Raw genomic sequence first — 576,716 nt, 5'->3', positions numbered from 1 at the left:
AGGGAGGAGCTGAGGGCAATACAGAGGGACCTGAAAGCCAGGATCAGGGAGGCTAAAGACAGGTATAGGAGGAAGTTTGAGTGGAAACTCCAGCAGAACAACATGAGAGAGGTCTGGAGTGGGATGAGGACCATCACAGGGTTCCGGCAAACTAGCAACAGAGGAGCTGAAGGCAGTGTGGACAGGGCCAATGAACTTAACCTGTTCTTTAACAGATTTGACATTGTGGCCCCTGCCCGTCCCCCACATGAGTCATCTGTTGTCGGCCCCCGACCCACACATATTCCACTCTCCCCTCCTACCCCTCCTCACAGTTCCCCACCCTGCTCTCATGACTATACCCCTTCCCTACACGAAACCACCACGGTGGGCTTCACAGCTGAACAGGTGAGAAGACAGTTGAAACATCTCAACCCAAGCAAGGCTGCAGGATCGGATGGTGTCAGTACCAGGGTGCTCAAAGCCTGTGCCTCTCAGCTATGTGGAGTACTTTGCCATGTATTCAACCTGAGCCTGAGGCTCCAGAGGGTTCCTGTGCTGTGGAAGACATCCTGCCTCGTCCCTGTGCCGAAGACGCCGCGCCCCAGCAGCCTCAATGACTACAGACCGGTGGCATTGACCTCCCACATCATGAAGACCCTGGAGAGACTTGTTCTGGAGCTGCTCCGGCCTATGGTCAGGCCACACTTAGATCCCCTCCAGTTCGCCTACCAGCCCGGACTAGGAGTTGAGGATGCCATCGTCTACCTGCTGAACCGTGTCTGCGCCCACCTGGACAAGCCAGCAAGCACTGTGAGGGTCATGTTTTTTGACTTCTCCAGTGCGTTCAACACCACCCACCCTGCTCTGCTGGGGGAGAAGCTGACAGCAATGCAGGTGGATGCTTTCCTGGTGTCATGGATTCTTGATTACCTGACTGGCAGACCACAGTAAGTGTGCTTGCAACACTGTGTGTCCGACAGAGTGATCAGCAGCACTGGGGCTCCACAGGGGACTGTCTTGTCTCCCTTTCTCTTCACCATTTACACCTCGGACTTCAACTACCGCACAGAGTCTTGTCATCTTCAGAAGTTTTCAGATGACTCTGTCATAGTTGGATTGATCAGCAAGGGAGATGAGGCTGAGTACAGGGCTACAGTTGGAAACTTTGTCACATGGTGTGAGCAGAATTATCTGCAGCTTAATGTGAAAAAGACTAAGGAGCTGGTGGTAGACCTGAGGAGAGCTAAGGTATCGGTGACCCCTGTTTCCATCCAGGGGGTCAGTGTGGACATGGTGGAGGATTACAAATACCTGGGGTTACGAATTGACAATAAACTGGACTGGGCAAAGAACACTGAGGCTGTCTACAAGAAGGGTCAGAGCCGTCTCTATTTCCTGAGGAGACTGAGGTCCTTTAACATCTGTTGGACGATGCTGAGGATGTTCTATGAGTCTGTGGTGGCCAGTGCAATCATGTTTGCTGTTGTGTGCTGGGGCAGCAGGCTGAGGGTGGCAGACACCAACAGAATCAACAAACTCATTCATAAGGCCAGTGATGTTGTGGGGATGGAACTGGACTCTCTGACAGTGGTGTCTGAAAAGGGGATGCTGTCCAAGTTGCATGCCATCTTGGACAATGTCTCCCATTCACTACATAATGTACTGGGTGGGCACAGGAGTGCATTCAGCCAGAGACTCATTCCACCGAAATGCAGCACAGAGCGTCATAGGAAGTCATTCCTGCCTGTGGCCATCAAACTTTACGACTCCTCCCTTGGAGGGTCAGACACCCTGAGCCAATAGGCTGGTCCTGGACTTATTTCCTGGCATAATTTACATATTACTATTTAATTATTTATGGTTTTATTACTATTTAATTATTTATGGTGCAACTGTAACGAAAACCAATTTCCCCCGGGATCAATAAAGTATGACTATGACTATGACTATGACACACAAAGTAAACCTATGCAACGTGCTGGTAGGGTAGGATATGGTAGCCAGGACACCAAAGGATCTGAGGAAAATATTTTCATATAAAAAGTAGAAACCTTCACAAAGGGCACTTCCTGAAGGGTGGTGAAAGAAGAGAGCTCTGAAATGGGAGACCATTTCAGAGCTTTAGACATAGGAGCAGAGTTACACTATTCAGTCCATTGAGTCTGCTCCGCCATTCCATCATGGCTGATTTATTATCCACCTCAAACCCATTTTCCTGCCTTCTCCCTGTAACCTTTGATGCCTTTACTAATCATGAACCTATCAAGTTCTGCTTTGAATATACTCAATGACTTGGCCTCCACAGCTGCCTGTGGCAATAAATTCCACAGAGTCACTACCCTCTGGCTAAAGAAATTCCTTCTTACCTCTGTTCTAAATGGACGGTGTTCTATTATATTGCTGTGTCCTCTGGTCCCAGACCCACCTACTATAGGAAACCTCCTCCGTACATCCATTCTATCTAGATCTTTCTGTATTTGATGGGTTTCAATGAGATCACCTCTCATTCTTCTAAACTCCAGCCAGTACAGGCCCAGAGCCATAAAACAGTCCTCATACATTAACTCTTTCATTCCTGGAATCATTCTTGAAAACGTCCTCTGGACCTTCTCCAAAGCCAGCTTTAATCCAGGTAGATGAAGCCCTTCTGCCTGCACCAGCTCCTTCCCAGGCATTTATTTGCCCTAACCTCCTATTTCTACCCTCACTAGCATGCTGCACACGAAGTAATCCTATACTCTAAACAGCTAAAAATTTGGCCAGCATAGACACAATGGGCCAAACATCCCCTTTTATTTGTGGTAGTTTATATGGTTTTGTAAAACAAAGCATGCCTACGCCTATTTCTTAAATGATTTGATGAGTTCAAGCCCCACTAACCTTCTACGACTTTGAGGCCATTCTAGGATATTTTACCTGAGTGGATTGTTCCATCTCTACCATTTCATATACCACTTACTATTTTACTACTTCTGTCTCATCTATTTTAAAGACTGTGGAGTTAAAATTCTACGAGGTTTTGCTTGAGCTCTGTCCTTGCTGAGGCTTACATGTCTGTCCTGTACCTTAGCGACTCCATCGAGACACAGTGGTCAATGTGAGTTCAGACTGGAATACTGCCCAGTTTTAGAAGGGAACTTCCTTTTTGCCATTATAGGGGCCTCCTCTTTATTGATCATAGCTTCAGGGCAGCTTAGAAATGTTAAGCACATTAAAAAATGCTAGCATCTCTGGGCATCATGAACTCTCAAAGTCAAAGTCAAAGGATCAAAGTAAATTCATTATCAAAGTTCATATAAGTCACCGTATACAACCCTGAAATTTAAGTTTTTGCAGGCATTCACAGGAAAATAAAGAAATGCAATAGAATTTATGAAAAACTATACATAAGCAAAGGCTGCCAAATAACCAATGTGCAAAAGAAGGAAATTTCTGCAAATTAGAATAAAAATGAAAATAAGTAAGACTGAGAACATGAATTTATCAAGTCCATGAAAGTGAGTCTGTAGGTTTTCCAAGTACTTCAGAGTTCAGGTGAATGAAGTTCACGAAGATTGATGAAGACGGATGGATGTAGAGTCATAACTACTTCTTAACCCACTGGTGAGGGACCTAAGGCTCCTTTACCTCCTCCCCTATGGTTGAAGCAATAAGCGAGAATGACCTGGATGAATTGAATTGAATTGACTTTATTACTTACATCCTTCATATACATGAGGAGTAAAAATCTTTATATTACATCTCCATCTTAATGTGCAATGTGCAATTTATAATAAATAGAATGGCGGGGGTCCTTGATGATTGATGCTGTTTTCTTGTAGCCGTGCTCCTTATAAGTGTGCTTAATGGTGGTGAGGGCTTTGCCTATAATGGACTGGACTGTAACCATCACTTTCTGTAGACTTTCCATTCTTGAGCATTGGTGTTTTCATGCCAGACCATGTTGCGACCAGTCAGAATACTTATCACTGCGCTTCTATAGAAGTTTATCAAAGTTTTAGATGATATGCCAAATCCACACAAACTTCTAAGAAAGCAGAGATGCTGTCGTGACTTCCTTGTATTGACAGTTAGGTGCTGGTCTCATGACAAATTCTTTAACACGATAATGACAGTTAGGTGCTGGTCTCATGACAAATTCTTTAACACGATAATGCCAAGGAATTTAAAGTTACTGAAGAACTATCGTAGACCTCCAGCTTCTTCCTCCTGTAGTCAATAATCAGCTCTCTGGTTTTGCTGGCACTGAGTGAGAGGTTGTTGTTATGACACTCTTGAACCAGATTTCCAAACTCTGTCCTATACGCCAATTCATCACCACCTTTGATTTGACCAACAACAAGTAGTCTTATTACCTGGGCTTTGCTTAGTGCAAACAATGGCAAGTACTGTACAGCCCCCAGCCCCTTGCTCACATAAATCCCTGCCTGTATTACAACCAGGGATTTTAATTAATTTAACTGAGAATTTTTATTTGTGAATAACACGCTATTTTCACAATAGAGCCCAAAAAACAGGGAAAATTGTAAAGCTTGAAAAACTAAAAATTCAAGAACTGAAATGTAAGCAGTTCAAAAGTATTCATCTCCTTTTGCTCAATACTTTGTTGAACCACCTCTTGCAGTTTTTACAGACAGTAGTCTTTTTGGATAAGTCTCATTAGTTTTGCACAATGTGATGGGGCAAGATTTGCCCATTCCTCCTTGCAAAATTGCTCAAGCTCTGCTAGGTTAGTTGGGGAGAGCTGTGCACAACAATCTTGATGTCTCAGCAGAGAGTTAAGGTCAGGACTCTGACCGAGCCACTTAAGGACATTCATTTTCTTCATTTGAAACCACTCCATCGTTTCTCTGGCAGTTTGCTTTGCGTCGTTGACCTGCTGAAAGATCAACTTCCTCTGCAGTTTAAGCTTCTGGCAGAGGCTAGCAGGTTTTTATCCAGGAAGTCTCTGTATTTAGCAGCCATCAATCCTGACAGATTTGCCGTCCCTGCTGCTGAAAAGCATCCCATAGCATGATGTTACCTCCACCATACTTTACAGTAGCGATGGTGTTACCTGGCTGATGCACAATATTAGATTTATGCCACACGCAACACAATGTTTTGATCCAGAAGTTCCACTTTAGTCTCATCCAACTATAAGACCTTCTCCCACATCTTTACAATACATTTTAAGTGACATTTTGCAAGGTCTTTAGTGGCAAGGATATGCTTTGTTTTAGCCACAGCTTCTTCCTTACTTTATTTCCATAAATAACCTTTTTGTGCAAGACGTTTGAGGTTGAGGAGCCATAACCTTCATCTCCAGTTACAGCCACTGGCATCTACAACTCACTCAGAGTGACAGTAGCCTCTCTTACAAGTGCCATACCTCTCTGGTGACTAAGTTTAGAGAGATGGCCTGACCTAGGTAATGTGGCTGTGGTTTCATATTTTTTCCATTTTTTCACAATGGACTGTACTGAGCTCCAAAGTTTGTTCAGAGCCTTTGAGATGGTTTTGTACACTTCCCCAGATTTGTACTTCTCCATTATCATTTCCCTGACTTATCTTGAATGCTCTTTTGTGTTTGTCGGAAATCTACCAAGCTGTTGAACCTTACAGAGAGAGGGGGTATTTATCCAGGCAACCCTCCAATTTTCTACATCAACAAATTGGGTGCGTTGCTAAAGTAATATATAGTTTTGCACCTGAAGGAAGTTGGCACAGTAATTACAAGGGAATTGAATATTTTTTGGTACCAGTGCCCAGGAATGGAAAGATCTACAATTTTGGTTTATAATTTTTTGTAAGTTGTTGACAGGTTTTCAAATTCTTCTTTTGATTTGACATGATTCCTTGCCGTTGCCTGCAAGGAGTCTTTGCGTTCGCCCCGTGACCTTGTGGGTTTCCTCCAGGTGCTTCCGTTTCCTCACACAGTCGAAAGATGTACCAGTTAGTAAGTTAATTGATCAATGTAAATTGTGATTCAGCAAGGTTAAGTCAGGGATTACTGGGCGGCTCAGCTCAAAGGGCCTGGTCCGCGCTGTATCTCAATACATAAATAAATGATGCACCAAGCTTTGTAAGTTAGCTCAAAAAATTCTACTTCGATGTATTTTAAATTGAGACAATGAGACAGTAAAACGTGAAAATGGTTGTGGGGGCTGAATACTTTTTCAAGGCACTGTATATTGCAAAATGAAATGCCTTCCTATAATACTTTGCATAAAAATACTTAAAGGAGAGAACTACAGAGAAGCAGGCAGACACCGAGATCAATGGGTTCTCATATCTAATGAATAAAATATTATGTGGATTTTGCTGACCATTTTTTTGAATTGCCATTAAGTGCTTCCTCATGTCAGGCCTGAACATTACTTTATAAAACCTGCTCAAGCCTGCCTGGATTCATTCTTCTGATCTTTTCCAAACATCGAGATATTATTCACTGCTGAATAACATGAGATAACTTAAAGGAATTTTATAGTATTGAGTCAGATCATGCTTAATTCAACCACGACCAATATTTATCGTCTCACTTGCAATGGCCCTCAGGATTTTTGTAAATTGAGTGCCCCAAGTGCAGGCCAGGCCTCTGGATGTCACAGCTTAACGACCTGCACTGGTACTCACAGCCTACATTCAACGACGGTATTGATAGATAGATACACTCAAGGATAAATATTTGCATGTTAAGGGAATTGACAGATAATGCAGTAGTCAGGAAAGTGACACTGAGGTGAAAGATTAGCCATAGTTATAATGGCATCCATTAGTCTTGCGAGACCATGGATCTGCACCTGGAAAGTCTTCACTCTCCAGGGCGCAGGCCTTGGCAAGGTTGTATGGAAGACTATACTGCAAGTCTCCCCTCTTCAGGTCCTTCGGGTCGCTAGTCCGATGCCTTAACCACTTGGCCACGTGCCCACAAATAGTTCTAATGAATGACACAACTAGTGCAATGGGCCAATGGCTCACTCCTGCTTTATTTCTGCTTTAGTTTTTCAACTGACAAAGGATCCTGTTTCTAATTAATCAATAACACTGGAAGTTTGCAATAACACTGAAAAAGTTTTGTTTCCTTGAGATTTTTTTTATGATAGACTGCTTGAAGCTGGACAAATATAATTTCAAGCTACTCGCATCACGTAGGAATTTAGAGAATCAAGAATTAATTTTTATTGAATATAATACATGTAATTGCATAATGCTGCTGACACTTTGCAATAGTTCAACAAAGCTAATCAGCCAGCATTGATGGATTCCAGTTGCCCTGATACAGCTTCTCCATGACCCCAATGTTCTGGTAAAACCTTTCTGGTAAAACCTAGGAAGGGAGTTGAGAAAAAGGACCGCAAAGGTAGTAATCTCGGGATTACTGCCTGTACCACGCGACAGTGAGAGTAGGAATGCAGTGAGGTGGAGGATAAATGCGTGGCTGAGGGATTGGAGCAGGGGGCAGGGATTCAAGTTTTTGGATCATTGGGACCTCTTTTGACGCAGGCGTTACCTGTACAAAAAGGACGGGTTACACTTGAATCCTAGGGGGACCAATATCCTGGCAGGGAGATTAGCGAGGGCTACTGAGGTGACTTTAAACTAGAATGGTTGGGGGGGTGGGAATCAAATTAAAGAGGCTAGGCGAAAGGAGGTTAGTTCACAACAGGGGGATGGGAACCAGTGCAGAGAGACAGAGGGGTGTAAAATGAGGGTAGAAGCAAAAAGTAGTAAGGTGAAAAGTAAAAGTGGCAGGCCGACAAATCCAGGGCAAGCATCAAAAAGGGCCACTTTTCAACATAATTGTATAAGGGCTAAGAGAGTTGTAAAAGCGCGCCTGAAGGCTTTGCGTGTCAATGCAAGGAGCATTCGTAATAAGGTGGATGAATTGAAAGTGCAGATTGTTATTAATGATAATGATATAGTTGGGATCACAGAGACATGGCTCCAGGGTGACCAAGGATGGGAGCTCAACATTCAGGGATATTCAATATTCAGGAGGGATAGACATGAAAGAAAAGGAGGTGGGGTGGCGTTGCTGGTTAGAGAGGAGATTAATGCAATAGAAAGGAAGGACATAAGCTGGGAAGATGTGGAATCGATATGGGTAGAGCTGCATAACACTAAGGGGCAGAAAACGCTGGTGGGAGTTGTGTACAGGCCACCTAACAGTAGTAGTGAGGTTGGGGATGGTATTAAACAGGAAATTAGAAATGTGTGCAATAAAGGAACAGCAGTTATAATGGGTGACTTCAATCTACATGTAGATTGGGTGAACCAAATTGGTAAGGGTGCTGAGGAAGAGGATTTCTTGGAATGTATGCGGGATGGTTTTTTGAACCAACATGTCGAGGAACCAACTAGAGAGCAGGCTATTCTAGACTGGGTATCGAGCAATGAGGAAGGGTTAATTAAGAGTGACCATAATATGGTGGAATTCTTGATTAAGATGGAGAGTGACATAGTTAATTCAGAAACAAAGGTTCTGAACTTAAAGAAGGGTAACTTTGAAGGTATGAGACGTGAATTAGCTAAGATAGACTGGCAAATGACACTTAAAGGGTTGACGGTGGATATGCAATGGCAAGCATTTAAAGATCGCATGGATGAACTACAACAATTGTTCATCCCAGTTTGGCAAAAGAATAAATCAAGGAAGGTAGTGCACCCGTAGCTGACAAGGGAAATTAGGGATAGTATCAATTCCAAAGAAGAAGCATACAAATTAGCCAGAAAAAGTGGCTCACCTGAGGACTGGGAGAAATTCAGAGTTCAGCAGAGGAGGACAAAGAGCTTAATTAGGAAGGGGAAAAAAGATTATGAGAGAAAACTGGCAGGGAACATAAAAACTGACTGTAAAAGCTTTTATAGATATGTGAAAAGAAAAAGATTGGTTAAGACAAATGTACGTCCCCTACAGACAGAAACAGATGAATTGATTATGGGGAGCAAGGACATGGCAGACCAATTGAATAATTACTTTGGTTCTGTCTTCACTAAGGAGGACATAAATAATCTTCCGGAAATAGTAGGGGACAGAGGGTCCAGTGAGATTGAGGAACTGAGGGAAATACATGTTAGTAGGGAAGTGGTGTTAGGTAAATTGAAGGGATTAAAGGCAGATAAATCCCCAGGGCCAGATGGTCTGCATCCCAGAGTGCTTAAGGAAGTAGCCCAAGAAATAGTGGATGCATTAGTGATAATTTTTCAAAACTCTTTAGATTCTGGACTAGTTCCTGAGGATTGGAGGGTGGCTAATGTAACCCCACTTTTTAAAAAAAGAGGGAGAGAGAAACCAGGGAATTATAGACCGGTTAGCCTGACATCGGTGGTGGGGAAACTGCTAGAGTCAGTTATCAAAGACGTGATAACAGCACATTTGGAAAGCGGTGAAATCATCGGACCAAGTCAGCATGGATTTGTGAAAGGAAAATCATGTCTGACAAATCTCATAGAATTTTTTGAGGATGTAACTAGTAGAGTGGATAGGGGAGAACCAGTGGATGTGGTATATTTGGATTTTCAAAAGGCTTTTGACAAGGTCCCACACAGGAGATTAGTGTGCAAATTTAAAGCACACAGTATTGGGGGTAAGGTATTGATGTGGATAGAGAATTGGTTAGCAGACAGGAAGCAAAGAGTGGGAATAAACGGGACCTTTTCAGAATGGCAGGTAGTGACTAGTGGGGTACCGCAAGGCTCAGTGCTGGGACCCCTGTTGTTTACAATATATATTAATGACTTGGATGAGGGAATTAAATGCAGCATCTCCAAGTTTGCAGATGACACGAAGCTGGGCGGCAGTGTTAGCTGTGAGGAGGATGCTAAGAGGATGCAGGGTGACTTGGATAGGTTGGGTGAGTGGGCAAATTCATGGTAGATGCAATTTAATGTGGATAAATGTGAAGTTATCCACTTTGATGGCAAAAATAGGAAAACAGATTATTATCTGGATGGTGGCCGATTAGGAAAAGGGGAGGTGCAACGAGACCTGGGTGTCATTATACACCAGTCATTGAAAGTGGGCATGCAGGTACAGCAGGCGGTGAAAAAGGCGAATGGTATGCTGGCATTTATAGCGAGAGGATTCGAGTACAGGAGCAGGGAGGTACTACTGCAGTTGTACAAGGCCTTGGTGAGACCACACCTGGAGTATTGTGTGCAGTTTTGGTCCCCTAATCTGAGGAAAGACATCTTTGCCATAGAGGGAGTACAAAGAAGGTTCACCAGATTGATTCCTGGGATGGCAGGACTTTCATATGAAGAAAGACTGGATGAACTGGGCTTGTACTCGTTGGAATTTAGAAGATTGAGGGGGGATCTGATTGAAACATATAAGATCCTAAAGGGATTGGACAGGCTAGATGCAGGAAGATTGTTCCCGATGTTGGGGAAGTCCAGAACGAGGGGTCACAGTTTGAGGATAAAGGGGAAGCCTTTTAGGACCGAGATTAGGAAAAACTTCTTCACACAGAGAGTGGTGAATCTGTGGAATTCTCTGCCACAGGAAACAGTTGAGGCCAGTTCATTGGCTATATTTAAGAGGGAGTTAGATATGGCCCTTGTGGCTATGGGGATCAGGGGGTATGGAGGGAAGGCTGGTGCAGGGTTCTGAGTTGGATGATCAGCCATGATCATACTGAATGGCGGTGCAGGCTCGAAGGGCCGAATGGCCTACTCCTGCACCTATTTTCTATGTTTCTATGTTACCATGCTCATCAAAGAGAGTGCCAGTGTTTGTAGGGAAGAAGTCTAAATGGGAATGCAGAAAATGAATCTTTAGTGACATGTTGCAGCTCATGCTTTTGCATGCTTGAAACATGTTGTCAACCAGCTGCACGTAGTTTGGTGCTGTGTAGTTGCCAAGAAATGCCTTCCATGTGATTTTCTCCGGACCCAGTAGAAGTTCTAAGAATTTGTGGACCAACAAAAATGCCTTCCTTAATCTTGGCATCAATTATTCAGACTTGAATTATGAATTGAAATAACAAATCTATTGGAGATGATTTTTTTTAAAAATGGTGTGTGATAGGGAAATTTCATGGTGATTTTCATGATCAATAGCCCAAAATCCATAACATACACTCAAAAGTATTCAGGAAGCAAAATCTTTGTTGTCCAGTATCACCAAAGGTATTTACAAACAGTTGACAATTGATCTAAATAAATTTTGAATAATAGCATTCAGAAATTAAATACATTGTTTAAAAAACAGTAATTTACTATTAGATGAAACTAAACAATAAAACATTAATTGTTCCATTTTCTTGAAGGTTTTTGACATCATTGAAATGAATGCCTCCTTGCTAGACACTGCAGGCATGGCTCCATTAAAGCTGAGTGGACCGATACAGATTGTATTTAGCTCCTTAGTTGAGGATCTTTTTGAATGCCCCTGAACCTAATGGAACAACAGCATGATCTAGCCACCAAAGATGTATTTTTGAGATATTCTACCAGTTCTACACTTTGTGAATATTTCAAGATTATCATTGGGTTATTGGAGCAAATGATTAAAGAGAAGTTCCCTCTCCTATAATCCTCATACACACTTTATGTTATTTTTGTTTAAGATTTGTTTAAGAAGGATGTAACAGAGAAATGGAGGTCATTTAAAGGTGCAATTTTGAGTGTTCAGAATCTTTATGTTCCTGTTAGGTTGAAAGGAAAGGTTAAAAGTTTGAGAGAGCCATGGTTTTCAAGAGATATTACAAACTTGGTTCAGAAAAAGAGAGAGATCTTCAATAAATATATGCAGCTTGGAGTTAATGAGGTAGTCGAGGAATATAAAGAATGTAAAAAGAATCTTAAGAAAGAAATTAGAAAAGCTAAAAGAAGATACGAGGCTGCTTTGGCAAGTAAGGTGAAAATAAATCCAAAGGGTTTCTACAGTTATGTTAGTGGCAAAAGGACAGTGAGGGATAAAATTGGTCCCTTGGAGAATCAGAGTGGATGGCTAGGTGCGGAGCCAAAAGAGATGGGGGAGATTTTGAACAATTTCTTTTCTTTGGTATTCACTAAGGAGAAGGATATTGAATTGTGTAAGGTAAAGGAAACAAGGAGAGTAGTTATGGAAAGTATGACAATTAAAGAAGGGGAAGTACTGACACTTTTAATGAATATAAAAGTGGATAAGTCTCCGGGTCTGGACAAGATATTCCCTAGGACTTTGAGGGAAGTTAGTGTAGAAATAACAGGGGCTCTGACAGAAATATTTCAAATGTCATTAGAAACGGGAATGGTGCTGGAGGATTGGCGTATTGCTCATGTGGTTCCGTTGTTTAAAAATGGTTCTAAGAGTAAACCTGGCAATTATCGGCCTGTGAGTTTGAAGTCAGTGGTGAGTAAATTGATGGAAAGTATTCCTAGAGATGGTATATATAATTTTCTGGATAAACAGGGTCTGATTAAGAACAGTCAACATGGATTTGTGCATGGAAAGTCATGTTTGACAAATCTTATTGAATTTTTTGATGAGGTTACTAAGAAAGTTGACGAGGGTAAAGCGGTGGATGTTGTCTATATGGACTTCAGTAAGGCCTTTGACAAGGTTCCACACCGAAGGTTAGTTAGGAAGGTTCAATCGTTAGGCATTAATATGGAAGTAGTAAAATGCATTCAGCAGTGGCTAGATGGGAGACGCCAGAGAGTAGTGGTGGATAACTGTGTGTCAGATTGGAGGACGGTGTGTAGCGGTGTGCCTCAGGGATCTGTACTGGGTCCAATGTTGTTTGTAATAAATATTAATGATCTGGATGATGGGGTGGTAAATTGGATTAGTAAGTATGCAGATGATACTAAGATAGGTGGTGTTGTGGATGATGAGGTAGGATTTCAAAACTTGCAGAGAGATTTAGGACAGTTAGAAGAGTGAGCTGAAAGATGGCAGATGGAGTTTAGTGCTGAAAAATGTGAGGTGCTACATTTTGGTAGAACTAATCAAAATAGGACATACATGGTAAATGGTAGGGCATTAAAGAATGCTTTAGAACAGAGGGATCTAGGAATAATGGTGCATAGTTCCCTGAAGATGGAATCTCATGTGGATAGGGTGGTGAAGAAAGCTTTTGGTTTGCTGGCGTTTATTAATCAGAGCATTGAGCATAGGGGTTGGGATGTAATGTTGAATTTGTATAAGGCATTAGTAAGGCCAAATCTGGAGTATTGTGTACAGTTCTGGTCACCGAATTATAGGAAGGATGTCAGTAAAATTGAACGAGTACAGAGGAGGTTTACTAAAATGTTGCCTGGGTTTCATTTCCTAAGTTACAGAGAAAGGTTGAACAAGTTAGGTCTTTATTCTTTGGAGCATAGAAAGTTGAGGGGAAACTTGATAGAGGTGTTTAAAATTATGAGGGGGATTGATAGAGTTGACGTGGTTAGACTTTTTCCATTGAGAGTGGGGAAGATTCAAACAAGAGGGCATGGGTTGAGAATTAGAGGACAAAAGTTTAGGGGTAACATGAGGGGGAGCTTCTTTACTCAGAGAGTGGTAGCTGTGTGGAATGAGCTTCCAGCAGAAGTGGTTGAGGCAGGTTTGATGTTGTCGTTTAAAGTTAAATTGGATAGATATATGGACAGGAAAGGAATGGAGGGTTATGGGCTGAGTGCAGGTCAGTGGGAATAGGATACGGTAAGAGTGTGGCATGGACTAGAAGGTCCGAGATGGCCTGTTTCTGTGCTGCAATTGTTATATGGTTATATGGTTATATTAAGAACTAGATGGCTGGTCACACAGATCTAAGTTATTTGAGACATTGTGACCCTTCTGTGTAAGAATTTCCCCAGGCATTCTCCCAATCTTACCTGAAAATTAATAGAACCCTGGACAAACTAGCATAAAAAGAATCATTTGTGTCTTTTGTAGAGAGATTGCACCAATTTGTAGATTTTACAACCAGAAATAGGATAATTCTATTGAAATTCAAGACACCTATCTCGAATATTCTTCAGAATTAAGTCTATATTATATTTTTTCATTCATATCCTTTTTTTTGAAAAATGTTTTGCAAACCCTTCTCACTGTAATGAATCAAGTGTTAAACTAATCCTTTCCAGTTGAACTGTCTAGGCACTGGTTAGGTTGTTAATGTTTCGCATGCAGTACACTTCCAAGCCAATTAGTTTTGCCTTGCTGAAGCAGGCTCATTTCCATGATTTTGCAAAGCTCTGATCCATCTTAACCTTTGTGCGCTTCAATTAAATGAACTGAAATTGTTCTCTGGGGCAGTACTGAATGAGAATGTCATGACTGTAGTGCATGCATCTGACTGAGGGGATGAAGAGCAGGTCAGGAGAAATTGCTTAACACAGAGTTTTATTGTCACAGAAATGCTTTGCTACTGAAAATGATCACAAACAGAAGAATTTGAAGCAGAGGGATATACGAGACTAAAGCTTTTCATTCTGTCATTGTCTGTCATAAACTGCTGCCAAAAAGCTGGGTAGTTAGTGAATAAAGTTCCCACATAATTGTTATTGAAAGAACAAAATAAAAGCAGCATAAGTAAACTGGGGTAGGAATTTCTAGATTGTGAAAAAATACTCTTGCAATACCAAAGTTACTGAGAAGATTTTTTTCAAATATAAAGGCAGAAAAAGAATTACATAGAATGACCTAATTCTCCTCACAATACTAAGATATTTCTTTGTATTCAAGTCCTATTTAAAATATTAATGAATATTCTTGAATGGTTAGCCACTTACTGTGCTATCTCTTTTATTGAGAAATGTACACTTATATACCTTCTGTACCTAATAAAGTGGCCACAGAGTATATGTTTGTGGTCCTCTGCTGCTGAAGCTTATCCACTTCAAGTTCTGACGTGCTTGAAGTGATACTCTTCTATGCAACACTGCTGTAATGCGTATTTATTTGAGTTACTGTCACCTTCCTGTTGGATTGAACCAATCTGGCCATTCTCCTCTCATTAACATGGCATTTTCGCTAAGAACTGCTGCTCATTGGTTTTTTTTTTGCTTTTTGCACCATTTTTTATAAACTCTAGATTCTGGAGTCTAGAGACTTGTGTGTGAAAATTCCAGATCAGTAGCTTCTGAGACACTCAACACCCAAGCTCTTCGCCTCCCACCAAATCTGTCACCAACAATCATTCCTCAGTCAAGGTCACTTTTCCCATTCTGATGTTTGGTGTAAACACACAACTGAACCTCCTGACCATGTCTACATGCTTTTGCACACTGAGTTGCTGCCACTTGATTGGCTGATTAAATATTTGCATTAACAAGCAAGTGTACAAATGTACCTAATAAAGTGACCACTGAATGTACCTTGGATGTTTGCATCAGCAACCTTTTAAGAAATTATAAAGTTTGATTGATAGAATTGATAGTAATCCTGATTCCATTTTCTTTATTAACAGAACAGCATTGACCTAAAACTTCCAGTGAAGAAATAAAACTAAATAGAACTTATTCACTTATTTAAGTATTAAACCTTATTAAGGAACTAATTTTAAGTCCAGTTTAAACTAAGGAAATATACTAAAGATATAAATTAGACAAGAATATTACATTTTGAACAATATCATTATTAGAATTTTATTCGTTAACATTTAAATAAAATTGGGAAGAAAAATAATTGTAGGGCTTTATGCTTTGCTGCTTGCTGCTGAGCAATATGACAGAAATTTTTTAAAATATACAAGTTTTACTTAGTGCAAGGCTGAGAATATACTATAGTACAATACAGTATAGTATAGGCCCTTTGGCCCACTATGTTGCAACAGCCTTTTACTCTACTCTAAGATGAATCTAATCCTTCCCTGCCTTATAGCTCTCCATTTTTCTTTTATCTGTGTCCCTATCGAATAGCCTCTTGAAAATACCTAATCTATCTGTCTCTACACCAACCTTGGTAGTGCAGTCTACACACCTACCACTTTTTGTATGAAAAACCTACCTCTGACTTCTCCCCTATACTTTCCTCCAATCGCCTTTAAGTTATGCCCCCTCATATTAACCATTTCTGCTCTGTGCTCTGCTTTCAAGTTTATTTCAGACTTTTCCATATTGAACGCCATCTGCCACCTCTCAGCTCAGTTCTGCATTCTATCACTGTCCTATAGTAACCTACAACAACTTTCTACAACCCCACCAATCCTTGTGAAATCTGTAGACTTCTTCCACATCCTCATCCAAATCATTTATAAAAATCACCAAGAGCAGTGCTCCCAGAGCAGATCCCTGTGGATCTGAAAATTATGTTCAGATTTACCTTTAAAATTGACTAATATTTTCCATCTTACTGAGACACAGAAATACATAGACATTTTTTACAGGTAGATTATGACAGGATTGGGTGAAAGCTTACATATTCATTGCTAGTCATCAGAGGTGCTGTATAGACTCGACAGTGCATTGAATGCTATTTCCACATTGATCCAATTGAACAGAATTGAATTATACAAGAAGAGCACAATGAATTATACTAAAAAAATGCATGTTTTGCACCGTTGACTTGGGACGGAGTTCAAGTTCATAAAAGTTTACCATTTGTCTATTTAGTACCCAGAGCATGCAACCATATTGAGGCATATTGTTCAGTGAAAGGGAAACATTGATGTAGAAATTTATATTATGAATGTTGATCTAAATCAGAGGTTCCCAACCTGGGGTTCACAGACCCCTCAGTTAATGGTAGGGGTCCATGGCATTAAAAAGGTTGGACACCCCTGATCTAAATAACGAACAAAAATTATAACCATCTCTAAGTAAATTTACAAATTTTGGTCAATATCACATAATTGTAGTATTTCACTGAATGTTGTCAGTATCAGCAACTAGCTGAGAATTGTATCTTAAAAATCTTCAGTAGTTACTTTATTGTTAGAAGGCTTTTTCTCACATCATTATCTGTGTTGCAGACAGGGAATACTTTTCATCTTGGTGGCTGTCTGATGTAACCGACTATTAACAGCATAGTATCTACATTAAACAGAAAGATGAATCCAGAAATGTATTTTTCAGAGATGTAATTTAATCCATTATAAATGTTTTTCTCAAAGCACTCCAGCTTCTTGCTGTGGCTGTCTTCTAATTGCTCTTGGGGATCATTAATTTAATGTTTAATGTTGGCATATGGTAAGCCGTATTTCTTCTCACTTGTACGTGATATTGTCCCAAAATCTGCTGGAGAAATAATGGCAAATTAATGGCACATTGCTGTATATACAGTAATTGTTAGTTAATTCTGTCTTGCTATTCAAGAGATGTTGCCTGGCCTGTGACATTTTCACCATTCCTATGTATCTTCCAGCATCTGCAGTATTTTGCTTTTGGTTTTGTGATAAATTATAGAAACTTTGGTGTTCAGCTAAAAGACTTTTCAGACATGCCGACTGTATGGACATGATTATTATCAGCAATATCATTTCCTATGTGGCCCTTCAATTATTTTTTTCTTTATCAAAGCTAACACGGCAATATCTCTTTGAAGGTAACAGCAATAAACTAGAGCAGAAGATAAATTAGAATTTTATTGAATTAGCATTTGTTCATTAAGTCCAACTATAAATATCTGTCTGCTCCATAGAAAAGAGGAAATTGCTTTTGTTCATCTATTAAGTCTTACTTCGTAATTGTGTAGCAGATCATCTATTTAACAAATAGAGCAGAAATTTGTCAAAATAACATAATTGAGCATTGGGGAAATTAGGAAATATCCTTTGATTTTGCATGCTTTTAAAAATTTGTCTAACAATCATCTCCACAAACTTGTAGAAATTTTGGTTTTTTTTTAGAAACCCAAGAGATTCTGCAGATTCTGAACACCCAGAGTAGTAATTACAAAATGCTGGAGGATCTCAGCAGGTCAGGCAGCATCCATGGAAATGGACAACCAGGCAATGTTTTGGGCTGAGAGACCCTTCATCGGGACTGGAAAGGAAAGGGGAAGAAGTCGGAATAAGAAGGTGGTGGGATGGGAAGGAGTACAGGCTCGAAGCTCAAAGGTTCGTTTCCATGGATGGCGCCTGAACTGCTGAGTTCCTCCAGCATTTTGCATGTGACGTCTTTTTGATTTTTCTTCTGGATGTTGCTGCTTGTTATATCAACAGATGAATACATAATATTCCTAAGTGGTTGTTATTTAAACATGGAGCTCAGTTTTTGATCTAATTTTGCTGTAAAAGTAACAGGGAAGGTCAGACAAAATATAACTTCTCGCTGGTTATCTCAGGGGAAAGAATATCAAATGAGAACTGAATCAGATTTTGGCCCGGAACCATAATTGGTCTACAAGGGGTAGGTAGGATGTTAAATGACATATATGGCTCTTGGTCATTGTGGGTTTCTGATGATTCATTTGACTCCTGACAGATGGGGAGGAAATTCCAAGTTTTATTTCATTCTCTGAGTTTCCCGGACTTTGCTTAATGTGCTTTTGTCTGTTTGAATTAAGTACATATTAGCTGGCAGGTGTGCAGCAGTGGGAGCCTTCACACTTAATTATTACTTCTTTTCAGCTTCAGGCATTCACATGTAAATTCTCCTGGTGTCCTAGTTAATATTTATTCATTAGTCATCCCCACCAAAACAGGTAATTTAACTGACTTGGAGCTGTTCTCCATAACTAGTTGTTACAGATCTGTAAATGTGCTTACTCTTAAAGAGTATGTCACTGGCTGTGAAAGGCTTTTGCAAATCTGTGGCTCAGCAATGGTTCAAACATTCCAGGGGAGTTCAAAAAACTGCATAAACTGTAAGAAAGTGTGTTATTTTTATAGCAGCAGCAAATTAAATCACTAATGGGGCGGGGAGAGGCAGAGAGCCAGTCTGGGGGAAAGAGACAACGTGATTGAGGAAAGCAATGGAAGGAGTCTTTCAAAGTAACAACTCCTTCCCACATCAATCCCACATCAAACCCAAACCTATTAGGAGCAGACGAGGGCTCTCAACTCAATTTGAAATACTAACTACCAAGTCAGATGTGTACAGCAATTCATTTTTCCCCCCGCACAATTAGAGCATAGAATAATCTTAATCCTAACACAGTCACACAACCAAACCCAATTAAATTTAAGGCAGCTTTTCTTCTTTAAAAATCTCCTTCTTAAACCCACCCTCCGCCACCTCCAGTTTAAATTCCATGCGGAACATTTTGGAGGATCAAGAACCAAGAACAACTTATTTAATTGTCACTAGTGCAAAAAAAAACCATCCTCCTTCGTCTGCAATTACATGTTATGACTGCCGAATTATTTTATCCTGTCTAACTTCCTAGGTATTAAACATGAGTTTTAAACGTGAATGTCAAATAAGGATAGTGTTTGGATTTGTAATCGGCAATGGATGCACATCGGATCAGATGTGTGTTTAAGAAAATATGAATACCACAGGGCATCCTTTTATGAAGTGTTATTTTTATGTAAGGTTATTGGGGCTCAGCTGTACACTCAGAAATTACTAGGGAACATGATTGTTTTTCAGCTTTCCAGCCATTCCTTAGCAGTGCTCGTTTCTGTTTTTATTTTGCTAGTATTGTTTCAGTGATGTGGAACCTTTCCCCAGGAGGTATCATACCGTATCTTTGCACACTGGGAAAGAAACAGGACATGAGCAGAGACATCAGATGAACCACGTACAGAATGCATCTACCCACCAGACCACCTACATCTGAATTTATAGCTCTCGGTGCTCATTTGTCAGGTAGCCAGCTGAGACACCATTTATTCTGGATGTTACATATTAATTATATCCATACTTTATAATTTCTACTCCACTGAATTGGCATTCGTCAAGGTCGTAATGGGTCTTCAACATCTAACATTTAAGTGCATTCAATGTCAGCCTTGGAAAATCAACAGAAGCTTAAGAGGTCTGTGCAGATTTTCAGGAGGCAGATTTCCAAACAGCCACAGGTGTTATAGATTGTATTTGCATAAAGCTATCTGCTCCTTTGCCTGATGCCAAATCTACATTGCTCGGAAAGAATTCCACATTCTGTTCGACTTGTTTGGAATTACCAGAAGTGCACGTTGCTATTCAATGCTCAATTCCCAGACAGACAGCTCTGCGTCCTCAGTTTAAGGTAACCTCATCCATCCTTCATGCAGAATGTCAAAGGGCAGGGTGACTTCTACCAATCATGGCTTCCTCTGAAGCTTGGGTTGTTGACTGTTCTATCAGATATCAGATAATAGGGATATAATGAACTGACAGAGGTAATATAAAGCACACCATTCTTGAGGAAGCGCTCAAAGGGCCTGGACACACAAAGGCTTCCTACTGAAGCCTTTTTACTCAGAGTGGTTGGTGCGTGGAATGCACTGCCTGAGTCAGTGGTGGAGGCAGATACACTCGTGAAGTTTAAGAGATTACTAGACACGTATATGGAGAAATGTAAGGTGGGGGGTTATATGGGAGGCAGGGTTTGAGGGTCAGCACAACATTGTGGGCCGAAGGGCCTGTACTGTGCTGTACTATTCTATGTTCTATGTTCTATGAAGTCATTAGTTAATCTGGGAGATATTCTGGCCTTCAGAGGCCTACATGATTGTGGAGCTGTCGGAACCACTATCAGTCTTTATCTCAAAGTTGCTGGTGAACGCAGCAGGCCAGGCACAACTTTGCTGTGTGTTGCTTGAATTTCCAGCATCTGCAGAATTCCTGTTGTTATCAGTCTTTATCTTGCTATTATCCAAAGAAGATTTGGAAATGATTGGATTGTTGAGCAGGAAAGCAAGTGACTCCGTACTTCCAATCCCAGGAATACAGATACCATCTGCAGCCAAGCCTGAGATCAGCAACTCATCGTAGACAATGGATCGAAGTAAGACCCTATTCATGGGCAACATTGTGTGGAAGAATTCCATTATGTGAACATCACAGTAGCATAGTGGTTAGCTCATCACCTTATGGAGCCAGCGATCACTAATTGGGATTCAATTCACACAGCTATCTGTAAGGAGCTTGTACGTTTTTGTACATTCTCTCCATAACTATGTGGGTTTCCCCAGGATGCTCCGGTTTCCTCCCACATTCCAAAGATGCATCGTTAGGTTAAGGGTTAGTAAGTCATGGGCGTGCTATGTTTGCCCCAGAAGCATGGTGACACTTGCAAACTGCCCCAGCACATCCTCAGACTGTGACGCAAGACCACATATTTCAATGTGCATGTGACAAATAAAGCTACTCTTTGATAATTAACTGCAAGAAAAGCTATTTAATACTTTTAAATAAATTGGATTATTTTAAGATATAGGCAGCTCAGCATGGAAGTGCAATCTTCCAGGGGTTCAGAGATTTTGGTTACATTTTATTACAACAATGAACAGTAATATTTCAGTAACAAATATATAGGTACAAAAGTCAGTCAACTTTATACAATTTCTGTAAAACTAACACTGGTCTACATAGTAAACATAGGAGCAGTTATTTCTCTCTTAAGAATTCTCAATATTTCATTGTTTCTCCCTATATAACATTGCTTGTTATACTGCCTAGTTACACACACACAATGACTAAATGTCACCATTTTGTGGCTTTCAGAACAATCACCAGATTGACTACTGCATTCAAAATTGATCCCCAAAATAATTGCAGCTATCGGAAGAAGTCCTGTAAAGTATCGTGCTAAAATAATTTAAATTATTCAGTCATGACAAACTGCTGATGGTACCACATTGATTAGGTGCGTACTCAAAAATATACGATGAGCAAAAATAAAACAATCGATTCGGCAGAATACATCCAATTTGTACTCTACTGAACTAGACTTTAATTGTCAGAAAATGATACTGCTTATTTATTCTTTGAGGAGTGTGACTGAATGTGTAAGAGGAACTGACTGGACTTTATACATCTGACGCACTTGCCACAGCCATTATCTGGGATATAGTTTGGAATATAATGGGAAGGGCAAAGCTTGATTCAAAATAAATTGAAATCTGAAGAGTGGCTACAGTACCTGGCAGGGAGCCCTTTGAATGCAATGAGGCAAGTAGGTTGGCTATTGGAAAGATTGCAAAAAAGCTCAAGTGTTTGAGTAAGAAATAGAACTTGTTCGACTAAAATAGACCATTTAAAACCATAGTCAGTCCTTCAGGAATGCATTATGGCTGCAATCCACTTTCTCAGATTGTGAGGGATCAATAATTTATTGAAAAATTACAGCAATAAGTGATTCTGGGGAAAGAATAGCACCAGGCATAGAATTTAATGAAGACTGATGGGTTATGGCTGTAAAGATGAAGCCACACTCAGGTTGGAGGAACAACACCTTATATTCCGTCTGGGTAGCCTCCAACCTGATGGCATGAACATTGACTTCTCTAACTTCCGCTAATGCCCCACCTCCACCTTGTACCCCATCCGTTATTTATTTGCATACACACAATCTTTCTCTCTCTCTCCTTTTTCTCCCTCTGTCCCTCTGACTATGCCCATCCTCTGGGTCCCCCCCCCTCCACCTTTTCCTTCTCCCTGGGCCTCCTGTCCCATGATCCCCTCATATCCCTTTTGCCAATCACCTGTCCAGCTCTTAGCTCCATCCCTCCCCCTCCTGTCTTCTCCTATCATTTTGGATCTCCCCCTCCCCCTCCCACTTTCAAATCTCTTACTAACTCTTCCTTCAGTTAGTCCTGACGAAGGGTCTCGGCCTGAAATGTCAACTGTACCTCTTCCTAGAGATGCTGCCTGGCCTGCTGCATTCACCAGCAACTTTGATGTGTGTTGCTTGAATTCCCAGCATCTGCAGAATTCCTCGTGTTTACGGTTATGGCAGCTTGAAGGTCTAGTCAGGCTTCCACCTGTTTGACTACCATTGAAATGGTGGAATGTTTTAAAATTTAATTTTGCAGGATGATTATGTTGTTAAAAGGAATTCATGGTGAGAAATAATTAAATTAATATACAGCTGGTGGGAGCAATGAATTAACTTGTTTTTAACTGGTAGCATCTAAAGAAAATAGCTGTATGTTTAGTGTGCAGTGTTTACTTCATAAAGGGCATCACCAGGGAATGAAGGCAGGAGCTTTCCAATGAACAATGCTCACCATCTGCTCTCAGTAGCACCATTCGAAATGGAGACCTGTGTCAGCTGTATCTGCGTAAACACTGATTATGTACGGCCATTTTACAAGAGAGTGGAAGGAAACGTTCTTTGTTATTTTTAAATAAGATCTCTTTTGCCATTAGTCCAAAAGACCCATGTAAGGTGATACAAAGGCATCCGATGCTTACTGCCCTTGATCTTTCTTTTCACTAAAAACTTCCATTGATCTTTAGTTTAGAATATTCACCCAAAATATGCTTCCATTTAACAATTTAAGGTATGGAAGTGAATGGTATCCGCTTGTTTATCTGTAACCTTCTTTCACGTGTTTCTCTTGTGCACAACACAAGGGGACTTTAAGATGAATTGACCTTGACTTTTCCCCTTCCATGGAAAATCCCTTTTTGTGAATTTTCACTTCTGTCTCTACTTAAAGCTGACCACTCAAAAAAGGGATCAAAATGCTGGAGAACAAAAGACATTGGGTACTCTCAGCAGGTCTGTCAGCACCTGTGGAAATAGTGTCAGGGTTAATATTTCAGGTCAAGAGATAATAGAATTGTTCAGGAAAGAAATGGGCCCTTCAGCCACCATGTCCACACCAGACCTTTTTTCCCATCTACAACAATCCTGTTAGGTCTGACACCATTTGCCAGAACTAGTTAACTCTGTGACCCTTAATATTCCTTTATCCTTGAAATAGAGGTTATCGAAATTTTTCGATTTTTTAATGAATTCACTACTGGCTGCTCAAAGCATTACTTGCTAGTAAGCACATTTTAAGATTCATTATTATGACCCACTAGAGGTCATATGTTTATGGTGAAAGGTTAAATATTTAAGACAAGCCTGATGACAAGCCTTAGAGAGTGGAGCAAGTGTGGAATGAACTTCCGGTGCAAATGGTAGATTGTAACACTTAAGAGATGTTTGGATGGGGATGTGGATGAAAAAGGTAAGGAGGACTATCATGGTTAATGGAATTGGGCAGAATAATAGTTCAGCATAGGCCAAAAGGCCTGATTCTGCACTGTAGTGCTCTATGACTCTATGACCTAGGATCCCAAATGCTATTTTGGCTTGGAACAATTCCGATTGCAGGATGTCCAAACTCATGGATTGTGTAGTTTTTTTTTACACAGAGAGTGGAAGGTGCCTGAAATACATTGCCAGGGGTCGTGGCAGATGCTGATACATTAGGGACATGTAAGAGACTCTTAGATAGGCATACAGTATGTTTGAAAGAAAAGTGGAAGATTATGGGCTATACAGGAGGGAAGGGTTAGAATGATGTTGGAGTAGGTTAAAAGGTTGTCACAATATCATGGGTTGAAGGTTCTGTACTGCACTTCTGCTGAAGGGTCTATATTCTGTGTTCTATGTACTGCTGACCGGTTGATAGAATAAGCATTCAATGTTACCCTTAGCATTTTGTAATACACAGTGTGTTACTACACAAAACAGGGCACTGATTTAGTGGACCAGCAGAGCAATGGAGCAAGGGAACAGTGCGCAATTGATGTTGTTCTTGGGAATAGGTGGGAAAGTTGAGAGGAGGTTTGTGCGTGTTTTTGGGTTATCTCCATCTTAAAGGAAAAAATTACTTAAAATGTCATGTTTCCATTTTTCAAGGAACGAGCTGCGTGATAACATTTTGTGTAAGATTTTCATCAAAGCCACTGATGACTGAAATACGTAGAGGGAAGCTGTGTGAGAAAAAAAAAGGAATTGCAGTGTTCATTTTAATAAGGTTATATAACATTGGTATTAAAGGCTTTTATCAAAATGAAATGCAAAACACAGCAATAAGGGATTAATTCTACTGCATCACTTTACATCCTTGAGAAATTTGATTATAAAAATTATGCACATGCATAATAAATGCCAATGTATTCTTTGGGAAGATGACAGGGTACTGAAGTGGATAAATGTGGACTTTTGAGTAGGTTCAATCACAGAAGTGTTCACATTTTTATAAATAATTCAAATTCATGTTTTTTGGAAAGTAAGCCGTTCCTTTGTTTGCCCCTAGTATTCCTGCTAGGATAATGGCTTGAAAAAAAGTTTTAGTAAATCTTAGCCATACTGGAACTGTATGTATAGTAAATAAAGCAAAACTACAGAATGCTGGAAGCTCTCCAGAGATGTAGTAGCATCTGCTGAAAAATTGGGTTTGTACGTGCCTTTCCTGACAAAGGCTGCCTGACCTGGCTCAAGCATTTCCTGTCCTTGCTGCATTGTTAACCGCTGCAGTAAGTTCCATTTCAATGGAGTGCACAATCAGCCATGGGGAAACTGGACCTCTAAATGATTTCTCCTCTGTGTTAGAAAGAGAATCTATACTTTTCCTTTGTGCCTTCTGAGATGAACATTGATGAGTACAACCTGTTGTCTGGTCACCATGCTTAGCCTAACTTGCATTCCAAGTTGGTTTACTTTCCTGCTAAAGTGGGGAAGTAATAGAGAATTAAATGAGAAAATGTATCAGAAACGAACTGTTAACACTGTACATAATTTGAGTTACACTCTGTCAATTAATCAAATATTTCCTGCCGCATATGATCACAAATTCATTTGTTCTGCCAGAGCAATCTCTAGAATATGCATTGCAATCATATTTGATGCAAAAATGCCTTTTTTTCTGATTTTATTCTACCTCTGAAGGATGTAATGACTTTTTACAAGAATAGTCTGGACAGTAGACACATTAGCTTTACATTTTCTGCACTGGTAACTTGAGCTTCGTAAAGCATTTGATTTTAGAACAAGCATGTACTGAAAAGGCATGGCTTGAAAAATGGAAAACATATTCTTATCCTTAAATAACTTCTATCTCTGTATCCCCTGTACTGAAAGGTGACTCACAGCATTTCATGAGGCAAAAAAAAACCTGAAGTATTAATCAGAAATAATTATGACCCATACATCAATTTAATGATTAAGACACTTCGCAGAAGGGCTTTGGAAATAGGTTTAAGTGAGGGGCAAGTCATGAGTGACATATATGGATGCTGATGTTCGTTGGAGTTAGGATGCAAAGTAGGAGAGCATTGGAATAGCCAAGTCTGAAAATGTCACAGACACATATCGACACAAGAAAATCTGTAGATGCTGGAAACCCAGAGCAACATACACAAAATGCAGGAGGAACTCAGCCGGTCAAGCAGCAAGAGTAAACAGTCCATGTTTTGGGTTGAGGCCCTTCTTCAGAACACATATAAAGATTTCAGTCCTGAAGGGACTAAGTTGGAGCTATAGGCAGACAGTGTTGAACCAAAGGGTAGGGTGAGAGTTAAAAGCTCTGCCTAAGGTCCAGCAAGGAGGTTGGTGAAATGAAAATGACCGGCATATACAAAAGCTGCAGAAATGGTCAGATTTACTCTTCAACTAAAATAAGCAGAAATGCATTTCAGAGGAGTAGTCTGGCAAAACATTGAGGGTCGCTGGGCACTGGGCAGTGGTAGATGAATAAAGATATTGGCATAGACATGAAATCAAACAGTATGCATACATGCAACTTAGGTTATTAAGGAAAACCTATAGATTAATAAAAGGAAGAGTCTGAAGAAAAATCTTCACTGGACCTTGATAAGCTAAGAGAAGCTCATATTGTAGATTTACAGACAACAGTAAAGGAGAAAGAGAGTATGCAAGAATAGTCTATTGGATCTTGAGCAGCAGAGTTATGTGGATGTTGATGTGATCAATCATGATTAGAAGAATGATAGGAAGGTTCAGGATCACAATGAGGAATAATACACTGACTTCAGAAACAGAGATTCATATTACTATCCTTAGCAAGACCATCACCATCATCTCAGGAATACTTAGGATGAACATAGATGTTAGTTTGCCAGCATTTCCAGAGAGAAAAAAAAGCAAGAATTCTGGGCAAATCCATCGGATAATAGTGGAGCTGCAATGTGATAATGCCTACAAAGACTTCAAAAGGAAGGAGATTTTGAATTGGAAATTGTGAGGTGACAATTGTATAAAAGTTATGGAATGGTAGGTTTGAAACAGAAGGGATGCTTGAGGAAAAGGGACAATGTTTCCCAACTTTTCTAGAGGCATCACCTGGATATGGCATTAAACTCAACTTTGACTGGGATCCTTATGTTTCCTGATTTAATAAATTGCTAACAAGGATAATCCAGACCATGAGCTGGGTGTTATGCCACAAGAAGAGGGATGGTGTCTGGAGGGAGAATCAAACTCATTCTGATATTATACCTCCCACTGTGAGTTAGAATGCATATCATTAGCATACTGTGTATGGTCCTCAGTATATAATGGTAAGTTCTGGTCTCAAGATCCAAACTAAATCTACAGCACTAGTTTCTTGATTTGGAAACAGCTAAGCCAAGAAATGGTTTCAGAGTGATGCAGCATTTTCTTTTTTAATTAATTCTCCCAATCCTCTCTCCAGTATCCCACTGAGAAGCAGAACTTGAGTTCCGTTGGCATTTCCCCCACACAAAACACATAGTGCTCTGCCAGTGTTTAATGCAATTCAGAGCTATACCCAGACAAATTCACCACTTATATCGTACTAAGCTTTCATGCACATTGATTGTATATGTGTTTTCTATCTCTTTATAATGTGACTGCAGGGACAAAAACATCAAATAATTTATGTCATAATTTAATAAGTTGGAAAATATTTTTTCCTTGAAATGTTGTCAGTTTTCTCTACATACCTTTATTTGTATTTATACAATTTTATACTACATTTCTTTGCCTTTTCCATGCACTTTTGATTTCACCTCCTAAGATTTAAAACTTCCCTAGAGTCCTCAAACTCCAGCTATTTTTCCCTTTCTTTTGTTTCATTTTATTTTCTAAGCTATTTTCTCCCCATCTCCATTAGTTTCAAAATCACAGAATCATGGAACAGTTGAGAAAGATCATTGGTGTAATATTTACATATCTCTCCATTCCTTGTTCTACAATGATGTCAATATTTGTGCTTCCATTCTTCTGCTCTAGAAGTCTAAATTGTGATTGATAACCTCCAATATCAGTTCTAATATGATCAAGAAATGAAAACCAAAGAACTGTAGATACTGGAAAACTGAAACAGGGAGACCACATGAAGCCTTGGTAGAAGAGAGTTTCTATATTAAAAGTAGGACTGCAATCTCTCCAAATAGTAAATAGTTATTGACCTAAAGGTTGGGAAACAATACCAGCATCCCAGTTACAGCTGAGTGCCTCATATTATCAAAGTCATTGCATGGTCAAAAATGGTTAAACAACACCAGGTGCCTCAGATGCTGGTCAATGTACAAATCCCGGGCATTCACTGAGCAACACTCTCTGTCAGTCAGCATCTGACATTCCATTTTCTGTAGACTTTATTGAAATTTGAAATAACGATGGTGCTTGAAGGGAACATGACTGCTGTACACTCTTCTGTTTATGAAAAATATTCAATGTGAGCAAATGAAAATCCTTCACAGGACAGGATAATGGTGCATGGAATAGAATCTTCCTATGACATGGTCCTGTTTTCACTCAAGCTTAATCTTTGCTATGTAATTTAATTTGATTTTCAGAGATAAAGCTTAACATGACGCCAAGACAATAGAATTTTATTTCAGAATGCAGATAAGATAAACTAGAAATTTAATATTCCATAACAATATACAGAAAACTACTGCTGCTAGGGGGATTTTGACCACTTCCCTCTGTGATCTCTATGGACACATGTCATGTAATGGCAAGGGCATGTGGGGGTATCTAATGGTGATACTCTCCCCACAGAATCATAGAAAAGTACAGCACAAAAACAGACCCTTTGGCTCACCTTGTCTATGCCAAACTACCTGTGTAAAATTAATATTTCCTGGAATCCAGTGCACTTGCTGAAGCTACCCTGCATTAATTAACTTCATGCCTAAAATGCTTAAGGAAGAGGGGAATCTTAAATCAATCTGTCATTGGAAGTCATTGCACAGGGTGGGGAGAACACCAACAACAGGTGGGGCAAACACTATGTTTCACTCTCACTGACTTTGAGATCCTTGTGGAAGAGGTGGCAACATGGGTGGAAATCCTGCAGGCTAGAGGCCATAGTAAGGTGCTAGGGTGCAAGCAAGTCAAGCAGTTGGACGTGGCTCAATGTCAGCAAGACCAAGGAGCTAATTATTGACTTCAGGGGAGAAAACCACAGGTTCATGAGTCCTCATCAGGGCTCAGAGGCGGAGAGGTCAGCGACTTTAAATTCCTCAGTGTTATCATTTCAGAGGACCTGACCCGGGTTCAGCACGTAAGCACAATTATGAACAAAGCACGGCAGCACCTCTTCTTCCTCAGGAGTTTGCGTAGCCCTGGCATGACATCTAAAACTTTGACGAACTTCTATAGATGTGTGGTGGAGAGTATTTTGACTGGTTGCATCATAGCTTGGTATGGAAACAGTTTGAAACAGAAAAGTAGTGGATACAGCCATCATGGGTAAAGCCCTCCCCAACATTGAGCATATCTACATGAAGCATTGCCACAGGAAAGTAACATCCATCATCAAGGACCTCCACCGCCCAGGCCATGCTCTCGTCTCACTGTTGCCATCAGGAAGACGGTACAGGATCCTCAGGACTCACACCAGCAGGTTCAGGAACAGTTATTACCCATCAGCCATCAGGTTGTTAAAGCAGAGGGGATAATTTCAATTGCTCCATCACTGAACTGTTGCCACAGCCTATGGACTCTCCTTTACATGCTCTTCATCTCATGTTCTTGATACTTATTGCTGATTTACAGTATTTATTTTCTTTCTTTCTTTTTATATTTGTAGAGTTTGTTGTCTTTTGCACATAGTTGTTGCCCTGTTGGCGTGATCTTTCATTAATTCTATTAGGGCTATTGGATTTATTGAGCATGCCAACAAGAATATGAATTTTGGGGTTGTATATGGTAATATATATGCACTTTGTTAATACATTTATTTTGAACTTTGTGTGAAGTTTTAGTGCCCACATTAATATCCTGAGGACCTGCTCCCAGTGGCACAAGAGGTTTAACAAGAGGTTAAGATTAGTGAGTGTATTAACAAATCAAATCTATAAACAACCACATCACCACACTAACACTCCTGTATGATCACACCTCAGACCTCACATACACTTCCAGTTGTTCAACCATGGCATGCACATCCTGCACATCGTTATAGTGCATTCACTAAACACTTTTCCCTTTGTCTTTCGGGAGATGGTGGGATGAAATTGCAGAATGTAGCAGCAGGCCGAAAATCTCATGGTGCTGGCAACCTTGGTGTCAGTCACTGATCAGCACAGGATTAAAGGTCATTGAAGGCAGCAGCATACTTAACTTAAATTCCCTCCTCACAGCCAACTTCCCTCTAATGCTGCACTCTCTCTACTCCTTAGTCAAGAAGTCAGACAATTGAAATAGTCTCTGTCTTATATCTTCCTTCAATTTCCAATGGAAAGTGCAATGTTTTCTGTCTTGATCACGTTTCTTCCCATATAATGTCATCCCCAATCTTTCTCATAAAATAAATCAAAAACTGTGGGAAATCATGCTGATTACCAGAATGGTGCATCCTAGTTCTATTTTCATCATATTTTCAGAATCTGAATCAGAATCAGGTTTATTACCTCCGGCATGTGTTGTGAAATTTGTTAGCTTCACAGCAGCAGTTCAATGCAGTACATAATATAGAAGAAGAAAATAAATAGGTAAATAAATAAATTACAGTATACGTATAATGAATAGATTAAAAATCATGCAAAAACAGAAATAATATACATTAAAAAAGTGAGGTAGTGTTCACAGGATCAATGTCCATTTAGGAATCAAATGGCAGAGGGGAAGAAGCTGTTCCTGAATCGCTGAGTGTGTGCCTTTAGGCTTCTGTACCTCCTACCTGATGGTAACAGTAAGAAAAGGGCATGCCCTGGGTGCTGGAGGTCCTTAATAATGGACGCTGCCTTTCTGAGACACCGCTCCTTGAAGATGTCCTGGATACTTTGTATGCTAGTACCCAAGATGGAGCGGACTATATTTACGACCCTCTGCAGCTTCTTTCGGTCCTGTGCAGTAGGCCCCCCCATTCCAGACAGTGATGCAGCCTGTCAGAATGCTCTCCACTGTGTATCTATGGAAGTTTTTGAGTGTTTTTGTTGACATACCAAATCTCTTTAAACTCCTAATGAAGTATAGATGCTGTCCTACCTTTTTTGTAGCTGCATCGATATGTTGGAACCAGGTTAGATCCTCAGAGATCTTGACACCCAGTAACTTGAACCTGTTTACTCTCTCCAATTCTGTTCCCTCTATGAGGATTGGTATGTATTCCTAGTTACATTATTTTTCTTAGGCACTGGTATAATTGTTGCCTTTCCTGCATCACAGAATGGAATAACTTACATAATGTCTCTCTTACAGTTTCTGATTATCATTGCACAACGCAAATTTCTGAAGCTGATTTGTGAAGTGCTTTAAATTTCCAATTGTAGTCGAGCAGGTTGCAAATATATGAGTAAGTTATGGGCAAACAATGAAGATATTGAACTATCAGCTTTTCAAACTAATTTTTGTTTTCAGTGAATTTTTCATTCCAATCAACTACCAACTTAAAATTAAGTAATTTATAAAACAATGATAGCAAGTTTGCATCAGGGAAACCTCATTAAATATTTTTCTTGGCTGTTTCTCAAGGTCACAGAATTGCTGAAGATTCAGTGAGAATTGATGAAGTCTGAAAAGAAGAATGCAATAGATGTGAAGGTGAAAAACTGTACAACTCTGAGGTAGGGAATGCAAAATAATGTCAACATCTCACTATTAATAAGGAAATACAGAATGGTCATGTCCTGGAACTAGCTGAGAGTTCCACTAACAATCAGGTAGACAAACCAAAAATCACTTGATGTTCATTCCAAGTCATAAAGAAGGATACTATGGATGGAAATTTGAATTTGGTTGCAAGTGCTAAACAGGCACTGCAGTAATACAAACGTCCCCATGTACTCTCCTCCCAATATTTGCTTCCAGTAAGTGAATAGAATAGAATCTCAGAATGTAGTTACAAAATTCAACATTATAGTATTCATTTAGTGTTAAGAAATATAAATATATTTATTTGAACTCCTGAAGTGGTAGCAATTCACCATCAAAGGAACCAATTACAGGTGTCCCCCGCTTTTCGAACGTTCGCTTTACGAAAACTCACTGTTACGAAAGACCTACATTAGTTCCCTGTTTTCGCTAACAGAAGGTGTTTTCACTGTTACAAAAAAAGGCAGCGCGTAGGAAAATCAGCGCGCACCCCGAGCAGACGCTCTCTCCCGGATTCAGAACGGCATTCTCGCCAGCATTGCTTAAACATGTGCCTGTGAGCAGCCGTTAGCAAGATGAGTTCTAAGGTATCGGAAAAGCCTGAAAGAGCTCGGAAGGGTGTTACACTTAGCGTAAAACTAGACATAATTAAGCATTTCGATCGTGGTGAACGAAGTAAGGACAAAGTGAGTTTGGCTTGTGGAAGTTGACGAAGATGGTGTTGAAGAGGTTTTGGCATCCCATGACCAAGAACTGATAGATGAAGAGCTGATGCAATTGGAAGAGGAAAGGATAACAATCGAAACCGAATGCAGTAGCGAACAGACTGAAAGTGAAGTCGTCCAGGAACTGAACGTGAAGCACCTGTGTGAGATTTTCACTGCAATGATGAAGTACAACTTTAATTTTGAAAGGGTACGTCGGTTTAGGGTATATTTGCAAGATGGTTTGAGTGCTTACAAAGAACAGTATGATAGAAAAATGCGTGAGGCTAAGCGGTCAAGCAAGCCTTCCACATCAGCCACAGCAGGCGATGAACCTTGACCTTTGACATCGAGGCAGGCAGACATAGAAGAAGATGACCTGCCTGCCCTGGTGGACGATGAGATGACACCCCAATGTCCCACCACCCCAACCTCCGGGCCGCGGACAGATACTGATTCACGGAGAATGCAACGGTAGCCAGGAGACATACAGCACATCTTTAATAAAAAAGCCGAAATAAACAAGCTAATTAATTAGGTGCCACCAGGCACGTAAATGTCGGCCCAGATCAGAGGCAACGCAATCAGCAATCGTCTCTGATCTGGGCCGACATTTACGTTCCGGGCGGCACCTAATTAACTAGCTTGTTTATTTTGGCTTTTTTCTTAAAGATGTGCTGGGTGCCTCCCGGGTACCGCTGGACCCCTGCATGCTTCACCGATCGGTATCGGTTCGCTGCCTGGAGGGTGGGGGCCACTGCACCACCCCAACCTGCGATGACTCGGCCTAACACACCATCTGTGTGCTCACTGTCTTTCCGATTCCCGTAAGTGATACTACACTGTACATACATTATTCCTACTTTATATGTGTATTTTTATGTGTTATTTGGTACGATTTGGCAGCTTGATAGCTTAAAGGTTACTGGAGAGAGTGTTTCTGCCAACAGCGCTTGCGTGAGATTTTCGCTGAATGATTGTGGAAAAGTATATAGGCTGTGTATTTATCATATCATTCCTGCTTTTACTATATGTTACTGTTATTTTAGGCTTTATGTGTTATTTGGCATGATTTGGTAGGTTATTTTTGGGTCTGTGAATGCTCACAAAATTTTCCCATATAAATAAATGGTAATTGCTTCTTCACTTTACGACATTCCAGCTTACGAACCATTTCATAGGAACACTCTACCTTCGGATGGCGGGGGAAACCTGGGTATTAGAATAAGTTTCAACTTAGAATTAGGTGATAATACTTTCAACTTTCTACCTAGAGGATACTGGTTCATTAGGCCATCAACTAATTGGGGCAGCCACTTATTTGCGACATCTCTTAAAGAGCAAAAGCTAAAGGAGAAAATAGCTGGGATTCCCTTCATTTATTTGAGATACTACGCAACAGCTAAAAGTGAAAATGAAATTACTTCAACAAGTTAGGAAGTAAAAAGAACTTGAAGGTATCAATAGTCATCTTGAATGTCACAATGAAAATGAAGATTTGGAGGTGCATTTATCCATAACATTGTGTGAAGGCAATCCGTTATCTACATGAGGTGCCTGGACTGATTTTATTCGTTTACAGTCAATAAAAAGAGCATGACAGAGTACACTGGATTAGCAGTTGATAACTATTAGGAAATAATACATAGTGTTATAGTATTAATAGTGTTGTAATTTGTTCTGCAGTTCATTTAAATACATAATTTATTACTCAGTAAAATGGTAATTTGTCTTTTTTATACATTTTTAACTATTTGGCTAATTGCTGCAGCCATTTAATCAGGCCAGAAATGTACTGGTCATGATGTGCCAAATGAAACAGAATTTATATTTAGAGATACAGCATGTTAACAGGCCCTTCTGGCCCAACAAGCCCATGCTGTCCAATTACACCCATGTGACCAATTAAACTACTAACCTATACACCTTTGGAATGTGGGAGGAGACCAGAGAAGCTGAAGGAAACTCATGTGTCACGGGGAGAACCTATGAGCTGCTTACAGTCAGCGGTGGAATTGAGCTGGAGTCACTGGTGCTGTGATATCATTGCATTAGCCACTATGCTACTGTGTCACCCCCCAACTTTGAATCAGGAGAGTTGGGGTTCAATTACCCTCACTTGCGACACTTTTGTGAACACAGTGCAGGTTGATGTTGTTGTATACTGTATTCCAAAGGAGTGCAAGGTTGTTTGTGATGGTGGGTAGAAGGAGAAGGGGGAATTTTTGGGATGAATTTAAAGTGAAACCTGCTCAGCTGGATACTAAAGTTGCATTGACATTACACAAAAAGCAAGTGTTCTCATTGGTAACCTAGCCAGTGACAAAACAAAAAGCAGAATTATTTGGTAAACGCAAAATACTGTGCAGATGCTGGGGTCAAAGTAACACTCACAACATGCTGGGGGAACTCAGCAGGTCGGGCAGCATCTGTGGAAACGATCAGTCAATGTTTCGGGCCGGAACCCTTCGTCAGGACTGAAGAGGGAAGGGGCAGAGGCCCTATAAAGAAGGTGGGGGGGAAGGTGGAAAGGAGAAGGCTGGTAGGTTCCAGGTGAAAAACCAGTAAGGGGAAAGATAAAGGGGTGGGGGAGGGGAAGCAGGGAGGTGATAGGCAGGAAAGGTGAAGAAGGAATAGGGGAAAACACAATGGGTAGTAGAAGGAGGCGGAACTATGAGGGAGGTGATAGGCAGTTGGGGGAGGGGGCAGAGTGAAAAAGGGATAGGGGAAGGGAGGGGGAGGGAATTACCGGAAGTTGGAGAATTCTGTGTTCATGCCAAGGGGCTGGAGACTACCCAGATGGTATATGAGGTGTTGCTCCTCCAACCGGAGTTTAGCCTCATCATGGCAGTAGAGGAGACCATGTATGGACATATCCGAATGGGAGTGGGAAGCAGAGTTGAAGTGGGTGGCTACTGGGAGATCCTGCCTGTTGTGGCGGACGGAGCAGAGGTGCTCGACGAAGCGGTCCCCCAATCTGCGTCGGGTTTCACTGATGTAGAGGAGGCCGCACCGGGTGCACCAGATGCAATAGATGACCCCAACAGACTCAAAAGTGAAGTGTTGCCTCACCTGGAAGGACTGTTTGGGGCCCTGAAGGTGGCAAGAGAGGAGGTGTAGGGACAGGTGTAGCACTTACGCTTACAGAGGTAAGTGCCAGGAGGGAGATCCGTGGGGAGGGACGTGTGGATCAGGGAGTCGCGGAGGGACTGATCCCTGCGGAAAGCGGAGAGGGGTGGAGAGGGAAAGATGTGCTTAGTGGTGGGGTCCTGTTGAAGGTGGTGGAAGTTGCGGAGGATAATGTGCTGGATCCGGAGGCTGGTGGGGTGGTAGGTGAGGACAAGGGGAACTCTGTCCCTGTTGTGGTGGCGGGAGGATGGGGTGAAGGCCAAAGTGCGGGAAATGGAGGAGATGTGGGTGACGGTATCATTGATGATGGCAGAAGGGAAACCACGATCTATAAAGAAAGAGGACATTTGAGATGTCCTGGAATGGAAAACCTCATCCTGGGAGCAGATGCAGCGGAGACGGAGGAACTGGGAATAGGGAATAGCATTTTTGCACGTGACGGGGTGGGAAGAGGTATAGTTGAGGTAGTTATGAGACTCAGTGGGCTTGTAGAATTATTTGGTCTTTAGTTCAATTTTTAATATAAATTACAATACAGTGGTGATTGCACTTCCAAAGAATGGCTTTGGGTTTCAAGTCAAGTCAAGTCAAGTCACTTTTTATTGTCATTTCAACCATAACTGCTGATACAGAACATAGTAAAAATGAGACATTGTTTTCCAGGACCATGGTGCTACATGAAACAATACAAAAATTACACTGAACTATGTAAGAAAAAATACAAAAACTGCACTAGACTACAGACCTATCTAGGACTGCATAAAGTGCACAAAACAGTGCAGGCATTACAATAAATAATAATAAATATTAAACAAGACAATAGGCACAGCAGAGGGCAGTAGGTTGGTGTCAAGCCAGGCTCTGGGTATTGAGGAGTCTGATGGCTTGGGGGAAGAGGCTGTTACATAGTCTGGTTGTAAGAGCCTGAATGCTTCGGTGCCTTTTTCCAGGTGGCTTGAAGGAGAAGAGTTTGTATGAGGGGTGTGTGGGGTCCTTCATAATGCTGTTTACTTTACGGATGCAGCGTGTGGTGTAAATGTCTGTGATGGCGGGAAGAGAGACCCCGATGATCTTCTCAGCTGACTTCACCATTAAAAATGATTTCTGTCTAAGCTTTATGAAAGGAACCAAATAAGTTCAAGTTTTCTTCTTCCACTTTCAGACTGAAAAGTATTTTTCCCTATAAAAGAAATTAATGATGAAACAAACTGAAAGTCTTCAATTGCAGCTTGAATGATGAATGTTTATTTGATACATTTGAAGAACAGATGTTCGAATAAAATTAAAAGCAAGAAATTAAATTGTTTTCTCCTTTGTATATTACCTTACTGTGAATTTCAAGCGTTAACATCAAAAGGAATGAGGATGCTTCTATTTTGTTTATGTGACAAAGTTTAGGAAGGCAATTGGAATAACCTGTCAGCATTTCTCTATTTTGATACCTGTGAGTTTTAACTTCTAAGTAAAATCAAATCTGATCTTCCAATCAAATGGAGTAAATACAGACTTGAATATGGAATTATCTCTGTTTAGCATGGGTGGAAATGTTAGCTGTCATCTAATATATGCTTGTTACAACCTTAACAGTTGCTTGAACTGAGAACTACTCTCATTGCACTTTGTCTCCTTACATTTCCATTATTGGTTTGCGCCTTGTTAATAATTAACTGGCTTGCAAGGTTGTGTCATTTCAATGAGTAGGCAACAAAGACTCAGAGGAATCAAGTTTTCTCTTTCCATCCCATTCATTAATGCCTTCAGAACAAAGAGGACATGAAGTTAAAGAGAAGGATGTTAACTACTGATGGCAAAGTAAAAGGGGAGTTGGGGAAAACAGGTTGGTAAAGGTTTTCTGTGGAAAATGGTTTATCTTTTCCATTGGTGAGGATTACCAGAGGTGCCAGAAGTGACAGTTCAAGCAGGGCCACAAACAGAGGACCTTGGGAAATGGAAGTGGACAGAGTAGGCCTTTCGGCCCCTTGAACCCTGTAATCACCCTTTAATCAGATCACAGTTGGACCATTCCTCCAGCTCCAATAGTATGCCATTAATTTTCCACCTTTTATTTCTCAAAAAATTATTTTTGTTTTTGGCTTGAAGGTTTCATTGGGCCCAACGGCTATAGCATTTGAGAGAGAGAATTTCAAATTTATTTCTATGAAAGTACTTCCTACAATGCCTAAATCTAAGGATTGGCTGCCTTGCTCTAGATTTCCCTATCACAAAACGATTTCCAGCTCTCAACTGATTTCTTTATTGGTTTCAACCGATTTTTCCACTGTTGACATACTAAAAATTTTCATGTCCAGTATGAAGCTGTAATTCAATCATAGTGGCAGGAAACGAGATTGAAAATCAGATGACAATTTGGTGGATTGGGGCCATGACTGTTAGTGTTCAAAATTCTCCTTTAATCCCTGTTAAATGCCCCCTGGAAGTTGAAATAATATCATGATAGCAGTACTTAGCTTCTTTGAGATAAGTGTTCAACGATTCAGGAATAGCTTCTCCCCACCTGCCATTAATTTCTGAATGGACATTGAAGCCTGAACACTACCTCATAACATATTTACTTCTTTGTTTTTGCACTACTTATTTAATTTAACAGGTTTTTTCCTATATTATGTATAGCATTGTAATGCTGCTGCAAAGTTAACAAATTTCACGACATATGCTGGTGATATTAAAGCCGATTTTGATTCTTTCCTTATTATGTAATGTGGTCCATGGACTTGAAAAGTAGCTGTATTCAGTTGCTGTTAAAAAGTGTTTTCTTCTCTTTCTAACAACATAGTGTTGGTTATACCAGTGGGTAATGGGATAATGAAAATGTGAAAATTAAGCCAAAAGTAAAAAGTAGCTTATATTTAAATTAGATGTCAAATGTATTACTGTGTAAAATATTCTGTAAGTTTATGATGCGGTGAGAATAAATGCAGACAGGCAATGATGCAATTTCCTGTAATCTTCAGCAATGCCTACATAAATGTAGATCTCAGATTGATTGATATACTGTATGTGAAACGGGAGGAAAAATTCTCCACTCACACAACTTAATTGACATTATTTTAGTTACATTTCCAATAGAAAGCAATTTTTGGAAAATGCTCACATCAAGATTATAATTTCAAATTCTTATAGATGATTAAGTCATTTGTTCCGAATTTTTTCACATAAGGGCTGAAGGTTTCTTTAGTTTGTTATCATCCTCTTTGTCACTTCCTAAGTTTCAGTATTTTCTTTCACAATGTACTGGACCTCATTTGAAATTGAATCCTGCTCAAGTTAAAAAAATTGCAAATGTTTGCAAACAAAGGTCTACAGAGACATCCCAGAAGATCTTTCCGTGTACCTGGTGCCCAATGTTTTACCTTTATATTCTATCAGCAGGAATTTTGCGCCCCTTTTAATGTGAGTATGTGAATAGGAAAGGATAATGAGAAAGCTGAAGAAATACACAAAACAAATAAATAGGCATGATTTTAGCTCACTGTCATAGAGAGAGACATACAGCCAGAATAGAAATAGGTCCTTTGGTTCCACTGAGTTCACCATCAGCTACACTTTACACTAATTAATCCCTCCGTCCCCCCACATTTGCATTGAATCTCCTTTGTTCTACACACTAGGGACAATTTACAGCGGCCATTTAACCTATCAATCTGCAGGTCTTTATGGTGTGGGATGAAACTTGAGCACCCCAAGGAAATCTACATATTTACAGGAAGAACATGCAAACTCCACACAAGCAACATCTGAGGTCAAGATTGACCCAAGTCTCTGGCTCTGTGTGAGAGTGTCTCTGCTCACTGCACCATCGAGCTTCCCTAATATTGTCCTGAACCATTCACTGCTGCTCTTTCCAGCTCTTTTCAGCTGTGGACAGCATCCAACCAGCTGAAAAATTTCCAGCTTTTTCAAATTTTATATTTCGAATATCTGCTGGGTTTTTTTTTTGTAGTTCAGTTAAACCATGACTGATTTGTACTTCAGATCCTTTTATGTGCTCTTGGTAAAATTCTCTTGATCAATGCTCCCATTGAACAGAACTATATCAAACTCAGCCTTGAAACTGCTACAGTCTTTCCATCATCTAATTGGTAAAAGTTGGAAGGTATCCAAAGCTTTATGACTAACTGTTCAATAAAAAAAAACAGCAGAGTGTTATAGGACCAAGTGGAGAAGGAAGTAGAATCAGCTTTAATATCACTGACATATGTCATGAAATTTGTTGTTTTGCAGCAGCAGTATCGTGTAATACATAAAAAAACTATATATTGCAGTAAGAAATATATACATTATATATATATAATATATAGTGGAATAAGGGAGCAAAAAATAGTGAAGCAGTGTTTAGGGGTTGGCTCATTGTCCATTCAGAAATCTGATGACAGAGGGAAAGAAGTTGTTCCTAAAATGTTTATGTGTCTTCAGATTCCTATACCTGCTCCCTGATGGTAGCAATGAGAAGAGAGCATGTCCTGGGTGATGGGGGTCCTTAATGATGGATGCTGCCTTTTTGAGTCATCACCTTTTGAAGGTGTTCTAATGCCCATAATGGAGATGGCTGGGTTTGCAACCTAATGCAGCTTTTTTTGATCCTGTGCAGTGGCTCCTCCATACCATACTGTGATGCAACCAGTTAGAATGCTCTCCATGGTATATCTTTAGAAACTTGTTAGAGTCTTTGATGACATACCAAATCTCCTCAAAATCCCTAACAAAATATAGCCACTGTCATATCTTCTTTGTAATTGCATCAATATGTTGGGCTCAGGAAAGCCCTTCACTGATGTTGATAGCCAGGAACTTGAAATTGCTCACCCTTTCCACTGCTAATCTCTCGATGATGACTGGGTGTGTTTTCCCTCGACTTCACCCCCTTGAAGTGCATGATCAATTCCTTGGTCTTACTGATCCTGAGTGCAAGGTTTTTGTTGCGACATCATTCAGCCAGCTGATTGATTTTGTTCCTATACGCCTCCTTGTCACCATCAGAAATTCCACCCACAATATTTGTGTCATTGGCAAATTTGTAGATAGCCTTTGGAGCTTTGAAACTGCACATCCATGGGTATAGAGAGTAGCGCAGTGGTCTAAGCGTATATCCTTGGGGTGCACCAGTGTTGATTGTCAGCGAGGAGGAAATGTTACTTCCAATCTGCAATGACTGTGGTCTCCCGATGAGGCAGTCAAGGATCCAGTTTCAGATGAAGGTAATGAGGCACAGGTTTTGAAGCTTGTTGATTAGTATTGAGGGTAGGATGGTGTTGAATACTAAATTATAATCAATAAAGAGCTGACTGACATGGGTATTGCTGTTATCCAAATGGTCCGAGGCCGAATGGAGAGTCAGTGAGATTACATCCGCTCTGGACCTATTGTGGATCTAGGCAAATTGCAGCAGGTGCATATCCTTGGCTAAAGAACCTATAAATAGGATGACTGAGCAGCAAGCACCAGTTACTTGCCTGTACTCTATTGATGAGACAGTAACAGATAGTTTTCGAACCAAATCACTTTTCGACCACCATGTCTGCGGAACTTCTTGAGTGCATAAAGAAGTTTTGATTCCAGAGACAACTAGTAACTTTTATTCAAATGAACTGATTCTCCAAAATCATCATGCCACAGTGTTCCCCAGCTCTCTCGGTGGTTAAGAAACACATTTGTTCTTACTTCTTCAAACTCCTTTCATTTTTCACATTTTCGTCTCATTCCTGCCAATTTTCAGCTGTTCTTGTTTTAAGTTCATCTGCTCTATTTAACCACCGTGCCTAGTCATTGAAAATAATCTTACTTATTCCATTAATTTTTAAATTGCATTATAAATCAGTTTTTATAAAACTTTATATACAGCACACCTTTCATTAACTATTATTTTGCATTAACATTTTATTTGGATTGATCTTTCTGTGGTTACAAGCTTCATTGTTTTTGAATTATTTTTCCTACATATTTTCTTGACTCCAGCCTTCAGGTCGCAGGATCAAATTAATAACTAGATAATTGCTTGCCTAAAATTCTTGATGTTGCTAATGTTACGTACCCCGTAACTGGGTTGCCAAACCAGCAGAAATGGATCACTCAGTTGGAGTCTGGATTACTGGAACTAGGAAAGTTTTACTAAAGAAATAAGCAACACAGTACTCTAATAGTAAGGATATAAATGCAACAGTTCAGCAATGATAAACACAATGTACACAGAATTAGGATAACAGGATCAATCAAGCTCTATCGTCGTCTAGGGGTAAATGACCAGTTTCAAAGTGACGCAAAGTTCAGTTCAATTGAGTTCAGTTCAGTTCAAAGTAATCACTGCCGTGGCGATGGACAGGGTGGGGGGGGGGGAGGAGAGAGAGAGCAAAAGCGAATGAATATTCAAACGGCTTCCACACAGACCTTCGATATTCTTCTCAGTCAGCTTTCGGGCGAGCCCTTTGTAATGTCTTCTGAGGTCACCGACTGTGACCCCTCCATTTTCAGATACGATCGCTCCTCTGCAGTGAACCTGGCACCCAGGCAAGGGCAGACATACACCAGGTTCCCGCCGATCGTACCTTTCCACCCTGTGCGTCTATGGCTTGGCCCGCGACCAGCCCTCCAAAACTCCCACCGACTTGTGGGAGACGCACCGCTTCCAGGGTCTCGTTACCTCGTGGTGTTGTGTGTGTCTCGCCTTAGCGAACCTGTCCCTTTTTATCCCCCTTCTGGGGTATCGCCTGTCCATCACTTCAAACAGTTCAGGGTTCAAAGAGGAGCCGATCTTGACAGCTCTCAGACCGTGTCTCCTTCCGTTAAACTCTCCCGTCCCTTCATTAACATCTCCAAATGCTGCTCCATTGTTTTCCTTATCTCTCTTTCTCCTGAAGACAGGTGGCAGACCAACTGCTTATCCCACTGGTGCCAGCACAGGACAGTTAACATCTTAATCTATGTGTACTTTCGTCACACTAATTACACAGAGAGTCATATAGCACAGAAAGAAGCCCTTTAGCTCACTGAGTCTGACATCAAACATGCATTTACACTAATCCAGCTCTGATTCTCCCCTCATTCCCATCCATGTGCCAGGACAACTTACAATGGCAAACTAACCTTTTCCCTTTTTCCACATATGTAATACCTGGGGGGTGGGGGATACTGGAGGATCCAGGCAAAACTCACAGGGTCACAGGGAAAATGTGTAAACTTTGCACAGACAGCACCAGAGGTCAGGATTGATCCTAGGCCCCTACAACTGTGAGGCGGTAGCAGTTCTATTAACTGCACCATTTATTGCCCTTGGAATGCACTCGCACACACTTCTGACGAGTTTTTGAATCAGCCTGCACAGAATTATAATAAAGTTCCAGGGTATCCAGTAAGTTTCAAGATTGGGATGGAACTAGAACCCTGGTGTATTTCGGCACAAGTAGAAACAGGGGCCCCTGTGGGGTTCAAGGCAACAGAGAAGCTAGAGTCCTGGTGAATTTCAAGGCGATATGGAAACAGGGGCTATGGTGAGTTTCAGTGAACATAGAAATGGGGTAATGGGTAAGTGTCAAAGACATGCTAGAAATGGGGTCTTTGGTGTGTTTCAAGGAAGTGCTGGAAATGGGGCCCCAGTGATTCCAAAGGCATATTGGGGGGTAATGGTTGGGGGGTGGGAATCAAATTAAAGCGGCTAGGTGTGAGGAGGTTAGTTCACAACAGAGGGATGGGAACCAGTGCAGAGAGACAGAGGGGTGTAAAGTGAGCGTAGAAGCAAAAAGTACAAAGGGGAAAAGTAAAAGTGGCAGGCCGACAAATCCAGGGCAAGCATTAAAAAGGGCTAAGAGAGTTGTAAAAGAGCGCCTGAAGGCTTTATGTGTCAATGCAAGGAGCATTCGTAATAAGGTGGATGAATTGAAAGTGCAGGTTGTTATTAATGATTATGATATAGTTGGGATCACAGAGACATGGCTCCAGGGTGACCAGGGATGGGAGCTCAACATTCAGGGATATTCAATATTCAGGAGGGATAGACACGAAGGAAGGGGAGGTGGGGTGGCGTTGCTGGTTAAAAAAGAGATTAATGCAATAGAAAGGAAGGACATAAGCCGGGAAGATGTGGAATCGATATGGGTAGAGCTGCGTAACACTAAGGGGCAGAAGACGCTGGTGGGAGTTGTGTACAGGCCACCTAACAGTAGTAGTGAGGTCGGAGATGGAATTAAACAGGAAATTAGAAATGTGTGCAATAAAGGAACAGCAGTTATAATGGGTGACTTCAATCTACATGTAGACTGGGTGAACCAAATTGGTAAAGGTGCTGAGGAAGAGGATTTCTTGGAATGTATGCGGGATGGTTTTTTGAACCAACATGTCGAGGAACCGACTAGAGAGCAGGCTATTCTGGACTGGGTTTTGAGCAATGAGGAAGGGTTAATTAGCGATCTTGTCGTGAGAGGCCCCTTGGGTAAGAGTGACCATAATATGGTGGAATTTTTCATTAACATGGAGAGTGACGTAGTTAATTCAGAAACAAAGGTTCTGAACTTAAAGAGGGGTAACTTTGAAGGTATGAGACATGAATTAGCTAAGATAGACTGGCAAATGACACTTCAAGGATTGACGGTGGATATGCAATGGCAGGCATTTAAAGGTTGCATGGATGAACTACAACAATTGTTCATCCCAGTTTGGCAAAAGAATAAATCAAGGAAGGTAGTGCACCCGTGGCTGACAAGAGAAATTAGGGATAGTATCAATTCCAAAGAAGTAGCATACAAATTAGCCAGAGAAAGTGGCTCACCTGAGGACTGGGAGAAATTCAGAGTTCAGCAGAGGAGGACAAAGGGCTTAATTAGGAAGGAGAAAAAAGATTATGAGAGAAAACTGGCAGAGAACATAAAAACAGACTGTAAAAGCTTTTATAGATATGTAAAAAGGAAAAGACTGATAAAGACAAATGTAGGTCCCCTGCAAACAGAAACAGGTGAATTGATTATGGGGAGCAAGGACATGGCAGACCAATTGAATAATTACTTTGGTTCTGTCTTCACTAAGGAGGACATAAATAATCTTCCAGAAATAGTAAGGGACAGAGGGTCCAGTGAGATGGAGGAACTGAGCGAAATACATGTTAGTAGGGAAGTGGTGTTAGGTAAATTGAAGGGATTGAAGGCAGATAAATCCCCAGGGCCAGATGGTCTGCATCCCAGAGTGCTTAAGGAAGTGGCCCAAGAAATAGTGGATGCATTAGTGATAATTTTTCAAAACTCGTTAGATTCTGGACTAGTTCCTGAGGATTGGAGGGTGGCTAATGTAACCCCACTTTTTAAAAAAGGAGGGAGAGAGAAACCGGGGAATTATAGGCCGGTTAGCCTAACGTCGGTGGTGGGGAAACTGCTGGAGTCAGTTATCAAGGATGTGATAACAGCACATTTGGAAAGCGGTGAAATGATCGGACAAAGTCAGCATGGATTTGTGAAAGGAAAATCATGTCTGACGAATCTCATAGAATTTTTTGAGGATGTAACTAGTAGAGTGGATAGGGGAGAACCAGTGGATGTGGTATATTTGGATTTTCAAAAGGCTTTTGACAAGGTCCCACATAGGAGATTAGTGTGCAAACTTAAAGCACACGGTATTGGGGGTAAGGTATTGGTGTGGGTGGAGAATTGGTTAGCAGACAGGAAGCAAAGAGTGGGAATAAACGGGACCTTTTCAGAATGGCAGGCGGTGACTAGTGGGGTACCGCAAGGCTCAGTGCTGGGACCCCAGTTGTTTACAATATATATTAATGACTTGGATGAGGGAATTAAATGCAGCATCTCCAAGTTTGCGGATGACACAAAGCTGGGTGGCAGTGTTAGCAGTGAGGAGGATGCTAAGAGGATGCAGGGTGACTTGGATAGGTTGGGTGAGTGGGCAAACTCATGGCAGATGCAATTTAATGTGGATAAATGTGAAGTTATCCACTTTGGTGGCAAAAATAGGAAAACAGATTATTATCTGAATGGTGGCCGATTAGGAAAAGGGGAGGTGCAACGAGACCTGGGTGTCATTATACACCAGTCATTGAAAGTGGGCATGCAGGTACAGCAGGCGGTGAAAAAGGCGAATGGTATGCTGGCATTTATAGCGAGAGGATTCGAGTACAGGAGCAGGGAGGTACTACTGCAGTTGTACAAGGCCTTGGTGAGACCACACCTGGAGTATTGTGTGCAGTTTTGGTCCCCTAATCTGAGGAAAGACATCTTTGCCATAAAGGGAGTACAAAGAAGGTTCACCAGATTGATTCCTGGGATGGCAGGTCTTTCATATGAAGAAAGACTGGATGAACTGGGCTTGTACTCGTTGGAATTTAGAAGATTGAGGGGGGATCTGATTGAACCGTATAAGATCCTAAAGGGATTGGACAGGCTAGATGCGGGAAGATTGTTCCCGATGTTGGGGAGGTCTAGAACGAGGGGTCACAGTTTGAGGATAGAGGGGAAGCCTTTTAGGACCGAGGTTAGGAAAAACTTCTTCACACAGAGAGTGGTGAATCTGTGGAATTCTCTGCCACAGCAAACTGTTGAGGCCAGTTCATTAGCTATGTTTAAAAGGAAGTTAGATATGGCCCTTGTGGCTACAGGGGTCAGGGGGTATGGAGGGAAGGCTGGGTTCTGAGTTGGATGATCAGCCATGATCATAATAAATGGCGGTGCAGGCTCGAAGGGCCGAATGGCCTACTCCTGCACCTATTTTCTATGTTTCTATGTTTCTATATGGGAAATAGCATCAGAGGTTAACTCATTTGGAACCATTAGTCAGAGAGTGGATTATTGGAGCTTGGCTGTACTTAGAGTATATGTTTCTGGATTCTTTGCTTTTTAAACAAAGGGCTATGGTGACCTTCCAAGGATGCAGATAGGTGTTCCTGGCATGAGGTGATCTCTGTACAGATGTCAGTGCAGTCCCTGAATGCCTGCACTTCGAAGAGGCTTGAAATGCAGGAAAGTACCAGTTCCCACTCTTCTCGAGGATCTGTGCCTCTTGTCTCTTTTCATTGAATATGGAGTTCTGGTAACCTCCCTAATATAGTAGCAGCCAGGTATGACCTTGACTTTGATCTTCATAGGTATTTAAGGTTGAAAGGAGTCATAGACATCATTGACAATAAAGAGTGCATTTTGAACTTTGGCTGTTTAAACAGCACAGTTTCGGTGGAAATAGGTCTAGTAAAACTGTTCATTCTGTGGGTAAATAATAACTAACATTTTCAGATCAGGAAGTTTGAATATCTCACAGTGAATGCGTTTTGTGTCTTGTAGTATTGCTGATAACATTTGGAAAAGTTTTACTCCAGTGCATATGCATAACAAATTTTCTGCCAAAATACGAGGGTCAAATGTCCCAAATGTTGTTAAATCAGCTAGAAATGTGCAGAAAAATACACTGTTCCAGGGTAAACACAATTTTTAATAGCACAACATTGTATTTTTCAAGCTTGAGTGAATAAATTCTTGTCCCATTTCTTTAGCTTTCATAGGCCCACAACGCTTTCGTGAAACTGCTGTACAAACTTTGCGTTCAAAGGTTATGTTGAATGCTGGAGCTGAATTAGCTGTTTCCATAAATACCAACAGCAGTGAGTTTGAGATACTAGAATTCCACCAAACGATCCTCTTTGACTGGTCTCCAAGCAGGTTTAAGTCTGCAATGTCATTAATTATACCACTTTAAATTTTTACATAGTTTTAAACTCTTGGGATGAACAAATGAGTCACAGCTGTTGCATATGAAGCGGCTTCTTAATGGGTAAGTTTCCATGGTCTGTTTAACATTGTAGGTTGCCATGAATATGCCCCTTGTGTTCCAAACTGCTGCTATTAGCTCTGCTCAAACACTGTTTGTCTGAATTCCTAGATTTAACAGTTGAAGCTGGGCTGAGACCCAGAGAATTTCTGTCCTCCAATTTCCAACATCCTCTCCATTTGAAACACTGCAAGTTATTGTATCAGCATTAATTAGTTTTTAATATTGCAACCTTTGTTCCCGCTTTCCTTTGCCAGGCTTTCTCTTTCTATTCCTCTCATTGCTCCCTCTGTCATGGCTCTTTCTGTGCCTTAGACTGGTGCACATTACTTGCATCTGGGATAATGTTTTTGATACTTCAGCTGTCAACTTTGTGGTCTTTATTCAAATTGCCTTGTCTGTTTCATAGAAACATAGAAAATAGGTGCAGGAGTAGGCCATTTGGCCCTTCGAGCCTGCATCGCCATTTATTATGATCATGGCTGATCATCCAACTCAGAACCCTGCCCCAGCCTTCCCTCCATACCCCTGATCCCCGTAGCCACAAGGGCCATATCTAACTCCCTCTTAAATATAGCCATTAGTGGTGTTTTATAAAGCCCAATATGCTGTTAACGGCCAGGTCCTGGGAGATGAGGGTCGATGTGGGAAGGAGGTTGCAGTTCCTGGATGTGGTGCACACAACCCTACGCCCGGACATTGTACTGTGGTCAACCGAAGACAAGAAAATAATTCTGGTTGAGCTGACTGTGCCGTAGGAGGAGGGATGGGAAGAGGCCCTCAAGAGAAAGGCCTTGAAGTACCAGCCCTTAGTGCAGGAATGTAAAGACAAGGGATGGCAGGCATGGTTGTTCCCAGTGGAGATCAGCTGCAGAGGTTTCCCAGCCAAATCAGTATGATGGTTGTTGTCAGATCTGGGCCTGGACGAAAGGAGCAAAAATCAAGCAGCTCGTAGGATGGGGGAAGAGGCAGAAAGAGCCTCTTGTTGGATTTGGAGTAAATGAGAGGAGGGGAGCTGGAAGCCAGGAGCAGATGGGCAGTGATTTGGCAACCACTGCCGGCCCACCAACTGGAGAGTGTCATGGTTAAGGGTCGAAACACTCGGTGAAGGTTGGGAACCACCTGATAATATCTGCTCCTGGCTGAAGGTTACGGCTACCTTATAAGGTAACTGGAGAATGCACCCTAACAGGTGTATGTAACAAGTAATAAATTGTAAAATTCAATGGTGCCTTTGTAAAAAACAAGTGTTCTTGGCAGGCACCTTGTGAAACTTCCACTGTATCAGGTACAGCAGCCATAACTGAGGAGCTCAGGCTGAACTGAGCCTGGCAGCACTCAGACAAAATAGAGATCAGCAGCGTGTCATAGGTACGTTGCACTGCCTTCAGCACTTATACTTTAGCACACATGCTCCCAGGTCTAGTGAAAGGGACCATAAGAGGCTGATGGGTGACAATATCCACAGTTTGGTCCTCGGTTCAAATAGGTGCAAATACTCAGGAGGTATCTTTAGAGGCACAAGAGTGCCCTTCTGCGAATGCATGCAATCTGGAATGATGGCAAATGCTCGTGGTCCAGCTGTCTGCTGCTGTGGGTTGCTCGAGTGGTCAGTGAAGTCTAATCTATGGAACCAATGATGTCCTCAATGCAAGAATGACAGCAACTGTGACGTGTGGCATGTTTCAGAGACACACCTAGAATATATCCTGAGAGTAGAAGCTGAGAGTAAGGATGCTGCTGACTCTCCTGGTGAGAATGCAAAGGCATGCCATAGTCACATGGGTAACTGGTCGTTGGTCCATTGGGACCACGCCAACCATCAGTGCCAACCATATTTACACCTGCATTTTTTTATTCTCCCCATATTCTTACCGAATCTTGCCCCCGTCCCACACCCCACCTGCTCACTAGAAGCAGTTTACAGTGGTTAATAAATCTCTACCAACTTACAGATCTTTGGGATCGGGGAAGAAACTGGAGCACCTGGACAAAACCCACAGGGAGAAAATGCAACCTCCACACAGATAGCACGGAAAGTCAAGATTGAACCTGGGTCTCTGGTTCTATAAGACAACAGCTCAAAATAGTTGATAATCTCACAAGTTGGTTGAACTTTAAATATTTGAATGTTGACATTATTTTTGGCAGATTTGCTGGAGAACAAGAAACGTTTAACCCAGAATGAACATTCAACGATCGAGACCCAGAAATGTGTGCAATATTGCTTTACTCTCTGCCGATGTGATCTCTACAAAACCTATTTTTGGAAAGGGAGGATAGAGAGAGAGATCATATTCTGAGTCCAGGCCAAATTGGTGGAATGAGACCTATTTTCTGTCAATGAAAATAAAATGAGTGAACTTTGTATGTAATTTCTCAGACAAAGGATTTGCCATATTTAAAAATTCTGAATTGCCAATTTCCTACTTGGAAACATTATTTCACTGGCTCGATAATGGGGCCTCATGCATGTAGTGTGGAGGGCTGTCAGATGTTACAGTGGGACATCGATAGTACGTAAAACTGGGCTGAGAAGTGGCAGATGGAGTTCAACCCAGATAAGTGTGAAGTGGTTCATTTTGGTAGGTCAAATATGATGGCAGAATATAGTATTAATGGTAAGACTCTTGGCAGTGTGGAGGATCAGAGGGATCTTTGGGTCCGAGTCCAGAGGATGCTCAAAGCAGCTGCACAGGTTGACTCTGTGGTTAAGAAGGTGTACAGGGTATTGGCCTTCATCAATTATGGAATTGAATTTAGGAGCCGAGAGGTAATGTTACAGCTATATAGGATCCTGGTCAGACCCCACTTGGAGTACTGTGCTCAGTTCTGACTGACTCTCTACAGGAAGGATGTGGAAGCTATAAAGAGGGTGCAGAGGAGATTTACAAGGATGTTGCCTGGATTGGGGAGCATGCCTTATGAGAATAGGTTGAGTGAACTCGGCTTTTTCTCTTTGGAGCGACGGAGGATGAGAGGTGACCCGATAGAGGTGTATAAGATGATGAGAGCCATTGATCGTGTGGATAGTCAGAGACTTTTCCCCCAGGGCTGAAATGGTTGCCACAAGAGGACACACGTTTAAGGTGCTGGGGAGTAGGTACAGAGGAGATGTCAGGAGTAAGTTTTTTACTCAGAGAGCAGTGAGTGCGTGGAATGGGCTGCTGGCAACGGTGGTGGAGGCAGATACGATAGGGTCTTTTAAGAGACTTTTAGATAGGTACATGGAGCTTAGTAAAATAGAGGGCTATAGGTAAGCCTAGTAATTTCTAAGGTAGGGACATGTTTGGCACAGCTCTGTGGGCTGAAGGGCCCGTGTTGTGCTGTAGGTTTTCTATGTTTCTATGTTTAAGGCTTAAAGACAAGTGACTAACTTGATAAGATGGTGCCCAGCCTGGAGCAGCTACCTTCATACTACTGAGATAAGGAAAATTCCAATCAAATTTATAGAAGAGTGTCAACCAATGAGAAAGCACTTATTCAAATAATCCAGAACAAAGAAGCTTCTAGAGCTTTCGTACTTTGCATAGCCACTATAGGTTTTTTATGTTTCTATGATAATATAACAGTCTAGAAGCTGCTCTATGCTGAACCCAGTTCTATTATACATGGACAAACTTGATATCAGGCCTGAATCAGAATCAGAATCAAGTTGAATATCACGACATATGTTGTGAAATTTGTTAACTTTGCAGCAGCAGTACAATGCAGTACATAATAAATATAGAAAAAACAGAATAAAAGTAAGTATATATATGTATGTTAAATATCTGAATTGCCTGGGATACGAGAATTAATTCACTTTTTCCAGGTCTTACCATGAGTTTTTAGTGTTGGTAGACAGTATTGTAATGTGGGGGCGGGGGGGGGGTAGGTTGGCTCAGTGCAGAATTTATACTCCTGCATACTCCAGCTCAACTACTGAGTTTTGGCTGACCATGATTTTGGATTGAGTTTGCTCTGTGTTGAACAATATCACAATAGTCTGAAGATTAGCTCCACTTCTGCAGAAAGGTTGGTGGGGGTGAAAAGAATAAACATCTGCTTACTAATCAATTTCAACTAATTTCAAGAAGTCTAGAATATAAGAGCAAAGATGTAATTTTAAGACTTTATAAAGCACTGGGAAGGCCTCACTTGGAGTATTGTGAGCAGTTTTGGTCCAATTATCTTAGAAAGGATGTGTTGAAACTGAAGAGGCTTCAAAGGAGTTTCACGAAAATGATTCCAGGATTGAATGGTTTGTCACATGAAGAGCATCTGATGGCTCTGGGGTGTATTCACTTGAACTCAGAAGAATGAGGAGTCACCTAATTGAAAACTATCGAATGGTGAAAGACCTTGATAGCGTGGATGTGGAGAGGATGTTTCCTATGGTGGGAGAGTCTAAGACCAGAGAACGCAGCTTCAGAATAGAGGAGTGTCCTTTTTAGAATAGAGATGAGGAGGAATTTCTTTAGCCAGAAAGTGATGAATCTGTGGAGGCCAAGTCTTTATGTATAGTTAAGGCAGAGGTTGATAATTTCTAGATTGGTCAGGGCATGAAAGGATACGTAGAAAGGGAGGAGATTGGGGCTGAGAAAAAAATTGGATCAGCCATGATGAAATGGCAGAGCAGACTCGATTGAGCAAGTGGCTTAATTGTTCTCCTATACCTTATGGTGTTATGGTCTAATTGTTGACCTAATGTCCTTTCTGAGTAGATTCCAATGGATTTAAGTGGAAATATTAATCATTTTGTATATCTGCTGTTGGCTTTGTTTAAGGGAGTTTTCACCAATATCTTATTTTGGTCTACCAATAGCTATTCAATCATTGCTTTTTTTTTGTGCAGAAATAGGCCATATGGCCCATCGAGACTGCTCTGCAATTCTATCATGGCTGATGTATTATTCCTCTCAACCCAATTCTCCTGTCTTCTAACTATAAACTATGACACACTGATTAATCAAGGACCTATCAATGTCTGCCTTAAATATACCCAATGACTCATCCGGCACAGCCATCTGTGGCAATAAATTCCACAGGTTCATTACCCTCTGGCTAAAGAAATGTTTCCTCATTTCTGCTCTAAATGAATGTCCCTCAATTCTGGGACTGTGCCTTCTGGTCATAGACTCCCCCAATACAAGAAACACCCTCTCCACATCCACTTTATCCAGACCTTTCAATATTTGATAGGTTGCAATGAAATCCACATCCCCCCCACCTCATTCATCTAAACACCAGTGAGTATAGGCCGAGACTATCAAATGCACCTCATATGTTAAACCTGTCATCTGTAGGCTCATTCTCATGAACCACCTCTGGAACCTCTCTAATGTCAGTACATCCCTTCTTCGATAAGGGACCCAAAACTGCTCACAATTCTCAAGTGTGATCTGACCAATGCCTTGTATAGCCTCAGCATTACATCCTTGCACTTATATTTTAATTCTCTTGGACTGAATGCTAACATTGCATTTGCCTTTCTTACCACTGACTCAGCCTGCAAATTAACCTTTAAGGAATCCTGCATGAAGACTGCCAAGTCATTCTGCACTTCTGATTTTTGAATTTTCTCTTGACTTAGAAAATAGTCCATGCCTTTATTCCTTGTGCCTAAGTGCATGGGTGTGGACTTCCCTACATTATAGTCCATCTGCCACTTTGCCCATTCCCCCGACCTGTCTTAAGTCCTTCTGCTGACACTCTGCTTCCTCAACACTTTCTGCCCCTCCACCTATATTTGCATCATCGCAAACTTGTCCACAAAACCGCCAATTCCTGCATCCAAATTATTGATATACAACATGAAAAGAAATGGTCCCAACACCGACCCCTACCACACACCACTAGTTCCAGCAGTTAACTAGGAAAGGCCCCTTTTATTCCCACTTTTTGCCTCCTACCAGTCAGCCAATCTTCTATCCATGCTAATACCTTTCCTGCAATACTATAGGCTCCTATCTTGTTAAGCAGTTAAGAGTGCAAAGAAAATTTACAAGGATGTTGGCAGGACTGGAGGGTCTGAATTATAAGGAAAGATTGAATAGATTAGGACCTTATTCCTAAGATTGAGAGGAGATTTGATAGCGGTGAAACAAAATTAAGAGGGGTATACATAGGGTAAATGCAGAAAGGTTTTTTTTCCACTGATGTTGGATAGGCCTACTACTAGAGGCCATGGGTTAGGGTGAAAAGTGAAAAGTTTAAGGGGAACATGAGGGTAAATTTCGTCATTCAGAGGGATGTAAGAGTGTGAACGAGCTGTCAGCACAAGTGGTGCATTCCAACTTGATTTCAACGTTTAAGATAAGTTTAGACAGGTACATGAATAGTAAGAATATAGATGGCTGTGGTCAGGTGCAGATCATTGGAACTAGGCAGTTTAAATGGTTTGCCATGGACTAGATAAGCTGAAGAGCCTGTTTCTGTGCTGAACTTTTCTATGACTCTTTGACTCTATGTGTGGCACCTTGCCAAAGCCGTCTGCAGATTCAATTAAGCAACATCCACTGACTCCCCTTTGTCTATGATGCCTGTTATTTCCTCAAACAATCCCAATAGATTTGTCAGGAAAGATTTCCCCTTCAGAAAAATATGGCCTATTTTATCATTTGACTCCACATACACCAAAACCTCATGCTCAATAATAAACTCCAATATTTTTCCAACCACTGAAGTCAGGCCAAAGGTAAAGCTTGATCATGATTTCATTCTGGGTGGTGTTCCCTCTCACGTTCAGTTAAACTCTTCATGTCTCCAGGACCAAGAAGAATCAGAATCAGGTTCAATATCACTGGCATAAGTCGTGAAACTTATTAACTTAGCGGCAGCAGTACAATGCAATACAAGGTTAATATACATATATATATCTCTATGAATTACAGTAAGTGTGTGTGTGTGTGTGTGTGTGTGTGTGTGTGTAAGTGCAACAACAGAAATAATTTAAAAAGTGAGGTAGTATTCACAAGTTCAATGTCCATTTAGAAATCAGATAACAGAGGGGAAGAAGGTGTTCCTGAATTGTTGAGTGTGTGCCTTCAGGCTTCTGTATCTTCTTCCTGATGGTAACAGTGAGAAGGTGGCATGTTCAGGGTGATAGGGGCCCTTAATATTGGACACTGCTTTTCTGAAGCCCCACTCCTTGAAGATGTCTTGGAAACTATGAAGAATTTGAGCAAGATTTTGAATAGTTACAAAACCCCTCCTACTGCAAATCACACTTGTGTGAAGCAAAAGCAGCTATGTCAGAGACAACAGTAAAGGAGTTGTTTCCTCCTGGTGGTTTGCACCAGTAACTGGGATATTAGCCTTCATTTTTGAGAGGAATACAATATGGGAGGGTGGAAAGTAACAGAAAGGTGCGATATGCAAATTATGAGCATGATCACAAGTAAATGCCTGAACTTGTTGTAAGTGCCTCTCCACCTACATGCCGACTTGGTTACCTGATCCATTTCAGAGTAGTTGAACTTGTTAGACAAAACATTCTGCTACTCATTTGGCAAGCCCCTGCATGGTGGAAGGACCTTGCATGATGTAAGGACTAGCTACTGCTACCTGAAGTCCAACCTGGCACAGGCAGGTTCACCACTCCAAGTGCTGGAGAATCTAATAAAGCTTTGCTTGGCCGTTGGGCTCCCTGCAGGACAGTGAACCTGAGGAGGTTGGGCTGGAGATTTGAGAATTACACTTTTGTGTCAAATGTACTGTACACACATGGGCATTTCTAAGTCAGAATCAGAATCATGTTTATTATCACTGACACGTGTCATGAAATTAGTTGTTTTTGTGGCAGCAGTAGAGTGCAGGATGTAAAAAATACTATTTGTTACAATAAAAAGTAAACTAACTAGATAGAGCAAAAGAGGAAGAGTGAGGCAGTATTCATTGATTCAGAAATCTGATAGCAAAGTGGAAAATGCTGTTCCTAAAATATTGCATTTTCAGGCTGGCATACCTCCTCCCTGCTGCTAGTGATGAGAAGAGGCCACGTCCCAGATGGTGAGGGTCCTTAATGATGGATGACGCCTTCTTGGGGCACTGCTTTTGAAGATGTCCGCAATGGTGGGGAGGCTTGTGCCTGTAATGGCTGAGTCTACAGCAACCTTTTCCAGTTCTGTGCTTTGGAACCTCCGTACCAAGCAGTGATGCAACCAGTCAGAATGCTTTCCATGTACATCTGTAGAAATTTGCAAGAATATCTGGTGGCATACCAAATCTCTTCAAACTCATAATGAAGTATATAGCCACCAGTGTGCCCTCCTTGTGATTGCATCATTATGTTGGACCCACCATAGATCTTCTGAAGCTCAGGAACTTGAACCTGTTCACACTTTCCACTGCCGACCCCTCGATGAGGTCTGAAGGGAAGTGCCACCAGTTTAGCAGAGACCTGCTAGATTTCCTACCAAATTCAGGAATAATTACGAAATCCAAAGTTGTAACATTTAATCATGAACATCAGAAAATTTGAAGATGCTGGAAGTCCAAGGCAAAACACACAAAAAGCTGGAGGAACTCAGCAGGTCAGGCAGCACCTATGGAAATGAATTAACCCAGGAAAAATATGTCTTGAAAAGGCAAACTAATGAGTTAATAAAGGTTTTAATTGAATCTTAAATTAGCATATGGATGAAAGCAAAATGGAATTACCGGCTGTAAAGGAGGAAAGGATTAGATTGCTCTTGGAGTAGGCTGAAGGGTCCATACTGTGCAGTACGGTTCTCTGTCTATGTTCTGTGCCAAATGCTCCTAGCTGAAGGATATTGATGCTTCTTGCTTAGCCTTATTTGCTGAATCTACTCATGGAATCTTGTTCATCCAGGGAATTAGTGAGTGTCATAAGGCAGAACGCCATCGTGTCAAGGGACAGCAGCTTTGACATCACAGGGCTATCAGATGCATGTAGCTGAGCCGTTAGAGGAGACTCGATGCTTATGACCAAGCTTAAGGAACACTTAACTTTGTTTTGAACAAATGGACCTGCTTTTCCAGTGGAGGTTGATGGAAACGATGATATTGCGAAAGCCCAAAATGACATGAAGTCAAATGGGAAAAAGCAATACTGTTGGCGCATGCCAGACCAGAAACATATGGCATGCTGACAAACCTTCTGGCTGGATGAGGAATGTCTTGCTTAAAGAGGACACACTAAAGCTTTAATCCAAAGCCATTAGAAATTGCAGAAAATTATAAGGATGGAACAAGGAGCCAAAAGTATGATGAAACTGTTAGTGAAGAGATTGTTCCATGGACTACAGCTACTGCATTCAGCATCTTTGACCTGAATTCAATCATCTACTACATACACATGGGGCACAATTTAAACAAGCACCAAACTTACAGTATATGTACAATTGCAATGTGTTAAGACTGTGCCTCATGTGCAGACCTATAGATGCAGACCACCGGACTGTGGCTGTAACACATATCCTAACACTGAGGTTCTGGGCCATCAAAGCCCAGAGGTCTGAAATGAATTGGGGACCGTTGTCAGAGGTAAGTCTTTTAATACAGAGTCCATCAGCTGTTGGAAAGTCTGTGCTGCATTTTTCAGTCCAAATGGGGTTATCACAGCAGTTTTGGGAATGCCCTTTGAGCACACAGTTACCTAGTGGTAGCCCCTAACAAGATCGATTTTGGAAAACACTAACTTTCTGGCTAAACATGCCGAAAAGCCTAGGATGTGTGGGACTGGGTAATGATCAGGGGGTAGTGGCCTTGTTCAGGCGTCAGTAATCACCACATGGGAGGCAACTACCATTAGACTTAGGGGCCATATGGATGGGTGAAGCCCGGGGCTATTTGACCGGTGTACAATGCCAAGCTTTTCCATGTTGCCAGCTTGTCTGGGTCCAGTCTCCATGCGCAGGCATGAACTGGCGGGCCAGTTGTTGGAATGTGGTGCTTGATTTGTGACTCTAGTGGAGAACGTGGGATTGTTGAGTTTTGGGAACTCACCCAGCAGTCGAGTAAACTCACATGCGGTGATGCATGCACTTAACGGAGTTGTTGTGGGGAACTTACTGGGGGAGCAGAGTAACGACCCAAAGTACTTGCCACTCAAAAGTCCACATTTTTGAAGATCAACTAATCGTCCTTGGGCACAAAGGAAATCTGCACCAAGCAGAGGTCTAGCCACTTTAGCCAGGATGAAGTCCCATGTGTAACGTTGCCCACCGAATTAGAGAGTCACCCGTCGTGTCCCTTAAGTCTGGATCCTGCTACCGTTGGCAGCTGCCAGTGAGGTTTTGTTGATCTTTGCCTTTTCAACAATAGGTGATGCGGGCAGCACACTCACTTGAGCACCAATGTCACACAGGGTGTCCATAATGAACAGTAGACGACCCTGACAACTGGAACCCACAGTGTTCACAGGTGTGTCGGTGCGCTGGCACTATCGAAGCTGTAAGGCGGTCAGCACTTTCTAGCATTCGTACCAAAGTGAGCGTGGTAAAAACACAGACCCAGCATCGCCTGTTTTGCAGCATTAGTTAGTAGTCTGTTTCGCATGCTTATGTTGGAGGCTTTGCTGACTGGGCTGATTGAGGCAGGGAAGAGAGGAGGAATCATGCATCACTGGTATCAGCGAGGGCTAGGTCAACTTGATCAGCCATTTGCTGGATGAAGAGTTCTTTAAAAATAAAATAAGGATGGTGATATCCCAGGAGAGACAACGTGTGGTCCACTAGTTCCGACAGCTAGGCATCGCCGAGGCTGGGCAAGGAGAGCACCTGCTTGGTGTGCTCAGACTCCAATAGTCCAAAAATCTGTAAAAGTTTTGTTTTCAGCAATCGATATTCATCGTGTTCAGGCAGGCGCTCCAGTGGACTCACCAGTCTCACAGACGTGGAGTTTCCAAGCGATGCTACCACATAGTAGAACTTGGTGTTGTTGGCGGTGATTCCTTGCAGTGTGAACTGGGCCTTGGCTTGTACAAATCAAGCAACGGCATTTTGCTCCCAAATCTCCAGCAATTTCGAAGTGACTGCGTTGGCCGACATGCTCAATCACTCTGGAATCATCCTAGAGCGTCGGGGTCACCAGTGCAGGTTTTCACAAATAAAACGACACGAGATGTATCATGTTGAAGAGAAAAAACGTATAACTCATTTATTGAATTCCAAAAACCTGACCACAAAGAGCAGTAAAAAACCCTTTATGTAATTACGTCATCACATCAGACCAGCCTCTTAATGTGAAACCCCAGATCAATGTTGGTGGCTTGAATTATGTACATTTCCACCAATTTTGTTACCCTACACAAATGACAACATAGTTCAAGAACATCCAAATTTCAATTTCAGCACGATGGCATGGCAGAAATGTTGCTGCCTCACAGCTTCATCAACTTGAGTTTATTGATCTCATGTATGGAGTTTGTATGTTCTCCCTATGACCATCCTCGAGTGCTCTCATTTCCCCCACATTTCAAAAAGATATGTCAGCTTGTAGGTTAATTGAAAACTGTAATTTATCTCCTGTACAAGTGGCTGGTTGGAGAATCAGGGCAGAAGGAGGGAGAATGTGGTGTAATTGGGTTGATGGCATTGCTCTCTGAACCAGTTGAATGGCCTCGGAAGTACAAAAATATGAACGGAGGTCACAGTAGGACAGCCTCCCAATCCAAAACGAAGCAAAAAATTATTTCAGTGATCAGTTCAAGACAACAAAAGGAAAAACATCGAAGAAGGAAAGTTCATTCAGTGAATAAATGGGATTGTTCAGTACCTAAGCTGCAGATAGTTACGGTAACAAACAGACTTCAAGTGAAATTTGATTAACAACAATTGTTCATTGATATTGCCACAGACTGGTTGACTGTGAATGGTCTGGTGAAGTCAGCCAGGTACAATTGAACTATGAGGTTTTACAGACACAGCAGCAAAAGATGTGTTCAGTGTAAAACAGCCGAGAGGAAGTATAGCTACCTATCACTGCAGAAGGCCTTGAAAACAGGCCAACTGTAATGGAGAAGGAGTTGCTGAGACAATTCAAGTTGATTGAAAAATGTTTTCAGCATTAGTGCTTCGACATGGCTCCTTGATACATAGTAGGAGAGGTATGATAATGGCAGATACAGTGGGATAACAAGTTACAGTGCGAAAATCCACATCAGAGCAAATGCAAAGATTCAAGTTGAGAAGAAACTAGACGAATTGGAACCAAACACGAGGAAATCTACAGATGCTGGAATTTCAAGCAACACACATAAAAGTTGCTGGTGAACACAGCAGGCCAGGCAGCATCTCTAGGAAGAGGTACAGTCGACAGTTCGGGCCGAGACCCTTCGTCAGGACTGATGAAGTGTTTCGGCCCGAAATGTCGACTGTACCTTGTCCTAGAGATGCTGCCTGACCTGCTGTGTTCACCAGCAAATTTTATGTGCGGAGCTGGAACCAAATGGTATACTTGAGAAAATCAAACAGTCAGTCCCTTAGTGCATTATTAGCAGGATCAATTCTCTTCACAACTCTTCCATGTCTGCAGTAACTGATCATCACTGTGCACAAAGGGCTCTAGTTAAACATATTACCAAGTCAAAGACTTGTGCAAACTTGTCCAGGCTACAATGGATAAGATCTTTCAGAGTGTTTATCATTGCTTGTGAATTTAAGATATCTCTCGATGGCCATTAGAAGAGAGGGGTGTTTTCCTGAGTTTGGAGGAAAAGTTGTGAAATTTATATGAGAAAAATGTGAAGCTGAATTGAAACATGCAGTTTTTAAGGAGAAGATATATATCTTGGATTGAAAGTTGTTGCTAATGGCCTACAACCAGTGACGGAAAAGGTAGAGACCACCTTCAATGGATGAAAATGTAGCAAAACTAAAGTACTTTTCAGGGGTGGTGCAGCATTACCCGTGTTTTCTTTCAGGTCTTTCAAAGATCCTTTGCACAATTTGTTGATAAGGAATGTGAAATGAAAGTGAGGTAAGGAACAACAGTCCTTACAATAAACATGATACACGTTTAGGAAATTAAATTCTTCTTGATAATTTTGATACTGTTTATGGATTGAAGTACATCTCTGATGTGTCATGTTGGGTTCTCTGTGTATTGATACGCTACATAACACATTAGCGGCGGACCAATCGATTTGAAGAGAGAGTGAGCTTCGCATAGGTCGGGGAGAAGTGCGCAGACAGAGTAGCTTGTCATCAAGCAAGGACACTGAGAAAGCTCTGAAATAAAAGAGAGACACTATCCAGTAGAGTGGTCATCGAAGGAGCGGTTGTCAGAGTAGTATAAGTCAGAGTAGTAGGGCTTTGGCTCATCGGGGCTTTGGCGAGGACAGGCCTAGGCGAGGTAGGTTACTTTTCTACCCCCCCCAACAAAAAGAGTGGGTATGACTGCAGGGCCAGTTTTCTAGTTCTGGGTGTCAGATGTGGGATGTCCAGGAGACTTCCAGCCTCCGTAATGGCCACATCTGCGCTAGGTGAACTGAGCTGCAGCTCCTTAAAGACCGAGTTAGGGAACTGGAGCTGCAGTTTGATAACCTTTGGCTTGTTAGGGAGACTGAGGAGATGATAGACAGGAGCTACAGGCAGGTAGTCACCCCGGGGCCATAGGAGACAGATAAGTGGGTGGTCGTCAGGAGAGGGAAGGGTGGGTGTCAGGTAGTGGAGAGCACACCTGTAGCTGTCCCCCTTAACAATGTACTCGATATTGAGTACTGTTGTGGGGGTCGACCTACCTGGGGGTAAGCAACAGCGACCGTGCCTCTGGCACAGAGTCTGGCCCTGTGGCTCAGAAGGGTAGGGAAAGGAAGAGGATAGCAGCAGTAATATGGGACTCTATAGTTAGGGGGACAGATAGGCGATTCCGTGGATGCGAAAAAGAAACAAGGGTAGTGGTTTGCCCCCTAGGTGTCAGGGTTCGATTTTTCTGAGAGCATCCATAATATCCTGAAATGGGAGGGTGAGCAGTTGGAAGTCATGGTACATATTGGTACCAACGACATAGGTAGAAAAATGGTGGAGGTTCAAAAAGCAGAATACAGGGAGTTAGGAAGGAAGATGAGAAACAGGACTTCAAAGGTAGTGATCTCGGGACTGCTGCCTATGCCATGTGACAGTGAGTATAGGAATAGAATGAGGTGGAGGATAAATGCGTGGCTGGAGGATTGGAGCAGGGGGCAAGAAGTCAGATTTTTGGATCATTGGGACAACTTCTGGGGCACGTGTGACCTGTACAAAAACGATGGGTTGCACTTGAATCTGAAGGGGACCAATACCCTGGAGAAGAGGTTTGCTAATGCTACTGAGGAAGGTTTAAACTAGATTTGCAGGGGGGTGGGAATCGAAGTGAAGAGGCAGAGGATGGGGAGGTTGGAGCACAAGTAGAGACAGCTCATAGGGAGTTTGTGAGGAAGGATAGGCAGATGTTAGAGCAAAGATGCACTTAACCTGATGGTTTGAAATGTGTCTATTTTAATGCAAGGAGTATCGTAAACAAGGCGGATGAACTTGGAGTATGGATCAATACGTGGAACTGTGATGTTGTGGCCATTACAGAGACCTGGATGTCTCAGGGGCAGCAATGGCTGCTGAGTGTGCCAGGCCTGAGATGTTTCAAAAAGAGCAGAGAGGGAGGCAAAAGAGGTGGGGGCGTGGCATTGCTAATCAGGATAGTGTTATGCCTGCAGAAAAGGAGGAAGTCAGAAACAGGAAAGAATTCAATCAGGCTCGTAAGGCACGACTTGCCCTTGACAAAGCCATGCTGACTATCCCTAATCAGATTATGACTCTCCAAATGCTCATAAATCCTGCCCCTCAGGACCTTCTCCAACAACTTGCCCATCAGTGAAGTCATGCTCACTGGTCTATAATTTCCTGGGTTATCTCTACTTCCTTTATTGAACAAGGAAACTACATTTGCAACCGTCCAATCCTCCGGTACTTCTCCCATCCCTGTTGATGATGCAAAGATCATCACAAGAGGCACAGTAATCTTCTCCCTTCCTTCCCACAGTAGCCTGGGGTATATCTCATCCAGTCCCAGTGACTTATCTAATTTAATGCTTTTCAAAAGCTCCAGCACATCCTCTTTCTTAATGTCTATATGCTCAAGTTTTTCAGTCCACTGTAAGTCATCCCCACAATTGCCAAGGTCTTTTTACCTGGTGAATACTGAAGCAAAGTATTCATTCAGTACCTCCACTACCTCCTCCAACTCCATGCACACATTTCCACTATCAGACCTGATTGGTCCTATTCTCACACGGCTCATCCTCTTGCTCTTCACATACTTGTAGAATGCCTTGGGGTTTTCCTTAATCCTGCTCATCAAGGCCTTTTCATGGCCCCATCTGGCTCTCCTAATTCCATTCTTAAATTCCTTCCTAGCAACCTTGTAATTTTCTAGATCTCTAACAGTACCTAGTTTCTTGAACTTTTTGTAAGCTTTTCTTTTCTTCTTAACTAGATTTTCTCAATACATTGTACACCATTGTCTTTTAACCCTACCATCTTTTCCCTGCCTCAATTGAACATACCTGTGCAGAACTCCATGCAAATGTTCTCTTGTAGCGGTGTGCTACACACAGCACTAGAATAACCACACGGAGTCGGTGAGTTGGAGTTGCGATGAAAGAGATTTATTCAAACCTTGTGGCCTGCTTTAAAGCCTTCCTGTTCCCGCCCTCCCTGGGCGGGACTATTGTGGGGAATGCATATTCCCAGACCCTTTCCGCACGCGGGATTTTCCCCCTGCTGGTGAAGATAACCTGGCGCCCTTTCTGGGGCCGGCCCTCTGCCTGCGCGCACTGTTGTGAGCCGGTTCGTGTATGCTAGAAAGTGGGTCGCCACACCCTGAACATTTGCCACATTTCTGCTGTATATTTCCCTGAGAACATTTGCCCCCAATTTATGCTTCCAAGTTCCTGCCTATTAGCACCATATTTCCCCCTACACCAATTAAATGTTTTCCCAAATTGTTTGCTCCTATCCCTCTACAGTGCTATGGTGAAGCAGGTAGAGTTCTGGTCACTACCTCAAAAATGCTTTCCCACGGAGAGATCTGACAACTGAGCAGGTTCATTTCCCAATACCAGATCATGTACAGCCTCTCCTCTAGTTGGCTTATCTACATATTGTGTCAGGAAACCTTCCTGAACACACCTAACAAACACCACCCTATCTAAACCCCTTGCGCTAAGGAGTTGCCGATCAATATTAGGAAAGTCAAAATCTCCCATGACAACAACCGAGGAGCTTAGAAAAATTGAGGGCTGTGGGTAACTCTAGGTAATTTCTAAAGTAAGTACATGTTCAGCACAGCATTGTAAGCCAAAGGGCCTGTATTGTGTTGTAGTTCTTCTATGTTTCTATGTAACAACCCTATTACTATTGCACTGTTCCAGAATCTGCCTCCCTATTTGCTCCTCGGTACCCTGTTACTATTGGGGGGGGGGTCTATAAAAAACACCCAGTACAGTTATTGGGTACAGGGACAGGAGAAGTATCAGAGGATTGGAGAGTTGCAAATGTAGTTCCCTTGTTCAAGAAAGGGAATAGAGATAACCCTGGAAATTATAGACCGGTGACTTCACTGGTGGGCAAGTTGTTGGAGAAGATCCTGAGAGGCAGGATTTATGAGCATTTGGAGAGTCATAATCTGATTAGGGATAGTCAGCATGGCTTTGTCAAGGACAAGTCGTGCCTTACGAGCCTGATTGAATTCTTTCCTGTTTCTGGCTTCTACCCACACTGACTCAGTAGACCATCCCTCCATGATTTCCTCCTTTTCCGCAGGCGTGACACTATCTTAATTAGCAATGCCACAACCCCACCTCTTTTGCCTCCCTCTCTGCTCTTTTTGAAACATCTCAGGTCTGGCACACTCAGCAGCCATTCCTGCTCCTGAGATATCCAAGTCTTTGTAATGGCCACAACATCACTGTTCCACGTATTGATCCATACTCTAAGTTCATCTGCCTTGTTTACGATACTCCTTGTATTAAAATAGACACATTTCAAACCATCAGGTTAAGTGCATCTTTGCTGTAATGTCTGCCTATCCTTCCTCACAAGCTCCCTACAAGCTGTCTCTACCTGTGCTCCAACCTCCCCACCCTCTGCCTCTTCACTTCGATTCCCACCCCCCCTGCAAATTTAGTTTAAACCCTCCCCAAAAGCATTGGCAAACCTTCCCTCCAGGATATTGGTCCCCCTCAGATTCAAGTTCAACCCATCCTTTTTTTACAGGTCACAGCTGCCCCAAAAGAGGTCCCAATGATCCAAAAATCTGACTCCCTGCCCCCTGCTCCAATCCTTCAGCCACGCATTTATCCTTCACCTCATTCTATTCCTATACTCACTGTCACATGACACAGGCAGCAATTCTGAGATTACTCCCTTTGAGGTCCTGTTTCCCAGCTTCCTTCTTAACTCCCTGTATTCTGTTTTCAGGATTCAGCGACTCAGGAACAGCTTCTTCCCCTCTGCCATCTGATTCCTAAATGGACATTGAACCCTTGGACACTACCTCATTTTTTTAATATACAGTATTAATATAATGTATTAATACAACATTAATATCATGGCCTCTTCTAGCTTCTGTACTCACTGGAGCTTAGAAGAATGAGGGGGATCTCTTTGAAACCTTTCGAACATTGATAGGTTTGGATCCAGTGGATGTGGAGAGGATGTTTCCTGTGGGGGGTGAGGGTAGGACCACATGACACAGCCTCAGAATTGAGGGACATCCATTTAGACCAGAGATGAGGGCAAGTTTCTTTAGTCAGAGGGTGGTGAATCTGTGGAATTCTTTGCCACAGATGGCTGTGCAGACCAAGTCATTAGATATATTTAAGGCAGGGGTTAATAGGTTCATGATTCATCAGGGTGTCAAGGGTTTTGGGGAGAAGGCAGGAGAATAGAGTTGAGAGCGATAACGAAACAGCCATGATGGAATGGCGGGCATACTCGAAGGGCTGAATGGCCTAATTCTCCTCCTAGGTGTTATGGACAGTTTAAATGTGGAAACTGGAATTCCTTACCCTCTGCCTGCAAACGTTTAAATGTTAATGCAAGGAAGAGGAACTTTGCATAAGTGTAACCAACTTAATTAGAGATCTTGGACAAAATGGCGGAAACTGTAATCAGGTAAAAGGCAGTGTAGATGAAGCAAATATGGTTTAGCTGCAATTCAGAAGAGTTCCTGGTCTGGGAATCAAAACTGCAGTGTAACTAGGTGCAGCTGAAGATCATCATTTCCCTCCATTTGCAGATGGATGACATGCATTAGAAAAATCATTGCCATCAAATCGCATCTTTTCCTCACAAATTGACAAACGATTGTACTTTAAAGCAACAATTATTAACACTTAGACAATTTCTAGGAACAATGCAATTTGTATCCGTTTTTTTTTAATGCAACAGTCCAGGTCTGCTTGAAGAATTGTTATGAATTGTTAATTAGTTGAAGGCTAAAGCAATTCAGGTATTCAACACATGAGTAAAGCCTAATAGCTTAGTGCATTTTCAATAGGATATACACTGAACAATAAACTAAATAAAAATCAAAAACAATTAAATCCAACTCTAACAATTCAACACAACTCTGATTTGGTAAAGGGCAATCAAGTTGAAGCACTGTCTCAGTGGTGTTCTTCAAAATAAATGCTGCCTGTCCACCCTGATGTTTCCAGAAATTTCTTTTGTTACTCAAGTACCTAATTGAAATGTCCTCTCAAAAGAGAGAAAAATAATTTCCAGCCAATTGAATTTAAAGTAAGAAGAGAAATGTCAGTAAAGGTGATTCTTCATAACTGAAGGTAAGAACACTGTTTGGAAGTGAATTAGTCTTCATGACGGTGTTCATGACACAATAGAAGTGCCCACATATGCAATGATCTTTTTGGACTCAACTTACTGCTTCTGTTTATGTTTCTGCTATAGCTTCCTATTCTTCAGCAGATTAATGCAAAGTTCTACAGTATGGCATGAATCAACTAATTATTATCAACCATAACTGCTTGCAGAATCTACCATTTAGCTGTAAAATCTTCGATGCTCTTAACACTGATGTTACAACACTTGAGTCTGTGTTTGACTGTGCCTTTTTGTGCTTACTGTGTTTCTATTCCACTTTCTTGAGCTCACAATACAAAGTTGTTTTTGGCATTCGTAAGTCTTCCATGCAAAGGTTTTAATCTAAGTAGAAATGCTGAAAGCATGGTCTCAGTGCCAGTCGTCTTGACATGCACAAGGACCTCACTCTTGATTATTAAATCCTGCCATTTGTGGCAAAATGGATTGTACATGTTGGGATTTGTCAGAGAGGCCAAATGGTAAAGGGATGCTCATTCATGTAGAACAGCAGTGATACTAACCGTTTCTACTGTTTCAAACTTGTGAGCTTGATCTCAAGCAACACACGCAAAAAGCTGGAAGAACTCAGCTGGTCAGGCAGCATCTATGGAAATGAATAAACAGTCGACGTTTCAGGTCGAGACTTTCTTCAGGACTTAAAAGCGAGGGGGAAGGCGCCAGAATAAAAAGGTGCGGGGAGGGGAAGGAGGCTAGCTGGAAGGTGAGTGGTAAAGGTAAAGGGCTGGAGAAGAAGGAATCTGATAGGAAAAAGAGAAGGAGGAGGATTTCCAGGGGAAGTGATAGGCAAGTGAAAAGAGGTAAAAGGCCAGAATGGGGGAATAGAGAAAGAGAGGAGGGGGGGGTATTTTTTTAACTGGGAGGAGAAATTGACATTCATGCCAACAGGTTGGAGGCTACCCAGATGGATTACAAGGTGTTGTTCCTCGACATGTTGGAATGGCAATGGGAATAGGAATTAAAATGTTTGGCCACCAAGAAGATGGAGCAGAGGTGCTTGATGAAGCGGTCCCCAAATTTATGACAGGTCTCATGCTATTTCAAAACTCCTTTTATTGCAGTTTTTCCAAAAATAATTGTTGAACTTTTTGCTTCATGAGAAGGTTTAATCTATTTATGCTCCATTTGATACATGCTGCCCAGATAGTAACCAAGCTATTACATCGATTTGAAATACCTCCTTGGAACTGAATGACACTAGGGTCCTGATAGGACAAGAATATGAGCAAGTGGGAACAGGAGAAGGTCACTCGACCCCTCAAGACTGCCATACCATTCAGGGTAATTGTGGCTGATCTGGCATATCTCAATATCAGTTCCCCACAGCCCACAAAAATGTATCCACCTCCACATTAAATATCCTCAATAACATAGGCTTCTCAATCAATCAACCTTCTAGCAAATTCCAGAGGTTCATCACCTTTGCCTTCTGTAGATATGGAGTATCTCTTCATGACTTGCAGATGATGGTTCATATTCTTCATTAGAATGCAGACATATATGCAACTGGTTCCAAGTATCTCACTCTGCAACCTTTATCAAGTTTGTGGTCAGTGCCAAGAGCTACCAAGATGTGCAGATGCATGCACAGACACTCAGATTTGGCTGTTCATTGCATTATCAAATATTGACTCTTTTCACAAACAATATTTCCCTTAACTCTGAAGACGCTTCTTGTTGAGTTTTAGTAAGATATTATACAATCCCTGTTGGAATCTAACTGTGCCTTTATTTCCTCCCAGGCTGGAATAGGAAAATCTTTGCAATATTTGACTAGATATGTTGGTATCTGCTCAGGTTAGAATGGCCAGCACATCCTTGACATTCTTGTACTTTGCCGTGCTGACATATTGACGAATATAGGTCAGGACTCTCGAGTGTTTTTTTAAGTATTGTGATGAAACCTTACAAGTTCCCAGCAAAAGATATGTTGCCCAGTCTTTGTTTTGACATTTTTAACTGAAGAACTGTGCTGGAGTGTCACCTAGATTAGCTGCTTAGGCATAGGGTTGTAAACCACATCGCCTGATTGTGAAGCATAAATTCTACTGACTTAGTCAAAATGATACTGTAACAGGTGCTATTTTTTATTTCATATGAATGAACAGTATTCATGTTCAAAGATTGCATACCAAAAAAAAAACTCATTTTGCGGTCAATGGAAAGTAAGAGAACAGTCACTGGTAAAACAAATAATCTAATTCTACATTACATTCAGAAAATGATGTAAATGCAGCTACAATTATTGCTCATTTAAATTTTGTAATAAAGTAGCTTGTAACAACATTTTCATAAAGCAAATGTCAGTGTAGGCAAAATAATAAGATGTCATATAAGCAACTTAATATTTAAAGATGTTAGGAATTAATGACACAGCATGGTTTCGTGAAGAAAAGTGGATTTCATAAGCAGTGCAGGTGTTCTCTAACTGCAGATAAAATGTACATTCATATAAATGCCAGTTACTATGGGGACTGCAATATATCAATCATCTTATCTCTGCCAGGATCCTAAGTAATATTCCTAAAGGCCAGAAGACCTTTGTATTGCGATGGGAGGCTCCCATTCTCAAGGGCAATTAAGAATGGGTACACCTTGCTATACCATCACTGCCCTTATCAACTCCAGAGACCTTCCATCCTCAGCCACTAAACTCATTATTCCCACATCCCGTACCGCTCGGTTTTACCTCCTCCCCAAGATCCACAAGCCTGACTCTCCCGGCAGACCCATAGTTTCTGCCTGCTCCTGTCCCACCGAACTTGTATCTGCCTACCTGGACTCCATTTTGTCACCCATAGTTCAGTCTCTCCCCACCTACATCCGGGATACATCCCATGCCCTCCACCTCTTCAATAACTTCCAGTTCCCTGGTCCCAACCGTTTCATTTTCACGATGGATGTCCAATCCCTATACACCTCCATTCCCCATGAAGAAGGCCTCAAAGCCCTCTGCTCCTTTCTGGATAATAGACCTCATCAGTTCCCCACTACTACTACCCTCCTCCGGCTGGCGGAACTGGTTCTCACACTCAATAACTTCTCTTTTGGCTCTTCCCACTTTCTTCAGACCAAGGGTGTAGCTATGGGAACTCGCATGGGCCCTAGCTATGCCTTCCTCTTTGTTGGTTATGTGGAACAGTCTGTGCTTCAAACCTATTCTGGTACTGCTCCCCAACTTTTCCTTTGGTACATTGACGACTACATTGGTGCTGCTTCCTGCACCCATGCTGAGCTCGTCAATTTCATCAACTTTACTTCTAACTTCCACCCAGCCCTCAAATTCACTTGGTCTATCTCGGACACTTCTCTCCCCTTTCTCGATCTCTCGGTCTCCATCTCTGGAGACAGACTGTCCACTGACATCTTCTACAAGCCCACTGACTCTCATAACTACCTCAACTATACCTCTTCCCACCCCGCCACATGCAAAAATGCCATTCCCTATTTCCAGTTTCTCTGTCTCCACCGCATCTGCTCCGAGGATGAGGTTTTCCATTCCAGGACGTCTCAAATGTCCTCCTTCTTTAAGGATTGTGGTTTCCCTGTTATCAATGACGCCCTCACCCGCATCTCCTCCATTTCCCGCACTTTGGCTCTCACCCCATCCTCCCGCCACCACAACAGGGACAGAATTCCCCTTGTCCTCACCTACCACCCCACTAGCCTCCGAATCCAACACATTATCCTCTGCAACTTCCGCCACCTCAACAGGACCCCACCACTAAGCACATCTTTCCCTCTCCACCCCCTCCACCTTCACAGGGATCGGTCCCTCCGTGACTCCCTGGTCCACACGTCCCTCCCCACGGATCTCCCACCTGGCACTTATCCCTGTAAGCACAAGTGCTACACCTGTCCCTACACCTCCTCTCTTGCCACCATTCAGGGCCCCAAACAGTACTTCCAAGTGAGGCAACACTTCACTTGTGAGTCTGTTGGGGTCATCTATTGCATCCAGTGCTCCCGGTGCGGCCTCCTCTACATCGGTGAAACCCGACGCAGATTGGGGGACCGCTTCGTCGAGCACCTCTGCTCCGTCGGCCAAAACAGACAGGATCTCCCAGTAGCCACCCACTTCAACTCTGCTTCCCACTTCCATTCAGATATGTCCATACATGGCCTCCTCTACTGCCATGATGAGGCTAAACTCAGGTTGGAGGAGCAACACCTCATATACCGTCTAGGTAGTCTCTAGCCCCTTGGTATGAACATAGAATTCTCCAATTTCCGGTAATTCCCTCCCCCTCCCATCCCCTATCCCTATGTCACTCTGCCCCCTCCCCCAGCTGTCTATCACCTCCCTCATGGTTCCGCCTCCTTCTACTACCCATTGTGTTTTCCCCTATTCTTTCTTCACCTTTCCTGCCTGTCACCTCCCTGCTTCCCTTCCCCCACCCCTTTATCTTTCCCCTTACTGGTTTTTCACCTGGAACCTACCAGCCTTCTCCTTCCCACCCTCCCCCCACCTTCTTTATAGGGCCTCTGCCCCTTCCCCCTACAGCCCTGACAAAGGGTCTCAGCCTGAAACGTCAACTGTATCTCTTCCTAAAGATGCTGCCTGGCCTTCTGCGTTCACCAGCAACTTTGATGTGTGTTGCTGAGATTTGTCTTCTCCAGATAGCCACAAAATACAGAAAAACCATAGAAGTAGTTGAAAGAAATCAACCCCTCCCCCCTTGCAGTCTAGTTGGAATCCCACCCCATGTGAAAAGAAAAAGAAACAAAAACTCACAAAACCCAAACCCTGTTAACCCCTCCCTCGCACAGAAACTAACCGATTGCCCATCTGGAAAACGGTGGCTGGAACATCAAACCCCAAATCCCCAACCCCTCCCTCACACAAAACTACCTGATATATTGCCCACACGGAGAAGCAGCAACAAGGAAATCAAACCTTAAATCCCCAGCCCACCAATCGGCAACAAGAAAGAATGGGTGAGAACACGAGAAAAAAACATAGAACTGAAAGGAGCCAATATGAACCACATTGCAATCCATAAATCTCAGAATTTCAATAACTTCTCCAAGAGCATCAAGAGCAGGAACCTCTCAAACTCAAAGGTCCCACTGAGGGGAGTGACTCGAATCCAGTGGCCCCTCATTGTCTATGTTCCAAGAAAATATGTAAATGAAATAAAGCTTAAAATGCTGCGAACAGTCAGCTTGTCAAGCAGCATCAGTGGAAAGAGAAACACAGTTAACATTTCACATTAAACGCGGGAAAGAGAGAGTACAAGTTAGGTTTCAGAAGCCAAAATGGCGGGGGGGGGGGGAGATGGGCAGAGCAAAGAGAATATCTCTGAAAGGGGAAGATCATCTGAGATACTGAGGCAGTTAGAATTACATTATGCTTCTTTGTCCATGTTATTTGCTGTTACAGTCGCAGAGCTGTGAGACTTGTCCAGTTGAACAGACTACTAACTGGAAAAGAAAAACTGAGCCAAAACAAAACTTGATTTTCCTAAATAAAATGTCATAATTGTAACCTGAAAAGTTTTAGGCTGCAATCTGGGCCATGGCAGAGTGCGTCACAGTATTGATAAGGAAAGAAAGGCTTGCCTGAGAGCTCCTTTCAGAAAGTTGTAGTGGATAAAGGGATCAATGCAACAATGTCCCTCCAAGGAGGTCTACATTATTGCTGCCTCCTGTGGTACATCACTTAGCTTGTCAAAATGGTGGCTGGCGATTACCAAAGTGATCATTGCCTCTCACCAACACATTACAGACAATTTAGAGATCACTGCCTTTTACCCACATGAAGGGCAATTTACAATGATCACTACCTCTCACTGACATGCAAGAAACAAACTATAGAGATTACCGCCCATCACTGACTTACAAGGGGTAGTTTAAAAATGTGTAAAAATATGTCTGGAGGAGGTGAAAATGGGAGGTGTGAAATACCAGAAGTGGAAAGAGGAAAATAATGGCTGCTGAAAATATATGACACAATTGTGAGATCCAAGGCTGGTCATCTTAAATTGTTGAATGACGTATTAGTTTGTTAAGGAATATATTGTGTCAAATCAGAAGATGAGGTGCAGTTCCTTGAACTTAATTTGGGCTGATCTAAGTTAGAATAGCATGGGAGGCCATAATCAGAATAGGAGTGAGGTGGAGCATGAAAATGAGTGGGTTATACTTGTACACTAAACTGAGAACAGAGGTGGTCGGCAAAGCTGTTACCAAATCTGCACTGGAACGGGACTAATATCACAGCATGGAGGGTCGGGAGGAAGGGGGTGTGGTTTAAACCAGAGTGCAGGGGAATGGGAACCAGAGTGCCAGAACTGATAATGGAGTGGTTGTGGAGAAAGATGTTGTTAAGGCGACATACAAGGTTAGGAATCAAAAGGTAGAGCATGGTGGGGCTAATGTTCTGAGCTGTGTATATTTCAGATCAAGTGGATCAGCATGTGCAATTATGACATTGTAGCCATTATTGAGACTTGGTTGTAGGATGGGCAGGACTGGCAGCTCATTGTTCCAGCGTTCCGTTGTTTTGGATGGGACAGGGCAGGAGGGATTAAACGGGGAGAGGTGGCATTACTAGTCAGGGAAAACATAATAGCCGTGCTCAGTCACAACAGACTGGAAAGCTCATATAGTGAGGCTTTATGGGTAGATTTGAGGAATAAAAAAGGTACGACCGTGTTAATGGGATTATATTATAGACCACCCAACAGTTCGTGAGGTCTAGAGAGACAAATTTGTAGAGAGATCGCAGACTGTTGCAAGAAACATAAGATTGTGATTTTAAAAGGGTAAGGTGAAGGAGAATTCCAAGGGCCTCTACAGATATATTTAGAGCAAAAGGATGGTAAGGACAAAATTGATCATCCTGAAGATTAGAGTCGTCATCTATGCATGGAGCCGAAAGAGATGTCGTGGTCGTTAGGTCACATCTGGAATCTCCAGTTGGTGGAGGATTTCCCTCCACGCCACTCTGACATATTGGGAAATCATGTACGTGGCAGGTTACAGCAGTGGTTTGCCTTTGCCTTCTGCCGGGTGAGTTTAAAGAGGACACCACCTCTTGCAGTGGATGACCAGGACGTCTAAGTGCCTTGTCGTGCTCTTAGCGCTCCACAAACGCCTGCTGGCCTGCCTTCTTGACCGTTGGACCATTAATTGGTCTCTTCTGCACAATCTGCCATAACCAGACTTCACACATTGGGATAGGCAGATCCCCTACCTCACCGAGGGTTGAAGACCCATCAGCTACCCTCACCTGGTTTGGCCCGTCTGCTGAAACGGTTTACCGGGATGTGGCCGCTGCGCATGCTACAGCTACTTGGAGCCACAGGTGAGAGCTGAGTGGAAGGTGGGGACCAAAGGTGGATGAGCTGCCCTGAAAAAGGGCACGGCAAGCACCCCACCAGAGGTGCTACCCCTCCCTAGACACCCCATACAGCCCCAAAAGAGATGGGGGAGATCTTAAATGGATTTTTTGCATCTGTATTTATTTGGGAGATGGACACAGAGTCCATAGGAGTGAGGCAATGCAGCACCAATGACCCAATAAGGACCCAATATAGCTAACAGAGGAGGAGGTGTTTGCTATCTTAAGGCAAAATAAGGTAGATAAATCCCCAGGGCCTGACAAGATGTTCCCTTGGATCTGTGAGAAGCTAGTACAGAAATTGCAGTGGCCCTGGAAGAGATGTTTAAAACGTCCTTAGCACAGCTGATGTGACGGAGGATAGCCAATGTTATTCCGCTGTTTAAGAAAGGCTCCAGGAAGTTATAGACTGGTGGGAAAGTTATTGGAAGGGATTATAAGGGACCAGATATACTGTATAAATATTTGAATAGGCAGGGACTGATTAGGGATAGTCAACTTGGCTTTGTGCCTGGTATATTGGTTCTAACCAATCTTAGGGAGTTTTTCAAGGAAATGACTAGGGAATTTGATGAAAGAATGCAGAAAAAATTTACAAAGATGTTGCTGGGACTTGAGGACCTGAATTTATGGAAAGATTAAATAGATTATGACTTTATTTTAGTAAGGCATTTGACAAGGTTCCACACGGTAGGCTTATTTGGAAAGTCAGAAGTCATGGGATCCAGGGAAGTTTGGCCAGGTGGATTCTGAATTGGCTTGCCTGCAGAAGGCAGAGGGACGTGGTGGAGGGTGTACATTTGGATTGGAGGGTTGGGACTAGTGGTGTCCCACAAGGATCAGTTCTGGGACCTCTACTTTTCGTGATTTTTATTAACAACCTGGATGTGGGGGTAGAAGGGTGGGTTGGCAAGTTTGCAGATGACACAAAGGTTGGTGGTGTTGTAGATAGTGTAGAGGATTGTCAAAGATTGCAGAAAGACATTGATAGGATGCAGAAGTGGGCTGAGAAGTGGCAGACGGAGTTCAACTCGGAGAAGTGTGAGATGGTACAGTTTGGAAGGACAAAATCCAAGGCAGAGTACAAAGTAAATAGCAGGATACTTGGTAGTGTGGAGGAACAGAGGGATCTGGAGGTACATGTCCCTGAAAGTTGCCTCACAGGTAGATAGCATAGTTAAGAAAGCTTATGGGGTGTTAGCTTTCACAAGTCGAGGGACAGAGTTTTAAGAGTCGTGAGGTAATGATGCAGCTCTATAAAACCCTGGTTAGGCCACACTTGGAGTACTATGTCCAGTTCTGGTCGCCTCACTATAGGAAGGACGTGGAAGCATTGGAAAGGGTACAAAGGAGATTTACCAGGATGCTGCCTGGTTTAGAGAGTATGCATTATGATCAGAGATTAAGGGAGCTAGGGCTTTAATCTTTGGAGAGAAGGAGGATGAGAGGAGACATGATAAAGGTATACAAGATATTAAGAGGAATAGATAGAGTAGACAGCCAGCGCCTCTTCCCCAGGGCACTACTGCTCAGTACAAGAGGACATGGCTTTAAGGTAAGGGGTGGGAAGTTCAAGGGGGATATCAAAGGAAGGTTTTTTACTCAGAGAGTGGTTGGTGTGTGGAATGCACTGCCTGAGTCAGTGGCAGAGGCAGATACACTAGTGAAATTTAAGAGACTACTAGACAGGTATATGGAGGAATTTAAGGTGGGGGGTTATATGGGAGGCAGGGTTTAAAGGTCGGCACATCATTGTAGGCTGAAGGGCCTGTACTGTGCAGTACTATTCTATGTTCTATGTTTAATTCCTAGAATGTAGAAGACTGAGGGGAGATTTGATAGAGGTATACAAAAATTATGAGGGTTATAGATAGAGTAAATGCAAGCAGGCTTTTTCCACTGAGTTTGGGTGGGACTACCACCAGAGGTCATGGGTTCATGGTGAAAGGTGAAATGTTTAAGGGGTATGTGAGGGGAAATTTCTTCACTCAGTGGGTGGTAAGAGTGTTGAACAAGTTGCCAGCGCAAATGGTGATTGATTTCAAGACTTACGAGAAGTTTGGATAGGTACATGGATAGGAGGGATATGAAGGGCTATGTTCAAGGTGCAGGTCTGTGGGATGAGGCAGATTAATAGCGTGGCATGGACTAGATAGGCTGAAGAGGCCGTTTCTGTGCTGTTGTATTCTACAACTCTATGACTCTGATTTGTGTTTGGTCTCCCAGTACAGAGCAGTGGCGGCGCCAGAGATTTTTTCTTGCTGGTGCTACAGTGGGGCTGAATTATTCAGTGATGGTGCTGAGGGATGTGCAGTATGGTATTCGCAAGGCCAGACGCGTGGTGTTCAAAAGTCAGTTTCAAGCATTATGTGCTACTATAAATGCCTCTGTTGATTCACAAGTGACAGCAATTGATAGATATAATATAGAAGTGAACTGTGACAGTGTTAACGGCATCGGAGACAACCCGGGCTACACAGAGCATAAACAAACAAACTAACAGAGCATCCGACCCACAGCGCACAACGTGAATCACGCACCAATCTCGCAATCAGCATCAAATGCGTGCTTTTCAACTGAAAAACACAACACTAACCTACAATGTCCACTGCTATTCGCATTACATAGACAGAAAATGCCAAAAGATACACCGTTATTAAAGTCAAATAAGGCAAACAACAGATGCAAGACTTTACCAGGAGTTGGACAAACCGTACTCTGACCATGCAATACCTCAATTAATTCGGCTACTGAATTTAAAACAAAAATCAACAGAATCACCGCTTGGAAGTTTAAGCAAAACCAATAGGCTTAATAGTAGTAAATGTAATATTTTAGGATTTGCGCGAAACATAAGGACTATGGGGTATCTACCACAAAATAATAATAATAATAATAATAATAATCAGCATTAGTCTTGACCCAAATTTAAAAAAAATCAACTACACTCACCTTTGATGTTTTCAGAGAAGCACAATCTGTCTGTTGTTGTGATTGGTGGTGAAAGCATCAATGATTTTCTGGATGTCAAGTGCTTTGGTCCTCCAGCTGTTTCTGGCCAACAGGGCCAAGCTGCTGTTCCGAGCATCGCCGCTGCTATTCCTTAGGTAGTTTTTGAGGCGTCTGAGGCGAGAGATACTCCGTTCACATGAGGCAGATGTCACAGGCAGAGTCAGTGATATGCAGATTAGTTTGTATAAATCTATAAATGCATCACAGTAGGGTCTCATTAGAGCTTGAAATTCCACTGTGTCATTCACTGGCTGTCCTTGCTTTTGTTTTGTTTCCAGCAGACGCCAAACCTGATGTAGCTCTGCAGTCAGGTTCACTTCAGTTACTGCATAATATTGGGCCATTGGACAAAGACAATTCTTGTCTAGGAAGAACTTGTGTTTGCGACTCAATGCTGAGACTCCAGTCAGAACACCCCCAATCTCAATTAAGAACCGTCTTTTCATTTCAGTCAGAAGTCTGTCTATAACCGGATAGAAACAGTGCTTGCAAAGGTCATCAGAGGATGTGACAGGTGTGTGTTCAGTTTGGGCCTCAACAACAAAATCATGTAGACGGCGGGGTGGCTGGGCCTGTCTCCTTTCATGTGGTCTGCTCTGTATACCGGCCTTGACGCACAGGTCCCTAGCTCTTGTTTGAATTTCACTCCATGATTCCTCTCCCCGTTTTGCTGAGAGTGCATCGATAACAGACTGAGCCAAGTCCACAGCAGATGAAAGCTCCAAACTAGGAGATTGTAGCTGGTCTGACATGAATTTGGTGAGTCAGATTAAATCCCCAAACAGAGTGAGAAGTAAAGCAAACTGCTCGTCAATCAGTCCATTTACAGCTCTGGCAATATCTGCCATAATACCCATAATTTCATTTTGGATATCGTGATAGGTGTTTTTTGCATTTCCGGGATTGTCCTCTTTTTTTTAGCTATAGTCTTATCAAACTGCCCAGTTACACTGAGCAAATCAACAAAGTTTCCCCTATTGCCAGATCCATCATCTTCAGGGTGTCCTCACTGGGCATTGCCTTGGCACGCAGTATAGCATAGAGACTCAACCACTGCTGTCATATACTTACTATTTTCTTGGACAATCTTTGCATGTCCTTTGTCAAGCATGTTTCCCAATCTTGAACCGTGTTGTTTTCTCAATCTGAATTCGGCCCATGCCTCCATAGCAACTTATGAGCTGCACTTGAATGATGGGTTTTGAAAGCTGTTGTAGCTTTCTGCCAGTTACGGTAACCGGTGACAGTGAAGGTAGACTCAGAATGGAACCCATGTCCTCCACACAGGAAATGCCTTGATGTGAAGCAGAACATTGTATCTTTCAATATCGAATATTCCAGTCAGTCAAACCAGCCACGAATAAAACTCCTTTGCTGACTGCCAAACTGTTGCGAGCAGTGAAGGGTACTTTTTCAATGCTGGCCAACGGGGTCCTTCCTCAGGCTGCTGGTTAACATCGCTAACAGTATTCCCACTAGCACTAAGAGCAGCTTCATCTATGTACTCTTCCGAATCCCGCTCCATTTCTTGTTCCTCTTCTTTGCCCTCACACTCCTTCAATGAACTGCTGTCGTCCTCATCCCCACTTACATCTTTCTGCATGTCACTTTCAATTAAGACAGGCTCAGGCTGAGACACCACTGATTCCTCTGGATGAGGTCGCTTTCTCACTAAAAATCGATCCATTTTTCATGCCAGCCAAAATAATGCACGTGTCAGGCCCAGGCTAGCTTGTAAAAGCACAGTGTGTGTGTGTGGCATCCGTTAGTCTCACGAGACCACAGATCTGCGCCTGGATGTACACTATCAATCTCTCGCGTGAGTGAGAGTGAGTGACATCACCATCTTAAGTGATCTTAGATCAGCTTAACTGATCTGAGGACAGCAACGGCAAGACATTGACAACGACCGAATAAGCAGAAGTGTGGAGTGGATCTGACCTTAGACCAGCACAGAATTTATAACTTTATTGCTGCGTGGGTGCTATGGTAATTGGGGGTGCTGTATCACTAGATCAGCTGGAGAAACAAGCTGTATTCAAAACTATACAGAGAAAGCAAAGCAGCTGCAATCTTCATGTGAAATTTCAGTTAATTTCTTAGTGATGCTATGGTGGTGCTATTGCAATTTCTGCTGGGGCTATAGCACCAGCTAGCACCACCTCAGCACCGCCCCTGGTACAGAGTTCATATTCTGAACACAAAACGTATACCAACCTAGAAGAACATCTCTTCCTGCACTAACTTCATGTCTTTTTAATTCCATTAAGAATCTCTGTTGTGAATATACTCAGAAACTGAACCATAATCCTTTCTGATTGCTAATTCCAAAAATTTATTACCCTCTGAATGAAAAAGTTTCTTCTCAGATTTTTCCTGGATTTCCAAGCCCTTATTCTGGTTCAGGGAGCACATTCAGAGGATAAAAATAAACATGTCATGTCTCAAATTATATATACATTGCTTTCTGGGGAAAAGAATTCACATGTGGTTTGGGATTATTTGACCTCATTTTATTCGATAATCTTATACCTAACAGAAAGGGAAGATTTCCCATACAGCAGATTTTTTGCATAGCAGGGGAATTAAGGGTTATGGGGAAAAGGCAGGTAGGTGTGATCTTATTGAATGGTGAAGCAGACTCTTTTTTTTATTAAATGCAATCGTGAACAATAGCAAGATCAGAAATGCTGATCAAATCAACTAGTTCCCAAGAAGAACTCTGATAGGCCAGTAAGGTGGTTCACTGCTGCTCAGCGATAGAACACAAAAAAAATCATATGTACAATTAATAACAGGAATTCTGCAGATGCTGGAAATTTAAGCAACACACATCAAAGTTGCTGGTGAACGCAGCAGGCCAGGCAGCATCTGTAGGAAGAGGTGCAGTCGACGTTTCAGGCCGAGACCCTTCGTCAGGACATTTAAGAAACATTTAATTAAACATTAAACATTAAAGAAACATTAAAGAAACATGTACAATTAAGAAACATTAAAAAATAGTAGAAATACTGGAGTCATGATGATCATGATGAAGTCTGCTGGAGAGAGACATTTATATGCATGCTGTCGGCCATAATTCAAAGAGATTGAAGGATAAGGTTGCAGGGTGACAAGATGTGGCAGGAGCACTTGGAACTAAAAACTAATCCCTACGGGGAGAAAAAAGTACCTGTTCTTTCCGCACTGTTCTCCAGCAGTTTAAGGACCAAGTCCAGCTCCACAGGCCAGACTCCTGCTCCTATTTCTTATGTTTCTTATGATTCGAGTTCAGACATACAGATGAAAGGATTGTATGTTCTGCTAGACTAGAAACAAGACGTGAGAGGTGAGGAGAATGACAATGGGAATGGTTCTTCATAAATAAAACAACTAAATTTTTTGTTCAAGCAAAGTCAGAGAAAGATGCGCATCTGATTCCCAATGCAGAGGAATGGAGTTTGATTTTATAAGGTAATAATGAGTCATCTAAGATTTGTTTGTTTGCCTTTTTCTCTGCTTTTCATTGTTGCTCGGCCTCCCTGTAAAATTAGACCATAAGACCATAAGATATAGGAGCAGATGTAGGCCATTCAGCCCATCGAATCTGCCCCATTCAGTCATGGGCTGATCCAATTCTTCCAGTCATCCCCACTGCCCTGCCTTCTCCTCATACCCTTTGATGCCTTGGCTAATCAAGAACCTATCTATCTCTGCCTTAAATACACTCAGTTACTTGGCCTCCACAACCGCCCGTGGCAACAAATTTCGCAGATTTACCATCCTTTGACTAAAGAAATTTCTCTGCATCACTGTTCTTAATGGACGTCCTTCAATCCTGAAGTCATGCTCTCTTGTCCTAGATTCCCCTACCATGGGAAATAACTTTGCCATATCTAATCTGTTCAGGCCTTTTAACATTCAGAAAATTCCCTCAAATACTCCAATATTTTCAAAAAGGCTGTACAGATTACATACGTTCTCCAAATGCAGCCTCATTAATGATCTGTATAAGTTATTAAATAACTTGTTTCATCCACTAATCAAATATTTCCACAGCACTGTGGTTCAACATATAATTGAAATTTCAGCCTATATGAAAGCCAGGACAAGCCTATCTCCTAAACTAACCTTCTGTCTCACTATAACTGTGGCTAACATCAATTGAGAAGTGCTGCAGATTTAGGGAAGGGAAGAGATAAAGAATCAATGAAAGCAATTACATCGTTTCATCCTTGCAGCTTTCATTTTATACTACGGCAATGCACCGTGAAGATAAGATTGAAAAAAGCAAACATCAGTTGTATAACTATGCTTTTAACAGTGGTGGCGCCAGAGATTTTTTCTTGCTGGTGCTACAGTGGGGCTGAATTATTCAGTGATGGTGCTGAGGGATGCGCAGTATGGTAATATGTATTCGCAAGGCCAGACGCGTGGCGTTCAAAAGTCAGTTTCAAGCATTATGTAAACAACAAGAATTCTGCAGATGCTGGAAATTCAAGCAACACACATCAAAGTTGCTGGTGAACGCAGCAGGCCAGGCAGCATCTCTAGGAAGAGGTGCAGTCAACGTTTCAGGCCGAGACCCTTCGTCGTCACCAGCAACTTTGATGTGTGTTGCTTCAAGCATTATGTGCCTACTACAAATGCCTCTGTTGATTCGTAAGCAACAGCAATTGATAAATATAATAAAGAAGTGAACTGTGACAGGGTTAGCAGCATCAGAGACAACCTGGGCTACACAGAGCATAAACAAACAAACCAACAGAGCATCCGACCCACAGCGCACAACGTGAATCACGCACCAAACCATAATCAGCGTCAAATGCGTGCTTTTCAACTGAAAAACACAACACTAACCCACAATGTGCACTGCTATTTGCATTACATTGTTACGTACCCCGTAACTGGGTTGCCAAACCAGCAGAAATGGATCACTCAGTTGGAGTCTGGAGTACTAGAACTAAGAAAGTTTTATTAAAGAAACAAGCAACACAGTAATCGAAAGGATAATAAATGCAACAGTTCAGCGATGATAAACACACATGTGCACAGAATTAAGATAACAGCATCAATCAAGCTCTATCGTTGTCTAGGGGTAAATGACCAAATTTCAAAATGACTCAAAGTTCAGTCCAGTTCAGTTCGCAGTAATCGTTGCCATGGCGATGGACAACGTGGGGGGAGAGAGAGAGGGAACAGGAACAACTGATCATTCAGACACGGCTTCACTCACAGACCGGTGATATGGCTCACAAGCAGCTTTTGGGCGGGTCCTTGGTGATGTCACCTGAGGTCACCGACTGTGACCCCTCCTCCAGATGCGGTCGATCCTCTGCAGTGAACCCGGCACCCAGGCAAGGGCGGACACACACCGGGTTCCCGCTGATCGTACCTTTCCACCCTGTGCGTTGTCTGATACTTCTCACCCACTCGTGAGAGGCGCACCGCTTCCATGGTCTCGTTACCTCGGGTGGCGTGTGTGTCCTGCCTTAGTGAACCTGTCCCTTTTTATCCCCCTGCTGGGGCATCGCCTGTCCATCACTTCAAACAGTTCAAGGTTCAAAGGGGGGAGCCGCTCCAGACAGCTCTTCTTCCCACGTCCCTTCATTACACATCTCCAGACGCTGCTCCATTGTTCCTTATCTCTCCTTCCCCTGAGGGCAGGTGGCCGACCAACTGCTGATGCCACTGATGCTAGCCCAGGCCAGCAAACATCTTAATTTTATGTGTATTCTCGTCACAACATAGACAGGAAATGCCGAAAGATACACTGTTATTAAACTCAAACAACAGATGTAAGTCTTTACCAGAAGTTGGACAAATCATACTCTGACCACGCAATACCTCAATTAATTTGGCTACTGAATTTAAAACAAAAATCAACAGAATCACCGCTTGGAAGTCCAAGCAAAACCAGTAGGCTTATTAGCAGTAAATGTAATAGTTAGGATTTGCAGGAAACATAAGGACTATAGGGTATCCACCACAAAATAATAACAATAATAATCAGCATTAGTCTTGGCCCAAATTTTTAAAAAAAATCAACTGCATTTACCTTTGATGTTTTCAGAGAAGCACAATCCGACTGTTGTGATTGGTGGTGAAAGCATCAATGATTTTCTGGATGTCAAGTGCTTTGGTCCTCCAGCTGTTTATGGCCAACAGGGCCAAGTTACTGCTCCGAGCGTCGCCGCTGCTATTCCTTAGGTAGTTTTTGAGGCATCTGAGGCGAGAGAAACTCCGTTTGCATGAGGCAGATGTCACAGGCAGAGTCAGTGATATGTAGATTAGTTTGTATAAATCTATAAATGCATCACAGTAGGGTCTCATTGGAGCTAGAAATTCCACTGTGTCATTCACTGTGTGTCCTTACTAGAGACTCAAACACTGCTCTCAAATACTCATGATTTTCTTGGACAATCTTTGCATGTCCTTTGTCAAGCAAATTTCCCAATCTTGAGCCATCTTGTTTTCTCAATCTGAATTCGGCCCGTGCCTCCACAGCAAACTTAAGAGCTGCACTTACATTAGATTATGAGGACACGCAGTCCTCTTTTATTGTCATTTAGTAATGCATGCATTAAGAAATGATACAATATTCCTCCGGTGTGATATCACAGAAACACAGGACAGACCAAGACTGAAAAAACTAACAAAACCACATAATTATAACGTATAGTTACAACAGTGCAACAATACCATAACTTGGTGAAGAACAGTCCATGGCACAGTAAAAGAGTTCAAAGTCTCTTGGAAGTCCCACATCTCACGCAGATGGGAGAAGGAAGAAAACTCTCCCAGCCATGCCCGACCACAGTCCGACTCTGAGTCATCTGTAAACTTCGAGCTCTGATCAGCCCTCCGACACTGAGTACCGAGCACCATCTCTATCCGAACGCTTCAATCTCAGCCTCGGTCGCCAGCAGCAGGCAAAGCCGGGGATTTTGGGGCCTTCCCTCCGGAGATTCTCGATCGCACAGTAACAACAGCAGCGAAACCAGGCATTTCAGAAATTTCTCCAGATGTTCTTCTGCTTCTCACATCTGTCTTCATCAAATCAGAATTGTCCACGGCCCCTATTTAACAGATACGATATCATTTCACCGGAGAGCTGCGCGCGCTGCGTTGCGCTGCCATCTTCTCCTCACATGGTGGGTTTTGAAAGCTGTTGTAGCTTTCTGCCAGTTGTGGTAACCGGTGACAGAGAAGGTAGACTCCACACAGGAAATGCCTGCATGCGAAACAGAACGTAGTATCTTTCGTGATCGAATATTCCAGTCAGTCAAACCAGCCACGAATAAAACTCCTTTGCTGAATGCCAAACTGTTGCAAGCAGCGAAGGGTACTTTTTCAATGCTGGCTGTCGGGGTCCTTCCTCAGGCTGCTGGCTAACATCGCTAACAGTATTCCCACTAACATTAAGAGCAGCTTCATCCACATTCTCTTCCGAATCCCGGTCCATTTCTTGTTCCTCTACTTCGTCCTCACACTCCTTCGACGAACTGCTGTCATCCTCATCCCCACTTACATCTTTCTGCATGTCACTTTCAATTAAGACAGGCTCAGGCTGAGATTCCTCTGGATGAGGTCATTTTCTTATTAAAAATCGATCCATTTTTCACACCGCCAAAATAATGCACATGCCAGACCCATGCTAGCACAATGTGTGTGTGTGGCATCCGTTAGTCTTGCGAGACCATGGATCTGCGCCTGGATGTATACTAGTGAGTGAGAGTGAATGACATTACCACCTTAAGTGATCTTAGATAGCTTAACTGATCTGAGGACAGCAACGGCGAGACATTGACAACGAACGAAGTGTAGAGTGGATCTGACAAAGTTTATAACTTTATTGCTGCGTGGGTGCTATGGTAATTGGGGATGCTGTTTCACTAGATCAACTGGAGAAACAAGCTGTATTCAAAACTATATAGAGAAAGCAAAGCAGCTGCAATTTGTATGTGAAATTTCAGTTAATTTCTTGGTGGTGCTACGCTGGTGCTATTGCAATTTCTGCTGGGGCTATAGCACCAGCTAACACCACCTTAGCGCCGCCTCTGGCTTTTAGTGATGATAAATATGATTAAAATTTGAGGTTCATGTTTAATGCAGTGGTCATTGAGTCATGCAGCAGAGAAACAGGTACTTCAGCTACTGAATCTGTGTCACCAAGTCTATAAAATCTTACTTTATCCTCATATTCCCTTTAATTCTCCCAAATACTGCCACTCACCTATGCACTCGAGGCATTTTATACTGGCCAATTAACCTATCAATCTACGCATTGTTTGGGATATGGGGGATGACATGGCCACGGGGAACACTTGGGAACTCCACGCAGACAGTACTGGGGGACAGGAGTGAACTCAAGTCACTGGAGTTCTGAGGCATTAACTCTACAAGTTGCCCCATTGAGCTGGCATACTTCGTGGATTAGTGTAATAAGATTTCTTTGAGCAAACAAGGGCAGGAGGAAATGGGATTGGAACTCAAAAAGGGCAAGATAAGATGACGGAGTGTCTCAGCAGGTCTCAGCTTAGAATGCATGACAACATTAGACCCAGGATGGTGTTTAGGGAAGAACCCTCCAACTCGTGATTGTGCTACTTTCACATGCCTAGAAGAGCAGATTAAAATTAGAACCCAGAAGAAGGCAGTAGGATCCAGAGCTAATCATTAATTGTTTCCATTGGGTGGGCAGGGTTAAAGTTGGCCTCTATATTAATTTAGTTTAAAAATTTTGACATGTTTCCTTTAATTTTATTTTCTTGTTAACTGTGCCTTTTACATATGTTCACTCTCTGTATTAGCGCTACATAATCTGTTTCGCATTGCTTGCTGTCTGTAAAGGGTTATATATAATGAGCTGATCTCACTGCCTGTTTCCACTGGCTTGAGCTTTTCTGTCCCTGGAGCTTCATTTATCCCAGTTATCTCTCTGCTGTCTTGTGTTCTGGTTTCGGCCTGACATGAGAGCTAATCCAGATCATTCCCTGGGGCTTTACACCCTTGTCATTGTGAAAGGACTGTCCCGATGCCCTTAGATGTCATGGCTGCACAAGTTAACACGTGCAGGAATCTGAGGAAGGCCTCTTATTCAGGCTAACACTGAGGCTGGAGCCAGGCGGTGTACTGAGTTGTGACAACAGCAGCGGGGCTGGAGACAGAAGTGTAAGGTATAAATTTAGAAAGTACCTCACACACTCAGCAGGTCAGGCAACATCTGTGGGAAAGAGAAACTGAATTAGTGGCTCAAATCCAAGACCCTTCAAAACGTCCAGAACTGAAACTTTAATCCTGTTTCACTTTCAATGCACACTACCTAAGTAGAGAGTGTTTCTAGCTTTTATTTGAGATTTCTAGCAACAGGAGGTTTCTATTAAATTTTCTTTGAGAATGAATTTACCCTATAAGTGACCAATAACAAGGATGGGATCCATTAATTATTATGGATGACAATAACGGCTGTAGCAGTGAATATGTTACCTGTGTGCAGTAGAGAGTTTCTCCAGTTTGTGTAGATCCATAACCTCATTAGAAATATACCCACAGATATTCACTGGCTGGTGGAAGGCTATGCTTAAAAATAATTGGGATTGCCAGGGTGATCAACAACTAGCAAATCTCGATTGATCACACATGACAAGATGCCAAAAACCATATGTGTACTTCCTGGCGTAGCTTCCTGGATTCATGGCTCCAGGGACACTGGGAGCCAGGCAGTGTGATGCACCATCTGCTGCAGTAACACCTCAGATAACATGCACCGCAGGGATATGCCTGTCAAAGTAATGGTCACTTCAGGCATTTTGCATAGCTTTCAGCTTCCCCAGCCAAGCCACCCGTTGGCATGGTGCTCTGGCCAGATGGACAAACCTTGGGTCTGTCATCAGTTTCCATCCTTCTCTTTCAACCCTAGCCCATTACTGAGATGGGTGTTAATTCCCTTAAACGCTGGGCAATGCTGGCAAAGACAGAATTGATCATAATCACCCTTGAGAATGTGCTGGGAAGATCTCCAGTCTCTGCTGTGATGGTTCAGTGACTGTTTCCCTGATTTGACCCAGAGGTGATGAAGGCTCGGTGATAATATTTTGCATGCTAGTATTGTATTATTATTAGTATTGGCACTGGTTTATTATTGTCACATGTACCAAGATACAGTGAAAAACTTGGCTTGCATACTGTACAACTCCAGGCACTTGTGTCTGTACCTGATCTCTGTTGCTGTCCACATGATGCTTGTGTGTTCACCCAGTGACCACTTTCCAAAGGCGTGCTGGTTGGTAGATTGATTCCTACGAGTTACCATGGTGTAGGTGGGTGGTAGGAGATTCACTGTGGAGAAAATGGGCTACTGGGAATTAAATGGGTGAGTCGGACAGATGGGATTGTTCTGAGAACCACTGTTCAAAGTTCAAAGTACATTTATTATCAAAGTACATACACCATATACAACCCTGAGATTCATCTCCTTACAGGCAGCCACAAGACAAAGAAACTCAGTAGAACCCATTAAAAAAAAAGTTCATCCAACACCCAATGTGCAGGAAAAAAAAACAAATCATGCAAACAATAAAAGTAAGCAAATAACATTCAGAACTGAAGTTCATGAAAGTGAGTCCACAGCCACAGAGACAGTGACAGCCAATCCAGGAGCCTGTTAGTTGAAGGCCACAGCCTCAGTTTAGTGCAGAGCTGAGTAAACCTCATGATCAGTGAGATGAACACAGGCCTGTCCCTCTTCTCCAGCCCCAACACCCTGACCTTTTCAATCCGGCCTCGCACTTAAATTGTCTCTCGGTCTCAGGTTCCTTGCTCTCAGACCCAGGCCTGCCACTTCAGCCCCTACAGGCCACGCTGCAATTGTTCTGCACTTTCGAGACTGCAAAAAATGCCAGGTCATACGGGTGGTTCAAACGCTCAGCTCTGAAAAGAGAAGCTAGAGTTAATTGATTGCAAGTGTTAATTGTGAATGTTGCTTTGACCCCAGCATCTGCAGAGTATTTTGTGTTTGTGATTAATAGAGTAGTTGGTAGTTTTACTTGCTGCCGTCTTAAACCAGAACAGCCAGCTAGATTAATTAAATAATGTGGTTAAAATAAATTCATGGCACTGAAGAGGCTCCTTCCAGGTCATGGGAAAATATAAATGTGTACACTTAAATTCACCATAACTTCCCTTTAATGCAAGATTTATTGTCCAGCATAAATTGTGTCCCCTCCCACCCTACACCATTGTTAAGGGTGCTATTAAAGAGGGTTACACCTCATCCTGGTAGGAATGCCCATTCATAGAAAGGCAATCACATGGAGCCAGGAAGTTAGAGCTGAAGGCACAACAACACCGAATGTAAGGACCACTCCATTCTGTAATAAAATGAATGTATTTTCACAGTTCTGGTGTCCACTGAAGAAGTCATTGTGTGGCAGTGACATTGTATTAATTATCATGAGGTTAGGCTGGGGAGGGGGTGGAGTTAAAACATAGCAAGAATTTTAACCACAATATTAAAAAATCTGTCCATTTGTTACTGTTTTACTTATTCTAATCAGAAGAAAAAAAAACTCAAATTTGGCTACTAAGCCAATGAAAAAGAAGAAATTTGATATTCGACATACTGGTCATTAATACTTGACTAGAATGGAAAATGTTCTTTTTGATTGTGCAAGATAACAGAGCAAAAAATAAAATTTCTTTCCAGGTAACCTCTTAACAAAACTAAAATTAATTTGCAACACTTGATTTGACCTAGTTTTGACTTTTGCATTAAGGAAGCGGGTGGTAGTAAATTGTCCACATTTTCCTCCTAATATTCTTTAATATAACTGTCTCTATTCGTGCATCAAGCTAATATCTATCCAGATTGAGCCTATCCAGATTTTACAATTATGCAGGATACTGTTTATAAATGTAATCCACGCACAATGTAATTGTTGTATTTCAGATAATGCTAATTCAGTTATTTGCATAATAGGGTTTCTAGAAAAACTTGTTAGGTGTCCTGAACTCGTGAATCAATAGAGAGAAATCCTATGTGATACATTTGAGGAGGAGGAAACTAATCTGTAACAAAATTAACCAAAACTGAACTTTACTCTCCCTCTTCCATCTCCTCTCAGAACAAATACCATGAAAATAATACTTAATAATCATGCGCCAACAAACAAACCCTGTTGCAGCTATGATATTAATTGCCTGCTGTACCACTAAACAACTCCTAAAATAGCTTTCATAATAGAACAAACACTCAACTTTCTCAATTTTCCACCCAGGCCAACATTTCCTACCTACTTAATGTGACAGTCATGCCGAAGGAATGTCTCTTTTTGATAACTTCATCTTCTTTGTCATCACAACATATCCATAAAGAGCAAAAATTGCAGAGCAATGTTACTGCAGCATAACTAAGTGAGCTGGACACAGCACCCAGAGTTTATCATGGTGCCCAGAGTTCCATTCCTCGCCGTCATACATTGCAACCACGTTTTGTTCATCCATCAGTCTTACATGGTACATGGCTGCACTCTCTTGGGGAAATTTGCCAGCCCAACACTGAGCAAATTTTCAAGCATCATGCTCAGACTACACTCAGCGGCCACCTTATTAGGTATGCCAGTTTGTTAATGCAAGTATTGAATCAGCAGGCATGTGGCAGCAACTCAATGCATAAAAGCATGCAGACAAGTCAAGAGGATCAATTGTTGCTCAGACCACATATCAGAAAAAAGGAAGAAGTGTGAGAAAAATGACTTTGGCTCTGGAATGATAGTAGGTGCCTGATGGGGTGGTTTGAGTATCTCAGAAACTGCTATTCTCATGGGATTTTAATGCACAATAGTCTCTAGAATTTGCAGAGAATGGTGTGAAAAACAAAAAAGCATCTGGCAGCAGTTCTGTTGGTATAAACACCTTGTTAATTAATGGGAGAGGTCAGAGGAAAATAGCCAAAGTGATTCAAGCTTACAGGAAGGTGACAGTAACACAAATAACCACGTGTTACAACAGTGCTGTGCAGAACTTCTCTGAATGCACAACACATTGAATGTTTAAACAGCTGGGCCACCACAGCAGAAGACCACAAACATGCACTCAGTGGCCACTTTATTAGATACAAGAGGTACTGAGCATGTATCAGCCAGTTAATCTCTCAGGGCATTAAACACTATAAGTCAAAGCCTGTTAGCAAACCAGCAGAGCATCTGGCTGTGCCCCCACTAAAGGATCATCACAGGCAGAACTCTTTGACCATCAAAGCCAAGACTTACTTTGCCCAAGTGCAAGCCTAGTTGTTGTATGGTTACATGCTTTATTTGGCGAATAGTGTGAAGCAAGGATTCGCACTGCAACTTGCGATCAGAGAGGCAAAATGTGTTTGTTGCCTCAGTCAAGATTGCTTAATGTCATTTCCTGTGCACATGCAAGAAGAATGAAATAATCGTTACTCCAGATCAGAATGCAGCACACAAAAAAACAAATAAGATAAAGAACACAAAGTTCAAAATAAATTTATTATCACACATTTTCTTGTGGGCATCCTCAGTAAATCCAAGAAATATAACAGAATCAATCAAAGACTGCACCCAACAGGACGGATAAGCAACCAAGGTGCAAAAGACAACACACTGTGCAAACACAAAAGAAATAATAATAATAAATAAATAAGCAATAAATATCAAGAACATGAGATGAAATGTCCTTGAAAGTGAGTTCAAAGATTGTGGGAACAGTTCAGTGATGGGGTAAGTGAAGTTGAACAAAGCAATAATAAAAACACACACAATAAATATAAATACAGAAGATAGCTTATGTTCATAGATTGATCGTGTGCACAGATTGATTGTGTACATAGATTGATTGTGTATATAGACTGATTTTGTACATAGATTGATCGTGTGCACAGATTGATTGTGTGCATAGATTGATTGTGTATATAGACTGATTTTGTACATAGATTGATTGTGTGCATAGATTGATTGTGTGCACAGATTGATTGTGTGCATAGATTGATTGTGTATATAGACTGATTTTGTACATAGATTGATCGTGTGCACAGATTGATTGTGTGCACAGATTGATTGTGCACACAGATTGATTGTGTACATAGATTGATTGTGTACATAGATTGATCGTGTGCATAGATTGATTGTGTATATAGACTGATTGTGTGCATAGATTGATTGTGTGCACAGAATGATTGTGTGCATAGATTGATTGTATGTCCAAAAAGTGAAGCTAGGCCGTACTTAAGGTGACTGACGGGAAATAATAAAATAGTGCTGGAGGTAGTGGGTGGAGGTGTTGATCAGTCCCACAGCTTGGGGAAAGTAACTATTTTTGAGTCTGGTGGTCCTGGCATAGATGCTACATAGCCTCCTCCCTGATGGTAGTGAGACAAACAGCCCATGAGCATTGTGTGTGGGACCCTTTATAATATTCCTGGCCCTTTTCCATCACCTTTCTGTACACATGTCCATGCTGGTGGGTAGTCTGGGGCCAGTGCTGCATCGCAGTGTTTCGACTACTCATTGTGGAGCCTTCCTGTCCACTGCAGGGCTGTTCCTGTACCAAGCAGTGATGCAGCGTGTTAGGATGTTCTCTACTGCACATCTGTAAAAGGATGTGAGCATGAATGTGCAAAGTCCAGCTCACTTCAAACTCTAAGTTCATAATCCTTCATGAGCACTTCCATAGTCTCTTCTTCTGAATGTAGTTGTAACTAAAATCATGCCAATTATTGGTATCTCATCTCTTTCAGATCACTTTGCTGTAGGTCTGGTGAGACTTCTTTGACTGTCCTTGCACTTCTAAACATTTTAGTTCCAGGCTCTTGCAGAACCTCCTTTTGGTTGCATCAATGTCTGGGACAGCAATATAAATGCATAGAAATGTAAGAAGCTACAGAACGTAGTGGACTCTGCTATGGCCACATCCCTCCCCACCACTGGTAGTACCTGCAGGAGGCGGTACCTCGGGAAGGCAACATCCACCATTAAAGATCCCCATCATGCAGGCTTGCCATCTTTTTGCAGCTACCATAGGGCAGGATCTACAGAAGTTAGAAGTCCCACACCATGTTCAAGAATAGCTACTTCCCATCATCCAGTCAGTCACTGACTCATGTGGAAAAACCCTACTCACAGCTCTATAGCCACCTGGATCACTTTGCACCAACATGGACTTTCTTTGTTTTAATTGTGTTTTTTCTTATAATTGTATATAGTTTATATTTAATTTATGTTTTTATGAATGTTTTTCATTGCACATATTACAATAAACTCAACTTTGACTCATATCCCGGTAACTTACTATAATGGAGTTATTTTCAATGGCTCAAAAACTCTAAGCTCATTTTCCTTTCCCATGCCTGCCCTGTTTCACTCTTGGCAGTGTTATTGCTTTAATTCATTACAATTTCCTCCAAGTCCACTGGCAAGTAAGGAAGACAATGCCAGCATCCTCTCAGAAATCAAGATTCCAGCCTTGAGGATCTGCTCTTACTAAGCCAGCTTTGTTGAGTGGGTTACATTGTTCACTTGCTCAACATCGGACTCTTGAAACAAACACTCAACTCCAAGATCTGTCGTTGCAACAAATTTCTCAGAGAAGAGTGAAGAAGTGCTTCAAGGATGATCTCAAAATCTCATTTTCACTACTTCATGGTCAATAATTGCTCAAAATGGAAAAGCAATATTCATAAAAAATCTTGAGTGTCTACAGTGAGGTACTTGATATCCGAGCTCTCTCCAGCCAAAGGGGAGGTCCCAAAGATCTGGTAAGTAACTAATGTTCCATTATTCAAGAAGGGAAATAGGGATAATTCTGTAATATAGACCAGTGGGTCTCATGTCAGTGGTAGGGAAGTTACTAGAATGGATTCTTGAGGATAGGATCTATGAGCATTTGGAAAAGTATGACCTAATTAGGGACAGTTAGCAGGGTTTGTGCGGGGCTAGTCATGTCTTACTAACTTGACTGAGTTTTTCAAGGAGGTCACAAAGTTGACTGATGAAGGTACTGAAATCCTACGCGGATTTTAGTAAGTTTTTGACAAGGTCCCTCAAGGTGGGATAATCCTGAAGGTTTAGATGCATAGGATTCACAGTGAGTTGGATTCAGAATTGGCTTGCTTATAGAAGACAATGGGTAGCGGTCAGTGGCGATCGACTCAACAGGCAATGAGGACATAGGCCAGCGATCCCTATGGTCAACTGCTGAGGCTGGTGAGCCTCAAGGACAAGGGCTGCTGACCCTCCCAGGTCAGCAAGTTCTGGGGTCCGAGGTCTGAGCTGGCAGGTCCGGAGGCCCAAGGTCATTTGGCAGGTCCTGATTTCAGACTCCAATGATCACCGGGGATGGAGGTTGGATTGGCAGACACTGAGACAAAGACCAGCAATCTCCATAATCAAGGACAAGGTCAGTGGGTGTCAAGGATGAGAGCTGGTGACCCTAAGGTCAGCAGGTCCTGGGGCTGGAAGTCTATGCGGGGCAGGTCTGGAGGCCCAAGGTCTGTCAGCAGATCCGGATGTCAGACTCTAGTGATCCCCAACGGTAGACGTTGCATCAGCAGATGTTGAGGAAGAAGACCTGTGATCTACAAGATCTGGGACCGTGGTCTGTGGCCCCCAAGGATGAGAGACAATAATCCCTTATGTGGGTGTGGGGAGGTAAGAAGGGTTTTGATTTGCTGTTGTTGTGTCTGTCTTTTTGTATGCTGGCTGCGAACATTAGGGGTTTGCTATGTTGTCACAAGCCCACAATGAAGCATGGCAACACTTGAAGGCAGTTAGCAACAACTTGCACAACTCAGCATGTTCCCAGACTGTGTTGGTTGTTAATGCACTTCACAGAATGTTTCAATGCACATTTGACTAATTGATCTAATCTGCTCTAAATCTCATCTAATTATGCTTTATAAAACTGTAGCTAGACTGCATCTGGAGCACTGATTTCATTTTTGATCACACTATTATAAGAATAATGATGAGGTTTTGGAGAGGGTGCTGAAGAGATTTACTAGGAAGCTGCCTGGATTAGAAGGCATGTGCTATAAGGAGAGGTTGGACAAACTTGGGAGGCTTTCTCTGGAGCAGCGCAAGATGAGGATGATCTCTGATAGAGGTTCACAAGATTATTAGAGCCGTTGATAGAGTACATAGCCAGTATCTTTTTCCCAGGGTTGAAAAGTCCAATGAATGCATGCATTTAAATTGAGAGGGGTAAATTGAAAGGAGATGTGTGGAGCAAGTTTTATACATGGGATTTGCGGGTGCTTGGAATGCACTGCTGGAGGGGGGTGGTAGACATAAATACATTAGAGGCATTCGGGAGGCTCTTAGACAGACAAATGAATTTTCAAGAAAGGGAAGGAAATGTGCATTGTGTAGGTGGAAAGAATTAATTTAGCTGAGAATTTGATTACTCATTTAATTCGTTCTGCACAACATCAAGGGCTGAAGAGCCTGTTCCTGTGCTGTACCATTCTGTCTTCTATATTGTAAGTGAGTGGAATGGTTCTGCAACCATTTCATTTTCATATATCACAGAAAACTTGCAAAATAGTCAGTGCTGATAGCTAAAATTGTGGTTGGTTCTTGAACACAGAGCACGGCATGCATAACAATGTGGTTGTACATTTTTGTTATACCCCAGGAGACAGAAAGGTATGCATACATCCAACCAACAGAGGAAATAGGGGAGATGCAATTTCTGCACACCTCTACACCAAACAGGAAACCTAGCATTCATGATGCTGTGAGGTTTCCTCTCCATAGTTCCAGTTTTAGAAATACAGGAAGTTATCCTTTAAATGGGAAGCAGTCTAATATTTAGATGAAAGAGTTTTCCTGCAAATTGCAGCCATTTACAATTGTTGTTTCGAACCTTTATGCAGAAGAGCTTTTGCTAAGTGCTATAATGGCCCAACACTGAGTCTTTACTCCTTCCTCATTTATCTCTGTCCAGGAAACTGAACTGCAAGGTGGTAAATGGGAGAGTTGGGAACGCTATCGGAGTTTACTCAACTAAAACTTTAGTGTGCTGCTGCCTAACAGTGCCGGATAACCCAGTCAGTCCTGACTTTGTCTGCTCTTTGCATGAGTTGAAGAGCCTCAGTTAAGGTCCTTCCACCATTGCATGGCAAGGGGATGGATCCCGTGACAAAGTCTTCAGACTACTTGCCAAAAGAATCCATATAAAGAAATAATATGTCATGCTGATGAGTAAAGAGAATGGTCTGGTTTGAAATGTGACCAATTATTGTGCAACATTATATATTTGCAATTTTTACAAAGTATATTTCTGAAAAAAATAACCCTTGGACCCAATGGGATCCGAATGCATTGGGGTTAGTTTAGGTATATATTCTGCTGGACATTTGGATTTGGATTGAGACATGCAGTGCATGCCTTGCCAGCCCAACTCAGTACTTTATCCAGGTAATTTAAACTCAGAGTTGATGTGGGACAATTGTCTCAGCTGGACACTTGGCCAAGGAGCATTGGACACAGAATGAGAGAGTACTCTTCTGGTGTTATTTTAAGTTTGATTTGGTGCAAGTAGTCACTGTGATGTTTGGCAAGGAGGTGGATCCTTAACTGGATTTATGAAGTGCATTTTTGGGCATTGCTTTGTTTGGTGCCAGTGGGCAGGCATGATACCAGCATAGGAGTTCAAAAGTAAGAGTAAGAGTTCAGCACGGTGTAGAAGGGCCAAGATTGCCTGCTTCCGTGCTGTAATTGTTATATGGCTATATGGTTATAAAAGTAGTGTGCAGATTTGGGAATCTGTTGTTCTAGGGTCAGTGGAAAGCAGTGATACCCGCATAAGATCAGGTCAATTTTAGCAATATTTCTTGGCTGAAGTAGCTTGGTTATTTCAGGCTGGTCTCAGTGTAACAGTCAGGGTGTAATAGTTATCCTGGACCATACCTGAGGATGTGTGTTGGTGTTTGGACGTAATTTTCTGCAGATGCCTCCTGTATAAGTATGGAAAATAAGTCCAAGTGCTGGAGATCAGTTTGATTCAGCTTTGTTGTGGTCAGGTTGGGTTCAGTTCACTTCTTAATTTTATGCTAATCAAGCCTCTACTTGATTAAGTTTTTGTCACAGATGTATCAATAAAAATCCAGTGATACTTGGTGAAGATTTTATTGCAAGCTCCTTTTAATATCGATTCTATATGATCCCATAATTTTTAATGAACACTGCAGAAGATCAAAATCAGGAACTTTTTTCTAATGGATTCATTACAAAATGCTCATTGGGACTTTTTTGTGCTCTGTTCGGTTTTCTAAACTTCATGTGGATTGAGGTCTCATGGAAGGTTAGCAACATGATCCAGACAAGCTTGCACAAACTTAAGCAGTGATGAAGGCCATTATTGAGATTCAACTGTTTTCCTTAGTTTGTTGGACTTTCTGGAAGATACTGTGGATGATCCACAGTAATTGGATATAATATAGGGGCAGAATGGTTAATGTGGAAGATGATGGATTTGGCACAGCCCCCTCAGCTTAATGAGAAGTCATAATTAATCCTTTCAGTTTTGTGACCAGACATTGATAACGATCCTAGTATTTAATACAGTATCAATGAATATTTGGCTTTCATCCATTTTGTTACCTTAGCAACATATTTGATTATAGACTATTCCAAATCTGCACAGTTATTTTAGATCACAAATCAATGGGCCTATTTATTGAATTTTCTTTGTTTGATAACTTGGCCAGACTTTCTTTTTCTGTTATGCTACAATTTGAAGGTTCTTGCTGTTCTTTTTCCTTTTCTACTGGAGAAGTGTTCCTCATGTGCAAGTTGATGGGACTAGACAACTTAACAACTTGCATGGACTGGATGGGCCAAAGGGCCTGTTTCTGTGCTGTAGTGTTCTGTGACTCTATTTGGGTGACACTAAACTGGCTGATTGAATAGAGCTTCATAATTCATATAAAGATATTCAATTTGTCACGGAAAACCATTGGAGAAGTTCACTGAGACAGGATTTCTCTCGTATAGGCATACATCCCAGATTGCCTAATTTGATCAGAGGTATTCCTTAACAAGCCTACTAGGAATGGAGAGGAGCAGGCCAAAGGCCACAAGGTTGATTGTTGTCCTGGAGGGTAGGAGGAGTCTTCTTGCCCCCAAAATCTCCACAGACACTCGATTCCTTTCAGGCATTCCCATATATTTCCAATAATCAAGTAAGAGGAAATTCCCACTTATTCAGTGACATCCTTTTCCTGGGCTGGCAAGATTAGTGTAGGGTAATGTAATGGGTGACAGATGACACATATTGTTCATAACAGAAACTGATCTACGTAATTCACAAACACCATCACTAGGCTGTTGTGTTCACTTTAAGAGACGGTGTCTGACGTGATAACGTCAGTGTAAGGCAACTGATCAACGTTGCTGGTGAACGCAGTAGGCCAGGCAGCATCTGCCTGGCCTGCTGCGTTCACCAGCAACTCTGATGAATGTTGCTTGAATTTCCAGCATCTGCAGAATTCCTCGTGTTTGCGTAAGGCAACTGATTATGGTTTGTTCGTAATGGAATTAAAGGGCTGAGGCTTTTGTGAAGCATATAAAACGACTCTCATATGTTTTATCCACAAAATCCTACATTAGTTCCATTGAATCTCTGACATCGTTCAGGCAATGAGTCTTTGCATTTATTTCAAAGTTCAAAGTACAAAGTACATTAATTATCAAAGTATGTGTACTATATACAACCTTGATATTCGCCTCCTTACAGGCGGCCTCAAAACAAAGAAATCCTTTAAAAATGAAGCCTGTCAAACACCCAATGTGCCAAAAAAAACAATTCATGCAAGCAATAGAAAGTAGGCAAATAACATTCGGAGCTAAAGTTCATGAAAGTGAGTTCACAGCCACAAAGCCAGTCATCACTCCTGACGGTCCAGGAGCCCATTAGATGCAGGTCACAGCCTCAGTTCAGCACAGATACAAATTCAGCAGTGAGCTGAATACTGGCCCGAACCTTGCCTCCAGCCCTGACACACCGATCTTTTCAATCTGGCCTGGCACATAAATTGGCCAAACCTCAGTTTGTTCCTCATTCCCAGACCCGGACCATGTCACTTTGATATGCTCTTGGGCCTGAGCTCTGCCACCTCAATTTGGTTTGTACCCCATCTTTCCGATCTGGCCTGGTGCTTAAATCGGTCAAACATCTGCTCATTCTTTGATCTTGAGCCCAGGCCCCACCACTTCAATTTGGACTTCACACCAAGCCACAAATGTCCTGCACCTTTGAGACCTTAGTTCAACCACAAAAATGCCAGCTCGTACAGACAGTTCAAAACCTCAACTCTGAAAGGAAAATTACAGGATATTGTGAAAGTAACAGTGATCATTCTTCATAAAAAATGTGATTAATAAAGTAGTTAGTAGTTTTGTTTGCTGCCAGTAAGTCATTGCTGTATTTCACCAGTGTCATCTTAAAGTGCAAGTTGATTTTCAGGCATACAGTGAACAAGAAACTCTTTCTGTTAAATATTCAAAAATATTTTTAAAGTCATTTTTGGAGTATAGATTGGCAGTAACAAGTTCAAATTTAATTTCAAGCTCAATTTATTGTCATTCAACTGTACATGTGTATACCACCAAATGAAATAACTTTCCTCCAGACCAAAGAGCACAACACAGTACATACAACTCACATATATAACACATGAAGTAGTATTACCACAAATAAATTAACAAGTAATAGGGTGAATATGCTATACAAGTTAAGAAAGTAAACAGTATAACGTTACTGGTGCTTCATACATGATGAGACCTGGGTGTGGCTGGTTCACCCAACTTACGGCCTGAGGGAAGAAGCTGTTTCCCATCCTAACAGGATGACAGTTCTTGTCCTAATGCTACAGTATCTCTTGCCTGATAGCTGGGAGTCAAAGAGATTGTTGGACATATGGAAGGGATAATTGATGATGCTAAGGGCCCTACGTATGCAGCACTGATGGGGGAAGAGAGACCTTGATGATCCTCTCAGTGGTCCTCTCCTTCAGTCAAAAGCCTTGCAATTCCTGGACCTGGTGGAGATGCAGTTGGTTAGGAAATTCTCAAAGATGCTCCTGTAAAATTGGTTTAAAGTGGATGGGGGGGGGCGGGGTTACTCATTTGCCTCAGTCTCCTCAGGAAATGGAGATGTTGCTTTGCTTTCTTGACCAAAGAGCTAGTGTTGCAAGGATGAGGTGAGATCGTCTATTATGTGCACTGATAACAACTTGGTGCTCCTAACTCTTTCCACAGAGGAGCCGTGTATGTGCAGTGAATAGTGCTCGGTCTGTACCTTCCTGAAGTCCACAATCATCTCTTTAGTCTTGTCCATGTTGAGACTCAAGTTATTCTGCTCTCACCATTCTACCAGCCACTCTAACTCCTCTCTGAATGCTGTCTTGTCAATGTTGATGATGAGGACAACTACTGTTGTGTCATCAGCAAACTTTATGCTTCTGTTTGAGCTGGACCTAGTAATGCAGTCACATACCAGCAGGGTGAACTCCAGTGGGATGAGCATGTAGCCCTGGGGAGCACTAGTGTTCAGTGTGATGGAGCTAAAGATGACTGTGGCCTTTCTGTCAAGACGTCCAGGATCCAATTGCTGAGGGGGGTGATGAGACCCAGTGAGGACAGTTTACCCACCAGATTCTGAGTGATGATCATTCTAATTGCTGAACTGAAGTCGATAAACAGCATCCAAGCATATGAGACACCATTTTCCAGCTGGGACAGGACACATTGGAAAGCAGAGTCTATGGCATCAGCAGTGGACCACTGAGAGTGATAAGCAAACTGGAAAGGATCCAGAGTAGCAGGAAGGTGGGATCTAATGTGATCCATAACCAGCCGCTCAATGCTCTTCAACATTGTTGCGGTTAGTGCCACTGGATGATAGTCGTTGAGGCAGGTAATGGTCACTCTCTTGGGCACCGAGATGATGGTGGCTGCCCTGAAGCCTGAGGGGACAGGTTTATCCTCACTCATATATGTTAGGAAATGTGTGTGTTTTCTGTGGCAGCAGTACAGCGCTATGCATAAAATTACTACAATACTGTGCTATATATGTGCCTAAGACCTGCACTGTACTGTAATTCCTGCACATTCCGGGACCTTGCTAAAAGGTTTCCACATGTCAATCACTAAAGCAGAACTAAAAAATGCTCAAAACACTTAGCAGGTGAGGTTGAAACTGCAAAGGGGAACAGTTGATGACTTTTTATCAGGACACTTCCAGAGAAAAGCAGATTAGAGATAAATGTGGGGACTACAGAAATTGATGTAATCTAATTTTTAATGAAAAGAAAAAAATTGGTAAGAGGTAAGGGGCAGAAATCAAGGTAGAATGTGAAATAATTCCTGGCCAAAGAAGTCATTGTGGAGGGGAAGGTAATGGAGGAACTCAAGCTGGGTGGCTTGTGTTATGTGGATAAAGCTAAGATATTGTAAGGATTGAGTAATTGGAATCAGAGAGCAAAATTGGCAATTTTTTTTCATTGTTAGATGTACCAAAGTACAGTGAGAATCTTGATTTGCACACCAACCATAACGATCAATTCATTAGAATGGTGCATTATGGTATTACGAGGTAAAGAGATAACAAAGTGCAGAGTACTGCCGGGGGTTGGGGTAGAGGCTGATATATTAGGGACATTTAAGAGATACTTAGATATGCACATGGATGAAAGAAAAATGGAGGGGAGGGTTAGATTGATCTTGAACTAGATTAAAAGGTTTGCACAACATTGTGGACTGAAGGGCCTGTACTATGTTCAATAAAATGTAACAGCTACAAAGAAAGTGGAGTGCAAGTGGATGGTAAGGTGGAAGGTCAAAGTGGGGTAGGTCATTAGGTCAAGAGTCCATCTTATCATATCTGGGAACCAATAGTCTTATAACAGTAGGGAAGAAGCTGTCCTTGTGCCTGGTCGTACATGCTTTCAGGTTTTCATACTGATGAGAGGGGCAAAGGAGAGAACGTCTGGTGTGAGTAGGATATTTGATTATTCTGGCTGCTTTACTGGGGCAGTGAGAAATGTAGACCAAGTTCAGTGAGGGGTGGCTGGTTTCCATAGTGTGATGAGCTGTGTCCACAACTCTCTGCAATTTCTTGCAGTCATGGGCAGAGCCATTGCCATACCAAGCCAAAATGCATCTGGATAGGATGCTTTCTATGGTCATCAATAAAAACTGGTGAGGATCAAATTTCTTAAGCCTCCTGAGAAAGCAGAGGTACAGGTGAGCTTTATGGTTGGATCAGAGCTGACTATTGGTGATGTTCACTCCTAGGAGCTTGAAACCCTCAGCCCTCTTGATCTCAGCACTGTTGATGTCTATTGATCAGGAAGACAAGGATGCAGTTGCAAAAGGAGGTGTTGAATCTCAGGTTTAGGATTTTGGAAATGAGCTTGCTTGGAACTATAGTATTAAAGGTGGCGCTATGGTCGATGAGCAATAGACCAACACAGGTGTCTTTACTGTCCAAAGAAGAAAGCGTGATATGGGAAAGAGAGATGAGAAAGAAAAGGAGCATTGGTATTTAAAACAAAACCAGAAATTGCTAGAAAGGCAAATCAGGCAACATCTCTAGAAAGAGAAACAGAAAGAATGTTTGAGGTCAAAGACCACAGTCAGACCTAGTTTTTGAAACACCAAGTGTTCTAGTACTTTCTGTTTTTGTTTCACATTCCAAGAATCTGCAGCTTTTTTTTTTGTTTTCATTGTTATCTAAAAGATGTTGATGTATGTGATCTCTCAGACCAGAAAGAAAGTAATTCATGGTGCGGTGACACAGTGACACAGAGAGCAAAGCTGCTGCCCAACAGCTGCCATGACCGGGATTCCACCCTGACTCCAGTGCTGCCTACCTAGAGTCTGCGCATTCTTCCTACAACCACATGGGTTTGATCTGGATGCTCCAGCTTATGCTCACGTGCCAAAGATATGCAGGTTGGTGGATTAAGTGAATGCTGTAAATAGTTCCTAGTGGAGGTGAGTGGTAGAATCTGGGGAGGTTGATGGGAAAGGTGGAGAGTATAAAATGAAATCAGAATAGATTTAATGTAAATTGTATTTGATGGTCTATTGGGAGTCGTTGGGTCAAGGGGCATGTTTCTGTGATTTAAGTCATTTATGATTTTATCACATCTAAAATAGGGTTGTAAATCTAATCAGCTCCATCTTGGGTACTAGCCTACAAAGTATCTAAGACATCTTCAGGGAGCAGTGTCTCCGAAAGGCAGCGTCCATTATTAAGGATCTCCAGCACCCAGGACATGCCCTTTTCTCACTGTTACCATCAGGTAGGAGGTACAGAAGCCTGAAGGCACACACTCAGCGATTCAGGAACAGCTTCTTCCCCTCTGCCATCCGATTCCTAAATGGACATTGAACCCTTGGACACTCTTACTTTTTTAAATATACAGTATTTCTGTATTTTTGCGTGTTTTTAATCTATTCAGTGTACGTATACTGTGATTATTTATTATTATTAATTTTTTAATTTTTTTCTCTCTCTGCTAGATTATATATTGCATTGAACTGCTGCTGCTAAGTTAACAAACTTCATGTCACATGCGAGTGATAATAAACCTGATTCTGATTTTGATTCTGAAATTGTAATTACTGTAGAGAGGTCTACAGAGGCATGTGACAGTAAATGATACTGTCTGAACCTAAGGGAATGGTGAGGGCCATAGATTGAAGAACTATGTAGAACTTGGTTAATTTTCTGGCTATCAAGGAAACTTGTGCAAGGAAGATCCAGGGGAGTTTTCTGGTGGAAATCAATGAATATATTTTGACTAAATAGGATCATTGCTCAGAACAAATATTAATGTTCATATTGCAAATGAGGGAATGCATAAGAATTCCAACACCTGAATAAATTGTTTAGTTGAGCTAATGTGTATCGATATTAGAATTCATTAACCACATTGTTTTCTAGAGTTCCATTAACCCCATTTAATTTAATCAATAGGTGACCTACTCAATGTGGTATTAACTGAGTAAACAGGCATGAATCTACTTCTGAAATATGAAGCTATATCGACCTTATCAGACTCATGATTGACTCCATAACTGGTCTTTGGTTTTCCTTTAAAGCTAAGGATAACTTAATTGCAATAGCTAATCAATTAAAAATATTTCAAAGTTTTGGTCCTTTTCAGGATCCTGCAGTAGAAGTCCAAAAAGACCCAGCCACAACAGTTCAATAAAGAAAGGTGAAAGACACCAGAATACTGTATACTTTACTTACTAAGTGAAAACAAAACTGAGGGAAGGAAGCTGGTGTGAGGAACGGGAAGGTTGGAAGTCACCCAAGACATGATCCCTAGACTCAATCTGCCATTTAGTCCGAGTCCATGATGAACCTGCTGCTTGTTCCACTAACCCTTTCTGTTCACAGCTCCCCTCAATTTCTGCTCTTTAAATTTGCTTGGAAGTCAGATTAGAGGTGCTTGCCTTCTGATTGGCCAATATCAGGTTGTGGTCTTTATTGCATCAATCATGGTTTAGCCTTTATCAGCTCTTCACAAACCTCTATGTTTTCAAGTTCTGAGAGGAATAGGGAGGAACAAGTATGGAAGGACTGGAGATAAAGATTTCTTGTGAGGAAATGACTGGAGAGGGAAACTTGAATTTTCCCATGCATGGGCGCTTGGAGGTTCATGGTAGGTGAACTGGCTATTGTGAATTTATCCCTTAGAGTAGGTTAATAGAAAAATAATGTAAAAGGGATTTGGTGGGCATGTGTGAAAGAGAATAAGCTGTAGAGGTGCAGGAAAATGAAGAGGAAGAATGGAATTAATGGATTGGCCCTACAAAAGCTAGCATGGGAGCCAAACGGGTAAATGGCATTCTTCTATGAGCTTGCAAGATAAAAAAATCAGGTCTCAAAATTTCCAAAAGAAAACTTATTTTTCTGTAAACTAGATATTGATTTTTTTTCTTTGCGAACTTCAGGGAGATCATATTTTTGTATGCTGTTCACGTTTTTGCAGAGCAACACAGGATCTACTCATTTGAAATGTATGTTCTGACTCTATCCTTCAACAGATGATGCTGTTCATAGTAATGTCTTAACATAACCTATTAGGCACATCATTAACACTATGTTACAGCTCTCTGAGCTCAATTGTTTAAGTGCATTACTCAATATCTGTGTGCTAATTCAGATTGACAGTAATGGATTCTGTAAGTTATCAAGAAACAACATTAGTAACCATAGTCAATATTACAATTTCACTTCAGTGATTAAGATGGGTTATCATGAAACTGTAGCCCGTTGTCCTTTTACCAGTGCTAAAGAACACACTATTATATGAGATATTCAACCTTTGACTGAAAAGGTTTTCTCTTCCATTTATTCACAGAATTTGGGCATCATTGGCATCAATGGGTGGGCCAATTTCAATTGAAGGGTGAAATACTGCAGATGCTGGAAAGCATAATCAAAATCAGGTTTCTTATCACTGATATATGTCATAAAATTTGTTGTTTTGTGGCAGTAGCAGAGTTAAGATATGAAAATCACCATAAGTTACAAAAATAAAGATATAGTGCGAAGACAAATAACGACTGTTTAATGTGTTCATCCTTACGTTGTGTTGGTTGTTAACACAAATGGTGTATTTCACCATTAGTCTGAATCTGAATATGATTCGAGGATCCATTTACAGAAGGAGGGAGAGGGGTCCAGGTTTTGAAGTCTGTTGATTATCAGTGAAGGGGTGATAGTGTGGGATACTGAGCAGTAATCGATAAACAACAGCCTGGTGTATGTTTTGCTGCTGGCTAGGTGCAAAGCTGAGCGGAGAACCAGTGAGTTTGCATCACCTCAAGACCAGTTGTGGTAGTAGGCAAATGGCAGAGGATCCTGGCCCTTGCTCAGACCACGTTGTAGAGATTCTCAGTGTTGCAGAGATTCAAACAGGTGTAGTGTTATTTTGCCTTTCGAAGCTCATCAAGAAGTGAAGCATGACTGCGATATATAATGTTAGGTTTCACCTTATAAAACGTAATGGCATGCCTCAGCTGTCGTGCATCCGATTGTTCCTCTCACTTCACATGGAATTGCCTTTTCACTCTCAGGATGGCCTTTTGTAGGTCAGACCTGGACTTCTTGTAGCGTTCTGAATCACCAGTCTTTAATGCTGCAGATTAAGCCCTCAGGAGACTGCTAAAATATAAAGAATTCCAGGAAAACTTTGCTGATCAGTTCACATCAGATAAGAAAGAGAGAACTTTAGATCACTGACTATTTTCATATAGTCTTCTTTAAAAATATGTGTTTCCTATCCTAGCCTAGAAGGACAAGGTGAAGATAAATAAGTAAACACCACCGATATAATCTCCATGGTAACGATTGTGTAAGCGCTCCAGGTGCCAATTTAGCTGGAATTTTATGTGTCTTGTGTGCCTGAAAGTATTCTAAGTCACCTGCTATTCAGAAGAGCAGATGTTCCTACATCATTCATACATACCACAGGTACTCAGGGTATGCTCGTCATTATCTCAGTATACTTGCATCACAACTTTGTTGCCTGTGCCACCAAATCAAATTCTGATGATCCAGTTATTGTCCATCATTAATCAAAGAACCCCTCATGTCCATTGGGCTTGATTGACTTGAAGGGGAGCTGATTGCAGAGATCTTCTGCTGATTGATGTATTGGAGTTTCAGAGAACTTTAGGAACAACTTTTGTTGAAGTTACAAACAAATTTAAGCCTAAATCTATTGCTTAGACTCTAAGGCTTTGTTGGCCTGTCCAATATGATTAAGGGAACTACAGAATGGCCCTGCAGAGGAAGGCTGCCCACCAGAAGAGAAAGAAGGAGAAAGCATGTCAATAGGAAACCAACCCACAAAAGTTCCCTTGATGACTGTTCACTTACATGCACTTCAGTGACAAGAAAGAAAAGGGACGCGTAGATGTTGCATAAGCAGCCTCACAACAGAGTCAAAGTGGAGTAACGTTTTACAGTTTTGTCGCAATGCATCAAGAGCGTGCTGGAGGCACCTTCCCAAGGTGAGCTGAATTAACTCCCATCTCCCATCTCCTTTTCTGAAACAGAGCAGAGAAGAGGTGGATAAACTTGGAACATGAATCCCAGTAACCCAGAAACTCAGAGGGTATATACTCAGACTGCCTGATTAGTCAAGTCTGTTGTAGGAAGACTTGGCTGGACTACGAAGGAAGTTAAGGGTTAAATTATTTGACACTGCAGGAAGGTTGGGTCCATGAGGATTGAAATGAAATTGCTCTCCGCTGTTGAATATAATTTACACAAAAATATTTGCAGTCTTCTGAGCTGGTATCCTCAACTTCATATGAACTGCATCAAAAAGAGACAAAAGCCAGTCTTCATTTTTTTTACTGTCAATGCTTTTATTTTCAATCTTAAAGTCATCTCTACTTTCTTAGAAGCTTGGTCTGTCACCAGAAACTCTAATTAACTTCCGCAGATGCACAGTTGAGAGGAAGATACACAGCTGCAGATCCTCACCTGGTTGCATCCTGGCCTGGTACAGCAATTCCAATGCGCAGCAATGCAAGAGGCTGCAGAAAGTAACAAACAGCCTAGTAGAATTCAGATGCTAATTGATTCATTGAGTTCCACGGGCAGATTGTTTATTGCCCTAGATCCCAGCATCCGAATACGACACATTGGGTGGTGGTGTTGTGGGTAGTGTAGATGTAGCACTGGGCATAGAAGTAACAGATGAAGTTCAATCAGGAAGAATGTGAAGTGATACACTTTGGAAGATCAAACTTAAAGGCAGAGTACATAGTGGAATTCTTAGCAATGCGGAGGAACTGAGGGATCTTGAGGTCCAAGTCCATGGAGTGCACAAAGTGATAGGGTGTTTAAGAAGGCTTATGGTGTTCTGGACTTATTACACTTGGAACTGAGTTCAAGAACTGTGGGACAATGTTGCAGTTCTATAACCCCTTAGTTAGACTACATTTTGAGTATTGTGTTCGGTTCTGGTCACTTCTGGTTTTTCCAGCAACCCAATCAAATCAGGAGTGAGAGAGGAGGCAACTCATGGGTTCGTGACTGAGATTTTAAAAAGGAGCATCTGCAGGCTTTTTGCCATTTTTCCTGCAGCCCAATTGAATTGGGAGCAAGAAAGGAGCCAACTCAGAGGTGTGTGAGTGAGATTTAATAAAGGAGCATTTGAGTGCTTTTGTAATTTTCCTGCAGTCCAATCAAATCACAATTCATTAGCAAGGGCAAATAAAACTAAGGTAGGGACAAATGGAGTGGGCATTGTTGGAGTGGGGAGGCTTTGCCTCACCAGGCAAGAACAGGCTTGGGTGAGGTATGTACCTGGTAAGCTTCTTCTTCTTCATTCATCACTCTTTGAGGTTAGTGCACAGTTAGGGCAGTGAGAATGACTCCAGGGACTGTGTTGTGTTCTTTGAGTGAGATGTGGGAATTCTGAGAGACCTCCAGCCTCCTGGATAACCACATCTGCACTAGGTACACTGAGCTGCATATCCTCAGAGAACATGTTAAGCAACTGGAGCTGCATAGGAAGTGATAGATAAGAGCTATAGGGAAGTAGTCCATCCCTAAGTTGCAGGACACAGGTACCTAGGTGACTATCGGGAGGAGGAAAGGAAAAGGGCTGCCAGTGCAGAGTACCCCCTTGGTCTTTCCCCTCAAAAATAGTTATACCACTTTGGATACTTCTGGGGGGAACAACATACCAAGGGAAGCGGCAGCAACTGGGTCTCTAGCACTGAGTCTGGTGCTGTGGCTCAGAAGGGAAGAAGGGAGAAGAGGACTGCAGTAGTGATCGGGGATTCCATAGGTCAAGGAGTAGACATGAGATTCTGTGGATATGATAAAGACACCTGGATGGTATGTTGCCTCCCAGATGCCAGGGTCAGGGTTATCTTGTATCGGGTCCACAGTTTTCTAAAGGGAAAGGGTGAGCAGCCAAAAGTCTTGGATAGACAAAGGAGAATTGACTGACTTTGTGTACTTGGATTTTCAGAAGGCCTTTGACAAAGTGCCGCACATGAGGCTGCTTAACAAGTGAAGAGCCCATGGTATTACAGGAAAGATACTGGAATGGATAGAGCATTGGCCGATTGGCAGGAGGCAAAGAGTGAGAATAAAGGGAACCTTTTCTGATTGGCTGCCGTTGACTCCTGGTGTTCCACGGAGACTAGTGTTGGGACAGCTTTTTTCAATGTTGTTTATCGATGATTTGGATGATGAAATTGATGGCTTTGTGGTCAAGTTTGTGGATGATACGAAGATAGGTAGTGTTGAGGAAGCAGGAAGGCTGCAGAAGAACTTGAACAGATTACGAAAATGGGCAAAGAAGTGGATAGATATAGTGTTGGGAATTTTATGGTCATGCACTTTGGTTGAAGGAATAAATGCATAGAGTATTTTCTAAAAGGGGAGAAAATTCAAAAATCTGAGGTGCAATGGGACTTGGGTGTCCTTACGCAGGATTCCCTGCAGTGTAACTTACAGGTTGAGTTGGTGGTGAGCAAGTCAAATGCAATATCAGCATTCATATCAAGAGGACTAGAATATAAAAACAAGGATATAATGCTGAGGCGCTTTTAAGGCCTTATTTGGAGTATTATGAGCAGTTTTAGACTTCTTATCTAAGAAAGGATTTGCTGACATTGGAGAGGATTCAAAGGAAGTTCCAGGAATGAAAGGATTATCATATGAGTAGCATTTGATGGCTCTGGCCTGTACTTGCACGAATTTAGAAGAACGTGGGGTGGGAGTGGGGCAATCTCATTGAAAGCTATTAAATATTGAAAGGCCTAGAAAGAGTGGATGTGAAGAGGATGTTTCCTATAGTGGGGGAGTCTAGGACTGGTGGCACAATCTCACGTGAAAGGTTACGGGGAGATGCAGGAGAATGGGGTTGAAAAGGAAATGGATCAGCCAGCTTCAAATGGCAGAGCCTACTCAACAGGGAAGATGGCCTAATTCTACACCTATGTCTTATGGTCTTATGGTCTTCATTATACAACGTAAGTGGAAGCTTTGGAGTGGCCGCAGAGGGGATTTAGCCGGATGCTGAGCAACACACAGAAAATGCTGAAGGAACTCAGCAAGCCAGGCAGCATCTATGGAAAAGAGTACAGTCGATGCTGGGCTTTACCAGGATAAGTTAGAGAACGTGCATGATGAGGAAAGGTTGAGGGAGCTTGTGCTTTTTCTTTGGAGAGAAGGAGGATGTGAAGCAACCATATAGAGTTGTACGAGATTATGAGAGGCATAGACAGAGTGAACTGCCAGCACCATGTCCCCATGGTGGCACGGGACAATACCAGAGGACATCCATTTAAGATAAGTGGAGGGAAGTTTAGGAGAGATGATTTTTTTTTGCACAGGTGCCTGGAACACTCTGCTCAGGGTGATGGCAGAGGCTAATACAATAGGGACATTTCAGAGCCTCCTAGATAGGCACGTGAATGTGAGAAAATAGAGAGTTTATGGGCTGTGTTGGAGGAAATGTTTAGATTGATCATGAAATGGGTTTAGAACATAGAATATAAAAAATCTACAGCACATTACAGGCCCTTCAGCCCACAATGTTGTGCCGACCATCTAACCTACTCTAGAAGCTGCCAAGAGTTTCCCTACCGCATGGCCCTCTATTTTTCTGAGCTCTATGTACCTATCAAAGAGTCTCTTAAAAGACCCTTTTCTATCTGCCTCTATTGTGTGCAGTTTTGGTCCCCTAATCTGAGGAAGGACATTCTTGCCATAGAGGGAGTACAAAGAAGGTTCACCAGATTGATTCCTGGGATGGCAGGACTTTCATATGATGAAAGACTGGATCGACTAGGCTTGTACTCGTTGGAATTTAGAAGATTGAGGGGGGATCTTATTGAAATGTATAAAATTCTAAAGGGATTGGACAGGCTAGATGCAGGAAGATTGTTCCCGATGTTGGGGAAGTCCAGAACGAGGGGTCACAGTTTGAGGATAAAGGGGAAGCCTTTTAGGACCGAGATTAGGAAAAACTTCTTCACACAGAGAGTGGTGAATCTGTGGAATTCTCTGCCACAGGAAACAGTTGAGGCCAGTTCATTGGCTATATTTAAGAGGGAGTTAGATATGGCCCTTGTGGCTAAAGGGATCAGGGAGTATGGAGAGAAGGCAGGCACAGGGTTCTGAGTTGGATGATCAGCCATGATCATAATAAATGGCGGTGCAGGCTCAAAGGGCCGAATGGCCTACTCCTGCACCTATTTTCTATGTTTCTACGTTTCTATGTTTCTACCACTTTCGTTGGCAGTTCATTCCACACACCCACCAATCCCTGTGTGAAAAACTTACCTCTGACATCCCACTTACCTACTTCCAAGCTATGCCCCCCTCATGTTAGCCATTTCAGCCCTGGGAAAAAGCCTCGGGCTGTCCACACAATCAATACCTCTCATCATCTTGTACACCTCTATCAGGTCACCTCTCATCAGGACAGTCCTGACAAAGGGTCTCGGCCTGAAACATCGACTGTGCTTTATCCTATGGATGCTGCCTGGCCTGCTGCGTTCCACCAGCATTTTGTGTGTGTTGCTTGAATAACATTGTCTATTTTCCAATCCTCTGGTACCACACCCTGTCGCTAAAGAGGACTTAAATATCTCTGCTAGGGCCCTAGCATATTTCCACACTTGCCCCTTCTGGGTCTGAGGAAACATCTTGTCAGGCCCTGGGAATTTATCCACCCTAACTTGCCTCAGGACAGCAAACACCTCTTCCTCTGTAATCTGTATTGTGTCTATGAAGATGATGCCACTTTGCCTCACTTCTTTAGACTCCATGTCCATCCACTGAGTAAATATAGATACAAAAAAAAAATTAAGATCTTCCCCCATCTGTTTTGGCTTTACACGTGGATTACCATTCTGATTTTCCAGAGGACCAATTTTGTCCCTTGTAATCCTTTTACTCTTAACATATCTGCAGAATCCCTTAGGATTCTCCTTTACCTTGTCTGCTAGGACAAACTCATGCCTTCTTTTAGCCCTCCTGATTTCTTTCTTAAGTCTTCTCTGGCATTTCTTTTACTCCATAAGTACCTCATTTGTTCCTACCTGCATATTCCTGCTGTGTACCTCCTTTTTTCTTAACCAGGACCTCAATATCTCTTGAAAACCAGAGTACCTTACACCTGTTATCTTTACCATTTATTCTGACAGGCACATACAAGCTTTGTACTCACAACATTTCAGTTGTTAAAGTCTCCCACTTACCAAATACACCTTTGCCACAAACCAGCCTGTCCCAATCCAAAATTGCCTGATCCTTTCTGATACCATCAAAATTGGCCTTTCTCCAATTTAAATTCTTCTAGGATTTTCATGCACAACATTCTCTAGAGTTTACAGAGAATGGTGTACATCTAGTGAGCAGCAATTCTGTGGGTGAAAACAGCTTGCTAATGAGGGAGATCAGAGGAGAAAGGCCACACTGGTTCGAGTTGCCAAGAAGGTGGCAGTAACTCAAATAACCACAGTGGTGTGCAGTAGAGCATCTCTGAGTGCACAACGTGTCAAGGATGGGCTACAGCAGCAGACCATGAACTTACACTCAATTGCCACTTTATTAGGTACCTCCTGTACCTAACAAAGTGGCCACTGAGCATACGTCATTTGACCGAGTGCAAAAATAAAGGACATAATAAAGATAAGCATGCGAAATTCTGCAGATGCTGGAAACCCAGAACAGCACACACAAAATACAGGAGGAACTCAGCAGGTCAGGCAGCATCTATGGAAATGAATAAGCGGTCGACGTTTCAGTTCAAGATTCTTTGTTCAAAATGTCAAATGTTTACTCATTTCTTTAGATGCTACATAATAAAGGTGTGCATGCTCCATAAGGGTACTTCAGGGAGATGTGAATGTTTCTAATCTGATGTGTTTCTCATTTTCTTCATGAATTGTTGGTCAGATAAAGTGATTTTGAGTTCTTTCTTGATGACATCTGTCTCACACATTCTCTCTGCCTCTCTCTCCAGGGTACTAATTACTGCTACGTTATCTAAAATATGCAAAGCAACTGCATACAGATATTGACATAACTGAACAGTGGGAAGATAAATTGTCTGTTGCATTTAATCTGAGGAGAATGAGCCAAAACCTTATTTGGGAATGGCTAAATGAAATTTCACTCACTCAACTCTACAAGAATTTAATTATTATTTTGTCTGAAAGGTCTAGGGTATTGGTCCTCCTCATGTTCAGGTACAACCTGTCAAACCATCACTTACAATATATGCAGATCTGTCATTGGTACGAATAAGTACCATGGTTTCTGGCTGCCAACCAGCCCCCTTAAGAATGTTGTGGACCTGATCTAAGATGTCACTGACCCTCGCACCTGTGAGGCAACATACCATCCAGAATTCTCTTTCCTGTCCACGGTATCTCCTTAACTACTGAACTCCCTATCACACAGCTCCTTTCTAATCCCACCCCCCCATGCCCATTTCCCTTCTGAGCCACGGAACCAGATCCAGTGCCAAAGACCTGGCCACTGCAGCTTTGCCCTTGTGAGTCATCCCCCCTCCAACAATATGCAGGGCATAAGAACATCAGAAATAGGAGCGGGAGTAGGCCATCTGACCCATCGAGCCTGCCCTGCCATTCAATAAGATCATGGCTGATCTGTCCGTAAACTCAGCTCCATCTAGCTGCCTTTTCCCCATAAACCTTAATTCCCCTACTATGTAAAAATCTATCTAACTGTTTCTTAAATATATTTAGTGAGGAAGCCTCCACTGCTTCCCTGGGCAGAGAATTCCACAGATTCACCACTCTCTGGGAAAAACAGTTTCTCCTCATCTCCATCCTAAATCTTCTGCCCTGAATCTTGAGGCAATGTCCCCTAGTTCTAGTCTCACCTACCAATGGAAATAACTTTCCTACTTTTAGCTTATCTATCCCTTTCAAAATTCTGCATGTTTCTATAAGATCCCCCCTCATTCTTCTGAATTCCAGCAAGTACAGTCCCAGGCAACTCAACCTCCCCTCATAGGTTAACCCTTTCATCCCTGGAATCAACTTGGTGAACCTCCTCTGCACGGCCTCCAAAGCCAGTATATCCTTCCTCAAGTATGGAGACCAGAAATGCAAAAGACACAGTACTTCAGGTGTGGCCTCACCAGTACCCTGTATAGTTGGAGCATGACCTCCCCATTCTTGAATTCAATCCCTCTAGCAATGAAGGCCAACATTCCATTTGCCTTCTTAATAACCTGTTGTACCTGCAAGCCAACTTTTTGCGATTTATGAACAAGTCCCTCTGCACAACAGCATGATGCAATCTTTCACCATTTAAATAATAATCTGCTCTTCTATTATTCCTTCCAAAGTGGATGATCTCGCATTTACCAACATTGTATTCCATCTGCCAGACCTTGGCCCACTCACTTAACCTATCTATATCCCTCTGCAGACTCTCCACATCCTCTGCACACTTTGCTTTTCCACTCAGTTTAGTGTCATCAGCAAATTTTGCTATGCTACACTCAGTCCCCTCTTCCAAATCATCAATGTATACATGTTATTGAGGAGAATGCCCATAGCGGTACTATGAACTAAATGCCTATTCCCTTTCTCTTACCTGACAGTCAACCCGCTACCTGCCTCCTGAAGCTTAGTTGTGGCTACATCCCAGTGGCTCCTATCTATCTTCCTCATTCTTCTGAGTAAGCTGTAAGTCATCCAGCTCCAGTTCCCTAAGGTCGTCTGTAAGTAACTGCACCCAGATGTACTTGTCGCAGATGTAGCAATCAGGGAGACCGGAGGTCTCTCAGATCTCCCGCGTCTTGGATGAGGAGCACACCTCTCATCTGAGATCCAGCTAGGCACTAATAAAGGAAGAAAGAGAAATTTGACAGAAACCATGTAGATTTCTATGTAACAATCAAAAAGTTCTGGAGGAACTCAGCAGGTCAGACAGTATCCATGGAAAGGAAAGAACAGTTGACGCTTCGGGCCAAGAACAAGGTAATCATGGAGGGAGTGATCCCTGTGGAAATAAGAGAGTTATGGGGAGGTAAAGATGTGTTTGGTGATAGGATCCCTTAGGAGATGGCAGAGGTCGTGGAGAATGATGTAGAGACTCATGGAGTGGTAGGTAAGGAGAAGAGGAACTCTAGCACTGTTAAGGCAGCGGGAAGACGGGTGAGCATGTTTATCCAGGAAATGGAGAAGATGTGGGTGAGGGCAGCAGCAATGGAGGAGGTAAGGAAACCCTGTTCTTTGAAGAAGGAGGACACCTCTGATGTCTAGGAAAGGAAAGCCTCAGTACAATTCATTGCTTCTAAGTGGCAAAATAATTTTTAGTGAAGTCATTGCCTCACTTTGCATAACATGCACTTGCCACTAGATCTCTACAGGGAGTGTTCACAGGGGGAAAGAACAGCTCCATAAACAAGTATGACAGCAACTATATAGAGAATTAGCTCTAGAGTTGGTTAAAGGATATTGTCATCAGGAAAATGTGCTGGTAACTGTTTTGTCATTTGTTTACAAATAAGCAGAGAGTGCAGTGATAGAAATCTCACTGAACCAATGTAATTTGCACATAATATTGTACAAAATAGGAAGGGCAGCAAATTTGTTTTGAACTCCAAACAAAAGCAAAGATTTTCCCGATACATCCTCTGGAAGAAGAAGTCCCCTTTCAAACAAGGCTGAAGTGAAAATTCAGATTTGGACTGAGAACACTGATGGTGTCTGGCACAGAGTTAATAAATTTGAACAAACTATGACTGTGGAAGAGAAAGCAGAAACAGCTGTGACAAAATCAGGAACTGAATTGCATTTTTTACAATTTTTTGATTAATTATGTCTCCTTGTGTTGATTAAATGCCATCCGTTTAAAAGCATACAAGATAAGATATATTTTCAACCTTATTTTCATGCTGGAAAATAATCTTCCTCAGTCATCAAGGGATTGCCAAAGAAAGCAGCCCCAAGATATCTGGCCATGTGACAATTCCCTCAAGACAGAATCTGGTACCTGCTGGAGAAGTCACAGGTCTAATGTGACATTCTTTTGGTAAGTAAATATTTAGATGTCTCATTTCAAGACTGTCTAATTAAAAAAAGATTCTACATGGTCTCATTATTATTCTTAATGGGAATAAATAGAACAACAGCAACTGTTGACAAAGCAAAATACAGCAGATACATCAAAGTTGCTGGTGAACGCAGCAGGCCAAGCAGCATCTATAGGAAGAGGTGCAGTCGACGTTTCAGGCCGAGACCCTTCGTCAGGACTAACTGAAGGAAGAGTGAGTAAGGGATTTGAAAGCTGGAGGGGGAGGGGGAGATGCAAAATGATAGGAGAAGACACGTCGACTGCACCTCTTCCTATAGATGCTGCTTGGCCTGCTGCGTTCACCAGCAACTTTGATGTATGTTGCTTGAATCTCCAGCATCTGCAGAATTCCTGTTGTTTGCGTTAAAATACAGCAGATGTTGAAAATCTGAACAAAAGCACAGGAAATCAGTAAATTCTCAGCACAGTAGGTTATGGTGTGAGGGTGTTAACATGAAGCATTGACTTTTCCTCCCTCACGGATGCTGCCTGATCTGCTGAGTACCTCGAGCATTCTCTACATGAGAGTCTCTACTAACAACCAGTCTCAGTCTGCTGGGGCAAGGAGTGTTGCTGAGCAAACTGACAAGATGTGTGATGTGAATGAGTAAACTCTGTGATCACGGATGGTGAGCTCATATGGCCAGCTCAGGTCTCTGCTTTATCCCAAGCATTTTAGGTCTGAGGCTCTACCAACTCAGCATTTATTTAAAGTTGTACTTTTACATGTTACCTTGAATAAGTATTGATTTCCTCTAGAAGAATCTTTGAATTACTTTTGATTAAGTACTATTAACAGAAAGTCTATTTACTGAGGAAAAAATACCCATGAGGACTCCATTCTAATTTCAGTTTCTCTGGATCCATCATATCGGTTCTTACCAATATGTCTTTACTGTCCCTTAGCTATGGCTTCCCTTCCACTATACTTGACAGGGTTCCCATCAAAGTGCATTCCATTTTCTACAGCTCTGGTCTCTCCCACTCTCCTCTGGGCCAGACGGAGTTCAAGTTCAAGATCAAGCTTAATTGTCATTAATCCATACATGAATTCTCATGAATACAGCCAAATGAAACAGTGTAGCTCTGGGGCTAAGGTGCAAAACATAGTACCAACAGTCATACATAGCACAAAGTACACATAGCAAATAACACAGCAGTAAAATACAGTCACACAAAAAAAATGTAATCCAAGTCCCTGAGTCCATGAAAGTTGCAGCACTCTGCAATTGAACACAATACATGATTTCTCTGCTGAGTGAATGCCAGAGGGTAGCACCGTCTGCAGCCTGTACACTGCGCCACGCTGCCTCCAGCTCTCAGGTGGAGTGCACAGATTCCAACGCTTCTCACCAGGGTGGCTATAAAAAAGCAACACCGCATCTTGAGTTATAGTCCTCAATATGACTGAGGCCAGGCAACACACCCATCATTTGTCAATAAACCAGTGAATCAGATTTGCAGCATACTGTATTAACGATGCCCAGCAAGGTCTTGTGATCACAAAAAAAAAGACTAAGATGATCACTCGTTGTTAGATGGCATGCCCCCTTCGTGCATCCACTCAGACGCCTCTCTGCACCAAGTCCAGCTCTTTCAGTTTCTCCGCCAGCAAGCAACTCACTGATGGGGTAGACCTGCAGCACCTTAAGTTCTTAAGCCCAGCAGGGTCTTACAATCATAACAAATATGATCAAAAAAGACATGAACCTTTTGTTGGCCACGTAGAAGCCATTGTATCCAAGTGCACTGCTATCTTACCGGAATGGTTTCCCCCATCCTCGGCTTCCTTGCCAACCTCCATTTTCAATGGATCATCCTCTGGAACTTAATGCCACATTTAATGAGCTACCACCACCAGAGACATCTTCTCCTTCCCTCCCCAGCATTCTGTAGGGGATTTTCTGTCTGCAGCTCTCTGCTTTACACTTGCAAAGCCATTAACACTCACTCCCATTCTCAGGGCACTTCCCTATGCAACTTAAAGTGATGCAGCACCTGACCTTACATCTCCTTCCTGCACACTATCCAAGGACTCCAACATTTCTTTCAGGTGAGGAAGTGATTCACTCACTCTTCTTCCAATTTAATCCTTATCATTTGATCCCTAAAATGAGATTTCCTCTGCACTGGAGAAACCAAACACAGGTTGGGTAATCTCTTTGCTAGACATGCCTACACAATTTTCAAGAGTGACTCTGAAATTCCCTTTGTCCGTCCCATTAAATCCCCAAAGAACTCCCACCCTGACCTCTCCACCTTTGACTTCTAACATTTATCAAAGCTTCAGAAACAATATTTCATATTCTGGCCGGGCATTTAGCAACACACGGGACTCAAAACTGAACATAATTCAAGTTCCATTGAAAGGTCATCGATCTGTCGTTTAACTGCCGTTGCTGTTCAGCATGTCTAGAATCTTCTTTTCCTTCAGATGTCCATATTTTGTATCTCATAGTTCTAGCATTCCTTTTTACTTTCTTTTCTCATTCATTCCTGCTCCCTTGGCTTCCTCCAGATGAATCAAGTCTATTTAGTGAACTTTCACCACTTTCGCTATCTCTTTTTAAGCCAGTACCACCACACTACCACTCACACTTATTTCGTTCTTGCCATCCCTGCCCCTTCTCTACACTTAAAGCACCCATGATTGTTCACCTTTCTGATCATCGACCCGAAAACATTAAATCTGCTTCTCTCTCCACGGACATTGCATGATTGCTGTATTTTTGATCTTATTCGGAAAAATGAGACGTTTCTCAAGGTTGTATAAGGTATGTGTACTTTGACAATAAATGTACTTTGAACATTGAGTTAGGGAAATAACCTATTTGCAGAAGCAGGAAATTTATGGAGAAAAGTGAAGGTAACTGTCTAACATTGAAGAAAATTCTGAAAGCATTTCAAAAAATGGTATCAGCCATTACAATAATAGGGCAAGAGGCTTGATTATTATCCAATCAACCACACTTGGATTGGGAATAGCACTGTCATCACTGCAGCCCCTCTGGTTTCATTCCAGCTGCTTTATCTACTATTGCTTTAAATAAAGCAATTTTTTCTTAACTCTCAAAAACTGTTGAAGACAGAATATGGAACAAATTAAATTCTAATATTCATGTTGCATTGTTTCTGTTATTTTAAGGCCTTTTCTTAAGCCCACATTGTATGCCACTCAGGAGTGTGAGGTGTCACTTACTTCCAAGGCTCTTTCAATGAGGCTGTGACACTAGTGGATAGACAGTGTAAATTAGCAGCCACAGACTTCACACCACACAATGCTTTCCAGGATAATACCACTGCAATACGACATCTGCTAGCTGGTGACTCATGGGGTGCTGACCTGCACTTCATCCATCCCAAACAACTCCCTAAATAAAAACTGACACATAAATTCACAAATAGTCTCAGTTTTAAGAAAAAGAAACACAATAATATAAATTGAAAATATAACCAAAATATTCATTCCAATATGCTAGTGACAAAGACCTTCTCCTGAGGAGGAGGTGAGCAATCCTAACAAATACAAGAAAATATGCAGTTGCTGGAAATCCAAAGCAGCACACACAAAATGCTGGAGGAGCTGGTGAAGGGTCTGACAAAGGGTCTTGGCCCAAAACGTTGACTTGTTACACTTTTCCATAGATGCTGCCTGGCCTGCTGAGTTCCTCCAGAATTCTGTGTGTGTTGCGCTAATCTGAACAAATTTTCGTGCAAATATCTAAAGCAATAAGTCTGATCATCAGTAGCTGTTCATCATTAGTCCTCTACGGTACTCTTAAATTTTGTTGAGGACATTTGCCAAGCTTTTCTCTTCTGTATTCTATTGAAAATTTTAAGTTAAACATCAGCTATTGATGCCTGATGCATGTTTGACAATAACCTCATCAGGCGTTTGTAGGCTTCATTGATTTCTGCACCTCCCCCCGCCCCAGAACAGGCTTCAAAGTTAGACAGCTAGCTTTACTTTTCAGAAGGCAGTGCAATCACAAATAACATCACATCTATTCTTTTTGAATGACTCTCACAAAGAGCTATTTATCTTTATTAGAACTGTGCAGGTAACTTGGTTAAAGATCTAGCTGACCGAGAAGGAAGATGGTGAGTTGGCATCAAGTGAGAATGAAGACAAAAGCTCTTTAGATGATACAATCTATTTTCAGTGTCAGTAAAAGCATTCCTGCTAGGGCAGCATAGTAAGGCAGTATAGCAATGTAGTGTGTGTCTCATAGCTCTAGAAATCAAGGCTCAGTCTTGACTACATGCTGTCTGTGTGCAGTCTGCATGTTCTTCCTGAAACTACGTGGGTTTCTCCAGGTGCTCCTTACACATTCCTAAAATGTGATGTTTAGTAATTGAATTGTTAATGGCTATGATAGTAGAAAATCAGTGTGGATTTGATGGGTATGTGAGAGAAAATGTGCTGTAGGAAAATAAGTAGGGGAATGGGATTCATCAGTTTGCTGAGAGCTGCAATAGAATCAATGGGCCAAATGGTCTCCTTTATCATAAGAAATAAATGGACCCTCTCTGCTTTTAATGTAATTCTTAGAATTCCCCTTTGTGTGTATGTGTAATGCCCTGGTTCTTTTTTTTTACTGTTATGTTGTTCTGTATTTCATTTTGTGCTGTTCTGTGCGAGCTGCTTGTTTTCCGCTTATGTTTGGGTTACTGTTGAAGATACGAGATAGGAGAATTATGTGCTGTTGAATTAAGATGGCTGGATTAAGGGGAGGTTTCTCTGGTGAGGGTCACTAAGGTTAGGCTTGGGGCTTTTGGTTAGAGAGAGATAAAGAGAGAAGACGCCGGAGAGAAGAGGTCGTAGGATTCGACCCAGAGCGGGGCTGTGATTCGAGGAAGCCCAGGGTGATTGATGAAGGATCGGAGACAGGGAAACCGTGAGCTCCAGCTTGTGCACATTAGACTGTTTCATTAAGATGTGCCCTTTTTTCAGTTCTCTCTTTATTAACCCTTTAGTCAAATTAAGAATTATAAATCTAGATCTTTTAATTATATGCAGTGTACTGTTATGTCGTGACACTCTTTTGTAACAGGGTAACAAATCACACAGCATCCCACACACAGGGGGTTTAGAGTGGGCTCGTGCCATAATCTCCCATGTTTGGCGGGGCCAGAGATCGTCTTCCCTAGACTTACGCAGCCGAGGAAACCAGAGTGTTTCACATAATTGTTGTATAAATCTCAGTAAATTTACAATTTATGATGCTTCTACCGAAACCTAGTTGGCAACACTTTTACTGTGGAATACAATAAGATGCACTGATACACTAGTGCAGAACTGCATTACCAGAGGTGCTGTCTTTCATACGGATGTTAAACTTAACCCTCATCTGCTCATACAGCTGGTTATGAAGGATCAATGGAGTTACTTGGTGTATAATTTTCTGCCCATGAGCATCAGTGACTCTGAAATCTGGGGAAAAGACAGCATAGTAATATGTCATCTGTTTGAATGCCTACATGTGCCTGAAGCCTTTACCGTACATCACTGATACATCTCTTCTTTTGTCCTAAAGCCTCTAGATTGTTGATCATTCATCATTAATGTTATTCTCACGTGATATTGTCAATCTCTTTTTAGGAGGCTGTATTTATTAGATATATGTTCAATTACCAGAATTACTTGGCACCAACATTTCCGGGTTTGTAATTGCAAACAGACAGTGTTCATTAGTTTCTTATAGTGCTAACATCACAAGGTCCAAAGTTCAAGTTTCAAAGTAAAATTTATTATCAGAGTACATGCATGTCACCACATACAACCCTGAGGTTCCTTTTCCTGTGGGTCTACTTGGGAAATCTATAGAACAGTAACTGTAAATGGGATCAATGAACAACAAACTGTACAAATGGAAATATAAATAAATAGCAATAAATAATGAGAGCATGAAATAACAAGATAAAGAGTCTTAAATTGGGACCGCTGGTTGTGGAAACACCAGAAGTAGAATGAGTGTAGTTATCCTCTTTTGTTCAAGAGCCTGATGGTTGTGGGGTAGTAACTATTCTTGAACCCAGCAGTATAAGTCCTGAAGCACTTGTACTTTCTGCGTCATGGCAGCAGAGAGAAAAGAGCACATACCAAGGCATGCCCAAGAACTTACTGCTGGAGATTGTTAAAGTGATACACAGAAATGTGTATTTTTAGCATGATTATTGGGAGCAAACAAAGTTTGCCTTCCTACTTGCCCTTATCTCCTCATGCATTGCCTTGGGCATGCAAAGATGCCTTACTGGGCACCGTTTCATGCTTTACCACTGGATGATCTAACACACCCTACCTGTGGACCTTTGGTTTCCTTTCCCTGAAGTCTAGAATCAGATCCAATGTCTTGCTGACATTGAGTAAGAAGTTGTTGTTTACGGTAGATCAGGCCTCCGATTTCCAGGGACATCTCCATACTTGACGTTTCCTGTGATTCTCTCAATCCCATAAACAAGTGGGCAATTCAGCTAAATTTTTATCAAAATACATCTGCTTTGTCAAAGGTCTATGTTGTTTGTCTGGCTTAACCTCATCAGTGAGGTCCACATATGGCCTTGTGAATTGCTGTGTAGCTCTACTGAATACCAAAAGCAGGAGTTCTTGCTGCTGGTTTCAGCCCATAAGTTTATTTGCCTTTCAATGGATAAATAGAGATTCCTATAAATGTGGTAAATCTCATGCTTCCAGAGATCAAAATATTTTTATAGCATTTGTGGAGAAACACTTTCAAATTTCGAAGTCTCTGTACCTTCCATTCCAGTGTGCAATATTTTTAATTTATTTATTATTTTTTCATACTTCCTTTGATTCCATTTTCAATGAAGTTCTGCTTTGTAGAAATGGTCACATGAAGGATTTGATATGCCCAGAGTGAACAGGAAAGTCAGATAAACAGGTACATAATATCCCTTTTCAGATTCAGACCTTTCTGTTTACTCAATGGAAACTTCTGGGTAATTTTATTTTAATTCATCTTCAGAGTTATTAAGGACATTATTAAAATATTGAATTGGATAAAAGGAAACTGCCAAGAGCTCCATAATAAAAACAGAAAGTGTTAGAAATATTCAGCAGGTCAGGAAGCATCTGTAGAGAGAGATCAGAGTTAACATTTCAAATTATGGTCTTAAATTAATAACGTTTCTCTTCAAGTGAATGTTCTGCCTGAGACAATCTGGCAGTTTATTTTAAAGAATAACAAAGCAGATGAGTTTCTAATGGATTTCTCCCATTCACCCAGATATAAATCAACAGAAATACCAGAATGTATCATTTGGTTAATACCTTGTGACCAAAGTTCCCTCTCAGCTATGCGGGTGTGCACCCTCACACACCTTTTGCTGCTAGTTTCTGATGTAGATGGTGTTGATAATGTGGAATTTGCAATGACTTGTCAGCAGGTTTTAGAATTGGCTCATTTACGCAGTTTTTGTTGAAGAAATTATTCAGTGCTCATGTGTTGTTGCACAGCACAAGATTTTTGCACACACTGGTCATTACAAATTAGAGGGAACATTTCTTGTGATCATACAAATTCTTCTATGATCTTCAGGAAATCAGAGGCCTGATCTATCGTAAACAACAACCTCTTACCCAATGTCAGCAAGACATTGGAACTGATTCTAGACTTCAGGTCCAAAGGTCCTTGAGAGAATCCTCATCGGAGGGTCAGAGGTGGAGAGGGTTAGCAACTTCACGTCCTTAAGTGTTATTATTTCTGAAAACCTGTCCTGGGCCCAACACATAAGTGCAATTGCAAAAAGATCACTAACACCTTTACTTCTTAGGGAGTTGGCAGAGATTTGGCATGACATCTCAAACTTTGATAAGCTTCTACAGCTCTGTGACTGGCTGCATCATAGCCTGATATGGAAACACAAATGCCCTTGAATGAAGAACCCGACAAAAAGTAATAGATATTGCCCACTCCATCATGAAAAGCCTTCCCACCCATTGATCACATCTACATGAATGCTGTCGCAGGAAAGCAGCATCCATCATCAGGGATCCCACCACTCCCTTTTCGCTAATGCTATTAGGAAGAAGATACAAGACTCACACCACCAGGTTCAGGAACAGTTGCTACCCTTCAACTGTCAGGTTCCTGAACCAACAAGGATAATTTCACTCAACTTTACTTACCCCACTCTTCGTCTCATGTTCTCAATATTTATTGCTTATTTATGTTTTATTGTTAATTCTTCTTTTGCATTTGCACAGTTTGTTGTCTTCTGCACTCTGGTTGAATGCCTTAGTTTGGGGTGTCTTTCATTGATTTTGTAATGGTTATTTTTCTATAGATTTATTAAGTATGCCCACAAGGAAAACAAATCTCAGTTGTATATGGTGGTATATCTGTACTTCAATAATAAAAATTAGTTTGAACTTTGAACTTTGTTCTCTTTCAAAGGAAATAACCTTTCCACCAGGTTGTCAAAGGCCAGAGGTGGTGGCAGTACAGGTTTCCTTTGTCAGAAACTCTATGGAAGCCAGACCTTGGCTTCAGTAGGCCACTGAAGAACATATCTGTGCAGAAGTTCAGATTATATCGAAGAGATATTCCAGTTCTATCTTGACAAAGGCCACAAATTGCTCATTGAATCTTTTAAAGTAATGCAATATTACAATCACATTTGCAAAAACAAAGGTTCAAAGTTTCATTCATTACCAAAGCATGTATCCATATCTGAAATCCGCCTCTACTCCAGCTAGCCATGAAACTAAGAGAAAACATGAAAGTCATTCAGAGAGAAGCATCAAACCGTTTCACCCCCCCCCACCCCACTGCACAAAAAGAATGGCATCCCAATCATCAACCCCCAAAACCCCCTCTCCCCACACAAAACAGAACAGGAACATCGATGCCCAAATTAACAATACCACCCCACACCCCCACAAAAAAAAACTAATGGAACACAGCTGAACAACCCTCCCCTCACAGAACAAGAAGGAAGGGGAGAAGGGTTAAGGAGCCAGTGCAGAGTACCCCTTTGACCATCCCCCTCAACAACAGATATATTAATTTGGATACTGTCAGGAAACAAAGGAAAGTCACAGAGGTCGGATCTCTGGCATTGACTCAGAAGGGAAGGGTGAAGAAGAGGCACGCTGTAGTGAAAGGGGATTCTTTAGTTAGGGGAATGGACAGGAGGTTCTGAGGGCAAGAATGAGTTTCCCAGATGGTATGTTGCCTCCCAGGTGTCAGGGTCCGGGATATTTTCGATCAAGTCCTCAGCATTCTTAAGTGGGAGGGTGAACAGCCAGAGGTCATGGTCCATGTAGGTACCATTGACAAAGGCAGGATGAGTGACAAGGTTCTGCATAGGGAGTTAGGTGCTAGGTTAAAGGAGAGGACCTACAGGATTGTGACCTCAGGATTGCTACCTGTGCCACAAGCTAGTGGGGCCAGAACTAGGAAGATTATACAGTTTAATATATGGCTAAGAAGTTGGTGTAGGAGGGAGAGGGGACATAAGACTTTGGGATCATTGGGCTCTCTTCCAGGGAAGGTGGAACCTGTACAGAAGGGACGGTTTGCACCTGAACTCAAGGGGCACTAATATATCTAGTGGGAAGGTTTGTTAATGCTGCACGGTGGGGTTTAAACTAGAGTTGCAGGGAGATGGAAACCAAAGTGCCAGAAAGGTTAGTGGAGAGGTTGTGGGAGCAGATGTGGGTAAAACCTAGTGTGTGTGATTAGCGTCCTGAGCTGCATATATTTCAATGCAAATAGTATCGTAGGAAAGGCAGATGATAATGCTGAAGATGAAGTAGCTGATTTACAAACAGAGGCCATGTGTAGTGAGGAGAGGCTGTTGATCAGGCAAAATTGCAGTCAACAGGATGAGTTGCAATGTAAAAGGCGGACAAAATTGAAAAGAGTGAATACAAGGCTAAAGGTGTTGTATTTGAATGCCTGCAGTCCACGGAATAAGGTAGATGAACTTGCAGCACAGTTGTAGATTGGCAGCTATGATGTTGTAGTCACTGAATCATGGATAAAAGAAGATTATAGCTGAGAGCTGAACGTCTATGGATACACATTGTATTGAAAGGACAGGCAAGAAGGCAGAGGGGGAGACGTTGCTCTAGTGGTAATAAAGGGAAATCAAATCATTAGAAAGAGGTGACATAGGGTTGGAAGGTGTTGAATCATTGTGGATAGAGCTAAGGAACTGCAAGGGTAAAAAGACCCTGATGAGAGTTGTATACAGACCCCCACACAATAGTAAGGATGTGGTCTGCAAATTACAACAGGAGACAGAAAATGCATGTCAAAAAGGCAATGTTACAATAGTTGTGGGGGATTTTAATATACAGATAGATTGGGAAAATTATGTTGTTGCTGAATTACAGGAGGGGGAATTTCTAGAGTGCCTATGAGATAGCTTTGTAGAGCAGCTTGTGGTTGAGCACACTAGGGGATCAGCTATTCTGAATTGGGTGTTGTGCGATGAGCCACAACCATGGCTAACAAGAGACGTCAAAGCCAACATTAAAGCCAAAGAGAGGGCATATAATAAAGCAGAAATTAGTGGGAACTTAGAGGATTGGGAAGTATTTAAAATCCAACAAAAGGCAACCAAGAAAAAAAAGTAATCAAGAAGGTAAAGATGGAATACGAAAGTAAGCTAACCAATAATATGTCACAGTGGGTGCTGGGAACGGACCCAAATGTGAGACACAGACACTGAAATACAAGGAACAGGACTTGACTGGAGTAGGGACAGGATTCAGACCAGGAGCAGGGACAAGAACGCATACATGGGCTAGGGAAAGCGGGACCAGGACTAGAAACCATGGACTAGGAGACAAGGCTTTGATTCCGAGACTGAGACTGGACAAGGACCCAGAATCTGGGTCTTGCCTCGGGCTCGGACCCCAGAACCAGGCAAGGACATGACATGGCTTCAGGACAGGACGTGGCTGGGGTCTAGAGACCTGAGTTTGGAGACAGGCTGGGGTCTTTGCTCTCAAGGCTAGAGACTGGGGTTTTGGTTCTTGAGCTTGGCTGCAGGCTGGGGCCTTCAGGCGTGGGTTCTTGGAGCCCGGCTGCGGGATCCGCGAGGCATGGGTTCTTGGAGCCCGGCTGCGGGATCCGCGAGGCGTGGGTTCTTGGAGCTCAGAGACAGACTGGGAACCGAACATCAACATAGAGCCGGGACTTATCCTTCAACAAGCCGGGACTCATCTTTAACACGACACCTGTTGGGTAACAGCAGAACAGCCAGACTGACCCAACAGAGGCAAAGACAAGACAAGACATGTGCCCCCCACAGGGCAACAGCAAAACAGCCTGACTTACCCCACAGAGGCAAGGACAAGACAAGACAGATTCCCCCGCAGGTCAACAGCAAAATAGCCTGACTTACTCTACGGAGGTGAGGACAAGAGAAGACAGGACCCCCTACAGAGCAACAGCCAAACAGCCTGACATACCCCACAGAGGCAAGGATAAGAAGAGACAAACACCAAAGAACAACAGACAGTTCCATCTCTGCTCCAGGGTAGCTCCAAGTCTCAGTTCAGCCAGCAACTTCAGCTGGCTATGGAAACAGCCAGATCCCTACCTAGCTCAGAGTGGCTGGCAGCCACTCAGCTGGCCCAGGAAACAGCCAAATCCATTCCACAAGAACAGCTCTGACTACTGACAGTAAGGCTCCAGGAAACGATGGTTCTCCAATACAGCCTAAAGATGACCAGTGGCCGCTCTAGCCTTCCACCAGCAGATTGCTCCTAGGGCAACTGACAAGACAAACCAACTACTCACACTCAACCCCAAGGCTACTTATATTCCAAGCCCCAAGATGGGAATCAGGTGCCTATGATTAACTCAAACAAGGGACAGATGGAAGACTCGGAGTCCTGAGTCCACGGACCAGACTGTGAACTGGAATGCAGACTTCACGGACCAAACCATAAGACCATAAGACAAAGGAGCAGAAGTCGGCCATTCGGCCCATCTAGTCTGCTCCGCCATTTTATCTTGAGCTGATCCATTCTCCCATTTAGTTCCACTCCCCCACCTTCTCACCATAACCTTTGATGCCCTGGCTACTCAGGTGCCTATCAATCTCTGCCTTAAATACACCCAATGACTTGGCCTCCACTGCTGTCCGTGGCAACAAATTGCATAGATTCACCACCCTCTGGCTAAAAAAATTTCTTCGCATTTCTTTTCTGAATGGGCGCCCTTCAATCCTTAAGTCATGCCCTCTCGTACTAGACTCCCCCATCATGGGAAACGACTTTGCCACATCCACTCTGTCCATGCCTTTCAACATTCGAAATGTTTCTATGAGGTCTCCCCTCATTCTTCTAAACTCCAAGGAATACAGTCCAATAGCGGACAAATGATCCTCATATGTTAACCCTCTCATTCCCATGACATAATATTAAAGAGGATACCAAAAGTTTCTTCAAATACATAAAGTTTAAAAAAGAGATGAGAATGGATATCAGACCACTGACAAAACTAGAGAGCTAGTAATGGGGACAACAAAATGGCGGATGAATGAACTGAATGAGTATTCTGCATCAGTCTTCACTGTGGAAGACACTGGCAAAATAGTGGAAGATGCAGGTGTCGGGGGCATGAAGTGTGTGAAGTTACTATTACTAGAGAGAAGGTTCTTGAGAAACTGAAAGTTCGGAAAGCAGGTAAGTCACCTGGACCAGATGGTGTACACTCCAGGGTTCTGATCGAGGTGGCCGAAGAGATCATGGAGGCATTAGTAATGATGTTTAAAGAATCACTAGATTCTGGAATGGTTCCAGAAGACTGGAATATTGTAAATATCACTCCACTTCAAGAAGGGACAGACAGAAGGAAGGAAACTAAGGTCAGTTAGTCTGACCTCAGTTGTTGGGCAGATTATTAAGGATGAGTTCTTAGGGTACTTGGAGGCACATGATAAAATAGTATGTAGGCAGCATGATTTCCTCAAGGGAAAATCATGCCTAACAGATCTGTTGGAGTCTTTGAAGAAACAACAAGCAGGATAAACAAAGGAGAATTTGTTTATGTTGTGCACTTGGATTTTCAGAAGGCCTTTGTCAAGGTGCCACACATGATGGTGCTTAACAAGCTATGAGCCCATGGAATTATAGGAAAGATTCTAGCATGGATAGAACAGTGACTGATTGGCAGGAGACAAAGAGTGGGAATAAAGGGAGCCTTTTCTGATTGGCTGCCAGTGACTAGTGGTGTTCCACAGGGGTCTGTGTTGGGAGGGATTCTTGTTACGTTATATGTCAATGATTTGGATGATGGAATTGATGACTTTGTTGCAAAGTTTACAGGCAATATGAAGAGGCAGGTAATTTTTGAATAAGTAGCAAGGCTACAGAATTCGACAGATTAGGAGAATGGGCAAAGGAATGGCAGATGGGAATACAGTGTTGGGAAGTGTATGATTATACACTTTGGAAGAAGAAATAAGAGGATTGACAATTTTCTAAACGGAGAGAAAATACAAAAGACGAAGGCACAAAGGAACTTGGAAGTCTTTGTGCAGGATTCCCTAAGAGTTAATTTGCAGGTTGATTCTGTGGTGAGGAAGGCAAATGTGATGTTAGCATTCATTTCAAGAGGACTAGAATATAAATGCAAGGATGTAATGTTGAGAATTTATAAAGCACATGAGGCCTCACTTGGAGTATTGTGAGCAGTTTTGGGCCCTTATCTTAGAAAGGATGTGCTGAAACTGGAGAGGCTTCAAAGGAGGCTCAGGAAAATAATTCCAGGATTGAATGGCTATCATATGAAGAGCTTTTGATAGTTTTGGGACTGTATTCGCAGGAATTCAGAAAAAAGAGAGGTGAACTTATTGAAACTTATCGCATAGTGATAAGCCTTGATAGAGTGGATGTGGAGAGAATGTTTCCTATGGTGGGAGAGTCTAAGACCAGAGGACACAGCCTCAGAATAGAAAGATGTCCTTTTAGAATGGAGTTGAGGAGGAACTTTAGCAAGAGAATGGTGAATCTGTGGAATTCTTTGCCACAAATTGCTGTTGAGGCCATCTTTATGTATATTTAAGGCAGAAGGCGAGTTTCTTGATTGATCAGGGCATGAATACGGGGAGAAGGCAGGGAATTGGGGCCGAGACAAACTGGATTAGCCAGGATGAAATGGCGGAGCAACTCGATGGGCTAAAAAGCCTAATTCTGTTCCTATATCTTCTGGTGTTATGGAAATGCTGACTGTTTACTCTTTTCTATAGATGCTGCCTGGCTTTCTGATTTCCTCCAGTATCTTGTATGTGTTGTGAGTAGAAGGTGTGTTTGATGGCTCTGGCTAGTACCCACTAGAGTTTAGAAAATGAGGGAGGATCTCTTTGAAATCTATTGAATATTGAAAGGGATAGGTAGAGTGGACATAAAGAGGATGTTTCCTATAGTGGCTGAGTCTAGGACCAAAGGGCACAGTTTCAGAATACAAGGGCATCCCTTTAGAACAGAGATCAGGAGGAATTTCCTTAGCCAGAGGGCGCTGAATCTGTGGAATTCATTGCTACAGATGGTTGTGGAGGCCAAGTCATTACGTATATCTAAAACAGGGTTTAATAGGTTCTTGATTAGTAAGGGCATCAAAGATTATGGGAAGAAGGCAGGAGAATGAGGTTGAGAGGGATAATATATCAGCCATGATGGAACGGTGGAACAGACTCATTGGGCCGAATACCTTAAATCTGAATATTTGGCAGAGTTAAACACCTCCTGCCATTTCTCTGCCCATATCTGCAAATGATTTCTATCCCGTTGTATCCTTTGCCAGTCTTCTGTACTACCTAAAACACCACCAATCTTCATATCATCTGCATACCTACTAACCTACCTATCTATATGTTCATCCAGTTCATATATTTATATCACAAACAACAGAGGTCCCAGTATGGATCCCTGTGGAACATAACTACTCACAGATTAAGCAGCATCAACTACTATACTCTGTTTCCCATGGGCAAGCCAATTCTGAATCCAAAAAGACAATTCACCATGGATCCCATGCATCTTAATCTCCTAGAAGAATTTCCCATGACGGACCTTGTCAAACAAACATCCTTATTTAAAGTCATGTAGACAACAGCCAGAGCTCCACTTTGATCAAACACCTTCATCGCCTTCTCGAAAAACTCTGTTAAGTCATAAGACACAACTTGCCCCACACAATGTTATGCTGACTATCCCTATTTAGGCTATGGTTTTCCAATTGCTCATAAATCCTACCCCTAGTAAACTTCTCCAGTAACTTTCCTACACTGACATGAGAGTCACCACTTTATAGTTTCCAGGATTATCCCTACTTGAATAATGGAACAATATCAGCTACTCACCAGTCATCCAGGGTCACAGTTGTGGCTAGGGCATACCCGAAGATATCTGAGCAATTTTATCTCTTGCCTTTCTCGATAACCTGGAGAATATCCCATCAAGCCTTCAGATCTACCCACCATAATGTTCTTTAAGAGACCCGACATTTCTTCCTTCCTGATCTCTGAATGGCCATATTTATGGGTTTGAATCCTTGACATTTGGTATATTAATGGTAATAAGGAGATCCTATCTGTCTGTATATGAATAACAGTAAGAACTGATTACCTTCTTCGCTTTCTCCCCCTTTCACTTGTATATATCTTCATATGAAATGTTTCCAGCCCTCTTAGGGGAGAATTGGCATGATAATATGAGCATGGACCAGATCCATGTTTGTAACCTCATTACGACAAACAATATTGCTCTCTGTCAGCTTCCATGCTTCATTTGGAAATCAAGATGTTGAGAATGAAATTGTAATGTTCAACAAGGGTCTTGAGAATGTGGAACAAGTGGTGCATGAGAGCTCAATTTCAGCATGTAAGTGAAGTTTGGATAAGTACAGAGATGTTAGGAGTATGGAGGGCTATGGTCCTGATGCAGGTCAATGGGAATAGGCATTTTAAATGGTTTTGGCATGGAGTAGATGGGCCAAAGGGCCTATTTCTGTGCTGTACTTTTCCATGTCTCTATGGCTCTAAGCATGCTAAATTACAGCTATTGCATCAATTCCAATTTTCCAGGGAGGAGTCAATTGCTCATGAAAGGCCATCAGTGTATAATGTTAACTGGGTTTCTTTCTGTAGAGGTGCTACCTCATCTACTAAGTAGTTCCAGCATGTTTTTGTTTTCACTTTCAAATTTTCAGTATTTCAGGTTGAGATTAGTTTATTGTCATGTACACTAAGTGCAATGCTCACATGAAACCTTCAGACCAAACAGGAAACATGGCAATAATAAGTACAATAAATACACAGACGAGTGCAAAACAAGGGAATGGTGCTAAGTATAATAGTGCAAACTGAGGTCGTGCAAAACAAAATGCTAAAGTAACAGTAACGGAAGAGGTAGAATTAAAGGTTTGAGGACATTGCAGCACCATTGGGAAGAGGATGCAAGAGAAATGATTGATTACAGAAGTCCGATAGCAGTGGGGAAAAAGCTGCCCTTGAGCTTGGCTATCCAGGTTTTCAAGCAACACACACAAAATGCTGCTGAACGCAGCAGGAGAAATTCAAGCAACTCACATAAAAGCTGCTGGTGAACGCAGCAGGAGAAATTCAAGCAACACACATAAAAAATGCTGGTGAACGAAACCCTCTCTCACTGCTCCCTATCTATAATTTCTTTGGCCTTCAACGTTTTGACCACATTTTGACTCAGACTCGCTACTACAGCCATATATCCTTCCTTCCTCCCTTTTGTCAATCAACTTTCCAGCTCTCAGTTCCATCCCTCCCCCTCCGGTCTTCTCCTATCATTTTGGATCTCCCCCTCCCCCTCCCACTTTCAAATCTCTTGCTATCCCTTCTTTCAGTTAGTCCTGACGAAGGGTCTCAGCCCAAAATGTTGGCTGTACCTCTTCCTATAGATGCTGCCTGGCCTGCTGAGTTCACCAGCATTTTTTATGTGTGTTGCTTGAATTTCCAGTATCTGCAGATTTCCTCGTGTTCAGGTTTTCAAGTTCCTGTATCCTCTCCAAATGAGTGGAAATGGAATGGCTTGGGTAGCAGGCATCCTTGACAATACAGTTAGACTTCCTGGAACTAAACTGAAAAATTAGTTTTGTACTTCTTGCATAAAGGAATCAGTCAAAAACAATTATTCTTAAAATAAATCTGTCATTCTAAGTTTATCAGCATGAAAACATTCAGCCTATCGTGATCTCCAAGCATCATGCATCATCACATGGCCAAAAAGGAAATAAATATACTGTTCTTGGCTGTCTTTGAGTAGACCTGTGTGGCCAATAGTTTGCCTTCTGATTTTCTCCCATCCTCTGTAGGGAATAGCCTTCACTCTTCTCAGTGCCTCAAGTAATAACACACTTGTGATTGGTATCACACAGTGTGTAGTGTTCGTGGTTCTGCAGAAATAAAGATTTTTTTCTTGGCATGATCCATTGAAAAGGCCATAACTGACACAAAGCTCTTATCTTGAAAACTGAGGTACATGCTTGAGCAAGTTCAGTATTTTAAAAGCACATATCGATTGTTTGAATTCAGAAAGAGTTACCATGAGTATTCTTTAACTGAGTATGCACAGTCCTATAATTCTCCACAATGGGAGAGCTTTTCTTGGGCTTGGGTTGTGATCATGGGAATGCACATTGTTCTAATTTAAGATTAGGATGCCAAACTAATTAGGAAGTATATGATTAGTAAATTGACTTGTTTGAAGATTCTTTTAAATTTGACCTTCAGTCTGTTGAAAATGCAAAATCTACTGGAATATGCAACAGATATCAATGAGTAATAGGTTAATGGTAAATAAACATCTGATTTTAACTTTGGTTCTATTTTAAAATAAGTAGGCAATACATTTTAAAAAATCAGTATCAACAGATCTAATACAGCTAACAAAGGTCTCAATGCAATATCATTTTAAAGAAGCAACACACACACACACACACACACACACACACACACACACACATACACACACACACAGACACACACACAATGCTGGAGAAACTCAGCAGCTATAGAAGTGAATAAACAATCAACATTGTGAGCCGAGACCCTTCTTCATTAGAAAAATATTGTTAATGTACAAACCTCATCAGTGTATAACTATGTTTCATACATATCTTTGGGCAGAACAGTGTAGCCATATAAACATTTGAAACTAATGCAATTTATCACATTGTATGTAGTTGGTGCTATCGAAACTCAATAAATTAGCTTGATGGGGTCAAACAAAACAAGATTGGAATTAGCTGATTAATGTAAATCTCTATGTGGCCACTGAAATTAATCGAGAAGTCAGTCCCCACCGACAGAGGAGTTGCCACCCTCTGGGAATACAGGTCATTTGCTTGCCACATGACTGTTTCAAGACAAGTCACCTTGAAACAAAAATAATTTGGTCTCTGGAGCTTTACATAATCATCACAGAATGTTTGTTCAGTAAGTGTTGATTTTTAAAAAAAATTAAACACCTTCCTGATTTCTAATATGTGTGTTAGTTACCTTTTGCCAATTAAACAAGGAATAGACAGAAATCTATGAAATGTTCTTGAAGTGAATAAAGGAAACACAATGCAAAGCAAAGGCAGAATCACAAAAATACTGTCTAAATACGAAAGGGTCTGACAGCATTTGACAAGTGGTGCAGTAACTTCAGGCTAGGGACAGATGCATGATTAAGCTCAGATACCCAGGACCACTCTCTGTGGTGTCAATAGACTTAATTGCATTGGAGTTCACCAAGACAAGTTTCAAGGGTAGAGGAAACCTATAGAGCCTCCCAAACTGAAGGTCATCAAAGCTCTATTAACAGCAGTGGCTGGTACAACAATATATTCAAAGTTATACTCTCTGATATATGCAGTTCTAAAAGGTGCACTCACAGTCATATATTCTAAGATGGTGCCAAGCTCTGACCTCCACTTAGGTCGTGGCAAAGTTTTAGTCATTTGTTTAGTGTTCTTTTCTGTCTCGTAGGGATGGGTTGGGGGACAGATAAGGGAATTAGGGGTCAGGTTAATGTTTAGGGACAGGAATGTGGGGGACTTAGAGGACAGGCTAGAGACTAAGTCTCCACACTGCATTTGAAGGCCAGCAACATGGATGTGGAATGTCCACAGGTTAGACCTTGATGTCAGGCTGGATATCAGGCCAGCAGACCAGCATGGACAAGAGCTGGTGCCCCCCACCCCACCCCCAGGTCAGAAAGTCGTCAGAGGGTTCAGGAGTCTGTGTTCTGTGTGGGCAGGAGGAACGAGATCTGATGCCCACCCGGATTTGCAAATTGGTGAGACTGGTGTTCAAGGCCTCATGTTCGGGGTCCCATTGTTGATGAGTCTAGAATTCGAGTCCTAGTGTTTGGTGCTGGGGTTAATGCCAAGGATCGAGACCTGAGGGTCAAATAATTGGAGATCCAGAAGTCCAGGCCCTTTGTCCGGCGAATCTCTGCGTGGTTGAAGGAACAATATCTATGAGTCTGAGTCCAATTCCAAGTCTGCTGGAGGGTGGAGGCCATTGAAGGTGGCCTGTCCTGGGGTTAGAGGGCTGTTTATGTGCATGGGTGCAAGGGAGGAACGGGACTGTTTTCTGTGGTTTCTTTGTTGTGCTCTCTTTTGTGTGTTTTGTTTTGTTCCGCCGAGCATTGTTGAGATGTTATGTTGGCACCAGGATGTGTGGCAACATGTTTGGGCTGCCCCATCATACCCTCAACTGTACTGGTTGTTAACACAACTGACACATTTCGCAGTATGTTTTGATGTACTTGAACCTAGAATATAAATGACAAACCCATATGGACCATCAGCAATCTACATATGTTTAAATAAATAACTACATGTAAACAGTCACCTGATGTTATAGTTAGAGATACATAGTGTATTGTAGAGTTGGTAATTTTTTAAAAATTTATTCATTTACGGGACGTGGGCATCACCAGCTAAGCCAGCATTTATTACACATTCCTAGTTGCCCTTGAATTTAACAGAACGTAGATTTTAATAAGATCACCACTCAAGACATTGATCAAGACTTACATGTTATTATGGGGAACTGACTGTGGATATGAAGAAACTGGATTGAAGGACTGGAGAAACTGCTCTACATTTCAGAGCTGAAGCTAAGAAACATACAAGCAGTGGCAAAATGGAAAATTCCTCTGTCAGATAATTACATAGATGTATTAATCTTAAATCAAAGACTGACAGAGTTTTCATATTAAAAGTAAGGAATAGAAATTGAATTTGGGTGTTAACCATAATAGCAGGAAAGATCCAAGGAGAAAATAAAAAACACTATCCATTTTTTTAAGGTATCAACAAAATTAGGATGATCCTACAACCTTGATTTCTGGGCACCATCGTTGGATGAGGTGGCATACCCAGGATAAAGAATGAATCTAATTACCCCAACAAGGCAGTCATTGCAGGCCATCCATGATAGATATCTCCCCTTGAAATGAGATATGGGAGTGAAGGTGAGGGGGAAGGAATGCTAGAAGGGGAGGTGAAAGAGTGTAATAGAGTGAGGGAAGGGGGTGAGAAGGAGGAAAGGAGAAAGAGGCACAGGCAAGAAAGGAGAAGTAAAGTCAGAGATATCTGTACTCCATTATTACGAAGCAATACAAGTAAAACTGTCATTGATTCATAACCATTTTATATAATATCACATAATTAATTGTAATCAATTTACCTAAGTAATCAACAGCCCAAATTATAATGTCATGTTTATTAGAGAAATACAGCCAATGATCAAATCTCCTTCATTATTATCAGCACCCGAAATTCTGCTGATAAATGCAGGTTTTTCTTGTGTCCCCTGTTCAATGGACTTCACAATCTGGACCATAATAACAGCTGTGATTTACTAAATGAAATTTATCACATCGAGGACTATAGAAGTTACTGGCAGTCTGAGAACCACATGCAGTAGCAGTCACCTGATAAATTGCATTTCACTGATGGTTAAATGTGACTCCAGTTGCCTGTATCCTTGCTTTCCCTTGGCATCCTGCTATTGGCTTTCAACGCATGTTGCTTGGTATTCATTTGACATCCTAGTACTTGGGTCAGGCCCCAAGGAATATTGTTTTTTCATTTGTCTGGCATCATACTGGGTTTACAGTTGGTACTGCTTACTTGGCCTGGTCCACTGGTTTTATACTCATTTGACAAGATGCCAGGTATTCATCCAGTTGTTCCTAATACTCTGTTCACCTGGAGTACTACCCGTTGCCCAACACCCAGACCAGAAAGTTCTTTTTTCTGCAGGAGATCCTCATTTATTTTATCGGATTTGTTTTGTTGAATGATTTTTTATTGCTAAACATAAAACAGGATTATGTCAGCCCATTCAGGTTAGGCCATTATATGCCCTTGGTTTGTGAGACAAACCTGCCTGTCCTGGCCGACCTATTGTCTCAGCTTGGTCCTGCCCCACCGAACTCGTTTCTGCATACCTCAACACGGTTTTATCCCCCCTTGTTCAATCCCTTCCTACCTATGTTCGTGACACTTCTCACGCTCTCAAACTTTTCGATGATTTTAAGTTCCCTGGCCCCCACCGCTTTATTTTCACCATGGATGTCCAGTCCCTATATACTTCCATCCCCCATCAGGAAGGTCTCAAAGCTCTATGCTTCTTTTTGGATTCTAGACCTAATCAGTTCCCCTCTACCACCACTCTGCTCCGTCTAGCGGAATTAGTCCTTACTCTTAATAATTTCTCCTTTGGCTCCTCCCACTTCCTCCAAACTAAAGGTGTAGCTATGGGCACCCGTGTGGGTCCTATCTATGCCTGCCTTTTTGTTGGCTTTGTGGAACAATCTATGTTCCGTGCCTATTCTGGTATCTGTCCCCCACTTTTCCTTCGCTACATCGATGACTGCATTGGCGCTGCTTCCTGCACGCATGCAGAGCTCGTTGACTTTATTAACTTTGCCTCCAACTTTCACCCTGCCCTCAAGTTTACCTGGTCCATTTCCGACACCTCCCTCCCCTTTCTAGATCTTTCTGTCTCTGTCTCTGTCTCTGGAGACAGCTTATCCACTGATGTCTACTATAAGCCTACTGACTCTCACAGCTATCTGGACTATTCCTCTTCTCACCCTGTCTCTTGCAAAAACGCCATCCCCTTTTTGCAATTCCTCCGTCTCCGCCGCATCTGCTCTCAGGATGAGGCTTTTCATTCTAGGACGAGGGAGATGTCTTCCTTTTTTAAAGAAAGGGGCTTCCCTTCTTCCACTATCAACTCTGCTCTTAAACGCATCTCCCCCATTTCACGTACATCTGCTCTCACTCCATCCTCCCGCCACCCCACTAGGAATAGGGTTCCCTTGGTCCTCACCTACTACCCCACCAGCCTCCGGGTCCAACATATTATTCTTCGTAACTTCCGCCACCTCCAACGGGATCCCACCACTAAGCACATCTTTCCCTCCCCCCCCTCTGCATTCCGCAGGGATCGCTCCCTACGCGACTCCCTTGTCCATTCGTCCCCCCCATCCCTCCCCACTGATCTCCCTCCTGGCACTTATCCGTGTAAGCGGAACAAGTGCTACACATGCCCTTACACTTCCTCCCTTACCACCATTCAGGGCCCCAAACAGTCCTTCCAGGTGAGGCAACACTTCACCTGTGAGTCAGCTGGGGTGATATACTGCGTCCGGTGCTCCCGATGTGGCCTTTTATATATTGGTGAGACCCGACACAGACTGGGAGACCGCTTTGCTGAACACCTACGCTCTGTCCGCCAGAGAAAGCAGGATCTCCCAGTGGCGACACATTTTAATTCCACATCCCATTCCCATTCTGACATGTCTATCCACGGCCTCCTCTACTGTAAAGACGAAGCCACACTCAGGATGGAGGAACAACACCTTATATTCCGTCTGGGTAGCCTCCAACCTGATGGCATGAACATCGACTTCTCTAACTTCCGCTAATGCCCCACCTCCCCCTCGTACCCCATCTGTTACTTATTTTTATACACATATTCTTTCTCTCACTCTCCTTTTTCTCCCTCTGTAGTTCTGAATATACCCCTTGCCCATCCTCTGAGTCGTTCCCCGCCCCTTGACTTTCTTCCCGGACCTCCTGTCCCATGATCCTCTCGTATCCCTTTTGCCTATCACCTGTCCAGCTCTTGGCTCCATCCCTCCTCCTCCTTCTGTCTTCTCCTATCATTTTGGATCTCCCCCTCCCCCTCCAACTTTCAAATCCCTTACTCACTCTTCCTTCAGTTAGTCCTGACGAAGGGTCTCGGCCTGAAACGTCGACTGCATCTCTTCCTAGAGATGCTGCCTGGCCTGCTGCATTCACCAGCAACTTTTATGTGTGTTGCTTGTCATATTACCTTCTTGGATACTGTTCACCCAGCTGTCACTCTTCAAACATCTAGAATCGACTGAAATTCTCGCTGTAGCTGCTTTCCAGTGTGTCAGGAATGGGCACTTCAGACTCAATCATTTTCCTTGAGGTTCTATCCCACAACACAAAGCCACATCAGTTTCTGTGATAGGAAAAGAAGACAAGTCCTTAAACCTTTCCTTGGCATGTGGGCATTTCTAAGGAATACTGTCTCCCTTTTCACTTCTTCCATTTCTAACCACAATTGATCTAATCAGAATTCACTCTATTTGGGATGCAGCGTGAAGAAGTCTCCAAGACATGCTGGAGCTTCAGTAGCCCAAGGCTAATTCAACATTAGTTATTTGCAAAAATAGCATCACCATTTGAGCTGAAAATTGGAGGTCTGTTTCATTCAGAAAATTCCCAGGAACTGCCATCCATTGGTGGAACGCTGCAGCGTTATGCAGGTAGTCTTATCGTTATTTTTGGGATTACATCACTGAAATACCCTGACTGGATGGCATTGGCCTCAAGAGAGTAATTTGATTTGGTTCCTAAGCCTTTCTACTTGCGTGGACTTGGGAGTTCTCTCCTCCACCAACAGTTTGATCATTGAAAATCATCAAATTTCAAAGTACGCTTATTACCAAAGTATGTATGCTTCAAACAACCTTGGAATTTGTCTCCTTACAGTCAGCTATGAAACAAAGAACCCCGGTAGAACTCATTAAAAACAAGAGACCATCCAGACACTCAGTGTGCAAAGAGAGATTAAAAAAACAAATCATAACAAACAAACAATAAGAGCAAACGAGTTTGCCAAAAAATTGTGAATAACAAAGCGTTTAGCTGCTTTCTTTGTTTCATTGACAACCAACAAGTTATTACTTAAGTAGTGCCATTTTAAACCCTTCATTTAGTTTTAAGCAATTAAGTCAGTGCAAGACAGTCCTCTTAAGAGAAAAAGAGAGTAATTTGATCTCGTGCCCAATAATGAGAAATGTATGCATGCATAAAATACTGAGAGTAAATCACCACACTCATCTCCCCAAACTTTCCGAATGTCAGCTCTTTCTGTTAAATTAAGACCATAAAATAGTGTGAATAAAATCTTTAAGTGAATGCTAAGCAATTAATATCTGGGACTAAAAGTATCAGTCCTACGATTTAAAGCAAATCATCCTAAATTCAAGCTGTGGGTTCATGCCAAATTATTTTTCTGTGCTTGCTTCATGTATATATGCTTTTTAAACAGAAGAATTTTCTTAAATAACCTTTAAATAGTTCAGCATGCTTTATACTTAATACTTAAATGAAATTTTAAAACAGGCAAAGTAACTGAATACAGTCTAACCAGTTCACATAATGGATTCAGTTTTTGTGTTGTCTCCTGTTGTGACTTGCTTTTCTTAGTAAAAATATTTACATCTTGCTGGTGATTTGAGATTTCAGAGATTTCAGAGATCTGCAGCACGTGTACTCTCTTTAAGCCCAGCAAAAGTGGCTGAGGACTGAACAAATCAGTTATTTTCACACATTGAGCACTTTTGGTCTCCCTTGTCTTTTGTTCTCTGACTTTCTCAGCTCCTCCCGGATGAATTATTGTCAATTTCTGTGACAATGTGTTCAGAGTTTGTCGGTTCAGATTTATCCAGTTTTCTAACACACCAGACAATTAATTAGACCATTCCACAAAATCACAGATAAGGACTCATTGAAATTGAGGGTTCACATGTTAAGCAACAATGATGCAATAACTAACACACACAAACAGAGCAAATCTTTTTAAGAAGTGTATTTGTTATTTTGGCATTGATTATATTTAGTGTGTCATTTAATTCATTCATGAAGACCAGCCCATCAGCTCATGAGTACACCAGCTCCTCTGATATTTGCCGATACTGCCAATTGGCCAGTCCAGGCCTGATGGCGAAGTCTATATTTATTCATCTAAGTTATGCAATGTTGCATGAAGCCTAACTTGTTAGATTCATTGCTTCACAAATCAATGCATTCAATCTGCAATGCACAATACACAGAAGAAATCGCGGAAGAAATCTATGCAGCCTCCAAGAGCTTGCAGTCTGCGTTGGCAAGGGGGTACACAGTGAAGAAGGTTATTAGGGCCGATGGAAATTATTGAGAGAGGAAAGGGTGTATGGAAAGAAAGTTTTCTCATCCGAGCAACATAATATGGCCAATACTTTAACAGCAGATAAAGCAATATCGCACAGAGTTTTAGAGGTTTGAAAATGAACAACAAAATTTAGAAATGTGATGTGAAGCACAGTGGAGCCCAAAGTGTTGGCCTTTGAAGTGAGCAGACAATCTGCCAGTTCATAGCATTCCTCTCAGCTGATCAAAGCTACAATGAGGTGAAAGCCGCAGAGTGCAGGAATTCTCCTCTTCAGAATCCATGGAGCTGTAAGATGTCTGAGCTGGAGGAGGGCTGAGGCTTGAGTCAGAGATCAGCACCCTGACTCCATTCGATGACCAACCAGTCCCTCGCCATCATGGCTCTTTCACCATGCTGACCCATTACTCTTCCTCCAGCTTGTCCGTCACTTTCCAAAAGCAAACATTTCTCACTCAACACATTTCAGAAGCCTGTTAGACTACCACCCTGTCCACTCTCAGGAGGAACTGTTCCTCGAGTTTATAAGCGTGCGCCCTCCTCTAAAAAGCGTAAACTCTGGGAAGAGCCCTTGGCTGTGATGGTAATTAAAAGAATCGTACACCTCACTGTGCTGTGACAGCACTTTAAAAGCCTACACCACAGTGTTAAACAATGACAAATCTTTACCTAGTCCTGCTGCTCTAACATCTCTGCCACGAAGTCACACTCAGAAGATGTAAACAGCTGCCTTTATTTTTAAAATATCTTAATTTTTATATGTTCTTTTCTGAAAGGGTTGGACAAAATAAAACATGTTTATCATAGATGACTCTCAGAAGTGATTTGAGTTGTAAATGTATCTCTTCCCTGCAATGTGAATTAAACTCTGGCTACAAATATTTCTGAGAAGTGCAAAAGGTGTTGAACAACCTGTATACCTCATTTGGTCCTCTTCCTTCTTCACCTGTAAAACACTGCCTTTATTTTCCTGCGAATGTTGTCAAAAGAGAATCTTGGAAAAATATTATGAAAAAATATGCCATCTGAAATTCATAATTTTAATCCTTTTAAAAGAGGATAGGATGTAAACTGCTCACAGTGCTATAGTCACTGTGATGTATGACCTGGCCTGGAAATGACTTGCCCCTGATTCCAGATTTCTAGGAACATCTTCCCTGCTTCTCAATTTAGCATCCCCCACTGGAAGGCTCTGACCAATTAATGCAGATAAACATGGATGCTTTTGCACCAAAGGTTTGCATGCCAACTTTGAGCCACGCAGGCATCTGAACTAGTTTTCCGCTAACATAGGTTGGATTGTTCTTTTTCCAAGAGATTGACATTAGGATTAGATGAAACCAAGTCCATTCTAATTTTGTGAAACTAACTGGTCTAATAAAAACAATTACTGCCTGCCAAAACCTAATTAAGTTGACCTTTTAAAGTCATGAAATGCATAATACCCCCTACCTACAGTAGATGGTTATGAATAATACATAAATCCATAACCATGATGAGTAATGTATCAGAATATGAATAATTCACTAAATAATTAAACCAATTTTTTAATAAAAGTACAATGAAAGAGAAGTGCACTACAATCACAGCCTTTCGCTCACTGCTAAAATCCCAGCAACCCCTGCATGTATGTCCTTGGCTTAAAACAACACAGTAAGAACAATAGGCTTCTAGTATCTGGGTGCATTGTCCACCCTAGAACACAGTAAAATATTTTCCTATTGGAAACATTCTGTAGGAATTATCTAAATTGCTGGAGCTCAAAAATCCTTGATATTTTCCAGATTTGGAAAATGTTATGGAATTTCATAGAAGTGCAAGATAAATAACGGAAGATAACCCCATCAAGCTTGTCTTCCTTATTCTAAATGAGAGTATTTTAGTTTTGAATGTGATTCCTCTGACTGACAATTGTACAAGCAATTTCTGCAGCATTCGTGCTTTCCATCTTAGAATCCTATTGTGTTCAGGTCTAGTATCCTGAATATGGTTCATCATAGGCAATAGCTCTTAGTACTTTGATATTAATGATAATACTAGAACCTACCTGATTTTGACTTTCCTCTGACAATGCCAGTGTTACTATATCTAATCCTGTGATAGTCACACCCTGAGGTTCACTGCCAATAAACAGGCATGTGTATACAATTAGACCGCAGAATTTTCAGTTGTAAAAACATAAACAGTAGAAACAGAATAACCATACAGTCCCTTCAGCCTTCGCCTGAATTTTCAGATGATCCTGTCCACTTTCTGCACTGAACCCATTTCCCCAGGTTTTAATGTTGGAATGCCAATGAATATACACAATGATTTGGCATCTAAAGACCTCTGATACAGGTAATTTCAAACATTTACAACCTTCTATGTGAAGAATTTTCTCCTTGCCCCAGTCCTAAATGATGACTTATCCTAAAATAGATCCTCTAATTCCAGATTATCCAGCCTGAGAAAACCTGGTATCAAAGATTCACTGAGATCACCTCTCATTCTTGTAAATTAAATTAAGTATAGGTCAACCTTATGCAGTCTCTTCTTATAGGTCAACACCCCTGTTTTCAAGAACCACTGTAGTTGATCCATACCACACTCATTTTCAGGTGTGGAATCCAAAATTCCACATAGTACTCCAAATAAGGTCTCACTATAACCCCCTACATTTTCAGAAAAATGTTCTTACTTCTGTTCTTCAAATTCCATGAATAAAGGGCAGTATGTAACTTACTTTCCTGATTGCTTGCCTCATCTGCATGTTTACTTATTGCATCTCCTGAGCCAGTAAACCAGGACCCCTTTGTACACCAGTATTTGCTAGTTTCTCACCACTGTTCCTCAAACCAAAGTAATCAACCTCACGTGTTCCTATTTTATACTCATTTGCTGTCTCTAACTTAACATATACCTTTGAAGAATTTTTTTGTATCACCTTCACAGTACTCTTTCTCATTGAGATGTCATTGTATACACACTTCCTTTTTATCTGCCATTGCTACAAATTATGAATTACTGAAGGTTTACTTCTGATTTGCAGGACATCCTAACAGCCTTCCAATCTGAAAATGACCAAATTATTCTAACTCTCTATTTTCGAAATCATTACCAAAGCTTTATCCATATTGATACATTACTAACCCCACATCCCCCCACCACTCCCCAAGATGTGGGTTTTCTTTAGATCCTCCAGTTTCCTCCAACATTGCAAACAAGTCCTAGGTCACCTTTATCCGTCCCCGTTGGTATATTATCAAAGAGTTCTGTTACCACTGTCAAACAGATTTAGAATTAATTTGACTGAAAATAAATATCAGATATCATGCCAATGGCTTGTGACTTCCTATTTATGTTTCTTTCTTAAATACCAGTGTTGTACTTTCTGCCTTCCAATTTGCTATTGTTATTTTGGAATCCAAGAGGTTTTGGAAGATCACTTATGCATCTCTTGGCAGTCACTTCTTTTAAATCTTGCCTGTAAGAGCCAGGGGATTTATTTGGTCTTCGTCTCCTTAATTTTTCCAGTACTTTCTCTTTAGTGACATTGAATCTTTTAAGTTCCTCATTGCCCTGAGATCATTAGTTTCCTTCCATATATAGTGGCTCAGGAGCAGGCAATTCTGACAAGGAAATCCCCTTGTCACATGCGCAATACTGTAATCATATGTACTGGCTATTTTAATCTACTCATATGTGACCTAGTTAAAATGGCTGAGTGAAAATCACAAAGCTAATGAATATTACCATTGTTAAGTGAGTGAAAGAAATGACAGTTGCACTAAATCTCAAAAGACTTCAAATACTTTAATACTCCTCAAACAAGAAAAGTGGGTGAATCAATATGCCAAATATTGTTCACTCACTCAATAGTTGATACAGTGATAAAGGACCGACATTTAATGATGTATGTGATGCGTAATGGTGATGACAGCATTACTTTGCAAATTCTTGTATGTGCTTGTAGCATCTGCTGTGTAAAGATTTGTATTTAGCAATAATCTTCAAATTCTTTTCAGGATATCAAGAGCATTTTTTAAGGCAAACAAGTATTTTTGCTGTGTTGTTATATAGGAAAAGAAGCAGCCATTCTTTACACAATAACTTAAAAAACAATGAGATCATGACCAGGTGACCTGTCTTGTGAAATTATTGCCACAATATGGTAAGTCCACTACTTATTTTCTAAGTAATGCCAGGACTGTCTCCTTTCGTAGCAATACACAAGACACTAGAGGAACTCAGTGGCATCTGTGAAGGGAAATGGTCAGTCAATGCATCTGCAGTTGCTTGTATCTCCATTTTCCTTTGTCCTCGGCCTTCCTCCAGACAAAAGAACATTTCCTGGTGTAAGCAGGATGCCAGGTCCTGTGGTCTTAACCATTTGTCTCCCGCAATTGTTTGAATGAAAACTAAATTAGACCAAATATCCTCCAGCCTTTTGTGGTAAGCAGACCTTGGCCCAGCTCTCAATGTCCAGGGTTGAATTACTGTCCTTGCCAATTGCTTTTTGCTGCTACCCATACTTTGGTGAGAAGTCACTAGAAAGTATCTCCAGCTGACTACAGATGAACAGGAACATTCTGACAGTGGCCCCAATTTTAGACATAACATATAGGAGCAGAAGTAGACCATTTTGCCCATCGAGTCTGCTCCGCTGTTCAGTCATGGGCTGATCCAATTCTTCCAGTCATCCCCACTCCCCTGCCTTCTTCCCATACCCTTCTCCAAGAAAAAGATAGACTGCCACTAACAATTAAGGAATGCAATTTGGCCATTCCATTAACACCCAAGGAAGGTGGGTTATGAATAATGCTGAGCCCATACAAAAAGAAAACTCAAATCATAATATTATTGTACATTCATTAGAAGGTACTACTACTTTCTGGGAAAAGCAGTTTCTCCTCATCTCCATTCCAAATCTATCCCCCCAAAATCTTGAGGTTAAGTCCCCTAGTTCTAGTCTCACTCACCTGCTATCTTATGTATTCTTGTCATAATTTTATATGCTCCTATAAGATCCAATCTCATTCTTCTGAATTCCTGTGTGTATAGTCCCAGCCTACTCAATCTCTCTCCATAGGCTTCAGAATCAATCTCATAAACCTCCTCTGCTATGTCTCCAAAGCCAGAATATCTTTGCTCAAGTAAGGAAATCAGAAATGTATATGGTACTCCAGCTGCAGCCCCTCCAGTACTCTGTACATTTGCAGCATAACCTCCTGCTTTTAAATTCAATCCCTCTAGCAATGAAGGCCAAACTTCCATTTGCCTTCTTGATAACCCATTTCACCTGCAAAACAAACTTTTGTTTAATATTCATGCTTATTAATAAAGCGCAGGCAGGGAATAAAGGCAGATGGATATCTGAAAGCAGAGACAGAGGCATTATATGGAATTTAAATATGTAGGCTCACTGTCACTTACACCTTTTGTTTGAAATGGTGTGAATAAATTGAACTGCCCAATGTATGACATGGAACAGCTGATCATGAAAAACACCTGCTGTCCTCAAATCTGAAACTGCTATTCCTGACCTACATATACAGCTATAAAAGTTCATCTGTGTACCTGCTTTATGACAGGATTTTGTCAATGATAAAATACATTCATATGGCACATTCTGCCATTAAGTCCTATTCCCTGATCTCATTTCTCCCTATGATCAGACCAGTCTGACCCCTGCATGGACAAAAAGAGAAAGAGGATTATTTAATCTCCAGATATTATAATGTTGTGAAGCCATTACATTTCTTTTATTTCTCATATTTATGTAGGAGACCATTCCGTCCATCACATCTATGCTAGCTCTCAGACAAATCCTTTTGTCCACTTATTTCTCTGTAACCAATTCTCTGTCGCGTTTCTACTAACACCCACTGATTCTTCTACTGCCCAACCACATTCAGGGAATTTTACAGTAACTAATCAGCAAGTCTTCAGGATATAGGAGGAAATCAAGTACTGGGGCAAAATCCATACTGTCAGGCAAAGTCCACTGAGCCAGCACCAGAGGTCAGGATCAAACCCAGGTCATAGGAGCATTGAAACAGCTGCAGTACTTACAACGTCTCTGTGCTGAAAATAGAGGGAAGCGCCAATGCGTGGCTGTCACTGTACAGATCTCTGGAGAAGGTGGTGAAAAACCTGAATTTCTCTAAACTTTCTAGAGATATTAGTTGGAACATCCATTTGAGGAGTGGATGGAGCCCACTATCTCATTTGGTTCCAGGTGAACCCCAAAAGCTCTAAGTAAGCCCTTTGCTTTTAATTGAGCAAACTGATCTGAGCAAGCTGAGCAGCTGATGTCCATAATGCAGTTGGTGCAGGCTGTGCCTGTCACTATTTTAATGGATGTATATGTTTTCAATCAATGCTTTCACTGCAGCAATGGAAAGTTAGAGTGACAAAATGCTGTAAACTATAGATTTTGCTGCAGAGCTTTGAACTTATTGAAGCAATGGCACAGAGCCCTCAGCAAGTGCTCAGATGCACCATGCTTCCGTACCGTGTCAGTCAGATTTACTGTAGAACTTCCCAGTTGCTACTCAGGGCAGTAATAACTCTGTGCAAACCCATAACATAGCAATAACAGTCTTTGATCTTTTGGATGTAGGTAACAGCATCAGAAATCTCCTACAATCGACACTAATGTACATTCTTATGCCAGGACGTGGATCCTCTTCTGCTTCCTTCTACTTACAGAATCCCTTTGGTCCCTAGAACACTCCAGTTTACCATTTGCATTGACTCACAAAAGTCTGGCATTGTGTGCATACAATGAAATTATCTTGCTCATGATCTTGGTAACATCTATTTTCATTACAGATAAATGGACGCCTGATCATGCAACATACATCTGCACATTTACAAACCTGCTGACACACACAGAATTGATCATTACAAATCATTGTTGGCCATTATCAATTAAAACTGCCCATACTTGGACATGAAAGAACAATAAGGAAAGCAAGGAAGTTAGAGCATTGAAAATATTTCCCACTGAATATTGAAGAAAAGAATTCTGGTGATAGTGCCAGACAGTTACTTCACGAAAAGTGAAATGAGCGGAATATGATAATCATTTTATGGTCTTACTACTGGTAGATGACTTACCTCATGAGATTAGAAAAGGTGACTGCGTAGAAGTCAGAGATTGATGCCAAGAATCTTAGGCAATTGAACTTTGGCAAGCCAGGGCACAAAACAAACCACTGAAAATCTCCTAAGAAGCTCTACAAAGTAATCCGGAGGCTACTAGAACAGGGAGCGGTTATGACTATATATATAGAGTGAGTTTTGCTTTTTAGAGGTGCTGGCTAGAAATTCAGTCTCGTGGCACGTGCTTCGATGCACTGTGTCTTTGATCACACATGATAAATTGATAGTGAGCACAGAAATCCACATTTCTGAGGACACCAATGCATTGACAGCACATCAGATTATGCGCATATAACTGGGAATCAGAGTAATTCTGACCAGGAAGTTAACCCTTCATGGAAGGAAAATCTGCTCAAATCCAACCTAAAGTGATTGTCTTTGCCTAGGCATTATTGGGAATTCGTAAAGGTAGGCAAAGCTGGATTCTTCTCCAATGGACCAAGGAAACTGAGATGTAATACCAACTGTTCTAATTCTGCCCCATGTATCCATCCCTATTGCACAAAACCCAGTCAAACATTTAAGAAGCCGAGTGTCTTCTTCTTTGTCTGCACAAAGGTTCCTGACAGATCCTGAAAGCTTTCAGATAGATCCACACCACGAGAAGCAACAGTTGTTCATGTTATAAACTGTTACTTTGTGAGATCTTGCCATGACAGAAAACAGTTTTTGCTCCTCACACAAACCCTGAAATCTGAAATTGTATTTGTTTTTTGTTCTTACTTATGCAAAAAAATGGGGCAAGACAATTCATTTACACAGTCAACATCCTACCAAATGTAAGAGTAAAAAACTCCTGGAGGAAACTGGAAGAGTCTACTGCACAGCACCAATAGATGCATACATCTGTACAATATACAGCATTACTTTTAGTATTAATGGCAATCATTTGTACTCTTTGAACAGTAGAGGCACCTTCAATACTAAAGTTTATGTTTTGGTTGATGTTGTCCAGAAATCAACCTAGCCCATTGGTCAAAAGAAAGTAGTTTTCTTGCTGGAGGGGACATGACAACCTCCACCCATCACTTTGATTATCCCAAGATTCTCCAATCCATATTTCATCCACCCAGTGGGTGAAAGTCTTGCGCATAGATTGGAGGGATATGGGAATCTTGGAGATTCTGAATACTGGGGAAGAAAGAGGTTTGTTTGGGGACTGGAGAGCACTCATGCTCCACTTGACGAAGCACAATGTTAGAAAAGGACTTGTACCTTCCTTGCAGGACTCCTTTTAGTTGTCAGGTTTGTTAAGCCATCTTGGGAGAGATAAACCTAAAAAAAATAAGTTATTACAGACACAGCCTCATTAAATTACCCAAATGAGCACCTGATACTCACTAGATTTTCCTTTGTTAAAACCAAAGGTGGGCAGAATTGAATTGAAGATTTAGAAAATATTTTTAAAGTGAATTTTGCCCCCTAAATTTTATTTGTTAAAATTCCAGTCATTGTTTCTACAGACTTAACAGTTTTCTCAACCACCCCAACCACCAGACTATCTCTTATGCTTCTGGCATTCTAGACAAGCTACTTTATCTATTTTCCAGAATCTCTTAAACAGCTTTCGTATCAGCACCTCGTTTCCAGTGAAAGATGCTCAGTTTACCTAATCGCTTCTCACAATCATTTTGTTTGCACCATTTAGTATCTTTTCAATGATTATAATGTACTTTACATGCTCAACCATGACCAGAACTGTTTACAGCATTCTAACTGCAGTTGTACAAATAAATTATAAAGTGGCAGGGTTATCTCAATATTTCAGTTCACTATTGACATTTTAATGCATCTCAACATTCAATTTATTCTACTTACTGATAACAAGCATTGTTTTGAATGTTTGAATTTATCATTAGTCAAGCTTTCTAGATCCCCTTCGTTTTCTACACACATCGGGCAAGGCTAATACAGATCTTGGTTGTGATGGAACACATAAAGTTATAGCATACTTCATTAACCAGCCTCCTACACACAGAATGACCACTTGAGTGAGGTTTCAGAAGGTTATCAGCACTGGTACTGAGTCGCTATGTGAGTCATTGTTTACAGGAGTGGGGAAAAATATTTAAATAGATATTGTACTTGTCTGTGTGGACTGTGTATTCAGGATCTCATTTTACTTACTTATGATTATTAAGCTTTATTATCAGAGTAGATGGAGAGAGCAGGATAAGTATGCATGTCTTTTGAATCCATTGTTTTGAATATAATGTGCGTACAAAATGAAAGAGCAGGGGAGCCTGGGTGACAATAATTTAAAATATGTAATAGTGCTCATTATCTGGTAAAGTCATTCTTGTATTCCATGGAATTGACAGATTATCTTGTCCCCACAGAGGGAAGTTCTGTTGCAACAAAAGGGGAAATCAGCAGCCTTTGATTGACTTGTGGCTCTCCATATCCAGCCCTGGTTCCCCGATGGCTCTAACATCGAGAATCAGAAGGATATTCAATGTTTATTGAGAGGGCAATTCTTCCCTGCATAGGTATAATGGATACCTGAAAAAGCCAGACATTTAGCTAATGTGAAGAAAATTAATTGAATTGGCTTCCCTAATAAGTTGGCAACTTTGCCCAGCAAATCATGGAAGCAGGCAATCCAAAGAGTTTGCAGGGATGCACAATGAATTAGCTGACCTCAGCTAGCATTGTGTTAAAGACTCTATTTTCATCTCATACTCGGAGGGAGAAAATGCTTATTACTATCCACCGATCACTCCGAAGCTTGTGTGCATGCATGGACACGGCCCCAACGATCAAGTAACTTGCTCACACTCATCTTTGGTAAAGTACTTATGGAAGCAAAGTTTATCAATGATTGTGTATCTTCAGTACAGTCCAGAGGAGGTTATCAAAAGGTAAAACTCAACTTAGGTACCACATTCCTCTATGTTCATAGTCATGGTCTTAGTCATACTCATACTTTATTGATCCCGGGGGAAATTGGTTTTCGTTACAGTTGCACCATAAATAATAAATAGTAATAGAACCATAAATAGTTAAATAGTAGTGTGTAAATTATGCCAGTAAATTATGAAATAAGTCCAGGACCAGCCTATTGGCTCAGGGTGTCTGACCCTCCAAGGGAGGAGTTGTAAAGTTTGATGGCCACAGGCAGGAATGACTTCCTATTATGCTCTGTGCTGCATTTCGGTGGAATGAGTCTCTGGCTGAATGTACTCCTGTGCCCACCCAGTACATTATGTAGTGGATGGGAGACATTGACCAAGATGGCATGCAACTTAGACAGCATCCTCTTTTCAGACACCACCATCAGAGAGTCCAGTTCCATCCCCGCAACATCACTGGCCTTACGAATGAGTTTGTTGATTCTGTTGGTGTCTGCTACCCTCAGCCTGCTGCCCCAGCACACAACAGCAAACATGATAGCACTGGCCACCACAGACTCATAGAACATCCTCAGCATTGTCCAGCAGATGTTAAAGGACCTCAGTCTCCTCAGGAAATAGAGACGGTTCTGATCCTTCTTGTAGACAGCCTCAGTGTTCTTTGACCAGTCCAGTTTATTGTCAATTCGTATCCCCAGGTATTTGTAATCCTCCACCATGTCCACACTGACCCCCTGGATGGAAACAGGGGTCACCTGGTACCTTAGCTCTCCTCAGGTCTACCACCAGCTTCTTAATCTTTTTCACATTAAGCTGCAGATAATTCTGCTCACACCATGTGACAATGTTTCCTACTGTAGCCCTGTACTCTGTTCAATAATCTTTTCTATATTTACACCTGTCTAGAAGAAAAATTGCATATAGCAATCAATGTTCTTTACCTTCTATAGTCCTTGCACCTATTTACATATCAGCTCTATGATGGTGAGTGGGCAAAAAAAAACATGCAATGTGGGATCCCCTTAAGTTAACTTAGCAAAGGTAATATGGTGAACATTTCAACTGGATATTTTCTTTGCCAGAAAATTTAGCACATAGCATAGGAGTCCGAGCTAACTAATCAGTAATGTTGCCCATAATTACCCATCAAATCATACTATTATACAACCCAGTGAAGACCACGGAGCCAGTGTGTTGTGACAGTTCTTGAAAGGAGATATCCCATCTGGCCCTTGCCCTACTATTTCACTACAGCCCATTATTTTTATCTCTTTAATTATACCACCATTCCTTTTTAATGTGATATTGTTGAATCTGCTTCCACTAACCTGTCATGCATAGAATTTCAGGTTATAACATGTCTTCTCTCTTTAATTTATTGTGCCATTCACCATAAATCTGTGTCTAATCTTTATCGATTTGCTCTATCTACTTTATTAAAACCCTTCATAATTTTAAATCCTTTTCCTAGATTCTTGCTAAAATTTAACACAGCCCACACTTCAAGGTTGCACATATTAAAAAATTATTTTTTCAATCATTTGTTTTTCTATGCCTTGTGAATTTGGATCTTATAAAATACGAATAAGAATTCTATGCTATATATACTTTGGCCAAAGACTGGTGGATTTTGTTTTGATTAATCTTACTCATGTGCTAAGGAAAATTTATAATAATAACATGCTTCCATGTATATTTATACGAAAGTAAACTCATTATGAAAATATGAAATGGGAGTGACATTGATGGGGAGTTCATATCAAAAGAATTGGATATTTGAGGAAAAACGATGGACTTTATTTATCAACTGGTTTCAAGTTTACTGCAAGTGGCATCACAGGTAAACAGTGAAGAAGGAATTTTGCATGTTAGCCTTCATCTGTCAGGGGATTGGTATAAAAGTTGGGACATTACGCTACAGCTGTGTTCGAGGCATTGAGTATTAGAGTTGGGACATTATGATGAGACCACGTCTGGATATTGATTGTCCTGATATAGGAAGGACAATATTAAACAGGAAGAGTAGTGAGAAGACTTAAGAGGATGCTGCCAGGACTCGAGGGCCTGAGTAAATACTGGGAGAGGGTGAGCAGCCTAGGACTTTATTCATTGGAGTATGGGCGATTGAGGGGTGACCTTACAGATATTTATAAAATCATGAGGAGCATAGATTAGCTGAATGTACAAAGCCCCTTTCCCAGGGAAACGGAAACAAGAAGAAACTAGATTGGGACCTGTTTTGTCGAGCATCTCAGCTCTGTCTGTAAAAAGAGGAATTTCCCAATGGCCAACCATTTCAATTTCTATCCCCACCCCAGTTTGGACATGTCAGTCCACGGCCTCCTCTTCTGCCACGATGAGGACACCCTCAGGTTGGAGGAGCAACACATTAGATTCCAAGAGGGGGAGTTTCTAGGATATTCTGTCCAGGTGGCCTACAGACTGATGATACAAACATTGATTTCCCCAAACTATTCCCTCCTTCCCTTTTCCTCTTCTTCATTTCCCCATGTTGGCCTCTTACCTCTTCTCCTCTCCTGCCAGTCTCCCAGAAAACAGCATCTGCACCAGGCGCATTGATCTGCAGCTCCCAAGAGAACGAAATAAAGAACTGGATCTGCAGCTCGATGACCTTCGGCTCATAGGGGAGAATGAGGCGATTGACAAGAGCTGCAGGGAGGTAGTCACCCCTAGGTTGCAGGAGAAAGGTAACCGGGTGACTGTCAGGAGAAGGAAGAGAATACACAACCAGTGCAGAGTGCCCTTGTGGCCATTCTCCTCCATAATAAGTATACCACTTTAGATACATTGAGGGGGATGACCTACCATTGGGGAGCCTCGGTGACTGGGTCTCTGGCACTGAGTCCGGCACTGTGGCTCAGACGAGCAAAGAGGTGAAGAGCACTGCAGTGTTGGTAGGAGATTCCCTAGTCAGAGAGGCAAAGACGAGGTTCTGTAGGTGTGATAGAGGCACCCAGATGGTATGTTGTTTCCCTGGTGTCAGAATTAGGTATGTCTTGGATTGGGTCTATGCCTGTCTCAAGGGCAAGAGTGAACAGCTTGGTACATGTTGGCACGAATGACATAGGTAGACAAGGTGAGGAGGTGCTGAAGAGAGACTTTGGGGTGCTAGATAGAATGCTGAGAAACAGGACCTCCAGTGTAGTAATCTCCAGATTGCTCTCTGTGCCATGCGCCAGTGAGGGTAGGGATAGTTTGCTTTGGCAGGTGAATGCATGGCTGATGGACTGATGCAGGAGGCAGTGGTTCAGATTTATGGATCATTGAGCTCTCTTCTAGGAAAAGTATGACCTGTCCAAAAGGGAAAGGTTACGCTTGAACCCAAGTGGGTCCAGTATCCTTGCAACCAGATTGGCAAGAGTTGCTCTGGAAGATTTAAACTAATTTGGCAGTGGGGTGGGAACCAGAGTGACAATGCTGAAGATGAGGTTGTTAGGTTACAACAGAGGCAATGTGTAGTAAGGCTGTTGACAGCGCAATATTGCAGTCAACAGGATGAGTTGCCATGTAAAAGGCAGACCAAATCCAAAAGGATGAATACAGGACTGAAGGTGTTATATCTGAATGTGTGCTAGTATACGGAATAAAGTAAATGAACATGTAGCACAGTTATTGGTTGGTATGTATGATGTTGTAGGCATCACTGAAACATGGCTGAAAAAGATTATAGCTGAGAGTTTAATGTCCAAGTATACACATTGTATCAAAAGGTCAGGCAGGTGGGTAGAGTGGATGGTGTTGCTTTATTGGTAAAAACAGAAATCAAATCGTTGGAAAGAAATGACATAGGTCTGAAGATAGATGTCAGTTAGACCAGATAGTGTACACGCCATGGTTCTGAAAGAGGCAGCTGGAGAGATTATGGAAGCATTGGTAATGATCTTCCAAGAATCACTAGATTCTGGAATGGTTCTGGAAGACTAGAAAATTGCAAATGTCACTCCACTCTTCATGGAGGGAGAGTAGCAGAAGAAAGGAAACGATAAGCCAGTTAGCCTGACATCAGTGGCTGGGAAGATGTTGAAGTTGATTGTTAAGGATGTGGTTTCCGGGTTCTTGGAGACACATGATAAAAAAGGCCATAGTCAGCATGGTTTCCTCAAGGGAAAATCTTGCCTGATAAATCTGTTGGAATTCTTTGAAGAAATAACAAGCAGGATAGACAAAGGAGCTGACTTTCTCAAATTTTTTGCCCTGGAAGAACCCTTGAAATTATTTTCAGGTTTCAGGGAACCGCTGCATAAAAATTATTATATCTGCAGCTCATGACCAGTATAATAATCCAAAAGTAATTTTCAATGCTCTTTTGAGTAGAGAATGGATTTTTAGTTTACCTTTCTTGAAATTAATCTCTTTCTTTCCCTTTCATAAATTTTAAAAACTCATAAGGCAAACATAATAAATTTCTCAATTCTGGGTCAAATCTGAGATAAGCACTCATTAATTTCATGTTCAACTGAAATCAGATGATCTCTTTCCTTGCACTTGATGCTTGTTAAACAAGAAAAAGCTTGCTCACACATGTAAGAAGTTGAAAACCGCATCAAAATGTTTATTGATTTCCTATGAATGGCAGGATACTCTTCTTTCACAGAAATCCAGAACTTGCCCAGGGACAGGTTAGTAAATTTTGAGTGCATGATCAGAGTGCAACTCACAAAGTTCTTCCTCTTCTCTCAAAGTTGATTTCTCAGAAGGAGCAGAAGGTTCAGAGAAAGATTCCTTCACCCAGTCATATACTTGTTCTGAAAGGGAGGAAAATACTGTTCAATTTTGTTCTGTGGTTCTTCCAGGTAGTTTTCAATAAAACTCGAGACTTTCTGATATCCTTCCTCACTCTCAAGCCCAAGCAGCAGTGGAAACATTTTTTAAGATTTCCTATTGCAACATGATTTTTCCAAAGGTTCAACTTCCTTTTAAATTCAAGAACCCTGCCACTTGAAGTTAGAACAGGTTCTCCAGGACCTTGCAGAGACTTGTTCAACTGGTTCATATGATGAAAAATGTCTGTTAATAGGCTTGTTTCTGCAGCCATACTTCAATTTCAAGGCACTCAACAAAACCTGGCCATTTTCTTGAAGGTACTCCTATAATTCACCTTTCAGCTCTGTCTCCCTATTGAGAACTTCTCCTTTGCTGAGCCACCAGACTTTTGTATGTAGCAGCAGATTGGTGTGCTCTTTGTCCAGGTTTTCACACAGTTCTTTAAACATTCTCTTGTGAACTAGTCTTAAAGCTACTAAATAACTTGCTTCCTGATCCTTTTAAAATAAATAGGACTTTATGAGTCATATGTAGCTGTGCCTTTTCAATTTTGCGTGAGTCATTGCTACATTTGTTGTTTGCCTCTGCTAGACACATGGAATATGACAACTTCGATCACAAGTCCATGTAAAATCCACTGATAAGTAGCTTTCATTGTAAAGATAGACTTTTTTCGTGTCTGTTGTTACACTAGTGCAGTGAAATGACTCAGATGATTGTAATTCATCACTAACATCAGATTTGTCCGTAGGCCTAGGCCTCTTCCATCTCTCACCTCCTCTTCAAAAATTGCCACACTGGACTGTCTTTAGAATGAAAAAATCCCTCCAATTTTCTACCACACCGTAGAGGTTGTACGCTCTCATAAGTCAGGCGGCAGCGCATGAGGGGAAATTGCGGGAGGTAGTTCGAGAGGGAGAGGCTGACGTCACAGTCCAAGTTGGGCAAGTTTGTTCAATGCTCAGAAAATGCACTTCATGCTTCTCATCAGCCTACCGTCCTCCGCTCTGTGCAATACAGCACTCATCAATTATCAGCCCACCGTCCTCCCCTCTGTGCAATACAGCACTGATCAATTATCAGCATACCGTCCTCCGCTCTGTGCAATACAGCGCTCACCAATTATCAGCCTACTGTCCTCCCCTCTGTGCAAACAACACTCATCAATTATCAGCCTACTGTCCTCCCCTCTGTGCAATACAACAGTCATCAATTATCAGCCTACCGTACTCCGCTCTGTGCAATACAGTGCTCACCAATTATCAGCCTACTGTCCTCCCCTCTGTGCAATACAGCACTCATCAATTATCAGCCTACTGTCCTCCCCTCTGTGCAATACAACACTCATCAATTATCAGCCTACTGTCCTCCCCTCTGTGCAATACAACAGTCATCAATTATCAGCCTACCGTACTCCGCTCTGTGCAATACAGTGCTCACCAATTATCAGCCTACTGTCCTCCCCTCTGTGCAATACAGCACTCACCAATTATCAGCCTACTGTCCTCCCCTCTGTGCAATACAGTGCTCACCAATTATCAGCCTACTGTCCTCCCCTCTGTGCAATACAGCACTCATCAATTATCAGCCTACTGTCCTCTGCTCTGTGCAAATATCACTGGCCTACCGTAACTTGCGACGAAAACTAAGAATAGACTCAATCAAATAAAAACATCCTATGGTTCTTGTGATGGGTGAATTTAACCTTCCAAATACTGACTGGCATTTCCTTAGAGGAAGGGGTTTAGGTGAGGTGGAGGTTATCAGGTGTGTTCAGGAAGGTTTCTTGAAGCAACATGTAGATAAGCCAACAAGAGGAAATGCTGTACTTCATTGGTGGTGCTGTCTGAAAAGAGGATGCTGTCCAAGTTGCATGCCATCATGGACAATGTCTCCCATCCACTACATAATGGACTGGTTGGGCACAGGAGTACATTCAGCCAGAGACTCATTCCACCAAGGTGCAACACTGAGCGTCATAGGAAGTCATTCCTGCCCGTGGCTATCAAACCTTACAACTCCTCCCTTGGAGGGTCAGACACTCTGAGCCAATAGGCTGATCCTGGACTTATTTCCATCTGGCATGATTTACTTATTATTAATTAAATAATTTATGGTTTTATATTACTATATTTATACTCTATTCTTGGTTGGTGCATCTGTAACAAAACCCAATTTCCCTCGGGATCAATAAAGTATGTCTATCTACCTATCTATCTATCTACCTATCTATCTGGTATTGGGAAATGAACTTGGTCAGGTGTCAGATCTCTCAGTGGAAGAGCATTTTGGAGGTAGTGATCACAACTCTATCTCCTTTACTATAGCGCTAGAGAGGGTTTGGAACAGAAAATTTGGGAAAACATTTAATTGGGGTAGGGGGAAATATGATGTTATTAGACAGGAACTTGGGAACATAAATTGGAAGCAGGTGTTCTTGGGGAAATGCATGACAGAAATGTGGCAAATGTTCAGGGAACATTTGCATGACATTCTGCATAGGTAAGTTCCATTGAGACAAGGAAGGGATGATAGGGTAAAAGAACCATGGTGTACAAACTATTTAGAAAATCTAGTTGAGAAGAAAAGAAAAGCTTATAAAAAAGGTTCAAGAAACTAGGTACTGTTAGAGCTCTAGAAAATTACAAGGGTGTCAGGAAGGAGCTCAAGAATGAAATTCGGAGAGTTAGAAGGGGCCATGAAAAAAGCTCGGTGAGCAGGATTAAGGAAAACCCCTTGGCATTCTACAAGTATGTGAAGAGCAAGAGGATGAGCCGTGTGATAATAGGACCAATCAGGATTGAGAGTATAAACATGTGCGTGAAGCCGAAGGAGGTAGTGGAGGTACTAAATGAATACTTTGCTTCATTATTCACCAGTGAAAAGCACCCTGGCAATTGTGGGGATGACTTACAGTGGACTGAAACATTTGAGTGTAAAGACATTAAGAAAGAGGATGTGCTGGAGCTTTTGAAAGGTATTAAGTTAGATAAGTCACATGGACCGGATGAGAACTACCCCAGGCTACTGTGGGAAGTGAGGGAGGAGATTGCTGAGCCTCTGGTGATGATCTTTGCATCATCAATAGGGATGGGAGAAGTACAAGAGGATTGGAAGGTTGCAAACGTTGTTCCCTTGTTCAAGAAAGGGAGTAGAGATAACCAGGAAATTATAGACCAGTGAGTCTTACTTCAGCGGTGGGCAAATTGTTGGAGAAGATCCTGAAAGGCAGGATTTATGAGCATTTGGAGAGACAGAATCTGATTAGGCATAGTCAGCATGGCTTTGTCAAGGGCAGGTCGTGCCTTGGAACCTGATTGAATTATTTGAGGAAGTAACAAAGCACATTGATGAAGGTAGAGCAGTGGATGTAGTGTATATAGATTTCAGTAAGGCATTTGATAAGGTTCCCCATGTGGGGCTCATTCAGAAAGTAATGAGGCATGGGATCCAAGGAGACCTTGCTTTATGGATCTGGAATTGGCTTGCCCATAGAAGGCAGAGGGTAGATGGTTCGTATTCTGCATGGAGGACGGTGACCAGTGGTGTGCCTCAGGGATCTGTGCTGGGGCCCCCTCCTCTTTGTGATTTTTATAAATGACTTGGATGAGGAAGTAGAAGGTTGGGTTAGTAAGTTTGCTGATGATACAAAAGTTGGGGGTGTCATGGGTACTCTAGATGGGTGTGAGAGGTTACAGCAGGACATCGATAGGATGCAGAACTGGGCTGAGAAGTGGCAGATGGAGTTCAACCCACGTAAGTGTGAAGTGGTTCATTTCAGTAGGCCAAATTTGAAGACAGAATATAAAATAAATGATAAGTCTCTTGGCAGTGTGGAGGTTCAGTGAGATCTTGGGGTCTGTGTCCATAGGACACTCAAAGCTGTTGCGCAGGTTGACAGTGTTGTTAAGAAGGCGTATGGTGTGTCGTCCTTCATCAACCGTGGGACTGATTTCAAGAGCCATGAGGTAATGTTACAGCTATATAAGATGTTAGTTAGACTCCACTTGGAGTACTGTGTTCAGTTCTGGTCACCTCACTACAGGAAGGATGCAAATGCTATAGAGAGAGTGCAGAGGAGATTTGCAAGGATATTGCCTGGATGGAGAGCATGCCTTATGAGAACAGGTTGAGTGAACATGGCCTTTTCTCCTTGGAACAATGGAAAATGAGAGGTGACCTGATAGAGGTGTATAAGATGATAAGCGGCATTGATCATGTGGATAGCCAGAGGCTTTTTCCCAGGGCTGGAATGGCTAACACAAGGGAGAATAGTTTTATGTTGCTTGGAAGTAGGTACAGAGGGGATGTCAAAGATAAGACTTTCACACAGAAAGTGGTGGGTGTGTGGAACGCACTGCCAGGTACGGTGCTGGAGGCAGATACAATAGGGCCTTTTAAGAGCCTTTCAGGTAGGTACATGGAGCTTAGAAATATAGTGGGCTATGCGGAAGGGAAATTCTAGGCAGCTTCTAAATTAGATTACATGGTTGGCACAACATTGTGGGCTAAATGGCCTGTAATGTGCTGCAAATTACCTACGTTCCATATTCTTTGTACTGCACTCTGCCATACTGGGCTGAGATTGCTAATGGGGCTACTTGGTCAGAGCCCACCACTGCAAGTGTGAGCATCGCACGTTGCGCAAAGTTCAAAAAACTATATATTTTTTATCACAATCTCTCGCAGAACCCCGGTAGACAAAGCCTGCAAATCCTGTGTTCTTAGATTTTCAGTAGTGATAGGGGACTCTATAGTTAGGGGGTCAGATATGCGATTCTGTGGACACAGGAAAGAAATTCGAATGGTAGTTTGCCTCCCATGTACCAGAGTCCAGGATGTTTCTGATCACGTCCACGATATCCTGCAGTGGGAGGGAGAACAGCCAAAGGTTGTAGTATATATTGGTACCAATGACACAGGTAGGAAAAGGGAAGAGGTCCTGAAAAAAGACTACAGGGAATTAGGAAGGAAATTGGAAGCAGGACCGCAAAGGTAGTGATCTCAGGATTACTGCCTGTGCCATGTGACAGTGAATATAGGAATAGAATGAGTTGGAGGATAAATGTGTGGCTGAGGGATTGGAGAATGGGGCAGGGATTCAGATTTCTGGATCATTGGGACCTCTTTTGGGGCAGGTGTGACCTGTACAAAAAGGATGGGTTGCACTTGGATCCCAGGGGGACCAATATCCTGGTGGGGAGGTTTGCTAAGGCTACTGGAGAGAGTTTAAACTAGAATTGTTGGGGGGTGGGAACCAAACTGAAGAGACTGGGGAAGAGGCTGTTTGCTCACAAATAGAGAAAGCTTGGAGACAGTGTGTGAGGGAGGATAGGCAGGTGATAGAGAAGGGACGCGCTCAGACTGACGGTTTGAGATGTATCTATTTTAATGCAAGGAGTATTGTGAACAAAGCGGATGAGCTAAGAGCGTGGATCAGTACTTGGAGCTATGATGTTGCGGCCATTACAGAGACTTGGATGGCTTAGGAACAGGAATGGTTCCTTCAAGTGCCAGGTTTTAGATGTTTCAGAAAGGACAGGGAGGGAGGCAAAAGAGGTGGGGCCTGGCACTGTAGATCAGAGATAGGGTCACGGTTGCAGAAAAGGTGGACGTCATGGAGGGATTGTCTACGGAGTCACTGTGGGTGGAGGTTAGGAATAGGAAGGGGGTCAATAACTTTAATGGGTGTTTTTTATAAGCTGCCCAATAGTAACAGGGATATCGAGGAGCAGATATGGAAACAGGTCCTGAAAAGGTGTAATAATAACCAAGTTGTCATAATGGGAGATTTTAATTTCCCAAATATCAATTGGCATCTCCCTAGAGCAAGAGGTTTAGATGGGGTGGAGTTTGTTTGGTGTGTTCAGGAAGGTTTCTTGACACAATATGTAGATTGGCCTACAAGGGGAGAGACTGTACTTGATTTGATATTGGGAAATGAACCTGGTCAGGTGTCAGATCTCTCAGTGGGAGAGCATTTTGGAGACAGTGATCATAATTCTATCTCCTTTACAATAGCATTGGAGAGAGATAAGAACAGACAAGTTAGAAAAGCATTTAATTGGAGTAAGGGGAATTATGAGGCTATCAGGCAGGGACTTGGAAGCTTAAATTGGGAACAGATGTTCTCAGGGAAAGGTATGGAAGAAATGTGGCAAATGTTCAGGGGATATTTGTGTGGAGTTCTGCATAGGTACATTCCAATGAGACAAGGAAGTTATGGTAGGGTACAGGAACCATGGTGTACAAAGACTGTAGTAAATCTAGTCAAGAAGAAAAGAAAAGCTTATGAAAGGTTCAGAGAGCTAGGTAGTGTTAGAGATCTAGAAGATTATAAGGCTAACAGTAAGGAGTTTAAGAAGGAAATTAGGAAAGCCAGAAGGGGCCATGAGAAGGCCTTGGCAGGCAGGATTAAGGAAAACCCCAAGACATTCTACAAGTATGTGAAAAGCAAGAGGATAAGATGTGAAAGAATAGGACCTCTCAAGTGTGACAGTGGGAAAGTATGTATGGAACCGGAAGAGATAGCAGAGGTAATTAATGAATACTTTACTTCAGTACTCACTATGGAAAAGAATCTTGGTGACTGTAGAGATGACTTGCAGCGGACTGGAAAGCTTGAGCATGTAGATATTAAGAAAGAGGATGTGCTGGAGCTTTTGAAAAGCATCAAGTTGGATAAGTCGCTGGGACCAGATGAGATGTACCCCAGGCTACTGTGGGAGGCGAGGGAGGTGATTTCTGATCTGGCAATGATCTTTGCATCATCAATGGGGACAGGAGAGGTTCCGGAGGATCGGAGGGTTGTGGATGTTGTTCCTTTATTCAAGAAAGGGAGTAGAGATGGCCAAGGAAATTATAGACCAGTGAGTCTTACTTCAGTGGTAGGTAAGTTGATGAAGAAGATCCTGAGAGGCAGGATTATGAACATTTGGAGAGGTATAATATGATTAGGAATAGTCAGCATGGCTTTGTCAAGGGCAGGTCGTGCCTTACGAGCCTGATTGAATTTTTTGAGGACGTGACTACGCACATTGATGAAGGAAAAGTAGTAGATGTAGTGTATATGGATTTCAGCAAGGCATTTGATAAGGTACCCCATGCAAAGCTTATTGAGAAAGTAAGGAGGCATGGGATCCAAGAGGACATTGCTTTGTGGATCCAGAACTGGCTTACCCACAGAAGGCAAAGAGTGGTTGTAGACGGGTCATATTCTGCATGGAGATCAGAGACCAGTGGTGTGCCTCAGGGATCTGTTCTGGGACCCCTGCTCTTTGTGATTTTTTATAAATGACCTGGATGAGGAAGTGGAGGAATGAGTTAGTAAGTTTGTTAATGAGACAAAGGTTGGGGGTGTTAGGGATTGTGCAGGAGGCTGTCAGAGGTTGCAGCGGGACATTGATAGGATGCAAAACTGGGCTGAGAAGTTGCAGATGGAGTTCAACCCAGATAAGTGTGAAGTGGTTCATTTTGGTAGGTCAAATATGATGGCAGAATATAGTATTAATGGTAAGACTCTTGGCAGTGTAGAGTATCAGAGGAATCTTGGGGTCTGAGTCCATAGGACTCTCAAAGCAGCTGCGCAGGTTGACTCTGAGGTTAAGAAGGCATACGGTGTATTGGCCTTCATCAATCATGGAATTGAAATGAAGAGCTTAGAGGTAATGTTGCAGCTATATAGGACCCTGGTCAGACCCCACTTGGAGTACTGTGCTCAGTTCTGGTCACCTCACTACAGGAAGGATGTGTAAACCATAGAAAGGATGTAGAGGAGATTTACAAGGATGTTGCCTGGATTGGGGAGTATGCCTTATGAAGACAGGTTGGGTGAAGTCTGCCTTTTTACCTTGGAGCGACGGAGGATGAGAGGTGACCTGATAGAGGTGTATAAGATGATGAGAGGCATTGATCATGTGGATGGTCCGAGGCTTTTTCTCAGGGCTGAAATGGCTGCCACACGAGGACACAGGTTTAAGGTGCTGGGGAGTAGGTACAGAGGAGATGTCAGGGGTAAGTTTTTTACTCAGAGAGTGGTGAGCGTGTGGAATGGGCTGCCGGCAGCGGTGGTGGAGGCAGATACGATAGGGTCTTTTAAGAGACTTTTGGATAGGTATATGGAGCTTAGAAAAATAGAGGGCTGTGGGTAACCCTAGTAATTTCTAAGGTAGGGACATGTTCGGCACAACTTTGTGGGCTGAAGGGCCTGTATTGTGCTGTGGGTTTTCTATTCTATGTTTCTATTTTCAGAAGACATTTGACAAGGTGCCACACATGGCATTCAACAAGTTATGAGCCCATGGTATTACAGGAAAGGTTCTAGCATGAATAAAGTAGTGACTGTTTGGTGGGAGGAAAAGAGTCAGAATAAAGGAAGCCTTTTCTGGTTGACTGTCGGTGACTAAAGGCTGATTTATACTTGTGTGTACTAGCTTGCGCCGTTGTGAGCATTCATACTTGAGCATTGGTGTATCTGCGTCACTCTGCAAGTCGGGCACGTACGTGCATGTGCATGTCATGTATTCGCATGTCATGCATGCGCACACACCTGACTGTGCAAGGCTTCATGTTCACGGTAGTCTTTCTCGGGGTAAACAAGTTTAAAGCGAGCGTCTTTTTTTGAAAAAGCAAATGTGTCCTCCATAATTTTGGAGGTCTATAAAGCTTTATGGAAAGCATTGCAGCCAGAGTTCCTTCCTTGCCCTTCAGTCGCCCAATGGGAAGTTATTGCAGCGTAGGAGGAAATGCGATGCTACCAAGCAGACCAATCACAGTTGTTGCGGTCTGCGTTGCCGCAATGCGTAGTTACGTTTTGGGAGAGGTGCGCATCAGACTATTGCATAGGGATCCACGTAGGCACTGTGTAGGGTTTGTGGCTATGCCATACCTACGGTGTCGATTTGATGTGCAAGTATAAATCCTCCTTTATGGTGTTCCACAAGGGTGTATGTTGGGACCAATTCTTTTTACGTTATATGTCAATGATGGAATTGATGGCTTTGTTGCAAAGTTTGCACACTATATGAAGACAGATGAAGGGGCAGGTAGTTTTGGAGAAGTAGAGAGGCCACAGAGTGACTTAGACAGATTAGGAGAATGGGCAAAGAAGTGACATATAGAATACTGTGTCGGGATGTGTATGGTCATGCATTGTGGTAGAAGAAATAAAAGAATTGACCATTATTAAATGGAGAGAAAATTCAAAAATTGGAGGTGCAAATGCACTTGGGATTCCTTGTACAAGATTACTTAAAGGTTAATTTGTAGGTTGAGTCTGTAGTGAGGAAGGCAAATATGATGTTAGCAGGTTCATGAAAAGGATTCTGGGATTCAACAGCTTGTCATTTGAAGAACATTTGGGCCTGTACTCACTGGAATTCAGAGACATGAGGGGTGACCTCAATGAAACCTATCGAACATGGATAGAGTGGATGTGGAGAGGATGTTTCCAATGGGGGGGGGGGAGGGAGTCTAAGACCCAGAATAGAGGGAACATCCTTTTAGAATGGAGATGAAGAGATATTTCTTTAGTCAGAGAGTGGTGAATCTGTGGAATTCGTTGCCACAGGTGGCTGTGAAGGCCAAGTCATTGGGTATATTTAAGGCAGAGATTGATAGCTTATTGATTAGCCGGGGATGAAGGAATATAGACAGACGATAGGAGAGTGGGGCTGAGAGGAAAATGGTGAAATGGCAGAGCAGACCCAAATGACCTCATTCTGCTCCTATATCTTATGGTCTATCACCTTCCCGGTGCCTCTCCTCCTCCCATTTCTCCCTCGATCCACTCTCCTCTGCGATCAGATTCCTGCTTCTCTTGCCGTTAACTTTTTCCATTGATCACCTCCCAGCTTCTTAATCGCCCACCTGGCTTCACCTATCACATTCCAGTTTGTCCTCATTCCCCTCTCCCCCCGCCCCCCCAACCACCTTCTTCTGGTATCTTCCCCCGCACTTCCTTTCCAGTCCTGATGAAGGGTCTCGGCCCAAAACATCAACTGTTTATTCATTTCCATACATAGATGCTGCCTGGCTTGAGTTTCTGCAGCGTTGTGTGTGTGTGTATGTGTGTTGCTCTAAACCTCATGCTCTACAGTTGTTGCGCGAAACTTCGCCGTAGTTTAGGCATTCAACAGAGAAAAATAATCGCAATAACATTTGATTTCTTCTCTCAGAAGTTAAGACTTAATGACAACACATTCCAAACAGTATATCACATAATAAATAACAAAAGGCATGTTCTCCACCAACTGCATTTTAATCATTTGCAATCCAATCAACTTCACCAAAAATAAGCTCGGTGGGGGCGGGTAATACCGCTATGCGTTCAGGATCTTCCGGCAAGAATAAACAAGGAAGTTTATGTTTTTTTAATATGTGTGTATATATATATGTACAGTGAACTGAATCTTGAAACTAGACGTTCGCCCTGGTTAAATGGATTATCTAATTTTTTTAAAAAGACACTAAATCCGCAGTATTACATGACCCTGCTACCATCCACATTCCACACACTCTGAGCTCGAGTCGGGCCTCGCGTCCCACTTCCTGCCCCGAGAATCAGAGTGTGGCCGGGCTGTGCTAAGTGGAAATGGAGAAGGGTGAGACCTACTGATATTCTTTTATAAAAGATGTTGAAGTGTGAGAACACATACTTCAACGTCTCGCGTTCTCCTTTGCAAGTTTCAATTCAAAGAATGACGGAAGGTGTTGTTATGTGTAGAGGGGGGGTTGTCAATGTCACTGTGAGTGGAGGGCTCTTCCCTCACCCTTCCTATTTGCGGCGTGGGCTGGACCTTGAGAAGGTTACATGGTAGCGCGCGGCGACGGCGCCTCTTCATCTCGTCCCGGCCTGAAATGGAAAGAGGTGGTGCAGGGGAGTTCTCTGCCTGCACTCAGCTCTACCGTATTCATGTCTGCACGCACTGCCTATGCTCACTGCTGCCCGATCACTTTGTACTAAATTAGTACAAAAATTATTCTAATCTTTTATTTCGTTTAAAGTTTCTTATTGCTATTCAGCTACTTTTCTTAAATAAGATTTTGAAAACATAGACTGAACGCCGGAGTTAGAAAGTCAAAGTGAAGGAGGAAGGTCTGCTCAGAAGAATTCCCCCCTGAGGTAAACGGTGAGTCTCTATAGGTACGTGCCGCTGGATTACAGAGCGGGAAACTGTGCAACTATCCGGGCTGTGTGTGCGAGTCTGAAGGGGGTCCGAGGAAAAAGTATGGAAAGGCCGGACTCTTTGCCATCACCCCCACCACCACCACCACCCCACGTCCGCCTTCATCTCTTTTCCACTCAATAGTTTCTCAGCAAGTATTCACGCCCCCTTTTCTTCCCGAGGCCGCATTCTGACATTTTAGACTGCACAATAACCGCGACATATTGACGATATCGTATCGACTAGATTCAGCTTTTGTTTTGGAAACTTATTTTTTCTCTCTCTCTGGAGATCACAACGTTGAAAAGTAAATTAACAATTCGGGTTCCATGATTGTTTTTTGGTGTGTGTATCTGTGGTGTTGAATGTTGTTACTCGAAAGCCTAGCTAGTGGCGTGTAACTGTCTTCGAGATATTAAAATTCTTGTTGCTGTGAAAATCTCTTGCTCATTGACCGTTACAGTATCCGGCTAGAGTGAATGGTGATCGTTTATTTGCACTCTTCTCATCACTGCCCACCGGCGTCAAACATTTAACTCTTTCCCGTTTTGCTGGATACAGCAGCAACATACTGCTGTGTACAGTAAACTAAGGGTCCCGTGACGTTTAGAGAGAATACCCTTGATCGAATAAGGTTGAGGCAGGGTGAGTTATGCAAAACCGCGAACTTAGTTGTTGTCAAATGGGGGTAAAGCTCTCAATCCTAAAAGTTAATATTCTGGTAGGACAAGAAAGTTGCCAAACTCTAAAATTGTACTTTAAACATTTTGACCGTATTTTATAACTGGTTTCTAAGACGACGTACAGCAATCTTTAGACAGAGAGAGTCATACATACACAGCTTTTCGGTGTGGGACTTAACGGCTGATAGGAGTATGAAGTTCTGAATCCAGACCTCTGATCGTTTACTTCCACTCTCATAGGGAGTTGAAAGCAGGCAACAGATCTTTCTGGTGAGAATGTGGAAACTTGGCAAGTATTAGTCCTTGGCTGGATTAATGGTAAGCAAAGGCCAACAATTTGTGACACAGATCTTTTTGTCCACACAATGTTCCGGGGGATCTTCTCGCACTGTTGTTTACCAGTCTGCAGTGTGCAAGTGGGAATACTTATAAAGCTCAAAACAGTGTGTGTCTTTGTTATTTTTAAGTACCCAAAATCTGATTGTGTGAAGGACGTTCTTCTCGCTGGTGACCAATATCTCCTTGCGCATTTCCTTTGCAATTCTAACTTGAGGAAGAAAAACACTAGTTTGAATCTGACGCAACTATGCATCTGTCGGGTCAGTCAACGATTTCTGAGTGGTCTGACAGAAATTTGTAAACTGCACTCAATTGAAAGGGTTTTTGCATCTTCGTTCACACTTCGTTGAATAGTTAATATTGAAAGGAAACGTGCGCTGTTTAATAGTCATGTCCAGCTGTATAAATATGAGCATTTCCTCAATGGCCCTTTTCAAGCTCGAAAGGACAATTAGTCGGTATTAGTGGCTGAGTTATCGGAATCGAATAATTTGTATGATGAAGGGCCCAACCTTTCCCAGATGTGTCTCATTGGAATAAGTTATTTAATTTTGTTTAGATTGTACAATAATATAATAACTTCGGTAATGCTCAATAAGATGTGCTTTGTAACCAGTTACAATAATGCAGCTTTCGGGAAATTAATTTTCAACATTTAATACCTGCTATAATAGTGTTAATAAGAGGGGAAGTGCAGTATTTGATATTCAGAGCTTTTAATCAAACCTTCCAAGGTCATTTACAATTGCAAGCCAAATTAAAACTTCCTTAGTTGTGCCAATTAGTGTACTCAAACAGCACATCTTTTATTAGACTAGTGGGAGTTTCTTTTTCCTACACCTGTCTTTTAAAATGTTTGACCTATATCTATTAATGTTGGCACGAGATTAGTTGCTTTGTGGAGTTAAAATTCTTTTTGTAATGTCAACCAAGTCTTTAAAATATGCTTCAAGAATTGAAGGAAATTATATTTTATTTATTGTACAAGTTGTTTTGCTTCCCTTATCGTATATCAGATAGGTGCAGTATATTCTTTCTTGTGTGAGGAGAATGGAATGCCACTGGTACACGAAGCAAGATGGGAGGACTTTCCATGCCATTTAAGAAGTAGATACAAATGATCCAAACTCCTTGCCTAAATCAATGTTATATGCCTGAGCTGGAGGCAAACAGACAGAAAAGAAATAATTTAAGATTGATTTCAAATAGCTCTTCAAATTGTACAGCAAGCAAACCTAAGAAATTCCAGTGATTTTGAAGTTCATTAGATTGCCACTGTAAGATGTCATATTAAACCCGACTTTATTTTGCAGTTTTCTGCTAAACTCACTTAGAGATATGTTGCAAAGTTATATCATTCAATTTATTTTTTGGGCTTTAAGCTGTGTTCTTGAGTATAGCACAATTAAGAAAACTAAATATTACTTTATCTGAGTTGAGAAATGCCTTGGATGCTGAGATTTCTTCAAAATACTTTCCATTGTACAATCTCATAATACCTTATCTATGTATTTAATTTGCATGGTTATAAATATAGTGCGACTAATCAAGAAAAATAAGCATTTACTTTGTTAACCAGTGTTAAGGTATAATTGGGATTCACTTCCTGCAATAGTAGGTTTCATTAACATTTTATATACTTCCACATGTGCCGTGCTTTATAGGAACTTGTGTATATGTCCATCTCCATTATTGTGGCAAGACATTTGCTTGCCTGACTTTTGAAATGAATTCATCCTTTTTAAGTCTGTATACATTTGCATTTTAATCAATATTTGTATGTTTCATTGGTAATGGGAATTTTTTTTATAGATGCAAAAGCCTACTACAGGATTACTTTGGTTTCTATTATTTAAAATAATGCAGTAAATGTGGTCTTGTGTAGCAGCATTGGAATGATACTCAGCTGCATTTGAAATATTCATGGTTTTAAACTGCAAGTAGCTTCTTTTTCTGTAGTGGTTAACCTGGAAAATTAGATTTGAGTTATATAATGGATCGCCAAAACGTAATAGGATTTGCTATCCTTGTGGACTGTTGCTCTGCCAGCCTAATCATATAATGCTGTAAGCATTATAGCGTTAAGAGCTTGTACAAGGTGCTATTTTAAAATGCTTTACTTTCTAAATTGCTAGAGTAAATATGCTACTTTAAAAAAAATTTATTTCTCATATTCTTCAGGTAATGGCTTAAATTATCCAAATCAGTTGTTAACACTTTGCTTGAATGAAAATTGAATGTTTGAAAACTCTATTTAAACCAGTTTCAGAGAATAAGAAGATTGCCTAAAAATAAATACAGATTTTAGTAATTGCTTGAGCATTATATTTTGGGGCAATTTATCTTGTAACCAGAGTATATTTTTTTTCTTTGAAGAGAGTAAAAATTGTAACAACCCAGTGAGATCACCACTTATTAGCTCAATTCTTTTTTTTGTGTATTAAAAAACTCTCAAATGGAAAAGAAAAGTTCAGAAACTTGTTTTCTAGATTGTTTCCTTTCAACTTACAAAGATTTGATGGAAAAAAAAATTATTTTTACTCAAATGTCATGAAACATTTCATCTACAAGTGATTTGTGAGCTACTAATTAATACTGCAGTGAGGCAGTCTAGTGTCCTGATAATGACTTTTCTCCATTTCCCATGTGAGCAGATGCATGGCAGTAGCTTATCAACCCTGAAGCTGGTGATCAAAAGCTTCTATGTCAGAGATTATAGACAGGGATCCACATCTGGTATCACTCTAAAACTATTCTGCTCAACACAATTTATCTTTAAAGCATAGATACCGAGGTGAAAAAACAAATCTTTTTCTCCTTTAAAACTGAGTGATGTTGCTTGTTCTGATCAAGGGTCTTTGATTTTCTTTCTTTCCAGAGATGCAGCATAACCAGTTGAGTGTTTCCAACATCTCTGCTTGTATTTCACTCTTGTAGCATCTGCAGTTTTAAATATTCATTCCCCAGTCTTTTTTGGAGGTGATTCCTCTTTTGACACGATAATTTATTGTAGTTTTAATTCTGTATTTTGCCTCACTGTCACAATAAGTCACAAAACCTAATGATTTAAAAATAATTGGCTTGCTGTGGGAATGGCATTTGAAATATCTTGTCATTATCTGGAATTATGGTGGCCTAATAGGCTGAGCTTTGAAACAAATTTTTATTTCAGATTTGGGAGGCACACAAAATAATGCATGTTACACATGTGACCACGTGTAACTCTTTCTATATGCAAGTGAAATAACAAGAGGCAGCTGCACTATCTAGAAATGCAGAATAATTGATTAGCTAGAAACTTGCAACAATCAGTACTTTGTTAAAAGCCAATTAAAATGTATGGCAGCTTCAATTTTAAAATTTGTACTTGTATTCAGCTTGCTTTCATGGCATAATGTTAGTAACCGTATTGTAATAGAAACTACCAAATTCTAACAAATATAAAGATAACTGGGTAACAGGTTTACAACCTTGCTAGCTGGTGTTACTCTATGTGGACTTGGGAAATTCAGACATTGCTAATATATCCTAACAGTGTTGAAGTTATAATTTTAAAAAATTGGAGATGAACAGCTTATAATCTGAGGTGGTGTTGCATCAGTAGTTTTGGTATGACTTGGAATAGCTAAGTGGTGTGTAACAGAAATGTAGAAGTGCCCCAAAGATGGCATATACTTAGATCTCTGATCTTCGACCCTCATTGGCTGAGATTGGTCTGTCACTCAAGCAACAACAGCAGGGCCAGTTACTAGTTGCTATTTGGAGAAGTTTTCAAATCTGGTGATAGAGATGCTTAAAAATACACAGCCACATACTTTGCCTTTGAGGGTTTTATTTGTGACATTATTGTGCTGGAGGGAGAGAATGATTAGTCATTTATGTTTGGTCACTGGGCATTGGGATGCAAATTTTGCAATTTAATTTTAATACTTGAGTCAGTATTTTGCTCAATATTTTTGGTTTCTGGTTATCTTGTATCCAGTTAGTGTCAGACACATTTTAATTCTCTTGAAGCATCAAAAGAGCTGTAAAATATTTAATTATATGACTAGGTGTTCGTCTATTCTTGTGACAAAAATATGTCAGCAACTGTAACTAGAAACTTTTGGAACATTCCAAGTGGAGATTTTTTCAAAATATTAAGTAACAATACTTGTTTTCACAAAATGTCTATTTAATATTTCCAGTTAGTTGGTGTGATATATTTTTTGTTTTAGGTTGATGGACTGTCTGTGCCATCTCATTTCAATCCATAGTGATGTTCTCTAATATTTGAGTTGCTACTATATCCACAAGCCTGTATCTATATGGAGGATATTGTCTTTTGCTTGGGTTGTATTTTTAGTTGGATTACATGTTTGCACAGGTTTCCCTTGAGTGAAGTGAATTCTCCACAGGCTGGCTCGTCAGTACTTTATCTGTTGCTCTGCTCCACTTGGTGCTACGTATAACATTTAAATGGAAACTTTCAATCTCATCTATTATCTAGGTCCCTTTCCCTGCTTGGGTGCTGGTAGTGTGAGGGTGTGGGCTGAAGCTACCATGCATCCAAATTACCTGGATTGCAATGCCAGGGTCTCCTGGGTTCAATTCCAATTTGCAGTTTGTAAGTTCTTTCCATAGCCAAGCAATTTCTAGCTCCTAGTTTTCTTCCTCATTCCATTGATGAGGTAGGTTAATTGGCTAATGTAAGTTATCCCTTAATGTAGGTAACTGCAAAAGAATCAAATGGGAAGGGCATGTGTGAGAGAAAAAAAGAACAAGGCAAAAGGGAAATAAGATGAAACGGCATTGATGCTGAGAGCTGGCACACACCTGATGGGCTGAATATCCTCCTGCGTCATAGAAAATGCAAGTAAAATCCATGGCAGCTGTTGAATTTAAAATTAGATTGCTATCTAGGGTTTGGATAGGCTTGGTAGGGATGACTTGAGACTGTTGTTTTGTTGTTAGAAGCCCAATTGTTCCTATTGCTCTTTAGGAGAAAGAAACTACCTGCTGTGTCTCATCAATGCCTTCTGACTTAACCAAAAATCAGACCTATACTCAAAACAACAAAAGTATGACTGGATAGATGTGGCATAAACCTAGGCACCAAAATGGTACGTTGCAAAATCATGCTCAGCCTGGTTCCTTACAACTGCCCCCCCCCCTACAAACACCTAGGGAGTGGCCTCCAAATGGGATAGTTGTCTTCACACTGATGATATTCTCCATTTTTTGTGGCACTCCTACCTGAAATAGTCCTAAAACTGAGCAGCCACAATGTTCTACGGGTTATTATTAGCAGCAAAATTGTAGAATTTTCACAATCTGCTTGCTCTCAAGTATGCTGAACAAGTAAAACAGCATGTTAGAAATTATCAAGTGAGCCACCAGCCAACAGAATAAGATCAAGCTGTACAGTACTGCCACATTACATCGTGAATGGATGTGGTTAATTAAACAGTAGACAGGAAGAAGAGATTCTAAAAATGTCCCCATGCACTTTCTTGTGCGGCTACTCAGCTTAAGTTCCAGTTTGAGTGTCTGAGACTGAAGTACTTGTAAGCATGTTCAACCAAAAGTTATGGATGATTCACCTGGATTTCCTCTTGAGGTTCCCACATTTCAGAAGCCAGTCCAGTCATTTCAGTTCATTCCATGTGATCAGAAAGCTGCTGAGTAGATTGAATATTACAAATTCAATAATTACTGAAGGTTAGATTTTTCCCCTCAATGATTTTGCAAAGTGATGGAAAGTGTCATTAGAGTTTTGAACAGGATTCAATTGCAAATAATCTGCTTGTGATATTCAGTCTAGGTTTGCCAGCACCATTCCGCCTCAACCACAGGGCAATGTGGACTAAATAACTCAATTCAGAGGAGGAATAAGAATGATTGTCCTTGATGTCAAGGCAGCTTTTAATGGAGTGTGGGATCAATAAGCCCTGATAAAACAGAGGTTAATAGGTATCAAGGAGAAGACATTCCAATATCTGGAGTTGTACTTTCCACAAAGAAATGCAGTTGAGGTTAATGGAGGCCAATTGTCCCAACCCTGAGCATTAAAGTAGTAATCTATGGGACAATGTCCTGGGCTTGAACATCAGCTGCTTTATTGATGCCCTTTCTTTCATCATAAGATCAGATATGTGATTTGCAATCTTGCAAAATCGTCACTTCTGTTTGCAACCAAAAAAGAATGAAGCGAAGTCTAGATATAATTTGCAAAGCGGTGAGTAGCATTCATGCCATAAAAGCATTAGACAATAACTGTCTCCAGCAACAGAGGATTTAACAGGTTGTTCTTGATGTTCAATGGTATTACCAGTGCTCATCCCACCATCAGCTTACTGAGGATCAGAAAAACCTAACTGGATTGTTCACGTACAGCAAGTAAAGCAGGCCAGAGGCTGGATCTCCTATGACAAATGACTCTCTTCCATGATTAACAGGCACAAGTCAGGAAGGTGATGGAATATTCTCCATTTACCTGTATGAGCATAGTTTCAACAACCCTCACGAAGGCGAACAGCACCCAAGGTGACAAAGCAACTGAGTTAACTGACCAGCCAGCACTTGTTCCTTCACCAGCATGCAGCATGATTGTAGTGCAAGTTTGCTCCTCACAAACTTGTGTTCACTACCAGTAGGATGGACAAGGAATCATGAAAGCTCCACCACCTGCCGATTGCCCTTTAGTTTCTGCAGCATTCTGACTTGAAATTGTATCCCAATGCCTTGGTGTGTTTAAATCCTAGAATTGACTCCACAACACCATGGTGCAACTGCCTTTGGAAGACCTACTACAGTTCAAGTAATGACTTAAAGCTTCTCAAAGGCAATCAGAGAAGGGCAATTGATAGTTAACTAGCCAGCTATGCTTGTTGCCTGAAAAAAATAACTAAAAATGTAGAGGGGGATTCCTTTTGACTATGAGGTAATTTTAAATATGAGTACACGATGAACAGTAAAAGGTGGGAACGTCAAGATGCTTGTTGAAAAAGAACAAGATTATTTGTGCAGTGCACAGTGACAAGGTGAATAGTTTCAAGGGCAGAAACTTTAACCCTTTTTAATTGGGGAATTTTGGGAGCAGGGATGAAGCTGGAATTAGCATAGACAGTTTGGCTAGAATTGGGATAGTTACATCAGTAGTAAATGTCAATATACCTTTGGACATGATACCAGCTCTTTAATAGTCAGAGTTCTTATGGCCCGTTGGGTTTGTGCCAGCTCTTTGTGGAGCAGTTCCGCAGGTCCATTTTCTTTGCTTTGCTTTTCTTCCCTGTGTACCTGCAAAATTTTGCTACTGCCTGTCCAATTCACTTTTTAAAGCTCTGTTTGTTTCCAGCATTAAATTCAAAGTTCCAGATGAGAGCTGTTCTATGCTTTGCAACACACACAAAATGCTGGAAGCATCCAGCAGGTCAGGCAGCATCTGTGGAAAGGAGAAAGCAGTCAACGTTTCAGGCCGAGACCCTTCTTCAGTCCTAAATAAGGGTCTTGTTTACTCTTGTTCCATAGATGCTGCCTGACCTGCTGAGTTCCTCCAGCATTTTGTGTGTGTTGCTTTGGATTTCCAGCATCTGCAGATTTTCTTGTGTTCGTATTCTATGCTTTTCTTTAATACATAACCTTCCCTCGCATCCATTTATCTATTTGGCAAGTCCTGTGGACTTCAGATCAACTACTAATAGAAGCAGCTTTTCAACATCTTTCATATTAAAATAGTTACTGTATATCTGTCAATCTTATTTGCAATGAGGAGAACAACCTCTTAAGACTATAAGACATGGGAGCAGAATTAGGCCATTCAGCCCATTGAGTCTGTTGCGACATTCCATTGCTGATCCCAGATCTCACTCAACCCTATACACCTGCCTTCTTGCCATTTCCTTTAATGTCCTGACCCGGAAACAATCAACTTCCAATTTAAACATACCCACAGACCTGGCCTCTGCTGCAGTCAGTGGCAGAGCATTCCACAGATACACTACTCTGTAGTTTTTTTAAAAAAAGTCCTCCTTACCTCTGTTCTAAAAGATCACCCCTCAGTTTTGAGACTGTGTCCTCTAGTTCTGGATACCCCCACCAGAGGAAACATCCTCTCCACGACCACCTTATCTAGTCCTTTCAACATTCGGTAGGTTTCAATGAGTTCCCCCTGCATTCTTCTAAATTCCAGTGAGTACAGGCCCAAAGCTGCCAAACGCTCCTCATCTTCATTGCTGAAATCATCCTCGTGAACCTCCTCTGGACTCTCTCCAATGGCAACACATCCTTTCTGAGATCTGGGCCCCTAATCTGTTGACAATACTCCATGTGCAGCCTCGCCAGTGACTTATAAAGGCTCAGCATTATCTCCTTGCTTTTATATTCTATTCCCCTTGAAATAGATGCCAACATTGCATTTGCCGCCTTTACCACAGACTCAACCTGTAAATTAACCTTCTGGGAGTCTTGCACGAGGAATCCTAAGTCCCTCTGCACTTCTGATGTTTGAATTTTCTCCCTATTTAGTTAATGGTTCGCATTAATTATTCCTTTTACCAAAATGCATTATCATACATTTCCTTTTGGTCTAATTCTGTAACTGAAATTCCTCATCTTTAGGGCATTCTGGTTTTATATTTGCATTTATAAAATGTGCTAAATTACTAAAATTTAACTATGTAGCCTTGAAACCTGGCCTTTACAAATATTTTACATGATGCAGTAAAACTCTGAAATGACAAAATATTTGAAATTTATGAATCCTCAGATATAGCACTTATTTGTTATAATGGTGTATTTTATGTGTCTGTATTGTTACTGAAACGATGAGCTTGCAATTAACCACTTGTGTCTCTACAACAATATTTGAAGCTTGGACAAAGCAATTTGTCCATAACCTTGTGAAAACTTACTGAACTATTAAACCAAGGGTTACTAGTTCTAAACCAGGGGTTAGAACAAAGGACACAATGGAAAATCCTGGCAATTCTAGACAATGTTTCTCACCTGCTGCATGCCACCTTGGCTGAACATAGGAGCATTTTTAGTAATAGACTAAGACAAATGCACTGCTCCGAAGAGCCACTATGTGAAATGACTCTTACCCTTGGCCATTAGGCTGTATAATGAGTCAACCTGTAGCTGGGGAAGTGATGACCCCCTTCTATTAAACTGTTGTAACTTATTCTTTATTCTTTCTATGTCTCTTCTAATATTTGTGTATCTTTGCTCTTGTGACCCTGTAATTTCCTTTGCGATCAATAAAGTGTCTGTCTGTCTTTCTATTAAGAGAAATCACTGGGCATGCAGTTACTCATGACCTTACACTACACCCTCCTTTCTGGAAAATTTGTATTTTTTTATATTTTTCATTTTCTAATTTAGGGTCTTTGCTGCAAAATTGCACTTGCATTTGTTAACCAAATGTTTTAGGATTGTAAAATGGATACCCATTTTCTTTTGACCTGAGTTAAATAGTGCACAAGCCCAATCAAGCCCAAGTTCCTTTTGACTAAAAGAGACAACTGGGTTGAACCTCGTTTTTCATGAATTCATGAATTGATTTATGTTATTTATTACACCAGCAGGCAAATAATGGTCTGTCTTAAACAACAGTGAGCCAGCTGACACCAGTTTCCAGCTTGCAATTCACAGATTTTGCAGTAGACTTGTACTCCTCAGAACCTATCTACTAGCTCTCTTGCTTGCCCTTCAGACATGCATCAAATTTCTTGCCTTTAGTTTAGCTATCGGGGTGCTGCGCAACAGGAATTTGCCCTGAGCTCTTTGGCTGTTTGCTGAGTTGTCAATTTTCAGATTTGTGTTATTCATGTGGATTTCTGTGAAATCAGTTGTTCAGAAACATTACTTTTAAATGTGAAAAACATGAGGCGTATGACCTACTGGCTTTTGCCCTGTTGATATTGGATTTCACAGAATTTAAGTAATTGGAGCGGTCATAAGGTATTGTTTACTGATTATGAAGGACAGCAGAACGGAGCTTGAACAGCTTCACCCTTTTTACAGCACAAAGCTCCCCACGGATATCATAAACCCACATAAGCTTGTGTTTTACAGAATAGTGAATAACGTGAGTTCATATGTACGCTTATAAAGTGTTTTGCTGCTTGGTGTTGGCTGAAATGGAAAATACATTTCCCCTCTCTTAATAGGCAACAAATGCATCCAAAATAACAATGTACAGATTGTATTCTGGGACAGGTTACAGAAATTCATAATAGAAAGGGCAGCCCAATTGTGGATTTCTGGAGTTTACTCATTTTTGTAATAACTTTGGAGTTAGCTAATCTTCCAAGTTTGTCCTATAGTCCCCTGGCCAGTTATTGGAGAATGTTTTATAGAGATTATATATTTTAAATACATCAAAGAGGCTGTTTTGATTTGAGTGAATATGAACTCAAGGGTGAAACCTCCAGAAATTTGTAGTTATCGAGATATTTTGGTGTCAGCTGGTTTCACAGTACACCTTATTTTCAAAGGTTGTCTTTGATTTTATGAATTATCCTATGTATCTTATAACCAGGCTGAGCTGCAAGCAAAGTGAGAGGGATTGTAGGAACTAAGGTATGTGATCTTGCTAAATGGTTGGCCTTGCAGTATATGATCTGCATTCTGCTGTGTTTAAGAAATCTGTGTTTCAGCAGCTCCAGTTCGTGAGAGATGTCCACTGTCATTGCAGTTTGAAGGGCATTTGAGAATTTTATTTTTTTTATGATTTGATTTGAATGTATAAATGAATGAGTTTGGACTCTGGTATTGTTTTGTCTTGCCAATATTATGAATTTAACAGTTGCCTATCAATCATCGGAAATGAAGATGCAGGGTACTGGTTACCAGATTTGTATTGTGCCCTCAATAGGTGGCAAATGAATTCCTGCCTTGCAGATGTGGCAGACCATGTTCTTGGCTTCTAAGCTTTTGTGTGAATATGGTGAACTGAGGTAAGGGAATGTCCAAATTGATTCTTTCTTTATCAATTTTTCTGCAATTCATATTGCATCTTCTGTTATAGCAGAGCGCAAACTTTTAAGGCAGAGCCATTTGCATGTGTTTTTTCCTTTTTTACAGAGTAATGGTAAGGAGGCAGGAATTAATATTTAAAGTGGAAAGCAATACTTGACATATTGAAGAAACCCTCCTCAGGGCCAACAGACCATTGAATAGCTGAGATATTTGAAGGACAGCAGAACGGAGCTTGAACAGCTTCACCCTTTTTACAGCACAAAGCTCCCCACGGATATCATAAACCCACATAAGCTTGTGTTTTACAGAATAGTGAATAACGTGAGTTCATATGTACGCTTATAAAGTGTTTTGCTGCTTGGTGTTGGCTGAAATGGAAAATACATTTCCCCTCTCTTAATAGGCAACATTTCTGCTGGAACTGGATTCCAAGGAAGATGGTGGCAGAGAGAGCAAGTGCAGTTGACCAGGGACAGACTTTGGGGCATCTCTGAGAGCTCCACCCCATCCCCTTATCAACAATCCCGATTCTGAGTAAAGAGCTAATTTTCAAAAGCCTTTGATATGAAGACCATTTAATTTAAATGTAGTGTCAATGTACAGTTTAATAAATGACAGGAGAACTTTGCACTTGCTCAAAGAAAGGTAGCGAAGGTTTTATGATAATGGAAGATGCAGGCCATTGCTTCGCGAGTTCCTTTCGACTGTCCTAGTTCCAACCACATGAATAAACTTTGCTCCACCAAAGGTTAGAGTTTGATGTTCACTGATAGCAGTGTTCAGTTATATTTGCTGTTCTTCAGAGTGCAGCAAGACCTCCAGGTGTGGACTGATACACATTTTGAATATCAATTGCCATTTAAGTTTTGGACAATAAAACACAAATAATCTCTTTGTTCATGTGTCATTGTTTTCAAATTCCTTGCCAAATTTATTCTAGTTACGTATTGCACTTAACTGTAAACTTAACTAGGCCAATCAACTTAAGTGAACCTGTCAAAGCAGGTCAGAGCTTTCATTTCCTGTGATGAGTGAATTGCCTCCCGAATGTCCAAAGCCATTAAATTTGCAAAGCTCACCATCAAGTCAAGTCTGTATGTTGTGTACAAAATGACTGTAGTAATTTCCTGTGAGCATCAGAGTTCCACAGATGGTCCCTACCACCAATAAAATTCCTTCCATTTAAGTTCCAGCAAGCATTAACTTGTTCAATATTTGGGCAGAGATGGACCAGTGGCAAATAATATTCATGCCATCTGATTACAGTCAGCCTTACCGATGTGTCCCCAACCACCCTACAAACCTCAAACTCACTCCATTCAGCACCAATGTAAACATAGAAACATAGAAACATAGAAAATAGGTGCAGGAGTAGGCCATTCGGCCCTTCGAGCCTGCACCGCCATTTATTATGATCATGGCTGATCATCCAACTCAGAACCCAGCCTTCCCTCCATACCCCCTGACCCCTGAAGCCACAAGGGCCATATCTAACTTCCTTTTAAACATAGCTAATGAACTGGCCTCAACAGTTTGCTGTGGCAGAGAATTCCACAGATTCACCACTCTCTGTGTGAAGAAGTTTTTCCTAACCTCGGTCCTAAAAGGCTTCCCCTCTATCCTCAAACTGTGACCCCTCGTTCTAGACCTCCCCAACATCGGGAACAATCTTCCTGCATCTAGCCTGTCCAATCCCTTTAGGATCTTATACGTTTCAATCAGATCCCCCCTCAATCTTCTAAATTCCAACGAGTACAAGCCCAGTTCATCCAGTCTTTCTTCATATGAAAGACCTGCCATCCCAGGAATCAATCTGGTGAACCTTCTTTGTACTCCCTCTATGGCAAAGATGTCTTTCCTCAGATTAGGGGACCAAAACTGCACACAATACTCCAGGTGTGGTCTCACCAAGGCCTTGTACAACTGCAGTAGTACCTCCCTGCTCCTGTACTCGAATCCTCTCGCTATAAATGCCAGCATACCGTTCGCCTTTTTCACCGCCTGCTGTACCTGCATGCCCACTTTCAATGACTGGTGTATAATGACACCCAGGTCTCGTTGCACCTCCCCTTTTCCTAATCGGCCACCATTCAGATAATAATCTGTTTTCCTATTTTTGCCACCAAAGTGGATAACTTCACATTTATCCACATTAAATTGCATCTGCCATGAGTTTGCCCACTCACCCAACCTATCCAAGTCACCCTGCATCCTCTTAGCATCCTCCTCACTGCTAACACTGCCACCCAGCTTCGTGTCATCCGCAAACTTGGAGATGCTGCATTTAATTCCCTCATCCAAGTCATTAATATATATTGTAAACAACTGGGGTCCCAGCACTGAGCCTTGCGGTACCCCACTAGTCACCGCCTGCCATTCTGAAAAGGTCCCGTTTATTCCCACTCTTTGCTTCCTGTCTGCTAACCAATTCTCCACCCACACCAATACCTTACCCCCAATACCGTGTGCTTTAAGTTTGCACACTAATCTCCTATGTGGGACCTTGTCAAAAGCCTTTTGAAAATCCAAATATACCACATCCACTGGTTCTCCCCTATCCACTCTACTAGTTACATCCTCAAAAAATTCTATGAGATTCGTCAGACATGATTTTCCTTTCACAAATCCATGCTGACTTTGTCCGATCATTTCACCGCTTTCCAAATGTGCTGTTATCACATCCTTGATAACTGACTCCAGCAGTTTCCCCACCACCGACGTTAGGCTAACCGGCCTATAATTCCCCGGTTTCTCTCTCCCTCCTTTTTTAAAAAGTGGGGTTACATTAGCCACCCTCCAATCCTCAGGAACTAGTCCAGAATCTAACGAGTTTTGAAAAATTATCACTAATGCATCCACTATTTCTTGGGCCACTTCCTTAAGCACTCTGGGATGCAGACCATCTGGCCCTGGGGATTTATCTGCCTTCAATCCCTTCAATTTACCTAACACCACTTCCCTACTAACATGTATTTCGCTCAGTTCCTCCATCTCACTGGACCCTCTGTCCCTTACTATTTCTGGAAGATTATTTATGTCCTCCTTAGTGAAGACAGAACCAAAGTAATTATTCAATTGGTCTGCCATGTCCTTGCTCCCCATAATCAATTCACCTGTTTCTGTTTGCAGGGGACCTACATTTGTCTTTATCAGTCTTTTCCTTTTTACATATCTATAAAAGCTTTTACAGTCCGTTTTTATGTTCTCTGCCAGTTTTCTCTCATAATCTTTTTTCCCCTTCCTAATTAAGCCCTTTGTCCTCCTCTGCTGAACTCTGAATTTCTCCCAGTCCTCAGGTGAGCCACTTTCTCTGGCTAATTTGTATGCTACTTCTTTGGAATTGATACTATCCCTAATTTCTCTTGTCAGCCACGGGTGCACTACCTTCCTTGATTTATTCTTTTGCCAAACTGGGATGAACAATTGTTGTAGTTCATCCATGCAACCTTTAAATGCCTGCCATTGCATATCCACCGTCAATCCTTGAAGTGTCATTTGCCAGTCTATCTTAGCTAATTCATGTCTCATACCTTCAAAGTTACCCCTCTTTAAGTTCAGAACCTTTGTTTCTGAATTAACTACGTCACTCTCCATGTTAATGAAGAATTCCACCATATTATGGTCACTCTTACCCAAGGGGCCTCTCACGACAAGATCGCTAATTAACCCTTCCTCATTGCTCAAAACCCAGTCCAGAATAGCCTGCTCTCTAGTCGGTTCCTCGACATGTTGGTTCAAAAAACCATCCCGCATACATTCCAAGAAATCCTCTTCCTCAGCACCTTTACCAATTTGGTTCACCCAGTCTACATGTAGATTGAAGTCACCCATTATAACTGCTGTTCCTTTATTGCACACATTTCTAATTTCCTGTTTAATACCATCTCCGACCTCACTACTACTGTTAGGTGGCCTGTACACAACTCCCACCAGCGTCTTCTGCCCCTTAGTGTTACGCAGCTCTACCCATATCGATTCCACATCTTCCCGGCTTATGTCCTTCCTTTCTATTGCGTTAATCTCTTTTTTAACCAGCAACGCCACCCCACCTCCCCTTCCTTCGTGTCTATCCCTCCTGAATATTGAATATCCCTGAACGTTGAGCTCCCATCCCTGGTCACCCTGGAGCCATGTCTCTGTGATCCCAACTATATCATAATCATTAATAACAATCTGCACTTTCAATTCATCCACCTTATTACGAATGCTCCTTGCATTGACACATAAAGCCTTCAGGCACTCTTTTACAACTCTCTTAGCCCTTTTTAATGCTTGCCCTGGATTTGTCGGCCTGCCACTTTTACTTTTCCCCTTTGTACTTTTTGCTTCTACGCTCACTTTACACCCCTCTGTCTCTCTGCACTGGTTCCCATCCCTCTGTTGTGAACTAACCCCCTCACACCTAGCCGCTTTAATTTGATTCCCACCCCCCAACCATTCTAGTTTAAAGTCACCTCAGTAGCCCCCGCTAATCTCCCTGCCAGGATATTGGTCCCCCGAGGATTTAAGTGTAACCCGTCCTTTTTGTACAGGTCACACCTGCGCCAAAAGAGGTCCCAATGATCCAAAAACTTGAATCCCTGCCCCCTGCTCCAATCCCTCAGCCACGCATTTATCCTCCACCTCATCGCATTCCTACTCTCACTGTCGCGTGGCACAGGCAGTAATCCCGAGATTACTACCTTTGCGGTCCTTTTTCTCAACTCCCTTCCTAGCTCCCTATATTCTTCTTTCAGGACCTCATCCCTTTTCCTACCTATGTCATTGGTACCTATATGTACCAGGACCTCTGGCTCTTCACCCTCCCACTTCAGGATATCTTGGACACGATCAGAAATATCCCGGACCCTGGCACCAGGGAGGCAAACTACCATCCGAGTCTCTGGACTGCGTCCACAGAATCGCCTATCTGACCCCCTTACTATCGAGTCCCCTATCACAACTGCCCTCCTCTTCCTTGCCCTACCCTTCTGAGCTACAGGGCCAGACTCTGTGCCGGAGGCAGGGCCACTGTCGCTTCCCCCGGGTAAGCTGTCCCCCCCAACAGTACTCAAACAGGAGTACCTGTTGTTAAGGGGCACAGCCGCCGGGGTACTCCCCATCACCTTCCTTTTCCCCTTCCCCCTCCTAACCGTGACCCACTTGTCTGCCTCCCGTGGCCCCGGCGTGACCACCTGCCTTCCACTCCTCTCTATCACCTCCTCACTCTCCCTGACCAGACGAAGGTCATCGAGCACTATGGCTATGGTGTGTACAATCTACAGGATGTATTGCAGGAACTCTCCAAGGCATCCTCCACAATTCCTTCCAATTTCATTGTCTCTGCTATATAGAAGAGCAAGGACAGTAGGTGATGAGAATCACGCTACTTTCCATCTGACAAACCATGCTATCTAGGAGGGTTATTGGCAGTCCTTGATCGTCAGTCTAATCCTGAAATGCCACGTGGAATGAAGCTGATGCAGGAAAATAGCATGCCACTCTTTTAGGTAGATCCAGTAAATTCTGATCTTGCTAACAATATCATATACAGTAAAGCATAGTAAAGCATTAATTTATGCTCTCAATCTGTATTCCATAGAGACTGGTCATTAAATGTCATTAGATGGATGGTGGGTTACACGGTGGTTAACATAATGCTATTAGAGTGCCGCTGATCACCCAGCAGGGTTCAACTGCTCCTGCTGCCTGTAATGAGTTTCTACATTTTCCCCCTGTGATCGCATGGGTTTCCTCCTGGTGCTCCGGTTTCCTCCCATATTCCAAAGATGTGCAGTTAGGGTTAGTGAGTTATGGGCGTGCTATGTTGGTGATGGAAGCATGGCAACACTTGCGGGCAGCCTACATAACCTTACTGATTTGATCTGCTGCAAATTACACATTTCATTGTATTTCAAAGTTTCAATGTACATGTGACAAATAAAGCTATTTTTAAAATGTCTTGAGCTACTGTAAAGCAACTGGGATTTGAGATTCTGCATCTTTCTATTTCTTGTCTAATTTTCACTCCCGCTTGAAGATAGTGGAGGGAATTGTGGCATTTTTTTCCTTCAAACTGTAGAGACTTGACTGTCTTTCATCTGTACCTGCAGAAATATTCAATGTGTGCACAGTTGAAATTTGAAATTTTTGTCTGTTGTTGAGATGGAGTAGAATAAAAAAAGCCACATCTAACAACAATGGAAAAACTTGATTTAGAAATTTTACCTTTACTAATCATTCATTTTCTCAACCATTGTCGTTTACGATGTTTGGTTATTGGCTGCAATGTATAGTGTAAATATGTCTGCTCTGAATTGTGCAAAAACATGATTGACTGAAGTGCAAGTTTAGTTTACATTACTGGGTATAAATAATTCAGTAGGGGAATAATCCAAGCAAATGTATATTTACTTAGTCAACATTTTTTTCATTTGTGAATGCTGACTTGCATTGTCCTTATTCTGGGATTTTCATTAGTCTAAAAATAGTAGGTACTGCTGCCTTTTGCCATAATATTTTTAGTAAAGATAAAACAAAACCATTTGACTATCCCAGCTGATTTTTCTGTAGAAGTGAACTGCAATCTACAGTTTTTTTTTAACTTGGAAATTATTTGAACTGTATTGATCAGGAATGAAAATGTATACATGATTGTGGTAGTTTGAACTATTTCAGAAATCAGACCAAGAAAGTGACCTGTTAAAAAACCATAATAGAAGTTCCATTGATTTAAAAAAACTATTATTGCATATTGTCTTAGAAGTTAGAACTTTATACTTTATTGTCGCCAAACAATTGATACTAGAACGTACATTCATCACAGCGATATTTGATTCTGCGCTTCACGCTGCCTGGATGACAAATATTAAATATTAAAAATACTAAAAATACTAAAAATTAGTAAATATTAAAAATTTAAATTATAAATCATAAATAGAAAATAGAAAAATGGAAAGTAAAGTAGTGCAAAAAAACCAAGAGGCAGGTCCGGATATTTGGAGAGTACAGCCCAGATCCAGGTCAGGATCCGTTCAGCAGTCTTATCACAGTTGGAAAGAAGCTGTTCCCAAATCTGGCCGTACGAGTCTTCAAGCTCCTGAGCCTTCTCCCGGAGGGAAGAGGGACGAAAAGTCTGTTGGCTGGGTGGGTCGTGTCCTTGATCCTGGCAGCACTGCTCCGACAGCGTGCGGTGTAAAGTGAGTCCAAGGACGGAAGATGTGTTCACGATCTTCTGCAGCTTCTTTCGGTCTTGGACAGGACAACTTCCATACCAGGTTGTGATGCACCCTAGAAGAATGCTTTCTATGGTGCATCTATAAAAATTAGTGAGGGTTTTAGGGGACAGGCCAAATTTCTTTAGTTTTCTCAGGAAGTAAAGGCGCTGGTGGGCTTTCTTGGCAGTGAACTCTGGTTGGTTGGACCAAGTCATGTCATTTGTGATATTGACCCCGAGGAACTTAAAGCTTAGATATATAGATAGATAGACATACTTTATTGATCCCGCGGGAAATTGGGTTTCATTACAGTTGCACCAACCAAGAATAGAGTATAAATATAGCAATATAAAACCATAAATAATTAAATGATAATATGTAAATTATTCCAGATGGAAATAAGCCCAGGACCAGCCTATTGGCTCAAGGTGTCTGACCCTCCAAGGAAGGAGTTGTAAAGTTTGATAGCCACAGGCAGGAATGACTTCCTATGATGCTCAGTGTTGCATCTCAGTGGAATGAGTCTCTGGCTGAATGTACTCCTGTGCCCACCCAGTACATTATGTAGTTAATGGGAGACATTGTCCAAGATGGCATGCAACTTAGACAGCATCCTCTTTTCAGACAGCACCGTGAGAGAGTCCAGTTCCATCCCCACAACATCACTGGCCTTACGAATGAGTTTGTTGATTCTGTTGGTGTCTGCTACCCTCATTCTGCTGCTCCAGCACACAACAGCAAACATGATAGCACTGGCCACCACAGACTCGTAGAACATCCTCAGCATCGTCCAGCAGATGTTAAAGGACCTCAGTCTCCTCAGGAAATAGAGACGGCTCTGACCCTTTTGACCTGTTCCACTTGCGCACCACCGATGTAAATTGAGTCGTGCGGTCCGCTACTCCTTCTGAAGTCAACAACCAATTCCTTCATCTTGCTGACGTTGAGGGATAGGTTATCGTCTTCGCACCATGCCACCAGGTTCTTAATTTCCTCTCTGTACTCAAACTCTTCATTACCCGAGATACGGCCTACAATTGTTGTGTCATCAGCAAACTTATATATTGAGTTTGATGGAAACTTGGCTACACAATCATGGGTGTACAGTGAGTACAGTAGGGGGCTGAGTACATAGCCTTGTGGGGCACCAGTGCTCAGAGTGATTGTAGAGGAGAGCTTGTCCCCTGTTTTTACAGCCTGGGTCCTGTCTGTGAGGAAGTTGAATACCCAGCTGCAGATGTGAGTGCTAAGGCCCAGGTTCTGGAGCTTAGGAATCAGTTTATTTGGAATGATGGTATTAAAGGCAGAACTGTAGTCAATGAAAAGGAGCCTTACGTATGCGTCTTTATTCTCCAGGTGTCCTAAGGAGGAACTTTAGATACTTGGAGCTGTTGTTGATTTCTATAAGAATGCTGGATGTTCATCAAAATTGTAGCAAAGTTAAGGATCTGCATCTTGTCTCAGACTCTTGGAGGTCAAATGAAATTTCCTGTTATAGAGAGTTGAGATTAGAAAAGGAAACTTGAAATGTTAGTATCTAGAGCAAAAGCAAACTGCTTGAGAAATTTAGCAGTTCAAGCAGCACCTGTAGAAGCGAAGGGATGGTAAATATTCCAGGGAGTGCAAAGGGAAGGTAACCATTATAAAGAGGTGAGATGGGAGACTTGGTAGGTTTGATAAGTGGAATCGGGTGAGGTGAGGAATGTTAAGCAAATTGAGACAGGAGGGGAGGATAAAGACAAATGCTTGAAGGTGATGTGAAACCTGATAAAGGATGGATGGGCAGGTAGAACCAGGTTTTGAGAGAATGAGAAAGAGATGGGAAGAATATGCCAAGGAAGCGGAAACCCTGGTGGATAGGTGTGAGGGTGATGATAAATGTGAACATAGGGAGACAGAACCTAGGTGGGCTAGTAGAACTGAGAAAGGAACACGGGTTGTAGGATACATGAAATTGAAAATTTGTGTTCTGGCCAGTGGGAAAGGTTTGAATAGAAAAGGGGACTTTAATTTTTTTGCTCTTCCTCATGCTATGCAAGTGAAGTGGAACTAGCAAAACTTGGGGTAGGTGACATGAGAGTGACAGCATTATATTATCATAATTTTATTGAACACATTATCACATCAATATGTGGTGTGGGGGTGGTCAGTAAATCAATTAATAATTGAAGTTTTATTGTTACTGCCTTTATTAAAGGCAACTGGTTACGGATAGGATAAGAGGTATGATAAACATTAGAAGTTATTAAAAAATTATGAACATTGAAAATGTGTGACACTCTTTTAAACTATCAATATAACCTTAGAAAATATATTCATTGAACACACACATGGCTGTGTGCAATAGACATAAAGGAGATGGTACCTGTAGAACTGCTGGAGAGTTACCCTCCACCACTTCTGTGCCTTATCACAACATGCTCAATCAGAAGTAAGAAGTGGTGACAAAGTGTCTATCCTTTGGTCAGCATCTGTTCATGGCCTTGTGATTCCAGACTGAAGGCTGCAGGCTTCATCTCTGAAGTACAGAATTGGAGCTGCTTCATGCAGTCTCCTGCTTACGTGGTAGCACTCTATACGGTGGGGACCCGGGATTAATCCTGGGCTCGTGCTGCCACCAGAGGCTGACATCTGAAATTTCAAGTTGATTCATCACATTGGTATCTGATGTGGGAAAACTAATGATGGTGTGATTTTTAAAATGTTACTGCTGAAACCCGTTGCCAATGTTGAAACCATTGAGTAATTGTACTAGCTAAAGCAAATCTTCAAAGCTGAACTTCACAATTAATTTAAACCTCAGTTCATTTTGATGTTAATCATGGGTCTAATCTATCATGTGATCATTAACATACCTCTAGGGTGCAGTCAATGGGAAGACGACGTTTGTTGTTTACCACCGTCTTTCCTTATCAGTCTTCCTTAGTCCACTTTCCATTTGGATTGTGCCACCATCTGAAGTTGCATTAGTCACCCTTGCAGCTGAATTTGTTGGATCAATTTTATTCATGATGATTTAGATTTCTTCATTGCTACAAAGCTGTTCATCATCTACCAGCCATGCTTTATAATCATTCCATTTCCAGCCTTTTTAGTTTTGACCACTTCTAGTTCCTTCATTTATAGCCTGCTCTGACACTGCAATTAAACATTAAATGATGGTGAGTCCAGAAATGTGGCTTAACATTCCACACCAGATTCTTTCAAAAATTAACTCATCCACAACCAGCTCATAGCAAAGTGCTGTATTCTGCACATAAAGCTCTATGTTCTTCTATGACAAGAACTTGACTACAATCTTCTACAAAATTCAGAATTTATTTATCACACAAAACACAAGTGAAATGCTTCGATTACATTAATGTCCAACACGCCAAAGGATGTGCTGGGGCCAGCTGGGAAGTGTCACTGCACATTCCAGCACGCCCACAATGTTCAGCAGAACAATGTAAGCAGCAACAACAACAAAACAAGCCGCTTTTCCATCTTTGCACCTGCCCACTCACATAAAGAAAGATCTCCAACCCCAGGGCAGGCTGCCTCTAAGCCCCCAGTCCTTGGCCCCAGGCTCTCAGACTCACAGACATCAGGCCACTGACTTCCAGCCCCGCATCCAGACGTGCAGACATCAGGCCTCTTATCTCCGGGCGCACCAAGCTCTGGATTCTGACCTTCAGACTGCACCAACCTCTGGGTATTGATCCCAGGACATGCCAATCATCGGTTTCACTTTTGGGCCTTGACGCCAGGGCTTGCCAACTGTGGGGTTGACCTTGCCCTCAAGTTCTGCACTTGCACAACCTCTGACCTGGGGAGTCACTAGCCCTCTTAATTCCCAACCATACAGACCTATGACATGGGACTTGCAAACCTGAGGGTCACTGGTGTCCTGAGAACCTGCCAACCTGGCCTTCAGGATTGCTGGTCTTGGACCATGGAGTGCTCCAGCCTGGGCCCTGAATACCAGCATTTGCCCCTGACCTCTACATCTTCCTCATCCCTGACCCCAAACCTTAATCTGACCCTAAATTTCCTGCACTGTCCGCAAAACCATCCTTCGAACCTAAATAATGACCAAGTCAGAGCCACAACATCACAGCTTGATGCTACGTTGACCGGAAGAGCTAAGTCTATGGATGTTGAAAATCTTCAGACTCTGTCCTTCGTACGTGACTACATTTTTTGTCTTCTCCAATCAGTCCACTCTTTGCCACCTTCATGATCTGCTGCATCTTGTAATCATAATGCTGTTTCAAATCCTTCACGTCTCTGCTTTTGACTTTCATGACTAGTGATCGTTCTTAGTCCTGGCATACTTCTCCAGCTTATTGTGATGCTATAATGCAGCTGTTTTTACAGACTGTATTTTATTACAGAGTGGATCTATTCAAAACTACATTGTTCACATCTGGGTAGTGTTTCCTATTATATAATACTTGATCTTACCAAGGATTTAAAATTAATTACATTTTATCTGTTTAATAAAATTTGAAGATATGCGCGAGCATTCTTTCAGAGTGAGTGAATATTGTTAAAGTATCACTTTGAAAACAATTTTATGGACTTAGTGTTTGGCAAATTTTAGTTCATTACTTGGCAAATCTAATATAAAATTAATTTTTGATTCTTTGGCCTAAATAAAGGAAGACAGAAGATTTAAAACTGCACAAGAAAAACAACCTGATGTAAAATCTGAAGCATAAAGGTTGGCTTAGACTTTCCAAATAAAAATAATTTGTGTTTTGATCAAGAAATATTGCCATAGTGTGGGAAGTTCATTGGAGGTCATCAGAGCTGATTAACTGTGACTGTAATGTCTTTATTGAATAACCTTCATTTGCGTAAATCATTTCATTGCCATTCTGAGGAACCTACTGAAATGCATGAGCACAAATGTTCTTCTTCCTCACATCTTATGCATTCCCTTGGGATTGAGAATGCCTTGCTTCCATTCTGGTTTTGTGGGGTGTGAGACTGCTAACGAGGTCAGTATGGGAAATGTCGACTGCTGCACACTTGGGGTAGGAAGTGCTTGCTGGGTGGGTAGGTGGTGAGGTAATTCTGTTTGAATTCTGAGTTTTGCTGCTTCCGCAGCACTTGATGTCGCAATAGTCAATTAGCAGGTTGAGTGTTTTGTAGAGAAAACGTTCTGGGTGGTGAACACTCCATCCTCAAGGATAGGGGGAAATCACGGCCGGGTAGGTCAAGGGACCAGTGAAGGCCTCTCTCTCTGCCAAACCACTATTGAGTCTTAAGCAATGATGGCATTCCCTGTGGACCACAGTCCCAACTAGGACTCAAGCTCTGTGGACGGTGTTATGTCGGAAAAAGAAAATTTTTTGTTTCCCCCCCCTCCCCAACATCTATTTATTTATTATTTTTATTTATTTAAAGATACAGTGCAGAACAGGCCCTTTGAGCCACATTGCCAAACAACCCATCTGTTTAACCTTGGCCTGATCACAGGAGAATTGACAATGACAAATTGTCCTGCTAACCAGTACATCTTTGGACTCTGGGAGGAAACCAGAGCACCCAGAGGAAATACAAGTGTTCACGGGAAGGAACATATAAACTCCTGTCAGAGGGTGTCAGAATTGAACCCTGAACCCTGAACCCTGAATTTCAACTCCCTGTGCTGTAATAATGCCGCGCTAACTGCTATGCAGCCGTGGCGCCTGCTGTATGTAAAGTGGAATTAACATAGGACATTGTACATACAGGCCTTTCAGCCCACTATGTTTAGCTGACCTTAACCTACTCTAAGTTCAATCTAACACCCTTCTGCAGAGCCCTCCATTTTTCTACCATCACCCCTGGTAGGGCATTCCATGTGCTTGCCACTTTCTGTGTAAAGATCTTACCTTTGACATCCACTCCCCCCCCCCCCCCGGTACTTTCCACCACTTACCTTAAAAATGGAAACAAATGTTCAAATTTGGACTTTGAATGCTACAGAATGCAACATAAATTAATACAATTTAAAAAAAAACTATTTTGCAAGGCATTGTGTTGTATTATATTTGAGACATTTCAATTAAGAGGCTAATAGTCTTAGAGGTGTAAAGAGTGCAGAGGGTCAGCTGCCCACTGGTTCAATGCTAGCCCTCTGTTAGAGGGCTTCACTGCCTGCAGGTACTAGGATAGCCCCCTAGGTCATGAATGGCATGAACCTTTACTGACCAAATTATTTAATACAGTTTTTTTTCTTTAATTTTAACTAGGATAATAGGCATTTTAATTTTGAGGTGGACAAGTTTAAATATAAATTTTTGGAACGGAACGAAAAATGATCTTGCAACATGTAGCTATCAGGTTATCCAATGGTAAATATCTTGCATTTAACCTATTTAATGATATGTTATTGATGTGAAAATACATGTGTTTGGGAATTTTAAATATTATATTACCTGCCTTCAGGACCAAGTAATCATGTACTTGAACTTGGTACTCAAAACACATGAAACAACTCAAAACTAGTGTAGTTTTGTGTTGTTTCATGTAGCACCGTGGTCCTGGAGGAACATTGCTTCGTTTTTACTGTGTACTGTACCAGCAGCTTATGGTCGAAATGACAATAAAAAGTGACTTGACTAAATTAACAAGTTCTCATTCATGGGGAAAGGTTAGGGAGAAGAGAATTGGGCTGGGCTTAAAAGGTGTGCACCTATATCTAAGAGTATGGTGCATGAGACTGAGCTGAAAATACAAACACTATACTGTGTTACTGTTACTGAAGCATCAAAACAGGGCCAGGGGCAGGGGACCTGCACCTTAATGTTCCTGGTTACTGATTGAGCAGGATAGAGGTGGGTGTGCTACTTAGATTAGCTTGGTTTATTGCTGTGTACTCATGGTGCAATGAAATTCCTTGTTTGCATGAGCTCGCAAAGTAAATGGCATTTACGGTGGTAGTAATCACAGCTGTGAGATGGCAAGATATGTCAGGACATTAAAGGGTGCACTGGTCAACCTAAAGGATATTAATCTCCAGCAATAACAATGTTACAGACTTCCAAACAATGAGAGAAAATAGAAGAGATTTCTAACCAGTGTTAAAACACTGGTAACAACAGGAATTCTGCAGATGCTGGTAATTCAAGCAACACACATCAAAGTTGCTGGTGAACGCAGCAGACCAGGCATCATCTCTAGGAAGAGGTACAGTCGACGTTTCAGGCCGAGACCCTTCGTCAGGCATTCACCAGCAACTTTGATGTGTGTTAAAACACTGGGAGATTTCCATTCTGGATTTTATTCTGGGACAGAAGGCCAGTGAATCTTGCATCTGCCGTCAGTGAAAGGAAAACAAGTGGGGGAAAATATCATAGTGAAAGGATTCATCTGCATTTAGGAAGGTGGGGATTGATTTGGTACAGTATAATCAGCAAGACTTTGTTTTTGGAAATCCTTGATCATTTGAAGGAACTTTTTGAAGCAGTCACCACGCATACTAATGAAGCCATCCTTTAAAGGTTGCTTGGGTGAACTTTAAGGTCTTTTTACAAGGTTCCGCATGATAGGCTGATCCAAAAGATTAGCGCTCATGGGATGCAGGGCAGGCTGGCAAATTGGATCCGATATTAAATTGGTAATCTGTGGCAAAGGGTGATGGTGGAGGGTTCTGTTTCTGATTTGGAAGTTTGTGACCAGTGGTATTTCACCAGGGCAGTGCTAAGACATTTAATGAGTGGGATTTATATTACTGATTTGGATCAGGTCACTGGTCTGAGTGCTACTGGTACCATGTAACTCAGCACTACCTGTTGCATTGTCGGGTGGTCGGCGACTAATCTGGCTCCCCCACCAGGCTTGCCTGGTGAGGAGGGTGGCTAGACACCCTGCAGGACAAAAAACAAGACCTGTCAAAGGGTGGATAAACCCTCTCATAGGGTCAACAGTCATCTAGCAAACACATGCTGTGAAATGTGGAAAGGACATCCCTTGCATTGAAGCTTGGTCTGGCCACTCACTGCAACAGAACTTCCCCCAGCCTTCTTGGACCCCACCATGCCGCTGGATCCAGGGGGGGTGGGGAGATGTCGAGAGTTGGGTCTGGACCTGTGCAACCCCCTACTCACCTAAAATCCATTCACCCACACGCTGTTCCTTTCTGAGGAGTGGGGTACCACCCCACTAACTGACTGAAAGGAACCATCATCATCCTATGGGATGGATAGTCAGAGAGAGAGACTGATTTGGATGTAAATATAGGAGATGTTAATGAGCCAAGAAGTTTTGGGTACAAATCCATAAATCCCTGAAGGTAGCAGCACAGATGGTTAAGAAGGCATGTCAAATGCATGTCTTCATTACTTGTCATAGAATATAAAAGCTGGCGGTGTTCACAAGTGAGACCCGAAGCCAGGAGATAGAATAAAGCTGGAACTCAAAATGAACCCCACAGTAAAACTCCACAACTACAAAACCTCAAAGCTCAACCGAATATCTCTATGTGAAATTGGAAATTCAGTGGGTTATAAGCTAAAATGTAATGTCAGGTGTGGTTCTAAAGTTCACATTTGGCCTCACTATGGTAGTGGAGTATGCCAAATGCAGACAGGTCAGTTTAGGAGTGGGGAGTTAAAATGGTGTGCAACTAGAAGCTTGAGAAGGCCTTTCCATAAAGTGTACAGGTGCTCTGAAAAAGGGTTGCCTGGTCTGCCATTGCAGAGAAGACCACCTCATGAGGATTGAATGCAGTAGACCAGGCAAGAGGAGGCCTGCCCACCTAAAAGGGCTATTTAAGTCATTGGATGGTGATGAGGGAGGAAGTGAAAGAACACATTTACATCTTGTATGGTTGTGAGGGGAAATGATAGAAGGGTTCAAAGGGATTCATGATTTGTGTCTGGAAGAGGTAGTGAATGCTAGTTTATTGAAGAGAGGGATATGCAAATTAGATGGAAAAGTAAAACAACACAGGTCTAGTGGTGATCTTGTTGAAAGGTGGAGGAGACTTGAGGACCATATGGCCTTTAGCACTGTGCAGTCGTCTTGACGGTGAAACTGATTTCTTTGCTGTGATAATGAGGATAGATGAGAGGTAGCAGAATATCTTCTATGGTATGTGATCATTCTATTGTATTAAAATATGTATTAAGTCATTTAAACAGGATTCATGTACAATAGTACTCATATCTTTTTCTAATTGTACAGAGCCTTTCCTGGAATATTGTGTACAGTTCTGGCCTCCCAGCCTCGATTAGGAGAATGGGCAAAGGATTGGCAGATGGAATATAGTGTAGAGAAGTGTATATAGTTATGCACTTTGGAAGAAGGAATAACAGTATGGACTATTTCCTAAAAGGGGAGAGAATTAAGAAACTATAGGTGCAAAAGGTCTTAGGAATCCTTGTGCAGGATTTCCTAAAGATAAATGTACAGGTTGTGTTGGTGGTAAGAAAGGCAAATGCAATGCTTGAATTCATTTCAAGAGGACGAGAGCTGAGGCTTTATAAGGTATTAGACCACACTTGGAATATTGTGAACAGTTTTGGGCCCCTTACCCAAGAAAGAATGTGCTGGGATTGGAGAGACTCCAGAGGAAGTGCGTGAGAATAACAGGGTTAACGTATGTGGAGCTTTTGTTGGATCTGGGTCTATACTCATTGGAGTTTAGAAGAATTGGGGGGGGGTGCAGAATCTCATTGATGCTTTCAAATATTGAAAGGCCTAGATAGTGGATATGGAGAGGATGTTTCTTGTACTGGGGTGACGGGGTCTGTAGGATCAAAGGGCACAGCCTCTGAATAGAAGGAAGTCTAGGGGTGAGGAGAAAATTTAGCTGGAGTTGTGAATTTGTGGAATTTATTGTAACAGACTGCTGTGGAGTTTTAAGTCATTAGGTACATGCAAAATGGAAGTTTCACTCACAACACGCTGGAGGAACTCAGCAGGTCGAGCAGCATCAGTGGAAAAGATCGGTCGACGTTTCGGGCCGGAACCCTTCGTCAGGACCGAAGCGTCGACCGATCTTTTCCACGGATGCTGCCCGACCTGCTGAGTTCCTCCAGCGTGTTGTGAATGTTGCTTTGACCCCAGCAACTGCAGATTATTTTGTGTTTAAAATGGAAGTTTATGGCTTTATAATTACCAAGGGTGTCCAAGATTATGGGGACAAAGTAGGAGAATGGGGTTGAGAAGGTTAATGAGAGGGTTAGTGAGAGTAAGAGTTCGGCATGGACTAGAAGGGCTGAGATGGCCTGTTTTCCGTGCTGTAATTGTTATATGGTTATATGAATCGACCATGATGAAATGGTGGAGTAGGCTCAATAGGCCAAAAGGGCTAATTCTGCTCTTGTGTCTTCTGGTCTAATTCATGTGAGATAGAGAGAGTGCAGCAAACATTCTCCAGATTCCTGAGCTGTGAGGAGAGATTAATCAGATTTGGCCTGTACTCTTGATTTTTGAAGAATGCAAGATAGTCCCATTGAAACCAACAGCCATTTTAATGAGATTTGAAAGTGTAGATGCAAAGTTGATTTTTCCCCTTAGCGGTATCTGATATGAAAGGCCAGAATCTCACAATAAGGGCTGCAAAAGGCAGACAAGGTTAATGGGTTATAACTTGAAATATTCTATGTGTAAATGTCAGAAATACAATATTGTTCACTGAATTATAATTTTGACAATGTCAAAGCATGACTAATGTGAACGTAGGCCAGCTATTAATCAATGGCTAAAGTAATGTTAGGACTATCTTTGTGGAATACAAAGATGAGCAGTTGTAGCTCAGTTTGTATGTTTTGACAACTGTATCCTCTCACTTTTCTGTGGTATCAGAACAGTGTAAAGCTGCTATATGTTGAAATCAGCTAACTGCATCTCAGTTAACAAAAGGTATCTGAGATACTGGCATGTTTATGGATTGTGCATTGTCATGTTTTCCAGATCATCATAATTGCGTTTGAAATAGGGCATCTTGTAAGCCCAAAGATCAGACCAGATCTTGCTTTAAGGAAAATGAAGGCACATTTATAAAAAGGAAGCTACAATAATTCCCTTGTAAACAGTCACCTTTTAACATGTTGGCACAAACAAGAAAATATTACAAGATGTGTCAGTAACAACATTACCCTTCAGTAAATATTAAGCTTTTACTATTTTCTGGTTGGTTACTCTATTGAAATGTTCTATGTGGATGATAATCTGTGCGTTTTTATTCAGAAAATTATGGCAGATGTCTCTGGTTGGAGCTGGGTTTAATGGATGGGTGCTGGAAGCTAATGTTTTAACAAAAGTGCAGCAATGCAGCATGATTTGAATTTCAGTGATACAAGGTTTCATGGTGTTTGTTGCAAGGAAATGGTATGTTCTACATGATACTTGTAACTGCTTTCAATTTTCATTGCATCTTATTATCCTGCAAAACAACTGAGTGATGGACTGCTTGTAAATGGGTATTGAAAGCAATTACATTAACTATTTGTAACAAGTTATTCAGTTAAAGATCACTTGTTTTTTGCATGATTGTTTTTAAATGATCTCAGTTGAGATTTTAAAACAGTCATCTGAAAATGATCAGCCTTTTAGACTTGATTTCGAGGATTGATTTGTAGATGGATCAATTTTCAGTTGGACAGATTATCTGGCACAGGGTGATATAACTGCTGTGCTAAAACCCTTTCTGGAAAAATGCAATTAATTTTGGGTTGCAGCTACCCTCTTTAAACTTGCCTTAGGACTTATAATTGCAAGTTACTTGATTTATACCAAATTTCTCAGAATCCTGACTTTCTTTTTAAATACGCACGCCTCCTATTACTTTTTAATGTTTACCACTTTAAAATAAAGTAAAGCCATGCCACTACTACTATATATTTTCATGTTCTTGGTTTGTTATTGTGTGTTAGTGCAGATTGCAGATCCCTAAATACTGTAAAATGACACTGATATATGAAAGTGGGTGTGAAATCAGTTTGGTTTTTTAAATGGTTGACCCAATTGTAGCTTAAAGTCATCAACGTGGAGTTGTTCTGAAAGATGTTTGTGAGCCACTAATCCCTGTTGTATCTGCCAGAACTGGATTCTTCTAAGTGAATTGCAGTTGGTTGTGATGGTGATCTTTTGGCAGCTGTGAAGTTCACTGGTCAGTACATGAACCCTGGTGAGACAGTTTTCCATTAGCTGTGTAGGCGGGGAAGAAAGGGGCCGCTTTCCACCTTCCAATTATTAACTCAAAACATGTGACAATGTTATCTTCTAACTTGCTATGTTGCTGTTATAGCTGTCAACAATAAACAATTAAGTTGTATGCTGCAGAACCAGGTGAGAGTCCCAGTTGTAATATTGGGTGTAACTTTACAGGAGGAAAATAATATAGTTGCTGCTTCTATATATCAAATGTTAGTAATCTTCAATAAAATTGAATCATTCTGAAGTAGTATGAAAACGTGACACACCTTTTTTTGTGGGGTGGATGCTTTTGCTGAGTGAATTAATATAATTCTGTCAGAATTTGAATGGTATTGTAAGGGTTGTCTTCTCCAAAAACGCAAGTGGATGACTGTCAAGATTATTAGAGTCCGTGGAGTCAAACTATTTAATTGTACTTATCTTTAAATTTGGCAGCATCTTTTTTTTGTTTTTCTTTCCAAGCCTTTCATTTCAAAAGGATCTGGCAACAATGTTCTCATTAGTCATATCACTTGAAACACAGTAGCATAATGAAGCCAAAATTCTCCTCTTAGCATCAGCTTTGTTTTCCTGATCCATTTTAAAGGTAGAAATGTGTTTTAATTTTCTTCTGATGGGGTGAAGGAGCACAAGTAAACTTTAAAGAATTTTCTCAATTGTAGCTCAAACTTGGCTTTGAAATCAGGGTAAAAATATTCATGAAAACAGAAATTAACCTGTTAAAAAAATATGCAATTGTTAAATAATATGTCAAAGAACACTTGTCCCATAATTTAACTTTATATAAATTAATTAAAAATAGTGTTGTTCACAGCAAATAACTATTCACTTTAACTTTACAAACTGTCCTTGTTATAATTCTGCTATGCTAAATACGACAATTTTAAAAAATTGAGACTGAACTTTGGACCATGCCAGTTTTAATAATATAAAAATCTTCTAAGCACCTTGAAACAAGTCATTTTGACTACTTTTCTGTCTTTAAATCAATAGTCCTCCTCGGCATGTTTTCAGAAAAGTATTGTATATGTGATGAGGGACGAAAAGGTTACATTTACTTTGCAACAATCATGTAATGGTGTTTCTTTGTAAGAAATTCTTTGCCATTTAATTTGAGGAAATGAGTAAGAATACAGAATGCTTTAATTAAATAAGAAAAACGTGGTACTTGGTGATGTCATCTTCTGTGGGCAATTACAAAGTCAGTAAGAAATTCCTTGAGAATCTACAGTTTCATTGAGAATATTCTACAGTAAAACTCGGATTTGTTTACAGTACTGTAGAAAAAATCTATATAAATTTAATAGCTTACATATTTGAAAACAGCTAAGTTATTTTCTCAACTTTGGAGTAGTTAGTCCTTGTGGTATACCGTAAATTTCAGTGTGACTCTCCAATGTATCAACGATCAAAATTGAAAGAGAAACAGAGTTAACATTTCATGTACTATCTATCTTTCTTCACTCCATCTCGCCGTCTCTATGCAATTTAAAGTTGTCTTATTTTCCTCCCTATTTCCCAGTTCTGATGAAGGGTCTCTAGCTTTATTTTGTTTCCGGTTTCTAGCATTTACAGTTTTTGAATTTCATTTACAAAATGTTACCAGTCTGAAGCAATCGATGCCATTTATGTTAGGTGTGCTGCCATCTTTTTTTCAACTATTCCACTGTCATTACACGGGTGGGGGCAGGTTGGTTACTCCTGGGTACTGTAGTTGTGAGTTTTTCCACGGGAATCAACATGGAAGTTATTCCCTGCAAGAATCCTAGGAGTATGTGAGAATCCATTGAAGGGACTTATGAAATTATTCATTAGAAAGTTATACCAGAATTTGAACTAAATGATAAGCCCTTTTCCATAGGAGGCTTTTTCCTCAATCCACCCCAATCCATCTTTTTATGCCTTGATGGGCAGCTGTTTGAGCATGATGCATAAAATGTTAGTCAATGTGGAAGCATAAACACAGGAAAAAATTGTGCAAATCCAGAGCAGCATGCACACAAAATTCTCCCCTCTAACTCCTTCTCTTCACCTGCTCATTGCCTCCCTCTGGTGCCCCTTCTCCGTCCCTTTCTTCCATGGTCCACTGTCTTCTCCTATCAGATTCCTTCTTCAGCCCTTTACCTCTTCCACCTTCCACCTCCCAGCTTCTCACTTCATCACCCACCCACCCACCTTCCCCTTCACCTGGTTTCACCTATCACCTGCCAGCTTGTACTCCTTCTCCTCTCCCCACCATATTTGGCTTCTTCTCCATTCCTTTCCAGTCTTAGTGGAGTGTTTCAGCCCAAAATGTTGACTGTTTTTCTCTCCATTGATGCTGCCCAACCTGCTAAGTTCTTCCATCATTTTAAGTATGATACAACATGGAACCATCTTAGTTTATTAAGCGTTTAACTTGATCTGTAATACAATGAACATGAGGCATGTAGAAGTTAATCGAGAGTATTTTCCCTTACTTTGTGAAGCTTGCTTTAAAGTGAAACCTTTACTTTGCCCAATAATTAAAATGGGCTGAGCAATTTTGTTGCTTATGGTTGAGTCTTTTAAAAAAAAATTAATTTGTTCAGAAATCTTCATTTAAGCATTTTGTTTCTGTTAGTTTATTGAGCAGCTTATTTTTTTATGGAGTCCCCATGATTCATACTTTCCATAGGATTTGATTCTGGGGCTTAATACTTGTCAACTATTTTAATTAAATCAGTTGCTCCCTTTAACAAGCAGTGGCTGTTAAAAATGCCTTGTGGCAGTATTAGATTTCTCTTTTAACGGACGTGCATATTTATACAGTTATGCACAGTGTTTGCTTTTAACGTTTGTGTTCAGTTTTTACATGGTTCAAACATTGTCGTGAAAGACTTCATAGTTGACGTGATATTTTCAGAACTTGAGGTTAAATATTCTGGTTAAATAAGGGTAAATTATTAATAATTGCTCAGACTACTAATTCCAAACTAATCTGTTTTTTGCACATTTGTTAAATACCCAGCAATTTTTATTTTAACCTATTTTGGGTTTGATATATTTGGGTATTAGTCTGGGTTGATGTGTGCAGTGCTTGCTGTATATAACAAATTTTCATCTGTAACAAGTGATTATGGAACAAAGTTAGTTCATTGATTTCCTTTTCCAGAAGGATTCTGCAACATAAACAGCTCTGAAATGACAGCAGCCCAAACAATGCCCCAAGTTTCCCTCAAGTTTCTGGAATTCTTGACGATAATTGGTTTCTACTTATTGGACATTCATCATGAGTTAAAGGCTTTGTTTTCAATATTTTTGTATAAAAACATCAGTACATCATATTCATAGGTGCTTTGAAAAAATAACACAAGCAGCTAAAGGCTTATAAGTCGGACACAATGCACGAAATGCTGAAGGAACTCAGGAGGTCAGGCAGCATGTATGGAGAGAAATCAACAGTCAGTATTCCCTGCTGAAACCTCATCAGGACTCTTAAAAGTCTGAAAGTTTTGTTTTGACTTGCCCCTACAAAGATATTAACTTCAATATGTGGAGCTTATTGCAAAATGTAAACTGAACCAAACGTTAATAACAGCTGTGATAATAAGGAACTTTAAAGATTGGTGTCTGGATTTCCCACCTTGGCATAATGTGGCGGTAACATTGCAAGTCCACTTGTGGTCTGAGAGATTCATTTTTGATTTGTGACTGAAAACATTGGATAGGATTTCTGTACTAAAGCATCATTGGCTTACTTTGGATTTATGGTTTCAGATTTTGTTACCAGTGCAGTGAGAAGATCCTTTGTCAAAACATTGAATTGAATTTTAGAAAACACAGTTTTTACTCACTTTTTCTGTGTTCCTTCTGGTAAAGGCCCATTTTATATCCAGTTAGAAATAACTGAACAAATTAATGTTTTCCTCAAATCATTCCTTTTCTTTCATTCAGTGAACTTGGTTCAGTACAGCACAGGAACAGGCTCTTCAGTCTACAATGTGGGACCATTTAAATTAGTAATTAAAGTATTCAGTTAGAAACCTAATTTATCAACCATGGAGCCAGTTCAGCACTGAGGCGAGATCTGATGGCTGCAGGACACAGCCACGTTTGTGATCTAGGTCTTTTATATAAATCATAAAGAACCGAGGTCCCAATACTGATCCTTCCAAGAGGGACCTTGTCAAACACTTTACTAAAATCCACAGCTCTACCTTCATCAATTACCATGAATCACTGCCTCAAAAAGCTCAATCCCCAGTTAGAACCACACACAACTTTCCCTGCACTAAGCCATGGTGACTGTCCTTAATTATGCCTTGAATTTCTAATTGTTCATAAATCCAATCCCTAAGAATCCTCTCCAGTAACTCCTCTGCCACTGACGTGAGACTCACTAGTCTGGATTCCAGGATTTTCCCTATTTGCTTTCTTAAATAATGGAACATTAGCTGCTCACCAGTCCTTCAGGTCCTTGTCCGTAGCTGGAGAGGACACAAAGATATTGATCAAGGCTCAAGCAATCTAATCTCTTGCACCTCGTGATAACTGAGGGTATATCCTATCAGGCCTCGGGACTTTTTCACCGATGTTCTTTACGAGACCCAACACTACCTCCTTTGTCTTGAGCAACACACATAAAAATTGCTGATTATCTCTTCTTTCAGTTAGTCCTGACGAAAGATCTCTGCCCAAAACATCAACTGTACCTCTTCCCAGAGATGCTGCTTGGCCTGCTGCATTCACCAACAATTTTTATGTGTGGTGCTTGAAATTCCAGCATCTGCAGATTTCCTCGTGTTTGCTCCTTTGTCTTGAAATGCCTTAACCAATTATCATGTACTGCGCTGATTTTGCTATCCTCCACATCCTTCTCCTTGGTAAATACTGATGCAGAGTGCTCACTTAGGACCTCATTCACATCCTCTGCCTCCAAGCACATATTCCTGCCTTTATATTTAGTGGTCTACCCGTTCCACATTTATCCTCTTGCTCTTGGTGTATCTATATATTGCTTTGGGTTTCTCTTTAATTCCCATGTCTCAAGAACTTTTCATGGCTCCTCTTGGTTTTCATAATTCCCTTGAATTTTTATTTGGCTTCTTTATGATCCTCTGGACTTTGATTTATTTTAGTTTCCTAAACCTTACATCCATTTTCTTTTGCTTGATTAAATTCACCACCTCTCTTGAGATCCGAGGTTCCCGGAACTTGCTGTCCTTGTGTGTCTGTCTGACTGGAACATGCCCATCCTCTGTTCTTTGCAAATGGTCTTAAGCACCATCCACATGTTATATTGGACTTGTCTAAAAATAGCCATTCCCAATTAACCCCTTAGTTCCTGCCAAATAGTGCCGTAATTTGTCCTGCAATGAACTACATAACCCTCTGCTCTAAAGCTGCTTCATGTGGAGTCTGTTGCTGTAGTTACCATGGGACAAGACTAGATTTAGATAAGAACACATGCAATGCCTATACCACAGGAGACCCTCCAAATTCCATTAACATTACTTGCTGGGTATGTGACCATCAGAGCCTTCTCTGACTGCTACTTCTAAAATGGGATCTTTGGCCTGAATCAAGCCCATGGAAGGGTTGTAGTTATCTGGTCCATCTAGTATCATCTATGTACCACCTGCTTACGTGCTCTCTACATCCTGCTGTGTGTAGCTGCCATGAAAGGGCTATTATGGAGACAAGAACATTTCTGAATTGTAGTGTTCCTGTTCTGGGAGCCTTCCAGATTGGCTTGTGAAAGCATTAACATGGCCTCGGGTGGAGAAATTGGCCGATGATACAGCCTTAGCACTACATGGTACAAGCCAGGCCATCAGTGCCATGACTGATGAACTGGTGGCAATTTGCACTGTGGCCCTTCAAAATCGATTGGCACTGGAGTTTTTTTAATCTGAGAGAGATGGTTATTGGTCAAGAGTGTTACATGTACATCTCTGATACACTTGGGAACATCACCGATTTTTAGCTCTGCATATCCAGCTAGATGCTGATGAGCTAAGGATTACAGGGCAGGAGTTACGTAGGACTCCATCACCTAAAGGAGACCCTTTAGCTGGTATCACCCTTCGTAGTAGTCGTAATATTACTTACTATTTGTAATATTTATCTTAACCTCTTGCCTGAGATTACGCTTTGGAGTGGTGGCTGACCGAACAGCTGTCTCCATCATGACCAAACAACCAACTGTCCCCGACGAAATTGTCATGGACTTTGAGAGACTGTGTGCTACTTAAATACACCAGGATTTGTGTTGTCCTCTGGAGGACAAAAGGGGAGTTTGGAAGTCGTGGCAAGGTGGGGGTTAACAATGTCCAGGCAAGGATGGATTGCAGATAGAGTGCAGACAGTCCAGGTAGATAAGGTCTTTGAAGAGCATAGCTTCCCTTTGCAAAGCAGCTTACACTTACTGGAGACGAAAAGAATATAATGAAAGGATGTGACCGAGCACACACACCTACCCACATACCTTCCTGACAATTGCTTTACTAATTTCAAAGCATCAGCAGTTGTTAGCTTCTAGTTACAATCAACTTTAACACCTCTATTGTGAATGGCGATTGACCTCCTAAGTAAGGAATTCAAACATATACAGTTTACCAAATGGTCTGGTTTGTAACTGCTAGTCAATTCTGGAAAAACAGGGCCTTTCTCTGTTCAGCATTCAGTACAATGTAGTGACAGAGGCCATGCTGTTGTCCTTGTGCACAAGGGAAATGAAGTGCGACTGAGGAGTGAGTGTGCGTGTGTTCTGAGTCCAGGGACAACAGTGAGCGTGTGGAACAAGCTACAAGCAGAAGTGGCAGATAACGGTTCAGTTTCAACGTTGAAGAGAAATTTTGATAGGCATATGGATGCGAGGGGTATCGAGGGCTATGGGACTAGGCAGTATAATTCATCATGGGCTAGATGGGCCAGTTTCTGTGCTGCAGTGTTCTATGTGGTGTTTTATTTCCTCTCTCTTTGCACTACTTAATTTGTTTTTATATTATAATTAATGGTTATTATTATGTAAGCAATGTACTGCTGCTATAAAACAACAAATTTCACAACATGTCAGTGATGTTGAATCTGGTTCTGATTCTGACTCTATTCTGTGACGAACCAATATATAGCTGAAATTTGTTGCTTTAATCCCATGCAATTTTGTATTTATAGGTTGGTTTGCCGTGCTTCACGTTCATGCAAATGAAGGAGGAATAGTAATTTTTTATTTTAAGTTATTGCACATTACAAATTTGTACTCTGATCCTTTCAGTTATGGTAAGCCAAACCACAACTGATTTTTTGGTTCTTTTCTAGCTGTCCATTTGACAAACAATGTTAGTGTTTTGGTTTGAAGTAAGTAAGTGGATGACATTTCCAAGTAGCTGCTGTTAACCAATTCATGTTGACCTGTGGTTTATCTGCTTTTGGGTAATCATATGAGAAGCAATTTCTGGATAAAATCCCTTGGAATAAGTGCACTTAATTTATCCCTTAACAAACTGTTTTCTAGCTGACCTGAATATTGTGATCGCTCTTGCATATGGGTATTTCGTCTCAGAGTAATTTGTCTGAGTGGTATTGTTCATTGGCAGCAATACATGCAGAATGCTGGAGGAAGGAACTCAGCAGGTCAGGCAGCATCTATGGAAAAGAGTAAACAGTCGACGTTTTGAGCCAAAACCCTTCATCAGTCCTGATGACCTGTCTCTGCTCACTCTTCCATAGATACTGCCTGGCCTGCTGAGTTCCTCCAGCATTTTGTTTGTGTTGCTTGGATTACCACCATCTGCAGATTTTCATGTGTTTGTTTATTGGCAGCTTCCTGTTCCAAAATTAAGAGCTCCAAAAATGTAGGTAAATAAACAAGTTTAATTAACTTTCTTGCTCTTCCTGAGATGCTCTTCCAAACCTCTCCATGCTGCCTGTCTCTTATAAAACCCTCCATAAAACTTAACTTTTTAAAGCATCATTCCTTGCATAATTGCTAGCATTTCACTTCTATCAATTTCTCTCAGTGACATGCGTCATTTATGGCACATGATAAAATTATTTTTCTTGTCTGGAAATCCTTAGATATTTCACATTTTTTTTTAGTTTTTAAATGTGTTTTTGATAGAGATGTGATGTAATGATATGTCATCATTGGGAATGAAAATTGGCGGGGGGTAAGGGGAAGCTACTTGTGGGTGCATGCTTTGTTGTTGCAGATGATTTTAAAACAACTGGGATTTTGCTGAGGAGGTATTTACTGCTCCAGAGAACCAGTTTTTACAGTTAATTAAACACCCATGGTGAACAAAGCATTTTATACTTGTGTGTCAAATTGCTCACGAGTTCTCAGTCTGCCTGGCTATATATCCCCATAAGAACGAAACCATCTCGGACAACTCTGGCAACTCTGCCAGCAGATGTGGGAAAATAAAATCTAACCTGGGGAAATGCTGACCTTTCTGAACCTCAGAATTTACTCTGTTTATACGGTCGTGGGGATTTAAATCATATTTTGGGTTGAGGTGCTGTAAGGTTTAATTTCAGAAGAATCAAATGGAGAGTCCTCTCCATTCCCCCATCGCCCCCACCCGATGTTTCTTTGATTCTTTCTGAGATATCACTTCTCACTTTCCATTAAGATATATTTGCACAGTTTTTAAATACAGTTGTAAGTAATGTTTGGAGAGACTCCAGCAGAAAGCAGTAGAATAACACTCTTAAGTTGTTCCTTGAGCTTGGTGTTCTCTTGCTTCCAGTTCATTTCTCTGGGTTCTGAAGTGACGAATGAAGCTCGTATGAGATCTGGATTATGCCTGAGAGATGGAACTGGTGTTTGGACAGGTGGTGGTGGGCTCCTGCCTTTTCTTCAATTTGAATTATATCTGCTCCTGGCAGACTAGCGGTCCCATTCTAGACATTCCTTTTTCATTCTGAGTTGTCACAAGCCAGGAGATTTCCATGCTCTGATGAGGATGATACATTTTCTTAGCCTCAAGGAAGGATTGAGTTTTCTCTGTGATAACCTCTCAGGTGGAGCTCTGAGTTGTGGGATTTTGGTGTCGGGCACGCAAATGACACGGTTTTCCTGTTTGAGCTGACTACATGTAATTAAAGCTTTGCTGCTGAGCATATTGGCCTGAGAGAGAATGCTGACCTTTCCAATTGTTTTGAAGGATTGTGCAGAGACAGCAAGAGTGGTAGCTTTTGGTTTAAAGTCTAAATGAATTATGCTGAAAGTAAATGGTTTTAATACTGGGTTATTTGATCAGCAGGCAAGTTTCCTAATATACTTCAGTATTGAACTGTCTGCTTAATGAAGTCCATAAGATCTAAATCCCCTACTTATCTATAGATTAATGTCAGTGCCTTAAATACATCACACCAGTGTCAAAGTAAATCAAAATTTAGAATCAGCACTTAACAAACTTAACTTTATTTTAGCTTCAAGAATTAAATTGATTCAAGCTATTTTAGCATTTTACATGTGGAAAAGAGAATGTTAGAGTACATTATGTGTCGCTGACTCTTAGTACTTGTCAGTGTATTCTGATTTTCTAATTTTGGCTCTGTGACTGTAATCGGTCAGCTCAGATTCAGGACTCTGAACTCAAATAAAGAGCAAATGCCTTTCAGCTCCAAGTGCCCAGATGTGACTTCTCATGATTGCTCCTTGCCCTTTGTTAAATGCAAGCAAGACAAAAACTGACATATGCGCTTCTTCATAGTTCTCAAGCATTCACAATGTATTTCTGAAGAATTTGAAAGCTTTGTATTGCCTTGGGTAACTGTTACATTAAGACAATGATTGTTTTACAGAGTTTGAAACTTGCGTGCATACAAAATTTAAGGCTTATTGTGTACCCATCCCTTCTTGCCATAAAATTTCTGAATGGGCAGTGAACCCATGAACAGTACCTTACTATTTTTGCATCCCCTCTTGCGCTACTTAATTATATGCATATACTGTACTTATTGTAATTTAGTTTTTACTATATATTGCAAAGTACTGCCACAAAACAACAAATTTCACGACATATGCCAGTCATGATTCTGTCTTTCCTTGGTTTATTCTTCCCAGCTTTCTTTTGTTTATTGAATCACGATCAGGTTTATTCTCATTGGCATGTCATGAATTTTAGTTAATTTAGCAGCAGCAGTTCAATGCAATACATAATATAGAAGAAAAATATAAATAAATTACAGTATATGTATATTGAATAGATTAAAAATTATGCAAAAACCAGAAATGATATATAATAAAAAAAAGTGAGGTAGTGCTCAAGGGTTTAATGTCCATTTAGGAATTGGATGGCAGAGGGGAAGAAGCTGTTCCTGAATCGCTGAGTGTGTGCCTTCAGGCTTCTGTACCTCCTACCTGATGGTAACAATGTGAAAAGGGCATGCCCTGGGTGCTGGAGGTCCTTAATAATGCACGCTGCCTTTCTGAGACACCTCTCCTTGAAGATGTCCTGGGTACTTTGTAGGCGACTACCCAAGATGGAGCTGACTAAATTTACGACCCACTGCAACTTCTTTCGATCCTGTGCAGCAGCCCCACCATACCAGACAGTGATGCAGCCTGTCAGAATGTTCTCCATGGTACATCTACAGAAGTTTTTGAGTGTTTTTGTTGACATACCAAATCTTTTCAAACTCCTAGTGAAGTATAGTCACCGTCTTCCCTCAGTGTATCTCGAAGGATTGGATTGGATTGAATTGACTTTATTACTTACATCCTCCACATACATGAGGAGTAAAAATCTTTACATTACGACTACATTTTAAATGTGCAATTTATAGTAACTTGTATGTACAACAGGATAGTCAATATAACATAGGAATGCATTTGTATCAGTGTGAATTAATCAGTGTGATGTCCTGGTGGAAGTGCCTGTTGGTCCTGGCTTTTGTGCTTCAGTACCATTTCCTGGATGGTAGCAGCTGGAACAGTTTGTGGTTGGGGTGACTTCGGTCCCCAATGATCCTTCAGGCCCTTTTTACCCACCTGTCTCTGTAAATGTCCTGAATAGAAGGAAGTTCACATCTGGGCTGTCCACACCACTCTCTGCAAAGTCCTGTGATTAAGGGAGGTACAGTTCCCATACCAGGCAGTGATGCAGCCAGTCAGGATGCTCTCAATTGTGCCCCAGTAGAAATTTCTTGGGATTTGGAGGCACATACCAAACTTCTTCAACTGCCTGAGGTAAAAGAGGTGCTGTTGTGCTTTTACCACCACACAGCCGGTATGTACAGACAACGTGAGATCCTCGGTGCCCTTCATTTTGTTGCTTCCCTATTCATTCTCTTTATGACTCAATGTCACTGCCATGTGGGAACCATTCAGTGATGCAGCTTTGAAGTGGAAGCTGTAAGCGTTGATTTTCGCCAGCAATTCTAGGATCATGTTTTGCTGAGTAGTATGAACAGCTGATTGAGGACCAGATTAAATGTACATCTGCCAATGGAACAGCATAAATGTATGTAATTTCCTTTCCTAAGGAGAAAAAAAACAAATGCAAAAAGGAAAAGAACTTTGGCAGTTAGATTGGAAAAAAATCATAGGTATGCAGTTTTAAAAAATCATTCGGGGAAGGTGAAAGGGGAACAGCATTGAATTCTTCTTGTGCTTGTAGATAAGGTTTTCCTTGGCGTTGTGTTGGGAGTTCAAGGTTTTTTTGACTCGGGGATTACTGTATTTTCAAACCAGGGTAGGGTGTGACTGAATGATATTGGTCCAACACAGCTGCTGACTTGCTATCTTAGGTGATGAAGATCACACGTCACATTGACAATGATGTATTAGACCATTGCTGCAGTGTGCTTTTGGACTCTGAAGTGGTATGTTTATGGTGCTGGCTTGTGCTATTCCAGTGATCTGTTTTATGATAGATGGAGTTGTGATGCATGTTCCGGTGTTGTGCTTAACCATGCAGATGAACAACATTCCTGCATGCAGACACGAGGAAATCTGCAGATGCTGGAAATTCAAGCAACACACACACAAAAATGCTGGAGGAACGCAGCAGGCCAGGCAGCATTTTTTGTGTGTGTTGCTTAACATTCCTGCATGTCTTTAATGTAGGTGATCGAAAGGAATTGGAAAGCATTCATCTCTGGTTTGGTAACTGTAAAGTGATAAAGGTCCTGTGGAGCATGAGATTGAGTACACTTCAATTGGCATGTAGTGCCATGCAGTGGCAAGTTTTGAGCAACTGAGATCTGTTCTGTATCTCTGCAGTTTAATTCTGTTAACCATGGAGAGTGTACTCAGTTTAAAGCTGGAATTCTGTCTCATGAACGGTGCAGCGGTCACTCCTAATGATGCCACACATCTGCGAGAGTTAAGTTGCTGAGGGAAAGTTTAAGATAATTTTTTCCCTGAAGTTGGTACAGGCACAGTCTACAGGTTCTGTCCCTGGGGCACAGCTCTTCAGAATACAACTTTATTTACCTTCCTGATTTTAGAAATTTCATTGTTCTTTTTTCTCATGCGCTCTTGCGCCTCTGCACCCTTACCATCTCCACCCCAAGATATTTATGCTGCCATTGAAAGGATGCAGGGTGGCATTCAAAAGTGGCCATTTTTGGAGGGGCACATTGAACATGGATATTAAATACAACCTGTCACCAATGTTAGCATGTTTAATGATAATTAAGAGGGACAATGGCCTTCCTGATTCACCAGGCCCCTCCCAATAACTATGGACACCATTGACTACTTTGGGATGTACAGGTGTCCCCCACTTTTCGAACGTTCAGAACTGCATTCTAGCCGGCATTGCTTAAACATGTGCCTGTGAGCAGCCGTTTGCAAGATGAGTTCTACAGTATCGGAAAAGCCTAAAAGAGCTTGTAAGGGTGTTACACTTAGCGTAAAGCTAGACATAATTAAGCGTTTCGATCGTGGTGAACGAAGTAAGGACAAAGTGAGTTTGGCTTATGGAAGTTGACGAAGATGATGTTGAAGAGGTTTTGGCATCCCATGACCAAGAACTGATAGATGAAGAGCTAACACAATTGGAAGAGGAAAGGATAACAATCGAAACTGAATGCAGTAGCAAACAGACCGAAAGTGAAGTCGTCCAGGAACTGAACGTGAAGCAACTGCATGAGATTTTTGCTGCAATGATAAAGTACAACTTTAATTTTGAAAGGGTATGTTGGTTTAGGGCATATTTGCAAGATGGTTTGAGTGCTTACAAAGAACTGTATGATAGAAAAATGCGCGAGGCTAGCAGTCAAGCATACTGTCGTTTTTCAAGCCTTCCACATCAGCCACAGCAGATGATGAACCTCGACCTTCGACATCGAGACAGGCAGACATAGAAGAAGATGAGCTGCCTGCCCTGATGGAAACAGACGACACCTCAGTGTCCCACCACCCCAACCCCCGGGCTGCGGACAGATACCGATTCGTGGAGAATGCAGCGGTAGCCGGGATGCACCCGGCACATCTTTGAGGAAAAAAAAGCCAAAATAAACAAGCTAATTAATTAGGTGCCGCCCGACACATAAATGTCGGCCTAGAACAGTGACGATTGCCGATTGCGTCACCTCTGATCTGGGTCGACATTTACATGCCAGGTGGCACCTAATTAATTAGCTTGTTTATTTCGGCTTTTTTCTTAAAGATGTGCTGGGTGTGTCCTGGCTACCGCTGTACCACTGCATGCTTCACGGATTGGTATTCGTTGGCAGCCTGGAGGGTAGGGTCGGACGACTCAGCCTAACACACCATCATCAGTGTGCTCGGTGCTGTCTTCCCAATTCCGATAAGTGATACTACATTGTACATGCGCTAGTTCTACTTTATATAGGCTGTGTATTTGGTATGATTTGGCAGCTTCATAGCTTAAAGGTTACTGGAGAGAGTGTTTTTGCCGAGAGTACTTGTGCCGCGTTTTTGCAACAGCGCTTGCGCCGTGTTTCTGCCGAGAGCGCTTGCGTGAGATTTTCGCTACGGAGAACAGTGCGGCAATGATTGTAGAGAAGTATTTCTACTTTATATAGGCTGTGTTTTTATCATATCATTCCTGCTTTTACTATATGTTAGTTATTTTAGGTTTTATGTGTTACTTGGCACGATTTGGTAGGTTATTTTTGGGTCTGCGAATGCTCACAAAATTTTCCCATGTAAATAAATGGTAATTGCTTCTTCGCTTTATGACATTCCAGCTTACGAACCATTTCATAGGAACGCTCTACCTTTGGATGGCGGGGGAAACCTGTATCTATCCTGTGCCTGCTGCCATGTAAGCCTATTCAGCTGAGAGCAATCAGAGCTTTGATGCTGGCAGTGTTGACTTGGGGGTGTACACTGTTGTAGGTTCACTTATTCTTTCAATGAATTTGGTAACATTTGTGGAGGTAACATTTGGCACATCAGGTGGCAACCTCGAGTTGCCAGCTTGATGCTCTACGTAGGAAGAGTCATGCAAGGAGCTGACCGGATTTGAACCTAGGACCTCTCACTCTGAAGTCTGATGTAGATGCTTCTATGCTACCGGCACAGACTAAAGATATGGAAAGTGGTCTATGTAATTCCAGAATCTTGTAGTGGCCTTTATTATTAGGGAGCAGTGTGGTAAAGCAGGGGTAAATCAATAGAGGAGTCTTGTTTCACGGATATTAAATGTAAGTCCAATGAATAAGTCAATGGGGATTTGGAGCTTGGCTGTGTGTATGTGCGTGCTCATGTGCACATGAACATCTGCATGCTAATGTCTTGGTTTCAATTAACCTTGCTTCATAAGTGGAGGCAATTTAGATTAAATCTTGTCAATTTGTTGTAATCTTGTGGATAGCTTGTCAGACGCAACATGTAGCCTGGCAGGAAGAAGAATTTGAGTGAAGTGTTAGGCTAATGAAAGCTCTACTTGAAAGCAGATAACATTAAAATCTGGTTTAGTGTTGTAGTGCAACTGATTCAAATCATTGGTCTTCAATCATATACTAGATGAAAGTGAATTTCTCTAGTCTGCCAACTTCACGAATGATACTCCACAGTACTTGGAGTCAGAAACCAAATAGAACTGACACTGTGGCTCCCTGTAATTTTCTTGAAGCTGTTGTATGCTGCAGACCAAATCAACAGCAGTTTGCAGAATAACGCATGTCTTCTGGAAGGAGGACAACTATTGCAAATACTTTGGCAGATAATTGGAATTGCTTCTGTAGTTGCCAAATTCTACCACCTCTGATCTGTGGCAGACAGTGGAAAAAATGTCAAGGCTGTATCTTTAAGGCTTTGTGTGTGTATGCGTGTGTGTGTCTTCATGCTCCTGTAACTCCTCACTAATAGCAATGAGAAGGCAGCATGTCCTGGGTGCTGAGGGTCATTAATGATGTCACGTTTTTGAAAGTGAGGTGTCCCAGATGCTGGCGAGACTAGTGCTCATGATGCAGCCAGCTCAGTTTACAACTTTCTGCAGCTTTTTACAATCCTTTGCAGTGGCCCTCCCATGCCAAACGGTGCTGCCATGAGTTAGAATGCTCTCCACAGCACATCTGCAGAAATTAGTGAGCATCACTGGTGACATACCAGCTTTCCTCAAAACTCTTAATGAAATGTAGCCGCAATCATGTCTTCTTTGTAACTACATCGATACATTGGGATCAGGCTAGATCCTCAGAGATGTTGTCACCCAGAACTTGAAACTGCTCACCCTTTCCACTTCTGTGATCCCTCAATGAATACTGGTGTCTGTTCCCTTGACTTCCCTTCCTGAAGTTCACAATCACTTCCTTGGTCTTACTAACATTGAGTGCAGGTTGTTGCTGTGCACCAGTCAACCAGCTATCTGTCTCACTCCTGTACACCTCCTCGCCACCATCTGAAATTCTACCAGCAGTAGTTGTGTCATCAGCAAATTTATAGATGGCGTTTGAGCTGTGCATAGCCATAGTTGTGGGTGTAGAGAGAGAGTAGAGCAGTAGGCTAAGATAGTAGGCTATCCTCGGCAAGGAGGAGATGTTATTTCCAGTCCGCAAAGACGGTGGTCTCCTGGTGGGGAAGTCAGTTGTAGCGAGAAGTACGGAGGCTGAGGTTTTGGCACTTATTGACTAGAACTAAAGGTACAATTCTGTGGAACACTGAGTTATAGTCAATAAACAGCATTAATAAGTATTACTAATGTAAGGGTTTCTTCTTTTATGTTACTGCTAAGGTGAATAAGATGGCTTCTCTGTCCTGTTAACTGCTGAGACAGTGGTTCACCATAGCAGCATGTTTGGGTTATAATTAGTGATAACGGGGCTTGTATTCATTTGCTAACCAATTGGGATAGATGTTATTCTTTCTGTCTGTGTGAAAGCTGTTAGTTTGCATGGGCTTGGGGTAGAATGCACGAGGAGGATGAAGAGAGGAGACGTGGCTTGAGGAGATGGTTGCCGGACCTGCTGGGCCTGGGCTCGGGGTGGGAGCCCAGGGGCAGACGAGTGAAGGAGGATCAGCGAAAGGGAATCCATGAGCTCCAACGTTTGTGCACTAGACATGTTTATGAGATTATTGGCGCCTTTTATTTGTTTTCCTTTTCTTTTGTTTCTCTACTAACCCCATACGTAAATATAAAATCTTCATCGTTTATCCGCACATTGTGGACTGAATGTTATTTCGGGGTACTGATGCTACACAGGGGACACAACACGCATCATCCACCCAAACAAGAGTGCTAAAGTTTGGTCGGGGAGGGGGGCGCCACCCCCGAGATCATGCCACTAGATGCAATGAGTCTTACAATGTGGGGTTACTTGTCCGGGATATAGATTTTTGTAGGATACTGCGTGTTTGCCCTGTTTAAGTCAGTGCTGGTGTGTCTCTGTGTGATTGCGGTTAGACATGTGTGCCTCTGTGGGATTGGGGTTGGTAACGGGCTGAGTGGGGTGGGTATTTGTACCTTGGATGAATTGTTATTTCGATTTTTGAGTATGGTTAAAGCTGATGGCAAGTTTAAAGTCATAGATGAAAAGTTGATAAAATGGCGGGCTCAGACCTTCAGCGCGAGCTAGCGCTGATATCACGGAAGTGGGATTGCCGGTGTCTATTGGTGCCCTGGGTGAGGCGGGGCCAGGGACTGTCCATACTGTCAGGAAGGAGGGGGTGGAGGTGTACGAGACGTGGGCGGAACAGATCTCTCAGTTGTCAGAGTGGCAGTGCTCGGTTGAGGGAGAGCGGCAGGGATTGGCTGAAAGTTCGAGTAGGTGGGCTGTTGACGGTGTTGGAACTGTTAGGTTCAATTACCCCGTGGTGACAACTGCCAGTTATCTGAAAGCGAGGGGAAAATGCGTTTGGTTCGACTGGAAGTAAAATGCAGCATCTGGGAGGCTTTCCATACCTGTGTCAGGAGATTGGGGGCAAGTTTTCAGGGTATCTTCTCTGGCTAGGGGAGCAGATAAATTGCTTGCGGTGCCAGGGGATCCGTTAAGGGGATCAGCCCCTCCCTCAGTTGGTCAGCTGATCAGAGAGGTGTCGGGAAACTTAATGGAGGCCCAGTAGGGTAATGGATTGGGGTCTCTGGGGGAACATGTTCCCAGCAATGTACCAAGGAACTCCAGGAAGAAAAGGACCCTATTTCTGAGGGCTCAGTGGGACCACGCTTCAGTGTGTCGTTACGGATGGAGGGAGGCTACGCTAAGGCCATCCTTGACACCGGGGTGCAGGTCAAGTTGTTGTACAGTTCGTTTTACAACCGGTATTTGAAGCATTTACCCTTGACACCATTCCGGGCACTGGAAAGTCAGAATATCAATGCTGGGGATTATCCAGAAGACGATTATTGGTCAGTGAAACTGGAGGCCTCGGAGGCCAAGGTGGAGGTGTCTGAGGTTCGTGAATCGTTGGTGCTGATGTGTCCGCACACCATTGAGATGGGCAGCATTTCGATTCTGGAGGGAACCAACACCCCGCTGGTGAGGAGGCCCATGGGGCCCTGCCAGGAGGAGGTGGGGGCATTGTCTGTGCACCCATGTTTCGAGCTGCTTGTGAGGACGTGTGTAGCAGCAATTGGGCCAGTACTGAATTTAAATGAGAGCCGATGGTGGTACGGCCCAGGGGAAGTATCTGAGGGTGAGACCCACTTAGTGGATGCTCCAACGTACTACGAGAGGGGGGAGTTGACCGCTGAAGACACCTCGGTGAGAGAAGTTGCGACGACTGACCTCTGTAGACGTGGAGGACGCAGGCAGCGTGTGTGTGGGTTATAGGACCCTGAACAGGCGCACTATCCCTGACCAGCATGCAGTCCCGAGGGTCGTAGGCGCACTGGTCTGCCTTGAGTGGTGCGAAGTGGTTTAACGTGCTGGATCTGAGGAGTGGATGTTGCCAGATCCCGATGAGTGAGGCCGACAATGAGAAGACGGCCGTTAAAAGTCCCCTGAGATTCTTCCAGTCCGAAAAGATGCCCCAGGGCATATCCGGAGCCCTTGCAACTTTCCAGCAGGGCATGAGGAAGACGGTGGGGGATGTGGAATTGTTTGGAGTTTTGGTGTATTTGGATGATCTCCTAGTATTGGGATTCGCCTTGGACGACTATGAAGCGAGGCAAGTGAGGGATCCCAGGTGACTAGGGGTTAACAAAGTAAAACTTTCTTTGGACGAGTGCCAGGTCTGGAGAAGGATGCAGCTTGTGAGTGTTCTGCTGAGAGAGGAGATTTGCACCGCTGAACTGAACGCTCAGAGATGCAGGCCGGAGACTGAGTGCCACAATTTTGGGACAAAAATTGAAGAATTGGAGCCTACGCACGTCAAAGTGGAGACAGGAAAACAGAATTCCAAGCCAAAATGGCGGTCATTTACTGATGAAGTAATCCAGAGAGACGAAACAATGACCAGCCTTCGAAAGGATCAGCAGAAACTGGAGAAATTGATCCAGAACAGCTTGGAAGAAGCTGGTGGTGTAATTGCGTCCCAGATGGAGATGAACACGAAGCGTGAGTCCGAACTACTGCGGCTGGAGGCAGAGGAGTCAAAGAGGAAGCTGACGTCTCGATTGCAGGAGGCTGCAAAGGCAGCTCAGGCCAAGTGCTCCAGTTTGGAGAAAACCAAACAGCAGCTACAAATCGAGTAAAAGGAGAAGAATGTGGATTCGAAGGATGACAACATGAAGGTGTGGTACATGCTGCCTTTCACTAACTTCCCCTTGTTGGATGAAGAGACTCCTGGCCCTTCTCCCACTGAGTCAGGTGAGGTGGGGGTGCTAGCTGTGGGCAGCCTGGGTTACTGAAGGAGAGACGGACACAGGACAGGAGGCACCGAAATGCAGTGGGGGCATGAGTGAGAGATTGAGAGAGGATTTGGCAAGCAGACCTGAGGTATCCCCAGTAGTGTCCAAGCCTGAAGGGTTTGGGTGAGGGGGTACGGAGGTCTCGAAAGATTAGGAAACTCCCAGATAGGTTGGCCTATGTAGCGCCTAGGGAACAGGGCCTAAGGTCTACTGTTTGGGGAGCAATGTCACTGTTTGTACCTGGATTGTGTTTTTGTGTCTACAGGAAGGGTTGGCGAGTTATTTAGAAGTCATGAGGACATGACTAAATTTGGTGGGGGAGAGTGTAAAGGTTTCTTCTTTTACGTTACTGCTAAGGTGAATAAGATGGCTTCTCTGTACTGTTAACTGCTGAGACAGTGGTTCTCTATAGCAGTATATTTGGGTTATAATTAGTGATAATGGGGCTTGTATTCATTTGCTAACCAATTGGGATAGATGTTATTCTTTCTGTGCGAAAGCTGTTAATTTGCGCGGGCTTGGGGGAGAGGGCGTGAGGAGGGTGAAGAGAGAAGACGTGGCTTGAGGAGACGGTAGCCGGACCCGCTGGGTCTGGGCTCGGGGCGGGAGCCCAGGGGCCGATGAGCGAAGGAAGGTCAGTGAAAGGTTGCAACACCTTGCGAGGGTTCATCCTCTTGAGAGACGTCCTGATGTTGGGCTTGAAGATGAAGATCGCAAGGTCACCAAATGCGGCAGGGATTCACACAACCGTAGTTTTATTCTCCCTTTCAAAGCGTGCGTAAAAGGTGGTGAGCTAATTGGGGAGTGAAGCATCGCAGCCATTCATGACATTAGGTTTCACTTTGTAGGAAGTAATGGCCTGTAAACCCTGCAGAGCTGATGTGCATTTGATTCTGTCTCAAACCTCAACAGAATTGTTACTTTGCTCTTAAGTGTCTACTGAGGTCGTACTTGGAATTGTATAGTTCTGGATCATCGGTCTTAAATGCCATAGATCAAGCTCTCAGCAGACTATGAATCTCCTGGTTCATCCACGGCATTTGGTTTGGATATATCTGGTATGTTCTCAGAAGCACAAACTCGTCCACACAGGTTTTGATGAGGTCAGTGACAACTGTGGTAAATTTATTCAGACTCAAAGATGAATCCCTGAATATCATCCAGTCCAAGATTTCAAAGCAGTCATGTAAGTGATATGTTTTCTTGGTCCTCACAGCTGGTGCTGCAGTCTTTAGTCTCTGCCTATATGCTGGGAGATGTCCTGCCAGGTATTTAGACTTTACAAAATGTACACGTGGGATGACATGGTAAGCACTCTGGCTGGTGGAATAACAGTGGTCAAGTGTGTGGCTTCACAGGTGGTAGCTTTTCAGAGACTTCTTCAAGCTGGCGTGGTTGAAATCTCCCACAATGATAGGGAAGGTTTCGTGCCTGCTGATGACATTGCTCAGCTGCGACAGAGCTTGACTGACATTGGGCTGAGGTGGAATGTACACCACTAGCAGGATGATGGCAGAAATCTCCGTCAGCAGATAAAATGGACGTTTGGCCACTAGATGTTCCAGGTGGGCTGTGCAGTACTGAGACAGAACTGCAAGTTTGTGCACCATGATGAGTGGATCATAAAACATACTCCACCTCCCCCTACCTTTAGAAGACTGAAGTGTCGTGACTTTGCAGAGAATGGTGAACACATTGGGCTACAGAACTGCGTCCGAAATGGCAGGTATGAGCCACGTTTCTGTAAAGCAAAATACACAGCAGTCCCTGATGTCCCTCTACGACAGCAACTTTGCTCTGTGATCTTCAATTTTATTTTCCAAAAGTTGTGTATTCACCAGAAGGATATTCGGGAATTAAAGTCTAAAGCCTCAGCGTTTCAATCAAATTTGTAGCCCAGTGTGGTATCCCCACTTCCATTTTCTGAAAGTGGAACTGCACTCGTGACACAGGTCTGGCACCCGAGGTTTGTTGATTTTGCATATCAACAGATATTTTAAATGCCGTAAAACAATATTCCTTACTAAAGTGCCCATGGCTATGACTGTGGATTTCAGATGTGGTCCTAAAGAGGAATATTTGATGATTCTTATTGGAGCTGCACCAGTCACAACTTGATGGCGCCATCTTGTTGCAACCTTTCTGCCCATTCAGCTGGCCGTCACTTACACCTTTTGGTATCCAGTTCCTCCTTGGCTTCGCCAGCCATCTTCAAACCCATAAAATTGGTGTGTACACGAGTCATAAACACAAGAAATCCTGCAGATGCTGGAAATCCGGAGCAATGCACACAAAACACTGGTGGAATTCAGCAGGTCAGGTACCATCTATGGAGATGAATAAACAGTCGACATTTTGGGCCAAGATCCTCATGTCTGGATCTGATGCGAGAAGATGCCAGAATAAGAAAGTGGGGGGACGGGAAGCAAGACAAGCCAGAAGGTGATGGATGAAGCCAGATTGGGGGGGTGGGGGGGGGATATGATAAGAAGCTGATAAGTGTTAAGTGGAAAAGGTAAAGGGCCGGAGAAGAGTGACTCTGAAGAGAGAAGGGTTGATCATGGGAGAAAGGGAAGGTGGAGGGGCACTGGGGGAGGTGGTACGCAGGTGAGGAGAAGTGGTAAGAGGCCAGCATGGAGAAATGAATAAGTGTGTGGGGGGGAGGTGGGGGGAGGTGGAATTACAGATAGTTGGAGAAATCCATATTCACGCCACCAGGCTGCAGGCTACCTAGACAAAATATGAAGTGCTGCTCATCCAACCAGGGGGTGGCTTCATCATGGCAGAAGAGGCCATGGACTGCCATGTCAGACCGAGAATGGGGAGAGGAATTAAAATGATTGACCCTGTAGAAGTTCTGCTGTTTGCAGACGGAGCCGCGGTGCTTGACAAGGAGTACCCCAGTCTAGGCCGGGTCTCACCAATGTGGAGAGGTCACACTGGGAGCACCGGGTACAGTATACAACTCCAAAAAGTCATGCTCAGTACTAAGATAATAATCAAGTAGTGGTTGTATCATGTATTCTGTGTGTTCTATTGCCATCTTTATTTCTTTGCATTATCATCATTGTCACTTTTATCAATTTATAACTCCTGCCTATCATAGACCTCCATAACTCTTTTCTAGCTTATGGTCTTGCATTGCATATTAGTTTTTTCTGGTTCCAGTGAAGGAATGTCGACATGAAAAATTAAGTTTGTTTCTTCTCTATTGCCAGCTAATCTGGTGAGTAATTATAGAATTTTAATTTTCCGACTGATTTTGCGGAACTCATGAAATGGGAAAATTGAGCTTATTGGTTCAGCAAGGCGCCTCGAACTTGAGTGCAGGAATTGCCTCATTTGCCTGAGAGAATTGTATAATGCTATGGATACCTGAGTGCAGAATCTTTGAAACACTTCACTGATGTTTGTCTTTCTGTTGTTCTTAGATTTCAGCCAAACCCAAGAGGATGGGAAAGCAGAACAGTAAACTTCGTCCGGAGGTGCTTCAAGACTTGCGAGAAAATACAGAATTCACAGATCATGAGCTCCAGGAGTGGTACAAAGGCTTCCTTAAAGATTGCCCAAGTGGCCATTTAACTGTGGAAGAGTTCAAGAAAATATATGCAAACTTTTTTCCATACGGCGATGCTTCAAAGTTTGCAGAGCATGTGTTCCGTACCTTTGATACAAACGCTGATGGAACTATTGACTTCAGAGAATTCATAATTGCACTTAGTGTTACGTCTCGGGGAAAGCTTGAACAGAAGTTGAAATGGGCGTTTAGCATGTATGACCTGGATGGCAATGGGTACATTAGTCGAAGTGAAATGCTGGAGATTGTTCAGGTATGCCAATGCATAAAAATGTGCAATTTGATGTTACAGTAACTTATTTTTTGATTTCGCTGACACCAGATTTTGCTAATATTGTAAAACACAAGATTCTGTTTAGATGACCCACTCTATTTCATGCCCAAAGTTTTCACTGTGGCTGACAATGATAAGTTGTACAATTTATAAAATATTTGAAGATGAACATTCTAGTCAATATATTAGATGTGAAAGTCTCTGAAGTAGGAGTGGAGAAACTAGTGTTCAAAGAGTCTGAAGTTTTGGAAAGGAAATGGGAACAATTTTGAGAGGCTCGGGTGTTATGGTGGAAAAAGTTGTAGGTTTGTTTTTTTGGGAGCTGAAATGTATAAGTGTGCAGTATTATCAAAGGGTTCTTTGTAGTGTCAGATATGTAGGTGAAAGTTTAGTTTAAATTCAAACAGGATGCAAGCACCCATTAGATTAGCTTAATGACAAACAGGAAGTTGAATTTCAGGACAAGCTGATGACAATAGCAAAGTTTTAATTTCATTTTCACTATTTTTTGAGCTAGTATTTTATGTTAACATTTGATAAATACATGAAAAGGCTTCAGACCTGGCAACAGCAGCAAGGTTAGGTCAGGTTACCACAATGTGCTCTTGTTGCTGCCATTGTATTGCATGTAAGTGATAGAAAGGACATTGGGCACAGCCCTATACCATGGAAAAACCATGCCTATATGAAGAAACCATTAAAGGAATTATGTCTGCTTTAGAATGGTATGAAAAGAACAATAAAATTCGGTGTAGATTGTAGAAGCAACTGAGGGTGATACAAGTTTTGTCCAGTACTTTGTTGGTATTTGCAGGACAGTAGCTTAACTGGTGGGCATTGAATAAACAGTAAAGGGCTCCTGATTTGGAAAAGAAAACTTCTGATTCCAATGTGATGAGAATATTGAGTTACCTTTTTGAAAAGGGAGAATTTACAGGGTGTGCATAAAATGTTACTCCAGGGACAAGAGAAGTGAGAGAGAAGAGAATGGACAATCATTTTCCCAGTCTCTTGCTGTAGACAGAATCATCCAATGGCTACAGTCAATACGGTGGACTTTCAGCCATTGAGTCCATACTGATCCTTTTGTTACAGCATTCCAGCTAGCCCCACATCCCTATCTTCTCCCACAAAATGTACAGATATTTTCCTTTCAACTGAAAGAAAAGGTTGGTAGCTCAGGTTGGCTGCTTGTTTGTAGGGTTGTTTGCGAAGCCTGGAAGTTAGCTCGCAAATGTTCTGTCACCAGTCACAGTGACAGCATCAATGCACAATTGAGTGTTATTCCTACCGACTGCTTACATTTGTATTGATCCAACTCGTTGTTTTGATTGGTTGGTTGATCAATCAGCCAGGGATACAGGCCAACGGAGATCACTTAGCTATGTGGTTGACTGGGACCCAGCGGAGATTAGCGGCCAGCACAGCAACCAACCAATCAGAACAATGAGTTGGACCAATATAAACACAAGCGCCTGGCACTGATGATGTCACCTTGTCTGGTGACAAAACGTTTGCGACCTAACCTCTGGGCTCGGCAAACAACCTTAAAATATTTTCCTTTCAATTAATTTAATTCCAACTCTATTACTACTTGCCATTTTATTCCAGTTCCTAATTATTTTATAAAATGTTTTTTCTCGGGCAGCTACCAGAGAAGACTGTTAACATGCCTTTTTTCCCCAAAAGAAGGAAATTAATGATAGACTTACTTGAGGCAATATAGTTACATAAATGGAGAGCAATCTTCATTCATAAAATATATTTTAATTCTTAGCTAGTTTTGAAAGCTATGCCAACAACATTTTTGGTCGCTTGAAGAACTTAACAGTTTAAGCAGAAGTAATCACATGCTTGGATAGATTGATTATTATTGCATTGCTTCAGTAATTTACTCAGTGCTCAGCAAGTACGATGTGGGACCAAAGGTTAGCCTGCACTAATGTAAAAACTGAATTTCAGGCAAATCTTAATGCTGAAATCAATTAAGTCTATTGCCATAAATATTAACATTTTTAAAATAAGATAATATTTGAAGTTACTTCCTCAGGTCCAGCGATATCTGGTGTCACAAGGCCACACTTAATTATAAATATAACCCTGTTAAAATAATCATTATTGTAGTTCCTGCTTGCTTAATTGCACAGAGCATAAAATACTAGAACTGCTGATAAGTTAGTTATGATGAGTGATGATCAGGATGGAGGAAGGGGAAGGTAAAAATTGAGCAACATTCCTTAAGTTATGTTGCCTAGAAATACAAAAGCTAATTGTATGTACAGTCGGCGTTCACTAATCCGACTACCTGTAGTCCAGTTCCTTTGATAATCCGGCACTGATTTCAAAATTTCCACGCAACTATAATTTCAAATTTCCCAGGCCACCGTACCAATCTGTTGCGCATTGTTTTGGTTGCGCTAGATCTGTTCACGTGTTGGCATGCTCTTGTAAGCACAGACAGGTGATTCCTGCTTGTTTTCCTGCATTTATTAATATCATTGGCTCTTTTTTTTTAGCCCCAATTATGGCCCCAGTGAGTAAAGGAAATGCACCCCGTGCTGTGAAGTGAAAACACCGCACATTATCCATTAAAGATAAGGTTGAACTCTTGAAAAAACTGGACAGTGGTGTATCAGTGAAAATCTTGTGCGAGTGTTACAACATTGGGCTCTTCCACAGTGTACGATATAAAGAAACAGAAAGAAAAACTGCTACATTTTTTTGCTGATAGTGACTCAAAGAAACATGTGCGTAAGAAGAACAATGAAAGACAGAAGAAGTTCGGCATTAGATAAAGTTCTGATAATGTGGTTTAGGCTTCGTGTAAGTGAAGGTGTTGAACTATATGGAGATATGGTGAAGGAACAAGCAGAAGTGTTTCATGAAGAACTAGGACTAGATTATGAGTGTGAAGGCTTGCTTCATTAATTCAAGCAGCATCATGGATTACAGTTTCGTGCAGTGTACAAGGAAGCAGGAGCAGAGTTTGTTGTGAGGGCATTGAAGAAGGGGATACACTTTAAAATAATCCCATTAAGCTTTCCTTTGGTAGCTTCCAAAATTCAGTTTCATTGGTGTATTCAGGAATGCCATCATAACCTTAACATACTGGAAGAGCAACTGGACATTAATACTTTATTGTTTGATAATTCAATTTATCCAATGCTATTCTTTAAACTGAAATATTTTGATCAATATTACTATCAAGTTTTTCGGAATTTTGGAAAACTAGAAAACAGAGCCTGCAGTATACATCTCTACTCCTAACTTCATATTTGTATGCATATCTGTAGCACTGTCAAAAGGATTTTGTGTATTTTGTGGACTTTCCTAAACAGTAATTGTCGGTACATACTTGATAAAAAAGAAAGGATTAGAATACAAAAACAAGGATGTAATGCTGAGGCTTTATAAGGCACTTGGGGTATTATGGGCAGTTTTGGGCCCCTTATCTAAGAAAGGATGTGGTAACATTGGAGAGGGTTTACAAAAGTGATTCTGGGATTGAAAGGCTTGTCATATGAGGAGTGTTTGATTCTGGGCATGTACCCACTGGAATTCAGAAGAATGAGGTGGGGTATCTTGTTGAAACTTATTGAATGTTGAAAGACCTCAATAGAGTACATGTGCAGAGGACCTTTCCTATGGTGGGGATGTCTAAGACCAGAGAAAACAGCCTCAGAATTGAGGGTCATCCATTTAGAACAGAGATGAGGAATTTCTTTAGCTAGGAAGTGGTGAATCTGTGGAGGCCGAGTCAGTTGGGTATGCTTAAGGCAGACGTCGACAGATTCTTGATTAGTCAGAGCATGAAGGGATATGGGGAAAAGGCAGGAGATTGAGGCTGAGAGTGAAATGGATCAACCATGATGAAATGGCAGACTTGACTCAGTGGGCCACATGGCCTAATTCTGCTCCTTTATCTTATGGTCTTGTGATGTACTATGAATGAACTTTAAAGCCTTTTTCTCTTTCAATATTTTTATTAGTTTCTACATGAAAGAATACAGAGTACAAGAGGATATATTATAAATCAAAAAAAGATAAAATAATACCAAATACATTATATTAGAATCACACTTGCAAACAAATTACCCTATATTCCTGTAAATTAAATTGTAATATTGAAATGTAATAATTTTATTATACAAAAAATATCTAAACCCACTACGAAGATCAAAGCTGGTAAAGAAAGAAAAAAGGAAAAAATCCTTATCATAAAGTGAAATATGTTATTAACTACCATCTGTACATTAACAGCAAGTTAAAGGTTTTGAAAATAGTTCAGAAATGGTCCCCACAATTTTTGAAAGTCTTGACCAGATTCAGAAATTGAACAACGGATCTTCTCTAAATTTAAGCATGACATAACATCATGTAACCATTGAGCGTGAGGTGGTGGAATGACATCCTTCCATTTAAACAAGATCGCCCTCCTAGCTATAAGAGAAGTGAACGCCAGAATGTGCAAATCAGGTGTCTCCAAAATAATATCTTTTCCTCCAACAATACCAAATAGGGCGGTCAAAGGGTTAGGCTTAAAATTTACCTTAAAAAGTATCGAGAAAGTTTGGAATACTTCCTTCCAATATCTTTCAAGCCTTTTTAACAATTGTTTCTGACATTTAGGAAAAACTGAATACTGATAACTTTTTGATTTATGTTATACACATGTTCAAAATTGAATGTGAATAGTCTTCATCTTAAGCACATTTTAATATTAATATATTGATACAATAAATAATGTTAACCAATTCAATTTCCATTCTCTCAGGCAATTTATAAAATGGTATCTTCCGTGATGAAGATGCCTGAAGATGAATCAACGCCAGAAAAACGAACAGACAAGATCTTCAGACAGATGGACACAAACAACGATGGTATGTAAGAAATGAAATGTGGCACAATTTACAAACAGCAGATTGCCAATTGCTAATGGAATAATTTAGAAGAATGGGGAGGGGGATCTCACTGAAACCTACAAATGTTGAAAGGATTAGCTAGGGTGGATGTGGAGAGGATGTTACTGTGATGGGATTATCCAGAACTAGAGAGCACAGCCTTAAAATTGAGGGACGACCCTTTAGAACAGTGGTCACCAACCACCGGGCCACGAAGCGTGTGCTACCGGGCCACGAGGAAACGATATGGTTTGGCAATGTGACCGTGTTGCTGACTTGCCAGTTGGCACCTTCTTGTGCCTTCTTCCTGGTGACAGAAATATTGCCAAATGTAACTGACCAAAAAACATTTTTCTTAAAGGAAAACGTTTTAGAAAAAGGATGGTATGTAATTTTCGTGCAGATAATTTTAGCATGTAAAAAAAAGGAAAAAACCAAAAAGCCCAATGAATTTTCTGATGCCAACCATATTGGGAAAAGAGCCCAATTTCTGGAATTTGCCGCCGATAAAGCCAATCTGGTAACCCTGTAATGAGTCAGCTGCACCTTTCCTCATTCCCTGTCATGCCCACTGTTGAACTTGAACGCACGCGAGGTCATTACGCACGTGTCATCCATGTCAGCGCGGAAAGAAGATTAACTCCTCTAGCTTGCGCATGATAACGGCCTGAAAAGTCTGTTTGACATAACATCTCTGCTGGCATTTTGGATCAAAGTCAAGGCTAACTATCCTGAGATAACCACAAAAGCACTGAAAACGTTGCTTCCATTTCCAACATCGTATCTCTGCGAAGCGGAATAGACTGGACATAAGGAACCCCCTTCCAGTATCGCTGTCTCCCATCACCCCTCGATGGGACCATCTTATTGCTGGAAACAAGCCCAGGGCTCCCACTGATTCACTGATATTGGTGTGTTGCAATGATTTTATATGTTTGTAACGTTCTGTTATATTGGCACGTATATGTCTAGAGGAAATTCCACCCAGCACCCGCCTCAACACTCCCCACAGGGTCGGTTGCCGCTCGAATCAATCCCAAACATCAATCATCAGCCAGCACACCCAGTAAATTTTAACAAGTACACTTTATAGATATTACTAATTCTATGACATTAATATAAATTTGATACAGAAAAGGAAGTAATGGGGAAAAAAAAGGCGCCAACACTTATCAAAGTCCAAGTTCTTCGCGCGCAACCGTTGGAGCTCAATCGAATCCGGACGACCACTCGGACCCCGTCGACTCACGGCTCGGGACCACCCGGAGTGATCAACCGGAGCCTCTCCGCACGTCCGCCGTCCTCCCCGTCTCTCCTCCGACTCCCCGTCTCTCCTCCGACTCCCCATCTCTCCACCGTCCTCCTCATCTCTCCACAGTCCTCCTCGTCTCTCCACCGTCCTCCTCGTCTCTCCACTGACTCCGCATCTCTCCTCCAACCTCCCCGTCTCTCCTCCGACACCCCCCGTCTCTCCTCCGACCCCCCCCTCCCCGTCTCTCCACCGACCTCCCCGTCTCTCCTCCGTCCTCCCCGTCTCTCCTCCGACTCCTCGCCCAAAAACCCCCGCACGTCCGCCGTCCTCCTCGTCTCTCCTCCGACTCCCTGCCAAAAACCCCGCACATCCACCGTCCTCCCCGTCTCTCCTCCGACTCCCCCCCCAAAAACCCCGTCCACCATCCTCCTCGTCTCTCCTCCGACTCCCCGTCTCTCCGCCATCCTCCTCGTCTCTTCTCTGACTCCCCACCAAAAACCCCGTCCACCGTCCTCCTCGTCTCTCCTCCGACTCCCCGCCAAAAACCCCCGCACGCCCGCCGTCCTCCCAGTCTCTCCTCTGACTCCCCGCCAAAAACTCTGTCCACCGTCATATGATACAGCATGGTATCCGAAAACAAAACGATACATGAACACCCATTGGTTAATAGCACCCTGCTATCTCTAATAACCCAAGCAACTGTCTAGTTAGAGACTGTCTCAGCATTCCCCATATAACATAACAAGAGAAGCCATTTTAAATTTAACAAAAAGAAAGACCCCATTCGAGGAAAATATATGCTGTGTGTTTAATATCCAAACATTACTTAAAATGTTATGATGCTATTGACTTATAATTGACTTATCATTATATTCATGTGAGGAAAATATGTACTGTGTGTTTAATATTAAATTCGTTAGATAAACCCTTTTAGAAATGAAATTGAGTTTATTAGCCACTTATAAGTGACTTATAGTTGACTTATCGCCTATATTCCGGTCGTGATTAACATCCAACCCCACCCCCACCACTCCCCCCCCCAGTCGGCTGGTCCACAAGAATATTGTCAATATTAAACCGGTCTGTGGTGCAAAACAATGTTGGACACCCCTGCTTTAGAACAGAGGTAAGGAGAATTTTTTTTTTAGCCAGAGAGTACATCTGTGGAATACTCTGCCACAGTCTGCGGTGAAGGCCAAGTCCATGGGTATATTTAAGGTGGAAGTTGATAGTTTCCAGATCAGTCAGGGCATCAAAGGATATGGCGAGAAGGCAGGTGTTTGGGATTGAGAGTGATCCTGGTTCAGCCATGATGGAATGGCAGAGCTGACTTGATGGGCTGAATGGCCTAATTCTGCTCCTGTGTGTTAAGGTCTTATCTATCCTGAGGTGAAAATTTTGGAAATAAGGACAAGATTTGCCTTCATGGTATTGTTTCCTTCTCCTTTACTCCCCCTCCCCATAGACTATCCTGGTAAAATATGCATTGATTACAATAGTGCTACCAGTCCCAATATCTTGATCCTGAGATGCACATCTCTGAGCAGCACACACAAAATGGGATAGAGGGATCAGAAGTACAGAGAGTGCACAATTTCAAGTTCCTGGGTGTCAAGATCTCTGAGCATCTAACCTGACCTGAACATATCAATGCAGCTGTAAAGAAAGCAAGACAGCAGCTATATTTCATTCAGACTTTGAGGAGAGTTGGTTTGTCAACAAAAATCGCATCCTTTTTCTTGCCTCCAGTTTATTGGTTGAGACCTTTGTTACTATACTTACACTGCCACCACTATACCAAATGATCCATTACATTCCTCATTGTGATACATCATAAACTTGTCCCATTTTGGAAGGTATACCCATGCATTTTATACTAGCTAACAGGCATGTTAGTGTTTGATTGTTGACCTTCAAGATGAAACTGAATTGGGTCCAAATTCCTCTGGATTGATTACAAACCAGCTCCAAAGGCCTATTTTATTGTATTATAAAAACCTATACTTAGTACATGCACATAATAGGAGAAGGAATAAAGAAAGATGTATATTTAGAGGTAATGGTTCATTTCCTGTTGTGTTGTTGCCTACGAAGTTGAGCAGAGGATTAAGTTTGTTCAAACCTAGATGCTTAAATTTCATTCTGTGCTTATAAAGCCGCATTGTTTTCTTACGCTGTAAAGATTGGCGTGTGTAGAAGTCATCAACATTATCTAGCAACTTTGTCAATGACACTGCAGTGTTATTTATAAATTTCTACACTTGTATTAATGCAGGAAGATGTTGCCAGAAAGTATAAACAGATACAAGGTTTTTAAGATTCATCCCGTTCCACAGAATGAGCCACTCACTAACGCATGCCTTGGATTTGGGTGGAGAGGGGTGCGCGGTTGATAATTGGATTATAAACCCCCTTTAACTGGATCATTTTACAGTCCAGTGTCTATCTGAAGACACCCAGGGCTTCAACTTAATGTTGAAAGGTTGTATCCCGTACATTATGGCACTCACTTATAGGAACATTGGCCAGTGTTTTTCCATGAATGTAATAACTTTCAGTTGACTTGATAACATATTGATCTGACTTTAGTCAACCTGAGTAGTTGTATCAATGATTGAGTTGACCAGTTGGGGTTGAATATTCTTAACATTATCTAATTTCAGTGGTGATGACTCTCCTCTTGTGCTCAATCTAGTTGCTATTTATCTGCAAATTTAATTAACTTTGTCCATTTATTCATGCTGTTCAAAACATAACAACAAAATGAATTTTGTTTTAAGGTTTTGTTTGTTTATTTTTGCATTAATTCCACACTTCTAATTTAAACACTAAAGGTAAAATTTTCCTGTGTAATTCAGTGCACTGCGCTTTGTTCAACAGCCCTGTGAGGAATTGTACTCCAATTAGAAAATATTTGAATCAGTAAAATTCACTGAAAGAACTGAAGAACCCATTGCTGCTTTAGAATTTTGCACCCCATAATCTGCAGCAATAAAATAGTGTTGAAAAAAAATTTGTGTTCATTAGCTAAAATGTAACAATTAATTGATAGAATATCCATGTTGGAAAGTGGAAAAAATCTATAACATTTTTAAACATTTATTTCCAGGCAAACTCTCCCTTGAAGAATTTATTAAAGGTGCCAAGAGTGATCCTTCCATTGTTCGGCTATTACAGTGTGATCCCAGCAGTGCAAGCCAGTTCTGATTTACGGAAACAAAATGTCTGGACAGTAATGGAGGACCACTGGCTTGTCATTCAAGCTTAGCTTGCAGCAGATGCCTGTCACTCATTCCTTGTGGTTCGGTGGCCAGATTTTGCTGTACCATGCATTACAGTGGCTGGCTTTCTGCAGTAACACAAGTGCAGCATTCCCATGCAGTTGGAACCTTTCCACAAATATTCGGAGTTTTAACTTATGTTTACATGCAGTTGTCTTGAGTTTTTTTTTAAAACAGTTAATGCGTCTGCTGTGTAGCTTCAATCACTTATTGGTTAAGGAGGTTTGTAAATATTCAATGAATAACAATGGAAATATTAGAGACTAGGTCACAGGCAGGTGTTGAAATAACAATGAATGCAGCCGACAGCTAAAAAGCTTATTGTGAACCCACCTGTCGCTTCTATGCTTCTATAAGAAAACTGCTTGCACTTAAAATGTTGGTTGGGCATTTCAAAATTTTTCTTTAGAGTAAAATTCAATGTTGAAAGCAAGAATATATTTAATGTAATGGTATTTAGCCTTGTATTTCATTTCCAAGCTGGTTTCATGCATATATATTGATATTTTTATCCTGTTGACTAGTGATTGAACACATTGCAATTACCAGTGACTGTCATGGACATTTAATATTTGCCTATTATGTAAAATATATTGATCAGAAATTTAAGTTAATTTTTTATTATGAATAGATGCAAATCTGTTTTTAGGGTTGTGTAAGGAAGGTGAATCTTCCAATTTATGTTGGCAGAGTAAAATGTTAAATGTACAGCAGTAGGGACTTAATGAAATGAAGGTTGTTATCTGTTACTGATATGTTGCAACATCCTTTTGCAATGTCTCTGTATCCTCAGCTATCATTTGTTCAAATCTTGCATATTCTGGTGTTACTTGACATTTGCCCACTGCTGAGAAGTGTACCAAAATAAAGCCTACATTTTCTTGTCTGTGGGTGATCTTTGTAATATTTATAATTTTTGATTAAAATAGTGTGTGGGGGGGAGGAGAATGATCTTCATTTTTCAATGTTCAAAGTAAATTTATTATCAAAGTGTAACCCTGAGATTAACTTTCTTACAAGCATACTCAGTTAATCTGTGACAGAATCAATGAAACACTGCACCAACTTGGGTGTTCAACCAGTATGCAAAACGCAACAAACTGCAAATACAAAAAGAAAGATTTAATAATATTAAATAAGTAAGCAATAAATATTGAGAACATGAAATGAAGAGTCCCTGAAGTGAGATTACAGGTTGTGGGAACATTTCAGTAATGGTGCGAGTGAATTTGTGAAGCCACCCCTTTTGGTTCAAGAGCCTGATGGTTGAGGATGACTAGTGGTGTGAGTCCTGAGGCTCCTTTACCTTCCCGCTGGCAGCAGCAAGAAAGGGAGCATGACCTGGGTGGGGAGGGTCGCTGATGATGGATGCTGCTTTCCTGCGACAATAATTCATGTAGATGTGCTCAATGATGGGAAGAGCTTTACCTGTGATGGACTGGGCCATATCCACTAATTCAAAGGTTTCAAAGGTACATTTCATGTCAAAGAAATGTATAAAATATACATCCTGAAATACTTTTTCTTTGCAACCATCCATGAAAACTGAGGTGTGCCTCAAAAGAATGACAGTTAAATGTTAGAACCCCAAAGCCCCCACCAGCAAAAAAAAAGTATCGACACCAAGCACTCAGCAAAACATCAGCAAAGACACAGACTTGCAGTGCCTCAAAGACTACTTGTTCACCTGGTATTTGACAGGTTCTCCCTCTCTCCTTCTCTCCCTCTCTCCCTCTCTCCCTCTCTCCCTCTCTCCCTCTCTCCCTCTCTCCCTCTCTCCCTCTCTCCCCCTCTCCCCCTCTCCCCCTCTTCCCCCTCTTCCCCCTCTTCCCCCTCTTCCCCCTCTTCCCCCTCTTCCCCCTCTTCCCCCTCTTCCCCCTCTTCCCCCTCTTCCCCCTCTTCCCCCTCTTCCCCCTCTTCCCCCTCTTCCCCCTCTTCCCTCTCTCCCCCTCTCAAGGGGAAAAAGTGGTGTCTCCATTTCACGTTCCTCCAGTTTAATTTTCATAGGATTTAACATTCAAGAGCATTGGTGTTTCCATACCAGGCTGTGATGCAGCTATAGAAGTTTGTCAAAGTATTAGATGTCACGCCGAATCCTGTATCCGAATCTTTGATATGGAAAAGTGAGTGGAGTTGGAGGAGTTCATTGGGAGAGTATGGCCAAGCAATGAAGATTTTGGATTCTGAAGTGGCAAACAATCCACTGGAGGAACTCTGCAGGTCAAGCAGCATCTGTTTGTGTGAAAGAGTTATGTACATTGCAGATCAAAGCCCTGCATCAGGATTGAGAATGGAGTGGCCACATAGCCTGTATAAAGAAAAAGGGTGCGGCAGAAAGGATTCTGAGGCAATTGGTAGGCTGAGGAGAGGTCGAAACAGGCAAGGTGGGGCGAGAGGAGTGGAAAGTTGGGAGACTGTCTAAAGGAGCTGGACTTCTGTTCAAGGAAAAAGGCAAAGATGGAGTTTGACCCAGCCAAATATGAACTGTTGCACCTTGGTATGTCAACTATAAAGAGACAGTTCACTGTTCGTGGCAAGGCACTTAACAGTATTGATGAGCAGAGGGATTTGGGGGTCCAAGATCACACCTCCCTAAAAGTGGCTACTCAGTTTGATAGGGTGGTTAAGAAGGCATATGACACGCTTGCCTTTGTTAGTCGAGGCATTGAATTCAAAATTCAGTAAGTTATGTTGCAGTTTTATAAAACTCTAGTTAGGCTGTGTATAGTTCTGGTCATCCCATTATAGAAATGATTGTGCCACGCGACAGTGAAAGTAGGAATGCGATGAGATGGAGGATAAATGCGTGGCTCAGGGATTCAAGTTTTTGGATCATTGGGACCTCTTTTGGCGCAGGCGTGACCTGTACAAAAAGGACGGGTTACACTTGAATCCTAGGGGGACCAATATCCTGGCAGGGAGATTAGCGGGGGCTACTGAGGTGACTTTAAACTAGAATGGTTGGGGGGTGGGAATCAAATTAAAGAGGCTAGGCGTGAGGAGGTTAGTTCACAACAGAGGGATGGGAACCAGTGCAGAGAGACAGAGGGGTGTAAAGTGAGGGTAGAAGCAAAAAGTACAAAGGAGAAAAGTAAAAGTGGCAGGCCGACAAATCCAGGGCAAGCATTAAAAAGGGCCACTTTTCAACATAATTGTATAAGGGCTAAGAGAGTTGTAAAAGAGCGCCTGAAGGCTTTGTGTGTCAATGCAAGGAGCATTCGTAATAAGGTGGATGAATTGAAAGTGCAGATTGTTATTAATGATTATGATATAGTTGGGATCACAGAGACATGGCTCCAGGGTGACCAGGGATGGGAGCTCAACGTTCAGGGATATTCAATATTCAGGAGGGATAGACATGAAGGAAGGGGAGGTGGGGTGGCGTTGCTGGTTAAAGAAGAGATTAACGCAATAGAAAGGAAGGACATAAGCCGGGAAGATGTGGAATCGATATGGGTAGAGCTGCGTAACACTAAGGGGCAGAAGACGCTGGTGGGAGTTGTGTACAGGCCACCCAACAGTAGTAGTGAGGTCGGAGATGGTATTAAACAGGAAATTAGAAATGTGTGCAATAAAGGAACAGCAGTTATAATGGGTGACTTCAATCTACATGTAGACTGGGTGAACCAAATTGGTAAAGGTGCTGAGGAAGAGGATTTCTTGGAATGTATGCGGGATGGTTTTTTGAACCAACATGTCGAGGAACCAACTAGAGAGCAGGCTATTCTGGACTGGGTTTTGAGCAATGAGGAAGGGTTAATTAGCGATCTTGTCGTGAGAGGCCCCTTGGGTAAGAGTGACCATAATATGGTGGAATTCTTCATTCAGATGGAGAGTGACACAGTTAATTCAGAAACAAAGGTTCTGAACTTAAAGAGGGGTAACTTTGAAGGTATGAGACGTGAATTAGCTAAGATAGACTGGCAAATGACACTTAAAGGATTGACGGTGGATATGCAATGGCAAGCGTTTAAAGGTTGCATGGATGAACTACAACAATTGTTCATCCCAGTTTGGCAAAAGAATAAATCAAGGAAGGTAGTGCACCCGTGGCTGACAAGAGAAATTAGGGATAGTATCAATTCCAAAGAAGAAGCATACAAATTAGCCAGAGAAAGTAGCTCACCTGAGGACTGGGAGAAATTCAGAGTTCAGCAGAGGAGGACAAAGGGCTTAATTAGGAAGGGGAAAAAAGATTATGAGAAAAAACTGGCGGGGAACATAAAAACGGACTGTAAAAGCTTTTATAGATATGTAAAAAGGAAAAGACTGGTAAAGACAAATGTAGGTCCCCTGCAGACAGAAACAGGTGAATTGATTATGGGGAGCAAGGACATGGCAGACCAATTGAATAATTACTTTGGTTCTGTCTTCACTAAGGAGGACATAAATAATCTTCCAGAAATAGTAAGGGACAGAGGGTCCAGTGAGATGGAGGAACTGAGCGAAATACATGTTAGTAGGGAAGTGGTGTTAGGTAAATTGAAGGGATTGAAGGCAGATAAATCCCCAGAGCCAGATGGTCTGCATCCTAGAGTGCTTAAGGAAGTAGCCCAAGAAATAGTGGATGCATTAGTGATAATTTTTCAAAACTCATTAGATTCGGGCTAGTTCCTGAGAATTGGAGGGTGCTAATGTAACCCCACTTTTTAAAAAAGGAGGGAGAGAGAAACTGAGGAATTATAGACCAGTTAGCCTAACGTCGGTGGTGGGGAAACTGTCAGTTATCAAGGATGTGATAACAGCACATTTGGAAAGCGGTGAAATGATTGGACAAAGTCAGCATGGATTTGTGAAAGGAAAATCATGTCTGACGAATCTCATAGAATTTTTTGAGGATGTAACTAGTAGAGTGGATAGGGGAGAACCAGTGGATGTGGTATATTTGGATTTTCAAAAGGCTTTTGACAAGGTCCCACACAGGAGATTAGTGTGCAAATTTAAAGCACACAGTATTGGGGGTAAGGTATTGATGTGGATAGAGAATTGGTTAGCAGACAGAAAGCAAAGAGTGGGAATAAACGGGACCTTTTCAGAATGGCAGGTAGTGACTAGTGGGGTACCGCAAGGCTCAGTGCTGGGACCCCTGTTGTTTACAATATATATTAATGACTTGGATGAGGGAATTAAATGCAGCATCTCCAAGTTTGCAGATGACACGAAGCTGGGCGGCAGTGTTAGCTGTGAAGAGGATGCTAAGAGGATGCAGGGTGACTTGGATAGGTTGGGTGAGTGGGCAAATTCATGGTAGATGCAATTTAATGTGGATAAATGTGAAGTTATCCACTTTGGTGGCAAAAATAGGAAAACAGATTATTATCTGAATGGTGGCCGATTAGGAAAAGGGGAGGTGCAATGAGACCTGGGTGTCATTATACACCAGTCATTGAAAGTGGGCATGCAGGTACAGCAGGCGGTGAAAAAGGCGAATGGTAGGGGGGATCTGATTGAAACGTATAAGATCCTAAAGGGATTGGACAGGCTAGATGCAGGAAGATTGTTCCCGATGTTGGGGAAGTCCAGAACGAGGGGCCACCGTTTGAGGATAGAGGGGAAGCCTTTTAGGATCGAGATTAGGAAAAACTTCTTCACACAGAGAGTGGTGAATCTGTGGAATTCTCTGCCACAGGAAACTGTTGAGGCCAGTTCATTGGCTATATTTAAGAGGGAGTTAGATATGGCCCTTGTGGCTACGGGGGTCAGGGGGTATGGAGGGAAGGCTGGGGCGGGGTTCTGAGTTGGATGATCAGCCATGATCATAATAAATGGCGGTGCAGGCTCGAAGGGCCGAATGGCCTACTCCTGCACCTACTTTCTATGTTTCTATGTTTCTATGTTGAGGTTTGGAGCGGGTACAGAAGAGATTTACGAGGAAGCTGCCTGAATTAGAGAGCATGTGAGATGGATAAACCTGGGTTGTTTTCTCTGGAGTGGCAGAGGTGGAGGGTAAGTCTGAAAGTGGGTTATAAGACTATGGAGGCATAGATAAAGTACAGTAGACAGTATCTTTTTCCCCAGGGTTGAAATGTTTAATACCAGAGGGCATGCATTTAGGGTGAGGGGCTGTAAGTTCAAAGGAGGTGTGAAGAGCAAGTTGTTTTTACACAAAGTGGTGGGTGCCTGGGTGGTAGTAGAGAAGATATTTTTAAGAGATGTTTAGATAGGCACATGAATGTGAGGGAATCTGAAGGACATGGACGTTGTTTAGACAGAAGAGATTAGATTAGTTGGCCATTTGGTTAATTAGTTTGGCACAACATTGTGGGTTAAAAGGCCTGTTCCTGTGCTGTGCTGTACTGTTCTGAAGTCTATGTTGTAAAGAGCTCTCAATCTGATGCAGTATGGAGGTGTAGTCAGACTGAGCAGATGGTGATAGTGAGCAGATTGGAACCGAGATCCGCTGCAAAACAGTAAATGTGTCAGAGTAAAAGGCAATATGTTATTGGCAGGAACACTGGATTTACCAGACCAATCCAACTTGTGGATTTTGAAGAGGTGGTAGAAGGCAGCGATTGCATGGCTGTAGGATGGAGACTGGAGGGTATGAAGGAAGATGCCCGTGACTGAGAGACAATGGACTAATGGTTTTATTTTAAAGATACAGGATGGTAACAAGCCCTTCCAGCCCAACAAGACTGCCACTCAATTACACCCCTGTGACCAATTAAACTACTAACCCTTTTTTATGATCTTTTCTATGATCTACCAGGAAAAGGCATGGGGTGACAGAGAGCTAACAATTAGCTTTTGAGGAACAACACACCCACACCATAATAATTACAGAGCCCTAATTGCCTGACATTTTAATTCTACCATTTCCTGTCAGACCTCTATCTTTGGACTCTTACACTATTTTAATGAGGCACAAAGTAAGCAGAAAGCTGCAACTACTTATGAATTAGTCTCACCACAGGTGACAGCTTTGTGTTGGAATGAACAATTTCAGATCACCAGCCTTTCCTGCCTCCATCAAGTCCAGTCAGTTCATCAAACAGCAACATCAACCTCTTTCTCTGTCCACAGATCTCTTACATATTTCCAACATACTATTTTTATTTTAGCATTCAAGTGGTATACAAAACATAGAAAATAGGTGCAGGAGTAGGCCATTTGGCCCTTCGAGCCTGCACCGCCATTTATTATGATCATGGCTGATCATCCAACTCAGAACCCCGCCCCAGCCTTCCCTCCATACCCCCTGACCCCTGTAGCCACAAGGGCCATATCTAACTCCCTCTTAAATATAGCCAATGAACTGGCCTCAACAGTTTCCTGTGGTAGAGAATTCCACAGATTCACCACTCTCTGTGTGCAGAAGTTTTTCCTAATCTCGGTCCTAAAAGGCTTCCCCTCTATCCTCAAACGGTGGCCCCTCGTTCTGGACTTCCCCAACATCGGGAACAATCTTCCTGCATCTAGCCTGTCCAATCCCTTTAGGATCTTATACGTTTCAATCAGATCCCCCCTCAATCTTCTAAATTCCAATGAGTACAAGCCCAGTTCATCCAGTCTTTCTTCATATGAAAGTCCTGCCATCCCAGGAATCAATCTGGTGAACCTTCTTTGTACTCCCTCTATGGCAAAGATGACTTTCCTCAGATTAGGGGACCAAAACTGCACACAATACTCCAGGTGTGGTCTCACCAAGGCCTTGTACAACTGCAGTAGTACCTCCCTGCTCCTGTACTCGAATCCTCTCGCTATAAATGCCAGCATACCATTCGCCTTTTTCACCGCCTGCTGTACCTGCATGCCCACTTTCAATGACTGGTGTATAATGACACCCAGGTCTCGTTGCACCTCCCCTTTTCCTAATCGGCCACCATTCAGATAATAATCTGTTTTCCTATTTTTGCCACCAAAGTGGATAACTTCACATTTATCCACATTAAATTGCATCTGCCATGAATTTGCCCACTCACCCAACCTATCCAAGTCACCCTGCATCCTCTTAGCATCCTCCTCACTGCTAACACTGCCACCCAGCTTCGTGTCATCTGCAAACTTGGAGATGCTGCATTTAATTCCCTCATCCAAGTCATTAATATATATTGTAAACAACTGGGGTCCCAGCACTGAGCCTTGCGGTACCCCACTAGTCACCGCCTGCCATTTTGAAAAGGTCCCGTTTATTCCCACTCTTTGCTTCCTGTCTGCTAACCAATTCTCCACCCACACCAATACCTTACCCCCAATACCGTGTGCTTTAAGTTTGCACACTAATCTCCTGTGTGGGACCTGTATGTATCTCACAGTTCCAATACTTTGTTTCTCTTTCAGCTGTTCTCTTGGCCCTCATTCCATCATTACTAATGTACCAGAATGTCAGTGCTGGTGCAATGAATGCAGATGGGCAGTGAAGAGCTAACCTGAGAAAGTTGCAATACAAAGATTCTTGCATGTTAAATAGGCAAAAAGGCATTTATGGCTGGAGTCAAACAATCCCCTAACCAATCGGATAAAAGTACCGTAGTACTGTCATCTCTTCCCATCTTCAACAGTAATAACAATTAGTGACACAGGCACCAACAGGTCAAACACCAGCATCATCCTCAATGATGGCAGGGAGCTAAACAGATGATCAGTCTCTGCTTTCTCTCAAGATCTCTGCCTGCCTTCACAAAGTCTTCCGTCGGCCATTTGGATTTACTCCACGGAAAATAAAGAGGAGGGAAAAATTACAAAGCACTGGATACTGCAAAGGGTACTTACAAAACTGAACAAATTCTAATCAAAGGGAGATATGAGAGACTGGAGTAACTCATGAAAGATGGGAGAATTCAGTAGGTCAGGCAGCATCTACAGAGGAAAAAGGACTGGTGTCTTTTGGGGGCCGAGACCCGTCACCAGGGCTGCACACTTCTGTTTTAACTTGACCCACCAAGTTCCTCCAGCTTTTTATGTATGGCTCCAGCCAAGCTGTTCCACTAGTGTGACTATACTGCCCTCTACTGATGATGTAGAAAGTTACTCAAATACCTCACCATCACCAAAAAAAAGAGAAATCCCGTGGATTACCTATGCCATTTACTATGAAAACCGCTGCACCATCACTTAAGTGATGCTTATAAGCAAGCATCAGTCAAAAATAACCTGTTAATTTGTAAAGCATAATCAGAAGGAACCCTGGTTAAACCTGAAGTCAATAATACTTTTAAGACAACCAGCTCAACTGATGGGAGGCCTCAGAGCAGTTCCTTACCTAAACCTAATACACTGCTTCATCAGTCACCAACTTTCTAGCTCAGGAGGTGTAGGGCAGAAGGAAATTTAGTTAATTGAACAATTCATTCAATTTCATTCATAGTATTTCAAAAATACATTCCATTAGAGTTGTATATTATTTATTTATTCACCAGCTTAATGCACCAAGTAATTTGCAACATACAAATGCCAGGATACTGGAAAGTTTAGTCGTCACTGGCCATATGTCACAAATTTAAGAGTGTCAGGGGCAGAAGTGGGTGTAGTTGTTATTACTAAGGAGAACACGCTTGGGAAGCTGAAAAGTTTGAAGGTAGACAGGTGACCTGAACCAGATGGACTACACCCAGGGTTCTGAAAGGTTGTTGAGGAATTAATAATCTTTTAATAATCACTAGGTTCTGGAATAGTTCTGTGGAGTGGAAAATTGCAAATGGAGGGAGGCAAATGACAGGAAATTATAGGCCAGTTCACCAGACTTCTGTGTTTGGCAAGATATTTGAGCCTACTGTATTATTAAGAATGAGGTTTTGGGGTACTTGGAGCCGCCTGATAAAATAGGCCCAACTCAGCATGATTTGCTGAAAGGGAAATGTTGCCTGGCAAATCTGTTGGAATTATTTGGGGAGGTAACAGATAATGGACAAAGGACAGTCCGGGGATAATGTTTGGATTTTACTTGGCAGTTTCTCGGAGTTGGGCAACTTCAGGGCTGTATTAAAAAAAGATACCTTTTAAACAGGAGGACGGTCGAAATTTTAAAGGTAGATTTTCGCGGCAGTTTCTCCGAGTTGAGAAGCGACCAATCAGCAAGAGGCAGTGCGTAAACAGAGCTAGCCTTCAGTCATTTCCGCGTTCAAAATTTAAACAGCAGAGTTTGGCGGCATTTTCTCACAGCGGACAATCGACGTCAACATCAGTCAACATCAGGGCTGCCAGAAAAGAGCCAGGAGGGCGATTGAGATTTAAGATGCAGAGCTAGGTGGCAGTTTTCTCTTGAGTTAAAAGAGCTACCTTTCAGTCACGAGGGCGATTGAGATTTACAAAGCAGAGCTTCGGGGCACTTTCCTTTTGCGTTGAAAGAGCTACCTTTCAGTCAGGTCCACTATTGAGACCTAAAAAGCAAAGTTTGGCGCATTTTTCTCAGTGTGGACAATTGACGTCAACATCTGGTCAGCTATATGGAATGGGTGTTGTGCAATTAACTGGAATTGATTAGAGCGTTCAAGGTAAAAGAACCCTTAGGGACAAGTGATCATAACATGATCAAATACACTCTGAAATTTGAGAAGAAGCTAAAGTTAGATGTATCAGCATACACTGGAGTGAAGGGAATTGCCAAAGCTTGAAAGAGGAGATGAGCAAAATTATTTGGAAAAGAACACTGGCAGGGATGATGGCAGAGCAGCAGTGGCTGGAATTTCTAGAAGAGGTACAGGAGACCCAAAAGGGAAGAGGTATTCTAAAGGTAAGATGACACAACTGTGGCTAACAAGGGGGGGAGGGGCAAAGCCAAAGTGAGAGCATGTAATAGAGAAAAAAATTTATGAGAAGATTTTAAAAACCAACAGAAGGCAACTAAACAAGTTGTAAAAAAGGTAAAGATTGAATATAAACTAAAGCTAGAGCACCCCTGTAGCCATTCCCCTAAATAATAAGTTTACCGTCCTGGTTACTGTTGGCGGGGACAACCAACCAGGTGTGAGCCATGGTGGCAGGGCGTCTGGCACTGAGTCTGACCTTGTGGTGAAGAAGGGTGGGATGGAGAAGAGGAGAGCTGTCATCATTGGAGAGGGGAGCAGACAGGAGATTTTGTGGACGTGAGAAGTACACCCACATGGTTTGTTGCCTTCTGGGTGCCAGGGTCCAGGATGTCTCTGACCAAGTGTGCGACATCCTGGTACAAGAGGGAAAGCAACCAGAAGGCATGATACATGTTGGCACCAATGACATAGGCAGGAAGAGGGATGAGGTCCTGAAGTATGAGATTCAGGAACTAGGCAGAAGGCTGAAGAACAGGACCTCAAGGGTGGTGTTCTCAGGATTGCTGCCAGTGCTACATGACAGTGATGGTAAGAATTGGAGGAGATGGCAGTTGAATGCGTGGCTGAGGAGTTGATGCAGGGAGCAGGGTTTTAGATTTTTGGATCATTGGGATCTCTTCTGGGGAAGGTGGGACCTGTACAGATTGGATGGGTTGCACCTGAACTCGAGGGGAAGCAATATCCTTGCAGGTAGGTTTGCTAGCATGGTTCGGGAGGGTTTAAACTAATTTGCAAGGGGGATGGGACCCAGAGCGATAGAGCAGTGAAAGAAGTGCATGGAGTTAAGCCAGATCTAAGATATAGAGAGGCTTTGAGGAAAGAGAAACAGAATAAACGGTGTAAAGACAGTAAGGTAGAAGGGCTAAAGTGCGTGTACTTCAATGCAAGAAGCATCAGGAACAAAGGTGATGAACCGAGAGCTTGGATACATACATGGAATTATGATGTAGTGGCCATTACAGAGACTTGGCTGGCACCAGGACAGGAATGGATTCTCAATATTCCTGGATTTCAGTGCTTTAAAAGGGATAGAGAGGGGAGAAAAGGGGGAAGAGGGGTGGCATTACTGGTCAGGGATACTATTACAGCTACAGAAAGGGTGGGTAATGTAGCAGGATCCTCTTTTGAGTCAGTATGAGTGGAAGTCAGGAACAGGAAGAGAGCAGTTACTCTATTGGGAGTATTCTATAGGCCCCCTTGTAGCAGCAGAGATACCGAGGAGCAGATTGGGAGGCAGATTTTGGAAAGGTGCAGAAATAACAGGGTTGTTATCATGGATGACTTTAACTTCCTAATATTGATTGGCACCTGATTAGTTCCAAGGGTTTGGACAGGGCAGAGTTTGTTAAGTGTGTCCAGGACGGATTCCTGTCACAGTATGTTGACAGGTGGACTAGGGAGAATGCCATACTAGATCTAGTATTAGGTAACGAACCGGGTCAGGTCACAGATCTCTCAGTGGATGAGCATCTGGGGGACAGTGACCACCGCTCCCTGGCCTTTAGCATTATCATGGAAAAGGATAGAATCAGAGAGGACAGGAAAATTTTGAATATGTTATGAGGCTCTAAGGCTAGAACTTGTGGGTGTGATTTGGGATGATGTTTTTGCAGGGAAATGTACTATGGACATGTGGTCGATGTTTAGAGATCTCTTGCAGGATGTTAAGGATAAATTTGTCCCAGTGAGGACGATAAAGAATGGTAAGGTGAAGGAACCATGGGAGACAAGTGAGGTGGAAGATTTAGTCTGGTGGAAGAAGGCAGCATACATGAGGTTTAGGAAGCAAGGATCAGATGGGTCTATTGAGGAATATAGGGAAGCAAGAAAGGAGCTTAAGGAGGGGCTGAGAAGAGCAAGAAGGGGGCATGAGAAGGCCTTGGCAAGTAGGGTAAAGGAAAACCCCAAGGCATTCTTCAATTATGTGAAGAACAAAAGGATGACAGGAGTGAAGGTAGGACCGATTAGAAATAAAGGTGGGAAGAGGTGCCTGAGGCCGTGGAAGTGAGCGAGGTCCTCAATGAATACTTCTCTTCGGTATTCACCAATGAGAGGGGACTTGATGACGGTGAGGACAATATGAGTGAGGTTGATGTTCTGGAGCATGTTAATATTAAGGCAGAGGAGGTGTTGGAGTTATTAAGATACATTCGGAAGGATAAGTCCCCAGGGCCTGATGGAATATTCCCCAGGCTGCTCCACGAGGCGAGGGAAGAGATTGCTGAGCCCCTGGCTAGGATCTTTATGTCCTTGTTGTCTACGGGAATGGTACCAGAGGATTGGAGGGAGGCGAACGTTGTCCCCGTGTTCAAAAAAGGTAGTAGGGATAGTCCGGATAATTATAGACCAGTGAGCCTTATGTCTGTGGTGGGAAAGCTGTTGGAAAAGATTCTCAGAGATAGGATCTATGTGCATTTAGAGAATCATGGTCTGATCAGGGACAGCCAGCATGGCTTTGAGAAGGGCAGATCGTGTCAAACAAGCCTGATAGATTTCGTTGAGGAGGTAACTAGGCATATAGAAACATAGAAAACATAGAAAATAGGTGCAGGAGTAGGCCATTCGGCCCTTCGAGCCTGCACCGCCATTTATTATGATCATGGCTGATCATCCAACTCAGAACCCCGCCCCAGCCTTCCCTCCATACCCCCTGATCCCTGTAGCCACAAGGGCCATATCTAACTCCCTCTTAGATATAGCCAATGAACTGGCCTCAACTGTTTCCTGTGGTAGAGAATTCCACAGATTCACCACTCTCTGTGTGAAGAAGTTTTTCCTAATCTCAGTCCTAAAAGGCTTCCCCTTTATCCTCAAACTGTGACCCCTTGTTCTGGACTTCCCCAACATCGGGAACAATCTTCCTGCATCTAGCCTGTCCAATCCCTTTAGGATCTTATACATTTCAATCAGATCTCCCCTCAATCTTCTAAATTCCAACGAGTACAAGCCCAGTTCATCCAGTCTTTCTTCATATGAAAGTCCTGCCATCCCAGGAATCAATCTGGTGAACCTTCTTTGTACTCCCTCTATGGCAAGGATGTCTTTCCTCAGATTAGGGGACCAAAACTGCACACAATACTCCAGGTGTGGTCTCACCAAGGCCTTGTACAACTGCAGTAGTACCTCCCTGCTCCTGTACTCGAATCCTCTCGCTATAAATGCCAGCATACCATTCGCCTTTTTCACCGCCTGCTGTACCTGCATGCCCACTTTCAATGACTGGTGTATAATGACACCCAGGTCTCGTTGCACCTCCCCTTTTCCTAATCGGCCACCATTCAGATAATAATCTGTTTTCCTATTTTTGCCACCAAAGTGGATAACTTCACATTTATCCACATTAAATTGCATCTGCCATGAGTTTGCCCACTCACCCAACCTATCCAAGTCACCCTGCATCCTCTTAGCATCCTCCTAACTGCTAACACTGCCACCCAGCTTCGTGTCATCCGCAAACTTGGAGATGCTGCATTTAATTCCCTCATCCAAGTCATTAATATATATTGTAAACAACTGGGGTCCCAGCACTGAGCTTTGCGGTACCCCACTAGTCACCGCCTGCCATTCTGAAAAGGTTCCGTTTATTCCCACTCTTTGCTTCCTGTCTGCTAACCAATTCTCCACCCACACCAATACCTTACCCCCAATACCGTGTGCTTTAAGTTTGCACACTAATCTCCTGTGTGGGACCTTGTCAAAAGCCTTTTGAAAATCCAAATATACCACATCCACTGGTTCTCCCCTATCCACTCTACTAGTTACATCCTCAAAAAATTCTATGAGATTCGTCAGACATGATTTTCCTTTCACAAACCCATGCTGACTTTGTCCAATCATTTCACCGCTTTCCAAATGTGCTGTTATCACATCTTTGATAACTGACTCCAGCAGTTTCCCCACCACCGACGTTAGGCTAACCAGTCTATAATTCCCCGGTTTCTCTCTCCCTCCTTTTTTAAAAAGTGGGGTTACATTAGCCACCCTCCAATCCTCAGGAACTAGTCCAGAATCTAACGAGTTTTGAAAAATTATCACTAATGCATCCACTATTTCTTGGGCTACTTCCTTAAGCACTCTAGGATGCAGACCATCTGGCCCTGGGGATTTATCTGCCTTCAATCCCTTCAATTTACCTAACACCACTTCCCTACTAACATGTATTTCGCTCAGTTCCTCCATCTCACTGGACCCTCTGTCCCTTACTATTTCTGGAAGATTATTTATGTCCTCCTTAGTGAAGACAGAACCAAAGTAATTATTCAATTGGTCTGCCATGTCCTTGCTCCCCATAATCAATTCACCTGTTTCTGTCTGTAGAGGACCTACATTTGTCTTTACCAGTCTTTTCCTTTTTACATATCTATAAAAGCTTTTACAGTCCGTTTTTATGTTCCCTGCCAGTGTTCTCTCATAATCTTTTTTCCCCTTCCTAATTAAGCCCTTTGTCCTCCTCTGCTGAACTCTGAATTTCTCCCAGTCCTCAGGTGAGCCACTTTTTCTGGCTAATTTGTATGCTTCTTCTTTGGAATTGATACTATCCCTAATTTCTCTTGTCAGCCACGGGTGCACTACCTTCCTTGATTTATTCTTTTGCCAAACTGGGATGAACAATTGTTGTAGTTCATCCATGCAACCTTTAAACGCTTGCCATTGCATATCCACCGTCAATCCTTTAAGTGTCATTTGCCAGTCTGTCTTAGCTAATTCACGTCTCATACCTTCAAAGTTACCCCTCTTTAAGTTCAGAACCTTTGTTTCTGAATTAACTATGTCACTCTCCATATTAATGAAGAATTCCACCATATTATGGTCACTCTTACCCAAGGGGCCTCTCACAACAAGATTGCTAATTAACCCTTCCTCATTGCTCAAAACCCAGTCCAGAATAGCCTGCTCTCTAGTTGGTTCCTCGACATGTTGGTTCAAAAAACCATCCCGCATACATTCCAAGAAATCCTCTTCCTCAGCACCTTTACCAATTTGGTTCACCCAGTCTACATGTAGATTGAAGTCACCCATTATAACTGCTGTTCCTTTATTGCACACATTTCTAATTTCCTGTTTAATACCATCTCCGACCTCACTACTACTGTTGGGTGGCCTGTACACAACTCCCACCAGCGTCTTCTGCCCCTTAGTGTTACGCAGCTCTACCCATATCGATTCCACATCTTCCCGGCTTATGTCCTTCCTTTCTATTGTGTTAATCTCTTCTTTAACCAGCAACGCCACCCCACCTCCCCTTCCTTCATGTCTATCCCTCCTGAATATTGAATATCCCTGAACGTTGAGCTCCCATCCTTGGTCACCCTGGAGCCATGTCTCTGTGATCCCAACTATATCATAATCATTAATAACAATCTGCACTTTCAATTCATCCACCTTATTACGAATGCTCCTTGCATTGACACACAAAGCCTTCAGGCTCTCTTTTACAACTCTCTTAGCCCTTATACAATTATGTTGAAAAGTGGCCTTCTTTAATGCTTGCCCCGGATTTGTCGGCCTGCCACTTTTACTCTTCTCCTTAGTACTTTTTGCTTCTACCCTCACTTTACACCCCTCTGTCTCTCTGCACTGGTTCCCATCCCCCTGTTGTGAACTAACCTCCTCACGCCTAGCCTCTTTAATTTGATTCCCACCCCCCAACCATATAGATGAGGGCAGTGCAGTGGATGTGATCTATATGGATTTTAGTAAGGCATATGACAAGGTTCCACATGGTAGGCTTATTCAGAAAGTCAGAAGGCATGGGATCGAGGGAAGTTTGGCCAGGTGGATTCAGAATTGGCTTGCCTGCAGAAGGTAGAGGGTCGTGGTGGAGGAAGTACATTCAGATTGGAGGATTGTGACTAGTGGTGTCCCACAAAGATCGGTTCTGGGACCTCTACTTTTTGTGATTTTTATTACCGACCCAGATGTGGGGGTAGAAGGGTTGGTTGGCAAGTTTGCAGACGACACAAAGGTTGGTGGTGTTGTGGATAGTGTAGAGGATTGTCGAAGATTGCAGAGAGACATTGATGGGTTGCAGAAGTGGCAGATGGAGTTCAACACGGAGAAGTGTAAGGTGGTACACTTTGGAAGGACAAACTCCAAGGCAGAGTACAAAGTAAATGGCAGGATACTTGGTAGTGTGGAGGAGCAGAGGGATCTGGGGGTACATGTCCACAGATCCCTGAAAGTTGCCTCACAGGTAGATAGGGTAGTTAAGAAAGCTTATGGGGTGTTAGCTTTCATAAGTCGAGGGATAGAGTTTAAGAGTCGCGAGGTAATAATGCAGCTCTATAAAACTCTGGTTAGGCCACACTTGGAGTATTGTGTCCAGTTCTGGTCACCTCACTATAGGAAGGATGTGGAAGCATTGGAAAGAGTACAGAGGAGATTTACCTGGATGCTGTCTGGTTTAGAAAGTATGCATTATGATCAGAGATTAAGGAAGCTAGGGCTTTACTCTTTGGAGAGAAGGAGGATGAGAGGAGACATGATAGAGGTGTACAAGATAATAAGAGGAATAATCTAAACAAGCGTAACTGTCCCTTTCGCAGGACATGCAGGTGCACTAAGGTATGGCTGTCATAGTCCGTCCGTGAAGTCCGTATTCTGGTTCTCGGTCCGGTCCATCGACCCTTGCTCCAGGTTTTCCTGTCTACCCTGTTTCTGTTCTTGTTGAGCTAATTGAGACAGCTGATGCTCGATGGGGCTGGCTGCATAAATACCTTCAGAGACCCAGGCGTGGCTGCTGGATTGTTCTTGTCCTTACTCCTTGTATCTCTTCTCCTGCCTTCTGTTTCCTAGCCTGTAGCCCTGCCTTGTCTTACCAGTAACTCTCGCCTCGCCTGAAGTTCTTGTCTCACCTTGCTTTGCCAGAAGCCTTGCCTTGTCTTCCCGGTAACTCTCGCCTCACCTGAAGTTGTTGTCTCGCCTTGAATTGCCTGAAGCCTTGCCTTGTCTTGCTGGTAACTCTCGCCTCGTCTCGCCTGCAGTCTTGTCCTGGAGCCACCCTGTACCTAGGTCCCTTCCTGTCCCTTGCCTCCGTCAGGTAAGCCAAGCCGTCTCACCGTTACCTGCGGTTGATTCTGTCCCTTCCAGTCCCATGCTTCCATCGGGTAGTGATCCGCGCCCTGCCCAGGAGGAGCCTGCCTAGCCTCAAGCCTGAAGACCCCAGCCTCCTGCCTCCTGCCAAGCCTCGTCTCTAGCCTCAAGCCTCAAGCCTGAAGACTCCAGCCTCCTGCCTCCTGCCAAGCCTTGCCTCTAGCCTCCTGCCTCACCTCAAGTCTCTAGCCTCCTGCCTCATCTCGTCTCCTGCCCCCTGCCAAGCCTCGCCTCAAGTCTCTAGCCTCCTGCCTCGCCTCGTCTCCTGACCCCTGCCAAGCCTCGCCTCTAGTCTTCTGCCTCCTGCCAAGCCTCGCCTCTAGTCTTCTGCCTCCTGCCAAGCCTCGCCTCTAGTCTCCTGCCTCCTGCCAAGCCTCGCCTCAAGTCTCTAAGCCTCCAGCCTCGTCCTGCCTGCCAGCCAAGTCTCGTCCTTGCCTAGTTCTGGGGTCCGAGCCAGAGACAAGACCCAGGTACTGGGTCCTTGTCCAGTATCTGGCTCGGAGTCCAAGCCCAGGCTCCTAGCTCTCTTGTCCAGTCCTGTTCCAGGTTCCTGGTTTTCCTGTCCATGTCCTTGCCATCGCCCTGTATCCTAGTCCTGTCCCTAGTACTTCAGTGTCTATGTCTTGCACTTGGGTCCGTTCCCAGCCACCTCCATATAACAGTGGCGAAATTACCACTACACTTTCAGGTGCCCACAAGGGTGCGGCTGAGGATCGATTAAGAGGAATCGATCCATGACTATCAGTACATGTAAGGGCGACTCTGTGGAATCTACCAGTGTGTCTAACCCTTGCCTGGATTGGTAGATTATCACTTGAAGATGGCGCTCTTGAGTTGGTCAAGTTTGGCTAACTTGGAAAATTTGGAGGACATCGAGGAAGATCGACGACACTTGTTTACTTGAATTACAAATCTCTATCTCTCACTTCAATCTCATGGACTGAACTGATTTCCCTTACCACACCATCGTAAGACTGTATCACTTACCAAACTTACTCTGAAGAAGCTTGGGGATTTATCTATACGCCTATATATGCATATCACCGTTAACTCTTGATTTACCTGGTTTAAGTTACTATCTGATGTAGTTACTAATAAAGTAGTGTTTGTTAACAGCAAAACCAGACTCCAGGTGTGTTCTATTGCTGTTGATGCTTTTGGTGTTACATGTTTTTAACCAGCACTTCCCCCAGGTACCTTCCCTAGGGTTGTGTGTGCGTAACATGGTTGCATCTATATTTTTGTAAAACTGCAGTTATTCAAAACTACTTCAGCAGCTCCTTCCAGACTCATGGCTTCTGCTGCATAGGAATTCAAGGGAAGCAAGGCATCATCCCACTGACATATTCAAGTTTATTTTATTCACTGTCCTTTCAACATGAATTGGTCTAAATGCTGGAACTACTAATTAACTAACATGGAGTTTCTTCACTAGAACTGCATACGTTCAAAAAGAGACTGACCACAAACACTGAGACAATAGTTCATAAACACAAGAGAGTCCGATCAAAGTGTATCAGCCCAAAAGATTGGCTGTTTATTCCCCTCCATAGATACTGCCTGAAGTGTTGAGTTTCTCCAGCACTTTGTGTGTGTTGGACAATAATTGTTCAACTTGCCAATGCCACACACAATCTGCAAATTTATCCATTCTCTATGTTGCAAAAATTGAGTGTACCATTATGCAGAGTTTAATTACAGACTCCATCCACATCATTCTGTCCACTTGCTAACCCTACTATGATCCACATACTACAGCATTTGCTCTGTTAGGCATCAGTAGGTATCTGTCAGATCAGGCAGGTGTAGATTGGGATAGGTTGTTTGCCAGCAAAGGGAAAGTTAGTACACGGGAGCCTTTCAAAAGTGAAATACTGGGATTACAGAATTAATATGTTCTCTCAAACAGAATTTATTTTATTGGAATAAAAGGAGACTAACAAGCTTAGGAACCTTGGTTTCTGAGGGATATTGAAGCCCTGGTCAAGATGTAGGTGTATATCGAGTATAGGTAATTAGGATCAAATGAGGCCTTGAAGAGTATAAGGAATGTAAGAACACTTAAAAGAGAAATCAGGACTAAAAAAGGACATAAGGTTGCTCTGGCAGACAAGGCATAAGAGAATCTTAAGGGCTTCTATAGATGCAGATGTGACAGGGTCCTGAATTACCCCTATAAACTGTGCTTGATTACCCCTATGAACTGTGCTTTTGATAAAGAGAGAGAGAGAGAGTTATTTAACACTGACATCTTGTTTTTAAGAGAGAGAGAGAGGCGAAGACTGCTCACAGTATGTTTACATTTCTACAAGGACGCTGCCTGCTTGGAAATTCTTACAGACAGAGAAGGGAGGAGCTGTTTGAGTGACAGCTGGTATTCAGTACGGAGAGACAAATAGAAGGTCAGATGATAGACCTCAGACACATAGTTTTGGACACTGATGAGCTTTGCTGTGCCCACAGAAAGGGTGGGTTTTGGAGAATCGATCAGGCGGATCGATCAGTGGCTCTTGCAGTGTGAAAAGGGTGTGACCGGTGGGGAGTTGTTCGTGTGTCCAACCCTCGCCTGGGTTGATAATTCCACCACAGAAGAATGGTCCCCTTTGTTGTGGTCACAGTTGGTGAGTTCTAAAGGATTTCAGAGGACAATGGGAACATCGACGTGTCAGCTCACCTGAAGACTCAAATCTCTCCCTCTCTCTCTCTCTCCATCACTACTCAACTCAATACCACGAACTGAACTGAACTTTACTCATCATCGTAAGACTATCTATTTACCCCTAGACTCGAAGAAGCTTGATTTTAAATATATTTCCACACTTATATATATATTCATTGCTAACCTGTTTTATATATCTGCAATTATATTACTGTATTGCATAGTTACTAATAAATTCCATTAGTTAATAGCAATACTGGACTCCAAAGTGTTTTCCATCTCTGCTGGTTCTTTATCCCGTCACGGGGTTCGTGACACAGAATATTAAGAGCAAAAGAATAGCAAGGGACAAAATTGGCCCTCTTAAACATCAGCATAGTTATCTAGGCATTGAGCTGAAAGAAACAGGGGAGGTCTTCAATGAAATTTTCAAATCTGTATTTACTCTGGAGTTTGACATAGGATTAGGGGAATTGAAGTAAAGAAGTAGCGAGGTAATAGATTGTATCAGGATTACAGAAGTGGAGTCTTACTGTCTTATGGCAAATGGTTGGGCAACTTCAGGGCTGCATTAAAAAAAAGATACCTTTTTAACAGGAGGACGATCGAAAATTTAAAGGTAGATTTTCGCGGCAGTTTCTCCGAGTTGAGAAGCGACCAATCAGCAAGAGGCAGTGCGTAAACAGATCTAGCTTTCAGTCAGGTCCGCGTTCAAAATTTTAAAAGCAGAGCTTGGCGGCATTTTTCTCTCAGTGGACGATCGACGTCCACATCAGGGCCGCCGGAATGCAGCTACCTTCCAGACAGGTCCGCGATCGAGATTTAAAAAGCAAAGCATTGGGGCACTTTTCTCGAGTTGAAAGAGCTACCTTTTAGTCAGGTCCGCTATCGACAATTGACGCCAACACCAGGACTGCCAGAAAAGAGCTACCTTCCAAACAGGAGGGCGATCGAGATCTAAAAAGCAGAGCTTGGCGGCAGTTTTCTACCTTTCAGTCAGGTCCGCTATGGAGATTTAGGAAGCAGAGCTTCGCGAGTTTCTGTGAGTTGAGGAGCAAGAGGGATTCATTAGAAAGGACCAATAAAAATAACTCAAATGCAAACGGAGCGGCTAATCTATTAAGTGCGCCAGTGGTTAGAACGGCTTTGCCTCCACTCCAACACACAAAATGCTGGAGGAAATTCAGCAGACCAGGCAGCATCTATGGAAAAGAATATGATCTATGTTTTGGGCCGAGACCCTTCAGCAGGAATGGAGAAAAAAATGACCATATTTAAAAGGTGCGAGGAGGAGAATCACACGGTGATAGATGAAACCGAAAGGGGGAGGGGTGAAGTAAAGAGCTGGGAATTAGATTGTTGAAAGAGAGCCAGGGCCGGGGAAGGGGGAATCTAATAGGGGAGGACAGAAGGCTATGGAAGAAAGAAAGGGCGGGGGGGGGGCGGTGGCAACAGAGGGAGGCGATGGGCAGGCAAAAGGGAATGGGGAATGCTGAAAGAGACGGGGTGGGCCCATTACTGGAAGTTGGAGAAATCATGTGCCTGTCAACATGTTGGAGGCTACCCAGATGGAATATAAGGTGTTCCTCCAACCTGAGTGGCCTAATTGGGCAGTAGAGGAGCCCATGGACTCACTTAACACAAGGGGAAGTGGAATTAAAATGGGTGGCCACTGGGAGATCCCGTTTCTTCTGGCAGATGGAGTGTAGGTGCTCAGCAAAGTGGTCTCCCAATCTACGTCAGATTGTTGCTTGCCTGGTGTCAGGATCAGAGATGTCTCGGATCGGGTCTGTGCTATTCTCAAGGGTGAGGGTGTGCAGTCTTGGTACATATTGGCACGAATAACATAGGTAGACAAAGTGAGGAGGTCCTGTAGAGGAATTTTAGGGAGCTAGGTAGAATGTTGAGAAACAGGACTTCCAGGGTTGTAATTTCTGGATTGCTGCCTGTGCCATACACCAGTGAGGATAGAATAGGATGATTTGGCAAGTGAATATGTGGCTGAGGAACTGGTGCAGGGGGCAGGGGTTCAGATTTATGGATCATTAGGATCTCTTCTGAGGAAAGTAGGATCTGTACAAAAGCAACAGATGGGTCCAATATCCTTGCAGGTAGATTGGCTAGAGTTATTCCCGTGGGTTTAAACTAATTTGGCAGCGGATGTCAACAGGATGAGTAGCAATGTAAAAGGTGGACAAAATCGAAAAGGGTGAACACAGGACTGAATGGGTTGTATTTGAATGCACGCAGTATACGGAATAAGGTCAATAATCTTGTAGCAAGTTACAGATTGACATGTATGATATAGGCATCATTGAATCATGGCTGAAAGAAGATTATAGCTGGGAGTTTAATATCCAAGGAAACTGATTGTATTGAAAGGACAGGCAGGAAGGCAGAGGGGGTGGTGTTGCTCTGTAGGTAAAAAAAATGAAATAAAATCATTAGAGGTGACATACCTCGGAAGGAACTGCAAGGGTTATAAGACCTTGGTGGGAATTGTATACAGATCCCCAGACAGTAAGGTTGTGGCCCTAAAATTACAACAGGAGATCTAAAGTGCATGCCAAATGGGCAATATGTTGCTATAGACATGGGGGGATTGCAATATACAAATAGATTGGGAAAGGCAGGTTGGTGCTGGATTCCAAGAGGGGGAATTTCTATAATGCTTACGATAAAGCTTTTTAGAGCAGCTCATGGATGAGCCCATGATGAGGTTAGCTATATGGAATGGGTGTTGTGCAATTAACTGGAATTGATTAGAGAGCTTAAGGTAAAAGAACCCGAAGAGACAAGTGATCATAACATGATTAAATTCACTCTGAAATCTGAGAAGAAGCTAAAGTTAGATGTATCAGTATACACTGGAGTGAAGGGAATTGCCAAAGCTTGAAATAGAAGATGAGCAAAATTATTTGGAAAAGAACGCTGGCAGGGATGATGGCAGAGCAGCAGTGGCTGGAATTTCTAGAAGCCCTTCAGGAGACCCAAAAGGGAAGAGGTATTCTAAAGGTAAGAGGACACAACTGTGGCAAATGGGGGGGGGGGGGCAGGGGTCAAAGCCAAAGAAAGATCATATAATAGAGAAAAAAAATTCTAAGAAGATTTTAAAAACCAACAGAAGGCAACTAAACAAGTCAGTAAAAGGTAAAGATGGAATATGAACTAAAGCTAGCCAAGAATATTGAAGAGTAAAAACAGGAGAGAGTGGATATTGGACCAGTGGAAAATGATGCTGGAGAGGTAGTAATGGGGGACAAGGAAATGGCGGATAAACTGATTGAAAATACTTTTTCAGTCTTCACTGTGGAAGACACAGTATGCTGGAAGTTCCTGGTGTTTTTCTAAACTCCAGCTAGTGCAGATCCGGTGTCATCAAACGTTCCTCTTACGTTAACCCTTTCATTTCCAGTATCATTCTCATGAACCTCCTTTGGACCTTCTCCAATGTTAGCACATCCTTTCTTGGATAAGTGGCCCAAAACTGTTCACAGTATTCCAAGTGTGGTCTGACTAGTGCTTTATAAAGCCTCAACATATTGTACATGTATGCTATGGCTGCTTTGGGTGTCCTGCAATGAATAACTCAGCACTTATGGCAGAAGTGAGGATTGTGATGGAATTCTCTCTGCTAACAAGAAGGAGTACAGTTCTGACAAAACTGTAGTTGTCCAACATCATCTGAAAAAGTGACTGTCTAATTCTGATTTGGTATGGTTTGTGATGGAATCTTAAGTTTTATTCATTATGGACTGTGCCTTTAAGAATCATGCCTGTAGAGGAGAGAGAGAGAGAGAGATGTACAGCGCAAGCAGCTTGTTGCAGATGGAGGGGACAAGCTACGTGATGGACAATTGGTGTTTAGCACACCGGTACTTAAACAAGCGCAACTGTCCCTTTCGCAGGACACGCAGACGCACTGAAGTGTGGCGAAATTACCACTACACTTTCGGGTGCCCACAAGGGTGCGGCTGAGGATCGATTAAAAGGAATCAATCCGTGACTATCAGTGCGTGTAAGGACGACCCTGTGGAATCTACTGCTGCGTCTAACTCTTGCCTAGGTTGGTAGATTATCATTTGAAGACGACGATCTTAAGTTGGTCAAGTTTGGCTAACTTGGAAAATTTGGAGGACATCGAGGAAGATCGACGACACTTGTTTACTTGGATTACGAATCTCTCTCTCTCATTTCAATCCCGTGGACTGAACTGATTTCCCTTACCACACCATCGTAAGACTGTATCACTTACCAACCTTGCTCTGAAGAAGCTTGGGGATTTATCTATACACCTATATGAGCATAACACCGTTAACTCTTGATTTACCTGGTTTAAGTTACTACCTGACGTAGTTACTAATAGTGTTTTGTTAACCGCAAAACCAGACTCCAGGTGTGTTCTATTGCTGTTGATGCTTTTGGTGTTACATGTTTTTAACCCGCACTTCCCCCAGGTACCTTCCCTAGGGTTGTGTGTGCGTAACATGGTTGCATCTATATTCTTTAAAAACTGCAGTTATTCAAAACTACTTTAGCAGCTCCTTCCAAACTCATGGCTTCTGCTGCACAGGAATTCAAGGGAAGCAAGACATCATCCCACTGACATATTCAAGTTTATTTTATTCACTGTCCTTTCAACATGAATTGGTCTAAATGCTGGAACTACTAATTAACTAACATGGAGTTTCTTCACTAGAACTGCATACGTTCAAAAAGAGACTGACCCCAAACACTGAGACAAGAGTTCATAAACACAAGAGATTCCGATCGAAGTGTATCAGCCCAAAAGATCGGCTGTTTATTCCCCTCCATAGATACTGCCTGAAGTGTTGAGTTTCTCCAGCACTTTGTGTGTGTTGGACAATAATTGTTCAACTTGCCAGTGCCATACACAATCTGCAAATTTATCCATTCTCTAGATTGTAAAAATTGAGTGTACCATCATGCAGAGTTTAATTACAGACTCCATCCACATCATTCTGTCCACTTGCTAACCCTACCATGATCCACATACTACAGCATTTGCTCTATTAGGCATCAGTAGGTATCTGTCAGATCAGTCAGGTGTAGATTGGGATAGGTTGTTTGCCAGCAAAGGGAAAGTTAGTACACGGGAGCCTTTCAAAAGTGAAATACTGGGATTACAGAATTAATATGTTCTCTCAAACAGAATTTATTTTATTGGAATAAAAGGAGACTAACAAGCTTAGGAACCTTGGTTTCTGAGGGATATTGAAGCCCTGGTTAAGATGTAGGTGTATATCGAGTATAGGTAATTAGGAACAAATGAGGCCTTGAAGAGTATAAGAAATGTAAGAACACTTAAGCGAGAAATCAGGACTAAAACAGGACATGAGTTTGCTCTGGCAGACAAGGCGTAAGAGAATCTTAAGAGCTTCAATAGATGCAGAATATTAAAAGCAAAATAATAGCAAGGGACAAAATTGGTCCTCTTAAACATCAGCAGAGTCATCTAGGCATGGAGCTGAAAGAAACAGGAGATCTTCAATGAAATTTTCAAATCTGTATTTACTCTGGAGATAGACATAGGATTAAGGGAATTGAAGCAAAGGAGTAGCGAGGTAATGGACTGTATCAGGATTACAGAAGTGGAGTCTTACTGTCTTCAGGCAAATGAAGATTAATAAATCCCCAGGACCTGACAAGGTGTTTCCTTGCACCTTGTGGGAGACTAGTGTAGAAATTGCAGGTGCTCTGGCAGGAATATTTAAAACAAGAGAAACTCTGCAGATACTGGAAATCCAAGCAACACACACAAAAAGCTGGAGGAACTCAGCAGGCCAGGCAACATCTATGGAAACGAATAGTTGACGTTTCTGGCCAAGACCCTTAATCAGGGCTGGAGAAAAAAAAATGAGGAGTCAGAGTAAGAAAGTGGGGGAGGTATGAAGAAACACGAGGTGATAGGTGAAACCAGGAGGGGGGTGGTAGGGTGAAGTAAAGAGCTGGGAAGTTGGTGAAAAATCCAGGGCTGGAGAAGGTGAAATCTGAGAGCAGAGGACGTAAGGCCTTGGAAGAAACAAAAAGTGGAAGGAGCACCAGAGGGAGGTGATAAGCAGGTAAGGAGAAACGGTGGTTCTAGAAAGTTTGTGAACCATGCAGTATTTTCTCTATTTCGGCATAAATATGTCCTAAAATGTGATCAGATCTTCGCGTAAGTCCTAAAGCTAGATATACCCAATTAAATAAACAACACAAAAAAAAACATTATACTTCTTCATTTATTTATTGAGAAAATTGCCAGATATGATGTGACCATCACTGAATTGTGGCTGAAGGATGGTTGTAGTTGGGAGCTGAATGTCCAACGTTTACACCTTATATCAGAAGGATAGGAAGGTAGGCAGAGGGGTGGTGTGGCTCTATTGGTAAAGAATGGCATCAAATCAGTAGAAAGATGTGACATAGGATCGGAAGATGTTGAATCCTTGTGGGTTGAGTTAAGAAACTGTAAGGGTAAAAGGACCCTGATGGCAGTTATATACAGGCCTCCTAACAGTCGCTGGGAAGTGGAATACAGATTGCAACAGAAAATAGAAAAGGTGAGTCAAAAGGGCAATGTTATGATGGGCACAGGAGATTTTAACATGCAGGTCGATTGGGAAAATCAGGTTGGAAATGGATCTCAAGACAGTGAGCTTGTTGAATGCCTAAGAGATAGCTTTTGAAAGCAGTTTGTTGTTGAGCCTACTAGAGGATCAGCTATACTGGACTGGGTGTTATGTAATGAACCGGAGGCAATTAGGGAGCTTAAGGTAAAAGAACCCTTAGGAACCACTGATCACAATATGATTGAGTTCAACTTGAAATTTGACTGGGAGCAAGTAAAGTCTGATGTAGCAGTATTTCAGTGGAGTAAAAGAAATTACAGTGGTATGAGAGAGGATTTGGCCAAAGTAATTGGAAGAAGCTGCTGGCACGGCTGTCAGCAGAGCAGCAATGGCGTGCATTTCTGGGAAAAATGAGAAAGGTGCAGGACACGTGTATTCCAAAAATGAAAAAATACTCAAATGGTAAAATAGTACAACCATGACTGACAAAGGAAGTCAAAGCTATTGTAAAAGCAAAATAAAGGCATACAACAACACAAAAAATAATGGGAAGATAGAGGATTGGGAAGTTTTTAAAAACCTACAAAACTTACAAACCTAAAAGAATCATTAGAAGGGAAAAGATGAAATATGAAAGCAAGCTGGCAAGTGATATCAAAGTGGATAGTAAAAGTTTTTTCAAGTATGTTAAAAATAAGAAACAGCTAGAAAATGAGGCAAGAGAAATATTAACGGGCGACAAGGACATGGCTGATGAACTAAGTGAGTCATTTGCATTAGTCTTCACTGTGGAGGACGCTGGCAGTATGCCTGATGTCGTAGTGTAGGAAGGAAGAGAAGTGGGTGCAGTTACTATTACAAACAAAAAGCTAAAAGACCTAAAGGTACGCAAATCACCCAGACCAATCGAACTGCACCCTAGCATTCTGAAAGAGGTAGCGTTAGAGATTGTGGTGGCATTAGAAATGATCATTCAAACATTATTGGACTCTGACTTTAATCCGATAGAGATGTTGTAGCAGGACCTGAAGCAAATAGTTTGTGAAGGAAGCACACCAACATCCCAAAGTAGAAGCAGTTTTGTAAGGAGGAATGGCCTGAAATTCCTCCAAGCCGATATGCAGGACTGATCAATAGCTACCAGAAACATCTGGTTGAAGTTATTGCTGTACAAGGGGGTCACACCAGTTACTGAAAGCAACGGTTCACATACATTCTCCAACAAATACATGTAATTTTGGATCATTTTTCTCAATTAATAAATGAACAAAATTTTATTTGTGTGGAGTTTATTTAATTGGGCTCTCTTCATCTAGTTTTAGGACTTACATAAAGATCTGATCACATTTTAGGTCATATTTATGCAGAAAGAAAATTCTACAGGGTTCACAAACTTTCTAGCACCACTATAAGGTGAGAGAGGGAAATGAGAATGGTGAAGGGGTGGGAGGTTGTGAGGCGTTACCAGAAGTTTGAGAATCGATGATCATGCCAGCAGGTTGGAATATAAGGTGTTGCTCCTCCAACCTGAATGTGGCCTCATCGCAACAGTAGAGGAGGCCACAGACTGACATAGAAACATAGAAACATAGAAAATAGGTGCAGGAGTAGCCCATTCGGCCCTTCGAGCCTGCACCGCCATTTATTATGATCATGGCTGATCATCCAACTCAGAACCCCGCCCCAGCCTTCCCTCCATACCCCCTGACCCCTGTAGCCACAAGGGCCATATCTAACTCCCTCTTAAACATAGCCAATGAACTGGCCTCAACAGTTTGCTGTGGCAGAGAATTCCACAGATTCACCACTCTCTGTGTGAAGAAGTTTTTCCTAATCTCGGTCCTAAAAGGCTTCCCCTCTATCCTCAAACTGTGACCCCTCGTTCTGGACTTCCCCAACATCGGGAACAATCTTCCTGCATCTAGCCTGTCCAATCCCTTTAGGATCTTATACGTTTCAATCAGATCCCCCCTCAATCTTCTAAATTCCAACGAGTACAAGCCCAGTTCATCCAATCTTTCTTCATATGAAAGTCCTGCCATCCCAGGAATCAATCTGGTGAACCTTCTTTGTACTCCCTCTATGGCAAAGATGTCTTTCCTCAGATTAGGGGACCAAAACTGCACACAATACTCCAGGTGTGGTCTCACCAAGGCCTTGTACAACTGCAGTAGTACCTCCCTGCTCCTGTACTCGAATCCTCTCGCTATAAATGCCAGCATACCATTCGCCTTTTTCACCGCCTGCTGTACCTGCATGCCCACTTTCAATGACTGGTGTATAATGACACCCAGGTCTCGTTGCACCTCCCCTTTTCCTAATCGGCCACCATTCAGATAATAATCTGTTTTCCTATTTTTGCCACCAAAGTGGATAACTTCACATTTATCCACATTAAATTGCATCTGCCATGAATTTGCCCACTCACCCAACCTATCCAAGTCACCCTGCATCCTCTTAGCATCCTCCTCACTGCTAACACTGCCACCCAGCTTCGTGTCATCTGCAAACTTGGAGATGCTGCATTTAATTCCCTCATCCAAGTCATTAATATATATTGTAAACAACTGGAGTCCCAGCACTGAGCCTTGCGGTACCCCACTAGTCACTGCCTGCCATTCTGAAAAGGTCCCGTTTATTCCCACTCTTTGCTTCATAGAAACATAGAAACATAGAAAATAGGTGCAGGAGTAGGCCATTCGGCCCTTCGAGCCTGCACCGCCATTTATTATGATCATGGCTGATCATCCAACTCAGAACCCAGCCTTCCCTCCATACCCCCTGACCCCTGTAGCCACAAGGGCCATATCTAACTCCCTCTTAAACATAGCCAATGAACTGGCCTCAACAGTTTGCTGTGGCAGAGAATTCCACAGATTCACCACTCTCTGTGTGAAGAAGTTTTTCCTAATCTCGGTCCTAAAAGGCTTCCCCTCTATCCTCAAACTGTGACCCCTCGTTCTGGACCTCCCCAACATCGGGAACAATCTTCCCGCATCTAGCCTGTCCAATCCCTTTAGGATCTTATACGTTTCAATCAGATCCCCCCTCAATCTTCTAAATTCCAACGAGTACAAGCCCAGTTCATCCAGTCTTTCTTCATATGAAAGACCTGCCATCCCAGGAATCAATCTGGTGAACCTTCTTTGTACTCCCTCTATGGCAAAGATGTCTTTCCTCAGATTAGGGGACCAAAACTGCACACAATACTCCAGGTGTGGTCTCACCAAGGCCTTGTACAACTGCAGTAGTACCTCCCTGCTCCTGTACTCGAATCCTCTCGCTATAAATGCCAGCATACCATTCGCCTTTTTCACCGCCTGCTGTACCTGCATGCCCACTTTCAATGACTGGTGTATAATGACACCCAGGTCTCGTTGCACCTCCCCTTTTCCTAATCGGTCACTATTCAGATAATAATCTGTTTTCCTATTTTTGCCACCAAAGTGGATAACTTCACATTTATCCACATTAAATTGCATCTGCCATGAGTTTGCCCACTCACCCAACCTATCCAAGTCACCCTGCATCCTCTTAGCATCCTCCTCACAGCTAACACTGCCACCCAGCTTCGTGTCATCCGCAAACTTGGAGATGCTGCATTTAATTCCCTCATCCAAGTCATTAATATATATTGTAAACAACTGGGGTCCCAGCACTGAGCCTTGCGGTACCCCACTAGTCACCGCCTGCCATTCTGAAAAGGTCCCGTTTATTCCCACTCTTTGCTTCCTGTCTGCTAACCAATTCTCCACCCACACCAATACCTTACCCCCAATACCGTGTGCTTTAAGTTTGCACACTAATCTCCTGTGTGGGACCTTGTCAAAAGCCTTTTGAAAATCCAAATATACCACATCCACTGGTTCTCCCCTATCCATTCTACTAGTTACATCCTCAAAAAATTCTATGAGATTCGTCAGACATGATTTTCCTTTCACAAATCCATGCTGACTTTGTCCGATCATTTCACCGCTTTCCAAATGTGCTGTTATCACATCCTTGATAACTGACTCCAGCAGTTTCCCCACCACCGACGTTAGGCTAACCGGCCTATAATTCCCCGGTTTCTCTCTCCCTCCTTTTTTAAAAAGTGGGGTTACATTAGCCACCCTCCAATCCTCAGGAACTAGTCCAGAATCCTGTCTGCTAACCAGTTCTCCACCCACACCAATACCTTACCCCCAATACCGTGTGCTTTAAGTTTGCACACTAATCTCCTGTGTGGGACCTTGTCAAAAGCCTTTTGAAAATCCAAATATACCACATCCACTGGTTCTCCCCTATCCACTCTACTAGTTACATCCTCAAAAAATTCTATGAGATTCGTCAGACATGATTTTCCTTTCACAAATCCATGCTGACTTTGTCCGATCATTTCACCGCTTTCCAAATGTGCTGTTATCACATCTTTGATAACTGACTCCAGCAGTTTCCCCACCACCGACGTTAGGCTAACTGGTCTATAATTCCCCGGTTTCTCTCTCCCTCCTTTTTTAAAAAGTGGGGTTACATTAGCCACCCTCCAATCCTCAGGAACTAGTCCAGAATCTAACGAGTTTTGAAAAATTATCACTAATGCATCCACTATTTCTTGGGCTACTTCCTTAAGCACTCTAGGATGCAGACCATCTGGCCCTGGGGATTTATCTGCCTTCAATCCCTTCAATTTACCTAACACCACTTCCCTACTAACATGTATTTCACTCAGTTCCTCCATCTCACTGGACCCTCTGTCCCTTACTATTTCTGGAAGATTATTTATGTCCTCCTTAGTGAAGACAGAACCAAAGTAATTATTCAATTGGTCTGCCATGTCCTTGCTCCCCATAATCAATTCACCTGTTTCTGTCTGCAGGGGACCTACATTTGTCTTTACCAGTCTTTTCCTTTTTACATATCTATAAAAGCTTTTACAGTCCGTTTTTATGTTCCCCGCCAGTTTTTTCTCATAATCTTTTTTCCCCTTCCTAATTAAGCCCTTTGTCCTCCTCTGCTGAACTCTGAATTTCTCCGAGTCCTCAGGTGAGCCACTTTCTCTGGCTAATTTGTATGCTACTTCTTTGGAATTGATACTATCCCTAATTTCTCTTGTCAGCCACGGGTGCACTACCTTCCTTGATTTATTCTTTTGCCAAACTGGGATGAACAATTGTTGTAGTTCATCCATGCAACCTTTAAATGCTTGCCATTGCATATCCACCGTCAATCCTTTAAGTGTCATTTGCCAGTCTATCTTAGCTAATTCACGTCTCATACCTTCAAAGTTACCCCTCTTTAAGTTCAGAACCTTTGTTTCTGAATTAACTATGTCACTCTCCATATTAATGAAGAATTCCACCATATTATGGTCACTCTTACCCAAGGGGCCTCTCACGACAAGATCGCTAATTAACCCTTCCTCATTGCTCAAAACCCAGTCCAGAATAGCCTGCCCTCTAGTTGGTTCCTCGACATGTTGGTTCAAAAAACCATCCCGCATACATTCCAAGAAATCCTCTTCCTCAGCACCTTTACCAATTTGGTTCACCCAGTCTACATGTAGATTGAAGTCACCCATTATAACTGCTGTTCCTTTATTGCACACATTTCTAATTTCCTGTTTAATACCATCTCCGACCTCACTACTACTGTTAGGTGGCCTGTACACAACTCCCACCAGCGTCTTCTGCCCCTTAGTGTTACGCAGCTCTACCCATATCGATTCCACATCTTCCCGGCTTATGTCCTTCCTTTCTATTGCGTTAATCTCTTCTTTAACCAGCAACGCCACCCCACCTCCCCTTCCTTCATGTCTATCCCTCCTGAATATTGAATATCCCTGAACGTTGAGCTCCCATCCCTGGTCACCCTGGAGCCATGTCTCTGTGATCCCAACTATATCATAATCATTAATAACAATCTGCACTTTCAATTCATCCACCTTATTGCGAATGCTCCTTGCATTGACACATAAAGCCTTCAGGTGCTCTTTTACAACTCTCTTAGCCCTTGTACAATTGACATGTCAGAATAAGAATGGGAAGTGGAATTAAAATGGGTTGCCACTGGCAGATCTCACTTTTTCTAGCGGACAGGGTGTAGATGCTCAGTGAAGCGGTCTCCCATCGGGTCTCACTGATATAAAGGAGGCCCCACCAGGAGCACTGGATATAGTGGATGACCCCAGCAGGTGAAGTGTCGCCTCTCCTGGAAGGATTGGTTGGGGCCCTGAATGGTAGTAATGATGGTAGTAATGGAGGACGTGTAGGGGCATGTGAAGGACTTGTTCTGCTTGCAAGGATAAGTGCCAGGCAGGAGATCCTTTGCCACAGGTGAGCTGCCATATGCTTGAAGGATATCTAATGTTGTCCCATTGTTTAAGAAAGGGTCTAAGAATAAGTCTAGAATTTACAGGCCATTGAGCCTCACATCAGTAGTGGGTAAGTTATTGAAAGGTATTCTAAGGGACCAGCTGTTAGATGCATCTGGATAGATAGGGACTGGTTAGGAACAGTCATCATGGCTTTGTGCATGGTAGGTCATGTCTAACCAATCTTATAGGTTTTCGATGAAAATTGATGAACCCAGGGCAGTGGATGTTGTCTACGCAGATTTTAGTAAGGCCTTTGACAGGGCCCCACCACGGGAGCTTGGTCAAGGGGATTCAGTGGTTTGGTGTTCAGATGAGATAGTACCTGGTGGACTCTCTGACTGAAAGCATGTGACCAGTGGTGTGCTGCTGGGATCGATGCTGTCTGTTGTTGTTTATCATCTATATTAATAATTTAGATGATAATGTGATGAACTGTGTCAGGAAATTTGTGGATAACAAGATTAAAAGCATAATGGACAGTAGAAGACTATCAAAGTTTGTGGTGTGGTCTGGACCAGCTGGAAAAATAGTAATTTGTATAAAACATTGGCAAGGCTGAATTTGGAGTATGTGTACAGTTCCTACAGGAAAGATATCAATACACTTGAAAGAGTACAGAGAAAATTTACAAGGATGTTGCCAGGACTTGAGTACCTGAGGTATGGGGAAACAGTTGAATACGTTAGAACTTAATTCCATGGAGTGCAGCAGAATGAAGGGAGATCTTATAGAGGTATACAAGATTATGTGGGGTATAGACAGGGTAAATACATGCAGGGTATTTCCCCTGAGATTGGGAGAGACTAGAACTAGAAGTAGAAGGACAGGTATTGTTGAGGAAACAGGACTTAGATTAGGAGGATGGGCAGAGAAGGCAGATGGAATGTAGTGCAAGGAAGTGTATGGTCATGCACTTTTAGCAAGAGCAATACAAGGTGTAGAGTATTTTCTAAATGGGGAGGAATTTCAGAAATCAGATGTGCAAAAGGAGTTGGGAGTCCTCATGCAAGATTCCATAAGGGATAACCTGCAGGTTGAGTCAGTGCTAAGGAAGGCGAATACAATGTTAGCATTCATTCCAAGAGGTCAAGAATATAAAAACAAGGATGTAATGCTGAGGCTTTATAAGGCATTGGTCAAACCATATTTAGAGTATTGTGAGCAGTTTTGGGCCCCTTATGTATTTAAGGATGTGCTGGCATTGGAGAGCATCCAGAGGAGGCTCATAAGAATGATCTTAGAAATGAAAGGGTTAATGTACGAGTAGTATTGAGTGGCTTTGAGTCTGTATTCATCGGAGTTTAGAAGAATGAAGGGGAATGTCATTGAAATCTATCAAATATTGAAAGGCCTAAATAGAGTGGACATATAGAGGATATTTCCTATAGCAGGGAATATTCCACAAAATTCATTGCCACAAATGGCAGTGGACGCTGTGTCAATCAGTATATTTAACGTGGAAGTTGATAGATTCTTGATTAGTAAGTGCATCAAAGGTTACAAGGCAGGAGAATGGGGTTGAGATGGATAATAAATCAGCCATGAAGGGTATAAATTTGATGGGCCAGATGGCTTAATTCTGCTCCTGTCTTAAAGTTCAAAGTAAATTTATTATTCAAGTACATATGTCACTGTACACAACCCTGAAATCACAGTAAGTGCAAGAAACCGAATCGAATCAATGAAAGCCTGCACTCAACAGAATGGACAAACATGTACAAATAAATCTGCCACCTGAGGTTCATTGATTTTGCGTATCAATAGATATTTTAAATGTCGTAAAATAATGCTCCTTACTGAAGTGCCCATGGCTATGGCTGTGGATTTCAGACGTAGTCCAAAACGGGAATAGTTGATGATTCTTATTGGAGCTGCACCAGTCACAACTTGATGGCGCCATCTTGTTGAAAGCCACCCTTCTTAATCTAGACTAGCAACCTTTCTGCACACTCAGCTGGCCGTCACTTACTCATTTTGGTATCCAGTTCCTCCTTGACTTCGTCAGCCATCTTCAAACCCACAAAATTCACGTGCATACAAGTCATAAACACAAGAAATCCTGCAGATGCTGGAAATCTGGAGCAATGCACACAAAACACTGATGGAATTCAGCAGGTCAGGTACCATCTATGGAGATGAATAAACAGTCGACATTTTGGGCCAAGATCCTCATGTCTGGAACTGATGCGAGAAGATGCCAGAATAAGAAAGTGGGAGGGAGGGGAAGCAGGACAAGCTAGAAGGTGATGGGTGAAGCCAGGTTGGGGGGGGGCGGGGTATGATAAGAAGCTGATAAGTGTTAAGTGGAAAAGGTAAAGGGCCGGAGAAGAGTGACTCTGAAGAGAGAAGGGTTGATCATGGGAGAAAGGGAAGGTGGAGGGGCACTGGAGGAGGTGGTACACAGGTGAGGAGAAGAGGTAAGAGGCCAGCATGGAGAAATGAATAAGTGTGTGTTGGGGGAGGTGGAATTACAGCTAGTTGGAGAAATCCATATTCACGCCACCAGGCTGCAGGCTACCTAGACAAAATATGAAGTGCTGCTCATCCAACCAGGAGGTGGCCTCATCATGGCAGAAGAGGCCATGGACTGCCATGTCAGACCGAGAATGGGGAGAGGAATTAAAATGATTGACCCCCTAGAAATTCTGCTGTTTGCAGACGGAGCTGCGGTGCTTGACAAGGAGTACCCCAGTCTAGGCCGGGTCTCACCAATGTGGAGAGGTCACACTGGGAGCACCGGGTACAGTATACAACTCCAAAAAGTCATGCTCAGTACTAAGATAATAATCAAGTAGTGGTTGTATCATGTATTCTGTGTGTTCTATTGCCATCTTTATTTCTTTGCATTATCATCATTGTCACTTTTATCAATTTATAACTCCTGCCTATCATAGACCTCCATTAACTCTTTTCTAGCTTATGGTCTTGCATTGCATATTAGTTTTTTCTGGTTCCAGTGAAGGAATGTCGACATGAAAAATTTTAATTTTCCGACTGATTTTGCGGAACTCATGAAATGGGAAAATCGAGCTTATTGGTTCAGCAAGGCGCCTCGAACTTGAGTGCAGGAATTGCCTCATTTGCCTGAGAGAATTGTATAATGCTATGGATACCTGAGTGCAGAATCTTTGAAACACTTCACTGATGTTTGTCTTTCTGTTGTTCTTAGATTTAAGCCAAACCCAAGAGGATGGGAAAGCAGAACAGTAAACTTCGTCCGGAGGTGCTTCAAGACCTGCGAGAAAATACAGAATTCACAGATCATGAGCTCCAGGAGTGGTACAAAGGCTTCCTTAAAGATTGCCCAAGTGGCCATTTAACTGTGGAAGAGTTCAAGAAAATATATGCAAACTTTTTTCCATACGGCGATGCTTCAAAGTTTGCAGAGCATGTGTTCCGTACCTTTGATACAAACGCTGATGGAACTATTGACTTCAGAGAATTCATAATTGCACTTAGTGTTACGTCTCGGGGAAAGCTTGAACAGAAGTTGAAATGGGCGTTTAGCATGTATGACCTGGATGGCAATGGGTACATTAGTCAAAGTGAAATGCTGGAGATTGTTCAGGTATGCCAATGCATAAAAATGTGTAATTTGATGTTACAGTAACTTATTTTTTGATTTCGCTGACACCAGATTTTGCTAATATTGTAAAACACAAGATTCTGTTTAGATGACCCACTCTATTTCATGCCCAAAGTTTTCACTGTGGCTGACAATGATAAGTTGTACAATTTATAAAATATTTGAAGATGAACATTCTAGTCAATTTATTAGATGTGAAAGTCTCTGAAGTAGGAGTGGAGAAACTAGTGTTCAAAGAGTCTGAAGTTTTGGAAAGGAAATGGGAACAATTTTGAGAGGCTCGGGTGTTATGGTGGAAAAAGTTGTAGGTTTGTTTTTTTGGGAGCTGAAATGTATAAGTGTGCAGTATTATCAAAGGGTTCTTTGTAGTGTCAGATATGTAGGTGAAAGTTTAGTTTAAATTCAAACAGGATGCAAGCACCCATTAGATTAGCTTAATGACAAACAGGAAGTTGAATTTCAGGACAAGCTGATGACAATAGCAAAGTTTTAATTTCATTTTCACTATTTTTTGAGCTAGTATTTTATGTTAACATTTGATAAATACATGAAAAGGCTTCAGACCTGGCAACAGCAGCAAGGTTAGGTCAGGTTACCACAATGTGCTCTTGTTGCTGCCATTGTATTGCATGTAAGTGATAGAAAGGACATTGGGCACAGCCCTATACCATGGAAAAACCATGCCTATATGAAGAAACCATTAAAGGAATTATGTCTGCTTTAGAATGGTATGAAAAGAACAATAAAATTCGGTGTAGATTGTAGAAGCAACTGAGGGTGATACAAGTTTTGTCCAGTACTTTGTTGGTATTTGCAGGACAGTAGCTTAACTGGTGGGCATTGAATAAACAGTAAAGGGCTCCTGATTTGGAAAAGAAAACTTCTGATTCCAACGTGATGAAAATATTGAGTTACCTTTTTGAAAAGGAAGAGTTTGCTGGGTGTGCATAAAATGTTACTCCAGGGACAAGAGAAGTGAGAGAGAAGAGAATGGACAATCATTTTCCTAGTCTCTTGCTGTAGACAGAATCATCCAATGGCTACAGTCAATACGGTGGACTTTCAGCCATTGAGTCCATACTGATCCTTTTGTTACAGCATTCCAGCTAGCCCCACATCCCTATCTTCTCCCACAAAATGTACAGATATTTTCCTTTCAACTGAAAGAAAAGGTTGGTAGCTCGGGTTGGCTGCTTGTTTGTAGGGTTGTTTGCGAAGCCTGGAAGTTAGCTCGCAAATGTTCTGTCACCAGTCACAGTGACAGCATCAATGCACAATTGAGTGTTATTCCTACCGACTGCTTACATTTGTATTGATCCAACTCGTTGTTTTGATTGGTTGGTTGATCAATCAGCCAGGGATACAGGCCAACGGAGATCACTTAGCTATGTGGTTGGCTGGGACCCAGCGGAGATTAGCGGCCAGCACAGCAACCAACCAATCAGAACAATGAGTTGGACCAATATAAACACAAGCGCCTGGCACTGATGATGTCACCTTGTCTGGTGACAAAACGTTTGCGACCTAACCTCTGGGCTCGGCAAACAACCCTAAAATATTTTCCTTTCAATTAATTTAATTCCAACTCTATTACTACTTGCCATTTTATTCCAGTTCCTAATTACTTTATAAAATGTTTTTTCTCGGGCAGCTACCAGAGAAGACTGTTAACATGCCTTTTTTCCCCAAAAGAAGGAAATTAATGATAGACTTACTTGAGGCAATATAGTTACATAAATGGAGAGCAATCTTCATTCATAAAATATATTTTAATTCTTAGCTAGTTTTGAAAGCTATGCCAACAACATTTTTGGTCGCTTGAAGAACTTAACAGTTTAAGCAGAAGTAATCACATGCTTGGATAGATTGATTATTATTGCATTGCTTCAGTAATTTACTCAGTGCTCAGCAAGTACGATGTGGGACCAAAGGTTAGCCTGCACTAATGTAAAAACTGAATTTCAGGCAAATCTTAATGCTGAAATCAATTAAGTCTATTGCCATAAATATTAACATTTTTAAAATAAGATAATATTTGAAGTTACTTCCTCAGGTCCAGCGATATCTGGTGTCACAAGGCCACACTTAATTATAAATATAACCCTGTTAAAATAATCATTATTGTAGTTCCTGCTTGCTTAATTGCACAGAGCATAAAATACTAGAACTGCTGATAAGTTAGTTATGATGAGTGATGATCAGGATGGAGGAAGGGGAAGGTAAAAATTGAGCAACATTCCTTAAGTTAGGTTGCCTAGAAATACAAAAGCTAATTGTATGTACAGTCGGCGTTCACTAATCCGACTACCTGTAGTCCAGTTCCTTTGATAATCCGGCACTGATTTCAAAATTTCCACGCAACTATAATTTCAAATTTCCCAGGCCACCGTACCAATCTGTTGCGCATTGTTTTGGTTGCGCTAGATCTGTTCACGTGTTGGCATGCTCTTGTAAGCACAGACAGGTGATTCCTGCTTGTTTTCCTGCATTTATTAATATCATTGGCTCTTTTTTTTTAGCCCCAATTATGGCCCCAGTGAGTAAAGGAAATGCACCCCGTGCTGTGAAGTGAAAACACCGCACATTATCCATTAAAGATAAGGTTGAACTCTTGAAAAAACTGGACAGTGGTGTATCAGTGAAAATCTTGTGCGAGTGTTACAACATTGGGCTCTTCCACAGTGTACGATATAAAGAAACAGAAAGAAAAACTGCTACATTTTTTTGCTGATAGTGACTCAAAGAAACATGTGCGTAAGAAGAACAATGAAAGACAGAAGAAGTTCGGCATTAGATAAAGTTCTGATAATGTGGTTTAGGCTTCGTGTAAGTGAAGGTGTTGAACTATATGGAGATATGGTGAAGGAACAAGCAGAAGTGTTTCATGAAGAACTAGGACTAGATTATGAGTGTGAAGGCTTGCTTCATTAATTCAAGCAGCATCATGGATTACAGTTTCGTGCAGTGTACAAGGAAGCAGGAGCAGAGTTTGTTGTGAGGGCATTGAAGAAGGGGATACACTTTAAAATAATCCCATTAAGCTTTCCTTTGGTAGCTTCCAAAATTCAGTTTCATTGGTGTATTCAGGAATGCCATCATAACCTTAACATACTGGAAGAGCAACTGGACATTAATACTTTATTGTTTGATAATTCAATTTATCCAATGCTATTCTTTAAACTGAAATATTTTGATCAATATTACTATCAAGTTTTCCGGAATTTTGGAAAACTAGAAAACAGAGCCTGCAGTATACATCTCTACTCCTAACTTCATATTTGTATGCATATCTGTAGCACTGTCAAAAGGATTTTGTGTATTTTGTGGACTTTCCTAAACAGTAATTGTCGGTACATACTTGATAAAAAAGAAAGGATTAGAATACAAAAACAAGGATGTAATGCTGAGGCTTTATAAGGCACTTGGGGTATTATGGGCAGTTTTGGGCCCCTTATCTAAGAAAGGATGTGGTAACATTGGAGAGGGTTTACAAAAGTGATTCTGGGATTGAAAGGCTTGTCATATGAGGAGTGTTTGATTCTGGGCATGTACCCACTGGAATTCAGAAGAATGAGGTGGGGTATCTTGTTGAAACTTATTGAATGTTGAAAGACCTCAATAGAGTACATGTGCAGAGGACCTTTCCTATGGTGGGGGTGTCTAAGACCAGAGAAAACAGAAAGCAGAAGTAATCACATGCTTGGATAGATTGATTATTATTGCATTGCTTCAATAATTTACTCAGTGCTCAGCAAGTACGATGTGGGACCAAAGGTTAGCCTGCACTAATGTAAAAACTGAATTTCAGGCAAATCTTAATGCTGATATCAATTAAGTCTATTGCCATAAATATTAACATTTTAAAAATAAGATAATATTTGAAGTTACTTCCTCAGGTCCAGCGATATCTGGTGTCACAAGGCCACACTTAATTATAAATATAACCCTGTTAAAATAATCATTATTGTAGTTCCTGCTTGCTTAATTGCACAGAGCATAAAATACTAGAACTGCTGATAAGTTAGTTATGATGAGTGATGATCAAGATGGAGGAAGGGGAAGGTAAAAATTGAGCAACATTCCTTAAGTTATGTTGCCTAGAAATACAAAAGCTAATTGTAAATACAGTTGACCTTCACTAATCCGGCTACCTGTAGTCCAGTTCCTTTGATAATCCTGAACTGATTTCAAATTTTCAGCGCAACTGTAATTTCAAATTTCCCAGGCCACCGTACCAATCTGTTGCGCATTGTTTGGTTGCTCTAGATCTGTTCACGTGTTGGCATGCTCTTGTAAGCCCAGACAGGTGATTCCTGTTTGTTTCCTGCATTTATTAATATCATTGGCTCTTTTTTAGCCTAATTATGGCCCCAGTGAGTAAAGGAAATGCACCCCGTGCTGTGAAGCGAAAACACCGCACATTATCCATTAAAGATAAGGTTGAACTCTTGAAAAAACTGGACAGTGGTGTATCGGTGAAAATCTTGTGCGAGTGTTACAACATTGGGCTCTTCCACAGTGTACGATATAAAGAAACAGAAAGAAAAACTGCTACATTTTTTTGCTGATAGTGGCTCAAAGAAACAGATGTGCGTATGAAAAACAATGAAAGACAGAAGAAGTTCGGAATTAGACAAAGTGCCGATAACGTGGTTTAATCTTCGTGTAAGTGAAGGTGTTGAACTATCTGGAGATATGGTGAAGAAACAAACAAAAGTGTTTCATGAAGAACTAGGACTAGATTATGAGTGTGACTATAGTGAAGGCTGGCTTCATTGGTTCAAGCAGCGTCATGGCTTACAGTTTTGTGCAGTGTGTGGTGAAAAACATTCAGCAGACAAGGAAGCAGCAGCAGAGTTTGTTGACAAGTTTGCCAAGTTAGTCTCCGATGAAAAATTAAGCCCTGGGCAAGTGTACAATGCTGATGAGACTGCTAACTATTGGAGCTGTACACCAAGAAGAACACTAACAACAGCAGATGCAAAACAGGGTAAAGGCATCGAGAGATCGTGTGACTTTGCTAACAGAGAGACTTTCTATTGACAGGCTAATTAAGTTGACAGGTGAATTGCTGAAAGGATTAGAGCAACGATGTTTTATGACTGAGCAAGAATAATGAGTGTTTATATGCTGCAGGATAAGCTATTCAGAGAGAGACCAAAATATATGAAACAGCTTACCTTGGAAGATATGTTCAAAAAAATTGCTAGAAAAGGTGCAACAGGGGAGCTAACACTTCAAAATCCAGTGCCATCAGCTTCTGCTCACCCAGATGTGCTGCCACCAACATCAACAGTTTTTGAAGAAACTGTTGTGCCAGTTTCAGCACCAGTTCCTGTGCTTCACTCATTGTTCAAGATGAAGATGTTGATGATCCTGACAACCTCACACTTGCAGACATGTAACTTTGCCCGAAGGTATATTAAATGTCTCCCTTTAGAAGCAGAAGTGCTCAACTTTTCTGTATGTTAATTCCTGTACACTTACCTGTACCCTTATTTTATCTGTGCCTGTACAGTATATTACTTTATTAAAATTTCACTTGCTACTCATTTAATATTTCTGTTTCATTATCATCTAACTTGTACTGATTTACATGATATTTTAAAAGTATGATGAGGCGGTTAGCTATTGCTGAATGTGATCCTTCTGTAATTCAGCATTTTCCATAATCCAGCACTCCTCAGGTCCCAATGGTGCCGGATTACAAACCAGCTCCAAAGGCCTATTTTATTGTATTATAAAAACCTATACTTAGTACATGCACATAATAGGAGAAGGAATAAAGAAAGATGTATATTTAGAGGTAATGGTTCATTTCCTGTTGTGTTGTTGCCTACGAAGTTGAGCAGAGGATTAAGTTTGTTCAAACCTAGATGCTTAAATTTCATTCTGTGCTTATAAAGCCGCATTGTTTTCTTACGCTGTAAAGATTGGCGTGTGTAGAAGTCATCAACATTATCTAGCAACTTTGTCAATGACACTGCAGTGTTATTTATAAATTTCTACACTTGTATTAATGCAGGAAGATGTTGCCAGAAAGTATAAACAGATACAAGGTTTTTAAGATTCATCCCGTTCCACAGAATGAGCCACTCACTAACGCATGCCTTGGATTTGGGTGGAGAGGGGTGCGCGGTTGATAATTGGATTATAAACCCCCTTTAACTGGATCATTTTACAGTCCAGTGTCTATCTGAAGACACCCAGGGCTTCAACTTAATGTTGAAAGGTTGTATCCCGTACATTATGGGACTCACTTATAGGAACATTGGCCAGTGTTTTTCCATGAATGTAATAACTTTCAGTTGACTTGATAGAATATTGATTTGACTTCAGTCAACCTGAGTAGCGGTATCAATGATTGAGTTGACCCCTCGGGGTTGAATATTCTTAACATTATCTAATTTCATTGGTGATGGCTCTCCTCTTGTGCTCAATCCAGTTGTTATTTATCTGCAACTTTAATTAACTTTGTCCATTTATTAATGCTGTTCAAAACATAACAAAATGAATTGTTTTAAGGTTTTGTTTATTTATTTTTGCATTAATTCCACACTTCTAAGTTAAACTCTTAAAGGTAAAATTTTCCTGTGTAGTTCAGTGCACTGTGCTTTGTTCAACAGCCCTGTGAGGAATTGTACTCCAATTAGAAAATATTTGAACCAGTAAAATTCACTGAAAGAACTGAAGAACCCATTCCCTGAAATTCATTGCCACAGATGGCTGTGGATGCTGTGTCAATCAGTATACTTAATGTGAAAGTTGATAGGTTCTTGATCAGTAAGTGCATCAAAGGTTACAAGGCAGGAGAATGGGGTTGAGATGGATAATAAATCAGCCATGAAGGGTGTAAATTTGATGGGCCAGGTGGCTTAATTCTGCTCATGTCTTAAAGTTCAAAGCATATTTATTATTCAGGTACATATGTCACTGTATACAACCCTGAAATCACAGTAAATACAGGAAACCCAAACGAATCAATGAAAGTCTGCACCTAACAGAATGGGCAAACATAGAAATAAATAAACTGTGCAAGTACAAGGAGGGGAAAAAAAGCAGTAGATATCAAGAACATGAGATGGAATCCTTGAAGGTGTGTCAATAGATTGTGTGAACTGTTCAGTGATGGTGCAAGAGAGGTTATCCCCTCTGGTCCAAGAGTCTGATGTTTGATGGTCTTAGGCCCAAGGTGAAAGGTCAAAATTTAAGGGGAACTTTCTTCATTGAAGGTGACGTGCGTGTGGAACAAACAGCCAGCACAAGTGGAAGGGAAGTTTGGGTAGTGCAGGGAGGGTGTAGGTTAATGGGTCTAGGCAGAAAAATAGGTCAGCCCTGACTAGATGGGCCAAAGAACCTGCTTTTGTGCTATAGTGCTTTACAACTCTTGTTCTTCAATTTTATAGTCAACACTACCACTTTCCAAAACTCTATGGCATTTCTTAACATGCATTAGGGTACAGTGGAATCATTGGAGCCCACACAGTATTCTACCTGGTCCATGTCTCCAGCTGCGTATCATGTTTGTGTAATTACTTTTAAAACTTTTGTTCCAATTTTCTTAGTCTTGTTCAAACATTAAAATTGTTTTTAATCAACTAAATCCACTAGACTTGGACATATCAAGATGGTACTGAAGAGTTCTTGCCCAACAGAAATTTTAACTAGGTGAAGTCAGTGCAAGTTCTACCTATATACCACATGAACCCAAACACATGTGTAATGTCTTTCAATTCAAATTATTAATGAAGAAATTAATTATATTTCTCACATTCATACATCTTATTTTAGATGCAAGTTACAGGCCTATTAGCATCACAAATAGTTGGGCAATTTTCCACCACTTCTAAATAGCATAGGGAAATCTGCCGACTTTAAGGCATTTAAAGCAGCTCTCATTTTAGAAGTAGCACTGAAACTAAACTGGTGAGAACTATATACATTTAAAGATAAAAAACAAAGATCCTAAAAGCAACAACTCCAAGAAACAAAGTTTACAGGCCATAAAAGCTGAAAATTACCTACCAGTGTGGTTATTTTCAAGACGATTTAGAGTTCTGTAACAGTATGGGTACTGCTTATATGGGACTTGATTTGGCTATAGAGAAGCCAGTATTCTTTCTACACATTTCATTGTACATAAGAAGAGCTTAAACTACTTGCAATCTTCTAATTTCTTCGACAAATATATTAGTTCGTTAAGTATAATTGTCAGGCTTTTGCCTCCAGTTTTTAAATTAACCCTCAGACATGCAAATGAAGTTTCAAGCCTTTGGAACTTTAGCTTGAGCCATTTCCGCCCTGGGAAAAAGCCTCTATAAACATGATCAATGCCTCTCATCATCTTATACACCTCTATTAGGTTACCTCTCATCCTCTATCACTCCAAGGAAAAAAAGCTGAGTTCACTCAACCTATTCTCACAAGGCATGCTCCCCAATCCAGGCAAAATCCTTGTAAAATCTCCTGGCACCCTTTCTTTGGTTTTCACATCCTTCCTATAGTGAGGCGACCAGAACTGAGCACAGTAGTGCAGTTAAGTTGAATTTGTTAATTTGTTTTGCCATTAAATACTCAGATTTTGCACAGCAATTGTGATCCATCAAGAATAGTTAATAGTCACTCCTTGTACAGGCATATTTATTTTTAAATTTGCAGATGCAACTTCACACATTCAAAGACTAGTATAAATATTGTATGAATAGAATGTGCTTCATTGATATGGTTTCAAGACTAGAATGACCATTTTGGTCATTTTATCTGCACTATCAACAGTTTGGGGCACTTACTGGCAAAGGCAAATAGTTTTCTTAGCCAATACTGGAGGAAATTGAAAACCACAGTTAAGAGTTAGGACAGAATAAAGAGCTACAAAAATAATTTAAAATACATTGTGGCCTCAAGAGTATTGGGTAAATATGTCAAAAGAAATTTGCAAGACCGAAGAGGATTAGTTAGTGAAACAAGAGAACTGTTCTGGGAGTGCACTGCTACAGACATAATTCGTTCGGCAAAGCCAGTCCAAAAAAGAAATACTTCTAACAGCTACATCCAAGGGTTATCTTTTGTAATTTAAATTAATACAGATTACAAAAATTACTAATCAGGTCTGTTCACTTACACCTTTGACTAATTTTACCCACAAGTGTGCTTATAAAATGTCTACAAAACCAGTATGTAATCAACTCACCACAAATATCTCAAATCCTAATAAATTCTTTTATTTAAAGTTCAAATAAAAATACAAAGTTATAAAAGTATAAACAAGTTTCCATAGGAACACTTTAGAATGTGATCCCATCTCTTAGTCAACCATTTTGTTGCATACGGAAACCAATGAATACTTCAAAATTCAAACAAACAACTTTTGCTTCAGTAACTGACCCAAAAGCCAGTCATTTAATATTTTACCCCACCCTTGTACAGTTGCCAATGGCCTGAGTAACCCTTATATCAATAGTTCAGACATTAATTCTTGCTGATGTAGAACAGGAACAAATCAGCTCCAAACCACTTTCCCAGGCACAGGATGCCATTATAGTATTAGCAGCATGATCCTCAGCTTGATTGGGAAAACCATTCTCCTCAATCTGCTGCATTAATTGCCTATAAAAGAAAGGCAGATTAGACCAAAGTATATTCAACAATTCACTGAAAACAAAAGCAATTTCATATATGGAGGATGCACTTGGCTTGAGGGTGCAACTGGATTCTAACACTTGCTGTCAATATCTCTGAAGATCCATCCTGGACCCAACATATTGATGCAATTACAATTAAAGCACAATTAAAGTTTTAGATTAGGCATGTCACCAAAGACTAGTAAATTTCTACAGATGTTCTGTCCAGATTATTTAACTGGTTGCTTCACTGTCTGGAATAGAGGACCACTGCACAGGAGCAGAAAAATTATCGGCTCGATCATGGGCAGAAGTCTCTCCAACATACATGACACTTTCAAAAATCAATGCCTCAAATGTGACATCCATTATTAAGGACCCATCTAGTACATGCTCACTTTGATTGCTATCAAAGAGGTGGTACAGGAGCCTGAAGACACATACATACTTGGCTTCAGGAACAGGTTCTTGCCCTCCTCCATCACATTCCTTAACAGACAATGAACCAACACATGAACACCACCTCACTGTTTTTGGCTGTTTTTACAGTAAAAATATTGACAGTCATGGCCTTTTGTATTGCATTGTACTACTACAGCAAAACAAGTTTCACAACATGCCAATGATATTAAACCTGATTCTAAGAGACTTTTTTTTGTTTAGGACTGCCATTTGAAGGAAGCAGTGAATTATAAAGGTGATTCCAACAACAGATAATGAATATCAATCTTTGCACTTAAACTGATCAACTGAAGTTTCAAAACTCAAATACTGTACCAGGCTGGCCTTGACATAACATAGAAGACTTGGGGCCTTTGAAATCCATTGAATGTTGAAGCAGCAGCAACTGTGTAAGCTCCCATATTCTCATACACCATCCAGTCACCAACTTGCAACTCTGGCATATTACAACGTTCAACAATACGATCAAGACCATCACAAGTTGGACCCCAAATACTAGTGGAGTACAGCCTCTCGTCAGATTTTTGTTTCTGGAATGAAGAAAGGCCATTTAGGTATGAAATTGAAATTTGGAAGATACATTGCAAATGAAAAGTTACTTTGTATATTTAAATTTTCCAGAAGGATTGTAAGAAAAAATACACCAAATTACAAATAAGCAGCCAAGGTGATCAAAATAACATGGGTATAGTTCTAAATAATTGCTCTAAATGAATCAATTTAAATAAATTTATATTTCTAAGTGAATGCTACCAGAGACTGTTAATGTGCCACTTTAAAAAGGGACAGATTGATTACTTAGAAGCTAGCTAGATAAAATAAGTTACTTAGCCAGCTAGAATGAATGTGTTACAAAAGTATTGTGTCTAATGACTGAACTGAGGCATTGGCAAGGCCAAGGAAAGTGTATTTGATACAGTCTACATACAATTTCACAAAGCATTTGACAAAGTTTCCATGTTAAGTAAGCAACAAATAAATAAACAATCAATCTGTTGGAACAACAGTTGGGGGTGAAGAGGAATTAATGTTTCAAGTCAAAGCCATCAGTGCCGAGCTCTTCCAGCAGATTGTTTGTTGCTCCAGATTCCAGCATCTACATTATCTGTGTCTCCACAAAGTTCTACAAGACTGATTAAAAAGCAAAACTGACAAAGGGAAATTTAGATCCTAACATCATTCATGAGATAAAGAATATTTGATGGAAGACCGAATGCAATGGAGTTCTTTGGCCCATCAGACCACGCTGATGATCGTTACCCATCTATATGCATCGTATCTTTTGTGTGTATCATAAGATCTTTTAAGAAACTGTTGGATAGGTACATGGAGCTTAGAAAAATAGAGAGCAATGGGTAAGCCTAGTAATTTCTAAGGTAGGGACATGTTCGGCACAACTTTGTGGACCGAAGGGCCTGTAGATTGTGCTGTAGGTTTTCTATGTATTTACCAATTCTGCCTGCAGTCTTACACGGCATGGTAATTCAAGTGTACACCCAAATACCTTAATGTTGGGACTTGCTGCCTCCACCATCTTTCCTACCCAGACTGCAATAACCCTCTGGGTGGGGGGGGGGGGTGGCAAATTTTTAAAAAAATGCCCCCTCATATCCCCAGTAATGGCTTCCAGGAGCCTAGAGGAAGACATCTAGATGATCCTAGTCAAAGGTCAATACTTTAGATGAAAATACAGGATTTAAAGTAGTTTGTAGACAATCCCAAAAATTGCCATTACAATTAAAGGGTGGTAACAATCTCAGTTTCAAGTCAAGTCGAAGTTTAAAAAAAAAAGGGGGGGGGGGGGAGGAAGGCAAGCAAATTGAACTCCAAGATGAAGTTACATATTTGAATGGAAGTACAAGGACCTGGCAATACACAATGTGGGATACTGAATAGTGCAGAAGTATTTACAGGGACCACACATTACATTAAATGTGAACAAGTGTATTTTTCTTTAAAGTTGCTCAAATGTTTCAAATGTAGTTGGGTACAGTCAGAGCTTGGGTCATTACCTTAACAGTGTTTCCAGGAATCTCACACCCTGCAGTATTTAAGAATGTTAGCCAAGTGAAATTAACAACACTGGCTATCTAGCCATTAAAGCAAAAAAAAGTGAAGATCTAAATCAAGGTGAAAGGAGTTATCTCCCCAGTTCCCAGGTCAAAAACTAAGAAATACATTTAAATAAATTAGTAAAGGAATTACTTGAGTTATTAATTTGGGACAGAGAGAAAGGGTAGAAACAAACTGATGAAGAGTTTGGATATGGAAACTGCCAAACTAAATTTTGTGTGAAAGAGCCAAATGAAATGACCTTGTGGTCAGCTCACTACAAGATACAATTTTTAAATAATACTGCAGTCATTTTTAAGACCATAAGATACTGGAGCAGAATTAAGCCTTTCGGCCCATCGAGTCTGCTCCGCCATTTTATCATGGCTGATCCAATTTTCCTCTCAGCTCCAATCACCTGCCTTCTCCCTATATATTGGTCTCCCTGACCAATCAAGAATCCAGAATTTGTAAGTGTTTGAGGACTTTTTTAAAAAAAAGTGCAGAAGCAACAGTCTTAAAGAAATTACAAGGCCTAGACAAAATAAATTGGAAAGATATATATCTCTTAGCAGGAGTTAATAGAACAAGGAGACAACTATTCTCTTCACCACCATCTCCCCCCCCCAAAAAAAAAATCAGAGGCAAGAGACTAAATGATCTGTCATAAATTTACAAAACTAAAGATATACAATTCCAGATAACTGATATTTGAAATAAGCATTAGCAGCTTATTAAAACCTCACCCTGAGGAGAAGTGGCTCCACATGAGCATGATCATACAGTATGCAGTTGAATGATCCATAGACCCCGTCATTTATGTAGTACATAATGGTTCTGTCACTTTCACCCTCATCTTCACCTTAAACAAGATAAAGTATATGTTACTCACAAGTCAGTCAGTCTGTTATCTAGATACTTCTTAAGAGTCAGAGACCCAGCTTCAACAACCCTCTAAATTGGGGTTCCCAATCTGGGGTCCATGGACCCGTCAGTTAATAATAGGGATCCACAGCATAAAAAAAAATTTGGAACCCCTACTCTAAATGAATTTCAGGTGCTGGATACACTCTTCACATATTCCTCTGAACCTCTTCAACAACACCCACCCCCCCCCACCCCCATAGAGGGCATGTCCTCTAGTTTTATCCATCTTGTACATCAGGAAAAGGTTTCTTGCAATCCACCCTAAATACATTCATTAATCTTATATAACCCAATCCACTCCAACAGGAAAACTGTCCCTAAGCAGCCCTAGATGCTCGTGTCCTTAATACACTTCAGATTTACATAACACACTCAATGTTTTAAACTGTCTCCTAGTGATTTCACATTGATTGGTCTCATCTCAATGACAACATGGCCTACAGGGAAGTAGTCATCTCTCTGGCACAGTGATGTCAAGAAAACAACCTCTCCCTCAATGTCACAATAATAAAGGAGGTGGTTGTGGATTACAGGAAGAATAGAGACAGGCTAACCCCTATTGACATCAATGGATCTGGGGTTGAGAGACGAACAGCTTCAAGTTCCTTGGCATCTACATCACTGAGGACCACAGGTGGTCCGTACACACCAGCTGTGAGGTGAAAAAGGCACAACAGCACCTCTTTCACCTCAGACGGTTGAGGTGGGCACCCAAATCTTAAGAACTTTCTACAGGGGCACAATTGAGAGCATCCTGACTGGCTGCATCACTGCCTGGTATGGGAACTGTACCTCCCTCAACTGCAGGATTCTGCAGAGTGGCATGGACAGCCCAGCGCATCTGTAGTTGTGAACTTCCCATGATTCAGGACATTTACAAGGTGTAAAAAAAGGGCCCATAGGATCATTGGGGATCTGAGTCACCTCAACCACAATCTATTCTAGCTGCCACCATCTGGGACCAACAGGCTCCAGGACAGCTTCTTCCACCAGGCCATCAGACTGATGAACTCGCGCTGATTTGAGTGTACTCTATATTACACTGACTGTTCCATTTATTATAAATTACTATGATTGCACATTTAGACAACGACATAAGAATTTTTTAGTCCTCATGTATGTGAAGGATGCAAGAAATAAAGTCAATTCAATTCTTTGTAACTCTTTGATTTCCAAATCTCTATTTTAAGCACCTCCTTTGACAGGCCTTCCTCATCATTAAGCTCCATATACTTGTAAGATTTCTTTTCTTCCTCTTCATCCAACCTTCAACATCTACCAATCTAGGGCTCCTTACAGTTGTTACTCCTAGCTTTTATTCTCTAGAGCTTGTTGGTCTGGAACACTTCCGTAGTGGAAAGGATTCAAAAAGTGACAAATGTGGATTTAACCTGCATGTATGTGCTCCCAATCTACTTTGCCAGGTCTTCTCTTAAAAGAGAATCAATGAAATTGAATTTGCCGTTCCCATTCCAACACTCCCTCACCATTCTTTCAAACAATCTTCTAGATTTCCATGTTAAGCATTAATTTCATCTACTTTACTAATTATATACAACACATTAAAAAAAGTTTCAATTAAGCTTTAAATTCCTGTGATGCTCACTCGCTCGTTTGCCTGCCAGACTTGAAAACCTTTTTTCTCATCAAGGTGCATGTACCTACCATCACAGCTGTTTTGTTCTGTGGAGACCACCTTTTTGGCAATGATGTTTGCACAAAGCGTGTAGGCAGATGCTACATAAAAACGTCCAGGCTCAGCAATGATGTTTACTCCACAGTCAGTTGGAAAGTATTTATCCAGTGCAGAATTCACAACAGCACCAATCTAAAACAGAATTACAATTAGTTACCTCCTACTTTAAGCACATTCACTTTGAAACCAAATTGATACACATCTCACCTCTTCAAATTTGAGCTTTGTGTCCTCTGAACCAGGAAATCCACCACCAATATCAAGCAAGTACATCTTGAAACCAAAGTCTACCTAGAAAAATAATGATAATAAACTCAAATAGCAAGCATACAAACCAAGTTACAATTTGTATCAAATGGAAATGATCAAACACTCAATTCCAGTACAATGAAGACACCATAAACTGGTGTAATTAAGATACCTACCCCCATATCAAAAACAAAGCGAGCATCCGCAATAGCCTGGGCGTATGTTTGTGCGTCTGTACAGCCACTTCCCACATGAAAGCTTTCACAGGGGAGAGAAAAAAAATAGTCCATGCAAGTCAGTACCTAACAAAGGCAATAGATTACAACAATGTGATATGATGCATTTTTAAACCCAACACAATAATGGAATAAAGTTACCTGGTTTATTACTTTAAAAGTTTAACTGCATACTCTAGGTGTAAAATGTCTTCAGATGCTAAACATACACTGTACTAAAGGCACCTACTGTTATTTGGCCAGATTAAAGGTTTCACTGTCAAAAAAAAATTCCACATTCATTGGGCCACATACTTACAAGATATTAAAATTTGCAATTCTAGAAGTGCTGCATCCATGCAATGTAAATTTTACCAACCAGTGCAATACAAGATCCAATTTACCTTACTCCAATAACATCAATATTCAGTTCTTTGGCACGTTCAAGGAGCAGTCTACTCGTTTTAAGTGTTGCTCCAAACTTCACACTCAAGCGGCAGATAGCCTTGGAATCGTCAGTGGCAATGCGCAGAACTAGCCTAAGGGAGGAGGAGGAGGCAGATAAATTTTATGCCAGGACTTTGTCATTGCTGATAAAAATGCCAATGTAACAGACTAAAGGAACATTCAATACTCAGCAAGGGACAATCAAAGAAAACCTGAAATTGAACTTGCTCAGTGAGCTTAATTTAAAAATAAGCATTTTATTTCTTCAACAAAAATATCTTTATGCAGTGTTCCCATAACATTTAATTCACTCATTTGAAGTCAAGTGGTTTTCAGGTAATAAACTGAATTCTAATGCAAAGATTATCACTTATATGTTCAACAATATTTGTCATTCTACAAAATTCCACCAAGTTATGTCTCCTCAATAATTCCTCCAAGATCAAACTTTGGACATGGGATGAGTGGTACAGCAAGTAGTAATATTTACCATAAACAATAGTTATTGGAACGTTTACAAGGTTTTATATTTGGATTTTAAAAATGCAACTTTTTACACATCTCTCCTACCCATGCCGATTTAACAGCAATTTCAGCTGTGTCTGCACAATATTCCATTTTTAAAGTAAACCTCATTCACACTATTCATCTTTGTCATATTTCAATCATTCACTTCAGTATTTCCAAAATTCACAAATAAGATTGTTAAAAATTATTGAAGCATTTAAATCCATCAGTTTTTCACCTATTTACCTAGAAATGTGAACCAAATAAGATTTATAAAGTACGTGCATAATTAACCTACTTTGCACTTGGATGACATCTTGCTACTTTCATCAGTTCTACTTCACTGTCAAATGTCATCTTTTGTACTCCATGTGTGGCAGCATATTTGATCTGAGACAATTGCTTGCATGGATTAGCATAGATTATTTTCTCAACTGGAACACCAAGGCTCTGTATCAATTGAATTTCCATCTGTAAAGTACAGATCATATTTTAATGAAATGAACATAATCAAGGGAGCAACTAAACTGGAATTATGCAGATTAGGAGTATTTGCATACCTTACTAGCACAATCAAATCCAGCACCTAAAGTGGCAAGAGTTTTAACAACAGCCTTATCATCATTGCATTTGACAGCGTAAAATGGAGTCACACGTGGAAGAACTCTGTGCCATCGTACATGCTTCTTAACAATGTCACCCAAGTCCGCAACATAAAAAGCATCTTTGTCATCCTAGAAAGATTAAAGATACACGGTCACATTACTATGCTAGTCAAAAAACAAAGGAACATCAAATTGAGAGAAAAAAATGGTTATGATATCAAACTATGAGAATAGTTCTGGCATTCACAGAAAACCCAAATAGGTAACAAAATATCATGAACGGGTGGTAATCGTAATACTTACAGACTGTGAAACTTCATTTATCTTGCTTTCCAAAATATCTCTGGCACTGAATCCTTCTTCAAGGAAGGCAAAGTCAAATTCGTCATTGCTGAAGTCATTCATTGTGAGATGTGTAGGAATAAAGCAGGATTTCACAATATGCAACAAACTGAAATCAAATCAGAAACGAGCTAAATTAAGCAAATTAACAAAATTTAACATTCCGCAAAGTACATCCGCCAAGCACTTATACTTACATGGACAAGTAAGAGATGGAATCTATTTAGAAGTACCACTCAGCTGTCTCGCCAAGGTGGCTTTCCAACCGAATTAAATCCTCGAAGAAACAACGCAAGGTCTGGGCTCTCTGGGTAGCCGTGGAATACCTTTGTGCCTTGTTCGCTCTGAAACGAAAATACAAAATATTTAAGATGGTCACCAAGTAAATTCAAATCCAGACTACGTTCACGTCCTTCCTTGCGCACTAACGCCTCCCATATACAAATTCAAAGCTGCACTTGTATGTGCCACAATCACAAGAAGTCTGAGCACTGCGCTACTGCAGCAACACGTACAACACTGCACCAGTGGATGCGGCAATATCGGCCCAGAGCAATTTGCTCGGAACCGCACACCACACCACCCCACCCCCTCCCCAAAACCAGCCGCCAGACCGGCTCTCTCTATATCCCGCCATGCACAACCATCTGGGCCGCCGCTTGACACATCCGGCGGACTCACGAAGCTGAGCCGCGACTCCACGTAGGCCATAGGAGCACCCAACACCACCACTTCCCGTCCAACCACCGCCGCCGAGGCCGCTTTTCTCAAAAATAGAGCGCAATCGATACCTTAGTAGCAGGCCGAGATCGGCAGGCAGCTCCCCAACTTCCAGCGGCTAATTCATCAACCCTTCTCGAATAACTCGAAATTTTAAGTAAGATATTTCCGGTCATTATTTTATTTTTTGAAACGTATTATTATACCAAAAAAAAGACTTTTTTTCCGCCCAGCTTGAGGTAACACGTGGCAGCTGACAGATTTACATTAACAAATTAAAAATGCGGATAAATGAAAAAAAAACATTAAAAAGTGGGAAGAAATACCTTAAAAAACATTTACGAAGACTGTGTCCATCGAAGAAGAAAATTTAAAAAAAAGGAAGTTTCCCTCTTCACCCGTGCCACACGTCACGCTGAGAGAGAATAAAGCAGGCTGGACTCGGCCGGCCCTTTTTATACTGAGATCCGTTGCTAGGCGACAAGTCCAGCGCAAACCGGTCTTGATCGGTTTGCACTTGTCTGCACTTAATGGAGCATGTGCGAGATATAGGCGAGAGATGACATGTCACCATAATTGACACTTGCCCGGAACAAAGACGAATCCGCAATGCCACCTGAAATTCCGGTGCTACGGTTTCGTCACGAAGGTTACAGTTACAATGTAAGTCAGCTTTTGAAATGACAGCGAGCTCTGGGTGGTGACGAGGATGAATGAACGGATTCAGCAGTCGTTGCATTCCAGTGTAGATATTGTGCACACTACAGCGGGGAAAAGTGAGCATTTTCCTCCGTATCTTGATCATACCTTGCATAAAATTGCAGAAATCTCCTCCATCGCAAATACCAATCGTCAGCCAATTTAAGAAACAGTTGAGAGTGGGTAATACTGAAGAGCTCCAAAGTTAGCTGTACCTCTGGTCTAGTTGTATCAGTACAGTAAAAATACACACCCACCCACCAAAGTGGTAGGTTGTCCTGTTCACAAAAAGCAGGACAATTCCACTCTGGCTAATCATTGCCCAGTTAATCTACGCTCAATCATCAGCGAACTGACAGAAACTTTCTCTGAGATCAATTATTCCAACTCTTATTGCTAGAATTCCTTAGGGCAACTGCCGTAGTTGTTTCACCAAAGATGATTGCAACAATGGAAGTTAGACTTCTCTAACTTCCGCACCTGACGGCATGAACATCGACTTCTCTAACTTCCGCTAATGCCCCACCTCCCCCTCGTACCCCATCCGTTATTTATTTATATACACACATTCTTTCTCTCTCTCTCCTTTTTCTCCCTCTGTCTCTCTCACTATACCCCTTGCCCATCCTCTGGGCTTTTTCCTCCCTTCCCCCTTTTCTTTCTCCCTGGGCCTCCTGTCCCATGATCCTCTCGTATCCCCTTTGCCAATCACCTGTCCAGCTCTTGGCTCCATCCCTCCCCCTCCTGTCTTCTCCTATCATTTTGGATCTCCCCCTTTCAAATCTCCACTTCCAAATCTCCCCCTTTCAAATCTCCACTTTCAAATCTCTTACTAGCTCTTCCTTCAGTTAGTCCTGACGAAGGGTCTCGGCCTGAAACGTCAACTGTACCTCTTCCTAGAGATGCTGCCTGGCCTGCTGCGTTCACCAGCAACTTTGATGTGTGTTGCTTGAATTTCCGGCATCTTCAGAATTCCTCGTGTTTGCAACAATGGTTCACAGCTCAACAAATAAAGCAGTTACAGTGGTCCCAAGCAATAACTATCCCCAATAGAGATAACATTATGATGTCCTTCAGTGGCATTGCTGTCACTGCAAACAAGAAAGGTGGCATGGAGTTGTTGTCCAAACAACATGAGATTTATTGAAACTGGTGTGCACACGGAGACCATGTAAACCTGATTACCTAAACACAAATTATGTCAGCCTTATACACCTAGATGGTTATACAGAGACTTAATTAGCTAAGTTTTGACTGATGTTTTTTCAGATTACATCACTGCACAGAAGATGTAATTAACAGGAAAACTAGGTGTCCATTGCTGAATAAAACACTTGCAGTGTCACAGCAAATCTAAATTTTGGCCACAACAATAGTGGCATGCTGTAACATAATCATCACGTGTCTGTACCTTGGTGTAGTTACAGCTGTATCCCATCTCTCTAGTGTGGAACCTTATCAGTAGTTCATGTTACCACATCAGCACAAGCTACATTCTATTTTACAAACACAAGAGATTCTGCAGACACTGGAAATTCTTAAGCAGCACACACAAATACTGGAGGAGCTCAGCAAGTCAGGTAGGATCCATGGAGGGGAATAAACAGTTTATGTTTGGGGCAGAAAAGGGTCCCTCACAATATTGACCCTCAAGCAACGCAGAAGAAAAATCGGAAACACCATTGGCGTTGCCACTCCTGAATTAATTAAAATCAGATGTAAATACTTTTCAGAATGCAGATTTTTTTTAGTTAATGAGATGAGTTTAACCTATAAATAGAAAGCCTGGATTAAATCTGCAAGTTAAAAAATTCTACGGTATGTCACAGGGATCCTGGTTAGATTTTGATAAATATCTAGAAAATAGATTTTGTACAATAGAGGGCTATATAATTATTTTTCACATATATCAAAGGTAATAAAGTTCAACTCAATCCCATTACTTAAGTTACTAAATCGTACTGAATAGGCTCAAATGAACAAGTAACTGGTTCTAAGAAATGGCATTGGGCCTCCTCTATTGCTGTGATGAGGCCACACTCAGGATGGAGGAGCAACACCTTATATTCCATCTGGGTAGCCTCCAACCTGATGGCATGAACATCAATTTCTTGAACTTCCAGTAATGACCACCACCCCCACCATTTCCCATTCCCCATTCCCATTTCCCCCTCTCAGCTTATCTCCTTACCTGCCCATCACCTCCCCCTGGTGCTCCATACCCTTCCCTTTCCTCCATGGCCTTCTGTCCTCTCCTATCAGATTCCTCTTTCTCCAGCCCTGTATCTCTTTCACCTCTCAATATCACTTTCACCAATTGTCTTCCCAGCTCTTTACTTTGCTCCCCCCACCTCCTGGTTTCACCTATCACCTACCACCTTGTACTTCTTCCCCTCCCTCCAACTTCTTACTCCGACTTCTTTTTGTGTCTGTACAACTACATATCAAATAAATAAGAGCACTCACTCAGAGGGGACATAAACATGTATATTCACTTTGCAGAGAGAGCAAAAGACCAATGTGCATGGGTAAGTTATCAGTCAACAATTAGTGCTAAGTGGAGTCATTGCACGAAAAGAAATAGATCCATACATTACACTTCCTTCCCCTTTAGATTCATGTAACATAAAACTGTATGTGTACAAAACATTCAACTTCCCTTTAATAAATCATATTCAAATGAATATACTTTCACAATAACAGTGTTTTTTGACTTTTCTCTTTTTAAATAAAAGTCCATAACTAACTTCGCTATACTAAAGATTCAGTCTTTTGGGTGGTATTCTGTTTCTTTCAGGATAGCGCCTTAGGACCTGTCCCTCATCAGTGATCTTGAAGCAAAATGCATTCGGACGTTCAAATCCATCTTTCATAGGTGTGACAAAATGGCACCAATGCCGTAGACGCATCACATGCCAATCTGATGGGCAGAGATGGGTCATAATGGGTGAGCAGTTCATCTTTCTGGCCATTCCCACTTTGTTCCTGTCTGTAACAGTGTATTTAATGTGTGCAGCACTGTAGCAAGATTTGGGAGAAATCTGTGGTAGTAGTTTACAAGGCCCAAGTATGGCCTGAGTTGTGACAGATTTTCCAATTTGGATGCCTGCAGCACTGCTTCAATCTTCTCTTGTGACTTATGTAAGCCCTGCTTGTCAATGACATATCCACAGTATGAGATTTCATTCTTGAAAAACTCACACTTCTTTCTCTTTGCGTGCAGACCAATCTCACTCAGCCTGGTAAGCGCTTTACCAAGGTTCTGGAGGTACCCTTCATCATTCTTGCCAGTCACAATGATGTTATCGAGGTAACATTGTGTTCTTGGGACATCTTGGAGCACTTGGCCCATTGCTCTTTGCCAAATTGCTGGGGCTGATGCGATGCCAAAGACAAGATGATTATACTGGAACAGTCCCTTGTGCAGTGTTGATTATGAGGAACTTGACTTGACTCCTCACTCTCCATTTGCAGATAGGCTTGTGACAAGTCAATCTTTGAAAACCTCTCCCTGCCTGCCAAAGATGCAAAAATGTCTTCTATTTGTGACAGGAGATACTGCACAGTACGCAGCACAGGGTTTATGCTCATTTTGAATTCCCCCGCATATATGAACAGCTCCAGCCTTCCCTTTGGAAAGATTGCCAGATGCCTCCAATGTCTGAAGTGCAGCATCCACTTTAGAACGTAATGCATAAGGCACGTTATAGGATCTTGGTGTTGCTCCTTCATCCAGTTCAATTCTGGCCTTCATGCCTTTGAGTTTACCAATACCCTTCTTAAATGCCTTATCATTAGCATTAAGCAGCTGTGATTTTCCCTGGTTAGTGCTACAATTTAGGCTGCAGTTGTCTGTTTTGATTGTGTTGCTGTCTAGTTAGATTTTTCCCAACTGTTCACATCCAAAAAGTAATGGCCCTCCGCTTGTCAATACATAAAGTTCTACCAGCTGCATTTGGCCTCCATATGTCACATTCAGTTTGCCTTTGGAAGACACCTTCATGCCTGTGTAGGACTTTAGCCTCATCGAGGGCTTGTCTAATGGTAGCTTAGAAAACAGTCTGTTACAGTCAGCCTCTGAAGTTATAGACAAAGCTGACCCTGTATCCAGCTCCATTATACCAGGCACCTCTGTTGTGATCTGTTTTAGTAATGCTGTAGAGTTCTAGGCATGACAGCTCGCCTTTGTCGGACTCTGTGTTGCCTGATTCAGTTTTACATTCATCATTTTATGCATTTGTTTAGTTTTGTGTTTGAAACATTTTACAATGTGTGGTTTTTCTCTTTTGGTTGTGCTTTTTGTCTGACTTGCACACTCTAAATGGCATTGTCTGTACACTTTTTCTTTGAACCAACAGTTATTTGTATCATGGGAGGACTTGCCACATTGATAACACTTTTGGCTTTTTGCACCATTCAGTGACATTTTGCACGTATCATATTCTAAACTCTTTTTCTGTAGTTCTGCCACACCCTTTGCTGCAGTCTCTTAACAATCTTGCAATGGTCAATGCCCGTTCTAAGGTTAGGTCTCTTTCTGCCAGTAGCCTCGTTTGAATGGTTTGACGATGCATGCCACATACAAGCCTGTCCCTTAATGCATCAGAAAATCCATCTCAAAAGTCACAGTACTGGGAAGGTTTGTGCAGTTCTGCAGCATATTCAGAAATGGTTTAAGCCTTTCACTGGTTCCCTTTGTGAAATCTAAATCTCTCAGCTATTACAAGTGGTTTTGGGCTCGAGTGATTTTGCAAAATTGCAACAATTTCATTGAACATCTTGCTTGCTGGCGTTTCAGGAGTTAGTAAGTTGTACAAGAGACTGTATATTCTAGCACCCATTAGGATAAGAAGTGTGGAGTCTTTCTTTACCTCATTCACATCGTTCGCATTACAATACAGTTCAACCTTCTTGATATACGACTCCCAGTCCTCATGAGCACTATCAAATTTGTCAGATTTCCCCACTAAGGTCACTATCACGTTATTTTCACATTAACTTTGTTAGTTGAGCATCTCTCACTGTGCACTGCTACTCACACACCTTTTTCTAGCATCTGTTATCGCCGTCTCTGTACTGTTTCACACTTTCCTCCCGCTGTCTCTCTCCCTTCCTCCGAATTCTGTCGTCTCATAACTGTCAGTGCAGTTGGTGATATCCACTGACATTATTCAGGCTCATCCTCGTTGCCAATTTGTTGCATCTGTGCTTTGTGTATGTTGTGCCCACATATCAAATAAATTAAAAGGCATGCACGTGGAGGAGAAATTAACCGTTATCTTCGCTTTGCAGAGAGAGCAACAAATCAATGCGCATGTGTAATTTATCAGTCAATAATTAGTGATAAGGGGGAGTCATTGCACTCAAAGAAATAGATCCATACATTACATTTCTCAACTCTTTTTTCAGTCCTGATGAAAGGTCTTGACCCAAAACATCAACTCTTTTCCATGGATGCTGCCTGGCCTGCTGAGTTCCTCCAGCATTTTATGTGTGTTACTTGGATTTCCAGCATCTGCAGATTTTCTGTTGTTTGGAAACAACTATCTTATATTCAAATCTCATTTTTTACTTCCCATAAAGAAGAAGGCCATTCAGTCTATTGCATCTATGCTGGCTCTCAGCAGAATCCCATCACTCCTGTTCACTGACTTTTCTGCTGATCATCTATTCTCTCCTACATTCCTATTGACTCCATCCTGATTCTCTTACTACACATCTACACTATGGATTATTTATTGTTGCTGTTTACCTTACCAGCCAGCTCCTCTATGGGATGTGAGAACAAAGTGGTATATCCAAGGGGAATATACACAGTCACAGAGAAAATGTGCAAACCCCTCACAGGAAGCATATCGAAACTTATGCATTTTAAAAGTTAATTTCTTTCTGCGTTCTAGGAGTAATAATTGTATTTTTTTTGTAATATAAAGAATAACATGTTCAACATTTACTAATGAAACACATTTAAAAGGGGCAAAGCATAGGCATCAATGAAATTGAAAGATTAAAGACAGAAGGGTGTTGAAAACTGGTACACTAGATAAGATTACGTAAATACAAATTTCAAAGTAAATTTTATGATCAAAGTACTTATATGTCACCATATGCAGGCCTGAGATTCATTTTCTTACGGGCATACTCAACAAAGCCATACTCAATAAAACTGACAGAATCAGTGAAAGACTGCACCATTGTAGGTGCTCAACCAGTGTACAACAGACAGCAAATGACAAATACAAAAAAAATTAATAATAATAATAAAATAAGCAATAAATATTGAGAACATGAGGTGAAGAGTCCTTGAAAGTGAGTCCATAGGGAACATTTCAATGATGGGCAAGTGAAGTTGTCCCCTCTGATTCAAGAGCCTGTTGTCTGAGGGATTCCCTGAACCTAGTGGTTTGAGTTCTGAGGCTCTTGCACCTTTTTCCTGATGGCAGCAGCGAGAAGAGAGCATGTCTTGAGGGGTGGGTGTCCCCGATGATGGATGCTGCTTTCCTGCAACAACGCTTCATGTAGATATGCTCAGTGGTGGAAAGGGCTTTACCTGTGATGGACTAGGCTGTATTCACTACATTTTGTAGGATTTTCCATTCAAGGGCACTGGTGTTTCCATACCAAGCTGTGATGCAGACGGGCAATATACTCTCCACTACATATCTATAAAAGTTTGTCAACGTTTTAGATGTCTTCACAAACTCTTAAGGAAGTAGAGGCACTGCTGTGCTTTCTTCATAATTGCACTTACTTGCTGGGCCCAGGACAGGTCCTCCAAAATAATAACACTGCGGAATTTAATAAAGTTGTTGACCCTTTCCACCTCTGATCATCCAATGAGGACTGGCTCATGAACCTCTGGTTTCCTCCTCCAATAATCAGCTCCTTGGTCTTGCTGACAGTGAGTAAGAGGTTGAGCAGAAATTTTAAAAATACTATAATAATAGAATATCCAAAGAAATATCAGATGCTTTAGATGTAACCTCCTGAGATAAATTGTCTAGAGCACAGCAAGGCTTTTGGAATGACATACAAAACAAGTAGTTCTGAGGACACAGGTAATGATGAATCTGAATAGGTTACACTCGTTTCAAGAAGCTTTAATCTGTAATGAATATACTAGTCATTAATTCTACAATAGTGCAGTGTTAATATATACACGATATATACCATAGATAGTTTAAAAGTAATCTAGTTTCATGAGCCTGTAATTAACAAATGTACAGTGAAGGGAAATCAAAGCATCCCTGATGCTGTGAATCTGAAATACATTTAGCGCTGAAAATAGATCTGGTGAAGTGACATTGACCTGAGCTATTGAAACAGTTTGAATATGCCTGACCTGTTTGGAGATGACAAATCTTTAGAGCATTAAGTACTACAACACAGTACATGCCCTTTGGCCTAAAGAGTGGTCAGATGTGAAACAGCAGGATGGTATTGATCACTTAGGTTATCTGTAATGACATTGTTATTGGATGGACTTAATGTTCTATCGGTGAGGGTGACAAAGAGGTGAGTCATACCATGTAATCTAAGTCCTGTGTTTCCACTGGCTGCCTCACCGGGTCTGAACACAAACACTGGTGTTACTTGTCCAGAGCAACCCTTTGCCTATCCAACTGGCAGCAAACGCTGTACTTTTTTTTCAGAAGCTCCCTTATCATGACTTGGCCACCTGGCTGTGGGAGGACTATCTTCTCTCTCTGTCTGGCTCTCTCTGATCAGCAATACGTTGCTGCTGTTTTGATTAATCCCTCAATGTGTTAACTGGCTACAAAGGTCCTTCCCATCTCCATATAATCTTACTATATAGGCTCCAGTCGTTTTCAATTTCTGTCTCATGTTCTTGGAAAGTGACCAGTGAGTGAGTGTGCCAGTGAAGGAGTGGAGCTTTGAGCCTTTGACAATTGGTCTGTGCAGTCGAGTCAATCAAGATTTGAATAGCTCAGACTCAGCAGAAAGCAGCTGATTGGGCAATCGAGGTCAGCTGACCAAGCATTTTGAAAAGCTCAAACAGATATAGAGGGATAGCTCAAGCGAAGCGGCCAGTGAGTGAGTGGGCCAGTGAAGGAGTGGAGCTTTGAGCCTTTGACTCGAGAGGCTTCAACGAGAAGAGGCGGAGGACGAGCTTGCTCGCAGTTAGTCTTTGCAATGTCTCCTGAGATGGTGATGTGCCTCTCATGTGAAATGTGGCAGTCTTGGGTGAACGCCCCTCTCCCGCAGAGTCACATCTGCCAGAAATGCATATGGCTGGGCGATCTGGAAGACCGTGTAAGGAATCTGGAGCAGCAGCTGGATGACCTTCAACTCATAAGGGAGAATGAGGCAGTCATAGATGACAGCTACAGGGATGTAGTCACACCTAGGCTGTCGGAAGCAGGTCGTTGGGTGACAGTCAGAGAGGGGAAAGTGAAGGTGAGCAGACAGGTAGTGCAGAGCACCCCTGTAGCCATTCCCCTGAATAATAAGTTTACCGTCCTGGATACTGTTGGCGGGGACGACCGACCAGGTGTGAGCCACGATGGCAGGGCCTCCAGCACTGAGTCTGACCCTGTGGTGCAGAAGGGTGGGATGGAGAAGAGGAGAGCTGTCGTCATTGAAGACTCTATAGTCAGGGGAGCAGGCAGGAGATTTTGTGGACGTGAGAAGGACACCCGCATGGTTTGTTGCCTCCCAGGTGCCAGGGTCCGGGATGTCTCTGACCGGGTGCACGTCATCCTGGTACGAGAGGGAAAGCAACGAGAAGTTGTGATACGTGTTGGGACCAACGACATAGGCAGGAAGAGGGATGAGGTCCTGAAGTGTGAGTTTCAGGAATTAGGCAGAAGGCTGAAGAACAGGACCTCAAGGGTGGCGTTCTCAGGATTGCTGCCAGTGCTACGTGACAGTGATGGTAAGAATTGGAGGAGATAGCAGTTGAATGCGTGGCTGAGGAGTTGGTGCAGGGAGCAGGGTTTTAGATTTTTGGATCATTGGAATCTCTTCAGGGGAAGATGGGACCTGTACAGATTGGATGGGTTGCACCTGAACTCGAGGGGGAGCAATATCCTTGCAGGTAGGTTTGCTAGCATGGTTCGGGAGGATTTAAACTAATTTGCAAGGGGTATGGGACCCAGAGCGATAGAGCAGTGAAAGAAGTGCATGGAGTAAAGCCAGATCTAACATATAGAGAGGCTTTGAGGAAAGAGAAGCAGAATAAATGGCGTAAAGATAGTAAGGTATAAGAGCTGAAATGTGTGTACCTCAATGCAAGAAGCATCAGGAACAAAGCTGACGAACTGAGAGCTTGGATACATACATGGAATTATGATGTAGTGGCCATTACAGGGACTTGGCTGGCACCAGGGCAGGAATGGATTCTCAATATTCCTGGATTTCAGTGCTTTAAAAGGGATAGAGAGGGCGGAAAAAGGGGATGAGGGGTGGCATTACTGGTCAAGGATACTATTACAGCTACAGAAAGGGTGGGTAATGTAGCAGGATCCTCTTGAGTCAGTATGTGTGGAAGTCAGGAACAGGAAGGGAGCAGTTACTCTATTGGGGGTATTCTATAGGCCCCCTGGTAGCAACAGAGATACAGAGGAGCAGATTGGGAGGCAGATTTTGGAAAGATGCAAAAATAACAGGGTTGTTATCATGGGTGACTTTAACTTCCCTAATATTAATTGGCACCTGATTAGTTCCAAGGGTTTAGATGGGGCAGAGTTTGTTAAGTGTGTCCAGGATGGATTCCTGTCACAGTATGTGGACAGGCTGACTAGGGGGAATGCCGTACTAGATCTAGTACTGGGTAATGAACCGGGTCAGGTCACAGATCTCTCAGTGGGTGAGCATCAGGGGGACAGTGACCACCGCTCCCGAGCCTTTTGCATTATCATGAAAAAGGATAGAATCAGAGAGGACTGGAAAATTTTTAATTGGGGAAGGACAAATTATGAGGCTATAAGGTTAGAACTTGCAGGTGTGAATTGGGATGATGTTTTTGCAGGAAAATGTATTATGGACACGTGGTCGATATTTAGAGATCTCTTGCGGGATGTTAGGGATAAATTTGTCCCGGGAGGAAGGTAAAGAATGGTAGGGTAAAGGAACCATGGGTGACAAGTGAGGTGGAAAATCTAGTCAGGTGGAAGAAGGCAGCATACATGAGGTTTAGGAAGCAAGGATCAGCTGGGTCTATTGAGGAATATAGGGAAGCAAGAAAGCTTAAGAAGGGGCTGAGAAGAGCAAAAAGGGGGCATGAGAAGGCCTTGGCGAGTAGGGTAAAGGAAAACCCCAAGGCATTCTTCAATTATGTGAAGAACAGAAGGATGACAGGAGTGAAGGTAGGACCAATTAGAGATAAAGGTGGGAAGATGTGCCTGGAGGCTGTGGAAGTGAGCGAGGTCCTCAATGAATACTTCTCTTCGGTATTCACCAATGAGAGGGAACTTGATGATGGTGAGGACAATATGAGTGAGCTAGATGTTCTGGAACATGTTGATATTAAGGGAGAGGAGGTGTTGGAGTTGTTAAAATACATTAGGACACATAAGTCCCCAGGGCCTGACGGAATATTCCTCAGGCTGCTCCACGAGATGAGGGAAGAGATTGCTGAGCCTCTGGCTTTGTCCTCGTTGTCCACGGGAATGGTACCGGAGGATTGGAGGGAGGCGAATGTTGTCCCCTTGTTCAAAAAAGGTAGTAGGGATAGTCCGGGTAATCATAGACCAGTGAGCCTTACGTCTGTGGTGGGAAAGCTGTTGGAAAAGATTCTTAGAGATAGGATATATCGGCATTTAGAGAATCATGGTCTGATCAGGGGCAATCAGCATGGCTTTGTGAAGGGCAGATCATGTCTAACAAGCCTGATAGAGTTCTTTGAGGAGGTGACCAGGCATATAGATGATAGTAGTGCAGTGGATGTGATCTATATGGATTTTAGTAAGGCATTTGACAAGTTTCCACACGGTAGGCTTATTCAGAAAGTCAGAAGGCATGGGATCCAGGGAGGTTTGGCCAGGTGGATTCAGAATTGGCTTGCCTGCAGAAGGCAGAGGTTCATGGTGGAGGGAGTACATTCAGATTGGAGGATTGTGACTAGTGGTGTCCCACAAGGATCTGTTCTGGGACCTCTACTTTTTGTGGTTTTTATTAACGACCTGGATGTGGGGGTAGAAGGGTGGGTTGGCAAGTTTGCAGATGACACAAAGGTTGGTGGTGTTGTAGATAGTGTAGAGGATTGTCAAAGATTGCAGAGAGACATTGATAGGATGCAGAAGTGGGCTGAGAAGTGGCAGGTGGAGTTCAACCCGGAGAAGTGTGAGGTGGTGCACTTTGGAAGGACAAACTCCAAGGCAGAGTACAAAGTAAATGGCTGGATACTTGGTAGTGTGGAGGAGCAGAGGGATCTGGGGGTACATGTCCACAGATCCCTGAAAGTTGCCTCACAGGTGGATAGGGTAGTTAAGAAAGCTTATGGGGTGTTAGCTTTCATAAGTCGAGGGATAGAGTTTAAGAGTCGCGATGTAATGATGCAGCTCTATAAAACTCTGGTTAGGCCACAGTTGGAGTACTGTGTCCAGTTCTGGTCGCCTCATTATAGGAAGGATGTGGAAGCATTGGAAAGGGTACAGAGGAGATTTACCAGGATGCTGCCTGGTTTAAAGAGTATGCATTATGATCAGAGATTAAGGGAGCTAGGGCTTTACTCTTTGGAGAGAAGGAGCATAAGAGGAGACATGATAGAGGTGTACAAGATAATAAGAGGAATAGATAGAGTGGACAGCCAGCGCCTCTTCCCCAGGGCACCACTGCTCAATACAAGAGGACATGGCTTTAAGGTAAGGGGTGGGAAGTTCAAGGGGGATATTAGAGGAAGGTTTTTTACTCAGAGAGTGCTTGGTGTGTGGAATGCACTGCCTGAGTCAGTGGTGGAGGCAGATACACTAGTGAAGTTTAAGAGACTACTTGACAGGTATATGGAGGAATTTAAGGTGGGGTCTTATATGGGAGGCAGGGTTTGAGGGTCGGCATAACATTGTGGGCCGAAGGGCCTGTACTGTGCTGTCCTATGTTCTGCTCTCTTTGCCCTGTGTCAATGTTCCTTTGATTAATAATCCAAATAAAATGGGTGAAATAAGACACATTAAATGTAATTCCTCATGCAAAAAAATTACATCTCTATGAAAAAGTCTGAAACCCCAGTTGAAACCAAACCATTACGTCTCAATCTCACGAGTTTGGCAGGACCAGAGAGTGCCTTCCCTGGACTTATGCAGCCAAGGAAACCAGGGGGCTTCATAGTAAACCAAGGCCCACCATCTAGAACACTGTGTCCAAACCTTGTCATGGAAGCTCTCAAGCATTACATTTAGATAGGTAAATTTGGAACAGAAAACTAATACCAGCAATGGTGACCATGAAACTAACTTCTGGATTGTTGTAAAAAAGTCTATCTAGTTATCCTCTCTTTAGAGAAAAAAAAACACCATTCTTACCCAATCTGCAACACCGAACCCACAGAAAAATGATTAACCATTCTAAAATGGCTCACTAAATGTGCACTGTTGTAGTAGAAAGTTGTACCATGCACTACAACAGTTATAGGCAGACTAACATCACATCTCAGAAGCCATTAAGTAAGACACGTTGACTTTGCCAGTGATATTCACATCCTGTGAATGAATGAAAATAGGCCATCGAGAGCTGTTTTATCAATGGGTCTTTGTGAAGTGAGTCAATCTGTGTTTGATGATATGGTAAATAAAAATCTGTCCTAGCATGAGAAATTAACACAAAGAATTATTTTTAGGCATTGGAGCACATGGTTGTTAACAACCAATCTATGGACAGACCCAAATTAACATCTCTTGGTGAAAATGCTCCTGCTCCAGAAAGCACTACATAAAAACTGTAAAAACCAAGGGAAAGCCACTTAGTTTCCTGCTCTTGCTCTGCAATTCCATAAGATCATGGGTGATTTGCATTTTACCTCAAAGCCACTTTCCTGTATTAAGCCCATGTCTCTTAATTCCTTTAAATCCAAATATTGCCAGCTTCTTCCTTGGTTCTTAGTAACCAAGTCTCAACAGTCCTCCTAAGAGAACAGCTTTACTTAGGAAGCTAAGGAAATTAATAAAACAATTATACAATTATTCCAGCTACGGGAAAACCATAAGTGGTGTGGATGCAGAATTTATTTTTGTGAGAAGTTTTGCAAAGGCAGCTTGTGCAAGTACTGTACTAAGGATAGTATATCAATGTTATACAGGTAACTGATCATTGTGGAATACTACATATTTATGAAGGGTAGCATAGCCTTTAGTGTGACACTATTGCATAGTGGGACATTGAAGTTTGATTGTGAGGTCTTATCATACTATTAAAATAAAGTCGTAATTAAAATCATAATATTCAAGTCATCATGTTTCTCAATTGGTGAGTAGTGTTTGATCCTTTTCTTCTCTCCCAATGGTTACCAGGAATCACTAAATCCATTCACTGCTTATTTTGGTGCAATGGTTTAAGTATGTTTCTGCTTTGCTTTTTCAGTGTTAAGTATTTAAGACTCCATTTGTTAGTTAAGTATGCTAAGATTTTTACTCCATTGAGCCAAATTGCTTTGTGAATATCTTCCACAAGCTGCCTCATATGTAGAAACTGGATAATCTTGCTTTTAACTGAATTTTTGTTGATTGATGGGACACCCTTTCTTGTCTTGTAGACTGTTTACACAAATTCACTATGAATTAAAGAAGTCTATGAGGTACAGGAAGCCTGGTTATTTTGTAAATCAGTTAATTAAGTGGTATCGTACCAAAGCAAAACAAAAAAAAATACAGAGTGATTTTAAATGCAGAAATTAAAGTCAAAAGTTGTTGTTGTTTAGAGGGACCTGGATATCCTTGTAAATATATCATTGAAAGTTACATCCAGTATTAAAATGAGGCAGAACCTGCAATTAGGAAAGCAAACAGTTGGAATTTTTGGCAAAAGGATTTGAGTGTAATGGTGAAAGTGTTTTACTGAAATCACTCTTTTTTTCCAGTCCTGCAGAAAGGTCTCATCCCAAAACATCAAGTGTTTACTTTTCTCCACAGATGCTGCCTGGCCTGCTGAGTTCCTCCAGCATTTTGTGTGTGTTGCTTTGGATTTCCAGCATTTCCAGATGTTCTCGTCATATAGTAAGCACCCTGATGAACTGCACCTAGCATGCTTGTAAAGGATTTCTACCTCTCTAAGGAAAAGTATCCCTCAATAGAGGGAATGGAATAGTTCACCGAGGTGTTTCCTGGGAGGAAGAGGAAGAATTATAATACAAGCATAAAATAGGGGCCATACTGTCAAGAAAATGTACCTTGGAGAGCATTCTGACAGGCCGTATCACTGTCTGGTATGGGGGGCAGGGGTGCTAATGCACAGGACCAAAAGAAGTTCCAGAGGGTTGTAAATCTAGTCAGCTCCATCTTGGATAATAGCCTACAAAGTACCCAGGACATCTTCAAGGAGCGGTGTCTCAGAAATGCAGCGTCCATTCTTAAGGACCCCCAGCACCCAGGGCATGCCCTTTTCTCACTGTTACCATCAGGTAGGAGGTACAGAAGCCTGAAGGCACACACTCAGTGTTTCAGGAACAGCTTCTTCCCCTCTGCCATCCAATTCCTAAATGGACATTGAACCCGTGAACACTACCTCACTTTTTAAATATATATAATATAAGGATAAGGAAGGGTTAATTAGCAATCTTGTCGTGAGAGGTCCCTTGGGTAAGAGTGACCATAATATGGTGGAATTCTTCATTAAGATGGAGAGTGACATAGTTAATTCAGAAACAAAGGTTCTGAACTTAAAGAGGGGTAACTTTGAAGGTATGAGACGTGAATTAGCTAAGATAGACTGGCAAATGACACTTAAAGGATTGACGGTGGATATGCAATGGCAAGCATTCAAAGGTTGCATGGATGAACTACAACAATTGTTCATCCCAGTTTGGCAAAAGAATAAATCAAGGAAGGTAGTGCACCCGTGGCTGACAAGAGAAATTAGGGATAGTATCAATTCCAAAGAAGAAGCATAGAAATTAGCCAGAGAAAGTGGCTCACCTGAGGACTGGGAGAAATTCAGAGTTCAGCAGAGGAGGACAAAGGGCTTAATTAGGAAGGGGAAAAAAGATTATGAGAGAAAACTGGCAGGGAACATAAAAACGGACTGTAAAAGCTTTTATAGATATGTAAAAAGGAAAAGACTGGTAAAGACAAATGTAGGTCCCCTGCAGACAGAAACAGGTGAATTGATTATGGGGAGCAAGGACATGGCAGACCAATTGAATAATTACTTTGGTTCTGTCTTCACTAAGGAGGACATAAATAATCTTCCAGAAATAGTAGGGGACAGAGGGTCCAGTGAGATGGAGGAACTGAGCGAAATACTTGTTAGTAGCGAAGTGGTGTTTGGTAAATTGAAGGGATTGAAGGCAGATAAATCCCCAGGGCCAGATGGTCTGCATCCTAGAGTGCTTAAGGAAGTAGTCCAAGAAATAGTGGATGCATTAGTGATAATTTTTCAAAACTCGTTAGATTCTGGACTAGTTCCTGAGGATTGGAGGGTGGCTAATGTAACTCCACTTTTTAAAAAAGGAGGGAGAGAGAAACCGGGGAATTATAGACCGGTTAGCCTAACGTCGGTGGTGGGGAAACTGCTGGAGTCAGTTATCAAGGATGTGATAACAGCACATTTGGAAAGCGGTGAAATGATCGGACAAAGTCAGCATGGATTTGTGAAAGGAAAATCATGTCTGACGAATCTCATAGAATTTTTTGAGGATGTAACTAGTAGAGTGGATAGGGGAGAACCAGTGAATGTGGTATATTTGGATTTTCAAAAGGCTTTTGACAAAGGTCCCACACAGGAGATTAGTGTGCAAACTTAAAGCACACGGTATTGGGGGTAAGGTATTGGTGTGGGTGGAGAATTGGTTAGCAGACAGGAAGCAAAGAGTGGGAATAAACGGGACCTTTTCAGAATGGCAGGCGGTGACTAGTGGGGTACCGCAAGGCTCAGTGCTGGGACCCCAGTTGTTTACAATATATATTAATGACTTGGATGAGGGAATTAAATGCAGCATCTCCAAGTTTGCGGATGACACGAAGCTGGATGGCAGTGTTAGCAGTGAGGAGGATGCTAAGAGGATGCAGGGTGACTTGGATAGGTTGGGTGAGTGGGCAAATTCATGGCAGATGCAATTTAATGTGGATAAATGTGAAGTTATCCACTTTGGTGGCAAAAATAGGAAAACAGATTATTATCTGAATGGTGGCCGATTAGGAAAAGGGGAGGTGCAACGAGACCTGGGTGTCATTATACACCAGTCATTGAAAGTGGGCATGCAGGTACAGCAGGTGGTGAAAAAGGCGAATGGTATGCTGGCATTTATAGTGAGAGGATTCGAGTACAGGAGCAGGGAGGTACTACTGCAGTTGTACAAGGCCTTGGTGAGACCACACCTGGAGTATTGTGTGCAGTTTCGGTCCCCTAATCTGAGGAAAGACATCCTTGCCATAGAGGGAGTACAAAGAAGGTTCACCAGATTGATTCCTGGGATGGCAGGACTTTCATATGAAGAAAGACTGGATGAACTGGGCTTGTACTCGTTGGAATTTAGAAGATTGAGGGGGGATCTGATTGAAACGTATAAGATCCTAAAGGGATTGGACAGGCTAGATGCAGGAAGATTGTTCCCGATGTCGGGGAAGTCCAGAACGAGGGGCCACAGTTTGAGGATAGAGGGGAAGCCTTTTAGGACCGAGATTAGGAAAAACTTCTTCACACAGAGAGTGGTGAATCCGTGGAATTCTCTGCCACAGGAAACAGTTGAGGCCAGTTCATTGACTATATTTAAGAGCGAGTTAGATATGGCCCTTGTGGCTACGGGGGTCAGGGGGTATGGAGGGAAGGCTGGGGCGGGGTTCTGAGTTGGAGGATCAGCCATGATCATAATAAATGGCGGTGCAGGCTCGAAGGGCCGAATGGCCTACTCCTGCACCTATTTTCTATGTTTCTATGTTTCTATAATCTCTGATTTTGCACAATTTAAATCTATTCGATATACATATGCTGTAATTGATTTACTTACTTATTTTTACTTTTTTTCTTTCTATATTATCATGTATTGCATTGAGTTGCTGCTGATGTTAACAAATTTCACGACACATGCCAGTGATAATAAACCTCATTCTGATTCTGAAATTCGAAGAATGATAATACAAAAGGGTTTAACAGGGTACATACAGGGATGATGTTTCCTCTGGCTGGAGTGGCCAGAATAAATGTCCAAAAATAAATGGTTGGCCATTTAGAATTGAAAAGGAAAGACCTTTTTCACCTAGAGGAGAATAAACTTTTGAAAAGGGAGAATGAACTTTTGAAAGGTACTTTGGGGGTTCAGTTGCTGTCAAAAGGAGATTGATAGATTTTTGGATATTAATGGTTTCAAGGAATATGGGAATGGTGCAGGAGATTGAAGACTAAATACAAGATCTGCCTTGCTCATTTGAATAGCCAATTCCTGCTTTTACTTCTTATGCCCTTCTGCACCTTTGGTTCTGGCCATTTGAAAGCCTTTAATACAAAGAACGTAATGAGGAGTGGAAATTGCTACAGTCTGATAGTGCTCAGAATGGTAGGTCGTTATCCTGTGTGACTTACATGGATGATACAAATCCATAAGAGATTTTGCTTTCGTGTCTTCACAGAGTTGCAACTTCAACAATGTCTAGTTCCAACTACTGAACAACTTTTAGCTTACTGACATCTACTTACTCTGTAGAGTATCACAAAAAATGACAGTACATGCAACATCATTGAACTCGGAGGAGGTACAGGAGTCTGAAGACCCACACTCAACAATTTAAGAACAGTTTCATATCCTCTGCCATCAGAGATCTGAATGGCCCAATAACACTATCTTTTATTCTGTTTTTTTACATTGTTTTTGTAATCTATAGATTTTTATGACTTTGCACTGTTTTACAATTTTCACGTCATATGTCAGCGATAGTAAGTCTGATTTTGATTCACAATGTTTTTGAAGAGATGTACTAAAATTTCATTCTGGCTGCATCTGGACTTTTTTATTACATAAAATAGTCTCCAGGGTATGACTAATTTAGAAGCATGGACAAATACAGAGTTTTGCTTCGGTGATTGTCTCTATTTAGCACCTTTGTTCTCACATTTGCTTTTTTAAAGCAGAGATTCATTTAGGGACGATCTTCAGCATATCCTGAGTACTGAAGTAAGATTTTCTTACAGCACAGTTTTTTTTTATAGTTGTGTTATATTTTCACACTGTGGGTAATAGCTAAAGATCAAACTTCCAACATGATCATTCACCAGTTTTAGGTAGATATCTGAATGAGGCCATTATCTACAAATAAACTTTTCAGCAGTTTATATCTGACTAGTTAAAGCTATTAAGTGTTTGTCAAAAATTAAAGGCAAAACTTTCAGCTTTGGGGCAGGCATATACTAGATGATAGTAATATTAGCCTTCATTTTCAGATTCATTTACTTATCACACCAACAGTGAAATGTGTTGTTTGTGTTAAACCTAAGGATGTGCTAGGGGCAGCCTGCAAGTTTTGCCAACAATTAGGCATCGACGTAGCATGCTTGCAATGTTCAGCAGAACAACACAATCAACAACGACAACAAAACAAAACAACAGCAAAACAAGCCCCTATCCTCCCTCCCACCCACTTACACACACAGCCAAGCCTCCATCCCCAGGGTAGGTGGTCTCCACACAGCCTCTAATTGACTCATTGACGTTGGGCTTCCATCTTCCCCAGTGGACCCACAGACCTAGAGCTTCGACCATTGAACCTTGACTTCTGGACTTGCCGACTTCAGTCTTTGACCTTCGGGCTTCGATCTTTGGTTATCAATCCCAGGACTTGCTGATGACAACGTCCAATGGAAAAACAATCTATGCTTATAATGGGCATTATAATAATACTGTATATTTTGTATTCTAAAGATAACCAATTGATATTTTTGGATGCTTTTCACAGACATTAAAAGAAATACTACTTTTTCTTAAATATTTTGCTTCTCTCCCCTGATGTAATTCTTTCTACTTCCAAGTTTCTACTTTCTAAGTTTGTCTTTTTCTTTCTTTCTCTTTGTCTGTTTGTCTCTAGTAAACTTTGGCTACTATACATTTTTATCCCAAATTGTTGCCATGGATGCAGCTCAGAACTGATAATTTTAGTAGCAGGAAGAATCAAAGGACAAAGACTGGATTTATTACAGACACCACTGGGGTTGGGGCTCAGGTTGGAACAAGAGGACAGAACACCAAAGTCTATGTTGTTGGGTTCCAAAGGACAGAAAACGTTAATTTGAGATTTGAGAATCGAGATCAGCAGTGGAGATCGAATATTCCCAGAGAAAGTGAAAAATCAAAGGTAGGAGATCAGAACTGGCTGAAGTGTCATCATATCACCATACAAATGAACTAAATCTCACAATGAATTATTCCCTACTTACCACCTGATAAATACTAAACTAATGGTTATATGGTTATCTGTTGTCAGGACGTGGATTGAGAAACATATATAATCTAAGGTGAGGCCAAGAGAAAGGCAGGTGCCCTAGTATTCCCTAGCGGCAAAAAAAGTGCAACATTTTGCTTTTGGGGCACAGACTCTGAGCTACAGATGACTTGTTTTGTTTCCTGAAGATAATGATTAATCACCGTTTCCTGGACAAAGATTGTAGACCATGACAATGACATTTGATGAAATGAGTTTTGATCACATAAAATTTTTAACGTCACCCAACTCCCCTGTCTGCCTTTGCTCATCTGCTGTGGAAATTCACAACCATTTGATGCCTTTTCAATCCCTGACCTACTTTAGAACAAGTTTTCAGAATCGTCCTTCCTTCATTTCTACCATCCTATACATTCCTGATTTTAACTTTTTCCAATTAGTTTCAGTAGCTTCCATGTCAAGTTGTTGAATTATATCTATAAGCCTCTACCTGTGAATCTGTCTCCCTTCCCTCAAGAATACCCCTTACATAAAGTTTTGCCTGTCTTCCTGATATTTTTTTCTGTATTTTAATATCAAAACACTCTTGTTAAGCACCCTGGGATGCGGTACTACATGAAAGATGAAGGAGAAAATTAACTACTTGTGGTTTTTGTTCCAGACTTTTATCCTGTCATTGTTGGAAATATCAATGAGAAAGCAACAATGCAAGAAGTATCGTAGGATAGGCAGATAATAGTGCTGAAGATGAGGTAGGTGGCAATGTGTAGTGAGGAGAGGTTGCTAACAGGGCAAAATTGCAATCAACAGGATGAGTTGCAACATAAAAGGTGGGCAAAATTGAAAAGGGAGAATTCAGGACTGAAGGCATATTTGAATGCGTGTAGTATACAGAATAAGGTAGGTGAACTTGCAGCACAGATGTAGATTGGCAGGGATGATGTTGTAGTCATCACTTAATCATGACTGAAAAAAGATTATAGTTGGCAGTTTAATGTCCGAGGATACACATTGTATCGAAAGGATAGGCAGGAAGGCAGCATTGCTCTGTTGGTGAAAAATGAAATCAAATCATTAGAAAGAGGTGACAGAGGAACAGGAGGTGTTGAATCATTGTGGATAGAGCTAAGGAACAACAAGGATAAAAAGACCCTGATGGGATTTGTATAGAGACCCCCACACAGTAGTAAGGATATGGCCTACAAATTATAACAAGAGATAGAGGCAGGTAGACAGCCATCAATCCCAGGGGGTCATGGGTTTGCCCCTCTGGTGGACTGTGTCCTCTCCAGGACGCAAGCCTGGGCAGGAAGATTTGAAGAACTGGATGTTGCTCATGCAGCAGGTTCCCCCTCTCCACGTCACTGATGTAGTCCAAGGGAAGGGCAAGCGCCGATACAGCTTGGCACCAGTGTCATCGCAAAGGTTGCCAGAGTGAAGTTGTAAACAACAACAAACTGCCTTAGGGAGCCCGACTCCGGATTTCTTCCTCAGCATTTACTCTGGAAGCCTTTCCCATGGGTGGGTATGGCTGCAAGGCAGTGGAGGTTTAAAATCAGAGTTTTCCTTCTCCTGGGCGTGCTGCCATCCAAGGCTGACGAGCCCCACTGCCCGAAGCAACTGGTTTTGAGGCACTAGTGGTCCACCTTTTCCCCTTCTCTTGTCAGCAGAAACAGTTCTGCCAGGCCCAGTAGCTAAGCCACACGCGAAGGTCAAGAGTTGCCCTTGGTTGTCAGAGGCTGTTAGAGTCGCACGCTATTTGGAGCACTTTACAGATAATGGCAGCTTATCCCCCCTACCACCTCCACATATGACAACCTTAGGAACCAATAGGGCCAAAAGGGCAAAGTTATAATAGTCATGGGGGATTTATTATGCAGGTAGATTGAAAAGGTCAGGTTGGTGCTGGAAGGGGAATAGCTAGAGTGCCTATACGATGAATTTTTTGAGCAGCTTGTGGTTGAGCCCACAAAGGGATCAGCTAGTCCGGATTGGATGTTATGCAATGAACCAGAATTGACTAGAGGGCTTAAGGTAAAAGAACCCTTTAAGAACCATAATATGATCAAATTCACCCCGAAATTTGAGAAGGAGAAGCTAAAGTCAGATCTATCAGTATTACAGTGGAGTAAAGGGAATTACAGAGGCAAGAGAAAGGATTTGACTGGAAATGACCAGAAAAGAACACTGGCGGAGGTGATGGCAAAGCAGCAATGGCTGGAATATTCTGGAAGCAATTTGGAAGGCACAGAATATGTACATCCCAAAGAGGAAGAAGTATTCTAAAGGAAAGATGGCACAACCGTGGCTAACAAGAGAAGTCAAAACCAATGTAAAGACCAAAGTGAGGGCATTTACCATAGCATTGGAGAGGGATAGGAACGACAAGTTAGGAAAGCGTTTAATTGGAGTAAGGGGAAATATGAGGGTATCAGGCAGAAACTTGGAAGCGTAAATTGGGAACAGATGTTCTCAGGGAAATGTACAGCAGAAATGTGGCAAATATTCAGGGGATATTTGCGTGGCATTCTGCATAGGTACGTTCCAATGAGACAGGGAAAGGATGGTAGGGTACAGGAACCGTAGTGCACAAAGGCTGTTGAAAATCTAGTCAAGAAGAAAAAGAAAAGTTTACAAAAGTTTCAAAAAACTAGGTAATGATAGAGATCTAGAGGATTATAAGGCTGCAGGAAGGAGCTTAAGCATGAAATTAGGAGAGCCAGAAGGGACTTTGAGAAGGCCTTGTCGAGCAGGATTAAGGAAAACCCCAAAACATTCCACAAGTATGTGAAGAGCAAGAGGATAAGACGAAAGAGAATAGGACCAATTAAGTGTGACAGTGGCAAAGTGTATATGGAACCAGAGGAGATCGCAGAGATACTTAGTGAATACTTTGCTTCAGTATTCACTACAGAAAAGGATCTTGGTGATTGTAGGGATGGCTTACAATGGATTGAAAAGCTTGAGCATATAGACAACAAGGAAAAGGATGTGCTGGAGCTTTTGGAAAGCATCAAGTTGAATAAGTCTCTGGGACCGGATGAGATGTACCCCAGGCTACCGCAGGAGGCGAGGGAAGAGATTGCTGATGATCAATGGGGATGGGAGAGGTTCTGGAGGACTGGAGGGTTGCAGATGTTCCCTTATTCAAGGAAGAGAGTAGAGATAGCCCAGGAAATTATAGACCAGCGAGTCTTACTTCAGTGGTTTGTAAGTTGATGGAGAAGATCCTGAGAGGCAGGATTTGGGAACATTTGCAGAGGTATAATATGAATAGGAATAGTCAGTGTGGCTTTTTCAAGGGCAGGGCATGCCTTACGAGCCTGATTAAATCTTTTGAAGATGTGACTAAACACATTGATAAAGGAAGAGCAGTAGATTTAGTGTATATGGATTTCAGCAAAGCATTTGATAAGGTAGCCCATGCAAGGCTTATTGAGAAAGTAAGGAGGCATGGGGTCCAAGGGGATCTTGTTTTGTGGATCCAGAATTGGCTTGCTCACAGAAGCCAAAGAGTGGTTGTAGACGATTCATATTCTGCATGAAGGTTGGTGACCAGTGGTGTGCCTCAGGGAGCTGTTCTGGGACCCCTTCTCATTGTGATTTTTATAAATGACCTGGATGAGGAAGTGGAGGGATGGGTTAGTAAATTTGCTGATGACACAAAGGTTGCAGATCTTGTGGATAGTGTGGAGGGCTGTTAGAGGTTACAGTGGGACATCGATAGGATGCAGAACTGGGCTGAGAAGTGGCAGATGGAATTCAACCCAGATAAGTGTGAGGTGGTTCATTTGGTGGGTTAAATATGGTGGCAGAATATAGTATTAATGGTAAGACTCCTGGCAATGTGGAGGATCAGGGTGATCTTGGAGTCTAAGTATATAGGACACACAAAGCTGCTGTGTAGGTTGACTCTACGGTTAAGAAGGCATATGGTGCATTGGCCTTCATCAATTGTGGGATTGAGTTCAAGAACCGAGACATAATGTTACAGCTCTATAGAACCCTGGTCAGACCCCACTTGGAGCACTGTGCTCAGTTCTGGTCACCTCATTACAGGAAGAATGTGGAAACTAGAAGGGTGCAGAGGAGATTTACAAGGATGTTGCCCGGATTGGAGAGCATGCCTTATGAGAATAGGTTGAGTGAACTTGGCCTTTTCTCCTTGGAGTGTCAGAGGATGAGAGGTGACCTGGTAGAGGTGTATAAGATGATGAGAGGCATTGATCTTGTGGATAGTCAGAGGTTTTTTTCCTAGGGCTGAAATGGCTAACATGAGAGGGCACAGTTTTAAGGTGCTTGGAAGAAGGTACAGGGGAGATGTCAGGGATAAGTTTTTTTTATGCAGAGTGGTGAGTGCGTGGAATGGGCTGCCAGCAACGGTGGTGGAGGCAGATACGATAGGGTCTTTTGAGAGAGTCCTGGACAGGTACATGGAGCTCAGAAAAATAGAGGGCTATGTATAATCCTCAGTTGTTTCTAAAGTACGTACATGTTTGGCACAGCATTGTGGGCTGAAGGGCCTGTATTGTGCTGTAGGTTTTCTATATGTTTCTATATAATATAGCAAAAATTAATGGGAGGTTAGAGGGTTGGGAAGCTTTTAAAAACCAATAGAAGACAAATAAAAAGTCATTGAAAAGGTAAAGATGGAATATGAAAGTAAGCTAGCCAATAATATTGAAGAAGGTACCGAAAGTTTCTTCAGATACATAAAGTGTAAAAGAGAGGCGAGAGTGGATATCGGTCCGCTGGAAAACAATGCTGGAGAGGTAGTTATGGGAGAGCAACAAAATGATAGATGAACTGATTTAAGTATTTTGTATCATTCTTCACTGTGGAAGACACTAGCAATATGGTGGAAATTCCAGCTGTCAGGGGTCATGAAGTCTGTGAAGTTACCATAACTAAAGAGAAGATTCTTGGGGAATTGAAGGTAGATTAAGTCACCTGGACCAGATGGTATATACCGCAGGGTTCTGAAAATGTGGCTGGAGAGATTGTGGAGGCATTGATAATGATCTTTTAAGAATCACTAGATTCTGGAATGGTTCCAGAAGACTCGGAAAATTACAAATGTCACTCCACTCTTCAAGAAGGGAGAGTGTCAAGTTTATTGTCACTTAAATATATACATGTACTGTATATAATATGGTTGGCATCTGTTTGTCTCGAAGGACAATGGGTGATGATGATCATCATCACAAGCCTGGGCAGAGGTATGGAGATCCTGAGATGCCCAGTTGTTAAGATCCCCTTCTCAACCTCACCAGTGTGCTCCAAAGGAAAGCTTATGAATAGGTTCGGCACCAGCTTGGCTGCCGGAGCTGCTGGAAAGATGTTCAATGACATCCAGCATCCTTAGGGTCTCCACTCCAGATTGGCTGATTGCTTTTACTCCCATAGCCTTCATCTTTCCCAAGGCTGCTCATAAGGCAGTGGGGCTATTTACCCATAACTGCGGATCTGGTTGACAAGCACCAGAGTGAGTCCACGCACCGGTGGGCCTGCCTGCTACGTATGCAGGGGCTAGACCTCCTCCCCGTCCTCTGTAGTCCAGCCTGACTCTGAAAGGAGTTCAGTTTCCATGTGTCACCAGTGAGGAGGCACTCCATGAGGCTTGCTGTTGGAGAGGCTAGATACTGGCCGGGAGATACTTACACATTCAGCTCTCCTTTTCGCGAGACTGCTAGCCAGTGGTGGAAGCTGAAAGTGAGAGCGATAAGCACTACCCACTACACTACCACACTAGATGCGTTGCAACAACCATTTTGAGAACATGTATATAATATTTATAGAAATGAGACAATGTTTCCTCGAACCAGGGTACAAAGCACAGTAGTACACACAATACACATAGCATATGACAACTTACAAAGGTAAGGATAACATCTACAGATGAATCACACATAAATAACAAACTAAAGTGCATTGATATTAAATATTGTAAGGTATGGAACAGATTAACCAGTTACACTTCGAATACGATACGGAAGGGAGTTCAGAAGCCTAATGGCTTGGGGGAGGCAACTGTTCCTCATTCTAATCATCCTTGTTTTTATGCTGAGTCTCCTGCTTGATGGTAGAAAGTCAAAGAGGATGCTGGATGGATGGGTGGGATCCTTAATAATACTAAGGGCCCTACTTATGCAGTGTTCCTGATAAATGTCCCCAATGGATGGTAGGGAGACCCCTATGGTTCTCTCAGTTGTTCTCACTGTGCATGGTAGGGACTTCTGGTCCAATGCTCGACTGCTCCCTTACCAGATGGAGGTGCAATTTGTCAGGACACTCTCAATGGTGCTCCTGTAAAACACAGTTAAGATGGGTGGGAGAGAAACCTTGCTTGCTTCAATCTTTTTAGGAAGTGGAGGTGCTGCTGTGCCTTCTTGTTCAGGGAAGTGCTATTAATGGACCAGGTGAGGTCATCCATGATGTGAACTCCGAGGATCTTGGTGCACTTAACTCTCTCTATGGAGGAGCCATGTACTTGCAGAGGGGGATGGTTTGTCTGCACCTTGCTGAAGTCTACAATGATTTCCTTTGTCTTCTCCACAGTCAGGCTTAGGTTGTTCTTCTTCACACCAATCCACTGGCTGCTTCACTTCCTCTCTATACTGTCTCATTATCATTGTTGATGAGGCCGACCACTGTAGTGTCATCCACAATCTTGAAGACATAGTTTGAGCTGGATCCTGCGACACAATCATGCGTCAGCAGTGGGCTGAGCACACACAGCCTTGGGAGGTGCCAGTGCCCAGCATAATGGGACGAGAGACATTGCTGCCCTCTGACAGTGGGCTTACTGTTAAGAAGTCCAGTATCCCGTTGCAGAGGGAGGTGTTGAGACCCAGCGAGGACAGTTTCCCCACCAGTTTCTAGGGTAAGATGGTGTTGAATGCAGAACTGAAGTCTATAAACAGCAGTCTGGCATACGAGACCCTATTTTCCAGGTAGGACAGGACAGAGGCTATTCCATCATCAGTGGATCGATTTGAGCGATATGTGAACTAGAAAGGGTCCAATGTAGCTGGGAGAAAGACAGAGCTGGCAGAGGCAGAAGAAAGAAAACTATAGACTAGTTAGTCTGATCTCAGTGGTTGGGAAGATGTTGGAGGTCTCAGGATACTTGGAGGCACATGATAAAATAGGCCATAGTCAGCATGGTTCTTTGAAGAAGTAACAAGCTGGACAGACAATGGAGAATCCATTGATGTTGTGTACTTGGATTTTTAGAAAGCCTTTGACAGGGTGCCGCACATGAAGCTGCTTAACAAGCTACGAGCCTATAGCATTACAGGAAGGATCCTAGCATAGATAAAGCATGGCTGATTGGCAGGAGACAAAGAATGGGAATAAACGGAGCCTTTTCTGCTTGGCTACCGGTGACTGCTGGTATTCCACAGAGGTCTGTGTTGGGACCACTTTTTACGTCATATGTCAATGATTTAGATGATGGAATTGATGGCTTTGTTGCAAAATTTGGAGACGATATGAAGACAGGTAAGGGGCAGGTGGTGTTGAAGAAGGAGACAGGCTACAGAAGGAAAGATAGATTAGGAGAATGGGCAAAGAAATGGCAGACGGAATATAGTGTCGGGAAGTGTAAAGTCATGCACTTTGGTTGAAGAAATGAAAGGGTTGACTATTTTCTAAATGGAGAGAAAATACAAAAATCTGAGGTGCAAAGGGACTTGGAAGTCCTTGTGCAGGATTCCCTAAAGGTTAATTTGCAGGATAGTCATAGTCATAGTCATACTTTATTGATCCCAGGGGAAATTGGTTTTCGTTACAGTGCACCATAAATAATAAATAGTAATAGAACCATAAATAGTTAAATAGTAATATGTAAATTACGCCAGTAAATTATGAAAGAAGTCCAGGACCAGCCTATTGGCTCAGGGTGTCTGACCCTCCGAGGGAGGAGTTGTAAAGTTTGATGGCCACAGGCAGGAATGACTTCCTATGACACCCTGTGTTGCATCTCGGTGGAATGAGTCTCTGGCTGAATGTACTCCTGTGCCCACCCAGTACATTATGTAGTGGATGGGAGACATTGACCAAGATGGCATGCAACTTAGACAGCATCCCCTTTTCAGACACCACCGTGAGAGAGTCCAGTTCCGTCCCCACAACATCACTGGCCTTACGAATAAGTTTGTTGATTCTGTTGGTGTCTGCTACCCTCAGCCTGCTGCCCCAGAACACAACAGCAAACATGATAGCACTGGCCACCGCAGACTCATAGAACATCCTCAGCATTGTCCGGCAGATGTTAAAGGACCTCAGTCTCCTCAGGAAATAGAGACGGCTCTGTCCCTTCTTGTAGACAGCCTCAGTGTTCTTTGACCAGTCCAGTTTATTGTCAATTCGTATCCCCAGGTATTTGTAATCCTCCACCATGTCCACACTGACCCCCTGGATGGAAACAGGGGTCACCGGTACCTTAGCTCTCCTCAGGTCTACCACCAGCTCCTTAGTCTTTTTCACATTAAGCTGCAGATAATTCTGCTCACACCATGTGACAGGGTTTCCTACTGTAGCCCTGTACTCAGCCTCATCTCCCTTTCTGATGCATCCAACTATGGCAGAGTCATCCAAAAACTTCTGAAGATGACAAGACTCTGTGCAGTAGCTGAAGTCCGAGATGTAAATTGTGAAGAGAAAAGGAGACAAGACAGTCCCCTGTGGAGCCCCAGTGCTGCTGATCACTCCGTCGGACACATAATGTTGCAAGCACACGTACTGTGGTCTGCCAGTCAGGTAATCAAGAATCCATGATACCAGGGCAGCATCCACCTGCATCGCTGTCAGCTTCTCCCCCAGCAGAGCAGGGCGGCTGGTGTTGAACGCACTGGAGAAGTCAAAAAACATGACCCTCACAGTGCTTGCTGGCTTGTCCAGGTGGGCGTAGACACGGTTCAGCAGGTAGACAATGGCATCCTCAACTCGTTGGGGCTGGTAGGCAAACTGGAAGGGATCTAAGTGTGGCCTGACCATAGGCCGGAGCAGCTCCAGAACAAGTCTCTCCAGGGTCTTCATGATGTGGGAGGTCAATGCCACCGGTCTGTAGTCATTGAGGTCACTGGGGAGCGGTGTCTTCGGCACAGGGATGAGGCAGGACGTCTTCCACAGTACAGGTTAAGTCTGTGGTGAGGAAGGCAAATGCAATGTTGGGATTCATTTCAAGAGTACTAGAATATAAAAGCAAGGATATAATTTTAAGACTTTATAAAGCACTGATGAGGCCTCACTTGGAGTATTGTTAGCAGTTTTGGGCTGCTCATCTTAGAGAGGATGTGCTGAAACTGGAGAGTGTTCAAAGGAGGTTCACAAAAATGCTTCCAGGATTGAATGACTTGTCATATGAAGAGTGTTTGATGGCTCTGGGCCAGTATTCACTAGAAATCAGAAGAATGACGGGTGATCTCATTGAAACCTATTGAATAGTGAAAGGCCTTGAGAGAGTGGATGTGGAGAGGTTGTTTCCGATGGTGGGATAGTCTAGGACCAGAGGACACAGCCTCAGAATAGAGGGATGTCCTTTTACAACGGAGATGAGGAGGAATTTCTTTAGCCAGAGAGTGGCAAGTCTGTGGATTTCATTGCCACAGGCAGCTGTAAAGGCCAAGTCTGAATGTGTATTTAAGGCAGTGATTGATAGATTCTTGATTGGTCATGTCATGAAGGTTACAGGGAGAAGGGAGAAGGCAGAAAACTGGGGCTGACAGGAATATTGGATCAGCCATAATGAACAGACTCAATGGGCCAAATTGCCTAATTCTGCTCCTATATTTTTATAGTTTTGTGGTTTAAGACTTCGGGAGCTAGAAAACTGCTTGACCATGCTGGTTACCATAACAGGTGAACTGCAAACCATGTTCCGTTGTGAGGCCTACACAAAACCATAGGAAGAACAACACCTACAGACTGTACATCACTGAGTTTTAAACCACAGAAAAGAACTAATCAGGAAGTAAATTAAGATTATTAGTCTGGGATGTGGGGGGGGGGCACAATGGGGTACCGTAAACATTTTTTGGAAACCTTTAGAAACACTTAAGCCCCTCAAAAACATCAATTATATAGCAAAGACAATTCTTTCTACAACAAATACACACTGAATTCCCTTGTTTAATCCCTCCCGTTATAAATTAAGATCTTGCAAGAGGACCACAACCTTGTCAAGTTGTGGAGGCTTGTGTGCCTCAGTGACCTGGAGAGATGTGTTGGCTGGACTCAGGGCTTTATATGTTTTGGCTCATGGTAGGGTCACCCATGCCAAACAGGTCAAAGAGTAGAAGACAGACCCCTGGTCTTCCAGGTTCGAGGGTTCAGCTCAGGGCTAACAACCCTGACTGTTCGAACAAAACTGTTACGGAAAGCATAATGAAGAGTCCTTCTACATCTGAGTGTGACAGTATCCCCGATTCTCCACCCAGGACTTGCATGACTGACAGTAGAGCAAACCGAGAGGAAGCTACTGACACGATGAAGGAAGCCCTGAACACCACCCAAGATAGAAGAATTTTCATTGCTGCACTACACGGCAGTGATGTAACGGGCAGTAAGTTATGAATAAAGACTGGTATCAGTTAAAAATTACTTTTGAATAATTCCATGAAAATCTTGGTGATTCTCTGGCCAGGGAAGCAGTTGCGGCTTCTTCACCAAATATATTTAAGATACAGTTAGATAGGTTTTTACATAGTTGGGGAATTAAGGGTTATGTGGAAAAGGCAGGTAGATGGAGCTGAGTTTACAGACAGATCAGCCATGATCTTATTGAATGGCGGGGCAGGCTCGATGGGCCGGATGGCCTACTCCTGTTCCTATTTCTTACGTTATAATTATCCAGCAACTCCGTCATCTCTTTTTAAACAAAGTTAGCAGTCCACTAGCCCTCCAGTCCCAGATCCAAACTGGAAAATACTGATCAGAGAAAAAAAACAGTTGTTTACTCCTTTGTCTTAGGATACATATCACCTAGACCTAGAGATTTATCTACATTCAAAGATTCAAAAGCCTTTTATATTTCCTCTTCACTTTTGTGTTCTTCAATATTTTATATTCCAATATCTACAGACTTATTCCCCTTTTGACTTCAGCAGGGATTGCAAAGCTTGCTGGAAAGTAAAATGATTTTGATTTTCTTTGATGATTTGAATTATTTGGATTTAAATGACATTGATAAAAGATATTGATAAAAAGTATTTTTAAATATTTTGAAATGTACCTAAAGGTTAGAGACTATTGCAAACGTTTACAGCTTTAACAATTGGATGCTAATATATTTGACGTCCTTTCTTTGTTTCTCTCATTTTAGTTTTACTATTTCACTAGCTATACTCCTATATGCTTCGTGCAATACTGACCTCTAACAAAGACTGCAGATGCTGAAATCTGGAGAAACAACAATCTGCTGGAGGAACTCATTAGGTTAAGCAGCATCTGTGTGTGGGGGTGGGGTGGGGGCGATGGGGAGATGTGGTGGGAGCAAGGAACTGGAGTCCGGTTAACACAAAACATTGGACAATTCCTTTCCCCCCCCACCAATGCTGTTCAACTGGCTGAGATCCTCCAGCAGTTTATTTACTTGTTCAGTACCTGAATCTATTTGATTCAATCTGTCATGGAAAGAACTTTTAGAGTTTGTCCCCTGGAAATGACATGGTGAATTCTCGGAAAATGGGCGTAACACAGGGGCACTTTGACAACATAAATATTTACATCAAACACAAATAGGTTTACAGATTGTATTACTCACCAAGACACATTAGACAACTTTTGGAGTTCACTGAACACTCCTCTGGAGTAACACTGAATGCCAACAATGAGAAGCGATGGTTGTTACACCACTGCAGTTGGCCCAGGACCTAAACAAGCTTGGCCTAGAGCTTGCTATATTCAGACTGCTGAGCTGCAGGCTCCTACTATGCGTTCCTTACTTATTTGTCAGCAACATGAAAAGTGAATGCTGGATTACTACCTTGCTGGCAGGTCTCTTGGATCCTGGAAAGGGAAGTAAGGAGATCAAGAATGGTCATGCAGGAATATTAGGAGTGATGAAGAGCCAGAAAGAACCTTCAGATCCTCCCAGCTTCACACAGAGGTGAAGAATTATTTAAAAAGGCTTGGATAGAGTTGTCTACGGTCAGTTAGGCTGCTAAGTAACAATTACCCAAGGCATCACTTTTCTGGAGGGATAACAAACGAAAAAGAAACAGAGTTAAAGTTTCAATTTGACAACCTATCATCTGTAGTTCGGGCAGCGTCTATAGATATAGAGCTACAGAGTATTTCTGGCATTTTCTGTTTTTGCTTCAATTTTCTACGATGTCTATTTTTTTTTACTTCAGAACCAAATTTTCATATGCTTCTAACACAGGCATAGCACCTCTGATTTAAAGAATACAAAAGGTCTGACACCTGTCCTAAAGAATTACTGGTCACTTTTATAGAGATCTGCATGACAAATGGGCTGAAGGGATTGAATGTGGAACTCTCATTAGTGAAAGATAAAAACTGGTATGTTTAAGATAATCTTCAAGAGCAACCTACTTCTTCAGGGGCATTGTCGAAGGCACCACCCTCATCTACCCTTTTTGTTACCTCTTCAAAAAACTCTGGAAGTCTCATCAAGCACAACTCTCCCCCAACAAAGCCACTCTGAATCATATTTGCTAATGACACAGGAGGAAACCATTTGCCTCATTGAGTAAATGCATGTTCCCAGCACATCCTGTCTCCTGCAGGCTAGTCTCTCCCACATACCCAACAACGCCACTCTGAATCCACTGACACCCACTTACAGTAGTTGTAAGTTAGAGTTGCCAATTAACCTATCACTGCATCTTTGGGATGTTGGAGGAAATTGGATCACCTACAAGAAACATGTATTGGGAGAGTGTGTACACAACATCCAAGATCAGGGAGCCATGAAGCAGCAGTAGCACCAGCTCATACATCAACCATTGATCATATATTGGAGTCATTTTAGTGATTGTAATTATAAATTTTCTCCACTCCTATCCAGAAGTATTTTATACAACCCCTCTGCCTGATCCCTCAACCCTATGCTCTTCAGTACCTCAGCCACATGACCTGTCTATGTGAGCTAGAAGTACTAATGCAGCCAATGATAGTGCTCAGTGTGCAACTGAATAATTACCTCCAAGAAGAACAAACACAAGAAAATCTGCAGATGCTGGAAATCCAAGCAACACACACAAAATTCTGGAGGAACTCAGCAGGCCAGGCAGTATCTAAGGAAAAGAGTAAACAGTTAACATTTCGGGCCAAGACCCTTCATCAGGACTGGGAAAAAAAACAAGTCAGAGCAAGAAGGTGGGGGGGGGGAAGGGAGGAAGAAGTACAAGGTGGTAGGTGATAGGTAAAACTGGGAGGGGAGGGGTGAAGTAAAGAGCTTGGAATTTGATTGGTGAAAGAGATAAAGGACTGGAGAAGGCAGAATCTGAAAGGAGAGGGTAGAGGCCATGGAAGAAAGGGAAGAGGGAGGAGCACCAGAGGGAGGTGATGGATAGGTCAGGAGATAAGGTGAGAAAGGGAAACCAGAGTGGGGTAATGGTGAAAGGGGGTGCAATTACAGAAGTTCAAAAAATCAGGTCTCACGCCATCAGGTTGGAGGATACCCAGAAGAAATACGAGGTGTTGCTCCTCCAACCGGAGCATGGCCTCATCATGGCACTGCTATTTTGTTGGTGTCCCTTGTATTTGTAATAAAACACACGGCTCCAAGTGGAGTACATCATCTTTGCACATCGTTTGAAGCCGATATAGTGCACTATATACACACTATATATACAACTGGGGAAAAAAATCTGAAATGAATATAGTCTATACTGAAATGTAGATTGAGATTGGATGGTTGACTTTATGTCTGAGAGAGTGCCTGGAGAAGATGCCTTTTGAAAAGATTCAATTTTAGTGTCATGTTGCTACAAGAACAATTTTACAAAGGGCTTCTGTGCATGACCTGAAATGATCTCCCATTGGAGTCCTTCATTTAAATACACTTTGTACTGCACTAATTATGTTGTAGAATGTATAATCCTCAGCATCAACAAGTGAATATTTGCTGTCTCAGATTTCAGTTTGTTCTCATTTCATAAATACAATCTCATTTTCATGACCTTCTGTGAACTGTCAAGCTTACCGGAAATAGTTCATGCAGTATTTTTTACTAAAATAGTTTTAACAGGATCCTGTAATGATGAGATCTTTAGGGTAGTTTAAATACAAAGGTCATAAAACATCAGACAAAATGCCAAAGGCTAATTACCAAACAGAGGTGCAAATAACTCCAGGGTAAGTTGCAATAAGTCATTTGTTTTTAGATCACGTTTCAGATGAATTGTTTAGAGTCTAAATTAACTTTAAATAAAGATCATTTATTACAATTAAAAGTGAAGGACCCATAGCTTTCCCAACCAAAATTGCAGAATTTGCAGAGCAAATTTTCTGAACAAGGAGGCAAAACAAAACATTTCAAAGCATAGTTGCTCCAGGAATGAGTTATTTTGGGAAAGCTTTGTAGGTACTGTCACGTACCCCGTGACGGGAATAAAGAAACCAGCAGAAATAGAAACCACTTTGGAGTCTAGTATTACTATAAACTATTAATATTTATTAATAACCTTGCAATACAGTAAACTAATTGAAGATAAATCAAACAGGTTAGCAAGAATTATATATAAGTAAATCAGTAAGTGTGGAAAAATATATATGAAAAAACCAAGCTTCTTTCAGTCTAGGGGTAAAAAGATACATTCTTATGATGTTGAGTAAAGTTCAGTTCAGTTCGTGGAATTCCGTTGAATAGCGATGGAGAGAGAGAGAGAGAGAGTGAGTTGAGTCTTCAGGTGAGCTGTTGCTGTTGATCTTCTCGTCGTCCGTACTTCGGTGTGGTTGAGCTGTCTACCCAGGCCAGGGTCAGACACATGGACAACTCCCCACCGGTCTTGCCTTTGAATTTTCACTGGCAGAGCACTTGGATCAATCCGCCTGATCGATCCTCCAAAACCCACTTTCTCTACGGGCACAACAATGCTCACTCAGTGTCCAGATCATGTGTCTGAGGTCTGTACCATCTGACCACCTATTTATCTCACCAGGCTGAGCATCATCTGTCATTCAAAGAGTCCCTCCTTCCTTTGTCTGTAAAGGAATGCTAGCAGGCAACAAGTCCTTGGAAGTAACATCAATAATGTCCTGTTGGTCACAATAGCAACCTTCGAGCTGCTCAGTTTTTATCTCCAAAGATAACTCCCCTGACAGTCCAACCGTCAATCTTCGTCTCCCTCTCTTTTCCAAACAAACCATCAATGATAAATGACTCTCTCTGTCTCTCTTCAGATAGTTAATAGGGGCACTCCTGGATCCCCTCACAGTACTATGGTACTAAAACGTTCTCATTTAAAAGTAAGGTTTTAGCCTGCAATCTGGGAGGCTAATTGCTGATTACATTACGAGTTGATTAAAATGGAATCCTACACACTTTGGTCTAGGAGCACTGACTGGGAGCAATTTTCTGGGCATGATAAAGGCAGTCTGCATTTACCACTGAAAGTATAGAATCCACTGATTGATCAGTAACAAGCAATCTGCTGAAGGAGTTCAACAGATCAAGCAGAAACAGGATGGGGGGAGGGGGAAGAAATTGGGAAATTGTTAATATTTCAGGTTGAACACCTACGTCACATTTTTTCCTTTCCCAAAGGAGGTTTATTCTTAGTTACAGTATCACGTCATTACAGATCTGCAGCATTCCATGATTCACACTGTTTACTGTCAACGGTTTCAAATTATAACATAGTCATCTTTACCCTGAATGAACTGGAGGCCCTGAAATTCATGGTCCTGGAAATTCACCCCGTAACAGTGGATACCACATGCTCCTTCGCCAGGGACACATGGGCATAAACAGAACCCTAGAAGAGTAGAAAGCAATGAGCTCGGGCAGAACCCGCGACTACCTGCTGACCAGACCCATGAATAACCACCTTGGCCCAGCCCAAGAGCGAGGTAACCAGAAAACCTCCCACTGAGCCACTCACTTCTAAACCCAGTCAGGAAGCTGGAGCTAAAGTACAGACAGAACCTGAAGAGCAGCCCCTTCAGATACTCAAATAGAGGCTGCACCTTCTCATACTCCATACATGCAAGGTATACTGACTTCAGAACCCTGCATCAGGTTTGTCTCTCCACTGATTGACCATGCTTCTGGGGAAAATGAGGAAGATGCAGGACATACGTATTCCAAAAGTGAAGAAATACTCGAAAGGTAAAATAGTACAACCGTGGCTGATGAGGGAAGTCAAAGCTAATGTAAAAACAAAAGAGTGGGAATACAACAAAGCAAAAATTAGTGGGAAGATAGAGGATTGGGAAGTTTTTAAAAACCTACAGAGAGCAACTAAAAGAATCATTAGAATGGAGAAGATGAAATATGAAATAATATCAAAGTGGATAGCAAAAGCTTTTTCAAGTACGTAAAAAATTTAAAAAAAGAGATGAGACTGGATATAGGACTGCTAGAAAATTAGGAAGGAGAAATAATAACTGGGGACAAGGAGATGACAGATGAACTAAATGAGTGTTTTGCATCAGTCTTCACTGTGGAAGATACTAGCAGTGTGCCTGATGTTGTAGTGCGTGAAGGAAGAGAAGTGAGTGCAGTTACTATTACAAGAGAGAAGGTGCTCAAAAGGCTGAAAGACCTAAAGGTACATAAATCACCCAGATCAGATGAACTGCACCCTAGGGTTCTCAAAGGAGTAGCGTTAGAGATTGTGGAGGCATTAGAAATGATCTTTCAAAAATTATTGTACTCTGGTCTGGTGCCAGAGGACTGGAAAATTACAAATATCACTCCACTCTTTAAGAAAGGAGGAAGGCAGCGGAAAGGAAATTATAGGCCAGTTAGCTTGACCTCAGTGGTTGGGAAGATGTTAGAGTCAATTGTTAAGGATGAGGAGATGGAGTACTTGATGACGCAGGACAAGATAGTACAAAGTCAGCATGGCTTCCTTAAGAGAAAATCCTGCCTGATGAACCTGTTGGAATTCTTTGAGGAGATTACAAGTAGGATAGATAAAGGGAATGCAGTGGATGTTGTATATTTGGACTCTCAGAAGGCCTTTGACAAGGTGCCACACATGAGGCTGCTTACCAAGTTATGAGCCCATGGTATTACAGGAAAGTTACTAAGACGATTAGAGCATTGGCTGATTGGTGGGAGACAACGAGTGGGAATAAAAGGATCCTTGTCTGGTTGGCTGTCAGTGACTATTGGTGTTCTGCAGAGGTCGGTGTTGGGACCACTTCTTTTTATGCTGTATATAAATTATTTAGATGATTAAATAGATAGCTTTGTTGCCAAGTTTGCAGATGATATGAAGATTGGTGGAGGGGCAGGTAGTGTTGAAGAAACAGATCGGATGCAGAAGGACTTAGATTAGGAGAATATGCAAGAAAGTGGCAAATGAAATATAATGTTGAAAAATACATGGTTATGCACTTTGGTAATAGAAATAAATGTGCAGACTATTTTCTAAATGGGGAGAAAATCCAAAAATCAGAGGTGCAAAAGGGACTCGGGAGTCCTTGTGCAGAACACCTTAGAGGTTAACTTGCAGGTTGAGCCGGTGGTGAGGAAGGCAAATGCAATGTTAGAATTCATTTCAAGAGGTCTAGAATACAAGAGCAGGAATGTGATGCTGAGGCTTTATAAGGCACTGGCGAGGCCTCACCTTGAGTATTGTGTACATTTTGGGCTCCTCATCTTAGTGGATATGTGCTGGCATTGGAGAGGGTCCAGAGGAGTTGCACAAGGATGATTCCAGGAATGAAAGGGTTATCATACAAGGAATGTTTGATAGCTCTGGGTCTGTACTCGCTGGAATTTAGAAGGATGAGGGGGGGATCTCAGTGAAACCTTTCAAATGTTGAAAGGATTAGACAGAGTAGATGTGGAAAGGATGTTTCCCATGGTGGGAGAGTCTAGGACAAGAGGGCACAGGTTCAGGATAGATGGGCGTCCATTCAAAACAGAGATGCGGAGAAATTTCTTTAGCCAGAGGGTGGTGACTTTGTGGAATTTGTTGCATGTGCAGCTGTGGAGGCCAGGTTGTTAGGTGTATTTAAGGCAGAGATTGATAGGTTCTTGATTGGACATGGCATCAAAGGTTGTGGGGGGAAGGCCAGGTAAATGGGGTTGAGGAGGAGAAAAAAGGATCAGCCATGATTAAATGGCGGAGCAGACTCGATTAGCCAAATGGCCTATTTCTGCTCCTATGTCTTATGGTCTTATGTTTCAGTTTGTTTCAAGGACTGAGAGACTGAAGCAGCTACAGGAGGGATTCCCACATGGCAAAACCCAAATCTCTCAACGAATTGCTTAAAGTATTTAAAACAATAACTAGACTCAGCAATAGTCCAAAAGAATGTATAATGTAAACATCCCCATACTTGATCATTCTATCCATAGCTGCTACACCATCAGCAGCCAAGGTCCATGCTCATGATATCCGCATACTATTAAGTGCTTTTCCTCCACTAACATAGTACATAACCTCTCTTTTTGAATAAGATGTTGGTCAGCTGCTGTACCTTAATCTCTTATGTAGCTTAAAGTCAAACTTTGTCATACAATATCACTATAAAAACCTTAGGGAGTTTTATTACTTTAAAGTTACTGCAGAATCAAAAATTGTGATCAAGGTGGAAGTACCATCTGGACCCAACCAGAACATAGCAATGAGGTGTCCAATCATGTCCTCTTTACAAATGATGACTCATACAAGGTTAATTCTTCTAGATTTTCTTTTTTAAAAAAACGGTCAGATCTATCAAACGAAATGATTGCCAACAGATCATGGATAGAGGAGAAATACCTTACTAAATATATCCTCATGAAGATGAAACTCTGCTTCTGTTGGCTCCACCTCTGAGCCACGGTTTTTGGCCAAGATTCTTTCACCAGGTCTTCTCCTCCTATCACCTTGAAAATTCTACCTGGATTCCTCCTTCAGCTCTCTTTCACTGGAAAGAGATAGTGTGATATGGACTGCCACAATACCGCAACTCCTCTCATTCTGCTCAGGCATACAGGAGTGAGATAGATCGGGTAGCTGAGTGGTGTCACAGCAGCAACCTTGCACTCAATGTCAATAAGACCTAAGAACTGATTGTGGACTTCACCAGTCCTCATCGAGGGATCAGAAGTGGAAAGGGTGAGCAATTTCAAGTTTCTGGGTGTCAACGTCTCTGAGCATGTATACTGGAGCTAACATATTGATGCAGTTACAAATAAGGCACGACACCAGCTATATTTCATGAGGAGCTTGAAGAGATTTTGTGTGTCACCAATGACATTCGCAAATTTCTACAGATGTTCCATGGAGATCATCCTAACTGGCTGCATCACCATCTGGTATGGAGGAGCCACTGTGCAGGATCAAACTACGCTCAGTCAGCACTGGTCTCCCCAGCATCTAGGACACCTTCAAGAAGAGATGCCTCAAAAAAGGCGGCATCCATCATTAACAACCCCCATCACCCAGGACATGTCCTCATCTCATTGTTACCATCAGAGAGGTGGTACAGGAGACTGAAGGCACACACTCAACAATTCGTGAATAGCTTTTTTCCCCTCTGCTGTCAGATTTCTGAATAGATGTTGAACCCATGAACGCTACCTTACTACATTTTTTTCTCTTTTTCCACTGCTTATTTGATTTAACTTTTAAAAAATATACCTACTGTAATTTAGTTTTTATTATGTATCGCAATTTACTGCTGCCATATAACAACAAATTTCATGACAATTGTCAGTGATATTAAACCTGATTCTGATTCCCTCCAGACTCACTGATCTAAACCCAAATTTGTCTTTGAAGTTGCTGATTAGGAGTCATTTGGCGATCTGATTACAATGCAAGCAGAGGAAAACACAAAGGCGCTTAAAACTTCGTCCCTTTTTGATTCCAATATCACTATTTCCTAACTCAGTAATAAGTTCATCTCATCTGACTATGTTTCCTTTTCTGCCTTTTACCTCCCAGATTCTATCCCCACACACAATCCACTGCTATGTTGTGTCAATGCTTCACAAGAAGAGTTTGCCTTCTGGACTCCGTATTTGGGTCTGTTCTTACACTCACAATTTTTCCTATTTGAATCCTTTTTTCACTCCTCTTCCCACACACATTCATAATATGCTACTCTTCTGTTTTTGGGCCAGATCATTTTGATGAAGGATATCTAAATTCTGCATGTCACCAGAAAGGCCTGATACCTCTTGGCCTCTTCCTTGAATGGAAGCCCAACCAAACTGCATCCACCTCATCTCCTCCACAGGAGTGTGTTTGTCGTTACAATGAACAAGTTTGATCCGTTTGCCTCCTCCGAAAAGGTGCTCCTGTGAGAGCCCGTATAGTTATGTCTTTTTTTGTTGGATGTGAAACATCCTTTGTTCATTACTATCCAAATTACTTCCTTTGCATGCTGAAGTTCAAGGTTATTGTCATTGGCATACATACCCAGATGTATACCAAGACCTCCTTGGTCAGGGTCAAACATGGATGTTGCTGTCTAGGTGTGCAGGCCTGGGCAGTACAATATAGAGAGCAAGCTCACCCTCTCCAAGCATCCAATGAACCCAAAGGAACAGCAGAGACTGATACAGTTCGGCACCAGCGACACACAAATTGCCAGTCAGCATTGAACTCAATGTTAAAGACCAGCTCTGAATTTTTCCCTTGAGGTTTACTTCTGAAGCCTACCCCATGAGTGTGTATAGCCACAAGGCAGCGGAGGTTTGAGATCAGAATTTTCCTTCTCCTAGATGAACTGCCAGCCATGGCTAATAAATCCCATCTGCCTGAAGTGACTGGTTTTAAGGTGCCAGTGACCTGCCTTTGGCCCTTCTGTCAGTCAAAATAGTTCCACTGGGCATAGTTGTCAGAGTTGGACGTGGTTGTCAGAGCTGGACTTGGTTGTCAGAGGCTATTTGAGGCACACGCCATTGGGAGCATATAATAAGTAGTGGGAGCCTGTCTTTATTCCCACCTCTGGTTATAACAATCTTATTGAACCTCCCAGTGTATAAATGATATGAAAGTTATAACTTTTCAGCAGCATCACATTACTATCATGAAAAACATATGTTAACATAAACTAAAATTATTATAAATTATACATAATTTACACAACAAAAAGTAACATAATGGCACTAGTCCAAGCTGAGAAAGAGAGAAAAAGAAAATAGAGACCAAAGTAGTGTTAGGGGTTTTCAGGCCAGTTCAAGAACCTGAAGAAAGTGGGGAAGAAGCTTTTGTTGATCCTTTGAGGTATGGGACTTCAAACTCCTCTCCCTCTTTCCTGATAGCAGTATCGAGAAGAGGGCATGGCTTGGTTGACAGGGGTCCCTGATGATGGGAGTCACTGAGACATTGCCTCTCGTAAATGTCCTTGATGATGAGGAGAGCTGTACCCATGATAGAACTGGTCAAGTCCACCACTTTCTATACCCTCTTGGATTCCGGTGCATTGGAGTTGCCCTGGATACACTAGTCAGATGCTTTCCATCTGTAGAACTTTGTCGGGGTCTTAGAACATAATAAGAACATCTGGCCCATCAACACACATCAAAGTTGCTGGTGAACGCAGCAGGCCAGGCAGCATCTCCAGGAAGAGGTACAGTCGACGTTTCAGGCCGAGACCCTTCGTCAGGACTAACTGAAGGAAGAGTTAGTAAGAGATATGAAAGTGGGAGGGGGAGGGGGAGATCCAAAATGATAGGAGAAGACAGGAGGGGGAGGGATGGAGCCAAAAGCTGGACAGGTGATTGGCAAAGGGGATATGAGAGGATCATGGGACAGGAGGTCCGGGGAGAAAGACGGGGGGGGGGGGAAGAAACCCAGAGGATTGGCAAGGGGTATAGTCAGAGGGAGAAAAAGGTGAGAGAAAGAATGTGTGTATAAAAATAAATAACAGATGGGGTACGGGGGGGAGGTGGGGCATTAGCGGAAGTTAGAGAAGTCGATGTTCATGCCATCAGGTTGGAGGCTACCCAGACGGAATACATGGCGTTGTTCCTCCAACCTGAGTGTGGCTTCATCTTTACAGTAGAGGAGGCCGTGGATAGACATGTCAGAATGGGAATGGGATGTGGAATTAAAATGTGTGGCCATTGGGAGATCCTGCTTTCTCTGGCAGACAGAGCGTAGGTGTTCAGCAAAGCAGTCTCCCAGTCTGCGTTGGGTCTCGCCAATATATAGAAGGCCACATCGGGAGCACCGGATGCAGTATATCACCCCAGCCGACTCACAGGTGAAGTGTCGCCTCACCTGGAAGGACTGTCTGGGGCTCTGAATGGTGGTAAGGGAGGAAGTGTAAGGGCATGTGTAGCACTTGTTCCGCTTACAAGGATAAGTGCCAGGAGGGAGATCAGTGGGGAGGGATGGGGTGGGGGGAATGAATGGTCAAGGGAGTCGTGTAGGGAGCGATCCCTGTGGAAAGCGGGGGGGGGGAGGGAAAGATGTGCTTAGTGGTGGGATCCCGTTGGAGGTGGCGGAAGTTACGGAGAATAATATGTTGGACCCGGAGGCTGGTGGGGTGGTAGGTGAGGACCAGGGGAACCCTATTCCTAGTGGGGTGGCGGGAGTATGGAGTGAGAGCAGATGACCACCTACGCTCAGTCCGCCAGAGAAAGCAGGATCTCCCAGTAGCCACACATTTTAATTCCACATCCCATTCCCATTCTGACAGGTCTATCCATGGCCTCCTCTACTGTGAAGATGAAGCCACACTCAGGTTGGAGGAACACCACCTTATATTCCGTCTGGGTAGCCTCCAACCTGATGGCATGAACATCAACTTCTCTAACTTTCGCTAATGCCCCACCTCCCCCTCGTACCCCATCCGTTATTTATTTTTATACACACATTCTTTCTCTCACTCTCCTTTTTCTCCCTCTGACTATACCCCTTGCCCATCCTCTGGGTTTCTTCCCCCCCCCCCCCGTCTTTCTCCCCGGACCTCCTGTCCCATGATCCTCTCATATCCCCTTTGCCAATCACCTGTCCAGCTCTTGGCTCCATCCCTCCCCCTCCTGTCTTCTCCTATCATTTTGGATCTCCTCCTCTCCCTCCCAACTTTCATCTCTTACTAACTCTTCCTTCAGTTAGTCCTAACGAAGGGTCTCGGCCTGAAACGTCGACTGTACCTCTTCCTAGAGATACTGCCTGGCCTGCTGCGTTCACCAGCAACTTTGATGTGTGTTGCTTGAATTTCCAGCATCTGCAGAATTCCTGTTATCTGGCCCATCAAGCCTGCTCCACCATTCAATAAGATCATGGCTGATCTAGCCATGGACTCATCTCCACCTACCTGCCTTTGCCCCATAACCTTTAATCCCTCAATAAGATCATGGCTGATCTAGCCATGGACTCATCTCCACCTACCTGCCTTTGCCCCATAACCTTTAATCCCCCTACTATGCAAAAATCTATCCAACCTCATCTTAATTATATTTACTGCAGTAGCCTCCACTGCTTCATTAGGCAGAGACTTCCACAGATTCACCACTCTCTGGGTTCCTCGTCATCTGTGTCCTAAATCTACTCCTCTGAATCTTGAGACTATGCCCCCTAGTTCTAGTCTCACTTACCAGTGGAAGCAATTTTTCTGCCGCTATTTCATCTGTTCCTTTCATAATTTTATATGTTTCTAGAAGATCTCCTCTCATTCTTCTGAATTCCAGCAAGTACAGTCCCAGGTGATTCAATCTCTCCTCATAGTCTAACTCCCTCATTTCTGGAATCAACCTGGTGGACCACCTCTGCACAGCCTCCAAAGCCAGTACATCCTTCCTGAAGTAAGGCGACCAGAAATGCACACAGTACTCCAGGTGCGGCCTCACCAGTACCCTGTACAGTTGCAACATAACCTTCCTGCACAAGTTCCTCTGCATAGCAGCATGCTGATTTTTTTTTATGATTTAAATAATAATCTGCTCTTTCATTTTTCCTTCCAAAGTGGATGACCTTGCATTTACCAACATTGTACACCATCTGCCAAATCCTTGCCCACTCACCTAACCTATCTATATCTCTCTGCAGACTCTCTGTAGTTTCTGTAAAATCTGCTTTTCCACTCAATTTAGTATCATCAAACTTAGATATACTACACTTGGTCCCCTCTTCCAGATTGTTAATGTATATTGTGAACAGTTGCGGGTCCAGCACCGACCCCTGTGGCACACCGTTCAGCAATGATTGCCAACCAGGGTAACACCCATGTATCCCAAGTCTCTGCTTTCTATTAGTTAACCAATCCTCTATCCATGCTAATACATCACCCCCAACTCTATGCATCCTTATCTTATGGATAAGTCTTTTATGCTGTACCTTATTGAATGCCTTCTGGAAATCCAAGTAAATAATGTCCATCTGTTCCCCTCTATCCACTGCGCTCATTATATCTTCAAAGAACTCCAGTAAGTTTGTCAAACAGGACCTGCCTTTGATGAATCCATGATGCGCCTGCCTGATGAATCCATTTCTTTCCAGATGCCTTGCTATTTCTTCTTTAATGATAGCTTCAAGCATTTTCCCAACTACAGATGTTAAACTAACTGGCCTATAGTTACCTGCCTTTTGCCTACATCCTGTTTTGAACAGTGGTATTTCATTCACTGTTTTCTAATCCGCTGGGATCTGCCCAGAGTCCAGAGAATTTTGGTAAATCATCACCAAAGCATCTACTATAACTTCTGCCATTTCTTTCAATACCCTGGGATGCATTCCATCAGGACAAGGGGACTTCCCTATCGTCAAACCCACAAGTTTATTCAGCACTATCTCTTTAAGTGAAAGCTATTGTATCGAGGTCCTCAGCTCCCAACACATCTATAACATCTCTCTTTGGTATGTTAGACATGTCCTCCACCATTACAAAATAATCATTCAAAGCCTCTGCTGTTTCCTCATTACCCAATATCAATTCCCCCTCCTCATCCTCCAAGGGACCCACATTCAGTTTAGCCACCCTTTTCCATGTTATATAATTACAAAAATTTTTACTCTCCATTTTTATATTTTGTGCTGGTTTATTTTAATAATCTAGCCTCCCTTTCTTCAGTGACATATTAAAACTACTCAAACTTCTAATGAAGTAGAGATGCTGGGGCGGCTTCTTTGTGGTTGAATCTATTGCTGGGCCAGGATGGAACCTCAGATGTTGACACCAAGAGTTTGAAGTTGCTCACCCTATTTTACTGTAAACCTTTCAATGAAGACTGGTACTTGGTACTTGCCTTCCTTTTTCTAAAGTGCCCAATCATTTTCTTGGTTTTGCTGACATTGAGCACAAGGTTGTTGTTACAACATCACTTATTCAGCTGACCCCCTACTGCACATCTATCAGCTTCATCATCACCATCTGTGATTCTGCCAACAACAGTGGTGTCATCCATGAATTTGTGATTAGTGTCGAATTGATCTAATGTAAATTTCACTTTGCTTTAAGTTTCTATCCCCTCAAAGATGGGTGCCATGGCAGTGTACGAGCTAACATGATGCTATAACAGTTCGAGGTGTTGGAGTTCAGAGTTCATTTCCAAAGTTCTGTGTAAGAAACTTGTACAAACGTTAGACATAGGAGCAGAATTAGGCCATTTGGCTCAACAATCATGCCTGATCCATAGTTTGTTAAATCCCCATTCTCAATCCTTCTCCCCATAACCTTTCACACCCTGGCTAATCAAGAACCTATCAACTTCCGCATTGAATATACCCAATGACCTCTGCCAGTGGCAAAGAATTTCACAGATTCACCACCCTCTGGCTAAAGGAATTACTCATCTTCATTCTAAATGGATATCCCTCTTTTCTGAGGCTGTGCCCACTGGCCTTGGACACCCCACCATAGGAAAAATCCTCTTCAATCCACTCTATCTAGACCTTTCAACATTTAATTGGTTTCAATGGGATCTGCCCTCATTCTTCTAAATTCTAGAGTGTACAGGCACAGAGCCATTAAACAATCAACATATTCCAGGAATCATCCACGTGAACCTCCTCTGAATCCTCGCCAATGTCAGCACATATTTTCTTAAGGGGCCCAAAACTACTCCCAATACTCCAAGTGAGGCCTCATCAGTGCTTTATAAAGTCTCAACATTATATCTTTGCTTTTGCATTCTAGCTCCCACGAAACGAATGCTAATATTGCATTTGCCTTCCTCATGACCAAGTCAACCTGCAAATAAGCCTTTAGGGAATCCTGCATGAGGACTCCAAGTAGCTTTGCACGTTGGATTTTTGTATTTTCTCTCCATTTAGAAAATGGTTTATGCTTTTATTCCATCAATCAAAGTGCATGACCATATCCTTACTAACACTGTATTCCATTTGGTACTTCTTTGCCCTTTCTCCTAATCTGAAAAAGTCCTTCTGCAGCCTCCATGCTTCCTCAACACCTATCTTCATATTGTCCACAAACTTAGCAACAATGCCATAAACTCTATCATTGACATACAACACTAAAAAGAAATGGTCCAAAAATCCATCCTCTATAGAACTAGTCACTGGCAGCCAATCAAATAAGGCTCCTTTTATTCCCACTCTCACTCCTGTCAATCAGCCAATGCGCTATCCGTGCCAGTATCTTTCCTGTAAAACCACGAGTTCTTATCTTGTTTAGCAGCGTTATGTGTGGCACATTGTCAAAGACCTTCTGAAAGTCCAGGCACACATCTACTGATTCTCTTTTTTCTATCCTGCTTGTTACTTCCTCAAAGAATCCAACAGAAGTCAGGTATGATTTTTCCTTAAGGCCTATTTATCATGTGCCCCAAAACCACATCCTTAACAATCGACTCTAACGTCTTTGCAACCAGAGATCAGGCTAACTGGCCTATAGTTTCTTTTCTTCTGCCTCCCTCTTTCCTTGAATAAAACGTGGGCTGTATCAAAGGTGGTGATGAATCAGCATACAGGTGACTGAAAATTTGGCTGAGTGGTGTCATAACAACACTCTCTCACTCAATGTCAGCAAGATCAAGGAACTGATTGTAGACTTCAGGAGAGGGAGAGGACATAAGGGCAAGAGGTAGAAATTAATAGAGAAACAATAACAAAGGGACAAAAAGCATTTAAGTGGCTCCTTCAACAACCCCGTTTCCCCTGCACCCATCTTTGCCCTGCCTATAGCTCCATTCACCCAGCTAACACACACAGAGTTTACCTAGTTTCCCCACTGTGCAATATAGTTGTAACTGCTAATCACATCTCACTTAATGGTTTCCATTCTTAAGTCCCTTGCTTAACCCAGTCCAGCACTGGCTCTGTGTTCCTGCTTATCTTCTTTCAACAACCGCCTCTAGTCTTTACACATTCCTCTCCCCATCTTGCCCCATCTGCACCCCCTCCCGCTGTGTTTGCCTCCATCTGTCGTTCAGTTGTCAATGTCTACTGACTCTAGTCTGCCCCTCCCCTATTTGGCACAACCCACTGAACATCTTACCAATCCTCCGCAATTCACCAAACACCTTAAAATCCTTTCTCATCACTTGCCCTTTCTTTATACAGGCCACCATTGAGAAGTCCTTTCCTCACAAAGGTGCTGTTTCACCTGTTAGGGTCCTCCAGAAGATTGTTTGTTGCTCCTGAATTTCTATACATATAAATTTATTTCCCTAGCACAAAAAACACAAGTTAGAATAATGCTGAACAATGAAACACCAATTACCATTTGCTTGTGGAAAATACTGATTTAGAGGGGAAAAGCACACGCTGCTGAATAATCAAACTTAGACAAATGTTCTGTATTCTTGTTAGAAAATCCTGCTCTGATAAATATACACAGTAGTCTGTATAGTACAGAATGTTATGCAAAAATACAAATGTCCGAAGTCCCACATACAAGTTCCTTCAAGTTGTCTACTCTGAAGTAGCAGATGGAACAAATTCTTGCCCAGTCACTGGAAACATCTCTAGTTGCTGTTTTCTATTTCGGTGGTGCTTTGAATACAGTTTTGGAAATGCCTGGAACTCAGTTACTTTGAGGGGAATAAAATGAAAATTCAACGCTGTTTAGAAGAATGGCTTCCTTTTCAATGCTTTGCCTCGAAGGTGTCCTGCTGAACGCCTCAGCCGTTTCCTCTCTTCACGATGCTGCTTCTCAGCTTCATGTCGCTTCTCTTGTTGTTCAGACTATAAAGTAAAGGTTGAGAAATTTAAATAACTTGCATATCCACAGCCTATGCAGAAAGGCTTTAAAAATAGTTTCATGCTGAGGATAGAGCAGTGACTGCAATAAAAAGAGAAAAGCAAGAGGATTAAACTGAAGCAACTAGCATATTGGTGAGGTTTTTGTAAATACAGTCCATCTACCTCTGGCAGCTAATAAAGTGGCCACTGAGTGTATGTTTGTGGTCTTCTGCTGCTATGACCCATCCACTTCAAGGATTGAAGTGTTGTGCATTGACAGATGCTCTCCTACATACCACTGTTGTAACTTGTGGTCATTTGAGTTATTGTTACCTTTCTGTTGAATCAGTCTGGCCATCCTCCTCTGACCTCTCTTATTAACAAGGTGTTTTTGCCCATAGAACTATCGCTCATTGGACGCTTTTTGTTTTTGCACCGCTCTCTGTAAACTCTGGGGACTCCTGTGCGTGAAAAATCACAGGAGACTGAAAGTTTCTAAGGGGCTAAAACCACCTTGTCTGGCACCAACAATTATTTCACAGTCAACGTCATTTAGGTCATATTTCTTCTCCATTCTGATGTTTCGTTTGAAGAACAACTGAACCCCTTGACCATGTCTACATAGTTTTATGCATTGAATTGCTGCCACGTGATTGGCTAATTAAATATTTGCATTAACGAGGTGTACAGATGTACCTAAAAAAAAGTGATCACAGTTTAGTAAGAGAGCTTTCTTGGGGATAGAAATAGTGATCAAGTGACCTCCAAAAATGAACAGTGTACAATGCAAACTACTAGAAGTTAGAAGATGCTAGAAGTTTGGATTAAGAATGAAAAATGCTAGAAATGTTCAGCAAATCCAATTCCACTACAGTCTATGCAAGTTTTGAGGAGCAATCTTAATCCAACTAACAATCTAATTTTGTTGATATTATGCACACTGCTTTCACTAATTAGCATCTATAGCAAATGAAAGAGAATGTTCCAGCAAATTTGATTGTTATGTTTACAATTATCCAACATTCAATTATAATTTAATTGACACCAAATAGAAAATTTCTGTTTATAGCATTTAACCTTGCTAGGTACATATCCATATTACTTTTCAGCTGATGATTTCCACAATTTCTGCTGTTGAAAATTTAACTTCTTCAACCTGGTACTTGAAGAAAATTTTTATCATTTTTTCGTGCAGGATAGCAAATAAAAAAAGACAAAAAAGGACACACACCTTCATTATCAAACTGTTAAGGTGGTTTCTGTCCAAAAGATCTGGAAAAAAACCTTCATTCAAAACAAGAATCAAAAATTCCCTCCCATAATGTACTTTGTGTACTACATGGCCAAATTTTCATCTGAAATATAATAATATCTTTACCTCCCCACCCCTCTGCTTTCCGCAGGGATCACTCCCCCCATAATTTCCTTGTCTATTCATCTCTCCCTACCAATCTCCCTCTTGGCACTTGTCTCTGCAAGCGCTCTAAGTGCTACACCTACCCATTGACCTCCTTGCTCATTAGAGATCTATGTGGTAGGGAAATTCTCGGCAGTTTCTAGAGTAGGTTACATGGTTGGCACAACATTGTGGGCCAAAGGGCCTGTAATGTGCTTTAGATTTCTCTGTTTCCATTCAAGGGCCCCAAACAGTTCTTCCAGGTAAGGCAAAAACTTCCCCTCCAAATCTGCTGGGGTCATCTATTATATCCCATACTCTCAATGCAGCCTCCTCCATATTGGTGAGACCTGTTGCAAATTGGGGAGACCACTTTGCCAAGCACCTCCGCTCTATCTGCCACAAGCAGAACTTCCTGGTGGCCAAATCATTTAATTCCAATTCCCGTTCCAACATGTCAGTCCTTGGCCTCCTCTTGTGCCAAGATTGTGCTCAGGGTGGAGGAGCAACACCCCATATTCTGTCTGGGTAGCCTCAAACCCAATGGCATGAATATAGATTTCTCCTTCCAGTTTAAAACAAACCTCCTACATTCTCCACTCTAACCTTTTACCTCTTCTCACCTGCCTATCACTTTCCCCAGATCATCTCCTCCTTCCCTTTCTCCTGTGGTCCACTCTCCTCTCCTATCAGATTCCTTCTTCTCCAGCCCTTGAGCTTTCCTTCCCACCTGTCTTCACCCATCACCTTCCAGCTAGCCTCCTTCCTCTCCCCCCACCTTTTTCTTCTGGAGTCTTCCCCCTTTCCTTCTCAGTCCTGAAGGAGGGTCTCATCCCAAAATGTCAACTGTTTATTCATTTCCATAGATGCTGCCTGACCTGCTGAGTTCCTCAAGCATTTTGTGTGTATTGCTTATAATAATATTCATGCCTGGTGACTTCCATAAAGCCCAGTGTTTTGTTATTGGTGCAGCATTCTTTTGCACAAAGTCTTGGTCCCATTTGCAAGGCAGGTGTCAACTAGAAAGTGGAGATCTGGATCTATTTCAGTTATAATTAAAGTGAACCAACATTGATGTCATGGAACTGTGCCGTCTTTCAAGTAGGTCCTCATTTCAACACACTAATTAGCTTCTCCACTACCCTGCACCTTTCTGTTGTCCTGAATATTCCTGCATGTGTGAGTCCTCCCTTTTCTTCTGCTTATCCCTATGTTCTGAAGTTCTAATTAACGATGAAGAAATGCCAATTTGTAGTCTGATACTAATTTGTAACTTGATTGTGTCTTGAGAGCAATTTAATTTTTTTTAAGACAGAACAAAGTAGGACATTCTCTATATTTAAGAAGAAAGCCAAAATGAAATTAAACCAAGTCCCTATTTCTATGTACAACCAGAAAGCTCAGGACTTACCTCTGTAGAATTATAAATGGAAATGAAAATTTAGCATTTGCAGATTATAACCAGCTTTCAATCACTAGTTACAAATACAATTACTCTTAAACTCAAGACATCTTTCTTCATCCTCAATATTTTTCAAGTAGTCTATTTTAGAAGATGGCTTTAACTTAATTAGAATCATTGATATTCAAAGTTTTAATTAAAAAAAAACTGCCAATAGAATGTTTTCTTCTTTGCTGTATAGCATCAGGACCAAATGTCAAACATGCAACAAACCTTCAATACTGTCCAATATGGCAAATCATCTTAAACCATTCTTTCATTAGTCCAGTCTAATTGTACTTCCCATTTCTACAACAGCTATAGATTTTATGCTATTCTGATAAGCATTGTGAGAGTAGGAATGCGATGAGGTGGAGGATAAATGCGTGGCTGAAGGATTGGAGCAGGGGGCAGGGATTCAAGTTTTTGGATCATTGGGACCTCTTTTGGCGCAGGTGTGACCTGTACAAAAAGGACGGGTTACACTTAAAACCTAGGGGGACCAATATCCTGGCAGGGAGATTAGCGGGGGCTACTGAGGTGACTTTAAACTAGAATGGTTGGGGGGTGGGAATCAAATTAAAGCGGCTAGGTGTGAGGAGGTTAGTTCACAACAGAGGGATGGGAACCAGTGCAGAGAGACAGAGGGGTGTAAAGTGAGCGTAGAAGCAAAAAGTACAAAGGGGAAAAGTAAAAGTGGCAGGCCGACAAATCCAGGGCAAGCATTAAAAAGGGCTAAGAGAGTTGTAAAAGAGCGCCTGAAGGCTTTATGTGTCAATGCAAGGAGCATTCGTAATAAGGTGGATGAACTGAAAGTGCAGATTGTTATTAATGATTATGATATAGTTGGGATCACAGAGACATGGCTCCAGGGTGACCAGGGAGGGGAGCTCAACGTTCAGGGATATTCAATATTCAGGAGGGATAGACATGAAGGAAGGGGAGGTGGGGTGGCGTTGCTGGTTAAAAAAGAGATTAATGCAATAGAAAGGAAGGACATAAGCCGGGAAGATGTGGAATCGATATGGGTAGAGCTGCGTAACACTAAGGGGCAGAAGACGCTGGTGGGAGTTGTGTACAGGCCACCTAACAGTAGTAGTGAGGTCGGAGATGGTATTAAACAGGAAATTAGAAATGTGTGCAATAAAGGAACAGCAGTTATAATGGGTGACTTCAATCTACATGTAGACTGGGTGAACCAAATTGGTAAAGGTGCTGAGGAAGAGGATTTCTTGGAATGTATGCGGGATGGTTTTTTGAACCAACATGTCGAGGAACCGACTAGAGAGCAGGCTATTCTGGACTGGGTTTTGAGCAATGAGGAAGGGTTAATTAGCGATCTTGTCGTGAGAGGCCCCTTGGGTAAGAGTGACCATAATATGGTGGAATTCTTCATTAACATGGAGAGTGACGTAGTTAATTCAGAAACAAAGGTTCTGAACTTAAAGAGGGGTAACTTTGAAGGTATGAGACGTGAATTAGCTAAGATAGACTGGCAAATGACACTTCAAGGATTGACGGTGGATATGCAATGGCAGGCATTTAAAGGTTGCATGGATGAACTACAACAATTGTTCATCCCAGTTTGGCAAAAGAATAAATCAAGGAAGGTAGTGCACCCGTGGCTGACAAGAGAAATTAGGGATAGTATCAATTCCAAAGAAGTAGCATACAAATTAGCCAGAGAAAGTGGCTCACCTGAGGACTGGGAGAAATTCAGAGTTCAGCAGAGGAGGACAAAGGGCTTAATTAGGAAGGGGAAAAAAGATTATGAGAGAAAACTGGCAGAGAACATAAAAACGGACTGTAAAAGCTTTTATAGATATGTAAAAAGGAAAAGACTGATAAAGACAAATGTAGGTCCCCTGCAAACAGAAACAGGTGAATTGATTATGGGGAGCAAGGACATGGCAGACCAATTGAATAATTACTTTGGTTCTGTCTTCACTAAGGAGGACATAAATAATCTTCCAGAAATAGTAAGGGACAGAGGGTCCAGTGAGATGGAGGAACTGAGCGAAATACATGTTAGTAGGGAAGTGGTGTTAGGTAAATTGAAGGGATTGAAGGCAGATAAATCCCCAGGGCCAGATGGTCTGCATCCCAGAGTGCTTAAGGAAGTGGCCCAAGAAATAGTGGATGCATTAGTGATAATTTTTCAAAACTCGTTAGATTCTGGACTAGTTCCTGAGGATTGGAGGGTGGCTAATGTAACCCCACTTTTTAAAAAAGGAGGGAGAGAGAAACCGGGGAATTATAGGCCGGTTAGCCTAACGTCGGTGGTGGGGAAACTGCTGGAGTCAGTTATCAAGGATGTGATAACAGCACATTTGGAAAGCAGTGAAATGATCGGACAAAGTCAGCATGGATTTGTGAAAGGAAAATCATGTCTGACGAATCTCATAGAATTTTTTGAGGATGTAACTAGTAGAGTGGATAGGGGAGAACCAGTGGATGTGGTATATTTGGATTTTCAAAAGGCTTTTGACAAGGTCCCACACAGGAGATTAGTGTGCAAACTTAAAGCACACGGTATTGGGGGTAAGGTATTGGTGTGGGTGGAGAATTGGTTAGCAGACAGGAAGCAAAGAGTGGGAATAAACGGGACCTTTTCAGAATGGCAGGCGGTGACTAGTGGGGTACCGCAAGGCTCAGTGCTGGGACCCCAGTTGTTTACAATATATATTAATGACTTGGATGAGGGAATTAAATGCAGCATCTCCAAGTTTGCGGATGACACGAAGCTGGGTGGCAGTGTTAGCAGTGAGGAGGATGCTAAGAGGATGCAGGGTGACTTGGATAGGTTGGGTGAGTGGGCAAACTCATGGCAGATGCAATTTAATGTGGATAAATGTGAAGTTATCCACTTTGGTGGCAAAAATAGGAAAACAGATTATTATCTGAATGGTGGCCGATTAGGAAAAGGGGAGGTGCAACGAGACCTGGGTGTCATTATACACCAGTCATTGAAAGTGGGCATGCAGGTACAGCAGGCGGTGAAAAAGGCGAACGGTATGCTGGCATTTATAGCGAGAGGATTCGAGTACAGGAGCAGGGAGGTACTACTGCAGTTGTACAAGGCCTTGGTGAGACCACACCTGGAGTATTGTGTGCAGTTTTGGTCCCCTAATCTGAGGAAAGACATCTTTGCCATAGAGGGAGTACAAAGAAGGTTCACCAGATTGATTCCTGGGATGGCAGGTCTTTCATATGAAGAAAGACTGGATGAACTGGGCTTGTACTCGTTGGAATTTAGAAGATTGAGGGGGGATCTGATTGAAACGTATAAGATCCTAAAGGGATTGGACAGGCTAGATGCGGGAAGATTGTTCCCGATGTTGGGGAGGTCTAGAACGAGGGGTCACAGTTTGAGGATAGAGGGGAAGCCTTTTAGGACCGAGGTTAGGAAAAACTTCTTCACACAGAGAGTGGTGAATCTGTGGAATTCTCTGCCACAGCAAACTGTTGAGGCCAGTTCATTAGCTATGTTTAAAAGGAAGTTAGATATGGCCCTTGTGGCTACAGGGGTCAGGGGGTATGGAGGGAAGGCTGGGTTCTGAGTTGGATGATCAGCCATGATCATAATAAATGGCGGTGCAGGCTCGAAGGGCCGAATGGCCTACTCCTGCACCTATTTTCTATGTTTCTATGTTTCTATGTTTCTATGTTTCTAACTCTTCAAATTGTAAAATTGATGTAACCTGGATTAGGGAACTCAATATTACTTGGGTTGCTTTAAAGACAGGTTTGTCTCCAATGCTGAAGCAGTAATTCTGCAGACTACCTGGATCTCCCATTGGAGATTTGAGATTCCTCCAAAGGTGTTATACAAACCACTTAATCATCCCCCTGCTATATCAAGCATGGCAACAGGTTACCTACACTATACAGGAACTTCATCAGAGTACTGAACCAAAACTTAAAACAAATAGAACACGTGCCATAAAGCACAAACATTTCCTCAATTTCCAAATAAACATTCTGGAATCTGAGGATGTTGAGTTTGGATGGTGCTCTTGAGACGTGTTTTGTAGATGCAAGAATAACGCACCCATGCAGGTGGGAATAGTTTACAACGATTTTTTTGAGATGTCAGAGCTCTGATGAATGGAGTTTACTAGATGGTGGGAGAGGAGTCTTAAATGGTTACAAAAGCTTAAGAGACATGGTATTATTAAGTGTTTTAGAAATTACATAAAGGTGTCCCCCGCTTTTCGAACGTTCGCTTTACGAAACCTGTTACGAAAACAAAATTCAGCGCGCCCCGAGCAGCCGCTCTCCCCCGGATTCTCGCCAGTATTGCTTAAACACGAGCCTGTGAGCAGCCGTTTGCAAGATGAGTTCTATGGTATTGGAAAAGCCTGAAAGAGCTCGTAAGGGTGTTACACTTATGGTAAAAGTAGACATAATTAAGAGTTTTGATCGTGGTGTACGAAGTAAGGACAACTTGAGTTTGGCTTGTGGAAGTTGGCGAAGATGATGTTCAAGAGGTTTTGGCATCCCATCACCAAGAACTGACAGATGAAGAGCTGATGCAATTGGAAGAAAAAAGGATAACAATCGAAACTGACTGAGTAATGATAAAGTACGACTTTAATTTTGAAAGGGTATGTCAGTTTAGGGGATATTTGCAGGATGGTTTGAGTCCTTATTAAAGAACTGTGTGATAGAAAAATACGCGAGGCTCAGCAGTCAAGCAAGCCTTCCACATCAGCCACAGCAGACGACGAACCTCGACCTTCGACATCGAGGCGGGCAGAGATAGAAGATGAGCTGCCTGCTCTAATGGAAACAGGCGACGAGATGACACCCCAGTGTCCCACCACCCCAACCCCCAGGCCACGAACAGATACCAATTCGCGGAGAATGCAAAGGTAGCCAGGAAGCACACAGCACATCTTTAAGAAAAGAGCCGAAATAAACATGCTAATTAATTAGGTGCCACCGACACGTAACTGTCGGCCCAGATCAGAAACGAAGCAATCGGAAATCGGCACTGATCTGGGCCGACAATTACGGGTGGCACCTAATTAATTAGCATGTTTGTTTCTGCTTTTTTCTTAAAGATGTGCTGTGTACCTCCTGGCTACTGCTGGACCCCTGCGTTCTTCGCGGCAATGTATCGGGTCGGTGGCCTGGAGGGTGGGGGGCCACTGCACCACCCAAACTCCGATGACTCAGTATAACACACCATCATCAGTGTGCTCGGCACTGTCCTGATTCCTGTAAGTGATACTACACTGTACATACATTATTTCTACTTTATCGGCTGTGTATTTTTACGTGTTATTTGGTATGATTTGGCAGCTTCACAGCTTAAAGGTTACTGGAGAGCGCTTGCGCGTGTTTTTGCCAACAGCGCTTGTGTGAGATCTTCTGCCGACGGCACTTGCATGACATTTTCGCTCCGGAGAACAGTTTAGTAATGATTGTGGAAAAGTATTTCTACTTTATATAGGCTGTGTATTTATCATATCATTCCTGCTTTTACTATATGTTACTGTTATTTTAGGTTTTATGTGTTATTTGGCATGATTTGGTAGGTTATTTTTGGGTCTGCGAACACTCACAAAATTTTCCCATATAAATAAACGGTAATTGCTTCTTCGCTTTACGACATTTCGGCTTACGAACCATTTCACAGAATGCTCTACCTTCGGATGGCGGGGGAAACCTGTACAAGAGTCTAAGAGGTGGAAATTAATCCCCAAACTGAAACATAGTACAAAGCGCAGTTGTTACTTAGTTGAATGTTTAGCAGAAGCAAACAAGGATCTTGTTATTGTTCAGTGAGACAGGGATTACAAATTTAACATGATTGAAGAATAAAAAGGTGGTATGATTAGTTTTCTAAACAGATTTTTAACAATTGGGATTCCAGGTCATAATCAATGGAAGCAGTATGCATAATCTCACAGAATAAGAGAAGCAGTCTATGATAGAATTAGACAAGGTGGTTTATTTGAAGAACATATACCCAGGCTTGATAACATGGTAATTCAGTATCAACAGGGATTGACCACTGTACAGAGTAGTCACTGAAATTTTCAAAATGGACCAATTAAATAACATGTGCATATTAAGAAAATTAAAACTAAATCATAGTATTTCTCTCTGTAAATAAACACTACCTCATCTATTTAAGTTTAATAGAGTTTTCCAGGTGAAGATTGTAACTTGAGCACCACTCAACTGGATACAAGCTTCCAACAATCTCAAAAGTTTTTTTCCATATTGATTCACTTTATACTCCCACAAGTATTCCAAATTTATAATAAAGATATTGGAATTAGCTTACCTTTTTAAGGGCAAATGTTAACTGTTTACTGCCTACAGTGGTATCAGACAAATGGAGTGTTCCAGACTTTTCTTCCTGTTTCAACCGATCTTCAAGAGTTGTTCTGTACAGTAAAATACACAAAAATGACGATATTGCAGATGTGTTACTGAATCACAAAACCTTTGCTCCTAACATTGCCCAACAACTAATGCTCAATTTTAATTTTCTTTGGGAATTACTGCTTTCTTAAACTGTTGCAGTCCTCAGTGAAGTAACTCTAACAGCCCAATGCAATTTACTACAATGACTGGCTTGTTGAATCATTTCAGAAAACATCATAATCAGACTAGAAAGGATAATATCCTTAACAGTAATTTTATTCTGTTACCGATACCTAGTTCTTATGCAAAATTCATATAATTAGCATATTGAAATAAACCCTTAAACCACCCTCCCCCATACTGTCGTAACATTAGTTCAGTGTGATGGAGAGCACTCGGTTTATGCTGTCTTTAGACACGCACATTCTCTCAAACATTGCCTTGTCATTCTGCTGTCATTGCAGTGAGCGTACACACCCACTGATTTCCATCCACATTGCTACATACAGTCAGACACCCAAGTTTAGTTTAATTCTAAACTGAGCTGCTGCGCTCCGGTTGGCTAATTGGTGCCTTTTCCACCATACATGTGGAATATTCCATTTCTTTAGTAATGGGGATGTGTAAATGTGTGTATGTTGTTTGTACACTGTATTTAAGGTAGGTACTTCTGTTGATTTTGCAATATGATTGTAACTACATTGTGGGGTGCATCACATTTTAATTCATGTGTAGTTTTAAGTTCACTTTGTTGGTAATTAAAGATGGCATGTCCCAGTGCCTTAAAAAAAAACTCTTTGTCCTCAGTAAGGGAGAGAGATAGGGGCTGCAAAGAGTTCACACTGGACAACAAGAAGCATGGAGCTATTATGTTTTGCTGTAGATATATTTTGTAAATATTGGCATTTTTCTTTTCACTAAATTTTGCAAGTTTCATTTTTGACACACCTAATAAACACCCTTGCGGTAAAGTGCTAAGCGACTCCAGCTACTTTTTACTTTGGTCATAACCCTTGTATTTAACATTCATATCATAATTGCAAAGGGACTGAACTACCATCTTGTAGCCTCCTCTTCTGCCATGATGAGGTCACCCTCAGTGGAGGAGTAACACTTTATATTCCGTCCGGGTAGCCTCCAGCCTGATGACATGAATATCCACCTCCTTCTGGTTAACCCCTCCCCCCCAGCCTTTTCTTCTCCACTCTAGCCTCTTACACCTCCTCACCTCCCCGGTGCCCCTCCTCCTTTCCTTTCCCTTATGGTCCACTCCCTCCCATCTCGGATCCCTTCATCTACCTTTCCCATCCAACTTCACCCATTACTTTCTAGCTATCCTTATTCCTCTCCCCCCACCTTTTTATTCCCCCTTCCTTTCCAGCCCTGAAGGAGGGACTTGGCCCAAAACATCGACTGTTTGTTCATTTCTATGGATGTTGCCTGACCTGCGGAGTTTCTCCAGTATTTTGTGTATGTTACCTTGTGTAGAACAGCTATGATGAGGATGACCAACGGTGTTCATCACAGTATGTCATGTCTTCACAAATGCTTCTGTCTCTGTCATTATGGATCAGCTCTGAAAGCAGTGGCTCATGCTGAGACAGACCAACACTGCAGAGGCTACATAAAAGCAACACACATCAAAGTTGCTGGTGAACGCAGCTGGCCAGGCAGCATCTCGAGGAAGAGGTACAGTCGACGTTTCGGGCTGAGACCCTTCGTCAGGACTAACTGAAAGAAGAGCTAGTAAGAGATTTAAAAGTGGGAGGGGGAGGGGGAGATCCAAAATGATAGGAGAAGACAGGAGGGGGAGAGATGGAGCCAAGAGCTGGACAGGTGATTGGCAAAGGGGATATGAGAGGATCATGGGACAGGAGGTCCGGGGAGAAAGACAAGAGGGGGGAATCCAGAGGATGGGCAAGGGGTATAGTCAGAGGGACAGGGAGAAAAAGGAGAGTGAGAGAAAGGATGTGTGTATATAAATAACAGATGGGGTATGAGGGGGAGGTGGGGCATTAGCGGAAGTTAGAGAAGTCAATGTTCATGCCATCAGGTTGGAGGGAACCCAGACGGAATATAAGGTGTTGTTCCTCCAAACTGAGTGTGGCTTCATCTTTACGGTAGAGGAGGTCGTGGATAGACATGTCAGAATGGGAATGGGATGTGGAATTAAAATGTGTGGCCACTGAGAGATCCTGCTTTCTCTGGCAGACAGAGTATAGCCTCTGGCGGTAGCCTCCAACCTGATGGCATGAACATTGATTTCTCCAACTTCCGCTAATGCCCCACCTCCCCCTCGTACCCCATCCGTTATTTATATACACACATTCTTTCTCTCACTCTCCTTTTTCTCCCCCTGTCCCTCTGACTATACCCTTGCCCATTCTCTGGGTTCTTCCCCCCCCGCCCTTTTCCTTCTCCCTGGGCCTCCTGTCCCATGATCCTCTCATACCCCTTTTGCCAATCACCTGTCCAGCTCTTGGCTCCATCCCTCCCCCTCCTGTCTTCTCCTATCATTTTGGATCTCCCCCTCCCTCTCTTAAATCTCTTACTAGCTCTTTCTTCAGTTAGTCCTGACGAAGGTTCTCGGCCTGAAACGTCGATGGTACCTCTTCCCAGAGATGCTGCCTGGCCTGCTGTGTTCACCAGCAACTTTGATGTGCGTTGCTTGAATTTCCAGCATCTGCAGAATTCCTTGTAGAGGCTACATAAAGTCACTTTGCAGTAAAGTCAACTAAGAAACTGATCAACATGGCTTTTTCATCAAACAAAAATTCGTAAGTGTACACTTCCTGTGAGTGTAATGGAACCTTTGAGAAATGAGATCCCTTGCCTTTCAACATGGCAAACAGTTGCCCTTATAGAAGATTGGACTGAAATCAACAAATCAGGAGTGATTAAGTATTTGCGCCCATGTCGTTTAAAACCACATTAATCACACAGAGATAGGGTAGACACTGACGTACCACAATTGAAAGTAGATTACTTGATTTTCTCAAAGTAATTAAAATGGCAAGGGAATTGGCTGGGATCATGATAGTCTACTATAATTTTAATTGTTCATTTCACAAACCTCAAATTACAAAAGCAAATTTTCTTCCAAAGTATCTTCCATGTGCTCATCATTCAAGTCAACAAATTAACTCAAAGTCTTATAGGCAAATTGGCTGCAAGATTTCACAAAGCAAGGGCCAACCATCAGGAAAAGAGATGAAGAACAATTTGTATTTCAACTATTTGTTACTTACCAGGCCATAAGATTTTAACATTGCTTGAACAGATAAAGGGCTAGACTGCTCATCAAAAAATAACATCTGACGAAGCAAGTCATCACAATCCTAACTAACCAGCATAGCCAAAACAATTCAAATAACTTAGCAAAGATGATATTCTTTTAACTACAAAAAGTACTCAAATGCAACTTTTAAATGAGAGAATTTTTGTCTACTTGTCCCATACCTGGGAAAGGGAGATTAGAAGGGAGATTAACATGCTTCACAGGAAAATGGTTAGGCTTTAAAATCTTGGCCTATTCAATAGGATCCTTGTTAACTTGTATTCCAAGTCAGCCACTCTTCCCAACTCCAAAACTTTACTATTGACTCATAAAGTACTATAATCATATTCAACTATTAAATGAACAAATCTAATTTTCTCATGTGGGTTTCAATTAAATGTCTTCATTTCTTTTTCTGCATATTCTGCTTGACCTGCTGAGTGTTTCCAGTATTTTGTTTTTATTTCAGGTTTTCAATAGTTGCAGCTATTTGATATTTACGTCCAATTTTGTGACACACTCCCCTACTTTGTCACTCAAATCTAGTTATCCTGGACACCCACAATTAAATAAAATTTCAACCAACCCTATCAATTTCTTTCAAAGTTCTAAAATCAAATTTCTATAACTTTCCATATTCCAATGATTACACCGGACAACAAAGATTTTGCTGCCTGAATACCTTTAGGTGCATCTTATGAATTTTGGGCTATTGATCATGAAAATCACCATGAAATTTTCCTCTCATACACTATTTTTAATAAACTTATGTTTATTATTTCAATTCATAATTCAAATCAATTAAAATGTTGCCTACAATGTAAGCTGGAAAGTTTCCTATCTTGTCCAGGCATGCTTGGGCATGCTTAGGCTGCACGGCTGCTGCATGGCAGGACAGGTTTTAGTAATAATTATTGGGTTCAGGACTATAAGGATGGAATTTACTATCACCAGGCACAAAAATTTCTATGAATGATTTTAATATTTGAGACAGATGCTTCCCAGAATAACTGATGCCGAGATTAAGGAAAGCATTTTTGTTGGTCCACAAATCAAACAGGTCATCAATGACAAGCAATTTGAAGAATTTCTAGTGGGACCGGAGAAAAATCACATGGAAGGCATTTAAGAAAGCTGTTGAAATTTTTCTCGGCATCTACAGAGCACCAAACTACATGCAGCTGGTTGAAAGCATGTTTCAAGCATATAAAACCATGAAATGCAACATGTCACTAAAGATTCATTTTCTGCATTCCCATTTAGATTTCTTCCCTGCAAATCTTGGTGCCGTCAGTGACGAGCATGGTGAAAGGTTTCACCAGGACATTGCGGTCATGGAGAAAAGATACCAGGGCAACTGGAATCCATCAATGCTGGTGAATTATGGTTGGACACTTAAGTGAGAAGCCTTAGACACTGAGTAAAAATGAAAATCATTAACAAAATATTTTTAACTTAGTTGAATTATTGCAAAGCATCAGCATCATTATGCAATTAAACACAATATATACAATAAAAGTTAATTTGTTTCTCCAAATTCCTACGTGATGCAAGTAGTCTGAAATTATACTTGTGTTCATCTTCAAGCAGTCTATCATAAACAAAAGAAATTCTGAGGAAGCAACACTTTTGAAAAAATTTGTTGTCCAGTGTTACCAAGAAAGGTTATGTAACCTCTCCTCGATATAACCCCAGTAACATTCTACCAAATTTCATAAATTGAATACCAGAGAAATGGGTATTATACATGCCATCAGAAAGGTCAAAGTTATTTAGTGAAATAGACGCAATACTCACTTGAGCAGCTTTTGTTTACGGGCAGTGTCTTGAAAACTTCTGAACTCTTCTCCAGCTTTGATCTCGAAGAATTTTGGTTTTGAATGAACTTGCTGATTACTTTCCATTAGTCTCAATTTTTGTTCTTTGCGCAATAGTTTGTGCTGTTTTTGGACCTCTTCAACCCAGCCACGGTCATCATCAGAACTTTCAGAGCTATCTGTATCACTGGGTTTTCCTTCCAGCTCTTCCTCTTCCTATAACATATAACACCACAATGAAACTTCTGAAAACGTCCAAGATGATTATTCTTATTCTTTAAAGAATTGGCACAATTACTGTAATTGTGAATAATTAGTTGTATTCACAGATTTCAACTGATAGAGGATGGGGACAATTACATTCAACACAGGTCAGTGCTTCGATTTTCTAGATATAAATTTAATTGTGTATTCTAAAGAATATTTAATAGAATACAAGGTACTCAGTTTGGAATGTGCTTCCTCAAAAGGAGAGTTCAAATAGTTATTGAATGATCTAAAAAGGAGATAAATCGGTACTTAATACAGGGTTAAAGCTACTGTTGGCAAATGGCATTGATATTATATTTGAACAAACCATGATGTTATTAACTGGCAGAACAGGCTTGGGGACAGGTTGCTACTCCCACTTCTAACTCATATGTTTGTAGATTAATGATTTTATTTTTAATAATTTCAAATCTTGCATACAGTACATGTTGGTAGCAACCCTGGAAAATATAACCTAATAACAAGAAGTACAAAGTAACATTTTATTCGAAAGAATGATAAAAAGGCAATACGATTTTAAGGGCATAATTCAAAAAGGAGAAGAACAGAAAACTAGGCTACTGCATGAATGAATTGAAGGCAGCAGGTTAGACTAAGAAAGCATTATTAAAACCATACTAATTCATAAGCTCATATTATAAGTAAAGGGTACAAAAGTAAGGTACGTATGAAGAGCATTGGTTTCACTGCAACTGAAGTACTTTATCCATTCCCCTCCTCCACACTTCAAGAATGACACAAACACTTTGGACAGGGCACACAAAAGATTTTCCTGAATGATCCCATGAATAATGGAGTCATATTATAGGAAAAGACTTGGAAAAATAGCAGTTTTCCCTAGAGCAGTGAAGTTTGAAAGAAATAAAATCAGGTATTCAAAAGAATAGCAGGTCTGAACAGAAACAAACAGGAAGATACTATTCCAACTGGAAAGGCTGAGAACTAAAGGACACAGATTTAAGTGGCTGGAAGTAAGAACCTAAGGTAGTTTATGGAATATACACTATATGCAGTGTGTAATCAGCATCTGGAACATATTAAGGGATAGTGGAGACAAATTCAACAGTGACTTTGAAAAGAAATTGAATGAGCACCAAAGGAAAAATAGCAAGGGCCATAAAGAATGTATAGGGCAGTGATACCACCTTTATTACTCTTGCTGAGAGACGGCACAGGATCGATGACTAAATAGCTTCCTTCAGTGCAGGACATATTTGTAATCATAAATATTTCTGTGCTTTTGCTCAAAAAGCTGACGTTTTTCTCCCTCTTTATAGTTTAATAATTGGTGAATTGATAACACATTCCCCATCTCCATTTAAACGCAAACAACAGGAATTCTGCAGAAGCTGGAAATTCAAGCAACACACATAAAAGTTGCTGGTAAACGCAGCAGGCCAGGCAGCATCTCTAGGAAGAGGTGCAGTCGACATTTCAGGCCGAGACCCTTCGTCAGGACTACCTGAAGGAAGAGTGAGTAAGGGATTTGAAAGTTGGAGGGGGAGGGGGAGATCGAAAATGATAGGAGAAGACAGGAGAGGGAGGGGGAGATCAAAAATGATAGGAGAAGACAGGAGGGGGAGGGATGGAGCCAAGAGCTGGACAGGTGATAAGTAAAAGGGATACGAGAGGATCATGGGACAGGAGGTCCGGGAAGAAAGACGGGGGGTGGGGGGGGACCCAGAGGATGGGCAATTACATTACTTATTTTTATACACACATTCTTTCTCTCACTCTCCTTTTTCTCCCTCTGTCCCTCTGAATATACCCCTTGCCTATCCTCTGCCCCGTCTTTCTTCCCGGACCTCCTGTCCCATGATCCTCTCGTATCCCTTTTGCCTATCACCTGTCCAGCTCTTGGCTCCATCCCTCCCCCTCCTGTCTTCTCCTATCATTTTGGATCTCCCCCTTCCCCTCCAACTTTCAAATCCCTTACTCACTCTTCCTTCAGTTAGTCCTGACGAAGGGTCTCGGCCTGAAACGTCGACTGCACCTCTTCCTAGAGATGCTGCCTGGCCTGCTGCGTTCACCAGCAACTATTATGTGTGTTGCCCCATCTCCATTCAAGGCTTTTTTGAATTTAACCCAATAACAAAAAATCCTTCAGCATTTTTTGAATTTAACCCAATAACAAAAACTCATCTTTGAATATCAAATAAATGCAAGATTTAAAAATTGTCTGCTGTCTGGACAGTAAATCTAACTTATTAACTAGTCAGAGTAACCCTGCTTAACAAAATATATTCGTATCGCAAGAATATAGTTTTAAATACAAAAGTCATAAATATATGCAAAGCAACACACAAAAAAGTTGCTGGTGAACGCAGCAGGCCAGGCAGCATCTCTAGGAAGAGGTACAGTCAACGTCTCGGGCGTCCTGACAAAGGGTCTCAGCCCAAAACATCGACTGTACCTCTTCCTAGAGATGCTGCTTGGCCTGCTGCGTTCACCAGCAACTTTTTTGTGTGTTGCTTGAAATTCCACCATCTGCAGATTTCCTCGTGTTTGCGAATATATGCAAAGCAACTTAATTTCAGATAAATTAAAACATGTCAAAATTTGAAGTAATTACCAAGTTTTTTTTAAAAAACCAATGTATTTGTACTAATTAATGTATGTTAGATAAAGACAATTTTTTGCACCTTCGGACTTTCAGAAAAACATTGCTGATTTCACATAATTATAACTGATAACAAGCAGGTTTTCAACTGTACTGATACTCAGCAATGTATTTTCATTTCAAAAAAGAATGAAATTTTTGCCTCAGAATAAAACCTCTGTCCCAGTCACCTCCCATAATGCAGTTTTATCACTGCAACCATTTAAAGGCTTGCTTTAACGTACTTTTAGAGCTCTTTAGCACAAGGTATTGCCCTTATTTCAATCAATGCATTACCTGCACTGTCTCCATTTGCTCCTGTAGCCGCTTAAGTTTTTTCTTTCTTTTTTCTGAGGCTTTGGACACAATTGGATTTATGAGCCTGAATTCTTCACTGGTTTCATCCACTTGAAAGTCTGGATTTTCAAACATGACTGTGAATCGTTCATCTCGCAGAATGTTGGATAGATTCTAACAATAAAAAGGGGGAAAGATAGAGTTTTTCTTGCAAACCATAACACATCATTTAATTTAAAAAGTAAAAGACAAATCTATATATATTTATATTGCTGGAAAATAAATCAGCATTCCCCATGCTGTTTAAAATCATGTATCAAAATAACAAATTGATTCACCAGCTTGAAAAATCATCAAATAGAAATGACAAAGAGTGTACTGTGAAGTTAATTATGTAATTTCTTTCAAATTATTGCCCCTGTTTTGCTGATCAGATATGTCTGTTCCTTACTATTTAGCTGAAATCAGAAACAGATCATTTTCCATGTTACCACAGTTGCCAAACTTTTACCTTTCTGTTTGAAGGACATGTTGCACATAAAGGCGTTCTATGGTTTCCATATATTTGTTCAAATTTAACCTAAGATTCATGTACTCAAAATATTTGAATTATAAATCCACGTATGAATTCAGGAAGTCATCACTGAAATTCAATATTCAACAGGACTACAGTTCAGTTTGTAAAACAGACCTCATTCTTTCAACTTTAAGAGACAATCACACACTTTAGAAGTAACTGCAAATTACTTGTTCTGCTTACTTATGTAGGGAGAATTTTGAAATGTAGGAAGCTCTTTGAAGGATGGCATATTTATTGAGGTTAATTGCTAATCACATTATTGAATAGGTAACACATGATTCTCTTCACACAAGTAATAATGCATGCCAACTGATAATTGAAAACCATTAAAACTTTTACATTTAAAAAGGATGATCTACCAGTTCACTGAAAACTTACTCTGTAGTCTTTTGCTCAGTTCCTACTGTATTTGCATGAATCTGAAATTTACCAGGGATTGAAACATTTAACCTGGTAGGTCAGTGAGCCTTATGAAATTATTGGACAGGCAGGAACTGATTAGGATAGTTAGCATGGCCTTGGGAAAGGGAAAGCTTGCTCACTAATTTTATTTATTTTTTTGGGGGGAGGTCACAAAGGAGATTGATGAAGGCAGGATGATAGTGCGATATGTACTATAGTATGCCATTTGACTACTTCCTGCATTCAGCATCCAATTGTTCAGAAACCTTGATGGTTGGCATCTGGTTAACCAGGCGCTACTTGCTGCACTCCCTTCAAACTTATCAGGATGGGAGTTCTCATTCTGGGAAAATGAAAATCAAGTTAAATTCAATTAGGGTGCTAGATTGTTAGATAGAACAATATCCAGTAGTCCAGGAAATCTAGCAGTTCAGCACCAAAATCCCAAGCTTGTTGCATTATGGTATTTAATATATCGCGTTAAAACATCTGCCCTAGCTGGATCTACTACCTTACTTGTTAATCTATTTTCCCAATCCACATTTGCCCCTCCTTCCTTCCACCACAGCAACTGCCTGTAAAGTTTTAGACAATTGTTTCAGATCCAGATGGCAATACTAAACTTGAAAAATTGCCACAATATTTGGACAAGGTTTAAACAAAAAGAGAATTTTGCCTCGCGAAATCATTCAAACTAAAAGAAACAGAGACAGACATAAGCAGAAACCAAGTGGAGCAGTGCCTGAACTTAGAAGTTTCTTTTGCCCAGTTAGATCCTCCAAGGACATCAGCTGGAATATTCTCTGCAGCTGTCAAATTCTGATACACCATTTTAACATGAAGTTGAAAAAACAAGACTGAAGATCTCAGAACAAGATTGCTTTATCAGAAGGTTACGAGGGACTGCTGTGTATTCTATTTCACAGGGACAGGTCTCATTCCCATCTCCCTTGACACAAGAGGTTTTAAAATCCACTTGGACTAGATGGTAGCATTGGGCAAGAGAAAAGACAACATCTGTTTTATGATCAATTTGTCATGGTACACAGAGATGGCAATCTTATCCCAGTTCTGCCCCTGACCCAGAACACCAAGCAGTGAAGTGCCAATTGCTCTACCTTCCACAGGACTTCTCCACCATCATCCTGAATGCAGTCTACATCTCACATCCAGCAGATACCAAGTGAGCACTTGAGGAACTAAGTGCTGTGACAAACAAAAATGAAACAACATAATCCAATCCTTTTAACATAACAGCAGGAAGATTTAATTAAGCTAGCCTAAAGAGAATTTAAGAGAGCTAGGCAGAAAGCTGAATAGTAGGACCTCCAGGGTAGTAATTTCTGGATTGCTACCTGTGCCTCGTGCCAGTGAGAGTAGACACAGGATGATTTGGCAGATAAATGCATGGTTCTAAAGTTGATGCAAGGGGCAGGGCTTAAGGTTCTTGGATCATTGGGATCTCTTCTGGGGAGGCATGACCCATGGGTTGAAGAGTTGCACCTGAACCCAAGGGGGACCAATATTCTTGAGGGCAGGTTTGTTGGAGCTGTTTGAGAGGGTTTAAACTAATTTGGCTGAGAGGAGGGAACTGGAGTGAAGGGACTCAGGATAGGAGGGACAGTTTAAAAAAAAAATCAAGGACAGTGTCCAGTCAAACCGTCAGGAAGGGCAGGCAGATGACAGAACAAAATTGCAGCCAGCAGGGGTGAGTATCAGTGCATGAGGGATGCAGAATAAAAAAGGATAGCAAATACAGTACACAACTTGCTATATCTCAATATACAGAGTAAAAGAAATAAGGTGGATGATCTGAATCATGGCTGAAGAATGGTTGTAATTGGGAGCTGAACGTCCAAGGTTACACGTTGTATCGGAGGTATAGGAAGGTAGGTAGAGTGGGTGGCGTGGCTGGGCTGGTAAAGAATGGTAAAAAAAAATCAGTAGAAAGATGTGACATAGGATCAGATGTTGAATCCTTGTGAGTTGAGTTAAGAAACTGCAAGGGTAAAGGACCCTGATGGCAATTATATACAGGTCTCCCAACAGTAGCTGGGATGTGAACCACAGATTACAACGGGAAATAGAACAGTTGTGTCAAAAGGGCATGGTTATGATACTCATGGGAGATTTTAAACTTGCAGGTCGATTAGGATAATCAGGTTGGTAATGGATCTCAATAGAGTTGGTATGTTAAATGCCTATTAGGTGGCTTTTTAGAGCAGTTTGTCGTTCAGCCTACTGGGGGATCAGCTATACTGGATTGGGCGTTGTGCAATGAACTGAAAGTGATCAGGGAGCTTAAAATAAAAATCCCTTAAGAGGCAGTGATCACAATATGATTGAGTTCAACTTGAAATTAGACAGGGAGAAAGTAAAGTCTGACATAGCAGTATTTCAGTGGAGTAAAGGAAATTACAAAGCAAATTGGAAAGAGATGCTGGCAACAATGACAGCGCAGCAACAATGGCGTGAGTCTCTGGGAAAAATGAGGAAGGTGCAGGATAGATGTATTCCAAAAATGAAGAAACACTCAATGGCCAAATAGTACAATCTTGGCTGATAAGGGAAGTCAAAGCTAATATAAAAGCAAAAGAGAGGGCATACAACAAAGCAAAAATTAGCAGGATAAAGGATTAGGAAGCTTTTAAAAAAACTACAGAAAGCAAATAAAAGAATCATTAGGTAGAAAAAAATGAAAAATGAAAGCAAGCTAGCAAACAATATCAAGGAGGACAGTAAAAGCTTTTTCAAGTACATAAAAAAAAATAAAAGAGCTATGACAGTGGATATAGGACCGCTAGAAAATGAGGCTGGAGGAATAACAACAGGGGCCAAGGAAATGGCAGATGAACTACACTGAGTATTTTGCATCTGTCTTCGACATGGAAGACACTAGCAGTGTGCCAAACATCCCTAGGGTTCTGAAAGAGGTAGAGGTCAAGACTGTGGAGGCATTAGTAATGATCCTTCAAAAATCACTGGACTCTGCCATGATGCCAGAGGACTGGAAAATTGCAAATGTCACTCCACTCTTTAAGAAAGGAGGAAGGCAGCAGAAAGGAAATTATAGACCAGTTAGCCTGATTTCAGTGGTTGGGAAGATGTTGGAGTCAATTGTTAAGGATGAGACTATGGAATACTTGGTGACACAGGACAAGATAGGACAAAGTCAGCATAGTTTCCTTAAGATGAACCTGTTGGCATTCAAATAGGATAGATGAAGGAAATGCAGTGGATGTTCTATATTTGGATTTTCAGAAGGCCTTTGACAAGGTGCCACACATTGGGCTGCTTACCAAGTTAAGAGCCCATGGTATTACAGGAAAGTTACTGGCATGGTTAGAGCATCAGCTGATTGCTAGTGCCAGTGACTAGTGGTGTTCCACAGGGGTCGGTGTTGGGACCACTTCTTTTTATGCTGTACATCAATGATTTAAATGATGGAATAGGTGGCTTTGTTGCCAACTTTGCAGATAATGTGAAGATTGGTGGAGGGGCAGGTCGTGTTGAGGAAACACGAAGGCTGCAGAAGGACTTGGACAGATTAGGAGAATGGGCAAGAAAGTGGCAAATGAAATACAATGTTGGAAAATGCATGGTCATGCACTTTGATAGAAGAAATAAATGTGCAGAGTATTTTCTAAACTGAGAGAATAAAAAACAAAACTCCTTATGGAGAACACCCGAAGGGTTCACTTGCAAGTAGAGTCGGTGGTGAGGAAGGCAAATGCAATGTTAGCATTCATTTCAAGAGGTCTAGAATACAAGAGCAGGGATGTGATGCTGAGGCTTTATAAGTCACTGGTGAGGCCTCACCTTGAGTATTGTGAACAGTTTTGGGATTCTCATCTAAGATGGGCTGGCATTAGAGCGGGTCCAGACGAGGTCCACAAGGATGATTCCAGGAATGAAAGGGTTATCATACAATGAATTTTTGATGGCTCTATCTCTGTACTCGCTGGAACTTAGAAGGATTTGGGGGTGGGTGGGGGAATCTCATTTAAATCTTTTGAATGTTGAAACGCCTAGACAGAGTTGATGTGGAAAGGATGTTTCCCATGGTGGGGGAGTGTAGGACAAGAGGGCACAGCCTCAGGATAGAGGGGCATCCATTTAAAACAGATGTGGAGAAATTCTTTTAGCCAGAGGGTGGTAAATTTGTCAGTTTTTTTTTTAAACCACAGGCAGCTGTAGAGGCCAGATTGTTGGGTGTATTTGAGATGGAGATTGATAGGTTCTTGATTGGAAACGGCATCAAAGGTTACGAAGAGAAGACTGGAGAGTGTGGCTGAGGAGGGTATAAAAGAATCAGTCATAATTGAATGATGGAGCAGACTTGATGGGCCAAATGCCCTAATTCTGCCCCTGTGTCTTATGGTCTAAAGAAGTCTCTGTCTGGCAACACATCACCTGCAATGTTAGAGGACTCTGCGTAATAGACCACCGCTGTAAAACCATCAAGAATGCCTACCACTTTATCCATCACCTACACAGGCCAGGGAGCATCTTTGGAAAACAGTGAACAGTCGACGTTTTGGGCTATGACCCTTCATCAGGACTGGATAAAAAGATGAGAAGTTAGACTAAGAATGTGTGGGGGGGGGGTGGGGGGGAGTGGAGAAAGTACAAGGTGGTAGGTGATAGGTGAAACTGGGAGGGGGAGGAAGGATGAAGTTAAGAGCTAGGAAGTTTATTAGTGAAAGAGATACAGGGCTGGAGGAAGGGGGAATCTGATAAGAGACGGTAAAAGACAATGGAAGAAAGGGCAGGGGGAGGAGTACCAGTGGGGAAGTGATGGGCAGGAAAGGAGATAAGGTGAGAGAGGGAAACAGAAATGGAAAATTGATGACCAGCTAACTTATTTTGTTGTGACATCAATTACAAGTGAAACTTTAGTAATCTCATGTGGGGTGATAAGTTTTTGAAACGGGGCATTGTAAGACTTCAAAAACTTGCACAAAATGCTGGAGGAACTGAGCGGGTCAGGCAGCATCTCTGGAAGAGACCCTATCCCTAAACGTATCTTTACCTCACCACCCCCGCTGCCCCATTTTCTGTAGGAATCGCTCCCTCTGAGATTTCCTTGTCCATTTGTCCCTCCCCACTAATCTCCCTATAGGCTCTTATCCATGCAACCGGCTTAAGTGCCCACACATCTCCTTACAGGGCCCCAAACAGTCCTTCCACGTGAGGCAACATTTCACCTGTGAATCTGCTGGGGTCATTTGCTTTTGTGCTCTATTGTGTCATGTGCTTCTGATGTTAGCATCCTCTACATTGGTGAGATCCGTTGTAAATTCGGGGACTGCTTCGTAGAGCATATCTGCACCATCCACCACCACCACAAGTGGGACCTCCTGGAGGCCAAACATTTTAATTCCCATTCTGTTATGTCAATCCATGGCCTTCTCTTGGGCCAAGCTGAGGTCACCCTCAGGGTGGAGGAGCAACACCTTATACTCTATCTGGGTACCTTCTGACCTGATGGCATGAATATAAATTTCTCCTTCTGGTGAAGAAAAATACCTCCCCTCTATTTTCCACTCTGACCTTTTACTTTTTCTCATCTGCCTATTACTTCTCCCTGGGAGGTCCTCCCCTCCTTCCCTTTCTCCTACTGTCGACTCTCCTCTGTCAGATTCTTTCTTCTCCCAGCCTTTGACCTTTCCCACCTACCTGGTTTCACCTATTTCCTTCCAGCTAGCCTCTTTCCCCTTCCCCGACCTTTGAATTCAAGCATCTTGCCTCCTCCCTCTTAGTTATGAAGAAGGGTGTCGGCCCAAAACATCGACTGTTTACTCTTCCATAGATACTGCCTGACCTGCTGAGTTCCTCCAGCATTTTGTGTGTTGCTTTGGATTTCCAGCATCTGCAGACTTCCTCATGTTTGTTAAAAACTCCCACACTGTTGATATCACTTTTATCAAAAGGAAATCATGGAAATAAGAACATTGTTTAAAAAAAAGAGATTAATATGGCTGCAAATAATGTTCAGAATTTGGGAATTAAGTGGAAAGCAATGGTGCTTGCAACTTACTCAAAAAAGAACTTCTATAAAGCAAACTCTGAAAAGAACAACTCGTTATCAATACCCATCAGGTACCAGTTCATAGGAATCCACTTGCATCTAACAGCTGTAACATTAGCAAACTGTGTGGCCACAAAAAAGATCTGCTACTGCATAAAGATGCAAAATGTCTAACTTTTTGAAAATATTGTACAGATTGCTGCGTAGACATTGGACCACTACCTTTTAACTTTTCTATAACTATCAGGTTCTTGAACCAACCTGCACAAACCTAACTCCACCTCAGCAATGGAACATGACAGACCAGCTCTTGCACTACCATGAACTTTTCTTTGATTTGCGCTAAGGTCTTGCTTTGGTATCCAGTCTTTTTATCCCCCTCTCTCTTCAATGTTTTGTACAATTCATATTCTACTTAATTTATAAACTTGACAAATATGATTCATAAATGGCAGACTGAAATTTTGAAAGTAAGCTTTCCTCACCTCCTGAAATGTTTGTGTGAGAGAACCATGATACACAAAGTTAATTTTTTCAGGTCCTGCATTTTGCCAAGCAATAAAGATAACTATTCAAAACTGACCAAGATCTCATGCAACAAAGGCAAGATCATTAGGGCAGTTTACATTGGGAAGCGTGTGGTAAGTTTACATATTTTCAAATTTTTTTTAACCAGTACAGTACTACAGTCTGCAAATAACAGATTTAGATCAAGTGAAAGCATAAAAAAAATACTTGGATCACTCAACAAAATCCATAGAAAATTGAACTCATTGCTACAGACAAAGACATCCTTTTCTACTAGTATTTAACATTCGGCAGATCGGTCAACAATTAATAGTTAACAACTGTTACCTTTCCCTTCTTTTTTCTTTGTTCTTGTTCTTTTTCTTCTTCCATAAGCTTCATTGCCAGCTCTTTATTTACTTTTGGCAATTGCTGTATATTGGAATATTAAAAATGAAATTAACATTTATACAAAATGCATACATAGACTAAAAATTATAAAGGATCTCTCTGTGTGGATAGTTATTAAACACTTGCTATTACTGTATGCAACTGTTAGGGAAAACTCAAAGCATCAATACTGAATACGCCTCCAGATTTAGTTAATCTGAATTACAGTGCAGTGTTACAAAGATTTCATTCTTCAACTGCATTCCTCAGATTCAAACAGACTGATTTTAAAAAAAGCTACATCCAACAAATCATTTTAAAATATAAATTAATACTAAATTATTTAATGTGAATTGAAACCAGAGAACATTTTTCAGTGTGAAACCTTTGAATTTTTATTATTAAAACTTTATAATTCATTTAAAAATGTTTTCTAGTGTAATAACAGATCCTACTCATAGTATCTCGATACTTGGCTTCAAAGCAAAAATCAATACTGTACCATTTACACTGAACAGCGGCTTCATACCTTAACTTGGACTCTTTGAGCACGAGTTTCCTCTATTTTCTGTCTGATCTTATCTTTTCGATATTCCTCATAAGCAAATGGATTTGTCATAGCTTTCACCTTTTAAATTATACAATTCAAGTATTAGCAACCTTTTATGGTAAATTGTATGAAAGATTATATTCCAATAGACCATTTCAAACTGGGATTTAATTGAAATAAATGTAAAATAAGTTTATAACCTAGTCATTTTCATGCACTACTTGCTTGTTATATTTAACACTAAAAGATACAGCAGGGATGGTTCACTGTAAAACAGGATTTAGGGACCCAACCCTGAATGCAATTATATAGGCAATATTTGGATACCTTATGATATAGTCGAATGTCCATGAAGAATCCGTGCATGTATGCCCGTAGCAATGGAGTGCCAATAAGGTGAGCAAGACCTATAGTTCAAAAAAATGTACATGGCACAAAACACAACTTTTTAAAAAAAAAAGTACTGCTGTAAAAAAAACATTTACTTTTGCACAATTTTTATATTATCACTCTCCCAAAACTGTTGCAGTTCATTAAACTGACTTTTTAAATGAAATGAAGGGAGATCCAGTAAGCATCTACAAAATGCGCTTGTAAAATCAGTAACATTCTTTTAGTTCTCTTTCAAACCCCCACCACCATCACAACACCAGAAATTGTACTCTATAACACAATATGACAGATTTAGTATCTGAAATTAGGAAGTAATATTTTCTCGTGACATGGAATACTAAGAGTCTGACATGATACTGCTGATGCTGGAACTTTGAGCAAAAACTGAGATAATGGGAGAACACAGCAGTTCAGGCAGTATCTGCAAAAGGCAATGGATAGATGAAGATTCTGGACAGAGAGTGAAGGAGAAATTACTTCTAGTAGAAGGAAATATATTCCCTTGATGACTCTCCTCTCTCTTATCTTCATCCACTTGTCTTGGCATAATCAGTCAATGCCAAGTCCATTTAGATCAACAATTTTGCTCAAATGCCATTTAACACCAAGCTCCTTTACTAACATCCCCACACCATTAACATAAAACCAATAAGATAATTATATTGCTTTCAAGATATTCACATGGCCACACTTTCCCTATGTGCCTCACAGTCTGCACCATCTATCCGTTCCCTATCAACCAAAAAAAAACCCGAATTATATATGCTGGCCAGTAAAAGGCTAAAAGGACAACTGAGGTTAAATTACGGTACCTGTCCTAAGAACTGTCTGTCAATCAATTTCTTTGCAAGTCAAATATCTATTTTCTATAGTAAACTGGGCTTATTGCTCCACACACACGTCACTCCTTCATTTCATCGAAACAAAGACATTAATTACCCATAATTAAGCTAATAGAAAATATATTGTATCCAGTCAAAAAATGAGTAAAATATTTTTCAAGCTTATAATAATAAAATGCTTCAAAACTGTATACCAGGATCTGCATAAAGTTGGATTTCTACAAGTGAGGCCATTGGTAACCAAGTGCCCTATTCAAATTCATCAGTATCAGTCACTGGTCTCCCAGTACATTTTGTTGATGTCCTCACCACTGTCCTTTCTTTTAAGTTCCTCCATTGCATTTTATAATTCCAACTTTAGCACTATAGCTCTTGCCTCTTTATAGGCTTTGTAGATTCCTGTTTTCTTCCATTTCTGGAAAAGACTTCAACCATCTTTTCATCAAGTTTTTCTTTAATCATCCTACTAAGACTTAGGACATTTCAAATTTTCCCTAATACTCTCCCCATTCCCAACCCCTGATGTCCTCCCAGTGATATATTTTCTATGCCAAAAGTATAGAAAGTATGAGATACTGTTGAGATACAAGTAGCACACTACACATTTAAACACCAAACTGCTGAATATGCAAGGATTCTTTTCTGCAACTATTTCCAAACATTATTATATTCAAAGCATCTTCCAGAGGATGGCCTTGAATCAGCACCAAAAGGCAGCCATCATGAACTTCATGACTATAATATACAACTAAAAATTAAATGGATAAAATACTACACCAGGGCCATCATCTGAGCAGAAGGAAAATGACAAATATGTTAACATTGCTGAACAGATATTCTGTAATTAGCTTATTTGAAAGATTTTATTTTCTCCATCTGATAACTTGTGCATGCACCATGAAATGGCTAGAAGTAGGATAAGATACATTTTAAACACAATAAATATCAAGATTATTGAGTTCAATAACACTGAAGATAGAAGTCTGGATTACGTGTGAAATGCTGTCTGGGCTATCCAAAGGTTTGCTCTGACATTTACAAAATACGAGCTTTATGAAGCTATACTTGATACAATCAACTTCATAAAAGAGTTACATGGTCAAATGTACAAATAAATGAGTAACACAACTTACCTAGGTTTTCTAAATCCTTCTTGGTGACAAATTTATAATCATCATACACTGTAGATTCTGGGTTTTCTTCTAACTCCTCTGTTAGGTTATCCAGGAATGAACACCAACGGGGTGCAGGCCCCAATGCCTATGTTCCAATTGAAAAATAATGTTAAAATCATAAATAGCCAAAATTAATACTCATTTTTATCTTCAGCATTAAAATTAGCATAAAACAATAAATTGATTTATACAGTATAAGCTTTATTCTGCTCATGCTCAACAGATTTCCATTTTTTAAAGCTAGACAAATACAAAAACTCCAGTCCTGGCATAGCTGTAATTTGAAGGCAGTTTTATTATTCACCAATATGTTACAGTACACAAACCGAGTAAAAAAGACAGTACTTCTCAGTGTTATCACAAAAGATAGATTCAACCGGTGATCAAAATTCCCTCGACTTCCAACAAAATGCTTCTGATAGTGACTAAATGAAATATACACACAATATAAAATGGCTGACTGAAGGCAAAAGCCTAACAATGCGATAAGTAATCAACAACAGCTGTGGATTTACAACTAAGCAGTGAGAGCTGGACATTAGAAAATAACAAACCACATCAGGTAGAACATAACAAGCTTAAAAGATTCAACTAAATGACTTTTCTGCCTTCATGTTTCAGGAGTGAAATGAGGTAGGCAAATTGCAAGACATGTATGATGAGGAGGGTGAGGGGACATGAGCAAATCCAGAAAAGTAACAGCTTATCACCCAAATTGTTCCTGCTTCCCCCCTCTACCTAGCGTGCATTAAAAGAAAACACTGGAAAAATTGTACTTACTGGAACATAAAACGTATTTATCTTAGGTGATTCATTGGCGAGAAAAAACATTCCTGCAGAGATAAAATATTCAAATTTATTGAATTCAGAGAAATACTGTAGATTGGCTCAATAAAACATGGAAAATGCTTTCGTAAATGTTTGTTGGATCTCTTTTTGGGAGGGAGAACAGCCAGAGGTCGTGGTACATATTGGTGCCAATGACATAGGTAGGAAAAGGGAAGAGGTCCTGAAAACAGACTACAGGGAGTTAGGAAGGAAGTTGAGAAACAGGACTGCAAAGGTAGTGATCTCCGGATTACTGCCTCTGCCACGTGACAGTGAGTATAGGAATAGTACAGGAGGATAAATGCGTGGCTGAGGGATTGGAGCGGGGGCAGGGATTCAGATTTCTGGATCATTGGGACCTCTTTTGGGGCAGGTGTGACCTGTACAAAAAGGACGGGTTGCACTTGAATCCCAGGGGAACCAATATCCTGGCAGGGAGGTTTGCTAAGGCTACTGGGGAGAGTTTAAACTAGAATTGTTGGGGGGGGAGGTGAGAACTGAACTGAAGAGACTGGGGAAGAGGCAATTGGCTCACAAATAGAGAAAGCTTGGAGACAGTGCATGAGGGAGGATAGGCAGGTGATAGAGAAGGGACGCGCTCAGACTGACGGTTTGAGATGTATCTATTTTAATGCAAGGAGTATTGTGAACAAAGCGGATGAGCTTAGAGCGTGGATCAGTACTTGAAGCTATGATGTGGTGGCCATTACAGAGACTTGGATGGCTCAGGGACAGGAATGGTTACTTCAAGTGCCAGGATTTAGATGCTTCAGAAAGGACAGGGAGGGAGGCAAAAGAGGGGGAGCATGGCACTGTTGATCAGAGATGTGTCACGGCAGAAAAGGTGGACGTCATGGAGGAATTGTCTATGGAGTCTTTGTGGGTGGAGGTTAGGAACAGGAAGGGGTCAATAACTTTACTGGGTGTTTTTTTATAGGCCGCCCAATAGTAACAGGGATATCGAGGAGCAGATAGGGAACAGATCCTGGAAAGGTGTAATAATAAGAGTTGTCATGATGGGAGATTTTAATTTCCCAAATATCGATTGGCATCTTCCTAGTGCAAGGGGTTTAGATGGGGTGGAGTTTGTTCGGTGTGTTCAGGAAGGTTTCTTGACACAATATGTAGATAAGCCTACAAGGGGAGAGACTGTACTTGACTTGGTATTGGGAAATGAACCTGGTCAGGTGTCAGATCTCTCAGTGGGGCAGCATTTCAAAGACAGTGATCATAATTCTATCTCATTTATAATAGCATTGGAGAGAGATAGGAACAGACAAGTTAGAAAAGCATTTAATTGGACTAAGGGGAGTTATGAGGCTATCAGGCAGGAACTTGGAAGCTTAAATTGGGTACAGATGTTCTCAGGGAAAGGTATGGAAGAAATGTGGCAAATATTCAGGGGATATTTGTGTGGAGTTCTGCATAGGTACGTTCCAATGAGACAGGGAAGTTAAGGTAGGGTACAGGAACCGTGGTGTACAAAGGCTGTAGTAAATCTAGTCAAGAAGAAAAGCTTTCGAAAGGTTGAGAGAGCTGGGTAATGTTAGAGATCTAGAAGATTATAAGGCTAACAGGAAGGAGCTTAAGAAAGAAATTAGGAGAGCCAGAAGCGGCCATGAGAAGGCCTTGGCAGACAGGATTAATGAAAACCCCAAGGCATTCTACAAGTATGTGAAGAGCAAGAGGATAAGACGTGAAAGAATGGGACCTATCAAGTGTGACAGTGGGTAAGTGTGCATGGAACCGTAGGAAATAGCAGAGGTACTTAATGAATAGCTTATTTCAGTATTCACTATGGAAAAGGATCTTGGTGATTGTAGTGATGACTTGCAGTGGACTGAAGAGCTTTAGCATGTAGATATTAAGAAAGAGGATGTGCTGGAGCTTTTGGAAAGCATCAAGTTGGATAAGTCGCCGGGACTGGATGAGATGTAACCCAGGCTACTGTGGGAGGTGAGGGAGGAGATTGCTGAGCCTCTGGCAATGATCTTTGCATCATCAATGGGGATGGGAGAGGTTCTGGAGGATTGCGGATGTTGTTCCCTTATTCAAGGGAGAGAGTAGAGATAGCCCAGGAAATTATAGACCAGTGATTGGTAAGTTGATGGAGAAGACCCTGAGAGGCAAGATTTATGAACATTTGCAGAGTTATAATATGATTAGGAATAGTCAGCGTGGCTTTGTCAAGGGCAGGGCGTGCCTTACAAGCCTGATTAAATTTTTTGAAGATGTGACTAAACACATTGATGAAGGAAGAGCAGTAGATATAGCATATAGAGATTTCAGCAAGGCATTTGATAAGGTACCACATGCAAGGCTTATTGAGAAAGTAAGGAGACATGGGATCCAAGGGGACATTGCTTTGTGTATCCAGAACTGGCTTGCCCACAGAAGACAAAGAGTGGTTGTAGACGGGTCATATTCTGTATGGAGGTCGGTGACCAGTGGTGTGCATCAGGGATCTGTTCTGGGACTCTTACTCTTCATGATTTTTATAAATAACCTGGATGAGGAAGTGGAGGGATGGGTTAGTAAGTTTGCTGATGACACAAATATTGGAGGTGTTGTGGATAGTGTGGAGGGCTGTCAGAGGTTAAAGCGGGACATTGACAGGATGCAAAACTGGGCTGAGAAGTGGCAGATGGAGTTCAACCCAGATGTCTGACGTGGTTCATTTTGGTAAGTCAAATATGATGGCAGAATATACAGGTGTCCCCCGCTTTTCAAACGTTCACTTTACGAAACCTCACTGTTATCTAAGACCTACATTAGTTCCCTGTTTTCCCTAACAGAAGGTGTTTTCACTGTTACGAAAAAAGGCAGCGCACGAAAAAAAAAAGCAACCGCTCCCCCCCCGGATTCGGAACGGCATTCTCCCCAGCATTGTTTAAACATGTGCCTCTGAGCATCCGTTAGCAAGATGAGTTCTAAGGTATCAGAAAAGCCTAAAAGAGCTCGTGAGGGTGTTACACTTAGTGTTTAAGTAGACATAATTAAGCGTTTCGATCGTGGTGAACGAAGTAAGGACAAAGTGAGTTTGACTTGTGGAAGTTGACGAAGATGATGTTGAAGAGGTTTTGGCATCCCATGACCAAGAACTGATAGACGAAGAGCTGATGCAATTGGAAGAGGAAAGGATAAACAATCAAAACTGAATGTAGTAGTGAACGGACTAAAAGTGAAGTCGTCCAGGAACTGAACGTGAAGCAACTGCGTGAGATTTTCGCTGCAATGATAAAGTACAACTTTAATTTTGAAAGGGTACGTCGGTTTAGGGCATATTTGCAGGATGGTTTGAGTCCTTACAAAGAACTGTATGATAGAAAAATGCGCGAGGCTAAGCAGTCAAGCAAGCCTTCCACATAAGCCACAGCAGACGACCAACCTCGACCTTCGACATCGAGGCAGGCAGACCTGGAAGAAGATGACCTGTCTGCCCCGATGGAAACAGACAACACCCCAGTGTCCCACCACCCCAACCCCCAGGCCGCAGACAGATACCGATTCGCGGAGAATGCAGCCGTAGCCGGGGCGCAGTACGTCTTTAAGAAAAAAGCCGAAATAAACAAGCTAATTTATTAGGTGCTGCCCGGCATGTAAATGTCGGCCCAGATCAGAGGCGATTGCCGATTGCGTCGCCTCTGATATTTAGAGGTATTTATAAAGCTTTGAAATTTGCATCACCTGGCCTTTCCTAACAATGATTGTGAACAAGCCATAGCCCTAACAAGCTAATTAAGGTCTGAGACCTTGGTAAAAGTTATCTGAAAGCTCAAATCTCTTGGGATGCCCAAACTTTTGCATGGTGCTCCTTTCCTTTTTCTCACTCTAAAATTGTACAAAGCAAAAATAATACACTAATCTTGCTTAAAATGTTGAAAAGAATGTTTCATCTTTAACTTTATGAATCTTGGAGATCAGTTCATCTTCTACTCACTTAACTATTCACAGTAACAGAAATTTTGACCAGGGGTGCCCAAACGTTTGAATGCCACTGTAAAAAAAAAAAAAAAATAAGTTACCTGAAACTGCCTAGCGGGGGTGGGGGGGGTCATCACTTCCCCAACTATAGGTTGACTCATTTTAGAGCCTAATGGCCGAGGGTAAGAATGACCTCTTAAAGCGCTTTTTGAAGCGGCACAGTTGTCTTAGTCGATTACTAAAAGTACACCTCTGCTCAGTCAAGGTGGCACGCAGAGGATGAAAAACTTTGTCTAGAATTGCCAGGATTTTCTGTAGGGTCTTTTGTTCTACCACAGCCTCCATTTTGAGGTTGCCTTAGCAGACAAGGTGAAGGCAAATCCCAAGGGAATTTACAAAGATGTTAAGAATCAAAGGATTGCAAGGGACAAAATTGGTCCTTTGGAATGGTAATCCATGCATGGAGCCAAAAGAGATGGAAGAGATCTTAAATGATTTTTTTTTTTCATTTATTTACTCAGGAAACGGACACAGAGTCTATAGAAGTGAGGCAAAATTACATCAACTTCATGGACCGTACACAGATTACAGAAGAAGCTGTCTTGAGGCAAATTTGAGTGGTTGAATCCCCAGGGCCTGACAAGGTGTTCCCTCGGACCCTGCGGAAGGCAAGTACAGAAATTGCCAGGGCCCTAGCATGGATATCTAAATCTTCCTTAGCGACTGGCGAGGTACCAGAGAATTAGAGGATAGCAAATGTTATTCCGCTGTTTAAGAAGGCTCTAAATATAAAACAAGAAATTAAGGGCTGGCGAGCCTTACATCAGTTGTGAGAGTTATAGGGAGGTATTCTATGAGACTAGATATATGAGTATTGGATAGACGTGGACTGTTAAGGAGAGTTAGCATGGCTTTGTGCATGGTAGGTCAAGTCTAATCAATCTTAAGAGTTTTTTTAGTAAGTTACCAAGAAAGTGGATGAAGGCAAGGCAGTTGATGTTGTCTACATGGACTTTAGCAAGGCACTTGATAAGGTCCCACATGGGAGCTTGGTCAAAAACGTACAGTCGATTGGCATTCAAGATGTGGTAGAAAATTGGATTAGACATTGGCTTTATGAAAGAAGTCAGAGTGGTAGTAGATAGCTGCCTCTCTTACTGGATACCTGTGACTAGTGGAGTGCTGGAATGATCAGTGCTGGGTCTGTTGTTGTTTGTCATCTACATCAATGATTTGAATGATAATGTGGTTAACTGGATCAGACTTGCAGATGACACCAAGATTGTGGGGTGAATTTGACAGCAAGAAAGACTATCATGGCTTGCAGTTGAATCTGGACCAGTTGGAAAAATGGACTGAAAAATTGCAGATGGAATTTAATGCAGACAAGTGCGAAGAGTTGCACATCAGTTGGACCAACCAGAGTAGGTCTTACACAGTGAACAGTTGGGCACTGAGGAGTGCTGTGGAGCAAAGAGATAAGGGAATACAGGTTTGTAATTCATTGAAAGTAGCATCACAAGTAGATAGGGTCCTCAAGCAAGCTACAAGACATTGGTGAGGCTTACTTCGAAGTATTGTGTCCAATTTTGGTGACCTACCCGCAGGAAAGATGTAAATAAGGTTTAAAAAAAAGACAAAATTTACAAGGATATTGCTAGGTCTGGAGGACCCAAGTTATATGGAATGATTGAATAGATTGGGACTTTAATCCTTAGAACGTAGAAGATTGACAGCTGATTTGAGATGTATGGAAAATTATGAGGGATATAGATAGGGTAAATGCAAGCCAGGCTTTTTCCACTAAAATTAGGTGGGACAACAACTAGGGATCAAAGGTTAGAGTGACAGGTGAAAAATTTAAGGGGAACATGAGGGTTATGAGAGTGTGGAACGAGTTGCTAGCGCAAGTGGTGCATGCAAGTTCGATTTCAATGCTTAAGAGATGTTTGGATATGTACATGGACGGTATGGATATGGAGGGCTATGGTCCCAGTGTAAGTCAATGGTCGTAAGTAGTTTAAATGGCTCGGCACAGACCAGACGGGCTGAAGGTCCTGTTTCTGTGCTGTACTTTTATACAATTCTATGACTATCAAGTGTAATATACTTGCAACATTAATAAAATGAACTGCCTGGCTCAACTTTCATCAACACTAAGAACCAATTGAACCTATCCCCCAGTATGCATTTCCATAGAAGGCATTCCTTTGTTCATTATTAAATACTTTCCCAAATTCTGGCCTCATGTTCCTGCCCATTTAAAATAGTGCAAACGAACCTGCGTGATTTATACCAATTATTGATCATAGTACAATTCAGATGATGTGATAAATAGGTGTTCTTGTTGTCTTAGGATATAGAGTTGCTCCAAATTTAACATTGTAAGCAGGATAAATGCTTAAAGCAGAAATTGCAAGCTAAAACTAACTTCTATCAGACGTAAAGCTTGAGAGCCAGCTACCAATGAAGAAAAAAAAGTTGTCAAACTGGGATTTTTCTCATAGGCTTTTGGAGTTTCCACATCATTCAGTGATGTGTCACTTTTTTAAAACAATAGACAGCATATCTACATGAATGTGGAATTTTTGTATTATACAGCTGATGACTTTCTAATACAATTACGGAATAAAATATAAACAGGTCATCTTTTGTTTATACGCTCATTAAGTTAGGTCAGCACTGAATGATTTGTAGAAAACGCTTATTTAGTGAATCAGGAAAATGTATAATAATAATAAATATATTTATAGATTATATTTTTTAAAATAAATGGTCAGTTCCTGATCAGGTACTAGTACATAAGATACTAGTTTGACAAGTTGTCTTTATGGTCCAAATTATGTTCCCAAAAGCAGCAAATATCTGCAGTCTTAAAGATACTGTGGCAAATCAGTCACCCCTTCAAAGGAACAAATGTGAAAAAATACAAGATTCAACAGTTACCAGCCATCAAAATATTCAAGTGACAAGCATAAACATTATATTAGGCAAAGCATCCAGATCATGCTCTCTTCTAGCTGCTGCCATCAGGAAGGTGGTACAAGAGCCTCAGGCCTCTCACCACCAGGTTCAGGAACAGTTATTACCCCCTCAACCATCAGGGTCTTTAACCAGAGGGGATATCTTTATTCACCCTATCATTGAACTGTTCCCACAATCTATGGGCTCACTTTCAAGGACTCTTCATCTCATGTTCTCAATATTTATTGCTTGTTTATTTATCTATCTGTGCATGTATTTATTTATTTATTTGCAGAGTTTGTTCTATTTTGCATACTGCTTGTCTGCTCTTGCCATTCATTGATTTTATTACGGTAACTGGAGTTATGGAGTATGTCCCACAAATAAATGTATCTCAGGGTTATATATGGTGATATACATGTACTTTGATAATAAATTTACTCTGAGCTTTTTGACTGAACAGTTGTTAAAGCACTGCAGAGAATCTGTTTCTATGAACAGAAGACAATTAAGACATTAAAGAGTGAATGAATTTCAGGAATGAGACAAGATTACTTTAGATGCCACTTTAAAGATCAAGATAATAATCTGGGCCAAGACACACAGACACACCTTTGAAAAGATAAGTGAACAAATTAGTTTACGCAAGACGACGCAGGTAATATTGACTTTACACATATTATAACTGGTCACAAGGAGCTTTAATTCTGAGATAAATATATTATTCACACATTATGTTAGTTGTGTTTATGTACTTCAAAATGTCAGTAGTATCTTGTTTCATGAAGTAGTTTTGAAAGACAATGTGGAAATGACAATCAATGAGGATATTTGCATTGTATCCGTTGCCTAGTGTTGATATACCATTTTATATGTAAAGTGTTTGCTACAAGCTGTCAATGCAAATGATAAATCTATGAAAGAAAAAAAAGTGATATTTTACATGACCTATATGAAATAAAGTACTTTTTTTGTTTTGAAGTCAGTTTATCAGTAGTTTATTCATTCAGGACACTGCTGATCTCCCTTATAAAACTTCATGTTTTGCATCAGCAGCCTAAAAATTTGTTAATAGCATCATGTGCCAAGGATAAGAGAATGGTAAAAAAAAATATCTTAATTTGAAAACCTGCCGGTTTGCCTCAAAATTCAAAAAGCCTGCTTTATAGCACAAGGCTTTGAAAAGTTGGTTAGAATAAAACCCTCAAACTCTTCGGTGTCTGACTGCCAATGTTCTATATTCAATTGAGGTTAAAGAATTAAGAGCATTTTCACCCTGCATTTTACTGACCCATCTCCAATGTTTGTTTGCCTTTCATAGAAACGTGTTTTAGATAAAACAAAAGAAAATGGGTAAGGATTGAAATTGACACACCTAGCAATTACTTAATTTATAAACAGGCAGTTCATGCAGATAATTTAATGACTGAATTATGCTTTTATTGGCATAATTCCAAAATATTTTCTATTCCATTACTTTCCCTCTGTGGAAGGTGCAACAATCATTGCCACATTTTGTAGACTATGAAATACTTCGCAAGATCCCTTTTACAATAGGGCTAAGATAACAGAAAACTCTGTGCATGACTCATACTATGAGAGTTCACCTCAGGAGAGTATCAGTAATTATGGCATGCTTACTCTTTGACAAACATTATCAAACCTCCCTTTTTTAGACAGAGTAGTTAGTGGAAGAAAACAAGGCTCTTTGTATCTCAAATACTAATTTTTTTATGCTCCAGGAAATTTGTTCAATGAAGGCTGCATGAATGACTAAGAATTGCAAGGATTGAAGTGTTTTTTGCTCTTGGCACTATTCTGGGAGTGTTGGCCAAAGGAATATAAAAGCAGCAATTCCACAGCATATATTTTAATAATATTTCTGAAGCTAACTGAAAGTCAGAAGAAAAATTACACTTATAATTTGAACAATGCTGCCATGGCTTTATTTGGCAAAAAAAAAATTTAGGTTTCCATTCTATGTAGAAAAAGATCAGATTAGTCATCTTTAGGAATGCTTCTAGTACTGATCCTCCTCATGAATATTCTTCTATGTTCCATCTTTGGTATCTCGTGGACAAGAATGGGATATTTTGCCCTCCAACTTGAAAAGAAATTAATGAGGAGATTCACCAGGATGTTGTGATCAGAGGATTTTAAATAAGGGGAGAGTCCGGACAGACTACATGTATTTTACTGTTAAGTGATGGAAGCTGAGAGGCAACCTCAGGAGGCACGCAAAATAAGAGGCATGGATAGGATAGAATCCTTTCACCATGGTAGGGACATCCAAGGGTATAAATTTAAGATGAGGGAAAATGCTTTAACAGGGAGTTGAGCGGAAAGGTTTTATTTTCTTCCATACAGAGTAATAATATTTAGAACTCAGATTTGGTGGAATGAGATAAAATTTTCATATTAGTACGGCAAAGGAGATGGTGATAGACTTTAGGAAGACCAAGCCTGCATTGCTTCCTGTTACTGTTGATGGTGAGGATGTGGATATGGTGAGAACCTACAAATATCTGGGGGTGATCTTGGATGACAGACTTGAGTACAGCATCAACACAGAGGTTGCGAACAAGAAGAGTCAGAGTTGTCCCTACTTCCTGAGGAGACCGAGGTACTTTGGAGTATGCAGGCCTCTCGTTCACACATTCTACCAGTCTGATGTCGCCAGTACAATCTTCTATGTGGTGGTGTGCCAGGGCAATGGCATCACCATGCGGCAGGCCAACAGGCTCAATAAATTGATTAGAAAGGGTGGCTCTATTATAGGAATCAAATGGACATACTGGAGGCTGAGGGAGAACAAAGAACCCCACAGAAAATCCTAGCAATCTGGACGATCCTTGGCTGAACAGAGGTACACTTTTAGTAATAGACTAAGATAACTGTGCTGCTCCAAAGAGCGCTAAATGAGGTCATTCTTACCCTCGGCCATTATGTTTTATAATGAATCAACATAGAGCCTGGGAAGGGTTGACCCCTCCTATTAGACTGTTTGTGGTCACTTAATTTTTATTCTTTCTACTTTTCTAATATTTATATCTGTGCACTTGTAATGCAACTGTAATTTCCTTTGGAATCAATAAAGTACCTATCTATATTGTTACGAGAATACACATAAAATTAAGATGTTTGCTGGCCTGGGCTAGCATCAGTGGCATCAGCAGTTGGTCTGCCACCTGCCCTCAGGGGAAGGAGAGATAAGGAACAATGGAGCAGCGTCTGGAGATGTGTAATGAAGGGATGTGGGAGGGAGAGCTGTCTGGAGCGGCTCCCCCCTTTGAACCCTGAACTGTTTGAAGTGATGGACAGGCGATACCCCAGCAGGGGGATAAAAAGGGACAGGTTCGCTAAGACAGACACACGCCACCCGAGGTAACGAGACCCTGGAAGCGGTACGCTTCTCACGAGTGGGTGAGAAGTACCAGACAACGACCAGGGTGGAAAGGTACGATCAGCGGGAACCCGGTGTGTGTCCGCCCTTGCCTGGGTGCCGGGTTCACTGCAGAGGATCGACCGCATCTGGAGGAGGGGTCACAGTCGGTGACCTCAGGTGACATCACCAAGGACCTGCCCAAAAGCTGTTTGTGAGCCATCTCGCTGGTCTGTGAGCCATCTTGCTGGTCTGTGAGTGAAGCCGTTCTGAATGATCAGTTGTTCCTATTCTATGTCTCTCTTCCCCACCTTGTCCATCGCCATGACAACGATTACTGCGAACTGAACTACAAACTGGACTGAACTTTGAGTCATTTTGAAATTGGTCATTTACCCCTAGACAACGATAGAGCTTGATTGATGCGGTTATCTTAATTCTGTGCACATGTGCGTTTATAATCGCTGAACTGTTGCATTTATTATCCTTTCGATTAATGTGTTACTTGTTTCTTTAATAAAACTTTCTTAGTTCTAGTACTCCAGACTCCAACTGAGTGATCCATTTCTGCTGGTTTGGCAACCCAGTTACGGGGTACGTAACATAAGTGGGGGCTCGTCCGGGATTTTGAACGCTAAATTTGGGACGGAGTAAATTGATTGGGTTAAAATTCCCGAAAGAAAGAAAAGACAAACAGCAGAAATGGAGGTTGAGGAATTTATAAAGGCGCCGACCTTGGAGGCATTAGAGGATGCCAGGAAATCGGAATTGATAGCTGTGGCAAAACGGGTGAATCTTGCTAAGGTGAAGTCGACAATGAGGAGAGAGGAGATACACAGAGCTATTGTAGAGCACTATGTATCTAAAGGTGTGTTTCCCCAAGGTGAGCTGGGGGAGGTGTCTATTGAAAAACCTGCTGGAGACGCGGTACAGGTACAGCTTGAAAAACTGAGACTCGAGCACGAGTTCCGGGTACGGCAGTTAGAACACGAAGAGAAGCAGTTAGAAAGGCGGGAGAAAGAGAGAGAGTTAGAAAGGCGAGAGAGAGAGAAAGAGGTAGAAAGGCAAGAGAGAGAAAGACAGTTGGAGAGAGAGGAGAAACAGAGGGAAAGGGAATTTGAGCTGGAGAAGTTAAAGATAAGGGCCGAGCAGGGGCTCGTGCCGAACCAAGGTGGAGGGTTCCGGGCGACCCAGGAGGTTAGGCTGGTTCCCCCATTTGACGATACCGATGTGGATCGGTACTTTCTTCATTTCGAAAAGGTGGCTATAAGTCAGGAATGGCCGAGGGATAAGTGGGTTGTCTTACTTCAGAGTGTACTGAAAGGGAAAGCCCAACAAGCTTACTCAGCTTTATCCCCGGAAGATGCCCAGAAGTATGAGGTGGTGAAGGAGGCCATCCTCAGGATTTATGAGTTGGTCCCGGAGGCATACCGGCAGAGGTTCCGGAATGCGAGGAAGCGGTGGGACCGCACGTATTTGGAGTTTGCTCGCGAGATGCAAACATATTGTGAGCGTTGGTGCGCCTCGAAAGGGGTAGAGGGGGATTATGACAGACTGCTGCAGCTGATTCTGATTGAGCAGTTTAAAGGTTGTGTCCCTGAGGGTATGAGACCCTACCTCGATGAGAAAGAGGCAGCCACGTTAGCCGCAACTGCTAAGTTAGCGGATGAGTATGCGTTGACGCATAAAATGAAGGTTGCCCCGAGTAAAGGCTACCAGAAGGGTAGTCAGGACGGCGGGGAGAGTCCGCTGGAAAAGTCAGAAAGTAAGCCGGGGACTAGTGAAAAGGATAAGGTAGACCGGGAGCAGTCTGGTAGGAAGTCTCCTGGAGTCGTCTGTTATAATTGTGGGAAAGTCGGACACTTTGCGTCCAGGTGCTTTGCCCCAAGAAAGGAGACGGGGAAAGGAAAAGCGGAAATTTTGAATGGCTGTATTGAGCTGTTAAGCGAACCGCTAGGGAAGGACAGGTCTGAAAAAGTCCAGGAAGGGCGCGAGAGGTTTATCTCGGCCGGACTGGTGTCAGTGAAAAAGAGGTTAAAACCAGTTCCAGTGCAGATCTGGAGAGACACGGGAGCGTGTCAGTCACTAATACTGAAGAGTGTATTAGAGTTTAGCTCAGAGACCCAGACTGGGGAGGTAGAGGTCAAAGGTGTTGGGGAAGGGACAGAGTCAGTCCCTTTGCACCAGATACATTTACAGAGCAACCTGGTCTCTGGACTTGTCACGATCGGGGTGAGGTCCGAATTACCGATGAAAGACGTGGAAGTCTTGCTCGGTAATGACATCGCCGGAGGGATCGTGTTCCCAGTCGTGAGATTGACGGGTCAGCCTGCCAGCATGGAGGCCCCGCCCGCGATGGTGAATTTGGCTGAAACATTTCTGCCAACCTTGTATGAGACAGGGTGTAGTGAGATAAGAGGTAGTGAGGGAGCTGGGACGGACGTAGCAGTAGCCAGGAAAGAATTTGTGCAGACGCAGGAGCGAGACGAGGGGCTGATGGTTTTTGCCGAGACCGCTCTCTCTGACACAGCCTTGACAAGCTATTGTGCGGATGAGGAAGTGCTAAGGAAGAAAGGGAAATCAAGTACAGCATCCGCAGATGAGGAGTGGGGGGTGGTGCAAAAGAGTTATGGGGATGAGGTTTGTAACATGGCCCACGAGGTACCCCCCGGTGGACATTTTGTGGTGCTGGAGGAAACAGTTGGTGGAATCATGAAAGAGATTTACCGGCTGCCCAGGGGGAAAAATGTTATTGATCATGACCGACGCGAACTGAGACGGTCACCGGCTTTTGATATGCTAACAAACCTAGTCGGTGTTAGCGTGGAAATCAATGAAGCTAGGGGCCCCCTGTTAAGAGAAAAAAACCATTTTGAAAAGATTAGGATGGGATCGGTCAGATGGGAGAAGGCTATTGTTTTGGCCAGGTCTACTGATAAGGTCTCTCCCTTAATTCCCGAAGGAGTAATTAAACGACTCGCACCCATGTGTTTGATTGTCCCGAGGAAATGCAAAGAACTGGGACGTTGGGTGATTGTGGTTACAATAGGGCGGCCAAGTAAACAACACCCATATTTTTCGAGTAATTCAGTGACTAAAGGGCTGATGAACACAGAGGTGTGTATTGGCAATTTAACACGGCTGTCTGAAGCCAGTTTGATAGTGAACCTTGAAAAAAATGAATTCTGCCACACGAGAGTCACTTACCTGGGAATTGTGGTGACACAGGGGCAGCTGGCAGTGATGCAAGCTACAGTGCAGGCTATCGCTGACCTCCCAACCCCGACAGACAAGAGGGCCCTCAGAAGGCTTTTGGAGATGGTGGGGTACTGCAGGAAGTTTTGCAATAACTCTGCGGTCAATACCCGTCCCCCTCCTACTAAGCCCTTGCGAGAGAAAATTGAGTCGGAATGGGACGACCCATGTTGTTGTGGTCCGGGACAAAACCAAATGAGAGGTTACATTGGTCACAATTCATCAGTGTTTTTGGCCACTATGAAGTTTGCTGAGTTGGAGCCTGGTCTAAGGGATTATTAATAACACGTGTAAAAGGAACAGAAAATGTGATGACTGTCTGTCAAGGTGTTGACAGCTTCAAATTCTCTGTATTAGCTAAATAACTGTTAAAGATGCATATTGTGTATGTATCAGATAATGTAGTCATGTTTGTAATTTTTACCTCCCGGTAAAAATCCTTAAAGGGGGGAAGTGTTACGAGAATACACATAAAATTAAGATGTTTGCTGGCCTGGGCTAGCATCAGTGGCATCAGCAGTTGGTCTGCCACCTGCCCTCAGGGGAAGGAGAGATAAGGAACAATGGAGCAGCGTCTGGAGATGTGTAATGAAGGGATGTGGGAGGGAGAGCTGTCTGGAGCGGCTCCCCCCTTTGAACCCTGAACTGTTTGAAGTGATGGACAGGCGATACCCCAGCAGGGGGATAAAAAGGGACAGGTTCGCTAAGACAGACACACGCCACCCGAGGTAACGAGACCCTGGAAGCGGTACGCTTCTCACGAGTGGGTGAGAAGTACCAGACAACGACCAGGGTGGAAAGGTACGATCAGCGGGAACCCGGTGTGTGTCCGCCCTTGCCTGGGTGCCGGGTTCACTGCAGAGGATCGACCGCATCTGGAGGAGGGGTCACAGTCGGTGACCTCAGGTGACATCACCAAGGACCTGCCCAAAAGCTGTTTGTGAGCCATCTCGCTGGTCTGTGAGCCATCTTGCTGGTCTGTGAGTGAAGCCGTTCTGAATGATCAGTTGTTCCTATTCTATGTCTCTCTTCCCCACCTTGTCCATCGCCATGACAACGATTACTGCGAACTGAACTACAAACTGGACTGAACTTTGAGTCATTTTGAAATTGGTCATTTACCCCTAGACAACGATAGAGCTTGATTGATGCGGTTATCTTAATTCTGTGCACATGTGCGTTTATAATCGCTGAACTGTTGCATTTATTATCCTTTCGATTAATGTGTTGCTTGTTTCTTTAATAAAACTTTCTTAGTTCTAGTACTCCAGACTCCAACTGAGTGATCCATTTCTGCTGGTTTGGCAACCCAGTTACGGGGTACGTAACAATATTCAAGAGCCATGTACTTAAACAGTCATAGTGCAGACAAAAGTGATTAGTGTAGATGGACAAAGGACAGGTTGGATATGGTGGGCTTAAGAATCAGATTCTTAACAGGAATCTGGTGTCTTGCAGTTATAGAGTATGAAAACAGAATAGTTACTGAATCAATGCAAGACAATCTACACACAGAAATGGGAATTAATTGTATACAGTTTACAGTACCTCAACAGTTTAGAGCAAGTTATTTTTAGGACTAACTAATCACATTTCATTTGTACTGTAATTGTACTCTATTCTACAAACTATAGAACTGGAGAATGTCTGTTTGAAAGAAAACAAACTGAAAAGTTGGCTTGGACATCAGTAGTAGATTACATATTTGAATGCCACGAAAAAGATTATAGAACCAAAATATTCTTCACCTCCCACAGGTCTTCCAAGAGGAGTAAAAATGATAAACATTTAATAAATGAAGATAAGAACCGATAAATAATATTTCACAAAAAGATACATTTGCTTCTTGAAAGCATGAAATACAAAATGCTAAAGCTATAGTCAGTTTATATGACAATGTCTTCCCAGTTAGATTCAATGAGTCTTAAGCTTCAGAGTCCATATCAAAACACATTGAATAATAAGTGCCTTTCTGGTTGACAGTGAATTTATAAACTAGATCCTGCAAGATTCACAGGTAGCAATCTTCCTACACAAATGAAATTGCACTTACCAGAGTTAGGATAAAGGCAAAGGTCATTGATTTCATGCTGCAATTCAATTGAAGTGAATATTTTTCCCTGAAAAAAAACATTAAAAATTTCTGGTCACTAAAACATCAATATATTTTGACATTTCTCGGGTCACCATGATCTTTCTATACTTCCTCTCTATACACCAACCTTCCGCCCCAAAAAATTTTATTGATCCCATTTTATCTTCACCTCATCTTTATGACGCTGCTTGAAATAAAGATGACTACATAGGTGACTTGACCCATCAGTTGTGCAACTGTTGGATACAAGCTTTTGTTTAGCCAGTTTTATCTAAATAGAGAGAAGGTTCAAACATCAGAGGGACTTCGGAGTCCTCGTGAAAGACTCCCATAAGGTTAATTTACAGGTTGAGTCTGTGGTAAAGGCGGCAAATGCAATGTTGGCATTTATTTCATGGGTAATGGAATATAAAAACCATGGAGATAATGCTGAGCCTTTATAAGGCACCAGTCAGGCCGCACTTGGTGTAATGATAGGTTTTCGGCCCCATATCTCAGAAAGGATGTATTGTCATTGGAAAAAAGTCCAGATAAGGTTCACAAGAATGAATCCAGGAACGAAGAGGTTAACATATCAGGAGTATTTGACAGCTTTGGGCATGTACTCACTGGAATATAGAAGAATGCGTGGAGATTTCATTGAAATCTACCTAATGTTGAACAGACTAGATAAGATGGATGTGGTGAGACCTTTTAGAACCTTTTAGAGGAATTTTATTTTAGCCAAAGAATGGTGAATATGTGGAATGATCTGCCACAAACCAGTGGAGGCAAACTCTGTGGGTAAATTCAAAGTGGAAGTTAATTGATTCCTCGTTGATCAGGAAGGACATCAAGGGATATGGTGAGAGGGCAGGTGTACAGGGTCGAATGGATCCGGGATCAGCCATGATGGAATGGCGTAGTGGATTCAACAGGATGAATGGCCTAATTCTGCTCTTGTGTCTTAAGGTAATGGATCGCTATAATTAATACTTTAATGACTGTTTTGAAGAGATAATGGACATTAAATAAGCAACTTCATAACTTATGCAGGAGCGGAAGGATCTGGGTGCACACATGTAAAGATCTTTCAAAGTGGAATGATAAGTGGAAAGAAGGGTTAGTAAAGCAGGAGATTCAGGCAAATCAGTTGAAAAAAAATCACAAGAGGTTATATAAATCTTTGAGACCTTGGCTAGCCCGCAACCAAACTACTGTTCTAATTCTGGTCAGCACACTTTGGGAAGGATACAATGATTCTATAGAGTACAGATACAAAGACATCATTAAAACCAAACCAGAAAGGCAGTCACCTTTTTGTAACAATGCAGCTAAGAAATTCAATGAGGTATACAGGATCAAGATGGGCTGAAGCAGAGTAACAGACAGTTTAAGGACCAGTGGTGAGAATTTTAAAGTTATGGGCTAAAGACACAGGTGGAATGCAAGGAAAGAAACTTAGACAGTGAAAGGTTATGACCTGCAGCACAGTGCTTGCAAGAGGATGTCAAATGTGATAACAGGTAGAGGCGAGGTAAGTACCTGTGAGGAATAGAAACAGGAAGTATGTGTGTGAGGCCGGTGTTCTGTATTGGGTGTCAGATGTGGGAAGTCTGATCTGTGGGACATCAGTGGTGGGGAAGATGCTGAAGTTAATTATAAAAGATGAGATAGCAGCACATTTGGATAGCAGCAACAGGATCGGTCTGAGTCAGCATGGACTTACGAAGGGGAAATCATGCTTTACTAATCTTCTGGAATTTTTTTGAGGATGTAACTATGAAAATGGCAAGGGAGAGCCAGTGGATGTAGTTTTCCTGGACTTTCAGAAAGTCTTTGGTAAGGTTGAACAAAGGAGATTAGTGGGCAAAATTAAGAGCACATGGTATTGGGGGTAGGGTACTGACATGGATAGAAAATTGGTTGGCAGACAGGAAACAAAGAGTACGGATAAACAGGTCCCTTTCAGAATGGCAGGCAGTGACTAGTGCTCGGTGCTGGGACCGCAGCTATTTACAATATACATTAATGATTTAGATGAAAGGATTAAAAGTAACATCAGCAAATTTGCAGATGACACAAAGCTGGGTGGCAGTGTGAAATGTGAGGAGGATGTTATGAGAATGCAGGGTGACTTGGACAGGTTGGGTGAGTGGGCAGATGAAGTGTAATGTGGATAAATGTGAGGTTATCCACTTTGGTGGCAAGAACAGGAAGGCAGATTACTATCTGAATGGTGTCAAGTTAGGAAAAGGGGAAGTGCAACGAGATCTAGGTGTCCTTGTTCATCAGTCACTGGAAGTAAGCATGCAGGTACAGCAGGCAGTGAAGAAAGCTAATGGCATGTTGGCCTTCATAACAAGGAGTTGAGTATAGGAGCAAAGAGGTCCTTCTGCAGTTGTACAGAGCCCTGGTGAGACCACACCTGGAGTATTGTGTGCAGCTTTGGTCTCCAAATTTGAGGAAGGACATTCTTGCTATTGAGGGAGTGCAGCGTAGGTTCACCAGGTTAATTCCCAGGATGGCGGGGCTGTCATATGTTGAAAGATTGGAGCGACTGGGCTTGTATACACTGGAATTTAGAAGGATGAGAGGGGATCTGATTGAAACATCTAAGATTATTAAGGGATTGGACACACTAGAGGCAGGAAACCATAGAAACTACAGCACAGAAACAGGCCTTTTGGCCTTTCTTGGCTGTGCCGAACCATTTTCTGCCTAGTCCCACATAGAAGCATGTTCCTGATGTTGGGGGAGTCCAGAACCAAAGGCCACAGTTTAAGAATAAGGGGTAGACCATTTAGAATGGAGTTGAGGAAAAACTTTTTCACACAGAGAGTTGTGGATCTGTGGAATGCTCTGCCCCAGAGGGCAGTGGAGGCCAATTCTCTGGATGTTTTCAAGAAAGGGTTAGATAAAGCTCTTAAAGATAGCGGAGTCAAGGGATATGGCGAGAAGGCAGGAACGGGGTACTGATTGTGGATGATCAGCCATGATCACAGTGAATGCCAGTGCTGGCTCAAAGGGCTGAATGGCCTACTCCTGCACCTATTGTCTATTGTCTTGAAGACTCAGCCTCCTGGACAGCCACATCTGCACCAGGTGCATTGAGCTGCCTTAGGGACCGGGATAGGGAACTAGAGGTGCAGCTTGATGACCTTCGTCTGATCAGGGAAAGTGAGGAGGTGAGAGAGTGGAGCTATAGGCAAGTAGTCACACCGGGGCCTTGGGAAACAGATAAATGGATAGTAGTCAGGAGAGGGAATCGCAGGAGTCAGATACTAGAGAGTACCCCTGTGGCTGTCCCCCTTAACAATAAGTACTCTGTTTGAGTACTGTTGGGGGGGGGGGCGGGCAGTCAACGTGGGGGAAGCAACAGTAGCCGTGCTTTTGACACAGAGTCTGGCCCTGTGGCTCAGAAGGGCAAGGAATGGAAGAAAGCAACGGTATTAGGGGACTCTATAGTCAGAGGGTCAGACAGGCGATTCTGTGGATGCAGGAAAGAAACACAGAAGGTAGTTTGCCTCCCAGGTGCCAGGGTCCAGGATGTTTCTGATCACATCCACGATATCCTGAAGTGGGAAGGTGAACATCCAGAGGTCGTGGTACATATTGGTACCAATGACATAGGTAGGAAAAGGGAGAAGGTTCTGAAAACAGACTACAGGGAGTTAGGAAGGAAGTCGAGAAGCAGGACCTTGAAGGTAATAATCTTGGGATTACTCCCTGTGCCACGCAACAGTGAGTATAGGAATAGAGGGAGGTGGAGGATAAATGCGTGGCTGAGGGATTGGAGCAGGGGGCAGGGATTCAGATTTCTGAATTATTGGGACCTCTTTTGGGGCAGGTATGACCTGAAGAGACAGAAGAAGGGGTGGCTGGCTCACAAATAGAGAAAGCTTGGAGACACTGCGAGAGGAAGGATAGGTAGGTGATAGAGAAGGGATACACTCAGACTGATGGTTTGAGATGTGTCTATTTTAATGCAAGAAGCATCATGAACAAAGCAGATGAGCTGAGAGTGTGCATCAGTACTTGGAGCTATGATATTGTGGCCATTACAGAGACTTGGATGGCTCAGGGGCAGGAATGGTTACTTAGAGTGCCAGGCCTTAGATGTTTCAGAAAGGACGGGAGGGAGGCAAAAAAGGTGGGGGCATGGCATTGCTGATCAGAGATAGTGTCACAGCTGCAGAAAAGGTGGACGCCATGGAGAATTGTCTACTGAGTCTCTATGGGTGGGTTAGAAACAGGAAGGGGTCAATAACTCTACTGGGTGTTTTTATTATAGACCACCCAATAGTAACAGGGACATCAAGGAGCAGATAAGATGACAGATTCTGGAAAGGTGTAATAATAACAGGGTTGTCATGGTGGGAATGAGAGATTCTCAGATTCCTGTAAACAATGGGTTAAGTACTGACTATGTTTGTGACTGCAGTGTATTTGAATAACGTCTCACAGCTGCTTTCTTTGGAGCAAGGGTTAAAGTTCACCCAGATCCACATAAGATGTCTTCTGGCTTTTCACAACCTTTTGATTTTGACAAAAGGCAGTACCTGATGGAAATTAGACAGGGCATTTCTTTCTTAATTAAAGCATAAATTTGACGGATGTTCTTATCTTTGTAATAAGTTGTGGCTCCAACGAACCAGGTAGGACATTCCTTTCTTTAATTAAGGTGGCTGGAGTGTCTATCAAACTGATGGTTCTTTTGTATCAGTGGCCTTATAACTTCTAACAATTCTGACATCAGGCAGTGAACTTGTTGAACCGCCAGAGAGATGAGAACACTTCTCTCTCTGATGTCCGATCCAAGTTCACTCACTGGCTCAGCATGAAGAAATAAACGGGTGAAAAGATAAGTAGCGATCTTTTTGTGCTGTCGTTATTTGATCCAGCAAATTTACGTTTACACTCCCTAGAGCAAAGGGTTTAGATGGGGTGGAGTTTATTAGGTGTGTTCAGGAAGGTTTCCTGACACAATATGTAGATAAGCCCAAAAAAGGAGAGGCTGTACTGATTTGGTATTGAGAAATGAATCTGGTCAGGTGTCAGGTTTCTCACTGGGAGAGCATTTTGGAGATGAATTGTGATCACAATTCTATCTCCTTTAGAGGGATAGAAACAGACAGGTTAGGAAAGCGTTTAATTGGATTAAGGGGAAATATCAGGCTATCAGGCAGGAACTTGAAAGCATAAATTGGGAACAGATGTTCTTCGGGAAATGTACAGCAGAAATGTGGCAAATGTTTAGGGGATATTTGCACGGCGTTCTGCACAGGTACGTTTCAATAAGACAGAGAAAGGATGGTAGGGTACAGGAACCGTAGTGTACAAAGGCTGTTGAAAATCTAGTCAAGAAGAAAACAAAAGCTTACGAAAGATTCAAAAACTAGGTAATGATAGAGATCTAGAGGATTATAAGGCTAGCAGGAAGGAGCTTAAGAATGAAATTAGGAGAGCCAGAAGGGGCCATGAGAAGGCCTTGGCAAGCAGGATTAAGGAAAACCCTAAGGCATTCTACAAGTATGTGAAGAGCAAGAGGATAAGGTGTGAGAGAATAGGACCAATCAAGTGTGACAGTGTTAAAATGTGTATGGAACCAGAGGTATTTAATGAATAATTTGCTTCAGTATTCACTACAGAAAAGGATCTTGGCGATTGTAGGGATGACTTACAGTGGATTGAAAAGCTTGAGCATATAGACATTAAGAAAGAGGATGTGCTGGAGCCTTTGGAAAGCATTAAGTTGGATAAGACTCCGGGACCAGACAGCATGTACGCAAGGCTACTGCGGGAGGTGAGAGGTTCCTGAGGATTGGAGGGTTGCAGATATTGTTCCTTTATTCAAGAAGGGAATAGAGATAGCCCAGAAAATTATAGACCAGTGAGTCTTACTTCAGTGGTTGATAAGTTGATGGAAAAGATCCTGAGAGACAGAATTTATGAACATTTGGAGAGGCATAATATGATTAGGAATAGTCAGCAAGGCTTTGTCAAAGGCAGGTTGTGCCTTATGAGCCTGATTGAATTTTTTGAGGATGTGACTGAATACATTGATGAAGGAAGAGCAGTAGATGTAGTGTATATGGATTTCAGCGAGGCATTTGATAAGGTACCCCATGCAAGGCTTATTGAGAAAGTAAGGAAGCATGGGATCCAAGGGGTCCTTGCTTCATGGATCCAGAATTGGCTTGCCCACAGAAGGCAAACAGTGGTTGTAGACAGGTCATATTCTGCATGGATGTCAGTGACCAGTGGTGTGCCTCAGGAATCTGTTCTGGGACCACTTCTCTTCTTGATTTTTATGAATGATCTGGATGAGGAAGTGGAGGGATGGGTTAGTAAATTTGCTGATGACACAAAGGTTGGGGATGTTGTGGATAGTGTGGAGGGCTGTCAGAGGTTACAGCAGGACATTGACAGGATGCAAAACTGGGCTAAGAAGTGGCAGATGGAGTTCAACCCAGTGTGAGGTGGTTCATTTTGGTAGGTCAAATATGATGGTAGAATATAGTACTAATGGTAAGACTCTTGGCAATGTGGAGGATCAAAGGGATCTTGGGGTCATGTTCATAAATTCTGGAATCCACAGGACACTCAAAGCTGCTGCACAGGTTGACTCTGTGGTTCAGAAGGCATACGGTACATTGGACTTCATCAACCATGGGATTGAATTTAAGAGCTGAGAGGTAATGTTACAGTTATATTAGACCCTGGTCAGACCCCACTGTGCTCAGTTCTGGTCACCTCACTGCAGGAAGGATGTGGAAACTATAGGAAGGGTGCAGAAGAGACTTACAAGGATGTTGCCTGGATTGGGGAGCATAGCTTATGAGAACAGGTTGAGTGAACTTGGTCTTTTCTCCTTGGAGCGACGGAAGATGAGAGGTGACCTGATAGAGGTGTATAAAATGATGTGAGGCATTGATCGTATGGATTGTCAGAGGCTTTTTCCCAGGGCTGAAATGGCTATCATGAGAGGTCACAGTTTTAAAGTGCTTGGAAGTAGGTACAGAGGATGTCAGGGCTGAGTTGTTTTTTTAAAAAAAACGCAGAGTGGTGAGTACGTGGAATGGGCTGCCGGCGATGATGGTAGAGGCAGATACGATAGGGTCTTTTAAGAGACTCCTGGATAGGTACATGGAGCTTAGAAAAATAGAGGGCTATGGGTAACCCTCGGTAATTTCTGAAGTATGTACATGTTCGGCACAGCATTGTGGGCTGAAGGGCCTGTATTATGCTGTAATTTCTATGTTTCTAGGGCTTTCAACAAGGGAACTGGATAGGTACTCGAAAAATTATCTGCAATTCTTAGAATAGGATTAACAGGAGACAGAACAAGTTAGATGAGCTGAATATTGTCTTCCAGTAATTTGAACATCTGCACATGAAAACTCACAATATGATGAACACTACAGTTCAAAACTTTGACAATATCCAAAGTTTCCCAAAAGCCTAGTTTGAATATTCAATTCAGCCATGGCATTATTAAAAAGGTAATGAGTTGAGCAGAATAGTCTTAAGTTTCAAAAGCACAATAAGAAACATTTCTATGTACTATAAACCAAAACCTACATCAATTTGAAGACATTCATGTTTTACAACTGAATTTAAGATCATGTAGATATTTGTCAAAGCACCGATAACAACACAAATTTCATTAACTATTAATTTACAACTGCCACTCCACTTAAACTTGGACTCAGATACTGAGCAAATCATATAGATGGAACATAAAAAACTGCAACCAAGGTATTTCTGGCCGCATGATATGCATAAAATGAATTTCCGTATTAGAGTATCACTATGTCATTCAATACCTACCGTATTATGATTCCACATTTTTACAATCCTCGAATCTGCTGAAATGACCAAATCCAGCTGATCCTGGAATTCAACTGACTTAATTGGCAGCCCATAGCGATGGTCCTTGATGATCAGTGGACGACTTGAGCGAAGATCATACAACAAAACCTTTTGTTGAAATATTAATAAAGTGGATTTTGATTAATGTCATGAAAATCAAATGCGTATCATTCTCTAAAATGCAAATGAAGATCATATTTATGAAACACATTCGACTATAGGCAAAGAGTGGAAATAAAAGGAGCCTTTTCTGGTTAGCTGCCAGTGACAAGTGGAGTTCCACAGGGATCTGTGCTGAGAACAATACTTTAAAGTTATATGTCAATGACTTGGATGGCAGAATTGATGGCTTTGTGGTCAATTTCGAGAATGATACAAAGATAGGCGGAGAGGCAGGTAGTTTTAAGGAAGTAGAGAGGCTACAAAAGGACTAAAATTAAGAAAATTAACAAAGAAGTAGCAGATGGAATACAGTGTTGGGAAGTTTATGGTCATGCACTGTGGTAGAAGAAATAAAAAGGTAGATTATTTTCTAAATGGACAGAAAATCTAAGGTGAAAGGAGTCCTTCTGCAGGATTCTTTAAAGGTTAATTTGCAGGTTGAGCTGATGGTGAGGAAGGAAACTATGAGGTTAGCATTCATTTCAAGAGGACTAGAATATAAAAGCAAGGATATAATGTCGAGGCTCTATAAAGCACCAGTGAAGCCTCACTTGGAGTACTACGAGCAGTTTTGGGCTCCTTATTTAAGAAAGGATGTGCTGACATTGGAGAAGGTTCAAAGGAAGTTCACGAAAACCATTCTCGGATTGAAAGGCTTATCATATGAGGAGTGTTTGATTGCTTTAGGCCTCTACTCACTAGAATTCAGGAGAACAAAGGGTGACCTAATTGAGAGTTGAAAGGCCTCGATAGAGTAACATGGACAGCCCACTTCCTATGGATGGAGAGTCTAAGACCAGAGGACAGCCTCAGAAGAGAGGAGTGTCCTTATAGAACAGAGATGGGTAATTTCTTTACTCAGAGGGTGGTGAATCTGGAATTTGCTGCTACAGGTGGCTGTGGAGGTCAAGTCATTGGGTATGTTTAGACTCTTGGTTTGTCAGGGCATGAGGGATATGGAAAGAAGGCAGGAGATTGGAGCTAAGAGGGAAAATGGATCAGCCATGATGAAATGGCATAGTAGACGAAGGTGATGAACTGAGAGCTTGGATACATACATGGAATTATGATGCAGTGGCCATTACAGAGACTTGGCTGGCACCAGGGCAGGAATGGATTCTCAATATTCCTGGATTTCAGTGCTTTAAAAGGGATAGAGAGGGCGGAAAAAGGGGAGGAGGGGTGGCATTACTGGTCAGGGATACTATTACAGCTACAGAAAGAGTGGGTAATGTAGCAGGATCCTCTTTTGAGTCAGTATGGGTGGAAGTCAGGAACAGAAAGGGAGCAGTTACTCTATTGGAGGTATTCTATAGGCCCCCTGGTAGCAGCAGAGATACAGAGGAGCAGATTGGGAGGCAGATTTTGGAAAGGTGCAAAAATAACAGGGTTGTTATCATGGGTGACTTTAACTTCCCTAATATTGATTGGCACCTGATTAGTTCCAAAGGTTTAGATGGGGCAGAGTTTGTTAAGTGTGTCCGGTATGGATTCCTGTCACAGTACGTGGACAGGCCGACTAGGGGGAATGCCATACTAGATCTAGTACTAGGTAATAAACCGGGTCAGGTCACAGATTTCTCAGTGGGTGAGCATCTGGGGGACAGTGACCACCGCTCCCTAGCCATTAGCATTATCATGGAAAAGGACAGAATCAGAGAGGACAGGAAAATTTTTAATTGGGGAAGGGCAAATTATGAGGCTATAAGGTTAGAACTTGCGGGTATGAATTGGGATGATGTTTTTGCAGGGAAATGTACTATGGACATGTGGTCGACGTTTAGAGATCTCTTGCGGGATGTTAGGGATAAATTTGTCCCAGTGAGGAAGATAAAGCATGGTAAAGTGAAGGAACCATGGGTGACAAGTGAGGTGGAAAATCTAGTCAGGTGGAAGGCGGCAGCATACATGAGGTTTAGGAAACAGGGATCAGATGGGTCTATTGAGGAATATAGGGAAGCAAGAAAGGAGCTTAAGAAGGGGCTGAGAAGAGCAAGAAGGGGGCATGAAAAGGCCTTGGCGAGTAGAGTAAAGGAAAACCCCAAGGCATTCTTCAATCATGTGAAGAAAAAAAGGATGACAAGAGTGAAGGTAGGACCCATTAGAGATAAAGGTGGGAAGATGTGCCTGGAGGCTGTGGAAGTGAGCGAGGTCCTCAATGAATACTTCTCTTCAGTATTCACCAATGAGAGGGAACTTGATGATGGTGAGGACAATATGAGTGAGGTTGATGTTCTGGAGCATGTTGATATTAAGGGAGAGGAAGTGTTGGAGTTGTGAAAATACATTAGGACGGATAGGTCCCCGGGGCCTGACGGAATATTCCCCAGGCTGCTCCACGAGGCGAGGGAAGAGATTGCTGAGCCTCTGGCTACGATCTTTATATCCTCATTGTCCACGGGAATGGTACCGGAGGATTGGAGGGAGGCGAATGTTGCCCCCTTGTTCAAAAAAGGTAGTAGGGATAGTCCGGGTAATTATAGACCAGAGAGCCTTACATCTGTGGTGGGAAAGCTCTTGGAAAAGATTCTTAGAGACAGGATCTCTGGGCATTTAGAGAATCATGGTCTGATCAGGGACAGTCAGCATGGCTTTGTGAAGGGCAGATCGTGTCTAACAAGCCTGATAGAGTTCTTTGAGGAGGTGACCAGGCATATAGATGAGGGTAGTGCAGTGGATGTGATCTATATGGATTTTAGTAAGGCATTTGACAAGGTTCCACACGGTAGGCTTATTCAGAAAGTCAGAAGGCATGAGATCCAGGAAAGTTTGGCCAGGTGGGTTCAGAATTGGCCTGCTTGCAAAAGGACGAGGGGTTTTGGTGGAGGGAGTACATTCAGATTGGAAGATTGTGACTAGCGGTGTCCCACAAGGATTTGTTCTAGGACTTCTACTTTTCGTGATTTTCATTAACAACCTGGATATGGGTGTAGAAGGGTGGGTTGGCAAGTTTGCAGACGACACAAAGGTTGGTGGTGTTGTAGGTAGTGTAGAGGATTGTCAAAGATTGCAGAGAGACATTGATAGGATGCAGAAGTGGGCTGAGAAGTGGCAGATGGAGTTCAACCCGGAGAAGTGTGAGGTGGTACACTTTGGAAGGACAAACTCCAAGGCAGAGTACAAAGTAAATGGCAGGATACTTGGTAGTGTGGAGGAGCAGAGGGATCTGGGGGTACATGTCCACAGATCCCTGAAAGTTGCCTCACAGGTGGATAGGGTAGTTAAGAAAGCTTATGGGGTATTAGCTTTCATACGTCAGGGGATAGAGTTTAAGAGTCGCGATGTAATGATGCAGCTCTATAAAACTCTGGTTAGGCCACACTTGGAGTACTGTGTCCAGTTCTGGTCGCCTCACTATAGGAAGATAGGAAGGATGTGGAAGCATAGAAACATAGAAAATAGGTGCAGGAGTAGGCCATTCGGCCCTTCGAGCCTGCACCGGCATTTATTATGATCATGGCTGATCATCCAACTCAGAACCCCGCCCCAGCCTTCCCTCCATACCCCTTGACCCCTGTATCCACAAGGGCCATATCTAACTCCCTCTTAAACATAGCCAATGAACTGGCCTCAACAGTTTCCTGTGGCAGAGAATTCCACAGATTCACCACTCTCTGTGTGAAGAAGTTTTTCCTAATCTCGGTCCTAAAAGGCTTCCCCTCTATCCTCAAACTGTGACCCCTCGTTCTGGACTTCCCCAACATCGGGAACAATCTTCCTGCATCTAGCCTGTCCAATCCCTTTAGGATCTTGTACGTTTCAATCAGATCCCCTCTCAATCTTCTAAATTCCAACGAGTACAAGCCCAGTTCATCCAGTCTTTCTTCATATGAAAGTCCTGCCATCCCAGGAATCAATCTGGTGAACCTTCTTTGTACTCCCTCTATGGCAAAGATGTCTTTCCTCAGATTAGGGGACCAAAACTGCACACAATACTCCAGGTGTGGTCTCACCAAGGCCTTGTACAACTGCAGTAGTACCTCCCTGCTCCGGTACTCGAATCCTCTCGCTATAAATGCCAGCATACCATTCGCCTTTTTCACCGCCTGCTGTACCTGCATGCCCACTTTCAATGACTGGTGTATAATGACACCCAGGTCTCGTTGCACCTCCCCTTTTCCTAATCGGCCACCATTCAGATAATAATCTGTTTTCCTATTTTTGCCACCAAAGTGGATAACTTCACATTTATCCACATTAAATTGCATCTGCCATGAGTTTGCCCACTCACCCAACCTATCCAAGTCACCCTGCATCCTCTTAGCATCCTCCTCACTGCTAACACTGCCACCCAGCTTCGTGTCATCCGCAAACTTGGAGATGCTGCATTTAATTCCCTCATCCAAGTTATTAATATATATTGTAAACAACTGGGGTCCCAGCACTGAGCCTTGCCGTACCCCACTAGTCACCGCCTGCCATTCTGAAAAGGTCCCGTTTATTCCCACTCTTTGCTTCCTGTCTGCTAACCAATTCTCCACCCACACCAATACCTTACCCCCAATACCGTGTGCTTTAAGTTTGCACACTAATCTCCTGTGTGGGACCTTGTCAAAAGCCTTTTGAAAATCCAAATATACCACATCCACTGGTTCTCCCCTATCCACTCTACTAGTTACATCCTCAAAAAATTCTATGAGATTCGTCAGACATGATTTTCCTTTCACAAATCCATGCTGACTTTGTCCGATCATTTCACCGCTTTCCAAATGTGCTGTTATCACATCCTTGATAACTGACTCCAGCAGTTTCCCCACCACCGACGTTAGGCTAACCGGTCTATAATTCCCCGGTTTCTCTCTCCCTCCTTTTTTAAAAAGTGGGGTTACATTAGCCACCCTCCAATCCTCAGGAACTAGTCCAGAATCTAACGAGTTTTGAAAAATTATCACTAATGCATCCACTATTTCTTGGGCTACTTCCTTAAGCACTCTAGGATGCAGACCATCTGGCCCTGGGGATTTATCTGCCTTCAATCCCTTCAATTTACCTAACACCACTTCCCTACTAACATGTATTTCACTCAGTTCCTCCATCTCACTGGACCCTCTGTCCCTTACTATTTCTGGAAGATTATTTATGTCCTCCTTAGTGAAGACAGAACCAAAGTAATTATTCAATTGGTCTGCCATGTCCTTGCTCCCCATAATCAATTCACCTGTTTCTGTCTGCAGGGGACCTACGTTTGTTTTTACCAGTCTTTTCCTTTTTACATATCTATAAAAGCTTTTACAGTCCATTTTTATGTTCCCCGCCAGTTTTCTCTCATAATCTTTTTTCCCCTTCCTAATTAAGCCCTTTGTCCTCCTCTGCTGAACTCTGAATTTCTCCCAGTCCTCAGGTGAGCCACTTTCTCTGGCTAATTTGTATGCTACTTCTTTGGAATTGATACTATCCCTAATTTCTCTTGTCAGCCACGGGGGTACTACCTTCCTTGATTTATTCTTTTGCCAAACTGGGATGAACAATTGTTGTAGTTCATCCATGCAACCTTTAAATGCTTGCCATTGCATATCCACCGTCAATCCTTTAAGTGTCATTTGCCAGTCTATCTTAGCTAATTCACGTCTCATACCTTCAAAGTTACCCCTCTTTAAGTTCAGAACCTTTGTTTCTGAATTAACTATGTCACTCTCCATATTAATGAAGAATTCCACCATATTATGGTCACTCTTACCCAAGGGGCCTCTCACGACAAGATCGCTAATTAACCCTTCCTCATTGCTCAAAACCCAGTCCAGAATAGCCTGCTGTCTAGTCGGTTCCTCGACATGTTGGTTCAAATAACCATCCCGCATACATTCCAAGAAATCCTCTTCCTCAGCACCTTTACCAATTTGGTTCACCCAGTCTACATGTAGATTGAAGTCACCCATTATAACTGCTGTTCCTTTATTGCACACATTTCTAATTTCCTGTATAATACCATCTCCGACCTCACTACTACTGTTAGGTGGCCTGTACACAACTCCCACCAGCGTCTTCTGCCCCTTAGTGTTACGCAGCTCTACCCATATCGATTCCACATCTTCCCGGCTTATGTCCTTCCTTTCTATTGCGTTAATCTCTTCTTTAACCAGCAACGCCACCCCACCTCCCCTTCCTTCATGTCTATCCCTCCTGAATATTGAACATCCCTGAACGTTGAGCTCCCATCCCTGGTCACCCTGGAGCCATGTCTCTGTGATCCCAACTATATCATAATCATTAATAACAATCTGCACTTTCAATTCATCCACCTTATTACGAATGCTCCTTGCATTGACACATAAAGCCTTCAGGCGCTCTTTTACAACTCTCTTAGCCCTTATACAATTATGTTGAAAAGTGGCCCTTTTTAATGCTTGCCCTGGATTTGTCGGCCTGCCACTTTTACTTTTCTCCTTTGTACTTTTTGCTTCTACCCTCACTTTACACCCCTCTGTCTCTCTGCACTGGTTCCCATCCCTCTGTTGTGAACTAACCTCCTCACGCCTAGCCTCTTTAATTTGATTCCCACCCCCCAACCATTCTAGTTTAAAGTCACCTCAGTAGCCCCCGCTAATCTCCCTGCCAGGATATTGGTCCCCCTAGGATTCAAGTGTAACCCGTCCTTTTTGTACAGGTCACGCCTGCGCCAAAAGAGGTCCCAATGATCCAAAAACTTGAATCCCTGCCCCCTGCTCCAATCCCTCAGCCACGCATTTATCCTCCACCTCATCGCATTCCTACTCTCACTGTCGCGTGGCACAGGCAGTAATCCCGAGATTACTACCTTTGCGGTCCTTTTTCTCAACTCCCTTCCTCGCTCCCTATATTCTCCTTTCAGGACCTCATCCCTTTTCCTACCTATGTCATTGGTACCTATATGTACCACGACCTCTGGCTCCTCACCCTCCCACTTCAGGATATCTTGGACACGATCAGAAATATCCCGGACCCTGGCACCAGGGAGGCAAACTACCATCCGGGTTTCTGGACTGCGTCCACAGAATCACCTATCTGACCCCCTTACTATCGAGTCCCCTATCACAACTGCCCTCCTCTTCCTTGCCCTACCCTTCTGAGCTACAAGGCCAGACTCTGTGCCGGAGGCACAGCCACTGTCACTTCCCCCGGGTAAGCTGTCCCTCCCAACAGTACTCAAACAGGAGTACCTGTTGTTAAGGGGCACAGCCACCGGGGTACTCCCCATCACCTGACTTTTCCCCTTCCCCCTCCTAACCGTGACCCACTTGTCTGCCTCCCGTGGCCCCGGCGTGACCACCTGCCTTCCACTCCTCTCTATCACTTCCTCGCTCTCCCTGACCAGACGAAGGTCATTGAGCTGCAGCTCCAGTTCCGTAACGCGGTCCCTTAGGAGCTGCATCTCGATGCACTTGGCGCAGATGTAGATGTCCGGGAGGCTTGGAGACTCCAGGGCCTCCCACATCCGACACCGAGAACAGCAAACTGCCCTCACAGTCATAATGCCCCTCTCCTCAAATAGCAACAGAAAATGAATGTCAAACCTTCCTCGCCTCGCCCGCTTCCGCCTAAGCCCGTTGAGCCGAAGCCCTTAAATCTTCACTCTGCTCCCGGCTCACTCCGCCGCCCGCAAACTACGCTGCCCGCTCTATGAGGCTTTGTTCCTTTTAAATCTGCCGCGCTGCACTGCCCGACGTCACACGCCTGCGCAGTCCCGCCTCTCAGAAAGCCGTTGGAGAAAAAAAAACGAAAATTTCAAAAATCTCTTTCTCGGCACTCCCACTCAGACTCTCAGACTCCTTCTTCGAATCAAACCCGAAGCAGGATGTCTGCCCTTTTAAATCTGCCGTGCTGCACTGCCCGACGTCACACGCCTGCGCAGTCCCGCCTCTCAGAAAGCCATTGGAGAAAAAAATAACGAAAATTTCAAAAATCTCTTTCTCGGCACTCCCACTCAGACTCTCAGACTCCTTCTTCGACTCCATTGGAAAGGGTACAGATTTACCAGGATGCTGCCTGGTTTAGAGAGTATGCATTACGATCAGAGATTAAGGGAGCTTGGGCTTTACTCTTTGGAGAGAAGAAGGATGAGAGGAGACATGATAGAAGTGTACAAGATAATAAGAATAGATAGAGTGGATAGCCAGCACCTCTTCCCCAGGGCACCACTGCTCAATACAAGAGGACATGACTTTAAGGTAAGGGGTGGGAAGTTCAACGGGGATATTAGAGGAAGGTTTTTTACTCAGAGAGTTGTTGGTGCGTGGAATGCACTGCCTGAGTCAGTGGTGGACGCAGATACACTAGTGAAGTTTAAGAGACCACTAGACAGGTATATGGAGGAATTTAAGGTGGGGGCTTATACGGGAGGCATGGTTTGAGGGTCGGCACAAGATTGTGGGCCGAAGGGCCTGTACTGTGCTGTACTATTCTATGTTCAAGACATGATGGGCCAAATGTACTAATTCTGTTCCTATATCTTATGGTTTTATGGTAAATGGTTAGCAGCCACAAGCTACTCAGAATGGAATATCATGATAATGTTACCAGAAGTTAAGAAACTGACTCATTCTTTTAATTGATATATATACAAAATATATAGGATATATCACACAGGAACAAGCCGTTCAGTTTAACCAATTAGACAGGGCTCGAGAGTTATAAGCCAGCTGCGAAAAAGTTTAAGAGACTTAGGAGAGCTAGACGGTGACATGTGAAGGCCTTGAAAGTAGGACTAAGGAAAACCCCTTGGCGTTCTAAGTGTACATGAAGAACAGGAGGATGACTAGACTGAGGGTAGGTTCTTTATGAATACTTTGCTTTAGTGTTCACCAGGGGAAGGAACTTCAACAAATATGAAAGCAGTGTAGAACAAAAAAAATTGTAGGAGCACATCGAGCTTAAGAAAGGATGTTCTGAAAAACATTAGGATAGATAAGTTCCTGGGGACGAAATGGATATAACATGTTACTATGGAAGCAAGGGAAGAGAGCGCTGAGGTGTTGATGATGATCTTCCTGGTCACAGCAGAAGTACCAGAGGATTGGATAATGGCAAATGTTGTTCCTTTAAGAAGGGTAATGGAGATAATCCTGGAAATTACAGACCATTGAGCCTTACAGTGGTGGGCAAACTGATGAAGATGATTCTTAGAAAAAGGACTTATGAGAATTTGTAGAAGTGCAGTTTTATTAGGGATAGACAGTATGACTTTGTGAGGGGTAGGTCATGCCTCATAAGCCTGATTGAGCTTTTGGTGACAAATAAATTGATGGAGTTGAATCCGGAAAAGTGTTAAGCGATACACTTTGGAAGATCAAATTTGAAGGCAAAGTACAAGATTAACATCAGGATTCTTAGTATTATGGAGGAACAGAGGGCTCACAGGCACAATCCCACAGATTCCTAAATTGCTATGCAAGCTGATAAGGTGGTAAAGAAAGCATACGGTGTGCTGTCCTTCATTATGCATGGGATTGAGTTCAGGAGCTGCAAACTAATGTTACAGCTCTATTAGGATGCAGAAACTTTAGGGAAAGTGCAAAGATTTACCAGGATGTTGCCTGGATTACAGAACATGTCTTATGAGGAAAAGCTGAACGAGCTACGGCTTTTACTTTGAAACGGAGGATGAGATTGATAACAATGTATAAGATTATGAGGGGCACAGACAGAGTGGACAGTAAATGCCTTTTTCCAGGGTGGCTTAAGCCAATACCAGAGGACATCCGTTTATGGTGAGTGGAGAAAAGTTTAGGGGAAATATAAGAGGTAGATTTTTGTTTTAATTACATAGTGTGGTAGTTGCCTTGAATGCAATGTCAGGGGTGCTTGTAGAGGCTGATACAATCGGGACATTTAAGAGTCTTTGACAGGCACATGATGTAAGAAAATGATGGGTTATAGGTTGTGTAGAAGGAAGGATGAGATCGATTGTGGAGTTTGCTAATATAGTTTAACACATCATACGCTAAAGGGGCCATACTGTAGAATTCATGACAGCATTTATGTTCCACTTGAGGCTCCCTCAAATCAACATTACTCTCCATTTCCATGCTTGATTGCCCAGTCCCCCTTTAATGCACTTGTACAATGCATCTCTCTGGGATGCATGGGCTGTCCAGTGAGGGTAGCACCTCTGGAGAAGGGGCTTGTCGTGTCCATTCCAGGGCAGCTGACTCCCTCTTGGTCCCCGTTGGACACACAGCTCTCACCTGCTGCGTTGAGAACGGCTATACCCTGGTGGGATAGGGACATGCCTGTCCCAGCATGCAAAGTCAGCTCCAGCAGACTGGGAAAATGAGATCAACACTGAGATCTAACGGTCAGGAAGGTGGTACTACAACACTCCATGGGGAGCAAAAGGCATGACAAGTCATGGTCATCCACTGCAAAAAGGAACACCCCAGTTTGTGATGCTCGTTGATACACTGGACCCAGAATTCTGAGGTTGAGAGGGTGAAACTGCCTCAATGCAACCGCTCTTCCAGTCTAAAAACTCTCCTGCACAGGTTTCCTGTCATCGTTGGACACAATGGACATCCACCACAATGCATCTCAATCAATCTAGGCAACAGAGTTCCACATCACTACACGTTGATTAGAATTTATTTTTCATGATTTCCCTTGGTAACCATCTCATATTACTGGCTGCAAACATTGTCTGTATCCACTCGAGCAAAATCTTTAATTAATTTAAAGATATCTTTTGGGAAAGCTTCATTGTTATTGATTTCTCTGACTAGCCAATTCTCAATAGATTTTTCAAGATATTGACATCCTCGGAAAGGCTTTTGTCAATATATTCTCCAGGAGATGACAGTGATTTACCATCTTAAGCCACAATAAGTCTCACTGTCAGGTAAAACTACTCCCAAATGCTGTTGGGTAGTGAAGTTGATGACTTAGATCAAGCAAAGGAAGTGACAATTTTATGGTCAGAAAGTGTGTAACCTGGAGGGAAACTTGCAATGGTTGTGCTGCCATCGTCCTTTTTTTGTGGTAGACGTCACAGATTTGGCAGATGCCACTGGAGCAATCTAAAGTAAATAACTACTGTGCATTATGGAGATGATGCATACTGCAATAGTGGACCAGTGATGGAAAATGTATAGTTCAGTTGCTGGATGCTTTGCTTTGTCCTAGTGGGTACTGCATTTCTTAAATCTTGCTGCAACTGCACTCATCAAAGCAAGTGGAGAGTATGCAATCTCGCTTCAGTTAGTGACGTCAGAAAATGCCAACTGTCTGCAAAATTCCTAGTCCTTGAACTGGTCTTGTAGCACCAATAAATATGTCCAGAGTGATACTGGTTAATTGCAATTGTAAATTCTCATGGTCAGATTCATAGAGGCATCATCATCATTACCTACCATGTCACACCTGGGTGATCATGGTCTCCATGAACATGATTGGTCTTGGCAAATTTTTCTACAGAAGTTGTTTGCAATTGCCTTCTGGGCAGTGTCTTTACAAGACAGGTGACCCCAGCTATTACAAATACTCTTCAGAGATTGTCTACCTGGTGTCATAGAGACAATATAGTATGAAAACAAGCTCTTTGGACCACAGAGCTCCATGGCAACCATCAAGCACCCAAATACACTAACTTATTTTACTCTCTTCATTTATCCTCTTCTAGCTCAGTTTTCATCATCAAAACTGTACTGGCCAGCGTTTACATCATCAGCAAGCTTTCTAATGGCTCTTAAAGACTTCAATAAAAAGGGCACATCAATATCCACATTAATCTGCTTTCTGCTATTTGAATCCAACTTCCCACTACTTTTTGAAACCCAAAATCTTTTAATTTTAATTTGATTTCTTTTCCAAATGTCTTCTGAAAATCCATTTAGAAAAATTTAAATGCACTGCATTTAACTGTTATATGAAGGTTGAGCAAGGATAATCTCTCAGTTTTTATAACATAAATCAATGGCAAGCATCTAAGAAATTAGCTTAACCAATGGCAAGTGTCTCACGTGATCTGATCATATTGGGTTGGGGCGGTCTTTCCACTGACAGCTGAAAGGGTCTGAGTTAAGCTAAACCATTGGACCAGAACAAGTAGGTTTCTAAATAATCAATGGTCCATCTTAGTACGTACATTTCAATGGAGCATATGCTTTCTCCACTGAAACTTTATACCAAAATAAAGTCAGATAACAATGAAATTATCATAAATTTCATTCAAGAGAAATAAATTGACAACAAATTCAATAAAAATGATTGGAGGTGATGTATAGTGGTTAGTGCTGCTGTCGTCACAGAGCAACAGAGATCTGGATATGATCCTGACTTTACGTGCCATCTGTGCAGAGATTTTATATGACCGTGTGGGTTTCCTCCAGTTTCCTTCTATGGTCCAAAGCTGTGGTGGCTATTATAAAGTGCTTCTTAGTGGCAAAAAAAAATGATACGGATGTTTATAGGTCTGAGAGAAAGAATAGTTTGTAGAGCATCAGGAGAAGGGAATGGGACTAAAAGTGTTAATTTGCTGCACTGGCGTGGGACCAAATCAGGTGAATGTCCTCTGTCTGTGGTATAAGTAAACAATTTCCAAAAAAAAATCAATCCTCCTGAATGAAATTGCACATTCTGCACCATGACAAGTCTACTTATATATTTTTTTAATTTAGAAAGATCTAATGAGTAAACTCAGTTGAAAGCACTTATTTTGAACACTAATACACACCTGACCCGTGGTAGTGCCAACAACCATGTGTAATGCTCCTTTGAACTTCAACGCAGAAATAGAAGGTAAGCCATCAATCCTATAATTAAAAGTACAAGAAATAGTATGTACGTCAAGAATAGTACATGCATTAATTGGATAAAACCTTAGTTTCATTTGCCAAATTTCTCCAATGTGAAAAGGTGATCTACATTTGCTGCATTAAATGCTCGAATAATATTCAACCATTTGTAAGATGATAAATCAAACCATGATAAAATAGGCGATTTGTGCTTCAGTCTCAATTCCTTCTGTTATTTTCATTAACAACTAGACTTAGTAGGTTAGTTCCAAGTTTGGAGCATTCTAATAGACATAGAATAGTACAGGACAGTACAGGCCCTTCGGCCCACAATGTTGTGCCGACCCTCAAACCCTGCCTCCCATATAAGCCCCCACCTTAGATTCCTCCATATACCTGTCTAGTAGTCTCTTAAACCTCACTAGTGTATCTGCCTCCACCACTGACTCAGGCAGTGCATTCCACGCACCAACCACTCTCTGAGTAAAAAACCTTCCTCTAATATCCCCCTTGAACTTCCCACCCCTTACCTTAAAGCCATGTCCTCTTGTATTGAGCAGTGGTGCCCTGGGGAAGAGGTGCTGGCTATCCACTCTATCTATTCCTCTTATTATCTTGTACACCTCTATCATGTCTCCTCTCATCCTCCTCCTCTCCAAAGAGTAAAGCCCTAGCTCCCTTAATCTCTGATCATAATGCATACTTTCTAAACCAGGCAGCATCCTGGTAAATCTCCTCTGTACCCTTTCCAATGCTTCCACATCCTTCCTATAGTGAGGTGACCAGAACTGGACAGAGTACTCCAAGTGTGGCCTAACCAGAGTTTTATAGAGCTGCATCATTACATCGCGACTCTTAACTACTCTAGAACTACTCTTACGTGTCATTTACATCCTATGGTGAAGGAGGAGGAGGACAAGCAGCACATAATATCATAAAGTACACAAAGAACATAAGCCTTAATACAGAAATACAAGAGCAAGCTGATGCAAGAAGTTGGATCAACGATCTGCTGGAGAAATTCAGCAAGTTGAACAGTATCTGTTGGGAGTGGTGGGTGAGAAATTGTTGAGTTTGACAGCTGAAACCTGAACTGACCAAAGTCAGTGTATTGTAAAAGGCTAATCTCTGTATTGTCGAATCGTTGAATGTCTCCCCGTGAAACTGGTGGGACTTGTGAAGATTGGTGACAAGTGATGATTGGTTCTTGCTTGGTGGTTTGAGCTGGTACTAATGTATTGGTTCACTTACTGTAGCATTTCATATCACTGGAGAGGGTATAAAGGTAGAGTTTTCGGGGGGGTGGGGCTTGGGGGTAGTTCTTTGAGGCCTCACCAATGGGCTGCTCGTGAACGGCACTGCAGGTTGGCAGAACGGAAGGTGTGCTGCAATGAGAGGGGCCCCGAGTATAGCTATACAAGTATTTTGTCCTAATAAACTAAATTTTATAGTCTTAAGTAAATAATTGGAGTTTGAATCTTTCTGCCTATCTGAGCAACGAAACATTTTGGTGTAGTTGACTAAGGATCTGGCAGGTGCACCAATAACTCTGCAGGATTTGGCAACATGGTGGACTATGGTGATTTGATGGATTGGAGAGACGAGCTGGATCCCCAAAAGGGAAAGATGGGACATCATCTTGTGTCTATACTAAAGGGGTTAAGGGTTCCTTAGAAAGAGGGGGAGCCAGAAAGGAGCTTTTTTGCCACTAGCAGCCATCATAAAACAATAGAAGACCATCTCTTGAAAAGATGAGGAAATGGAGAACCTTAAACACAAGGTGGAGATACTGAATCAGCACTGCACAACCATGATGAAGGCCACCAGCCAGTGCAGACCTGGGCTAAAGCGATTGAGCAAGAGCGTCAACATCGTCGAAGTCCTGCAGCAAGAAATGGCGTGAAGGGCTAATTGGCAATAGAACCCAGAGTAGGTCTAGAGATATTTGGTTTGATGGTGAGGATCAGGAAGAGAGAATCGAATGTCACCATCCTTCTTAAGCACCCCCCTCCAAAGCCATTGAAAGCACAGCCAACTAAGATTACTACATCCAGAGAAACAGTCTGACCAATCTCCCTCTCCAAGTACCCCTCAGCTTGTAGAGACTCCTTGCACAATCCCGTACCCCATGTCATCCAGCTAGAGGAAGAGCAGAGTGATGACCCAAAATGGTGATCACCTCGGCAGTGACTAAGGACTATTCCAAAGAATTGGTGGAGCCAGGGTATCAGTACAGACTGAAAAGGGTGGGGGGGTGGGGTAGAACCATTAACAGTGTGGTCGTTAAGGACATGGGGGGCAGGAGTGATCTTATCCAACCAAAATGGGTACCCTGAGAGGATCATCACCAAACAATGGGGTAAACAATGCCCAATAGGGGATGCTTGGAGAGGAACGGTCTTCGCAGTAAAGGTTAAGCAACACTTCCTGTTAGATTGGGATTTAAAATCTGGAGGAGTGCAGCACAGTGGAGGAGGGGACTAAGGCTCTTTGTCAGTGGGCCCTGAATACTGGGATTTAGAAGGGTGAGGAAAGTCTGCCAGATGGTCGAAAGTTCATCTCGACCATGGTAGGGTACCTGGGAAAAATGGAATAATACTTCACATTTTAGGACAGGTAGAAGGGCAATAGCTGTAGGATAGCCAATCGGGCTCTTGGAGAATTTGGAACATGTAGGTGGAGCTTGTAGTTAGGTAAGGAAGAGAAGAAAGCAGAACGGGGGCGGGGGGGGGGTGTCATCCTGCCTGACCCGTAAGATGTTCTTGGCCCTGCTCAAGGCAGACACCCCAAAGGAGCAGATGAGCAGATGGACTTGTATGCTTTATGGAAAGACCACTGTCAAAATGAAATGGGAGACGAGTTGCGGGGCAGGGGGCGTGGGTTTGAGGAGACAAGAGGGCTGATTTCAAACCAATGGGGAGGATTGTTCCTTGTTTCCACCCTTAAGGTACTACAGAAAAGTCCTTAGAGACTTGCAGCAGCAGGGCTCCAACAGTGGGTGGCACCTTCTCGCCCCACTTCTGTAGGGGTGTGGCCAGGGAGCCCAGTGTATATGCTCAGTAACCCTTTCCCAGCCAAAGGACCCAAGGCCATATGGTACATTGGGGAAAATGAAATGTACAATGATGCATGGCACCAATCGATACACCATTATTGCCAGGCAACCCCAACAGGTGGAGAGGTCCCCAGCTGATGATAGAAGGACTGGGAGGGTCACTCATTCTGGCCCATGCGGTTACAGTAAGACAGGTATTGGCTTGGAACAGCATTGTACCATCCCCCAAGTGCATTTTGGGTATAAACGTGCTGAAAGGTTGGTCCCTACAGACCAATAGGGGCTGTTAACTTTTAGGGTGGACTTGTGCAATAGTATCAGTGAGATGATCAAGTGGAAGCCCCTCGTAATCCTGCCTCCAACGAAGTTGGTGAACATCAAGCAGTACCACATCTCAGGTGGCACCAAAGAGATGGGGAAACAGTGGAAGCACTGATGAAGGAAGGGGTTATTCAGACAACAACATCCCCCTAAAACAGCCTAAGGTGGCCTGTAAGGAAGGGGGATGGATCATGGTGGATGATGACAGACTTTAGACAATTTACAAGCATTTCCCATCCCTCATTGTGGCTGTCCTGGTTGGCTTATTTGCCGCTTAAAAAGTCGCTTCCGTCGTGTCGGTCATTGATTGGTACTATGTTTAAAGGTTACAGCCATTCTTTCCCATTGGTTGCCCTGCGCGCCATGACACTGGTGTCTGGTTTCAGGCACCTCAGGGGTACAAGAACAGCATGTCAGGGAGACTTGGCCTCTGTCCTTTTATCCTCAAGCATGTTTCATACTCAGGTCGTGGCCAGTGCTGAAGAACCACTGGGAAAGTATGTTCTAGACTCAAGGCCCAGCCGCACTCCTAGCTAAGTATCTGTTTGTTGAATATTTAGTTTTGTAGTTTGTGCAACTTGGGAAACTTTGGATGCTTGGTTGAATCTTTTACTGCCTGTAAATAAATGATTAATATGTTTAATCATAATAAGTGTCTTCTGTCTCACTCACCAAATCTGTGAACCTGCTTCCAAGTTATCCTGGATATAATGACAGTGGGGGAAGCAATAGACAAGGTAGTTACCTTCCTGAGGGTGAGAGGATGGACAATTAATCCCAACAAGATTAAGAGCCCCAGCCAGAAGGTTTTGTTCCTGGGAATACAATGGTATTCTGGACAGCAGGAAATAACAGCAAAGGTCAAACAAAAAATATTGCAAGCAGCGGCCTCCACTTCTAAAGAGGTCCAGCATTTTGTGGGGCTACTTGGGTATTAGTGGAACATATTCCCCACCTAATGATGATACTAAGATTATCTCAGGTATCATGGGGTAAAAACTCCTTTCTAATGGGGTCCTGATCAGCATGCCACCTTTAAGACAGCCAAACAAGTGCTGAACAGGCCCTCCCCCGGCCCCTAGACAATTTAGAGTACCTATCCAACTGCAGGTCACTGCCACCTTTCGAATGGTTGGAGTCTGTGCCAGCTAATCCCCTTGGGGTTTTGGACTAAGTCTCTTCCTGAGGTGCAACCAGATATACGACTTTTGAAAGACAGCTCTTAGTCTGTTACGGACCGTCTGAGCCACCAAGCAGATGGGCTTGGAGACTGTGGTCTTGTGACTCCACCTAGCCATTATGCAATAAGTGAAATCTGATAAGGTGACGCACAAAGGTCAAGTTCAGCACAGAACTGGTACATAGCAGATCAGATGAAGAAAGGCTCCGATGGGGTGAGCCAACTCTATGAGCAAGTTATGATTCTAGCTACTATTGACTACAGCACAAGTTGCTGCCCCCGAACCCTCACCTATACAATGGGGCAAACTGTATGATGACCAAACTCTGGAAGAGAAAAAGCTAGTGGTTCACTGACGGCTCCAACAGTTGGCAGGGTGGCAAAGTGTTGGAAGGGTAATGCAACAAGGAAATTGGTAACAGCTGAGGGGGAGGGAGGATACAGCCAGCTGGAAGAACTGGTGGCCTCAACACTGGCACTACGTAAGGTCACAGGACCAGTGTGAATATATACCAGCTCCTGGGCTATGGCAAAAGGGATGGCTATATGGATGTCCCAATGGCATGGGCTAAATTGGGAGATACATGGATGGCCTCCTTGGGAACAATCCTATTACAGAATATGGAATGATGCCCAGCAGTGACAGAACACAGTATGCCATGTCGATGCCCACACTCCTCATGACACGGCGGAAGCAGTACACAACACCACTGTTGTTAGAACTGCTCAGACAAGGACAGCCATGGCTATCTCAGAGGAGGAAGGTAGAAGTTGTTTGGCTGCGAAGAGTCAGCATCTAGAAGTAGGAGTAAGGAAATTGGCAGATAACCAAGGGGTGGCACTGACATCCTAAAGAAGTGGCAGCGAATTATTTAGCACGCCAGGTGAAGCCAAGGGGATAGTTGGTAGGACCCTGGGGGCAACTCCAGAGAGGTACAGGCACAGGTTAGATTTGGCAAGTGGTCAACTTGAACTCCAGACTTGGAGGACAGGGAGGGTCCTGACACTGCCAGTCTGATCCCCAAAAGTAGAGGAGGTGGAATTGGGGAAGGCATGGGTACAACAACTAACCAGGTCACAGGAGAGGAGGGAGATAGTGGTGTGAGGGCTGGGTAACATGTAGTGGGTGGCAGTTCCGAGAGAACAAGGAATTGGTGTCTAGGCATCCAATGATTACCTAAAAGGAAGTGATAGCGTGCTTCCCTACATTGCTGCTGCTCCTCACCACAACAGTGATGGTGATCTTGACTAATAGTTTCCTCAGAATGTGGTATGAATATGGTTATTGCCTGAACACAAAATGCTGAATATGCTCCCGGATTCCAATGCACTCAGGCATGGGAGTACTGATCCCTGTCCATCTGAATGACACCAAATACTGGGCATCGATTGAATCCATCATGAATTTGTCAGCCATGATTGTTGATGGGACTATAAAAGGAATACTTAAGGAATAGTATGTACAGGCATATGATCAAATAAGACCAATGTAGCGAAATGAATGTAATACCTCGATCCTGGAATAATTGCCAGTGCTGCTATGATGGGCAAGTTCTGATGAGGAATAGCTCGTGTACCTCTGCGCACTTTAACGGTGCAGAGTAATATGGCACTACTACAGTAGGAACATACTGCTTGGGGGCCAGTGTGTTCCACGCCAAATGGCACTTACTGGTGTGCAACCCTTGGGTTGGTCTGGTTGTCGTTGCCACCTGGGGTATGTCATGTCATTTGTGATGATCTGACTGATTATCTGACCCACGAGTCAAAATGCCAGAAAAGGAGGTCAATTGGTTCTGGATGATGGCTTTTCCCCTGTATGGTACTGCTTTGTTTTGAAGTGAAGTTATTCTGATGGTCTCAGCCAGAATAGAATGGCACTGGATTATATCCTGGCACAGGAAGGAAGTGCCTGTGGCATAATAGGCCAGGACTGTTGTACACATATCCTTAATGAATCAAAGAATATAACAGATTTGGCTGACCATATCCAATAATCACTAGATATCAATTCCATAACTATTAGGTACCAGGAAGGAGTTGGTGACCCTTTGGCAAGCCAGGTGGGCTACTGTAGTGCACTGGGATATGCTTTAGCCCTATTGTTAAATGCTTAGTAGTTTAACAATTTGCCTGTAATATGGTGGGGCGCCCGTGGGCCGGATGCAATGGGTTGTGACATTCAAGGGATATAAAGGGTTAATCTTTGTGCTTGTTGAATGTCTCGCCAGTGGCCTTGGATGTACGTGAACTAGCTGCAGAAGCTATGATTACAACCATGGGATACAAATGTGAGAATACAACCGTGGGAACATGAGGGTTAGGAACATAGAGGTGGGACTTGTGAAGAGCAGTGGCAATTGATGACTGGTTCAGTGGTTTGTGCTAGTGCCAATGTATTGGTCCACTTACTGCAGCATTCTTATCTATGGAAAGGGTATAAAAGTAGAGCAAGAGCATTCAGGAGGTTTGGGGATAGTTCAAGGCCTCATGGATGGGCTGGTCATAAATGACACCGGAAATGGTGTGCTGCAATGAGAGGGGCCTGTGCATGCCTAGATAAGTATTTAATGCTTGCTTTGTTCAGTCATAATAATAGTTTTGTAGTTCTTGGTAAATAATTTGTGATTGTGTCTTTCTGCCTATCCGATCCAGATCAGAGAACCTTTGTTTTAATGAAATCGTCATGAACCTCTACAATATTGAATCTGTTCCACCATTTGATCACAGCTGATTTGTTATCCCTCTCGATCCCATCCTCCTGCCACTCTCTGTAACCTTAGATGCTCTTACTAATTAAGGATTTATCAAACTCCTCTTTGAATATACTCAATGACTTGGCCGCCAGAGCCGAATGTAGCAATGCATTCCATAGATTAAACACTCTGCTCCGCCCGCACGCAGATTAATGAATATTGAAAGACGATGGTGTGGCTGGTAGGGCTCTCCTCTCCAGGGTACTGCCACCTTGTCTTGGTGGAGAGGCTTATATGATCTTGGGAACCTGAGAGCGATGCTTCCTGGAACTTAGCTCCTGGTAGGGTCACCCATGGTGGTAAAGTCAAGGGGGAAGATCCAAATAAACTGTGATCCAACCAAAATCTCAATGGTGGAGCGGGCAGAAGATGGTGGTAAATTACAGTTCTGAGATTCCTGACACTATGAGGACCACCACAATGGCTACGAAGGCAGAGGAAGGCTGCAGCAGAAGAGGGCCCCCAATCATCTTTGTCTCCGTGCCATTGGATTCTGGCCCTTTCTCTGTCAAGGACCATGTGGTGGCTCCTTGTGCATCAGTCTCCCCATGTTAAAAGACTTCATGCACAGGCATTTCTCCTGGTTTGGTAATCTCATCGACCAGCTTGGACAAAGTCCTGTGGCGATCAGGAAGTGGTGACAGGATCGGGAAAATGAAGTCTGTGAACTCCCAGCCACAACCAGGCATACAGACAGTGAGTGTTAGATACAGTCGTCTTGCTCTTGGATGGAGACAGAGAGAGCTTTTTGGCAGCTGCACCCATGACTGAGCAGCCCTATTTAGGACCCACTCTGCTCACCCCACATAGGAAAGGGTCTAGAAAAGGTGCCCTTAAAAAAAAAGCCTGCCTCCTCATTCCTGATTGGATTACTACATCCAGTGGGATCACCAAACTGCGCTCTGAAACAAAAGCATATGAATTTTGGAGCCTGGAATGTGTGGACACTTATGGACCAAGAAACCAGCGACCACCTCAAAATTGATCCGGCCGTTCTCTCGGAATCACGATTGGCCGAGGAAGGACAATTGAAGAAGGATGAATACACCTCTTTCTGGAAGGGTAAGTCAGCAGATGATCCAGAATCAACACAGTTGGATTCTCCATAAAGAACAGCATCATCAGTCACTTCTCCAAATTGCCAGTTGGCATCAATGAACACCTCATGACTATGCACCTTAAGCTCATGAACAACCAAATGGCTATTGCCATGAGTGCCTATGTTCCAACCGCAGACTCACCAGACCTCCTAATACACCAACCTAGGCTGCAAACTATCAGATATTCCCAAGGAAGATGAGGTAATTCTTGTTGGAGACTTCAAAGCTAGAATTGGCAAAAACAGCAACTCCTGGAAAGGCACAATTGGGAAGGAAGGTGTTGGCAACATCAACTCCAATAGAGTGCTCTTACTCTTCAAGCGCGTTGAACATGACCTGATCAATACCAACACCCTGTTCCGCCAGAAAAATAAGGTGAAAACTTCGTGGATGCATCCCCATTCAAAGACCTGGTATCTTATAGATTATGTCATTGTTCGGAGGAGGGATCACAAAGACAAAGGATAAAAGAGCCATGATCAGTGCTGCTGATGGCTGGACAGACCACCAGCTTATTCATTCACAAATGACCATCAAAATCATGTGGAGAGTAGTGTGCAAAAGAAGCTGAGCCATCCCAGGCCCAACATGGAGAGCCTAAAAGACACAGCAAAGGTACAACATCTCCAAATTGCCCTCTCTGAAAGACTCCCAAAGCAGCATTTCGAAGGACAATGAAGCACACTGGACCTCCATTCTTGATATTTGTAAAAACATTGGATACAAGACCAAGAAGAACAAAGTTTAGTTTGATGAAAGTGACAATGAAGTAGAAGAGTTAATCAACAACAAAAGGAAAGCTTTCCGTGCCTGGCAGAAGGACATCAATTGCAAGGTAAAGTGAGAAACCCACTCCAAAGCTAAGGCAATAGTCCAGCTTAGCCAGGGAAATAAGGAATCAGCAGTGGACTGAGAGGGCCCTAGAAATACAGCAGCTTGCTCACTCTGGTGATATCAGGGATTTCTTTATTGCACCAAGGCACAGTATCGCCCAAACCATCGTCGCTTAAATCCCTTCGCTCCAAAGATGGACAAAGGCTGTTAAAGGACAATGGTGCCATCAATTCTCAACGGAAGGAACACTTTCAGGAGCTACTTTGTCATAACACCACTGTTGACACTGAAATCATCAACCAGCTCCCACAGCGACGCATGAAGGAAGACACAAGTAAGCCTCCTAGCATCAAAGAGTTGCAGACGGCTTGCAAGAAATTGAGGAACAACAAGGCCACTGGGCCTAATGCAATTCCAGCAGAAATCCTCAAGGAAGGTGGCATAGAACTTATAAATCATACTTATGACCTGCTTGTCAAGATCTGGGACCAAGACAGGATTCCGGCTGATCTCAGGGATACACTTCAAAAATTATAGAGGCATCTCTCTCCTCTCTACAACAGGAAAGGTAGTCACCCAAATTTTCTGTGAACAACTTTCACCTCTGGGAGAAGACCTCTTGCCCAAGTCTCAGTGTGAGGAACACATGACATGATTTTTACAGCATGTCAATTGCAGGAGAAAACCCAAGAACAAAATCTAGAACTTTATATGGCCTTCATAGACCTTACAAAAACACTGGACTATAAATTGTCCTGCCTTTTGGCAGGTACCGTCCAAAATCGGGTGCCTAGAGAAATACCTCAACATCCTGCAGCTCTTACACAATGATATGAGTGCAACAGTGGCTCTGAAACAGCACTTTTTAAGGTTGAGACAGAGTCAAACAGGGGTGCGTCATTGCCCCAACTTTGTTTGCCATTGTTATTCCAACCATTCACCTCACAGGCCAAGACTTCCCACAAGGGTTCCTGTACTGCGGAAGACGTCCTGCCTTGTCCCTGTGCCGAAGACGCCGCGCCCCAGCGGCCTCAATGACTACAGACCGGTGGCATTGGCCTCCCACATCATGGAGACCCCGGAGAGACTTGTTCTGGAGCTGCTCTGGCCTATGGTCAGGCCACACTTAGATCCCCTCCAGTTCGCCTACCAGCCCCGACTAGGAGTTGAGGATGCCATCGTCTTCCTGCTTAACCGTGTCTACGCCCACCTGGACAAGCCAGCGAGCATTGTGAGGGTCATGTTTTTTGACTTCTCCAGTGCGTTCAACACCATCCACCCTGCTCTGCCGGGGGAGAAGCTGACAGCGGTGCAGGTGGATGCTTTCCTGGTGTCATGGATTCTTGATTACCTGACTGGCAGACCACAGTACGTGTGCTTGCAACACTGTGTGTCCGACAGAGTGATCAGCAGCACTGGGGCTCCACAGGGGACTGTCTTGTCTCCCTTTCTCTTCAACACTTACACCTTGGACTTCAACTACTGCACAGAGTCTTGTCATCTTCAGAAGTTTTCGGATGACTATGCCATAGTTGGATGCATCAGCAAGGGAGATGAGGCTGAGTACAGGGCTACGGTAGGAAACTTTGTCATTGTCACATGGTGTGAGCAGAATTATCTGCAGCTTAATGTGAAAAAGGCTAAGGAGCTGGTGGTAGACCTGAGGAGAGCTAAGGTACGGGTGACCCCTGTTTCCATCCAGGGGGTCAGTGTGGACACAGTGGAGAATTACAGATACCAGGGGATATGAATTGACAATAAACTGGACTGGTCAAAGAACACTGAGGCTGTCTACAAGAAGGGTCAGAGCCATCTCTATTTCCTGAGGAGACTGAGGTCCTTTAACATCTGCTGGACGATGCTGAGGATGTTCTACGAGTCTGTGGTGGCCAGTGCTATCACGTTTGCTGTTGTGTGCTGGGGCAGCAGGCTGAGGGTGGCAGACACCAACAGAATCAACAAACTGGTTCATAAGGCCAGTGATGTTGTGGGGATAGAACTGGACTCTCTCACGCTGGTGTCTGAAAAGAGGATGTTGTCCAAGTTGCATGCCATCTTGTCAATGTCTCCCATCCACTACATAATGTACTGGGTGGGCACAGGAGTACATTCAGCCAGAGACTCATCCCACCGAGATGCAACACAGAGCGTCATAGGAAGTCATTCCTGCCTGTGGCCATCAAACTTTACAACTCCTCCCTTGGAGGGTCAGACACCCCAAGCCAATAGGCTGGTCCTGGACTTATTTCATAATTTCCTGCATAATTTACATATTACCATTTAACTATTTATGGTTCTATTACTATTTATTATTTATGGAGCAACTGTAACTAAAACCAATTTCCCCCGGGATTAATAAAGTATGACTATGACTATGACTAAGGAGTCCAGATTCTCTATTGGACAGATTGGGGGGGGGCGGGCGTTCTTTAATCTTAACAGGTTCAAGACAAAGAGGAAGGTGTTAACTACTTCCATCATGGAGCTCCAATATGCAGATGACAACATCATCATAGCTCACTAAAAGGAGGATCTGCAGTGTATAAAGGATGCTTTTTCCAGAGCATACAAGCTCCTAAACATCAAGAAAACCCAAGCCCTGCACCAACTTGCTCCAGGTCAGGCTCCTAACCCTCCAACCATCCGAGATGGGAACATCCCTCTGGAGAACACTTATCTTGGCATCCTTCTTTCATTAAGAGTCAATATTGACCTTGAAATAAATCACAGAATAGGCTGTGCGAGTGGAGCTTTTGCCAGATTGAGAAAGAGGGTTTTTGAAGATTGGGATATCAAGACCAACACTAAGCTTCTGTTATATAAAGATATATATATATATAAAACAGATATATCCTATACAGATATATCCCTATATAAATCCTGCGTCTGTATTCACTAAGGAAACTGGCATGAAGTCTATGGAATAAAGGGAAACAAGTAGTGAGATCATGGAAACTGTACAGGTCGAAAAGGAGGAGGTGCTTGCTGTCTTGAGGAAAATTAAAGTGGATAAATCCCAGAGACCTGACAGGGTGTTCCCTCGGACCTTGAAGGAGACTACTGTTGAAATTGCAGGGGCCCTGGCAGAAATATTTAAAATGTCGCTGTCTACAGGTGAGGTGCCGGAGGATTGGAGAGTGGCTCATGTTATATAAAAAAGGATCGAAAAGTAATCCGGGAAATTATAGGCCGGTAAATTTAACGTCGGTAGTAGGTAAGCTATTGGAGGGAGTACTAAGAGACAGAATCTACAAGCATTTGGATAGACAGGGACTTATTAGGGAGAGTCAACATGGCTTTGTGCGTGGTAGGTCATGTTTGACCAATCTATTGGAGTTTTTCGAGGAGGTTACCAGGAAAGTGGATGAAGGGAAGGCAGTGGATGTTGTCTACATGCACTTCAGTAAGGCCTTTGACAAGGTCCCGCATGGGAGGTTAGTTAGGAAAATTCAGTCGCTAGGTATACATGGAGAGGTGGTAAATTGGATTAGACATTGGCTCAATGGAAGAAGCCAAAGAGTGGTAGTAGAGAATTGCTTCTCCGAGTGGAGGCCTGTGACTAGTGGTGTGCCACAGGGATCAGTGCTGGGTCCATTGTTATTTGTCATCTATATCAATGATCTGGATGATAATGTGGTAAATTAGATCAGCAAATCTGCTGATGATACAAAGACTGGAGGTGTAGTAGACAGTGAGGAAGGTTTTCAGAGCCTGCAGAGGGACTTGGACCAGCTGGAAAAATGGGCTGAAAAAATGGCAGATGGAGTCTAATACAGACAAGTATGAGGTATTGCATGTTGGAAGGGTAAACCAAGGTAGAACATAATGGTAAATGGTTAATGGTAAGGCACTGAGGAGTGCAGTGGAACAGAGGGATCTGGGAATACAGATACAAAATTCCCTATAAGTGGTGTCACAGGTAGATAGGGTCATAAAGAGAGCTTTTGGTACATTGGCCTTTATTAATCGAAGTATTGAGTATAAGAGCTGGAATATTATGATGAGGATGTATAAGGCATTGGTGAGGCCGAATCTGGAGTATTGTGTTCAGTTTTGGTCACCAAATTACAGGAAAGATATTTATATCTTTCAACCTTATTTATGTTGAAAGGGTGCAGAGAAGGTTTACAAGGATGTTGGCGGGACTTGAGAAACTCAGTTACAGAGAAAGGTTGAATAGGTTAGGACTTTATTCCCTGGAGCGTAGAAGCATGAGGGGAGATTTGATAGAGGTATATAAAATTATGATGGGTATAGATATAGTGAATGCAAGCAGGCTTTTTGCACTGAGGCAAGGGGAGAAAAAAAACCAGAGGACATGACTAATTATACTAAATTTCAAATTAATCAGATTTATAATCAAAATGATCAACTGATACTTGATCATGCTGAGATTAATCAAGCCTTTTTTGATTTTTATTCCTCCTTATATCAATCAGAGTCCTTATGAGACTCTAAATATATGAATGACTTTTTAGATAACCTAGATTTCCCTAAGATTTCACAGGATATATCCTCTATGCTAGATACTCCCATTACCACTGATGAGATTAAGAATGTTATCTTTTCTATGAACCTGGGGAAAGCTCCTGGCCCTGATGGGTTTACCGTGGAATTTTATAAATTTTTTGCACCTTCAGTAATCCCTTGGTTTTTTAGGGTTCTGGAGGCTTCATTAAGACTTGGTAAACTTCCCGAATCCTTCTATAGAACGTCAATTTCTCTAATATTAAAGAAGGATAAAGATCCTGCTCAACGTGCATCTTATAGACCAATATTTTTATTAAATGTTGATTCTAAAATTTTTTCTAAATTACTAGCAAACAGATTAGAAAAAGCACTTCCTTATATTATTTCGGAAGACCAAACGTTTCATTACTCTTTCTATAACATTCGCACACTCTTAAATATTGTTTATACTCCTTCATAAAATGTTCCTGAGTGCGTTATTTCTTTAGATGCTGAAAAAGCCTTTGACAGAGTAGAATGGCCTTACTTACTTAAGGTGCTCGAAATGTTTAATTTTAGCTCGAAATTTATATCCTGGCTTAAATTGTTATATCATTCTCCTATGGCCTCAGTTCGTACTAACTCTTTAAGTTCACCTTTTTTCCCTCTTTTTCGAGGTACTAGACAAGGTTGTCCTCTTAGTCCTTTATTATTGATGACATTGCATTAGAACCTCTTGCAATTGCTATTCGAGAATCTCCAAATATTATTGGGATAACACGGGGCTTAAAGTCTCATAAAGTATCACTTTATGCTGATGACTTACTTTTATATATTTCTAATCCTCAAAAATCTATCCCTGCTGCTTTAGATTTATTAGTACAATTTAGTCTCTTTTCCGGTTACAAGTTAAATCTCAGTAAGAGTGAACTTTTCCCGATTAATAAGCAACTTCCCTTGTATCATAACCTTCCGTTTAAACTGATTAATAATTATTTTTCATATCTTGGGATTAAAATTACTTGTAAACACAAAGATCTACTTAAGACTAATTTTTTACCCTTAATTAATCATATTACTCAACTTTCATTTAAATGGTCTCCATTATATTTAACTTTGATCGGTCGTATTAATGCAGTTAAGATGTTTATTCTGCCAAAATTTTTATATATATATTTCAGGCATTACCGATTTTTGTTCCAAAATCTTTTTTTGATAAAGTTGACTCTAAAATCTCTTCATTTATTTGGCAAAATAAAAACCCGAGACTGGGTAAAATACATTTACAGAAAGCTAAAAGAGATGGAGGTTTAGCATTACCGAACTTTAGATTCTATTATTGGGCAATTAATATTCGACACATGAAATTTTGGTTACTTGACCAGGATATACTATCCATTCCTAAATGGGTAGCATTGAAATTACAATCTGCTCAAGGTTATGCACTTCGCTCTATTTTAGGTTCTTCTCTTCCTTTTGATTTGAAACGCTACAAACAGGTCTGTAACCCGATAGTTAAATATACCTTACGTATTTGGTTTCAATTCAGAAAATTTTTTGATCTTAACCAATTTGGGCTAGCGATCCCCATTTTAGGTAACATATTTTTTCCTCCTCCTTTCACGGATTGTGCTTTTCAAATTTGGAAGACTAAGGGTATTTCACGGTTTTTGGATTTATTTTTAGATGGTTCCCTTATGTCTTTTGAACAATTATCTAATAAATATAGTTTACCAAGAATACATTTTTTTAGATATCTCCAAGTTAGAAATTTCCTAAGTACTATACTTTCTTCCTTTCCAATGCTCCCTCCTACATATATTTTAGATACTATAATTAACCTTAATCCATGTCAGAAAGGTGCAACGGCTATTATTTATAATATTATTATGAAACTTAGGAAAGCTCCATTTGATAAGATTAGGTCAGTTTGGGAACAGGAATTGGGTTTTATTATTTCGGCAGATGACTGGGTGCAGATTTTACAATTAGTCAATACTTCCTCTATCTGTGCTAAATACTCCCTAATTTAATTTAAAGTTGTCCATAGAGCACATATGTCCAAAGATAAATTAGCTCTTTTCTATTCTCATATTAATCCTTTTTGTGATAGATGTCCGGGGCAGATAGTCTCTTTAACTCATATGTATTGGTCTTGTCCTACTCTGGAAACTTTTTGGAGAGACATTTTTAATATTATCTCAAAGGTATTGAATATAGTTACCTCTCCTCATCCTATTACTGCTATCTTTGGATTACCTAAAATTTCCAGTAATCTTTCTCCTTCAGCCCGTAGAATGATTGCATTTCTTACTTTAATGGCGAAAAGATGTATTTTTACAACATTGGAAAGAGACTAATGCTCCAACTACGTTTTTTTGGTTTTCCCAGACGATATTATGTTTAAATTTGGAGAAAATTAGAAGTAATCTTTAAGATTCTTCAATTAAATTCGATCAGACCTGGAGATCTTTTATTCAACATTTTCATTTAATGTAATTTCTTTTCTCTCGGTCCATATTTATATTCCCTTCTTGTTTTTTTTTAAAACTGTTTTTAATAGAGGTCAGGTTTGAGGACGTGATTTTAAGTACTTTAACTCTACTTGCTTCCTAGTTAGCCCATTGCTTTGCTTTGCTTTTTAGTTTAGTTGCATGGTGGGTTTTTTTGGTTTTTTTTTTCTTTTTCTATTGATATATATAAAAATTAGTATACTATTATATTACCTTGTTATTTTATGTTTAAATTGCACTGTTTGTATTAATTATTTTCTGTATTAATATTTCCTGTAATATATTATATTCTAACAGTGTATTAGTGCCTATATGGCTTACCTTCTGTGTACTTATTCAATAAAAAGATTTAAAAAGGAAGAGTTTGTTTTGAAGAGGTGATGAAGATGGTTGAGAAGGACATTGGGGAAATGGATGTTGTCTACATGGACTCTACAGAAGCTTTCAATGAAGTCCCTCCTGGGAGGCTGATTTATAAGATTAAGGCACAAAGCATCCACAGAGACTTGGTAGATTATACTACAATGGGTTTAACCATACAGACATAGGGCACTGATGGAAGAAGGTTATTCTGTTTGGATATTTGCAGTGGTGTTCCATAGGGATCAATCTTGGGACCCATTGTGATAATACAAATGATCTGGACAAATGGTGGGCTTATTTGTAAGTTTCCAAATTACATGAAAATTGGCAGAGGTATGAATAGGAAGGAGGATCATCAAAGAATACAGCAGGATATAGGTCAGTTGGAAATATATGCATAAAAATATCAGACAGCTTAACCTGTTAAGATCCAAGATGTTGCAATTTGGGAGGTCAAGTGCAAATGGAAAATGTACAATAAGTGCCAGGATCCTGAGGACCACTTATCTTGGGAGTGCAAACCCATAGCTCCCTGAAAGTGACAACACAAATCAGTTGACAAAACAGGCAACGGTTAGTAGACAACACAGGCAGCAGCACAGTAGGGAGCACTGAAAGACAGCTGGATTACAATGCATCTATTTCTAAAGCTAGACAAACCTGGATTGTTTTCTCTGGAGCAGAGGGCGAGGGACAATCTACAGAATTATAAAATTATGAGGGACACAGAACACATGAATTGATAATGTGTTTATCACATTAAGTCATCACTAAATCCATGTGCAGGCAGATGGACTTAGCATATATTGGCATCATGAGCTGAGAGGCCTGTGCCGCTGCAGTACTGCTCAATGTTCATTGTCATTTAAGGAAGTAAAAATTGCAGAGACAAAATGTCTGAAGAGCATGATTATGGCTCTTTGGAGTTTTATGAGAAAAGGTAACTGGAGAAGAAATGGTCACAGGGAGAGGAAAAGATCCAACTTGTACAACATGTTCTTTATTTTGTTGCCTGTGGAATATTGCAAGTTGCAAATTAGCCACTTTAGGCCACAAAATAGCAGTAACTTAAAGAGATTGGCTGCAAAATGTTATGAGATGCTCCAAGATGATCAGAAGTTCATTTCTGATCACTGTTAATTTTTCAACAACAGTCCACTGAAGCATCCAAGGTACAACATCCTATAGTTGAGTCACTGAGAGACAGATGCTGGAATAAGAAGCTAAATAAAATGAAGCATTGGAAGAATTTAGCAGGATAAACAGCATTTGTGGAGGCTAAAAGATAGTTGACATTTTGGGTCAAAACTGTGCAGAAGTTAGAGGGAGGGGCAAGACAGGCAGACAATAGATGAAACCAGATCTTTGGTTGGAATTGGTGGTGGGGTGGGGAGAGGTGGTGTTTTGCAGACAAGTTGTGATGAACAGATGGATCTAGGTTGGTAGAAGGGAAAGCAAAGTTTTATGAAAGACTCATGGGAGACAGGTGCAAACATAAAAGAAAAAGGCAGTTGAGGGAGGGGAGAGAAGACAGAGACCAGAGGGCAACAAGTGGAACTAAACAAGGGAGGGAAGATGTACACCTTTTCTTGTAACAAGTACACCAATCCCTTCTCTCAATTTATTTTTCTGTTATGTCTGTTCAAGATACAACTGAAATATCTTCCTCCTCAGGAAACATGGCTCACCCCCTACCATAGTTGACAAAGCCCTCACTCAGATTTCCTCTATTTCACATACATCAGTTTCTCTCCAGACAGAACGGTGCTCACCTTTCACACCAACCCCATGCTTCCCAAAGCCCATGCACCCATTACATTTGCCTTAACCCCTTACTGAGATCCCTGGCCTGTTCATCCCTTCCCACTCATCCCTATTCCTGATACTATAGAAGACACAACACTTCTCCATACACCACCTTCTAGAGACCCAAACAAACCCAAAATGACGCAAATATGCACATGCACTTCCTCTATTATGGTCGACAGCTCATAAGGTGGCTCCTCTACATCACTGAGACCCAAATGTTGCCAGGGCAACTATTTGCAGAGCACCTGCATTCCATCTGCAATGGTTAACCTGAGTTTCCATTCGCATGCAATTTAACTTCCCTTGCACATACTGACCCATTTTTCACAACCTTCCTGATAGTCATAGCAGGGTTAAATGCAAACTAGAACAGGGTCCATCTGCCCGTCATCCTTCCCTTAGAGTTCCATCCACTACTACCAGTCTGTTTCACCTCTCACACTCATTTTTATATATTCATTTTCTTTCTTCTAGACTCTCTACATAATAACTGACCAGCTGAGGTCTTCCTGCAGTTTATTTTTTGCATCCTCTAGCTTGGGTCTGCATCTTAAAAACTGGGTTGAGGTCAACAATTAGCAAATGGGATAACTGGGTAGACAAGCAATATTATTTAAGAAAGTAGTTGGAAAAAGAGTTTAAGAGAATGTGGAGAACATTTCAGTTTATATTAGTTCACCTAGGACTTTTTCTAGTGATGGTATTCTGATATCTGCTTTCCCCTTCTATTGCATGAATCCTCCCTTTCTCGCTGTTTGGCTGACTGGTGCATTGTTGCACAGTAAGCTAAATCAACTGAAAAGCAAGCATTTTTCACTGAAAATGTGTCAGCCCTCACACAAACTTATGGCTTCACATTTTGCAATCCCAGTAGCACCTTCATGTTGTCTTCATAACTTGAGAATGCATCTACTACATAGATATATATATAAATGAACTGTTATATTTCTTACTCTGTATCAGCTGTCACACTGCTTAGGGCACAGTCAAGCATTCCTACTCGATTTCTTGTTCGTGGATCCCAGCATTCCACTTTACCCTACAAGTGACAATTACATGTAGAAAGTTAAATATTTATTCATTTGCAATATTTTACAAGTCTAAATCACAGCATTCATTCACACAATAATTCCACATAGCTTAACTACAAAAGTCTTTAAGATTGCATTGTTACTCTGAACAGGATTTTTTCAGTGTACTTGGCAAAGATTTTGAATAGTTTTAAACTGCTAAAGGCATGCATTTATTTAAAAAAGGATTATTTTAAGGGAATAAGGAGTTGACCATTTAATACAGAGATTGCAGAATACAGCAATTGACTAGGCAGCAAATCATACATTATCATTCATAGCAAGATTGAAGTACAGAAATAAGTCTTGCTGGAATATTACAGGATTTGGTAAAATTTTATTTTGAATATGGTGGACAGTCTGGACCCTTGTCCTGCACTTGGATATAATTATATTGGAGTCAGCCCGAAGGCACTCAAAAGTCAAACAACTAATGCTTGGGGTGACAGACTTTATTTACAAAAAATAATAATTTAGAGCTATGAAAGATAATTTCACTCTTACACTGAATGTCAAGTTTGTTGGTTTAGCTGGAACAAAGAAGAATAGCTTCAAGATAAATGTGACTTTGGGAGGTAGGGAGTTGTGTGGTAGTTTACGCAGATAAAATTTCCTTATTCTGAAGAGCGAATGATCTTATACTATCATTTAAGTATAGCCATTACATGGAGCTTTAGGCATCCAACTAGAATCAACAAGAAAAATAAAATCAGTGTTTGTATTACCTCAGTTGATCCAGTAGCAAACAGGTAGTGTGCAGGGTTAATATCACAAACATTGTTCTGGCTGAGAACAAAATAGTTAACACTAAATTTTAAAATCATATTTTTCTATAAATATGTAACAATCAAATTCAAATAGGTGAATATAAATGGTTAAAATCAAGATAAAAATGTTATCAAAATTACACAGGGCATATACAGTATGATTCTTTTGTTCATAAATTTTCAACACCTAATCAAGCCCTACATATTTTGTCATTCAAAGCTTATTTAGTAACCTCACTTTATAAATGTTTTCCTTCTAATGACTGTTTTGGTTTTCAATGTAAAACACTACCCTGTTCTTTCTATAAATGCATACAAATCTCAAGAATGTAAGAGTTAAGAAAAGGCATTTTTGCCTATCAAGCCTTATACCTTAGTGAAACATAATTAATTTTTATAAAATGAATCATTTAATTTTATAGTCAATGTTCACTACTTGCTTTTTGTCTCAATATTATTTAGGCTGCAGATGTTCTGGCATTTTGCAATTAAGATATCCCCATTTTAATGGGCCAATAGCTCCTCCAAGTGGTAGATACACAAAAAAAATCCACATTAAAATTACAATGGTCCCATAATATGAGCTGAATTTAAAATCAAATACCCAATCCATCACTACACATTTCGATGTCTGTACCATGGGCCTCTCAGTTTCTACACACCTATATTTAAAATCTCCAGCCAATTATTCCAAAGTTGGCTTTGTTCTTCTCTTCAGAGTGCAACTTTCAAAACACCACTATTTACATAATAATTTTTAATTCAGAGATTGCAAAGCTCTCCACAAATCTCTTTATATTTTCATCTTGTGCAGATTTCATAGCAGGCATACCTTTGCTCATCCACTCTATTATCTGCATTTTGAGTTTCACATCAACCCTATTTTTAACATTATTGACTTCAAAAACACCACCGTATATTTTGCAATGAACTTAAATCACTTACTTCCTCCCATCTTGAAAGCCCACTCACCACTAACCTTGCCTTCCCTCACTCCAGTGCTGAGTTGAGTTATTTTTGACTCCTAAAAAAAGATTAATCATCTTTAACATAATATGTACCAATTAAAATACTTACAAAGCATCTGTCTGTAGGGAATTTAAGAATCGTCCTTGTTCCAAATTTAATCTGTAAACTTCAGAACTATAGAGAAGAAAATGGACAACAGAATTTAACTGAAGTAGTAAAATTAGTGAACACTTGAGTTTTTCACTATTAGCAGCAATTCCTCCACACAGGTGTTCTATTTTCTATCCAGAAACAACTCAGTCAATTCTTCTAACATTCAGCCACGAGTCATTACAATTCCATCAAGGTATTTAACTCAATGCCCTGAAATCTGTCAAATCTATACCATAGATGCCACGATTTGCAATCATTATACTGGTAATGTAACAAAGAAAATGTAGACACGTCTCAGTTAAGCTCTGCCTGAAGAATACAACAGAACACTCATCATTACTTTATTTTGTACAATAATAGACAAATGAGTTCTTCCAGGATTAAAGCAGCATTACAAGCCAATGCATAGCCAAACACCATCAGCAACTAGTGGAAACTACTGAATTTATCTCTTTTACAACTGAATGAAATCTAATGCCCCCCCACCCCCGCGCCACAGAATACAATAGAGATAGTAAGCAAAGTGTAACTGAGAATTATATGCTAATCACTTGGTTTTATCATTGATTCCACCAGTGGTGCCAAATATTTTGCATTTCAATACAAGATAGTACACTGAAACAAATTATAAAATTCTGAAATAAATGTCTGGGTTCAGGACATCTCATCTGACCTGCAGAGGAATTTGGAGTGTGATCCAGTTGTCATGGTCCATATGATTACCAATGACAGAGGAAGAACAAGGAATGAAATTATGTTGAGGGAATTTGAGCATCTCGGGACTAAATGAGAGTACCAAAAAGGTAATAATCTCCAAATTGTTACCTGAGCCACGTAGAAATTGGCACAGGGTTAACAAGCTCAGACAGTTAAATGTGTGCCTCAAAGATTGGTATGGGAGAAATGGGTTTGAATCTGTGGAACATTGTTACCACTATTGGGGAAGAAGAGAACTGTTCTGATGGGAACATAAAAAGAAAATGATGAGAAATTCAGGTAACACAGAGACAAAATTGTAAAGAGTGGTGAATACAGGACTGATGGCATTATATTTGAATGCATGCAGTATATGTAATAAGGTAGTTGATCTTGTATTGCAGTTACAAATTGGCAAGTATGAGTATCACTGTGTAATAGTTGAAAGAAGATCACCGCTGGGAGCTTAACATTGAAGAATACACATCGTATCGAAAGGACAGGCAAGTGAACAGAGGAGGTGGAGTGCCTCTATTGGTTAAAAAACATGAAATCAAATCCTTAGAAAAAAGTGACAGGGGATCATAAAATGTGAAATCCTTGTGGGTAGAGTTAAGAAACTGCAAAGATAAAAAGAACCTGATGAGTGCAATATACAGGTCCCCAAACATCACGAATTACCAAAGGAATTACAAAGGACGGTGCTTATGAGGGATTAAGTATGCAGGTAGTTTGGGAAAAACTAGTCTGGATCCCATAGTTAGGAATTTGTAGAATGCCTATGAGATGGCTTTTTAGAACAGTTTGTGGTCGAGCCCACTAGGGAAAAGGCAATTCAGGATTGGGGACTATATAATGAACCACATTTGATTTCAGAGTAAGGTAAAGGGACCCCAAGGAGTCAGTGATCCTAATAGGATAGAATTCACTCTAATGGAGAGATACAGAGAGATTGAATTTGGATGGATTGATATTACAGTGGAGTAAAGGGAACTAGAGAGGCAGGAGAGAAGAGCTGGCAAGTTTGTTTGGAAGAGGTCTCTAGCAGGGATGATAGTTGAGCAGCAACAGCAATTTGGAAGATGCAGGATCAGTTCATCCCAAATGAGCAGCATTCTGAAGGGAGGATCAGGTAACTGTGACTAAGAAGGGGAGTCAAAGACAGCATAAAAGCAAAATTGAGAACATTTTTGAAGACTGGGAAGCTTCAAACCAACAGAAGGCAACAAAAAAGCAATAAGGAGAGAAAACATGAAATATGAAGGCAAGGTAGCAATTAATACAAAAAGAGGATAAAGAAGTATTTTTTAAATATATAAAGAGTAAAAGAGAGAACAGTGGACATTGGACTGCTAGAAAATGATAGAAAGGTAGTAATGAGAAACAAAGAAATACAGACAAACTGAATAAATATTTTGCTCTAATTTCAGGAGGCAGAAATGAGTATAGTTACGATTACAAAGGTGGCACTTGGAAACCTGAAAAGTGTGAAGATAGACAGTTACCTGGGCCAGATAGACTATACCTTAGGGTTCTGAAAGAGGTAGCTGAAGATATTGTAGAGGTATCAGTATTCATCTTTCAATAATCACGAGATCCTGGAATGGCTCCAAAGGACTGAAAAGTTGCAAATGTCACTCCACTCTTTAAAGGAGTCAAAAAGCAGGAAATTATAAGCTACACACATCAAAGTTGCTGGTGAACGCAGCAGGCCAGGCAGCATCTCTAGGAGGAGGTACAGTTGACGTTTCAGGCCAAGACCCTTCTCGACCTGAAACGTCGACTGTACCTCCTCCTAGAGATGCTGCCTGGCCTGCTGCGTTCACCAGCAACTTTGATGTGTGTAGCTTGAATTTCCAGCATCTGCAGAATTCCTCGTGTTTGCATTTTTAAATTATAAGCTAGTGAGCCTGACCTCAGTGGGTGGCAAAATGTTAAGAGCCCATTATTAAGGACGAAGGTGTAGGGTATTTGGAGGCAGATGATAAAATTGGCCAAGTCAGCATGGTTTTCTTAAGGGGAAACCTTGCCTGATATATCTGTTCGAATTCTTTGGGTAAGTAACAGGCAGGTTAGACAAAGGAGAGTCAGTAGAAGTTGCTTAATTGAACTTTCAGAAGGCGTTTGACGAGGTGACACGCATGAGGCTGCTAAACAAGCTAAAAGCCCATGGTATTACAAGAAAGATAGTAGCATGGATAGAGCATCTCAGCCCAAAACGTCAACTGTACCTCTTTCTATAGATGCTGCCTGGTCCGCTGCATTCACTAGCATTTTTTGTGTGTTGCTTGAATTTCCAGCATCTGCAGATTCCCTCCTGTTAGCATGGATAGAAGATTGGCCGATTGCCAGAATGGGAATAAAGGGGCCCTTTAATGGTTGGCTGTTAATGATTACTGGTGTTCCACAGGGTTCAATGTTGTGTTTGTTACTTTTCATGTTATATGCTAATGATCTGGATGATGAAAGTTTGCAAGACAATACAGAGATAGGTGGAGGGGCTGGTAGTGTTGAGGAAGCAGGGAGTCTGCAGAAGGACTTGGACAAGTTAGAGGAATGGGCAAAGAGTCAGATGGAATAGTGTAGATAAGTGTATGTCCATACAGTCCAGTTTGTGGTAGAAACAACAAAAGTGTAGACTATTTTCTAAATGGGGAGTGAATTCAGAAATTGGCAGTGCAAAAGGACCTGGGAGTTTACTGCAGGATGCGCTAAAGGTTAACCTGTAGGTTGAGTCGGTAGACTAATGTACTGCTAGCATTCATTGAGGAGACTACAATATAAAAATAAAGATGTAATGCTGAGGCTTAATAAGGCATTGGTCGAGACCACATTTGGAGCATTGCATTGTGAGCAGTTTTATGCCCCATATTCTTAGCAAGGATATGCTGGCAAAGTATAGGGCCCAGAGGAGGTTCACAAGAATGATCCCAGGAAGAAAAATGTTAACATATGAGGAATGTTTGATGGTCTGAGCTTGTATTCGCTAGAGTTAAGAAGAATGAGGTAGTTTGGGGGGGGGGGGGGGGGAAGAGAATCTTTCTAAAACCTACCAAATATTGGAAGACCTAGACAGAGTGGACATGGAGAGGATTTTTCCAATAGTGAGAAGTCCAGGACCAGAGGGCACAGTCTCACGAGTACACATCCCTTTCCAGCAGTGATGCCAGTGGGTGGTGAATCTGTGAAATTCATTGTTACAGATGGCTGTGGAAGCAAAGTCATTGGGTATATTTCAAGCAGAGGTTGAGAGGCTCTTCATTGGTAAGGGTGTCAAAGGGTATGCGGGGGGCTGGGGTAAGGCAGAAGAATCATGTTGAAAGAAAACAAGTCAGCCATGACTGAATGGCAGAGCAGACTCAATGGGCCAAATGGCCTAATTCTGCTCCTGTCTTATGTTCTTCAAAGTAAATGAAAAGCTAAAAATCCGTTGCGAGAACTAGACTGAAAAACCTGATCACTTCTCTATCCGTAAACCTTAAATGACCGAAACTCATTCAGCATTTTAGCTATATTTCAAATTCCAAAATATTTCAAAATCATGTTCATCACACATTCATATAATTGTGCCAACATCAATCTTCATATTCAAAAGAAAATTACATATTTAAAGATCACATTTGCACACCTTGTTCCAACAAAATAGAGATCACATGAAGGATAATGGTAAGAGAAGTCTCTACCAAACTTGGGGATGCGTGTCCTATAATAGTGGCCATGTTGTGAATGAAACTCCACGTAACGGTCGCACTGCAGAAAAACCAGCTGCAAAAAATGGAAAAGCAACTGTTAAAATGAGAACAGGAGCATGATTTGCATACAGGTTCTCCCCAAATTACAAATGTCTGACTTCTACGTAGCTCATACACAAGTGAGTGTTTGGGAGAGCAACAGGATGGATCGGCTGGTTGCTGTGGAGCTGTAGGCATCTTGTGGTGCTTGGGATCTCTGTTCACAGCCACAGTTCTAACTTGTAAACTGGAAAGTTTGCAAACAGGAACTGAACCCTGCCAGAAACAGGGGAGGACATACATATTCAACATGCCTGGAGAAGTCTCTCAAAGGCTTTATAGCATTAGAACAATATAAGCTTTAAAATATTTAAAAATTTAAGAACTGTAAAAGACATGAGCTACGTACCTTTGAATAATCATCTGATAAAATCTCAAATGTAACAACTGCAAAAGAAAATTAACAATTTTAAAACTGAAGGCACTGGTAAATAAAAATTCAACATTTATCCGAAAAAGCATTGTGGTACAATTAACACCAAAACATTGATATTTAAAGAAAAAGTAGGGTAATTTTACCATCTTCAAAATCAAATAAAAATTCAGAAGCTGCCAAATTTGTCTCCCAAATCAAGTCAGCAAATTGCTGAGCAGCCCTAAGAAAACTCCAGGCCTGCTTCCATACTGCAAAACTAATATTGGAAGGCCGCAAGTATAATTCAATCTCTGATAGCCATGTCCTGAGTCTCCAGTGTTCTTACAGACATGTAGGTACATACAGTAACCAACAAGTGAAAAGCAGAACACCCAAATCACATAAGCAATTTTTAAAAAAAAAGTACTTAAGAGGTGCTTGAAGCTTGGCAACTTGCTCCTTTTCTCAACTACCTCACCAACCACGTTTTGACTCAATATTCCAAATAAATTCAATAACATAGCCTTGGGAAAAAATTCTAAGTTGAACTTGTCTATTCTTACTCTGCCACTTCTACCACTGTCATCCCTACCCAAAAATTTGTGGTAGTGATCTACACCTTCCTCAATAACCTTTACGTACATCAGATTCTTATTTATTGACCATAGCTCTGTCTTCAATACCATAATTCCAAACAAATTCATCACCAAACTTCTTGATCTAGAGTCTTGCCACCCCCCCACCCCTCTTGCAACTGAATCCTCGAGTTCCTAACCAAAAAGCTACAATCAGCAAGCTTAGACAACACCGTTTCCTGTAATTACCATCAACACTAGTGCCCCAACAAGACTACATTCTCATCCCCTTATTGTACACCTTAGACATTCATGATTGTGTGGCTAGATTCTGCTCTAACATAATATGTTATAATTATGTGGTTTTTGTCAGTTTTTTTGGTCTTGGTTTGCCTTGTGTTTCTGTGATATCATTCTGGAGGAACACTGTATCATTTCTTAATGCATGCATTACAAAATGACAATAAAAGAGGACTGCGTGTCCTCATAATCTAATCTAATCTAACTCAATTTAGAAGTTTGCAAATGTCACCACTGTAGTGGACTAGATCACAAACAATGATAAAATGGAGTACAGGAAGGAGATAGCCAAGTGATATGGAGTTAAGACAACTTCTCTTTCAATGTTAGCAATACAAAAGGGTGGGATGGGTAGTGATGGACACACCCATCTGCATTAATAGTCCTGAGTTGGAGATAGTGAAGTGCTTCAAGTTCCTGGATGTAAATGTTTGCCCTAATACACCTACCAGACACTGTGGCCAATTAAACCACACCAGCACCACTTCCTCAGTAGGTCAGGAAAATTCAGCATTGCCTTGAATACCGTCACCACAATGCACCATACAAAGCTTCCTAGCCAGATGCATCACAGCTTGGTATAGCAAGTGCTCTGGCCAAGAAATTGCAGGGAGTTGTCAATACAGCCCAGTGATCAAGCACACTAGTGTCCCCTCCATCAACTTGCGAAAGCAGCCAACATAATCAAGAACCCAACTATCCTGGAGACTTCACCTCTTCTCCCCCTTTCCCTTGGGCAGAAGATACAGGAGTTTGAGAACACATACTACCAGACTCAAGGACAGCTTCTATCTCACTACTATAACTCTTGAACAGACCTCTTACATGAAAAAGGTGAACACTTAATCTGTTAGTCTCTCTTGTCATGGCCCTTGCACTTTCTGTCTCTCTAACTGTAACACTATGCTCTATGTCCTGATTTTTCTTTTTTTATAATACCATGATGTACTGACACATGGAATGATCTGCCTGGATGCCATGCAAACAAAAACTTTTCATTGTAACCTGAGTACATGTAACAATAAACTCATTACCAATCATTCATTCATGCACAATATTCAACTCCATTCATAATTTCTCAACAAGTGAAAACAGTTCATGTTGCATGCAAGGCTAAAGGGCATTCTGACATGGGCTGTTAAGTGACAAGTAACATCTATATTGTCTAGCACTCTGTAACTATGTTCAACTAGAAAGTTTTACAATCTATCTAATGTTCAAGGCAGATACAAGGATGACTCAAGAGTTTCTAGCTGCTTTTCACTTTAATTTCTTACTCCCATTCTAGACTTCAGTCCCTTGAAGCCAAATGTACACGTGGGAAACAGCATTTCTATGCATGTAGCCCTCAGCCGTCAATAATGAATACAACAATTCCAAATAATCAGCCTTTCCAGTCTGTCAAAACTAGTTCTGATATTGGGTCAACCAACAGTAATTTTGGCTTACATTTTCTCTCTCCACAACAGCTTCATGACCCATAGACTATTTATCAAGTAGTTTCAGATTTCCAGCAGCTGCTACATTCTGCAGAGTTCCTGCATATTCCCTCCCACCCCTTTGTTTCCATCTCCACATATTCACCTCCTATTTAAACTTCCTCCAGACAGATCAGCTAGCAACAAGCCTTAAACCAGTCTGAAATGACACAAACACTGTCATCTGGCTCTTGGTCATCACTATCATTGGCAATTTATTTCTCCTTCAGTCAATTTTTCCTCTGCAGTTTAAAAATCTCACTTTTCCCAATGCTAATAAAAGTTATTGACCAATGGACCTTATTACAGCATTGAGTCAGCTTTGTACATCTGGACATTTCAATTTTCCCCATTCTTCTTTACAAAACTGCTCGAGCTCTGTCAGATTGCATGGGGATCAAGAGTGAACAGTCCATTTCATGTCCAGCCACAAATTCTCAATTGGATTGTGTATGGACTCTGACTTGGCCACTCCAGGACATTGATTTTGTTGTTTTTAAAGCCATTCCTGTGTAGCTTTGACCTTATGCTTGGGGTCATCGTCTTGCTAGAAAACAAATCTTCTCCCAAGTCGCAGTTCTCTTGCAGACTGCATCAGATTTTCCTCCAGGATTCCTCTATATTTTGCTGCATTCATTTTACCCTCTACCTTCACAAGGAGGCCCTTCCAGGACCTGCTGCTGTGAAGCATCCACTATGCTTCATGGTGGGATGGTGTATTTTTGATGATGTGCGGTGTTTCAAATTACACTAAATATAGTGTTTAATTTGATGGCCAAAAAGCTCAATTTAGATTTCATCAGACCATAGAACCTTCTTCCAGCTGACTTCAGAGTCTCCCATATGCCTTCTGGAAAACTCTAGCCGAGATTTCATGCGAGTTCCCCCCACCCCGCCAACAGTGGCTTTCTCTTTGCCACTCTCCCATAAAGCTGTGACTGGTGAAGTACCCAGGCATCAGTTGTTGTATGCCCAGTTTCTCCTGTCTCAGCCACTGAAGCTTGTAACTCCTCCAGAGTTATCACAAGTCTCTTGGTGGCCTCCCTCACTAGTCCACTTCTTACACGGTCACTCAGTTTGAGGACAGCCTGCTCTAGGCAGATTTACAGCTGTGCCATATTCTTTCCATTTCTTGATGATTGACTTAACTGTACTCCAAGGGATATTCAGTGACTTGGAAATCTCCTGAATAGTGCTTTTCAATAACCTTCACATGGAGTTGCTTGGAGTGTTCTTCTGGCTTCATGGTGTAGTTTTTGCTAGGATACTGACTCACCAGCAGTTGGACCTTCCTTGATTGCACGCCAGTGATCTCCATTTAACTAATTATGTGACTTCTAAAACCAATGGCTGCACTAGCGATGATTTGGTGTGTCATATTAAGGGGGGGGGGGTGAATATTAATGCAATCAATTATTTTGTGTTTTACATTTGTAATTAATTTATATCACTTTGTAGAGATCCATTTTCACTTTGACACAAGAGTCTTATGGCTAGCATTCATAATATTTAATTCATTGATTACTTTGTTTCTTTCTTTTTCTAAAACAAATGCCATTCATCAACTCATTGACTCCAACACATCACCATCTCTGTAAGTTTTTAAATCTTCTTTATATAATTTATATAACAGTGCAAAAGAGAGAAAGAAAATTCCCCAACCTTCTGAATCTAAGCAGCGTTCAAACTTCATTGACAACTGGTAGGTATCATAGCATCGAATCCGAGGTTTGTAAGTGCCTTCAAAAGACAAATAATTTTTAGAAACTAAGAAGTATTATATTCATTCTAAAAAAATTGTTCTGTAATATCAGCAGAGCAAAAAGAAATCTTGAGAATCCATTTAGCATTTAGTTGAGAATTTATATCTTTCATTTTCAAACCTGGCAATTCATAGCAGTAGAAATTTAAAGTAATAGTACATATACAATTTCAACTCTGCTTGTAGATCACTCCAGATACTCTTATTTAGTCAGTCGTAGAAAAGAAAAGCAAAAACAGGCCCTTTGGCCCATCTAGTCTGTGCAGAACCATTTAAACTGCTTCAACTGCGGACTAAAAAGCTTGAGCATATAGACATTAAGAGGATGTGCTGGAGCTTTTAGAAGTCCGATGCTTTTGGAAAGCATCAAGTTGGTAAGTCACTGGGACTGGATGAGAGTAACCCCAGGCTACAGTGGAAAATGAGGGAGGAGATTGCTAAGCCTCTGGCAATGATCTTTGCATCATCAATGGGGACGGGAAAGGTTCTGGAGGATTAGAGGGTTGCAGATGTTGTTCCCTTATTGAAGAAAGCGAGTAGAGATAGCCCAGGAAATTATAGACAAGTAAGTCTCACTTCAGTGGTTAGTAAGTTAATGGAGAAAATCCTGAGAGACAGGATTTATGAACATTTGGAGGGGCATAATATGATTAGGAATAGTCAGCATGGCTTTGTCAAAGGCAGGTTATGCCTTATGAGCCTGATTTTGAGGATGTGACTAAACACATGGATGATGGTAGAGCAGTAGATGTAGTGTATATGGATTTCAGCAAGGCATTTGATAAGGTACCCCATGCAAGGATTATTGAGAAAGTAAGGAGGCATGGGATCCAAGGGGACCTTGCTTTGTGGATCCAGAACTGGCTTGTCATAGTCATAGTCATACTTTATTGATCGCGAGGGAAATTGGTTTTTGTTACAGTTGCCCATAAATAAATAGTACTAAACCATAAATAATTAAATAGCAATATGTAAATTATGCCAGGAATTAAGTCCAGGACCAGCCTATTGGCTCAGGGTGTCTGACCCTCCAAGGGAGGAGTTGTAAAGTTTGATGGCCACAGGCAGGAATGACTTCCTATGACGCTCTGTGTTGCATCTCGGTGGAATGAGTCTCTGGCTAAATGTACTCCTGTGTCCAGCCAGTCCATTATGTAGTGGGTGGAGACATTGTCCAAGATGGCATGCAACTTGGACAGCATCCTCTTTTCAGACACTACCGTCAGAGAGTCCAGTTCCATCCCCACAACATCACTGGCCTTACGAATGAGTTTGTTGATTCTGTTGGTGTCTGCTACCCTCAGGCTGCTGCCCCAGCACACAACAGCAAACATGACAACACTGGACACCACAGACTCATAGAACATCCTCAGCATTGTCCGACAGATGTTAAGGGACCTCAGTCTCCTCAGGAAATAGAGACAGCTCTCACCCTTCTTGTAGACAGCCTCTGTGTTCTTTGACCAGTCCAGTTTATTGTCAATTCGTATCCCCAGGTATCTGTAATCCTCCACTATGTCCACACTGACCCCCTGGATGGAAACAGGGGTCACTGGTGCCTCAGCCCTCCTCAGGTCTACCACCAGCTCTTTAGTCTTTTTCATATTAAGCTGCAGATAATTCTGCTCACACCATGTGACAAAGTTTCCTACTGTAGCCCTGTACTCAGCCTCATCTCCCTTGCTGATGTATCCAACTATGGCAGAGTCATCAGAAAACTTCTGAAGATGACAAGACTCTGTGCAGTAGTTGAAGTCCGAGGTGTAAATGGCGAAGAGAAAGGGAGACAAGACAGTCCCCTGTGGAGCCCCAGTGCTGCTGATCACTCTGTCGGACACAGTGTTATACAGAAGGCAAAGAATGGTTGTAGATCGATCATATTCTGCATGAAGGTTGGTGACCAGTGGGACCCTTACTCTTCGTGATTTTTAGAACTTACCTGGATGAGGAAGTGGAGGGATGGGTTAGTAATTTGCTAATGACACAAAGGTTGGGTGTGTTGTGCATAGTGTGGAGGGCTGTCAGAAGTTACAGCAGGACATTGATAGGATGCAAAACTGGGCTGAGAAGTGGTAGATAGAGTTCAACCCAGATAAGCGTGAGGTGGTTCAGTTTGGTGGGTCAAATATGATTGCAGAGTATAGTATTAATGGTAAGACTCCTGGCAGTGTGGAGGATCAGAGGGATCTTGGGGTCTCAGTCCATAGGACACTCAAAGCTGCTGTGCAGGTTGACTCTGTGGCTAAGAAAGCATACAGTGTGCATTGGCCTTCATCAATCGTGGGATTGAGTTTAAGAGCTAAGAGGTAATGCTGCAGCTATATAGGACCCTAGTCAGACTCCACTTGGAGTACTGTGCTCAGTTCTGGTCACCTCACTACAGGAAGGATGTGGAAAGTATAGAAAGGGTGCAGAGGAGATTTACAAAGATGTTACCTGGATTGGGAAGCATGCCTTATGAAAATAGGTTGAGTGAACTCAGCCTTTTTTCCTTGCAGCGATGTAGGATGAGAGGTGACCTGATAGAGCTGTATAAGATGATGAGAGGCATTGATCGTGTGGATAGTCAGAGGCTTTTTCCCAGGGCTGAATGGCTTGCACAAGACGGCACAGTTTTAACGTGATTGGAACAGGGCACAGAGGTGATGTCAGGGGCAAGTTTGTTTGTGGTGAGTGCGTGGAATGGGCTGCCAGCGATAGTGGTGGAGGCGGATACATTAGGGTCTTAAGAGACTCCTGAATATGTAGATGGAGCTTAGAAAAATAGGGGGCTATGGGTAACCCGAGGTAATTTCTAAACTAAGTACATGTTTGGCACAGCATTGTGGGCTGAAGGGCCTGTATTTTGCTGTAGGTTTTCTATGTTTCTAAAAAAGGCATTTATCTTACCTGTTGCAATAATATACTGGCCATCTCGTGAAACTTTAATAGTGGTACTAACTGCAGGCATCTCAAAGTCCTGGATGAGTTCAATTCTTCGACGAACGTCTAAAAGAACAAAAAGTAATTTGCTTAGAGTCCCATTTCCAGTATCAATCAGCTGTCTCTGTCACCAATGCTTTATACGAAAAGTTATGTTATACAGCAAAATACTGAACCTTAGTGCTTTCTTTTAAGTTGTGAATGGGTGGCGTAGACCTAGTGAATATATATCTCTCCCTCTTCCATCATTAGGTCCAAATCACATTAACAAATACACTTTGAAGGCAATACAGGTGCACGTTCCTTTATCCGAAATTCTGAAATCCAAAAAGCTCCAAAAACCGAAGTTTTTCTCGCCAACAGCTGACGTCACTCAGGTGTGACGTGGCAGCACTAGCAGAGGCCACTAGACGTCAGTTGTGGCTCAGCGCTCGTACTGGTTACACATGCATTTGCTGTTCGCTGATATTTTGTGTTCACTATTGACCTTGTGTTTAATTTCACTGTGAAAATGTCAAAAAGAGCTGCAGATACCCCTATGGGTAACAATGAAAAAAAGAGAAGGAATCTTCTCTATCAATAACGCAGAAAGTGGAGTTATTGCAGAAGCTTGATTGTGGTGTGTCTGTGCGGCGTCTTACTGAAGAAAATAATGTCGGAACTACCACTGTATATGATTTAAATAAACAGAAAGACAAATTACTGAAGTTTTATAGTGACAGTGACGTTCTACACTTATTCCAATAAGTCATTTACCATGTGTTTGATTCGGTTCATTTGAAGCTGTATATTTTTATATTTTATTGAATGTTCTGGTTGGAAATAAAATTTCTTCTTGTCATTATTCCCTAAACAATACAGTATAACAATTATTTACATAGCATTTACATTGTATTAGATATTATAAGCAATCTAGAGATGATTTAAAATATACTGGAGGATGTGTGTAGGTTTGGTGTGCCACTGGGTCCTAAAGTCCACCGCACTGAGACAGGTTAAATAAGGGACTTGAGCATACGTGTTTTTTGGTATCGGCGGGGGGGGGGGGGGTGTTCTGAAATCCGAAAAATTCTGAATTCCGAAATGCAACTGGCCCCAAGGATTTTGGATAAGGGATTGTGGACCTGTACTTTTACCATATTCAGGAATTAGAAACCTTAGAAAAACTACAGCACAGAAACAGGCCTTTTGGCCCTTCTTGGCTGTGCCGAATCATTTTCTGCCTAGTCCCACCGACCTGCACACGGACCATATCCCTCCATACACCTCCCATCCATGTATCTGTCCAATTTATTCTTAAGTGTTAAAAAAGAACCCGCATTTACCACCTCGTCTGGCAGCTCATTCCATACTCCCACCACTCTCTGTGTGAAGAAGCCCCCCCTAATGTTCTCTTTAAACTTTTCCCCCCTCACCCTTAACCCATGTCCTCTGGTTTTTTTCTCCCCTTGCCTCAGTGGAAAAAGCCTGCTTGCATTCACTCTATCTATACTCATCATAATTTTATATACCTCTATCAAATCTCCCCTCATTCTTCTACGCTCCAGGGAATAAAGTCCTAACCTATTCAACCTTTCTCTGTAACTGAGTTTCTCAAGTCCCGGCAACATCCTTGTAAACCTTCTCTGCACTCTTTCAACCTTATTTATAACCTTCCTGTAATTTGATGACCAAAACTGAACACAATACTCCAGATTCGGTCTCACCAACACCTTATACAACCTCATCATAACATTCCAGCTCTTATACTCAAGACTTTGATTAATAAAGGCCAATGTACCAAAAGCTCTCTTTACCACCTTGTCTACCTGTGACGCCACTTTTAGGGAATTTTGTATCTGTATTCCCAGATCCCTCTGTTCTACTGCACTCCTCAGTGCCTTTCCATTAACCCTGTATGTTCTACCTTGGTTTGTCCTTCCAACGTGTAATACCACACACTTGTCTGTATTAAACTCCATCTGCCATTTTTCAGCCCATTTTTCCAGCTGGTCCAAGTCCCTCTGCAGGCTCTGAAAACCTTCCTCACTGTCTACTACACCTCCAATCTTTGTATCATCAGCAAATTTGCTGATCCAATTTACCACATTATCATCCAGATCATTGATATAGATGACAAATAACAATGGACCCAGCACTGATCCCTGTAGCACACCACTAGTCACAGGCCTCCACTCAGAGAAGCAATTCTCTATCACCACTCTTTGGTTTCTTCCATTGAGCCAATGTCTAATCCAATTTACCACCTCTCCATGTATACCTAGCGACTGAATTTTCCTAACTAACCTCCCATGCGGGACCATGTCAAAGGCCTTACTGAAGTGCATGTAGACAATATCCACTGCCTTCCCTTCATCCACTTTCCTGGTAACCTCCTCGAAAAACTCCAATAGATTGGTCAAACATGACCTACCACGCACAAAGCCATGTTGACTCTCCCTAATAAGTCCCTGTCTATCCAAATGCTTGTAGATTCTGTCTCTTAGTACTCCCTCCAATAACTTACCTACTACCGACGTTAAACTTACCGGCCTATAATTTCCCAGATTACTTTTCGATCCTTTTTTAAACAATGGAACAACATGAGCCACTCTCCAATCCTCCAGCACCTCACCTGTAGACAGCGACATTTTAAATATTTCTGCCAGGGCCCCTGCAATTTCAACACTAGTCTCCTTCAAGGTCCGAGGGAACACCCTGTCAGGTCCTGGGGATTTATCCACTTTAGTTTTCCTCAAGACAGCAAGCACCTCCTCCTTTTCAATCTGTACAGTTTCCATGATCTCACTACTTGTTTCCCTTAATTCCATAGACTTCATGCCAGTTTCCTTAGTAAATATAGACGCAAAAAACCTATTTAAGATCTCCTCCATTTCCTTTGGTTCCGCACATAGCCAACCACTCTGATCTTCAAGAGGATCAATTTTATCCCTTACAATCCTTTTGCTCTTAATATACCTGTAAAAGCTCTTTGAATTATCCTTCACTTTTGACTACCAAGGCAACCCCATGTCTTCTTTTAGCCCTCCTGATTTCTCTCTTAAGTATTTTCTTGCACTTCTTATACTCCTCAAGCACCTTATTTACTCCCTGCTTCCTATACATGTCATACAACTCCCTCTTCTTCTTTATCAGAGTTGCAATATCCCTTGAGAACCAAGGTCCCTTATTCCTATTCACTTTGCCTTTAATCCTGACAGGAACATACAAACTCTGCACTCTCAAAATTTCACCTTTGAAGGCTTCCCACCTACCGATCACATCTTTGCCAGAGAACAACCTGTCCCAATCCACGCTTTTTAGGTCCTTTCTCATTTCTTCAAATTTGGCCTTCTTCCAGTTCAGAACCTCAACCCTAGGACCAGATCTATCCTTGTCCATGATCAAGTTGAAACTAATGGTGTTATGATCACTGGAACCAAAGTGCTCCCCTACACAGACTTCCGTCACTTGTCCTAACTCGTTTCCTAACAGGAGATCCAATATTGCATCCCCTCTAGTTGGTCCCTCTATATATTGATTTAGAAAACTTTCCTGAACACATTTTACAAACTCTAAACCATCTAGACCCCTAACAGTATGGGAGTCCCAATCAATATATGGAAAATTAAAATCCCCTACCACCACAACTTTATGTTTCCTACAGTTGCCTGCTATCTCTCTGCAGATTTGCTCTTCCAATTCTCGTTGACTACTGGGTGGTCTGTAATACAATCCCACTAATGCGGCCATACCTTTCCTGTTTCTCAGCTCCACCTATAAGGACTCAGTAGACAAGCCCTCTAATCTGTCCTGCCTGAGTAGCACTTCATCTTTGGATCTGAATATGTCACTTCCATTACCAGCTTCATCAACACCTGCATGGATGAGTATTCAAGTATATACAGAACATAACTAAAACAAGCAATTGGTGAACAAGATTTGCAGTCTGCCAAAGGCTAGATCTGTGGCATTCAAGGCTATAGATCTAGAACCCTACAAGTAGTCCACATACAACCTATGGAAGCGTTTTATGAGAGCAAAAAGGTGATTCCATTTGAAGCTAGAGACAACTGGAACACAGCAGCTATAGCAGGGCTTGCAGGTCATTACTTTCTGCAAGGGGAAAACCTAATCGTATAAATGGCTGTGATACTTCACCCTCCGATGCCTTTTATGCACAATGTGAAAGAGAATAAAACTAATACCCGCAACATCTGGCAACCACGTATCAGAGGGCAACATCAGAACATCGTTCAAGAGGCTGAACCTTTGTGAGGCATTAGACCCAATGATATATCTGGCAGGGTAACAAATGCCTGTGCCAACCAACTGACTGGAGTATTCAGACACCTTCAACCTCCTACTGCTGGAGCAAAAGTTCCCACTTGCTTCAAAAAGTCATCAATAACACCAACGCCCAAGCACAGGGGGAGCTGCCTCAACAACCATCACCTAGCAGTACATTCATTGTGATGAAGTGCTTTCAGCGGTTGGTCATGGCTAGAATTAACTCCTGCCTGAACAAGGACCGGGACCTGCTGCAATTTGCCTACTATCACAACAGGTTCTCATCGGACACAATCTTACTGGCTCTCCACTTTGATTTAGAGCATCTTGACACAGTAATACATACATCTGTCAGACTGCTATTTGTCAAATACAGCTCAACATTCAACACCATCACCCCATCAGTACTAATCAATAATCAATAAATTTCAAAGTCTGAGCCTCTATTTCTCCCTCTGCAACTGGATTCTCGACTTCCTCATCAGGAGACCACAGTCAGTGCAGAGAAGTCATAACATCCCCTCCTCACTGACAATCAACATAGGCTCACCTCAAGAATCATGTCCACTGCTCTACTTTCTTTGCAGTCATGACTTGTGGCTAGACACAGTTCAAACACCATGTATAAATAAATTCACTGATACTGATGTTGCTGGCAGAATCTCAGATGGTGACAAGGAGGCATACTGGAATGAGATACGTCATTTGGTTGGGTTGTGCTGCAACACAAACACCTTGCATTCAACATCAGCAAGACCAAAGAATTGATCATGGACTTCAGGAAGAGGAAGTTGGGAAAACCCACACCAATCCTCATTGAGGGGTCAGCAGTGGAAACTGTGAGGTAGTTAGGGAGATAGAACTTTATTGTCATTGCAGTGCTACTCCATTCAGTGCAAAACAGCATATTGGCAATTCAATTACTAAAAACACAATAATTACATTTAACATAACATCCGAGTTACTTAGAACGACAGCTAAGTTTTACAACAGAATCAAAAAGCAACAACTCTAAAATTAAAAGAAACAGTGGCTACTCCATTTGAGAATAGCACTTGCCCATGTTGAAAACTAGCAAAGCTTTACAGCTGTATTGTGGAGTGCATTCTGACCAGTTGCATTTTTACTTGGTATGGAGGCTCCAATGCACAAGATCAAAAGAGACTGCAAAGGGTTGTAGACTGAGCTAGTTCCATCATGGGTACAAGTCTCCCCACAAGGACATCTTCAAAATGTAGTGCCTCAAAAAGATGTCATCCATCATTGAAAATCTTCATCCAGACATGCCGCCTTCTCACTGATACCATAAGGGATGTGATACAGGAACCTGAAGACTCACACTCAACATTTTAGGAACACCTTCTTCCCTTCTGCCATCATATTTCTGAATGATCCATAAACATTACCTCACTATTTCCTCTTTTATGCTACACTCTATCCTCGTTATATGCGTCTTCAGACAATGCAGATTCACACTTATGTGAGGAACCTATTTCCACCAACTTCTCGTTATATGCGTCCAAAACTCTCAGTTATGCGAGGAGCACTGCTTTCCCGCCAATACAAGTCACGAGCGCACACCTCACAGTTGGGATGAGGAGCACTGCTTTCCCACCAATACAAGTCACGTGCGCACACCTCACAGTCTCACTCCCACCAGTCTCGCATTGGTTTTGGCAACGCGTGGATGTGCGATCTTGCGTTCTTAAACTTTTGTGTTTTTACCTAAGGTGAAGTGATTTTGTGCCTGAAATATTTAACTATGCCTCCTAAGCGTCTGATGTCAAGTCCTGGGCCATCAGCCAAGTGGCAGAGAACTGCTTTAACACTTGGAAAAAAAGTTGGAAATTATAAACAGGGCGGCGTCAGGTGAAGGTAACACAGCTCTGGGACGTTACCCTGTACAGTTGTGGGCTATGATAGCTGAGTTAGGCATCACACCAAAGCAGGCGTTTAATGCAGACGAGACCGGGCTTTTTTGGAAGTGTATGTCGAAACGCACTTACATAAGTAAGGATGAAAAAACTGCGTCAGGTGTCGAGGCAGCAAAGGATAGGTTGACTTTGCTTATGTGTTCCAATGCCGAAGGAGACTGTAAGATGAAACCTCTCTTAGTTTACCATTCACCAATCCCCCGTGCTCTTAAGGGTTTGAGTAAGAATATGTTTCCTGTCCACTGGGCAGCTAACAAGAAAGCATGGGTCACTGGTCAAATCTTTGAAGATTGGTTTGCTAATCATTTTGCTGTTGAGACTGAACGCTACTGTCAGGAACAGAATCTTGCCTTTAAAGTTCTTTTGTTGCTTGACAATGCCCCAGCCCATCCTAAGCATTTTGACAGCATTCATCCTAACATAACAGTGCATTTCCTGCCACATAAGACAACATCGCTGATTCAACCACTCAACCAAGGTGTGATATCCACATTCAAGGCGTATTTTTTACAGCGAACTGTCTCTCAGATGCCGCAAGTAACAGATGATTTTGAAAATCCTGCGAGTTTACCAACGGTAAAGGAATGGTGGAAGTCCTTCAACATCAGACATGCCATCAACAACATTGATGAATCCTGGAAAGAGGACAGGTCTTCCACTCTGAAGCAACTGGCAGAATTTTTTAAGGCTACGGAACACTTGGCACAAATGGCGATGGACATGGTCCCAAGTTTAGAACGGAGTCAGCATTTCAGTCATTCCCTGCAGTCAAGCCTCCTTCCCTACAAGCAGATCTATGCTGAAAAACAAAATGCTGCCAAGCAAACAATCCTCACCACTTTCTTCAAACTGGTGTCACCTCCTGCTGCCGGCAGTACTGAGGGTTTTGTGAGTCTTCCTTCACCCCTTGCTGTCCTTGATGATCCTGGCAACACACAACCATCCACCTCATCCATGTAAAGCTGCCTAACACAACAACCACTTGTCTCCCAGAGCAAACACACCTGCCACTGTTGGTGAGTACTGTACGCCCTAGTATGTTAACTTTCTATGATTTATTACCTTGACTATTATCTTAAATTAATGAAGTATAATACAAATATAATACCTTGTGGTACTACTTTTGTGTCATATTGGTATGAAAATGTGAATAAATTACAGATAAAACATATTTAGGAAGCCCTCAAGAACGCATCCCTATTTTGCCATTTAAATAATTATTCACATTATGCGTTGACTTCGAGGAACATATCCCCCATATATAACGAGGATAGGGTGTATATATTTTTTAACTGTAACTTATAGCTTTTTTATCCTGCACTCTACAGCTGGCACACAGCAAATTTCACAACATCTGTCAGTGATAATAAACCTGATTCTGATGCACTAATATATCTTCAAGTCCTCATTAAAGTAGATAAAATGGAACTTACTTATTCTAAAAAAAAATGCACCAGGTATCAACATATAGTTAGTCTCATCTAAGAATTGCTTAAAATCACAAAGCATATGCAACTCCCCCAGTAAGGGCCAAAGTAGGAAGAAAAAGACCAGTAGGTACATATTTTGACTATAATTGATAGCTTTCACATGCAGTAGATTAACATACAGTATTGAGCTGTTGGCAGAGATTCATCTTGCAACAATTTTATAGCTTGAAATTAAATTATCTGCTATAATTTTAGACAAAGATGATAAATAAAGGATATAATTTTGCATGCTCATACTTTTCTGTTCAAAGAATGGGTATGGTAACGATTGAAGGATTGTGCCAGAAATAAGATCTTGCCACATTAAGATTTGTAAAAAGACAAATGGATGTGGAAAATTCTGAAATCGTTTATCTTACAAAGATTGATCAGCATTTTCTAATATAAGGGATGTACACTGGTGTAGGATTTACAGTTGCTGTCTTATACTTCGAGTGACCTGTTTCAATCCTGAATTTGGCTATTATTTACATAGAGTTTGTTTGTTCTCTATGGATATCCTGCAATATCCCAAAAAAATGGACAATGGGTTAACTGGCTTAATTATCCCCGAGGGTAATGCTAAAAAGAATCAAAGGGAAGTTGAAAATCAAACTCAAAAGATTCTGCAGATGCTGGAAATCTTTAGCAAATCATGAAATGCTGAAAGAATTCAGCAAGTCAGGAGGCATCTATGGAGGGGAACAAACACTGACAAGATGCTTCATTAAAACCTTGGGGTGTTGATGGCTATGAGAGAGGGAAAAAATAGGCAGAAAAGAAGGGGGAAGATGCCAGAATAAAAAGGTAAGGGGAGGGGAAGTAAGATAGCTAGGTGACAGGTGAAGCCAGTGGATAGAAAAGAAATCCTGTAAGAAGAGAGTGGATCATAGGAGAAAGAGAAGTGGGGGGGGGGGGGTCGTCCCAAGGGGAGGTGATAGGCAGGTATGAGGCCAGAATGGGAATTGGGTGGTGGGGGAGGGGGAATAACGCAAGGAGAAATCGATATTCATGCTGTCAGGTTGGAGGCTACCCAGATGGAATATAAAGTGTTGCTCCCCCAATGGATCAATACATTGTAACAGGAATGGGAATTGGAATTAAAAGGTATGGCCACCGGGAAGTTCCACATGTGGCGAATGGAGCAGAGGTGCTTGACGAAGTGCTCCCCTAATTTCCGACAGATCTCACCAATGTATAGGAGGCTGCATTGACAACACAATAGACAACCCAGCAGATTCACATATAAAACGTTGCCTCACCTGGAAGGACTGTTTGGGACCCAGAATTGAGGTCAGGGAGGAGGTGAATCGTCAGGTGTAGCACTTACACCTCTTCCAGGGATAAACGGCAGGAGAGAGATTAGAGGGAAGGGATGAATGGATAGAAGAATCACGGAGAGAGCAATCCCTGTGGAAAGCTGGGGTTGGGGGGGGGTGAGATAAAAATACGTTTCGTGGTAGGATCCCTTTGCAGATGGTGGAAGTAGCAGAGGAATATGTGTTGGATGTGGAAACTCATGGGGTGGTAGGTAAGGACAAGACTAACTCTATCACTTAAGGTTGTGGGAAGATGGGGTGTGCGCGGATGTGCAGGAAATGGAGGAGATTTGGTGAGGGCAGCATCAGTGGTGGAGGAAGGGAAACCCCATGCTTTGGAGGAGGACATCTCTGAATGCCTGGAAAAGAAAGCTGTATCCTGGGAGTAGTTGTGAAGGAGATGAAGGAACTGAGGAAAAGGTTGGGAAGATATAGAAGTTGGGAAAGTATAGAGTACAGGTTGGGAAGAGATAGTCAAAATAACCATGGGAATCAGTGGGTTTATAAAAGATGCTGATCAAGAGGTTGTCTCCAGATATGGAGACAGATTGAGAAAGGGGAGGGAGGTGTCCAAAATGGACCAAAATTAAATTTAAGGGCAGGATGGAAGCTAGAGGCAAAGTTGATGAAATTGACAAGCTCAGCATGTTTGCATAAAGCAGCACCAATGCAATTGTCAATGCAACAGAGGAAGAGTTGGGGACCATTACTGGGGAAAGCTTAGAACATGGTTTGTTGTATGTATCCAACAAAGAGGCAGGCATAGCTGAGGCCCATGTGGGTGCCCATGGCTACCTTCAAGTCTGGAGAAAGTGGGAGCAGCCAAAGGAAAAATTGTTGAGGGTGAGAACAAGTTCTGCCAGATGGAAGAGGTGGCGGTGGTAGAGAGGACCTGGTTGGCTCTTTTATAGAGAAAGAAGTGCAGGGGTTAAAGGCCTTCTTCTTGAGGGATAGAAGTTTATAGGGACTGGACATCCACGGTGAAAATGAGACAGTCAGGGCCAGAGAATTGAAATCTACGAGGAGATCAAGGACATGAAAAATGTCGTGGATGTAGGTGGTAAGGGACTGAACCAAGGGGGATAGAATGGAGTCAAGGTATGAGGACACAGGTTCAGTGGGGTAGGAGCAGGCAGAGACAAAAGGCCTACCTACACAGACAGATTTGTGGATCTTGGGTATGGGGTAGAAGGGAGCAATGGGATAAGGGAACTATCAGTTTTGTGGCAGAGGATGAGTTTTCCAGAGTTGATGAGATCAGTGATGGTGTCAGAGACAGTTTTCTGATGTCCAGAGTGGGGCTGCCTTCAAGGGGTAGTACGAGGAGTTGACTGAGAGCTGTCACCCAGAGTGGGGTGTCCAAAGAAGGTTGGAGACAGGGGACAGGGTCATCAGTATGGGGTGTGAAATTCTTGTCAAAGAAGAGGGCTCGGAGATGGAGGCAACAGAAGAATAGCTTGGTGACGTGGCGGGCACACAACTCACTAAGGTGTGGGCAAAGGGGAACAGAGGCAAGTCCCTTGCTGAGGATGGAACATTCCTCCATAGAGAGGGAAAGGTCAGAGGGAATGGAAAAGGGATGGTAAGGATTAGAGCTGGGATCAGAGGGGCAAAGAGAGCTAGTGGTGTCAGAGGAAAGAGGAGGGTTGGGGTGTTCAGGTAAGGTGGGGTGGGAGGAAAATGGAGGCTCCTTGAACCCAAGAGGTGACAGTGAAGCATGAGAGACACGGAGTAGGAGAGTGGTAGTGATAGAAGGGGAGCCTGGAGGCCCAGAGGCAGCAAAGAAGATCTTGGTCTGGAGCTGCTAGTAGTCAAGGTCCAGGCTGGAGCCAGAGGCCGCACAATTTGCAGTCCGAAGGCACTCGGAGTTGTAAGAATCAGGGTCGGTGGTGATGGAATCTGGGAACTTGTTTTTGCACACTAGCAGCAAGCATGAGTGGCATGTCATAGAGGAAGGCCTTAAGCCACAGAACAATGTGTTTCTCACCCAGGTACTCTGATCTGTTAATTACTATCAGCAATTAACTTTACAAATCTTGTATAATCCATATTCAATACTACAAACACGAGAAAATACGACAATACAGTACTCCAATACAAGTGACCCATGAATACGTGCAGATACTATCTTGCTTTTACACAAGTGACAATTTGTGCCACCTCTAATACTGAAGATGCTCCAGAGTGCTTCACAAAAAGAGATAAAGAAGATTCTTGATCTATTCCACTCATAAAGTATAATGAATTGTAGGGGGAGATGGGGGTATTTCAAGCCCAGAAAATGGTCCGTATCATGATTTTCTGTCCATCAAGAAATGCAAATTGAAAAAAATTTCCTTTGTTGCCCCCACATCACACAAACTTCAGAAAAATGATTTTTTAATGCTCCAGAATTATTTTTTTTTAACTAGAGATTTGCAAATTCCAGAAGGGCAAATGTGTTATCTGAACTGCTGTAACGTGGAATTGCCCATATACTGTAATTGCGACCTCCAAACAATGTTTTTTTGTTTGTCCCAGTTGCTTGCTATATGCTGCAAAGTAGTAGGAGTGCCACTCCCCCAGCTTTGCATTTTAATGAATGATAAAGTCAAAATGTAAAGACAAACTATGTATTGGATAATGAAAACCTTAAAGCTTTGCAACATGATACAAGTGTACTCCTTCCACCATGTTGAAAGCAGCCGAAAACTTGTTCTGGACTTCAACTTTGCAAATACTCACCTAACATGTTAATGAGAAAGTACTGTACATCATAATAAAAATGACTTACTTTTTCTATCATAATAAAAATGACTTACTTTGATTTCCAAAACGGTCCAATTACACATCTCAAGCAACACCAACCCACCCAGAGAATTTAGATTGTTCTTCCACAAAGGAAGCTCTGAGTAATAGCCTGAGAGCAGGCCAGGCGAGGCTCAGCCCTAAACTGCAAATACAATCATGCTCCAATGGCATTCACTGGAAGTAGATCTAAACAAAGTAGTTTAAAAGCAATAATACAATACATGTAATGGACAACTAGAAATATTTTGTTTGCATCTTGTACTCACCAACATCATTCTTCTGTAATGACCTCTTTTTTCTATCTGAAAGCCACTGAAAGGTAAAGAAACATTTGACTAAATCCCACTGCAATTTACTTCAGATAAAAGATATTTAGAATCTGAAGGAAAAGATGAAAATTATCTGACCACAGATCACATTATAGAAGTGAATTCCTCAAACACTAACAGAAAAACTTGAGATTGTATCCATATTTAAAACCGTGTCTTTGAGAAATCTAAGTAAAGCTCTCAATGTTGCAGCAACTCCCTATACCTCCATAAACACATCAAGACCTATTAATCCATGTCCATGTGCTAATTGACTCAAATTAAGCAGCAACTTATTTCAAATTGCTTAGCTGCATTCTCTAGCCATTCCAAAGTCTCTAACCCATCCATTCCTTTCTTATAACGTTCCATAGAGCCACTCACCCCGACACTATCTGAGGTTGCAGATTTAATCATTTCAAATTTATCAACATCATTGTTTACTATTATTTCAGTTACCAAGATTGCAAACTTTGGAACTTATTCCCTAAACATCCCTTCTTTTCTTCTTAAAACCTACTCTGCCGTGTTTTGAGCTGCTATTAGGATAGATGGCTCAGATTTTGAAGCTCCATTGCCTGCCCCTGGAAGCTCAGAATTATCTTATTGGCCAACAGTTCTGTGGATGATCAAGTCATTATGATTGGTTAAACACACTCAATAATTCAAAGTTATGGTAGCTTCTAAACTGGCTCGGGGCAATTTACAGTGTCTAATTAACCTACAAACCTCCATGTTTTTGTTTGCAAGAGGAAATGAGACCACCAGTGGAAATTGACACAGTTGGAGGTAGGGGGCAGGGGAGGAATTTACAAACTCCAAAAGGACAACACCTACAATCATAGATGCTCGCAGGGCATCGGAGCCTTGAAGCAACAGCTTCACCTACCATCATAGTCTGTACTGTGTGTATTTAATGCTGGAAAAATGGTAAATGAGGTAAAGCTGGCAGGAAGTGCTTGAATGGCCTCCTCCTGTTTTTTAAGTTCTTAGTGTACTATTGGATTGTGGTTAGATAAATCTACGATGATCAAACAGTTAATCAGACAGAAATACAAAGCCTGGAAATCAGCATAAAAATAAGTCTTTCAAACTTAGGTCGTGTTCTGGATCTGTAGAGACAACAGAACTATTCACACATTTTGGAGAAACTGAGGAGAACAATTAAATATTTGCAACTTTAAATAAGATTCAATTGTTATCCGAAAGCGGAACCTGAATTTGGTGACTTCTGTGCAATATGTATTCTTTGTGTGTCCCCCACAAGCAAGATCTTTGCCCTCCACTCTCATCACCTTCAGAGAGAGGAGACTTCAGACAGTCATTCTTGGGGAATTATTATTCACCTAAGAATGACTGATTAAGGAATTCCTTCTCTGGAGCCCCTTCACATACAAGCATCTTTCCCTCTATGCATCATATAGCACCTGCATCTTGGTTTCTCTACCCGGGACATAGTGTAGCAGAAGCAAATATAGTCAGGAAAAACGAGGCAATTGGATTAGTGCTTTAAGTATTTTGGGTAATCTTATTCCTTTGTTTTTTAATGCAAGTTGTGGCTGTATGGTAATTGCAAGGTATTGTTAACATGATTCTAGCATGTGTTTTATTTAAACTGGCCATTCAAACTTGGAGGAAATAGCAATGTAGGAAACATGAAATAAAGCAACATCAACACTCTTCGATGCCCTGTCAAGGTATTGCTGTCATTGAAAGGAGATAGAAGAGCTATTATAGATATTAATAGATAGATATTTCAAAAGTTCTTCTATGGCCAATCAAAATTTGACATCATTCCGTGTTCCAAGGAAACCATACATTCATCAGATCAAGTTGTATTTGTATGAACCTGTAGTAGAATGAGCAAAGTAGTCACTCATATTTTAAATTGTTTCAGGAATTTACACAATAAATTAATTGTGGAAAGAAAAGGATATAGATAGATAAATTCATCCCAAAGAGAATATTTCCTGCTTTGCAAAAAAACTATTTCCAAAGAAACATAAAATAAAACTATCGATTGTAAGCAGCAACAAAGAAAATGATTGCTTAATACATTTTATTACCTTTAACATTGTATTGTCATTAGGTGAAATGATAAAATACTGATTCAGAATGAGGGAAACTAACAGAGAAGATTAAAACACAATTACAAAATTACAATCAAGTCTTTTCTTTTGTTAAGATTACTTGGAAGTCCAAGAATGATTTAAATTTAATTTGTTTCCAAGGTACTATACAGGATTACTGGACCAAAAAAAAAGGAATTAATTGTTATAGGAGAATGTGCACAAGCAAGCACCTAATATATGGAAGTGCACACAACAGGAATTCTGCAGATGCTGGAAATTCAAGCAACACACATCAAAGTTGCTGGTGAACGCAGCAGGCCAGGCAGCATCTCTAGGAAGAGGTACAGTTGAGGTTTCAGGCCGAGACCCTTCGTCAGGACTGATGAAGGGTCTCGGCCTGAAACCTCGACTGTACCTCTTCCTAGAGATGCTGCCTGGCTTGCTGCGTTCACCAGCAACTTCGATGTATATGGAAGTGCACAGCTAATTTGCATTGAAATATGCCTGTGGAGTGCAGCACAATGTGAAGAGGTTAAAGTCAGTAGAGCTAACAACACATCGAGCAACCAACTATTTCATTTGTTCAACTACTGGGACGACGGAGGGATTAAAAATGAAATCAAAGTGGAATTGGGCATATATTCTGAATTTAGTTAAGGAGAAACAGATCAGCAAAAGATCTCATCAAAAAAATGCAGTTAAAAAGGAGAAAAGGAACATATTTTAAGTTTATAGTGTCTTGATTAAATGGTGTACTATTAATCATTGTTTTAAATATGGATATTTGATAGGCTAACACTTAGTTATCCTCTTTCAGGAAAATAAGATTTAGTAAATCTTGTACACAAACTGGTTGTCATGTTTCCTATGTTACAGCAGTGGCCCAATGGAAAATACAGCTGTGGCGTAGAAATATGCTATTTAAATGTAAACTTTTTAAAAACCTGAATGGTTCTGATCCAGAATATACATACTTCACCATTTTACTGTGTTGGCAGTGACAAACTGTAGTACAAACTATTTAGCATGAATCCTCACCACAAATAGGTAATTTTGATTAATCTGGAAATTCAATGCACCACAAGATGATTACTTCCTATAAACAATTGTAGCATGGTAGACATACTGTTTGTATTTATTTTCTTAGGCAGTGCCTTAAGGTCAAGAATGGTTTATTTCCTCTCTAGTTCTCTAGATTCTTCTAGCTTGGCCGTTGAAGCTAAGGACATTCCACAGATTGTCACAGCAACCTTCCTACTGACACCCAAGTCCTACAACCCCGTGCCTCCCCAACCGAGACTGAATTTCTTGTAAGCATTTTCTCTATCTTCCTGAAAAAAAAATTGTTATACAAAAGCCATGAGAAAAAACTCACTTGCTTAAAGAATCAGATGTCAGATATACCAGAAGTTCTACTTGGTGGAAACTGCCCTTCTACCAGTTTTTTCTAAAACATTAAATCACCCAAAGTATTTACTTAGAAGAAATGGAGTTATATTCTGATTGGAAAGCACATCTTAAAAGTCATTTAGACCATGATATTTGGCAACCTTTGATCTGGCCTCCAACATTCTTCTGAGCATGTGTTGCTTGGTTGGGAAAAGGGAGCTCCTAACCAAGCAACAAATGTCCATAAAAGGAGGTGTTTCCAGAGAACAACAGCAGTGGCAAGGAGATGTAGAGGTAGTCAAAGTTGATGACTGCACCACTCTCTGCAGTTTCTTGTGGTCACGGGCAAAATAGTTGCTATACCAAGCCATGATGCACCAAAAAATATTTTTTATGGTGCATTGATAAAAATTGGTTAGGATTAAAGCGGGCACGTTATATTTCATTAGCCTCCTTAAAAGCTTTCCTGTCCATGCTTGGATCAGGACAGGCTATTGCTGATGTTTACTCAGAGCCACAGAACACTACAGTACAGAAACAGGCCCTTTGACCTATCTAGCCCATACCGAACTATTAATTCGACTAATCCTATTGACCTGTACCCAGACCATAGCCCTCTATTCCATGTACATATCCAAATTTCTCTTAAATATTGAAATCAAGCCTACATCCCTCAATTGTGCTGGAAGCTTGTTCCACACTCACCACTCTGAGTGATGAAGTTCCATCAAATGTTCTCCTTAAACATTTCACCTTACAGCCTTAACCCATGACCTCTAGCTACAGTCTTATCCAACCTCAGTGGAAAAATCCTACTTGCATTTACCTCATCTATATCCCTCATAATTTTGTACACCTCAATCAAATCTCCCCTCATTGCCCTACACTCTAGGGAATAAATTCCTAACCTATTCAACCTTTCCCTACAACTCAGGTCCTCAAGTCCTGGCAACATCCTTGTAAATTTTCCCTGCACTCTCTCAATCTTCTCAATATCTTTCTGGTAGGTGACCAGAAATGAACACAGTATTCCAAATTAGGTCCCACCATAAAACCAAAAGAAATTGCAGAATTAAGCTATTTAGTCTATTAAGCCTACTCCGCTACTTCATCATGGCTGATGCATTTTCTTTCAACCCCATTCTCTTGCCTTCTCCTCATAATCTTTCATACCCTGACTAATCAAGAACCCATCAACCTCCTCCTTAAATACACCCAATGACCTGGCCTCCACAGCTACCTGTAGCAATAAAATCCACAGATTCACCACTTTGGCTAAAAAAAATTCCTCATCTCCATTCTAAATGAACATCCCTTTGTTCTAAGGCTGTGCCCTCTGGTCCTAGATTCCCCCACTATAGGAAATATCCTCTCTACATCCATTCTATCTCGGCCTTTCAACATTCAATGGATTTCAATGAGATTCCCCTCATTCTTCTAAATTCCAGCAAGTACAGGCCAAGCCATAAAACATTCTTCATGGGATAACCCTTTCATTCCCAGAATCACTCTCATGACCCTCTGAACTCTCTCCAACGTTGGCACATTACTTTTAGATAAGGGGCCCAAAAACTGCTCACAGTACTCCAATTGAGACCTCACCAGCACCTTATGAAACCTCTTCATTACATTCTTGTTTCTATATACTAGCCCTTTTGAAATTAAGGTAACATTGCATTTGCTTTCCTCACCCTGAAGGTTAACTTTCAGGTTGCTTCCGTGGAGTCTTGGATTTTTGAATTTTCTGCCCATTCAGAAAATAGTCTACACTTTTGTTCCTTCTACCAGTTCATGACCATATCCTTCCCGACAGTATTCCATCTGCCATCTCTTCGCTTATTCTCCTAATCTGTCTAAATCCTTCTGCAGCCCCCCTCTGCTTCCTTAACACTACCTGCCCCTCCATCCATCTTCATATCATCCACAAATTTGCCCACAAAGCCATCAATTCCATCATCCAAATCATTGGCATATAATGTAAAAAGACGCTGTCCCAATATCTCACTTTCACGAACCCTTCATCTCATCTTCTCAATATTTATTTTTCTTTCTTTCTTTTTGTATTTGCAACTTGTTGTCTTTTGCACACTGGTCTGCCCTGTTGGTGCAGTCTATTATCATTATTGGATTTATTGAGTATGCCTGCAAGAAAATGAATCTCAGGGCTGTATACGATGATAAATGTACTTTGAACACTAGTCACTGGCAACCAACCAGAAAAGGCTTCCTTTATTCCCACTCTTTGTCTCCTGCCAATCAGCCACTGCTCTATCTATGCTAGTATATCTTTCCTGTAATACCATGGCTTTTATCTTGTTAAGCAACCTCATGTGTGGCAACTTGTCAAAGTCCTGAAAATCCAAGTACCTGTACACAACATCCATCAATTCTCCTTTGTCTATTTTACTCATTATTTCCTCAAAGAATTCCAACAGATCTGCCAGGCAAGATTTCCCCTTAAAATAAACCATGTTGACTTCAGCCTATTTTATCATGTGCCTCCAAGTAGCCCGACACTTCAGCCTTAATAATCAACTCCATCTTCTCAAAATCTCAAGTCAGGTTAACTGGCCTATAATTTCCTTTCTTCTGCCTCCATCCCTCCTTAGAGAGGAGTGACATTTGAAATTTTTCAGTCCTCTGGAACCATGCCAGAATCTAGTGATTCTTGAAAGATCATTATCAATGCCTCCACAATCTCCCTAGTCACCTTGTTCAGAACTCTGGAGTATAGTCTAACTGGCCCAGGTGACTTATCCATCTTCAGATCTTTCAGCCTCTCAAACACCTTCTCCCTAGTAATAGCAATTGCATTCACTTCTGCCCCCTGACAGTCTCGAACTTCCAGCATATTACTAATGTCTTCCACAGTGAAGATGGGTGCAAAATACTTACTTAGTTTGCCTGCTATTTATTTATTTATTGAGATACAGCACAGAATAGGTCCTTCCAGCTGTTCAAGCCATACCTTACTGCTAAGCCCCGATTTAATTCCAGTCTAATCACAGGACAATTTACAATGAACAATTAATCTACCAACTGGTATGTTTTGAACTGTAGGAGGAAACCAGAGCACCTGGAGGAAACCCACAAGGCCACGGGGAGAACATAGAAACTCCTTACAGGAAGCTGCAGTTGCTGGATGTAAATCATTGTACTAACTATGCCACCGTGCCGCCACACTACTACCTTTCCAGCATCATTTTTCCAGCAGTCTGATACTCACTCTTTTACTCCTCATATATCTGAAAAAAACTTTTGGTATCTTTGATATTATTGGCTAGCTACCTTCATATTTCATCTTATGACACCCCATGGCTTTGTTAGTTACCTTCTGTTGGTTTTTAAAAGCTTCCCAATCCTCTAACTTCCCACGAATTTTTGCTCTCTTATATGCCCTTTCTTCCTTTTATGTTGTTTTTGACTTTCCTCGTCAGCCACAGATGCATCATCCTGCCTTTAGAATACTACTTCTTTGGGAGGTATCTAGCCTGTGCCTTCCAAATTTCTCTGAGAAACTTCAGACACTGCCATTCTGCCACCATCCCAGCATATAATTTCCATTCTTATTCTCAGAGCCTTTATCTTGAAACTAATGTTATTATGGTTACTGAATTGAAAATGTTCCTCTACACAAATTTCTTTTTCCAATTTAGCTGATTTAAGCACTAGGCCAGATTTGAAAGGCTGGGTATGGGCTGAGTCAAGCCAGAGGGCCCAGGCCCGAGACTGCATCAAAGCGGCAGGACTCAGGCCCAAGACCCAAGTTTGACCAGTTCAAGCGCTGGGCCAGATTGGAAAGATTGGTTACAGGCCGGATTGAGATTGTGGGCCGTGGGCCCAGGGCCCAGGCCCGAGTGCAAGGAATGACCAAAGGTTTGGTTGATGTAAGCACGGGCCAGAATGAAAAAGTCAGGATGTCAGAGCCAGCGTTCAGCTCACCGCGCCGTGAAGTTTACTCATCTCTGAGGCCATGACCAACAACTAATGGGCTCCTGGATCAGTTGTGACTGGCTTCAAGGCTGTGGACTCACTTTCGCAAACTTCAGATCTGAATATTATTTGCTTACTTCTATTGCTTGCACAATTTGGATTTTTTTCCCGGCACACTGGGCGATTGACAGCCTTTTTTATGGGTTCTTTTGGATTTATTTGTTTTGTAGCTGTATGGAGATGAATCTCAAGGTTGTATATAGTATTCATACATTGATAATTAATGTACTTTGAACTTTAACTTTGTCACTTGCCCTGTCTCATGCCCTAACAGGATTATCTATCATCACACTCTCTAGTTGGGACCGCAATGTATTGATTACAGAAACTTTTCTGAACACATTTGACAAACTCTATCCCATCCAGCCCTTTTATAGTATGGGAGCCCCAGTCAATATGCGGACAGTTAAAATCACCTACTGTCACAACCTAATGTTTCTTGCAACAGTCTGAGATCTCTTTACAAACTTGCTCCTCTAGATCTCGCCAACTATTTGTTGGTCTATCACATAATCCCATTAACATGATCATCCCTTTCTTATTCCTCAGTTCCACCCATAATGCCCCACAACTCCTAGGAACTTGAAACATTCAACTCTCTCAACCTTAGAATTTAGCAGCAAGTAGAGTGCCCTGCCCCACTTGATGAAGTCAATGACCAACTCTTGTTTTCCTAACATTGAGTGAAAGATTGTGGTCATGACAGTTTGTAACTAGGCCCTCTATCTCCCTCCTGTACTCTGACTCATTACTTGAAAATACAGCCCACTACAGTAGTATCATCTTCAGCCTTAAAGATGGGGTTAAAGCAGAATCTGGCCATGCAATTGAGAGTGTAAAGGGAGAGAAGTAGGGAGCTGAGGATGTAGTGTGTGGGACACCAATGTTGAGAATAATCGTGGCAGAGGTATTGCTCCCTATTCTTTCCAATTGCATTCTGTTAGTCCGGAAGTCAGGGAACTATTTGCAAAGGGAGGTGTTAAGTCCCAGTTCTAGGAGTATGGAGATAACTTTGCTTCAAATTATAGTGTTGAAGGGTGAATTGCAGTCAGTAAACAATAGTCTAACATAGCTGTCTTTACTGTGCAGATGCTCCAGAGATGAATATATGATCAGCGAAATGGCCTTGCCATTGATCTGTTTCCGAGGTAGGCGAATTGCAGTGGGTCGATATTGTCTGGGGGGGGGCTGAAGTTAATGAACAGCCTGTTGAAGCACTTCACGATTGTCAATGTCTTAAGCTCCAGGTGGTAGTTATTAAAGAATATTAACTTATTTTTCTTAGTTACCAGGATAACAGTGATAGTCTTAAGCAGATCAAAGGACAGAGGTTAAAAATGTATGCTCCCTTACTACTGATGTGAGGCTAATTAGCCTATAATTTCCTGGATAATCCTCTTTTTCTTCCTTGAGTGAAAGAACAACTCTGGCTACTCTGTACTGTGCCAGGACCTCACCTGTTGCAATTGAGGATACAAAGATCTTCAAGGCCCCAGTAATCTCTGTTTGCAACGATCTCCCAGATTTCATTAACCTGGGATTTATCCCCTCAGGCACTCAGGATTTACCAACCTCAAAGACCAAGCACCTTCTCAAAATGCCCAAACATATTAGCATACCAAATCAATAACACAAACAACAGACATCAAGGCTCCAAGCACTAATCAACAAGCTACGCCATTAGTCACAAGGCTTCCAATGAGAGAAACCCTTCATCATCACCCCCAACTTCCATAACCAAGTCAACTCAAGGAGAAGATGGTGGCGCGACAGCAGCGCGCGCGGCCTCTTTGGTGATTGATATCTGTAATCTGTCAAGTAGGGGACCGTGCACAATTCTGATTTGATGGAAACGGACTTGAGAGTACGGAGGAACATCTGGAAAACTTCTGAAATGCCTACTTCGCTGCCGCTGCTACTGTGTGGTAACCGGAATCTCCGGAGCAGAAGGCCCCGAATCCTCGGCTTTGCTTGTTTCAGTAGCCAGGGCTAGGTCGAAGGGGCTCGGGAGGCTGGTCAGAGGCTTGAAGTTTTCGGACGGACGGACTCAGTGTCAGCAAGTTGACGGTGCCTGGAGGTTTATGACAGGGAGATTCTCCCTTTTGCTGCCGCTATCAGGGACTCGGGAGTCGATCGACTCAGAGTCTTTGAGACTATTTTTACCGTGCCCATGGTTTGTTCTTCATCAAATTATGGTATTGCTTTGCACTGCTGTAACTATGTCATAATTATGTGGTTCTGTCAGTGTTAGTCTTTGGTTTGTCCTGTTTTCGGGGATATCACTTCAGAGAAACATTGTATAATTTCTTAATGCACGTATGCATTTCTAAATGACAATAAAAGAGGACTGAGTGTTCTCATAATCTAACTTTGGATCCCATTTGTAAACTTGCCCTGTATCCCATGGCTTCTATCCTTCTGGGCTAGTTTTCCCCCCACTTCAAACCTTGTCAAAAGCCTCAATGATATCCATGTAGACCAAATCAAATGCATTGCCCTCATCGTAGATTTTATTATTTGTTTTAAAAAATCAATTTATCAGACCTGTTAGCTACCTTTGATAAATCCCTGCCTGCCCAAGTGCAGATTGTATTTTTTTTCTCCCCAATACTGACCTCAAGTGGCCTGCAACTGCCTGGCTCCTTGCTTAGGGCTACTCAGAGTTCAAAGTAATTTTTTTTAAATCAAAGTATATATATGTCAGCATATACAACCCTGAGATTCATCTTCCTGTAGGCATACTCAGCAAACCTATGGAATAGTAACTAAAGCAGGATCAATGAACAACCCCAGCATCTGCAGAATATTTTGTGTCAATGAACAATCAACCAGAGTGGAGAAGACAAGCTGCAAGAGTAAATATAAATAAACAGCAATAAATAACAAGAACACGAGATAATGAGATGAAGAGTCCTTAAAATGAGATCATTGGTCGTGGGAACAATTCAACTGATGGGACAATGAGTGAAGTTATCGCCTTTTATTCAAAAACTTGAAGGCTGAGGGGTAGTAACTGTTCTTGAACCTGGTGGTGCAAGTGCTGAGGTACTCTAACCTTCAACCTAATAGCAGCAGCGAGAAGAGAGCATGACCCTGGTGGTGGGGTTCTCTATTGATGAATACTGCTTTACTACGACAGGGGTTGGCAGGGCTCTTTACCCGTGTTGTATCGGGCCAAATCCACTACCTGCTGTAGGATTTCTTCCAGCCTGATTTCATACCAGTGAGTACCCGGGGACACCGGATTTTAGCCACGCTCCGCGACGACCGCGCCCAAGGGCGGCAGCAAGATGCCTAGCCCCGGCGCCTGGTGCCGCTCCTACCCGGCCCGATGTGAACGGGGCGAGCGAGACTCCAGGCCCGAGCCGGCACTGACCGGGCCACGCGCGAGCCCAACCGCCGCAGCGCACGCACCTCCGGCAACGACCTGCCATAACTCAGGTTGTAGATCTTCACGTCGTTCACGCTGGACACCTGCATTCTGTCAGTGGCCGCCCCGAACGCGCTTCACCAGCACCTCGTGCAACTCGCCGTCCCGGCCCCGGGCTCCGCACATTATACTCCGGCTCGCGTCTGCGGAGTGGGCAGGAAATGGTTTTATGCAAATCGAACCAAGCCTGCCAATGGAGCGTAGGGGCAGGGTTTCTGCGCTCAAGGAGACGAGCAGCGGGGCTCACTTTGTAACTCTTCTCTTGCTGCCTTGAGGAGGAAGACTGAGCAACTCAGAGAGCGCAGAGGTGAGGGGCTCTTGGTGTCAATATTCTCTGTCAGTAATACCCATCATGCTAATTAAACTAATCAGAGCACTTGTTCATAACTAATCAGGGAATTTAATACTTTGACATAAAATGATTTTAAGTTTGAGACAGATACAGTATTTTCTAAAAATTCCCACAGCCCAACCAAATCCAGTAAATCTGAGGTAATATGAATGACGTTGCTTTTTATTTCACAATTCAGTATTTTTTTAAAAATTTGTATGTAACACTGCAGATGATTTTGTAGGAGTAGATTGCATCAAGCTGACATTAACTTTGATTTCATGCGTCGTTAGTGAAATCGTCGTTAACAATCAATTTCTTAAACACAAGCAAATTATTAAAAGAGAAAATATATAAATTACAAATAAGTAACAAGAATTGCGAACGGTGGATCAGATCTGGCTGGCTACAACCGTGAAAGTACAGTACAATATTTATTTCGCTTCCATATAGATATGATTTTTCGTTTGATGACGAACAGAAGTTACATTCTTCGGAGTGTTCTAATTTATATTTACAATGTAACTTACCTAATAGTTGTGATGTGCTACAAAAGGAATAGTTTTTACTAGTAAATATATTTAAAATTCACTTGGTCAAGTTGTCGTTTTATTATGACTTTTGAAAGCTGATCCGCTATCATTTTCATGATAGTTTAATCATTCACATATTGTACTATAACTGCGATAAAGAGAAAGTGATATAAATTTAGCGTGTGCAACATTAGGCAGATTTTACGGCAGGAAAATCAGTGAAACGAACTCTTGGTCTGATAAAAATATCGACTTGAGTACCCTGAGGTAACGAGTTTCAATGAGACTTGCTTTGGCTAAAAATGAACCTTGCTTGGGACTGTTTGTTCCACTGAATCTCGTAGTGACTAGTCCGTCTTCCTAGTTTGAGTTGAGGTCCAAATAATTGGTTGAGTGTTGACGTTGATAGCAGATGTTCGGTAACTTCGAGGTTCATTCTCCACGTCAAAAATTCTGATTTATTTTGTATTCAGGTACGGTGAAGAACTTGCGCTCTAAAGCATCACGGGACAACATGAGCGAGTACTGGTTAATTTCAGCTCCTGTGGACAAATCGAACCAACAAATATGGGAAAGAATGAACACTGTAACCGAAAAAGCCAGCTTATCGAATAACTTTAAATTCCCGATCCCAGAACTCAAGGTAGCTTCTGTTTCTACTCACAGCCCATTTGGAAACATTTTCAGCTGAAAGTTTAGGCACTGAATTTCTGTATCGCGAGAAATATGATGATACGGTGATAGGGATATGGCTTCTCAAAGGTTAAATATCTCAAGGGAAGAACCATTCAGCTCTTAAAGTATTTTTTTTCAAATAATTCCAGTTTGCAAACAATTTCAGAGGGTGCTTTTTCACTGCCAGAAATAAACGATTACAAGCAACCAACGCCCTGATGCTCTTTTTCTCCCAGGTGGGGACTTTGGATTCATTGGTTGGGCTCTCGGATGAACTAGGAAAACTTGATACGTTTGTTGAAGGGTAAAGTACGCGTTATTTACTGTATAAACACGAGTTAAAGCAAATTTGAATCATCCTTAGCTATCCTACCTGAAACTGATCTTTAGTCCCAAAGTGATGCAGATTTAACTCGGTTGAAGCAGATTTATCCAATCTGGTGCCAGAATGTAGCAATGGAGATCTGAAAAGCTCTGGTTTAATCTAAGATCGAAGTACTGAAGTCCTCACAATCCAGCATTCAAGGTGACGCAAAAAGAAAAAAAATAAACTGATATTAATAACTGTTAAAAGGGCAAGCAGTTTTATAGTCTGACGCCTTTTTATGCCGACCGGTCTAAAATTGTCGTAGGAGCATTTTGACCATAGTTTCCATTTATCGTGTTAACAGTTTCACGGAGGAACAGGATGTACAAATTTGACAACTTATGCCAAACAAAATAATTTTAGGTCAAAATGTGGAACATTTTCAATAACTTAATAGCAAAATGATGTTATTGAATCTCCCAGATTATAATTAATGTCACCTCGTTTTGATTTTTTACCTTTGAGTCAGTTAGTTACTAATTAAAGCACTCTGGTCATTCCTGTAAATGTTTGGAATCAACTTGGGAAACAGATCTAGTCACCATACTCCCTCCCCCCAAGAGGGACGCAAATTACAGAAGATTACTTAAATTAAAATATTGTCCTATTTCTGGTCATTTACTACTCTCCTTAAAAGTTGGACATACAGTACTACCACTTTTTTTCCCACTTGACTACGATCTACTTGTAGTGCTCTGGAGAGTTATTTGCTACCTACAGCATTCTAGACCACTGAATGGTGTGGCTTCATTTATTGCTATTTAAAAAGTATATATGGCAATCTTGAGCAACGGATACAATCGCAAATATTGCCAATTTTCTTATGTTTGATTAAAATAAGATGTATTCCCCCCCCATACAAGTTCATGTCTTGTAGGAAAGTTTAATAATCATAAAATATTCAGAGATTTAATTATTTTTCATTTGTTATTGATTAACATGAAGCATTTTCTTTGCCATTAATGATTATATTGCATGCTGGACAAAGTGCAGTAAAATACATGGGAAATATACTATGATTGCTGCATGGCGCAGTTTTTCAGCAGCAGGGTTTAACCTGAAATATTTTGATGCAAATTAATCAATTCTTAAGATTAACTATAGAAATAGTATTATAAACAAGATATTCTAATATGCAGATATATCACTTGCTGCATTATTTGACATTTATTTCAAAATTAATGTTTTAAATAATAGTAGGAAACTGAGTGGCATGGAGAATTAATGCATATAGGAACAGGAGTAGACTATTCAGTCTCTAGTGCCTTTCCATCTGTTCAATTAGATCAAGAACACTCTGTATTACAACTATCTTATTGGTTTGGTTCCAAAAAGTACATTGATTTATAAAATACATGTGTTTTAGTTTTGAAATCTTCACTTGACTAAACCTCAATTGTTTATTTTTAAGCAGAGTTCCAGATTTCTATTTCCTTCTAGGTGAACAAATGCTTTCTGTCATCATCACTTTCTCAAGCATTCTCCTGGTTTGCTACAGATACTATCAATCTTTAGCTATGAGAGTCCTGCTCAAGCTTATGTAGCCTCATCCAATTTCCGATAGTCATGATGTCCTGTCATTTAGTGGGATTAATTCAGAAAGCCTTTAGGATACAGGGTTTGGGAAATGAAAATTTAACTTAAAAAATGTAATTTGTGAAATAAGACACCAAAGAAAATGAGAGCAAGTGTAACATTTAGCAGTAGACCATAACTTGCTTTTGTTTTAGTACAGTTGTAAATTTTCTGATGCTTTATCAATGATACTTAAATTCTCAAAGTATTATTTAGTCTTTGTTTTCAAGTGATTGGCTGATTGTACTTTAACTCTTCCACTTTGGGCTAATATACAGGAATGAGTGAGAAAGACCATAAGACATAGGAGCATAATTAGGTCATTTGGCCCATTGAGCCTGCTCCACCATTCAATCATGGCTGATCCTTTTTTCTCCCCCTGCTCAGCCCCACTCCCAAACCTTCTCCCCGTAACCTTTGATGCTATGTCCAATCAACCTATAAAGCTCTGCCTTAAATACACTCAATGACCTGGCCTCCACAGCTGCCTGTGGTAATAAATTCCATAAATTCATTACCCTTTGACTAAAGAAATTTCTCCGCATCTCACTTTAAATGGAAGCCCCTCTATCTGGAGGCTGTGCCCTCTTGTCCTAGGCTCTTCCCCCCTCCCCCCATGGGAAACATCTTTACCACATCCACCTTGCCTAGGCCTTCCAACATTCGAAAGGTTTCAGTGAGATTCCACCCCCCCCATACTTCTAAATTCCAGCGAGTACAGACCCAGAACTTTCAAAGTTTCCTTGTATGATAATCCTTTCATTCCCAGAATCATCCTTGTGAACCACCTCTGGACCTTCTCCAATGCCTGCAAATCTTTTCCTAGATGAGGAGCCCAAAACTGTTCACAATACTGAAGCTGAGGCCTCACCAGGCCTCCACATTCCTGCTCTTGCATTCTAGACCTCTTGAAATGAAGGCTAACATTGCACTTGCCTTCCTCACCACCGACTCTACCTGCAAGTTAACCTTTAGGGTGTTCTGCACAAGGACTCCCAAGTCCCTTTGCATCTCAGATTTTTGGATTTTCTCTCCGTTTAGAAAATAGCCTGCACATTTTATTTCTTCTGTCAAATTGCATGACCATTCATTTTGCAACATTGTATTTCATTTGCCATTCTCTTAATCTATCTAAGTCCTTCTGCAGCCTACCAGTTTCTTCAACACTACCTGTCCCCCCACCAATCTTTATGTCATCTGCAAACTTGGCAACAAAGCCATCTATTCCATCATCTAAATCGTTGAAATGCAACATAAAAAGAAGTGGTCCCAAGACTGACCTCTGCAGAACACCACTAGTCACTGGCAGCCAACCAGAAAAGAATCCTTTTACTCCCACTCGTTGCCTCCTACCAATCAGCCAATACTCTAACCATGCCAGTAACTTTCCTGTAATACCATGGGCTCTTAACTTCGTGAGCAGTCTCATGTGTGGCACCTTGTTAAAAGGCCTTCTGAAAGTCCAAACATACCACACCCATTGCATTCTATCTTACATGTAATCTCCTCAAAGAGTTCCAACAGGTTCAACAGGCAAGATTTTGGCTTAAGGAAAACATGCTGACTTTATCCTATCTTGTCCTGTGTCACCAAGTACTCCATCATCTCATCCTTAACAATTGACTCCCAACATCTTCCCAACTGCTGAGGTCAGGCTAACTGGTCTATCATCTCCTTTCTGCTGCCTTTCCCTTTTCTTAATGAGTGGAGTGACAATTGCAACTTTCCAGTCCTCTGGACCATGCCAGAGTCCGATGATTTTTGAAAGATCATTTCTAATGCCTCCACATTCGTCACCACTACATCTTTCAGAACCCTAGGGTGCAGTTCATCTGGTCCAGGTGACTTATGTACCCTTGGGTCTTTCAGATATTTGTGCTCCTTCTCCCTTGTAATAGTAACTGCACTTACTTCTCTTCCCTCACACCCTTCAACATTTGGCATACTGCTAGTGTCTTCTACAGTGAAGATTGATGTAAAATAGTCATTTAGTTCGTCTGCCATCTCCTTGTCCCCCGTTACTATTTCTCCGGCCTCATTTTCTAGTGGTCCTATATCCCCTCTCATCTGTTATATTTTTACATACTTGGAAAAGCTTTTAATATCCACTTTGACACGAGGAATTCTGCAGATGCTGGAAGTTCAAGCAACACACATCAAAGTTGCTGGTGAACGCAGCAGGCCAGGCAGCATCTCTAGGAAGAGGTACAGTCGACGTTTCAGGCCAAGACCCTTCGTCAGGACTAACTGAAGGAAGAGCTAGTAAGAGATTTAAAAGTGGGAGGGGGAGGGGGAGATCCAAAATGATAGGAGAAGACAGGAGGGGGAGGGATGGAGCCAAGAGCTGGACAGGTGATTGGCAAAAAGGGTATGAGAGGATCATGGGATAGGAGGCCCAGGGAGAAGGAAAAGTGGGGGGGGGGGAAAGCCCAGAGGATGGGCAAGGGGTATAGTCAGAGGGACAGAGGGAGAAAAAGGGGAGAGAGAGAGAGAGAGAGAGAGAGAGAGAGAGAGAAAGAATGTGTGTGTATAAATAATGGATGGGGTATGAGGGGGAGGTGGGGCATTAGCGGAAGTTAGAGAAGTCAATGTTCATGCCATCACCCACTTTGATATTGTTTGCTAGCTTGCTTTCAACTCAGTGGGAGGAGAGAGAGCAGCGCACCGTGCATGCGCAGCCCTCCGGTGAAAAATGATATATCTGTTAAATAGGGGCCGTGGACAATTCTGATTTGATGGAGACAGACATGAAAGCACAGAGGAACATCTGGAGAAATTTCTGAAATGCTCATTCGCTGCTGTCGTTACTGCGCGGTCAGGAATCTTCTGGAGGGAAGGCCTCAAAATCCCCGGCTTTGCCTACTGTTGGCGACCGAGATTGAGGTCGAATCGTTTGGACAGAGATGGCGCTCCGTACTCGGTGTCAGAGAGCTGATTCGGAGGCTCGAAGTTTTCGGATGACTCAGTGACAGGTTGTGGTCGGGCATTGCAGGGAGAGTTTTTCTTCCTTCTCCCGTCTGCGTGAGATGTGGAACATTTGAGAGACTTCGAACTTTTTTCTGTGCTCATGGACTTCTTCATCAAGTTATGGTATTGTTGCACTGTTGTAACTATATGTTAGAATTATGTGGTTCTGTCAGTTTTTCAGTCTTGGTCCTGTGTTTTGTGATATCACACCGGAGGAAATATTGTATCATTTCTAAATGCATGCATTACTAAATGACAATAAAAGAGGATTGCATGTCTTCATAATCTAAATATTTCATCTTTTCCCTCCTAATGATTCTTTTAGTTGCTCTCTGTAGGGTTTTAAAAGTTTCCCAATCCTGTCTTTCCACTAATTTTTGCTTTGTTATATGCCCTTTCTTTTGCCTTTACATTAGCCGTGACTTCCCTTGTCAGCCACAGTTGTACTATTTTGCCATTTGAGTATTTCTTTGTTTTTGGAATACGTCTATCCTGCAGCTTCCTCATTTTTCCCAGAAACTTGTGCTATTGTTGCTCTGCTGTCATCCCTGCCAGCATCTCCTCCCTATTTACTTTGGCCAACTCCTCTCTCATATCACTGTAATTTCTTTTATTCCACTGAAATACTGCTATGTCAGACTTTACTTACTCCCTATCTAATTTCAAGTTGAACTCAGTCATATTGTAATCACTGCTTCCAAAGGTTTTTTTACCTGAAGCTCCCTACTCACTTCAGGTTCATTACCTAACAGTGAAACCAGTATAACTGATCCCCTGGTAGGCTCAGTGACAAACTGCTCTAAAAAGCCATCGCGTAGGCATTCAACAAACTCACTCTCAGAATCAGGTTTATTATCACCGGTAGGTGACGTGAAATTTGTTAATTTGGCAGCAGCAGTTCAATGTAATACATAATCTAGCAGAGAGAAAAATAAATAAAATAAAAATAATAATAAATAAACAAGTAAATCAATTATGTATATGAAGTGCAAAAAGAGAAATACTGTATTTTTTTTAAAGTGAGGTAGTGTCCAAAGATTCAATGTCCATTTAGGAATCAGATGGCAGAGGGGAAGAAGCTGTTCCTGAATCGCTGAGTGTGTGCCTCTCTTGAAATCCATTACCTATCTGATTTTCCTAATCTCCCTGCACGTTGAAATCTCCCATGACTATCATAACATTACCTTTCTGACACGTCTTTTCTATTTCCCTGTTGTAATCTGTGGTCCACATCCCAACTACTGTTGGCTGGCCTGTATATAACTGCCAACAGGGTCCTTTTACCCTTACAGTTTCTTAACTCAACCCACAAGGATCCAACACCTTCTGATCCTATGTCGCATCTTTCTACTGATCTGATGCCATTCTTTACCAGCAGAGCTACGCCACCCCATGTGCCGACCTTCCTATTACTCCAATACAATGTGTAACCTTGGAATTCAGCTCCGAAATACAATCGTTCTTCAGCCATGATTCAGTGATGGCCACAACATCATAGCTGATAATCTGTCAAAGTGCAGGATCACCTTGTTTCTTATACTCTGTGCAATGAGATATAACACTTAGCTGCATTTGCTGCCGTTTTTGATTCTGCATCCCTAATGCACTGATACTTACCCTGCTGGCAGCAATTATGTCCTATCATTTGCCTGCCCTTCCTGACAGTCTGAATGCACGCTATTTTTGTTTCTTTTTTACCATCCTTTCTATCCTAAGTCCCTGCACTCTGGTTCCCATCCCCCTGCCAAATTAGTTTAAACCCTCCCCTACAGCTCTAACAAACTTGCCCACAAGATTATTGGTTCCCTCGGGTTTTGGTGCAACCTGCAACTTTTGAACAGGTCATACCTCTCCCAGAAGAGATTCCAACGATCCAAGAACCTGAACCTGAAGAAAGAGCCAGGGGAGGGATGGTAGGGGGAAAACAAGATAAACAGTGCCAGATATTTAGCAAATGACAGATCAGTGAATCACAGGGTTTTTTTTAATAACACAAATTTCCTATGAGTTACTTTTTTCATTAATTCAAAAGTTATCTTATCTGCAATAGCTTAGTTAGTTGTGTCTGATCATTTATGTTTAATTGAAGCATTGTGAAGAAGCTGGCACAGTATACAGCAGATATCATGGAGGATTCCAAGGAGAAAGCTCAAGAAAACTTATTAGCCAATGGGGGTGAGTCTATAAAAGTAATGTTTACTTTACATGATAGCACAGTTTTGAAAAAGGTGTTGGCATAATTTCAAAAACAATGTTTTAAATTAATTGTGTCTCCTGTTGTAAAGATGGTGAGTATATTTTATGCAATCACAGTTCAGCCACGTCTTTAAGTCCTAACTCCTATTTCTAATGTATGGCTTCAAATGTAGTTCACTTTATTTAGTTCAGTCAGTATCCAATTTTATAATGAAGCATCTGTGAATCGGCTATTGATGTTGAAGTACAGAATCTTTATTTTTATGGTCTAAAATTAATATTTGATTGGGACAGAAACTGGATTAGATGAACTTGAATATAATTTTCAAACAATTGTAAACAGCATTATCTTCTATTCTCTATATTTTCTTATGATTCTCTATTTTCTTATGAAGTAGGAGACTGTTCAGTTCATTGAATTAACAAGGTTCTCAGAGCAATCTCTGAGACAAGTTAAATATCATTTTGGAACATTCTCATCCACACTACTTCCCAACTTCCTCTCTGTACGTGCCTAGGCTTTCCTGCTTTCTTTGATGCTTCCTTCTCCTCCACAGAAAGGTAGACCTATTAAACTTCCCACAAATTTTTGCAAGGCAGGAAAACAGTGCAGCAACAAGTCAGGATTACTTGTGGAGTGGAGAAAATAGTTAAATGAAAGGGAAAATATCCAGCAGTCTAAGAAGACAAGCCCAGTGGTATTGTGGCTATACCCTTCAAGTAGTATTCCTGTGAGGGCTTTACTCAATATGCTTATTAGTTAAGTACCTTCTGTAGAGTGGGTGAAACTACACTCATAATTGTTAACCTGTCTCCTATTGCATTGGAGATAAAAAGTTATTGAAACATTCTGAGCCTCCCTTCTGTTACTTACAGTACAGTATTTCAAAATATCCTTTTTAATGATTAGTAACCTCTGCTGAATGTTCTGCTTTAGTGGAAATCAGACATCTCCTCTGGTTACTTTGAATGAACTCTGGATTGTTTCAATGTTCTTATCATTGGTGTAGATCCTCCTCCTGCATGCCTTAGCTGGCATGGAACACAATGCATTCTTTTCTTAACTAAGAGTACATAATTCATTCTAGGACTTTTTTAGTACATAGGACAGGAATGAAATTATCATCTTACTTCAAACTTTGACTGCGTTTCAAATTTTAATTGCAAAATTTCCACAAACCTGTTCTGCAACAGTTATTCATCTTCCCTTCTAGTGTTATAACACACACTTTTTGGTACACTTCTTGTTCATTTTCATTAAATGACCTTGGAATTACAGTACTATTGAAGTAGCCTCTAAAGTTAGCAAAGTTATCCATCTTTAAAAGCAAAATGCTACCAATACCAGAAGTAAGAATGAAAGCACAACAAGTGTTACTTACACTTCCTGGCCATTACACTTGCTGCTGTTTATGGCAGCAATGACGGTCTTCCATCTCTGTCTGTCCTTCACACCATCACACAGTATCGTGCAAAATTCTTAGGCATGTGTGAAAAGACATTCTGTAAAGTGAAGATGCTTTCAAAAATAAAAAGTTCCTAAGTATTGAAAAGATCTTTACTATTGAGGGCAGTAAACAGTTTAAAAAACACTAAAGCAGATCAATATTTGGTGTGACCACCCTTTGCTTTAAAACAGCATCAACTCTCTTTGGTACATTGTCATGCAGTTTTATAAGAAAATCACTTGGTAGGTTGTTCCAAGCATCTTGGAGAACTTGCCACAGTTCTTCTGCAGACTTTGGCTGTATCACTTGGTTCTGTCTCTCCAGATTATCCCTGACAGCCTCAGTAATGTTGAGATCAGGGCTCTGTAGAGGTCATACAATCTGTTGTAGAATTTGTTCTTGCTGAAGATAGTTCTTTATGACATTGGCCGTGTGTTTGGGGTCATTGTCCTGCTGCAAAATAAAGTTGGGATTGATTAGGTGACTCCCAGGTGGTATTGTGTGATGGACGAGAATCTCCCTATACCTCTCAGTGTTAATTCTGACCAGATTACTAGCTTCAAATGCAGCCTCTAACCTGGAGGGAATCTCCACTGTGCTTCACTGTTGTCTGCAGACACACATCCATGTAGTGCCCTCCAGCTCTCCTACAGGCAAACTGCCTCCTGTTTGAGCTGAAAATTTCAAATTTTGACTCAGCAGTCCAGACACTTGCTGCCATTTGTACAGCACCCCAGTCCTTGTATATTTTGCATAGGTGAGTCCCTTGGGTTTATTTCCATTTCAGAGGAATGTATTTTAAGCAGCAACTCTTCCATTAAGACTACTCTGGATTGCAGAATGGTGTACTTGGTTCCAGTAGTTTCTGTGAGTTCAGAGCTGATAGCAGTGCTGGACTTTTTCCAGTTTAGAAGGGACTTCAGTTTGATATATTTCTCACTTGGTTTCCATGGCCAGCCACAGCATTTCTGGCCGTTAACGTTGCCTGTTTCTTTATGCTTCTTTAGAAGAGTTTGGACAGCACACCTTGAGGCTCCTGTCTACTGTGAAATTTCTGCTTGGGAGAGACCTTGCTGATGCAGGATGACTATCTTGTGTCTTGTTGCTATGCTTATGCTTTCCATTGTGTAAGAAATGATGATTTGAAGGTTAAACCATCACATCTGCCACATCCTCACCTATTCGTTTAGTTGTCCTTCACCCAGTTTGATTCCTTCTACACTCATTTCTGTTTCAGTTAATCAGTTTAGTTCATTCAACTCATTATGTCATTGATTATCAGCATCTGTTTGTTATCTTTGTTTAATGATGCACTGGACTATATATCTACAAAGTAATCAAGTTTTGATTTGATAAGCAGTCTATTTCTAAATGTGTTTCTTTCTTTAATGAAATACAAAAGTTTCTCTGTAACATTTAATTTTTTGGAAGATGAATGTTTGGAAATCTAAAATTTGTTCTTTTCTACTGATGCACTAAAGTAGAAGACAAAAAATAAACATTGAAAACAAAATTGATATCAACAATCCAGGGTGCCTAGGACTTTTGCACAGTACAGAATAGGTCTTCATTGCTGTTTCCATAACAGTATTGTTTGACTAGTCAGGGGTGTTAGCCCTGAGCTGAACCCCCAAATCTGGAGGACTGGTGGACCACGCTTATTCTGGCCTCTACCCTTTGACCTGTTTGATATGGGTAATCCTACCAACAGCCAAAGCACAAGTCCCTGACTCCAGCCAGCATAGCCCTCCGGATCGTTGCAGCACACAAGCCTCCAAACTACGACAAGGTTGTGGTCCTCTTGCAGGAAGTAGAGTATTAGTATTAATATAAATTAATGGGTCTGTACTAGCTGGAATTCAGAAGAATGAGGGTGGATCTCATTGAAACGTTTTTGAATGTTGAAAGGCCTAGACAGAGTAGATGTGGAAAAGTTGTTTCCCATGGTGGGAGAGCCTAGGACAATAGGGCACAGCCTCAGGATAGAGGGGCACCCTTTCAAAACAGAGATGCGGAGTAAATTCTTTAGCCAAAGGATGGTGAATTTGTGGAATTTGTTGCCACACACAGCTGTGGAGGTCAGGTCTTTGGAGGTATTTAAGGCAGAGATTGATAGGTTGTTGATTGGACATGGCATCAAAGGTTATGGGGAGAAGGCCAGGAATTGGGGTTGAGGAGGAGATTTTAAAAAAAAGGATCAACCATGATTGAATGGCGGAGCGGACTCGATGGGCCAAATGGCCTAATTCTGCTCCTATGTCTTATGGTCTTGTAGTCTAAATCAGTTCCATTAAAGTAGACACATGAGAGATCTCAGATTTATGAGGATGCATATTTTATCCAAAAGGTGTTTCAATAAAATAAGAGATTCTGCAGATACTGAAAATCTTGAGCAACAGACACAGAGTGCTGGCGATGCTCAGCAAGTCAGGCAGCATCTATGGAGAGGAATAAAACAGTCAATGTTTCAGGCCAAGATTCTTCATCAGGTCTGGAAAGGAAGGGGAAAAGAAGCAAGAATAAGAAGATTGGGATGGGGAAGAAGTACAAGCTGGCAGGTGAGGGGAAAGGTGGCTGGGTGGGGAAAGAGGATGAATTAAGAAGCTGAGAGGTCATAGATGGAAGAGGCGAAGGGCTTAAGAAGAAGGAATCTGATAGGAGAGGACATTAGACCATGGGTGGTGGGCACCGAGGGGGATGATAGACAGATGGGGAGAAGAGAGGTGTGAGAGGGGAACCAGAATAGGGACTAGAAAAAAAAACAGAAGGAGAAGGGTGAGAAATAACCTAAAATTAGAGAAATTGATGTTCATGTCATCAGATTGGAGGCTACTCAGATGGAATATGAGGTGTTGTGCTTCCAACTTGAGTGTGGCCTCATCAGAAGACCGACATGTAAGAATGGAAATAGGAAGATGAATTTGAATGGCTGGCAACCAGGAAATCCCATCTTTTGTGGCAGGCAGAGTGAAGGTGCTTGACAAAGTGGTTCCCAATCTATGTTAGACTCACCAATGATGAAGAGGCCCTCACCGATGCACATGTGACAAACGTGTGGGTTTTTTTGTTAGTAGTGTTACATAGGCAAGATTGGTTAACATCTATAAGCAATTGTTTTGAAAATACTTCTTAAATATTTGCTACCTTGCTGCTGGTCTTTCTGAACAAGCCAACCAAATAACTCTCAAATACGTGAAAGCCCTTTGGGGAGTCTTAATTGCATTTTATGATAAAAGTGGAAATAAAATAACTTTCTTCAGATAGTAGTATAATGATGAAAAGGATCAAGAGATATTTTGGAACAATTTCCCCAACCCTTTGATATTTTAGTTGAAAATGAGGATCCATATTAGTCTGTTCCAGTTGGGTTTTAAGTGGATTGTTCTGATGTAAAGATACACTTGGAAATCATTTGGAATATGGAGGGAAATAGCAGGATTTTGGGCAGGTGATAACATTGTGTTCCTGCTTCAGTTCTGGCATGGTCACAATTGATTGTGGGAGACCTAGCCATGAATTGTGTTTTCTGGTAGTCGTATTGTTTGTGATACTATAATGGTTTGTGAATGAAGGAAGATCTATTACATCAATATTTTCATTGTTGCTGTTTATCTTTAGTTGACCTTCATAGATATGTGACACATTTTCAGTGGGACATGGCTAAATATCCTATAAAACAGTCACTTCAAAACATATCAGAAGTCATTAACAAGGTGAGCTTCAATATCGAATGAAATTTATAAATACTTATTAGTCAATTTTTAGAAAAAAGTCAATAAAATTCATAATTCAAATGTGTTCACTACATTACATGAGAATTTATATGTAAGCCATCTAATTCAGGATCTTGCTTCTTGTTTGCTAATTTTTGTACTACTTTTGCTGAAGTATTGATATCAGCATATACTATGTCAAGCGAATGGGGATAAAATTAAACTCTGTCAGGAGTACATGACAGCAATTCTAAAATACGCAATATATCTTGACTTAGAAAATGAAAATCAACTAGATGTAATATCTTCTGCTATCCATTTGTGCATCAATCAAAATTGAATTATGTTCCCATAATTTAGTATAATTATAAATTATTTCACATCATGATATATTTTCTTGCCCCCTTGCTATTATCATAATTGTTAGTCATTTGCCCCTTTCCTTATACTGCTGTCTAAATGCTACTTCATCACATGCATTTCTTTTTCTGTTCTTCCATTCCTATGTGAACATTTTGTGCATCCTGTTCCATTTGTTCATTCTGCCTTGTATCCTGTTTCAGCCATTAACCTAGTTATTTGTGCCATTTATGTGCTCCCTCAGCCTTGTCTGGTGTTCTTTACAGTCTCTGTTCAACTTCACCTGTTTTCCCCTCAATCATTCTCTGCTCAAACACATAATCTAGTATCACTTTGCAGCTTGAAGTCCATTGCGTCATTACTCCTGTTGTCAGCTATAAGTTTTAAATTTCATACTTGCCTGTCCAAGATCCTACCGGTTCGTAAGGAAAGCTACAGAAATGAGACAATTTAAGTGGAAACATGTTTTGCCATTCATTTGTTGATTCAGTTTTGCCTGCTTGCTGTACTGATGTATTAATTTTCTGATGGCAAGTCTTTTACTCATTAATAATCTTCTTCTTAAAAATCCTGTGTTACCAATAAATCATTTAATGAAGGGAACATGGTTTTTCATTGAATCATTAGTTTGTCTGATAATTGATTTGCAGTGTTCTCTGATAATAAATTAGTTTGAAAGTGCCCGCTGCTTTGGGGGTGGTGCTTCATTTTTTTTTTATTTTGCTAATCCCTGTACTGTATTGTTTATTTGTAACCCACTGTTGTGATTGAGTGCTCATGCACATGGTTAGTTTTTCTGAGTTGAAATTTCCTGCTACAATAGTATGCGGAACATACTTCGTTGGAATTTAAGTTTTGAAATTTGTTAATCTTTAATTTGTCTGTTATTGTTGTGGCAACTTTTCTCTGTTTCTTTAGGCATTGTACTGATTGCTATCTTTAGGAACACTTAAATATTTTTTCCAGCACTAAGAGATCTTAGCTCTCTATGTGCAATGCACAGAAAATCAACAATCCAAATGTTATATATTGCAACTGCTGAAGAGGGCAGTTTGGTGGCTTGTCCAACAGTTATCATTCTGAAACGACCTGTTTCAAAATGCACATTTAGTGTGGTACATCCTCATAATTTTACTCTGCCTGTAAGCTATGTGTGCAAACCTGTTCACATCATCTCATAAATCAAACCACCAAGCAACTTCCAAGTATAGCAATGTATATAACATACTGATCATTACACAGATTCATTTACTTTTTCCATGAATTTCACCTACATGAATAACAAATAATAATTTAGAAATTTCCGTTAGCAATACTAGTCCATAAATGTAGTTGTGTTGGTTAGATATTCTCTATCTAAAAAGAAATGCTATTCCATTTAAGTGCATATTAATTAAGAGACATAAAAATGTTACTGTAATGCAGCCTTTCTCGACCTTTTTGCCCTCGAGGAACCCTTGAAATTGTTTTCAGGTCTCAGGGAATCCATGCATAAAAATTACTATATCTACAGCTCATGGTGCGTTAGTGTGATCAGCAGAGGTATAATCATCCAAAAATAATTGTCAATGTTCTTTTGGGTGGAGAATGAATTTTTAGCTTACCTTTCTTGAAATTAGTCTCTTTCTTTCCCTTCCAAACATTTTAAAAACTCATAAGGTAAACATAATAAATTTTTCAATTCTGGGTCAAACTGAGATAAGCACACACGGATTTCACCTTCAACTGAAATGAGACGATTTCTATCCTTGCTCATGATGCTTGTTACGCAAGAAAAAAAAACTTCCTCACACATGCCGGAAGATGAAAACTGCTGAAAAATGTTCATTGCATTCCTATAAATGGCAGGATACTCTTCTTTAACAGAAATCCAGAACTTGTCTAGAACTTGTCATCTTGAGTGAATGATCAGACTGCAGCTCATAAAGTTCTTCCTCTTCTCTCAAAGTTCTCTGAATCTTCTGCACAGCTTGAGAAAGGGTCCCTCACCCAGTCATGCAAATGTTGAAAGGGAGGAAAATACTGTTCAATTTTGTTCTGCAAATCTTCCAGGTAGCTTTCAATAAAACTTAAGACTTTCTGATATCCTTCCTCACTCTCAAGCCCAAGCAGCAGTGGAAACATTTCAAGATTTCCTTTTGCAACATGATTTTTCCAAAACTTCAATTTCCTTTTAAATCCAAGAATCTTGTCACTTGAAGTCAGAACATTTTCTCCAGGGCCTTGCAGAGACTTGTTTAACTGGTTCATATGATGAAAAATGTCTGTTAATAGGCTTGTTTCTACAGCTATTCTTCACCTTCAAAGCACTCAGTAAAATCTGGCCTAATATTTTCCTGAAAGTACTCTTGTAATTCACTTTTCAGCTCATTAACCCTGTTGAGAACGCTTCCTCTGCTAAGCCACTGGATTTCTGTATGTAGTAGGAGATTGGTGTGCTCTTTGTCCAGGTTTTCACATAATTTTTTTACACACTCTCTAGTGAACTGATCTGAAAGCTACTAAATAACTTGCTTCCTGAACTCTTTTTACGGACTCTGACTTTATTTTCAAAGGCTTTATTCTGTTTGTTTTGAGATTCCAATAGTCATTTAAAATAGTCAGCACTTTTATGTGTCATATGGCTATGATTTGTAGTTAAGTGTCTTTTCAATTTTGCTGGAGCCATTGCTAAGTTTGTAAGTTGTTTACCTCTGCTAGACACATGGAATAGGACAACTTGGATCACCAGTCCATGCAGAACCCGTTGATAAGTAGCTTTCATTGTAAAGATAGACTTTTTTTGTCTGTTTTCGCACTAGTGCAGTGAAATGACTCAGAAGATTGTAATTCTTCATCATTAGCCTTATCAGAATTGTCCGTAGGCCTAGGCCTAGAATCCTCCTCTTTCATCTCACACCTCCACTTCAAAACTCACCACATTGGACCGTCTTTAGAATGAAAAAATCCCTCCAATTTTCAACTACATCTGTAGAGTTTGTTCACTCCCATAAGTCAACTGGCAGCACGTAAGGGGAAGTTGGGTGAGGTAATTTGGGAGGGAGAAGCAGACATCACACTCCAAGTTGGGCGAGTTCATTCAATGCTCGAAAAATGCACTTCATGCTCCTCATCATCCTACTGTCCTCCCCTCGGTGCAATAAGCACTCACCATTATCAGCCTACTGTACTCCCCTCCGTGCAATACAGCACTCACCAATGATCAAACCTACCGTCCTTCCCTCCGTACAATACAGCGCACATCATCAGCCTACTGTCCTCCCCTCAGTGCAATACAGTACCCACCAATTATCAGCCTACCATCCTCCCCTCTGTACAATACAGCACTCACCAATTATCAGCCTACCGTCCTCCCCTTCGTGCAATACAGCGCTCACCAATTCTCAACAGCCTCCCCTGTCTCACATCAAAAACTGAGAATGGATTCAACCAAATAAACATGGTTCTACTCCGCACTGCCACACTGGGCTGAGATTGCTAATGGGGCAGCTCGGTCACTGTCCACCACTGCGAGCACTAGAATCCCTCAAAGTTTAAAAAAAACTAGGGTTCCGCGGGATCCCAGTTGAGAAACCCTGCTGTAATGTATTCAGAATCTGTACTTTAAAATGGACAATATTTTTGATGTTCATGTCAATTTAACCACTGGTACCTAGAAGGAAACACTGGTCTCCTTCTAATTTCACAGTGCTGTAGATGTAACTAAAATAGAACTACATAATCGTTAGTTAAAGTTATTATAGAAGGATGGCAGAAGGCCAAAGATTTTTAGCCAAAGAATTGTTCTAATGACACAAACGTATATGATGCTCATATCAGAATTAAAAATAGGTACCATTCTATCTCTAGTTTTCACCAGAATATGATCTGCCAAGTTGGTCAATAGAAATCATTCTAATTATTTGCTAGCTAGAATCAAAATAGATGATGAGAGGTTACCTTGGCTGGAAACTGAACTAAACTGTTCTATTGCTACCAACCATTCCAATTAAACTCCTGAGAATACCTCAACCTCTCATGGTCCCAGAATACATCATGTACAGTCAAGAAAGCTTACCAATGCCTCTTCTTTCCGAGTAAACTATAGAGAGCTGGACTTTGCACATCCATATTCATGTCATTCTATAGATATGCAGTGAGAACATCCTAACAAGCTGCTTCACTGCCTGGTACGGAAACTACACTGTGGCGGACAGTATGGCTCTATAACAGGTAGTCAAAACAAACCCAATGCATCACATTCAAGGATATATATAACGGTGCCTGAAAAGGGCCAGTAACGTATTAAAGAATCCCACACACTTTGCTCATGAACTTTGTCCAATCCCATCAGGGAGGAGGCTGTGTAGCATCCACACCAGGGCCATCAGACTCAAAAACAGTTACTTTCCCCAAGCAAGAAGACTGATCAACACCTCTACCCACTAACTTCACCATTACTTTGTTATTTCCCATCAGTCACCTTACGTACCGCCTAGTATCACGTTATTGACATATAATCAGTCTGTGTATACAAGCTATCTAATGTATTTATTGTGTGTGTGTGGTTTTTTTTAGTATTATTATATTCTTTATCTTTTGTGGAGTTTTTTGTGCTTCATTGGATCTGGAGTAACATTTATTTTGTTCTCCTTATTCTTGTGTACAGGAAATGACATTAAACAATCATGAATTTCATCCACCACATTCAATCACCAGTCACAATCACTAAGTTTTTGTCAATATTATTCCCTATTTTGCTTCAATTCAATGGACATGGATAATGCCCACGTAAAAGATATCAAAACACTTTCCTGAGTTGCTTCATTACAGTGTTATGAGGTGTAATGGGGTTTTTCATACAGTCGTAGTGCGATCAGTTGAGTTGAGTAGGATGTTCTCCCAAGGGGCTGTCTTTTGGTAGTTCTCAGGTGGCTGTAGGGGCCAATCCAGGATTATCACATATTGGATTACCACCTGATTCTCGTATAATCTAATATAGTTAAATTTAATTGCATAATTGATTTAAAAAATAACCGTCTATTATATTTCTTATTTTCAGCAAATTTCACAGATTGATACTGACTTAAAGTCTCGTGCAATGATGTATAACAACACAAAGGGAAACCTGCAAAATCTGGAAAGAAAAGCAGTGTATGTAAACTGGTGTAATTTCTTAATAAATCTATGTGCAGTGAAAATCCCAGATGTCTAGGACAAAACAAAAGTACAAATATAATTTCTATTATTATAAACTCTTGAGATTGGGAAATAACAATGCACTACACAAGTTTTATTCTTAAGTATGGATACAGGCAGTTTGCTAAATTACTTCATTACCTAAAACCGGAAAGAAAAGTTGTGCAGAATGTATAACATATGAGCAAATCAAAACTCTGCAAACTCCTTCTTCCCACTAAGGCAGAAAATTAATCTTGCATATGCTACAAAGTTCATAATGTAGGTGAAACATATTTCAAGAAGTTTTATGAATGTTGTTTCCAGAAACAAATTATTGATGGTTTTCAGTCAAAGCTACACCATTTTAATCTGAATTGTAATATATTATGTATGATATAATATATTAGAAAATATAATATATTTATTATATATTATTTGTGTATATGTAATATATATATACACACACACACACACACACACACATATATATACACAATGTATGTGTGCGTGTTATATAATAGACCAAGACTGGGACATCAATAACCAGTTGAAAGAAGAAGTTTGTGAACTCTGCAATTAACTGGTTACTCATAAAATATAGTCTGATCTTCATTTAAGTTACAATAATAGATACACATTCTGTCTAAACTAATAACACACAAACAATTGTACTACTCCTCGCCAATACTGAGTATGCCATTTAAACAATCACAGTCCAGGTTCAAAAAAGTATGTGAACCTATGGGGTAATGCTTTCTTCAAAAGCTATTGGAGTCAGGTGTTCCAATCGATGAGATAAGATTGGAGCTGTAGAGGTGCCCTAACCCATAAAAAAGAAATATAAAGTCAGGTTACTCACAAAGCCTGCTCTTTTCAAGAAAGATCTGTTCATATGCACCTTGCCTCGATCAAAACAACTGTCAGAGGACCTTAGAAGAATTAGAGAGATGCATGAAGCTAGAAGAGGCTACAAAAGCATTTCTAAATACCTGAGTGTTCATCAGTCCCTGTAAGAGAAATTGTCTACAAATGGAGGAAACTCAGTACTGTTGCTACTCTCCCTAGGAGTGGGCAGCCTGCAAAGATCACACCAAGAGCATAACATGCAATGCTGAGGGAGGTGATAAACTACCCAAGGGTAACAGAAAAAGACCTGCAGAAATTGCTAGAACTTGCCAAAATCTCTGTTTGTGTGTCCACTATAAGAAAAACACTGAACAAGAATGGTGTTCATGGAAGGACACCATGGAGGAAACCACTGTTCTCCAACAAAAAAAAATGCTGCACATCTCAAATTTGCCAAAAGACCACTGAGATGTTCCACAGCACTACTGAAACTATATTCTGTGGACAGATGAGACAAAAGTTGAACTTTTTGACAGAAGTGCCACGGCTATGTTTAGAGAAAAAAATGGGCTCTGCACATCAACACCAAAACCTCATCCGAACTGTGAAGCATAGCGGAAGGAACATCATGCTTCGGAGCTGCTTTGCTGCCTCAGGGCCTGGACAGCTTGCAGTCATTGAGGGGATAATGAATTCAAAATTATCAAGACATTTTACATGAGATTGTTAGTTTAGCAGTCCGTCACCTAAGGCTTAATAGAAAGTGGATGATACAACAAGACAATGATCCCAAAGACGAGTAAATCAACAACAAAATGATTTAAAAAGAAGAAAATTTGTGTTTTGGAATGTTTTGTGTTTTCAGAGTCCAGACCTTAAACCAATTGAGTTGCTGTGGCATGTCCTGAAGAGGAATGTTCATGCAAGGATTCCCAGAAATACTGATGAACTGAAAAAGTTTTGTATGGAGGAATGGTCTAAAATTTCTTCTCACCATTGTAGAAGTCTGATCAGCAGCTACAGGAAATGTTTGGTGGAGGTTATTGCTGCTAAAGCAGGTTCTACCAGTTATTAAACACAAGGGTTAAATACATGGCTGGGTTTTTCAGCCTGGACTGTGAATGATTAAACAGTGTGTTCAATAAAGACATGCAAAGTACAATTGTTTGTGTGTTATTAGTTTAGGCAGATTGTGTTTGTGTGTTATTCTGACTTAGATGAAGATCAGACCACATTTTACGAGAAATTAATGCAGAAAACCAGGTAATTGCAAAGGGTTCACAAACTTTTCGTTGCAACTGTAGCTCTGATCTGTAATATGAAATGTTAGAAAATAGACTTTCAGACAAAGTACATCTATCACTGTATTTAGTAATTATATATATTAAGAAGTATACCCAAAACTGGAATATCAATAATGCACCATATGTGGATTTAGTGGAGATGACATTTTGTCCGGTGTTGAAGAATGGGTTTTCATGATTAAAGAGGAGTAATATGTTATATTTTAAAGAGAATATTATTAAATGTAATATTAGGTATTGCTTTACCGAATATGTTTTGGAGGGGCTAGATACCATTTGCGAGTTAACAATGTTCTTGATGTACCCAATTTAAGTATTTAAAACAAAGACTTAATTTTCCAATGTATTGGTGGCTGCATCTTTCATTATTTCCCCTAAACAGTACTTTTTATTTCTTCCACCTGCTAAAATATTATGCAAAGATCAAGAGTTCATTAGATGGTGGGGGAACAGGGGAAAGTTTCCTACCTCCAACAACAATGTAGGGGGGCAAAAGTGGTCAATTTCTGCAGAATTAGGTAGGCTGATAATTAATATCTGAATGAAGAAAAGCTAATAGTAAAGAGAATGTGGTTATGTGTAAAATGGGCTGTTGATATTCTATTTACTTATTTTATGTCAGTTGCATGAGTCACAAGTAAACATATGGGTTGAAATCTGGAACTCTCTAAATGTGTTTAGATTAATTTGATTTATAAACTCCATTTGATTTAAAAGCATGATACCGAGAGTAAGAAGGAGATTGAAGTTAAATTCACTGGAATCTAGTTTGTTTATCCAAAGTAAGCAATGTTACAGATGATGTCAATGTGATTAAATTAAGTAAAACTATTTTCCTGTTACTGTGCAGGAGAACAATCAAGTTCTCTGCATTTTACATTCATTGTATGTTCTCTAATTTTCCTCCTCCTGTGTTTTTCCAGGGGTAGTCTTTTGACCCGTACCTTAGCAGACATTGTAAATAAGGAAGACTTTGTATTAGATTCAGAATATCTCACAACTCTTCTGGCTTTTGTCCCAAAGTAAGTCTCCATGTGGTTGGTGAAGTTGAGATTTCATGGTGCTATTAAAATGCTTTTATGACCAATTATGATTTGTATTGTTTTCAATATCCATTAGGTCCAATTATGTTTCCTGGCAAAAGACGTACGAGTCCCTGTCTGACATGGTGGTTCCTCGATCTACAAAGTAAGGATAATTATAGTATAAGGAAGCTTATTAATCAAACTATGTATAATTTAGTTTTATTTCAACTGAATAGTAATTTATGATTATTGTAGAAACATAGGCCAACATGGGTGTTGATGCCCCATGTGTTCTTGTGTGAGGCTATGACACTGATACATGTGGAGAGAGGGTGGTCATTTGGCATTATGACGGAACTTTTTTTTTATTCAGACATCATGTGAAAGTTAATGTGAGAGCTGATTTAAAATTTTTGACTCTTAAATTGATTTTGGTTGGCAGGGAGACAAGAATTAAGACCCATGGAACTAGACTGTAGCTGGGAAATGCAGAGGAGAAAGGGAGAGACATTGTGCAGGGAGAAAGCGCTATAGTCGATACTAATAGTGGAGAAGGACTGGAGATCTAGAGAAAAAACATAGAAACATAGAAAATAGGTGCAGGAGTAGGCCATTCGGCCCTTCAAGCCTGCACCACCATTCAATATGATCATGGCTGATCATCCAACTCAGAACCCTGTACCAGCCTTCCCTCCATACCCCCTAATCCCTTTAGCTACAAGGGCCATATCTAACTCCCTCTTAAATATAGCCAATGAACTGGCCTCAACTGTTTCCTCACAGATTCACCACTCTCTGTGTTTTCCTAATCTCGGTCCTAAAAGGCTTCCCCTCTATCCTCAAACTGTGACCCCTCGTTCTGGACTTCCCCAACATCGGGAACAATCTTCCCGCATCTAGCCTGTCCAATCCCTTTAGGATTTTATATGTTTCAATAAGATCTCCCCTCAATCTTCTAAATTCCAATGAGTATAAGCCTAGTTGATCCAGTCTTTCATTATATGAAAGTCCTGCCATCCCAGGAATCAATCTGGTGAACCTTCTTTGTACTCCCTCTATGGCAAGGATGTCTTTCCTCAGATTAGGGGACCAAAACTGCACACAATACTCCAGATGTGGTCTCACCAAGGCCTTGTACAACTGCAGTAGTACCTCCCTGCTCCTGTACTCGAATCCTCTTGCTATGAATGCCAGCCTATCATTCGCCTTTTTCACCGCCTGCTGTACCTGCATGCCCACTTTCAATGACTGGTGTATAATGACACCCAGGTCTCATTGCACCTCCCCTTTTCCTAATCAGCCATCATTCAGATAATAATCTGTTTTCCTGTTTTTGCCACCAAAGTGGATAACCTCACAGTTATCCACATTAAGTTGCATCTGCCATGAATTTGCCCACTCACCTAACCTATCCAAGTCACCCTGCATCCTCTTAGCATCCTCCTCACAGCTAACACTGCCACCCAGCTTCATGTTATCCGCAAACTTGGAGATGCTACATTTAATTCCCTCATCCAAGTCATTAATATATATTTTGGAACAACTGGGGTCCCAGCACTGAGCCTTGCGGTACCCCACTAGTCACTGCCTGCCATTCTGAAAAGGTCACGTTTATTCCCACTCTTTGCTTCCTGTCTGCCAACCAATTCTCTATCCACATCAATACCTTACCCCCAATACCGTGTGCTTTAAGTTTGCACACTAATCTCCTGTGTGGGACCTTGTCAAAAGCCTTTTGAAAATCCAACTATACCACATCCACTGGTTCTCCCCTATCCACTCTACTGGTTACATCCTCAGAAAATTCTATGAGATTTGTCAGACATGATTTTCCTTTCACAAATCCATGCTGACTTTGTCCGATGATTTCACTGCTTTCCAAATGTGTTGTTATCACATCTTTGATAACTGACTCTAGCATTTTCCCCACCACCGATGTTAGGCTAACTGGTCTATAATTCCCCGGTTTCTCTCTCCCTCCTTTTTTAAAAAGTGGGGTTACATTAGCCACCCTCCAATCCTCAGGAACTAGTCCAGAATCTAAAGAGTTTTGAAAAATTATCACTAATGCATCCACTATTTCTTGGGCTACTTCCTTAAGCACTCTGGGATGCAGACCATCTTGCCCTGGGGATTTATCTGCCTTTAATCCCTTCAATTTACCTAACACCACTTCCCTACTAATGTGTGAGAGGGGGTGAAAGTAGTGTGGGATTGTGGAGAAGAGTGAGGGTAAGATTGTGAAAGAATTGACAGAGTGGGGAATACAATCATGAGGGAGGGCAAAACTGAGATTGGGCCATGAGAAGAGACCAAGAAGGAGCTTGGAGGATGATTGAGAAGTTGGAAGGTGTTTCAGGTTGAGCTACCTGATATTAAAGGAGATTTAGGGTGATTTGTTGGTCTGTGGGAGACTAGGCCTCCTTGTGTGTTTTCTCTAAGCCTGGAAGAATTAATGGGATATTGATTGTGGAGGGTTGATGATGTAGTCAGTGGAGGAGAGATAGTTTATGGAAAAATCACATCATGGTGGGGGAGTACTAATTAAGCTGGTAGGCTTAAGGTGGTAAGGGTGTTGAAGTGGGTTGGGAATAGGAAGTTCATAATGGAGAAATACTGAAAGAAATGGTGCAAACTTGTATTTACAAAGAAAAATCAAACCCAGGTCCAAGCTTTCTTGTGTAATTATATTTTTGAATGAGTTTCTATTGAGCAACAGAACAGCAAATGGCCTGTTGTATTATTATTTAGTGCAAATTGTGAGCTAGAATTGAAGTTGTATTTGATAATTCAGCATGGAAATTACTTACTTGATTTTGGATTCTGATGTCCTTAATGAGGAGGCCAAAAAATGGCCAAAGAACCAGCAAAATTAAGGGTGTGGGGATCAAGTCCTAGGTGATGACAGGGTTGCATTAACATCTAGTAGTCCACACATTCCATGCATCAGCTGGCCAAATAGTAGGTGGAAGCATATTCTGGAGCAAAGAGCAACTGCTTGCTTCCTTGACATCAGGAGGGAAGAGGCCAGTGGGTGGAGGTTGGTAATCAGAGGATAAGACTGGCCCACTTGTGTGAGAGTGCTGGTTGAGGTGGAGTTGGGCTTGTTATAGTTGAGTATTAGATATGCATGTTGGATATTATACTTGAAGAGAGATCAGGAGAGTTGTTTATTCTAAAGAGGTGGTTGTTCTTTGATGCAGCTCAGCCCTTCCTGTTAGTTACAAGTCACAGCACTGCTGATGTTATTATAAACACAAGAAAATCTGCAGATGCTGGAAATCCAAGCAACAAAATGCTGGAGGAACTCAGCAGGCCAGGCAGCATTTATGGAAAAGAGTAAAGAGTCGATGTTTTGGGCGAGTCCCTTCATCAGGTTCGGACGAAAGGGTCACAGCTCAAAACATCGATTGTTTACTCTTTTCCGAAGATGCTGCCTAGCCTGCTGAGGTCCTCCAGTACTTTGTGGATGCTATTATGATACTATGGTGGAGTACAGGGGAACCCACGTTACAGCCATTTGGGTAACAGATGCATGTCCTGACAGAGATCGCGTGCTACTACTTAAAATTTGAGATAGAAAATAAAGAATTTGAGGAAAAAAATGTAAACAAACAATTTAATCTACAGGGGTCCCCGGCTTTTTGAACATTCGCTTTACGAAACCTCACTGTTGCGAAAGACCTACATTATTTTCACTTTCAGAAGGTGTTTTCACTGTTACGAAAAAAAAATCCAGCGTGAAAAAATCAGCGCGCGATAAAAGGCAGCGCGCCCCGAACAGCCGCTCTCCCCCGGATTCGCAACTGCTTTGCTTTAACATGTGCCTGTGAGCAGCTGTTTGCAAGATGAGTTCTAAGGTATCGGAAAAGCCTGAAAGAGCTCGTAAGGGTGTTACACTTACGGTAAAACTAGACATAATTAAGCATTTTGATCGTGGTGAATGAAGTAAGGACAACATGAGTTTGGCTTGTGGAAGCTGATGAACATGATGTCGAAGAGGTTTTGGCATCCCATCACCAAGAACTGACAGATGACGAGCTGATGAAATTGGAAGAAAAGAGGATAACAATCAAAACCGAATGAGTAATGATAAAGTACGACTTTAATTTTGAAAGGGTACGTCGGTTTAGGGGATATTTGCAGGATGGTTTGAGTCCTTATTAAAGAACTGTGTGATAGAAAAATGCGCGAGGCTCAGCAGTCAAGCAAGCCTTCCACATCAGCCACAGCAGATGACAAACCTCGACCTTCGACATCGAGGCGGGCAGAGATAGAAGATGAGCTGCCTGCTTTAATGGAAACAGGCGACGAGATGACACCCCAGTGTCCCACCACCCCAACCCCCAGGCCACGGACAGATACCGATTCACAGAGAATGCAAAGGTAGCCGGGAGGCACACAGCACATGTTTAAGAAAAGAGCCGAAATAAACATGCTAATTAATTAGGTGCCGCCGACACATAATTGTCGGTCCAGATCAGAGACGACGCAATCGGAAATCGGCACTGATCTGGGCCAACAATTATGGGCGGCACCTAATTAATTAGCATGTTTGTTTCGGCTTTTTTCTTAAAGATGTGCTGTGTACCTCCCGGCTACTGCTGGACCCCTGCGTTCTTCGCGGCAATGTATCGGGTCGGTGGCCTGGAGGGTGGGGGGCCACTGCACCACCCCAGCCTGTGACGACTCAGCCTAACACACCATCATCAGTGTGCTCGGCGCTGTCCCAATTCCGGTAAGTGATACTACACTGTACATACATTATTTCTACTTTATATTGGCTGTGTATTTTTACGTGTTATTTGGTAGATTTGGCAGCTTCATAGTTTAAAGGTTACTGGAGAGCGCGTTTATGCCAACAGTGCTTGCGTGAGATTTTCTGCCGAGAGCGCTTGCGTGAAATTTTCGCTACGGAGATCTGTGCAGGCAATCGTTGTAGAGAAGTATTTCTACTTTATATAGGCTGTGTATTTATCATATCATTCCTTCTTTTACTATATGTTACTGTTATTTTAGGTCTTATGTGTTATTTGGCATGATTTGGTAGGTTATTTTTGGGTCTGCGAACGCTCATAACATTTTCCCATGTAAATAAATGGTAATTGCTTCTTCGCTTTACGACATTTCGGCTTATGAACCATTTCATGGGAACACTCTACCTTCGGATGGCGGGGGAAACCTGTACTTGCATTTCCTGGCGCATCTGCATATGATGCAGCTTCATGTTATGGAAAATTATGATGTGGACCATTTTCTAGATACACAACTTCCCTTGTTAGATTGGGTCACCTATAATTAGTCCCTACCTCCCTTACAAACATAATCGTGAACTCCTTCTTTCATAGTATGTGAGTATACCAACACCTCAAGAACTGCATGGGTTCATCCCCACTTTCTCAAAGGCAGTTAGGGATTGGCAATTAAATGCTGGCTCAGTCAATGAAGGCCACATACCTTGAACGGATAACAAGAAATTAAAGGTCTGCCAACACACAACAAATGCTGGAGGAACTCAGCAGGCCAGGAAATATCTATGGAAAACTGTACAGTCGATGTTTCGGGCCAAGACCTTCATCAGGACTGGAGAAAAAAAAGAAGAATAATCAGAGTAAGAAACCGGGAGGGGGAAGGGTGAAATAAAGAGTTGGAAAGTTGATTAGTGGAAGAGATACATGGCTAGAGAAGGGGGAGTCTGATAGGAGAGGACAGAAGGCCATGGAAGAAAGAAAAGTGGGGAGGACCACCAGGGGGAGGTGATAGGCAGGTAAGGAGATAAGGAGAGAGAAGAAGATGGGAAGGGGAAATGGTGGGGGGGGGGGCGTGATGAGCATTGCCTGAAGTTCAAGAAATTGATGTTCATGCTATCAGGTTGGAGGCTACCCAGATGGAACATGAGGTGTTGCTCCTCCAACCTGAGTGTAGCCTCATTGTAGCAGTAGAGGAAGCCATGAACTGACAAGTTGGAATGAGAAGTTGAATTTAAATTGGTGGTCTCTGGGAGATCCTGCTTTTTCTGCGAATGGAGCGTAGGTGTGCATGTCGGAATGGGAATGGGAAGTAGAGAAGCACCACCTTGTATTCTGTCTGGGTAGCCTCCAACCGGATGGCATGAACATCGATTTCTCAAACTTCTGGTAACACCTCCCCTCCTCTGCTTCACCATTCCCCATTCCCATTTCCCTCCCCACCTATCTCCTTACCTACCCATTGCCTCCCTCTGGTGCTCCTCCCCTTCTTTCTTCGATGGCCTTCTGTCCTCTCCTATTACATTCACCCTTCTCTAGCCGTGTATTTCTTTCACCTATCAACTTCCCAGCTCTTTACTTCACCCATCCCCACTCCCAGTTTCACCTATCACCTTGTGCTTCTTCCTCCCCTTCCCCTCCACCTTATTACTCTGACTCCTCATCTCCTTTTCTCCAGTCCTGATGAAGGGTCTCGGTCTGAAACATCGACTGTACGCTTTTCCATAGACGCTGCCTGGCCTGCTGAATTCCTCCAGCATATTATGTGTGTTGCTTGGATTTCCAGCATCTGCAGATTTTCTCCTGTTTGTGATTCAAAGTCTGCCATTAGCATTGTGTGCCATATCTGATACTTTAAGACTTATTCAACTCTAGTTAATACTTTGTGAGGTGAGAGAACTCATGAGTAGTAATGGGGAAGGTAAAATAGGACCTCTGTTATCCATTGTAAAAATAACATTGGGCTATGTGCAGGTATATTTTTATAATAGCCTTGTGTCTTTTCAACATAACTGGGACCAGCTCTCTGTACTCGCTCACCATGATGTTCTTATGCACTCAGTGGTCACTTTTTTGTATATCTCGTTAACCCAAATATTTAATCAGGCAATCGTGTGGCAACAGCTCAATGCGTAACATCATACAGTCACGGTCAGGAGGTTCAGTTGTTGTTCAAACCAAACATCAGAATGAGGAAGAAACATTATCTAAGTGACTTTGACCTTGGAATGATTGCTGGTGACTTGACTATCTCGGATACTGCTGATCTCTGGGATTTTCACACACAACAGTCTCCAGAGTTTACAGAGAATGGAGTGAAAAACAAAAAAAAAATCCAGTGAGTGAAAACACCTTGTTAATGATGAAGGTCAGAGGAGACTGGCCAGTCTCATTCAAGCTGACAAGAAGGCAACAGTAACTCAGATAACTGTGTTACAACAATGTTGTGCAGCAGACCATCTCTGAACACACAACATGTTGAAACCTTGAAGTTGATGGGCTACAGCAGCAGAAGACCATGAACATGCACTCAGTAGCCACTTTATTAGGTATAGGAGGTAGCTAATAGAGTGGCCACTGGGTGTATACAGTATATAACTCAGAAAAGGGCAAGTCAAAGGCAATAAATAGAAACTCAGCTACTGTTAACCATTGACTACTAGTAATCTGTCTTTTCTTAATTATTACTTGGTCTAAACTAAATGGAACAAGTGCACTATGGAAAGCAGCAGTTTGTATTTCACTCTGCCGGAGGCTAAGGATGCTGAGTCATTTAGAATAATTTATTTGATTGTAAAACTTCAGCTTGAGCAGTTAGAGACAAAGGTAGAACAAATTCACCGAGTGGAGGCTGAGTAAGTGACCTATATGAGTGCAAAACTCAAACGTTTTCAGAGAAATTAAAACATGTTAACTTTTACCTTCTTGTTTGTAAATCCTTAGTCCTTAATTAGGTGGACGAAGGATGGTAGTTACAGTGGAATGCTCCTTCTGTAAGAGATAGGATTTACTCTGACTACTTTTGCAGGAAATGCATGCAACTTCAGCTGCTGACTGACCAAATCGAGTAAATGGAGCTGGAGCTGATGTACTCAGGACCATCCAGCAGCTGAAAACCTCATAGTTGAAACTGTTACCAAGGTGGCCATGCCCAGACTGCAGGCTTCATGTAGAAGATAGCCATCAGGGGAATTAAAGGGAGTAAGCAGTCAGTGCAGGGCTCCCCTGTAGACATTGTTCTCAGCAACAAGTAAACTCCTTTTGATACTGGTGGGGAGATGACCTATCAGGAACATCCAGTGGCACTGTGCCCAACTTTGATGCTTAGTAGGGAAGGGTAAAGTTAGGCAGAGCGATAGGAAATCTGATCATTAGGGAGGCAGACAGGAGATTCTGTGGCCATGAAAGAAATTCCAGGATTGTGTGTTGCCTTCCAGATACTGGGGCTCCAGGATGTCTCAGAGTGACTACAGAATATTCTCAAGAGGGAGGGTGAGCAGTCAGAGGTCATGGTGCATATTGACACCAATGACATAGGAAGAAAGGGAGAAGAGGTCCTACACTTTGAGGATAGGGAGTTAGGGAAAAAAAACAGAACCTTCAAGGTTGTAATCTGGATTACTTCTAGTGCCACATACTAGTGAGAGCAGGAATAGGATGAGAGTACAGATGAATGAGTGGCTGAGGAAGACCAAAAGACAGAGGAGGAAAATTAGGCTGTTTGGCTCATTGAGTCTGCTTCGCCATTCAGTCATGGCTGATTATTTTCCCCCCTCCTCAGCCCTACTCCCTGGCCTTCTCCCCGTAACCCTTGATGCCGTGTCCAATGAAAAAGTTATCAAACTCTGCCTTAAGTACACACAATGACCTGGCATCCACAGTTGCATGTGGTAATAAATTCCACAGATTCTCCACCTTCTGGGTAAAGAAATTTCTTCACACCTCTGTTCTAAATAGACATCCCTCTAACCTGAGATTGTGCTCTCTTGTCCTAGACTCCCCCACCATGAGAAACATTCTTTCCACATCTACTCTGTCGAGGCCTTTCAACTTTCGAAAGGTTTCAATGAGGTCTCATCTCATCCTTCTAAATTCCAGTGAGTACAGACCCAGACCTATCAAACGTTTCTCGTATGATCATCCTTTCATTCCTGGAATCATCTTTGTGAACCTCCTCTGATCCCTCTTCAATGTCAGCACATCTTTTCTTAGATGAGGAGCCCAAAACCGTTGTCAATACTCAAGGTGAGACCTCAGCATCACATCCTTGCTCTTGTGTTCTAGACCTCTCGAAATGAACGCTAACATGGCATTTGCCTTCCTCACCACCAACTCTACCTGCAAGTTAACCTTTAGGGTGTTCTGCACCAAGGACTCCTAAGCCCCTTTGTATCACAGATTTTTGGATTTTCTCCGTTTAGAAAATAGATTGCATATTTATTTCTGCTATCAAAGTGCATGACCATGTATTTTCCAACTTTGTATTTCATTTCCCATTCTCTTGCCCATTCTTTTAATCTGTCCAAGTCCTTTTGCATCTTACCTGTTTCCTCAACACTATCTGCCCCTCCACCAATCTTTGTATCATCTGCAAATTTGGCAACAAAGCCATGTATTTCAACATCTAAATCATTTATATACAGCATAAAAAGAAGTCCCAACACCAACCCCTGCGGAACACCACTGGTCACTGGCAGACAATCAGAAAAGAATACTTTTATTCCCACTTGCTGCCTCCTACCAATCAGCCAATGCTCTAACCATGCCAGTAACTTTCCTGTAATACCATGGGCTCATAACTTGGTGAGCAGTCTCATGTGTGGCACCTTGTTAAAGGCCTTCTGAAAATCCAAATATACAACATCCACTGAATCCCCTTTATTGATCCTATGTTTAATCTCCTCAAAGAATTCCAACAGGTTCGTCAGGCAAGACTTTTCCTTAAGGAAATCATGCTGACTTTGTCCTTGCTTGTCCTGTGTCTCCAAGTATGCCATAACCTTATGCTTAACAATTGACTCCAACATCTTCCCAACCACTGAGGTCAGGCTAACTGGTCTATAATTTCCTTTCTGTTGCCTTCCTCCTTTCTTAAAGAGTGGAGTGACATTTGTAATTTTCCAGTCCTCTGGCACTATGCCAGAGTCCAATGATTTTTGAAAGATCATTACTAATGCCTCTACAATCTCTACCGCTGCCTTTTTCCAGAACCCTAGGGTGCAGTTCATATGGTCTGGGTGACTTGTGTATCCTTAGGTCTTTCAGCTTTTGAGCACTTTCTGCCTTGTAGTAGTAGCTGCACTCACTTCTCTTCCCTTGCACCCTTCAAAATCTGGCACACTACTAGTGACTTCCATAGTGAAGACTGATAGAAATTACTCATTTAGTTCATCTTCCATCTCCTTGTCCTCCTTTATTATTTCTCCAGCCTTATGTTCTAGTGGTCCTGTATCCACTCTTCTCTCTCATCATTTTTATAGTCTTGAAAAAGCTTTTACTCTCCACTTTGATATTGTTTGCTAGCTTGCTTTCATATTTCATCTTTTCCCTCCTAATGATTCTTTTAGTTGTTCTCTGTAGGGGTTTAAAAGCTTCCTAATGCTCTATCTTCCTGCTAATTTTTGCATTGTTGCAAAATCTTTTGATTTTACATTAGCTTTGATTTCCCTTGTCAGCTACAGTTGTACTATTTTGCCATTTGAGTATTTCTTTGTTTTTGGAATACGTCTATCCTGCACCTTCCTCATTTTCCCCAGAAATTCACTCCACTGGTGCTCTGCTGTTAGTCTTGCCATCATCTCCTTCCAATTTATTTTGGCCAACTCCTCTCTCATTCCACTGTAATTTATTTTACTCCACTGAAATACTGTAACATCAGACTTTACTTTCTCCCTATGAAATTTCAAGTTGAATTTAATTACATTGTGATCACTGCCTCTTAAGGGTTTCTTTACCTTAAGCTCCCTAATCAACTCCAATTCATTACATAGCACCCAGTCCAGCATAGCTGATCCCCCCCGTAGGCTCAATGACAAATGGCTCTAAAAAACCATCTCGTAGGCATTCAACAAACTCACTCTCTTGACCTCCATTACCAACCTGATTTTCCCAATCTATCTCCATGTTGAAATCTCCCATGACTATCATAACACTACCCTTTTGACAAGACTTTTTTATTTCCTATTGTAATCTGTGGTCCAAATCCCAGCTACTGTTGGGAGGCCTGTATATAACTGCCATCAGGGTCCTTCCTTTTACCCTTGCAATTTCTTAACTCAACCCACAAGGATTCCACGTCTTTTGATGCTATGTCACATCTTTCTACTGATTTGATGCCATTCTTTACCAGTAGAGCCACACCACCCCCTCCATCTACCTTCCTACCCCTCCAATACAATGTGTAACCTTGGACATTTAGCTCCCAACTACAGCCATCTTTTAGCCATGATTCAGATGGTCACAACATCACACCTGTACCTGATAATCTGTAATAATGCAATAAGATCATCCACCTTATTTCTTATACACCATGCATTCAGATTTAACACTTTGAGTTCTGTTTTTGCTAACCTTTTTGATTCTGCATCCCTAATGCACTGATACTCACCCTGCTGGCTGCAATTATGCCCTTCCTGACAGTCTGACTACACGCTATCTTTGTTTTTTCACCATCTATTCTATCCTGACTTCCTTCACTCCGGTTCCCACCCCTCCCCCTGCCAAATTAGTTTAAACCCTCCCCTACAGCTCTAACAAACCTACAAACCTGCCCACGAGAATATTGGTTCACCTTGGTTTCAGGTGCAAACCATCACTTTTGAACAGGTCATATCTTCCCCAGAAGAGATCACAATGATCCAAGAACCTGAAGCCCTACACTCTGCACCAGCTTCTCAGGCACACATCTGCACCACCTTCTCAGGCCAAATTCCCCTGTTTCAACACTCACTGGTGAGTGGCACAGGCAGCAATCTAGAAATTACTACCCAGTAAGTCCTGTTTCTCAGCTTTCTACCTCGCTCTCTAAGTTCTCTTTTCAAGACCTCTTTGCTCTTCCTTCTGTAAGGGGTTTCTTCTTTTATGTTACTAGGTAGGCTAATCAAAATGGCTTCTTTGTGATGTTAACTGCTGAGAAAGTTCTCCCTCTAGCAGCTTGTTTGGGTTATAAAGAGAATTGTATTCATTTGCTAACTAATTGGGATAGATGATATTCTTTCTTGTGTGTCTGTAAGCTATTGTGTTGCGCGGGCTTTGACGCAGAAAGCATGATGGGGACAGAGAGAGTGGATGCGATGCTGTAAGCTGGGCAACGGGATGGACCCCGAGCGGGAGTCCAAGGCTCAGGATTTTCGGCGAGGAGAGGAGACGAAGACAGACTCGTGTGGGGCGTCTGATCGACCACTGTGGTTGGTCCCAGGCGGCAGGTCGAGGTGGTCGGAGGGGATCGAATGGTGGACAGAGAACCCCGTTACTTGAGCTCCAACTGTTGTGCACGAAGTGGTTGAACTTTGATAAGTTTGGCGCCTTTTACTTTCCTTTTACATTTTATTTCTATTAATTACATAGTTCCAGTAATATCTATAAAGTGTAATCATTTAATCGCATACGGTGTATTGTATGTTATTTGGTGGGGTGGGGGTACATCACACAGCATCCACACAAACTTGATTACCCAGTTTTGTGGGGCCGAAGGCTGCTTCCCCTCGATGAAAGTGAGCTGAGTGAGCCTGAGGCTTACCAGGGGGCTACACTTCCTATGTCATTGGTACCAATGTGTACCAGAACATCTGGCTGCTCTCCCTCCCTCTCCAAAATGTTGTAGACACGATTCGAGACATCCCTGACCCTGGCATTTTGGAGGTAACATACCATTTGGGTGTCCCGTTCACGTCCACAGAATCTCCTGTCTGTCCCCCTGATTATTGAGTCTCCTATCACTACCACTCCCCTCTTCTCCCTCTTTCCCTTCTGGACCACGGACCTATACTCAGTGCTGATAACTAGGTCTCCGTGGCATTCCCTTGGGAGGTAATCCCCTACAACAGTATCCAAAGTGGTATACTTATTTTTGAGGAGAATGGCCACAGGGGTGCTCTGCGCTAACTGTCTATTCACATTTCCATTTCTCCTGTCAGTCACCCAGCCACTCATCTCCTGCAACTTCGGGGAACTGGTGCAAGGGTTATGGTTTCAGGTTCTCGGATCACTGGCATGTCTTCTGGGGCAGGGGTGACCTGGGAGCTTCAAGAGCATTTGTCCATTGTGCATGGCCTATCAGCAGCATCAACAGAGCTTTACCAAGACGGATTTCTCGCAGGTCGGCGGCGATTATTTAAAAAGGGAGCTTCGAGAGTGTTTGTCCATTGTACGTGGCCTATCAGCAGCTATAACTGGAGCACCAATCATGGGTTAAATAGCAGAGAAGGTTCAGGCATAAAAGGGAGCAGTCATTGATGGAGTGATCTGAGACAGAGTAGTAGGGCCTTGGCGATAACGGGTTGAGGCGAGGTAGGTTACCTGTGAGGAATACAAACAGTAAGTATGTCTGTGAGGCCAGTGTTCTGTACTAGGTATCAGATGTGGGAAGTCCGGGAGACACCCAGCCTCCCAGATGGCCACATCTGCACCAGGTGCGTCGAGCTGCAGCTCCTTAGGGACTAGCTTAGGGAACTGGAGATGCAGCTCGATGACCTTCATCTGGTCAGGGAAAGTGAGGAGGTGATAGAGAGGAGCTACAGACAAATAGTCACACTGGGGCCTCAGGAGACAGATAAGTGGGTAACAGTCATGAGAGGGAAGGGCAAGAGTCAGATATTAGAGAGGTCTCCTGTGTCTGTCCCCCTTAACAATAAGTACTTCTGTTTGAGTATTGTTGGGGTGGGATGGATGCCCTACTGGGGGAAGCAACAGTGGCTGTGCCTCTGGCACAGAGTCTGGCCCAGTGGCTCAGAAGGGTGGGGAAAGGAAGAAGGCAACAGTAATAGGGGACTCTATAGTCAGAGGGTCAGACAGGTGATTCTGTGGGCACAGGAAAGAAACACAGATGGTAGTTTGCCTCCCAGGTGCCAGGGTCCAGAATGTTTCTGATCGCGTTCACAATATCCTGAAGTGGGAAGGCAAACAGCCCGAGGTTGTGGTACATATTGGTACCAACGACATAGATAGGAAAATGGAGGGGGTCCTGATAACAGACTACAGGGAGTTAGGAAGAAAGTTGAGAATCAGGTGGAAGTCTCGGGATTATTGCCTGTGCCACACAACAGTGAGTATAGGAATAGAGTGAGTTGAAGGATAAATGTGTGGCTGAGGGATTGGAGCAGGGGGCAGGAATTCAGATTTTCAGATCATTGGGATCTCTATCGGGGCAGGTGTGACCTGTACAAAAAGGACGGGTTGCACTTGAATCCCAGGGGGACCAATATCCTGCTGGGGAGGTTTGCTAAGGCTACTGGGGAGAGTTTAAAGTAGAATTGCTGGAGGGTGGGAACCGAACTGAAGAGATGGAGGAAAGGGCGGTTGGCTCACAAATACAGAAAGCTTGTAGACAGTGCGAGAGGGAGGATAGGCAGGTGATGGGGAAAGGATGAGCTCAGACTGATGGTTTGAGATGTGTCTATTTTAACGCAAGAAGCATCATGAACAAAGCGGATGAGCTTAGAGCATGGATCAGTACTTGGAGCTATGATATTGCAGCCATTACAGAGACCTGGATGGCTCAGGGGCAGGAATGGCTACTTCGAGTGCCCGGCTTTGGATGTTTCAGAAAAGACAGGGAGGGAGCCAAAAGAGGTGGCAAATGCTCAGGGGATATTTGCGTGGCGTTCTGCATAGGTATGTTCCAATGAGACAGGGAAAGGATGGTAGGGTACAGGAACCATGGTGTACAAAGGCTGTTGAAAATCTAGTCAAGAAGAAAAGCTTATGAAAGGTTCAAAAAACTGGGTAATGATAGAGATCTAGGAGATTATAAAGCGAGCAAGAAGGAGCTTAAGAATAAAATTAGGAGCCAGAAGGGGCCATAAGAAGGCCTTGGTGAGCAAGATTAAGGAAAACCTCAAGGCATTCTACAGGTATGTGAACAGCAAGAGGATAAAACGTGAGAGAATAGGACCAATCAAGTGTGACAGTGGAAAGGTGTGTATGGAACCAGAGGAGTTAACAGAGGTACTTAATGAATACTCTGCTTCAGTATTCACTATGGAAAAGGATCCTGGTGATCGTAGGGATGACTTGCCGTGGACTGAAAAGCTTGAAAATATAGACATTAAGAAAGAGGATGTGCTGGAGCTTTTGGAAAGCATCAAGTTGGATAAATCTCCGGGACTGGATAAGATGTACCCAGGCTACTGTGGGAGGCGAGGGAGGAGATTGCTGAGTCTCTGGCAATGACGTTTGCATCGTCAATGGGGATGGGAGAGATTCTGGAGGATTGGAGGGTTGCAGATGTTGTTCCCTTATTAAAGAAAGCGAATAGAGATAACCCAGGAAATTATAGACCTGTGAGTCTTACTTCAGTGGTTGGTAAGTTGGTGGAAAAGATCCTGAGAGGCAGGATTTATGAACATTTGGAGAGGCATAATTTGATTAGGAATAGTCAGCATGGGTTTGTGAAAGGCAGGTTGTGCCTTACAAGCCTGATTGAATTTTTTTGAGGATGTGACTAAACACATTGATGAGGGTAGAGCAGTAGATGTAGTGTATATGGATTTCATCAAGGCATTTGATAAGGTACCCCATGCAAGGCTTATTGAGAAAGTAAGGAGGCATGGGATCCAAGGGGACATTGCTTTGTGGATCCAGAATTGACTTCCCCACTGAAGGCAAAGAGTGGTTGTAGATGGGTCATATCCTGCATGGAGGTTGGTGACTAGTGGTGTGCCTCAGGGATTTGTTCTGGGACCCCTTCTCTTTCGTGATTTTTATAAATGACCTGGATGTGGAAGTGGAGAGATGGGTTAGTAAATTTGCTGATGACACAAAGGTTGCGGGTGTTGTGGATAGTGTGGAGGGCTGTCAGAGGTTACAGCAGGACATAGATAGGATGCAACATTGGGCTGAGAAGTGGCAGATGGAGTTCAACCCAGATAAGTGTGAGGTAGTTCATTTTGGTAGGTCAAATATGATGGCAGAATATAGTATTAATGGTAAGACTCTTGGCAATGTGGAGGATCAGGTGGATCTTGGGGTCCGAGTCCATAGGACACTGAAAGCTGCTGCGCAGGTTGACTGTGGGTTGAAGAAGGCAAATGGTATATTGGCCCACATCAACTGTGGGATTGAGTTTAAGAGCCGATTTCTAATATTATAGCTATATAGGACCCTGGTCAGACTTCACTTGGAGTATTGTGCTCAGTTCTGGTCACCTCACTACAGGAAGGACGTAGAAACTATAGAAAGGGTGCAGAGGAGACTTACAAGGATATTGCCTGGCTTGGGGAGCATGCCTTATGAGAATAGGTTGAGTGAACTTGGCCTTTTCTCCTTGGAGTGATGGAGGATTAGAGGTGACCTGACAGAGGTGTGCCCGCCACTCTCTCCTACAATTTAAAGTGGTCCATAGGGCCCATATGACCGAGGATAAGTTGTCTCGTTTTTATTTAGATATATCTCCGTATTGTGATAAATGTAATAATGGAGAAGCTTCACTCATTCATATGTTCTGGACATGCCCGAGTCCTGGAAAATATTGGAAAGAAGGATTTCAAACTTTCTCGATACCTTTCAAAGTAAACTGTAAGCCTAATCCTTTGACCACTTTATCTGGTATTGTTGGAGGAAAGGATATTTGACTTCCACATTTTGGCTTTTATTTCTCTTATGGCCAGAAGGACGCTCTTGCTTAAATGGAAAGATGCGGCCCATCCTATTCACGCTTAATGGTTATGTGATGTGATGTCATGTTTAAATCTAGAGAAGATTCGATGTTCAATCTCTGAATCTAGCCAAGACTTTCAAACATTGTGGGGACCTTCTTTGAATTATTTTCAAAACCTTTGTTTTGCTATTAAAGCATAGATGACGACTAATAATTTTATTTTTCCTTTTTTTCTTTACTAATCAGCTTCGGTCTTGGTAGTGGGTTAGATTTTTTTAATATAAAATTACTATAGTTCAATGTTATGAATTAATTAATCTGTATGACTATAGGGTAAGGAGTCTTTATATGTGATTTAGTATAATGTATAGATATATTTTTTTCTTGTACTCTGTATTTTTGTATGTAAAATTAATAATAAAAATATTGGAAAAGGAGGTGTATGAGATGATGAGGGGTATTGATCGTGTGGATAGTCAGAGACTTTTTCCCGGGGCTGAAATGGCTAACACAAGAGGGCACAGTTTTAAGGTGCTCGGAAGCAGGTACAGAGGAGATGTCAGGGGCAAGTTTTTTATACAGAGAGTGGTGAGTGTGTGGAATAGGCTGCCAGCAACAGTGGTGGAGGGTCTTTTAAGTCTTGGATAGGTACCTGGAGCTTAGAAAAACAGAGGGCTATGGGTGACCCTAGGTAATTTATAAAGCAAGTACATGTTTGGCACAGCATTGTGGGCTGAAGGGCCTGTACTGTGCTGTAGTTATTCTATGTTTCTATATGGGTAGAACTCAAAAACAGGAAGGATGCAATCTATGATGGAATTGTACGACAAACCCTGAAATAGCCACAATGACATTGAGGTACAGATGAGCAGGCAGATTAAGGAAAGGTATAAAAACAATATGGTTGTTGTCATGGGGACTTCATCTTCCCTAGTATAAACTGGGGTCATCTTAGTGGAAGCGTTTTAGATAGAGCAGAATTTGTTAGATGCATCCAGGAGTGTTTCTTAAATCAAAATGTAAATAGTCCAAAAAGAGGAGGTGCTGTACTGGACCTAGTGTTAGATAATGAGCCTGGCCAGGTGACTAAACTTTCAGTAGTTGAGCAGTTAGGGAACAGTGACCTCCTGGGTTTTAAGATAACTGTAGATAAGGAAAAGTATGGACCTTGTGGGAGACTATAAATTAGAGCAGGGCAAATTATGAGACCATTAAGCAGGAACTAGGGAGAGAATTTGTGAAGCTGTTTTCAGGCAAGTCAACATGTGATAAGTGAAGGACCAACTGCATAGAGTACAGGACATGTGTGTTCCAATGTGAACGAAGGGCAAGGATAGCAAGGTAAGAGACTCTTGGATGTCGAGAGAGGTGATGAATTTAGTCAAGAAGAAAAAGGAAAAGTATGTAAAGCCTAGGAAGCTAGAATCCAATAGAGTCCTTAAGTATTATAAAGAAGCCAGAAAAAAAATCTCAAGTAGGGAATTAGGAAAACAGGAGGGGCCAAAAAAAGTCCTTGACAAGTAGGATTACAGAGAATCCCAATGTATTCTAAATGTACATCAAGAGAAAGAGGATAACTAGGGAGAGGGTAGGACCATTCAAGGACCCCAGGTTTGGATGGCGGTGTTAGTCTAGGAAAGACAGTTTCTGGTCCCGCCAAATGTGTGAAATCTGAGGTGCAAAACCTCTTGTTTGTGTGGATGCTGTGTGATCTGTTCCCCCCGTTATAAATCAGTACCACAAAATAACAGACAGTACACCATATACAATTAAACAATTTAGCTTTATAATTCTTAATTTGACTAAAGGGTTAGTAAAGAAAAACAAAAAGAAAAGGGCCCATTTTAATGAAACAGTCGAATGTGCACAAGTTGGAGCTTATGGTTTCCCTTTCGCTGGTCCTCCATCAATTTCCCCAGGCTTCGTCGACTCCTGGCCCCACTCCGTTTTGCTGTCTAAGACCCCTCCTTTCTGGCATCTTCTCTCTTCATCTCTTGCCGAACAAATGACCCAGATTACCTCATTCTCAGGCTCCCAACAAGAAAAAACACTCTCTTCACTGTACTGCTCACATTCCAAAGCCCCCGTTATCTCTAGCCATAACCCAAACACTGCTGCTACAGAAAAAAACATTACATTAGCAGTGAAACCTTTCCCAGGGTGTTACAGGGGGAGCATTTGCTTGGATGCGGAGAATGTGATCAAGGTCCTTAGTGAGTACTTTACATCAGTATTAACCAAGGAGAAGGACGTGGAGGATAGGGAAATTATTGTATTAATATGCTAGAGCATTTTGAGGTAAAGGAGGTAGTGTTGGGTCTCTTAAAAAGCATTAAGATGCATAAGGTTCCAAGCCCGATGGGATATACCCCAGTTTATTGTGAGAGACAAGGGATAAGATAGCTGGGGCCTTGAACAATATCTTCACATCTCCTCTAGCTACAGGCAAGGTCAAGAAGGGGAAACAGGGATAATCCTGGAAACTATAGACCAATGAGTCTGACATTAGTGGTAAGGAAGTTACTGGAGTCAATCCTCAAGGATAGGAATTATGAGCATTTGGAAAACCATTGCATAATTGGAGAGAGCCAATATAGCTTTGTGTGGGGCAAGCCATGTCTTACTAACTCGATTTAATTGTTTGAGAGCTGACAAGGGTGACAGATGAAGGTAAAGCTGTGGATGTTGACTACATGGAATCCAGTAAGATGTTTGGCAAGGTCCCTTATGGGAGGCTCATCAAGAAGATTAAGATGCATGGGATTTACGGAGAATTGGCCAGTATAGATTCAGAACTACCTTGCCATAGAAGACAGGGAGGTAGTGGTTGAAAGGACTTAGTCTAGCTAGAGGTCTGTGACTAGTGGTGTTCTGCAGGGTTCTGTACTGGGACCTGGGCTGTTTCTGATATGTATAAATGACCTGGATGAAAATGTAAATGGGTAGGTTAGTAAGTTTGCATATGTTGGTAGGTCAAACATGATGGCAGAATATAGTATTAATGGTAAGACTCTTGGCCATGTGGAGGATCAGAGGGATCTTGGGGTCCGAGTCCATAGGGCACTCAAAACTGCTGCGCAGGTTGGCTGTGTGGTTAAGAAGGCCGATGGTGCATTGGCCTTCATCAACCATGAGATTGAGTTTAAGAGCCAAGAGGTAATGTTACAGCTTTATAGGACTCTGGTCAGACCCCACTTGGAGTACTGTGCTTAGTTCTGGTCAGTTTCACTACAGAAAGGATGTGGGAACTATAGAAAGGGTGCAAAGGAGATTTACAAGGATGTTGCCTGGGTTGGGGAGCATGCCCTATGATAATAAGTTGAGTGAACTTGGCCTTTTCTCCTTGGAGTGACAGAGGATGAGAGGTGACCTGATAAAGGTGTATAAGATTATGAGAGGCATTGATCGTGTGGAGAGTCAGAGGCTTCTTCCCAGGGCTGAGATGGCTAGCACGAGAGGACACAGTTTTAAGGTGCTTGGAAGTAGGTACAGAGGAGATATCAGGGGTAAGTTTTTTTTACGCAGAGGATGGCGAGTGCGTGGAATGGGCTGTCGGCAGCAGTGGTGGAGGTGGATAAGATAGGGTTTTTTAAGAGACTCCTAGATAGGTACATGGAGCTTAGAAAAATAGAGGGCTATGGGTAATCCTAGGTAATTTCTAAAGTGAGTACATGTTCGGCACAGCATCATGGGCTGAAGGGCCTGTATTGTTCTGCAGGGTTTCTATGTTATGAACATTGGTGGTGTTGTGGATAGCACAGAAGCAGGCAAAGAATACAGCGAGGTATAGATCAGTTGCAGAGAAAACAGATGGCACTTAACCTGGAAAACGTGAAGTATTGCATCTTGGTAGGTCAAATGTAAAGAGACCATACACTGTTAAGTGCATGACCCTTAGAAGTGTTGATAAGCAGAAGGATTTTGGGGTCCAAGTTCATAGTTACCTGAAAGTGGCTACACAGGGTGATAGAGTGGTTAAGAAGGCATATGGTATGCTTGCCTTTATTATTTGAGGCTTTGAGTTCAAAAGTTATGTTGCAGATTTATAAAACTCTAGTTCGGACACATCTGAGGTGCTGCATGCAGTTCTGGTCACCCCATTATGGGAAGGATGTTAAGGCTTTGGAGAGGGTGTAGACGTGGTTTACCAGGATGCTGCCTGGATTAGAGGGCATGTGGTATAATGAGAGGTTGGACAAAATTAGGTTGTTTTCTCTGGAGCAGCAGAGGCTGAAGGGAGATCTGATGGAGATTTTTAAGTTTATGAGAGGCACAGATAGAGAAGGTGGACAGTATCATTTCCCCGTGTTTGAAATTTCTAATACCAGAGAGCATGCATTCAAGGAGAGAGGGAGTAAGTTTAAAGAAGATATGGGAGACATATTTTGCACAGAGAGTGGTGGTTGCGCTGCCTGGGGAGGTGGTAGAGGCAGATACATCAGAGACTTTTAAGAGATGTTTAGATAAGCACATAAATATGAGGGAAATAGAAGTATATGGACATTGTGTAGGCAGAAGGGATTAGTTTAGTTGGTTATTTGATTGCTAATTCAATTGATTCGGCACAATATTGTGGGCTGCAGGACCTGTTCCTGTGGTGTACTGTTCTATATTCTGTAGGTTATTGCTGGGGGCAAAGAATAATCAAATGATTGTTAGGCAGATTAATTATTGCTGATAATTTAAGATTGTTGGGGGAAACTTGATGCAAAGTTTAAAATGGCACATGATGCTGCCTTTTATTTATATACTTATGAGGAAAATCTTGAACCATTTAATTTTTATTGAAAATAAATTTTGCAAATGTAATCAAAATGACTCTTCCTGAACTATGACTTATTTATGTATGCTAATGTGAAACACATAGGAATAATTAACTTTGACTGTTGTATTATAACATATACTTCAGAACTGGGCTACAGGCATAAGAGTAGAGTGGAATTTTACCTTAGTGCACTATAAATGGATGGAAAATTCCAATAAAGTTGGATATATATGCAGCATTTTCTATTTACTTGAACTTTCTACAGAACATCATTAGGAGTGCAAGTACTTGATTTTTACTTTCATTTAATATTCTGATAAAATCACTAATCAAAACTCCAAAAGTCAGCTGTTTCTTTGTAATACACTAGGTCGTACTTGCAAAATAGCACTGAAGCTAATGATGAACACTGAACAATGGTTCAGCAAGTTTAAGTAAATAACAAGTCATATGTTAAATGATATTATCCATACGTTCCATTAATAAACTCATGAAAATAGCATTTTGCTGTGTGTTTCAACATTGAAATGCACCAAAACACATAAAGTTGCTTTATTTTCGCTTAATACGCCACAGAACACTAGGATCATCATTCCCATCATAAGTAAGCTTGTATGCAATACAGAGTTCAAAGTTCAAAATCAATTTATTATCATAGTGTATATATATGTCACCATATACTACCCTGAGATTTACTTTCTTGTTTGCATTCACAGTAGAACAAAGAAATACAATAGAATCAATGATAAACTATACACAAAAACTGACAATCAATGTACAAAATAAGGCAAGCTGCAAATACAAAAAACAAATAAATAAATAATATTGTGAACATCAGTTATAGGATCCTTGAAATTGAGTCCACGGCTTAAGGAATCAGTTCATTGTTAAGGTGAGTGAAGTTATCCACGGTGGTTCAGGAGCCTGATGGGTGATGGGTGATAATTGATCCTGAACTTGGTGGTGTGAGCCCCGAGACTCCTGTACCTCCCTCGCAGTGTCAGCAACAAAAAGAGGGCATGGCTTGGATGGTGAGGGTTCTTGATGATAGATGCTGCTTTCTGGTGGCAGGACTCTTTGTAGATATGTTCAATGGTGGGAAGGTTTTTCCTGTGATGGACTGGGCTGTATCCACTACATGTTGAAGGCTTTTCCGTTCCTGGGCATTGGTGTTTCCATACCAGGCTGTGATGCAACCAGTTAGGATACTCTCCACTATCCATCTGTAGTTGTTTGTCAAAGTTTAGATGCCATGCTAAATCTGTGCAAAATTCTAAGAAAGTAAAAATGCTGAAGTGCCTTCTTTGTAAATGGTCACTATGGTAGTGTAACAGTTAGTGTGATGCAGTTACAGCAGAGTTCAATCTTGATGTCTTCTGTAAGGAGTCTGTACGTGGGATGTGTGGATTTTCTCAGGGTGCTCCAGTTTCCTCCTACTTGGGACTTATCAAGTAGGCTAATTGGTCATTATAAATTGTTCCATGATTAAGTTCGAAGTTGTCAAGGGTTGCTGAGTGGCATGGCTCAAAGAGCTAGAAAACATAGAAACATAGAAAATAGGTGCAGGAGTAGGCCATTCGGCCCTTCGAGCCTGCACCACCATTTATTATGATCATGGCTGATCATCCAACTCAGAACCCCGCCCCAGCCTTCCCTCCATACCCCCTGACCCCCGTAACCACAAGGGCCATATCTAACTCCCTCTTAAATATAGCCAATGAACTGGCCTCAACTGTTTACTCACAGATTCACCACTCTCTGTGTGAAGAAGTTTTTCCTAATCTCGGTCCTAAAAGGCTTCCCCTCTATCCTCAAACTGTGGCCCCTTGTTCTGGACTTCCCCAACATCGGGAACAATCTTCCTGCATCTAGCCTGTCCAATCCCTTTAGGATCTTATACGTTTCAATCAGATCCCCCCTCAATCTTCTAAATTCCAACGAGTACAAGCCCAGTTCATCCAGTCTTTCTTCATATGAAAGTCCTGCCATCCCAGGAATCAATCTGGTGAACCTTCTTTGTACTCCCTCTAAGGCAAGGATGTCTTTCCTCAGATTAGGGGACCAAAACTGCACACAATACTCCAGGTGTGGTCTCACCAAGGCCTTGTACAACTGCAGTAGTACCTCCCTGCTCCTGTACTCGAATCCTCTCACTATAAATGCCAGTAGGGCCTGTTCAGTGGTATTATGGCACTTGCTGGTGCCAGGACAGATCCTCCAAAATGGTAACTCCAAGGAAGTTAAAGTTACTGGCTCTCTCCACCTCTGATCCCCTAATAAGGACCAGCTCATAGACCTTCCAGTTACTGGAAGTACTGATTTCCCACCTATGCCATCAAAATCTTGCACTTCTAGCAATTAACCACACAATAAATGTTAAAACTTCAGTTTCTATGAACATGTCCAATGTAGCAGATGGGTTTTTAAAAAATCTTGGAAGATGAAAATCTGCAGTAATGGAAATGTGAGAAGTCTAAAGTGTGTTTGATCTGAAATATTAACTATTTTTCTTTCCACAGGTGTTGCCTGTTTTTATTTCAACTTAGTAGATGTTGTTAAGTGGTTCTAGTATTTATCATTAAGTTTTATCTTTATGAATTTAGGGTAATGGCATAATATTCATGGAGATTTAAAACAAGGGAAGAAAGAAAATGATTTAGAAATAATGAATACACATAGTACATATGCCAGTACACCCAATGGGTTACTTAGATGTGCTTAGTAACAGATCACCAAGGATTTTTCAGGCGCAACTGATCAGGCTTTAAGACTCCTTAGCACCGAAATTGTGCCTCTTGGTCCTCTATTTGGAGGTCAGGTTGAAGATGGTCCCTTGGCAGGGGCATGATTGAAGCTGTGCAGTTTGGTTGATGTGAAATTGGGTGATGGATTTCAACCATCAGTTTCGATGATAGGAGGGAGTAAAGAGGTGGACGAGCAGGATCAAGATCAGCAGCATTGATAATGATGGGTAGAGGACATATCAGAATCTGTAGTTTGGAGGATGATAATGGTGCAGTGGTGGATGGGTAAAAGTGAGTGTGTATTAGGAGTGGCAGATTCAAAGTGGAGGGGGTTTTGCAAAATGGGGACGACAGTGGCAGTGAAGAGGATGGTGGGATTGGGACAAGTTCAGACTATAATGGGCATTTTCAAAGTACACAGAAATTGCAAAAGGCGCAGTTGCAACTTAGATCCAGTCAATTTTCCTGATTAATGGAAAATGGCCCCAAAATTTTCTTTATCATTTTTCCATTAGACACAAAAATATATTTTTCATTTGTATAATGCTACAAAAGGCAGTATTTTCCAGTTGATTTTCCAAGCAGCAGTGTGGTAGCTGGAAGTACATAAATGGTGAATGTGATTTTGCTATCGCCTTGAGTGTCAATGATATGAACTTTCACTGCTCCAAACCAATACAATGAATGACGAAGTTTAGAGAATTGCATACCATCAACTTGGACTGATGGTTGTTTGTAACACTGATAATGACACAAACGACTAAATTCCTGAATATTTAAAGTGAATTTTCCAACCAGGCTTCTATTTGTTTATCAGACAGAGCAGGAAATTGTTATGCTTTAATGGCTATTAAAATGCTTGGGTAAGCAAAAATCTGATATAAAACATTCGGTGGATGTATTCATACAAGCACCAAGACTGTCAGATATGTTTGCAAAAATGCAACATCCCAGATTACACACATTTACAGCTGTTTAGCACAGATTTGTTTAAAGAAAGAGTTGTGCAAATACATTTTTGGCTCATGAGCTTTTTTTTAAAAACTGGATTTTAACTATACTTGAGCATTGTAATAACTTTTTGAAAAATAAATATCAAGCCCCATCTCCAAGAGACCCTTTGCATAGATAGATAGATAGACATTACCTATCACTAACAACAGATGCTGTGTTTGTCACTTATCCTAGAAGCATTTATCATTTTAGTATTGTCATTTCATTTACCATAGTGAAGTGCAAATTGTAAATGTTGTTAGAGATTTTATCAAAGCTATTCCTGGCAAACTTCTTACCACTTTTTTCCATGTAGTCTTCTTTTAAGACAAAGTAGTTTCCAAACCTGTGAAATTTCTTCGAATTAAAACAGACATCTCTGATTTGCAGAATGATCATTGAGGATATGGAGGGTGCCCTCTTTACAGTAACTCTTTTCAAGAAAACCGTGGATGAATTCAAAATCAGAGCCCGAGAAAACAAGTAAGTTTTGCAAGTGTTTTGAAATAGTTTTATTATTCATGTCATTTCTTTGCCTTTAGAAGTCCAAGCAGACTGGACTGTAAGTTTGTGACTGGGAATACTAAGAAGTCAGCATTTTATTCTCGTAGCAGTTTTTGGCTCTTTTGATGCCTCTGTGATTAATGTATTTTTAGTTTTTGATTTTTAAAAAAGGAGTAACAATTACTTTGGTCCAAATTATAACAATCTGATAAATGGCATTTTCATACATCTTTCAAGTCATATATGTCCCATGCCAGATATCAGAAAAGAACAAATGAAGAAATGATAGCTGGATCTTAAACTAATGAACTGGAGTAAAATTCATTTAGAAGAATGAATGCTATTGGAATTAATATTTCAATTGAAAGTCCAGTAGCAACAATATTACCCTGTTTTAGATATTGGGAGATGGGTGTTGGAATAGGCAACAGCTCACCAGAGAATGCAATTCCTACCTTCAAAATTAAATGACACTATTACAACACAAGACAAAAATAACTTTTCCTGTGGTTTTAATCTGTCTTGCGAACAAATGTACAGCATCGGTTACAATCTTACAATTAACTTCAGCAAAATTTGTATATAATTTATTGAATATGCATTGTTTAGAATGTTTGTTATACCATATGAACACATGCTGTCATATTCTTTGACAGTAAATAATGTTATTTTAATGTTGTGTTATGTGACTCTATTTTAGTCTTCTTAGAAACCTCCAATTACTCTGCCTTCATGAAACCATTTGAACTTTTCTCTCAGACTCCTTAACTGTGATTTAAAAAATAGTGAAGTGATGCTTGACTTAAAGAAAGTAGGAATAATTCATCCAAATTTATCTATGACGCTGTATAAGGGCATACACTCAAGGAATTTTCATTGTTAAGCTCACCTCAGTATGTCTACTTAGAATAAAGAACGTTTGAGATGGAGAATTCTGTAGGATGGTTTGGAAGTCAAAAATACCAGTAACAAAGTATTGTAGGGCTCTGTGATTAATATATTGCTGGGATACAGTATGATCTTTAAAAATCAAATGAAGTAGATTTTTATTTTGATGGCACGGGTAATATCTGACAACAAACTTCTCTCCTTTATCTACTGTGCCTGATTTTCATTTTAGTAGTATCAGTGTAACATCAATATATTGAGCTCTGTAGTAGGTGGACAAATTACTACCTAGGTGGTGGAGATGACTGATAATTAAGCTCTTGTGAACTCATACAGGTAGCAGCAGGTATTCAAATCTGTTCTGTTCTAGGTTTATGGTGCGAGAGTTTAACTACAGTGAAGAAGAATTGCATGCTGAAAAGGAGGAAATTACACGATTAAGTGCGGACAAGAAACAACAGTATGTGAGTATTTTAGTCCTGACATCAAATACTTTTAAATGTTATACATTGTAGTGATCTATAGCTTGTGACAATGAAGTGCCACCATTCATGAAATATTATGTGCTAATTTCATCAAATTACATTCAAGCGATATAAGATCTTCACTCTCCTATGATTAAACTGTATGTTGTATATCCTATAGAGAAAAATTAGCATAGAATAAATGGAAATTAAACAGATCTGTATTGGAATGTTGTTGCTTGGAATGGAAAAGTACTTCAGAGCCACAATCTTTATAGGATACGATATGAATAAAGGTTTGGGAATAAAAGAATAATTTTATATGCTGGAAGTCTGAAATGAAAGAAATGAAAATGCTGAAAACAGCAGATTAGGCAGTATCTGTGGAGGGCAAAACTGAATTAATGTTTTTGGTAAAATGCTGTTCATCAGAATTGGGAAAGAGAAAATAAAGTTAGTTTTAACTTGCATAGAGAATTGTAGAGGAATAGGACAAAAGGAACATCTCTGATATGATTAGGATTGGTTTGATAAGCTATGGATGGAACAACAACCTATGATTGATAGGTTAATGAGGCCAGTTAGGAAGAGAAGAAGAAAAAAACAAAGGAACATGTAAAACTGTGAAATACCGGGCATTATTTAATTTTCTTACAGCATGGAAAGGTCATTTCAGCCCATGAAGTCTAAACTGGCTTACAGAGATGCATATCCCTTCCCTAATTTTCCATGAACTCCATACATTTCTAATAGCATCTCTAGATTCTACCATTTATCTAGACAACATGGGCAATGTACAGTGGCTGACAAACCAAAGAGCTTCCACATCCTTGGGATGTGGTAAGAAACCAAAAGATCGGGAGAAACATACATGGTCATTACTGACATGTAAACTCCACATAAACAGCACTGGAGGTCAAGATTGAAATTGGATTGCTAGAGCTGTCAGGCAGCAATTCTAGTAACTGACGTGACTGAGTGATGTGGCATAGTGGACCAGAGTTGTAGAAAATGCTAATGAGAAATAAAAATAAATTATTATCAAAGATGGAAAATCTACAGCAGAATTGGTCTGTTCTGAGACAATCAGGGAATTCAAGTTATCTGAAACTGTTGAATTTCAAAATGTTCTAATGTGCAGAGTAGATAGATGGGGGCTGTTTCTCAAACTCATATTACACCTCAGTAGAAAAGTGCAGGAGCCAGAGATGGATAGAGTCATAGAGCAAGACAGCACGTTCGGACCCTAGTTCATGACAACCACTGTGGCCACCCAGCTAGTCCCAATTTCCTGTATTCCACTCTTATCTCTCTAAGCCTCACCCTTTCAAGTGCTTCTCAAATGATACTATTGTACCTGCCTTAACCACTTCCTCTGCAACTTGTTCCATATACTCCTCGCCCTCTGCTTGAAAAAGTTGCCCTTCAGCTGCCTTTTAAATCTTTTCCCTCTTAGCCTAGCTTATGACCTCTAGTTTTGAACTTCCCTACCTTGGGGAAAAGATCTTATCTGTGCCTGCTATAATTTTGAATATTCTAATAAAGCTGCACCATTTTCTTTTGTTTCAAGAAATAAAGACTTCTATTGGCTAACCTCTCCCTCTAATTTGGGCCCTCCAGTCCTGGCAGCGGATAGGGCAGAGTTGAAATGGGGTGGAGAATTAAAGGGATAAGGGGATAAATCTTTTTCTTTAGCAGTCAATTATGGTAGTATAGAATCTAGTCAACCTGTTAAAGCTAATAAGGTTTGATGACCCCCCTCCCCCAAATTCTGTATCTTCATTTCAAAAGATGTTATATTCTCCAAATGTTGGGTATATTTTCGATCTGAATTGAAAGGAAATGGATTTTTGTTTTGAAAAGCAGAGATCAGATAAAGGAGCTTGATTAGTTGTCTGACTGTTTGTCTTTCTCTAGTGGATCACCAATGATATCAATCTCAGATTAAAAATATTTCCACTGAATAATATGGTACCAGAATCATTGCTAGAAATTCTTCAGAAATACTCCCAACTTCCCACCAAAGTTCCAGTGATTTCCCCACCCAAGTTTGGTAGGATGTTTGAAGAACACTTTTAAAAATTTCTGATCCACAACAATCCTCCATTCATAGAAATAGGAGGCAGATGCTGCTACGAAAATTGGTCACACTGGACCCATACCTTGTTCTGTGAAGTCCACTGGCAACTAGCCTGTAATGGTTACTCCCTATTAAAGTATTCATGTAAAATCTTCCATTGATAAGAAATGGAGTGGAAGCAAGTGACAATCAGTCCTCTCAGACAGCCTAATTAGGAAAACACATCTAACAGCACATTAAATTGTTACCCCCACTATAAGCACTGAGGCTATAACTTCAGAAGTATTAAAAGCATATCATAATCATGTTTCACAAGGTGCAAATACAAGATATGTTTTTGCAATATTTTGAAAAAAAAAATCAAGCTCAAAGTGAATACAAAACTTATTAGATTGATTGGTAAACATTGAGTAACCTCCAGTTATGTAACTCAAATGTTATTATGATAGTTAAGATAAAAATAACATGGGCAGCTGGATAAAATTTACTAATATCACTGGCCTTAACTGTCTGGAAAATGCTCATGATCATGTCCATCAGTTGCTCTGGATCCACTTTGAAAACCCCTCTAGATAAACCACAGCTCCCATTATTTAACTTGTGTGTGTCACGGTTAAGGAAATACTATAAATTGTAATAAAATATGATACTTCTAACTAATTGAAGGCAACAAATGATGTTCAAAATACCACACCACATTTAAGATGAGAGAGAAATACGCTATATATTGGGACTCAGGGCAGTGGGAGAATGAAATTGGTCATTAGAAATAGCATCGTGTAAATGTAGTGTCTCATTTATACAAATCAGGTACAGTATAAAATGTGCTGCCAGTTCACCAAACTTGCTCCACATTGAGAGCTGTTAGAGGAGATGAGGGGATAAGGGTTCAACATAAGTTTCCAAACACATACTGTATCTGCATTATTCTTAAGGCCATCACACGTGTCATAGTCCAATCCCATTTCTGCCCTAGCTCGAGCAATTGAAACTCTTTCATGCCTTTGTTACTTCAAGGCTTGACTATTCCAGTGCTCTCTGACTGGTCTCTCTCATTCTACTCTTTGTAAACTTTAGCCCCCATATCTCATCTTGCCATTCATCCACCTACACATACCTTAAATTGGGTGCAAGTTAAGAAAAACTTTCTTTCTAACATTTAATCCTTGCTTTCATTAACTAACCTATCCTTGTCTCTATGATCTCCTCTACATTCCCAGATATCTATGCTTCAGTCTCCTCACCTATCCATATTTAGTGTCCTTGCTTTTACCAGATTAGATCCTGAAATCTGGATTTATCTCCCTCAAACCGTATATCTCCTTTGAGACAATTGATAAAATCACTTTAATTGACCAACTTTAATGTCTCCTTATGGGTCTACATCATGTGTTATTTTATAACATTCCTTGAAGTGCCTTGAAGAGTTTTGCTAAAGACACCATACAAATATAATCAATGTTATTGTGAACAATTGTCAACAGCTAATGGCTGGAAAAAAAATGGGAATGCAAATAAGCAGCTCAGGAGACCCCAGGAGTAACTTTTGCCTGCTGTGTAAGTCAGTTCTAAATGTTTATAAATTGGGACTCTTAGCTCTCATGGTTTGTGGGTCAAATAGTTTCCATAATTATGTGCACCAGAGCAGATTGTTGGGTCTAGTGGATTAGGATAGAAAATTCTTTGTAAACAACATTTTAGGGATTGGAGCAATAGGATGTTCAAATTTATGGAAAGCTTTAGAAAGATTTAAACACTTTTTCTTCAAAGCTGAAGTAGGACATTTAAGTGACAACTCAAAGTGAAACAAAAGGATGCATTAGCAGGTACCTTTGAATTAGCAGGTAAGCATAGAACTGCCCAGCAATATGTGAAAAACAGTTAGTTCCCCATCAAGTCTGAAGGCAGCCAAGGTTGTCCACTCTCCTATTTTGTTCATGTGCTGTACAGAGTCCATCAGGAAGGATGCAGATATTTGAGAGGCGGTGCTTCCTGAACAGTAATTATGAACAATACCTCATTATTCCTTTTTTTTGCACTATTTATTTTGTAATTTATTGTGATTTTATGCCTGAACTGTATCGCTGCCACAAAATAACAATTTTCATGTCAAATACTGCAAGACAGTGACAGTACAGCTGATTCTTATGATGTTAAACAGTGGGTCACTCAGATGAAAGCTTCTGTCTACATGGATGATGTCACTGTCCTCTGCTTGGACCCAGACTGATCAGCATCTACGACCGATTTTAGCTGACCTGGGGCCAGAGTCAACAGCAGGCAGAGCGCTGTTGCAATTGGCCCAAGCAATCCTCTATTCCCTTCACCATCAAGTCTGACTACATGAAGACATTGGGAGTTGCTCATGCCACTCCTTCATCATTTCTGTTTCATCTGGGGAGCTAAGCAGGAATGTTACTCTCATCTTGATGGCAACCTTTCTGTGCATAGCGAAGAAATAAAAGAGCACCAGGTGTCACCACATGCTGGTGTTCTACCCATTTCTTCATTGCCATGTAATATTCCATTCAGTTGCATTACCTATCCTTTATAGAAAAGTTCTTTCATGAAAACACATTTTACTACAAACCCATCAGGTGATCAGTGTTGAACATCTTGTAGGTCCCAGGAGAAAAGGACATGATGGATCCTGTGGTATGGTGCCCTCAGCAGATCGTCAAAACTATTTGACAGAATGGCTCATCACAGTACACACTATCACCAAGACCTTACTTGGCAGTGAGAGATGTCTTTCCTGTCAGATCTTTTCTGCACAGTTGGCGTCTCACGTACGTCTGCTTTCCTTGAAATGGCTGTGAAGAAGACGATATGGTTGCCCACCTTTTTGTGGACTGTGCACTTGCAAAGGTCTGGAAAAGTATGCAAGGGTCCTTTTGTATTTCATTCTGAGCAGTTACATAACAGTTATCGCTCTGAATTACTGGCTATTTCCAGGGACATGTACAGAGGCAAACCAATTGCTGCTGTAAGATCATCTGAGTGAAAGATGCTCTTTGGTCTGCCTAAAACTTATTGGTCTTCCATTATAGAGATGTCTGTCAAGGAATGCCATCACCTGGCACACTCCTGGCTGTAGGAGCATGTGCTGAAGGACACACTGAAGCTTGATGCAGCCAACACAAAGTCTTTGTGGCTGAAGATGGCAGTCTAAGGTCCTGCTGCCACTGTGCTTCTCCAACAGGTGACATGAGCTTTATTGAGAGAAGCCACATTAATGACATTGGAGTTGTACACAGAATTGCTAACATTACAAATTATGATACTATGAATATAAAGACAGAATTACACTACAAAGGTAAAGAAAACCACTTTTTATATTTAATATACAGAAGTATAAATATAGATTAATTTTGTGATTTAAAAAAAAATCTGTGTGATGGTTGGAGGGAAGCAAACCCAAGGCTCAGATTGCTCTTCTTACACTGTATGTTGATGGCAGGGTTCCTTACAGTAGGTAGCATAATTTTACATCATGGTGTCTGCTGATATGCACCATTTGAAAACAATTCTCTACAAAATTTGTTGGATAAATATGGCAAATATAACTTTGACAGATGCGAAGGAATCAGGCTCTGGATCACATAGGCAGTTTTTAAAAATGCAGCACTGCATGAAGTGAAACATTTTGTTGTGAAGACCTGGTTAACTAGGGTAACAGTTAATCAAGATTATATATTGTATCTATTCTAAACTGCTAGAAGAATGGAACCACTGTATGTAAGAATTTTACAGGAGTGGAAACTGTTTGCCTCTGCTGAAGCAGGCGTGTTAGCATCACTAGATGGCTAGAGTACCTCTCGTTCACCCTGACCTGCTGGTTTTTGCTTTCTAAGTCCTCATTTTCTTCTTCATGTATCAATTAGGATGATTTCTATTGGTAAGCTCAATAGCACAACTGCTGTGAAGGTTCAAAACTGCAGCAGAATAAAATGATGAAAAACTTGGTCATCCTTTTATGATGTAGTTCCATTAGTTCAAGGTTTTCTCAAACTCATCAGAAAGACAGATCATACACGTGCACTATGGTAGTTTAGTAGTTAGTGTGACACTATTGTAAGTTGGGATATCGGAGTTCAGAGTTCAATTCCAATGCTGTGTGTAAGGAGTTTGTATGTCCTTCCCATGATTATGTGGGTTTCCTCCCAGGTCCAAAGACATACTGGTTAGTGGATTAATTGGTTATTATAAATTGTACTGTGATTAGGCTCGGCTTAGGTAAGATGCACTTAGCCTGATGGTTTGAGATATATCTATTTTAATGCAAGGAGTATCATAAACAAGGCGGATGAACTTAGAGCGTGGAACAATATGTGGAACTATGACGTTGTGGCCATTACAGAGACTTGGATGTCTTGGGGGCAGGAATAGCTGCTGAGTGTGCCAGGCTTTAGATGTTTCAAAAAGGACAGGGAGGGAGGCAAAAGAGGTGGGGGTGTGGCATTGCTAATCAGGGATAGTGTCATGGCTGCAGAAAAGGCGGCAGTCATGGAGGGATTATCTACTGTGTGGGTGGAAGTTAGAAACAGGAAGGGGCAATAACTATTGGGTGATATTTTGTAGACTTCCCCTCAATAGTAACAGGGACATCAAGGAGCAGAGAGGAAGTCAGATACTGGAACAGTGCAATAATAATAGGGTTGTTGTGATGGGAGATTTTAACTTTCCTAATATTGGCTGGCATCTCCTTACAGCAAGGAGTTTAGATGGGGTGGAGTTTGTTAGGTGTGTTCAGTAAGGAAATGATAAGGTAGTGGTGGTGGGTGGTTTAATTGGTGGAGGTTTTGGTCAACCTGAGGAAGTAACTGTCTGGTGGTCCTGGTGTGGATACTGTCTACCCTCTTCCCTGCTGGGAGTGGGACAAACAGTCCGTGAGCAGTGTGGGTGGATCCTTCATAATATTGCTGGCCTTTTTCTGTATACATGTCCTTGATGGTGGTTGGGACGATGCTGGTGATGCTCTAAGCTGTCTATAATTACCCATTGTAAAGCAATCCTGTCCATAGCAGTGCAGTTTCTGTATGACACAGTCATGCAGCATGTTAGGATATTCTCAACTATGATTCTTACCTCAACTGCAAACATTATTATTCTTGACTCTATCTGATCTAATGTACTTGATGAACTGGTCCACATGGACCATTAGGATACGCTGGTTATAGATACCAATTATGAGTACATTAATTTTTTGGACCAAGTAGAATAGAATCAAGATCAGAATTGATGCAAGAGTACTTATGGTTTCAAGAAAGCACGTCGTCTTGAACTAATTTGCTTTACTTTCATTTTCAGGGCCCTTTACTGCGTTGGCTAAAGGTAAATTTTAGTGAAGCATACATAGCGTGGATTCACATAAAGGCTTTAAGAGTTTTTGTTGAATCTGTTCTTCGGTAAGCAATATTTTGTTTTCTCACTACAACTAACTGAAAGCACTAGAAATTCAAGTACCATTTACCTGTAAATTAACCCATTCACTGTTGACTCCAAATTATGGTGATTCCTGAATAAGATGCAGAACTGCTGAAGAGTAAAATTGTGTCAGGGAGTTTTGCACTGAAGGCTTGAGAGAAATTCTGGATTCTTTCTTCAGCTTAGTGGCTTACAGAGAGTATAGATTATTGTATTTTAAAGATCACATCTATAAGTAGATGACTTTAGAATCCAATGAAGTTCTTCTGCAGATGATAGCGCTTACAGATTCTTTAATAAACAATGATCTGTTGTTAAATTTTAGTTGAAACCTTTGGGTAATACAAAAACAGCCAGAGGAAGAAAGGGCTGACTATAAATCTGGTCCCCTTCATGCTCCATCATTAAATTCCATCTGTATCAGAGCAAACCTACTGTTCTAAACAACTCCACAAGAATACACCTTGTGAGGCTAAGGGTATCACAAAATCAGCAAAAAAGTTTGCCATCCATTCTTAGGATGTCTCCACTACCTTAATAGCTATAAAAGTCAGACATTTTTAATGTGAGTTTCAACAGTACTAAGATCAGGAGTATTGATTAGATTGAAGTGCAAAATATTGCAGATGCTGGAAATCTGAAATGAATTTCAAAGTAAATTTCAAAGAATGCTAAGTTGGTATGGGACGACCCTTGTTATCTGTGTCCGGGGCAAAAACCACTGAGAAGTTACACTGATCTCAATTCATTAGTGTTTTCGGCCACTATGAAGTTTGCTAAGTTGGAGCCTGGTTCTAGAGGATTATTAAAATAACACATATAAAAGGAACGGAAAATGTGATTGCTGACTGTCTGTCAAGGTGTTGACAACTTAAAATTCTCCGTATTAGCCAAATAGCTGATGAACATGTATATTTGTGTGTATTTAAGAATGTATTCCTGCCTATTATTTTTACCCTGGTAAAAATCCTTTGAAGGGTAGGGATGTGATAAAAGAACCAGTTATCAGAAGATTGATGCCGATAAGAGGACAATGGGGGAACATACAAGGTGCTAATAAGAGAGAGACGAGAGAGATTACCGAAAGGAGACATGGTTCCGAGTATTGTCAGAGACCGGTTGCTTTGAACCCTGAACTATTTGAAGTTTGATGGACAGGCGATACCCCAGCAGGGGGATAAAAAGGGACAGGTTCGCTAAGGCAACAGACACACGACACCACGAGGTAACGAGACCCTGGAAGTGGTGTGCCCCCACAAATTGCTGGGAGTTTTGGAGGTCTGGTCACGGGACCAGCCATAGACACACAGGGTAGAAAGATACGGTCAGGTGGGAACCTGGTGTGTGTGTCCGCCCTTGCCTGGGTGCCGGGTTCACCGCAGAAGAACGATTGTATCTGGAACAGAGGGGTCACAGTCAGTGACCTCAGAAGACATTACAAAGGGCTCACCCGAAAGCTAACTGCGAGGAATATCGAAGGTCTGTGTGGAATCCGTTTTGAATATTCATTCACTTTCGCTCTCTCTCTCTTCTCCCCGCCCCAACGGCACAACAGCGATTACTGCGAACTGAACTGAACTCAATTGAACTGAACTTTGCGTCCCTTGAAACTGATCATTTACCCCTAGACTGCAATAGAGCTTGATTGATCCTATTATCATAGTTCTGTGTATGTGTGTTTTATCATTGCTAAACTGTTGCATTTATATCCTTTTGATTAGAGTACTGTGTTGCTTATTTCTTTAATAAAACTTTCTTAGTTCCAGTAATCCAGACTCCAACTAAGTGGTCCATTTCTGCTGGTTTGGCAACCCAGTTTACGGGGTACGTAACAGCAGGTGTACTCAGTAAATCAAAGAACCATAATATAATCAATGAAGGACTACACCCAATGGAATGGACAAGCAACCAATGTGCAAAAGACAACTAACTGTGCAAATACAAAAGAAAATAATAAGTAAATAAATAAGTAATAAATATCAACAAAATGAGATGATTGTAGCTCGCTATTTTTCCTCTGTTTATTGCAGTTTGAACTCAAGCCTCAGCAGTTTTACCGCTGTTGAGTAGTTCAGAGCCTCATCAAACTCTAAATTGGGATGAAATTAAACTAATGTAGAGACATGCATTCATATGTATTTATTTTACCTTTCTGTCAAATTGTGGACAGTGCAATGACAATGTTGCAATGAATTCCCACTTGCCCACACCTTTGCTTTTGTCTTAGTTTTGTCTGCAATACGTTTCCAGTCTGTTTAGCACCTTGAACTCGAGGAGAGACACAACTCAAGAACAGATCCCTTAGCCACTAGGTCCATGCTGACCATCAAGCACCCATTTATACTAATCCTCTGCTGTTTCATGTTTCAGCATGTTCCCTCTGTTACTTTCCTTCAATTAATCTGTACATGACACATTTTCCTGTGAGACCTTTCACTTTTGCATTATTTCCTGGCCTCCACTCTGAGACATAAGGTCCACCTTTGCATCAAAAAATCATCTGGACTTCAGTGATAAGAATATTACCACTGTGGTCTGACTAGGAAGTCTTTCATGGGTCTGATTCATGTTTTGCTGAAAGTCAAGGGGCACAGAGTGTGCCATAGGGTCAGCTGTCAAAATCAATCAGGAGCTTAGTAGGCTCACCAACTGACCACTTGGCAGGTAGACATGGTTGGATGATGGTACTGTTGTTTTTTGAGAAATTTATTACATTATTTCTGAGTTTGAATTCTGGTTATCATCTTTTTTGATAACATCTCTGACAGGCTTTGCTTGATGGTTGAAATTGTTCCCTTCCACTTCCCAGAAACTGATGAATATATTGTGTATCACTACCATTTTCTCTAATAACTTAGTCCTCCATCCTATTTGCTCATGGCCAATAATAAACAAAAGCCAAATGCTGTAGGTTTTGGAAATGAAATAAAAATAGAAATCACTGAAAATGCTCAGCAGGCTAGATACCATCTACAGAGACAGAAGCAGATCTGATTGTCCAGAATCTGTGATCAGCAGTGAATTACTTTGATTTAAAAAAAAGTTTGCAATTATCTTGCAGAGCTCTCCCAAAGGGAACTTGCTTGCACTTACATTAATAAACCAGGCCAATTCAATTATTGTCAGAACTAACAAAATTATAAGTGTCACAACATACATCAAAGTTGCTGGTGAACGCAGCAGGCCAAGCAGCATCTATAGGAAGAGGCGCAGTCGACGTTTCAGGCCGAGACCCTTCGTCAGGACTAGATTATAAGTGTATCAGGTTTTAGGAAATGGAGAGGCAGAGAAGTGGAGGGGCTAATGAAGTGAATAAACATAGTTGGTTAAATGAGAAAAATTAATTCATTGTTGTAGTTTTGCATTATTTAAAATATAAATGAATGGGATTACTTTGGAGCTGGTACCACATCTGTGTTTAATTTGATGTGATATTATTCAAGTTTACTTTATGAAAATATGCGAATTTTTCAACTCCTATGTTTAATAGATTGTATCATTCTGTACACAAATTGAATTTTTCAGGTATGGGCTTCCAGTCAATTTTCAGGCTATGCTTCTTCAGCCAAATAAAAAGACCATGAAAAGACTAAGAGATGTGCTCAATGCACTTTTTAAACATCTAGATGAAGTTGCTGCTGCAAGCACTGTTGATGTAAGTATGCGCAACAATGAGCTCATAATAAACAATAAGTCATCTTGATTGATGAGTGAACTTGATGCTTGCCTGCAGGCTGAACTGAACAGCTATTCTGTTTTTTCTCAACCCCCTTCTCAGCACCACTCCAGATTCATTGATCTGAGGGAAACCAGACAGAGATCCAGCATTTCTCTTCACCTCCCTTCCATGAGTAACGGAACAACAGGCTCTATGACATCATTCCCCTTGCTTGAGTGCTTGCACTAACTCTGAGTGCACTTTGTTGACTCAAATAGTTCTGCACTAAAGGTTGATGACAGCACTTCTAAAATCTTCTCCGTGCAATGACTATTAACCCACAACAGTTGTGTTCTGTAACCTCTTTCTCTGGTCAGTTACATGACATTTTCAAGTTAACTATGCTTTAGAGTCCTCAAGCTACCCTGTTGAGAAATTCACACAAGTTGAATTTCTAGATTCCTTTGATGAAGTGCAATTTGTTGGCAATAAGTTTAAATAACTGCTGTGAGGCAAAGTCTTAAAGCTTGGTGTGAGAGGTGGTACTAATAAGCACTTTTCATTTTCTGCCACTATGAGCAAAAGTATATCAATCTCCGATTTAAAACAAATCGGTTTCAAATTAATTGCCTTTCATACAAGAATTCCAAGTTCGTGCCAGCCTCTTCATGTCTACCTTCACTCCTCAGAGACCAAGATCTAGGTTTAGACTAGGTCTGGCAGAAATATCTCACCATCTATTCAAATACCCCACCCCTGTCCCCACTCCCATTCATTTTAATGTCTCAACAACTTCAGTCACCATCACTTAACCTTCTGAATTCTAAGGAACACAATTCTAGTTTTTGCAACTTCTCATCATAACTTCATCCTTGGAATCAAGATAGTACTGTGGTCTATGCAGCACTTCGTTGGAGGCCAAAGTGGGATGCCCAGAGCTGTTCACATTATTCCGGGTGTAGTGTAAATAGTAGAACCCTTAGCAGCATTGATGTAGAGGAGTCTTAGGGTGCAAGTCCATAGCTCCCTGAAAGTGGCAACATGAGCAGATAGGGTGGCTAAGGACATACTTAACTTTATCAAAGTTCAAAGTAAGTTTATTATTGAAGTACATATATGTCACCATATACAACCCTAAGATTTGTTTTCTTGTGGGCATGCTCAATAAATCCAAGAAACATAATAGAATCAATTAAAGACCACACCCATCAAGACAAACAACAAACTCTGCAAATACGAAAGAAAAATAAATAAACAAACAAACAAAAAGCAATAAATATTGCGAACATGAGATGAAGAGTCCTTGAAAGTGAGTTCATATGTTGTGGGCACAGTTCAGTGATGGAACAAATGAAGTTATTCCCTCTGGTTCAAAACCCTGATGGTTGAGGGGTAATAACTGTTCCTGAACCTGGTGGTGAGGGTCCTAAGGCTCCAGTACCTTCTTTCTGATGGCAGCAGCAAGAAGAGAGCATGACCTGGATAGTGAGAGTCCTTGACAGTGGATGCTACTTTCCTGTGACAGCACTCCATGGAGATGTGCTCAATAGTGGGGAGGATTTAACCTGCAATGAACTGGGCCGTATCCACTACTTCTTGTAGGATTTTCCCTTCAAGGGCATTGGTGTTTCCGTATCAAGCATGATGCAACCACTCCATCACATATCTACAAAAGTTTGTCAAAATTTCAGATGTCATGCCGAATCTTCACAAACTTCGATGTAGAGGCACTGCTATGCTTTCTTTGTAATTCAACATACATGCTGGCCCAGGACAGGTCCTCTGTAATGATAAAACTGAGGAATTTAAAGTTGCTGACCTTCTCTACCTCTGATCTCGATGAACCTTCAGTTTCCTCCTCCTGAAATCAGCTCCTTGGTCTTGCTAACATTGAGTGAAAGATGGTTGATGTGACAGCACTTAGCCAGATTTTCAATCTCCCTCCTAAATGCTCATTTGTCACCACTGATGACAGTGTCATCAAACTTAAATATGGCATTGGAGCTCACAGTCACAAGTATAAAGCAAGTAGAGCAGTGGGGCAAGCACACGGCCTTGTGGTGCACCTGTGCTAATTGAGATCGTGGAGATTGTAATTTATCAGTCACGTCAATGAATATAAAATGTGGCAAGTCATTTTGCTAATGTATAAAACTTTGATTTTGCCATGTTTACATGCATTTCAGGTGGCTGCATTACTGGAAAGATGTAGAGTCTTTGGAGAGGGTGCAAAAGAGGTTCACTAGAATGTTGCCTTGGATTTGAGTATATTAGGTATAAGGATAGCCTGAACAAACTTGTACTGTTTTCTCTGGAATATCAGAAACTGAGTGATGACCTGGTAAAGGCATATATAATTACAAGAGGCATAAATGGGGTGGATGGGCAGTCTTTTTCTTAGGGTGGAAATGTCAAATACTAGAGGATGCAGATTTAAGTTGACTAATGAGGTTGACCTGTGACTTTTGGTGTTCCTCAGGGGTCAGGGGTTTTGACAAGGTCCCGCATGGAAGTTAGGAAAATTCAGTCACTAGGTATACATGGAGAGGTGGTAAATTGGATTAGACATTGGCTCAATGGAAGAAGCCAAAGAGTGGTAGTAGAGAATTGCTTCTCTGAGTGGAGGCCTGTGACTAGGGGTGTGCCACAGGGATCAGTGCTAGGTCCATTGTTATTTGTCATCTATATCAATGATCTGGATGATAATGTGGTAAATTGGATCAGCAAATTTGCTGATGATACAAAGATTGGAGGTGTAGTAGACAGTGAGGAAGGTTTTCAGAGCCTGCAGAGGGACTTGGACCAGCTGGAAAAATGGGCTGAAAAATGGCAGATGGAGTTTAATACAGACAAGTGTGAGGTATTGTACGTTGGAAGGACAAACCAAGATAGAACATACAGGGTTAATGGTAAGGCACTGAGGAGTGCAGTGGAACAGAGGGATCTGGGAATACAGATACAAAATTCCCTAAAAGTAGCGTCACAGGTAGATAGGGTCGTAAAGAGAGCTTTTGGTACATTGGCCTTTATTAATCAAAGTATTGAGTATAAGAGCTGGAATGTTATGATGAGGTGGTATAAGGCATTGGTGAGGCCGAATCTGGAGTATTGTGTTCAGTTTTGGTCACTAAATTACAGGAAGGACATAAATAAGGTTGAAAGAGTGCAGAGAAGCCGGGACTTGAGAAACTCAGTTACAGAGAAAGGTTGAATAGGTTAGGACTTTATTCCCTGGAGCGTAGAAGAATGAGGGGAGATTTGATAGAGGTATATAAAATTATGATGGGTATAGATATAGTGAATGCAAGCAGGCTTTTTCCACTGAGGCAAGGGGAGAAAAAAACCAGAGGACATGGGTTAAGGGTGAGGGGGGAAAAGTTTAAAGGGAACATTGGGGGGGGGCTTCTTCACACAGAGTGGTGGGAGTATGGAATGAGCTGCCAGACGAGGTGGTAAATGCGGGTTCTTTTTTAACATTTAAGAATAAATTGGACAGATACATGGATGGGAGGTGTATGGAGGGATATGGTCCGTGTGCAGGTCAGTGGGACTAGGCAGAAAATGGTTCGGCACAGCCAAGAAGGGCCAAAAGGCCTGTTTCTGTGCTGTAGTTTCTATGGCTTCAGTATTGGGACTGCTGCTTTTCACATTGTTTGGCAATGATTTAGGCAATGGACTTGATGGCTTTGTGGCAAAGTTTGCGGATGAAATGAAGACAGGTGGGGGGGTAGGTAGTGCTGAGGAATAATGCGATTGCTGTAGGACTTAGACAGATTGAGAGAACGGGCAAAAAAGTGGTAGATGGAATACAGTGTTGGGAAATGTATGATAATAGATTTTGGTAAAAGGAAAATGCGGACTATTATCTAAATGGGGAGAAGGTTCAAACATCAGAGGTGCAGAGGGACTTGGGAATCCTTGTGCAAGGCTCCCAGAAGGTTAATTTACAGGTTGAGACTGTGGTAAAGAAGGCAAATGCAATGCTGGCATTCACTTCAAGGGGAACAGAATAAAACCGAGAGATAATGCTGACCCTATATAAGACACTAATCAGGCCGCGTTTAAGAGTATTGTCAACAGTTTAGGGCCCTATATCTCAGAAAGGATGTGTTGTCATTTGGAGAGAATCCAGAGGAGGTTCGTGAGGATGATTCCGGGAATGAAGGAATATGAGGAGCATTTGGCAGCTTTAGGTCTGTACTCAACACTGGAATTTAAAAGAATGCAGGCCAATCTCACTGAAACCTACCGAATGTTAAAAGGGCTTAGATAGGGTGGATGTGGAGAGAATGTTTCCTATGGTGGGGATATCCAGAACTAAAGGGCACTGCCTCAAAATTGAGGGGTGACCCTTTAGAACAGAGGTAAGAATTTTTTTTTAAGCTAGAGAGTAGTACATCTGTGGAATTCTCTGCCACAGACAGTGGTGGAGGCCAAGTCCATAGGTATATTTAAGGCGGAAGTTGATCGTTTCCTGATTGGTCAGGGCATCAAAGGATATGGTGAGAATGCAGGAGTATGCAGTTAAGTGGGATCTGGGATCAACCATGATGGAACAGTGGAGCAGATTTGATGGGCTGAATGGCTCAATTCTGGTTCTATGACTTATGATCCAAGTTGAGAGGTGGGAAAACTTGACAGATTTGTAAGGAGTTTAAAAAAAAGTGGTAGCTTAGAACACACACTGCCTATGGAAGAGGTGGAAGCAGTAGCACTAAAGAGCGATTTAGAAAGGCACATGAACAAGCAGGGAATGGCGGTACATGGACTATGTGCAGGCAGATGGAATTATGAGGGGTGATTGATAAGTTTGTGGCCTAAGGTAGAAGGAGTCAATTTTAGAAAACCTAGCACATTTATTTTTCAACATAGTCCCCTCCTATATTTACACACTTGGCCCAGCGGTCGTGGAGCATCTGGATCTTGGACCTTCAAAAAGTGCCCACAGTAGGGGTGATTGATAAGTGTGTGGCCTAAGATAGAAGGCGATGAGTTAATGCAGCTCTAATTACGTGCACATGCAGTTCAACTCTTTGAGTGATTATGCAGAAAGTTGGAGGTTAATAACTTATCAGGAGTGATTGATAAGTTCGTGGCCTAAGGTAGAAGGAGATGAGTTATTAACTTCAAACTTTCTGGATAATCACTCAGAGTTGAACTGCATGTGCATGTAACGAGAGCTGTATAACTCATCGTCTACCTTAGGCCACTAACTTATCAATCACCCCTGCTGTGGACACTTTCTGGAGGTCCAAGATCCGTATGCTCCACGACTAAGTGTGTAAATGTAGGAGGGGATGATGTTGAAAAATAAATGTGTCAGGTTTTCTAAAATTGACTCCTCCTACCTTAGGCTACGAACTTATCAATCACCCCTGGTAATTAAAATTGGCATCATGGTTAGTACAGACACTGTAGGCTGAAGGGTCTGCTCCAATGTTGTACTGTTCTGTTATCTAGTTATCTAGTTGTAGAAACTTGTGCTTCAGCCCTCTAGATTAAAAAGCCATCAATCCATGACCATTTTAAGATATTTTCTGTGCTCTGTAATATTTTGATTATCTGCATCCATGGATACCTCCCAGCCATAGTCTTTTCAGACCTCAGTGTTTCTAGCACTTAAGCCTTTCAGAAATGTTGCCTATTCGTTTTTAGTTTTAAACCACATGATAATGTTTGCCTGCATTGAAATTAATTTGCCCAATTTTACTTGTTTCCTTAATCAATTAATGTCTCATTTGTAATTTAATGCTTCCATCCACACAGCTTTTAATGGGCACCCAGCCTCATGTTATTGCCTAACTTGAGGTGCATAGCTTTCTATTCCATCATCTAAATCAATTGTAAATAAAGCTGAATACTTTTATTCTGCCTAACAATGTTAGTAATTTGCCTTTAACATACAGACATTAGCCTTATCTAACAGACTTATTCCTGTGTGCTTTTTAGAAGTCAATGTTCATAATCTTTAGTCATTTCTTTGTCTAATTTACTCACCTCTTCAAAATTATTCATTTATAAATCATGCAGTATCGCTTTCATCATGTAAAAATTCCAAGCAATCCTTAGCTATTGACCATCTAATTTCAGATCGCAGATTTCAAAATAACTTGCTTGTAATTTTCCTGCTTTACTTAATAAGCAAAGTGACATAATATTATCAGGTGAAACTTATGCTCCTTGGCAATGTTTTCACAAGTTTCTTCTAAAAGCCTGGGATGAAATCTACTTGGCTTTCAAGTTTTTTAAAGTCATTAGAACTATTATTTTCTTCATTATACAACACACATCAAAGAAGCTGGTGAACTCAGCAGGCCAGGCAGCATCTCAAGGAAGAGGTACAGTCGAACTACACTTCACCTGTGAGTCGGCTGGGGTGATATACTGCATCCGGTGCTCCCGATGTGGCCTTTTATATATTGGCGAGACCCAACACAGACTGGGAGACCGCTTTGCTGAACACCTACGCTCTGTCCGCCAGAGAAAGCAGGATCTCCCAGTGGCCACACATATTAATTCCACATCCCATTCCCATTCTGACATGTCTATCCACTGCCTCCTCTACTGTAAAGATGAAGCCACACTCAGGTTGGAGGAACAACACCTTATATTCCGTCTGGGTAGCCTCCAACCTGATGGCATGAACATCGACTTCTCTAACTTCCGCTAAGGCCCCACCTCCCCCTCGTACCGCATTTGTTATTTATTTTTATACACACATTCTTTCTCTCACTCTCCTTTTTGTCCCTCTGTCCCTCTGAATATACCTCTTGCCCATCCTCTGGGTCCCCCCCCACTGTCTTTCTTCCCGGACCTCCTGTCCCATGATCCTCTCGTATCCCTTTTGCCTATCACCTGTCCAGCTCTTGACTCCATCCCTACCCCTCCTGTCTTCTCCTATCATTTTGGATCTCCCCCTCCCCCTCCAACTTTCAAATCTCTTACTCACTCTTCCTTCAGTTAATCCTGACGAAGGGTCTCGGCCTGAAACATCGACTGTACCTCTTCTTAGAGATGCTGCCTGGCCTGCTGCGTTCACCAGCAACTTTGATGTGTGTTGCTTGAATTTCCAGCATCTGCAGAATTCCTGTTGTTATTTTCTTCATTATAATCATTCTGATATTCAGAATTCACAACATCATATAATGTTAGTTCATTCAGGAAACATGAGACATTCTCCTTTCAGAAAAATAGTTGTGATGGAAATCTGTCAACTTCTGCAGCCATAAGAGTCAAAGACAGAATCATTGCAGTGCTCTCACTTTTATATATCTTTCTTCTTACAAACTGCAAAAATGACAATGTAACATTTTACACGGCACGGTGCACTAATATATACAAGGCTGGTTGCAGAGATTCTCCATGCACAGACAAACAAAAAAATAGCATCAGAAGTAGGCTCTTTGCCCTTTTAACTTGGTTCTGTCATCCAATTCGAACATTGCTGAGTATCCGCCATTGCATTTTTGTTTATAAAGAGACAAGCACAAACACTTTAAACACAAGAGATTCCACATATTCTTGAAATCTTGAGCACTACACAGAGTTTTGCATTATGCATGGTGTGCACATACTGTGAACTTAACCATTTTCATGAAGCAAAGTTGAATTCACATTCTGGCAAAACTAAACATTAATTTGAGAATGTTTATAAAGCTTTGTCATAAAGTTCTATAGATTCTTTCTTACTGTTCTGATTATTCAACCAATATTTTTAAATAACTTCACTACATTTAGACATTGAAAGTCTATGACATTTCCTTTTACAATCCTTAAATGGCTAGAAGTAAAAATGGAAAGTTCTGGAAACATGTAACAGATGAAGCATTAGTAAGAATTGTGATCAATTTTTAAAACTTCGTCAAACTCAGATCTTTAGATGATTCTAATAATTTAGCCAATGGTTGAGGCAACTTTGTTTGGCTGTTTTTTTCCCCTGGCGACTAATTAGGCCTAGAAATAGTTGTGCCAACTGGAGTAACCATAGATCTGATAGTATTTATAACTGTTACACTAAAGGATTTACTTGATAGATTTTCGATATAAGCTACATGTCTAGGGGACAGGTCCTACTTGCTGACAATCAACACTGGCCCACATTCAGGATGCGTACTTATCCCACTGTTCTACTCTCTCTACCCATGACTGGGCTAGGCACAAGTCAGTCACCATCTATAAATCTGCTGATGATACAACTATTGTTGGCAGAATTTCAGATGGTTAAGATGGTGTTGCACTCTGTGGCAGTAAGAGTAAGGAACTGATTGTGAACTTCAGGAAGGGGAAGTCAAGGAAACACATACCAGTCCTCATCGAGGGATCAGCAGTGGAAAGGGTGAGCAGTTTCAAGTTCCTGGGTGTCAACAGCCCAACATATTGATGCAACTACAAAGAAGGGTTGATAGCAACTATATTTCATTAGGAGTTGAGGATACTTGGTATGTTACCAAAGACTCTCGCAAATTTCTATGGGTGTATGATGGAGAGCATTCTAACCGGTTGCATCATGGTCAAAGCTACGGAAAGTCAGCCAATTCCATCTTGCACACTATTTCCCCCAGCAACAAGGTCACCTTCAAAAGGTGATGCCTAAAAAAAGGCAGCATACATCATTAAGGTCGGCTGGTGGCTTAGTGGCATCAGCGCCAGACTTTGGAACGAAGGCTCCCAAGTTCGAATCCAGCCGGCTCCCCTGGCACGCTTTCCATCTGTGCTGGGTTGAGCGTCGAGTTAGCAACTCGACCTTGTAAAAAAGAAATTGCCTGCTACAGAAACATCAACAGCAAAAAAAGTTGATGGTCTTGGCTCTCTTGTGAGTTTAAAAGGCAATTTCCTTCTTTTTATACATCATTAAGGACCCCCATCATCCAGGGCATAACCTCTTCTCATTGCTACCATCAAGCAGGTGGTACAGGAGCCTGAAGACACACACTCAACATTTCAGAAACAGCTCCTTCCCCTCCGCCATCAGATTTCTGAATGGACAATGAGCCCATAAACACTACCTCACTTTAAAGACAGAATAGCACAAATGTATGTAGGCTTGTTGATCTTGTCCACTATGTCTCTCCTTTCCTCTCACCCCTCTCAACCATTTTCTCTTGACCCCTCACACTGGCAATACTGTATGTATCTGAATCTCTTCATTCAGGAGTTCCTCTACCTATCCCTCCACTGATCTCTTCCTGACTTTCCAACACACCCTCCTTTCAGCCCTTGCTTCCACTTTCTCTGGGCATACATACAGATATCAACTACATTTCAGGCCCAGCTGCACATCTAATCTTGTTCCACTTGGTGATCAGTCCACACACTTAGTCCCCTTACCCCGCCGCTGCACTGTTTCCTACATTCCTGCTTGTACTCCATTGGCAAATTTGTCCCCGTGCCCTTGTCCACAGTCCCAACCATAACCTAGCCCCCAATTTACAATTCAGCCCCATTCCCCCAGTGCCCCATCTGCAAACCTTGTCTCTTTCCCATTGTGCCCTATCCACACACTTGATCTATTCCTGGTAATACTCCATCTGCATATGTGCCTAAAGTCCTGGTCACATCTCTGCCTCCACTCTCATGTTTTCTGCCATGCATTCAGCTTTCAAGGGCAAAGACTGACAAAATTTGGGCATGTGAGTTGGGCCATACCTTTTCTCCAGGCATTTCCTATACTCTTGACCTGCTTTTCACAACTTCTGATTGTTTGCTATCAATCAGATGGCTTCTTCAATAGATCACCAAGCCAATCCTATCAAATATATTTCTGTTGTCTTATTTAACACTCCCCATCTTATCCACTTGAAACTAACTCATTTTCATTTTCCCAGATATGATGAAAAATATTGAGACCAAAAAATGATAGAAACAGGCATCAGTGGAAAGAAGTCAATGTTTCATAGAACATAGAAGATTACAGGACAGTCCTTTGACCCATGACGCTGTACCTACTTTTTAACCTACTCTAAGACAGAACTAACCCTTCCCTCCCACATTGCCCTCAAATTTCTATCACCCATGTGCCCATCTAAGTCTCTCAAAAGTCCCTAGTGTATTTGCTTCTACCATCACCCTTGACAGCACATTCCACACAGCCCCCACTATTTAAAAGAAAACTTGCCTCTGACTTCTGACACCCCACCATACTTTCCTCCAATCACCTTAACATCATGTTCCCTCATATTAGCCATCTCTGTCTGTTCACTCAATCCATGCCTCTTGTACACTTCTATCAAATCTCCTCTCATTGGACATGGGCTGCTACTCTTTGAAAGAATGCCCTAAATCAAGGGTTCCCAACTTTTTTTTATGCCATCAACCAATGCCACTAAGCAAGGTGGACCCCCAGTTTGGGAAGCCCTGCCTTAAACAGTTATGAAAGAACAAGCAACACACATCAAAGTTGCTGGTGAACGCAGCAGGCCAGGCAGCATCTGTAGGAAGAGGTGCAGTCGACGTTTCAGGCCGAGACCCTTCGTCAGGATGGACGAAGAGTCTCGGCCTGAAACGTCGACTGCACCTCTTCCTACAGATGCTGCCTGGCCTGCTGCGTTCACCAGCAACTTTGATGTGTGTTGCTTGAATTTCCAGCATCTGCAGAATTCCTGTTGTTTATGAAAGAACAACCTTGATTTGCAACTATCAAGTGATATGTAAAACTGATAAATCAAAGTAAATTTTATTATTATCGAAGTACACATATGTCACCATATACAATCCTGAGTTTCATTTTCCTGTGGGCATACTCAGCAAATCTATAGACTACTAACGATAACAGGATCAATGAAAAATCAACCAGAATGCAGAAGACAACAAACTATCCAAATGCAAATGTAAATAAGTGGCAATAAATAATGAGAACAAGATAGTGAGATAAAGAGTCCTTAAAATGAGAACGTTGGTTGTGGGAACATCTCAATGGATCGGCAAGTGAGTGTAGTTATCTCCCTTTATTCTAGAACCCAAGGATTGAGGGGTAGTAATTGTTCTTGAACTTGGTGGTGCGAGTCTTGAGGCTCCTGTAGCTTCTACCTGATGGCAGCAACAAGAAAAGAGCCTGGGTCCTGGCACTTTCTGATGATGGATGCTGTTTTCCTACAACAGTGTTTCAGTGCTCAATGGTTGGGAGGATTTTACCAGTGATGTACTGGACCAAATTTGCAATATTGTTTCTAATGTAGTGGTATTTAATTTTTACAACAGGCCAACATGGATATCCCTGGACTGAATGTCAGCCAACAAGATTACTACGCCTATGTCTACTTCAAAATTGACATTGACTTGTTTAACTTTAAGTAAACCATTGGCTACAATGTGAAAAAAATGCAAGTTGCTTGTTTTCTGTATCAAATGAGTTATATATATATTTTTTTGTGAACATACATATGGAAGTGGGTCCTTGGTAATTGTTAAAGAATGTTTATCTGAAAAACTAATATAAAAACATAATGCTTGTTAATTTTTTTGTAGAAAATATTTACTGAAAATCTGTACAACAATCTATTAGAAAACTTTGGTTGGTAGCCAATAAAATCTTGGTGAGGAGACTACATTCATTCCATTAAACACTGTGTTTTATTTCAATCAACTTATTCAAAATTTCAATCATTTGGGAACAATTATTATGTTTTCATTGATGTTAGTAACTGGCTGTATCCACATTAATTTTGTCATCTTTGATTAGGAACTTTAAATTGTGTCCTAATTTTATTTTACTTAGAATAAACTCTCTTTCTTGGAGTTATCAGTGATCTCAAAAGGTACTTCTGTTGTCTTTCTTTGAATCTTTCAAAGTAGCTTCGCTTTTTGGTCACTATCATGATCCTAATTACTATTTCACCTGGAGATCTTTCAGACATTTTTGATTTTTTTTCCTCTCTCCAAGTGATGGAGCTCAGAAGATTTTGTTCATTTGGGAATCTGCTATGAGGCATCAAAGTATGTGGCCACCAGAACCAGTTGTTGTCAGGAAAGATGCTAACACTGGCTTGCTTATCTGTATGTGGCATCACAATGGTAACTCTCCAGACCTTTGTGTAGTCTACTGTAAATAGTAGCAAAGTGGAGGGCATGAAACATTGCTATCAAGCGTGCCAAGGCTTTTCAACGTGTTTCGTTTGAGATCTTGATTTTCAAACACTTGCCCCCAATAATCTGTTCTGATACATTAAAAATGGTAGTGAATTTCAAAGTCATAGGGCACTACTGACACAGATACAGGCCCTTCAGCCCATGACATACTGTTACTCAGGAGAAAAAGCCTCATCTATACCCCATTATTTTGTATACCTCTATTAAATATCTCCCCCCCCCTCCCATTCTCCTACACTCTAAGTAAATAAAGTCCTAACCTATTGAACATTTCCCTATATGACCTGGCAACATTCTTATAAACTTTCTCTGTATCCTTTCAATCTTATCTTTCCTGTAGGCAGTTGACCAGAACCACACAGTACTCCAAATTTGGCCTTGCCAATGTCTTATACAACTTCAACATAATATCCCAGTATACTTAGTACTCTGATTTATGAAGCCCAATATGCTCAAAGCTCTCTTTACAACGTTCAAGAATTATGGATCTATATCCACAGATCCCTTTATTCTACCACACTCTTCGGTGTCCTACCATTCTTACACAGTCCCACCTTGGTTTGTCTTCCTGAAGTGTAATACTTATCTGCATTAAATTCCATCGCTATTTTTCAATCTGATCCAGATCCTGCTGCAAGCTTTGATAGCCTTCTTCACTGTCCACTAATCCCCCAATTTTAGCGTTGTATGCAACTTGTCAACATATATTGAGAGCTGGATTCCAGGAAGTGGAAATGGTCTGTATTTTTCAGGGTTACCTAGTGGATCTCTATTGTTGAAACCGGTGTTGTATAATGGAAACAACAGAAATTCTGCAGATGCTGGAAATTCAAGCAACACACATCAAAGTTGCTGGTGAACGCAGCAGGCCAAGCAGCATCTGTAGGAAGAGGTGCAGTCGACGTTTCAGGCCGAGACCCTTCGTCAGGACTAACTGAAGGAAGAGTGAGTAAGGGATTTGAAAGTTGGAGGGGGAGGGGGAGATCCAAAATGATAGGAGAAGACAGGAGGGGGAGGGATAGAGCCAAGAGCTGGACAGGTGATAGGCAAAAGGGGATATGAGAGGATCATGGGACAGGAGGTCCGGGAAGAAAGACAAGGCGGGGGGGACCCAGAGGATGGGCAAGAGGTATATTCAGAAGGACAGAGGGAGAAAAAGGAGAGTGAGAGAAAGAATGTGTGCATAAAAATGAGTAACAGATGGGGTACGAGGGGGAGGTGGGGCCTTAGCGGAAGTTAGAGAAGTCGATGTTCATGCCATCAGGTTGGAGGCTACCCAGACGGAATATAAGGTGTTGTTCCTCCAACCTGAGTGTGGCTTCATCTTTACAGTAGAGGAGGCAGTGGATGGACATGTCAGAATGGGAATGGGATGTGGAATTAAAATATGTGGCCACTGGGAGATCCTGCTTTCTCTGGCGGACAGAGCGTAGATGTTCAGTAAAGCGGTCTCCCAGTCTGCGTCGGGTCTCGCCAATATATAAAAGGCCACATCGGGAGCACCGGACGCAGTATATCACCCCAATCGATTCACAGGTGAAGTGTTGCCTCACCTGGAAGGACTGTTTGGGGCCCTGAATGGTGGTAAGGGAGGAAATGTAAGGGCATGTGTAGCACTTGTTCCACTTACACGGATAAGTGCCAGGAGGGAGATCAGTGGGGAGGGATGGGGGGGAATGAATGGACAAGGGAGTTGTGTAGGGAGCGATCCCTGCGGAATGCAGAGAGAGGGAGGGAGGGAAAGGTGTGCTTAGTGGTGGGATCCCGTTGGAGGTGGCGGAAGTTACAGAGAACAATATGTTGGACCCGGAGGCTGGTGGGGTGGTAGGTGAGGACCAGGGGAACCCTATTCCTAGTGGGGTGGCGGGAGGATGGAGTGAGAGCAGATGTACGTGAAATGGGGGAGATGCGTTTAAGAGCAGAGTTGATAGTGGAGGAAGGGAAGCCCCTTTCTTTAAAAAAGGAAGACATCTCCCTCGTCCTAGAATGAAAAGCCTCATCCTGAGAGCAGATGCGGCGGAGACGGAGGAATTGCGAGAAGGGGATGGCGTTTTTGCAAGAGACAGGGTGAGAAGAGGAATAGTCCAGATAGCTGTGAGAGTCAGTAGGCTTATAGTAGACATCAGTGGATAAGCTGTCTCCAGAGACAGAGACAGAAAGATCTAGAAAGGGGAGAGAGGTGTCGGAAATGGACCAGGTAAACTTGAGGGCAGGGTGAAAGTTGGAGGCAAAGTTAATAAAGTCAACGAGTTCTGCATGCGTGCAGGAAGCAGCGCCAATGCAGTCATCGATGTAGTGAAGGAAAAGTGGGGGACAGATACCAGAATAGGCACGGAACATAGATTGTTCCACAAACCCAACAAAAAGGCAGGCATAGCTAGGACCCATACGGGTGCCCATAGCTACACCTTTAGTTTGGAGGAAGTGGGAGGAGCCAAAGGAGAAATTATTAAGAGTAAGGACTAATTCCGCTAGACGGAGCAGAGTGGTGGTAGAGGGGAACTGATTAGGTCTGGAATCCAAAAAGAAGCGTAGAGCTTTGAGACCTTCCTGATGGGGGATGGAAGTATATAAGGACTGGACATCCATGGTGAAAATAAAGCAGTGGGGGCCAGGGAACTTAAAATCATCAAAAAGTTTAAGAGCGTGAGAAGTGTCACGAACATAGGTCGGAAGGGATTGAACAAGGGGTGATAAAACAGTGTCGAGGTATGCAGAAATGAGTTTGGTGGGGCAGGAACAAGCTGAGAGAATAGGTCGGCCAGGACAGGCAGGTTTGTGGATCTTGGGTAGGAGGTAGAAACGGGAAGTGCGGGGTGTGGGAACTATAAGGTTGGTAGCAGTGGATGGGAGATCCCCTGAGCGGATAAAATCGGTGATGGTGTGGGAGACAATGGCCTGGTGCTCCTTAGTGGGGTCACGATCGAGGGGTAAATAAGAGGAGGTATCCGCGAGTTGTCGCTGTGCCTCGGCAAGGTAGAGGTCAGTACACCAGACTACAACAGCACCCCCCTTATCGGCAGGTTTAATAATGTTAGGATTAGTGCGGAGGGAGTGGAGAGCAGAGCGTTCCGAAGGAGTGAGGTTGGAATGAGGACAAGGTGCGGTGAAGTCCAGACGGTTGATGTCCCGTCGGCAATTAGCGATAAAGAGATCCAGAGCAGGCAGAAGACCAGAGCGGGGTGTCCATGAAGCTGTATAATGGAGCTGGTTAGCAGAGGACCTTAATTTTGCGGATGTTAAGGAAAGGACCATTCCCTGCTAATACTTAAGCTAACAAATTCATAATGATTTAGAGATCAGTTTCTAAACAGTTTACAACCATTACCTGTGAAGTGCAGTTTGATGACAGAACCTGCATGACCTTGGCTCTGAAGTGGTAGTGGTAGTGAAATAGGGTGAACAACTTGCTGTTTGTTCTGTAGTTCCACTCCAGGAGGAAACTTGTAGAAGATGGGGTGGACGACTAAAATGAGAAAGATTTAGGTATGTGCTCATGCTTTGATATTTGGCCTGCGGTCTAGCTATGTGAAGTTCTGATTATACAGACAGGCCTGCTGTCCTGATTTGCCTCTACTTACATGCAACTCAATTGTCCCTATTTGATAGCAGCACAATTTACTTGTGAATGACACAAACTATATGCTTGTGAATGACACAAACATATTTGAATCAGAAGTGACCACAACCAGCTGCAATTTCATTATCCACATGGGGATAGCAATCTCTCTGTTAGGTTAGACACTTTGAAGGAGTAGGATATTTACAGCTCAGGTTTTCACATACACGCACATATGGAAAACTCTTGGTGGCCCTTTCTTTTTCATCTGAAGTGGTTTATCAATGTGAAGGTAACATGGCATGCCAAGTAAAGCCAGTTGCCAAGCTTGTTGGGTGCAGGCATAGTTTTCTATCCTTGGGGCTCTGCACCACATCCAAGCTCTTACAGACATCCAATTTATTAGTTTAAGTATGGATGCTGAATAGAATTATAGAAATCTCTGAAACTGGAAAATCCCACCATTGACTGGGAAAACAAGTCACATTTAGGTCAGAAATTGTATTTCACCAGTGAGTTTAAAAAAAATATTTTCAGCATCAATAATTCTAATTTAGGTTAATTCTAATAAGTAGCTCAAAATATATTTTATCAAAAATGAGTTTTAATGTGAAGTCCAAGCATTTTCAAAGAATACAGAAAAGGAGTAGCTTTTCTTGGGTACACATTGAATAAAGTCCTTTACCTTGAACAGGCTCACAATGACACTGTAAAACAAAATTTCTTTGGATTTCTAATCTGAGATGTGTTTAACATACTGTAAAAGGTTTCATGTAAAATAAACAGAAGTTGAGATATTTGAACAGATTGATGATATGAAGTTGTATGTAAATACGATGGTTGGCAAAACCATTGAATAAAGAAATTATAAACACATACTTTGGACTAAAAAGGTGATGAAAGAGCCTATGCAATACAGCATTAATTTCCTCCAGAGCTGAAAGCCTTAATGTGGATTCATAACTCATAACTCTTGAAAACTTGGGCCACTTGGGATAACAGGATCTTCTTTACGCAACTTTAAAGCAAAAATATGCATATATTACTCCAAATTTTAAAATAAAAAATGGCAAACTACTGTATATACTAATTGGTATTTCTCTCATCCTCTGCAGTAACTCAGGAAAAAAAATTGATGAGTTTTTTTTCCAGTTCCTTACCACATTTACAGTGGAAGATGTTACCATTCGCAGAACTCTAAATAATTGTTAATTTAAATTTGTTAACTTATAGAGTCAAGAGCACTACAGCAGGGAAACAGGCCATTTGGCACATCTGGACCATGCCAAACTGTTACTCTGCCCAGTCCCATCAACCCGCACCTGGATCACAGCTCTTCACACCACTCCCATCCATGTACTTAACAAAACTTCTCTAACTGTTGCAGCTGAAACCAGATCCACCACCTCCACTGGCAGTTGTTCCACACTAACACCATCCTCTGAGTAAAGAAGATACCCTTAAATATTTCACCTTTCACCTTTATCCTATGACCTCAGGTTCTACTCTCACCCAATCAGGGGGAAAGCCTGTATGCATTTATACTACCTATAGCCTTCAATTTTATATATCTTTATCAAATCTTCCACGCTCCAGTGAATGAAGTCCTAACCTACTGAATCTCCTTATAACTCAGGTTGCCAATTCCTGGCAACATCCTTGTAAATTTTCTCTTCAATCTTTCAAGCTTATTGATATCTTTTTGTAGGTAGGTGACCAGAAATGCACACAATGCTCCAAATTTGGCCTTGCCAATGTCTTATATAGCTTCAATATAACATCCCAACTGCATTTCTCAATGTTCTGAGTTACAAAGGCCAATGTCCTATATGTATATTATGTGTAATCTACTGTGCTTCTGCTGCTACAGGCTAATTTTCACAGTTCACTCTCTCTCCACTAGACTACACTAAAACTAAGGCAAAGCACGGATATGTAACTATACTCATTTGTTCCTACCACGCCACAATTCAAGTGACAGATTACCATAATAAACGCATCACAAAATACAATACAGACAGAAAATAGATACATGGTTCCTAAACACTGTTTAAAAATAATGAGTCACCCATTTAAGAAAGGCGTCAGGGAAGTCAGTATGGAGAAATAGAAATGTCACAGATGGTTTGGAGGTTTTTCTGACCACGGATCAAGTAGAAAGAATTGTATTCAATATCTAACTGCATTAGGTCTAACTGCATTAGGTCTAACTGCATTATGCCTAACTTAGGAGCTGTTAGATAACGTAGCAAAGACATACTTCTGTTCCTTAGCATAACATTCTTTGCAATTATTCTTACTACATATCTTTTCTCAAATCATGATTACTCAAAACAAGAAACCGGTAATTTTATCAGGGGGAAAAATCAAGCATTATGAAGTCTCTACCTGCCATCCAATTCCTATGTTAATATCCTTTCCATTCATTGATACTACGATGCATCTGAAAGTGTCTATTAGTAACAAAATTTAGGACTATTATATAAATTCAAAATCTGTATTTCTTCTTACAAACATGCAATGTTTACACACTCAGCAAAAGAGTGACTAATTAATGGGCTAGAAATTATTCTACACTCAAAACGTTTATTATTATGGTTTTGCACACTGCCCCCTCTTCCACAGCAATATTTTATTGTGGATAAACCTGAAGGATTTTTTGTGGTAGAAGTACACCCAATTTGAGCAAAGGCTTCTCTCCAGATCAGAACTTCATTTGGGTGGTGGATAAAATATGGTTGGACAAAGGCATTTCAAGTGGAGCAGAATAACAATATTAGTTTTTTGGGGGCGGAGCTTGTGCTGAGGAGTGATTAGACCTATACTCTTGCTTAGAAGAATCTGAAGTAATCTTACTGAACCTTGAGCTTCTGAAGGGGCATACCTGCAGAATGAAATGTTACCCATTTGAGAGATAAGCATTTTTTTTTCTTTCAGCATGTCATGATTCTTGGAATTTTATAATCCAGAGAACTGTAGAGATACAATCACCGAATATATTCATGATTGAGATTTTTTTAAAAATCTATTAAATAGAAGTCAAGAGTTGAAAACCTGAAGGAGGTTAGCTCCAAAGTCATCACATACAGGAAGAATCATGGATATAAACAGGAATTGTATAGCAGGTAACATCAGTGTTGCTTATTACCTGACCCATTTCATATTATTCAACTGAATCACACACGCAGAACACTGTCGCTATCGAATCTTGTAAGCGATCCTATTGCATTAGTTTTTAAGAAGGGTAATAGACAAACACTAGTACCTGATCTCTATTTATATTTAAATCAAAATCACAAGAACAGAGTATCTGATCATCATCACATTGCTGCTTATGGAAACAAACTAACAGCCATGGACAGTATCATATACTACAATAACCATATTCAAAAAGTACTTCATTCTATGTAACAAACTTGAAGATCCTTTCATCCTCTGCAATATTCAATTACTAAAGGAATCAATTTCCATTATCTCAGAGTTCTGATACCTTCTGCTATTAACATAAACTTATTGGTGCACTCCTGCAACAAGAGTATAAGGATCTTCTGTTTAATCATCTTTTTGGTCCACTACCACTACCAAGTCTCATGTAATAGTATCTACCCAAATCCAACCACAGGGATTTCATTCATATATTTTAAGAATGCAATGGCTTGAATCTTACGTGATGTTTCAAACCTACATGTTTCAGGGAAATGAGTATATTATTGATGGAACAATCTATTTTGGTATATTTATCAAACAGCTTGTTTAATCTTTTAGGCCCAATGTAATACTTCAACTGCATCCTGCATTTTTTATGTGGTATTGGATTGTACAGTAAAATCAAATGTTAAAACTATTTTGATCTGAAACTTTGGATTGTAAGTTTTCACGTGTATACTATGTTGGTTGTCTGTAGTTTCTGGTGATGATGTGACCTGTGTGGGAGGAGTTCGAGAGTGAAAAAGCCATTGCACCGAGGAAATTCCACTTTCTCGGCCTCAAAAATTTTGGTCCAATAGTATGAAAAATCGTCAGGACTGGAAACTTCCTCGACTGCAGTGGATAGCTGTGATGCCTTCTGTGCCTTGTCATACCCTTCGCTCTCCACGAATGTTGCAGCACCGCCTTCTTTGATGTTGGATATTGTAGCTGATCTCATCTGCTCAGTCTGCCGGAACTGGCTTTGCATGCTGGGGTAGGCATATCTCTATTTCACCGGGGTTGGAGGTTCCTGGCTACCATTACCCTGGTTTCGCCCACCTGTCGAAGTGGTGTACTGGGGTGTAGCCACTGTTGCATGCAAACAGTTACAGTGCGTACTGTACCACTGCATAACTGGAAGATTCACCACCCCTGGCTTAAGAAATTCCTCCTAATATCTGTTCTAAAGGGATGATTTCTTTGTTGAGTCTGTGCCCTCTAGAACTAGACTCTCCCACTATTAGACACATTCCATGCCCACCCCATCACGGATGTACAGGAAAGCAAGTACTAGCAAAAGGCACTTGGCTTGCCGTGTGCTACTTAAAGGAGCATACTGATATTTTCTGACAATCCCTTATAGTAGACATCAAAGCATCAAATTAATTACAACAATAAATTGTATTTCAGATTATTATACAGGTGAGGCCTTGTATATTTTCTGAAGTGCTTGAGTTCTATTCATTTTTCAGATGTCCAACTCTGTCACAATGATCCCTGTATCAGTATCAGAGAGGGCAGGGTCCATCTGCTGCCACATCCATCTTGGCAATCTTCAAAAACCAGCTGCAGTTGAACATGGGTGCTTTAAGAACTCCAGCCAAAACATAATCTGGTGCAGGTTCAATTACAAACTTATGCGCAGTTAATAGACAGTAGACAACAGACAACAGGTGCAGGAGTAGGCCATTCAGCCCTTCGAGCCAGCACCACCATTCACTGTGATCATGGCTGATCGTCCACAATCAGTACCCTTTTCCTGCCCTCTCCCCATATCCCTTGACTCCACTATTTTTAAGTGCTCTAACTCTTTTTTGAAAGAATCCAGAGAATTGACCTCCACTGCCTTCTGAGGTACAACATTCCACAGAACCACAACCCTCTGTGTGAAGAAGTTTTTCCTCAACTCCGTTCTAAATTGTCTACCCCTTATTCTTAAACTGTGGCCTCTGGTTCTGGACTCCCCAACATCAGGAACATATTTCCTGCCTCTAGCGTGTCCAATCCCTTAATAATCTTCTATGTTTCAATCAGATCCCCTCTCATCGTTCTAAATTCTAGTGTATACAACTATGCATGGTGCACATTATAAATACTCCCACCCTGGGAGTATTTGCTCACAGGGTGCGTATGAAGCGTCTAGTGCAGTAGTGCTTGCTATTGCCACTGGCTAGCCTTCTTAATAGAGGGTGAAAAGAGGAGCCGAGTATGTAAGCCTCCTCCTGCCAGTACAGAGCCTCTCCACCACCAAGACTCCTGCACTGCCTCCTCAGGGCCACACATGGAAGCTGGGTATCTTACGGTCTCAGGCTAAACTACAGGGGATCTTGGAGCAGCAGTAGGCCCCAGAGACATGGCGTGCAGGCCTATCACTGTGTAGACACGCCCTGACGCCCCTCAACCACTGTCCAAGCTTGGGCAAGTAGCCCCACTGCCTTGTGGTAAGCCTGTTGAGGCAAGGCTAAGGGAGCACACCCTGACAGAAAAGCAATGCGCTGGCGGCACGCAATAGGCAGGCCTTAACAGACAAAGGACCCAGCAGCCTCCTGCAGCCAAGATGTGGGACCGGTTGTCTTGGGATCACCCTTGCCACCAGGATTTACCTCATCATGGTGAAGATAGTGATACTGGGGATGATGCACCCCTGTGGCACTTTAAAATCTTCCTTGCGCAGGTCTCCATCTCTGACCAAGGTGAACAATACCTAGACCTTACATATGGTTGAAGTCTGATGGCGATGGGGCGCCTGGCAACGGGAGCAGGTACAAATGGACTGGAAGCTCCCAGTCAGAACCCTGCACGGCAGCGGCACAGGGTATTTGGTCACTAGCAACTGGGACTGAATGGCAGCTGTTTTCGGCAGACCCCTGTGCAACTGAGCAGCCCTATTTAGATTAGATTAGATTAGATTCAACTTTATTGTCATTGTGCCGAGTACAGATACAGAGCTAATGAAATGCCATTAGTATCTGATCAGAAATGCAAAGAATAGTGTTATTTACAAAATAACTGCGAATAAAAAAAGTGCTACAGCACACAAATATAAAAGTACTGAGACAGTACAACACGGATGCAATACTGCTTAGCGCTGTGATGAGAGGTTCAGCAGTGTCACAGATTCAGGGAAGAAGCTCTTCCTGTGCCTGCTGGTGCGGGAGCAGAGGCTCCTGTAGCGCCTACCGGATGGGAGGAGCGTAAAAAGTCCATGGTTAGGGTGAGATGCATCCCTGATAATGCTTTTCATCCTGCCCAGCCAGCGTTTATGGTAGATGTTCTCAATGGTGAGCAATTGGGTGCTGATAATCCGCTGGGCAATTTTCACCACACGCTGGAGTGCTTTGCGGTCTGATACGGGACAATTGCCATACCACACTGAGATGCAGTTGGTGAGTATGCTCAACATGTTGGTGAGTTAGGGACCGCACTGCTCACCCCAATTGGGGAAGGGCCTAGAAAAGGCGGCCTAAAAATTGCCCATTCAATCACCCACCTGGATAGGTTACCACGCCTTTTGGGTTATTCCACTACTGCGGTCGAAATAAGAAACAATACAACCTAAAACTGGCAACATGGAATGTAAGGACTCTCCTGGACTTGTACGGCATCTCTTGACAGACCTCACCAGAGAACAACCTTGATCGCTGCTGAGCTGAGGCGCTACAACATTGAAATTGCTGCCCTGAGTGAGACCAGGCGCCTGGATGAAGACTCTTTAACAGAGGAAGGGATGGGTTACACCTTTTTTTGGAAAGGTTTCCCCCCAGGTGGACAACATCTCCACGGGGTAGGATCGGCCATCAAGAACAGCTTTCTACCAAGTCTCACAGAAACACCTGTTGGCATTAGTGAAAGACTAATGATCCTCCGTATCCCTCGGCAAAGAAATGTTATGCCACGCTTCTCAGAGCCTATACACCAACTCTGCCATCTGAGAATGAGGCCAAGGAATACTTTTATCAGGCATTGGATGAAGCGCTTTGCCAGATCCCTAAGAATGATAAGATCCTTTTGCTTGGGGACTTCCAACACTAGGATGGGACAGAACAACAGGTTATGGAGTGGAGTGCTAGGTAGGCATAGTATTGGCAAGGTGAATGCAAATGGCATGAGGCTACTTACTCTTTGCTCCAAGCATAACCTTACAATAACCAACACCATCTTCCAGCAGAAGGCAAAATATAAGACCTCGTGGATGCACCTTCACTCTAAACATTGGCACATGATCGATTTCATCATTGTGAGACGTAGTGACATCAAGGATATTAGCATCACCCGTGCCATGAGAGGTGCAGAGTGCTGTACTGACCACCGTATGATTGTGGCCAAGCTCCATATGAAAGTGCGTCCCCCCTTGCGGCTGCGAAAACCCAAAAAAAAGTGGCTAAATTGCAACTGCCTGAGAAACGGAAGAAAGAAGTGAGTTTTGACACATCCTAGCTGAGAAACTAAGGGAGCTGGTACCTTGTCTGAGCTCAGAAAATACTATGGAACAACAGTGGACCTATATCAGCTCTGCGCTCTATGAGGCAGCAGCCCAATCCATCGGCCATAAGAGCAGGAACCACCAAGACTGGTTTGACATTAACTCAGACACCATCTACAACTTGCTTAAGGACATGCACAAAGCACACCGGGCAACTTTAGACAACCCTTCATCTACCAGCATCAGGCAGCATTGGCAGGCAGCTCGGAGGAAAGTGCAAAAGGCAATACGGGCCATACAAAATGAGTGGTGGACTGAAAAGGCACATGAAATCCAGTCCTTTGCCAATAATAATAACATGCATAATTTTTACAATGCTGTCAAAACCATCTACGGCCCAATAAATCGATGCATTACTCCCCTGAAAACAGCAGATGGTCTAACACTTCTGAAGAATCAGAATACTATTCTGCTGAGGTGGGCTGAGTATTTTAACACCCTGCTTAATCAGGACTCTGATGCAGACTCCACCATCCTGGATGAACTGCTTGAACTTCCTCCTATCCACAACCTCAGTCTACCACCAGCCTTCCAGGAGGTTCTATCAGCTGTCCATTCCCTTAAGAACAACAAGTCCCCTGGCACTGACAATATCCCTGCTGAGTTACTGAAGAACGGAGGGTACATGTGCATGCGCACCCTCTACCAGTACATCACCAAGACCTGGACTGATGAGAATATCCCACAGTAATGGAGAAATGCAAACATCATTGTCATTTATAAGAACAAGGGTGACAAGGCCATCTGCGGCAATAGTAGGGGGATATCACTCCTTTCTGTTGCTGGAAAGGTCCTGGCTAAGGTGATGCTTCAGAGACTCATCAGCAACATCATCGAGTCAATGCTGCCTGAATCGCAGTGTGGACTTAGGAAGAACAGGAGCATGATCGACATGATCTTCACAGCACAGCAGCTTCAGGATAAGTACCGGGAGCAACATCAGGACTTGTTTATGGCCTTTGTCGACCTCTCCAAAGTATTCTACACTGTGCAAAGAGAGCTCTTATGGGATGCCCTCCTCAGGTTTAGCTGTCCCAATAAATTTGTTAACATCCTCCACCAGTTCCAAGATGGGATGACTGCTCGGGTGACCATAGGAGGACAAGAGTCTGAGCCCTTCCTTGTACGCACAGGGGCAAGGCAGGGGTGTGTGCTAGCACCAGTGCTCTTTAACATCTTCATCTTGTGTGTTACCAAGCTTCTCCTCAACGAGATTGAAGACAGGAGCGGTATGGCAGTGGACGTCAGATTAGATGGCAACCTCTTTGACATCAGGAGGCTCCACACAACCACCAAACTCCCTAGAGAGTGGGTCCTGGAGCTGCAGTATGCAGACGACTATGTTCTTGTAGCCCATACTCTGGAGGATCTTCAGACTGTCCTTGCTGTGGTGGTAGAGCGTACAGCAGGATGGGGCTGACTGTCAATACCACCAAGACAGAAGTGGTTTGCCAATGGAGTACCAGTGTCCCACCCACTCTACCTGCCTTCACTGTTGGTGATGAAAAGCTGTCAGTAATGCCATCTTTCAAATATCTGGGGAGCATTCTCTCTGAGGATAGCGGCATTGACAACGACATCCAGAGCCGCATTAAACAGGCATCAGCTGTCTTTGGGAGACTTCGGCGTAGAGTCTTTCAGAACAGGAGACTTCGTCCCTCCACAAAGGTTGCCGTATACCAAACGCTCTGTGTCACCACCCTCCTTTATAGCTGTGAAGCTTGGGTAACCTACAGCTGTCACATCAAGTCCTTGGAGCGCTTCCACACAAGCTGCCCCCAGCGTGTCCTGGGAATTACCTGGCGTGAGCGGGTGCCTCACACTGAAATACTTGTAAAGACCAACTGCAGGAGTATTGAGGCCATAATCACCCAGCGTCAGCTGCACTGGCTGGCGCACCTGATAAGGATGCCCCCACGTTGGCTACCCGCAGAGTGTTATACGGCCAGATACATCATGGTTGCCGCTCAGCTGGAGGGCTGAAGAAGCGCTATAGGGATCAGATGAAGAATGCTTTAAGGAAGTGCAAGATCAGACCCAAGGACCTGGAGGAGTTTGCTGCTGACCGTACCACTTGGCGACAGCTGTGTAGGGATGGGGTTTATATTCCGGAGATAGAAAGAACAACTAGAAGACAGCAGAAGAGAGCCAGGAGAAATGCAGAATGCAGCTGTGGTTGCCACCACTACCACATATACATGTCCCACCTGCAGTAGAGCTTGTGGGTCCAGGATAGGACTGTATAGTCATCAAAGATCTCACCGTTAAAGGAGTGGACGTCATCGGATTTCAATGGACAACCGAAGAGAGAAGAGCACATTATAAATCGTACTTCTGCACACTAAATCTTGCCCAATAAGTATTGATTAAATAATTCATTTGTGACATCTGAGTTAATCAGACCATATCCTATACACAACACCTTGCATGCCTTCTTGCAAGTAAGAATCTTTATGCCTTATGTTGAAATGACGGAGAAAAATTTCAATTGAGAATTCATGGCAGGGGTATTTGGTGAAATGGTGCAGGTAGGTACAGAAAGAGAAATTCAAATCCCAGGTAAGCTGCGATAACGACGACAGGATAATTCACCTTTATTCTATTGGCAGTTGAGATTGATTGCTCAGTTCCACAAAGGAAAAGTTGATTTCATTGAGTCTGTTGATATAGTTTTCTTTGTAATTGTTAATAAATGCCTACATATGAATAGATTAGAGTCATAGCTACAGAACACTATAGCACAGAGACAGGCCATTTGGCCCATCTAGTCTGTGCTAAACCATTAATCTGTCTAGTCCCATCGACTTGCACCTGGACCATAGCCCCTCCCATCCACGTACCTATCCAAATTTCTCTTAAATGTCGAAATCAACCCTGTATCCACCACTTGCATTGAAAACTTATTCCACGCTCTCATCATCCTGAGTGAAGAAATTCCTCCTCATGTTCCCCTTAAGAATTTAACCTCTTACCCTTAACCCATGACCTTTAGTTGTAGTCTCAACCAATCTCAGTGAAAAATGCCTGCTTTCACTTACCCTAACCATACCCCTCACAATTTTGTATACATTTATCAAATTTCCCCTCAAACTTCTACATTCTAGGGAACGAAGTTCTAACCTATTCAACCTTTCCCGATAACTGAGGTCCTCAAGTCTTGGCAACATTCTTGTAAATTTTCTCCGCACTCTCTCAATCTTATTTACATCTTTCCTGTAGGTAGATGACCATACTGGACACAATACTCCAAATCAGGCCTCACCAATGTCTTATACTGGGGACCAGAGACCTGACCAGCTCTCTGGTCAGGTTCAACTTCCAGATTTCCTTTATGTCGTTCATAACACTCCACGCCAGCGCCTTCCGTATCTTTATATCCTTCTCCGAACCTGACCAGAGAGCTTAAAAAGAGGATTTTCATAGCAGTCATTGAGTCCATTCTCATGTACGGATGCGAGACGTGGACACTCACCAAGACTATGTGAAAGTCTCTAGATGGTTGCTATACGCGAATGCTCTGGATGGCTCTTGACGTGAGTTGGCAACAGCACATGACGAACGTCGAGCTCTATAACAACCTACCGATGCTCACCACTAAAATCGAGGCGAGAAGACTGCAACTAGCAGGGCACTGTCTACGCCACCCCGAGCTACCTGCCAGCCTAGTCATCATATGGGAGCCCAAGCTCGGGAGGATGAGCCCCAGGCACCCTCCCAAGATGAGGGAGAGGGAGAAGTGGCGAGTCCATCATCGTGCCCAACGCCAGCCCCCTAGGCCTGGGTTGATGTAGTAGTAGTAGTAGTAATGTCTTATACAATTTCAATGTAACATCAACTCTCCTAGACTCAATACATTGATTTATGAAGGCTAATGTGCCAAAAGCTTTCTTTACCACCATGGCTACCTGTAACACTACTTTCAATTATGAATCTATATTCCCAGATCCCTCTATTCAATCACACTCCTCAGTGCCCTACCGCTCACTGTGTAAGACCTACCCTGGTTGGTCCTCCCAACGTGCAATACCTCATACTTATCTGCATTAAATTCCATATTCCATTTTTCAGTAAATTTTTCCAGCTGGTCCAGATTCCACTGCAAACTTTGATAGTCTTCCTCGCTGTCCACAACACCCCCAATCTTGGTAACATCTGTAAATTTGTTGATCCAGTTTAACACAATATCATTCAGATTGTTGATAAAGATGACAAACAATTATGGATCCAGCACCGATCCCTATGGCATACCATTAGTCACAGGCCTCCAGAAAGGCAACCATCTACAACCACTTTGGCTTCTTCAACAAAACCTATGTCGACTCCAACATACTACCTCATCTTGAATGCCTAGCAAGTGAATCTTATTGACAACTTAAGTCCTTACTAAAGTCGATGAAGACAACATCCACTGTCAGATTGGTTAGACATGACGTACCATGCACAAAGCCATGTTGACTATCGTTTATTAGTCCTTGTCTATCCAAATACTTGTATATCTGGATCCTGAGAATACCTTTCAATAACTTTTCCACTACTGATGTCAGGCTCAGCGGCCTATAATTTCTTGGCTTATTCTTAGAGCCTTTCTTAAGCAATGGAATAACACTAGCTATCCTTCAGACCTCTGGCATATCACCCGTGGCCAAGGATGTTTTAAGTATCTTTGCCAGAATCTCTGCAATTTCTGCATTCACCTTTCACAGGGTCCGAGGGAACACAAAGTCACACCCTGGGGATTTATCCACCCCAATTCGCTTCAAGATAGCCAATAACTCCTCCTCTAATACGTAAAGGGTCCATAACCTCGTTGCTGTACTGCCTCAGATTGATTCTGTGTCCATCTCCCAAGTAAATACAGATACAAAAGATCTATTTTAAGATCTCCTCCATCTCTTTTGGCTCCCCACATAGACTACCACTCTGATCCTCCTAAAAACCAATTTTGTCCCCTGCTATCCTTTTGCTCTTAGTAATCCGTAGAAGCCCTCAGGCTTCTTGTCTGCTAGAACAATGTCAAGTTTTTTCTTAAACCTCCTGATTTCCTTTTGTGTTCTCTTGCATTTCTATAAGATTGCATTAATCATATTTTTAGGAATGTAACTAAATTATGTATTTTAATTATGAAGATGAACATGACAAATAATACACCATAAACATGAGAAAATCTGCAAATGTTGGAAATCCAAAGCAACACACATAAAATTTTGGAGGAACTCAGCATTTCAGGCAACATCTATGGAAATGAATAAATAGACGATGATTTGGGCCAAGATCCTTCCTCGGGACTGGAAGGGAAGGGGGAAGATACCAGAATAAAAATGTCGGGGTAAGAAGGGGAAGGAAGCTAGCTGGAAGGTAATAGGTAAAACCAGGTGAGTGGGAATGATAAAGGGCTGGAGAGGAAGGAATCTAATAGGACATGAGAATGGACCATAGGAGAAAGGGAATAGACAACTCCAGCAGGTTCACAGATGAAGTGTTGTGTCACCTGGAAAGACTGTTTGAGGCCCTGAATGGAGGTGAAGGATACATAATAATACATCAACTTATCTTTGAAGTAATTTATCTGCATACTTAAGTGCAGGTAGATACAGGAAACTTACTTTTTTCCTTTTTGCTATCCCTGCGTTTCACCATTTTGACTTTTGGGAAATCATCACTCATTCGTATTCTGGATAAATGTCCCATAGATAGTCTTCTATTGATTAGGAATAATTAAAACATGAAGGCTACTTCAGTAAATTATAGAAAAACTTCTACACGATTAAATTTATTTCTATTTCATTATTAATGTGAATACATCACAGATTTTACTATTATATTCTTACAAAATATTCATGCTGTTTAGCATGCAATGTATCTGATTTGAATCAATTATCTTGTATAAAATCAATTATTTTACAATTTATGACAAAATTTTTAAGATTTTGTTTCTAAAATGTTTTACTAAAAAGACAAAATTTAGGTCCCTATGTGTCAAGTTGGGGTGTCATGCAATGTCAATTTGAAGTTATCATCATCATTTTTGAACATTTGCTCAGAGTAACACCTTCTCCTAATTTTGCTAAGTTGATCATCCAATCATAATTGTTAGGGAGGCCTTTAAGTCATAGTTCACTTTCTTCCTCAAGGAAGCAATGCAAACGTGTATTTGTGGCAATGCAATGATGTAGGTACCGAAGGCAGCATCCATTCCTGAATCAATACTTCAGAAAAACAATATATTTATTATAAAAATTGGTATTAAAAACAAAACAAAAAAAATATATATATATGTAGAAGGCAGCGGTAATTTGTGGTGACAGGGCATCAAATAGTCTCTGCTATTAATTGCTCTGTTTTTAAAATGGTAGCGTTTTAAAATTTGTAAAGTAGAAGGAAAGACATCCCTGCAAGAAATACTTGGAACCGAAGATATGAATGAAGGAAAGCAATCAAGTAAGTCCCTAATCATGCTGAGTGTTTGTGAAATTAATTATACAAGATATGGTGGTTCAGAAGGCCTAGGCACAGGGTCTCAGAGGCATCTTGGCAAATGGATCCAAAATTGGCTTGGTGATAGGAGGCAGAGGGTAGTGGTGGAAATCTGTAACAAATGGTGTACTGCAGGAATTAATGCTGGGTCCACTGTTGCTTGTAATATACATAAATGACTTGGATGAGAATGTGGGTGGTCTGATTAATAAGTTTGTAGATGACACAAAAACTGGAGTCATCATGGATAGTGAGTTGATCATTTAAGTATACAACAGGAATAATAGCTGAAATATTGGGCAGAACGGTAATAGGTCAGATTTGATCCAGACAAACGTGAGTTAATGCAATCTGTAAAGTAAAGTAAAGTTCTGGAATGCCAGAGATCTTAGAAGCACTGATGTATAGAGGGGCTTTGGGGTACAATCCATAGCTCATTGGATATGCCACACAAGTGGACAGGGTAATAAAGAAGGCAATTAGTATGCTGCATCCTTTTAAGGGCTGAGCACTGAGTAAACAAGTTATGGTGCCATTTTACAGATCATTACACTAATTACATCACATGAGTATTGTGTACAATATTAATCAACTACAGGAAGGATGTGGTAACAATAGAGAACGCGAGAAGAGATCCACCAGGATATTGCCTGAATACAGGGCTATAGTTACAAGGTGAGATTGGAGAGGCTAGATTTATTCTCATTGGAACAAATGAAACTGAGGGATGTCCTTGTATCGCCTTGTAAAATTATGAGGGGATTAGATAGGGTAGAGTCATTTTTCCCAGGGCAGGGGAGTCTAGAACTAACAGGTACAGGTTTAAGGTGAGAAGACAGAACCTTGAAGGACGTCTGCAGGGTAAGCAGCCAGTGAGTGAGTGGGCCAGTGAAGGAGTGGAGCTTTGAGGCTTTGACTCGAGAGACTTCGACGAGAAGAAGCGGAGGACAAGCTTGCTCGCAGTTAGTCTTTACAATGCCTCCTGAGATGGTGATGTGCCTCTCATGTGAGATGTGGCAGTCTTGGGGGAACGCTCCTCTCCCGCAGAGTCACATCTGCCAGAAATGCATACGGCTGGGAGATCTGGAAGACCATGTAAGGAATCTGGAGCAGCAGCTGGATGACCTTCGACTCATAAGAGAGAATGAGGCAGTCATAGATGACAGCTACAGGGAGGTAGTCACACCTAGGCTGTCGGAAGCAGGTCGTTGGGTGACAGTCAGAGGGAGGAAAGCGAAGGTGAGCAGACAGGTAGTGCAGAGCACCACTGTAGCCATTCCCCTGAATAATAAGTTTACCGTCCTGGATACTGTTCGCGGGGACGACCGACCAGGTGTCAGCCACGGTGGCAGGGCCTCCAGCACTGAGTCTGACCCGGTGGTGCTGAAGGGTGGGACGGAGAAGAGCAGAGCTGTTGTCATTGGGGACTCTATAGTCAGGGGAGCAGACAGGAGATTTTGTGGACGTGAGAAGGACACCCGCATGGTTTGTTGCCTCCCGGGTGTCAGGGTCCGAGATGTCTCTGACCGGGTGCACATCCTAGTACGAGTGGGAAAGCAACCAGAAGTCGTGATACATGTTGGTACCAACAACATAGGCAGGAAGAGAGAGGAGGTCCTGAAGTGTGAGTTTCAGGAACTAAGCAGAAGGCTGAAGAACAGGACCTCAAGGGTGGCGTTATCAGGATTGCTGCCAGTGCTACGTGACAGTGATGGTAAAAATTGGAGGAGAGATACAGAGGAGCAGATTGGGAGGCAGATTTTGGAAAGGTGCAAAAATAACAGGGTTGTTATCATGGGTGACTTTAACTTCCCTAATATTGATTGGCACCTGATTAGTTCCAAGGGTTTGGACAGGGCAGAGTTTGTTAAGTGTGTCCAGGACGGATTCCTGTCACAGTATGTGGACAGGCCGACTAGGGGGAGTGCCAAACTAGATCTAGTACTAGGTAATGAACCGGGTCAGGTCACAGATCTCTCAGTGGGTGAGCATCTGGGGGACAGTGACCACCACTCCCTGGCCTTTAGCATTATCATGGAAAAGGATAGAATCAGGGAGGACAGGAAAATTTTTAATTGGGGAAGGGCAAATTATGAGGCTATAAGGGTAGAACTTACAGGTGTGAATTGGGATGATGTTTTTGCCAGGAAATGTACCATGGACGTCTGGTCGATGTTTAGAGATCTCTTGCAGGATGTTAGGGATAAACTTGTCCCGGTGAGGAAGATAAAGAATGGTAGGGTAAATGAACCATGGGCGACAAGAGAGGTGGAAGATCTAGTCAGGTGGAAGAAGGTAGCATACATGAGGTTTAGGAAGCAAGGATCAGATGGGTCTATTGAGGAATATAGGGAAGCAAGAAAGGAGCTTAAGAAGGGGCTGAGAAGAGCAAGAAGGGGACATGAGAAGGCCTTGACAAGTAGGGTAAAGGAAAACCCCAAGGCATTTTTCAATTATGTGAAGAACAAAAGGATGACAGGAGTGAAGTTAGGACCGATTAGAGATAAAGGTGGGAAGATGTGCCTGGAGGGTGTGGAAGAGAGCGAGGTCCTCAGTGAATACTTCTCTTCGGTATTCACCAATGAGAGGGAACTCGATGATGGTGAGGACAATATGAGTGAGGTTGATGTTCTGGAGCATGTTGATATTAAGGGAGAGGAGATGTTGGAGTTGTTAAAATACATAGAACAGATAAGTCCCTGGGGCCTGATGGAATATTCCCCAGGCTGCTCCACGAGGCAAGGGAAGAGATTACTGAGCCTCTGGCTAGGATCTTTATATCTTCGTTGTCCACGGGAATGGTACCGGAGGATTGGAGGGAGGCGAGTGTTGTCCCCTTGTTCAAAAAAGGTAGTAGGGATAGTCCAGGTAATTATAGACCAGAGAGCCTTACATCTGTGGTGGGAAAGCTGTTGGAAAAGATTCTTAGAGATAGGATCTATGGGCATTTAGAGAATCATGGTCTGATCAGGGACAGTCAACATGGCTTTGTGAAGGGCAGATCATGTCTAACAAGCCTGATAGAGTTCTTTGAGGAGGTGACCAGGCATATAGATGAGGGTAGTGCAGTGGATGTGATCTGTATGGATTTTAGTAAGGCATTTGACAAGGTTCCACACGGTAGGCTTACTTAGAAAGTCAGAAGGCATGGGATCCAGGGAAGTGTGGCCAGGTGGATTCAGAATTGGCTTGCCTGCGGAAGGCAGAGGGTCGTGGTGGAGGGAGTACATTCAGATTGGAGGATTGTGACTAGTGGTGTCCCACAAAGGATCTGTTCTGGGAACTCTACTTTTCGTGATTTTTATTAATGACCTGGATGTGGGGGTAGAAGGGTGGGTTGGCAAGTTTGCAGATGACACAAAGGTTGGTGGTGTTGTAGACAGTGTAGAGGATTGTCGAAGATTTGCAGAGAGACATTGATTGGATGCAGAAGTGGGCTGAGAAGTGGCAGATGGAGTTCAACACGGAGAAGTGTGAGGTGGTACACTTGGAAGGACAAACTCCAAGGCAGAGTACAAAGTAAATGACAGGATACTTGGTAGTGTGGAGGAGCAGAGAGATCTCGGGGTACATGTCCACAGATCCCTGAAAGTTGCCTCACAGGTGGATAGGGTAGTTAAGAAAGCTTATGGGGTGTTAGCTTTCATAAGTCGAGGGATAGAGTTTAAGAGTCGTGATGTAATGATGCAGCTCTATAAAACTCTAGTTAGGACACACTTGGAGTAATGTGTCCAGTTCTGGTCACCTCACTATAGGAAGGATGTGGAAGCATTGGAAAGAGTACAGAGGAGAAACCTGCCTGGTTTAAAGAGTATGCATTATGATCAGAGATTAAGGGAGCTAGGGCTTTACTCTTTGGAGAGAAGGAGGATGAGAGGAGACATGATAGAGGTGTACATGATAATAAGAGGAATAGATAGAGTGGATAGCCAGCACCTCTTCCCCAGGGCACCACTGCTCAGTACAAGAGGACATGGCTTTAAGGTAAGGGGTGGGAAGTTCAAGGGGGATATTGGAGGAAGGTTTCTCACTCAGAGAGTGGTTGGTGCATGGAATGCACTGCCTGAGTCAGTGGTGGAGGCAGATACACTCGTGAAGTTTAAGAGACTACTAGACAGGTATATGGAGGAATTTAAGGTGGGGGGGCTATATGGGAGGCAGGGTTTGAGAGTCGGCACAACATTGTGGGCCGAAGGGCCTGTAATGTGCTGTACTATGTTCTATATGTTATTCTCATGGGGCATGCTCCCCAATCCAGGCAACATCCTTGTAAATCTCCTCTGCACCCTTTCTGTACTATTCTATGTTCTATGTAAGCTTTTCCCACAATGAGTGGTGTGGTTACTTAGATTTCTCCCATAGTTGACAGGGTGCTCAAATGTGTTTCCTCTATTTCCCACACCTGCCCTCACCCCTCCCCCTTCTCCTAGCCAGAACACTAATAAGCCAGAACTTGTCCAGTAGCCTCCATATTCAACAGATTACCCTTCAAAAATTCTATCATTTCCAACAGCATTCCACCACCAGACACATTGTCCCCTCCTATTCATTTTCAGCACTCGAAGGGATTATTTCTTCAGTGGCTTTTGGTCTGCTCTTCAGTTTCCTTCAATCACTACTGTTACGTACCCCGTAACTGGGTTGCCAAACCAGCAGAAATGGATCACTCAGTTGGAGTCTGGATTACTAGAACTAAGAAAGTTTTATTAAAGAGACAAGCAACACAGTACTCTAATCAAAAGGATAATGAATGCAACAGTTCAGCAATGATAAACATACATGTACACAGAATTAAGATAACAGGATCAATCAAGCTCTATCGATGTCTAGGGGTATATGACCAGTTTCAAAGTGACGCAAAGTTCAGTTCAATTTAGTTCAGTTCAGTTCGCAGTAATTGCTGCCGTGGCGATGGACAGTGGGGGGAAGGAGAGAGAGAGCAAAACGAATGAATATTCAAGGCTTCCACACACAGACCTTCGCAGTCAGCTTTCGGGCGAGTCCTTTGTGATGTCACCTGAGGTCACCGACCGTGACCCCTCCGTTTCCAGATACGATCGTTTCCCTGCGGTGAACCTGGCACCCAGGCAAGGGTGGACACACACCAGGTTCCCGCCGATCATGCCTTTCCACCCTGTGCGTCTATGGCCCGGTACTTCCCACCAACTTGTGAGAGACGCACCGCTTCCAGGGTCTTGTTACCTCGGGTGTCGTGCGTGTGTCGCCTTGGCGAACCTGTCCCTTTTTATCCCCCTGCTGGGGTATCACCTGACCATCACTTCAAACAGTTCAGGGTTCAAAGGGGGAGCCGATCTTGACAGCTCTCCTTCCTTCATTAACATCTCCAAATGCTGCTCCATTGTTTTCCTTATCTCTCTCTCTCCTGAAGACAGGTGGCAGACCAACTGCTGATTCCACTGGTGCCAGCCCAGGCCAGCTAACATCTTAATTTATGTGTATTCTTGTCACACTACCCTCATAACACCTTCTCAAGTATCTATGTGAAATGCAATATTTGTCCCATCCTCCTGCACTTCTTCCAATCTAATCCTGGAAATAAATGACTCAGGATGAACCAATCAACAAATTAGGGTTATGCCCAGCAAATGTTCTGAGTGGGCAGTGGATGGCTCTATATTTTTCTTTCACCAATTTTACTCGCTACTGAAAATATAAGCTTTCAGCCATTTTAAGTTTCAGTAGATTAGTGCCTAAATAATATACAGGTCTAAACGTTTAAAACAGTGTTACAAAATAAAACCTGGCACTTTATTTGTTTTGATAATTATCCCTTTGGTTGCTGATTTCACTATTGCTCATTTCTAGTACCATCTTAACAAACATATTCTGCATGTTTCAAAGAACACTAAAAATTGCACATAACTACGATCAAAATCTAAAAAATAATTTGATAGTTTTAAGCTTAGGTTTAAATTATTACCTAAAGAATTTAGTTATTGCACGTTCACTAAATGGCCTCCTCAAGAGCATGTATTTTCTCCTTCTTGGATCAATAGATATTATGTTAGGATATGCAAGGCCACTAATTCCCAATACATTTTCCAACTTCGGCTGAGCTCCAGATTCTGTCCACAGCCAGCTAAAATGAGAACAATCACATTGCATATTAAAGTCACAGAATAAAAGTGAGTTATAGTTTATTATTCATAGTCACATGAACATACCTTCAAATTTAATTTAGTATGGAAAAGTTTTAAAAGTACACCATTAAGAATACAAACAGAACCAAGAGTTAATCATTTTGCCCTTCAAGCCTGCTCTGCAATTCAATGAAAGCATAGCTAATTTTGTACTTCTTAAGAACATAATAAACAGGTGAAATAAGCTACTTGCATTTCATTGATCAAGATTATGCCTGATCCACTATATCACTGTTATTTTCCTCCAGTATCTCCATTTTTCTTGATTTCCCTAATATCCACTAAGCCAATCTGCATATCCCTATTCTTTCATGCTCTATCAGTCTCATCCTTGAATATACTCAATGAGTGAACATTCACAGTTCTCCAGATCACTTTGCACCAGCCTTGTCAAAATGGGTCTTCTGGGTATGTGGACCAGCTTCTAGTGATCTCCAGTTATTCTACAACTTGCTTCTAGTGATCTCCAGTTATTCTACAACTTGTGTCCAGACTGTAGCCTGGTAGCACCTGGTACACCTCCCTATGAAATACATTCCCTTAAACATATTTGTGCATCTCAAATGTTATCAATCTTAGGTAGCACTCTGACATGTCATTTCCTTTTCTTCCAAAACATGCAGTCTGTTTTTTTTTAAGGTGATTCTTTTATAGTTTGCTCTCCTTCTCTTCTGGTGACAGCCTGTCTTGAAAGGTTGGAAAGCAAGACAGTGGAAATATTTATTTATTTGTTTGTTTGTTTGTTTATTGAGTCATAGGTCCTTCCAGCTCTTTGAGCCACGCCGCCCAGAAACCCCCCGATTTACCCATATCCTAATCACGGGACAATCTATAGTGACCAATCTACTAACCGGTACATTTTTGGACTGTGGGAGGAAACCTGAGCGCCCGGAGAAAACCCACGCATTCCACAGGGAGGACGTACGGACTCCTTACAGATGACATCGGAATTGAACATCAAACTGTGCCTGAGCTGTAATAGTGTCATGCTAACCACTACTGTACAATGGTGATGAAGGACAATGAGCAATCTTTACATTATCCAGAGTTGAAGTGTTGGTGCAGGACAGGATTTGGATTTGGTACAAGAGAAGATGGGTAGTATTGTGTTGGAAAGGATAGGGTGCAGGGTGATGGAGAGGGTGAGTGCCACGGCTGGAGTCATAGACAATGTAACCAAATGTCATACAACACCTCTCACCTTGTTTTTATTTTTGTTCTCTAGCACTCAGATGTCCATCTGAAAATTATGGGACTTCCTCCCTTTTTCTCCTCCATGGCACCAAGTGTATTGCTCATGTCTGTTTGCAGTGGGGAATGCACCTTTAAAGACTGCCCCTCTACTAGTATGGATGTACGTTAAACTATTTCAAGCTGCACTATGTTCTGAGAGAATCTACCTCAAAATGTACAGAAGTTAATGACTACTATAAAAGCCACTGTCATAGATCCTGCCCCGAGATGTGGTATATTACTTTGAGGACTTCTTCAGGGAAGCACTTTAGGCTCCAGTGTTAATTCTTACTGAAGTGCCAAAAAGAGAACTGATTTAAGGGATGGACAACTTGCTTGACTACCTCTCGCAACCTTCTGCCTGCCTTTTCTAAAAGACAGACTTCCTCAGTAGTCCCTCCCTTCATTCTACCACACAGAGCATTGAGATAAAGCCCAGGTGATCCGTAACAATATGATTCTGGCTGAAGCTTAGAAATCAGATCAGTTTTTTATTTCTATCAGACCACTTACTATGTGAGGAATCTGTAATGTTCAGTAACTATTCTACTGTGCAAATCAAATGCTACTAGATGTATAAGAAATTGATGATCCCTTTAATGGTAACTACTGTTATCTTGCTTGTTCTGGACCTTAACGAGTTGTGCTTCTCAGTTACTGTACCAGGCAATGGTATCATTAACTGACAAAGAAAAAGTAAGCTGCCACATTACTCAAAATATCACCAATAGGCTGGGTAACTACAATAGAAAGGAGAATATTTTGGTTGCTTTGATGACTGTAGTAACCTTGCATGTTAGCCCAGGAGTACATTTTGCCTGTGGCTGTATTTGTAGCTATTTGTTTAATGCAAAACTTCAACATCAAATGATGAGTACAAGGGTATTCTAACTGGTAGCTCAGCTACTCCATTATTGTTTCTTTGATAATCATGACACTGTAATTGGTGAAACTGCAACAAGCTAACATATTAATCAAATAAATTAGTATTTTTGCCAACTTGACAGGACCAAACCCATCTGGGAGCCTTACATGTGTATCTCCTCCAAACACACAACACCTCAAGACAAAGTTACCTTTAGATAACACACATAAAAGTTGCTGGTGAACGCAGCAGGCCAGGCAGCATCTCTAGGAAGAGGTGCATTCGACGTTTCAGGCCGAGACCCTTCGTCAGGTCCTGATGAAGGGTCTCAGCCTGAAACGTCGACTGCACCTCTTCCTAGAGATGCTGCCTGGCCTGCTGCATTCACCAGCAACTTTTATGTGTGTTGCTTGAATTTCCAGCATCTGCAGAATTCCCGTTGTTTACCTTTAGACATCCTTTTAGATGAATACATTGAAACATGGAACAGGCACTTACTCAATGGGTCAAATCTCAGAAGTTTACTCAAATAATCCAAGTGGCGAAAAGGGATGGAGAAAGGAGATGGCTTTCCCAACTGATAAAATGAGTCACAAGGCAGTTTGAATTTACTAACTATATTGCTAGTACTAGAATCACATAAAAAACACCGATTTTTCATTTTGCTTACTCTTCATCCTTTCCATATGTGGATCATTGCATATACAATCAAACATCCCAAATTTAAAGCAAATTAACATCCATATTGCCTAAATAACAAAAGTGATCTATCTGAAAGTATTCAAAGAGGTACTTACTGGAAGGCAAGCTTACTTGGCAATGAGTCTTTCCAACTTGCAGGAAATCAGCATTATTCTTCTCACTGATCACTCATTGAATTGTCAATTCAACAAAAAAACACTGAATGGAAGTCACTTACCCCCATTTTTTCTTCTTGTACTTGTATGCTATTTTCATCAATAAACCCAGATAATCACTTCTGCCACTAGGTCCTGATAACAGAGAGGTTTCATTAAAAAACAATGAAAAGCATACAAGAATTCTAGAACATATAATTTGTATCATTCAACTGAATACGATACCTGTGTCAGAAATGGGAGGCAATACAGCAATAATACATAATACCCGGAGACCACAGACCGTCTTCACAACTTCTGCACTGACCATTTGCTAAAACAAATTAAAATAAATTGTAAAACAATTTTAGGTTATGATGTTATAAAGACCATAAAATATAGAAGCAGAAGTAGGCCTTTCAGCCCATCAAGTCTGCTCCACCACGGGCTGATCCAATTCTTCCAGTCATCCCCATTCCCCTGCCTTCTCCACATACCTGTTGATGCCTTGGCTAATCAAGAACCTACCTATCTCTGACTTATCCAATGACTTGGCCTTCACAGCCGCTCATGGCATCATTTCATTCATCTGACAGAAATAATTCATCTAGCACAAATAAATTATTAGGCAGTGATAATGACATCAATCTAAATTTGAAATAATGTGACCAATTAATCCTGCATTTCTCAACCTTTTTGCCCTGGAGGAACCACTGAAATCATTTTCAGGTCTCAGGGAACCCCTGCGTAAAAATTATTATATCTACACCTCACGGTACGTTAGCATGATCAGTAAGTTGTAGATATAATAATTCAAAAATAATTATCAATGCTCTTTTGAGTACAGAATGAATTTTTAGCCAACCTTTCTTGAAAAAATACAGGCTTAACCTACCTTTCTCAAAATTACTCTCTTTCTTTCCCTTTCATAAATTTTAAAAACTGGCTTAAGCCAAAGTGGGATTTAATTTTTCTATAGGTAGGTTCGGTAGATTTAATATAGGTTGTAAATTGATTTCAATTAATTCTATTTACAACATGAAAATTTATTGACAACGTTGAATCGTAAAGTTACTAAAAACCGTAAGCCAAAGCAATTTGAATGAAAAAATAGCCTAAGACACAATATTATACAAGACTTTGAAAAACTATTTTCTTACTAAGTGACATGATCAGGTTCAAATGTAGGCCTAACATGTGAATCCTGTGCTTGTTTTTTGCTGCACCAATACTCAATTCTGGGGTAAACTTGAGATAAGCACACACAGATCTCACCTTCAACTGAAATGAGATGATCTCTATCCTTGCTGTTCATGCTTGTCAAACAAGGTAAAGTTTCCTCTCACATGCAGCAAGAAGTTGAAAACTGAATCAAAATGTTGCTTTCCTATGAATGCCAGGATCCTCTTCTTTCACAGAAATCCAGAACATGTCTAAGGGCAGGTCAATAAATCTCATCTTCTCAGGCTCCCAGGCTGAGCAGAAGATTCAGAGAAAAGATCCCTCACCCAGTCATACACTTGTGTTGAAAGGGACGAAAAATTTTGTTCTGCAGTTCTTCTGGGTGGTTTTCAATAAGACTCGAGACCTTCTGATCCTTCCTCACTCTCAAGCCCATGCAGCAGTGGAAACATTTCAAGATTTCCTTTTGCTACTTGATTTTTCCAAACATTCAGTTTTCATTTACATCCAAGAATTTTGTCACTTGAAGTCAAAACTTTTTCTCCAGGGCCTTGCAGACTTGTTCAACTGGTTCATATAATGAAAATTGTCTGCCAAGTAGGATAGCTTCTGCAGCCAATCTTCATTCTCAAAGCACTCAGCAAAATCTGGCCTACTATTTTCTTGAAAATACTCCTACAATTTACTTTTCAGTTCAAACATCCTGTTGAGAACTCTTCCTCTGCTAAGCCACCGCATTTCTGTGTGTAGCAGGAGATTGGTGTGCTCTTTGTCCAGGTTTTCACACAGTTTTTTAAACATTCTCGAGCGAACTGGTCTTCGTTTAATAAAGTTAACCATTTCTGTAGCACTTTTTTTTTCATTTAATGTGTTTTTGACATCAGCACCTCTCTGTGAAGAAAGCAGTACATCGTGACGTCAGGATTTTCTTTTTTTTAAACAAGAGAAACGAAACCTCTCATAGAGCCAACCATTGATGCAGCACCATCAGTACAGATGCCAACACAGTTTCTCCAAGACAGACCTTCTGTTTCCCGATAAGACAACTAAATATTAAATACATCTTGGCCTTTGTTTTGGGAAGCACCTTACAACAGAAAAGTTTTCTTAATTTCACCATCATTTACAAATCTTACAAATGCTACATCATGGCACTTATTGGTGAACTCTGTTGACTCATCAACCCGGATAGACAAGCTATTGTTTTTCAGTTTATCACACAACACCTATTCAGCATCATGTGACATGTCATCAATACCTCAACTTATCATATTGTTTGAGAGTAGCCGCCATCTCACCCAAACAAAAACCATGCAACAGCACACTCTCGAGCTACTATATGCTGATGACTGTACTCTCCTCATGCACACAGAGGACGTCTACAGGCTGCAGTCACAGTTAACCAAGGCTGCAAGGGCTTTTGGGTTAATGGTCAGTCTGAAGAAAACAATGATCCTCCATCAGAAACCCCTCAGTGGCATTTACAAAACTGAGGGCCATCCACTTACTGTGGTTAAGCAGTTCACCCACCTGGGCAGCGTCATCTCCAACGATGCTACAATAGTAAGGAACACTGGCAATCGACCCACCTTAGCAGTGCCTTCAGGTGCCTCCAGAAATGTGTGGAAGAACTACTAGTGGCGTCTGCCCACACAAATCCAGGTGTACAGGGCTGCAGTCATCACAACACTGCTATACAGCTCCGAAGTCTTTGCCTGTACAGCAAGCAAATCTAGTTGCTTGAGCACTTCCAACAGCGCTGCCTCTGTTCCATCATGGATATCAGCTGGCAGGATTAAGCTTCCAACAATGAGATCCTGGTGAAGACTCAGCACTGAAGCCACTTTGCTGCTCAGGCAGCTCCACTGGCTAGGCCACGTGTCTTGCAATGACAACTCCAGGTTACCGAATGCAGTACTCTACAGAGAACTCTCCCAGGGCAAGAGAGATCATGGTGTCCTGCATGAAAGGTACAAAGACCAACTTAAGCAGCAGCTCTGTCAGGCAAACATCAAGGTCAACAACTGTTAGCAGCTGAATTGTGACAGAGACCGCTGATCCACGCGCAGTCAGGGATTTTGAGGAATCCGGAAGAGCGACTGCTGAAGAGGAGCTGAAGGATGTGCCCGCATCTCAGCTGTTCCTGTGTCCCTATTGCTCCAGAGTCTGCAGATCCAGAATTAGCCTCTACAGTCACAAGCGAAGAATCAGCCATCATCATCGAGCATGAAACCTTATCAATTTCACGTACTGCATCTTGTCCTAGCATTTTACCCACTATAATTTTAAATGCTGGCATTACTGGGTTCTCACCAAATGTGTGACTTTTCCTTTTCAGGGTAATAGGTTCTGCTACTAAATAACTTACTTCTTGATCTTTTTACCGACTGTGACTTTATTAACAAAAGCTTTCCTCTGTTTGTTTTGCGAAGAGCCATTTAAAATTATCAGCACTTTTATGTGTCATATGGCTGTGATTTGTAGTTGGTCTTTTCAATTTTGCTGGAGCCATTGCTGCATTTGTAAGTTGTTTGCTACAGACTAGGCACAATGGACTAGGACAACTTGGATCACTAGTCCATATAAAACCCAGTGATACATAGCTTTCATTATAAAGATGAACTTTTTGTCTGTTGTTGCACTAGTGCAGTGAAATGACTCAGAAGACTATAATTCAAAAATCACCATGTTGGACCATCAGCTATGTCTGTAAACTGGTTAATAAAATATAAAAATGGGCAAATCAATTCAATGCTCAGAAAACACACTTCACGTTCCTCATCAGCCTACCATCCCCCTCTCTGTGCAAAACAGCGCTAAGCAATTATCAGCCTACCATCCTCCCCTCCGTGTAATACAATGCTCTCCAATTATCAATGGTCTCCCCTATTTCACGTCAAAAACTGAGAATAGACTCAACCAAATAAACATGGTCCGACTGTGCGTTGCCACACTGGGCTGAAAGACTTCTAATGAGATTGCTAATGGGTCTGCTTGGTCACTGCCCACCACTGCGAGCACTAACATTGCGCAAAGTTCAAAAAAATGATGTTTTTTAAAATCACAATCTCTCACGGAACCTTGGTGGAAAAGCCCTGGATTAAAGACTAAGAACCTGTGAAACCCTCTTAATCAGGGATCCCAATCATATGCTGCAGTTTCAAAATTTTTCCAGGCAAATATCATTTGTTTATCTTGCTTTTTCAAATAAATATCCAGTACATATAATTTTCAGGAAAGATTTCAAACCCTTATTTTTGATAGACATCTAATCCAAATAGCCCTAAAACCTCTAATTATTTGGATTATGTACAATAAGAATTGCTTTATCTAGTAATAGCGCAACAGCATTCTACATTCCAATGTACGAATTAGGAGCAGGATTAGTCCACTTGCCCCTGTTCTGCTCTTTGACAAGATCATGGCTGACCCAATAGTAACCTCAATTCTGCATCCCCATTTATTTATCAAATACTTATTTACTTCTTTGAAATATGCAACCCCCTTATTTTTAAATAGCCCACAGTTCTAATTCTTCCACAAGGGGAAATATCCTCTCAACATCTACCCTGTTATCATAATATACCTGTCAGATATAATTATTCATTAAGTCCTCTGTGGATTATGAATGCTCAACAGATAAAATCAGAATTAGGTTTATTATCATTGATGTACACTCAATGGCCACTTTATTAGGTATGTTAATGCAATCTGTATGTTAAAGCAAATATCTTATCAGCCAATCATGTGGCAGCAACTCAATGGACAAAAGCATGCAGACGTGGTCAAGAGCTTCAATTGTTGTTCACACCAAACATTAGTATGGGGAAAAATATGATCTAAGTGACTTTGATCATAGAATGATTGTTGGTGCCAGACAGGGTAGCTTGAGTATTTCAGACACCACTGTTCTCTTGGGATTTTCACGCACAACAGTCTCTAGAGTTTACAGAGAATTGTGCAAAAAACAAGAAACATCCAAAGAGCAACACACACAAAATGCCAGAGGAACTCAGTAGGCCAGGCAGCATTATGGAAAAGAGTACAGTCCACATTTCAGACTGAGACCCTTCATTAGGAATATCCTCAAGAAGGGTCTTGGCCAATAATGTCGATTGTTTCCTCTTTTCCTTAGGCACTGCCAGGTCTGCTGTGTTTCTTGTTAATGAGAGAGGTCAGGGGAGAATGGCCAGAGTGGTTCAAGCTGACAGGAGGGTGACAGTACTCAAATAACCATGCTTTACAAAAGTGGTGTACAGAAAAGTATCGCTGAACACACATCCAATCTTGAAGTGGATGGGTTACAGCAGCAGAAAATCACGATTATACCGGCACTCAGATGTCACTTCATTAGGTTCAGGAGGTACCTAATAAAGTGACCACCAAGTGTATATATCATGAAATTTGTTGTTAGAAATAAGCATTTGGGATAGATTGTGAGAGATCTGCCAGCTGCTAGGGGTGGGAGGGGGTGTTCTGGTATCTGGTATCACCAGGTGAGAATGGAGCCATACACGTCTTCTCTCTCCATCCACACCAAGCAGCAATAATCTGCGTCTGGATGGAGCTAAGCAGACATGAAAGTGTTGAGCTATTTCACTCATTTCCTGAATCAATGAGGTTGGCTGGCAGCCACTCTTCCCACACCTGATCACTTTCCTTATCATAGCCATTTCTGTGATTCTTTCATATGCAAAATTCTCATTCATTTCCAATTTACAAACAATTTGAGATTTGGACAGTTTCCCGGATTGGAACCTTGTCATAACCTAGGAAAGCCATATCCTTTCTTCCTGTAATAGTTTTTTGCTATCAATATATACAAGGAAAGAAACTTAAAAATAAGCTCTGAAAAAGCGCTGTAGTCTAAGAATGTCCAACACCATAGGTGTTCTTTTTCACATGATCTGGTCTCTATTGGGTATACTGGGCAAAGCTTATAACGGAAGAATCTCAATACACGAATACACTGTTCAATGCTTCACAGTATAATTTAAATTTTCCAATTATATGTCATCTGTACCTGCCTTATTGTTGTGATACTTGAAATTTTTCACCAACATTTTTAAATGCAGAAATACTTCTTTCCAAGCCAAATTCTTACCTCAAATGGCTTATATAGTGACATCTTAGAATACAGCTCAAGTCCTGCAGCAATAATGCTGGGTACAGATTTCTCACCACTATAGTCAACAACTTCTTTGTTTGTTTGAAATATCTTTATCATTGGAACTTCTTGTATCTAGGAAATAACAATAATTTCTTTAGGCTTATTATGAATAAACAATTATTTTGTTCTCCTCATCAAAATCAGCAAGAATAAAAAGTGAAAATGTGGCAAAGACCAAGATTGGAATACTGACATTTTACTGTTCATCAAATTAGTGAACCTGAAACAAGGAAATTATTACAGCAAAATCCTTAGAGTTACAATGAATGTTTTTAGAAGCGATCAAGAAAAATGAATGATGACAGAATAAATGGGCAATGGCCTTAAATGGAAAGAATGGATAAAGGTTAATTAAAAATTGTAACATTAGCTATTTACTGGAATCTTGTACAACATGGCCTTTAGAAATGTAATGTTTTTGCTTGAATTAGCTGTTTGTTACATTGAAAGGATTTAAATGCATTGTTGAAAGCAAATCATACTGCATAAGGCCGGTGAGTACAAAGACAATTGAATGAACTCAGATGATTAGTAAAGTTGAGCAAGAGTTGTAGTTGCTTCATTAAACAAGGAAAAATAAATCACCAAGAGCACATACTACAGGAAGGAATCTAGAGAAGATCAATGATAAAATCAGATCAAATAAAGTGATGAACTTCTTGACAGCTGAAATGGTCTGAAAGACATCTACTGACTTATGTTGCAGTGATGCAACTGAAAGGACGGAAATTGAGAAGAAACATGCACGCAAGTAAACACGGTGCCAAGGAGACTGAAGTGTGGGAAAATTTTAAATAGTGAAAAGCCTATTTCCTGATTTGTTAGACCCAAAATCTTGAATGACTGCCATCCAGTGGCTCTGACCTCACACATCATGAAGACCCTAGTCCTGGCTCACATCCGACCCTGGTCAGATCAGCCCTCAATCCCCTGCAGTTTGTCTACCAGAAGCACATGGGAGTCAACAATGCTGTCATCCACCTGCTGAACAGAGCCTACTCCCATTTGGATAAGAAGGGCAGCACTGTAAGACTTATGTTTTTTGATTTCTCAAGTGCTTCAATACCATACAGCCCTCTTTGCTTGGGAAAAAGCTCCAATGAATGCAGGCTGGCACTTTCATTGCATTCTGGATAATGGACTACCTGACTGGCAGACCGCAGTTTGTGTAGCTTCAGAGCTGTGTGTCAGACATGGCTTTGACAACACTGAGGCCCCTCAGGGGACTGTACTGACCCCTTCCTGTTTACCATGTATACCTGGGACATAACAGAGTCATATAATCTGCAGAAATTCTCAGATGACTCAGCAATAGCTGGGTGTATAAAGGGAGGGCAGGAGGATGAATACAGGCCCCTGGTGGAGCACTTTGACGTGCAAGTTGAATTATCTGCAGCTCAACAGTAAGACAAAGGAGATGGGGATGGACTTTAGGAAGACTGAGCCTGCACTGCTCCCTGTTACTACTGATGGTGAAGATGTGGATGTGATGAGGACCTACAAGTCCCTGGGGGTGCACCTGGATGATATATTTGAGTGGAGCACCAATGCGGAGGGCCAAAGTCACCTCTACCTCCTGAGGAGACCAAAGTCCTTTGGAGTACAGGTTTCCCCCACCATCCGAAGGTAGAGCGTTCCTATGAAACAGTTCGTAAGCCGGAATGTCGTAAAGTGAAGAAGCAATTACCATTTATTTATATCGGAAAAATTTGTGAGCGTTTGCAGACCCAAAAAATAACCTACGAAATCATACCAAATAACACATAAAACCTAAAATAACAGTAACATATAGTAAAAGCAGGAATGATATGATAAATATACAGCCTATATAAAGTGGAAATTCTTTTCTGCAATCATTGCACCGTCCACCATAGCGAAAATCTCACGCAAGCACTCTCGGTAGAAACACTCGGCGCAAGTGCTCTCGGGAGAAACACTCTCTCCAGTAACCTTTAAGCTATGAATCTGCCAAATCATACCAAATAACACATAAAAATACACAGTCTATATAAAGTAGAAATAATGTATGTACAGTGTTGTATCACTTACCAGAATCGGGAAGACAGTGAGCACACTGATGATGGTGTGTTAGGCTGAGTCGTCAGAGGTTGGGGTGGTGGGACACTGGGGTGTCATCTCATCGTCGTCTGTTTCCATCAGGGCAGGCAGGTTGTCTTCTTCTATGTCTACCTGCCTCGATGTCGAAGGTCGAGGTTTGTCGTCTGCTGTGGCTGATGTGGAAGGCTTGAAAAACGACAGTATGCTTGACTGCTTAGCCTCGCGCATTTTTCTATCATAAAGTTCTTCGTAAGGACTCAAACCATCCTGCAAATATGCCCTAAACCTACATACCCTTTCAAAATTAAAGTCGTACTTCTCTGCAATCATTGTTGTCAACTGCAGCGAAAATCTCACGCAGTTGCTTCACGTTCAGTTCCTCGATGACTTCACTTTCGGTCTGTTTGCTACTGCATTCGGTTTCGATTATTATCCTTTCCTCTTCCAATTGCATCAGCTCTTGGTCATGAGGTGCCAAAACCTCTTCAACATCATCTTCATCAACTTCCACAAGCCAAACTCACTTTGTCCTTACTTTGTTCACCACGATCGAAACACTTAATTATGTCTAGTTTTACGCTAAGTGTAACACCCTTACGAGATCTTTTAGGCTTTTCCGATACCTTAGAACTCATCTTGTTAACGGATGCTCAAAATAAATCGACATAAAGCACAGATGCTCACAGGCAGGTGTTTAAGCAATGCCGGCTAGAATGCAGTTCCGAGGGAGGAGCTTGGCCGCTCGGGGTGTGCACTGCCTTTCTTCGCGGCTGCCTTTTTTCATAACAGTGAAAACACCCGTTAGCGAAAACAGGTAACTAACGTAGGTCTTTCATAACAGCGAAGTGTCGTAAAGCGAACATCCAAAAAGCGGGGGACACCTGTATGCAGGCCTTTGCTTCACATGTTCTACCAGTCTGTTGTTGCCAGAACAATCTTCTATGTGGTGGTATGCTGGGGCAATGACATCAATACGGGTGATGCCAACAGGCTCAATAAACTGATTAGAAAGGCTGGCACTGTTATAGGATTCAAAATGGACACACTGGAGGCTGTGGTAGGACAAAGGACCCTATGGAAAATCCTGGCTATTCTGGACAATGTTTCTCATCCTCCACATGCCACCTTGGCGGAACAGAGGAGCATTTTAGCAATAGACTAAAATAACTACATTGCTCCAAAGAGCACTATACGAAGTCATACGGCCATAAGGCTCTGTAATGAGTCAACCTATAGTCAGGGACGTGATGACCCCATCCTGTTAGACTGTTTTTAGTAGCTTTTTAAAATTTATTCTTCTTACTCCTCTTCTAATATTGTATATTTGTGAACTTGCAATACTACTGTGACACTGTAATTTCCTTTGAGATCAATAAAGTATCTATTTTCTAATGACTATGGTAGCATATTTTCAAATACTGTACATGTGATGTTGCCCATTTTGTGTCTATAAACATTTACAATTATATATATATGCTCACCCGAAATCGACTGGCTAATACAAGATTTACTGTAGAGTCTACAGCTGCAAGATGAATCTTTCCCTTGGTCCGCCTTGCTAATTCAACAACTGCATTAGTCCATGCAAGTTCTTGACTAAAAAAAAAATAGCATTTGTTGTCTTAGATACTATATCATAAAATTGCAAGAATAAAACTAACATGTTGGCACAATATTGATACAGAAATAACTTTTAAAAACTAAAACAATTATATTACAAACATATTTTTCTTTAGAAATGCCCCTTTAGATATTGCCCCTCATTTAACAAGCATTTTCAATGTTTTGTTTCAGAAGTTATTCATCCTTTTAATATACTGTTATATTAAATCCTCAAATACATTTAAAAGGCTGATCAAAATTTTAAAATTGCAGATGCTGGAAATCGGAAATAAAAACAGAAAATGCAGTGGATTTTGGTTAATTAGGCTATTGGTTAATTTGGGCAGCCACTTATGTGGGACAACTCTTAAAGGACAAAAATAAATGGAGAAAATAGCTGGGATGCCCTTTGCTTATTCTGGATAATATGCCACTTAAATGGGGCAGGAGACTGTTGCTGAACATTTTCTAACTAGCATCAGTCACCTGCACGTCATGTGGCCATTAGACACTACACCATGCTTTGAGCGAAGAGCTTTTAAATAGTGTCATTGTGTGCATTTATGTTCAAAAAGCAGTGATTACTGTCACTGAAAGTTCGTGAGAAGTAAGCAGTAAGACAATTTAGAACTGTTTTGCTCACTGTAGCTTCAATCAATCAGATTCGGAAATGCGAGAAATGGCTGGGAATGAAAATGAAACGATTTCACTACTTCCAACAAGTGACAGCAGCCATACCCCGGAACGCTGCTTCGACAGTTGGGCCAAACCAGCTGAGGGGAGCTGACAGGTCTCATATGCTGATAAGATAGGGACATGCCCGTCAGCTACGGCAGACTGGGTGGATGAAATGAACAATGAGATCCACTGGCCAGGAAGGCAGTTCTGTAACGCTACGTGAAGGGCATGACAAGGCAAAGAAGTCATCATGGTCATCCACTGCAACGAGCGAAGACCCCCGTTATGAAATTTACTCATCCCATTGGACTTGGACCTCTGAGGTCAAGAGTGGAACTACCCCAGTGCAACTGTTTTCCCACTTTGAAAACTCTCCACACACAGGTTTCCTGTCATTGTCGAATACAATGGACAACCACCAGTAGTATTGGTAGTGTTCCAGTTTGTTCTGTATTTCATTTAAATACTTAATTTGTTACTCAGTTAAATAGTAGTTTGTCTTTTTTTTTTAATACATTTTTAACCATTGCCATGAAATTTCAGCTAATTGGGACAGCCACTTAATTGGGCCAAAATGTACTAGCTCCGATATGTCCCAATTAACTGAAATCCACTGGGCTGACAAACTTCAGCATGTCAGACAGCATTGGTGGAAAAACAGTGATTTTTTTTTTAGGTCAAGTACCCATCATCAGAAGTGGAGAGCAAAAAATGTTAGTTTTAAGTTGCATGGAGGGTGGTGGAGGGATTGTTAGAACAAGGAAGCATTTCTGATAGGGTTGGGCTATGGTTGTTGTGGTTGAACATTGATGAAACAGTTAGAGAGAAAGGAAACAAGTAAAGGGACATGTAAAGGTTGCAAAATCTAGTTCAGAACTATAGGGAAGGCCAGATCAAGTAATGCTAATGGAGAAAGAAAAACAGTAAATATTACAGGTGGATAACCACTAGCAGAAGTTTCATGGCAACTGATACAGAGGAAAAGAAAACAGACTTAAAATAGTTTAATTTGAAGTCCTGAGGTCAGCATATTTACAGATGAAAGTTGATCCTTTAAGATTACATTGGGCATTAAGGCCAATGACAAGCAAGCAAGGGTGAGGGTGGAATGAAGAATTAAAAGTGACAAGCAATTGAAAGCTCAGTACTGCTCAGCAGTCTGAATGAGGCACTCGACAAAGCAATTGTCCAAAACACAGTTGTTTGTGATCTCAAACTGTGTTTTGTTTGAGATCACAATGACAACTGCAGCCTGGGATCAACTGGAATCCAATGAACACCATGAAGTTCCATTGGAATCTACTTTACAATGTTCTCTAGTGGATCTCCTGATTCGCCAACAACTCCTTAATGCTGCAATAGTGGGCCACCACAAACACACAGCCCTTCCCTGCATAAACCAAGAGAAAGAAGAGGATACTAGGAGGTGGCAAAGAAGAGAGGCCTCTCCTTAAATAGGCTATTATACTATTTTCAATATGAAATTCTCAACATTTCCATTATACTTTGTTCATTTCATGTAAGGAGCATTCTGGGAGACACAGCTGATCAGAAAATAACCTCCACAGTTATTTAATTACTAACACTGCAACAAAATTAGGAAGCTATGAATACAAAGCTAATCTCTTTACCTCAGAACAGCATAGTATCTTAAGACTTGTCTAGGTTTTGAAGAGATATTGAATGATGTTCTACATAAGACCATATGGATTCAGAGCCTATGTGCGGTCCCAACTTACTTCTGTGAGTCCAGTAGTGGGAGTGATAGGTGGAATGAAAATGCACCTTTACCTTGCAGTTTAACTATATCCGACCAGATAGTTGAAATGGGAGAGTGACAAGATGTGTCTGAAGTGAGTTGCTGGGGACAGTATATATAAGAAGCATTCAGATATCTTCAAGGAGCTGTGATTATGTAATAAAAAAAGTGGATTACATATGAAAAATGTTAACTTCAAAGACTGCTACCACTAGCTAATGACTAGCAGCTGAGACCATAATCACCTACACTCTCCTAAAGCCCGATGCACCGCTTACGTGAAAGTGTTGACGTTTAGTTACTGTTGCATCTGAAAGTTGTTAAACCCCCTTGGCCTGTGAAAAATTGTGAAGAGTGATAATGGATGTATTTCTATGTCTGTCCATAAAATGGTTAAATATCGATCAATATATTATATTGATTCTTATAATATGCTCAAATATTGTATCAATTTTTAATGCATGCATTTCTAAATGACAATAAACGAGGACTGAGTGCCCTCATAATCTAATCTAATATCTGTGAACTGACAGGATTGTTTTTGTTTCCAATTACCTTGAACAGACTATAAACTTTATACAGGACCAACCAGATTCCTGGGCCATCATTACATACCTTGACTTCTCTGACTTCAAGTGGTATGCAGATTCGTGTTCCTCCTCTTGGGAGATGAAGTTATTACATCAGCCAGATTCACAAAAATACTCAGACTCATTCTGTGTTTGTCAGGTAAACACCAATATTGGTACCAAAGGACACATCCGCATGTACTATTACGAGCAAAACAATTTCTCTCCAGATAGCTTCAAAATATGAACCAAAAGATGTCTTTATTAATCATGTTTTAACAAATTAACTCAAAGCTGGGCAATCCTGCAAAATATACCTCACATGAACAGCACTTGGGGCGCCATGATAGTGAAGCAGTTCGCGCAATGCTATTACAGCTCAGGGCGTCTGAGTTTGTATATTCTCTTTGTGACTGTGGGTTTTCTTTGGTTGCTCCGGTTTCCTTCCAAAGGTGTATGAGTTGGTAAGTTAATTGATCATTGTAAATTATCCTGTGATTTGGTTAGGATTAAATATGGGATGTTGTGCAGCACAGATTGTTGCACCAGAAGAGCCTGTTCCATGCTGTCTCTCTAAATAAAAATAAATAAAATGAACTGGCTGTACTTCGTAAGAAAAGTGATCTTGACAAATTAAAATGTGGAAAATCCCAATGATGATATCAACTACACACGGAACTATTGACAATTCCTCCACTGAAGTACAATTGAACACTTGTACAGAAAGGATAACAACAGTGTGATGTTCTGCACCTTTATGAAGTGAAGAGCAATAATTTAATACTCTAGGTTATATTGCATATAATGCCAGTTTAAAATAATTTCCAAGCAAAAGCAATTGGTATTTCTAAAAATTGCAAGGAACTTTATTACTCACCTTAAACAGTGCTCACACCAAGGCGCATAAAACTCCACAATCCATATTTCATCACCTCCAGCTATCCGGTTATCAAAGTTGCTATCGTTCAGTTCAAATGCATCTTTATTCGTTATTCGGTGACACTATTTCAAAAAGAAAATTGCTGCCTACTGTATACATTGAAAACAGCTAAAACTTAGAGGGCTTTCAGATCTTCTAGTTTTATTTTTCCATTCAGCTCTTGAACCTTCTCTATCGTTCATAAGATCATCACTGATCTGATGAAGCAACTCTGCATTCCCATCAATGTACAGTAACTTTTCAATGCCCCGCTTATTAAGAATGTCCCCAGATCGGGTTTAAAAATATTCAGAGGAGCTATTCCTATCAACCTTAGAGGAAGCAGGTCCAAAGACTAATGACCCTCAGAAGAAAAAAATACTTCATCTCTCTTAAACAGACAACCTGTTATTTTTAAACAGTGACCTTAACTTATCCACGTTTATCTTTTCAAGATCCTGCAGGATCTCAAACACTTCAACCAAGTTGCTTTTCACTTTTCTAATTTTGCATACAAATTTAGTCTGTTACCTCTTCCTTGTGAACAGCTCATTTCAAGCAAGTCCAGCAAACCTTTGCTTAATTGCTGCCATTGCATTAACATTCCTTAAATAAGGAGGTCAATATTGTGCACAGCACTCCAAATGTATTTTACTACCAATCTCCCTAAAGTTTTCAATTTCTCTGTAGGACACGATACAAACTATCCTTTTGTGAATTATTCTTTACAGCACCCAGTTACATTGACTTTGAGCTCTGAAATCTTTCATTTTTAATTTTTCTTGCCAAAATGGATAATTTCATCTTCACCATCCCTGATCATACTCTATTTGCCACCTATTTCCATGTTATCTGTGATCAACCAACATTCATTTTCCCGCAATGTCCAACTATCAAGAATGAACCAATCTTTGACAATTTTTGATGACACTCCACGAAAATAACTCAGTTGATACAAAATATATTTGGAGAATACTAAAACTTTATCGTTGTCAATGTCCCTCAAATGTTGCAAGACCAAAGGAGCTGGTTGTGGACTACAGGAGGAATGAGGAATGGAGACAGGCTAACCTCTATTGACATCAATGGATATGGGGTTGAGAGGGTGAACAGCTTTAAGTTCCTTGGCATACACATCACCAAGGATCTCACATGGTCTGTACATACCAGCTGTTTGGTGAAAAAAAGCACATCAGTGCCTCACCTCAGATGGTTGAAGAAGTTTGGCGTGATTCCCCAAATCCTAAGGACTTTCTACAGGAACACAATTGAGAGCAATCTGACTGGCTGCATCATTGCCTGGTATGGGAACTGTACCTCCCTCGATTGCAAGACTCTGCAGAGAGTGGTGCAGACAGCCCAGCACATCTGTAGATGTGAGCTTCCCAATATTCAGGTCACTTACAGAGACAGGTACGTAAAAAAGGCCCGAAGGATCACTGAGGACCCGAGTCACCTCAACCAAAAACTGTTCCAGCTGCTACCATCTGGGAAATGGTACCACAGCATTAAAGCCGGGACCAACAGGCTCCGGGACAGCTTCTCCCACTAGGCCATCAGACTGATTAATTCACACTGATACAATTGTATTTCTATGCTACATTGACTGTCCTGTTGTACATACTATTTATTTCAAATTATTATAAATTGCACATTGCTCGTTCAGATGGAGAAATAACGTAAAGATTTTTACTTATGTATGTGAAGGATGTAAGAAATAAAGTCATTTCAATTCATTTTCTGAGTCAAAATTTGCATAGTGTATATTTAGCAAGTAGTATTCATCACTTGTATCATAAATATAGAATACGTTTATAATTTTCCCAAGGGCTTTTTGGATGAAATACACTTAATTCTTGTTATCTGCTGATTTAGTGACAACAGATCCCCATATTCGCAAAGTTGGCCCTAGGATCCATTTCAAATCTTTTCTAACATATCTACATACACACACACAAGTAATCATTGTCTGTATAAATGTTGTGATTGTTATTCAGACCAGTTATGTCAAGTTTCTCCCTGCTGTGCTCCATTCTACTAAAGTGTATCTTCTGTTTGCAAAATTACATTATGTGATTTCAAAACTAATCACAGCTTACAAGTTGCAATGGTAGTTCATTATCTGATATCAGTTTCATTTTGGGCATTTAAACATTTTAATGTGCTTATTTATGTTTGCTAATGCTATTAGAAAATTATACAGCATATTTACGTTTACTTGGTGAAATAATGAACACATAGGGCATTAATGATATTCATAGTTTTTGTTTTTCTGTAGGAAATTTGTGTCTCTGTTTCTTGTGGTGTAAAAACTGATTTTATAGATGGCAGATAAATTGAAAATATGTTATTTACCTGTCCTTCAGATCCACATATGCTGTTTTTCTCAATTAGTCTCTTCCTTACAATGAAGCGAATAGAATTAAAGACTCCACTGGTAATGGCTGCACTTGATCTTCCACCTGAGGAATTATATTTCAGGTATTTTAAACCAAATTCTTTTAAATTCTTTTAAAAAATATAGTGCACATTATGAAGAGGTTAACTGTATACCATAATATTTCTCTGGCTTGTTCTTATTAACTCCAAAGAACTTGATGGTGGGAAATTCTTCAATTTCATACTGATGTCCAATAGATGCATATTTAGTCACATCTATTGCACCGACTTTAACAATGCCCTGTTTACAATCGAAAGCAAAGATAACCTTCATCATTAAAATGGGGAACAAAAATGACAAAATTAAATACTTTAAATGACATATTCAAGTTACCTTCAGAATACTAGCTACTTTAATCCACTCTGGAACAAACTGTTCACAATGTTCACACCTGCAATATACATCAAAGTCACCTAGCACTACATCACAAATAATAAAGTGCAAAACCAACTAAAATAAAATCATTTCACTTACCAATGGACATAAAATTCTACTAGCCATAGTTTGTCACTCTGAATAACTAGAGTGTTAAAATTTATTGAAGTTAACTTTATCACATTAGTTGATGAGTAGAATGCTTTCACTGTCAAAATGTACGTGAATGCTAAAATACCTGAAAATTTAAGAGAAGTAATAATTAAGATTTTCATTAATTACAACCTGTATTTACATCTTCAGTCATGTAGGAAAACTACATTTCCAATATTGAGCCTGATAAATATGAAGCCTGTATTACAATCAACCCGGAGAGTGCACAGGAATGTTTGAGAAATGTATAGTCAATAGTGAAAGTATAATCATAAGCGAAGACTTTATGACTGACTGCAAGGGCATTGACTATCAGCAGGAAGTAGTATGGTAACAATAACTAATTTTAGAATTGAGTCACCCCCTCATTACACATTAACTAAATACCTTCTGATTTTCTCCTACTTTAATCTCTTTAAGATGCTATAGTTTAAGTTGTGAGGTGTCATTCAGGTTTCTAATCAAAATAAGAAAGCTACAAACAATGCTCTCACCATTACTACTAAACATTTTCCAAAAATTATGATAAAGCATGCACTCTTAAAAAAAGAGTCAGGCTTAAGTGATACTCCATCATCTTTTAAGTTTTTATCCAAGTGAAAATCTTGGCATAATAAACTAGTGGCTAGTGGATTTGCTTTATGTCTGTATTTGGATACTGCATTGTTCCCACACTCATTGCTGCACTTTGTGTTTACTTTTTCTGTACACCACTTCTTGACTCTTCACCACTTGAATTTTGGTTGGTTTAAATATATTTTGAGGTTCTCTTAAACCCTTCAAAATACGTGATCATTACAAAAATCTGCTTGAATTACAGTATTTCCATTTTATTTCAGTCTTACGTACATCAGATTTTCAAGTTCTACCAGTAGAGGGCTCCCTTTACCCATTTGAACCTGAGGGTTCACTATAACAAACTAATGTAGGTAAATTGGGTCCGGTTTCTTCCACCTGCTCACTTTTTAAGTTTGTAAGGAAAATACAAGTATTAATTGCAGATTCAAACACTTCAGAAATGCTTTGCTGTTATTTTCTTTCAATTTTTATAAATAACTTGCAAACTTGAAATCAATCATGGTGAGATTTAACCCCTCACATTACAGATTACTAAGCAATAACAAACACTATATTCCTGAATCATCTTCTGTGGCATTCTTTTGGGGGTTGAGCATGATGTGCTTCCACCAGTCTGGAGATGTGAGGGCTCTGCTGCAGGGTGTGCTTTCAGAGAGGACAGGTGGGGAGTATATGAAGTGAGATACTCCTTCCACTCTTTTCAATGGGTTCCACAAGCTCTCAGAATGACTCAAGGTTATCAGTCATCCAAGATGCTCCTTCTCCATTGAGAGTGGTTCCAGAGTAGAGATATCCAGGAGTTAGCAGGGATATGAAAACAACTTTAAACTTCTTTGTCAGAGACTGGGAATTAAAGGGAACCTGGATGAGAAAGTCCTTTCAGTCCAGTTTGTGCATGCAATCATATTGCCTATCTATGCTAATCCCATATACCTGAATTAGACTCATATCCTTTTACACCTTTCCTAATTACTGTTCAACTTCCTCTTACATGTTATAATTCTATCTACCTCTAGCGGATCAATCCAGATAACCATCATCCTCTTTATGAAAACTTACTCCCAAATCTCCTTAAATTTCATCCCTTACACCTTAAATCTATTGTGTAATCCAACAGAACCAATTGAGTGCAATTAGGATCTCAGTACTGGGAATGTTCACTGGGGGAGAGAAAGCTGATATTAATTCATGTGTCCAGTCAGTGAACCTGAAGAATTTTGCAGCGATCTCACTGTTAATGACTCTCTAATACTTTGAAGTACCTGCTCAAGTAGTCCATTTTTCAGAAGCACACAGAAAGACAGAAATCAACAACATCCCATAGACCATGAGCTTTGTGCCAGAGTTGATGTTTTGATTTTCAAATACTCTTTTCCTCATATGGGCAAGGGACAATGCACTGAAGGTAAAAATGAATTTCATCAAGATCAGTCTTCACTGAGAGGTAGTTGCTGCGGTACATCGTTTATGTTTTCCAGTGTCTTCTCATGGAACTTTTGTGTCAGATCACTATGTTTTAGACCAGAAGACCATAAGACAAAGGAGCAGAAGTCAGCCATTCAGCCCATCGAGTCTGCTCCGCCATTTTATCAGGAGCCGATCCATTCTCCCATTTAGTCCCACTCCCCCACCTTCTCACCATAACCTTTGATGCCCTAGTTACTCAGATACTTATCAATCTCTGCCTTAAATACACCCAATGACTTGGCCTCCACTGCTGCCCATGGCAACAAATTCCATAGATTCACCACCCTCTGACTAAAAAAATTTCTTCGCATTTCCGTTCTGAATGGGCGCCCTTCAATCCTTAAGTCATGCCCCCTCGTACTAGACTCCCCATCATGGGAAACAACTTTGCCACATCCACTCTGTCCATGCCTTTCAACATTTGAAATGTTTCTATGAGGTCTCCCCTCATTCTTCTAAACTCCAAGGAGTACAGTCCAAGAGCGGACAAACGTTCCTCATATGTTAACCCTCTCATTCCCGGAATCATTCCAGTGAATCTTCTCTGTACCCTCTCCAATGTCAGCACATCCTTTCTTAAATAAGGAGACCAAAACTGCCCACAGTACTCCAAGTGAGGTCTCACCAGCACCTTATAGAGCCTCAACATCACATCCCTGCTCCTATACTCTATTCCTCTAGAAATGAATGCCAACATTGCATTCGCCTTCTTCACCACCGACTCAACCTGGAGGTTAACCTTAAGGGTATCCTGTATGAGGACTCCCAAGTCCCGTTGCATCTCAGAACTTTGAATTCTTTCCCCATTTAAATGATAGCCTGCCCATTTATTTCTTCTGCCAAAGTGCATAACCACACACTTTCCAACATTGTATTTCATTTGCCACTTCTTTGCCCATTCTCCAATCTATCCAAGTCTCTCTGCAGACTCTCTGTTTCCTCAGCACTACTGGTCCCTCCTCCTATCTTCGTATCGTCAGCAAACTTAGCTACAAAGCCATCTATTACATAATCCAAATCGTTGATGTACAATGTAAAAAGAAGCGACCCCAACACGGACCCCTGTGGAACACCACTGGTAACCGGCAGCCAACCAGAGTAGGATCCCTTTATTCCCACTCTCTGCTTCCTGCCAATCAGCCAACGCTCTATCCACGTATGTAACTTTCCCGTAATTCCATGGGCTCTTATGTTGTTAAGTAGCCTCATGTGTGGCACCTTGTCAAAGGCCTTCTGAAAATCCAAATATACAACATCCACTGCATCTCCCTTGTCTAGCCTACTTGTAATTTCCTCAAAAAATTGTAATAGGTTTGTCAGGCAGGATTTTTCTTTAAGGAATCCATGCTGAGTTCTGCCTATCTTGTCATATGCCTCCAGGTACTCTGTAACCTCATCCTTGACAATCGACTCCAACAACTTCCCAACCACCGATGTCAAGCTAACAGGTCTATAATTTCCTTTTTGCTTCCTTGCCCCTTTTCGTCAAGCTAACAGGTCTATAATTTCCTTTTTGCTTCCTTGCCCCCTTCTTAGTTAGCGGAGTGACATTTGCAATCTTCCAGTCCTCCAGAACCATGCCAGAATCTATCGACTTTTGAAAGATCATCGCTAATGCCTCTGCAATCTCCACAGCTACTTCCTTCAGAACACGAGGGTGCATTCCATCTGGTCCGGGAGATTTATCTACCTTTAGACTATTCAGCTTCCTGAGTACTTTCTCTGTCATAATTGTGACTGCGCACACTTCTCTTCCCTGCCACCCTTGAGTGTCCGGTATACTGCTGATCTCTTCCTCAGTGAAGACTGATGCAAAATACTCATTCAGTTACTCCGCCATCTCCTTATCTCCCATTACAATTTCTCCAGCATCATTTTCTATCGGTCCTATATCTACTCTCACCTGTCTTTTACTCTTTATATACTTGAAAAAGCTTATAGTATCCTCTTTGATATTATTTGCTAGCTTCCTTTCATAGTTAATCTTTTCCCTCTTAATGACCTTCTTAGTTTCCTTTTGTAAGCTTTTAAAAATTTCCCAATCCTCTGTCTTCCCACTAATTTTTGCTTCCTTGTATGCCCTCTCCTTTGCTTTAACTTTGGCTTTGACTTCTCTTGTCAACCACAGTTGCATCTTTTATCCATTCGAAAATTTCTTCTTTTTTGGAATATACCTGTCTTGCACCTTCCTCACTTCTCGCATAAACTCCAGCCACTGCTGCTCTGCCGTCTTTCCCACCAGTGTCCCTTTCCAGACAACTTTGGCCAGTTCCTCTCTCATGCCACTGTAAATTCCTTTACTCCACTGAAATACCGACACATCAGATTTCGGCTTCTCTTTTTCAAATTTCACAGTGAACTCAATCATGTTTTGATCACTGCCTCCTAAGGGTTCCTTCACCTCAATCTCTCTAATCACCTCCGGTTCATTACACAATACCCAATCCAGTACAGCCGATCCCCTAGTGGGCTCAACAACAAGCTGTTCTAAAAAGCCATCTCGCAGACATTCTACAAATTCTCTCTCTGGAAATCCAGTGCCGACCTGATTTTCCCAATCCACTTGCATGTTAAAATCCCTCACAATTATCATAACACTGCCCTTCCGACAAGCCTTTTCTATTTCCTGTTGTAATTTGTAGTCCACATCACTGCAGCTGTTTGGAGGCCTATAAATAGCTGCCATCAGCGTCTTTTTACCCCTGCAATTTCTTAGCTCAACCCATAAAGATTCTGCACCTTCCGATCCTATATCACCTCTTTCTAATGATTTAATATCATTTTTTACCAATAAAGCCATGCCTCCCCCTCTGCCTACCTTGCTATCCTTCCAATACACCGTGTATCCTTGGACGTTCAGCTCCCAGAGACATGCATCCTTTAGCCACGTCTCAGTGATGGCCACAATATCATACCTGCCAATCTGTAGCTGTACAACAAGATCATCCACCTTATTCCTTATGCTGCGTGCATTTAAGTATAACACCTTAAGATCAGTATTTGGTACTTTTTGCTTTGATTGCACTGCAACTTTATTGCACTGCAACTCATCCCAATGGCTACAAATTTGCCCCATCACCTGCCTGTCTTTCCTGACATCTTTACTGCTCACTATCTTAGATTTATTTCTGTTTTCCCCCTCCTCCACTCTATCATTCCGGTTCCCATCCCCCTGCCAAATTAGTTTAAACCCTCCCTAACAGCTCTATTAAACTTGCCTGCCAGGATATTGGTCCTCTTCAGGTTCAGGTGTAACCTGTCCATTTTGAACAGGTCATACTTCCCCCAGAAGAGATCCCAATTATCCAAGAATCTGAAGCCCTGCTCCCTGCACCAGTCTGTCAGCCATGCATTC

General features: G+C 41.7%; 6 protein-coding genes and 1 long non-coding RNA gene across 23 annotated transcripts; 4 read left to right on the top strand and 3 right to left on the bottom strand.

Annotated features, from left to right (window-relative positions):
* Positions 1 to 165,767: 165,767 nt before the first annotated feature.
* On the top strand, positions 165,768 to 230,810 carry LOC134340460 (hippocalcin-like protein 1). Of its 4 annotated transcripts, none has more exons than XM_063037752.1 (5): positions 165,768 to 166,090; positions 167,050 to 167,127; positions 220,054 to 220,452; positions 225,248 to 225,353; positions 229,736 to 230,810. In XM_063037752.1, exons 2-5 carry the CDS (start codon positions 167,125 to 167,127, stop codon positions 229,831 to 229,833), a joined length of 606 nt encoding a protein of 201 aa, XP_062893822.1. In that variant the 5' UTR covers positions 165,768 to 166,090; positions 167,050 to 167,124; the 3' UTR covers positions 229,834 to 230,810. The 4 variants fall into 4 exon arrangements, with proteins under 4 accessions (XP_062893822.1, XP_062893831.1, XP_062893847.1 ...); XM_063037761.1 differs by having other exon boundaries at positions 165,768 to 166,104; XM_063037777.1 differs by lacking the exon at positions 167,050 to 167,127 and having other exon boundaries at positions 165,768 to 166,104.
* LOC134340477 (uncharacterized) lies at positions 178,030 to 179,116 on the top strand. Its single transcript, XR_010016565.1, has 3 exons — positions 178,030 to 178,088; positions 178,216 to 178,431; positions 178,514 to 179,116. It is a non-coding gene; the product is annotated as an uncharacterized LOC134340477 (long non-coding RNA).
* A 20,371-nt stretch (positions 230,811 to 251,181) lies between the features above and the next one.
* Positions 251,182 to 367,859, top strand: LOC134340420 (hippocalcin-like protein 1). 13 transcript variants are annotated; one of them, XR_010016555.1, is made up of 5 exons: positions 254,691 to 254,802; positions 266,506 to 266,904; positions 299,548 to 299,631; positions 315,444 to 315,568; positions 346,995 to 347,096. XR_010016555.1 is itself a non-coding variant. In XM_063037660.1 (4 exons), exons 2-4 carry the CDS (start codon positions 266,527 to 266,529, stop codon positions 347,109 to 347,111), a joined length of 579 nt encoding a protein of 192 aa, XP_062893730.1. In that variant the 5' UTR covers positions 251,182 to 251,213; positions 266,506 to 266,526; the 3' UTR covers positions 347,112 to 347,511. The 13 variants fall into 13 exon arrangements, 12 of the variants coding, with proteins under 12 accessions (XP_062893730.1, XP_062893724.1, XP_062893705.1 ...); XM_063037660.1 differs by lacking the exons at positions 254,691 to 254,802; positions 315,444 to 315,568 and adding an exon at positions 251,182 to 251,213 and having other exon boundaries at positions 346,995 to 347,511; XM_063037654.1 differs by lacking the exons at positions 254,691 to 254,802; positions 315,444 to 315,568 and adding an exon at positions 252,192 to 252,212 and having other exon boundaries at positions 346,995 to 347,511.
* On the bottom strand, positions 276,128 to 285,217 carry odc1 (ornithine decarboxylase 1). Of its 2 annotated transcripts, none has more exons than XM_063037600.1 (12): positions 285,091 to 285,217; positions 284,242 to 284,388; positions 284,006 to 284,153; positions 283,658 to 283,831; positions 283,396 to 283,568; positions 282,548 to 282,682; positions 282,105 to 282,186; positions 281,887 to 281,970; positions 281,649 to 281,811; positions 279,803 to 279,918; positions 277,320 to 277,534; positions 276,128 to 276,528 (listed from the first exon to the last, which is right to left on the bottom strand). In XM_063037600.1, the coding sequence occupies exons 3-12, from the start codon at positions 284,105 to 284,107 to the stop codon at positions 276,384 to 276,386; spliced, it is 1,389 nt and encodes a 462-aa protein (XP_062893670.1). In that variant the 5' UTR covers positions 284,108 to 284,153; positions 284,242 to 284,388; positions 285,091 to 285,217; the 3' UTR covers positions 276,128 to 276,383. The 2 variants fall into 2 exon arrangements, with proteins under 2 accessions (XP_062893670.1, XP_062893681.1); XM_063037611.1 differs by lacking the exon at positions 285,091 to 285,217 and adding an exon at positions 284,836 to 285,010.
* On the bottom strand, positions 328,284 to 455,086 carry nol10 (nucleolar protein 10). Its single transcript, XM_063037585.1, has 21 exons — positions 454,925 to 455,086; positions 444,015 to 444,060; positions 431,935 to 432,033; positions 428,946 to 429,023; positions 424,925 to 424,962; positions 424,413 to 424,549; positions 420,044 to 420,109; positions 418,925 to 418,985; positions 418,083 to 418,168; positions 398,689 to 398,767; positions 385,845 to 385,994; positions 377,991 to 378,057; positions 362,365 to 362,417; positions 361,543 to 361,669; positions 359,502 to 359,581; positions 359,154 to 359,252; positions 358,583 to 358,666; positions 350,715 to 350,888; positions 347,529 to 347,764; positions 342,372 to 342,474; positions 328,284 to 333,239 (listed from the first exon to the last, which is right to left on the bottom strand). Exons 1-21 carry the CDS (start codon positions 454,988 to 454,990, stop codon positions 333,120 to 333,122), a joined length of 2,049 nt encoding a protein of 682 aa, XP_062893655.1. The 5' UTR covers positions 454,991 to 455,086; the 3' UTR covers positions 328,284 to 333,119.
* A 31-nt stretch (positions 455,087 to 455,117) lies between these two features.
* Positions 455,118 to 527,272, top strand: LOC134340415 (V-type proton ATPase subunit C 1-B-like). The gene is made up of 13 exons (XM_063037622.1): positions 455,118 to 455,247; positions 456,278 to 456,447; positions 456,716 to 456,783; positions 463,478 to 463,563; positions 468,651 to 468,745; positions 474,147 to 474,238; positions 477,339 to 477,437; positions 477,535 to 477,603; positions 502,896 to 502,988; positions 504,268 to 504,361; positions 511,752 to 511,849; positions 515,394 to 515,523; positions 526,723 to 527,272. Exons 2-13 carry the CDS (start codon positions 456,319 to 456,321, stop codon positions 526,816 to 526,818), a joined length of 1,149 nt encoding a protein of 382 aa, XP_062893692.1. The 5' UTR covers positions 455,118 to 455,247; positions 456,278 to 456,318; the 3' UTR covers positions 526,819 to 527,272.
* Positions 527,273 to 551,252: 23,980 nt separating this feature from the next.
* LOC134357230 (protein disulfide-isomerase A6-like) lies at positions 551,253 to 573,356 on the bottom strand. Its single transcript, XM_063068556.1, has 11 exons — positions 573,263 to 573,356; positions 571,262 to 571,400; positions 571,121 to 571,178; positions 570,901 to 571,027; positions 570,703 to 570,809; positions 568,306 to 568,430; positions 564,302 to 564,416; positions 560,697 to 560,834; positions 554,657 to 554,744; positions 554,494 to 554,566; positions 551,253 to 551,415 (listed from the first exon to the last, which is right to left on the bottom strand). The coding sequence occupies exons 1-11, from the start codon at positions 573,354 to 573,356 to the stop codon at positions 551,253 to 551,255; spliced, it is 1,227 nt and encodes a 408-aa protein (XP_062924626.1).
* Between the last annotated feature and the right edge of the window lie 3,360 nt (positions 573,357 to 576,716).

Source organism: Mobula hypostoma, chromosome 2, assembly GCF_963921235.1.
Source record: "Mobula hypostoma chromosome 2, sMobHyp1.1, whole genome shotgun sequence".
Lineage (NCBI taxonomy): Eukaryota > Metazoa > Chordata > Chondrichthyes > Myliobatiformes > Myliobatidae > Mobula > Mobula hypostoma.
Note: the sequence above shows the minus strand (reverse complement) of the source record. Positions and strands in the feature narration are given on the sequence as shown.

Excerpts from the sequence above, each read along its gene's own strand:
- LOC134340460 (XM_063037752.1), top strand. Across the intron at positions 220,453-225,247 it reads AAATGCTGGAGATTGTTCAG|GCAATTTATAAAATGGTATC; the intron begins GTATGCCAATGC and ends CCATTCTCTCAG. Across the intron at positions 225,354-229,735 it reads GATGGACACAAACAACGATG|GCAAACTCTCCCTTGAAGAA; the intron begins GTATGTAAGAAA and ends ATTTATTTCCAG.
- LOC134340420 (XM_063037660.1), top strand. The coding sequence starts at position 266,527 with ATGGGAAAGCAGAACAGTAAACTTCGTCCGGAGGTGCTTCAAGACCTG. Across the intron at positions 266,905-299,547 it reads AAATGCTGGAGATTGTTCAG|ATGCTGCCTGGCCTGCTGAG; the intron begins GTATGCCAATGC and ends TTTTCTCCACAG. Across the intron at positions 299,632-346,994 it reads CCAGATGTTCTCGTCATATA|ATTTCTTCCCTGCAAATCTT; the intron begins GTAAGCACCCTG and ends ATTCCCATTTAG.
- odc1 (XM_063037600.1), bottom strand. The coding sequence starts at position 284,107 with ATGAATGACTTCAGCAATGACGAATTTGACTTTGCCTTCCTTGAAGAA. Across the intron at positions 282,187-282,547 it reads ATTGATGTTATTGGAGTAAG|CTTTCATGTGGGAAGTGGCT; the intron begins GTAAATTGGATC and ends CCCCTGTGAAAG. Across the intron at positions 281,971-282,104 it reads GCTTTGTTTTTGATATGGGG|GTAGACTTTGGTTTCAAGAT; the intron begins GTAGGTATCTTA and ends TTATTTTTCTAG.
- nol10 (XM_063037585.1), bottom strand. The coding sequence starts at position 454,990 with ATGCAGGTGTCCAGCGTGAACGACGTGAAGATCTACAACCTGAGTTAT. Across the intron at positions 429,024-431,934 it reads CCAGTATATTATTGCAACAG|GCACTTACAAACCTCGGATT; the intron begins GTAAGATAAATG and ends TGTCTTTTGAAG. Across the intron at positions 378,058-385,844 it reads AAATGTGGAATCATAATACG|GGAAAAATATTCACTTCAAT; the intron begins GTAGGTATTGAA and ends GTTTTTTTTCAG.
- LOC134340415 (XM_063037622.1), top strand. The coding sequence starts at position 456,319 with ATGAGCGAGTACTGGTTAATTTCAGCTCCTGTGGACAAATCGAACCAA. Across the intron at positions 477,438-477,534 it reads CTTCTGGCTTTTGTCCCAAA|GTCCAATTATGTTTCCTGGC; the intron begins GTAAGTCTCCAT and ends AATATCCATTAG. Across the intron at positions 502,989-504,267 it reads ATCAGAGCCCGAGAAAACAA|GTTTATGGTGCGAGAGTTTA; the intron begins GTAAGTTTTGCA and ends GTTCTGTTCTAG.
- LOC134357230 (XM_063068556.1), bottom strand. The coding sequence starts at position 573,356 with ATGTACCGCAGCAACTACCTCTCAGTGAAGACTGATCTTGATGAAATT. Across the intron at positions 554,745-560,696 it reads CACTATATAAGCCATTTGAG|CAAATGGTCAGTGCAGAAGT; the intron begins GTAAGAATTTGG and ends AATTTGTTTTAG. Across the intron at positions 554,567-554,656 it reads GCCTCCCATTTCTGACACAG|GACCTAGTGGCAGAAGTGAT; the intron begins GTATCGTATTCA and ends CTCTGTTATCAG.